The sequence below is a fragment of the Bos mutus genome, chromosome 23, assembly GCF_027580195.1.
Source record: "Bos mutus isolate GX-2022 chromosome 23, NWIPB_WYAK_1.1, whole genome shotgun sequence".
NCBI classification, from domain to species: Eukaryota; Metazoa; Chordata; class Mammalia; order Artiodactyla; family Bovidae; genus Bos; species Bos mutus.
The window spans coordinates 28200821-28777536 of NC_091639.1; the positions used below are offsets into that span (position 1 = coordinate 28200821).

Below are 576716 nucleotides of genomic sequence, written 5' to 3' on the forward strand. Positions count from 1 at the left end.
GTACAATTGATAGGTTGTAACTAGAGATCAAATTGCCAACATCTGCTGGATCATGGAAAAAGCAAGAGAGTTCTAGAAAAACATCTATTTCTGCTTTATTGACTATGCCAAAGCCTTTGACTGTGTGGATCACAATAAACTGTGGAAAATTCTGAAAGAGATGGAAATACCAGACCGCCTGACCTGCCTCTTGAGAAACCTATATGCAGGTCAGGAAGCAACAGTTAAAACTGGACATGGAACAACAGACTGGTTCCAAAGAGGAAAAGGAGTACATGAAGGCTGTATATTGTCACCCTGCTTATTTAACCTCTATGCAGAGTACATCATGAGAAATGCTGGGCTGGAAGAAGCACAAGCTGGAATCAAGATTGCTGGGAGAAGTATCAGTAACCTCAGATATGCAGATGACACCACCCTTATGGCAGAAAGTGAAGAGGAACTAAAAAGCTTCTTGGTGAAAGTGAAAGAGGAGAGTGTAAAAGTTGGCTTAAAGCTCAACATTCAGAAAACAAAGATCATGGCATCTGGTCCCATCACTTCATGGGAAATAGATGGGGAAACAGTGGAAACAGTGTCAGACTTTATTTTTGGGGCTCCAAAATCACTGCAGATGGTGACTGCAGCCATGAAATAAAAGACACTTACTCCTTGGAAGGAAAGTTATGACCTACCTAGATAGCATATTCAAAAGCAGAGACATTACTCTGCCAACAAAGGTCTGTCTAATCAAGGCTACGGTTTTTCCAGTGGTCATGTATGGATGTGAGAGTTGGACTGTGAAGAAAGCTGAGTGCCGAAGAATTGATGCCTTTGAACTGCGGTGTTGGAGAAGACTCTTGAGAGTCCCTTGGACTGCAAGGAGATCCAACCTGTCCATTCTAAAGGAGATCAGTCCTGGGATTTCTTTGGAAGGAATGATGCTAAAGCTGAAACTCCAATACTTTGGCCACCTCATGCGAAGAGTTGACGCATTGGAAAAGGCTCTGATGCTGGGAGGGATTGTGGGCAGGAGGAGAAGGGGACAACAGAGGATGAGATGGCTGGATGGCATCACCAACTCGATGAACAAGAGTTTGGGTGAACTCTGGGAGTTGGTAATGGACAGGGAGGCCTGGTGTGCTGTGATTCATGGGGTCGCAAAGAGTCGGACACGACTAAGCGACTCAACTGAACTGAACTGAAGTATGTAAGTATGTCGTAAAATGCAGTTTTTCATGCTGAACAGTTTTGTTATTGCATTGATTGAATGTCCTTTCATGAGCATTAATCCTAGAACTGAACATCACTTATACTAAATCTTCTCCCACCTCGTTTGGACCGTGTTCATCTGCTGGCTTGGCTCAGTGACTATGACTCTCTGTTTTGCCAGATGTTTTAAATCAGTGGATGTGTGAGATGGCTTGAATTCTATTCTTGTTCTTCTAGGGGAAGACTGCCACTTAATTTTATCTTTAAATTTGGGATGAATGCCACAGAATCCTATAAAATAAATTTTAGGTATCATTATGAAGAAACATTTTTCCCCCAAACTTTGACACTCTTCCACCCTGGAGGGGTCTGATATGAAAAGCCTGATCACAAGTCCAGCATCAGCAGGACCTATGTTTCAGTTAAAAATGAATGTTTATTTTTGTGTGTGTGTTATCCCCTTCATAGCCAAAGTCTGGGTGTGCTTACATCTGACGTCTGTGTTTCTGGAAGACAGATATTTTGTTTCCTAAGTTCTGCATAGGAAATGAAACTATAACATGAGCTATAGTAACATCACATTGCAAATAACTACTTTAAATAACTTGGTGTACCAGCCTTACTGCACATAGATTAGAGAGGTGTGAAATATAAAATGCCAAGTACAATGTTAGGTAAATATTAATGAGATATGATAGATCAAAGAGGATTGAAGAAAATAAACAGAATTGGGTAATGGGTGAGCATATCAGATAACTATGCCATTGGACTCCAAATCAAACAGTTTTGAAGCCTTCTTTAAAAGGAATAATAAGTGATATTAAATCAAATTGAATCATCAGATTGAATCAAACTGAAGCCAGTGTGTGTGTCTCTATATCTCTGTCTAAAGTTATTTTATTCAATTAATGTTGGTGGAAGGTATAGTAAGTATTTTAAATTAAAACAATAATGAGCATACATGTGCTAATTTTTGTATGTGCATGCTTATATGCTGTGTTGTTCAGTCATGTCCAACTCTTCATGACTCAAGATTTCTCTGTTCGTGGGATTATCCAGGCAAGAATCTTGGAGCAGGTTGCCATTTTCTCTTCCAGGGGATCTTCCTGACCCAGGTATTGAATCCACCTCTCCTGCAAGGCAGACGGATTTCTTTTTTTTAATCACTGATGCACCTGGGAAGCCCAAATTTTATACATCCATCAGTTGAATTAAAAATGATCAGGGAAAGAAATGACAAATATTTTTGTTCCAAGAGTCAGGGAAGTACCTTAATTAAAGACTCGGATTACAGAAAATGAACTCTGTGTAAGCAGAACAATTGTTTAGACCCCAATCAGGCCAACAGAGGGCTACACCATTTCTGGAGACTTTGTGTCCAAGGCCAGCACATCAAGACCATAGGCCACCATGGTTGCCCCGTGGATGTATCCAACAAGGAATAAATTTGTGGATGCTGTCTGTTAATAGTTTACACAGTTAAAAAATCTGTTAGAGGTTTCCACATTATCTGAGGGAAAGAATTGATTATGAATTAGTGTCAGAACACTTCTGAACTCTCCTGTCCTTCTGGAAACACACATCCGTATGTCTTGGTAAATGACTTCTACCAATTTTCTCAGAGATAACTTTTGGAGGAGTCTGAAGATATGAAACACACGTGAAAGATTCCATTGATCTTGTATAAGCAAAGGCATGACAGAAGGTTCATCCCTCAAATTTGACAGAAATGGGTTGGACTGTTTTAATGAATCGTGATTGGAATTTCCTGCCCAGACATTGAATGTAATGATGTTTTCAGATATAACATTTGTTTGAAAAATGATAGGAAAGGTAAGGTGTAGTATGAGATTTGGGTAATAGGTAGTTGATGAGTGAAGGGATTGTAATATTTATAAAAATATTCCTTTGTGTCAACCACTTTATTTGTATTATCTTATATTTTCTCAAGCAACCCTTTATGAAACCTTAATTATTTAAGATAAAGAGGTAGGTAACTTGGGAATAAAAAATAAAATGTTACAGAAAATGCATCTTTCAAGCTGATGAGGTCAGATTTGAATTTAGAATTTTCTAGCCCCTATGTCAATAATCCTTCTCTTACAACACACCGCACCAGTTCTGCAAAGAAATGACAATTATGTTTTCATGGTAAACATTTTCTCTATGAGGCAAACATCATTATTTATTTCAATAAAGCATTTAGAAAATTTAACTTTTAAGGAGAGCAAAAAACATTATCTCTTTTTCATATTCTCAATAAGGCAAATGATTTTTATTATCTTTGCAATCAGGAAGAATTTAAGTGTTTTCTTGAAATAAGCAAGAAATATGTAGTAAGGAATAAGAATAAGGCAGGGGTTACAATGAATGGTTCCTGTCTTGTCCTTCCCTTGATTGGACTTTTATACTTTCCAAAGCTTATTTTGCATCTTTGTACAGAATTGTGAAAAAGGTACCGGAGTCAGTCAAGGTGCTCTGTAGCATCGGTGTAGCTACACAGACTCATCATCTGTGGAGTATGCAAATTGAGGGAGTAGGGGCCAACAGACAGAGGGATTAAGATTCTTAACAAATAGCTCAGTGTTAGGTGAGACATTGGGCTTCCCTGGTAACTCTGATGGTAAAGAATCTGCCTGCAACGTGGGAGACCTGGGTTCTATCCCTGGGTTGGGAAGATCCCCTGGAGGAGGGCATGGCAACCCACTCCAGTATTCTTGCCTGGAGAATCCCCATGGACAGAGGAGCCTGGCGGGCTACAGTCCATGGGGTCGCAAAGAGTAGGACACAACTGAGCACAGCACAGCACAGGTTATATATTAAACCTGAATTAGCTGATCGTCCTTTTTTCTAGATCTCTCAATTGTTCTCTGCTGAAAATAAATATATGTGGCTATCCCCTCTGAACTCACAAGTCCTCCATTTGACTTCACATTGGCACAGTCTTCCAAAAATCAGATCAGGCAAACTCAAAATTATTTCATATTTGCTTAAGTGGATGGTTTTACATCTGGTCTGATTATCAGTGCAGTTGAATTGATTTTGCTTGTTGAGGTAAGCAGAGAAATGACATGAGGATCAATGAAACTGAAAAATGCTTCAGGGATCTTTGAGGAAGTTAACTGTAGACTTACTAAATGCTATTTATCTAGTCTCTTTTAATAGGCCAGTTAATATATTCTTACAAAGGAAAAGGTGTAATCAATATACTATTTGCTCTCTATGGTGCAAAGAGCCTCTATGATAATCAACTAAATATATTTAAATACCCTGCATGAGGTCAACATGAAACAGAAATTTTAAAATGCAAACATAAATGATACACAAAAAAGTGTTGTGTGTGGCATTATGCTGTGTGTGAACAGTTGGATCCAACTCTTCAACCCCATGGACTGTAGCTCACCAGGGAGCTCTGTTCATGGAATATTCCAGCAAAAATACTGGAGTGGGTTGCCATTTCCTACTCCAGGGGATCTTCCCTGACCAGAGATCCAAACCATATGTCCTGCATTGTTAGGAGGATTCTTGGCCACTGTGCGATCTGGGAAGCCTATATTGGAGCACAATTCATTAAAAATGTGTTAGTTTCAGGTGTACAGCAAAGGGATTCAGTTGCACATGTACATGTATTTATTATTTTTCAAATTTTTTTCCTATTTAGGTTACTACAGAATATTGAGTAGAGTTCCTCTTGTTACACAATAGGTACTTATTGGTTATCTGTTTTAAGTATAGTAGATATTTTAAGTATGTAAATATGTTTTTACATATTTTTACATTTACTTATAATTATATGTAAATAAATATGCAAATCTGTTTTAAATATGTAAATCCCAAACCTCTCCCCACACTTCCCCTCTGGTAACCATTCTCTAAGTCTGTGAGTCTATTTCTGTTTTTTAAATAAGTTTATTTGTATCCTTTTTTTAGATTCTGCATGTAAGTGATATCATATGATATTTGTCTTTCTCTGCCTGAAATACTACTTAGTACAATAATCTCCAGGTCTATCCATGTTGTTTCAAATGGCATTATTTCATTCTTTTCAAAGGCCGAGCAATATTCCATAATATATATGTACCACATCTTTATCCATTCATCTGTCGATGGACATTTAGGTTGCTTCCATGTCTTGGCTATTGTCAACAGCATTGCAATGAACACTGGGATGTATGTATCCTTTTAAAAAAAAAAAAAAAAAAGACAAGTGTTTCTCAGGATATATGCCCAGGAAAGCTGAGCACTTAAGAACTGATGTTTTTGAACTGTGGTGTTGGAGAAGACTCTTGAGAGTCCCTTGGATTGCAAGGAGATCCAACCAGTCCATCCTGAAGGAGATCAGTCCTGAATATTCATTGGAAGGATGATGATGAAACTGAAACTCCAATACTTTAGCCACCTGATGCAAAGAACTGACTCATTGGAAAAGACCCTGATGCTGGGAAAGATTGAAGGCAGGAGGAGAAGGGGACAACAGAGGATGAGATGATTGGATAGCATCACTGACTCGAAGGACATGAGTTTGAGCAAGCTCAGGGATTTGGTGATGGACAGGGAAGCCTGGCGTGTTGCAGTTCATGGGGTCACAAAGAATCAGACTTGACTGAGTGACTGAACTGAACTGACTGATACCCAGGAATGGGATCGCTGGATCATATGGTAGCTCTGAGTTTAGTTCCTTAAGGAACCTCCATGTTAATCCCCATAGTGACTGTACCAATTTGCATTCCCACCAATAGTATAAGAGGGTTCCCTTTTCTCCACACCTTCTCCAGCATTTATTATTTGTGGATTTTTTTGATGATGCCCATTCTGACTGGTGTGAGGTGATATCTCATTGTAGATTTGACTTGCAATTTTCTAATAATTAGCAATGTTGAGCGTCTTTTCATGTGCCTCTTGGCCATTTGTGGGTCTTCTTTGGAGAAATGTTTATTTAGGTATTCTGCCCATTTTATGACTGGGCTGTTTGCTTTTTTGATATTGATGTGAGATGTTTGTAAATTTTAGAGACTAACTATCGTCAGTGGCATCATTTGCAAATATTTTTCTCCCATTCTGTGGGTTGTCTTTTTGTTTTCTCTGTGGTTTCCTTTGCTGTGCAAAAGCTAATGAGTGCCATTTGCTTATTTTTGCTTTTCTTTACATTACTCTAGGAGATGGCTCAAAAAAGACATTGCTGCAATTTATGTCAGAGTGTTCTGCCTATGTTTTTCTCTAAGAGTTTTTTTGTTTGTTTGTTTTTTGAATTTTTATTTTTTTTTAATTTTATTTTTAAACTTTACAATATTGTATTGGTTCTGCCATATATCGAAATGAATCCGCCACAGGCATACACGTGTTCCCCATCCTGAAACTTCCTCCCTCCTCCCTCCCCATACCATCCTTCTGGGTCGTCCCAGTGCACCAGCCCCAAGCATCCAGTATTGTGCATCGAACCTGGACTGGCGACTTGTTTCATATATGATATTATACATATTTCAATGCCATTCTCCCAAATCATCTCACCCTCTCCCACAGAGTCCAAAAGACTGTTCTATACATCAGTGTCTCTTTTGCTGTTTTATAATATCCAGTTTTATATTAGGTCTTTAATCCACTGGAAAAACAACCAGAATACCAAAAAGAGAGAGATTATGTGAGCTGAATTGGTTCAAGAAAATTTTAAAGGGAAGATGTAACTTTGACAAATCCTAAAAGATATGTAGGGAGGAGAATATATACTGGGAGAATTAAATGGGCAAGAGTACAGTGATGGAAATTTACATAATATATTTTGGGGACAGTGAGAAGACTGCAACTGAAGTAGAGATACTATGATGGGAAATAGAAATACATATTTAAAAAGGTAAATCAGGATATTTTGTGGTACCAAAAATGTCAGATACAGACTCAACTACAAATCCCATTTTGATATCTTGCTATTGTTCATATGACCATGATAAAGTCATATCATCTATGAACATCAATTTATTTTAGAACATGTGAAGCTTGGATCTGATGATATCCAGATATCCAGATATGATATCTGGTGATGATGGATATGTTCCCTTATATATTGGAAAATCTGTGATCCTAAGATTCCATGGGCTTTTCTGGTGGCTCAGATGGTAAGGAATCTGCCTGAAATGCAGGAGACATAGGTTCAATCCCTGGGTTGGGAAGTTCCCCTGGAGAAGGCAATGGCAACCCACTCTGATATTCTTGCCTGGAGAATTCCAAGGACAGAGGAGCCTGGTGGGCTACAGTCCATGGGTCACAAAGAGCTAAACACAACTGAGCGACTAACACTTTTACTTTCAAGATTCCAAGATGTTTGGACTTTTGCAGGCAGTGGGGGAGCTCTAATATTTCTGAGTGAGGACGTTCCTGACAAACTTCAATTTAGGGTAATTTGTTCTGGTGGTGTGGATTAGAGGAAAGACAGTTTAGTCCAGAGCATCAGATAGTAGAATAGTACATTAGTCTAACAGCAAAATAGTGTGGTAGTATTAACAATAAGAATAAAGTGATGACTATGAGGAGTGTGTTATCAAGTAAAGTCAAGAAAATGGTAACCATCTTGGTGGAATTCACCACCTTCCAAAAAAACCAAAGCTTAAAAATAACAGCTCCTCATTTTGATTATAGTTTATGATAAACTCTTTAATTTTATATCATTGTGACTCATATATCCTCACATTTGACAGCTGAATTTTTTAACTACAACTTAAAAATCATAATTTTTATTTATTCCTGCTGCTGCTAAGTCACTTCAGTCGTGTCCAGCTCTGTGTGACCCCATAGACGGCAGCCCAGCAGGCTCCCCCATCCCTGGGATTCTTCAGGCAAGAACACTGGAGTGGGTTGCCATTTCCTTCTCCAATGCATGAAAGTGAAAAGTGAAAGTGAAGTCGCTCAGTCGTGTCTGACTCTTAGCGACCCCATGGACTGCAGCCTACCAGGCTCCTCCGTCCGTGGGATTTTCCAAGCAAGAGTATTGGAGTGGGGTGCCATTGCCTTCTCCGATGTTACCCACTAGATCACCTCTATTGGAGGAGGAAATGGCAACCCACTCCAGTGTTCTTGCCTGGAGAATCCCAGGGACGGGGGAACCTGGTGGGCTGCCATCTATGGGGTCGCACAGAGTTGGACAGGACTGAAGTGACTTAGCAGCAACAGCAGCAGCAGATCACCTCTGGAAAGTCCACTGTACATTCATCACAAGGTGAAATTGAAAAAGATATATCATATTTTAATATTATTATGAATATAGTTTTGCCTCCCTGGGTTCTCTGTGGTCCTGAACTCCAGACCACACTTTGAGAATCCTTATGATATTTAAAGGGGACAAAAAAAATTATCTAGATGAACACACAATAAAAATAACAATGAGTTAGCAAACCCTGAAGCAGATAATAGAGGGACTTTTATTTATTAGGAGAATCCTTAGCTAACCAATGTCTCCAGAATGTTTATCCATTTTAAAAAGGCACAGAAATTTCCAGCTATCAGCTCTGCTACATAAATGTATACAAATTAAACTTGTTCAGACTTCTAAAGGCCAATGATTTGACTCCTGAGCATCTAATCATTGATTTATTTGCTGTAATTTCGATATGATACTTTTAATGCTTTAGTATTTAGTTTTTAGTTAATATGTAATTCTTTATCTGATAGCATGTTACATGTGCTCTGTAGTATCAGGTCTCTGCTGGACCTTCACATGTGACAAGCATTCCAGTGATTCTAAAAAGGATTAGAAAACATTGACTACAAAGACATTTGTGTTACATCCTGTTCTGATCCATGCAAGAAGAAAGTGTCATGACACTGGTGTTTCGCACACATACACACACACACACACACAAAATTGAGTGTTGGCTCAGAAAAATGTAATGATGTGGTATGATCTTTGTGCTAGCATAAAAAGAAACAAAAATGTCAGAAATAAAAAGAAGAGTCTCAGCGTGCTGCCTTTTCTTTGTCTGCTATGCTAGTTAATGAATTTGGCTAACATCCTGCTGGAATAGCTAGGAGTGATGACAAGGGTAAGAAACTCTGTAACTGAGGAGTCAGTGCTGCTGGAGGTTATCTGGGGGAATGTTCGTTATCAGGACAATGATGGCTTGAGACATTCTGAAATGAGATATTTTATATAACTGGAATTGGAATTAGAACAGCTGCAATATAGAATTAATGAGGAACAAACTTGCCTGGAGAATCCCATGGATAGAGGAGCCTGACAAGCTACGGTCCCTAGAGTCACTGAGTCAGACCCGACTGAAGCGACTGAGCATGCACACATGCAAACTCTGATTATGTGAAAACAAAGAATCTTATAGGAATGTTAAAAGGGAAGTTATATTAAAGGTCTGAAATCTATTGATTTTAGGAGGAGCCTAAGATTTCTCTGATTGAATAAATACTGTGATGAAACTATATATATTTTAAAAACTCATTGACCATGATTTTATTACTTTATACATATGCATGTATATATATGTGTGTGTGTGTGTGTGTGTATACATTTGTCTGCCTTTATAGTCCCTGGCATTCTGTCATCTTGGTTTTGGCCCAGCCCTATTTCAATACAGCCACATCTTTACTAACTGTATCTGCAAGACCCGATTTCCAAATGAGGTTACATTCTGAGGTCCTGGGCATTGGGACTTGGAAATATTAATTTGGGGAGAGGAGGCACAGTTCCATCCGTGCAGACAGGAATACACGATTCTTTCCACTAAATCAGCCCTACACTTCCTTGGACATCTCCATTGTGTTCAAACAAGCAAATGGCACAGAAGGAAATGAAATAAGAAACAAAAAAAACCAAGCCAACGAGTCAACAAACCAATCAATTAGTTCCTGCAGTGGGACTCACATGTCTATTCTGTGTGAAGGAGTCTGAGTGTGTTCTGCATAGGGCAAAAACCTGCCTTCTGTTCATGCAACCAGTCCCACCTTTGCAACAACCTACACATAAAACTGATTAAAACAGCAGCAACAAGCTTTCCTGGATCTGCAGTAACTTGTCCTATGCATAGTAGCTTGTATCAAAGGAAAGAAGGGATATTAATTTTCACCTTGAATGATGTCCCTTTGATTTAGAACTTAACAGGTTAAAACACACTCATGTACAGTTTGTCTCATTTAATTCCTACAGATATAGGACAAAGGCAGAGTTCATCTCGTCCTCAGCAGATAGTAGGTGAACTCAAGCTCAGTTAAATTAAATGCCTGGACCCAAACCAGAAAACTAGCAGGGGGCAGAGGCAGGAGGAACCCAACCTTTCAGTCTCTGTTGCCAGGTTTTTGATGCTTTCCACAACCCACTGTGGTTTCTCTTCAGAAGTTATTTCTTTCAAATCCCAGATTTCTCCTTACTATTTCCAAACATCATGCTTTTCATTTTTGTGTCTTTGATCCTGTTTCTTCCAGTTGCCTGGTTATTTCTGCCATCTTTCCTTCACCTGTGTAAATTTCATATATCCTCAACACTCATAATTTCTGCCTTTTCCAGCTATCTCAGCCTACACTTACCTTTTTCTAAAACCAAAGGTACATGCATATACTCTGTAAAATTTAGTGCTTGATTGTTCATCAATGTTCTCTACTAGTTTCATGTCAGTTTTCCTTTTTAACTTTTTTTCTATACTAGATATTAATTTTACCTCAAGGTCATTATATATATATATATAATGACACACATACATAGTATACACATATACACATATACACACACACATTTTATTTTTTAGTACCAATTTATCTGGCTCAGTGCTTGGTCTAACAAGGGAACCAAAGGACTGTTTGTTTATTGATTAATTTATATTCCATCTATTTGAAAGGATATTTATTCATAGTGGCCTGCCTTAGAGTCCCCAAACAGTGTGGAATATAGATGTTCTTTATTAGATACTTTTTTTAAAAATTAATTTTATTTTATTTTTAAACCTTACATAATTGTATTAGTTTTGCCAAATATCAAAATGAATCCACCACAGGTATACATGTGTTCCCCATCCTGAACCCTCCTCCCTCCTCCCTCCTCCCTCCCCATACCATCCCTCTGGGTCGTCCCAGTGCACCAGCCCCAAGCATCCAGCATCGTGCATTGAACCTGGACTGGCATCTCGTTTCATACATGACATTTCACATGTTTCAATGCCATTCTCCCAAATCTTCCCACCCTCTCCCTCTCCCACAGAGTCCATAAGACTGTTCTATACATCAGTGTCTCTTTTGCTGTCTCGTATACAGGGTTATCGTTACCATCTTTCTAAATTCCATATATATGCGTTAGTATACTGTATTGGTGTTTTTCCTTCTGGCTTACTTCACTCTGTATAATAGGCTCCAGTTTCATCCACCTCATTAGAACTGATTCAAATGTATTCTTTTTAATGGCTGAGTAATACTCCATTGTGTATATGTACCACAGCTTTCTTATCCATTCATCTGCTGATGGACATCTAGGTTGCTTCCATGTCCTGGCTATTATAAACAGTGCTGCGATGAACATTGGGGTACACGTGTCTCTTTCCCTTCTGGTTTCCTCAGTGTGTATGCCCAGCAGTGGGATTGCTGGATCATAAGGCAGTTCTATTTCCAGTTTTTTAAGGAATCTCCACACTGTTCTCCATAGTGGCTGTACTAGTTTGCATTCCCACCAACAGTGTAAGAGGGTTCCCTTTTCTCCACACCCTCTCCAGCATTTATTAGATACTTTTGAGTTAAGTTGAATGTGTCCAATCACAGCATAATAATTCATAATGATCAAAGAAATGCCCTTGAATTTTCATACAGATCTGTTGTTAACTTAAATAGTTTATGCATATGTCTATGAAGTAAGAAAGCTAGAATAAAAAGGTATTTTTATACATGTTAAAGACATGAAATAACATGATTCACCAGATTGGATTAAATTGTATTTAATTACTTTTTTTCTCTATGATACCAGAACTCATTTTAGTGAAACTATTATATTCTATTTCATTTTTATATCTTCTTTTGCTTCTTTTTGTCAAATGTCTCATTAATCTTCTCAGTACTATAGTTAGATAATTAAATAGTTTTACTCTAGAGTAAGGTACAGCCTCTGCTTATTATTTACATAATTAATGACAAACAAATAAGAAAACAAGTCCTTCTGGCTTCTGCTTTAGCTGTGGACCTGTGCTGACACAGAAGAGAAAATAAGGGTCCAAAAGGCTTGTTACACATGATCTTATCCCATTGCCACTGTAAGATCATTCACTGTAGGGTCATTCACTGTAAGATCATTCATTGTAGGGTAAATCACTGTAAGATCATTCACCTTTTCTGATGTGGTTAGGACCCAATCTGCACTCTCACTTACCTGGGAAATGCTGCAGGTCTGCTTTTTATTGTTTATTTCTCATCAGTTTCTATTTGAATTATACTGAATAAAAAGCAATAATTTAGCCATCCCTTTAATGATGATTTTCAGCATCTCAGAGAGGCTACTCACTGTTTAGAATGAAAGAAGACACATGATGTGTAAAGAAAAGTGGTTAAATGAGAGTTCTAGATAATTTAAAAAATGCCTCCCTTCCTCCCTCCTGCAGTCCAAGAAAGCAAACATCCAAATTAGGGTGGTTCTTAAGACATTTTGAATATTTCTATTTAGTTTCCTTTTCATTTTATTTTCAACTTACTGTTGCTAAAATATAGAAAAATAGATTTTATATGGTGACTTTATTGTAAGAAATTTTATGAATTTTCTTGTAGTTTCTCATAAAATTCATCTGTTTATTGCTTTGGATTTTTCCCTTTTTCTAATCTTACCATCTGTTCATCTGCAAGTAATACTGGTTTGTTTCTTCCTTTGTAATATCTTATATTTCTTTTTAACTATATTAGTTAGCTCCAACAGAGCTACTCTAATTCTCAAAGGGGATATCTTAAATACTTCACCATCAACTTGAATCTATTTTATTGTTTTTACTTAGTGATATCAATTGTTTAGGAAGGTTTCTGGTGTATTAAAAATCAAAATTCTGGTTGTATGCTTGATCTCACCAAAGGTTTTCTGCATCTTTTGATGAGCCATATGATTTTTCTCCTTTTGGTAAATATAGTAGATCATTACAATTGATCTTTATTGTTAAAATTGCTTTTTAACTCCTGAGATAAAACCAGATGTGACAATGTATTATATCTTATGTAGATGTATTCATTGCTGGAATAAATTTTGCTTATTTTCTAACAGAATTCAGTTGTTTGGATTTTCTTCTTAAATGTTTGATGGAATTACTGGTGCAGTTCTATGAAAACTTTTTTCACAATTGATTTAATTCTTTAGTGGTTTAAAAAAAACCCATGTTTCCTACTTATTATCAAGTCAGAGTTGGTAAGTTACATATTCATTTAATTTGGTATTTCTTCTAATTTTCAGATTTACTGGCAGAATATTCAAAACACCCACTTAGTGTTGTTTTAGAATCTGTGATATTTGTAGAGATAGTTCCATTCTTTCTTGACAATTATCCAACACTGTTTATTATTTATTTGTTAATCTACTTGTTTTTTTTTTTAGTATTAATGTATTTTTTATTTGCTATTTTCAGATCTTAACTTTTTTTTCCTATGGTGTTTATTTTGATTTTCTTATCTTGCTAATTTTTAGGATAGTGATATATTGTAATTCACTGATTTTTCACTTTTCCAGAATAGAGGTAAAATGTTTAGACTTTGGATTCTGACTGGTTAAATGTGGTGATATAAAAATATGTAAAGGTCATCTGAAAAGTGGAAAAAACACAGCTCAGGAATTTCATTAAAGTTTACTTATTCACATAAATCCATACTAATAAAGTGAATTCTCAGATTCAAAGTTTCATTGGTACAACATACTAGTGAGTATTTGTGTATAGAAGTTTGTGTGCATGTGTATATGTTTTACTAAAGTCTCATTTTCACTCTTTTAAAACTCATAACCTTAAATTTAGAAAAAAGTTTTTGAAATGTATTTCTATTTCCAAAAATAGAAATTATTTCCTATTTTGACTCTGCACTGACAGTTGCAATTAACATATGTTACTTCTTGGCATAATTATTAATAATGTCATCTTTAATTTTCAAAAGTGTCCCGTTTGTATAATAAGAGATATGGTGATTATAATGTATGCCTACTCATTCTTGAGTCTTTAGGCTAAGTTTTATAATTCACAAGAAAGCCTCCTGTAACATCCACATGAGACCTGGCCCCCTTACTATAGCACGCTGCGTTTCCCATTTGTGATATTGTACCTGTATTAGTGGTTTGCTCATCCTATCTATTTCCTGCTACAGGCAATGCTAAGACTGGAGCTTTGACCATTTTATTAAACATTGTAACCCCCAGAACCTAGTATAATGCATAGAAAATAGTAGACCTTTGATATGTTTGTTTATTTTTTATGGTTACTTTTTCATTTTTTAAATGGATTAAAGAAGCAGTTTTGTTTTATATTTCAAAGAATTAAGCAGAATGTGTACAGTCTAGGTGAACCATTGTAAAACAGGAACAGCTATGCATAGGCATTACAGAAGAGTCTACTGAATCCTTTAGAGATATAATGCTAGATAACTTCTTTGGCTTTGAAGGTAGATTATCACACATCTATCTCCTCTTTCTTCTTCTTAAGAATATCCCACACTCTAGATATTAATATAGCTTTATGCGTGTATGCATACATACACAAAAAGAGGGAGAAAGAAAAAATGCACCTAATTGCTAATAGTAACTACCTCTGGCATGTCAAAATTTATTTTATTCTTTATTCTTTGCTACCTTTCAAATGATTTATTTTAGTTATAGATATAAAATTTTATTTTTATTACTTGCATTTTAAAACAGTCTAACTATTCCAAACATTGGATAGTATGCCTTTAACATTTAGCTAAAAATTTATGTTATTAAAACCACAAAAAGTACCTATTTGAAGAAATAAATGGGTTGTCCACATACAGGTGTGATTTTTTTTCAGGAAGAATTAAGCTAAGGATATACAACCTTTTTAAGTTAGGTAGTGATCGTAAAACATATTTATGAGATCTAAATATTAAAATTGATCACACATAATTTTGGACAATGATCTTTGCACCAAAAAGCCCACAGGCAACATAAAACACATTCTTTTAATGCTTGCTATGCTCACAATTTATACAATAGATTCACAACTCAAAACTTCATTTTCTATTTCATATTGTATAGAACAAAAGGTATGTTTATATATATGTAAGTTTATAAATATATAAATGAGTTGTAAGCTCATGTGATAGATGAATGTTCACTAACAAATATGAAAGAAAAAATAAAGAAGAGAAAATAGATTTTCAGATATTAATATACCATTAATGCAGAGTGTAGAGCAATATTGGAGTATTCACGGGATTGTGCAATAAATCTCTTTTTTCTTTTGGCTAAGGACAAGAATGGATGAGCATTCAAGATTAAACCATGAGATAAAAGAGAAAAGAGAATCCTACTAGATTTATTGTATTTTGGGCCATTCATCTTAAAATGTTTTACTTACATGGAATAAAATTGCAAAAAATCAGTCATCTAGGAATTAGAATGTTTACTTGTAAAAACATAAAAATAAATTCAGCTCTTGTTTACAAGTCCATTTCTGGGCATCAGATCAGATCAGATCAGTCGCTCAGTCGTGTCCAACTCTTTGCGACCCCACGAACCACAGCACGCCAGGCCTCCCTGTCCATCACCAACTCCTGGAGTTCACCCAGACTCACGTCCATCGAGTCAGTGATGCCATCCAGCCATCTCATCCTCTGTCGTCCCCTTCTCCTCCTGCCCTCAATCCCTCCCAGCATCAGAGTCTTTTCCAATGAGTCAACTCTTCGCATGAGATGCCAAAGTACTGGAGTTTCAGCTTTAGCATCATTCCTTCCAAAGAAATCCCAGGGTCAATCTCCTTCAGAATGGACTGGTTGGATCTCCTTGCTCACATAAATTCCAGTTTCTACTTGAAATAAAGGTCATGTAAAGCAAGGAAATCAGCAGAATGTAGATTCATTGTTTTCCCTCGCACACATCAGAAAATGGATTACTGTCAACAGTATTTTCATGATTGACTCTGGTTGCTAAATTCTTTTTACACACTCAGACACACAAATTAGGTCAATAAAGAGAAAATTTTTAAAATAATTATCGCTGGGAGTCAATTATTACCAAATCGATTCTGTATGAGCATAAACAACAACATAAATATTATAATACTTTTCTCATTTTTGATGCTCTCGAAAGAAGCAGCTAACAGGAATGTTTCCTCTTGTGAACTGACTCTAGGGTCAGGATTTAGGAGTAGATGATAACAAGAAGAAAAATTATTCCAATTATTTTTTGAGACTTACTGCTTAGCTTCCTTTTTATGTATCTTACCTCTTTATTTTTCCTATCTTTTGTCTAATAGTGCCAGAAGAGAAGATAGATGGACATCTCTTATGAGTACTTGTGAGATACAGAAATATTACTGGAGAAAGGAATGGCAAACCACTCCAGTATCCTTGCTTGGAGAATCTCATGGACAGAGGAGCCTGGCGGGCTACAGTTCATGGGGTCACAAAGAGTTGTACATAACTGAAGCAATTTAGCATGCTTCATGTTATGTACTGTTTATATATATATATATATATATACACTATTGTATACTGCTGCTGAATTGGTCAATGGAAAATATGCCAGGGTCCTAGCTCAGGTCAAGAACCCCTATCTGGGCCAGGGAGGTTCTTTTTCCAATCAGATTCATGTGGCCAATTGCAAAACAGATGCTGAGATAGCACAAACTTTATTCAATGGCCAAAGAATGGAGAAGCAGAAACCTGGTTCACAAATCAACTTCTCAACCCAGTTTAGAGTAGAGACATCAAATTTAAAGGAGGGTAGAGTTAAAAGGGAAGGAATTGGGAACAGTGGGAGGAAAATTCTTGACTTATCTGAGTACAGGATTGTGGTTTGGACCCGTCACTGATGCAACTCTCCTTTTCAGTCCTTGTACGGACCTTTCCATTTGTTGTCATGGCAACTGGCAACTGTCTGCCACTGGTTGGTGTGTCACTTAGCTAATGTATTACAATGAGTGTATAACAGGGCTTTAGTTCTACTGGATATTCTATCTGCCTCATCTTGGGTCTACTTGGTTCTAGCTAGTTCTTTTTTTTTTTCAGATTCCTCCTGAAATTTCAGTTCAGTTCAGTCGCTCAGTCACGTCTGACTCTTTGCAACCCCATGAATCGCAGCACGCCAGGCCTCCCTGTCCATCACCAACTCCCGGAGTTCACTCAAACTCACGTCCATCGAGTCAGTGATGCCATCCAGCCATCTCATCCTCTGTCGTCCCCTTTTCCTCCTACCCGCAATCCCTCCCAGCATCAGAGTCTTTTCCAATGAGTCAACTCTTCGCATCAGGTGGCCAAAGTACTGGAGTTTCAGCTTTAGCATCATTCCTTCCAAAGAACTCCCAGGGCTGATCTCCTTCAGAATGGACTGGTTGGATCTCCTTGCAGTCCAAGGGACTCTCAAGAGTCTTTTCCAACACCACAGTTCAAAAGCATCAATTCTTTGGCACTCAGCCTTCTTCACAGTCCAACTCTCACATCCATACATGACCACAGGAAAAACCATAGCCTTGACTAGATGGACCTTTGTTGGCAAAGTAATGTCTCTGCTTTTCAATATGCTATCTAGGTTGGTCATAACTTTCCTTACAAGGAGTAAGCGTCTTTTATTTCATGGCTGCAGTCATCATCTGCAGTGATTTTGGAGCCCAAAAAAATAAAGTCTGACACTGTTTCCACTGTTTCCCCATCTATTTCCCATGAAGTGATGGGACCAGATGCCATGATCTTTGTTTTCTGAATGTTGAGCTTTAAGCCAACTTTTTTCACTCTCCACTTTCACTTTCATCAAGAGGCTTTTGAGTTCCTCTTCACTGTCTGCCATAAGGGTGGTGTCATCTGCATATATGAGGTTACTGATATTTCTCCCAGCAATTTTGATTCCAGCTTGTGCTTCTTCCAGCCCAGCATTTCTCATGATGCACTCTGCATAAAAGTTAAATAAGCAGGGTGACAATATACAGCCTTGACGTACTCCTTTTCCTATTTGGAACCAATCTGTTGTTCCATGTCCAGTTCTAACTGTTGCTTCATGACCTGCATATAGGTTTCTCAAGAGGCAGGTCAAGTGGTCTGGTATTCCCATGTCTTTCAGAATTTTCCACAGTTTATTGTGATCCACACAGTCAAAGGCTTTGACATAGTCAATAAAAATCTGTCTGACAAAGCTCCTTATCAACTTTAAATTTCAATCACTGGATAGTGGTTTTGTGCAAGTGGGCTGTGAATAACAGTTCAGACCATAGGTGCTTCTCTAGTATTGGTACCAAGGCTATTGCCCCTGAATCATACCCCTGCCCCTCCCTTGAAGAGAAACCAATTACACTTATCAATCACTGCAGATGGTGACTGCAGCCATGAAATTAAAAGACGCTTACTCCTTAAGCAACCAACTGAACTGAACTGAACTGAACCTTTTGAGAAGAGGTACCTCAGGGTTGATCAATGCACTCAAATAGAACCACTTATCACTACACTAAACACCATGATTATATTTGTTATTTTATTCCATTCTTCCTCTGATCTTGGAATTCAAGTCATCTCTGATTGGTCTTGTCTTGACCTGAAGTGCAGCCATGCAAGCCAGTGGAGCTTGAATTTGTTCTTTACTTGATTTGGTCATGTTATTAAAATTGATTCTATTAGCCCTGAATCCTATTCGCTCTCTGGAAACCTCCAAGGAGCAGGGGCACTGGCGGAATATTGACATCTGTTGTTGCTAAGCCTGGAGAAAGTTTGAATACAACACATCTCCAAAAAAAGATAACTAAACACATAAAAAAGAGATAAAAGAAATTGCAAGGAAAACTTGTAGTTGGTTTGCAGTTTTTAGACTAATTATATTTCCAGATGCAGAGAAAACAATGTATGCTGCTGCTGCTGCTAAGTCGCTTCAGTTGTGTCCGACTCTGTGCGACCCCATAGACGTCTGGCAGCCCACCAGGTTCCCCCGTCCCTGGGATTCTCCAGGCAAGAACACTGGAGTGGGTTGCCATTTCCTTCTCCAGTGCATGAAAGTGAAAAGTGAAAGTGAAAAGTGAAAGTGAAAGTGAAGTCGCTCAGTCGTGTCCGACTCTCTGTTCTACAAATCTGCATTGGGCTAAAACAGTTTTTAAATGCTATGCACACCTCTCTATCCACATTACACACACAAACACTCTTCCACACTCTCCTCAGCCACTTGCATGTTGGAAAAATGCAAAATAGATGAAAATTGATTTTTTTAAAAATGGTACTCTCTCAAAACTATGTCAATTTTGACAGTTCTTTTTTTAAATTGAAGTGTAATTGCTTTACAATGTTGTGTTAGTTTCTGCTACAACGAACTGAGTCAGCTATATGTATACATATATTCCCTCCCTCTTGAGCCTCAGTTCCACTCCTCTAGGTCAGCACAGAGCACCGAGCTGAGCTCCCTATGCTATACAGCAGGTTCCCACTAGCTACCTATTTCACACATGGTAGTGTATATGTGTCAATGCTGAACAGTTCTTATTTCTTCCTTCCTCTCCTACCTCCAGGAACCCCGCCCTCATCTCAAATAAACATTCGCCAAACTTAGCAACAGCAACCAAAGGCTAATGACCTCCTAAATGCTCTTACAAACAGAAGGAATACAAGGGTGTTCAGAAAATAGCCTTTCCTGTAAGAAACTCACTACCTAATAAGTCCTTTGCTATAACTTCTGGCAAGGAAGTGAGAAAGGTTTGGGCTACGAGGGGAATTAGAAAGTAAATTCTACATGTTTGCCTTTCAGCAAAAAACAGCTTATTTTCTAATTGGGGAACAACAACAGGATAGTTAGCAGTGTAATTTTCATTGAGTAATAATTATTAGCAAGGCATTAGTCTATTAATTTCATATGTCAACTCATTTAATTCTCACAATAAACTTATTTGATTATTATTTTCATCTAACTCTTTATACTCCTATTGCTAGACTGGTAGTCTAGATAACAGGAACTCAGCAGCCAGGCACTGTGAAGCTTTCCATAGGACATCTGTCATCACTCCATGTTAGGGATGAGAAACACTGAGGCCCAAAGACTTATCTGCTTAACCACAAACTATTAGCAAGTAAGAGTCAAGTTGCTTGTTTGACGGAAATCCTTAGAACATTTTGACTAAATATTTCATTGCCTTTAATAAGAGAGATGAGTACACTACTCTGTGCAACCCCATGGACTGTAGCCCACCATGTTCCTCTGGCCATAGAATTCTCCAGGCAAGAATACTGGAGTGGGACGCCATGTCCTTCTCTGGGGGAATCTTCCTGACCCAGGAATCGAACCCACATCTCTTAGGTCTCCTACATTGGCAGGTGGCTTCTTTACCACTAGCGCCACCTGCTGCTGCTACTGCTAAGTCGCTTCAGTCGTGGCCGACTCTGTGCGACCCCAGAGACGGCAGCCCACCAGGCTCCCCCGTTCCTGGGATTCTCCAGGCAAGAGCACTGGAGTGGGTTGCCATTTCCTTCTCCAATGCATGAAAGTGAAAAGTGAAAGTGAAGTCGCTCAGTCGTGTCCGACTCTAGCGACCCCATGGACTGCAGGCCTCCAGGCTCCTCCGTCCATGGGACTTTCCAGGCAAGAGTACTGGAGTGGGGTGCCATTGCCTTCTCCGAGGCCCCAATAAGAGAGATGAGTACAATTTTTAAGAAAATTTTTCTTTTGTGGAAGAAGAATAATGAGAAGCCTTCAGATACTACTCTTTGAAGAGTTTCAGTCACACTGGTATTTAATACATTAGTGATATAGAAAATGTCTTCAACATTTCAAAAGATACTGCAAATCAGTTGTCACATCACTGATGAAGAATTACCTAGAAAGGCCAGCATGATTTTTTTCTATTTTCTTTTTTTCTAAAGACTCAAGAGTTTTTAAGATCAGATATTTCTTTTTTAATTTAGTAAATTACTTAATGTTGTACCTGAGATTCTACCTGTGCCCTGATTATAGGTGAGAGGTTTGTGAAGTGATGGGGAGGGAGGAGGAAGAGATTTAATCAGCTCAAAACATAGTCTTTTTATCCCTCCTCTAAATATATTCTCCTGATTTGTACTGATTAAATAAAATGCGAATCAAATTTACTGTTTATATAGCTTAAGAGATCAGCTTTAGAGAATTTTGTGCCTTTTCAAGTAATTGCTGGCAGAGAAGGGCAAAGGGGTAGGAATTGTTGGAAGATTTATTAGAAGAAAAGTAAGCCTATTTCGATTCCAGCTAAAGTAAAGGAATTACCAAATGCACACAACACGTACAGTTGTGCACATGTGTGTCTGACTGTGTGGGTGTGGTATGTCTGCATCTGTGGGGCTTGAATATAATTACTTATTACTCAACAAAGCTACAATAAAAGACTTCACTTCAAAATTTTTAGGAATAAGCAATGGTGCAACAAAGCTGACATTTATGTCCAAAACCATTGTCGTGTATGCTAAGTCACTTCAGTTGTGTCTGACTCTGGGACCTTACGGACCGTAGCCCTCCAGGCTCCTCTGTCTATGGGATTCTCCAGGCAAGAATACTGGAGCGGGTTGCCATTTCTCCCTCAAGGGGATCTTCCCACCGAAGGATCAAATTGGCGTCTCGTGTCTCCTGCATCGGCAGGCAGGTTCTTTACCACTAGAGCCACCTGGGAAGCCCCAAGACTAGCAAGGCTAGAAGTTTTTCTTTGGGAGGGAGAGTCACGGTTGCCACGTGAATCTCTGAAAAGTTCTGCAATTTAGGCTTGTCCTCCAACTGCCTGCTGACAGTGTGCTGACTTCAGAAATGCTAGGTGAAGACTGTTCCATTATAAAGCGAAAGGAATACATATTCTGACATCAACAGCCAAATACGTAATGATGTCATTATACCTTGTAGGAGTGGGGCAGAGTATGGGAGGGTCTGTGATACTGTGAGAAGACGGCTAAAACAGAAAGAAATGGAAATTGCTGATCTTTGGGAAGTAGGGAGAAGCACACAGAGAAAAGCAAGGTGATCCACAGAGCCATGACCTGCCTTTGAGATGGTGGAGTGTCAGAGCCCTGCTCGCAAATGAGTGCTTTCCAAGTGGCCCTCTCTCTTCAAAATCCATTTATAATGGCTCAGTCAAAATCGATCGAGTCTTATTCACCTAACTGCTGAGCTCCTTTGTTGTTATTTTTGAGTCACTGGGTTGTTCTCAGTCGTGTCCGACTTCTTTGCAACCCCATGAACTGCAGCACATCCGGCTTCCCTGTCCTTCACTGTCTCCTGGAGTTTGCTCAAACTCATGTCCATTGAGTCAGTGATGCCATCCAACCATCCAATCCTCTGTTGCTCCTTTTTCCTCTTGTCTTCAATCTTTCCCAGCATCAGGGTCTTTTCCAGTGAGTCAGTTCTTTGCATTAAGTGGCCACATTTCCGGACCTCCAGCTCCAGCATCACTCCTTCCAATGAATATTCAGGACTGATTTTCTTTAGGATTCACTGGTTTGATCTCCTTGCAGTCCAAGGGACTCTAAATAGTCTTCTCCAGCACCACAGTTTGAAAGCATCAATTTTTCGATGCTCAGCCTTTTTTTAGGGTCCAACTTTCATATCCATACATGACTACTGGAAAAACAGCTGCTTTGACTATACAGACCTTTGTCAGCAAAGTGATATTTCACTGTCTAGGCCTGTCATAGCATTTCTTCCAAGGAGCAAGCATCTTGTAATTTCGTGGCTGCAGTCACCATCTGTAGTGATTTTGAGCTCCTTAAACCTCAGTTTATCTCTTGCCTTATTTGGCTCTGTGTGTATTTACTTCTGCATATGACTGTTATCTGTTATGACAGCCAGAAAGGCCATGGGTTATGGAATCAATATGCCTGGGTTTGTATCCTGGCTCAAAGGCTGATGAGTTCTGTGTTTTGAGCAAGTCCACCATCCTGTACCTCAGTTTCCTTCTCTGTAAAACAGGTATATTAATAGGACCTACCACACAGGGTTGTTTTAAAAATTAAGTTAATTTAAATGAAGTAAATAGAACACAGCTTGGCACATAATATTTGCTTGTCATCATTATAATAAATAGATTGAGTTTTTAAAATTTTCTACTTCTCCCAACCAGACACACTGGGTATGCTACTTGACCATTCAAAAGAAAACCAGGAAAGCCTTATAAAATAAATGGAAGCAATGATTAATAACATATTCTACTTATAAGATTTTGAATTCCAGTCTACTCCTAATAAGAGTATCTCACAGAAAAGTACAGAACTTAAATTAAGAGAGTATATTTTTAGCCCGTCTTATAAATAAGAGAAACAGAGTAGTAAAAACTAATTAAACTTCTTTATCAGTATTTAAATAACTTCTCACTAGGGGCTATAGAAGCTACAGTGTGTCTTCAAATATCCCATAAAACATAGAACAAGAGAATTCATCCAAAAAAGTCAGCAATAGAGCTCCCCAGTTGGACAAACTACTTATTTTAATATATATGCAAATGTTAATCAACTATAATTTTAGTGCCTCGTATGCATCAGGTGTTTGACATGTGTTGTATACACAGAAATGAATTTAATTTTGTCTTTCAAACTTGAAAGACGAGAAAACATGGTGAGTTGACACGTAATCACAGAAATAAAAGACAAACAACAACGAAAGAAGATGGGAATGATGTAGAATTTTAAAATAATAAACACCAGGCTAGAAAAATTCAGAGAAAGGATTGCTGAATAATTCCTCAGAAAGGAGGTCTGGTTGGTTTAATTAAGTTTGGGGATTAGGCTTTAAATAATTTGCAAGGATTTCATCAGGTGATACAGTAGGTAGTATTTCAAGATACAGAGACATTATCAACAATGATTTAAGGAAATAGAAGTGGAGAAGGCAATGGCTCCCCACTCCAGTACTCCTGCCTGGAAAATACCCTGGATGGAGGACCCTGGTGGGCTGCAGTCCATGGGGTCGCTACGAGTCAGATACAACTCAGCGACTTTACTTTCACTTTTCACTTTCCTGCATTGGAGAAGGAAATGGCAACCCACTCCAGTGTTCTTGCCTGGAGAATCCCAGGGACGGGGGAACCTGGTGGGCTGCCGTCTATGGGGTCACACAGAGTCGGGCACGACTGAAGTGACTTATCAGAAGGATCTAACAGAGATACTGGTGTCACTGGTGATACTGAGGAATTTAGGAAAATGAAGCTGAAAGGATCAGTGCAATATACTTTTGAAAGCTTCAGTAGAACTTTATTCCATTGGCAGTAGGGCTACAGAAAATATTCAAGAGAACGATTTTCTAGAGAGAATTTTGGAATATAATTCTGATAACAAAGTGAGGCATGGATTGGAAAAACATACGTGATGGATTGCTGCTGCTAAGTCACTTCAGTCGTGTTCGACTCTGTGAGACCCCATAGACGGCAGCCCACCAGGCTCTGCCGTCCCTGGGATTCTCCAGGCAAGAATACTGGAGTGGGTTGCCATTTCCTTCTCCAATGCATGAAAGGAAAAAGTGAAAGTGAAGTCACTCAGTCGTGTCTGACTGTATCGACCCCATGGACTGCAGCCTACCAGGCTCCTCTGTCTATGCAATTTTCCAGGCAAGAGTACTGGAGTGGGGTGCCATTGCACTATATAAAAAGACACTATATAAACTGTTTAGCTATACTGTTCAATTTAGGTCAAGGTCACAGATGTAGACACAGGACAAAGCAGCATTTGCTGGATGCATTGATGAGTAAGTTAACTCCAGGAGGGACTTCCCTGGTGGTCCAGTGGTTAAGATTTCAATGCAAGGAGCACAGGTTTGCTCTCTGGTTGGGGGAACTAAGATTCCACATACCTTGTGGAGTGGCCAAAAATAAATGAATTTAAATTTTTTTTAGAAATTAAAAAAAAAAAGTTAAGACAGGAAAGCAGAGACAATCAACACCAGGATGCAGAAGCACAAAGTGAGTCCCTCTAAGGACAAAGGGGGAGAATATTTTCAAGGGAGATCATAGTTAGCAGTGTCACATGCTGCACAGATACTGGGTAGAGTGAAGACCTGGCGTATTGTAATTAACAATTAGGATTTGGATTCTGATTTATCTTTTGATTGACTGCAATTTCTGGAAACATAGTTCATCTTTGTAAAACATCAATTCATTATTTAATTTTACATCGGCCTTGTTCCTCTAGTCATTGAATGATCCTGGGAAAGAGTTTTAACAAACCCAGCAGTCATTGGGAAGGTTATCATTTAATTGACCTCTGCATCCTGATTATCTTCTCCTATTCAGAGTTGGGTTCTAGGATCTCCAACTGCTTATACTATCAGCAGTGGCTGCAGAGTCTATTATGAGAACCAACCGAGAAAGCCAGGAGAAATGGGAGAAGGAAACTGGGTCTCATATTTAGCCAAGTCTTTATTTTTTCATCTGGATCTACAGGGAACATTAATAGGGCTGTACAATCAAAAAGAATTTTCCTCTTTTCGATGGGAAAACAGCTAAAAATTTTGTAGGATTGTCTACTCCTCATATCAGTTCAGTTCAGTTCAGTTGCTCAGTCGTGTCCGACTCTTTGCGACCTCATGAATTGCAGCACGCCAGGCCTCCCTGTCCATCACCAACTCCCGGAGTTCACTCAGACTCACGTCCATCGAGTCAGTGATGCCATCCAGCCATCTCATCCTCTGTCGTCCCCTTCTCCTCCTGCCCCCAATCCCTCCCAGCATCAGAGTCTTTTCCAATGAGTCAACTCTTCCCATGAGGTGGCCAAAGTACTGGAGTTTCAGCTTTAGCATCATTCCTTCCAAAGAAATCCCAGGGCTGATCTTCAGAATGGACTGGTTGAATCTCCTTGCAGTCCAAGGGACTCTCAAGAGTCTTCCCCAAAACCACAGTTCAAAGGCATCAATTCTTTGGCACTCAGCTTTCTTCACAGTCCAACTCTCACATCCATACATGACCACAGGAAAAACCATAGCCTTGACTAGGTGGATCTTTGTTGGCAAAGTAATGTCTCTGCTTTTCAGTATGCTATGTAAGTTGATCATAACTTTTCTTCCAAGGAGTAAGCGTCTTTTAATTTCATGGCTGCAATCACCATCTGCAGTGATTTTGGAGCCCCCCAAAATAAAGTCTGACACTGTTTCCACTGTTTCCCCATCTATTTGCCATGAAGTGATGAGACCAGATGCCATGATCTTTGTTTACTGAATGCTGAGCTTTAAGCCAACTTTTTCACTCTCCTCTTTTACTTTCATCAAGAGGCTTTTTAGTTCCTCTTCACTTTCTGCCATAAGGGTGGTGTCATCTGCATATCTGAGGTTATTGATATTTCTCCCAGCAATCTTGATTCCAGCTTGTGCTTCTTCCAGCCCAGCATTTCTCATGATGTACTCTGCATACAAGTTAAATAAGCAGGGTGACAATATACAACCTTGACATACTCCTTTTCCTATTTGGAACCAGTCTGTTGTCCCATGTTCAGTTCTAACTGTTGCTTCCTGACCTGCATACAGGTTTCTCAAGAGGCAGGTCAGGTGGTCTGGTATTCCCATCTCTTTCAGAATTTTCCATATATAGGTTACGCCAAAGTTGGCAAAGACCATTGGTGGCCAAAGTGTCTTTCTGTGCATAGAAAGAAAGAAAGAAAGTGAAGTTACTCAGTTGTGTCCAACGCTATGGGACCCCATGGACTGTAGCCTATCAGGCTCCTCCATCCATGGGATTTTCCAGGCAAGACTACTGGAGTAGGCTGCTATTTCCTTCTCCAGGGGATCTTCCCGACCCAGGGATCAAACCCGGGTCTTCTGCATTGCAGACAGACGCTTTACCATCTGAGCCACCAGGGCTGTTAGTTATTTCATTTTGTCTGAATATTTGGCAAATGTTAAAGTGTCATTGATTCATCTGCTATTGGAAAGGTCTTCTTTGTTCGGATGGGATGTGAAGAAGAAAAATGAATATATGCAGAGTCCTTGTCTCTATTAAGAAGTAAAAACGTATCTCCTTTGTTTCCACAAGAAATAAACGAAAAGATTAAAGGACAGAAAGCAAAGGACAAAAAAGCAAGCAAAGAGAGACCCTACGGGCAGGGGTGTATTGTTGAATTGTTGAATTCACCAGAAATAAAGAAAATCTTGTTTTGTATTATCTAACAATTTCTGAGTCACACTCTCACCATGACCAGTTTCAAACTATCAAGAGTTTAACCACCAGTTCGCAAAATGTCTCAGCAGTTAATAATTAGGTCGAGTAAGCCATGCAAGCTAGTTTCAGCACTCTGCTGCCTGTGTGTGTGTGTGGCAGGGTGGGATGGGGGCGGGTGCAGGGGCTTTTAGCTCAGCGAATCAGATATATTTTTTTTGATAGCATATTTGCCATTGTAAGGAATCATCTTTGTCTTTTTATCTTCCTTTCTTAAACTGACCTATGCACTGGGAGTAATTATCAACACCTCAGTCATGTTTGTGTTATTTTGTTACCTTCTGAAGTATGCCAGTCCTTCTCTGCTCACAAGGCAGAGAAAAAGGACAAACCTTGAAGGACAAATTTCATGTTCCTTTTCTCCCAAAGCGCCTGTAAATAGAGCCCCTGAATGCTCTGAATAGACGTTGCTTCACAATAAGGCTAAAGCAGACCCTTGTTTATCTGCTGTTTTTAGGCTTCATCAAGGCATTTATCTTTTCTGGTCAGATATTTCAATTCACTTTAAATTAAGAGAAATGTCATGCAGGCAACCTTAAATAACCTCTCAATTCAAAAGAGAAAAACGGCTGAAAAATTAGGATTAAAAATCAAACGCATATATAGGTTATTTTTTAATGACAGCCTAGGAATAAATAAAGGACAAGGCAATGGCACCCCACTCCAATACTCTTGCCTGGAAAATCCCATAGATGGAGGAGCCTGGTAGGCTGCAGTCCATGGGGTCACTAAGAGTCGGACACGACTGAGCAACTTTACTTTCACTTTTCACTTTCATGCATTGGAGAAGGAAATGGCAACCCACTCCAGTGTTCTTGCCTGGAGAATCCCAGGGACGGGGGAGCCTGGTGGGCTGCCGTCTATGGGGTCACACAGAGTTGGACACGACTGAAGTGACTTAGCAGCAGCAGGAATAAATAAAAATTATGATTTTTAAGTTGTAGTTAAAAAATTCCACTGTCAAATGTGAGGATATATGAGTCACAATGATATAAAATTAAAGAGTTTATCATAAACTATAATCAAAATGAGGAGCTGTTATTTTTAAGCTTTGGTTTTTCATGAATTAGTATTTTATCAAAAGCCATGTAAGGAGATGTTGAGTTAAACTTTTCTTTTATTAACATTCATATCACAGACTCTGTTATTAATATATTTTATTAACTGTTAAAGGTTTACTGACTCTGTCAACACTCAGAGAAAAAAAATGACTTTATATAATCATCAGTTACTATAACATTTGGACTTTCAGCAGTAATTCTCTTGCTTTCAAGTTTTGCTGAGCTACAGAAAAAAAGCCTATAATTAAGACACTGTGGTTTTCCTTGTTCAAATCACCACTCAGCTTAATTAAGATACTGCTAATGTTAATTGATATCCTAAAATATGCTTTTATAACTTTGCTCAGTTTAAGTTTCTACTGATCTATGCATCACACACAATTACTTAAATAGAGATAACATGTTTGGAGTGTAAGTTTCTTAGGAATACAAAGCTGTCATATTCAAACAACCAATGTTTAAGGAGTCATTCATTTTGGCTATTTTGATAGTAATCACAAATGTCTCAGGATATAATGGAGGGATGGGAAAAGACAAGAAGGGAACACACTGGAATTTTCCCGTGTTTCATTTTTAAACTTTGAGAGCCAACTGGACAGATTTGGAGGGAGAAGTAGGGGATTGTGAATTGCAACAAGTAATTGTACTTTTCCTCAGCTTCGTACAGCCTGGATATTCTGGTTCTGGAGCACTTGAAGAGCCAGTTTAAAACAGTCTCTGCTAAGCTCTCATCAAAACATATGTAAACACTTTCTCTGCCACTCACTAATCCTGATGCAAAATAATGTTAAAAAACATCTCCCAAGATGTTGTAATAAATGAAGCTTTGTCACATTATAACAATAAGTATATCGAAGGCTTATTTGGTTTAAAAAGTAAATACTTAAAACAGTTAATCTTGATTAGTTAAAATTTTGTTTCTTTTCTGCTAGTCGATTGCGAGTGTGTGTGCATAGAGTGTATATACAACTTTGAGTTTTCTATAATCTCTTATCTTTCCAAACAATCCAAATAGTGTTAACTTCTCTCTAGTTTGAGAGGTAGGATGATAATCTGATAACACTCTGAAATTCTTATTCTTCAACTCTTCTAAATATCTTGAGCTTCATGTAAAAAAAGCTAAGGAATTAAGCTTCTTATCTTTCATAAATGTTCTCAGGTTTGGTGAAATATGACAAGTGATAGATTTGTTATTAAGGTATTCATGCCGTTGTCACAACCTCTTTCTTTTCAAACAGTGAGATGTTACTCTGGCAGCTTGGAAATTTACTAAACTCATTACTGAGTGACTGAGAATAGCTCTGATGCATCTGTTAAATATTTCATAAAGACAAGGCAAATAAAGTAGAAATTACCTTGTGGAAAAACAGGATACCCTCAAGCAGTCAGAGGTTCTCACCAATATCCACTTTGAATAATTTATCTTCCTGCCATTATCCAGAATATAAAAATATATTCAAAGTTTCCAAAATGTTTACCCTTACTAAAAACAAAGCCAAAAATTAAAGAGCTTTATTAGTAAGTACTTGATAGTTTCGCAACTCATCACATGAATTTAAAATACTCTTACCTTTCAGTTCAGCCAACATACTATTCTATATCAAATATCTTCTACAACACAAAATATTTAGAACCTTCTGCAGTGTACAGTTATTTTTATACCAGAATAAGTTTTCAGGGACAAAGTGTTCATTTTTCAGCTGCACATGGTATCTATCATACAAGATCTCCTTACTTGGCATAGTTTAAAAAATAAAGATTCTTAAGGCACCTTCATTGTTTTTCTTTTGTAAGGTTTCTTTTCTCATCATTGTTGGGACATCTTGTTGATCCCTCCTCCTCTCTCTCTTTCTCCCTCTCCCACGCCCTATATAATACACACACACACACACATCACACACACAATTCTTAGATCCCTGTAGAACCTGGATCCTTTCCTTTCCTGTGATAATTTTAGGGTTATTCTCGTTTGACTTGATCCTCTACACAGTTAAATGGTTCATGTCTCCTAAACTCTTGTCCAATATCCTTTGCAATTGTCTTTGATTCTGGTCACGTTCTTATGTATTTCCTTGTTGTCCTGATGTGAACATTGCATTTCTGAAAGTACATTCGGCATCATTTAGTGACTGAAATACAGTAATTTTCAACAAATGTTACTGATCCTGTTACTATTATTACTACATTTTCTTCCCAACCAACTGATTTTCACTCCTTTGGCTTTTTGCCTTTACTTTAATATCCAAACTATCCCTAATTCCTTATCTTTTGGATTCTTCCCAGCTATTTCAAAGGAAATCTAAAACTTCCCACCTTCCCAACACACAAACACTCACACACATGTTCACAAACACACATGTACATATAAACATCTGGTCCATAATATTCTATCCTCTTACTATACTTAAGTCAGTTTGAGAATTTCCTGTCCAACTATATTATGACCTTAATTGAATCAATCACATGACTATAATTCAATATGTTGTTGTAGTTCAGTCGCTAAGTTGTGTCTTACTATTTGCAAACCCATGGACCACAGCACGCCAGGCTCCTCTGTCCTCCACTATCTCCTGGATATGCTCAAATTCATGTCCATTTCGTGAGCGATGCTATCTAACCATCTCATCCTCTGCCAACCCCTTCTCCTTTTGTCTTCAATCTTTCCCATCGTCAGGGTCTTTTCCACAGAGTCAACTCTTTGCATTAGGTGGCCAAAGTATTGGAGCTTCAGCTTCAGCATCAGTCCTTCCAGTGAATATGCAGGGTTAATTTCTTTTAGGATTGACTGGTTTGATCTCCTTGCAGTCCAAAAGACTCTCAGAAGTCTTCTCCAGCACCATAATTCCAAAGCATCTGTTACGCTGTTGTTCAGTTTCTCAGTCATGTCCAGCTCTTTGTGATCCCATGGACTGCAGCATGCCAGCCTTCCCTGTCCTTCACCATTTCCTAGAGCTTGCTCAAATTCATGTCCATTGAGTTGGTGATGCCATCCGACCATCTCATCCTCTGTCATCCCTTTCTCCTCCTGCCTTCAACCTTTCCCAACATCAGGGTCTTTTCCAATGAGTCAGCTCTTTGCATGAGGTGTCCAAAGTGTTAGAGCTTCAGCTTCAGCATCAGTCCTTCCAATGAATATTTGGAGTTGATTTCCTTTAGGATTAACTGGCTTGATCTCCTTGCAGTCCAAGGGACTCTCAAGAGTCTTCTCCAACACTACAGTTCAAAAGCATCAGTTCTTAGTTCATCAGTGCTTAGTCTTCTTTATGGTCCAAGTCCCACATCAGTTATGTTACAGAATTATTTTAAAAAGTAATGAAAGCAGATTTCAAGAAAGTTAAAATCACACTAAATGCAGGAGAAAAAAAGCAAGAAGAAAGTCAATTAACTTCAAGATGACCCATTGCAAAGCCTTCTTTGCATCTACTGCTCTGTTCTGGATTCATAAACATGATTTTTAAAAATCATAATGCTCAAAGACTTGGAAGATTCACTGTAATTTTGGGGAAAAGTTCTCAATGTGATTTACAAATTGATTAAATAACCTTCTGGCAACACTAACAGAATACTACCGGGGCAGGTGGAAAATTTCGTGTTATATAGGCCAATTTATTTCTTTTAGGGATGCTACTGAAAATATATCTTTTAAAGGTATATTTTTCTTTCCAAAATTAAAAGAAATGTAAACGTAGATTTGTACCATTAGCTAATTCATGCTGTGTGTATTAGTTGCTAAGTTGTGTCCAACTCTTTGCGACTCCATGAACTGTAGCCTGCCAGGCTCCTCTGTCCATCTAATTCTCCAAGCAAGAATACTGGACTGGCTTGCCAATCCCTTCTCCAGGGGATTTTCCAGAACCAGGGATTGGACCCAGGTCTCCTGCATTGCAGGAAAATTCCTTACCATCCGAGCCACCAGGGATGCCCCAATTTATGCTGCTGCTGCTGCTGCTGCTAAGTCGCTTCAGTCATGTCCGACTGTGTGCGACCCCATAGACGGCCTCCTACCAGGATCCTCTGTCCCTGGGATTCTCCAGGCAAGAACACTGCTAGGACTGTCTAAAACTATTTGTCCCAGTGGAACTTTCTGAGATGAAAAAAATGTTCCTTATTTGCACTGCCCAGTTGTTTGTCACTAGTTATTGAACCTTGAAATGCGGTTAGTGTGATTGACAAAGTAGACTTGATTTTATTTAATTTTAATTAAATTACATTTAAATAGCCCTATGGGCTCTGCAGGGCTTCCCTGGTAGCTCAGATGGTAAAGAATCTCCTGCTTGCAACGTGGGAGACATGGGTTCAATCCCTGGGTCAGAAAGATCCCCTGGAGAAGGGAAAGGCTATCCACTCCAGTATTCTTGCCTGGAGAATTCAGTGGACAGAAGTGCCTGATAGGCTACACCCCATGCTGTAACAAAGAGTCAGACACGACTGAGTGACTAACACTTTCACAGTATGTGCTCTGGGCTACAGGACTAGATATCTCTGAAGCTTCAATTGTGTATTTTGAGCATTGGAGCTTTTGAAGATAAACTGATTCTAAGCTTTTTGTGATGAATTAATGCAGTTAATGAAGACAATGAAATGTGTTCAGCGAATCTGAGAAACTTAGTCGTAATGTACTTGAAACTAAGCTTTTGACACTGGAATATTTTAAAATTCAAGGCAGATATGTTTACTTTGGGTGAGAAGGTGACATTCAGGGTAGCAAACTGTTTAAACAGACGAAATATTGTACATGTATCTTAAGCCTCTCTTCCACTAACAAAGTTAGTTGCACAAGTAGGAACGCAATGTCCAATAAAGTGGCCATGAGCCACGTGTCCCTCTTGTACACACCTGAAATAAATATATGTCAAAGATCTTATTTAATTCACTAATTGAATGGGGAAATTAGACAGATATTACAACTGATTCAATGGAGAATCCAAACATATACCTTTACTGACCAAAAATATTGAAATGAACTAGCAAATGGATATAAAACTGGCTTTTACATGGGAAAGTGTTGTTCTGTCACTAAATAAAATCTATTTGCATTGCTATCAACTTGTTATTACTTAGACTTCGATTTAATCTCTATAAAGTTGTACAAAGAAGACAGTCCTGAATATGCTACAGGGTCATATAATTTTCGGAAGCTCTCACATCCCGTTGAAAGGATATCCAGTAATCTTCTTTGCTTGTTTTGGTCTTACATTCCCCTTTAAATATAGGAGACTTCAGTTAGAAATAATTTCATTCATATGTCTGGATGTTAGTCTTCTCTTATAAACTGGACCAGCAAACAGACTAGCCAGTGAAAATGACAGTGATTATATCTCTTGAGAAAATTTCTATGAACATGTCTTAAATCCATAGGTAGAATGTAGGACAAGAAAGAAATAAAACGGAAGTCAGTCAGTTAGTTAGTTAGTATTAGTTGCTCAGTAATGTGCGACTATTTGCAACCCCATGGACTGTAGCTCACCAAGCTCCTCTGTCCATGGGATTCTCCAGGCAAGAATACTTGAGTGGGTTGCCATTTCCTTCTCCAAATATGGAAGTAAATGGGCTTAAATCTTGCATTTTCAGAGGATGTTTTCTTATTTATTAAACTTGTCAGCTCTGTGTAAGGGCTTGTGAGATACAGAGAAGCACTAGCAAATAGCCCTGCTTTAAGCCAGTTCTATTCTTATTTGCCATATAATATATATTTGAAAATTAATGCAAGGTCTTAATGCTAAATTGGAGACTGAGGCAAAAAATGTTTTAAAAGCTGAGGAACAGGATTAATTAAGTGGTTTATTGTGCATTGGAAAGGCTTCTCAGAGGAGAGAGAGCCTGAATGCAATACAAAGCAAGGATCAAAGTTTACAAATATTAAGGGCTGGAAGGTGAGGCTTTCACTCTTAATTAGGAAAAAAAAAAAACCCCAAAACTCTAGTTTGCCAGTGTTCTTCTTAAAGCTTTAAGTCTTAAACCTAAAATAATTTTATTCTGGACTTAATATATTCAGTTTTTCTCTAAAGAGTTAATCTATTTGGATAGACAACATTTCTCATCAGTTCAGTTCAGTTCAGTTGCTCAATTACGTCCAACTTTTCACGATCCCATGAATCACAGGACTCCAGGCCTCCCTGTCCATCACCAACTCCCAGAGTTCACTCAAACTCATGTCCATCGAGTTGGTGATGCCATCCAGCCATCTCATCCTCTGTCATCCCCTTCTTCTCCTGCCCCCAATCCCTCCCAGCATCAGGGTCTTTTCCAATGAGTCAACTCTTCCCATCAGGTGGCCAAAGTACTGGAGTTTCAGCTTCAGCATCAGTTCTTCCAATGAAAACCCAGGACTAATCTCCTTTAGGATGGACTGGTTGGATCTCCTTGCAGTCCAAGGGACTCTCAAGAGTCTTCTCCAACACCACACTTCAAAAGCATCAATTCTTCAGCACTCAGCCTTCTTCACAGTCCAACTCTCACATCCATACATGACTACTGGAAAAACCATAGCCTTGACTAGACAGACCTTTGTTGGCAAAGTAATATCTCTGCTTTTGAATATGCTATCTAGGTTGGTCATAACTTTCCTTCCAAGGAGTGAGCGTCTTTTAATTTCATGGCTGCAGTCACCATCTGTAGTGATTTTGGAGCCCAGAAAAATAAAGTCTGACACTCTTTCCACTGTTTCCCCATCTATTTCCCATTAAGTGATGGGACCAGATGCCATGATCTTCATTTTCTGAATGTTGAGCTTTAAGCCAACTTTTTCACTCTCCTCTTTCACTTTCATCAAGAGGCTTTTTAGTTCCTCTTCACTTTCTGCCATAAGGGTGGTGTCATCTGCATATCTGAGGTTATTGATATTTCTCCTGGCAATCTTGATTCCAGCTTGTGTTTCTTCCAGCCCAGCGTTTCTCATGATGTACTCTGCATAGAACTTAAATAAGCAGGGTGACAATATACAGCCTCGATGTACTCCTTTTCCTATTTGGAACCAGTCTGTTGTTCCATGTCCAGTTCTAACTGTTGCTTCTTGATCTGTATAGACGTTTCTCAAGAGTCAGGTCAGGTGGTCTGGTATTCCCATCTCTTTCAGAATTTTCCACAGTTTATTGTGTTCCACACAGTCAAAGGCTTTGGCATAGTCAATAAAGCAGAAATAGATGTTTTTCTGGAACTCTCTTGCTTTTTCCATGATCCAGCAGATGTTGGCAATTTGATCTCTGGTTCCTCTGCCTTTTCTAAAACCAGCTTGAACATTGGGAAGTTCACGGTTCACGTACTGCTGAAGCCTGGCTTGGATAATTTTGAGCATTACTTTACTAGTGTGTGGGATGAGTGCAACTGTGCGGTAGTCTGAGCATTCTTTGGCATTGCCTTTCTTTTGGATTGTAATGAAAACGGACCTTTTCCAGTCCTGTGGCCACTGCTGAGTTTTCCAAATTTGCTGGCATATTGAGTGCAGCACTTTCACAGCATCATCTTTCAGGATTTGAAAGAGCTCAACTAGAATTCCATCACCTCCACTAACTTTGTTCATAGTGATGCTTTCTAAGGCCCACTTGACTTCACATTCCAGGATATCTGGCTCTAGGTGAGTGATCACACCATTGTGATTATCTGGGTCGTGAAGATCTTTTTTGTACAGTTCTTCTGTATGTTCTTGCTACCTCTTCTTAATATCTTCTGCCTCTGTTAGGTCCATACCATTTCTGTCCTTTATCGAGCACATCTTTGCATGAAATGTTCCCTTGGTATCTCTAGTTTTCTTGAAGAGATCTCTAGTCTTTCCCATTCTGTTGTTTTCCTCTATTTCTTTGCATTGATCGCTAAAGAAGGCTTTCTTATCTCTTCTTGCTATTCTTTGGAACTCTGCATTCAGATGCTTATATCTTTCCTTTTCTCCTTTGCTTTTCATTTCTCTTCTCTTCTTTTCACAGATATTTGTAAGGCCTCCTCAGACAGCCATTTTGCTTTTTTGCATCCCCATTTCTTTTCTATGGGGGTGATCTTGATCCCTGTCTTCTGTACAATGTCATGAACCTCTGTCCATAGGTCATCAGGCACTTTATCAGATCTAGTCCCTTAAATCTATTTCTCACTTCCACTATATAGTCATAAGGGATTTGATTTAGGTCATACGTGAATGGTCTAGTGGTTTTCCCCACTTTCCTCAATTTAAGTCTGAATTTGGCAATAAGGAGTTCATGATCTGAGCCACAGTCAGCTCTCAGTCTTGTTTTTGTTGACTGTATTGAGCTTCTCCATCTTTGGCTGCAAAGAATATAATCAATCTGATTTCAGTGTTGACCATCTGGTGATGTCCATGTGTAGAGTTTTCTCTTGTGTTTTTGGAAGAGAGTGTTTGTTATGACCAGTGCGTTCTCTTGGCAAAACTCTATTAGCCTTTGCCCTGTTTCATTCTGTATTCCAAGGCCAAATTTGCCTGTTACTCCAGGTGTTTCTTGACTTCCTACTTTTGCATTCCAGTCCCCTATAATGAAAAGGACATCTTTTTTGGGTGTTAGTTCTAAAAGGTCTTGTAGGTCTTCATAGAACCATTCAACTTCAACTTCTTCAGCATTACTGGTTGGGGCATAGGCTTGGATTACCATGATATTGGCAATGAACAGAGATCATTCTGTCATTTTTGAGATTGCTTTCAAGTACTGTATTCCAGACTCTTCTGTTGACCATGATGGCTACTCCATTTCTTCTAAGGTATTCGTGCCCACAGTAGTAGAGATAATGGTCATCTGAGTTAAATTCACCCATTCCAGTCCATTTTAGTTCACTGATTCCTAGAATGTTGATGTTCACTCTTGCCATCTCCTGTTTGACCACTTCCAATTTGCCTTGATTCATGGACCTGACATTCCAGGTTCCTATGCAATATTGCTCTTTACAGTGTCAGACCTTGCTTCTATCACCAGTCACATCCACAGCTGGGTATTGTTTTTGCTTTGGCTCCATCCCTTCATTCTTTCTGGAGTTATTTCTCCACTGATCTCCAGTAGCATATTGGGCACCTACCGACCCAGGGAGTTCCCCTTTTCAGTATCCTATTATTTTGCCTTTTCATATTGTTCATGGGGTTCTCAAGGCAAGAATACTGAAGTAGTTTGCCATTCCATTCTCCAGTGGACCACATTCTGTCAGACCTCTCCACCATGACACTCCCATCTTGGGTGGCCCCAATTGGCATGGCTTTGTTTCATTGACTTAGACAAGGCTGTGGTCCATGTGATCAGATTGGCTAGTTTTGTGTGATTATGGTTTCAGTGTGTCTGCCCTCTGATGCCCTCTCACAACACGTACCGTCTTACTTGGGTTTCTCTTACCTTGGACGTGGGGTATCTCTTCACAGCTGCTCCAGCAAAGTGCAGCTGCTGCTCCTTACCTTGGACGAGGGGTATCTCCTCACAGCTGCTCCTCCTGACATTGGACATGGAGTAGCTCCTCTCAGCCCTCCTGCATAACAATAAGTAAATACAATAGGAAGATTGAGAAGGGATAAAGTATTGCATATGCATTTATTAAAATACAAGTAGACAAATATTAATATAATTTTAATGTTTAATTAATTACGAAATCTTTAAAAATTTTCTAAGATATAGGTGTTGGTGGAAAAATAAACAAGCCTGTCAACAGAAGACCCCCCTCTACCAATATAGAAGAGAGAAAAATGATTTAATATTGAGTAAGCATTATTGGATCTACATGCATGTGAGTCAGCATTACGGTGACTACAGAATCTGGACAGAAGTTCACACATATTCCTGAGCAAAGTAGAAGAAAGAATAATGAAATTTCTCTTACTTTCATGAGCAACAAATATTTTGTGACTGTCTCCTGAACTACATCTTGTGAGAAAGTTAATTTCAGAGATATGTGTTTGCACTGTTAAGTGAACAGGTTGGATTGCTTACAGAGACTGTTGCACTTTCAGAGAGATATCTTGCATTCTGAAGATAAGAAGATGGAGAGGTAGTTGCCTCAATCCTTTAAAAAAATGTTCTTATATTCACTTCACATATGAGGATGTCTGATACATCTAAGGCACTCTTCTCTAAACCTTCTGCTCCTCCATCTTCACATTCTTGAATTTACTTTGTGTTCAAATAATTGTTTTTGAATTTTTCCACTGACCAGTAGGAAGTACCATAAAGTGAGGTAGTTTTATAACTCATACTGAGGAAAACCTTTATGATCTCAGACGACCTTGGCCTGCAACAGCTTGGAGGAGGGGGAGGCTTGGGTCACATTGGCAAAAGCACCAGATCCTAGCCATTAGACCAGTGGTCAGTGACAAGGGTCCTGGTCCTTCAGCTTTGCAGAGAAGAATTCCCACAGAGATGGAAATGGTGAAACTAGTACAGTGTTTAATAAGAGGAAAAAATAGTACAGTCCATGTGGACAGACACACAGGCAGACTCAGAGAGAGAGAGAGAGAGAGAGTCGCTGAGTCGCACTCTCTTGGCAGTGTGAATTACTTTTATGGGGCATTTCTTGGGGTTTCCTTTGGCCAGTCACTTCGATTTGCTTGGTTCACAGTTCATATCTGGTATATAACAATTTCCTTCCATGTGTGTTTACATATCTCTTGGCCAAGATGGATTTCACCGACACGGCATACGGATAGAGAACATCCCTTGGCATAACTCCCCTTTTGACCTCTAAGGAGACCTTTCTGCACATGTGTGGTCTGGGCTGTCTCCACATAAGAAATATGTGGTCTGGGCAAGGCCCAGCCTTCTCCCTTAATTGTTCTGCTATTACTGTCCTGGAGTTTTAGTCCATAGGAAATGAATCTCCAGTCTCTTTACCCTTGGTGGGGAGGGCATCTACCTCCTATCTCAGTCACAAGGAACAAAGTAGCTCAAGGGTCTCTGCCATCGTATCAGAAGTGAGGGTTAAATCAGGAAGGCAGAATGTAGAAGAAAGCCAACCAGACACCCATCTGTGCCTAAAACTGTAGTATTCTCAATATCTGCACCAACTGACATAATCCCAGCTTCCAGGAGTAAGATTTTTTTAAATGGCTTCAGGGCAGTGCTCCAGCACTAGAGAAAGAAAGACTTATCTGTTGAAATTATAGCACAAGAAAATCTGATAGAGAAGTAGGTGATTTGTTTGAGAAAGAGAAGAAGGTAGGTACCCAAAAGCCATACCAGAAAGAAGCAGACTTTAAACCACGCTAGAAATCAGAGAACTGCAGGGACCACTGTTACCAGGACTGGGTCATGGGTTCAGACATGGGCTTCTGAGGATACTGACATAACCAGAGCCTGTCTTTCAGGTTATCAGGAACCATCATGGCACTGCATCTGGAGCTGGAAAGGGGAGCATATTTAGATGCCAGGGACTGTGAACAGTCAGAAGGGGACAAAGTTAATAGGGATGAGCACAGCAGTATAGTGGGGTGACGAAAAGCCTGATTCAGTTCCAGCTGTCCAAAATTTTTCTATTTATTTGCACTCATTCCTAATCAATCCCAAGAACTTTCTCTGCTCAAACACGCTTCCATTTTAATGTATAAGTGACATTATTTTTTCTGATCAAATGAGCTTTGTTTGTCTCTCCACATTCCAATTTGCTGCCAATTAATTTCTATTTGTAGACATCCCACATCTTGCTAACTGGCTGTCATACCCCCCAAAAATCAAGGCTGGTGATCCACTATGTATTGATCACCCACTGTCAACAGTGTTCTCAGTTACATTATGAAACAATTATTTTAACAGCTATTTATTTCCTAAAAGCAAGCAATATGAAATATTTTTCGTTGGGCATGAAAATGACAGCGTTTGGGGCAGCTTTTATTTGGTGCTGTAATTTGCCTATGGCCACATCGATTAAAAAAAAAAAGCGATTCAGACTGTGTTCTTATATTAAAGAATATTATCTAGAGAGGAATGGCAATTGCATTTTTCTTTTTTTTAATTTAAGTTTATTTATTTTAATTGGAGGCTCATTACTTTACAATATTGTATTGGTTTTGCCATACATCAACATGAATCCACCACAGGTGTACATGTGTTCTCCATCCTGAACCCCCCTCCCACCTCCCTCCCCGTACCATCCCTCTGGTTCATCCCAGTGCACCAGCCCCGAGCATCCTGTATCCTGCATCGAACCTGGACTGGAGATTCATATCTTATATATTATACATGTTTCAATGCCACTCTCCCAAATCATCCTACCCTCTCCCTCCCCCACAGAGTCCAAAAAGACTGTTCTATATATCTGTGTCTCTTTTGTTCTCTCGCATACAGGGTTATCATTAAACTTCTTCCTTACCACATCCTAGTGTCCTAGAATGAAGTGCTTCTGATAGCAGTTTTATAGGAAAGGATTATTTTTGCTCATTTTGATACTATCAGTTCAGTTCAGTTCAGTCTCTCAGTTGTGTCCGACTCTTTGCGACCCCATGAATCACAGCACGCCAGGCCTCCCTGTCCATCACCAACTCTCGGAGTTCACTCAGACTCACGTCCATCGAGTCAGTGATGCCATCCAGCCATCTCATTCTCTGTTGTCCCCTTCTCCTCCTGCCCCCAATCCCTCTCAGCACCAGAGTCTTTTCCAATGAGTCAACTCTTAGCATGAGGTGGCCAAAATACTGGAGTTTCAGCTTTAGCATCATTCCTTCCAAAGAAATCCCAGGGCTGATCTCCTTCAGAATGGACTGGCTGGATCTCCTTGCAGTCCAAGGGACTCTCAAGAGTCTTCTCCAACACCACAGTTCAAAAGCATCAATTCTTCGGCACTCAGCCTTCTTCACAGTCCAACTCTCACATCCATACATGACCACAGGAAAAACCATAGCCTTGACTAGACGGACCTTTGTTGACAAAGTAATGTCTCTGCTTTTGAATATGCTATCTAGGTTGGTCATAAATTTCCTTCCAAGGAGTAAGCGTCTTTTAATTTCATGGCTGCAGTCACCATCTGTAGTGATTTTGGAGCCCCAAAATATAAAGTCTGACACTCTTTCCACTGCTTCCCTATCTATTTCCCATGAAGTGATAGGACCAGATGCCATGATCTTCGTTTTCGGAATGTTGAGCTTTAAGCCAACTTTTTGACTCACAACTTTCACTTTCATCAAGAGTCTTTTTAGTTCCTCTTCACTTTCTGCCGTAGGTGCCCAATATGCTACTGGAGATCAGTGGAGAAATAACTCCAGAAAGAATGAAGGGATGGAGCCAAAGCAAAAACAATACCCAGCTGTGGATGTGACTGGTGATAGAAGCAAGGTCCGATGCTGTAAAGAGCAATATTGCATAGGAACCTGGAATGTCAGGTCCATGAATCAAGGCAAATTGGAAGTGGTAAACAAGAGATGGCAAGAGTGAATGTTGATATTCTAGGAATCAGCAAACTCAAATGTACTGGAATGGGTGAATTTAACTCAGATGACCATTATATCTACTACTGCGGGCAGGAATCCCTCAGAAGAAATGGAGTAGCCAACATGGTTAACAAAAGAGTCTGTAATGCAGTACTTGATGCAATCTCAAAAACGACAGAATGATCTCTTTTCGTTTCCAAGACAAACCATTCAATATCACAGTAATCCAAGCCTATGCCCCAACCAGTAACGCTGAAGAAGCTGAAGTTGAACGGTTCTATGAAGATCTACAAGACCTTTTAGAACTAACACCCAAAATAGATGTCCTTTTCATTATAGGGGACTGGAATGCAAAAGTAGGAAGTCCAGAAACACCTGGAGTAACAGGCAAATTTGGCCTTGGAATACAGAATGAAACAGGGCAAAGGCTAATAGAGTTTTGCCAAGAGAACGCACTGGTCATAGCAAACACCCTCTTCCAAAAACACAAGAGAAAACTCTGCACATGGACATCACCAGATGGTCAACACTGAAATCAGATTGATTATGTTCTTTGCAGCCAAAGATGGAGAAGCTGTATACAGTCAACAAAAACAAGACTGGGAGCTGACTGTGGCTCAGATCATGAACTCCTTATTGCCAAATTCAGACTTAAATTGAAGAAAGTGGGGAAAACCACTAGACCATTCAGGTATGACCCAAATCAAATCCCTTATGATTATATAGTGGAAGTGAGAAATAGATTTAAGGGCCTAGATCTGATAGATAGAGTGCCTGATGAACTATGGAATGAGGTTCATGACATTGTACAGGAGACAGGGATCAAGACCATCCCCATGGAAAAGAAATGCAAAAAAGCAAAATGGATGTCTGGGGAGGCCTTACAAATAGCTGTGAAAAGAACAGAAGCGAAAAGCAAAGGAGAAAAGGAAAGATATAAGCATCTGAATGCAGAGTTCCAAAGAATAGCAAGAAGAGATAGAAAGCCTTCCTCAGCGATCAATGCAAAGAAATAGAAGAAAACAACAGAATGAGAAAGACTAGAGATCTCTTCAAGAAAACTAGAGATACCAAGGGAACATTTCATGCAAAGATGTGCTCGATAAAGGACAGAAATGGTATGGACCTAACAGAAGCAGAAGATATTAAGAAGAGGTGGCAAGAATACACAGAAGAACTGTACAAAAAAGATCTTCACGACCCAGATAATCATGATGGTGTGATCACTGACCTAGAGCCAGACATCCTGGAATATGAAGTCAAGTGGGCCTTAGAAAGCATCACTACGAACAAAGCTAGTGGAGGTGATGGAATTCCAGTTGAGCTCTTTCAAATCCTGAAAGATGATGCTGTGAAAGTGCTGCACTCAATATGCCAGCAAATTTGGAAACACAGCAGTTGCCATGGAACTGGAAAAGGTCAGTTTTCATTCCAATCCCAAAGAAAGGCAATGCCAAAGAATGCTCAAACTACCGCACAATTGCACTCATCTCACATGCTAGTAAAGTAATGCTCAAAATTCTCCAAGCCAGGCTTCAGCAGTACGTGAACCGTGAACTTCCCAATGTTCAAGCTGGTTTTAGAAAAGGCAGAGGAACCAGAGATCAAATTGCCAACATCTGCTGGATCATGGAAAAAGCAAGAGAGTTCTAGAAAAACTTCTATTTCTGCTTTATTGACTATGCCAAATCCTTTGATTGTGTGGATCACAATAAACTGTAGAAAATTCTGAAAGAGATGGGAATACCAGACAACCTGATCTGCCTCTTGAGAAATCTGTATGCAGGTCAGGAAGCAACAGTCAGAACTGGACATGGAACAACAGACTGGTGCCAAATAGGAAAAGGAGTACGTCAAGGCTGTATATTGTCACCCTGCTTATTTAACTTATATGCAGAGTACATCATGAGAAATGCTGGACTGGAAGAAACACAAGCTGGAATCAAGATTGCTGGGAGAAATATCAATAACCTCAGATATGCAGATGACACCACCCTTATGGCAGAAAGTGAAGAGGAACTAAAAAGCTTCTTGATGAAAGTGAAAGAGTAGAGTGAAAAAGTTGGCTTAAAGCTCAACATTCAGAAAACGAAGATCATGGCATCTGGTCCCATCACTTAATGGGAAATAGATGGGGAAACAGTGGAAAGAGTGTCAAACTTTATTTTTCTGGGCTCCAAAATCACTGCAGATGGTGACTGCAGCCATGAAATTAAAAGATACCTACTCCTTGGAAGGAAAGTTATGTCCAACCTAGATAGCATATTCAAAAGCAGAGACATTACTTTGCCAACAAAGGTCCGTCTAGTCAAGGCTGTGGTTTTTCCAGTGGTCATATATGGATGTGAGAGTTGGACTGTGAAGAAGGCTGAGTGCCGAAGAATTGATGCTTTTGAACTGTGGTGTTGGAGAAGACTCTTGAGAGTCCCTTGGACTGCAAGGAGATCCAACCAGTCCATTCTGAAGGGGATCAGTCCTGGGATTTCTTTGGAAGGAATGATGCTGAAGCTGAAACTCCAGTACTTTGGCCACCTCATGCTAAGAGTTGACTCATTGGAAAAGACTCTGATGCTGGGAGGTATTGGGGGCAGGAGGAGAAGGGGACGACAGAGGATGAGATGGCTGGATGGCATCACTGACTCGATGGACTTGAGTCTGAGTGAACTCCCGGAATTGGTGATGGACAGGGAGACCTGGCGTGCTGAGATTCATGGGGTTGCAAAGAGTCGGACACGACTGAGTGACTGCACTGAACTGAACTGAAAGGAGTCACTAGTGGTAAAGAAATCACTTGCCAATGCAGGAGACACAAGAGACATAGGTCTGATCTCTGTTTTGGGAAGATCCTCTGGATGATGAAATAGTACCCCACTCCAGTATTCTTGCCTGGAACATTCCAGGGGCAGAGGAGCTTGGTGGGCTATTGTCCATGGGGTCACAGGGTTGGACAAGATCGAGCAACTGAGCATAATAACAGAAAAAGAAAAAAAAGAATAAGAACTACAGAACATAAATAATGAATATAAAGTTACAGCAAAGAAGCTCTCCTTATCCCAATTTGATATCCATAAGCGATGCAAAAATTTTTCTTTTTTCCCTTAGAGTAAAAGTAACAAAGATCAAATTATGATGGGCCAGTCACTGAAATGCTTGCATACCAACAATGGGATAGGGATTTCAACTAATCAAAACAAGACAGTCTAGGTGTTATGGAATGAATCAAGTACTGCTGCTCACTGCTTACAAAATCAGTACTCACATGTGTGTTAGAAAGTAAAGATGGCTTTAACCAGAATGCCAGCAACCTGGGGAGGTGGTGGACTCAGTGTTCCCTAAAAACCACCTCCAAAGATTCTGCTGGGCCATGAAAGCTTTTAAAGGAAACAAGGAAGTAATCTCAGTCAGTCATTGAGATAGGAAGTCAGAGTCATCGCCCTTCCCCACTGTGTGCAGGCTTGTGTGCAGGCTTATCAACTCCTCCTGGTCTTCCTCTTGTTGTTATGTTGTTCACACAGTTTGGGAGATTACTGAAGGGGAAGCTAAGGAAGAGATCCGGTCATCTGTTCATTACTTACTCTTCATTTCTACTTCTTTGATCTACAGAAGAACTGATAAATTAGGCAAGGTATTGTGGGCTTCCCAGGGGTGGCGCTAGTGGTAAAGAACTCCCCTGCCAATGCAAGAGATGTAAAGAGACATGAGTTCGATCCCTAGGTTGGGAAAATCCTCTGGAGTAGGAGATGGCAACCCACTTCAGTATTCTCACCTGGAAAATTTCATGGACAGAGGAGTTTGGTGTGCTACAGTCCATAGGGTTGCAAAGACTCAGACACGACTCAGCAGCAGGCATGGCACAGCATGTGTGGTTAGAAAATTTGAAAAGTGTGCTTGGGCCAGTGATGAGTAGAACATGATGGTGCCTGGTTTAAAAGTCAGTTACCATATAATTTTGCTAAAGTGACAAGAAAAGGGGCTTCCTGTTGAGGGTGGGTTTCCTTCAGAGAGCTGTTTACATAGGGAATATTAGTGAATCAATCGCAAACAAAAAATCAGTAGCAAACAAAAACAATAATATAAACAAGTAAATATGCCAAAATTATCTTACATGGAATATGTCTAAAACACATTTTTTAAAACCCTCTTCTTGTCTGCCATATAGAAAGAAAAGCATTTCCTACTTCAGTATAAGTTGTAGAATCTTATATAGCGAGAAAAAGAGATTGATCCCATGTTAATTGCTCAGTGACTGGCACAAATCAATCAGAAAAGAGCTATAGAGCATCCCAAGGCCCTTAACTCTCCGATATAGGTGATAGGGATACAGTCCTCAATCTCACATTTATAACTGCAGAACAAGCTGAGAGACATATAAAAAATTTAGGTATGCCATTATATAATCACTTGTTAAACTGAGTTCAGTTCAGAAAAGAAAATTATTATGAGGGGAAAAGGGGGTTGTGATTTTATCAAAAGAAACTGTGATATCAGAAAGACTGAGGGACTTCTCTGGGGGTCCAGTGGAATTGGTTAGGACTCTGCGCTTCCACTGACAAGCTCATAGGTTCAATACCTGGTTGAGGAACTAAGATTCTACATACAATGCAGTGCAGCCAAAAAAAAAAAAAAAAAGAAATTTTTTGAATTTTGAAGAAATGGTACATTCTACACGGTAATGAATTAAAGAGTCCAGGCAATTGCAAAAGTAGTGAAAAGGCAAAAACAAAGGCATAGAAGGGGAATAGAAATGGGTTGTATATGTGATGTGAAGAAAACTAGGATGACTACAGTGAGAATTATGTGTTGAAGGTTAGAATGGATAAATCTCTCTCTATGAAGGATTAAGGGTGGTAGCAATGATAGCCAGACAAAAGCATTTGGTCTCCAAACATGAGTCCTTGGTTAGAATCCTAAGCAGATGGAGGGGTAAAAAAGATTTGAAAATGTAGGTTGTTTCCTTTTTTCTTGACTAGAAACAAGCTGCTTTAAATACATATACATACACACCCAAGCAACACACCCCTCAATTTCTTAGAAAAAATTACGGGTTAAGAAGTCATCTAGAAGCTGCCTAAGGTCAAACTGTGAAAAGCAGTACAAATAAAATGCATTACCTTGAAGGAATGTGCCTCTCACCTTCAGAGCTCTGAGGAAATGGGCTGTTGCTTCCTGGCCTGCCTGAATTATCTGGTATGTTCTCAAGGTTATTGTAGAATAAAGGAAAAATTGGAGGAGACCAATAAAAACTCACCCTAGGCTACAGAATCTTGGGTGCTTCCCCTCTGCAAGGAGTGCTACTGACCTCAGGTCTGAGATAACTCTCCTCTTCTCACCTCAATATCTCTATGGGTTCCTTGGACAGCCAGGTGATGGATTAACGGGTTGTCAGATTCTCCTTTAATAACCAGAAGCACAGATGGATTGATTGTCACATTAGTGGCAAGTCCCTGAGAGGAAAGAAGTTGAAATAGAAGCTCTGGGCAATTGCAGCCAAGCGTAAATACCTCACATTGTCAACATGGTATTTTTTCCCTTTGTTTAGTTCCTTAGATACCAAAAGTAGGAAATAATTATATGAGGTTATTGCATAAAGTTTTACCTTGAAGCCTTAGCTTCCTAATAAATGTATGATATCAGAATTTTAAAGATAGTGAAGCTAACAGAATCAGCTGTAGAATCCTTTTGTGTTAGGAACAAACATACTAATAATCACATCACCAGAGACCAGCAGCATGTTCAGGCTTTTCTAATTACTTTACAGTTTTAACTTCATTAAGAGCAGGCTCTGATTAAGAATATTTTCAATGTTTTAAAAATGAACACCAGAAATTTTATGAAAAAAGAGCTTCTGAAACTAAAATAATCTTAAGTAGTTTGCCAGGTATTTTTAATATAATATTCTCTTAAAACGTAAAATATAATATAAAACCACTGTGAATATTCATTATCACTACACAGATGACCAGTACTGAATATTAATTTGTGGGCTGACAAAGTCATTGTAACAATCCCTTATGCAAAATATAATTCCCCAACCCCATGGAGTGGTGTTTATGAAAGAAATCAATGCTATTACAATCAAAATGAATTCTAACTGAAGGGCTGATTTGATAATAGAAAGGGTAATATTACAAATGTATTTTCAAATCTATGAACCTCGATGTGTATAGTTCCTTTCAATGACATAGCAAATTTCATTCAGTTACAATGGATGTATAAAAAAAAAAAAGATGGAAAAAGTAAAGCTTGCATTGTATCTTAGGCTTTCCATTACAAATTCCATCATGTAAATACAGGCATAACCCCATTTTAGTGAATCTAATGAAATCTTATCTGTCAAAAGAAAAGAAATGGAATTATATTTGAAATGCCCTTTCCCCCTACTCTGCAGCTAGTCCTGTAGTCCTGAAGATGTTTAGGGTCATTTTAATCATGTCCAAAGTCATCTATAACCATCTATAAGATTAACTACAGAGTATTTTAGATAAATTGTGAATTGCCATTTCTGTATAAAGCAAGTCACAAAACTAGGTGACTAATAATTGTAACTGCGAAGTAGTTTATAGAAGGTCCAGCATAGTCATTCTAGCCTTAGAACCCTAGCCTATTTTTCTAAAGCACAGAGCTAACTAGGAGTTAGGTATCAAAAATCTCCCTGAATATTTTATTACAATTAAGAGATCTTCTGAGTATAGTATCACTTTTTGTCTTGATGACCTTAGCAATATAAATAATTTTAGATCCTCATCTTATTGGGACCTCAGATCTGAGATAATTCTCCTCCTCTCCCCTCAACATCTCTATCGCTTCCTTGGACAGACAGGTGATTGATTAATGGGCTGTCAGTTTCTCCTTTAATAAAACTATTTTGTAGTTTTTATATATTTTAATGTATCATTCAATATATTCCCAAATTATATACCATCAGACAGGTTTATATCAGGAAACTTAATATGATAATATCATTTAATCTATATTACTACTCTCTCCTCTAAAATAAGCATTCATCTCATTTTAGAGCTAGGATTTAGTGATCTTTCTGTAGCTGCTGCTGCTGCTGCTACTGCTAAGTCGCTTTAGTCGTGTCCGACTCTGTGCAACCCCATAGACAGCAGCCCACCAGGCTCCGCCGTCCCTAGGATTCTCCAGGCAAGAACACTGGAGTGGGTTTTCTATGGCTAGACAACTAATAAGAGATGACTTAGATTTACTTGCTATGATTTTCTCACTCTCACAGACCAGGCATATTTTTTTGTCCCATAGTCATTCAGAGAGATTATACAGTGACATGAAACATTTGTTTCTGGAATCTGCAAAGGATAAAGATTGCTCATTAGAAAACTTTTCACAATAGGACTCTGTTGTGTCCATTTCCTCTAAGTTTTGAAGCTACTTGCACAGGTAGAAAATGTGCTTTTGTTTTGTCATCTTAAAATATAAAATAGACTATGAAATAATATATGTATGTATCACTTGTTTATAATACAAATCATACTACATTATTATGTTATTAACTCTTGTTTAAAATAGAATAAAGAATAACTTAACTATAATTCCTAAACCCTAGAATACATTTTTATACTAATTAGGCTTATGATATAATAAAAAACATCTAACTTTAATTGATTCTTTAAAGCACACTATATGTGGTATTTAATTATTTTAAAGCATGTTTTAAAATGTTAGACTGCACTCAGTGTTAAGTCTTTTTCTGTCAGTAGGTAACAACTTATTTGACATTGAATATTCTGAATTATTGGAAAACCTCCAAGTCTGCAATCTGTTCTTCCTTAAAAAGGAAGTAAAGAACAAAATAAAGCAACTTTAAATGTCATTTAATTAATAAAATTTAGCTTTTATAGAATCCTGAGCTTAATTGGATTGCTGGCATTGCTGAGCTCTGATTAAATGCAGTTGGATCAATGTTAATATGCTTAACTATGGGGATCACATCAGAGAGGCTCTGTGGTTGGATGAATTATGCTTCTTGCTTTTTCTGGACTAATTTCTTTCTCCTATATCATTAGATCATGTTTAAAATTAGTTATTCTTTAAATGACAGAAGATTCCAAACTTGGAAGATTATGTAACAGGAAACCATCATAGCCAATCACTCACTTATGATAAACGACTAACCAGGAAAGACATAGTTTATAAACTCTTAGTTATGATTATGCTTGCCATTTTGGTTTTCTTTCTTTTATTCTTTTTCTATATCTGAAGGAAAAAACTATTGATGTAAGCACTCAGTATTGTAACATGACAGGTTTGCTTTGAAGCAGAAAAAATGCCAGAGCCCACAAAGTTGTCTGATGATGGTTAGGAGAAAATACGCTTACCTTCTCTTGAAAGAAGACAAGGTTAGCTCAGAAATGCATTAATTCTTTTTGTTCACTTCAAACAAGACAGCAGCAAAAAGACATTTCCAAAATAACATGCATGGATACTTTGACCCGTTTTTATCCTCATTAGTGATGCTATTTTGTAGTTTTTATATATTTTAATATACCATTCAATATATCCCCAAATTATGTACCATCAAACAGATTTATATTAGGAAACTTATTACGATAATATTATTTAATCTATATTACTACTTTCTCCTCTAAAATAAACATTCATCTCATTTTAGAGCTAGGATTTAGTGATCTTTCTATGGCTAGACAACTAATAAGAGATGAGATGACTTACTTGCTATGATATTTCTCACTCTCACAGTTCAGGCATATTTTTTTTTGTCCCATAGTCAGTCAGAGAAATCATACATTGACATGAAGCAAACACTAAGTATATTTCAATTTTACCAAATTTATGTTTAAGTAATATTGTAAAACATATTTATTCCTATAGACAAGACTGAGGAGGAGTAAGACCAAGCATCTTATTCTTGATAGGTATGTGTATGTATAATTCTGTGGTCAATTTTGTATTTATAGTCACTAATATACATGTGTAACTGCCCTGGTGGCTCAGATGGTAAAGCGTCTGCCTACAGTGTGGGAGACCCAGATTCGATTCCTGGATTGGGAAGATCCTCTGGGGAAGGAAATGGCAACCTACTCCAGTACTCTTGCCTGGAAAATCCCATGGACAAAGAAGTGTGGTAGGCTACAGTCCATGGGGTCACAAAGAATCGGACACGACTGAGCAACTTCACTTTCTCTCCAGAGCTGGAATTACATTTCCCTATCTACAATTTTAAGAGTAAAGCATTAGAATCAGAGAAAATGACCTACATCACATAACACCTGATTGACTTGTGCTGTGGCCCCTGTGCTTTTTCTGTTATTCTTGGAGGATGAGGAGTGTACCATATTCCTGGCACCTGAATCAGCATCTGACACATAGAAGGGTCATAGTAAACTTCTAGTGAAAGATGGAGAAAACTTTGAAAAAGTAAAAACTTGATTTTTAAAGTTAAAATTTAGAACTCAGGCTCTTTTTCAGATGAAAGCATGCTTTTTAAAGTTATTTTTTATTGCATAACATCTATTTCTCACTCCACTGCGAGGCCATCAGGAGGCAGTGTGTGTGACAGGATTTTAGCTTCCACCTCCTTTGAACACAAGGCATTGTCTTACCCTTTTATTTATAAACAAAGGAAACAATTGCCAGTCAGTTGTTAATCAGAGGCCTCTGCAGCTGGGAGGAAATTAGCCATTACCTCAGTTAAACCAGTTTACATTCATCCTCTCTTAGCACAGGACTCTAAAGGTGTGTTTTCCTCCAAGGCAAGAACTTGGCATGATCTTTCGCCTATAGCTAGCAGGAACCAACCAAAATGTGGAAAAAAGGCTGCATCTTTTTTCTTACCAGAGGCTACGGATTAGTGAACTCATTACAGACTCAAGTGTGAGCACCATTAAGCACTGAGACCCTCAAGGAAATAACGTTTTGTGTATTCTGTCTTACTCAGTTTTTCTGTGTCTGCAAACACAATCAAAATTCCCGTAGTGAGGACTGTAACTCAGTCACCCTGTTATATATCTAGGACTAGCACAGCAAATAAATATTTATGAGTAAATGTCATCACATGACCTTTCTTAGGAGAAGCAATGGAAACCAAATCCAAAACATGATCCAAATCCAGTTTGAGTTCAGTTTTCATGGGAAGGTTGGTGTCTGTATCTGTTGTTCTTAAATGAATGCTCAACCTCTTCCATCTGAAAAGTGAAGTCATTGCTATTTTTCTAAATATCTCAGATACAAAAGAAAACCAATCACAACAATAACAAAAAACCTTAAAAGAAAAAAAAAATCAGGTCAAAATTTGCTTTAAACCAAACCCAGTGCTTTAGAATGTGTGTACTTTATCACCTTACCTTTGATTTTCCTGAGCCAGTGTTCAAACTACCACACAATTGCACTCATATCACATGCCAGCAAGGAAATGCTCGAAATCCTTCAAGTTAACCTTCAACAGTACATGAACTGAGAACTTCCAGATGTACAAGCTGGATTTAGAAAAGGCAGAGGAACCAGAGATCCAATTGCCAACATCTGCTGGATCATAGAAAAAGCAAGAGAATTTCAGAAAAACATCTTCTGCTTGACTACACTAAAGCCTTTAACTGTGTGGATCACAACAAACTATGGAAAACTCTTAAAGATATGGGGATACTAGACCACCTTGTGGTGGTTTAGTCTCTAAGTTGTGTCCAACTCTTGTGACCCCATGGACTGTAGCCCTCTAGGTTCCTCTGTCCATGGGATTCTCCAGGCAAGAATCCTGGAGTGGGTCTCCATTTCTTTCTCCAGGGGATCTTCCCAACCCAGGAATCGAACCCAGGTCTCCTGCATTGCAGGCAGATTGTTTATTGACTGAGCTACAAGGGAAGCTGCCACTAGACTGCCTTATCTGCCTCCTAAGAAACCTGTATGCAGGTCAAGAAGCAGCAGTTAGAACCGGGCATGGAACAACACACTGGTTTCAAATCGGGAAAGGAGTATGTTAAGGCTGTACATTGTCATCCCGCTTATTTAACTTATATGCAGAGTACATCATGTGAAATTCTGGACTAGATGAAGCACAAACTGGAATCAAGATTGCCAGGAGAAATAACCTCAGATATGCAGATGACACCATCTTCTTGGCAGAAAGTGAAGAGGAACTCAAAAGCCTCTTGATGAAGGTGAAAGAGGAGAGTGAAAAAGCTAGCTTAAAACTCATCAATCAAAAAATGAAGATTATGGCATCTGGTCCCATCAGATCAGATCAGATCAGATCAGAGCAGTCACTCAGTCGTGTCCGACTCTTTGCGACCCCATGAATCACAGCATGCCAGGCCTCCCTGTCCATCACCAACTCCTGGAGTTCACTCAGACTCACGTCCATCGAGCCAGTGATGCCATCCAGCCATCTCATCCTTTGTCGTCCCCTTCTCCTTCTGCCCCCAATCCCTCCCAGTATCAGAGTCTTTTCCAATGAGTCAACTCTTTGCATAAGGTGGCCAAAGTACTGGAGTTTCAGCTTTAGCATCAGTCCTTCCAAAGAACACCCAGGACTGATCTCCTTCAGAATGGACTGGTTGGATCTCCTTGCAGTCCAAGGGACTCTCAAGAGCCTTCTCCAACACCACAGTTCAAAACCATCAATTCTTCTGCACTCAGCCTTCTTCACAGTCCAACTCTCACATCCATACATGACCACTGGAAAAACCATAGCCTTGACTAGACAGACTTTTGTTGGCAGAGTAATGTCTCTGCTTTTGAATATGCTATCTAGGTTGGTCATAACTTTCCTTCCAAGGAGTAAGCGTCTTTTAATTTCATGGCTGCAGTCACCATCTGTAGTGATTTTGGAGCCCAGAAAAATAAAGTCTGCCACTGTTTCCCCATCTATTTCCCATGAAGTGATGGGACTGGATGCCATTATCTTCGTTTTCTGAATGTTGAGCTTTAAGCCAACTTTTTCACTCTCCACTTTCACTTTCATCAAGAGGCTTTTTAGTTCCTCTTCACTTTCTGCCATAAAGGTGGTGTCATCTGCATATCTGAAGTTATTGATATTTCTCCCAGCAATCTTGATTCCAGCTTGTGTTTCTTCCAGTCCAGTATTTCTCATGATGTACTCTGCACATAAGTTAAATAAACAGGGTGACAATATATAGCCTTGACAAACTTCTTTTCCTATTTGGAACCAGTCTGTTGTTCCATGTCCAGTTCTAAATGTTGCTTCCTGACCTGCATACAGATTTCTCAAGAGGCAGATCAGGTGGTCTGGTATTCCCATCTCTTTCAGAATTTTCCACAGTTTATTGTGATCCACACAGTCAAAAGCTTTGGCATAGTCAATAAAGCAGAAATAGATGTTTTTCTGGAACTCTCTTGCTTTTTCCATAATCCAGCAGATGTTGGCAATTTGATCTCTGGTTCATCACTTCATGGCAAGTAGATAGAGAAAAAATGGAAACAGTAACAGACTTTATTTTCTTGGGCTCCAAAATCACTGCAAATGGTGACTGCAGCCATGAAATTAAAAGATGTTTGCTCCTTGGAAGAAAGACTATGACCAACCTAGATAGCATATTAAAAAGCAGAGATACCACATTGCTGACAAAGATCAGTGTAGTCAAAGCTATGGTTTTTCCAGCAGTCATGTATGGATATGACAGTTCAACCATAAAGAAGGCTGAGCACTGAAGAATTAATGCTTTTGAGCTGTGGTGTTGGAGAAGACAAGAGTCCCTTGGACTGTAAGGAGATCAAACCAGTCCATCCTAAAGGAAATCAAACCTGAATATTCATTGGAAGGACTGATGCTGAAGCTGAAGCTCCAATACTTTCGCCAGCTGACGTGAAGAGCTGACTCATTAAAGACCCTGATGCTGGGGAAGATTGAGAGCAGGAGGAAAAGGGGGCGACAGAGGATGAGATGGTTGAATGATATAATCTATTCAATGGACATGAGTTTGAGCAAACTCCAGGAGATAGTGAAAGACAAAGAAGCCTGGTGTGCGGCAGTCCATGGGGTTGCAGAGAGTTGGACATGACTGAACAACGGAACAACAACATGTGTTTTAGGAAACAACTCCAGTGAAAGAGATCTTGCTGGAAGTCAGAAGACACATGTCTAAGGAGTAACTTCTACAGTCAACATCCCTGAGATTCCACTTCCCCATCTCTTTGGTTCCCAATCGACTATGGAAGGTTCCTATTAGGATAAAAGAATATAAGAATATAAGATGCATTGTACACTCTACAAGGTAGAGAATTGTTGTCCTTGGCACTGTGCAGTGGAATGGTTAGTGACCTCTGAGTCAGAACTGGACAACTCTGGAGAAGAGGACTCAATGATTGTATTCATCTGTCATCTCTTAAATAAAGGGATGCATTTAGAAATTCATTTCAGTCATAGTACTCTCTGATTCTAGAGGAGCTAGGATTTTCAAACTTAAAATCAAACAGCCCTAAGCCTAATTCATTCCATGAAACCCTGAAATCATTTTAATCACCCACCTTAGTATCTCTCCCTCAAACCCTAAAGAGTTACAGAGCAATTTCGGAATTTTTGTCTGATTTTATAGCCATTCTTGGGGGGGAGAAACACCTGCTGATGTAAAAGGACTGTTGAATGGCCCATTTATTCTTCATTCTTTACTTTTATTTCATCTGAATAGTGTCTGTACAGTCTGAGTTACTTTCCTGAACTTAAAAATGCTATGCTCAGGCATAGCCTCTTAGACTAAAATCTAGAGTTAAAATATTCTTAAGATTAAGGATCAAAACAAATAAGATTTATTTTTTAAAAAACCAAAAGAAGAAAATTGGTAGTCTTTTGAAATTATTAAAGATAATTAGATAAGAAAAAATATATTGCTGGAAGAAATTTTGTTGGTGGTAAATGGGCCTTTCAGAGAAGAGGAAGTAAGTTGTTTAATATGACTGGTCTCTAATAAGCCTGGTCTGCTGCTATTGTATTCCAGCTTTGTAACATTTAATTTCTACTATTATAAGGCTGATTAACTGTAATCAGAAATTTGATGTTTGCCAAGTATTATATGGCCCTTTCCCTAGTGTACTTTATTAACAGATTCAATATGCATTGGGCCACTGTTTACACATTTAAGATGAAACAGAAAATTTTAAAATATCCAATATAGCAAGTATTTTCCATGCTACATTTATCTAAAGCATTCAGTTACTTAGATTCATCTCAGTCTTTTATTTTTTTTTTGAATTTATACAGCATCTTCATCAAAGTTTCAGTATAGAGTTATTTTTAACCAAATTGTCTATTCTTTTCTTTAAAAATGGCTTTATTAAAACATAATTACACATCTTACAATTCAAATATTTTAATTCTACAATTTACTGGGTTTTAGTGTATTCACAGAATTGTGCAACCATTATGACAATCAATTTTAGAACATTTCCATTACCCCATAAAGAAACACAATACAGATCAGAAGTCACTCCTCACACCCCAGCCACCCCTGCAGCCTTAGACACCCACTAATGTACTTTCTGCCTCTGTTGATTAGCCTATTCTGAACGCAGAAATGGAATCATATGACTGTGGTCTTTTGTGACTGGCTTCTTTCATACTCTTTTCAAGGTTCATCATGGTATAGCATTATTAGTACTGCATTTCTTTTTACTGATGAATAGCATTCTTGCCTGGGAAATCCAATGGATAGAAGAGCCTGGTGGACTACAGTCCATGGCATTGCAAGAGTCAGACACAACTTAGCAACTAAGCCATCACCACCACTGTTCCATTATATGGTTCAGTTCAGTTCAGTTGCTCAGTTGTGTCCGACTCTTTGCCACCCCATGAACGGCAGCACTCCAGGCCTCCCTGTCCACCACCAACTCCCAGAGTCTACCCAAACCCATGTCCATTGAATCAGTGATGCCATCCAAGCGTCTCATCCTCTGTTGTCCCCTTCTCCTCCCGCCCTCAAACTTTCTCAGCATCAGGGTCTTTTCAAATGAGTCAGCTCTTTGTAGCAGGTGGCCAAAATATTGGTTTCAGCTTCAACATCAGTCCTTCCAATGAACACCTAGGACCGATTTCCTTTAGGATGGACTGGCTGGATCTCCTTGCAGTCCAAGGGACTCTCAAGAGTCTTCTCCAACACCACAGTTCAATAAGCGTCAATTCTTCGGTGCTCAGCTTTCTTCACAGTCCAACTCTCACATCCATACATGACAACTGGAAAAACCATAGCCTTCACTAGACAGACCTTTGTTGGCAAAGTAATGTCTCCGCTTTTCAATATGCTGTCTAGGTTGGTCATAACTTTCCTTGCAAGGAGTAAGCATTTTTTAATTTCAAGGCTGTAATCACCATCTGCAGTGATTTTGGAGCCCCCCAAAATAAAGTCTGCCACTGTTTCCACTGTTTCCCCATCTATTTGCCATGAAGTGATGGGACCAGAGGCCATGATCTTAGTCTTCTGAATGTTAAGTTTTAAGCCAACTTTTTCACTCTCCTCTTTCACTTTCATCAAGAGGCTCTTTAGTTCTTCTTCACTTTCTGCCATAAGGGTGGTATCATCTGCCTATCTGAGGTTATTGATATTTCTCCCAGCAATCTTGATTCCAGCTTGTGCTTCCTCCAGCCCAGCATTTCTCATGATGTACTCTGCATATAAGTTAAATAAGCAGGGTGACAATATACAGCCTTGACCTATATCTTTTCCTATTTGGAACCAGTCTGTTGTTCCATGTCCAGTTCTAACTGTTGCTTTCTGACCTGCACATAGGTTTCTCAAGAAGCAGGTCAGGTGGTCTGGTATTCCCATCTCTTTCAGAATTTTCCACAATTTATTGTGATCCACACAGTCAATACCACATTTATTTACCTATTCAAGAGCTGATGAATGTTTGAGTTATTTCGAGTTTTGGACTATTATGAATAATACTGCCATTTTAGAACTAATCTCTTCCCTTTAAGTTAAAATTGAGTCAATCAACCTGGATTATGTAAACTTGAGTCACTCTCCTAGTAACTTCTTAACCAGCGATATTTAAAAGGCTCCTTTAAATCTGGGTTTGAGGAATCAGATTGAAATGCTGTGTGATTCTTGCACTGTATAATAATCATTGTCCCTTGCGGGTATTTTAGTGTTTGAAGTTCAGAAGAGGCTGTGTTTCTACTCACAAAATGAAGATTTACCTTCCATGAGTATCTTTATAGTTAAGATAAATATGAGGCTTTGGGGAGGATTTGATGCTCTTTATGAAAACAGAAAAAAAATCTCCCAAACAGTAGTGAAAGCTTACCACCATATATAGTATGGACCATAATTTTTAATGAAAACAGAAGGACAGGCTGTATTGATGAACCACATAAAATGTGGACACATTGCAGGCTAACAAAAGCAGGAGGGAGAATATTCTTTTTGTGGCATCATCAAACTATACTACATACATCATGCTAGAGCTGAGTTTGCTTTTTCCTTCCCAAACAATGCTGCTCTATTCCCTTTTCAATTGTTCATCTCACTGGCATCTCTAAGGCTTTTCCCAAACTAGATTTTATGTTAGAATGACCTTTCTCTATTCATCTCTCTTTTTCATCCCTCTAACAAGTCTTCATATTCATATTTTCAGGAAATTTTGCTCAAATAATTAGAAGAACAATTGGTAACTTACCTAACTGCCTATTTCTTACCACACTAAACTCATCAACCCTTTACTTGTACTTCATATAATTTATGAAATACCTGCAGACTCTCAGTCTGTACCATGAGAAACAATCCTGTTCCATTTTCCATATAGTTACCAAATCACATGTTTGAAACTATAGATAATAAATTATAAATGTTAAAGTCATCAACTCATTTTCTGTTAAATGTTTTAAAATATATATAATTTAGGTATACACAGAGAAAAGGGAACATTCACTAATCATACTGAAAGAAAAATGAAATCTTGTTCAGTTGTGCAAAACATATGTACATAAACATATATACATACAAAATTTTACAAGTGTATAAAGAAAAAATCCACTTCAAATCTAATAGGGCATGGTGATGCCATTTAAAATAGAAGAAAATTAAATTTTGATACTACTCCCTTCTATTGACAGAAACAGATATAATTGAACAGGTAAAAAACTCATATATCTCTGAAAGGTTTTTTGATTTCTAATGAATATGGTCTAGGCAGCAGTTCCCAACCTTTTTGGCATTAGGGACCAGTTTTGTGGAAAACAATTTTTCCACACAAGGGGTGGAGGGATTGTTTGGAGATGATCCAAACACACTGTATTTACTGAGCATTTTATTTCTATTATTATTACATCAGCTCCACCTCAGGCCATCAGTCATTAGATCTGGAGGTTGGGCAACCTACAGTGTTTTTCTTGTTCAGTTGCTAAGTCATGTCTGACTCTAAGTAATGTCGTGACACCATGGACTGTAGCACACCGGGCTTCCCTGTCCTTCACTATCTCCTGGAGTTTTCTCAAACTCCTGTCCATTGAGTCAGTGATGCCATCCAACCATCTCATCCTCTGTTGCTCTCTTCTCCTTTGCCCTTAATCTTTCCCAGCATTAAGATCTTTTCCAGTGAGTTGGCTCTTCCAGTGAGTCTAGAGTAAGTAATTAAAAAAAAAATTAATCAGAGGCTAATATTTACTAGAACATGTAGAGTAGGCTTGGGACTGAGTAGAAAGTAGAGAACTAAACTGCTTCTACATTGAAGTGAAGAAATCCTGAGTTCCCAGAGGCAAGGAGAAGGAGCATAGGAAGACTCAACAGATAATTTTAGAAGTAAAATCAGCTTGACTTTGGGATGATGGAAGCCTCCTGGATTCTCACTTTCACTACTAGATGAAAAGTGACACCATTCATGAAAATGGAAATATGAAAGTAGAATTCAATTTAGGACAAAAATCACATGTTAAATCCTGGAGCTGAGAGAAATCTGTGCTGATTAGGTTTGCATATGGAATATCTCAATGCCTGCTCAGTGGGAATTATGGATTGGAATAAAATAGAAGATGATCTTGGATTAATCCTTGAGGAATTCCATATTTAATAACTGGCAAGAGGTGAATATCTAAAGAAAATGAAGTAAATACTTAACTCACTAATAAGAATAAAATTTATTCTTAAAGCACTGACTGAATTGGCTGCTTTGTCAACCAGATTCTGGGAAGGAGAGGATGTCTGGTTCTCTTGGAGACTAAAGAAAGCTTGCAATTGTAGGTTGCAACTCAGTAAAGCATTTCTTTCCACATAAGAGCAGCCACCCTGCAGGTCCTTATGTTATTCATATCCCTTTTGGACAAATCTTGCTTGCCTACAACACGGTGAATTCTTCAAGAATGCCCTTTTCCCATTATTGCCTGTTGTTACTGTAGACTCTCTCTAAACCACATACTCTGATTTAATATTGCAATGAGTTTTCTTTGAATGTATTTTCTCATGGCACAATTTAAGGAGATGGGTAAGGGTATCAAGGAAAGGTTTTTATTAGACTTGAATCAGAGTTACTTGGGAAATTCTTCAGGATGTTCAACACCTTCATCCTAAACAGAAAGTAGGCAGGGTATGAATTGGGACTTGGAGTAGCAGGCATGCTGAGAGAGCAACATAAATGGATATGATCCATGCTGCAAGAGGATTTCTTAATGGAAGAGTCTAGGCAGAAATCAGTGGAATCACTGATGGAGTCTCACTGAACATTTCAATACCAAGGGTACTGGGGTAGGTGCATTTCAGGACAACTTTCTTGAACATAGAGACCTGACATCAATAATAATTATGAAATAGTCACACATAGATCAGTGAAGTCATAGTATTCATTAAACAGATATGACTTAGAGAAGAAAGGGCATTCTTTGAGAAAAAGATATCTCCTTGGTAATAGACAGTGGATTCTTCATATAAAAAGAGTTGCTTTTTTAACGGTCAGCTTCTTCCTATTGGTACTTTCAGTTCGGTTCAGTTCAATCACTTAGTTGTGTCTGACTCTTTGCAACCCAATGGACTGCAGCATGCCAGGCTTCCCTGTCCATCACCAACTCCTGGAGCTTACTCAAACTCATGTCCATTGAGTTGGTGATGCCATCCAACCATCTCATTCTCTGTCGCCACATTCAATCTTTCCCAGCATCAGGGTTTTTCCAATGAGTCAGTTCTTCACATCAGGTGGCCAAAGTATTGGAGTTTCAGCTCTAGCATCAGTCTTTCCAATGAGTATTCAGGACTGATTTCCCTTAGGATGGACTGGTTTGATCACCTTGCAGTCCAAGGGACTATCAGGAGTCTTTTCCAACACCACACTTCAAAAGCATCAATTCTTTGACACTCAGGTCATGTTTTTCCATACATGACTACTGGACAAACCAAAGCTTTGACTAGATGGACCTTTTTTGGCAAAGTAATGTCTCTGCTTTTTAATATGCTGTCTATGTTTTTCATAGCTTTTCTTCCAAGGAACAAATGTCTTAATTTCATGGCTGCAATCACCATCTGCAGTCATTTGGAGCCCAATAAAATAAAGTCTCTCACTGTTTCCATTCTTTTCCCATCTATTTGCCATGAAGTGATGGGACCATTTGCCTGATCTTAGTTTTCTGAATGTTGAGCTTTAAGCCAGCTTTTTCACTCTCCTCTTTCACTTTCATCATGAGGCTCTTTAATTCTTCTTCGCTTTCTGCCATAGGGTGGTGTCATCTGAATATCTGAGGTTATTGATATTTTTCCCAGCAATTTTGATTTCAGCTTGTGCTTCCTCCAGCCTGATGTTTCACGCAATGTAGTCTGCATTTAATTTAAATAAGTGGGGTGACAATATACAGCCTTGACGTACTCCTTTTCCGATTTGGAACCAGTCTGTTGTTCCATGTCCAGTTCTAACTGTTGTTTCTTGAACTACATACGTATTTCTCAAGAGGCAGGTCATGTGGTCTGGTGTTCCCATCTCTTGAAGAATTTTCCACAGTTTGTTGTGTTCCACACAGTCAAAGGCTTTGGCGTAGTCAATAAAGCAGAAATAGATGTTTTTCTGGAACTCTCTTGCTTTTTCGATGATCCAGCGGATGTTGGCAATTTGATCTCTGGTTCCTCTGCCTTTTCTAAGTTCACAGTTCACGTACTGTTGAAACCTGGCTTGGGGAATTTTGAGCATTACTTTGCTAGCATGTGAGATGAGTGCAATTGTGCGGTAGTTTAAGCATTCTTTGGCATTGCCTTTCTTTGGGATTGGAATGAAAACTGACCTTTTCCAGTTCTGTGGCCACTGCTGAGTGTTCCAAATTTGCTGCCATATTGAGTGTAGAACTTTCACAGCATCGTCTTTTAGGACTTGAAATAGCTCAACTGGAATTCCATCACCTCTACTAGCTTTGTTCATAGTGATGCTTCCTAAGGCCCACTTGACTTTGCGTTCTAGGATGTCTGATTCTAGGTGAGTGATCACACCATTGTTGTTATCTGGGTCATGAAGCTCTTTTTTGTATAGTTCTTCTGTATATTCTTGCCATGTCTTCTTAATATCTTCTGCTCTTGTGATGTCCATACCATTTTTGTCCTTTATTGTGCCCATCTTAGCATGAAATATTTCCTTGGTATCTTTAATTTTCTTGAAGAGAACTCTAGTCTTTCTCATTTGATTATTTTCCTCTATTTCTTTGCATTGATCACTGAGGAAGGCTTTCTTATCTCTCCTTGCTTTTCTTTGGAACTCTGCATTCAGATGAGTATATCTTTCCTTTTCTTCTTTGGCTTTAGCTTCTCTTCTTTTCTCAGCTATTTGTAAGGCCTCCTTAGACAACCATTTGGCCTTTGTACATTTCTTTTTCTTGGGGATGGTCTTGATCACTGCTTCCTGTACAATGTTATGAACTCCATCCATAGTCCTTCAGGCACTCTATCAGATCTAATCCCTTGAATCTGTGTATCACTTCCACTGTACCTTATCTTACATTTTAAACTACATTGTAGGACAGAGATATCACAGACAGAAGATGACTGTTCTCTTCCTTTCATCAAGGTAGTCATGTTTCCCAGCTAAGATCTGTGTGAAGAAGAGAGGAGATGGCGGAGACCTAAGATAAATAGGCACTAACAGCTACCATTACCTAAGCTGCCCATTCTTTGAAAGACTGATGTCAGCCTGTGAAAATTGGGTAATAAGAAGAATTTTGAAAGAACTGTGCCAAAATGGCATAAATGCTGGACTGGTGAAGTGCTAAATAGGAAACTCAGTGGAGAGGAGACAGGTTTGCATCACCTATGCTCCTCTCTCAGGCCATGCATGGGAAACTGTGAGAGCAAGAGGCTACCCAAAGAACCCTGCTGCTAAGTCACTTCAGTCGTGTCCGACTCTGTGCGACCCCACAGACAGCAGCCTACCAGGCTCCCCCATCCCTGGGATTCTCCAGGCAAGAACACTGGAGTGGGTTGCCATTTCCTTCTCCAATGCATGAAAGTGAAAAGTAAAAGTGAAGTCACTCAGTCGTGTCCGACTCTTAGCGACGCCATGGACTGCAGCCTACCAGGCTCCTCCGTCCATGGGACTTTCCAGGCAAGAGTACTGGAGTGGGGTGTCGTCACCTTCTCCAAAGAACCCCAGTCTATCAGTCATCTGTTTTCTCTTCTCTGCCCTATTTATCAACCCTACCCTCCGTACTCACAAAAAACATCTTGGTCTGCATAGAGCTGGAAAGTAAATCCTTAGCAACCCCTGCTCCTAGGCAGGCTCTAAGCTTCAGAGAGCTAAATCCAAGAAATGGCCACTTTACTGGCTTAATGAATACACAGAACTCACCATACCTCAGTTTTTTGCACTCTATGGAGCCAACTGAGTAATTTTTTTCTAAAACATCTTCTAGGATCTTCGTCTATCTAGTAAATGCAAATTGGAGTTGTCATGGTACATTCAAAAAATATGGCTATCATATATGTATATACTTATCACGTATCTATCAACTATCTATTATCTATCTATCTATCATCATCATCTATCCATCTATCAATAGATCTATCTAGACTTCTTTCTTCCAATGTTAATGAAATTCTTAGAAGGTTCATCTGCAAAACAAAGGCAGCCAGCAATATTTTTCCTTCAGGAGCAAAAGACCTGAGCAATAACTGTCAGCTCAAGAATAATCATCCATTTATACTTTCAGAGATAATAAGAAATGAGTAATAGACAATTGCAGGGAAGGGTTTACCAGAAGAAGCAAATACTTATCTCTCTCTCTCTTAATGTGCTGCACACAACCGGAAGTGGAGGTAGACAGTGCGCAGCTGGAGTGTGGCACTTACTCTGAAACCTTCTTGGCATTCACAGCAATTTCATCATCCTTAAAGATGAGATGTTAACATTATTGTATTAGCACTGTGACTGAAAGACGTAATGGTCACAGTATGAAATCAAGAGTGAGAGCCTGCAGAGAAGGGGGATGTGGGGTGCTCATTTCCTGATAACCCCTAGTTAAATGGGAACACTCAACCCCCAGGCTTGCCACCCTGCTCCCCCATTCCACTTCCCTAAAATAATAGAATCTGACTACATCTCTGAACACTGTGTTTGTATAATAAGATACTTACAAGTTGTCCCTGTTAAATCAGGGGAAAAAGCTTTCTTTTATATAAGTTGTCTTTGGCAAGCTCATCATTCCACAGACCAGTGTAAATTATCCTCTGAAATAGCTGCAGAAAGACACAGTGATAAACAGACTGGGGCACTTGTGTCTCTGTGAAATCGAAATTGTTACTGCTGGGTGAATATTCTGTATTCTTTTCACATCATTCACCCGTCAAATGCAGCACAGATATCTTTGTCAAGTCAAATAAAATTTCTTATTTGATTGCATTTACCACATTATACTGAATAGTGATTTACCTTCTTATTCCAGATGCTCTTTTCCCAGATTCACTCTGCCTCTTTTCAGAATGTCTGACTTCTAGACACTTCACATTTCTACAGATGCTCAATCCTGATTTTATTTATTTATTTATTTTAATTTTATTTAATCCTGATTTTAGTTCATCCTATCCCTTGTGGCACAGATGGTAAAGAATCTGCCTGCAATCCAGGAGACTCAGGTTCAGTCCCTGGGTCAAGAAGATCCCTTGGAGAAGGAAATGACTCTAGTATTCTTGCCTAGAGAATTCCATGGACAGAGTACAGTGGGCTACAGTCCATGGGTCTCAAAGAGTCAGACATGGCTGTGTGACTACACTTTCATACTTGTTTATGCTTCATGCTGCTTCATTAACTTCTTTTGGTATTTTCAGATAAATACTCAGAACGAAAATCTATGTCTGCACGTGATTCTATTCTCGTGTTGCTTAAAAAAAAAAAAAAAAAAGTGTTCCCAGATTCTATGGCTAAACAAATAAAAGTTATTGAGATACGAGTCTGAATCTGTGAGCCAGCCTACGCAAACTCAGAAAATGTCTTGGTCACCGAGTTCTGCCTCCTAGACTTCTGCTTATGCATGTGGTTTCAGTAGCCACTGAGATACTGAGGGACTTCTTGTGAAACAATGCCTCTCTCTAGAGGCTCTCTAAGAAGAACGGAGCGAGCTAGTCTTGTCTGGAAAACAAAAAAAAAAGACTACTCCTTTTAAGCTGGTAATTTACATAAAACCATTCACAAGAACCCAAACTGATAGCATTTATACCTTTTATCTCCTTTTAAAATGAAAGTGCCCAATCTTATTTTGTCCTAAAGCTAAAAGGGAGCACATGTCTGGGTTTCCCAAGGACAGCCTCAGTTTATGCCTGTTGTTCCAACAACTCATCTAATTCAACATTTGTCCCTCAATGTTAAATGTGAATATTCTGTTGTTAATAGTTGCATTAAGGGAATTCCCTGTTGGTTTGGTTATGGCTCTGCGCTTCTACTACAGTGGACATGGGTTCAGTTCCTGGTCAGGGAACTAAGATCGGCATAAAGGCTAACCTTTCTCTTTTTGTTGATCTGTCTAGACAGATCTAAATTAGCATTTTACTTTAAAAAACAAAATGCAAGGGATGCACAGATAAAATAAAATATCCATAGACAGGATTGGGGTGGGATAACTACCTTCTAGTCTCCTTTACTGGTGAAGAGATAATCTAGTTTGTGCCCGGGGCCACTGGCTGTAACAGACAGCTTTGCTATCCCTAGGGCAGCAATCTGTAAGAGTCCTGGTCTCCAGGATGCCATTCTTCTGCCAAAGTAAAACGTGGTGGGAACTTACAGGTTAGATGTATGTATGCAAGGGGCAGGATGAGCAACCCTGCCTAGAACACGGGATAGGCCAAATGACTTACTGAGGTTTTGCAAGCATGATGTGTCAACCTAAAATAATTCATTCAATTTTTTGGTATTGCTTTTTATCCTGTAATAAACCAGTTTTGCTTCCTCAAGCTAAAAAATATGAATGAAAAAATAAATACTGAATTTCTGTTCCTCAAGAATATGAATTGATGTATAACTTGCAGAGAATATGGACAAACGACACTCACCAAAGAGGCCATCATGATGTCCTGGATCTCTAAACACTAGAAGAAAAGACTGTGTCACATCGCAGTCTTCAAAAGTTTGAGGTTACTTGAAAAGATTTTACCAAAAGATGGCAGTTTACTTCTTGCCACTTGAGAAAGTATGCTTACACATCATTTTGTAAAGCTTGATGTTTTATTTATACCAAGTGATTGCTTTCTAATTTATCATGACTCAATTTTTATTCTAAGTTTTTTTTTTTGGTCTAAATATATATCATGAAGTTATTTAGTGTGGTAATTCCGCTAGCAGTAGTTGAATTTTTCAAAGTTAAATAATCCAAGTTTTATGTTAGGGTCATTGTCACCATATGCTTATTTTGAAAATAGGTTTAATTCTAATAACAACTGATTTTAAGAAAAGTTCAGTATTTTGGGGCTTCCCTGGTGGCTCAGAGGGTAAATCATCTCCCCGCAATGCGGGATACCCGGCTTCGATCCCTGGGTCGGGAAGATCCCCTGGAGAAGGAAATGGCAACCCAATCCAGTACTCTTGCCTGAAAAATCCCATGGATGGAGAAGCCTGGTAGGCTACAGTCCATGGGGTTGCAAAGAGTCTGACATGACTGAGCAACTTCACTTTCACTTTCAACATTTTCAAAAAAATTTTGAAATCAAAAGAAATCCTTTGGAAGCTTATTTTTTTGAAGGTGAAAGATTTTTTGCTACTGTGGACAGTAGTACAGGTGAAGTTTAGAAATGCATCACTGGAAAAAATTTTTGGAGTGATCATAGGAATATAAATTTTGTTCTTTTCTAAATTTAGAACATAGTCATGGTAAAAATAGTATTCTCACTAAATTGAGAAAGTATGGAATTAAAATGTAGCTGGAAATGGTCATATTCATACAGAAATAAATAATGTATCCAAATAGCATATTTGAAAATAAAATACTTGCTAAACACTCTGTAGCTTGACAGAGTAGTTAGCAACTATTATACACACACACAGATAAACTGAATTGCAATATTTTGTGATGCAATGGATACTGAATGTGAGAAATGTATCAAGTAAAACAGTACATGCATTCTTTGCTGCCCAGTATTAATTAGGATATAGAAAAGTTTGAGGCTTTGAAAAATTACTTTGTAGATCAACATAAGAATTACCCCCTTGCTTTGAAACTGTTATAAAGGTGTGTGTGTGCTCAGTCAATTAGTCATGTCCAACTCTTTGTGACCTCATGGATTGTAGCCTGCCAGGCTTAGTCCATGGGATTGTCCAGGCAAGAATACTGGAGTGGGTTGCTGTTTCCTTCTCCAGGGGATCTTCCTGACCCAGGGGTTGTATTGAATCTACATCTCTTGCATTTCCTGCATTTCCAGGCAGTTTCTTAACCACTGTGACACCCAGGAAGACCATAAAGGTGTTATCTTTTTAAATTTTTTTATTGAAGTATAGTTTATTTACAATGTTATATTTAGTTTGGGTGTTCAATGTATTTGCTATTTTTATGGATTCAATATTTTTATAGATTATACTCCATTTAAAGATACTACAAAATAATGTCTATATGCTCCTGTGTTGTACAATTAATCGTTGTAGTTTATTCATTTTATACATAGTAGTTTGTATCTCTTAACCCCCTAGCATTATCTCGCCCTTCTGAGCCGTTCTGAACCTCTTGGTTCTTGTCACTGGTAGCCACTAGTTTGCTTTCTGTATCTGTGAGTCTGCTTCCGTTTTGTTACATTCATTCCTTTTATTTTTTAGGTTCCACAAATAAATGATAACATAGAGTATTTCTCTTTCTCATTTTACTGAGCACCCACATTTTACGGCTGAGTAATGTTACATTGTATATACACACCATATCTTCTTTATCCATTAATCTACTGATGAACACATAGGTTACATTCATATATTGGCTATTGTAAGAAATGCTGCTATGAACACTGGGGTGCATGTAGCTTTCTGAATTACTGTTTACATCTTCTTCTGGTATATACCTCCAGGAGTGGAATTGCTGGAGCAAATGGTAGTTCTATTTTTAGTTTTTTGATGAACTTCCATACTGTTTTTCACAGCGGCTACACCAATTTACATTTCCACTAATTAATTTACATTTCCACTAACTGTATTTTGGAGAAGTGTTCCGTTTTCTCCACATTCTAATCATTTGTTAAATTTTGCTTTCATTTATTTTAATGGTGTTGGATATTGTTATTCTACAACTTTTTAAAGATTGCCTTCACAATTTTGAGGAAACAAAAATTGCAGAGAGAAAGGTTTTGAACTTCAAATGAAAGTTAGAAACAAAAAGTAATGAGTGGTGAGTGATCAAGATGTGTACAAAATTTAATACTATATTTTGTTAATTGTACCTGGGGAATATATTGAGCTTAGAAGTAATCTTTCAATTAAGCTCATATTTTTATTTAAATAAATTTATAATTTTTACTTGAGTGGACTAAATTCACTTGAATGGTCTGTAATTTTTGCAGCCTCTAATTAGGGCTAACCATTGCAGACCATCATTAGTAGAAGCAACTTATTTAACAAGCTTTGGTTAAAAAAGTCTTTTCATAAGTAGGTAACCCAAGTGATACCTTCAAAACTATCTCTGCTGAAATATTTGCATACTTCAGTGTACAAAAGATAATTTAGAATATCCTCCATTTTGAAGAATTTTTTTGAACTTATCAAGAACCTCAGCATCTGTAGGGAAAGTATTTACTCAATTAAAAATATGGTATATATAGAAAAGCTAAAAATTTTAATAATGTCTAATTTATTAAACATAGAATAACAACTTTGAAAATAATCAAAATCATGCTTTTTAAAACTACATTCAAAAGTGTGTTTAAATGGATATGGTTAAGAATATGATTAATGTACACAACCCAGAAGCAAAAAATTCATGCTTACTATGGAATGTTCAAATAATAAATATGAAATTTTTTGCTTTGATGTTCATCAGTTCATTTCAGTTCAGTCGCTCAGTCGTGTCTGACTCTTTGCGACCCCATGAATCGCAGCACGCCAGGCCTCCCTGTCCTTCACCAACTCCCGGAGTTCACTCAGACTCATGTCCATCGAGTCAGTGATGCCATCCAGCCATCTCATCCTCTGTCGTCCCCTTCTCCTCCTGCCCCCAATCCCTCCCAGCATCAGAGTCTTTTCAATGAGTCAACTCTTTGCATCAGGTGGCCAAAGTACTATTTCAGCTTCAGCATCATTCCTTCCAAAGAAATCCCAGGGCTGATCTTCTTTAGAATGGACTGGTTGGATCTCCTTGCAGTCCAAGGGACTCCCAAGAGTCTTCTCCAACACCACAGTTGAAAAGCATCAATTCTTCGGCGCTCAGCCTTCTTCACAGTCCAACTCTCACATCCATGATTACTGGAAAAACCATAGCCTTGACTAGACGGACCTTTGCTGGCAAAGTAACGTCTCTGCTTTTCACTGTTATCTAGGTTGGTCATAACTTTTCTTCCAAGGAGTAAGCTTGTCTTTTAATTTCATGGCTGCAGTCACTATCTGCAGTGATTTTGGAGCCCCCCAAATAAAGTCTGACACTGTTTCCTCTGTTTCCCCATCTATTTCCCATGAAGCGATGGACCAGATGCCATGATCTTAGTTTTCTGAATGTTGAGCTTTAAGCCAACTTTTTCACTCTCCTCTTTCACTTTCATCAAGAGGCTTTTTAGTTCCTCTTCACTTTCTGCCATAAGGGTGGTGATGCACATGTATATACTTTAATTAAACTATAATTTTATTTAGATTATTTTTACATGGAAACATTTTTGTAAGACCACCAATATAATAGACCAATGTGTCAGAAAATAAAATGATATATCTATATTTCATTGTCCCTTTTCACATATAAGTCTCTTTTTAGATTATAATATATATTTCCCACTAACTAGCATTTTGGGCTTCCCAAGTGGCTCAGTGGTAAAAATCCGCCTGCAATGCAAGAGATGCGGGTTCGATTCATGGGTCAGGAAGACTCCCTGGAAAGGAAATGGCAACCCACTCCAGTATTCTTGCCTGCAAAATCCTGCAGACAGAGAAGGCTGACAGTCTATACAGTTCATGGGGTTTCAAAAAAGTCAGAGGTGACTTAGCGACTAAACAACAATACCAATAATGGCATTTTACACACCTACCATTTCTAAGACTGCTTCTATACTCCATTTAAATTAAAATTTGTTTAAAATTCTCCCTTTAGACAACACAGCCTTCCTATCTCTGGAATCTCTTTTTACCAATCCAAGCTGGGAATAAACCAAAGACTATCTCTCTGAAGGAGTAGTTTAGGAATTATTAAAAGTAAATGTCTCCTTTATGTAGATTTCTTAACTGGCATGAAAAAGTTAACTAGATTAAACTAGTCAGAATGTTTCATCTAGCTTATATTTTATATTAAAGGAAAGGTCCCAAATTGTCTAGCTATGAGTCCTAGTTTCTTCACTGTCTGAATGTGATTGTTGTAAACTCTAAAGTTCCTGCAGCCCAGAGGTGGCTCTGTCCCTTTGGTTCTTTGGAATGGATGAGAAAGAGGCAGAGCCCAACCCAGTCTCTGTTCAGTTCCAAAATATCTTTCATTCCTTTTGTAAATAGCATTTATCAAATTGCTTAATATCTGGCTTACCGTGAACATCCTGAATAATTGTATATTGCATATTATCCCACTAAATGATAACCTTGTGATTCAGAGAGAAAGAAAGAACTATATTTGAGAAGGTAGGCACATTCCTGATTAAACGCATGCTGATAAAAATAGGAATAACAGTTACAGGATAGAGAACAAGCCAGAGTGCATTGACAGAATATTGACAAGAAGATGCTCATGTCTGGAATTATTTCTCATCTTTCCTGAATGCCAAGTAAATGTTTTCTTTGTTCTCAACTGCAATTTATACCCAACCATAAAGGAAATATAAAAGACATTTGAAAAAAATTTCTCAAAGCAGATAGCATAATATTTTTCTTTATTATGTAGATAGCGGCAAGATGAATAGGGATCATTTCACATAATGACCATGAACAAAAATGGCCAATTCTATATTGATCTGAAAACAATAAAGTAGTTAAAAATAAATATTATACAGCTGTTGAAATGTCAATTTCCTAAAGATCAGTTAGGATATTTCTTATGCAGAATATCTATTCAGATACAGCATAAAAAGAACTGAAAGGCACAAGCAAAAAATTCACATCTTTGTAATAGCTGTCTTTGTTTTTTAAGACTCAGTATCAAAAGAATATCACAGAAATGACTATAGTCTTATTATTGTTATTATTATTTGATTTAATTTTTAATATAGAAGAACAGATTCAGTTCAGTTCAGTTCAGTCGCTCAGTTGTGTCTGACTCTTTGCGACTCCATGACTTGCAACACACCAGGCCTCCCTGTCCATCACCAACTCCCAGAGTTTACCCAAACTCATGTCCATAGAGTCAGTGATGCCATCCAGCCATCTCATCCTCTGTCCTCCCCTTCTCCTCTTGCCCCCAGTCCCTCCCAGGATCAGGGTCTTTTCCAATGAGTCAACTCTTCGCATGAGGTGGCCAAAGTACTAGAGTTTCAGCTTTAGCATCATTCCTTCCAAAGAACACCCAGGACTGATCTCTTTTAGGATGGACTGGTTGGATCTCCTTGCAGTCCAAGCGACAGATTAGATAGCAATTAAGGGAAGTTGAATGGATATGCAGAATTTCCATCAACAGATACATTGTCTAAATTTATGAAGAAACAACTTTATTATATTGATTTGATAGCATTTGTTGTCCTTTGGAAAGAAGTTTCCTTAAGTACATTTGATTCATTTTACAAATTCTGGAGATTTTTCTGAGATAATGGGTTAAAACTCTGCAAGATCAAACTGAAAGAATAAAATTAAAATATTATTATTATTAATAATATACTTTGGGGGATAGTTTCTTAGTAAATATATACAGATGTAGGACTGTTCTAGAAAAACATACTTCAAATAAGTTATTACTCTGATTTTGGTCACTGATTGGAAGTGGACTGATCATAGATATGGCTATTAAAAGAACAGAAATTTTATGATGGTGACATGTGTTATAAGGCACAACTTTTAATACTTGTTACAGACTGAACTGACTGACTGACTGACAGGCTGACGTATATTGTCAGACCTCACAACATGGTTCTTTCATTGCTAAGCACTGTAAAAATTTACCAGATCTATAATGATGCCCTACTACATGAAATGTGCTAGCTATATTTTCAGATTTTTCATGGTAGGACAGACACATATCATTTTGCCAGATGCCTGTGTTCCTTTCACTCTGTTTGGTCTCATCACAGCAAAGATTTGCAACAATGGACCAATGTTACAGCTCACCTGCTTCTCAAGATTTTATTAAGCAGACAACAGATAGTATACTCCAGAAAGGGAAGGGCCAGCAGACCTTCAAGGAATGGCCTCAACTTGGCTTGGCTTTCCTTTTTTATATTCTCTGTCTCCTCCCTCCCTGGAGCTTGAATGGTTCTGCTGTATGTAAAATAGGGCTCATGCCCACCATTGATCAGGTGTTCAGTTCAGTTCAGTCACTTAGTCATGCCTGACTCTGCCCCACCATGGACTGCAGCATGCCAGGCCTCCCTGTCCATCACCAACTCCTGGAGTTTACTCAAACTCTTGTCCATTGAGTCCATGATGCCATCCAACCATCTTATCCTCTGTTGTCCCCTTCTCCTCCCGCCTTCAATCTTTCCCAGCATCAGGATCTTTTCAAATGAGTCAGCTCTTCACATCAGGTGGCCAAAGTATTGGAGTTTCAGCTTCAACATCAGTCCTTCTAATGAATATTCAGGCCTGATTTCCTTTAGGATGGACTGGTTGGATCTTCTTGCAGTCCAAGGGACTCTCAAGAGTCTTCTCCAACACCACAGTTCAAAAGCATCAATTCTTTTGGGCTCAGCTTTCTTTATAGTCCAACTCTCACATCAATACATGACTACTGGAAAAACCATAGCCTTGACTAGACGGACCTTTGTTGGCAAAGTCACGTCTCTGCTTTTTAATATGATGTCTAGATTGGTCATAACTTTCCTTACAGGAGTAAGAATTGTTTAATTTCATGGCTGCAGTCACCAGCCACAGTGATTTTGGAGCCCAAGAAAATAAAGTCTGACACTGTTTCCCATCTATTTCCCATGAAGTGATGGGACTGGATGCCATGATCTTTGTTTCCTGAATGTTGAGCTTTAAGTCAACTTTTTCGCTCTTCTCTTTCACTTTCATCAAGAGGCTCTTTAGTTCTTCACTTTTTGCCATAAGGTGGTGTCATCTGCATATCTGAGGTTATTGATATTTCTCCCAGCAATCTTGATTCCAGCTTGTGCTTCATCCAGCCCAGTGTTTCTCGTATTGTACTCTGCATGTAAGTTAGGTCAGCAGGGTGACAATATACAGCCTTGACATACTCCTTTTCCTATTTAGAAAAGGAGTCTGTTGTTCCATGTCCAGTTCTAACTGTTGCTTCCTGGCCTGCATGCAGATTACTCAGGAGGTAGCTCAGGTGATCTGGTACTTACATCTCTTGAAGAATTTTCTACAGTTTATTGTGATCCACAGTCAAAGGCTTTGGCATAGTCAATAAAGCAGAAATAGATGTTTTTCTGGAACTCTCCTGCTTTTTTGATGAACCAATGGATGTTGGCAATTTGATCTCTGGCTCCTCTACCTTTTTCTGAAACCAGCTTGAACATCTGGAAGTTCACGGTTCAGGTATTGTTGAAGCCTTGCTTAGATAATTTTGAGCATTACTTTACTAGCGTGTGATATGAGTGTAATTGTGTGGTAGTTTGAGCATTCTTTGGCATTGCCTTTCTTTGGATTGGAATGAAAACTGACCTTCCCCAGTCCCCTGGCCCCTGCTGAGTTTTCCAAATTTGCTGGCATATTGAGTGCAGCACTTTCATAGCATCAGCTTTTAGGATTTGAAATAGCTCAACTGGAATTCCATCACCTCCACTAGCTTGTTCATAGTGATGCTTCCTAAGGCCACTTGACTTCACATTCCAGGATGCCTGGCTCTAAGTGAGTGATCACACCATCGTGATTATCTGGGTCATAAAGATCTTTTTTGTATAGTTCTTCTGTGTAATCTTGCCACCTCTTCTTAATATCTTCTGCTTCTGTTAGGTCCATACAATTTTTGTCATTTATTGAGCCCATCTTTCCATAAAATGTTCCCTTGGTAGCTCTAATTTTCTTGAAGAGATCTCTAGTCTTTTCCATTCTATTGATCAGGCAGGGGGCATGTTTTTCTCCCGACAGAAGTTCCCACTCCAGTCCTTGGATTTTTTCTTTTTTCTCTTTTTCTCAGACTTTGTAACCACTATTTTAGACTCCCATTTTTTTTTTTTTAATTCTGACCGCCTAGCAATTTTATTTCAAAAACACGGAATGTCTTTTTATTTGCTGACATGCAATGACTTTTATAAATTTGCATCTTCTCAGGAGGTAATTAGGAATTGTTAGACTATGTGTGGAATGTGGTTCAGTCTAGCTCCTGGTCTTTGTAAGCACTCAGCACCTTGGACACCACCTTGTATAGCTCAGACTACAGAATTGGATACAAACAGTAAAGTAATGCTCAAAATTCTCCAAGCCAGGCTTGAGCAATGCATGAACCGTGAACTTCCAGATGTTCAAGCTGGTTTTAGAAAAGGCAGAGGAACCAGAGATCAAATTGCCAACATCCACTGGATCATGGAAAAAGCAAGAGAGTTCCAGAAAAACATCTATTTCTGCTTTATTCACTATGCCAAAGCCTTTAACTGTGTGGATCACAATAAACTGTGGGAAATTCTGAAAGAGATGGGAATACTAGACCACCTGACCTGCCTCTTGAGAAACCTGTATGCAGGTCAGGAAGCAACAGTCAGAACTGGACATGGAACAACAGACTGGTTCCAAATAGGAAAAGGAGTACGTCAAGGCTGTATATTGTCACCCTGCTTATTTAACTTATATGCAGAGTACATCATGAGAAATGCTGGAATGGAAGAAACACAAGCTGGAATCAAGATTGCCAGGAGAAATATCAATAACCTCAGATATGCAGATGACACCACCCTTATGGCAGAAAGTGAAGAGGAACTCAAAAGCCTCTTGATGAAAGTGAAAGTGGAGAGTGAAAAAGTTGGCTTAAAGCTCAGCATTCAGAAAACGAAGATCATGGCATCCTGTCCCATCACTTCATGGGAAATAGATGGGGAAACAGTGGAAACAGTGTCAGACTTTATTTTTTTGGGCTCCAAAATCACTGCAGATGGTCACTGCAGCCATGAAATTAAGAGTCGCTTACTCCTTGGAAGGAAAGTTATGACCAACTTAGATAGCATATTCAAAAGCAGAGACATTACTTTGCCAACAAAAGCCCGTCTAGTCAAGGCTATGGTTTTTCCAGTGGTCATGTATGGATGTGAGAGTTGGACTGTGAAGAAGGCTGAGTGCCGAAGAATTGATGCTTTTGAACTGTGGTGCGGGAGAAGACTCTTGAGAGTCCTTTGGACTGCAAGGAATTCCAACCAGTCCATTCTAAAGAAGATCAGTCCTGGGATTTCTTTGGAAAAAATGATGCTAAAGCTGAAACTCCGGTACTTTGGACACCTCATGCAAAGAGTTGACTCATTGGAAAAGACCCTGATGCTGGGAGGGATAGGGGGCAGGAGGAGAAGGGGACGACAGAGAATGAGATGGCTGGATGGCCTCACTGACTCGATGGACATGAGTCTGAGTGAACTCCGGGAGTTGGTGATGGACAGGGAGGCCTGGTGTGCTGTGATTCAGGGGGTTGCAAAGAGTCAGACATGACTGAGCGACTGAACTGAACTGAACTGAGGGAGGTAATTCATCAAAAGCATCTTGGAGAAAAATGCACTAGTTCTGTAGCCTTTCCAGTTCCTGATAACTCAGAAACTTCTGAACAAGCGCCACAGTGAATGCATTGTAATTCTCTAAAAACCCTACGAGTTCTATTTAAATGTAGTTCTTTGTAGATTGTAATCATAGATCTTAACAAGTTGGTTTTTTTACAAATCTTGTGAAATTATGTATATTGCATCTAATAGATGAGAGGTTAAGTGCTCCTTTTTATTTGTGGTCTCATCAGAAATGACAATCATCAAGGGGAAACTGAAGTGAGTTTAATAAAGGGACTGTTGATATATAAGTTTAGGAAAACCCAGCAGGGATGTAGGACCCTTGGGTTAGTAACTGCAGGAAGCTACCACCTCTAGGCTAGAAGGGGAAAAAAGAGGAGAAATTAACAGAAACTGGAAAGAATACCAGTAAGAAGAAAGTTTCTTCATAGCAGCTGTGGTCTTCAGTGAAGGTAGAATGTATTCTAAACTCCTAAAAGTGGATGTAAGAATGATAAACAACTAAACAGAACACATAAAGAAAAAAAATTCTGCAAGCAACACAAAGAAATACACTAAGAGTAGTCATGATGTTGTAAGCCCCACTCCCCACAGGTCCCCAAAGAGACTTAAGATTTGGGGATGCCAGATATCTTGAATGGAGTCATAAACAGGCTTGTCTGATCACTTGGTTAAAAAGATATGTGTGTTAAATCACTTTCATTGTGTGTGACTCTGTAACACTATGGACTGTAGCCCATCAGGCTCCTTTGTCCATAGGATTTTCCAGGCATCACTTAATTAAATCTAATAACACTATTTTAAAAGAATGATACAGGATGGTTTTCTTTGTGTGAATTCAGCAAATTAAGTTCTTGCAGAAGGGGAGGAAAGATGGGACTATGAAGGAGGAAGGGAGGTTGCAATCAATTCAAATTTACACCCCTACATAAAAAGAGAATACATATGTAGAATACATCTGGTCTGAGTGGATGAGGAAAGGGAAGAAAAAGAACTTTAAAAATCTCAGCCAGTCAGTATCTTTTTTGCTACTAAGAAGCCTCTGCCCTATGTAGGACTCTAAGCAGCATATTTTAATATTTGTGCAGAGACAGAATATGCTGCAAAAGCTATTGGTTACATCTCATTGAATTATTTCCAGGTTAGAGCATAATCAGAGTTTGCAGCTACATGGTCAATTTTATGTCACTAAAAATCTCTAATTTTACATTCCAGACATTTTGCTGCTTTAAACTTTTTAAAGCTTCTCAGCTATAACCAAAAACAAAACAAAACAACTTTGATTTGCAAGGCTCCATGAACTGAACTGAACTGATATGTATCACTGGGCTTCCCTGGTGGCTCAGTAAGTAAAGAGTTGGCCTGCAATCTGGAAGGCCTGGTTCGATTCCTGGGTTGGGAAGATCCCCTGTAGGAGGACACGGCAACCCACTCCAGTGCTCTTGCCTGGAGAATCCCCATGGACAGAGGAGCCTGGTGGCCTGCAGTCCTTGGGGGCAAAGACTAGGACACAACTGAGCAAATAAGCAAGCATAGCGTATACATCACTAATATTTCATCCAGAAAGGGAACATCCCCAAATTGGCACAAAAACATAAAGCAAAAAGCTTTGATACCTCAGGTGGAGTTCCACCAAGCCTCTGAGAACACACTTTCATTTGTCAAATGTCTCTTCATGACCCAGGACCAAATATATTAGAGATGTATTCAACACCATTTGCTTCACATGTTCAAGAATCTGTCTTCTGTCTTCACAGATATGTTGTTATTGTCCTCACTTCTCTAAAGAAACTTATTAACCATAAATATTTTATGATACTATTCTCAGAGGCTGGAAAAACCTCTCAGAATCCATTCATAATCCACCTAGTCCATCTCGGTATTCTATTTAAGTTAAAATGTGTTACATGACCGTGAAATCCACATGCTTTGTTTTCACAAGGCTACACGCATTATTTGAAGAAACACTGGCTAGATATTGCTACAGGTTTCAAAGATGGTCATCAAATAATACATTCTTAAAAGCAACCGTCAAAAGTCAATCTCAGAATTTTTTCTCCACTATGAAGGCGATTGCCGATTATTGGACACTACGTCTTTACACATTTTGCCGTAGTATGAAACAGTAGGACCTCAGAGAACAGCAGGAGACCAATTAGCATTGAAAAATGCCCAGGGATTAAAAACATATAAATATATACATTTTCCACCGTCATTTATTAGCTGTAATGTAATATTGAGTTTGAAACAGACACTGTTTGCAAATATTATCTCCAATCCTGATACATCTAGAGGGATATTCTTGAATTTAGTTATTTCCAATGTTTGAACAATATTAGGTCTGTAGTACTGTTTTCTTTGAAATTGTAAGTGTATAAAAAGCATCTCCTCTCATAAAAATAAGATATACATATTTTCTTCTGTATTACTAGTATATATATTCTTTTAAATTTAATGTTTTTGGATTAAACTATTTAATAAACTATAGAATAGTATTAGTACACATAATAGTTATTTGTTGGCTATACATTTTATTTTATTTTTTAATATAAATTTATTTATTTTAGTTGGAGGTTAATTACCTTACAATATTGTATTGGTTTTGCCATACATCAACATGAATCCGCCACAGGTATACACGTGTTCTCCATCCCGCACCCCCCTCCCTCCACCCACCCATTATTATTTTTGATCATAAAGGCATATGGAGTTTTGAGGTTCTCAGAAAGAGCAAATTAGAAATATTACAAATATATTTGATGGAATAAAAATTCAGTTGATATAGTTTACTGAGGTTAAAAAATGTCAATTGATAAGTTATGATATAAAAGCATAGTTTCATCTGACTCAGAGCTTCATAAAATTATTTCTAATGGTATGATCCAACAGTGAGAATTTAATGAGTGAGTAGAGGCAGCTGAAAAAGTATATATTTCAACTGAAAGAGTTGAAGATGTTCCAAAGATAAGGAATAAATCAACTCTATTTATCTTAATAAATAAATCAGTGATATTTATTAAGTTTAATGGAAAACTGAGTTTTCTACTTTCTTTTACTTCAAGATAGACCATGAAGAAACACCTCACATATTATCTAATATGTTTCTTCCTTTTACTGTTGCTGCTGTTCAGTCCCTCAGCTGTGTCCGAGTCTTTGTGACCCCATGGTCTGCAGCACACCAGGCTTCCCTGTCTTTCAGCATCTCTTGGAGTTTGCTCAAACTCATGTCCATTGAGTCTTCCTTTTATTAAATCAGCATTATTAAGATATAATTTACATATAATAAATGCACCCATTTAAAATGTATACTTCTAAGAGTTTTGGCAGCCATTGTTAAAGATAAACCATTTTTATTTTCACAGCAGAGAACTTCTGTAAGTCTGTTTGAAATCAATGGCAGCACTTACTCCTGGCCTCAGGGAACAACTGCTCTGCTTTGTGCCACTATGATTTTCTGTTCTGAACTTTCACACAAATGGCTCACGTAGTTATACTCTATTGTGTCTGACTTCTTTTTCTCAGTATAATGTTTTTGAGTTTGTTCATGATGCACAATTAATTTTTTATTATTGAATATTATTATATTTCTGGATATATTTGTTTTTTTATTCTTTTTCTCATTCATTATTTTTCCCAGCACATTGCTTTGGAAGTATTATAGCTTTAGCTTTTATGCTTAGGTCTGTGTCAATTTAAAATAATTTTTGTGCATAATATTATGTAAGGAATGCCATTCATTCTTTCCAAATCATACTAATTCATCCAGCATCATTTGTTAAAATGCTTTTCTTTTCTTTGTTGACTTACCTTAACATCTTTCTCAAAAATCAATTGACTGTGTGTGTGGCTATATTTAAAGACATTATATTCTGTTCCACTGACCATAAATTTATCCTTCTCCCAACACTACACAGTTTTGATTACTGTAAGTCTTGAAATCAGATTATGTTCTCAAATTTTGTTGTTTTTCAAAGTCGTTTTGGGTATGTTATGTCATTCGAATTTTCACATAAATTTTAGAATCAGTTAATCAAGCTCTATAAAATATAAGCTACTCAGATTTTAATTCAGATTGCCTTGAATCTGTCAATAAATTTGGGGGAAATGGCTGTCTCTATTGAATTATTGGAGGTGATTTCCTAGGACACATGGTTCCCAGGATGTTAGTTTTAATCACTCAGTCACGTCTGACTCTTTGCAACCCCATGGACTGTAGCCTGTCAGGCTCTTCTGTCCATGGGATTCTCCAGGCAAGAATGCTGGAGTGGGTATCCATTCCCTTCTCCAGGAGATCTTCCCAACCCAGGGATCAAACACAGGTCTCCTGCATTAGCTAAATTCTTTACTGTCTGAGCTACCAGGGAATCACCTCAGAGGATATTGAATATCATCAAATGTAAGAAATGATTATTTGTGGTTGACATCTGTACAGATTTATTTTCACATTCAAAAAACATTTTCATATGCATTATCCCATTTAATCTCTAGCATGATTCTGTCAGGTAAGCATTATATCATCCTCATTCGATGACAAAAGATTTGATGCTCAGGTGGATTAATTATCTTGCTGAATAGAATGAAATTAGGTTGTAATGAACAGTGATTTGAAAGTCTCCTGACTTGAAATCCATAGGTATTCCTCTGTGCACAGAATTAGCAAACGAATATTAGATTCCAGGAAGGTCTTGTAAGAAATAATAATGATGTGCTGGAATTTTTTCATGCATTTTTAAATAGGACTAACATATCATGACTTTACAGCACACAGGAAATTTGCATTTTCAAAGAAAATTTTCTTTGTTTCCTATGAGTTGATTGCCAACTGATCCATAAATTCCAAAACAAAACATGAAATTAAAGCACTCAAAATGACTGCCTGAAATTCATTTAAGTGAAAACACTTGGTGATTTTACTTAGTCTAAGGGCTTTAGAAAAATTGACTTTCAATGCTGATGAAATAATGTTTTAAATGACAAACGTTGGCAAGAAGGCAATATATCAATACTCTTGGAGAAGGCATTTTTGTCTCCAGATTTAGTCATAAATCTTTGGAATGATGAAATTTAATGTTTGTTTTGTGACTTAGCAAAATGACATTAACCTTTGATGACTCCAAAAGCCAATGTCTTAGATGGGGATTCCTTTGGTTTAACAGGTCACAATGGGATAGAAAGTCAGCTGTACAGTGGATTAAGTTGAGAAAAGCTCACATTAAAATTCTAAATTCCATTGAAAAAATAATAAAAATCCTAGAATGGTTCTCATTTCCAGGGAAATGCACCATATGTCCTCTGAAACACAGGCTGAACCAAATGCATTAAGAGAGCAATTAAAATGCTGCCCCACAGTGCTGGAATATCAGTTCACATATGGCATCCTCACCTGTAACAATTTTTTACTTTACTTGGCTTCTTTCATAAAACCAGCTCTTTCTTTTTTAATTGCTTTGGTCAAAAATAAGATCCATTTACAAGAATAAAAAATGGAATACTTTTAGAAAAGATATTTATGTTCAAGTTCAATGTCTTACTAACATGTAATCCCTGAAAATCTATTTTTTAATTGTGTTGAAGATATTCAAGTGGTTGACAGAATGAAATGAATTATACACAGAGGAATGCAGTAAGAGAAAAAGTAATTAGTGTCATCTCTCTATAGCATGTATAGTAATGAAGCAGTTTTCACACTGATGATCAGATGATGTATTTGTTTCTAATTATCTATGGGTGTGCCATATAACAAACTCTATTCTTCATTATTGCTTGGATATTTTTTGCATGCTGTTGGGTTGAATTTTGAAGACCATATTGAAAATAGGCAGATAATAGAGCATGTTGGTTAACAATGTAAGTTATGAAATACTGGCTCTAAACACTAGCTCATTATCATCATCATCACTGTTGCCACCTCCTTATGGATAATGTTCCTAAGAAACTAGTGTAGGTGTGAACATTATTCATTCTCCTCTTAAAACTACAAGTAAGAACATTCATCAGTAAAATTATAAAGTCAGAAGTTTAAAATTTTCTTCCTTAATCTTCAGCATTTATGTTAACACTGAACACTCTGAATCTTTATGCCTTTCAAAATTTAATAGGTATTAATTTTTATTCTTTAGTATCCAATAGTTTGAATGAAACTCCCAAGAGATACCCAAGTTAAATGCTTTATCTATAATCACATTCCAATTTTAACCTGTGAGAATCTTTGTGTATTATTCTAATGATTTGCTATTATTAAAAATTAATATTGTAAATTGATTAGCTTTCCAAAATTACTATGAATAAACTGCAACTCTATATCTTATCTCAAAGCCTTGGAAACAAAATGCAAGATATCTATTTTTCTGCCAAAACCCTTTGTTTTCTTACATATAGCTGTTATTGGTCACCCAGGGAAATGAGACTTTTCAACAACAGAAATGGCAGAAAATATCATTAAAAGCATATATATTGGACTTCAGTGGCGGTGCAGTGGATAGGAATCTGTCACTACAAGGGGACACAGGTTTGATCCCTGGTCCAGGAAGATTCTACGTACCGCGGAGCAACTGAGCCCACACGCCACTGCTGAAACCTGTAGGCCTAGAGCTTGCACTCTGCAACAAGAGAAGCCCCTCAAGGAGCAGCCAGCGCACCTCAGTGAAGAGTAACCCCTGCTCGCCACAATTAAAGTCCATGCAGAGCAACAAAGACCCCAGTGCAGCCAAAGATAAAATTTTTACAAGGCATATATACATATATATATGTGTATATATATATATATAAAATCTTAAACTTTTGTCCTTGCCATAGGCTACTTTCACTATTAGTTGAAACCATGGACTCCTTTTCAGCAAAATGCTCTAAATTTATCCATAATGTCAATATATAAGATTATAAAGGAAACAAAATATGTACACAATATAATTTTTAAAATATTCTAGAAATTCTGTTAAAATTTTGACAAAATTTTCTAAAACTGATTATGCTCATGGTTGCACTTCTTGGTATATTTAGTAAAAATTTTTTGAACTGTATGCTTAAAATGATAAGTTATATGGTATGCAAAATTTGCAAAAAAATGTCTTAAAGTTATTGAGAAGTCTATAGTGAACCACATCTAGGTGGTTGGTGAGACAGGGAGAAAGGGTAGTGTTTAAGAAGATTTTTCTGTATATGCCTTTCTACATAGTATTTACTTCTGAATCGTGTAAATTGCCTTATCTATTCAAATTAAAATTAATTTTAAAAATTAAAAAAATAGGTTCATCATGACCACTATATTTGTTCCTTTTTGCAGAGTTGTTACATGTTGTCTTCTCTTAATCTGCAAGTCTCTTTTTTTTTTTCTAATTTTATTTTATTTTTAAACTTTACATAATTGTATTAGTTTTGCCAAATATCAAAATGAATCCGCCACAGCTCTTATTTTTTTTTAAAAAACTTTTTCTTCTTCATCTTCTGAGGGAATTACAGATTTATGGACTTATTTTTCATGACTCCATCTATTAATATATATCTACTTTGTTACAATAACTTACAAAACTTTATTATACGTATAAGGAATTTGAGAAAGGGTTAGGGAATGCTATCATAATGACCTCTTCATATATATTTCTTGTTCTGTTGTATGTTCACAAACTTGTAAGGTTGGAAAGACAGTGGTTATTACCTTTTCTACCCAATTCCTTTCCCCCCATCTTGTTAAAAGAGCCATGACATTCAAGCTATAGAATTAGATGCTCCACTTGGACTAGTTCAGCCATGTTCTTCACTTTATAAGGACATTTTATTTTGCACAAGACATAAAATCCACATTGAACTAGTATTTTTCCTAAACTTTTCAAAAAAAGTATTAATCCAATAACTGTGGTTGACACCTTAGTCTCTGTTTTTAGTTCTGAAATTTTCCACAGTTTAAAAAGTGCTTAATAATGAAGGGAATGGTATTATTATCTCAGCAGGAAGAGCTCTCTGGTCCAGGCAAAATGTGCTTATTAACTCTGGAAGGAGGAAAATGCTAGGTAAATGGCTTATAACCATGATGTGTTCAATAGTCTGTCAGTGATTTAAAGTAAAGAAGGGCCTGAGGACCATATACTTCCAAATGACTATATCTGCACCACAGAAGGACTCCTTTATCACTGATCGTTGACCCTATGATTTCAGGTTACTCCTAGACTACACTCTTAAGGGGTGGTTATTTTCAAAAATGGAATTGCACTTTTACAAAGTTATTTTGTAAACACTTTGAGTTGTTTTCCATCTGATGTGAGCAGACACTGTCTGTTACTACCCCTACCGCCACCACCGCTGCTTCCTGAATAAAATGATATGTGTGTGTATATATATATATACACATACACACACATGCACATATATACATATATTTATACATACGCAATCAGCCCTCTGCAGGTCCCACACTGGGGATTCAACCAACAGCTGTTTGAAAATATTCAGAAAAAAAAATTTCCAGAAAGTTTCAAGAAGCAACTTAAATTTACTGCACACTGACGGCTATTTACATAGCATTTGCATTGCATTTACAGCTATTTACATAGCATTTATGTTGTATTAGGTGTTATAAGTAATCTACACATGATTTACAGTATACAGGATGATGTGCATCGGTTACATGCAAATAGTATGCTTTTTGTATACGGGACTCAAGCATTCATAGATTTTGTTATCCACATGGTTCCTGGAACCAATCCCATGTGGATGTCAAGGGACTACTGTACATACAAAGGTGCCCCCTGCTTTTCAAAAGTTTGCTGTATACCACATTGCTTTTATGAAAGACCTACATTAGTACCTGTTTTCATAACAGAAAGAAATCCAAAGAGGATTTCCACTTTTACAAAAAAAGGTGAAAATCAAAAATAGTTTTTAGCATTTATTTTGCTAATGAGGAATAATTTTTAACAAGGTACAAATCTAAAAAGTGATCTGTTTATCCAAATATAAATATCCAAATATAAATAGAAACATATATCAAAGCAAGAAAAATTAATTAAGGGATAAAGATATAATTATATACATATAGTGTTCGTTTCCATGAACCTTTAACAGACAATTTTACAAAATAAGATGCAACCTAAAGAACATTGAGACAGTTTTCCCTATAAGTTATTATGTCTTATCTTGTGTTTTTCTGTATATTAGTTTTGTTCCTGAAGAGAAATTGATGGAGAAATCTTTATCTTATGCATATATCTCTATGACATAAAATTTAAACTTATATCTAATATTTTGAAAAATGTCACTGGATATAAAGCGTAAGTATATATTGATGAGGTTAGCATTTCCAGCACACACAAAGCATTAGTGGTAGGTTTTTCCTCACTGGTGTTCAAGGAGATGCAACGGATGTGTAGCTACTATTAGAGTGAATACTTTCTGCAGGTAAACATGATTTTTTCTGCTTTGTTCATGTTTCATTTGTGGAATAAATAAAAACCTACTACTGAAGAAGAATATCTGGAATTAACAGATACATAGTGCTATATATAACATAATCAACAAGGATCTAGTGTGTGGCACAGGGCACATTTGCTCAGTCATGTCTGACTCTTTGTGATCCCATGGACTATAGCCAACCAGGCTCTTCTGTCCATGGGATTTTTCAGGCAAGAATATGGGGGTTGCCATTTCCTACTCCAGGGGATAAATCCCATGGCACAGGGAACTCTACTCAATAGTCTGTAACAACCTGAATGGGAAAAGAATTGAAAGAATAGATATATGTATATATATATATAAAATGCGTCAATTTGCTGTACATTTGAAACTAACACAACACTGTCAATCTACTGTACTCCAGTATAAAATAAAATTAAAACACACACAAAAAAAAAGCAAGCAAAAAAAAAAGGAAAAGTCTTGCTTAAAATAAAGAAAAAAAAGTAGAAATTGCCTGGTGGTCCAGTGGTTAGGACTCCATGGAGGGTGTGGACTCAATCTGTGGTCAGGGAAATAAGATCCCAGAAGCTGTGTGGCATGGCCAGAAAAAAAAAAATTAAAACAAAACAAAAGAAATGAAAAGAAAAATAAAAGTAATATGAGGACTATACGAGAAAATACTAATCACAGGGGGAAACCTGAGCTCTAAATTGGTCCTGGGGAGATGACAGTAAAGGATCTGTGCCTTCTCATCTCTGTTCCTTAGCAGGGGATAGACACTCATTTATCAGATGGCCATAGTATCAAAAGCCTTTTTGTGATTCCCATTTTGTTTTATTTGACATTATAGTTAGGCTTCCCTGATGGCTCAGTGGATAAAGCATCCACCTGCAATGCAAGAGACACACGAGACACAGGTTTCATCTGATCCCTGGGTTGGGAAGATCCCCTGGAGAAGGAAATGGCTACCCACTCCAGTATTCTTGCCCAGAGAATCCCATGGACAGAGAAGCCTGACGGGCTACAGTCCATAGGGTCGCAAAGAGTCAGACACAATTGAGCAAACACACAGGTTTATCAATAATAATGTGTGCCAGTTAGGAGCAAAACACTTTAAACTGTACTTCTACAATCTTTAAGATCCTTAAAATAATCCTGTAGAATAAGTATGATGTCTTTATTTCACATTTTAGGAAACCCAAGTTCACAAAATGTAAGTACCTTGAAGAAAGTCTCATAGTATAAATCAAGAAGTAAAACAGTGAATCTGGAATCTGAATTCATCTTTATGTAACTCACATCTAGGTTCTGACCACCCTGTGGTGCCTGGGGCTCCCCACCTTGGCAGGGCTGCATATTTTTTATCTGAATTCATTTCTTGACCTCCCTTCACCCACAATCATATAGAACAGAGATTGTTAATGAATATTTAATTGAGGAGAATCTGATGAGCATAGTGATGTTATAAACACAGCTGGAGAAAATGTCAGGAATCCTGGGTTCCAGTCATGCTCTGGCCTCAAGAAATGATATCACCTTGAATAAGGTAGTTCAGCATTTTGTGATTCAGATCCTTAAAATATGAAAAGAGGACTATTGACTTGTGAAAATTACATGAGAAATTACGTGAGATCTGAGATCTAAAGCACCATGAATGGGAGCCATTGGCGGCAGGGATAAAATCCATAATCCTGAAACTGATCCTCATTTCAAGTTTAGCCTGCCAATGCATTACACTAGCAAACTTTCAAACCCTTGGTTTTAGATCTACTTTTCCTTCTTTGTTTTTCTATTTTCTTCTTAGAATGGTAGCAACAGGAAATTTTCTATGATCATATGGAAAGAAAATTGAGTCTGGAACCTACACATAGAACTTAAAGATCGTCCTGCATATTTCTTACTCATAAATAGCCATAGACAAAGTAATCAGGGCTTTGGGTGAGTTCCTCAAAAAATGCTAAGAGGCCAGAGCAGCTCAAAGAGTTTAAAACCTCATTTATGATTCATATTTTATCACCCATTGTTTCTTTACGCAGCCACCACAGTATTTTTGTGTGACTTGACAAAATATTGCTTTGATGCTAATTTTATACCACACAGTTTGCTCTGCCCTGAACATCCCTCCAGCAGCAGGTGGCTCTCTTGCACTATCCTTTCTGTGATTCAGCCTTCTGACTGCCTGGGATTCACCTACCGCTTGGTGGATGGCAATCCCCTCTAAGTTCCATGGGAGGAGAGGCCAAATAACTCAAGAAAATCCAGAAAATCATATTTCTTTCAAAGTGCTCTAAATGTTAATCTTGTGTTTCTTCATACGTGCTGAGCCATAGAGTTTTTGCTGTATAAGGAAAACAACTTGCATGTTTTTCCCTCCAGTTTCCCTGATTCAAAGTCTACTATGAGCTGAATTTATAATTCTTGCAAGGACAAATAGCTAGAAAAGATTAAACAATTCACTAACATGCTCATCTATTTTTAACTTTTCTGCCCTCATATACTTGACAGTGATAAGAAAGATGGAAGGGGATGAATTATGCACCATACTGAAATTTTACCAAATCAGGTGAATATTTTTCCTTTCTTAGATAAACATTTACTTAGATTTATTAGATAAGCATTTTTTATGGTGATTCCTGCACATAGTTGGAAACCTCAGGCAGGCTATGTCAAGATTAAATGATTTTAGGTTTTATACTAAAAATTTTTTATATTGGAAAGTAGAAAACGGTTATTTTTCTCTAGTCTGCAGGTTATTTTCAAAATGTAGAATCCTGCCTCTGCTTTTACCACTCTCCAGCCTTTATTTTGGAAGGTGACATCGCGTGTGAGCGAATGTGGGGTTCCCTGGGTTTAGTTGCCTAAGTTTCCGGCCAGAAATTTTATTACCCTGTAAGGTGTAGAAAGTTGCTGCCAAGATAATTAAAACCAAAGCAAAACAGAGCAAGGTTAATTCAAACAAGTAAATAAATAACTGCATCCAGTCATCAAGTCAGGAGTCCCAACGCGAAAGATATTTATTAGCTGTCAGAAACCAGACAGATAATAAAGATGAGTGAAGCACATTAGTGTCATGAAAGGAAAAGTGGGGAAAGGGAAAAATGGAGACTTCTAGTCTGCCTGACATTATTCATAGTAGAACACTCTAAATCAGTATGCTAACTAAGCAAAATTGAATGTGTGTTTAAAGCCCATGTAGTGAGGTTAGAAGAATCTAGACTCTGGTCTCTCCATTGTTCTATTATTTTATTTTTTTTCTGCAATCTGTAGCACTGATAAGGGAAGAAAGAGCCGTGGCCAGCTGTGGGCTACACTTGTCACCAGCTACAGAAAATCTGGATGAATAAGATTCAGATAAAAAAGAGGATTATTTCAAAAGGGACACATTTTAGTAGAGATAACTTCCTAATCAGCATAGTTTGTTGGGCCTCTAGTTACTTCAAAACAAACTGGAGGCTTCTGTTTTGCATGAGAGAATAGATATCATTTATATGAATTGGCCTCTTCAACATGTATTCTAGAGTGTTCCAGCTTTTCCTTAGATGGTAGAAATACTGCTTACTAGAGTTCAGGCAAAGAGTGCTATTTCTTTACATAAAAACAGCATTTTTGAAATGCAAGGAAATAATGTTTAGACCAACTTTAATCTTGATGATAATCAGTCAGAATTTCAGTTAGGTAGATAACTAATCCGAACTATGCTTCTAAAAAAATGACTAAACACGTGTTTCTTTTTGTCTATATTATTGCCAGCTTCTCAGTTGTGGGCAAAATGTAAAGCATCGGCTATATTTCTCCCTACTTTGCCACTTTTCAAGCCAATAGCTCCAAGCAAGAATAACTAAACATGTTTACCCAGTTGGAAAAGCCATCAAATTCCATAAAATAGAATTAATATTGGTAACTTGCACACAGCCAAAGCAGTACTTCTAGTAGCAAAAACACAGTTTTCCTCTCTGTGGCAGCAGGTGCCATTCGACATGGTATTTTCAAATATAGAGATTTCCTATCAAGGCAGAGTGTGTGACCTCTAGAAACAGATAAGCTGATTCGAGACCCTATCGTTTGAACTTCATGTATGAGGTCAAACACGCTGTCAGCACGCACTGGCAGATAATAGTTGATAATAACGCCTCAAACTCAGACCTTTTGGAAGCTTACACATAGTGTTAGAAGTGTTAGTCACTCCGTCATGTCTGACTCTTCGCAACCCCATGAACCGTAGCCCACCAGGCTCCTCTGCCCATGGAATTCTCCAGCCAAGGATACTGGAGTGGGTTGCCATTCCCTTCTTCAGGGACTCTTCCTGACCTGGGGATCAAACCCAGGTCTCTTGCCTTGGAGGCAGATTCTTTATCTTCTGAACTATAAGGGAAGCCTACACACAGAATTCTTCAAATACAATGATGTCATCATGTGCTTGGAATTTTCCAAATTCAATGATCCATCCCAATCTCATTCACATTCAGGTATGTATGTATCACAAGGATTCTGTCCGATGATCAGACATACTCTGAACCAGAAATCAGTAAAGGAGAGTGGCAATTCAGAGTAGTTAATGCAATGAGTCCACTTTGCATGGCCCACTATTGACTTAAATAACTTTTTGCACTTGGAAGTCTTATCATTGTATGTTTACATTATTATTTTATCTATTCCTTCAAGTAATTTTGAACATTTTTAATGGATATGTTGAGATGACAACAAAAATTCATCCTTAGAAGGAATTGTCATTTCTGGCCTGTGGAAAGGTCTCAACAATTGTTCACTATGAATTAAATAGATTTGAGGTAGACACCAATAAGAAAAAGAAAACATGGTAAAAGTAGCAATCATAGAATAAAAATCATGCTCTCAGTATACTGATGGAGAAGGAAATGGCAACACACTTCAGTATCCTTGCCTCGAAAATTCCATGGACAGAGGAGCCTGACAGGCTATAGTCCACGAGATCATAAAGAGTTGGATATGACTAAGCATGCATGCAGTATACTGGGAAGGAAATGTTTTACCAGAAAATAAGAGAAAGTTTTTCAAAGGAAGAGATATTTGAAAATCTACAAACTCGCTGATCAATGAGAACAAAGTAAGAAATTCTATGTGCCTTAGCATCAGAATCAGTGCACTAGTTAATTTGTTTCACATTGTATATGTTCCTTTTTTTTTTTTTTTTTACTGAAAACCATTTTTCCCAAGATTTTTAATTTTTAATTTTTAAAAATTGAAGTATAGTTGATTTACAATGTTTTGCTAGTTTCAGGTGTACAGTAGTAATTCAGTTATACATATATGTACATATATATGTATATATGTTCTTTTTCAGATTCTTTTCCTTTATAGGTTATTACAAAATATTGAGTATAGTTCCCTTTGCTATACAGCAGGCCCTTGTTGGTTATCTATTTTTTATATAGTAGTGCATGCATGCTAAGTAGCTTCAGTCGTGTCTGACTCTTCTTTGCAACCCTATAACTGTAGCCTGCCAGGCTCCTCTGTCCATGGGGATTCCCCAGGCAAGAATATTAGAGTGGGTTGCCATTTCCTTCTCCAGGGTATCTTCCTGACTCAGAGATCAAACCTGCCTCCCTTATGTCTCCTGGATTGGCATGTGGGTTCTTAACCACTAGCGTCACCTGGGAAGGCCATATACAGTAGTGTGTATATGTTAATCCCAAACTCCTAATTTATTCCTCATCCCCCCTTATTCTTTGGTAACCAGAAGTTTGCTTTCTATGTCTGTGAGTCTATTTCTGTTTTGTATATAGGCTCATTTGTATCATTTATTTTTAGAGTCCACACATAAGAGATATTATATGAAATTTGTCTTTGTCTGGATTACTTCACTTAGTATGATAATCTCTAGGTACATCCATGTTGCTGCAAATGGAAAAATTTCATTCTTTTATTTTTTTATGGCTTGGTATTCTTCTATTTTATATATGGGATTCCCTAATAGCTCAGTCAGTAAAGAATCTGCCTGCAATGCAGGAGACCCGGATTCGATTCCTGGATCACGAAGATCCCCTAGAGAAGGAAATGGCAACCCACTCCAGCACTTTTGCCTAGAGAATCCCATGGGCAGAGGAGCCTGTATATATAGATGTGTATATATATATATATATATATATATACACATTTTCTTTATCCACTCATCTGTTGATTGACATTTAGTTTGATTCTGTATCTTGGCTATTGTAAATAAAACTTCTATGACCATTGGGATGAATGTATCTTTTCAAATTAGCAGGGATGTATATATATATTTTTTGATATATACCTAGGAGTGGAATTGCTGGGTCATATGGTAATTCTATTTTTAGTTTTCTGAGAATCTTTTGTACTGTTTTCCACAGGTGCTTCACCAACTTACATTCCCATCGACAGTTGTAGGAGGATTGTCCTTTCTCCATGTCCTCACCAACATTTATGTTCTTTTTGATCATAGCCATTCTAACGGGTATGAGGTGGTATCTCATTTTGATTTGCATTTCCCTGATGATTAGTGATGCTGAGCATCTTTTCGTGTGCCTTCTGGCCATCTGCATATCTGCTTTGGGAAAAATGTCTATTCAGTTCTTCTCCACATTTTTTAAACTGATTTTTTGATGTTAAGTTGTATAAGCTGTTTATAAATAAGAAGTGAATATTCCTTCTCCCTGCTTTTTATAAAAATTTATTTTTCCCGAAAGAATATAAAGCAGGTCCAAAATACCAATAAGGAGTCCATATAAAATTATTTTTCAAGTCCCCTGAAATGCCACTGCTTAATCAGTCTATGTTTTCCTATTTTGGAAAATAAGTTATTGGCAAACAGAGACCATACATACTTCTGTTTCTTACTTATCAGGATGCAACAAGGTGTGCAACAGTTTGGATGAGTTATTTTAGACAAGATATGTTTTTTCTAAATGAGATTTGGATAACAGCCTATGTCTAATCCCTCTGTGACTAAAGATGCAAAGAATTGTCAGAACAGTTTGGTTCATCAAGCTATAAAGTGCAAATATATTATGACACTCTCACAGCACATGTGAAACCAACAGAAATAAACCTTTGATCCTTAGGAATCCTTCAAACAGGATCTAAGAGGCAAAGGGGCAGTTTTATGGACTGGATATATATAATATAGTTAAAGTGAATTAAAGGCAAAATGATTTGATGACCAATACTAGTGATTCACTAATTAGATTTTGGTAATTTCATGGCTTGAGTATTACATTTACAGTTAAATCTACTCATAAACAGAAAGCTATTTTCACTCTTCTAAGGTTGAATATTGATGCTTGTTTAGTGAAACAGATGGTTCTTAAGATTAAATAGATGCTTGTTTAGTGAAAAAGGTGGTTCTTAAGATCTGCATTTATGTAAATTTTGATATACCCAATTATTATAGTGTATATAATAAAATATCTTCATTTGTTCACAGTGGTTATAATTAAAGAAAATATAAGGCATTTCACCTCAACACTAAACCATTCATTCTGGTTAGTAAAGTATAAAATATCATGGTTTACTTATTTTGTCCAGTCTTCATTGTTATAAAAAAATGATTATGTTAACAACGGCAAGCATTCCTTCAAGATATCTGTCAAATGCTAACAGATGCCAGAAAAATCTGTATTGAAACAAACAATAGTTAAATAGAGTAGTTCACCTTTAAGAAAAAATAAGATAGGTGTTTTGGGTCAATCCCAGCATACAGAGTCATGCTATCAGCTAAAGATGCAGGGCACCCACCTACGTCCGTACTAATCGTAGGAGCCCCCATAGACATCTCCACTTTCGGAGACAAACTTGTCACTGAACTGGCCTTTGTGGTCATGACTGCAAGATGCAACTCAGCAACAATCATTAGGGAACCTTGAAAAGACAGGTGCTATTACTCACAAGTTCTAGAGAATTCATGCCAAATCTGAGGCCACAGAGCAACTTGCATGTAGACAGAGAGAGAGCAGGCAGACCTGGGGTTCTCCCTTTATTGGGGTCCAGGATATAGTACCTAGGGTTCTTTGGATTCACTCTTTATTGGTGAAATTAAAACATAAGAGCAGGAACTAAAGTATGGGAGGACAAAAAGTAGTCAGTCACCTGGTAAATTATCTAGGTCGGTCAGAGCTTTCTAAACAAAAGGGATCTTCAGTAATGAGGTGGCCTGGCTCTTTATCTGGTTGTGTAGCTGGCAAAGTGTTCGTTCCAGATGGGTGTCTTTGAAGAAGATGCCTCAGAATCAAAAGCTTAATGTCAGACACTTAGGTTACAATAAAAAATACCAATAGTCAGGTGCATATGCTTTAATAAGTACGAAATATCAAAGTTAAGGAATTTTCTTACATGAGATGGTATTCTCATCTCTAATGCTTTAATAGCAGAAAAGATTTACTGACATATCAGTAGGTACTGGTTGTTTAGACCAAAATGGAGGAGTAAAATGTCTCTTTTTGGATTTTTCAAATTTATTTCAGAAAAGTAATTTTTTTCTATTCCACTTTTACTAAGTTCATGTTTGCTTTTGTATCAGTTCAGTTCAGTCGCTCAGTCATGTCCGACTGTTTGCGACCCCATGAATCACAGCACGCCAGGCCTCCCTGTCCATCACCATCTCCCGGAGTTCACTCAAACTCATGTCCATCCAGTCGGTGATGCCATCCAGCCATCTCATCCTCTGTCGTCCCCTTCTCCTCCTGCCCTCAATCCCTCCCAGCATCAGAGCCTTTTCCAATGAGTCAACTCTTCGCATGAGGTGGCCAAAGTACTGGAGTTTCAGCTTTAGCATCATTCCTTTCAAAGAACACCTAGGGCTGATCTCCTTTAGTATGGACTGGTTGGATCTCTTTGCAGTCCAAGGGACTCTCAAGAGTCTTCTCCAACACCACAGTTCAAAAGCATCAATTCTTCTGCACTCAGCTTTCTTCACAGTCCAACTCTCACATCCATACATGACCACAGGAAAAACCATAGCCTTGACTAGACGGACCTTTGTTGGCAAAGTAATGCTTTGGTATAAAATATATTTTATACAAATTTTCAAATGAATTTGGTTCAGGAGATGAGCTAGCTTTACTTTGTACCCGATTATCTCTTCCAAATTGTGACGTAGTCCTTGGCGATTACAGACACCCTAGTTCCAGAACATGGAATTGAAGTGTTTGTTCTTAAATGTTTCATGAAGTATCATTAAAATGACTAAGGCAAATATGGAACCACTTACCTGACCTATTAAAAAAGTCTGACACCATTTTTCCCTCTCATTAACTGTATTAAATATGTATGGTCTCATTAACACTACTGCTGCTACCCTTCTCAGGACTCATGATTTTCTTCCTAACATATTAAAGGGAAACAGTAATTCCTTCTTTAAAATTTTATTAACTATATACAGAAGTTATGGTAAAAAATACTTTAATGTTTCTGTGTGCGGAAACTGTTTTAAATATTTATGATACATACAGCAAAAGATCTCAATCTTTGAACAGATTACATATCAGTTTGTATATGTAGAGAGACAAGCAATACATACAGTAGTAAGTGTATGTTATAGTAAATTGGAAAGTACTAAAGAATAATGAAAGAGAACAGCATAAAGGTGATTTGATACACATGGTGAGTATCCAGAGGTGCAAGCTGAAATATTACAACCGGGTAGTCAGGTTAGGTTGGAAAAGACAATGACACCCAACTCCAGTACTCCTGCCTGGAAAATCCCATGGACGGAAGAGCCTGGAAGGCTGCAATCCATGAGGTCGCCGAGGGTCGGACATGACTGAGCGATTTCACTTTCACTTTTCACTTTCATGCATTGGAGAAGGCACTCCAGTGTCCTTGCCTGGAGAATCCCAGGGATGGCAGAGCCTGGTGAGCTGCTGTCTATGGGGTCACACAGAGTTGGACACAACTTTCAGTTGTGACTTAGCAGCAGCAGCAGCAGTCAGGTTCAGATCAGATCAGATCAGTCGCTCAGTCATGTCCGACTCTTTGCAACCAGGTTAGGTATTAACAAAAGCTTGATGCCAAAACTAAGACAGGCAGAAGGTAAAGGAGTTAGCTGTGTGAAATTCTAGGGAAGAATTTCCCAGACAGGTTCACTAGCTAGGACAAGACTATGGTAGGAAAGTGCCTGATCAAGCCAGTGTATACCAGGAAATAACATATTAGTATTTCCTGCAGAAATGAGTATAAAGAGATGCGTGTGACCTAGACAATGCTTCAATAAGTTCACTTCATTTACAGAATCATCTTTGGCCACTGCTAAGCCTGTTAGAGTTTGGTGTATCAATATCCAATATTACACACACACACACACACACACACACATATACATACACTATAACTGGTGTTAAAGAAATTATATTTCTGAAATACCTGACTACACAGGTAACTCTTTAGGTGGGACTTAATCTTTCAGCAGCTATTTGCAACTTTTTCAGGGTAAGACTCCTAGGACTAGAGATTAAATTAAATCACTTTTAGTGATTTAATTCTGCCATCATTTACTGGATCTGACAGAAGTGATGGGAACATTTTATAGAATAATAATGGGTCATAGTGGGATTACTGGACTCATTGGAGCTGTAACGCAATACACCTTTTAAACAGAAAGGGGGAAAAAGGAGATTCTGTGTTATACTATCCTTTGTTCTTCCTTTTCAATCTTTAGCTTTCATGATGCATTTTTGTCATTTTCCCCAGAGCTCTTTTAGTGTCATTCTCAATGAAGATTATCAAAGTGGAATGCTATATCTGGATTCATTGTTATGCTAACCAGTGCACAAGATTTTTTTCATAGTGTTCCTCTCTTTTATTTAAAAAAATCAAGATAACTGAAAGGCATAAAATCTATGCTCCTAAGCCATCTTTTCCTGCGCAGATTGACCGATAAAAGTATTCATCTCAGCATCACTACTACTAAATGGCACCAATTTATAAAATTGTTTTTATCATAGCCAGTTTCTTCATTAGCAGAACCTGTGGAGGGCTGTGGGGTTTTGTGTATGCTATTAGTGATAACACATCTACATTTCATTGGTTTTAAAACTATTCTGAATGGATGACAATTTATTTTTCCATTGCACTCTCTCCTCAAGGACAACTTCCCCTTTCCTGTTACAGTAGAAAATGAATTCTTAGCCTGGATTTAATGAGTATAGTAGAGTGTGTGAGTCTCAAAGTTTCAGAAATCTCCTGAAACTGCAAAATGTTGGGAATTGACATTTGATTTTCTTTTCTCTCTCTTGTTTTTTCTTTCATAGTTTTCTTCAGAGTCCATAGATTCTAAAATGATACTGGCATCCCAGGGAAATTCCAGTATAATGCAGGAACTGGTGTCACAGACTACAAATAGCAATGCATCTGTAAGCACCGTCTTTAAGTTTCCCTTGTAAGATACCATAGTACACCTTTCCTATTGCCTTCACTCACCTTTGAATAGCAAATGAGAATATCTCTTGGAATACACCTCCTGATACTTTTAGTGCTATGCTTCTTGCAGAAAGAGAAGCAGAACCAAGTTTTTTATGTGCTGAAGACATAAGTCTAGGGAAAGAAGACAAAGGTCCACGTGGGAATCTAGGGGTGTTTTCACAATGCAGTGTCCCTAGTAGCCTCTAGCCCCATCTTTGTTGTTGTTGTTGAGTCGCTAAGTTGTATCTGACTCTTTTGCAACCCCATGGACCATAGCTCGCCAGGCTCCTCTGTCTATGGATTTTCCAGGCAAGAATACTAGAGTGGGTTGCCATTTCCTCCTTCAGGGGATCTTCCCAACCCAGGGATGGAATCTGCATCTCCTGCCTTGGCAGGCAAATTCTTTACCACCAAGTCATCTGGGAAGCCCCCAGCTTCCACTAAGTTGCCCCAAAGAAGATACAATACTGTAGAATGCTGAGATTTCTCTTTTTATAAAGGAAAATAACTATAGGAATGTAAACACATTGTCGTTTGTAACTTTACATCTACTGATTTCCCTTGATCATCTATTTACAATGAGATACCAGCCCTGAATGGGCAATTAAATAAATGGTGAATATGGGGATATTAAGTGTGGCACTTACTTTTCCCCCAAACTCCATGCATCTTAATTTCATACGCTAGGGAAAAAGTCAACGCATACTCTGTGAAAGATAGTCAGCTGACCTCAGTGCCTGTGTGTTCTAGATGTGTCTTTGGGTAAAATCAGTTGTTTGTCATAACCGTTAGATTATTTCCTGGAAGAAAAGTTAAAAAAAAAAAAGCAAAATTTTTGGTACCTAGTCAGTCACTCAATCCTGCCAGTGCAGGAAAATCCACCTCTCTCATTTAATTCTTCCCACCTTTATGTCTTTTCATTTTTCCTCTGTCATGGTTGGTTAGTGAGGTTGCATACTGATGTGAAAATGCTGTACAGAAGCAAGAACATTTATTCAAACTGGATAAGACATTGAGACAATGTATTAAATAAAAGGGCTTAGAGAAGACTTATATAACCAATTAGCTGGTTATAAATAAGGGAGTTTAAGAGGAGAGAGAAGGAATAAGGTAAAGCTTTGTGATGGAAACGGGAATCCAAGAGAAACCTAGAAGCATGCACTCTCTTAACTCTCTTGATTGATTTGAAACCATATATGTAATCTTTATAATAAAAGCTTTAATGCAATTGCAAGAAAATGCCCTGGAGCCAAGGAGCTTGTTTATTGCAATATTATTGAGTTTCACTTTATAAAACAGGAAACAGAAACATCAATATACTCAGAGTTGTTAGGCAATAATACAGACTAATGTATTTCAAAATTCTACAAAGAAAATTTCCATAAGAGATAGTGTTTTGCTAATAGCATAGCCATATAATTACTGTGAGATTTCAGATGTTTTATGTAGATTCTGCTTTCTTTACAAACTGAAGCCACAGAGATCCTTTTTCCACAGTTTACATTAAATCTTTTTTTTTCTGATGCAAAATTGAAGATTCTTCATATTTAAATGCACACTACACTGAAGATATGAAGAAAAGAATACTGACTTGCTATAAGTCTACTAAAATGTCATTTGTTTGATTTTGCCTGTCTTTAACAATATTACCAGTTACACGAATGGAAATGTAGAAGGGATAACATTCAAATATAAGATTGACATAAACTGGGAAGGAAGACTAGCATCCTTTTAAGAAATAGTGTTTTAAATACCGCATGAATACTAACATGATGGAATTTCACAGGTATTAAAAATTATGCCATGCATTCAGATGAAAATAAAAGCAGTTGCCCAGATAATAGAGGTGGTCTGCCTTCCGTTTCCACATTAATGTAGCCAGGAGATTTCATCTGACCAATCTCAGATTCTATTAAAGCAAACATTGAAACCAAATTTATCAAAACCTATGTATGACTTCCAGACCTCTTTAAAAAAAGTGCAATCACTAGATCAGTAAAGCTAATTGCTCTTAACTATTCTGCAGAGGGTAGCCAAATACAGAGCAATGATTTAAATTCAAGGCACATTGTCTTAATAGAACAATTAACATTTCAAATGTGTAATCAGAATGATGATTGGGAATCCAGGATGTATGAATAAGCATTGATTGAACCAGTGCTATCCAATCTGGACAAAAGAAAATCGAGAGGATAACTGAGAGCCAAATTCAGATATCTGCAGAGCCGTAAGGGAGAACATGCTTGTGTTATTCTGCTCCAGAGGGCTGCTTTGGTGGCAGTTGAGAGGGTTTTGTGTAATAAGGAACTGCATGGAAGAGCAGCTGAATGCTGGTGCCAGACTCTTTGCATTTAAATCCCATTTCCTTCACTGCCTAGATGTGCAATATTTGGCTTGTTTTTTCAGCTTTTCTGTGTATCCTATTCTCCTAAAAAAAATGTGTAAAGAGCTCTTGTGAATACTCAATAAATCAATACAAGTCAAGCATTCAGAACATTGAGCATGTGGAATGTCAGAGAAGTTTCAATAAATATTAGCTTCTACTCTAGATTTTTGATCTCCCAATAATAAAAGTGACTGTGAGAAATACCCTGATAATTCAAGTATGTGAGCTTTTGCTTCCTGTAAGCATATAACTGAGTCTTTGTCCCGGTTCTTCATTGGTGTTGGTGACATTTAAAGTCCCTGTTAATTGTGAGTCATTCATTACCAGGTATTTATGTCTTTATGACACTTTTCCCAGAATCATTGAAGAACGCGGTTTTTAGGTGCACAATTAGGTATCAGGCCATTTGACTGAAAGAAGAAGGTTTCTTCACTTTGCCACTCTTAAATTCTAGCATCTCTTCAGTACTTTGTGGCTTATGAAAACAGCTGATACTGTACTAAGCTTCAAGTACCTCCTTGTACAAAGTCAGCATAGGAACCAGCCAAGTACATTAAAGCTTCAGCTTACTGCCCGTTGCCCACCCACAAAAATCAAAGCTGTCTTTCATCCTAAACTGTGAATGTTTGACATTTTTATGCAGCAAGAGTGAAACTCTGAATCTTATTTCCCTGAATAGAACCTTCAAAATACCCTCAGGGAGATAACTCAGTTGGAGTTATTTTCTGAGCTTTCTTTCCATCAAGGATCATAGTCTTGTGTTGATTACTATTCAAACATGCAGATAAAAGGTATTTTGTATATTTTGTCCATCTTTTATAGTGGTGTATAGTCAGAAGATGATCTAATTTGTCAAGGCAAGAACAGAAATAATATTTTTCTTTTCAAATGCAAATGTATCATTTATAAGCTCAAAACTCCCATGTTGCCTTCGTTTTTCTTCATAGCACACCTCTGCTGCTGCTGCTAAGTCGCTTCAGTAGTATCCAACTCTGTGCGACTCCATGGACTACAGCCCACCAGGCTCTCCTGTCCCTGGGATTCTCCAGGCAAGAATACTGAAGGGGGTTCCCATGTCCTTCTCCAACGCATGAAAGTGAAAAGTGAAAGTGAAGTCGCTCAGTCGTGTCCGACTCCTAGCGACCCCATGGGCTGCAGCCTACCAGGCTCCTCTGTCCATGGGATTCTCCAGGCAAGAGTACTGGAGTGGGTTGCCGTTGACTTCTCGCATAGCACACCTTATATATCCAGTATTCTCTGACCACCGCCTGCTTCCTTTACTTATTGTATTTTACATCTTCCCAACACACATTCCTATATACACACTGCTCAGTCGGAAGGGTTTCCTTCACTTACTGGAATGCATTGATCCCTTACTCATGATAACTTTTGTGCATGCCTTGGGTTCCATTTTCTTGAAATGCTTTTCCCACTCTTTCTCTCTCTCTCTCTCTCTTTTTTTTTTAATAATGAATTTCATTGAAGTATAGTTTAATTAATTAAAAAAATCTTTTGGCTGCCATGCATGCCATGTAGGATCTTAGTTCCTCAGTCAGGGATTGAACCCATGCCCTTTGCATTGACAGCTCAGAGTCTTAACCACTGGACCACCAGGGAAGTCTCTCTCACACCCTCTTTGACATATTCATTACAATTTATCTTCCCAAGAAATTATCAAATACCCCTTCATGACCCTTTCTTTAAATACATCATTTCCCACTGTTAATAGGCTCTTTTACACTCCCTTAATTTTTTTCTTTTTTCTTCAGAGGACTTACTACCCTTTGTAGTTCATTGTTTTTGCTTTTGTTTTACTTAATATCTGCTTTTTCCTTCGTGAAGGCAGGGACTCTGTGTTTCACACACACAGAGTCTAGTACAGACAGTCCTCACTTCTCATAGCTCCAACATGTAAAAATTTTAATTATCACTGAAATTAGTTAGATAACACCAGTCCCCAAACAACACAATTTCCATTTCAGTTACTAGCATGGATTAACTGGAAAAAGTTACAGAAGTACAAACATGACTGCTAACTCTTTAATCCACAAACAGTTTTGTGAATAACAAATGTGCCTGCTTTTCCCAATGTCTGTCATTGACTGCTTGTCTCTTAATTCAGTTCATGTACTGATAGCAAAGCAGGTAATTACACTGCATCCTTGCCTCCCAGTGATAAACTCACATGACATTTTAAATACAAAAAATGCATAATTGAAAAAGAAAGTTGGCCAGCAAAGAAAAAGTGCCACTAAGAAATAAAAGTGATGATGTTAGAAGTGCAACTCAGATCATACTTTAATGGAATTATGGAAGATATAACTTACGTGGGAGTGTTGATGATGTTTCCCTTCTATAGACATGAGATATACGGACAGAGGAATTTAGTAAAGGTGAACGCATGGAGACAAAATGAGGAAAGTGGTTGTGATGAAAGGCTAAAGATTTCCTATAGGAAATGTCAAAAAACCTTATAACTAAAGGAAGCCTCAGAGAGATTTCACAACATAAAAAAGTGCAGAGGATAAAATATTGGAAGCTGATCCCAACTGCCTTGGTCAGCTTGAACTGTCATAACAAAGTACCATAAACTAAGTGGTTTATGAACAACAGAAATTTATTTTTCATGGTTCTGAAAGTGGGAAGTTCAAGATCAGTATGGCAGCATGGTTGGATTCTGGTGAATATCTTCTTGGGGGCTGCAGATGGCTGACTTCTTGTATCCTCATATGGCAGAAAGAATGGAATTATTGGATCACATGGTTATTTTACTTTTAGCCTTTGGGGAAACCTCCATATTGTCTTCCATAGTGACTTCACCAATTTGCATTCTCACCTTAAATATCATCAAGAATATATTGCTGTCACTTCCTAAGTGGACAATACCCTGAAATTTGTTTTGTCTTCATTTTACATTAAGGAGAATGAATTCTACAGAGGCAAGGGGATTTACACACAGTTACAAATCTCTTTTATGATGACACCTTGTATCAGTCCTGACTCCTAGTCCTTAGTGGTGACTCAAAATTGATGCTGCTTCTGTTTCACTTAGTTCTGCAAGCTCTCTATCCAGTTGCATAATTGCCCATCACAATGAAGGAGACGTCTTTGTACCAGGATTCTGTGCAAATGGTGACAATGGGGTGAGTTTCATTTTCCACATTTCCAGTCCTATTCTCTTCCAACTCTAACTTGTCCCACATATAAATGGCACACTTCTGTTGCCACATATAAAAGGCACTAGATATTGGTGTTCTATATTCGTAATTTTGAAAGGAAGAAAAAAAAGGCTGTTTGGGGACACTTTTGGGAAAAGCTAGGATTGAATAGCATAGTTTGGAGGAATTTCAGCACTTTAGTTATATTTCTTTTACATCTTTTTTTGAGAGAACCTTGATCAGATGTCCATCAAACTCCTATTTTCAGAGCTGAAACCCCTTGCTCTGTTGAGGACTGGCGTTGTACTGATTGATAGAACTCTCCTGAGAATCTAAGGTTCAGAGAGCCTCCTCAAGTGAGTATCATAAGTCAGAATTCTGTTTATGTTAGCTATGTTTATCTCATTATTATCAGCAAGGAAATATCCTCTTAAATGAAAGAGAGGAGTTTTTATGCCCCCATATTAGTCACCCTGCTTATTTAATTTAAATGCAGAGTACATCATGAGAAACACTGGGATGGAAGAAGCACAGGCTGGAATCAAGATTGCTGGGAGAAATATCAATAACCTCAGATATGTAGATGACACCACCCTTATGGCAGAAAGTGAAGAAGAGCTAAAGAGCCTCTTGATGAAAGTGAAAGAGGTGAGTGAAAAAGTTGGCTTAAAGTTCAACATTCAGAAAACTAAGATCATGGCATCTGGTCCCATCACTTCATGGCAAAGAGATGGGTAAAACAGTGGAAACAGTGACATACTTTATTTTGGGGGCTCCAAAATCACTGCAGCTGGTGATTGCAGCCATGAAATTAAAAGATGCCTACTCCTTGGAAGGAAAGTTATGACCAATCTAGACAGCATATTGAAAAGCAGAGACATTAGTTTGCCAACAAAGGTCCGTCTAGTCAAGGTTATGGTTTTTCCAGTAGTCATGTATGGATGTGAGAGTTGGACTATAAAGAAATCTGAATGCAGAAGAATTGATTGTTTTGAACTGTGGTGTTGGAGAAGACTCTTGAGAGTCCCTTGGACTGCAAGGAGATCCAACCAGTCCATCCTAAAGGAGATCAGTCCTGGGTGTTCATTGGAAGGACTGATGCTGAAGCTGAAACTCCAATACTTTGGCCACCTGATGTGAAGAACTGACTCATTTGAGAAGACCCTGATGCTGGGAAAGATTGAGGGCAGGAGGAGAAGGGGATGACAGAGGATGAGATGGTCAGATGGCATCACTGACTCAATGGACATGGGTTTGGGTAAACTCCGGGAGATGGTGATGGACAGGGAGGCCTGGCGTGCTGTGATTCATGGGGTTGCAAAGAGTTGGACATGACTGAGCGACTGAACTGAACTGACTGAGAAATAGCTGCAAATATTCTCTAATGGGGGAGAAAAATTAGATTCACTAATCTTTTTATGAAAAAATCTGTTTCTACCAACTCTTATGAGCCTATAAAACATATTCTACTATTTTAAAACACCTTGCATGTGTGCATGCTCAGTCGCTTCCATCATGTCCAACTCTTTGTGACTGTATGAACTGTAGCCCGCCAGGCTCCTCTATCCATGGGATTCTCCAGGTAAGAATATTGGAGTGGGTTGCCAATTCCCTCCTCCAGGGGATCTTCCTGACCCAGGGATCCAACTCGCAACTCCTGAATCTCTTGCATTGCAGGTGGATTCTTTACCACTGAGCTACTGGGGAAGCCCAAAACAACCTTACTGGCCTAATTCTGTTGCACAATCTGTAATTTAACTTCCAATGTTCAAGCATACTTTATATGGATGATATGTTCTGTTTCTACTATTTAAAGTATCTCCTCTGGCATTTCAGATCTTCAGGCATTATTTGGGTAGAAAACCAAGGTTCCCGAAGAACAGACTGACTGGTTTTTGTGAAAACAATTAACCTTTCATGCAGTACTAGGTGGCAATTTACAGCTCTAAAGGCTACTATGTTTTCGAAAAAGGATGGCAATTTCACAGTTGAGAGCTTTCCATTTACCTCTCTCTATAAACTTAGCTTGTACCTATTTTAGAGCTTTCTTTGATCTAAAATGTCACTTTTTAATTTCTGAAATTTTGTATTTTCTTCCTTCAGTTTGTTAATAATTTTGTGAAATAGTGACTGGAGCAAAATGATGCACCGTTAAGGGTAGAATTAGACCCTCCCAATCAGGGAGGTCCTGTGTACTTGGCAGCTGTCTTGTGATGGATGCTGTTTAGGACCTCAGCTTCTAGCCTGGCACTTAATATCATCTGATATCTATTCTCCGTTTCTCTGTGCTCAGAAATAGTTACTAAGAGACACCTTTTCCTTCCTGCCTCACAGTTTGTTCACAACCACTGACCCTATTTAAGGATGTAACAAAATTCGTGCTGTTAAATTTCTAGTCAACTAAGTTTTAATTAATTAATTCTTAATTTTCAATCATATTTTTCTTCCTCTAACTTACACTACACTTTCAATCTCTGTTCACTCTATTTTTATTGAAGTATAGTTGATTTACAAATGTTCTGTGAGTTTCAGGTGTATGTCAAAGTGATTTGAGAGATATATATATATACACACATATAGTTTTTCATATTCTTTTACATTATGGTTTATTACAAGATATTGAATATAGTTCCCTATGCTATACCTTAGGACCTTGTGGTTTATCCCTTTTATATATAAGAGTTTGCATCTGTTAACCCCAAACTCCCAATCCAATCCTCCCCTGCTCCCCTCTCCCTTGGCAGCCACAAGTCTGCTGTCTGTGTCTGTGAGTCTATTTCTGTTTCTTGGATAAGTTCATCTGTGTCATATTTTATATTTCACATATAAGTTATATGGTCTTTCTCTTTCTGACTTACTTCACTTAGTATCATAATCTCTAGATCCATCCATGTAGCTGCAAATGGCATTCTTTCTTTATTTTTTTACAGTTAAGATATTTCCATATATATATATATAACACATTTTCTTCATCCATTTAATAATTACCATGCTTTGCTTTCAATGCACACACTCACATTTGATAATCACCAAGCCCTATCTGTTTTTTCTTGTACAGTTATCCCGTGTATCTGCAGGGCATTGGTTGAGGACCCCCACAGATACCAAAATTTGTGGATGTTCAAGTCCTTTATGTAAAAGGCATGGTATTTGCATGTAAACTATGCAGTCCTCCTGCATACTTTAAATCATCTCTAGATACTTATAATACCTAATACGATGTAAATACTATACAAACAATACTGGAGTGGATAGCTGTTCCCTTTTCCAAGAGATCTTCGCAACCAAGGAGAACCCAGGTTTCCCGCCTTGCAGGTAGATTTTTTACCATCTGAGCCACCAGGGATGCCCAAGTACAATATTAATACTCTGTAAATAGTTGCCTCTATGCAGCAAATTCAAGTTTTGCTATTTGGAATGTTCTGAAAAAAATTTTTTTTTAATATTTTCAACCTGCAGTTGATTGAATCCATGGCTATGGATATGGAGGGCCGATTGTGTAACTCTCACATTCTTTCAATCTTCTCTATTTCTCCTTTGTTATTCCCTGAGCCATAATCTTTTCCTGAAACTAATTCAGTAATCCTCTACACTGGCAGTCCCATCTTCTGTTTTGCATCTTCCAGATAATTCTTTAATTGCAGCAAACCCTTTCTTTCTAGAATATAAATCTTGTTGGGTCACTCATAGACTGAGACTCCTTCAGTTTGTCCCTAAGGGCCATTAGTTGAAACCCAACATTTTAACACTGTTGTAAACTGCCTGAGAATATGGACTACTTCTGCCCATTCCAAAGCCTCCTACAGAATATGTGGACAATAAATAGTGTCTGTTAACTATTTTGAAGAAGCATGTTTTTATAAGGCCTTTCATTTTTACAACCATCTCTTTAACTTTTGACACATGCCCATCCAATCTATGGACCTAGAGTCCTAAAAAGAACTAAGAAGAGAAAAAAAATCGTAAACCCATTCATAGTAACTGTTATAGAAGTGCAGGACAGAATGAGAAGTGTCAGACGGCCTGCAAATGGCAGAAAAGGTAAGGAGAGTGGGGCAAAGAGGGCCCAGGCAAGGGTCAGACTCCCAGAGATATTTGGAAAACGGTAAGAATGGACACAGGACAAACAGAAAGAGAGACAGATCGCACCAGCCACAAAGAACAATTTCGGTACCTAAGCCAATGGCTGAGGTGTTCTTAATAGATACATTCTCCTGTTTTAAAAGAAAATCTGGCCTAAAATTTAGTTTATTTTGCTTCACAGATATAGTCCTAGGTATTGTAGTAAGAGCCAATGACACAAATTTAGACAATATGGACTCTGCCCAGGAATCCTTCCTTCCATCCAGTTCAGAAGGCAGACAGGAACAGATATCAGTATCAGAGGATGAGACATGCAGAAGGTGTGGTGGGGAAGTGAGTGGAAAAGGGGCATATTGTTGAACTTGAAGGGATCAGGGTAGATGAACTAATAGATATTGATGGTAAGAACTATTGAGAACCATAAAGTATTCAAAAGTTACATTTAATCTTTGAAAATTTAGATTTTATTAACAGAGATAAATTTTCAAAGATAATAAATGCTATAGTACTATATTTATATGCAACACATATAGAAAAAAAAAAAAAACTATAAACGTTATAGTCCTGAAGAGCACAAAGGATTGAGTACCTATAGAAGAAGGCAATGGCAACTCACTCCAGTACTCTTGCCTGGAGAATCCAATGGACAGAGGAGCCTGGTAGGCTGCAGTCCGTGGGGTCGCGACTTCACTTTCACTTTTCACTTTCTGCATTGGAGAAGGAAATGGCAACCCACTCCAGTGTTCTTGCCTGGAGAATCCCAGGGACGGGGGAACCTGGTGGGCTGCTGTCTATGGGGTTGCACTGAGTTGGACACGACTGAAGCGACTTAGCAGCAGCAACAGCAGCAGCGAGTGCATTTGAATGCTCAGAAATGCAGCACAGCCCTCTCTGCTTCAGGTCATCAAAACAAAGTTCGTAAGTGGAAGATACTGTAACAAGTTCAAAGTTACCTTGTTAAGTCCACCTTCCACCAGTCTCTTCATCTCTAAAAAGTCCCTTATTTATTTGGCCTTCACCGTCATCTTACTCATTCCTCCATTTCCTTGCCAAGGGAGGAGATGGGGAAAAACTTGTTACCAAAAAACTACTCCTCTTTAAACAGCTTATTTCTACTTTTTTTTCCCCCATTACATACTGACCTCCTCTGGTCCAGTACTTATTAACATTTTTATGGAGTTCCATTTTTACAGACCTCCAGTTAGGAACTGCGGAGCTTCTCAGGTGGCCTATGGTAAAGAATCTGCCTGCTAATGATGAGATGGGTTGGATCCCTGGTGGGGAAGATCTCCTGGAGAAGGGGATGGCAACCCACTCCAGTATTCTCGCCTGGGAAATCCCATAGACGGAGGAGCCTGGCAGGCTACAGGCCATGGGGTTGCAAAAGAGTTACTCTAACAGGACTTAAGAGACTAAAACAACCACAGTTGATTAGGGCAGAGAGGAATCCACACAGGAGGACTGGCTCCGCACCCGCCATCTCCATCGAAGAGGCTGGGTGACTGGGCAGAATGGGTGGGTGGCAGGTGAGTTGCATGGATGTAGAGATTTGGAAAAGAAGAGTGGGCATGAGCAGGGTTGTGGGGTGGCAGGAAGCTGGCAGCTCAAGAATTTGCTGTCTTGTAGCACTTGCTGCTGTGTATGAAAAAGTGGAAAGACCTGTGCCTAGGAAGAACCTGTCAAAGCAATTGCGCCAGAAGGGTAGGCGAAAGCCGGAGGGATGGTGGGGACCACTGGGGTGGGCAGTGCTGGGACCCCGAGGTGGGCGATCCTGAGGCTGTTGTGACGAGAGGAGGGGGTGTGATGTTTCCTTTGTCACTGGACCTGGTGGAGGATACTGCGGCAGGTGCTTGCCTTGTACGTGAGTGGGCACTGGTCTTTTTCCCCACCGTGCCCACAGTCCTGACCATCGCCTTTGGCCCCAGCGTGCTCAACCATTTCCACCCCGAGGGCGACCCAGCCACAGCCGGGCCAAGACTGAGCGCAGCCCGGCCAGCAGTCCATGCTTCTGCTTCAGTTCAGTTCAGTTCAGTCGCTCAGTCGTGTCCGACTCTTTGCGACCCCATGAATCGTAGCACACCAGGCCTCCCTGTCCACCAACTCCTGGAGTTCACTCAAACTCATATTCATCGAGTCGATGATGCCATCCATCCATCTCATCCTCTGTCGTCCCCTTCTTCTCCTGCCCTCAATCCCTCCCAGCATCAGAGTCTTTTCCAATGAGTCAACTCTTCGCCTGAGGCAGCCAAAGTATTGGAGTTTCAGCTTTAGCATCATTCCTTCCAAAGAACACCCAGGACTAATCTCCTTTACAATGGACTGGTGGATCTCCTTGCAGTCCAAGGGACTCTCGAGTCTTCTCCAACACCACAGTTCAAAAGCATCAATTCTTTTGCACTCAGCTTTCTTCACAGTCCAACTCTCACATCCATACATGACCACTGGAAAAACCATAGCCTTAACTAGACGGAGCTTTGTTGGCAAAGTAATGTCTCTGCTTTTGAATATGCTATCTAGTTTGGTCATAACTTTCCTTCCAAGGAGTAAGCGTCTTTTAATTTCATGGCTGCATTCACCATCTACAGTGATTTTGGAGCCCCCCAAAATAAAATCTGACACTGTTTCCACTGTTTCCCCATCTATTTCCCATGAAGTGATGGAACCAGATGCCATGGTCTTAGCTTTCTGAATGCTGAGCTTTAAGCCAACTTTTTCACTCTCCTCCTTAACTTTCATCAAGAGGCTCTTTAGTTCTTTACTTTCTGCCATAAGGGTGGTGTCATCTGCATATCTGAGGTTATTGATATTTCTCCCGGCAATCTTGATTCCAGCTTGTGCTTCTTCCAGCCCAGCGTTTCTCATGATGTACTCTGCATAGAATTTAAATAAGCAGGGTGACAATATACCACCTTGACATACTCCTTTTCCTATTTGGCAACAGTCTGTTGTTCCATGTCCAGTTGGGTGAATTTAACTCAGATGACCATTATATCTACTACTGTGGGCAGAAATTCCTTAGAAGAAGTGGAGTAGCCATCATGGTCAACAGAAGAGTCCAAAATGCAGTACTTGGATGCAATCTCAAAAATGACAGAATGATTTCTGTTCGTTTCCAAGGCAAACCATTCAATATCACAGTAATCCAAGTCTATGCCCCAACCAGTAATGCTGAAGAAGCTGAAGTTGAATGGTTCTATGAAGACCTACAGGACCTTTTAGAACTAACACCCCAAAAAAGAGATGCTCCTGCTTAGAGATTTTTAATTTGGTGATTACTGATTTTTGTCTTTACAGAACCACCAATGCAGTAAGACAAGGCCCAATCATATCTAAACAAGAAAATATGAAATCCAGGTTCTAAACCTCATTGTTTCTACCAGCTTTGGATAATAAAGCATCAGAATCTTCTTTAAAATTTGCCCTGTGAGAATAACTTTAGTACCCTACTTATCTCATCATAGTGTTATAAGGAAAAAGTGATTTATGTGGAGCTTTTCTTTGAAAGCTATTTTCATTGGAGAATATTGTGACTAGTATCATTGACTTTTGGTTGGACAGCAACCTAAAGTTAAATGATTTATTTTTATTTCATAGCCATTTAACACTCTGCTACTGCTGCTGCTAAGTTGCTTCAGTCGTGTCCGACTGTGTTTGACCCCATAGACAGCAGCCCACCAGGCTCCTCTGTCCCTGGGATTCTCCAAGCAAGAATACTGGGGTGGGTTGCCATTTCCTTCTCCAGTGCATGCATACATGCTAAATGGCTTCAGTCATGTCTGACTCTGTGCGACCCCATGGACAGCAGCCCACCAGGCTCCTCTGTCCACAGGATTCTCTAGGGAAAAATACTGGAGTGGGTTGCCATTTCCTTCTCCAGTTTAACACTCTGCATGTTGATTATTTTTTATAGCACAGGACTGTTTTGTTTCCAGCTAAATTAATGTGAATTTCCATCCAGTATTTCCAATTATACATTTTATATTACTGGTCTCCCTTTTTCAGTTCTCTGAATTCACCTACTATTTGGGAATTTTCCTACAGAGACACTTTCTCTATTCCTGTGAATCTGAATTTTCTCTAAGGTTTCAGGCATGGTTTAGGCTATTTTGCAAATAACAACATAAAGAATTGGATAATATATTGATAATTATAGTTTAAATGCTTTTCCCCAAAATGTGTTTCCAAAAATAAAATTCTTCTTGTTAGAGTAATATTTCTCTAAACAATGCTTTAATTAGTTTCTGGATTAATGCTTAAAAAATTAAATTACCCATCTGAATCTATTTTCAAACCGTAAATAAAAGCAGGTTTTGATATTAATAGGCAACCCAGTTTCTCACAAAAATGCAATAACATTTTATTCTTAAAGAAAGTTATCATTAGAATAAAACAATCTATTTGTAGCAACTTGTAATATTGTATATAAAAAACCTGGAGCAACTACCAAGTGAATTCATAATAAATCTATTGTAGAGAAGAGTGACAAAGCTGGCTTAAAACTCAACATTAAACAAAAAATAAGATCATGGCATCTGCTCCCATCACTTCATGGTAAATAGAAGGGGAAAAAGTAGAAGCAGTGACAGATTTTCTTTTCTTGGGCTCCAAAGTCACCGAGGATGGTGACTGTGGCCATGAAGTTAGAAGACACTTGCTTCCAGGTGGTGCTAGAGTAACAAACCCGCCTGCCAATGAAGGAGACAAAAGAGACACGGGTTTGATCCCTGCGTTGGGAAGATACCCTGGAAGAAGGTATGGCCATCCAGTCCAGGATTCTCGTCTGGAGAATCCCATGGACAGAGGAACCTGTTAGGCTACGGTCCATAGGATCTGAAAGAGTTGGACACAACTGAAGTGACTTAGCATAGCACAGCGCACTTCTTGGGAAGAAAGCTATGGCATAACTAGATAGCATGTTAAAAAGTAGAAACATCACTTTGCTGACAAAGGTCTGTTTAGTCAAAACTATGGTTTTTCCAGTAGTCGTGCATGGATGTGAGAGTTGGACCATAGAAATTCAACCTCTGTGTGCAAAAAGCTAGAGTGTCTGCTTTAGATAAAAACTTGAGATCTGAGCTTAAATGGTTTACATTTTAGGGAAACCACAGAAGTCATATCGGTTCAAAGGTACCTTACAAATTGGAGTTATTCGAATCTATTTTAGCTTACTACCAGTAAATCTGGCTTGAAAGAGAATGAGGTTGATTTTAGAGTAAACCTGTAACTACAGTGACACTGTTTTAAAAAGACTGAAAAAAAAGTGCATATAAATTTTCTATATCTAAATTTATAACTGGAAACTGATTATTTGACACCAAACACATATCTTAGGTCCCTATGTCAACGTGTTCTAGCTTTAGAACATGTATCAAGTGAAATGAACAGCACATTTGACTTGAAAATATAAATAACTTGAAGAAAAAAATAACTATATCACAAAACATAAGTACAAAAGCAATGTCAACTCCAGAGTGATACTTCTCATATTTTATACAGAGAGAAAATATTCTTCAGTTCAGTTCAGTCACTCAGTCGTGTCCGACTCTTTGCGACCCCATGAATTGCAGCACACCAGGCCTTCCTGTCCATCACCAACTCCCGGAGTTGACTCAGACTCACGTCCATCGAGTCAGTGATGCCATCCAGCCATCTCATCCTCTGTCGTCCCCTTCTCCTCCTGCCCCCAATCCCTCCCAGCATCAGAGTCTTTTCCAATGCATCAACTCTTCGCATGAGGTGGCCAAAGTACTGGAGTTTCAGCTTTAGCCTCATTCCTTCCAAAGAAATCCCAGGGCTGATCTCTTTCAGAATGGACTGGTTGGATCTCCTTGCAGTCCAAGGGACTCTCAAGAGTCTTCTCCAACACCACAGTTCAAAAGCATCAACTCTTCGGTGCTCAGCTTTCTTCACAGTCAAACTCTCACATCCATACATGACCACTGGAAAAACCATAGCCTTGACTAGACGGACTTTTGTTGGCAAAGTAATGTCTCTGCTTTTGAATATGCCATCTAGGTTCATCATAACTTTCCTTCCAAGGAGTAAGCATCTTTTAATTTCATGGCTTCAATCACCATCTGCAGTGATTTTGGAGCCCAGAAAAATCATATACCTCCTCAATTTCAACCAGAAGAAAGTATATTCACAACAAAGCACAATTACAGTCACATTAAATTAAAGCAAACAGGAGGGGCATGATTAAAGTCAGAGCTCAGGGCCTCTTTTCCAAGAGAATAAGATGGATTGAAAAAAGTACAGCTGCCCCCCACCAAAATTATAATTAAATATACATGCCTATTGTTGAGGAATAATCATTACAATAGCTCCCAAAGAAAGATGTGTTTATATCTAGTCAATTAAATGTGTATATTACTGACTTCTCTTCCCCACAGCGTAACAGTCGTGAAGCCTACAGACGTGTAGCAGCTAAACACCAGCGTTAAATACAAAGGTGCCAATGACAAGAACTGAAGAGGTTCAGACCTGACAGTCCCAGCACCACAGTCAAAATTTTCTCTTCCGAGAGACCCAATAAGTGTACATATACAGGAAACAATAATCATATTTGAATATCAAATTCTGTGTGTATCATATTCACAAGATAACTAAATAATAGACCAGGAAAATCCCTGCTTTACTAGGAGCAGATTTATTGCAGTAGTAAACTAAGCAATGCGTTATCTATACCCATCAGTAGCTGCTTGCTACAGAGCTTGTAGCTTTTAATATAGTAAATCCTGGATAGGAAAAAAGTTAGAATTGTAAATGTTTACTTAACTTTATTGCATCCTCTATGAGGTAACACTATCAGTGAACAGAATCTGTTATCTCCAAAAGACAAAAAAAAAAAAAGATAGTTAGTTAGAGGAATGAAAAACTGTAGCTCTTTGCATCTGATGATCTATTTACGATTAAATCGAAATGCATGTCTCAGATGTTAAGGAAATTGTGTTTGCAAATACAAATTAGGTTTTAAATCTTTTTTCACTATTTCACACTCCAGTTGAAGCAATCCATAAGCAAAGTAATTCACCATTTCAACATTCAAAGTAATGTCAACATTTTTATTGTTGTTATTTGAAGATTCTGGTTTGCATTCGTTCCCATGTAGGAAAGTAAAATCTAAAGAAAACCAAATTCAGATAGATGTGTTAGAAATTTTAAATAAGTTATGTCTAATTTATAAGTAATAAATGCTTTGATCTTAAGTGTTTAGATCTATTAAATCTGACAGTTATAAGTACTCACATAATAATTCTCATAAAAGGGTATATAAGGAACATTTCCATCCTACCATCTACATTCAAGGAGTTCACTTTTATAGCCATCATTCCAACGTTACATAATTCACTGAACAATGTTAGCAAAAGACATCAGGGACTGTATCAATAGAAATAAGAAAAAGTAGAATAAATGGAGAGACATTGTGAATGTGGAATAATCCAGTTTGGCAACTGTTTGGATGTAGGGAACAAAAAAGAAATAATGAAGATGCTCCCAATTTAGAACTGGCTGACTAAAAGAATTATAAATAAATAAGAAAAGCTTGTGTTTTTAAAGAAGAGATGAATTCAGCTTTGGACATGTAGTCATCTTCAGGAAATCCATGTCAAAATAATCAGCTGGATGTATATTAGTGTTGAAATGATTACCAGTTCTGATTTTTGATTATAGGTTAGTTCTGCCTACAATGTTAATCACAGATTTTTTTTTTATAACTTGTAGATGACGTACATAAAAGTATAAGTTTCAGAATTCTGTGCAGTGTGGGGAAAATATCTCACAGATGAGCAGTCAGATTTCAGGAGACCGAAAAAATAAATCAAAGTTCTGTCAATTTTAAATATTTTTTAAACTGAGACTTTTTTGTTGTTTTGTTCACCAGTTTTAGACTTTAGTAACCCAGATTATTTATGTTTTAACCTTTTGCCAGGATTCTTGGGATTTCTGGAAAACATTAAGAGAACTGATTTGGGAGGTAGGGTATGAAATGGATTATCCAGTTAAAATAAAGATTCATATGGACTCACCACATTAGGTTTTTGCTGTTGCCATCTCACTTGCTGAGCCCACCCTTATCTTGCAGTGGGTTATAAGTTCAATTTTATTTTTCAGGTTTGAGAATGTTTAATGAAAATCTGTGGGTCGATTTATATTAATGATGAGGGATTACTGTGTGTTTGTATAAGTGTGTGAGTAAACTTTTTCAGTTCACTCTGGTTGCCACTCATGGAATGGAGAAAACATGATAAAAAATTATGTGAGACATGAGGATTTAATGAGGATCCTTAATACTAAAGGATCAGATGAAGAACATAAACTAAGAGTTGTACCCTCAGTTCAGTTCAGTCGCTCAGTCGTGTCCGACTCTTTGTGACCCCATGGACTGCAGCACGCCAGGCTTGCCTGTCCATTACCAATTCCCAGTCTACCCAAACTCATGTCCATTGAATCGGTGATGCCATCCAACCATCTCATCCTCTGTCCAACCATTCTCCTCCTGCCCTCAATCTTTCCCAGCATCAGGGTCTTTTCAAATGAGTCAGTTCTTTACATCAGGTGGCCAAAGTATTGGAGTTTCAGATTCAACATCAGTCCTCCCAATGAATGCTCAGGACTGACCTCCTTTAGGATGGACTGGTTGGATCTCCTTGCAGTCCAAGGGACTCTCAAGAGTCTTCTCCAACACCCTCAGTTACCCATTATTGAATGAGTTCTCTGTGTTAGGCACTGTGCTGCCTTTGCTTTGCCTCATTTCACTTCATTCTAACAACAGCCAATGTAAGTTATCCAAATATCCTGATTTTATACCATTCACAAAATTATGTCATGACTCTTATTGTTTCTTTTCTTTATTATACATAATTTCTTACTTTCTGGTGTCTCTGATGTCAAATGTTTTCATGGTTTCCACATCTGGCTGGGGAAGATATAACAACTTGTCTCACATGCCATTTTTAACCATCCATTTCCAGGTTGAACTTCTACTCTGGACTCAGTTTTCAGTTGACTGTAACTGATGCAGGAGAACAGTATGGCCTCAGTTTTTAGAGTTTTGTTTTTTTTTTTTCTTCTTCCAAACTATTGACCTTTCCCAGTCTCCTGTTTATCTTTAAAGAAGTTGGTTATTTTGACCCTGAAACACTTTCCTTGAATTCCAAGTTATTCCAAGTTATCAAATCTCTCTTCCTTCTGGTTCTTATGCTGTTTTGTACATGGCTTTCTTTCCTTTTCCTCAATTTAATGCATAAAAACTGGCCAGAGGGGATTTCTATTGTTTTGAATCAAAATAAATTTGCTTAATGCATAAAGCTACATAGGTCACCCCAATAACCCTGTCCCTATTTATACTATATGGATGTACATGGGATGAAATATATCTTAATTATGTGCACTCCAAGAATGTATCACATGAAATGGATTCATTAAATGGACATTAATTGAATGGACATAGGAACAAGAAAGTCAATTGTCATTTGTTATCTATTATTCCCTTATTCCAAATAGGAAAAGGAGTACATCAAGGCTGTATATTGCCACCCTGCTTATTTAACTTATATGCAGAGTACATCATGAGAAACTCTGGAAGAAGCACAAGCTGGAATCAAGATTGCCAGAAGAAATATCAATAACTTCAGATATGCAGATGAAACCACCCTTATGGCAGAAAGTGAAGAGGAACTAAAAAGCCTCTTGATGAAAGTGAAAGAGGAGAGTGAAAAAGTTGGTTTAAAGCTCAACATTCAGAAAACTAAGATCATGGCATCTGGTCCCATCACTTCATGGAAAATAGATGGGGCAACAGTGTCAGACTTGCAGATGGTGATTGCAGCCATGAAATTAAAAGATGCTTATTTCTTGGAAGGAAAGTTATGACAAACCTAGATAGCATATTGAAAAGCAGAGACTTTACTTTGCCAACAAAGGTCCGTCTAGTCAAGGCTATGGTTTTTCCAGTAGTCATGTATGGATGTGAGAGTTGGACTGTGAAGAAAGCTGAGCACTGAAGAACTGATGCTTTTGAACTGTGGTGTTGGAGAAGACTCTTGAGAGTCCTTTGGACTGCAAGGAGATCCAACCAGTCCATTCTAAAGGAGATCAGTCCTGGGTGTTCTTTGGAAGGAATGATGCTAAAGCTGAAACTCCAGTACTTTGGCCACCTCATGCGAAGTGTTGACTCATTGGAGAAGACTCTGATGCTGGGAGGGATTGGGGGCAGGAGGAGAAGGGGACGACAGAGGATGAGATGGCTGGATGACATCACCGACTCGATGGACGTGGGTTTGGGTGAACTCTGGGAGTTGGTGATGGACAGGGAGGCCTGGCGTGCTACAATTCATGGGGTTGCAAAGAGTCAGACACGACTGAGCGACTGAACTGATTCCCTTATTAATTAATAACAATTATCACTTTTGCTTTCTGTGTATCAATCAAGATATTTTCTCATTAATGCAGCTAGGATTCATACCATATTTTAGAGAATGAAGGCAAAAATAAGTATTACTTTATCCAAAGTCAAATAACTGTTCACAGTGGTTTGGGTAATGAATCACTTATCTCTCCTTCTTGCTGCTTTCATTATACCTGTTTGTCTATCATTATTTTTTGGAGAAAATGTTATCAAGTAACTGCTATAAGCCCAATGGTATGGGCTATGGTAACATGTAGTTAATTATGGGTAACATGTAGTTAATTTCACACTGGCAGAGTAAACATTTTTTCTTGATGTGTCACAACAGGTCTTGGTCACACATATTTCAGGGGAAAACAGCAATTACCAAATTTCATATTTACTCTATTGCTAGTCTTTCTTGATCCCAGAAAGACTTCTTCAGCCACCTCATCTGTTCTGTCAGTGGGCTAATTCAATTCTCTGCTATCACAGGAATGAATTTAGACTTTTTATGAGATTTTTCAAATACAGTTTTTTGGATACAAATTTTCCTTTTGTGGTTGATGTTTTATTGTATATGAAATAACACAATGTACATATTTAGTGAAGCTTTTACGTCAGAAAGGTGACTAAAAATCCTAATTTTTGCCTAACATTAATTATATTTTATACTTAAAATACACTGAATTAACATGTCTACTTTTTAAAAGAACTATTTACCAAAAGTTAAAAAAAATGGAATATTTGTCTAATAAAGAAATACATCCCAAAAGCACACCTGACGGTAAAATGAAATTTTAATGGATCAAAGTGTAAACACTTTCCCTGCTCCTTTTTGATGGAATGGTCTCATGGAATTTCAATGCAAAATTCTCTTAGTAACAATAAGTATTAAGCAAACAGGCTACTCACAGGAGTCAAGTATACTGAAGTATATGTTCATTCCTGTCTTGTTATTAGCCTTTCATGGTACAACTAACTATTCAAACGAAGGACTAGAGCCACTGTCTATTTCGTCCTTTGTAGCTCATTTGGATACAATAAAATGTCAATAAGGACAGAGTAGTGAATTTACTCCTGGTAGATTCCAGAGTTGTCTATTTTCTCCCCGGGCTCAGGCTTATAATGAATAAGTAGCTTCATTTCATAAAATTTTTAAAATATAGAGCAGATATAGTCTTAAACCTTAAGATATAAGTGAGAAAACTGAGACACAGAGAGAGGAAAAGATCTTGCTCAAGGTCAATCAGTTAATTAATAGTGATACTAGGTTATTAGTTCTCTATAGCTGTGTAACAAATGATCGAATATTTGGTGCTTATAACTCTAATCATTTATTCTATATATCAGAAGTCTGGGCACCACATGATTGATTTTTCTGCTCAGGCTGAAATCAAGTTGGACAGGATACAATCTCATTTGAGACTTGAGGCTTCTTCTAAGCCTAAAGATTATTGGTAGAATTGAATTTCTTCTATCTATAGAACTTGGTCAGTATTATCTTGCTGATTGTCAACCAGGGGCCATTATTTTCTCCTAGAGATCAACTTCCATTCCTAAACATGTGGCTATCTCCATAACATGGTGGTTTGTTGATTTTTGCTACCTCTGACCTCCACATGCTCTTTTAAAAGGGTTTGCCTGATTAGGCCAGGCCCACCCTTCTCAAAGGGAGAGGATTATACAAGGAGTGTACATCATAGGTAAAAATCTTGGGGTTCATCTTTGTTCCTGCATATAAAACTGAGTCTAGAACAGGGGCTCCTCCCTCCTTGTCTAAGTGTTTTCATCTTTATCAAGAATGACACATTCACTCAATTTATATCTCCACACATCCTGGTTTCATTCAGAGGAGAAGCCAAAGTTTTAGAGACAAGCAGAATCATCTGAAAGCATGACAGTTAATTGAAGTTAGACAGTTGTGTACCAGTTCAATTGTCTGTATGCAATTTTTTTTAGATTCTAGTTTTTACAACATAGTTCTGTTTCCCCTAGTTGTTATAAAATGTATGTGAACCTACATCACTGAGGATTAGTAAATCTGAAAAGCATACCCGGATGGTCTGTCATCTGGCTGTCATTGTCACTCAGGTCAAACAGCTCTTTCTTCAAATACTGCTTTGATCAGACTCCAGTCCAGGACTTGACTGTCTACAGACAAGATCAGAGAACAGTAGACTTGAATAGAAGTTGTGGCAATAATAGATGGGGTCTCAAAGCTACAGGTACGGTGAACTGTAGTGACTCCCAAGTATTTCCAGGCATGTTACAAATAGGCTATGAAATTCAGCTTTCTGTATGCTTTGATCAAAATCAAAAACCTCATCCCAGGAGGTCGGCAATCTGGTGTCATAGGTCATGTATGGAGTCTTAAACTCTATCAACATCTGAACTTCTAATAAAATGCTTTAGGGGAAAAGTTATTTTTTTCTTTTTAGAAAAAGCTCCAGACTGGAATATTCCAGAGATACATTTCCATCTAACAGATTTTGTTGACTGTGTGATATTTGGGTAATCATTCAGGTTATCTGTGCCTCTAATTCTCTAGCACATCTCACAATATCAACATCTGTGTTGAATTCTTCCCCCACATCAGAGTATCAGTTGGAAATTTAGCATTCCTCAATTATACATTGTATATGACCCTCCATTATTAAAGAGTTGCTCTCTGCTCCTGCAAAAATACTTGTGTTCTTAACTTGCTACCTTGCTCAACTTTGTTACAAACACTTATTAATTTGGGGGAAAGCCTCTTCTTTCTGCTATTTCTCTCTTATCATTCTTTTCATTAAATATCCCTAGATCTTCACAGTTCACTCAAGTGGTCTAATGTCAAGTATGAACTCCTATTTGGTGACTTATACTTCTAGGTTCTTAACATTTTCTATGACTATTTCTATGACTCAGATGTAATTAAATTCTGTCTTCTACCAGGTATTAAGTGCTCAAAACACACCCCAGGGAAACCACCACTGTCTCCCAACTCAGCGAAGAAGATAGATTTGGGCATATGTGGTGGTAATGGTAAGAGATTAAAAAAAAAAATCAGTCCCAGATTAGAGCTGTAACCTTATTTCACAGCATTGTGTACTTAAAGAATATGATGCTTTGTTGCAATATACAGAAAAATAAGATAAAAATTATATGCATTTCCAGATCTTAGATACTTTCCAGGTGGTCCAATGATAAAGAATCTGCCTGCAATGCAGGGGACATGGGTTCAGTCCCTGGGTTGGGAAGATCCTCTGTAGAAAGAAATGGCAACCCACTACAATATTTTTGCCTGGAGAATTCCATGGACAGAGGAACCTGGCAGGCTAGTACAGTTCATGCGGTCACAAAGACACGACTTAGCAACAGCAGCAGCAGCCAGGTTTTTTTTAGATTAAAAAAAACCCAAATATTACCTTTTATTGAGAAAAAAAATTTTTTAAAGCGGTAAATACAAGATTATTCCCTGAACCATTAGTAACTTACTCTTGAAAGTAGTTTGCAAGTGGTATAGAGTGTTATCTAAATCTCTAAGTCAAGGCCAAGTCATCTTTAATCCTTCAAATATTAATCAAGTTCATCAGGTTGTACCTCCAAAGGACATGGACAAAATACAATTTAGTATTGTTTCTCAACTTTTTTTTTAATGGGACTTCCCAAATGTGAACAAAATACAATTTAGGATTGTTTCTCTCTCTCTCTCTTTTTTTAAATAGGACTTCCCATACATGAACAAAATACAATTTAAAATTTTCTCAATTTTTAGGGGTAGCAGTTATATATAGCTACCTATAAAAGTTTAGACTATAAAATATATTTAGTTTAAATGGTATAGAATTGCCAATATTTGATTATTTTGTTTACAAAATAGCAATTTTGTATAGTCAATTTAATTAAACTCATAGAAACAAACTATCATTAAAGAGGAATATAAGGAAGATAGTTTGAAAACACTTCCTTTACACTGGTATTAAAATAGCTATTTTGGAGCATAAAATTATAATTAAAAATTTTATGCATAAAATTAAATATAATATAATTATGCATATAATTAAAATTTTTAAATGGTGAATCTCTCCATCTATACTCTGAAAATGATACTATTTAGCCCATAAAGTTAAGAAAATATAAATGTATAATTTCAGCTAAGTTGATTTTGAGAAAACTACAGGCAGTCATCAGTTTATTCATAACTTATCCTCTATTCAAATCTGTCATGAATATTTTCTTTTCTTCCTCTTTTTTATGCCAAAAATTAACTGAACTGTTTTGTTCCAATTCTGGCTCTCAAGTTATACGGCAATACAATAATATTTTAAAAGCAGTAACACATTTTTAACTGAATGTTAGCAACTACATATTAAGGATCAGTTGATGTATGGCAAAACCAATACAATATTGTAAAGTAAAAAAAAAAAAAATAAAATAAAAATAAAAAATAAAGGACCAATAAATAAATAATTTATATCAAGTCCTGGCTATTTATGACTATTAAAAGTTAGGGATCTATAAGCTACCTTCTAAAAAATTTACTTCGTGCAATTTAATATATTCAATTAGTTTCAGTTCTATTAATTTCAGCAATAATACAGTGGACTATATTACCTAAGAGACATAAAACAAACTAAACAAAAAAGAAGAAATGAAACAAGATATGGAAAAAATCATCATCATCAACTGGCTTGCTTGTATTACTTGCTCTTAGTTTTAATGCTACTAAGAAATGTTTCATCAAATTATATTCTAAAGCCTATCATGAAGATGTATTTCATTCAGCATTCAGTATTTAATAGAAATTTGCCAAGGTTTTTTGTTCCTCTCTCTATGTCAGTCAGTATGCTAGCAGGTAAGTATTCCAGGAAGAAAAGCATTTGATTTATGCTCTCTAGAAACTCATAATCTGCTGGGGAGACACACCCAAATTGATAGGAAACACACAAATAGCTCTACCACTATAAATCAATAGCATTTGAAAGGAGCTGTATTGGGGTCCTAAAGAAAAATTATGAGTACTCCAAATGCAGAAGTAGGGGTTGGATCTTGAGTTTGTTCACTCTAGCGGAGCAGCAGAGTTCTATCATAAACCCATAGCTTCAGCATTGAGCAGGTCGCATCACACACTGGGATGGAGACTAGGCCAAAAGGTAAGGTGAATATGAAATATTGGCCTCAGGATGATACTTCTACAAAACCTAAACAAATATATAGACTCAAATATATCTCTAGTCATCATGGCACCAGGCCCCTTGTAAATCTTTCAGGATGTTGAATCACTGGACTAGTAAACTTATAATCATCAACAGACAGGTTTAATTTCTAGCAGAATAGTTCTGGTTTATTTAAGTAAATATTAAGGGAACCCAAGAAAATCTAAAGCCTGAACATCATAACACCAAGATTGCACCTTCATAATACCAAGAACATCATAATCTCAAAAGACTAAAAAAAAAAAAAAACAGGAAATAAAAGAGTATTGGATCCTTTAAAAGATTCTGCAACATAAAAAATTAAAACAAAACACATTTTTTAAATATCTAGAAGCCCAAGAAATTGAAGTTTCAACTGGTTTAACTTCATGTTAGTTCTATAAATCTAAAGAAATTAGGTACTTAAAACACAACATAATAAAACATGTAAGCAGAAATACAAAAATAAACTTGAATGAGGAAGATAAAGAATCTGAGTCACTTAAGAGTCTCAGAATTAAAGATGAATTAAAAATGAATTAAAGATGAATTAAAAAAAAAGAATTAAAAATGAAGAGCATAACTGCTACTATAAAGGGGTGGGGCAATCAGTTATACAGAGTCTATACTAGAGGGACTTTCCCTGAAAGCAGAGCAATTGAAAAATTAGACTAAAAAAATTAGACAGTAGATGAAAACAATGAAGAACAGAGAACAGAAGCTTGAAATACAGATTGCATATTCTACCCCAAATGGAGAACTGAATGCATGGAACAAGTGAAATAGTAAATGATACACTAGCTTAATCCGTAGTGGGAAGACTGTATGCACGAAGGTAAATGTTTCCAGTGTGTAGCAAGAACCATAAATAATGAGTTTAACTTGCCCTTGAGACATTTACAAAATTATAGTTCAAAGGAATAATCTGAGACTGATCCAGACAGATAAAACCAAACAAATCTAAAGAAACAAACATAAGGTTTATTCTGCTGCTAAGTCACGTCAGTCGTGTCCGACTATGTGCGACCCCATAGACGGCAGCCCACCAGGCTCCCCCGTCCCTGAGATTCTCCAGGCAAGAACACTGGAGTGGGTTGCCATTTCCTTCTCCAATGCATGAAACTGAAAAGTGAAAGTGAAGTCGCTCAGTCGTGTATGACTCTTTGCGACCCCATGGACTGCAGCCTACCAGGCTCCTCCGCCCATGGAATTTTCCAGGCAAGAGTACTGGAGTGGGGTGCCATTGCCTTATCCGAGGTTTATTCTACTTTCTTATTAAATATAAGATAATATAATTTCTGACAATGTGAAAGATGATCTTGGTTTTCAAAGCTAAGCATTACCATAGAAAGAAAAACATAGTACTTCTAATCAAAAAACTTCTATTATTCCATTTTGAGCTATACCTTCCTCAATTTTACTTTTTATTTTCTCCATTATAAGCTGTAGGTATTACCTTAAAGGGATATCCAAGATTCTTTAAAGTACTTTTGTTAAGATTCTTAGAATATACTCCCATAGGCATTGCGTGCAATCTCAGGGAGCCCTATTCTGGTTAATAATATGTTTAGAGGTTCCTGAAGTCACTTTTGTATGTATGATCCACTAACAATGAAACTAAAGCTGAAATGGTTTAAGAACTCTACTGCATGTTCTGCTAGAGGGATAAGGTCAATAACATTTGTTTTAGAACATGGCCTTAACTTGAAGTTAATTTGAGATCAGTTCAGTAAATCACACCTAATCCATGATGATACACCTAATTTTATTAATTCTCCATGGCTCGTTTTTCCCTACACATCATAGACTTAGTTATATTGACTTCCTTTATTAAAAAAATATAATTTAGTTTCTAGCACCAAAACAATATAATTTTATGATTATATAAAACAATATAATTTTGCTTGTAGTACCAAAGCATGAAAGAGCAGAAATGATTATTTTTATCCCAAACACACAATTCAAATTATCCTTCATGCTTAAACACAAAGAAACAAGACATAGATTTTGTTAGTGTTCCTTTTTGTCTCTGAGAACATGTATGTTCTCTGAGAACATGGATGCTAATTTGGATGGTAATCATGCTCAGTTGGTAAAAGAATCTGCCTGCAATGCGGGAGACCTGGGTTCAATTCCTGGGCTGGGAAGATCCCCTGGAGAAGGGAACAGCTACCTACTCCAGTATTCTGGCCTGGAGAGTTTCATGGATTGTATAGTCCATGGGGTTGCAAAGACTTGGACATGACTGAGCTAGTTTCACTTTTTCATGTTTTCATCATATGGCAGAACTTTTTATTTGTCATTACCTGATGTTTTAGTAAGCTATTTATTTAAGAAATAACAAATAAGCATTGCCAGTCTTTAAAGAGACACTGTTATTTTATGCTTTTCATGAAGAGAAGATTCAGCTTTGTCCTTGCCTGAGTATAGAAGAGGAATAGTAGCATTTGATTCTCAGGGCCAACTTTTACATTAGGTGTTTTAATTGCCCTCAGTAAAAGGCTCTGTGAAATAGGAAATATTACGTGCTATTTCACAAAGATATGAGAAAACATGGTCAGTCATTCTTTTCAGTATAACAGGAGAAGAATGAAGATAAATTAGTGCAAGTTATTAATCAGAGAGAAAAAAGAGAGCATCTAAAACCATGATATTGGAAGGATATGGGCTAGGTGGGGGCATATTTGCCTCTAGGGGTCACTTTTTGTTTTGTTCCAAGTATTAAGTTCAATTTCTCTATTTATTCTGAAATTATTTCTAAAAATCTTTCTGTGTCTATGAAACAGAGATAATAATAATAGTATTCAATTTGTATAACGTCTCTCAATCTTGGATGATATAATTTATACACGTCAAGTGCTCAGACATGGACCACACCATATTTACGTTCAAGTGCTGTCATTACTGTTACTTCTATTACTAATACTATTACTGCTACTTGGTTTCAGCCCCTGTGCTAGTCCCTGAGATAATACAAAAGCCATAAGACATCATTTTGCTCTTTGAGGATCTCATTGTCTATGAGGAAGAGAAGTTCTAACAGAGCATTTATACATGCGGTGAGAGTCATCCAGAAACATTACTATGAAAAGATGCTGAGGGAAGCCAACCTAAGTTCTGAAGCAGAAATAAAAACACCAAAGAAGAGAGACATCATTTGAGCAGGATCTTAAAGAATGACCAACTGTTCTTTAACAAGGGAAGGATATACACTGATGTACAGAAGTATAAGAAATATACTTATTCAAAGTGCTGAGGTATTAATAGTTGATACAGCTGAGGCATAAAATTCATGGTAGGAAACGAGCTGTGTGTACATATGATCAGTTTCTTAATGTCAGACATAAAATTCATTCTAGCTATTCGATACTTAAAAGAGGAATAATTGTATTAGAGAAAGCTATGTATAATATACGGCTTCCCAGGTGGAACTAGTGGTAAAGAACCTTCCTGCCAATACAGGAGACCTAGGAGACATGGGTTCAATCTCTGGGTCACGAAGATTCTCTGGAGTAGGGCATGGCAACCCACTCCGGTATTGTTGCCTGGAGAATCCCAAGGACGGAGGAGCCTGGTAGGCTGCAGTCCACAGGGTCGCAAAGAGTCAGACGCGATGGAAGTGATTTAGCACACACAATATAATATTATAATTATACAATATAATTATACAATATAATATTATACAATTATAATTATACATATTATAATTGTACAATATAATCTCCAGGAGGACCAGGAATAAGATTTGCAAGCTATACAACCAACAGCACAGATACTGGGACATGTCACTAGTGGATAAATTTGATACTGTTGAGATCTGTTTTTCCCGTTTGCTTGGATGGTCAAAACTGTTTGCTTGGATGGGTCAAGAGTATCCTGCACTCTGGGATAGTTCCACCCCCACTACCAGGGCATATATTCATCTGGGATGTCATGAATTCCTCTGGGAAGTCCCCTGTTGTCTCAGGTGATCACTAAGTAGTCTCACTTTGGCTGGGTGGAGCAGAACCATCATCGTTATCTGTGATCTGGGAATTGTTTGCCTTCTACCCTACAGATATTCTTCACCTAACTTTGTAGAGTTTAAAGCTACAAATATGCAGCCTCTTACTTAGCAGATTCTTAAAGGGACCCTACACTGATTTCTGGGGATATTTTTTCTGAATATCCCTTTGTTTCTAGAATTCTGTTCCACAGTGTCTGGTCACCCCAAAGTCCAATTTCCATCTTCTGATGGAAAACTGAAGAAGAAAACATCCAGAAAACTTAAGTTTCTGGATGAGATCCTCCTCCCTTGGTTCACCATCAAAAACTTGCTTCCAGGAAGAAAATAAGGATATTTTGTTTCTGTTATCTCAATGTGCACAGTCCTACTTCGCCTGTTGTTAAATATCTGAACAAGTACATCTTTTTGGTATTTTCCCCATTTTCATAGTTGTTCGTGGGGGTTGGGGAGATAATTATGCTTTTCCTTACGACATTACGGTGCAAAGTAAAATTCTTTGAGAAATATTTTGAATTTTCTTTTACCTTAGGTCTGACTAAGACATCAGAGTAGAGGGAAGTATTTTTCCATGAACCCATTCCAATCACCACCTGCTTCACAATTTCCCGTCCTGCTTACTGAAATTCAGATCTTTCCATTCTAGTCTAATCAAGTCCCCAGGAATGCATCCAAAGTATCTAAATTCTTAATAAGCTTCCCAGCTGATTTCTAGGCAGACTAGTGATTAGAAGCCCCTAGAAGAGGATATAGGTAAGCAAAGACATGGTTTATGACTTTTCTATATGTACAACATGAGATGTATATACTTTATTTATAAAAATATCAGAGCAACTAATGAACCTGGATTTGGAACACTCTAACTGTGGATGCAATAAATCAAAATGTCGAGTCTTTCGCCCAGATTTCTAATTATGGAGTTTAGGTTATTGTAAAATACCACCTTTGGAAATATTATACTACAAAAAGACTTTGCTTCCTGACATTTTCTATCTATTGTGTAAGGCTTAGGGTAGTGTCTAACATTCTCTCATAGAACTAGAAGACATGATGAGGGAAAAATACATCATGAACCATGATCTGGTTTATGTGAGTTATGCTGAAACTGAAGGTGTCATAGCAAGAAAGTGAGAGAAAAACAATTAGTTGACTGAACAAGAGGAAAAGACAATGGAATAAAATACGAAATAATATAAATATATGAATAAAAGAGAAAAAATAATTGATTATTTTAAAAGATTTGAAAGATCCCTAGTTGACCTCTAGTATTTCAAAACTTGGATTTTGGAGAAAATAGAGACAGTTGATGAGATCAGTATTCTCATTAACTTAGGTAGGTTCTGCATTGTCGGGTTTCCCTGATGGCTCAGCCGGTAAAGAATCTGCCTGCAATCCAGGAGATGTGGGTTCAATCCCTGGGTCCGGAAGATCCCCTGGAGGAGGAAATGGCAACCCACTCTAATATTCTTGCCTGAAAAATCCCATGGACAGAGGAGCACGGCAGGCTACAGTCCATGGGGTTGCAAAGAGTCAGATGGGACTGGGCACACATGTACTCACTGCATTGTCCCTTAAAAAGGAATTTTATTCTGCTCTGTGTGCACCTTCCCTGCACTGTATAAAAGTTTATAGACACAATTTTTTCCCCAAATCTTCCAAATGTAAATTTCTTGGATCATCTTGAACTATAATTTATATTAATGATTCAAATTCAAAGCTTGACCTTGAGAGGTAGAATGTTATTCTGAGAATAAGTTTTTATGAAAATAATCAACTAGCAAGATATGATATTCTAGTCTAAATGCACACCTTGCTGCCTACTCAGTTGTTCTAGCAACTTCTTGAACCAGGGAGTATATCAAACACTATAAACAACTCTCCATCAACATGTATCTGCATTTGAGGATCTAACACTGTGTTGATACCTTAGTAGAAATGGCAACCTACTCCAGTATTTTTGCCTGGGAAATCCCATGGACAAAGGAGTCTGGCGGGCTACAGTCTATGGGGTCACAAAGAGTTGGACACAACTGAATGACTGAGCACACATGAGAAGGAAATAGAATGAAGAATGTATCACATAAAAATTACTCAAAAATATTTTTACTTTTTTTAGGAAAAAATAAATCCAGTTTCTCTGAATACATTTAAAATAAAGTTATATATGTAGCTTAAATGGAAAAGAAATATTTTATTTTTTTACCTTGTCAACTGAAGACCTAAAAGATATTAGTACATTATAGGTATGTATGTGTATGTGTTAGTCACTCGGTTGTGTCCAACTATTTGCGACCCCATGGACTGTAGACTGTCAGGCTCCTCTGTTCATGGAATTCTCCAGGCAAGAATACTGGAGCGCATAGCCATTTCCTTCTCCAGAGGATCTTCCCAACCCAGATCGAACCTGGGTCTTCTGCATTGCAGGCAGATTCTTTACCATCTGAGCCACCAGGGAAGCCCCTATTAGTACATTAGGCATAATGTTTACTTAATCTGTTTCCAAGACATGTATATTTAAATCTAATTTTCATAAATATGTTTGATCAGACTTCCTCTGTAAGCAGAAGCATTATCACATACATAAATAAACAAAGTTCCAAGGAAAGAAGCATATGTGCCCCCCTGCTTGTGTTCACAAAGCTCTAGCTCATGCAATGTGTGGTGCATTGTAAGCGAAATACATCAATATCATTGAAGAGTATCTTCAAATGCCCTTTATTAGCTACCGTATTAACTTTTTTCCTATTCTCCATCAACTCTCCATCTCATAGCAACAATTTCGCTTTCCTTTGCAATGAGATGTCATTGTGGCAAGAGATGATGAATGATACTCAGAGAACTGTTCCCTGAAGTATTTTTGGAAAGGCCATGTGTTCAGCATAGTTTATGTCAAAAGGTACAGACCACAAATCCAGATTCTCTCCATATGCTTGAAGGTCAGACAATGGCAATGAACACTGAGAGAAAGACACTTCTTGTCATTGCTTCTATTTATGATTTGTCCTACAAAAAGCTCATTTTAGAGTGCTTTTCTGAGAAGAATTGGAAATCAAAAAGTAGAAGTCATCTGTTATAAAGTGTTTTTCAAGCTAAGCATAGTTCTTTGGAGAAAGTTGCTTTTAAGTAAGGATAAGTTCACTTTTTTTGTTTTTAGATGAAAACTCTTCACTCCAACTTTATTTAGCTTAAATAAAATCTTTAATTATTTAATAAATAGTTACATATGGATGTAAAATTTCCATATTTCAATTCTATTTGCCAGTAACTCTGTCTCCTATCTATGTTACAATATTTTCATAAGAACATATCTACAGGATATTTATTCTGAGTTCTTCCTTCTGTATATATATACATATATATATATATTTTTTTTTCGAAATACCAAACAAAAGTTGAGAGAATGACAATAATGTAAAATATATAATTTATGTCTATTTTTGATCTGCCCTGAACTCTGACAATGTGTTAAATTACATGAGTATCCTTTTATCAGGACTCAATCCTAAAATATGACTAATGGAAATCTAAATTTATAAGTATTTTATAAATTTATACATTTATATAAGATTTACAAATTTATAAATCCAAGTTACTTAAAAATGAAGATACTGATTTCTCTGCCTAGTTTACAACCCTGAGCGAAACTACCCAATAGAAATTAAATCATTGTATGGTCAGGTGATTTTTCTTTTTAATTAAAACAATATCTGGAAAATTTTTACAAGTTAGTATGTATAAATTTATCTCAGTTTTATGTTTCATACGGTAAGACCAACATTATGCAAATTTTATTTATAAACATTTATTAGGTTTTAAAGATTTTATATTAAAAATAAACTCATTAATGTTCATTAATGTTCTCCTTTTTATTCACATATATAACATACTGCTAAATTGATTTATCAAAGCAAAGGAAGTGAGAAAGAGGTGCTAAAATTAACAGAAATCTCACTCTTTCTAATTAGTATAGATCTAACCCATTTTTAAAGGGCTGAAAGACATTCCTTGATGTGCTTCTATTATAATTTGATCAACCATTGTATTATTGATGAGCATTTGTTATATTTCATTTTCACCACTATGAATGATGCTGTAATGAACAAAAATGAATGTATGTCTATTGTGTATAAACTATTTCTAGGTAAAGACTAAGTGATAGCTATCTGTAGCAAAGAATAAGTTATTTTGCAAGATGTTATTCTAATTCTTCATTTTAAAAAGCTAGTTGTTTTTTAATTTAGGCTTTTCACACAATTTGGCATACATGCTACTTGATAAGACTCTCTCAGTCTCTGCACTATTGCCATTTTAGGCAGAATAATTCCTTATTGTGAACTGTTCTGGTTAGCACATCCCAGGCCTCCACTCACCAGATGCGAGCAGCACAACCAAAATGTCTCTGCACTTTGTCAAATATTCTCTGAGAAGTAAAACTGTTCTCAGGGAGAACAATTGTCTACATGAAAGTAATAGTTAAGTTTCATTTTCAGGTATTGGTATAAGAAATATAGGTTGGATTCAAGCTTATTTATCAATACACAATTTTAATCAGTAGTGCCAAATAACGGAGAAGGCAGTGGCACCCCACTCCAGTACTCTTGCCTGGAAAATCCCATGGATGGAGGAGCCTGGTGGGCTGCAGGCCATGGGGTCCCAAGAGTCGGACACGACTGAGCGACTTCACTTTCACTTTTCACTTTCATGCACTGGAGAAGGAAATGGCAACCCACTCCAGTGTTCTTGCCTGGAGAATCCCAGGGACGGGGGAGGCTGGTGGGCTGCCGTCTCTGGGGTCGCACAGAGTCGGACACGACTGAAGCGACTTAGCAGCAGCAGCAGCAGCAGCAGCAGTGCCAAATAAAGGACAACTTAACACCACAATTAGCTGTTTCATTTCATGTATAAGCATGAGAAGAAAAATGATACATCCTTCTTCAAATTTGATTTTTATTGTCATTGGTTACTCAAGTTTTGTTACAACATTTGTAATACTTATGAGCAAATATGACTATTAGGATTGTGCTATATGCTATATGTCAGCCATTGATTCTGAAAGTGAAGTGAAAGTGTTAGTTGCTCAGTCGTACCTGACTCTTCTCGACCCCATGGACTGCAGCCCACCAGGCTCCTTTGTCCATGGCATTTTCCAGGCAAGGACACTGAAGTGGGTAGCCATTTCCTTCTCCAGGGGATCTTCCCAACCCTGGGATCAAACCCAGGTCTCTGACACCATTGATTCTATTTATCCTAAATTACAGAATTACTGTTTACAGCCACATAATGGTGTCTGAAAGGTAAATACACTTGAAAAACAGTTATCAATAATGTAAATTTGAATTACTTATGAATTCAAAGGGCCTTGTGTTATAAATATTGCAAAAAGAGAATAGAACAAGACTTCAGAGGGAACATTTGTACTTCCAGCTCTGCTACACTACACTTTGCGACACTAGCTATGTGAAGTTGGATGAGTTATGCAACTCTTGTGAATCGCAGCTACATTATCTGTCAAAGCGGACAACACAGACTTTCATGTCTGACTAATAAAGGCATTAATTCTATACATCCAGCTTCCAGAGTAATGCCTGATGTAGTGGGGCCTCAGCAAATATTTGCTGAATGAATAGATGACTAAGGCATTTGTAGAAATTAAATGAGATACAATACCTGAAATCATTTGAAAAAAAAATATGAATAATTTTGCTGTGATAAGCACATGATTTGAGCAAATTACCATATTTAAAATACTTGTGAGATAGCCAGGTTTTGTTTAATTTTCCTTTAATAATTAGGAATATCACAATAATTTATTGTGGAGAATATATACATAAGAGCACAAAACTCCCATTCTTCTTCAGATTCAAGCAGAGCAGTGCATTTATCTTTTGTATACTAGATTTCACCTGGAATTCAAAAAGGGGGAGGGAGTCAGTTGTTAAACATACACAGATTCATAAGGAGAACAAGAATAACAAATCAAAAAACACAATGACTTCCAAGAAGTAAACACATAAATATGGCTGTGATTTAGATATATCAGACTAGAAGCCTGTCATCAAAGCAGAGATGGATATCTGATATCCCTGAAGCAATCCATAGGAGGAGGTTCATCCAAGAACTGATGTCAGAATCAGGTCACACAGAGGGATGGTGTTTAAAGTTCAGCATCAGCTATGCAGAACAATTAGTGCCCAGGCTGTCTTAGACACCAAAATGTAGGACGGTTTTGTAAGACCTGGGCAAACAGGAACCAGCTGTGTGCAGACACCAAATAAGCAGGACAAATGAAGCAGAGAAATAGACATAAGTCACTAGTAACAAGGAAGACTGCTGACAAGGGAGGCAGAGCATTGCCTTGGGCTCTGGATTTTGGTGTCTGCCGTGGAAGGAATCAATTCCAGCCTGGTGACTCTCAGAAGAGACAATAATTGGGAAGAACTATTTGGGGTGGTGTGGGTAGCAGCTGGCATGGTTTGACATCAAACAGATCATACAATATTGATTAAAAAAAAGACTAATTTGTGGCTCTCACAGAGTTGAATGTTTCTAAACTTTTCTTACTTATCTTGATCCAGGTCTGAACAACTGCACTACTTAAGATATCCTTAAGCTAATGTCAGAGAATTCTTTGAGCTTATGTATGTGTAGATGGGTCTTTGAGAACTTTGGGGTATTTACTCATATCATGCTATATATATACATATATACGCATCGATACGTATATATATATGCTGTGCTGTGTTTAGTTGCTCAGTCGTGTCTGACACTTTGCGACCCTATGGACTGTAACCTGCCAGACTCCTCTGTCCATGGGACTTCTGCAGGCTAGAATACTGGAGTGGGTTGCCATGCCCTCCTCCAGGGGATCTTCTCAACACAAGGATCTAACATAGGTCTCTTGCATTGCAGGTGGATTCTTTACTGTCTGAAGCACCAGGGAAGCCCAAGAACACTAGAGTGGGTAACCTATCTATTCTCCAGGGGATCTTCCCAACCCAGGAGTTGAACTGGGGTCTCCTGCATTGCAGGCAGATATTTTTTACCAGCTGAGCTACCAGGGAAGCCCCTGTGTGTGTGTGTGTGTGTATAATATGTAAAACTACATACTACCATATATAGGTACCACACACACACACACACACACACATACTGCATGTATTTGTTGTTGTGCTCAGTCCATAAGTCATGTCCAACTCTTTGTGACCCCATGGACTATATAACCCCAGGTTCCTCTATCCATGGGATTCTCCAGGCAAGAGTATTAGAGTGGGTTACCATTTCCTTTCCAAGCCAGGGATCGAACCTGTGTTTCCTACATATCCTGCACTGGCAGGTGGATTCTTTACCTGCTGAACCATCAGGGAAGCCACACATGTATACATTATCCTTACTTCAAATTTGGAAAATAAGGCACAGAAATGTTAAATAGCTTTTTGAAATTCACACAGCTAGAAAGTGGTAGAGCTGGTATTCAAGTAGAGGATTCAGGCAGGAGAACAAGGGCAAAAGCAAGTGTGACAAGCTTGGTGTCTCAGGAAACAGAAGGTCAGTGTGGCGCGAGCTGAGTGCAGGATCCCAGGGAGAGTACTAGGTGCCCAGATGATAAAGTCTCCACATAATTTCATATTTACTTATTTTTCTACATTTGAAGAAATTAAATTGATCAGCAACAGATAAGGACACTTAAATGTGAATACTGAGGAAGGCACAGTTCCACACCTAAGGGTTTTTGAACATGAGTGTGTCCTCTGCCATGTTAATGTATACTTGTGCTGTTTAACCTTGCTGCCCTCCAAAAATGCCATCTTGATAGATAAGTCATAAGGAATCTTACTCTTGATTTCGCTTCTACATCATTTTCATTGAATGTTTAGAGCTGAAGCTTCACTCAACTCCTCAGATTAGCTTATGTCAAGCTCGGCATTATTTGACCTTCCTTTTAAGTTTTTTCAACAGACCCTTTTCTGAGATGTCATTGTTGTTCTATTACAGAGTAGGAGATAACTTTTTAAAAAAAAAACATTTCTTCAATCTCTTATATCTAATCATCATATAATCTTGCCTTTCTTTTTCCATCCAAAAATATTTCTTCACTTTCAGTTACCATGGGCTCATACATCTCCTTATCACATCTCTTAAGGCAGAAATCTAGAAAAGTTGGCTTCTGACTCAGCCTCATGTGAGTAAGCCCCTATGCCTCAGTCCTTCCTGTCCCTTCTGAGTTCACCCTGTATCTTTTCACCAGAATCATCTTTCTTAGGGGTCAATTGTTCCAGTATGATACATATTTACATCAATACATTGAACATAAATGTCTAAATTCGTATCCTTTGAATTGTTATATACTAATACTACTATAGATTCTTTTTTAAAATTAATTTTTATTGGAGTATACTTGTTTTGCAATGTTGTGTTAGTTTCTGCTGTACAGCATAGTGATTCAGTTTACATATACACAGTTAGTCCTTTGAGACAGATATTACTACTTAATTGGGCTTCCCTGGTGGCTCAGTGGGAAAGAACTCACCTGCCAATGAAGGAGATGTGGGTTCCATCCTAGAGTCAGGAAGTTACCCTGGAGTGGAAATGGCAATGCACTCCTGTATCCTTACCTGGGAAATCCCATGGACAGAGAAGCCTGGCGAGTTACAGTCCTTGGGGTTGTAAAAGAGTTGGACACAGCTTAGCAACTAAACAACAAAACAAAATCACTGCTTAATACTTTGGTATCCACTCTTCCCCTTCCCCAGCTAACTGCACAGTTCATCCCATTGTCAGAGCCTATCTCCCTCTAGAGGCTGAAAATCCCTGGTCCATTCTTTCCCAGCTAGGGCATGTACATGTGGTACTGCTGCTGCTGCTGCTAAGTTGTTTCAGTCGTGTCCGACTCTGTGCAACCCCATAGATGGCAGCCCGCCAGGCTCCGCTGTCCCTGGGGTTCTCCAGGCAAGAACACTGGAGTGGGTTGCCATTTCCTTCTCCAATGCATGAAAGTGAAAAGTGAAAGTGAAGTCGCTCAGTCGTGTCAGACTCTTCACGACCGCATGGACTGCAGCCTACCAGGCTCCTCCATCCATGGGATTTTCCAGGCAAGGGTACTGGAGTGGGGTGCCATCGCCTTCTCCGACATGTGGTACAGTGTTGGCCAATTGGAACTGATGAGGAAATGTGTTAAAGGAAGGAATGTCTGAAAAGCTTTTCTTTCTCAATAAAAAAGAAATAAGTAAAGATAATACAACCCCCCCTTTTTTTTTCTGTCTTAAGATGATGTTGATGAAGATGTGGTACTCATCTTGAAAATGAGAGTGAAGATGATAAACAAAGAATGGGACTTGTTCTCTGAGTATATTTATTAGCTAGTATCAATCTTCCTGGGCTTCCCAGGCGGTGCAGTGGGAAAGAATCTGCCTGCCAATGCAGGAGACACAGGAGATGCAGGTTCCATCCCTGGGTCTGGAAGATCCACTGGAGTAGGAAATGGCACCCCACTCCAGTATTCTTGCCTGGAAAATTCCATGAGCAGAGGAGCCTGGCAGGCCACAGTCCATGGGGTCTCAGAGTCAGACACCCCTGAGCAACAGAGCACGCACGCATCAACTCTACTATTGCCCTGCATCAAGACTTCTTTTGTTAGTAACATAGAAAAATGTAAGTTTTCTCAGTTTTTAACACTTACTTAAATATTCAGTTGAAAACTTCCTAACTGATACATATTTCTATTGCATTCTTAATAGAACCTACTGCTGTTTTATGCCTTTAATAAATTATAGTTGCCTGAGTAGTAATTATATTATTCTTTAAGATGTTTCTCTGTGAAATAATGGAACAACTTATATTCTCCTTCAACAGGCCAGAAAGAAGAGTCATGTAAGATGAAAAAGCATGAACAAATTAAAATAACCATGCACATTAGGAGAACTCCACAGGGCTAAGACTTGAATAAACAAGACCTAAAATCACAGCGTTAATGCTAAAGGCAGTGAAGAACTTCAGCAACATCTAAAAATTATGAAGTAGTACCATGCTTCCCAACTGTGATATGACACACAAAAAAGTAAAACTCCATAGCTTCATGTTTAATAGCTCCTCGCTGTCTTCTTATTAATACTGCTCAATTTTTTTCTACTTGTTTTCCCTGCTGCTGGAGTTTGACTGTACTATAAATTAAATTCAGAAACAATGACCTGGAATATTTTCTAAATACCAAAACACATGGGTGAATAACCTATGATGATGCTAAAAGAACAGCCCTTAGAAAATGTAGTGCCTGTTATTATAAAGTCATGTCATCAAAAGAAAACTACTCTGTTAGTCTCTGAAAATGTTTAATGATCTAGGACCTAATAGAAATAGCATCAAATATATTTCACCAGGTAGGAAATTGTTTCTAAAGCATTGCTTTTCAATATTTTACAGGCCTGCTTTTTAGCTGTCAGCAAAGTATGAAATTGTTGTTGCTGTTGACTGTTTGATAAAAAGCCCTCTCTTATGTGATTGTACTAAATTTGGCTAAGTTGCTGGCAGAAAAGCTGATCTGTGGCTAAAATAATTCTGCAAACCACAAAACTGCTTAGGATCATAGAAGTCATCTACATTATCGGACCAAACTGAAGTTCCAATTTGCAAACACAGCTGGAAACCTTTGAAAGCAACTTCCAGATGTCATGACAGAGCTTCTTTCAGATTTTGAACAGTTCCAGTCGAAATGGTAACTTAGAAACATGAATCCTGTATGCTCTCACTTATGGCACACAGGAAAGTTCTTAAGAGAGTAAATCATGAATTCTCATCACAAGGAGACATTTCCCCCCTTTATTCTTTTCTTCTTTATTTTCTTTTTATTGTAGCTATATAAGAGATGGATGTTAGCAGAACCTACTATAATCATTTCACATATCTATAAATCAAACGATCATGCTATAAGCCTTAAACTTATGCAGTGATGTATGTCAATTGTTTCTCAATAAAATGGGTGAAAAACATTCAATAAGCCTCAAATTAAAAACAAAGAGAGTATATGCAAAAAACTGGCAAAGCCTGAAAAAAGACAGCTTGGAAACAGACACTATGGCTGTCGGAAGCTGAGTTCATTTTTCTCATAGCTAGTTCTGTGGGCTTATAACCCAGGACAGAGACTTAGAATCATTTGTATTTTTGTGATCTTTCTGAGTTTTAAAGATTCTCCTAAATCTCATGAGTGCAGTGGTTCTCTCCCTCTAAATACACATGTAATCTGAGAAACTCCTTGGCATGCTGCGGTCTCAGACTCAACTTCAGAGATTTGAATAAGCATGAATCGGAGTGGAGAGAGGTATCTTCAAGGTTTTCCCATCCTCTCCTAAGAGCTCTGCCCCAGACCTTAGACACCCAGAAACAAAGACTTGGAGCTGAGCTATTTGCAGAGAAAGTGAAGGCCCAGAGGCACCTGAACCTCTTACTGTGGCACCCTTTAAAGACAGTAGTGTACTGGCTTTGCTCCAAGTCTGGTGTGGAGAAAGCCTTTGTCATTGCTTATGATCAGGCCTGAAAAACTACACATGGGTTTTCTGTCAAGAGGTGGACTCTTTGACTATGCCAAGAAAGACAAGAAAGAGTAGAGGGAAGGGAAGTAATGAATCAAGGGCGAAAAGCCTGATCACTACTGAAGTGCTGGTAAAGCACTTAAGACACATCTCCTTCCTTCATGGTTTTTTTTTTTTAATTTTATTTTATTTTTAAACTTTACAATATTGTATTGGTTTTGCCAAATACCGAAATGAATCCGCCACAGGTACACATGTGTTCCCCATCCTGAACCCTCCTCCCTCCTCCCTCCCCATACCATCCCTCTGGGTCATCCCAGTGCACCAGCCCCAAGCATCCAGTATCATGCATCGAACCTGGACTGGTGACTTGTTCCATATATGATATTATACGTATTTCAATGCCATTCTCCCAAATCATCCTACCCTCTCCCTCTCCCACAGAGTCCAAAAGACTGTTCTATACATCAGTGTCTCTTTTGCTATCTCGTATACACGGTTATTGTTACCATCTTTCTAAATTCCATATATATATGCGTTAGTATACTGTATTGGTGTTTTTCTTTCTGGCTTACTTCATTCTGTATAATAGGCTCCAATTTCATCCAGCTCATTAGAACTGATTCAAATGTATTCTTTTTAATGGCTGAGTAATGCTCCATTGTGTATATGTACCCCAGCTTGCTTATCCATTCATCTGTTGATGGACATCTAGGTTGCTTCCATGTCCTGGCTATTATAAACAGTGCTGCAATGAACATTGAGGTACACGCGTCTCTTTCCCTTCTGGTTTCCTCAGTGTGTATGCCCAGCAGTGGGATTGCTGGATCATAAGGCAGTTCTATTTCCAGTTTTTTAAGGAATCTCCACATTGTTCTCCATAGTGGCTGTACTAGTTTGCAATCCCACCAACAGTGTAAGAGGGTTCCCTTTTCTCCACACCCTCTCCAGCATTTATTGCTTGTAGACTTTTGGATCGCAGCCATTCTGACTGGCATGAAATGGTACCTCATAGTGGTTTTGATTTGCATTTCTCTGATAATGAGTGATGTTGAGCATCTTTTCATGTGTTTGTTAGCCTTCTGTATGTCTTCTTTGGAGAAATGTCTATTTAGTTCTTTGGCCCATTTTTTGATTGGGTCATTTATTTTTCTGGAGTTGAGCTGGAGGAGTTGCTTGTATATTTTTGAGATTAGTTGTTTGTCAGTTGCTTCATTTGCTATTATTTTCTCCCATTCTGAAGGCTGTCTTTTCACCTTGCTTATAGTTTCCTTTGTTGTGCAGAAGCTTTTAAGTTTAATTAGTTCCCATTTGTTTATTTCTACTTTTATTTCCAATATTCTGGGAGGTGGGTCATAGAGGATCCTGCTGTGATATATGTCAGAGAGTGTTTTGCCTATGTTCTCCTCTAGGAATTTTATAGTTTCTGGTCTTACGTTTAGATCTTTAATCCATTTTGAGCTTATTTTTGTGTATGGTGTTAGAAACTGCTCTAGTTTCATTCTTTTACAAGTGGTTGACCAGTTTTCCCAGCACCACTTATTAAAGAGATTATCTTTAATTCATTGTATATTCTTGCCTCCTTTGTCAAAGATAAGGTGTCCATATGTGCGTGGATTTATCTCTGGGCTTTCTATTTTGTTCCATTGATCTATATTTCTGTCTTTGTGCCAGTACCATACTGTCTTGATGACTGTGGCTTTGTAGTAGAGCCTGAAGTCAGGTAGGTTGATTCCTCCAGTTCCATTCTTCTTTCTCAAGATAGCTTTGGCTATTTGAGGTTTTTTGTATTCCATACAAATTGTGAAATTATTTGTTCTAGCTCTGTGAAAAATACCATTGGTAGCTTGATAGGGATTGCATTGAATCTATAAATTGCTTTGGGTAGTATACTCATTTTCACTATGTTGATTCTTCCAATCCATGAACATGGTATATTTCTCCATTTATTAGTGTCCTCTGTGAACCTCTCTGGGTGACCCTCACGGTGGAGAAACTTTTCATCTTTAATGTAGATGTTTTATCAATGGTGCTGTATAGAAGGAGAAGTTTTGAAACTACTGTAAAAATAAGATCGATAACTGGAAGCAGGAGGCTTAAGTCCAAACCCTGACTCCAGGGAACTCCTGACTCCAGGGAACATTAATTGACAGGAGCTCATCAAACGCCTCCATACATACACTGAATCCAAGCACCACACAAGAGCCAACAAGTTCCAGGGCAAGACATACCAAGCAAATTCTCCAGCAACACAGGAACACACCCTGAGCTCCAAGATACAGGCTGCCCAAAGTCACCCCAAAACCATAGACATCTCATAACTCACTACTGGACACTTCATTGCACTCCAGAGAGAAGAAATACAGCTCCACCCACCAGAACACCGACACAAGCTTCCCTAACCAAGAAACCTTGACAAGCCACCTGTACAAACCCACACACAGTGAGGAAATGCCACAATAAAGAGAACTCCACAAACTGCCAGAATACAGAAAGGACACCCCAAACTCAGCAATTTAAACAAGATGAAGAGACAGAGGAATACCCAGAAGATAAAGGAACAGGATAAATGCCCACCAAACCAAACAAAAGAGGAAGAGATAGGGAATCTACCTGATAAAGAATTCTGAATAATGATAGTGAAATTGATCCAAAATCTTGAAATCAAAGTGGAATCACAGATAAATAGCCTGGAGACAAGGATTGACAAGATGCAAGAAAGGTTTAACAAGGACCTAGAAGAAATAAAACAGAGTCAATATATAATGAATAATGCAATAAATGAAATTAAAAACACTCTGGAGGCAACAAATAGTAGAATAACAGAGGCAGAAGATAGGATTAGTGAATTAGAAGATAGAATGGTAGAAATAAATGAATCAGAGAGGAAAAAAGAAAAACAAATTAAAAGAAATGAGGACAATCTCAGAGACCTCCAGGACAATATTAAACACTACAACATTCGAATCATAGGGGTCCCAGAAGAAGAAGACAAAAAGAAAGAACATGAGAAAATACTTGAGGAGATAATAGTTGAAAACTTCCCTAAAATGGGGAAGGAAATAATCACTCAAGTCCAAGAAACCCAGAGAGTCCCAAACAGGATAAACCCAAGGCGAAATACCCCAAGACACATATTAATCAAATTAACAAAAATCAAACACAAAGAACAAATATTAAAAGCAGCAAGGGAAAAACAACAAATAACACACAAGGGAATTCCCATAAGGATAACAGTTGATCTTTCAATAGAAACTCTTCAAGCCAGGAGGGAATGGCAAGACATACTTAAAGTGATGAAAGAAAATAACCTACAGCCCAGATTATTGTACCCAGCAAGGATCTCATTCAAATATGAAGGAGAAATCAAAAGCTTTACAGACAAGAAAAGCTGAGAGAATTCAGCACCACCAAACCAGCTCTCCAACAAATACTAAAGGATATTCTCTAGACAGGAAACACAAAAACGATGTATAAATTTGAACCCAAAACAATAAAGTAAATGGCAACGGGATCATACTTATCAATAATTACCTTAAACGTAAATGGGTTGAATGCTCCAACCAGAAGACAAAGACTGGCTGAATGGATGCAAAAACAAGACCCCTACATATGCTGTCTACAAGAGACCCACCTCAAAAGAGGGGACACATACAGACTGAAAGTGAAGGGCTGGAAAAAGATTTTCCATGCAAATAGGGACCAAAAGAAAGCAGGAGTAGCAATACTCATATCAGATAAAATAGACTTTAAAACAAAGGCTGTGAAAAGAGACAAAGACGATCACTACATAATGATCAAAGGATCAATCCAAGAAGAAGATATAACAATTATAAATATATATGCACCCAACACGGGAGCACCGCAATATGTAAGACAAATACTAACAAGTATGAAAGGAGAAATTAACAATAACACAATAATAGTGGGAGACTTTAATACCCCACTCACACCTATGGATAGATCAACTAAACAGAAAATTAACAAGGAAACACAAACTTTAAATGATACAATAGACCAGTTAGACCTAATTGATATCTATAGGACATTTCATCCCAAAACAATGAATTTCACCTTTTTCTCAAGCACACACGGAACCTTCTCCAGGATAGATCACATCCTGGGCCATAAATCTAGCCTTGGTAAATTCAAAAAAATTGAAATCATTTCAAGCATCTTTTCTGACCACAATGCAGTAAGATTAGATCTCAATTACAGGAGAATAACTATTAAAAATTCCAACATATGGAGGCTGAACAACACGCTGCTGAATAACCAACAAATCACAGAAGAAATCAAAAAAGAAATCAAAATTTGCATAGAAACGAATGAAAATGAAAACACAACAACCCAAAACCTTTGGGACACTGTAAAAGCAGTCCTAAGGGAAAAGTTCATAGCAATACAGGCATACCTCAAGAAACAAGAAAAAAGTCAAATAAACAACCTAACTCTACACCTAAAGCAACTAGAAAAGGAAGAAATGAAGAACCCCAGGGTTAGTAGAAGGAAAGAAATCTTAAAAATTAGGGCAGAAATAAATGCAAAAGAAACAAAAGAGACCATAGCAAAAATCAACAAAGCCAAAAGCTGGTTCTTTGAAAGGATAAATAAAATTGACAAACCATTAGCCAGACTCATCAAGAAACAAAGGGAGAAAAATCAAATCAATAAAATTAGAAATGAAAATGGAGAGATCACAACAGACAACACAGAAATACAAAGGATCATAAGAGACTACTATCAACAATTATATGCCAATAAAATGGACAATGTGGAAGAAATGGACAAATTCTTAGAAAAGTACAACTTTCCAAAACTGGACCAGGAAGAAATAGAAAATCTTAACAGACTGATCACAAGCATGGAAATTGAAACTGTAATCAAAAATCTTCCAGCAAACAAAAGCCCAGGTCCAGACGGCTTCACAGCTGAATTCTACCAAAAAACTAGAGAAGAGCTAACACCTATCCTACTCAAACTCTTCCAGAAAATTGCAGAGGAAGGTAAACTTCCAAACTCATTCTATGAGGCCACCATCACCCGAATACCAAAACCTGACAAAGATCCCACAAAAAAGAAAACTACAGGCCAATATCACTGATGAACATAGATGCAAAATCCTTAACAAAATTTTAGCAATCAGAATCCAACAACACATTAAAAAGATCATACACCATGACCAAGTGGGCTTTATCCCAGGGATGCAAGGATTCTTCAATATCCGCAAATCAATCAATGTAATACACCACATTAACAAATTGAAAAATAAAAACCATATGATTATCTCAGTAGATGCAGAGAAAGCCTTTGACAAAATTCCTTCATGTTTTTTACAGACATTACCAGCTCCTTAAGAAAAACTATTTAGTCAAAAAACTGCTTTGTAATTTAAATTTTTAATTTTATTCTGAAACTATTATTGATTCTATCCTAAAAAAAATTAACATCCAGAAAAATGGTGCAGATGAACTTTTTTGCAGGGCAGGAATAGAGATGTAGATTCAGAGAACAGGTATGTGGACACAGTGGACATGTAGACACAATTGAAATTAGGCTTCTTCAGAGAAAACTCACTACGAATGAAGAATGTTTCCATCAGGGTCAGACAAGCTTTGTTTCAGAGCTGGGGTGCTGGAATGAATAGGTGTGTCAGAGATTGGTGAGATCACTGTTCACACTCCTTGTGCTTGTACACTCCTGGAAAAAGAACATGATAATAATGAGAGGACCCTATCTGAAACACCACACAGGAAGAGCTAGACACAGAAATGAACCTATTCAGAATTGGCCAAGGAGGGAAATACCAGAGATGTGGAAAACAGGTTGGTGGTGGAATTAACAGGATGCTCTCAGTGGTTTGGGAGAACCCGCAGACCATGGTAGGATGAACAAGAAGTATAGCTGATAGCTGGATCATGGAAAAAGCAAGAGAGTTCCAGAAAAACATCTATTTCTGCTTTATTGAATATGCCAAAGCTTTTGACTGTGTGGATCACAATAAACTGTGAGAAATTCTGAAAGAGACGGGAATACCAGACCACCTGACCTGCCTCTTGAGAAATTTGTATGCAGGTCAGGAAGCAACAGTTAGAACTGGACATGGAACAACAGATTGGTTTCAAATAGGAAAAGGAGTACGTCAAGGCTGTATATTGTCACCCTGTTTATTTAACTTATATGCAGAGTACATCATGAGAAACGCTGGACATCAGAGTACATCATGAGAACCACAAGCTGGAATTAAGATTGCCGGGAGAAATATCAATAACCTCAGATATGCAGATGACACCACCCTTATGGCAGAAAGTGAAGAGGAACTCAAAAGCCTCTTGATGAAAGTGAAAGTGGAGAGTGAAGAAGTTGGCTTAAAGCTCAATATTCAGAAAACGAAGATCATGGCATCCAGTCCCATCACTTCATGAGAAATAGATGGGGAAGCAGTGGAAACAGTGTCAGACTTTATTTTTCTGGACTCCAAAATCACTGCAGATGGTGACTGCAGCCATGAAATTAAAAGATACCTACTCCTTGGAAGGAAAGTTATGACCAACCTAGATAGCATATTCAAAAGCAGAGACATTACTTTGCCAACAAAGGTTTGTCTAGTCAAGGCTATGGTTTTTCCAGTGGTCATGTATGGATGTGAGAGTCGGACTGTGAAGAAGACTGAGCGCCGAAGAATTGATGCTTTGAAGTGTGGTGTTGGAAAAGACTCTTGAGAGTCCCTTGGACTGCAAGGAGATCCAACCAGTCCATTCTGAAGGAGATCAGCCCTGGGATTTCTTTGGAAGGAATGATGCTAAAGCTGAAACTCCAGTACTTTGGCCACCTCATGCGAAGAGTTGACTCACTGGAAAAGACTCTGATGCTGGGAGGGATTGGGGGCAGGAGGAGAAGGGGACGACAGAGGATGAGATGGCTGGATGGCATCACTGACTCGATGGACGTGAGTTTGAGTGAACTCCGGGAGTTGGTGATGGACAGGGAGGCCTGGCGAGCTGCGATTCATGGGGTCGCAAAGAATCGGACACGGCTGAGTGACTGATCTGGTCTAATCTGATCTGAAGACCAACGGAGCAAAGGCAGGCACGGAGAGACAGCAGATATGCAGACTAGCATTGATTCAGAGAGACACTCACAGTGAAGGCTCCAAAGAAAAATTGGTTAGAAACTACACAGGGGCTTCCCAGGTGGCGCTAGTGGTAAAGAACCTGCCTGCCAATGCAGGACATGTAAGAGACATAGGTTCGATCCCTGGGTTGGGAAGATCCCCTGGAGGAGGGCATGGCAACCCACTCCAGTATTCTTGCCTGGAGAATCCCATGGACAGAGAAGCCTGGCGGGCTACAGTCCACAGGGTTGCAAAGAATCGGACATGACTGAAGTGACTTAGCATGCAAGCAAAAGAAATATACACAGAGCAGCATTTGTGGGCTGCAGTTGGGTGACACAATATATATTTTTTCTTCTTTCATTAACTCTGGTACAAAAATATACTTGACAAAAATGTCCCAAGTAGGGCTTACAGGTTTCAGTTTCCCCAACAGCAATAGCAGAAAACATGCTTCCAGCTGGAGCTGAGTCCAAGCACACATCCATTCCTGTAAGTACATTACTTGTAAGCCTCATTGGGATCTTGGCAATATTTAGAAAGGAAATCCCTAGAAAGGGCAGGTTTTATTATTAATATAATTGGAAGGGCACATATTCACCAGCTGATGAAGAGTTTGATATTTAATCACTCAAGGTCTCCAGACATCTTCCTTGGTTGCTCTTCACCCAAGTCCAGGGATTTCAGTCCCTAGTTGGTAAGACTCTTCACCTTAGTTGTAAGATCTTTGAAAGATGCATATATTAAATGTATCAACTGATTTGAATTTTATTATTGCCAACGGCAATAAGGAGAAATGCAACACCGTGGCAGTAAGGTAACCTAAATTTTATGCCTGAACCTGAATTTTAGGTGCCCTGGCTTCTAATTTATTAATCTTTATTAATAATTAATCTTTAAAATTAGAAGCATGGACACTATATGTTCTGAGTTTTTTCCCATTAACAGTAAGTAAAAAACTTCAGGAGCAGCTGATCTAATATTCCACACTGATTCAAATCTTGAGAAGCATCTTTGCTAGATATGCTGATTTAGCAAAGGAGAAAATATGTATCTAGTCAACCATGCAAGATGTGATTTTTGCATAAGTCCTAATCAGCAGGTCATGCTGGAAATCCTACTGCTCTGATGGACATTTTCTTCTTTTAGACTGAAAGTGTATAATTTTCCAACTGGAAAAGACAGCTGTCTTCTGGAGCAGCTGCCTCCTGTATTGTGGATCCATTTATTAAGTTAGATTTAGGTGCTGCCCTGGTCTAGGTGGTATGTGTACAGAGTTATTAGAAAATTTCTGCACTTGCTGGACCTCATCACTGATTTTTGTTTCTTCTGCACATATCAGTTTTTTTCCATGAATCAATTGGTCAAATAAGTTTTTAATGAGAGTGCAGTAAAAATTTATAAAACCACATTTTAATGGAAAGAAGCTTATTATATTTGTACAGATTAAATGTTAAAGCAGCTTACTATTGGGATTACATATTTTTAGCCCCCCAAAATGCTTTCCTACAGAATTTTTGTATTTACCCAAAGACTCTCTGACATTATATACTATTCTTTATTCAGTATAGCACAGAAGACTGTGTGTAGAAAGTATTAAATCAAATGAAAGCTAATGAAAAAAATATTTACTAATTCTTCATAGTTACTCTTGGTATGTTTCTTTTCAGAAAAAACAGTGAAAACATGAAAGAGTATGTACTCATTTTAGAATGTCGGGATATAAAATTTACCCTCATAATCTTGAGTAAATAACTTTATCACTCATCATGTCCATTTCTCAGACACAAATGAGAAACTTAGTGATTTGTAGGATCCTATGTGGTGCCAAATGCCTAATGAAACAATCAATTGCCTTTAAGGACTGATCTCAAATCTAGAAGCAGTTATAATAAGGAATAAAGTGATCTTCTTTATTTGTGTGGATCAGTGTTTATCAAAATATACTTATTCAAGCAGCAGTATTGTCAAAGATTCTATGGGGAATGGGAGTTTTGTTATTAAATACCTTTGGGAGACATTGTTAATATTATTCTTCTGGAAGAAGGAGATAATATCAGTATTAGCACTGTTAAGTGTTCTGATAAGTCTTGCAGTTAAAACTTCGTTTATCTTTCTTTAACCCAGTTTCTCCCAAATGTATTTGACCTTAAAAACCTTTCTCTTCAAATAAAACACATTAAAAATATTTAAAATGATATTTTAAAAAACCTACAGAATAATCTTTGTAAAATTGTGTCCTAAATGATATTTGTACTGAAGTTATTTGGGTTTTAAAGGGCTGACATAGAAAACATCTGCATTGTCTTAGAATTCGTATAATGCAGTTGTTTTCATCAACTTACTTCTCACCATGTTCTGTGATAGGAAATTTCACAGTATGTATACGTGTTCTTGATCCTATTTTTAGCCATAAAATCAATCCAAGGGACTTTTTATTTACCAGAAAAAACAAATATCTTGGAAATACGTGACTAGTGAATGTAAGGTCATTCTAGACTACACCACAGTTTTATGCCCAAGTGTAGCAGATGGGGCTGAATATCACAAGATACTTTGTTGTGGTTCTTTAGTCACTCAGTTGTGTCGAACTCTTTGCAATCTGATGGACTATAAACTGCCAGGCTCCTCTGTCCATGGGATTTCCCAAGCAAGTACTGGATGGATTGCCATTTCCTTCTCTGGGACATCTTCCCAACCCAGGGATCAAACCTAGATCTCCTGCAGTACAGGTGCATTCTTTACCACTAAGCCATCTGGGAAGCCTACATGATACTTTGTCTCAATTTTAATTCTCTTATATCATGTTTTTGCAGAGAATAATACTATTCACAACACTGTATTTGATTATAAGGTACATTACTTGACATGACTCCTGTCTAGAAAAATCTTCATTTATTTACATGACCTTCAAAACATTTTAATATCCAGAAGAGAAGCTGACTGTAAATTCACCAAGTTTAGTATTTTCATTCTATTCTCTATTTGCTGAACTCTTTACCATAGCTCAGATGGTAAAGCATCCACCTGCAATGCTGGAGACATGGTTTCGATCCCTGGGTTGGGAAGATTCCCTGGAGAAGGAAATGGCAACCCACTCCAGTATTCTTGCCTGGAGAATTCCATGGACAGAGGAGCTTGGTGGGCTACAGTCCATGGCGTTGCAAAGAGTTGGACATGACTGAGTGACTAACACACACTCACTCACTATCTTGAGATAATAAAAAATATATTTTTCAGAGTTAGTTTAATGATTTCTTCAAATTCATGTATCTATCATTATTCAAAGTCACGAAAGAAATTCTTTAAATGTAACACTAATTAATCAACATTGCCAGACCATTCTAATACACTTTATTTCTCCAAGATTTTAAGTGTATATTTTATCTCTCAAACAACAAGGGATCATGTCAACTTTTGAATCTTATAAACTACTAATTAATTTTCCTTTTGATGTGTTGACAGCATTGGCCAGTGTGTTGTGCTTTCACTGTTAGAGAATTTATATTTTTACTATTTATGAGGTAAGAATAATTCATACTTGAAAAACTGTTATGTTATCTTAAAAGAACTGTCACATTGGTTTTTGGCATATGCTTTACATTTAACTTCTAATTTTGTGACTTAACTAATGTTAACTTACATTAATGTAACTATATTACATAGTTATAAGTACACCCTCTTCGAACAACACAAGAGAAGACTCTACACATGGACATCACCTGATGGTCAACACCGAAATCAGATTGATTATATTCTTTGCAGCCAAAGATGGCGAAGCTCTTTATAGTCAACAAAAACAAGACCAGGAGCTGACTGTGGCTCAGATCATGAACTCCTTATTATCAAATTCAGACTTAAATTGAAGAAAGTAGGGAAAACCACTAGACCATTCATATATGACCTAAATCAAATCCCTTATGATTATACAGTGGAAGTGAGAAATAGATTTAAGGGACTAGATCTGATAGATAGAGTGCCTGATGAACTATGGACTGAGGTTCTTGACATTGTACAGGAGACAGGGATCAAGACCATCCCCATGGAAAAGAAATGCAAAAAAGCAAAATGGCTGTCTGGGGAGACCTTACAAATAGCTGTGAAAAGAAGAGAAGCAAAAAGCAAAGGAGAAAAGAAAAGATATAAGCATCTGAATGCAGAGTTCCAAAGAATAGCAAGAAGAGATAAGAAAGCCTTCCTCAGCGACCAATGCAAAGAAATAGAGGAAAAAACAGAATGGGAAAGACTAGAGATCTCTTCAAGAAAATTAGAGATACCAAGGGAACATTTCATGCAAAGATGGGCACAATAAAGGACAGAAATGGTATGGACCTAACAGAAGCAGAAGATATTAAGAAGAGGTGGCAAGAATACACAGAAGAACTGCACAAAAAAAGATCTTCATGACCCAGATAATCATGATGGTGTAATCACTGACCTAGAGCCAGACATCCTGGAATGTGAAGTCAAGTGGGCCTTAGAAAGCATCACTACGAACAAAGCTAGTAAAGGTGATGGAATTCCAGTTGAGCTCTTTCAAATCCTGAAAGATGATGCTGTGAAAGTGCTGCACTCAATATGCCAGCAAATTTGGAAAGCTCAGCAGTGGCCACAGGACTGGAAAAGGTCAGTTTTCATTCCAATCCCAAAGAAAGGCAATGCCAAAGAATGCTCAAACTACCGCACAATTGCACTCATCTCACAGGCTAGTAAAGTAATGCTCAAAATTCTTCAAGCCAGGCTTCAGCAATATGTGAACCATAAACTTCCAGATGTTCAAATTGGTTTTATAAAAGGCAGAGGAACCAGAGATCAAATTGCCAACATCCGCTGGATCATGGAAAAAGCAAGAGAGTTCCAGAAAACACCTATTTCTGCTTTATTGACTATGCCAAAGCCTTTGACTGTGTGGATCACAATAAACTGGGAAATTCTGAAAGAGATGGGAATACCAGACCACCTGATCTGCCTCTTGAGAAATTTGTATGCAGGTCAGGAAGCAATGTTTAAAACTGGACATGGAACAACAGATTGGTTCCAAATAGGAAAAGGAGTACGTCAAGGCTGTATATTGTCACCCTGCTTATTTAACATATATGCATCATGAGAAATGCGGGACTGGAAGAAACACAAGCTGGAACCAAGATTGCCAGAAGAATTATCAATAACCTCAGATATGCAGATGACACCACCCTTATACAGAAAGTGAAGAGGAACTAAAAAACCTCTTGATGAAAGTGAAAGTGGAGAGTGAAAAAGTTGGCTTAAAGCTCAACATTCAGAAAATGAAGATCATGACATCTGGTCCCATCACTTCATGGGAAATAGATGGGGAAACAGTGGAAACAGTGTCAGATTTTATTTTTTTGGGCTCCAAAATCACTGCAGATGGTGATTGCAGACATGAAATTAAAAGATGCTTACTTGTTGGAAGGAAAGTTTGTCCAGCCTAGATAGCATATTCAAAAGCAGAGACATTACTTTGCCAACAAAGGTCCATCTAGTCAAGGCTATGGTTTTTCCTGTGGTCATGTATGGATGTGAGAGTTGGACTGTGAAGAAGGCTGAGCGCTGAAGAATTGATGCTTTTGAAGTGTGGTGTTGGAGAAGACTCTTGAGAGTCCCTTCGACTGCAAGGAGATCCAACCAGTTCATTCTGAAAGAGATCAGCCCTGGGATTTCTTTGGAAGGAATGATGCTAAAGCTGAAACTCCAGTACTTTGGCCACCTCATGCGAAGAGTTGACTCATTGGAAAAGACTCTGATGCTGGGAGGGATTGGGGGCAGGAGGAGAAGGGGACGACAGAGGATGAGATGGCTGATGGAATCACTGACTCAATGGACGTGAGTCTGAGTGAACTCCAGGAGTTGGTGATGGACAGGGAGGCCTGGCGAGCTGCGATTCATGGGGTCGCAAAGAGTCGGACACGACTGAGCAACTGAACTGAACTGAACTGAAGTACAATAATGCTATCTGAGAGGCAGTTGTGTACTAAATTATCGTGTTGTGCATTATTACTATCATAATGTCAAGGAAAAAATAGCAATAGGTCAGGCTTTGTCTACAAAACGATAGAAAAAAAACATTTATTTGTTGATCAAAATGTACCTTACGCAAGTTGTACTAGGCTGCAAAAGCTGTATATTTTTTAACGTTTTTGTAATGTAATGGCCTTGGGTGATATGCTGTATTTAATAAGAGAGTTTTGAATTAAACAGCAATAAGACATATGATACAAAAATAACAAGTATAAGTGTTTTGCTGATACAACACATTTTAAAAGGGAATAGAGCAGTAAATAAAATTATTCAGTTAAATTAACATATCAACAAAAGCAATATAAAAGCAACAAAAGCAATTACTGGAATGTGAATGGGAGATATATAATTCTCAGGTTGTGACAAGAGGCTCTTGTCTCTCTGTTTTCCCCTTAATAAGCAGATATGTGGTCTTAAAGGAATAAACTACATTGACTCCTGGACTGTCGTTTTCTTCTGCCTACAGGCTTATATCACCTGAGAAACTTTAAAACAAGTGTTAGTGAATGTATGATTATTTTATCCACATGAATACAACCATGAATGATTTATAAATTATTTGAAGTCAGTTGCTGCTGCTGCTAAGTCACTTCAGTCATGTCCGACTCTGTGTGACCCCATAGACGGCAGCCCACCAGGCTCCCCCGTCCCTGGGATTCTCCAGGCAAGAACACTGGAGTGGGTTGCCATTTCCTTCTCCAATGCATGAAAGTGAAAAGTGAAAGTGAAGTCGCTCAGTCGTGTCCGACTCTTCGGGACCCCATGGACTGCAGCCCACCAGGCTCCTCCACCCATGGGATTTTCCAGGCAAGAGTACTGGAGTGGGGTGCCATCGCCTTCTAAATAAGATCCAAAGTGCGTTCCCTGTAGGTTTGTGACGTTGGTAAAACTGTTGCTTTTCCATTCCTTTTCTACATTCACACTTTCTAATATATTCTTTTCCTACATGAGTATATTTTCATTTCCATAAAAGGTAGGTAAGAGTCATTTTGTTCACAAATTCACTGATTCAGTTACTCATTCAGCAAACACTTGGTGGTCCTTACCGCCTGAGATGTATCAGGGCCTGTTCTCGTGGTGTGAAGGCAGTGTCCACCACGGGCCTTCCCTGCTTTGCTAATGGAGCCCATCCGTGCATCCAGTGCGTGGACCAGCTTTTACCACTAAATGGGATATGGAAACTCCACAATCTTGTGTTTTTTTCAATCAAATAAAGGGAAAGGCATAAAGGCATAGATCCAGAGCTTACTGATCTTTCAGTCTAATATAGAAGATGGCTAGGGTGAAAAATACTTCAGAGGGGTTAGCACAAACTATCTGAGGAGTGAAATGTGTTAAAATCTGAAAGATGGATGAAAAGCATTAACTTGTTGGGGGGGCAGTGATGAGGGTGAGGATTTGGGGAGAGTCCCTGATGGTGCTAATGGTAAAGAATCCACCTTCCAGTGCAGGAGACTCAAGAGACACTGATTTGATCCTGGGTTGGGAAGATCCCTGGAGTAGGAAGTGGCAACCCACTCCAAGATTCTTGCCTGGAAAATTCCGCGGACAGGGGATCTGGCAGGTTGTAGTCCATAGGGCCACAGAGAGTTTGACACAACTGAGTGACTGAGCACATATTCTAAGAAAAGGGGACATGTTAAATAGGAATTAATAGCTATTATATGTTACTATCTCATGGTTTATTACCATTTAAAAAATTTTAAATCATTATTTTCCAGTATACATTGTCATTATAAAAGTTTCAAGAAAAATGAGTCCAAGGATAGAAATACAGAAAATGTCTACTTACTTTACTCCCTATTTTATATGTAAGACTTAAAATTTTGTATGTGTCATTTCATTTTTCCAGTTAATGTTCTCTGTAAGTGTATTTTGATACACATTAAATACATATATATATATATATATATATATATATTTTAAATAAATGGGCTCATGTTATACACTTAGTCTGGTGATTTTTTGATGTAACTCTATATCTTGGGGCATTTTCCAGACATACAAGTCTTCAATACTTTCTTAATTTCCTATAATATAGCTTCATTATTCTTACATTATCACTGTTTCAGAGGTGGTTATTCATGCCAATCACCATTTTTTCTATTATGAACAAAGTTGTAATGAATGTCCTTCCAAATAAACCTTTGTGTTCTAATATAAGTATATCTTTAAAGTGGAATTAAAAACATTGGATACATGTAAATTTTATTTGGATATACTACCCATCTAATTCCACTCCAGCAAGTGTTGTACAAATGTATTACCCTCCCAGCAGTTATGCCACTGGCTACTTTTATCTCACCCTTACTAGCACTAGATATTTTCCAGCTTTTTACATTCTTGACAGATGATTCTATAAACCATGAGACATTCTTCCATTAGATAAATGTAAGGGCTTATATTTAAAGGCCTTTAAAAATCTAAGAAAAATAGAGTGGTACAGAGCCTGGTAAATTGGATAGTATATGCCTTGCTATGGGCTTCCTTGGTGGCTCAGTGGTATAGAATCCGCCTGTAATGCCGGAGATGTGAGTTCGATCTCTGGGTTGGCAAGATCTCCTGGAGAAGGGAATGGCAAACCATTCCAGTATTCTTGCTTGGGAAATCCCATAGACAGAGGAGCCTGGTGAGTTACAGTCCGTGGGTTCACAGTGATTTGTACACGAATGAGCGACTAAAAGACAACATGCCTTGCTACCAGAGATACTGAAATTTATACTGTTTTGAAAAGACTTTGTTTACCAAATATAGGGAAATTGTGGTTTGAGAACCATCTGTAAAGATCTTGCTCTAAGGAAGAAATCACTGGTGAAATGACAGTCCTTGGTGGCTTCACAAATTCCTCAGTAGCAGAGTCTGTCTCCTGCGTGTATTGTCAAGGTTAGCTCTTGTCAATGTATGGACTCCGAGATCCAAATGTGAGGATCCTATTTTAAGAACTAAGGTGTGAGCTAATCACTCTATTACCTGAGCATGGGGTGAGTTATTTCATACTCTGTGGAAAAGTCATTTATCACAGCCAGAGTCAGAATAAAGCATTTATAAGAAATTTGACTTCATTTGTTTGCTATTTTCATGCAAAATACGTGGCTTGTTGCAACATCCCAGCTTTTTAAAAGCACCAGTTACCTACCTCTCCAGAAAAAACATGAATTTTAGGCTTCTACTCTATCTGATAGTATATATCTGTTCCTTTCATCTGAAATACAGCTGAAATTTGTATAACTGTAAAGTTTTCTCTAAAAACATATTTTTTAAATTTTTTGTAGACATTTAACTTTGTATATTTTCAGTGACAAGTCTTTGTTATATTAATTGGATTGTCATTAAATTGAATTATAAAGCAGGGTTTTTTGTTATTTAAAAAGAAAAGAAAATTTATCTCATACATATATATATACATGTGTGTGCATGTGTGTGTGTGTATACACACATTTTTAGGTGGCAAGATCCCCTCTTTGTTCTTCCACTATCCAATAATAAGTAGATATATCTGTTGGCCATAAACTTGAAGATTATTACTAATTTTTTAAAAGTATTTCTGTTTTTTAAAGGTATTTCTCACCCAAAGGTCAACTTTAATATTCAGGAAGTGCTGGGTTCATGAGGCTTTGAAAACTGTCATAGTTTTAGTGGGCAGAGGGGAACAGTTTCTTTTCCGAATTCAGCTTATCTCTGTTTTAAAAGAATTCCTTTGATGGTTCACTGCTCTAGTTTTCCCTGGGCTTGCAAACACATGAATGTGGAAAAAAAAAAAAATCTTGCAGAATGGATTTTATGACTCAAGCCAAAGGCAACCTCTGGCCAAGTGGTAAAGTAGGCCAACTTGGATGGAGACAGCTATCTGGAAAATTTGTGTGAATTCCAGAATCAGAAATACCTGATTTGGACCCCAAATTTGACACTTTCATAGCGTTAATACATTGGGCACTTACTATCACATGAGAAAAATTTTGTTTTCCAATAGGTTGCACTAGAGAAAATTACAGCTCTCCTCCTGAGTGTCTCCTTTACTTTCACACAGAATACTTCATTTCTGATGCTTCTGGTCACCAAATGTGTGGGAGTTTCCGCCGCATCAGTCTATTCTCTGACACCAGCTGGTTGTTCTACAATTTAACTCAATTCTGACAATATCTACCTGGATGTAGCATCAGATCCCAAGGGTTAAGGGCTCAGTCGATTGAGACTGCCGCCACATCAGATGACAATCAAAAGTATTACTAGTAGGTCCCCAGGTTACCCACAACTTCCTACAAAAGTTGTAGTTGCCTGCAAGTTGACTTGCCCACAAAATGAGGTTCTGATGACCTGTTCCCTCTTGGATTTGTTTTGTTGAGTGGCTTACAGAATTCACAAAAACACTTAGGTTTATCAGTTTACTAAAGGGTATGAAAAAGCATGCAGGACAACAGCCAGATGAAGAGATACAAAGGGTGAGGTCTGAGCAGGTCTCTAGTGCAGAAGCCTCTGTCTTCATAGAGTTGGGGTGCTTCACCCTCCCTGTATGTGAATGTGTTCTCCAGGCTAGAAGCTCACTGTATCCCCTACTACTGGGGTTTTATGGGGGCTATCTCGTGTAGGCATGATCAATTAACTCTATTTACAGCCCTGTTATCTCTCTAGAAAACAGGATGCAGGGCTGAAAATTCCAAGGTTCTAATCATGGCTTGATCTTCTGGTGACCAGCTCCCACTCAGCAGCCATCCCGGCGCCCACCCAGAGTCACCTTGTTAGAACAGAAGCTGCTCCTAGTACTCTTATAACAGAAAATTACAAGGATTTTAGAATCTCTGTGCCAGGGGAAGGAGCAAAGACTAAATGCTAGGATAAGAGATACTCTTACCACTTAGGAAATGATAAGGGTTTCAGGTGCTCTATGCCAGGTATTAGGGAAGAGACCAATATGTATTTCCTATTATCTCATGTAGGTTAAGTGGTACCAATAATGCCTATCCTGGAGATTGTGTGTATTAGCCAAGGTGATGTACATAAAGCACTATGTCAGCTGTAGTCTCTCAGTGAATGTCATCACCTGAGAAAAGGCATGTGTTAATTATTTCCTTCATTCTGCCATCCTCATGATCAACTAGGGTTGTTCACTTGTTCTGGCCCATTAAGCAGGTGCCCCTTTTCTCCCTGACTTCTGATACTGCACACTGACCTGCTCAAATGGATGGCCTGTCCCAATATAAAAAATGTGTATTTATCAAAAGGGAGAAAAGCTGCCATACCCCAACCCTCAGCTTTCACAATGAACAAGAGTCTTCAGCACCTTGGTTCTGATATTTGTTATCTCACACCTCTATCTACCAAGTGTTCTTGTCCTCCACCATAGACCTTTGGGTTCCAGGTTGAAATACCTTCATTTCCTATTGTTTCATGGCATTCAGTAAATTAGAAGAGTGTTTTCAAGCTCGCTCTTCCCATCTTCTTCAAACTTCTGTCCACATCTCTGAGTCTACTTCTTGGCATTCTGCATCTTTCATTTTTCACAAAGTCATCTCCAATCTTTAATTCATTATCTCAAAATCTTTCTCTTAACTGCACCTTCTAGATTGGTTTATTTCATTTGTTTCCATCAAACAGTGAATGCTTATGGTACTTCCTCTGCTCAGGGAACTTTACTGCCTCTCATCCTCTGCCTGTACCTAGAAATGTTTTTTCTTCTCCTATCCCTTTCCTGTATTTCATTACTATCCTTTTTAAAGAAGATCATTTGGTTCTGGTTTTGATTTGCATGTGTATATGTGTGTGCATGTGTATGTGTGTGTTAGAAAAAGGAAGAGATTTTTACCTAACCCTTAAACTAATTAGTTTGAAACACCAGTTCAAATAAATGTTCTGTGTTTCAGGAGGCTATAGAGATGATTTTGTGATAGGCCAGTGCAATAAACCCTTTCAGTTCAGTTCAGTCTCTCAGTCGTGTCCAACTCTTTGAGACCCCATGAACTGCAGCATGCCAGGGCTCCCTGTCCATCACCAACTCCCAGAGTTCACTCAAACTCACATCCATTGAGTTGGTGATGCCATCCAGCCATCTCATCCTCTGTCGTCCCCTTCTCCTCCTGCCCCCAATCCCCCCCAGCATCAGAGTCTTTTCCAACGAGTCAACTCTTCGCATGAGGTGGCCAAAGTACTGGAGTTTCAGCTTTAGCATCATTCCTGCCAAAGAACACCCAGGACTGATCTCCTTTAGAATGGAGTGGTTCCATCTCCTTGCAGTCCAAGGGACTCTCAAGAGTCTTCTCCAACACCACAGTTCAAAAGCATCAATTCTTCGGCGCTCAGCTTTCTTCACAGGCCAACTCTCACATCCATACATGACTACTGGAAAAACAATAGCCTTGACTAGATGGACCTTTGTTGGCAAAGTAATATCTCTGCTTTTCAATATGCTATCTGCTGCTGCTGCTAAGTCACTTCAGTCATGTCCAACTCTGTGCAACCCCATAGACGGCAGTCCACCAGGCTCCCCTGTCCCTGGGATTCTCCAGGCAAGAATACTGGAGTGGGTTGCCATTTTCTTCTCCAATTATGCTATCTAGGTTAGTCATAACTTTCCTCCAAGGAGTAAGAATCTTTTAATTTCATGGCCGCAATCACCATCTGCAGTGATTTTGGAGCCCCCAAAAATAAAATCTGATACTGGTTCCACTGTTTCCCCATCTATCTGCCATGAAGTGATGGGACCAGATGCCATGATCTTCGTTTTCTGAAAGTTGAGCTTTAAGCCAACTTTTTCACTCTCCTCTTTCACTTTCATCAAGAGGCTTTTGAATTCCTCTTCACTTTCTGCCATAAGGGTGGTGTCATCTGAATATCTGAGGTTATTGATATTTCTCCCGGCAATCTTGATTCCAGCTTGTGCTTCTTCCAGTCCAGCATTTCTCATGATGTACTCTGCATATAAGTTAAATAAGCACTTAGATCTGACCAAATGTATAGTATAACTATAGTTTGATATGTTAAACCTTGTGCTTAAATAAAAAATAGACTATCTGCCTCTATAATCTTCAAAGCAAGATCCCTACATGTTGAATGTCTGTCAAATGTAGGAGGTTCATTATCTTATTAATTAACTGGTCAATGTAATATCAGCATAATTTGATATTACATGAATATGACACTCTTCCCATAGGTATCGATCCTTTGGTTGACTTTAGATAACCCTATATTTTACTCAGAATTTCTGAAAGGCTCTTGTGATAATTCAAAGGTAAGTATCCCTTTCCCAAATGTTTAGTTATTGTAAAATAACATTATCTTTGAGCATCAGTATGGTACATAATTGTGACATTGTGATTTATAATAAGAAATATATATATTTTATCTTTATCCACAGTTTTTGGTTCACAGATCCCCAAATCTTTGGAATTTCCTGAGGGATAAGAGCATTGGAAGCATTTTTTGTCATAATTCTTGGTCTCTTGTCCTCAGTTCCTGAAATCAGCTCAGAGCTTTAAAGGTGAAATGGGTATCTTGTTACTTATAATAACCCCATTTTCTACACTAACTGGATTTATACTAATGAAGTGACTCTTGGAAAGCACCTAATGATGAGAGCTGGTTGCCAGGGGAATCACACATGAATAGAGGATTGGAACTCTCGGTCCCACCCTCTGATTTCTGGAGAGGGGAGAGGGCTGAAGGTTGAGTCAATCACTAACATTAATGATTTAATCAAACATGCCTTATGTAATAAAGCCTCTATAAAAATCCAAAAGGAGAGGGGGTGAACACAGAGGTTTGAAGAGGGCATGGAAGCTCTGTGTGCCTTCCCACATACCTGGCCCTCTGCCTCTCTTCCATCTGCCTGTTTCTGAATATTTTATAATAAACTGGTAATCTAGTAATTAAAATGTTGAACCCACGGAAGGGGCTCAGTGGAACCTCTGATCTAAAGTTGGTGGATCAGAAGCACAGGTGAGAACCCAAACTTACGATTGGCAGCAAAGAGATGGGGAAGTGGAACAGTCCTGTGGGGCTGAGTCCTTGGTCTGTGGGATCTGATGCTCTTTCCATGTAGCTAGCGCCAGAATTGAGTTGAGTTGTAGGGCTCCCTGCTGGTGTCTGGAGAATTGCTTGGTGGTGTGAGGCAACAGCTCCCTACCCCCAGTGGAACTGGGGGCAGAACTCTTAAGTCTACTATGTAAAAAGCACAAGATTCTTAATAACTTAGGAGGCATTGCCTTTATAATTAAACCTTGTTGCTCTCCATCTGGCTGATAAATAGACCATGTCGAGGCCATCTGACCATCAATCCACATGGCTCTCCTCCTTTAGCTATTATTGCCCACAACCAACACTCCCAGGATTTCTAAGGAGCATTTGCATTACTAATGACAGGAAAGATTTGAAAAGCAGCTGAAATCTAAATACGTGCTCAGGTGTGTATTGAGATGGACCAAAAATTTAACTGAAATTGCCATTCATGAAAAAGTGTGTAAGAAAGTTGACCATGACCCAAAAGTGTCTTTTCATCTCTTTGATTCTGTAGTAAATACACACAGATATCTATCAGGAGGTATCTACTCATTGTATGTTAGAAAATTCAATATTAGTCATCATCCAACAATTGATTCCAAACTCCAGTACTTTGACCATCTGATGTGAAGAACCGACTCACTGGAAAAGGCCTTGATTCTGGGAAAGATTGAAGGCGGGGGGAGAAGGGGACGGCAGAAGATGAGATGGGTAGATGGCATCACCGACATGATGGGCATGAGTTTGAGTAGGCTCCGGGAGTTGGTAATGGACAGGGAAGCCTGGCTTGCTGCAATCCATGGGGTCGCAAAGAGTCGGACATGACTGAGTGACTGAAGTGAGCTGACTGAACAATGGATTCTAAACCATTGTGTGTGTGTGTGTGTGTGTGTGTGTGTTAGTCACTTAGTCGTGTCTGACTCTTTGCGACTCCATGGACTGTAGCCCACCAAGCTCCTCTGTCCTTGGGATTCTCCAGGCAAAAATACTGGAGTGGGTTGCCATTTCCTCCTCCATTGTATGATTCCAAATCCAGAAACCATAGGGAAATGGCAATTCAGGGGCTGGGTTGGCACTTCCATTACAGGGATAGTTCTGCTTTTTGTTTTTAACTGCCATGGATTTAGGACCTAAAATTAACAAACTAGAGGCTTGGCTCTACACTGTTTTGAGAAAAATAATCTGCCCAATAAATTAAAAAGCTGAGATGATAGATTATTTAAAAGATAACATCATTTGTTCTTCACTGAATACATTTACTTGTTTCTTGATTAAATACATATATAATACTAAGGTTTTAAAGTTGTGTTGAAAAGAAATTTTTCTAAAATAATTAATTGATACACCTTAATCTCTGAGTCTCAACCTAATTATAAGAAGCAATAATAATCAATAGATCCCACAAAATTTCACTCAGAATATAACACCAGTGGGGCCATATGTTGATTGAATATTAGGCTCCCTGAAGAGCTTTAAAAATATCTATTAATAACTCTGCCACAAAACAGTTTTTTAAAAAATTGTGGTGTAGATTCACATACTAGTGGTTGCTGCTATTTCTGTTTTTTAAACTCCCCAAATGATTTAATGTTCAAGGAAATCTGAAAAAAACTAATGTATACTATTCAGCACTAGTAATTTTCCACTGGATTATAGTTTGCAATGACTTGGTGTGGTATTTGATAAGTGTATTGATTTGGAATTGCTTCAAGTTTCATGCAACCAAAATGAAGCAAATATCCTCAGCTAAAAAGAACTCCAAAGGTCAAGGACTAAACTAGCCACCACCCAGGCTAATCAATGTCACTGGTTCTTTAATTTTTTTTTCCCAAACAATAGACTGGGTTTTTAATCCAGCTTCTGCTATTTTTCCAGGAAAGAATAAGAAGAATTACCAAGAAGGTAGGAGAAATTGCATGATAAAAAATATTTTTTTCCAGAAACTTCCAACTGACTTAATGTCCAGAACTTCAGCAATGAAAGAAGCTGAAGGTACATTCTTTTTCTATTTTTATTAACACCAATAGTATTGTTATCTTGTATCCCCAAAGTATGCATATTATTTTTATATTCTTGGGTGACTTAAAACATTCTTTTCCTACACTTCAAGAAATTAGCAATGTTTCTGTTGGAGAAACATATTTCTAATCTAATAAATAAAACATAACACTTATAAAATATCTTTGGGGACTCATTTCCAGAAGAATCTTTTTCCATGAAAAGTATGATGGCTAATGTACTTAATGGCACTGCCAAACATATCTGTTAAAATTGTACAACCAAGAAAATTATATTAAATACCATTAACCAGCTTTTATAATTTGCTATTTGATCAGTGCTCATGGAAGCTGTTTTTCCTTGGTTAAAAATCATCTCTATCATTTATAACTATTTAAAAATTCTGCTGGTGTGTAATTTGTCTTGAATTCTAAATCTAAAGAGGAAAGTCCAATTTTAACCTTCTTTTAGCTCAATTATCAATATAACTGCTCTGGACATTAACTATGTATGCTCATTCTTTAACTTTCATTACTAGATAAATTCTTTTGGGAAGAACATATTAAGAGACAAACTTTCCAGTCAATATAACCCACTTAGAATGATATATTGTGTCGAACGTTTCAGATTGACATAATCCACTTACAAAAAAAAATCCACTTAGTAATACAGAGGACTTGGAACTCATTTTGACATTTGCTCTTTTATCAGTCAGGATCCAATAGGAGATAGAAATCACACATTAATTTGACAAGGGAATGTTATTTATTTATTTTTTTTCACATTGCAAGTATTTACTGAATATTTTATTTTTTTATTTTATTTTATTTAACTTTACAATATTGTATTGGTTTTGCCATATATCAAAATGAATCTGCCACAGGTATACATGTGTTCCCCATCCTGAACCCTCCTCCCTCCTCCCTCCCCATACCATCCCTCTGGGTCGGAATGTTTAATATAAAACATTGTTAACTCTAACAGAGGATGTTCTCTAAAGAAGTAAAGAATGTGCTAAATAACACCTACCCTGGAACTCAAGGGAGAGTACTCAAAGGGATAAATTTCACCGCCTGTATTTGGACCTCACTGGAGAAGGTATGATTGCAGAGAGTTTAGAGTACATCTTCAGTTGTTGAGTAAGCAGGGAAGACCCCCTCCAGGATGCAAGAGAAGAAAAACTATGGTGAGCACTGCAAACAAAAAATGTGCTTTTGGACTTTAGGCAGTATGAAACTGGCAATAAACCAATGGCATACTTAGAAGCCTCATTGGAAATTCAAAAAACAAACTACCAAATCTCAGTGGGTAGCAGCAAAGAGGCTGCTACTGATACTTGATGAGGGTGATAGAGAAGGCCATCTTTTCCCTGTGTCCTCACAAGACGTAAGCAGCAGAGATCTGTCTGGGGATTATTTTATATGGACACTAACTACAATCATGAAGGTGCCTCCCCCATGCCCTAATCATCTCGTAAAGGCCTTATCTGCAAATACTGTCACATTTGGTGTTCACTCAACCTCACACCCATAGAGTCAGTGATGCCATCCAGCCATCTCATCCTCTGTCGTCCCCTTCTCCTCCTGTCCCCAATCCCTCCCAGCATTAGGGTCTTTTCCAATGAGTCAACTCTTCACATGAGGTGGCCAAAGTATTGGAGTTTCAACTTCAGCATCAGTCCCAGGACTGATCTCCTTTAGTATGGACTGGTTTGATCTCCTTGCAGTCCAAGGGACTCTCAAGAGTCTTCTCCAACACCATAGTTCAAAAGCATCAATTTTTTGACGCTCAGCTTTCTTCAAAGTCCAACTCTCACATCCATACATGACCACTGGGAAAACCATAGCCTTGACTAGATGGACCTTTGATGGCAAAGTAATATCTCTGCTTTTCAATATGCTTTCTAGGTTGGTCATAAGTTTTCTTCCAAGGAGTAAGCATTTTTTAATTTCATGGCTGCAATCACCATCTGCAGTGATTTTGGAGCCCAGAAAAATAAAGTCTGACACTGTTTCCACTGTTTCCCCATCTATCTGCCATGAAGTGATGGGACCAGATGCCATGATCTTAGTTTTCTGAATGTTGAGCTTTAAGCCAACTTTTTCACTCTCCTCTTTCATTTTCATCAACATACTCTTCACTTTCTACCATAAGGGTGGTTTCATCTGCATATCTGAGGTTATTGATTTTTCTTCTGGCAATCTTGATTCCAGCTCGTGCTTCCCCCAGCCCAGCGTTTCTCATGATGTACTCTGCATAGAAGTTAAATAAGCAGGGTAACAATATACAGCCTTGACGTACTCCTTTTCCTATTTGGAACCAGTCTGTTGTTCCACGTCCAGTTCCAACTGTTGCTTCCTGACCTGCATACAGGTTTCTCAAGGGGGAGGTCAGGTGGTCTGGTATTCCCATCTCTTGAAGAATTTTCCACAGTTTATTGTGATCCACACAGTCAAAGGTTTTGGCATAGTCCATAAAGCAGAAATAGATGTTTTTCTGGAACTCTCTTGCTTTTCTGATGATCCAGCGGATGTTGGCAATTTGATCTCTGGTTCCTCTGCCTTTTCTAAAACCAGCTTGAACCTCTGGAATTCACGGTTCATGTACTGCTGAAGCCTGGCTTGGAGAATCTTGAGCATTACTTTACTAGCGTGTGAGATGAGTGCAATTCTGTGGTAGTTTGAGCATTCTTTGGCATTACCTTTCTTTGGGATTGGAACGAAACTGACCTTTTCCAGTCCTGTGGCCACTGCTGAGTTTTTCAAATTTGCTGGCATATTTGAGTGCAGCACTTTCACAGCATCATCTTTCAGGATTTGAAATAGCTCAACTGGAATTCCATCACCTTCATTCCATCCCAATTACTTCCAAAGTCTTAACTCATTCAGTAGTAACTTAAAGTCCAAAGGCTCATTTAAATATCATCAAGGTCAGATACGGGTGAAACTCAGGGATGATTCATCCTGAAACAAAATCCTCTCCAGCTGTGAACCTCTGAGATCAAATATGTCATGTGCTTCCAGAATGTAATGATGGAATAGGCGTACAGTTGTTGTTGTTGTCCAGCTGCTCAGTCATGTCCGACTCTTTGCGACCCCATGGACTGCAGCACGCCGGGCTTCCCTGTCCTACACTGTCTCCCAGAGCTTGCTCAGATGCATGTCTATGAGTTGATCACGCCATCCAACCATCTAACCCTTTGTTGCCCTCTTCTCCTCCTGCTCTCAATTTTCCCAGCATGTGGCTCTTTTCAAATGAGTTGGTTCTTCATATCAGGTGGCCAAAGTATTGGAGTTTCAGCTTCAGAATCAGTCATTCCAATGAATATTCAGGGTGGATTTCCTTTAGGATTGACTGGTTGGATCTCCTTGCAGTCCAAAGGACTCCCAAGAGTCTTCTCCAGCACCACAGTTCAAAAGCATCAGTTCTTAAGTGCTCAGCCTTCTTCATGGTCCAACTCTCACATCCATATAAGACTACTGGAAAAACCATAGCTTTGACAATACAAACCTTTGTTGGCAAAGTGATGTCTCTGCTTTTTAATACACTGTCTAGATTTGTCATAGCTCTTCTTCCAAGGAGCAAGGGTCTTTTTATTTCTTGGCCACAGTCACCATCTGCAGTGATTTTGGAACCCAAGAAAATAGTCTGTCACTGTTTCCATTTTTCACCATTTTTTTGATACGAAGTGATGGGACTGAATGCCATGATCTTTGTTTTCTGAATGTAGAGTTTTAAGCCAGCTTTTAAGCCATACAATAGACATTCGCTTTCCAAATGAGATAAACAAAAAAGAAGAAAGAAGGGATAGGTCCTGAGGAAATCTAAAAATTAGCAAGGCAAATTCTATTAGACCTTGGTAATGGTTTACTAAGTAAACCCATGGACTGTAGCCCACTAGGCTACTCTGTCCATGGGATTTTCCAGGCAAGAATACTGGAGTGGGCTGCCATTTTCTTCTTCAGGGTATCTTCCTGACCCAGGAATCGAACCTGGGTCTCCTGCACTGCAGAAAGAGTTCAGGAGAGTGCAGGTCTGTCTGCACTGCAGGCAGATTCTTTACCCACTGAACTATTAGGGAAACCCCTTAACGCCTGAGGATAATCCTCTTTGCCTTGACGCTCTGTCCTCCAGGCCCACTGGGGCAGTGGTTTGCCATCTGGGATCCAGCTGGTCCTGCACCTGCTGGTTTGTTGGGGAAGGTTGGCCCCCAGGACTCTGGATGCCCCTGCTCCCATAGCTTGGCCAGACATCACCACAGGGGATTTCTGACTAGGGTCTCTGCACTTTGATGGAAGTGGACAGAGTGGACAGTGCCAAAGTTTTCTCCTGTGACTCTCATAGAGTCAGCCCCACGGCCTGTGTTGTGCTGGAACCTACTGAAGCTGCACCTGGGGCCCCTGATGATTGCAGACACCAGAGTGTGAAGACAGCCCTGTCCGCCAGGTGTGGCAAACAGTGAGCTGAGGTCCCATGGGCATCAGCAGCACCTTTCATAACAACAATTTCATGTGGTTCCATCTAAACTAGAGCTGATCAATGGGATTCGGAAATATGTCAAATACAAGCTGAATATATCAAGATAAAAATAACCTCTTCTAAAAATTCTGCATTTTTAGATCAAATAAAAAAACAAATTATAAAGTAAAATTAAAATTTGAACAATCAAATGGCCTTGTAATATTACATGTCTAGGAATAAATATGAAGACTTTAAGGCCTCTAAAAATTATAAACAAATATAGCTCTAAAATAATTAAGTAAAATATCAGCAAATGGTTCCAATATGCCATGATTGTGGATTGAACAACTCAATATTATAAAGATGTCAATTTCCCCACACTGATGAATATTGCAAATGAAAAATGAATTATATTCTAACATTTTTTGATTGGTAAAATCACTTTTAAATTTTACATGGAAACCCAAAGGACCAGGAATAGCTAGAACACTCTGGAGGAAAAATGTATCAAGCCTGACATATAGAGACCTTTATGAAACTACAGATAGATCAATCAGTGAAGAAGCATAGACAGCCCAGAAATAGAACCACACATACACAGTTATCCAGTCCATGATAAAGGTGCCATTGCAATTCAGTGAGGGGAAAGATGATTCTTTATTTTTTTATAGGTCAATTTATTTTTTATTTTGGAAACAAATGGTCGATAATGGGCTCTGACCAATAGTATCTCAGAAAAAAAAAAAAAAAACAGTCCTCTTCTTCAAACCCTTAAATTTCCAAACCTGCACCTTAATGTGATATTTTTAAAAATGGTGTTTAATAGGTGACTATCAATATGTGCTTTCAAAATCCCAGCTTGACTCCCTATTGTCGAATTAAGTGAATGCCATGTGAATAATTCATCTAAATGTGAAAAAAATTATTCTTTTATTTAGAAAAATTCTGAGATTATCATTGTGACTCAGGGAGAGTTAATATTTCTTGAGAGACACAAAAACAATAGTCAAATAGATAAAAACTGACAAACAGAACTATGTTAAAAATAAATCTTGTTTATCAACAAACATGATAGAACAAAAGGAAGACCATTAGAGAAAATATTTGCAATACATACATCTAATTAAAAACTCATACAAATAATATATAAGAACTTCTACAAATTATTAATGAGGGCATCCAATTACATTGTCCAAAGACCTCAACAATAACTTCATAAAAGAAGAAAATTGAGTTGCCATGAGATTTGTGAAAAGCTAAGAACAAAACAAAAAACTCAATGTTATTAGCCACTAAGGAAATTAACCTTAAAATCACATTAAAAATCCAATAAACTTTCATCAGAATATCTTAAAAACTTAAAATGGCAGTACCATGTTTGCAAGAAAATAAAATATGATGGATTCTCATATACTGAAGAGGGTATATATATTTGTGCAAACACTTTGGAAAACTGTTTAAAATTCTACATGTTTAAGTGTAACCCAGTAATTCTACTCTGAGTCATAACCTCAACACTAAGGCATACCCATGGACGCCACAAGACTTATAAACAAGGCCTCCAGCAGTATTATTCATAAAAATTAAAAACTGGAAACAACCCAAATGCACTTTAGTAGTTTAGCAAAAAAAAAAAAGATAAATCTTGGTATATTCAATAGTTTAGCAAAAAAAAAAAAAGATAAATCTTAGTATATTCATGCAGCGAAATAAGTGCTCTATAACAATAAAAAATTCAATTATAACTATCAATATATAAAACCACATGGATGGATCTCATATAAGACCACATGGATGGTCTTATCATTGACTAAACAAACCAATTATTATTATATTTTCTAAATTTTATAAAACTCAAAAATAGGAAAAATTTCTATGATGTCTATGATGACAGAAGTCAGAACAATGTTATTTGGGGGAATTTAAGGACAGGGTTACATCATGAGAGATTTAGATATCTAGGCAGACATCATTTGGATGTGCTCATTTTGTGAAAATTTACTAATAAGATGCTTAAACTATATACACTAAATTGTATATTTTAATATTAAATTTTAAGAAAAATTTAAATACTTTTTAAGTTTAAAAAATATATAACAGCTAAAGAGAGAGATGAGTGCAATTGTGTGGTAGTTTGAGCATTCTTTGGCTTGCCTTTCTTTGGGATTGGAATGAAAACTGACCTTTTCCAGTCCTGTGGCCACTGCTGAGTTTTCCAAATTTGCTGGCACAATTGCACTCATCTCACACGCTAGTAGAGTAACGCTTAAAATTCTCCAAGCCAGGCTTCAGCAATACGTGAACCATGAACTTCCAGATGTTCAAGCTGGTTTTAAAAAAGGCAGAGGAACCAGAGATCAAATTGCCAACATCTGCTGGATCATCAGAAAAGCAAGAGAGTTCCAGAAAAACATCTATTTTTGCTTTTTGACTATGCCAAAATCTTTGACTGTGTGGATCACAACAAACTGTGGAAAATTCTGAAAGAGATGGGAATACCAGACCACTTGACCAGCCTCTTGAGAAACCTGTATGCAGGTCAGGAAGCAACAGTTAGAACTGGACATGGAACAACAGACTGGTTCCAAATAGGAAAAGGAGTACGTCAAGGCTGTATATTGTCACCCTGCTTATTTAACATCTATGCAGAGTACCTCATGAGAAATGCTGGGCTGGAAGAAGCACAAGCTGGAATCAAGGTTGCCAGAAAATATCAATAACCTCAAATATGCAGATGACACCACCCTTATGGCAGAAAGTGAAGAGGAACTCAAAAGCCTCTTGATGAAAGTGAAAGAGGAGAGTGAAAAAGTTGGCTTAAAGCTCAACATTCAGAAAACTAAGATCATGGCATCTGGTCCCATCACTTCATGGCAGATAGATGGTGAAACAGTGGAAACAGTGTTAGACTTTATTTTTTGGGGCTCCAAAATCACTGCAGATGGTGACTGCAGCCATGAAATTAAAACATACTTATTCCTTGGAAGGAAAGTTATGACCAACCTAGAAAGCATATTCAAAAGCAGAGACATTACTTTGCCATCAAAGGTCCATCTAGTCAAGGCTGGTTTTCCCAGTGGTCATGTATGGATGTGAGAGTTGGACTGTGAAGAAAGCTGAGCACCAAGAATTGATGCTTTTGAAGTGTGGTGTTGGAGAAGACTCTTGAGAGTCCTTTGGACTGCAAGGAGATCCAACCAGTCCATTCTGAAGGAGATCAGCCCTGGGATTTCTTTGGAAGGACTGATGCTAAAGCTGAAACTCCAGTACTTTGGCCACCTCATGCGAAGAGTTGACTCATTGGAAAAGACTCTGATGCTGGGAGGGATTGGGGGCAGGAGGAGAAGGGGATGACAGAGGATGAGATGGCTGGATGGCATCACCGACTGGATGGACGTGAGTCTGAGTGAACTCCGGGAGTTGATGATGGACAGGGAGGCCTGGCGTGCTGCGATTCATGGGGTCGCAAAGAGTTGAACACGACTGAGTGACTGGACTGAACTGAAAGAGAAGAAAAACATACAAACATCTTGGCTTCCTTTATCCTCAGTCCTTCCCATTACTGGTCCTCAAGAGCTTCTCTGGTCTCCTACAGCTTTGTCAACAGATGAGAGCCATGATTTGGGTTCAACTCCCTGATAGCTCAGTTGGTAAAGGATCTGCCTGCAATGCCTGAGGGTCCAGTTTGACTCCTGGGTTGGGAAGATCCCCTGGAGAAGGGATAGGATGCCCACTCCAGTATTCTTGGGCTTCCCTTGTGGCTCAGTCGGTAAAGAATCCCCCTGCAATGTGGGAGACATGGGTTTGATCCCTGGGTTAGGAAGGTCCCCTGGCAAATGGAAAGGCTACCCACTCCAGTATTCTGGCCTAGAGAATTCCAAGGACTGTATAGTCCACGGGTCGCAAAGAGTTGGACACAACTGAGCAACTTTCACTTTCACTATACTGATAAGAACACTGAAACTGAGAAACAATAAATGCAGTAATCATTCCCTCATAGTATGCTGCTACTGCTGCTGCTGCTGAGTCACTTCAGTCGTGGTCAACTCTGTGCGACCCCATAGACTGCAGCCCACCAGGCTCCCCCGTCCCTGGGATTCTCCAGGCAAGAACACTGGAGTGAGTTGCCATTTCTTTCTCCAATGCATGAAAGTGAAAAGTGAAAGTGAAGTCGCTCAGTCGTGTCTGACTCTTAGCAACCCCATGGACTGCAGCCCACCAGGCTCCTCTGTCCATGGGACTTTCCAGGCAAGAGTGCTAGGGACCCCAATTTTAAACTTTTTCTCCTAATCTATATCCAGGACATAAATATTCCCTGTCAACTATTCTTACTTTCACACTTAAAGAAGACATTCAAATTTTTGATAGACATTCTTAACCTCATCACTTTCTCCTAAGAGTTTCTATCTCCAATTGTTGATTAATTAGCACTTATTGAAAGGAGGCCACTGTTTTCTCAACTTTGTATTAACAATAAACGGGGAAAGAGAGATCTGTTTAAAAGAATCATGCCTTCTGTGACAGAAAAATATCTTTTAAGATACATTTAGAAATAATACAATTGAATACGGAACATTATTTTCCAACTTTGGTGCAAATGATATAGCGATTTAAGCACTTTGAGTTGAACATTTTGGAAAGCCCTTGTTTATATACAATAGTTTTTATCTTCTGCTGTTTTATTTGTTAACTTTTGTATATTTTTCCCTGTAGATTTGCAGAAAAAATAAATTTGTCAGAATGGCGGCATCAACTTGAATTCTCCAGGATGACAGTGTAAAAGCACTTTCATAACCTTAAGTTGGATATCATTGGTAATGTATTTTCAGAGGCCATGGGAGTTTTCATTTCCTTTCAGATGTGGAGTTGTGCATTTTGTCTAAAGGATAGAGAACGAAGTTTGTTTAAAAATGTCCTCATTAATACCATGTGAGCTCTCTGTCTTCAGTGGGAAATCTCTTCCCTAACTTGCCATGCCTCAGAGAGCAGTCTTATTTAGAGCGCTTTGTTGAATGGTGAGCAGTTGAAATAGGGAAGTTTTATGATCTTTAAAATGGAAGGTGTTTGAGGTTTGTAAGGTTTTGAATGAGTAACCAGAGGCAATGACATAATGCTCAGTTTTATTAGAAATCCCCAGGGACGCTCTGTGCATATAAGCATGACTATGTGCTATATGGCCAGAGGAATAGGAAACAAAATTATCTGATCTTTTATTGATTTCTCAACTATCGGTCTCATTATAACTACTTTTCTGACAGATATAGAAAGGCTAAAGATTAATTTTTTTCCTTGAAAATTATGAATTAAAACTCCTGCAAAATGTGGGATATTAGTAAATTTAGTTACCGTGTGTGCAAAAGGATAAAATTTAGTGTAAAAATATGATTGTTTTCTACGATACGGAGTCTTCCCAAATCTCTCTCCACTGCACTCATCAGTGCCCCCTGGTGGAGAGGAACAAACCTGTGCCACAGTCTGCCCTTGATCTTCCTGCTGGATTACCCTTTGTGACCAGGTATTATTTTCCTCTCTCTTTATCCCAAGCCCAAGCAGATTCCTCCTTGGTACCAGTCTTCAAACTGTTAAGACAATATTTTTCAGTGAGGTATTATTTATGAGGACTCAAGGCAGTATTTCTAAAAGGTTACTGTACATAAGTATTACTAAAACACATTTTTAAGGTATAGATTCCTGAGTCTCAAATCTGAGACTTTGCTTGAATAGGTAAATAATATGTCTTAGGAATGTTCACTCTCATCAATCTGTAATTTACATATACAGGGATCCCTTAGACTGAGTCTTCAAGATCTGATAGCCATCTGGTCAGTTTGAGATCTCTTTCAAACTCTGTAAACAATTGCCTCTTTGCTTCCTCCCAAGGCAATCTGGCTCTCTCCTCAGTCTCTCTCTCACTGAGCCATAAACAGGCGGAGTTCCTCACGCTGGCTCCTGGCACATTAGGAGATGCTTGTATGGTTATCTGCTTACATGTATTTTGAGTCCTTTATTCCTTCAACAACACTGAGTCCCTACTATGTGCAAGCTACTCTAGTTATTTGGGTTACATCAGTAAGTAGAACATTACAATTTCTGTCCCTATGGATATTTCTTTCAAGAACAAGAGAGAGCCAATGAACAAAAGCATACTAAATACATACATTTTCTATCATGTTATATAAGCGCTATGGGAAAAGAGAAAGGAGAATAAGGTATGGAGGCCAAGGAATGTGTGTATGGTGGAACACGATGAAATTGTAAATGGCATGGTAACAGTAAGCCTCACTGAGAAAGTGACATTTAAACAAAGCTTTGAAAAAGGCAAGGAGGGGGGATATGTGGGAATATTGGAAAAAATATTCCGGGGAGAGGGAGAAGTGGGGCAAACGCCATAAGGAAAGATTGTGCCTGTAGTAGAGGAATGCTGGGATGGTTAATGTGTCTGGTGTAGACTAATCAAGGAGAGCAGTAGCTTGTAAGGACTTTAGCAAAGAAACAGAAAGCAGGTTCCGTAAGGTTTTTTTGGTCTTTTATAAGACTTGACATTTACTCTTAATGACATTGAGGCCCATTAAAATGTTTTAAGCAGAGGAATGACACTTTCTGTCTTAAATTTTGAAAAGATCACTCTGGCTGCTCTGTCAAGAGGAAACATTAGAAGGGCAAAGGGGGATGCAGGCAGATCATTTATGCAGCTATTTGCTTGCAAGAGATAATGGTGACTTAAAGCAGGGTGATTGCAATGCAGATGCAAGGAAATTGTTGGGTTATATCATATGCATTTTGAATATAGAATCCACATTGTTTCATGAAAAAAATGAATGTAACATTAGAGAAAGAAAAGAGAAAAGTAATGACTCCACCTGTTTGTACTTCACAACCAGAAGGAAAAGCAGGAAATTCAATGTGTTTGATGGGAATAAATAAAGAATTCTGCCCTGGGATTACAGAGGTTTAAGATATTTGTTAATTTCCCCCTGTCCTTGGGATGCACATTCTTCTCACTTGTCCCACAGTGGGATCACTTTTCAAGGACACACCCTTGGGAGAGCACTGTGTTGTTGAGACCTTCCAAATGGCACACTTGACTGAACCCAGTTAAGGCCTCTGCATAAACTTTTAAGATGCTGGTGGGCAGGTATGGAGAATCACTCATCTTGTGACTGCCTGAGACAAACCTTATATGTAATGCTCCTGCTTATTAAATTTGTCACCAACCAATCTTGAGCAGTCTCACTCTTTCTTTGGTCTCTTCTTGGCACTAGTGAGTATGGAGACCCATTTGCAAACCAAATGGTACTCCAATATTAAGAGGAGAATGGGGGAGAGAAAATACCAGCAAAAGAAAATGTGAAAGAGTGACCAGGAGGTAGAGTAAAGCCAAGAGAGAATCGTGTCCTAGAAACCAATTACAGGACATCTTGGAGGCCAGAGCTGACAGCTAAAGTCAAATGAAGACTGGACAGTGACCAGTGGTTTTCATGATGAGATGACATCAGAGAGCTGGACTAGAGCAGTTTTGGTGGAATGGTGGGGCCAAAACCATGAAGGGGTTTTGTTTAAGGGAATGGGAAAGAAGAGAAATTTAGGATAACAAGTACAGATAAGTCTTTAGAAGAAATAAGAGGAGATAAGTCTTTCTTTTGTAAAGAAATATAAGATGTTAGAGAAAATGGGAATAAGAGAATTTTTTTTTTGCTTTGATTTATTTTTAAGATAGGAGAAATAAGTAATTTCATGTGAATCACTGAACAATTAAAAATTAATTATGTAGATAACAGAAGGGAGAATTGCTGGAGTAATGCACTTTAAGGTGGGAGAGGGTTAGGACCTAGTACAAACCTTTGTGAATGGGTTGATTTAACTGATCATATTCAGCAGTGAACATTTATTTTGGTCACATGTGCACAACTTTGAACTTGGTGATCACAGAATTCACTGGGGGAGGGCCAGTTGGAGGAAGTGTACCCCTGGGCTCATAAGAAAGGTAGTCCCTTTGATCTCTGTGCAGAGAGGAATCATAAGCAGAGGTGGGAGCTAGAGCCAGGCACCATGCTGGTAATGGGATCCGATCACTAGGGAGACATGTGGATTCTGGGGAAGTGTCCCTTCCATTCCCAGCTCCAGCCAGGCCAGATGGCACCCAGGGCACCTGGAGCTCGTGATAGAATAGTTACAGAAATCCTCCAGCCTAGATTGGAGCAATGTCATTGCAGTTGACTGAAACAGTGACTTGGATAAATAAAAGTTGATGATCAGTAAAACAGGCTGTGGAAAAGTTGTAGTTATTTGTTGTGTTGAGAATGAGTATAAGAACACAAGAATGAGTGGCTGAGGGACAGTGAAGGACAGAATCATAGGGGTGGGCGGGGGGAAAGATTTCAAAGAACTGAGAGGTCAGATGTTAGATGACTCATCTATAAACTAAAGTCATCTATAAACTATTTAGGGGGAGTAACAGTGATATTGAAGCTAAAATTTTTATCAAGAGTTGAATAACAATGCCCTGTGGGTCAGCAGATGGTGTAATGTTTAAACTCAGGGGTACTAACTAAGGGCATGGTGGAGACTGTCTAAGGGAAAAAATGAGAAGAATGTCTAACCCTCACACTCAGAAGTGGCAAAAGCTTTCCACTGTTGCTTGTTCCTCTCCATTTCTTAAAAAGTCTATTAACCCTCTCCATGCTTCTGTAACTAGCACTTGCATTGAAATCTGTTAGTTCTAAGTTTTTTGAATGTGCTGTCTCGGTCTACTATCCTAATCTCTAAAGTTCCAGAAGCTAGTGTATGAAGTAGTAAGCTCTTTTAATGGAAATTTTTCAAATGGAAAATTAAGAATTATTTGTCCATGATGTAGAAAAAAAAAATCTCTCTATTGAGTTGGAAGATGGTTTGGATGTCCTTCAGTTTCTATTGAATTTTAAGACTATATGTATAAATCAGGTGCATTCCAGGAAACAGAGCATTAAGTGAATCAGAATTCCATTGTTTGTTTGTATAACTCATGTTCTGGAGTACTGAAAAACCAGAAGTCCCTTATCTTTAATTCTGTGGATTTGTGACATGCCTGGGCTGTAGTTTCTTCCAACTAGCATTCATTGAATAGTTAATCTCTTTTAAAGGATCTTAGTAATATTCATCTTAACCCTCATAGCATCAAAGAGCCTTCAACAACCTGGACCCACCTACGGTTTTTGTCTTCTATTTCCTAGGACAATTCATTGAATACACCTTGAGAATCTCTAAATATTGTTGTACATTTTTAAAATTCAACATAAGAGTCTTAGTTTCATTATTGGACATTTTAATTTAGCATTATTATTCATAAATCATTAATCAACCATTATGGATCAATAATATTTAATACTAGTAGAAAACCAAATAAATGTAAGAAAGATAGGACACTTTCTTTCCATTGCTGACCATGCTTATCTTGGATAAGTAGAGTATCCAAAATTTTGGCTGAAAACATTGACCATATGGTGCTGTAGTACTGCTCATCAGTAGAGAGTAGAGAACACCATCTGCTTTACACATTCTCATTGGCTGAAAACTCATCATAGCTCCTTTTACCATCTGAAAATACACTTAACAATATATAGTAATGCAGGAATAATTTTTTTCCTTACATGTGTACTTGGGTCTGTGAGAAAATATAAATACCAAGTGGTTGGCTTAATAAATGAGGTATGCATATCATGAGTTATAACTATACCTATATCAAAGAGAAGGAAATTTTAAAAGATAAGATAAAAGTTAACTGAGTACTTATGCCAGATACTATGTAATACAGGTTGTGTCATTAGATCTTCGCAAAATCCCTGAGTAATCGATATGCTTGTCTCTGTGTCACAGGTAAGAAAAATACCTAAGAAATATTATGCAATTTGCTAAAAGTATGCTAGAGATTCATCTGAAATTTAAAGGTAGATCCTTCTGCATTCAGATTCCATGCTTGTTTCCTTACATCATGTGAGCTGTTCAGTCTTTGTGGGAAGACTGTATAGCTATCTTGGGTCCTGTGACTTTCTACATATTTTCCTTTGGCTTTGCAAGAAGACTTCAAAAGAGGAAGAATAGGAATGGATGAGGAGGAGAAGGAAGATGAGAAAAAGAAAGACTGAGAGGAAGAGAGAGATATAGTTTGTATATGAATACAAATGATAATGAAATACAGTAATGAGAATATAATTTCACATCGATTTACCTGTGTGTTTGAATTTTGGGTTTAGCTTAATGATTATGGGTAAATTGTAAACATTATTTAAAATTTTTTATAAGTGGAGTGAGGTTTATGGTGGCTTATACACAACTAAAGGTAACTTCTACCTGAGACTTTAGAACATGTTTGAGTTTCCTGAATTTGTGTATATCTTATTCACAGGAAGAAGGAAAAAAAAACCACTCAGGCTGTCAGCCAAATCAGGAATATTGGAAGGACTAATGAAAAGAACTGGAGTCAGGGGTTTAAAATAGGACTCCTGGAACCAAGGTAGGAACACAGATATTAGCCACTGGCTAAGTTCCTGTGATGAGGAACAAGATAAAGACCCAGGTGCAAGAATCAGGTTGAAGGTCAGAGAGTCACCTACAGAAAAAATAATGATAAATGAGTCACTGAATAGCAGGATTAAAGCTTCTTATATTCTCTCTGCCAAAGGGAAAGAACAATCCTACAGCCTGAAAAGGGATTGGCACAACTTGGAGCCTCAAAATGTGCAGGTTAATGGATGTAAGAACAGCACACTGGACTGATCGCTACAGAAGTGATCATATTCACAGATCTTTTTATAGCTCAAGCTAATTCCACCAGAAAGTCCCTTGCGATAATTTAAATTAACTCCAAAGAAACTCTAAAGCACTCAAATTTTATCACAATTTAAATATTTAGAATTCACCATGAGGCGTGTGTAGAAATCCAGACATTTTGTAGAAGCTGTGTAGGAGAGAAAGTACTGACTGTAGCCATATAAACTTTTGCTTTCCCACCAGCTTCCGTGGTTGGAGAAGGGAACGGCAACCCACTCCAGTATTCTTGCCTGGAGAATCCCACGGACAAAGGAGAGCCTGGTGGGCTAGAGTCCATGGGGTTGCAAAGAGTCGGACACAACTGAGTGACTTTCACTCATGAACTCCATGGTTAGCCCTCCTATTTAAACCCTATAGGCATCATGGGCCTTTCCAAGGTGATATTTTTGTTCAGATGTAGTTCAAGATTTGTTTTAGAAAAAGCACCATGATGTCAGCTCTTATATTTTGCCTACCTTTTTTTTTTTAATCGAAAAGGCTGTCAGGGATATTCAAAGACGAAAATTAGTATTATTCCCACTACCAGAAAAAGTAAAAATAAATCGGAGTCACGAGAGATTCACTTTAGTTAGTTAACTGAACTAAGAATTTCTGAAATGGATTTTCCCAGGGGAGCCTTGGAAGTTTGTATATGGGACTGTGGGCCACACTGTAAGACATCCACTTAACTTAAGTAAATTAGACAACACTCATAAATTCTGTGAAGAGTTAGTCTAAACACAACTTGGAGCATTATGAGACTAAAATAGTCCCTACTTCATAATGTCATCAACACAAAACTCCATTGAACACTGGCCTGGCACCTTTTCTTTCCAATGATCAAAGTCAAGGTAACTAACTAACTTTGAACACCTTTCTCTGAGTTGATAATTTGCCTTCTGGACATATAAAACCCATGCCTAAAAGGCAATGGAAAATAAAAATTTTATTTTTTTTTCTGATACACCAAAGAAGCAAATGCATTCTGAGTGCTGTCCCTATTTTGTTTTATTTCGTTTTCTTTTTTAAAAAGATCTTGCAGAAGTTCAGTCACATGCCTCTGGATGACATCCAGCACGCTTGTGAAAGGAAGTGACAGGCATCTAGAATAATTTCTCCCTAAAGAATAGCAGAAACTATTTCTTTAGCGTCATCAACTCAAGTTAGACATTGTTGACAGAGAGACATTTTGCAATCTCCTTCAGACCTTTCTAAGATAAACCATATTTTCTCTTTCATATTTAATAGGAAATTACCTTAAAACCCTTAAATATATACTGGCTATTATATGGTGCTTTGTACTGGGTCAAGAATGGCTAAGCCAATTCTAGGAAAGAAAAGGTTTATATATGCTTGAATGTCATATGTGATTATGATTTTCCAATCAAGATGATAAGAAAGGCATTAACTGAAATAACTTTTTCTAGGTATGCCTTCTTTGGTATGCTTGTATATTTTCAAATACATTATCTTATTTTTTAGCTATATGCAGTGTGACCTTCTGCTTCTGAAATCATTCAACTGATTATTTTTATATTTTTTTCTAGATATCTGGAAATAACACTTATAAGGGAATGGAAAATATGCATTATTGTGTACCAGACCCCATTAAAGTGTTTTTCATATGCCGTCTGATGCTTTTTCTTTAATCACAATAACTTGTGGAAAATACAGGAGGCCCAGGGGTATTAAAGGATTACCTAAATGACTACAGGTGTTAAATGGGCATCTACTTTTCATTAGTTCAGTTCAGTTCAGTCGCTCAGTCATGTCCAACCATTTGCAACCCCATGAATGCAGAATGCCAGGCCTCCCCGTCCATCATCAACTCCCAGAGCCGACCCTAACTCATGTCCATTGAGTCGGTGATGCCATCCAACCATCTCATCCTCTGTCACTGCCTTCTCCTGCCCTCAATCTTTCCCAGCATCAGGGTCTTTTCAAATGAGTCAGCTCTCCGCATCAGGTGGCCAAAGTATTGGAGTTTCAGCTTCAACATCAGTCCTTCCAATGAACACCCAGGACTGATCTCCTTTAGAATGGACTGGTTGGATTTCCTTGCAGTCCAGGGGACTTTCAAGAGTCTTCTCCAACACCACAGTTCAAAAGCATCAATTCTTCGGCGCTCAGCTTTCTTCACAGTCCAACTCTCACATCCATACATGACCACTGGGAAAACTATAGCCTTGACTAGACAGACCTTTGTTGACAAAGTAATGTCTCTGCTTTTTAATATGCTGTCTAGATTGGTCATAACTTTTCTTCCAAGGAGTGAGTGTGTTTTAATTTCATGGCTGCAATCACCATCTGCAGTGATTTTGGAGCCCCCCAAAATAAAGTCACTGTTTCCACTGTTTCCCCATCTATTTCCCATGAAGTGATGGGACCAGATGCCATGATCTTAGTTTTCTGAATGTTGAGCTTTAAGCCAACTTTTTCACTCTCATCAAGAGGCTCTTTAGTTCTTCTTCGCTTTCTGCCATAAGGATGATGTCATCTGCATATCTGAGGTTGTTGATATTTCTCCTGGCAATCTTGATTCCAGCTTGTGCTTCTTCCAGCCCAGCATTTCTCATGATGTACTCTGCATAGAAGTTAAATAAGCAGCATGACAATATAGAGCCTTGACATACTCCTTTTCCTATTCGGAACCAGTCTGTTTTTCCATGTCCAGTTCCAACTGTTGCTTCCTGACCTGCATACAGATTTCTCAAGAGCCAGGTCAGATGCTCTGGTATTTCCATCTCTTTCAGAATTTTCCAGAGTTTATTGTGATCCACACAGTCAAAGGCTTTGGCATAGTCAATAAAACAGAAATAGATGTTTTTCTGGAACTGTCTTGCTTTTTCAATGATCCAGTGGATATTGGCAATTTGATCTTTGGTTCCTCTGCCTTTTCATATCCTACCACAAAAAGTAAAAGCACACTCTTCTTATTAAAAAGTACCTCCAATTACACAGCTTCTGCATACATCTTTACATTTGCTACAGAATCAAGCAACTGGTTAATTGCTCAGTATTTCTTTAGTGCCTTACATTTGAGGTGGAATATTATTTATCTGACTTGACTTCATTCAAATTGTATCATTTTCTTTATAACCTGCCATATCTGCAAGCTCATTGGAAAAAAAAAATTATCCCAAACTGTCAAATAGGTTATTGGGAACCACATATCTATAAAACTAGTTGTTTTATAACTTGTCCTTGTTGCTTTTCTTGTCTTGTTGTTATTGTTTTACTTTGAACCAGTTATTGTGCTATTATGTCAATTATTGCTCTGTGTACATATCCTTCAGAAAGATGGTTAAAAGAGCTTTGGTCTGCACGTGTGTATACTCAGTCACTAAGTCATGTCTGTGTTCAACTCTTTGTGACCCCATGCGTACATTCTCCATTTATAAAAAGAGCTATTAGCATTTTATAAATGGAGAATATGTTGGGGAAAAAAATGGAAAAGATCTGTTTAGTATTGTTGATTGATAGAAAAAGATCAACCTAAGAGTTGTTAGTTTTATCCAGGGACTTCACTGAGAACATTAGCCTGGGAAATAGCCTCTCAGTAGCTCTGAGGGTATTATTCTAAAGAGGAAGGGGAGGAGCCAGTGTATTTATGAATTTTGGGTTTGGAAATACATGTAGTCAAGAGTGAAAGTGTAAGTGTTAGCTGCTCAATTGTGTCTGACTCTTTGTGATCCCATGGACTGTAACCCACCAGGTTCCTCTGTCCATAGGATTCTCCAGGCAAAAATACTGTAGTGGGTAGCCATTCCATTCTCTAGGGGATCTTCCTGACCTAGGTATCAAACTTGCATCTCCTGCATTGAGGGTGGATTTGTTACCGTCTGAGCCACCAGGGAACACCCTGTAGTCAAGCATACTCTTGGTAAAGGATTACTGCTAATTGCAAAGAACTGATGTCTCAAGTTAATAACTTTTTAGTGCTTTCCTATGTGTAGGTGGATGCAAGAATCTGGACTCACTGATATTCTTCTTTATACATGTCTCTGCACTGTCTAGGGGCCCATCTCTCCAAATGTTTCATCTTGTTTTTCCCATTCTGAATTCCCCAGAGGGTGCCCTCTTGGTGAGCTGCAGTGGGTTGTGACTTAACCCTTTGCATAATGAGATGATGATCAATACTCTTTGTTCTTTCTGTATATAACATCACAGGGCAAAATAATAAGGAAAAGCAAATGCTATCTAGTGTCTCTGACTTTCAGCCAAGTTCTTATGAAAAGAATTATCCTCATATATTCTGTATAATGGAAAAACTTTGTCTTAATGATTTATTTACCAGTTGCCATGTATGAAGTAAACTTTTTTTTTTTTTTTTTTTGGCAAGTAGGACTGTTCCTTTCAGGGAAAATCCTTGTGTTCTTGGTTCTAAGAAATTGATCCAAATACTTTTCAAATCATATTTGTTTATGGATACTAATGACATTTTGGAACAAGCACTTCAATTGGCAAATAGTAAAAGTGAAAGGCAAATATTAATACAAACATCTTCTGGTCAATATGATTGCAAAGCACATAGTGGCTTGTAAGTTACCTTATAATTTGTGATTACTGTATCCACTGGGATATTTTAATGGACACATCTTAAATAGAGGTTTTTCTAAGACATTTTTCTGTAATCACACAGCCAAGCTTTTTATGTTTCATTATTCATTCTGCTGTGGAAAAATAAATTTTTCTCTACTCTTCCAGGCTCTTCTTATTGATCTAAGAATTAAACTGACATAACACAGATTAACAGGAGAAAATCAAAAGTATAATAACATGCACACACAAAAAGATCCAGAAAACTGTGTAACAGTGTAACACACACACACACACACACACAGTAAAAAGCAAATGAAAGCAAGAGTGGAAAAGAAAGAAAAAATGGATCCAGAAATTATCTTAGAGAAGAAACTAGGTTTAAATCCTAATTCTGTTACTCAAAAATGCTGAGAATCTGAGTGGATTTCTTATGTAATTTTTAACTTCCTTTGAGTGTGCTGTTAAACTTAACACTCTTCAGACTCCTTGCAATTACAGTTCTGGCTAGAATTTGTTTTACCTTTAAATGCACTTACATGAGGGAATCAGAACTAAGGTGATGAGAAGCAAAGCAGGAGGCTTCTATTTTGTGTTTATAAGCCTTCAACTCTAGAATTATTTCCTTCCTTATTGAGTAAGCAGGTTGAATAGTCAGTAGTTGGGTTCCATGTCGCTGCAGAAACATCCTCCCCATGGTAAGCCAGTTTGAAATATTGTATGTGGGGTTCATCCCTTAAAGTTTATCAATCATCTCTTTCTTCAACCCTCCTAACAAGTCTGTAACCACTTATTAGGTCATACTCAAATGGTTTTTCAACAACAGAGCCATATTAATTCAATACTTATAGAACTGTCTTTTTAACAAATGGGAAATGGCAACCCACTCCAGTGTTCTTGCCTGGAGAATCCCAGGGATGGGGGAGCCTGGTGGGCTGCCTTCTCTGGGGTTGCACAGAGTTGGGCACGACTGAAGTGACTTAGCAGCAGCAGCAGCAGCAGCAGTGGCATAATTAGATATTCACATGCAAAAATAAAGGAAAGAAGGAAAGAAAATCTGGAAGTAAATATGAACTAAGCTTCTAAATGAAAAAATTAGAAAAAATGTATATCTGAAGAAAGTGTAAGAAAGGAAACAATGCAAATGTTAATTTATTCAAGAATAAAACTACATTAGAGAATATAAAACAAACTGTTTTTGTTGAAAAGACTAAAAATAGAGGAAAAAATTGCATAGATAAAGGAGAAGTTACAAATAAAGTATAGATAGTTTATACATGTTCATTAATATTTATGAAATATTTCACAATTTAAAAACAGAAAAAAAGAAAAGAAAATCCCCCCCTCCACCCCACATTTGGCCTCTTGGAAAAATGTGAACTCAATTAAAAGGCAATGGAAAGATTTTGTTGTTTTAAATGTTATTGCTATTTTAGTTTTAGCAGGTACACCTAAGACTATTTTGAAAATGATCCAGTCTGAGACATTGCCCTCTCAGAAGAGCTAAAGGACTCTGAAAAAATTATCCAGTCCAAGGAATCAATAATACTTAACCTAAAAATTTGTGTTCTTACATTATATATTTTTCTATCAATCATAGAGATTGTATCATCAACATTTTTAAAAAAATCAATATAGGAGCCATAGCAGTATGGAAACATTTTTTTTTTTTTAGCAGAAATTAATGAGTAGCAGGCAGGGAAAGGAAAAAAAAAATGAGGAAGCAAGACACATAAAAAAGTTGTAGAATAAAAATAAGGTCAAGGATAAAGATAGTTGCATAAATATCAAAGATTTAGCATTCAGAATCTTACCAATGGAATGAAAAAAAAGTCATGGAAAAGGCATCTGGCATCTGAAGATAAATCACATTACAGATGCATGTAATAAATGCAATCAAATTATTTTTTATACTTTGGTTTGGTTTGACATTGATATCTCTGACATTTCAGTGTGAGGAATGATAAGAGTAGAATAAATAAGCTACACTCAGAAGTAACAAAATCATCAGAAGAGACTGTGGTTTCTTCTAGTTATTTGAAGAAATAATTGTCATAGGTCCATCAGGTGGCTAGTCTTCAAAGATAACTCACATAAATCAAGCAGACTTCTTGCTCTTTTCCAGATAGAGATAATTTTTTGAACATAATAGAACATTAAGGTTTTTTTTTCAGAGATATTACCGAATTGTACTATTAAGTGAAAATGAGGGCTTAAGTCTATCAGTGGAATTTGTGCCTTTTGTTGCTGGATTGGCGGGGTGTGTATTTCACCTGTGGTCCAACTTCCTTTTTGTTTCATGATCTGACTTCATACATTCACAACACTTACAAATGTTATGTATTTAAAAACTAATAAAATATCACATTTAGATAATAAATAATGTGTGGCTCTAAACTTCAGGTTGTATTCTGCAGAGATTATAGCCAGGAAGCAAGCATGTGTGTGTGAGAGAGAGAGAGAGAAAGATAGTATTTAGTATTTTAGAATACTAACATTGGAATGATCAATTATGATCGTAAACTGTGGATGCAGTGGATGTTATGTTCCTCTACACTTCCTCCCAACATTGAAATGTTCATTGCTACAGCTGCAAGAGTGATGGTAGCTAATATCTGTCAGCTTAGTCTTCTCTGGTGCTTGAACTTGGCTGAACAGGGCGGTTTCACTCAAGGTTTAATTGGTAGCTGCAGGAGAAGAAAGCCTCAGTTGGTGGTTCCAGATGGTAAAGAATCTGCTTGCAATCCAGCAGACCTGGGTTCGATCCCTAGGCCTGTAAGAACCCCTGGAGAAGGAAATGGCAATCCACTCCAGGACTCTTGACTGGAAAAATCCCATGGAGAGAGGAGCCTGGCAGGCTGTAGTCCATGGGGTCACAAAGAGTCAGGCATGATTGAGTGACTAACTCTGCTTCATTGTATTGCTTTTGCTTTTTTGTCAAAGATCAGCTGATTATATTTATAGAATCTGTGCCTGGGCTATCTATTCTGTTCCATTTATCTATTTTTCAGTACTAACACTTTCACTTTCACTTTTCTTTCCATGTCTCCTGGTTTTAAGATTTATTTATTTTGTGTTGAGGGATAGTAGCTTTACAGAATTTTGCTATTTTCTGTCAAACGTCAACATGAATCAGCCATCAGTTCAGTTCAGTTCAGTCGCTCAGTCGTGTCCGACTCTTTGCGACCCCATGAATCGCAGCACACCAGGCCTCCCTGTCCATCACCATCTTCCGGAGTTCACTCAAACTCACGTCCATCGAGTTGGTGATGCCATCCAGCCATCTCATCCTCTGTCATCCCCTTTTCCTCCTGCCCCCAATCCCTCCCAGAATCAGCCATAGGTATACATATATCCCCTCCCTTTTGAAACTCCCTCCCATCTCCTTCCCCACTCCACTCTCCTAGGTTGATACAGAGCCCCTGTTTGAGTTTCCTGAGTCATACAGCGAATTCCCGTTGGCTATCTATTTTACATATGGTGATGTAAGTTTCCATGTTACTCTTTCCATACATCCCACCCTCTCCTCCCCTCTCCCTATGTCCATAAGTCTATTCTCAATGTCTGTTTCTCCACTGTTGCCCTTTAAATAAATTCCAGTGAGGATTTTTGTCAGGAGGTGCGTTAGGCATTACTGACAAAATGGAGGCACAGCCCTAAACTCCCTCCCTTTGTTCCGTAGGCACAGACCCAGAATGAAGGAGTTAGGCTTTGTGATTCTGCCTTGTTTTTTCCTTTCCTCGGCTGAGTTGACTGAAGAGAGTATTAAGGTGCTTATTGTTTTTGAGAGGAGCATGAGAAGGCATAAAGCCTTCTGCAGCTGTGCTCAAAGAATAATTCATAAAGTTAATCACTGACATTTGTTCAAGGACTTTTACAAAAAAGTGTTCTGAGGTGAGCACACAGGTTGCAGCTTGAGGCCATGGGAGGGATTGCTATCTGAAGCCCATTTGTGAGAAAAGTGTTTATGGCACCGGAGTTTGCTGAATTGAGGGCTTAGGAATAATTAAAATAGTTAGAAGCTAAAGATTTAAGGATTGCTGTAATGTTAGCATATTCTACTATAGCTTATAGAAATTAGGGACTTTAGAGATATTATTAGCTAGAATCCCTTTCTAAGAAATAGTGAGCTTAGGATACTAGGGGCAAACAGGACTTAGAAAGATAAGAAATAAACTGAGGAATGTGGTATGCAGCCCAGACATTAGCATGAGTTACAGTGTATTCACAAGGACACATGAGAAAAAGTAGGTAAGAGAATCGCTGAGGAAGGAACTCCTTTTGAGGGGCAACAATGATTTTTGGAGAAAAATAAATCTGGGTCAATGGGAACTAAAAATATCAAACCTCTGACCTAATGCTTTTGTAAAAGTATAAAAGAGACTCATAAGCTTGAAATAAACAGGCAGTCCAAGAAAAATGAGAGGCTGCCTCAGTTTCTTGCCGACACCGCTCACCCCTTCAGGTTGAATCCCTGGCTGCTGGAGCTGGACTCCGGCAGATTTTGTTTCAACTTTATTACAAGCCAGCGTTCATCTCTTCACAGTTCTGCTTTCTTCACTCTCTCAAATGTGCTGATTTTTAAGAGTGCTCCCTGATAAACTTCCTGTTTACAAATCTTTAGCTAAGAGTCTGCCTCCTAGGAAGCCTCAGTCACCTCTTAGGGAACAAATGGTACCGGAAACAGTATGAACGCAGCCCTGAAGATATTGAAGTTGATCAACCACTAACACGTCAATGAGAACCCCATCTCAGGTGACAAAGGACAGGAACAAAGTGAGGACAGGTGACAAAGCAGTTGGTAGTACTGCACTTGTATCTCCACACATGGAAGGTTACTGGGATGATATACCCATGGGAAAGAACGAACTGGCACATGAAATGTATCAGATATTTGAAAACGATGAGAGAAATTATAATGACAAAGCATGTGGATCTGGAGCATTTGATATATTAGAGACCTACAATAAAAGTCCCAGGATACTTGACAAATTAAAGGCTAAGGGTCTCCTACATTGCATATGAACAGACTTCTGCAATCAGAAGATAGCAGAAGCTTGGGATAGAGCCCCACACTTAATTATAAAAGTAGCCACACTCTTGAAGTATTTAAATCCTCAACCCTTAGCATTCTACCAGACCAAGGTATGGTCCCTGATTAAGAAAATGTGGGACCTTGACATGGAAGAGTAACAGCAGCTACCGTGTGACCCTTTGGTCTTAAAGAAGTTGGCTCATTCATTCTTAGTAAAGGCTTGAATTCTTCATTTGTTTGAAGACAAAGATGAGGTTTCTGTCTTGGATGACACATGTTTCCTTCAGATCTATCACACCTTCCATCCTGGTCACCAGACCAATATTTAGAGTTAAGGCCAGAAAAAGCACAAAATGATATGTCCTCTGAGATTTCCCAGGGAACATTCATTTACCAAAGCTCCAGTGAGAGAGGAATTGGCATCACTGAGCGTAGTGGTGGTTGTCCTCTGTAGGACAGGGCTGATAGAAAGTTATGTTGCTACATAAAAGGGCTCTCTGTTGTTATGGGTATTACACAGTGAAGAAAAATAATGCAGGTAGAAGGTGATCTTGACTCCAACAAGCTGCTGCTGCTGCTGCTAAGTCGCTTCAGTCGTGTCCGACCCTGTGCGACCCCAGAGACGGCAGCCCACCAGGCTGGCCCATCCCTGGGATTCTTCAGGCAAGAACACTGGAGTGGGTTGCCATTTCCTTCTCCAATGCATGAAAGTGAAAAGTGAAAGTGAAGTCGCTCTGTTGTGTCCGACTCTTAGCGACCCCATGGACTGCAGCCTACCAGGCTCCTCCACCCATGGGATTTTCCAGGCAAGAGTACTGGAGTGGGGTGCCATTGCCTTCTGTGACTGCCATTGTAGTTATTGTGATGATGAGACCAAAGAGTTAATCAAGGGTCTCACCCACAGAGAGCTGTAGAAATACAAGACTGTGGTATCTACAGAGGTAAGTTAGATGGGCAGTCAGTAAGAGTGTTGCTCAATATCCAAATTCCAAACAAATCACACACTTAATCAAGAGGCTGAATTCAGCCACCCGGATAAAAAAGACATCCTTTCTCAGTTTCCAGACATGGTTTAGTTTTCAGACCCAAAAGCCGCTGAGCAGTATAGGTAGGCTCTGTGGGAGGAATGTCTGGGCAATATCAGAGCATGTGAATAGATAAGGGTAAAACATATTTCTCTGTCTATTGTGCATTGATGAGTAATGATTTCTGTGTGTACAGTGTTAAGATAGAATAATGGTTTCCACAGCCCTCCTCAAGAGACACTCATGGCCATTTACTTGGGTACACTAGAAGAAGACTAATTCCCAAATATTTGGGGGACAGTTTGGCATTGAGTCAGAGCTGATGCTGATAACCAGGGAACAGAAACACCACTGTGGTCCCACTTTTAGAGTGGAAGCATGAGCAAAGAACATCAATGGACTGCTAGACTCCCTGGGTACGCTGGGTCAGTGACCCCCCCTGGTGGTCACATCTCATCTGCACATTTATAATTAGAGTGGACATATTTGGTAATTGACAGAAACTTCACTGTGGTGTAGGGACTATTACATCAGAGAAAGACAAGTGAAGAATCCTAAAACTTCATCCCCATCTCAGTAAGGCATTAATAAACCATATTAAATAAAAAATAGCATCACATCTTGAGGTAGTAATAAAGATTAGTGCTAACCTTTAAGATCAAGCCTTGTGATGACAATCTTCCCATCACATTTCCACTTAACTCACTAGTTTACAAACTTGAGGCAGAATCTATAGATGATAACAGACTACCACAAAGTCATCCAAGTGGTAGCTACCGTTGCAGCCACAAATCCGGAAGTATTGTCTTTACTAAAGTAAATTGACATGATTTCAGGTGATAGTCGTTGACCACCACTGAGCTGATGATGCAAGTGTTCTTTTCTATACATACCAGAGAGGAGAGTTTGCATTCTCATCAGAAGGATTTAGTTCAGTTCAGTCGCTCAGTCATGTCGGACTCTTTGCGACCCCATGGAGTGCAGCACCCCAGGCTTCCTGTCCATCACCAACTCCCGGAGCTTACTCAAACTCATGTCCATTGATTCAGTGATGCCATCCAACCATTTCAGCCTCTGTCATCCCCTTCTCCTCCTGCCTTCAATCTTTCCCAGCATTAGGGTCTTTTCCAATGAGTCACCTCTTCGCATCAGGTGGCTAAAGTATTGGAGTTTCAGCTTCAACATCTGTCCTTCCAATGAACAATCAGGATGGATTTCCTTTAGGATGGACTGGTTGGATCTCCTTGCAACCAGTCTTGGTATTTCACAGTTTGGGTCCAAGGGACTTTCAAGAGTCTTCTCCAACACGGCAATTCAAAACCATGAATTCTTTGACGCTCAGCTTCCTTTACAGTCCAACTCTCACATCCATACATGACCACAGGAAAAACCATAGCCTTGACTAGATGGATCTTTGTTGACAAAGTAATGTCTCTGCTTTTTAATATGCTGTCTAGGTTGGTCATAACTTTTCTTACAAGGAGTAAGCGTCTTTTAATTTCATGGCTGCAATCACCATCTGCAGTGATTTTGGAACCCCCCCAAAATAAAGTCTGACACTGTTTCCACTGTTTCACATCTATTTGCCATGAAGTGATGGGACCGGATGCCATGATCTTCATTTTCTGAATGTTGAGCTTTAAGCCAACTTTTTCACTCTCTTCTTTCATCAAGAGGCTCTTTAGTTCTTCTTCACTTTCTGCCATAAGGGTGGTGCCATCTGCATATCTGAGGTTACTGATATTTCTCCCCAGCAATCTTGATTCCAGCTTGTGTTTCTTCCAGTCCAGCATTTCTCATGATGTACTCTGCATATAAGTTAATAAGCAGGGTGACAATATACAGCCTTGACATACTCCTTTTCCTATTTGGAACCAGTCTGTTGTTCCATGTCCAGTTCTAACTGTTGTTTCCTGACCTGCATACAGGTTTCTCAAGAGGCAGGTCAGGTGGTCTGGTATTCCCATCTCTTGAAGAATTTTCCATAGTTTATTGTGATCCACACAGTCAAAGGCTGTAGCATAGTCAATAAAGCAGAAATAGATGTTTTTCTGGAACTCTCTTGCTTTTTCCATGATCGAGCGGATGTTGGCAATTTGACCTCTGGTTCCTCTGACTTTTTTAAAACCAGCTTGAACATCTGGAAGTTCATGTTTCACGTATTGCTGAAGCCTGGCTTGGAGAATTTTGAGTGCAATTGTGCGGTAGTTTGAGCATTCTTTGGCATTGCCTTTCTTTGGGATTGAAATGAAAAGTGACCTTTTCCAGTCCTGTGGCCACTGCTGAGTTTCCCAAATTTGCTGGCACATTGAGTGCAGCACTTTCACAGCATCATCTTTTAACATTTGAAATAGCTCAACTGGAATTCCATCACCTCCACTAACTTCATTTGTAGCAATGCTTCCTAAGGCTCACATATCAGGATGTCTGGCTCTAGGTGAGTGATCATGCCATCGTGATTATCTGGGTCATGAAGATGTTTTTTGTAAAGTTCTGTGTATTCTTGCCACCTCTTCTTAATATCTTCTGCTTCTATTAGGTCCATACCATTTCTGTCCTTTATTGTGCCCATCTTTGCATGAAATGTTCCCTTGGTATCTCTAATTTTCTTGAAGAGATCTCTAGTCTCTCCCATTGTCTTGTTTTCTCTATTTCTTTGCACCGATCACCGTGCATTGATTGGATGGATAACCAAAACCTTTATGGTTTCTGCCCCAGAGTTATGTGAACTTCTTTGCCTCTTTCATATTATCAGAGTGGAGCAGAAACATCTAGATCTGGACTCTCTGAACTGGAACAGTATAATGAAGAGGCAATGTTATCACAAGATGAGTCTGAAGTGACAAGTCTGTTGCAAGTCTTAGTAAAACACATACTCCAGAGAGTAGGAGATAAAACCCATGATGATGCAAGGGCTAGCAATCTCAGTGGAGTTTTCAGGAGACCAGTGATTTGTAAACACGAAGGCATCTCCTCCAAATAAGGAACATGTTCTAGTATCCCATACCTTTACTACAAAGGAAAAAAATCCACAAGCTTCCTTGGGTATTAAAAGACAAAACATACTTGCTGCAGCTCATTAATTAGTTTATGAAAAAGACCACCCACTTGAATGAGGATTTAAATAGGAAAGGGATCTGCAGAAAGACTAGGCTGCCATGCAAATGGCCTTGCTGCTTAAACCATGTGGTGTGGACACTGAATTACAGTTGTGTTACTATTCCATTCAGGAATGAGATTGAAAAGGGTAGTGAAAAGGAATTCCCCTAAAGACAGAACCAGAACAAAAAAATAGTTTAGCTGTTTGGTTGAAAGTGAAAGTCTCTCAGTTGTGTCCTATTCTTTGTGACCCATAGACTGTAGCCTGCCAGGCTCCTCTGTCCATGTAATTCTCCAGGCTGATGTATAGAACAGTCTTATGGACTCTGTGGGAGAGGGAGAGGGTGGGAAGATTTGGGAGAATGACATTGAAACATGTAAAATATCATGTAAGAAACGAGTTGCCAGTCCAGGTTCGATGCACGATACTGGATACTTGGGGCTAGTGCACTGGGACGACCCAGAGGGATGGTATGGGGAGGGAGGAGGGAGGAGGGTTCAGGATGGGGAACACATGTATACCTGTGGCGGATTCATTTTGATATTTGGCAAAACTGATACAATTATGTAAAGTTTAAAAAAAAAAAAAATACTGGAATGGGTTGCCATTCCCTTCTCCAAGGGATCTTCCCACCCAGGGATCGAACCCAGGTCTCCTGCATTGCAGGCAGATTCTTTACTGTCTGAGCCACCAGGGAAGCCCTAGCTGTTTGGTTAGGGGTCTAGAAAACACTGGAAAGGAAAGCGGTACATTAGATTTCTAGAATTTACAAAGCAGATTACTACAACCTTGGTACTTAAAGCAATAGGTATTTATTCTTTCACAATAAGGAAGGCTAGAAGCCTGAAATTAAAGTGTTGGCAGAATGACCACATTCTCTCTGGAGGCTCTAGGGGAGAATCCATGCTCTACCTTTTCCAGCTTCTGGTGTCTGTCAGAACTCCTCAGATTGTGGTTGTACTACTTGGGTCTATGTCATGCTGGTCGCATTGCCTCCTCCCTGTGTCTTATCATCTGTCTGTCTTCTCTTCCATGTATCACTTATAAGGACCCTTGTCATTGGATTTAGGGCCCACCCAGATAATCCAGGATAATGTCCTCATCTCAAGATCCTTAACTTAATTGCATCTGCAAAGACTTTTTTCACAAAAGATGACATTCACAGATATCCAAGCTAAGTCTCCAAAATAATATGATCTCTAGAGGAGACAATTACATGCTCAGTGATAAGTTGACAATATTAGATCCTTTGTATCCTGGAGAGGTCAATAGTTATTTTTAACTGCATTAACTTGTATTCTAGTTATGGTTTTGCCTTTCCTGCATGAAGAATATTAGCCAGTATGTGCTCTAAAATCATAAAATGAAAATACTTAAAAAAAATTAAAACCCTCACAAATACTGTAAATTTGTGAATTTAAAATAAAAGACAAAGAATTCACAGTTAAATTCTGAACTAGAAGAAACACAAGAGTAAATAAAAAAAGATAACCAATTAAAAGAAATAGAATTTGAGTGGAAATTTTTTAATAAAAAATGTCATTAAAAAGATTTTTTTCTAAAAGTGAAAAATGTGGGAAACAGTCAATTTAAACAACTTGTAGATCATAAGAGTCCATGAAGAAGAAAATGAAAGCAAGGTAAAAAAATAAATACTAAAAGCCATTATTTTTAAGAAACAATTGGGAAATTTAAAAATTTAAACTGTAACTGGAAATAACTCATTTCATACCTGAGACTATAAACCCAGAAAGATCAACAGCCAAACATATTCTTGTAAAATTACTGATCTTTAAGCAAAATTAAAAAAGTCACTCAGGGAGTCTTCCCTATTGGTCCAGCGATTAAGACTTTGCCTTTCAATGCAGAGGCTGTGGGTTTGATCCCTGATCAGGGAGCTGATTCCACATGCCTCTTGGCCATAAAAAACAAAACAAAACAAAACAAAACGTAAAACAGAAGCAGTATTGCAAAAAATTCAATACTCTTAGAATGGTCCACATCCGAAAAAAATCACTTTGTCATCCAGACAAAAAGAAAACATAACTTATAAGGGAAAGAAAATTGGATTGTCATCAGATATTTCTGCAGTGACTTTTTATGCCAAAATGAAATGAAAATACAAATGAGAGAAAATGTGAGCCACGAATTTTATACCAGAAAAACTGACACTCAGGTATTAACGATAGAAGCAAATTGTTATCGTCTTCCAAGAACTCAAGGAAAATAACTTCCACAGGCACCTCCTGAGAAATCAACAACAGAATAAGCTGCACACATCCAAAATAACTGGAGAAATATAAGTTTAAAATTCTAGGCACAAAGGTGGAGATTCAATAAAGTGACTTGTGGAGTGAAACTATATGAGAGTTGAAAAAGAGTATAGCTTGTACTGGTTCTATGTTCAGACAATATAGATAAAGTACAAGCATTAAAATACAGGGTAAAATGGGAAGGGTATGTGAAAAAATTAACTTTTTTTGTTAATTATATTTGCATTGATAATTAGTAATGTCATTGTTGATAATAACATTATTATTCTGATGCTATTGTGTGCTTAATGTATAATAAAGTAAATGGGATATCCTTATAGTCCTTGTGTCTAGAAAATCAGGATTTGCTTCGTAGAAGAAAGTGTATATATAAGAATGAAATATGCAAGAAGTAAAAAACCTCTAGTCTTGAATTCTCATTGGTAGCATAATTTTATGAGGTTTTTAAAAATAAATTTCACAAATAAAATTTAGGTATTTTACATATAACAATATTTTATAGTATTCTTATTTATTCAAATATATTCATAAATAAATATACTTATTTATTTAACCCATCTAGTAGACTTCTAAGATAACACCCAGTGATCCAGCTATGGTATTCATGGCATGGTGTAACCTCTACTCTTGAGTAGCTTGCTTCTAACAAATAAGATGGCAAGATTGAGGGTTATTACTTCTGTAAGTGTAGTACAAAAGATTATAGCTTCCATTTTCTTAAAAGACTCTAAATGGCTTTCTCAGCTTGCATCATTTGGTAAAATAAGCCACCATATTGAAGAGGCAAGAAATTTAGGGCAGCTGCCATCCAAATTGAGCTAAGAACTGAGATCCTCAGTCCAATGCATATGACCTAAACTCTGCCAACAACCAGGTGAGCTTGGAAGTGGATCCTCCCCACTTTGAACTTCAGATGGGACCCCAGACCTGAACAGCACTTTGACTGAAGAATGGTAAGAAATTTTGAGTATTGTGTCCCAGAGACTCATCAGATGGTCAAAACTCATATTCGAAGTGAGTGAATACTTTAGACACATTTTAATAATGTATACAATTTCTTTCTTTCCTACAATTTAAATAATGATTAAATTGCCATTTCTTTAAGATTATGTTTAACAGGGTTTTAAGTTCCTAATAGAAAATTTTTAAAATTCATTCTTTAAAAGTTAAACATCCACTAGAAATGATGAGATACAGCTTTTATGTAAAAAAAAAAAATCCTACATTTACTATATTGATAGAATGATTGCCCAAAGAACAGGGTTGGCTGGTGAGAGTTTTCAGCTGATTATGATTATAAATTAATTTAATATTTGTGGAACATGTAATGCCTTTTGTATGGAGCCATTTCTAATCATAAGACACATTTATACAAAAATTCAGGATCAGATCAGATCAGATCAGTCTCTCAGTCGTGTCCGACTCTTTGAGACTCCACGAATTGCAGCACGCCAGGCCTCCCTGTCCATCACCAACTCCCGGAGTTTGCTGAGGCTCACATCCATCTAGGTGGCCAAAGTACTGGAGTTTCAGCTTCAGCATCATTCCTTCCAAAGAACACCCAGGGCTGATCTTCTTCAGGATGGACTGATTGGATCTCCTTGCAGTCCAAGGGACTCTCAAGAGTCTTCTCCAACACCACACTTCAAAAGCATCAATTCTTCGGCGCTCAGCCTTCTTCACAGTCCAACTCTCACATCCATACATGACCACTGGAAAAACCATAGACTAGATGAACCTTTGTTGGCAAAGTAATGTCTCTGCTCTTGAATATGCTATCTAGGTTGGTCATAACTTTCCTTCCAAGGAGTAAGTGTCTTTTAATTTCATGGCTGCAGTCACCATCTGTAGTGATTTTGGAGCCCAGGAAAATAAAGTCTGACACTGTTTCCACTGTTTCCCCATCTATTTCCCATGAAGTAATGGGACTGGATGCCATGATGTTAGTTTGCTGAAGTTGAGCTTTAAGCCAACTTTTTCACTCTCCACTTTCACTTTCATCAAGAGGCTTTTGAGTTCCTCTTCACTTTCTGCCATAAGGGTGGTGTCATCTGCATATCTGAGGCTATTGAGATTTCTCCCGGCAATCTTGATTCCAGTTTGTGTCTCTTCCAGTCCAGCATTTCTCATGATGTACTCTGCATATAAGTTAAATAAACAAGGTGGCAATATACAGCCTTGACAAACTCCTTTTCCTATTTGGAACCAGTCTGTTGGTCCATGTCCAGTTCTAACTGTTGTTTCCTGACCTGCATACAAATTTCTCAAGAGGCAGATCAGGTGGTCTGGTATTCCCATCTCTTGAAGAATTTTCCACAGTTTATTGTGATCCACACAGTCAAAGGTTTTGGCATAGTCAATAAAGCAGAAATAAATGCTTTTCTGGAACTCTCTTGCTTTTTCCATGATCCAGCAGATGTTGGCAATTTGATCTCTGGTTCTTCTGCCTTTTCTAAAACCAGCTTGAATATCAGGAATTTCACGGTTCACATACTGCTGAAGCCTGGCTTGGAGAATTTTGAGCATTACTTTACTAGCGTGTGAGATGAGTGCAATTGTGCGGTAGTTTGAGCATTCTTTGGCATTGCCTTTCTTTGGGATTGGAATGAAAACTGACCTTTTCCAGTCCTGTGGCCACTGCTGAGTTTTCCAAATTTGCTGGCATATTTGAGTGCAGCACTTTCACAGCATCATCTTTCAGGATTTGGAATAGCTCAACTGGAATTTCATCACCTCCACTAGCTTTGTTCGGGCTGATTAATTTTTTATCAATTAGTTTGAAACGTGCTTGGAAGCTGAGAAGTGAATCTGAGAGATAAGTATTAACAGATAACCAGTTGCAGATGAGGTACAGAATTCAGCCCATACAGACTCCAAGGGGTTTAAATCTTCTAAAGGAACTTAGAGGGAAGGATATGGAGACATTATATCTTTAATTCAACAATTGGTCCTCATTGGTAAGGCTAGAAATAGAATGACCGGCTTTGGTCATTACTGAATCAAATCTTAGCTTCTCTTTTCCTACCCAGAGTGTGCAGCGATTGAAACAGCACCTTCCACTAACAGCAGAAGGTATTTGAAAATGCTAGGGTTGGAAATACACGATTTCTCCAAGAGAAGGATTAAGTGATTTACAATTAAGAGTAAAAAGTGTATGATAATTTCGTCAAGTAAAAGACAGACATGTTTGTTTTATTTTAATGTAACAGTAATTTTACTATTCAGAAATATTTTCATATTTCATGAAATATAGATGCTATTGATTTTAAGAGACTTCTCATAAAAAAGTTGCCATTTATAATTGTAAAATCCAAACAGTTATAAAATGCTTCCTGATTTTAGAGATATAAAATGTAGAAATGTGAATTATAAGATATTGTTTGAGTTACTAAGCTAGCAGGTCATGGATATGAACTTGGATATTTCAGGGTTCACATGAAAAAAAGTGTTACTTTTCTGTTTATATTCAGTGTAGCTCATTTTATTATCTTCTGGGTATGATGCAAAAAACACTCATTCCTTTTGCTTTAGTAATTAGAAAATATCAAGTGAAATACTTTTTTTCTTTCCTGGTAAAAAAATACCTGTCTTCCCAGTCTTTAATGAAACTTTAGGTCTCAAGGATGTAATCTGATTGTAAATAAGGGAGAAAGCTATTATCAACTGAGGTATACCTCACAGAGACTACTATTTTCACAAAGGTATGCAAAGGTATCTCCTGTCTTTCTAAAGAGGATACATGTTTAAGAGATCCATGTGTTTTTGTCTTTTGAATGGGAAAGCTGAGCCTGTCTTTCCATCTCCTATATGTCCCAACACTAAATGTAAGAGAGAGGGCATTCACAAAATTTTAGTGACCCTTGAGACTGGAATATTGGCATGAGTGAAATTTTTCCACTAAATTCAGATTTTAATATAGTCTTAGGCAAATGAGGTTGTAATAAAGTGCACTTAAAGATTCAAAGAGATTGTTGCGAGGGAATGATTTTAATTAGGAAAAGCTGGAGGTCTGTCCTAAAATAAGGCAGATAAATTCCAGAACTTTCCAGACTTTGAAGCCTGAATCTGTTTTCTAGGGCTGCTACAACAAAGAAACATAGATTGGGTGGCTTAAACAATAGAAATTTATTTTCTCATGATTCTGCAGTCTAGAAGTTCAAGACCAAAGTGTCAGTTAGGCTGCACTCTTTTTAGGGATTCTTTGGTCTGGAGATGGTTGTGTTTTCTCTCTGTCTTTACATGGTCTTCCTTATGTGCCTGCTTTCTAATCTCCTCTTCCTGTAAGGACATGAGTCACATTGAATTAGGGCCCACATATATGAACTCGTTTTACCTTAATTAACTAGTTAAAGGTTCTATGTACAAATACAGTCACATTCTGAGGTAATGGGAATAAGAACTTCAATATATGAAAAGTGTGTGTGTGTGTGTGTGTGCTCAGTCGTGTCCCACTCTTTGTGTCGCATGGACTGTAGCCCACCAGGCTCCTCTCCAACCCAGGGATCTTCCCAACCCAGGGATTGAACGAACCTGTGTTTCTTGTGTCTCCTGCATTGGCAGGCAGATTCTTTACTAGTAGTGCTGAGGGTGAGCAATTCAGCCCATAACAAATCCTAAGGGACTTAGTTTTCTAAATGAATTTAAAATTACACAGGTAGTAATTACATTGCTTCAGGTCTGGCCTCTGATGTTATGAGGTCAAGTGACTGTAATGTCGATCTATTTGACATAACTTCTGAGCTTTTAAGCCTAAGTATTCTGCACTTAAAGATGGGATAAAACAGAAGTGGGTTTAATGCTCTGGAAGACAATTCTAGGAATTCTCATGTATCTTCCATATTAATCAAATAATAACATATAGGGATATAGGATATATTATTTTACTATAGTACTCAGACTTTGGGAGCTAAATTTACAACTGTACCAAGAAGTTTGGTGGTAGAAATGTGGACACAGATGTAAAATCATATCAATTCAGTGTCACATAAATAAATGGTTTGTTCTTTTCCACTGAATATGCAATTCAGATGAAAGCAGCTGTCTAGTTGCTTGATTTCCAAAGGACAGTTGTTCAATAAATTCATAGTAAAGACATCAGGGAAAATCTGAATGAATAATAAGATAAATGATGTGGACTCTAAAAATATTTCTTCAAATGTATGTTTAAATTTTATCTTTTAGGACTTGAATGCCTAAACAGTGGTATAATACTTTAAAAAAGGTACTTAGTAAAGGAACTAGTAATTATCAGGACAATGAACTCTTGATTACCACTAATCAGCTTTATGGAAGTCTACAGGAATTAAAGTTCTAAAGTGTGAATACATTAGTAGCAATTTCAGACTTTGTTAGATTGAATTCAAAATTCTGAAACATAATGTTGATGGCAAAGATCTACCTTGAAATACAATACTTCCTACTTTTCTGAGTTATTATTCCTTGATACATTAAAGGCAGAGTAGGTCTGCCATATTTATCCTTTGTTGGTCTGATTTTTCCAATACCCCAGAAAATTATGAGTGCCTAAAAATAGAGCTGTCTTGCTTTATTTTTGCTCTAAATCTTAATTGGCCTTTCTATTTGTATCTCTAATGAGAGATTGCTCTTGTGTTTACTATTTTAGATTATGATAGCTGAATGCTTTTATTTAGATGAAATAACAGTTTAAGGACTAATAAATAACTATCTTTTTAAAAATCAAACTCTACAGCCTTATTTAAAAATAAGACTTTCCTACTTCAGAGGCTTCATTATTTATAACTTAAAAATAATACAATTACCGTGGTTCTTCGAAGAAAAGACATGCTACAAAATAGAGGTATTGGGGAGATCTCATTAAAAGAGAATTTCAAGGAGATACAGTTGAGCTCAGTAGAATGTAACATCCCAAGGACAACTGATTTTTAAATATAAAATTGTATCTCCAGTTGCAGAGAATGTTATTACTAGTAGAGACTGATAAAACAATATACTACTTAACAGATGAAAAAGCTGAGTTCTAGAGAGATTAATAGCTTATTCAACTAAGTGACTTTGAGACTTTCATTGTAGGAAACTGAAAATTGTGCCTTCTTTTTATAGGTACTCTTCTTTCACTTAAAAAAATGACTCCAGCTAATAGAAAAAAAAAAAATACTTGTTTTCATTTGGATTAAATTATCAAGATATTATTTACAGGCTGTGAATTATGTGATTCAATGTGGTCCAGATAAAAATATATGTAAAATATTAATTTTAAAATCTGTTAGTTACTCCTCTTTCAGATTGTTGTTTAAAAAATCATTTGTAACTCTAATTTCTCAAAATATATCAGAACTGTTTTGTCTATTTATTTTTGGTCTGTCTTTGCTGTAGTTTCCATAGTGAATTTATAATCACTCCTATTTGAAAACAGGTAAATAAAAAAATCAGGGTGTAAAAACACTGTTAATAATTCTATTCTGTGGTATATTTTAATAGCTCATTTATCCTATGCAATTGGATCAAAAGGGTGTTAGTTGTGCTCTATAACTCAGGATATACCATCCCCCACATCCACCCCACCAAATAACCTGAAAATTCATTCCTACTTCTCTTTTCTGCCAGAACAAAAGGGTATGGAATTCTTTTCCACATGTCTGGTGAGGGGAAGAAAAAGAACAAATTAATATGTGAATAAATGAATAAGGAAGCATAAAAGCTACAAGTGAGTAAAAGGTATTAGATTACAGGGTGTCATATGTAAAACTCTTCTATTTTTTTCCCAACTTTGAATCATTTCAAAGATAGAACTTTTAATTGATGGAGATGAAACAATGGCCTGTATTAATGTTAAAGCAAATACTTAATTGCTAACTTCACCTTACACATGTGGTCCCAGATGTCTCTTGATTCTAAACGAAAGAATTTTTTAGAATATATGAGCCAGACACAAGTTACAATAGAGAACCTCAGGCTTCACAATATTGGGGTACTTGGAACATGAGGGGACAGAGCTGGTCAGGTGAGAACTGCTTGCTCTGTTTGAAGAACTGGCTTCTGAAAACAAGGAAAGAGGAAGGGTTATGAGCTGTTGATAATAATTTCTACTCCCAGATACCACCAGAATTCACCAGAAAGAAGGAAGTGAATAATAATAATTGAGACTGGATGGAATCATAACTAGTCAAGATCTCTTGACCCAGAAACAAGAGGCAGAGATAGATTCCTCGCCAGAGAAAGAAAAGGCGAGGAGCAAGAAACAGACCTGTAACAAGTTGCAGTTAAACATTCCCTGGGTTCCCACAGCATTGAACTGACAGCAAACTGTTGATTAAATTCAAAACTATGATACCATTTCATCACTATCTTTGATGTTATTTTCCTAATATTTTTTGTTTTAATATTTTAGTAGAGAATTGGTATGATCTGAAGACACTTGCTAGTAAAGTAATGCTCAAAATTCTCCAAGCCAGGCTTCCACAATACGTGAACCGTGAACTTCCAGATGTTCAAGCTGGTTTTAGGAAAGGCAGAGGAACCAGAGATCAAATTGCCAACATCTGCTGGATCATGGAAAAAGCAAGAGAGTTCCAGAAAAACATCTATTTCTGTTTTATTAACTATGCCAAAGCCTTTGACTGCGTGGATCACAGTAAACTGTGGAAAATTCTGAAAGAGATGGGAATACCAGACCACCTGACCAGCCTCTTGAGAAACCTATATGCGGGTCAGGAAGCAACAGTTAGAACTGGACATGGAACAACAGACTGGTTCCAAATAGGAAAAGGAGTACGTCAAGGCTGTATATTGTCACCCTGCTTATTTAACTTATATGTAGAGTATATCATGAGAAACGCTGGGCTGGAAGAAGCACAAGCTGGAATCAAGATTGCTGGGAGAAATATCAGTAACCTCAAGTATGCAGATGACACCACCCTTATGGCAGATAGCGAAGAAGAATTAAAGAGCCTCTTGATGAAAGTGGAAGAGGAGAGTGAAAAAGTTGGCTTAAAGCTCAACATTCAGAAAACGAAGATCATGGCATCTGATCCCATCACTTCATGGTAAATAGATGGGGAAACAGTGGAAACAGTGGCTGACTATATTTTGGGGGGCTCCAAAATCACTGCAGATGGTGATTGCAGCCATGAAATGAAAAGACTCTTACTCCTTGGAAGGAAAGTTATGACCAACCTAAACAGTATATTAAAAAGCAGAGACATTACTTTGTCAACAAAGGTCCGTCTAGTCAAGGCTATAGTTTTTCCAGTAGTCATGTATGGATGTGAGAGTTGGACTGTGAAGAAAGCCGAGCACTAAAGAATTGATGCTTTTGAACTGTGGTGTTGGAGAACACTCTTGAGAGTCTCTTGGACTGCAAGGAGATCCAACCAGTCCATCCTAAAGGAGATCAGTCCTGGGTGTTCATTGATAGGACTGATGTTGAAGCTGAAACTCCAATACTTTGGCCACCTGATGCAAAGAGCTGACTTGTTTGAAAAGACCCTGATGCTGGGAAAGATTGAGGGCAGGAGGAGAAGGGGACGACAGAGGATGAGATGGTCAGATGGCATCACTGACTCAATGGACATGGGTTTGGGTGGACTCTGGGAGTTGGTGACAGACAGGGAGGCCTGGTGTGCTGTGGTCGCAAAGAGTTGGACACGACTGAGCAACTGAACTGAACTGAAGACACTCAAAATTTAGAAGGAGTTCAATTCTAAAGATGAAATGATTACTATCTTGGAAATAGTACCAGCTCCCACTAAAAAAAAAAGAGATAATTTAAAAAATGAAAAAATTGACATACTAAAAATATAGATATTATAAAATAAATTCACCCATATTTCCAAACCCAGTTGTATCACCAGTTAAGTATTACTTTATATATTTCCAGTTTTTACCTCTGGAAATATACAGTTTGTATCCATTAAAACTTTATATATACATATATGGAACTATAAGTAAAATTATAGATAGATAGATATAGGTATAGATTCTGTATCTTCACCATTTTGAACTAGGCCTATGTTCTACTCATACTTTTTAAGTCTTAGAACACCAATAAGATATGGGCTATATTGATCAAAAAATGTTTGGTTTTGATTCAATACATACAGAGGTCTGTACAACACAATGTTGTTGATGATAACAAAATATAGAAATCTCAATAGTTGCTCTGAAAGAGTTTACAACTTAGAGGTGAGGAAGCAAACATATGGGCTTCCAAGGTGGCTAGATGGTAAAGGATCTGGATCCTTGCCAATTAGGAGATGAGGGTTCGATCCCTGGGTCAGGAAGATCCCCTGGAGAAGGAAATGGCAACCCACTCCAGTTTTCTTGCCTGGGAAATTCCGTGGACAGAGGAGCCTGGCGGGCTACAGTCCATAGGGTCACGAAAGAGTCAGACATAACTTAGTGACTAAACAACAACACAACATAAAAAACAACATATATCTGAAAATAAAATTTCATATAAAAAGTAGGAGGTAGTTAATGTCAAATGAGAGGTAAAATAAGGGTGAAGAATTTAGAAAGAAATAGAAAATGTCTTGTTGATTAGAATGGTCTAGCATGGTTTCATGGAAGAGGCAGGGTTTAAACTCAGTCCCAAAGGATTAGTATTCTTATTGTAAGTAGAGGGGCAATAGAGAGAATCCAGATAAGAAAGACTGTTACAATAAAAGTATATAACAATTCTCTCTTTATGGTAAACATTTAGTAGACCTGCTTGAGTAGAAGGAAGGGAGAAAGAGTGAGAATGTACTGAGGAACAACATATATGTTATATTCATCCATCCACTCATCCATTTGCCCATTTATGCATCTGTCCATTTATCCATCCATCTACCAAGCATAATAGGGAGAGCTGGGTAAGGATTTGAACTAGGTTTGCTGTGATCCTTTTTATAAGTTCAAAATGTTTTTATTACATGTTTGCAAAAGTTGAGTTGGAGATGTAAGGACAGTGAATTCCTTTATAACTCTTTTCTAAGAATTAACATGATAGGTTTAACAGGTGTAGATCAAGGAAGCAATGCTAAGGAAAGAAAAAAAGAGAGAGATGTGAGCAGACATGTGTTGGTATATGTATATGTGTTTGAGTATGTGTACAAAAGATAAAAAGCTTATTCAGCCACTAGGTTAACTGTATCCATGTCAAAAGAAATAAATGAATTCTCTGCTTCAGCACTGTATTTGAGTTCTGATTTGTACAAGATTTCTGTTATTCCATTTGTCCTTTGAAATGCTTCTCACTAGGTAGATTAAAAGGTGGAAGGAATGAGAGTATGAATGAACGCATGAATAATCCTTACCATAAGGAGGAACAGCTCTGAGCACACTTCATGCTGAAAGCAGATGGAGTACACCAGGCACTTTTGTCCATGGAATTCTCCAGGCAAGAATACTGGAGTGGTTAGCAGGGAATCTTCCCAACCCAGACATCAAACTCTGGCCTCCTACATTGCAGGCAGATTCTTTACCATCTGAGCCACCAGGGAAGCCCTGGATAAAGCTGTACAATGTGCTCAAATTTTCAGAGTATCATGTGGTTTTAGACAGTCCTTTGAAAGATCACATAAGTATTCTATGCCCAAGAATGGATATCTGTAAAATTACTTAAGGAGTAAGATGGTGGCTCAGACAGTAAAAAATCCACTGGGAATGCAGGAGACCTGGGTTTGATCCTTGGCTTGGGAAGATCCCCTCGAGGACGGCATGGCAACCAACTCCAGTGTTCTTGCCTGGAGAATCCCTATGGACAGAGCATGGTGGCTACAGGCCATAGGGTAGTAAAACATCAGACAAGACCGAGCGACTAAGCACAGCACAGCACAAGAGGATAATTAGACTATTGATATAATAAATACCCAGAGTATAGTATTTAAAAGTTGATTGATTGGGTGGGGGTCTCATCTTTGTATATAAGATATAATGATGGATTTTTATTTGTCTGAACAAGGAGATCCAACCAGTCCATTCTGAAGGAGATCAGCCCTGGGATTTCTTTGGAAGGAATGATGCTAAAGCTGAAACTCCAGTACTTTGGCTACCTCATGCAAAGAGTTGACTCATTGGAAAAGACTCTGATGCTGGGAGGGATTGGGGGCGGGATGAGAAGGGGATGACAGAGGATGAGATGGCTGGATGGTATCACTGACTCAATGGACATGAGTCTGAGTGAACTCCGGGAGTTGGTGATGGACAGGGAGGCCTGGCGTGCTGCGATTCATGGGGTCGCAAAGAGTCGGACATGACTGAGCAACTGAACTTGAACTTGAACGCAATGATAGGAGCTTCCCTGGTGGCTCAGTGGTAAAGAATCCACCTGCCAATGCAAAAGACATGGATTCAGTCCCCGATTTTTTCCTGAGAAATTGCATAGACACAGGAGCCCGACGGGCTACAATCCGTGAAGTCACAAAGAGTCAAACACGACTCAGCAACTAAACACACACACACACACCCCACACACATAATGTGACTTGTAGGAAGAAAATAAAGGGCAAGTGAATACAGGTTTTTTCATATATCACAGATTAAAATAAGAACAAGAAATGTATCTATGTTTGATTATGATTTAAATCATTAATGTGACAGTGCAGAGATGAGCACATGATTTAGACCCTGTTTTAGACTTCTAAAATATTCCATATCTGCTATGATGAGTTGAAATTCTCCTATTCCATTCCCACAAAACAATTATAATACATTAAAGTAAATGATTGTTTTAAAGGTGTTATATGGGGGACAAGATGAAACTGAAAAAAAAATAATAAAATCTCTCAAACCTTTACTATTCCTAAAGAAAAAAAAAAAAAAAAGAAATTAGGCCAGCTAGTCTAAAATATAGATTATAGGGATAACCTACATACTCAGACCACTTCATTCTCTTCTGCCATATATTAAAAAACTAGGATCATCTTATGTATCTCCAACTTACGTTTTGTGTAAGTCAGTTTTAATGATATGTGGTATGGCCAGTCATTGTGATATTATCAAGTTATATAATCTTTTAAGATTGGCATCTGACTGTCATGGAAAAGATAAGTAATTTCAAAATTGCTAAATAACAGTATGAACATGATCACAGAAAGCAAAGATGCAATTCACCTTACCATTGGCGACTTTATGAGGTACATCCATAGTTAAACTCACATTGATCCAAAGGCATTTTACCAGCACTCAGCAATGCTAGCAATTTAATTTAGCTCAAAATTCAATAAAAGGTAGACTTTATTCATTAAAATGTTTTTAAAGGTTACTTTTCTTTTTGCCTTGTTTATGGTTTAATAGATTGGAACCTTTAAGGTTTTCCAAAAGAGTCACCTACATTTATTTACAAGTTAATTAGTATAAAAATTTAAAAAGTGAATATCATGTAATATTTTAAAACTGAAATAATGAATTGTCTGCCATTTCTTTGTTTCAAATAAGCCATCTAGTATTGCCATGCTCTCCTCCAGCATGCATGCATTAGATACAATTAAATTAACACAATGATGATTTGAAGCTACATACTATAGCTATTAGAGACAGACAATCTTCTCAGCTACAGTTGACAAAAGAACCAGGAGTGATATCTCTGATTTTCTTGGGAAATTCACTATTACTTTTTAAGTTTTTCTTTGATATTTTGCTAAAAGCATAGCAAAAATCAAAGTTCTTTCTTCTTCAGATCAGTTGAAACAGAATCAAATCCTAAGGCATTCTTGGGAGACTTCCTTTGTTTATTTATTAGTTCTGCACTGATGTACTAAACTTAAGAACTAACTTGAGTATGAAATAATATTTTTGACATATTTTTACAATCAAATTTTTTTCCTTTGCATCTTGATATAATTTGACTAAACAAGCTGATGATTTCATATATCTATTTATAGTGTTTCCAAAATCCAAATTTATATCACAAGTTGGAAATCACAATGTTTTGTTTGTTGCTTTTGTCTAGTTTGTTTTTTAAGGTGTTTTTACCCCCTTACTTATGCTTCCTGTCACTTTAGGTCATCTTTAGTTCTCTTTTGGCTTGGGAAGATTTTGCTTCTTAAGGAAGAATGTTCTCTTAAGGGAGAATGTTCTCTTAAGAGAGTATTTGTATTGGTTTGTGTCTCCACAATCTGTCATGGAGAATAGGCAGTTTTGAGACATCATGCTCTACTTATCTTTGGCTTCCCCAGTGATTTCCATTTTGGAAAGAACAAAAAAGACTCTGTACTTTCACTCTTTCTACTTTTTTAATTAAAAAAGATTTGACATATAACATTGTTAATTTAATGTGTACAGCATTAATTTGATGCATTTATATATTATGATTGCCATTGTGTAATAGTTAGCACTTCTATCATATTACATATTACCTTTTCTTTTTAGTGGTTGAATCTACTTGGTCATTATAATACAATATTGGTGTCGGTATTCACTGAACTGTGCACTGGACCTCTAGGGCTTATTTTACATGTTTGTAACCTTAAACAACTGTTCTGTTCCCCCACTCCATCCTCTAGTGGTCACCATTTTAATCTTTGCTTTTACAGAGCTGACTATTTCAGATCCCACATATGAGTGATACCATATAGTACTTGCCTTTCTCTGTCTGAGACAAAGTTATTGCAAGACTTTGTCTTTTTTGAAGATCAACACTTTGAGAAAGACTGAAATGCTTTCACATCAGAGGGGGAAAGATCAAAAGACTTTCCCCATCTCTTAGTATAAATTAATGAGAAATTCAATAATTTCCTTTCCACTTAAAGCCTCCCTTCACCTCTGCTTCTGAATATTACCCTTTTTTCCTCTGAAAGAAAGACTTTTCCTCTGAAGAGAGACTTTCTCTTCCCAAGAGCCTTTCTGATATGGGGGAATTAATATTTCATCATACAATTATAAATGCCTGCTTAGGCAGAAACTTTTCTGTCTGTTGTTAACATAACTCTTGGGGTAGCCTCTTTAGATAAGGCTTTCTAGTGAGTGGAGAGCAGCTTTTAACAAGGAGATGGCACATGATTATGGGATAAAAATGTATAAGCGCCATTCAAATTAAAATTGTTGTCAGAAAAAATTGGACTTGCAGGGGAAAATGTATTTCTCTTTTGAGTTTATGCGATACTTTTATTATCCCAAGTGCTTTTATGTCTGAGACTTAGGAACTCTTTCTATATGTCATACCGCTATTCTGCAGGGACAGAAATAATCACAAACAACTTCCTTTACAATAAGAAAGTGCAAATAAATATCTAAATGTGTGTCAAAATCAACAGCATTCCAGATTTTTATGGTGTTAATGGAACTGTGGTGAAAACTTCAAAAGTACCTGGTTTAAATGTCTAATAGCCCATGTAATTGCTTTGTGATCATGAGCAAGATAGCTAGCTGTAATTTTCCTGTTCCTCATTTTAAAATACAGATAATACTAGTATACTTGTCCTAGAGTTGTGGTAAGGATTAAAGAAGAGTTGGCACAACACAAGGATTAGCTATTATCTACTACTGTAATTCAGGTCTATATTTTCATAATAGAATAAAATCATTACTGTCTCTATTTTCATATTCTTTAATACTTTATCAGATTTCTACTTTCCTCCTACTGCTACTTTCATTTCATGAAAACTGCTTATTTCTAGGTCAATAATGACTTCCCATTTGCTGAATAATTGGGCATTTTTTAGACCTGATCCTCCACTTACTGAAGCTTTTGATGCTTCACCCCTGCTTTGTCTTGAAACTCTTTCCTTCTCAATTGATTAGAGAACACAGAAGGATCCCACAGAGCGACCTTTCTCTCTTAACTTCCTGCCTTGCTACTAAGGAGCTCTGCTGCTTTAAGGATGTGCCCTGTGCTCTATGTCCTGGAGTCATCAACACCCATGCCCTTCTCTCCAGACTGCGTGGGCTGACTTTTCCAGTATGAGTTTCCCCAAAGTTAAAGGTAGCAAGTTTACATCCCTGCTACTTAAAGGATGAGATGTGATTACTTGTCAAAACTGAAAACATTATTTGAATGAAAAGTTCTGCTTGTAACAAGCATACGGTTATAGATCCGAGCTGTAGTTTGATAAATTAGCTAAGTTCCCTTAGTGCATTATCCTATGTCACTGGGGTCCAAGTAGTTTGGCTATGGACTTTGGCCTTAAGAAGTAAGCTAAAAAAAGGCATGATGGCTGGGAATCTGTTGGTGAAGTAAGCGTCTTTAAGATGGTCCCTGCTGACTTTTTTTTAATTGGAAGTCAGGTATAATTGCCTCTCCCATTAGGAACAGGTGATTAAAAAATTAAATTAAATTAAACGGGACAGAAAAAATTAAAACATGAAGCAGCAAGAAAAGTCTGGATACTGTTGCTGCTATTTTAACACAAGTAGGTAGAAGAGACACCAGTAAAAGAAGAGTAATTGTTTCAACAGCAAGGAAATGTTTCATCTGGGTTGTCTGTTAGAAGTACAGAGCCACGATCTCTCTGTACTTGGGGAAGTTTGTAGAGGATATCTTACACGAACTCTCAGAGAAATCCTCCCCTGCTAATTGCCACTGCCCTCTTGCTGAGACCACAGGGCATCTGAAGTGTCTGCTCTGTCTCTGGGTGTCCTGGGCTACACCAGAACTCTGCTATTTTTCCTCTCAGACAAGGAAAATCTCTGCCTGAGCACTGTTTTCCACTGACCAAGAAAAAGCCGAGTATCAACACCCCTGAGATTTTTAAACACTACTGGCTTCCCTGTGGTTATCCCTGCAATGGAGTCTGGCTTTACAGTGCTATGCACAGGAATGAAGAATGCACCGCTGCCTTCAATTCCCTGCCTGTTGACTCCCTTATACATATTCTTGCAGGAAACTCAACCCCTCTTATCTCTTCTTCTTCCCCACACATAGCATGCAACAAATACGTATCTTAGTGATAACTGGCTGCTTATATACAGTCCCATTTGAGGCTCATTGCAAGCACTGCACTGACATTTTTGCCTGAATTTTTTATAGTGGTCTTTTCCCCTGACATCTCTGCCTCTTGTCTCATTCTTTCTGGTTCGTTCTTTCCTCAGTTAGAGTTGTCTTTCGTGGGCTTCTGTGGTGGCTCAGATGGTAAAGAATCCGCCTTTAGTTCAGGAGACCCAGGTTCAATCCTTGGGTGGAGACGATCCCCTGGACAAGGGAATGGCTACCCACCACAATGTTCTTGCCTGGGAAATCTCATGAACAGAGGAGCCTGGTAGGCTATAGTCCATGGGGTTGCAAGAGCTGGACATGACTGAGGGACTAACACTTCCCCACTTTAAATCTCATCATATTGCTATTTGACTTAAGATCCCTCAGTGAATCCCTGTTGCTTTGAAGATCATAGCTAACTCAACACAACCAGTATTTTATTACTCATTGAGCCTTAGATCTTACTGTTTCCCTCCACACCTCATGCCTGCCTTCCAAACATTATTTCTCCATAGTCTGTCTTGGCAGAAATTAGCCTGAGCAACTCTTTTTTCTCCATTTACTGGTTACAAGACATTTTAATCCCAAAATACTGTGAAGTCATGATCAGGGACCATTTCTTATGTTTTTATATTTTCATGTTCCCTAGCACAGTACTTTAAATATTGTCACTAAGATAAGTCAGGAAGGCAGGTATTAAGGAAAAAACAGGAAGAAAGAGGGGAAAAGGTAAGGTAAGAAGTTAGTTATGTATTAGTTAAACATATGTATTAGTCTAGAGACTAACATCTAGATATTTGAGTTTTACATTCTCATATATTAATACTTTATTTCTCTAATGTGTTTCTACTATAAAAACAAAACGAACATAGAGGAAGTAATAAGCTATTTCTTCTTGGCTCTCAATGCCCAGTGCTGCTATTTACACTCCTTTCCTCTCAGGCACACAGCCTTAATGTGACCATCAATCCATGCTGATGGTTATTAAATGTGAATCAATAGAACGCCTTCAATCATTTATATCGATGAGCAGACGAGGTCAGAGCTATAGAGAAATATTCCCAAACCAAGGAAGCAAGAAGAGAAAATCTATGCCTGAATCAAGTGAAAATCCATGTTAGGGATTTTAAAAAATTGATCTCCCTCACAGTTGTCTTACTGTTCTCAAATAACCCTTGGACACACATCAGAAATGTTAGCCAGGCCAGGAAGCAATAGCCCCTTCTTTTGAGTTCTCAGTGGTATGATGACTATCAATTGAAGATAATGCATTTTACCTCTATTGCTTTTCATTGCTCATTACTCAACATCTAATCATTAAGAAGTATAGAAAGATGCTCTTCATTCATGTTATTTATCCATGCATTGTCTTTCAACCATGGCCTACAGTTTACACTCTGCTCTCTGCAGCTGAAACTACAGTTCCCAGATACTTCTTTTGTCAGGTAGAGTTTTGCTACGTACTAGCAATAGTGGGCTTTTGCAGGCAAGTAGATGGCAAGAGGAGAGAAGAGACCACCTTCCTGCTTTCTTCCTGTCCCCAGCATTATCTCACCAACTATGTCTCTTGGTCCTAATGCCAGCAGCTGGTCATAGACTCCAGCTTATTTTACGACTCCTGGAAGCCCAAAGGATGTCCCACAGGGTGCTGCAGTGGGGGCTAATGCTTTCTTTTTTGTGTGGTTTGAGATCACCTTGTATGACATCTCTAAAGTTCTGGGACCCAATCCTTTCCATTTTGTTTTCCTAGCTGCAGAGTAGTAAATGCTTTCCACCCTCAAAGTTATTTCCCCTGGCTACCGCAGCATTCACTTTTTCCTTCTTTACCCTCCTGCCCACAATAATAGGTTCCTATATGCTAGAATGCATCTACTGTCTTGGAATATCTAGTGCCAGTTATATTTTTCTGAGAGCACTCTCATCCCTCAAGACTGGATTCTCTCTTGAGTCTTCTTTTAATTCAGTGGTCATACTATTTCTACACTGACTAATATCAAACTAAAGACCCTCTTGATGAAAGTGAAAGAGGAGAGTGAAAAAGCTGGTTTAAAACACAATATTCAAAAAGCAAAGATCAGGGCATCTGGTCCCATCATTTCACGGTAAATAGATGGGGAAACAATGGAAACACTGACAGACTTTATTTTCCTGGGCTCAAAAATCACTGTTGGTGGTGACTGCAGCCATGAAATTTTTTAAAAGACGCTTGCTCCTTGGAAGAAAAGCTATGATCAACCTAGACAGCATATAAAAACACAGAGATGTTACTTTGCAGACAAAGGGCCATCTAGTCAAAGCTATGGTTTTTCCAGTAGTCATATATGGATGTAAGAGTTGGATCATAAAGAAAGCTGAGCACTGAAGAATTGATGCTTTTGTACTGTGGTGTTGGAAAAGACTCTTGAGTGTCCTTTGGACTGCAAGGAGATCAACCAGTCTATTATAAAGGAAATCAGTCCTGAATATTCATTGGAAGGACTGATGCTGAAGTTGAAGCTCCAATACTTTGGCCACCTGATCCAAAGAACTGACTCATTGGAAAAGACCCTGATGCTGGGAAAGATTGAAGGCAGGAGGAGAAGGGGAAGACACAGGGTGAGATGGTTGGATGGCATCACTGACTTGATGGACATGAGTTTGAGCAAGCTCCAGGAATTTTTGATGGGCAGGGAGGCCTGGCGTGCTGCAGTCCATGGGACTTTACCCTGGACGTTGTATTTCCAGTGTACCATTGCTGGCCATCCAGTATGGGTAGAAGTATGTTGTTTTTAAAATGATTTAAAAAGTGTTTTAGCTTTAACCCATGCAAAATCTTTCTGGCAGGTTTGTTACTGCTTTAATTTTTTAAAGTCCCCTCTTGAAATCTCAGACTTGACATGAGCTTGAGTAATTGAAATTCCTGTAACATTTTGTGCCACAAAAAAGACTCTATGACTGGAATACCCTATTATACTTTTTACTCATTCCACAAGGAAAGAAGCCTGTTGCTAGTGAAAAACTGGAAAATTATCCAGTCTTTGTTTTAATTCTAATATCTACATGTTAATGCTTTACAGCAGGTCTCCACATTTTCTTCTAGTCAGGTCTTTAATGAGGTGAAATACAGTAGCTGAATGTGAAGAACTGCCACTTAAAAATAAAACTGAAGGAGCAATGCTTTCTTCTTTAAGGTGCATAATATTGAGGAAAACAGTCAGTTCAAAAGCAAAGTTTGCCATCTATCTTTAAATAACACTGTGAATAAAAGATGCTATCTGAACTTGCTCTTATTGGATTTATTTTTTAGCAAATAAAAACATTTAAGGAAGGAAAGCAGAATATTCTATACAGCTTTTTGTTCCTAAGTGAAAGACTCTTAAAGAACAAACTTTGAATATTTGCATGTGAATGGTAATGAAACGTGTCAGAGGCCTTCACTCTCTTTGTTGTTTGTTGTTGCTTGTCTCTAAGTATTTTCTCTACTCAGAGATTGAACCTGAGTCTCTTGCATTGGAGATGCAAGACTGTAGCTCAGATGGTAAAGCATCTGTTTGCAATGCAGGAGACCTGGGTTCAATCCCTGGGTCAGGAAGATCCTTTGGAGAAGGGAATGGCAACCCACTCCAGTATTCTTACCTTGAGAAGTCCATGGACAGAGGAGCCTGGCAGGCTACAGTCCATGGGGTTGCAAAGAGTCAGACACGACTGAGTGACTAACAAACCTGACTCCTGCATTGGCAGGCAGATAGATTCTTTACCACTGAGCCACATGGGATGTTACTAGAAAAGAAAAGAGGAAGGGGGAGGAGGAGAAGGAGAAGAATCTAATCTGTCAAACCCAAAATTCCACCCTTAGATTCAGTGATAAGTTATAGGGTATAAACTGAGGTGGCAAAGAGAGCTCATTTGTCCAGATAGACAAAATTTTCTTCACACTCTAATGAAGACATGTCTGAACTGATTGAGTTCTAAAGACAAATAGAAAACATTTAAGAGAGAGGTCTTCAAGATGGCAGAGGAATTAAGATAGGGAGATTACCTGCCTCCCCACAAATACATCAAAAGTTCATCAGAATATGGAACAAATCCCACAGAAAAACTTCTAAATGAAGACCCCAAACCTCCAAAAAGGCCAGCCAATCTCCTTAGAATGAGGTAGGACAAAAGATAAAGACAGAAAGAATGGAACACATTTGAGAGAGTAATATTCTTTTGTGGTTTTTAATCTGGTTAGTGTCTTTTCCTTCGCCTTCTCCAGCTTTGATAACCTCCCGTCTTACATCTTCAGATAGGGGCAGGCAGTTGGATGGTGACTAACCACAATACTGTCATCAGGTAAGTCAAAGAATCAAGTCACCCATCCAGAACTGGGATACAGTGGTCCAGGTCCACCCCAGAGCTCCTTTCTGACTTGTCAGATAAAACCTGGTACTGCCTGGGTGTGAGTGCCTATACATTTTTCCCTCCTGAAACCCCTTTTTGTTTCTTATTCCCCTCTACACCATGTTCCTCAAAGCTACCTTATATTCTGCTCCTAATTTTGCACTGGTGTCTTATTTCTCCTATATCTACTTTATCTCCTTTATCACCAGAAGCCAGGTCTGAAGGACTACTCTTACTTCTTCCCATAATAACAAGAACCCAGAATATCAAGAATTACAGCTACCACAGAAGACCAAAATGGACATTTCTCAAAATAAGGCATACTGATATATAACAGACACATGAAATGATGCTTAATATTGCTGATTAGAGATATGCAGATCAAAACTACAGTAAGGTACCACCTCACACCTGTCAGAATGGCTATCATTAAAAAGTCTAAAAATTACAAAGGATGGAGAGGGTGTGGAGAAAAGGGAACCCGCTTACACTGTTGTTGGGAATATAGATTGGTGCGACCACTATGGAAAACAGTATGGAAGTTCCTCATAAAACAGGTGCCATATAATCCTGTAATCCCTCTTCTGGGACATAAATCCAGATAAAACTATAATTCAAAGATACATTCACCCCTAAGTTCATAGCACACAATTCACAATAGCCAACATAGGGAAACAATATACATGTCTGTTGACCGACGAGGATTAAGAAGATGTGGTCCATGCATACAATGGAACACCACTCAGCCATAAAAAAGAAGGAATACTGTCACTTGTAGCAACATGAATGGACTTAGAGATTGTCACAGTGAGTAAGTCAGAAAAAGAAAGACAAATACCAAATGATATCACTTATGTGTGGAATCTAAAATATAGCGCAAATGAACTTATCTAAGAAAAAGGCTCACAGACGCAGAGAACAGACTTTTGGCGGCTAAGAGGGAAGGTGTGGGGGTGGAGGTATGGATTTTATGGATTTTAAATTGGATTTAAAATCCAATATGGATTTTAAGATTGGTTTAAAGTCAATATTCCTGGATACAACATACAGAGATTTTCACTGGGAGTGAGTTTCACTGGGAGTGATTAGAAAATGCAAACTATTACATAGAAAATGGATAAACAACAAAGTCTTATAGTATAGCACAGGAAACTATACTTAATATCCTGCAATAAATCATAATGGAAAAGAATATGAAAAAGAATGTATGTGTATAGCTGAATCACTTTGCTGCACAGCAGAAATCAATACAACCTTGTAAATCAACTATACTTCAATAAAATAAATTAAAATAAAAAAGAATAATAGCTACTGGTACTCTGTATAGCTACATTCTACCTGAATAATTGAACACCTTGAGATCACTATGCTGTTGACTGTTGCAGAAGTTCTGTTCTTTGGTGAGCTGATGCTAGTTTATCACTGTGGGCAGTGAGACCACCTAAGATCTATTTTCTTCCTACTGTTCAATGGTTACTTTCAAAAACATTATAAAAATACTACTGACCCATCTTTTTTCCGTTTTTATTCATATTCTATTCTATTTCTTTTTCTCTGTGTTTTTTTTTTAAAGCCTTTTGGCTTTTCTCTGGTTCTTAACAGGGATAGAGAACAGCTAATTAAATTCAGTGATACCTTCTTTCCTTAAATACCATAAAATGAGTCTGTAGTAGGAGGTTAGAGCAAAAAGATAAATGCCTTTTGCATACCGGCTCATGCATGCTTCTGATATGAAACATTTGGGAATTGACTCTGGATTTCAGCAAATCTTTCTATCAGAACCCAGGTTTGGTCTTGTTACCCACATCTGAATGATACTGTGGTTTTCTACCAGGGTCTAGCATTTCACCCTACTTACAAGCTTGTTATTGCTGCTTGAATGCTGGCAGATGATCTGAAACTCAGAGATCAGAGACAATGATTTATTATTTACAGCACAGCAAGCATGCAGTCAAGCCCCACAGGGTGAGGAGGTGGGCCCAGCTGGATGTCATGCTTGCAGCAAGCTTGCAGTCCCAAAACTGTAAATTTGGAGACTCACAACCTCCATAGTGAGCCTCTTTGTCTTGGAAGAGACACAACCCTAAAGAAACATCCTGAGTAAAGAATAAACAGGGACTTACATTCTTGTCATAGCCAACAGAAATGGGCATGGATACTCAATACACATGCCAGATTACCTCTTCCAATATTAACTTCAATTCCCATAAGGATTTCTTAGAAAATTGGTTTAAAATCCATATTCCTGGATACCACATAGAAAGATTTTAATTCAACTGTTCTGGGATATTGCCCAAGAAACTGCAGTTTTAGTTTAATCAACAGATGATTTTGATGAGATCATTTTTCCTAGAAGGGTTTTATTAACTTCAAATTGCTTTCCTATACTTGGTATTATTAACAATTGAGGTAGATGTACTAGATGTAAGGCATGTTAGTTGTAGAAAGAAATAAACCCTCACCCCAACCCCAGCATCAACCTAAACATACTATGTATTCACTCCATAGTCAAGGAGTAACATGTGGATGGCTATATCTTATCCTGGCATATATAAAAAACTAACCACAACAGAGAAATTTAGAAATTTCTTGAGAAATTTAGAAATACTAGATCACCATATTCAGCAATGTGTTCACAATGTTAGTAGCTCTCTGTAAAGTGTTTTAGATGAGGCGAGAGCCAGGAAGAGGTATGAGAGGAATCAGTTGGTCTGAATCAGTTGGAGTTACAATGTTCCTTTTTAAAAATCAGGTAGTTATTAGAATAATTGTTTTTAGAAAGAAAAAAAGACCAAGAGCTTACATTTTTGAGATCTATCTTTGAACTGATTCTCTTACAATCAGTAAAGCATTGGGAAAGTCACAGAATCTCTGTTAATTCATCTGTAAAATAGAAATTATATCTTTCTTGCCTGGGAGGTGGAGTGACTCAGATGAGAAAATGTGTCTAAAGCAACTTGTCAGTTGGATAGTGATATGCAGATGAAAGCCAGGGAGATCATTTTATTTATGGTATTTACCACCCTTTAGGAAAATATAGCCTGCTTTTGCTTGACAAATACAGGACTTAAGAATATATCATTTTTAGTGAGTTGACCAAAGTAATAAATATTATCTGATTAACCTGAATATCTTTCAAACTCAAACAGAATTTCAATTATGGTCATACCTTGGAGATGGCTTCCCTTTTGGCTCAGCTGGTAAAGAATCCTTGTGGCTCAGCTGGTAAAGAATCTGCCTGCAATGTGGGAGACCTGGGTTTGATCGCTGGGTTGAGAAGATCCCCTAGAGAAGGAAAAGGCTACCCACTCCAGTATTCTGGCCTAGAGAATGCCATGGACTGTATAGTCCATGGGGTCACAAAGAGTCAGACACGACTGAGCGACTTTCGCTTTCCCTTTCATCCCTTGGAGATGTTGCTGCTCAGGTCCAGACTACTCTAATAAAGCCAGTATTACAATAAAATTAACTTCCTGTTTTTTCAGTACATATAACAGTTATGTTTACACTACACTATAGTCTTAAGCATGCAATAGTGTTGCAGCCACGTGTTCCGGGAAACAAACTCACTCAGAAGGACAATGCAGATAGTGGAATGTAGTTTATTACACCGGTGGGCCCAAGGCAGAGTCTCCTCTTAGCCAAGGACCCTGACCAGTTTTTGTGAAAACCTTATACACCCCAAGTGTATGTGCCCAGACCCATCTCCCCAAATTCTCTGAAACTAGTCTTGTAAAGGAAAAGAAAGATACAATCAAAGTTAACCTGTGATTCATCTGCCTTAGGTCTAGGTGGTTAACAGTGGATAATTATCAATAAGCCTGTGGTCATACCCCAATAAGCACAATAGACTGTATGATTCTATTCGGTTACACAGATAGTTAGGGTATTTTTTAGGCGATGGAGAGTCTAGGTACAAGCCCTGCGGCTCTTCCTTCTGGGGGCCTGGTTTTCCAGTTGGTATGTCGTTTCCATAGATACTGGGCATATAACTCAAAGTCCACAGTCCAGCCCAAGATAGAGTCCTCCTTTCAATATGGAGCCTGTTCTGTTTGTTTCCTCCTTCACTCCCCCCCTCTTGTTGCTCTTAACTCATAGTATGAGCATCATTCATAGGGCTATATTGCATGCTGGCTCTCCGAGTGCAAATGTGGGAGAACGCCACCAACCTTTAGGTTACAAAGTTCATGATACATTGTAAAATGCAAGGTCCACAAAGCAGAACTATCAAAGCAACTATAACTATGGTAAATATGGTTTTCTACCAATCACTCTTCATCCAAGGCAGGACCAAAGTCCAGAAAGAAATGTTTTCATTTGACATTGCTTATACCTGGTTTTTCATGTCATCTAAAGCAACTGATACATTGCCAGATAAATCAGAAATATATACACAGCATTCAACTTTAATTATAGTACAGGCCCCTCCTTGAGCAGCTGTGAACATGTCCAAAGCCATTCTATTTCAAATTACCACTTTTGTTACTTCTATGAAACTGGTGTTTACATAATATGTAACCCCATGACCTGAGTCTATTGACTGTAGGTCTGGCTTACAGCAAGAAAGCAGGGAGAGATTATGATTAACAAGAGAAAGGAAAGTCTCTTTTTGTCATCCCAGAAAAGAGCAGAGTGGTTTAAAATCTCCTTGGTGGAGTGGTGACACCCACCAGGGAAGTCCATCCATCACAAACAGAGGCATAGCCCCACGTACCCAACAGTTGGAGGTGCTGTGGAGGTCCACGTGGGAATGTGTGTGTTGATGAGGCCAGGCAGCAGGAGTTGACTATGCAGCTTCATCCTGAAGGGGCTCGTCTGGGATCTTCTTTCCTTCTTTTTCTTAAGGATGATCTTAGTTTCTTGAGGGTCAGTGGGATCCCTCTGTGCAGTCTACTCAGCGTTTTCTGGGTCTCCATGGTATGCTCTCTTCACCCTCATATGATGGATCCAAGGGACAATACCTGCAATGTTAACTGCAGTAGGGGTAGTTAGAATAACAGTATAAGGGCCGTTTCACCAAGGGGCTAGTAAATCATGTTTCCAGTCTTTGACCCATACTTGGTCACCAGGCATAAACTCACGAATCTCTTCCCCAAGGGGGAATGGCACCCTTTCTTGTACAAACTTAGTTACCTGATTTATTACCTTACCCAGTTCCATCTGCTGTGAAATCCCATCTCCCCTTACCTGAGGCAAATTTGTTGACACCTGTTTTATTATGGGAGGGGGCTTCCCATACACAATTTCATATGGAGAATAGCCTTGGGACCATGGAGTCATTCTGAGTTTGAGCAGAGGTGTTGGAAGCAAGTCCACCAAGGAGCAGTCAGTCTCTATGATCCACTTGGAGAGTGTCTCTTTTAAGTGTCCAGTTGGTTCGTTCCACCATCCCAGAACTCTGGGGCCTGTATGCCATATGTAATTTCCACTTGATATTTAGAGCTTTACATACCTGTTGAATTAAGTCGGAAGCATCCCAGTCACTCAGTGGCAACACTGTCCAGCCATTTCAAGAGATAAGCCACGAGCCTGTCCCATGTCCCCACAGTCTGGGACAACACTCCTATAGCCACTTTGTCCTTTTCAGTCATGTAAAGAGTCAAGGTCTGGCAGGATAAGGCAAATGCTGATGTAATTGTACCAGGTTTGAGTTCTATTACCACTGGGACTTGTTGGTTTGCAAGCCCAGGGTGTTGTCCTCCGCCCAGATCCCAGGGAATTGTTGACCCTCTCTCTTTCTCTCTATTTCTCTCTCTCTCTCTCAACTGTTTAGCCTTTCAGGTTTCCCTTCCGGGAGATCGTGCAACCTCCATTCATCCTGAGAGGTTACCTAGAGGGAGGGTAAATAAGTGGTTGAGCCCATTCGAAGAGTGGGTCTTCGTGGGGGGGGAAAGGTCACTTGTGCCCCAAGTTTAGACAGCAAGTCTCTTCCTAACAAAAGTACTAGGCATTCATGGGTGTATAAAAATTCATGAGTCAAAGTCTATAGGCCTCTCACAGTCTTTTGTAGAACTCAGAGGGTGATTCAGTTTCTCTCTGAATCACTTTGGAGGGTTTTGCCCTATTCATAGGTTTTCGGGCCCCCGTCTTGAGGCCTTGTAAAATAGCTGCCTGATATCTCTCCAGGGGCCCCTCCCTTCCTCTGTTACAGTCCCAGTTCGGGCTCTCATCGGGGATGGCTAGTTCTGCCCACGATTACGGGGTTTGCAGTACTCTCAGGTGCCATTTCTCTTAACCATTTTCTGGCCTCAGGATCCTGTGTCTTTCCTCAGTGCTGAAAAGGGAGACTAGTAGTTGGATTATGTCATCCCATGTAGGGCAGTGGGTTCGAAAATAGTCTCCATTATCGTAATCATGGCTTGTGGCTCCCTTGAGTACAGTGGAGGGTGTCTCTCCCACTTTAATATATCCCTAGAGGAAAATGGCTGGTAATAATAGGCTACAGGGGGCAGATGGTAGTGCCCACATGCATCCTGTGTTTTCTTCCCTCTTCCCATCAGTACTCACTGGGAGAGGTGGATACAATCTAGGAGACCTGGCTGAGGTGTAATCTTGGGGGCATTGACCAGAGGTCTCCACCACTGGGATTGGAGCCTGCTGAAATGGCAATCTCCAGGAGAGCTGGCAGAGGAGCAGCGACTGCTTCAGGAACTTCACCTGGCCCTGGATTGGGCATTAAGGTGGCCTCCAGTCCTGGTGGAGCACTGGGCAACAGGCATGTCACCATCCAGTATGGGAGAATGGCAGGTCATCCTCATCCAAATCCTGCCAGATCCCAGAGGGAGAAGAGGGATCCATGTGTCTTCACCTGCCGGTCAGCACGGCAAAACCAGAACACCACGTGGTCCAAGACTGTTTCTCCCTTAAGGTCTGTTCTGCATTGGTGGGCTTGATCTGGTGCCAATGAAAACACAGATGGGTTAAATATCCCACATCCCAGACCGTCTCTTGAAAAGCCAATTTGCACTCACTTATGTATCCCTCTCCTTCTAGCCTGACAGTTCCGAGGGGGTCAAGAATTTCACAGCAGATGGGACACCTCCTTGGGGAGGGCAGAATATGAGCACACAAAAACCAACTTTCTTCTCCTAAAAATCCCCTGGCAATTGCTTGGTAATAATTTTCCCCAAGATGGCATGGACACCACCTCCTAAATGACTTTCACAAATTTCCTTCCTAAGCCCTAACGTGCTCGTCAACCTGTGTACCAAGCGATTGCTGCCATCTGCCTATTCCAGGCTCCTGTGGGTCCATGCCCCTTCTAGTTGCTCCCAGGGGGGTGATCAAGCCCCCTCTTCCACCCTGCAGGGTGGGTTACTCCTCACCTGGGTTCTCAGTTCCCCTGCTGTTGATCACTACCTGCTAACATGAAAGGTCCAAGCATTGAGAAGCAGAATCCTTCCAGAAGGACGAGGCGCCTTTCCCTCTCTAGAAGATTCAAGCCGCAAGGCCTTGGTGTAGTCCCAAATTGGACTTGTCTCCTCAAAGTGAGGAGTTTCCCAGCCAATGCACCAAATGTCGTAGCCACACGTTCTGGGAAACTCACTCAGATGGACAAGGCAGATAGTGGAGTGCAGTTTATTACACCAGTGGGCCCAAGGGAGAGTCTCCTCTTAGCCAAGGACCCCGATCAGTTTTTTGTGAAAACCTTGTATACTCTAAGTGTATGTGCCCAAACCCACCTCCCCCAATTCTCTGAAACTAGTCTGAACAAAGGAAAAGAAAGATACAATCAAAGTTAACCTGTGATTCATATGCCTTAGGTCTAGGCAGTTAATAGTGGACGATTATCAATAGGCCTGTGGTCATACCCCAATAAACATAATAGGCTGTATGATTCTATTCGGTTGCACAGATAATTAGGGTGATGGAGAGTCTAGGTACGAGCCCTGGGGCTCTTCCTTCAGGAGTCCTGGTGTTCCAGTTGGTATGTCATTTCCACAGGTACTGGGCATATAGTTCAAAGTCCACAGTCCAGCCCAAGATGGAGTCCTGCTTTCAAGATGGAGCCTGTTCTGTCTGTTTCCTCCTTTAATAGCCTTATTCTGAAAGAACACTGTACATATCTTAATTTAAAACTGTTGCTAAAAAGTGTCAAAAGAATTTCAGTAGTAACACGGTAAGATCACTAATCACAGATCACCATTACAAATATAATAAAAAAGTTTGAAGTGTTGCATGAATTACCAGAAAGTGACACAGAGATGCAAAGAAAGTAAGCAAATGCTGTTGGCAAAATGATGCCCTTAGACTTGTTCAAAGTAAGATAGCCACAAGCCTTCAAATTGTAAAAAAAAATATATATATATATATATAGTAAATATGTTTTTAAAGGCAAATTGCAATAAATTAAAGTGTAATAAAACAAGATGTACCTGAATGCTATTCCAGTGCTATCAAGGGATCCCAGCTATTAGAAAAGTCTCCATTTATAATAATTTTTCATTGACAATTGCTATTCATCAACAATTCCTTCATCATTTTGTTTTTCCACTTAAAATTGCATAAATTTCACTGTATTCACTTGAAAATAACTTTAATATGTGTAAACAGCTACTCGTCTGGGATGCCTAGATGTTTTAATGTGACTCTTTTCTCTCAACTCTTGGTTTTTGAGCCTTTGTGTGTTAATTTGCCAATTTAGAATAAAATGGTGGCACTACTGGCAAATTAATTACTCTTTGTTTAATAATTTCAGGCACACATTAGGAGCTTGGGAACATTTTGTTGTTATGGTTTCTTTCCAAGTACACCTGGCCATAATACAACAACCTGCTGTAGTCATGTCTATTAAACAAGAGGCATCATGTTTGAGCACTATTTACTATAAGAGAATTCATTTCAACAAAATTATTCATGAAAAGCAGGTGCCTTTAGTGCCAGTTCTGGATAGCTAAACAGCCTCCACCATAATATCCTCTGCCAGGGATTCCTAATTAGTCAATAGGAAAGTTTACCTACTTGGAGCTGTTTAAAATTTTGTTGTCCAAACTGAATTTTTTCAGTGGTATAATCAAGTATAGAAAAAATACTGTAAAAATGTATGACCTCAAATCTTATTATCTTTTGTCTTTTGCAATCTAATAAAAGTTTATGGCACTTATGCTCTGACTTAAAATTAGGCCACCTGGAAACTCAGTAGGCCTTTGGTGTCATGTTTACGATGATGCATGAGCTTTTAAGAGTCCACAGTTTTAAATGAGGATGCAATTTAGTAGCTCACCAATTTAAAAACATTTTCTGTGAAGGACCAAATAGTAAATATTTAATGCTTTATGTATTTGCCAAGAAGTGAACTCAAGAATATTTTTTAAGTGCTTATATAATAAGTCCTCTGGTGGTTGGGCCCTGGTTCCAGGTCAGATGCATTTTCGGGGTGGGGCGGGGGAGTCTTACTGCAACCAGCCACCTGATGGGTGGGCTGTATTCTTGCCTAACCAGGTATTTGGCGTAAAGTATCCTAGCACTGGTGCCTATAAACTAGTGGATGAGACCAGTCTCAGTACTGATAAGCTAGAGGAAGGATTCTAAACTGACCCTTGCCTTTAGCCCTGTCTTTATGATAGAACGAGCTTCCCCGTATGGCTCTTATCAGTGTCTTTGTCACCTAGGTGAGCTCCAGTTGCTCCCTGCCCTCAAGGAAGCTCTCCAAGATTAGCAGGTAAGTCGGACTTAGGTTTCTTTCAAACGACTGCTTCTGCCCTGCGTCTCAGAGTACGTGAGATTTTGTGTGTGCCCTTTAAGAGTGGAGTCTCTGTTTCCCACAGCTCTCTAGCTCTCCCAAAGGTAAGTTCCACTTGCTTTCAAAGCTAAATGTCTGGGGGTTCATCTTCCAGGTTTAAGGTCATGAGTTGGAGAGTCTGATGTGGTACTTGGCTCTATTTTTCTTTGAGGAGAACCTCTGTAATTGTAATTATTCCATTTGTAGGTTGCCCACCTGGCGATATGGGTCTTGACTCTACCACATTTCACACTCCTAGCCATGTTGCTGCAGTTTCTTTTATATCTGTTTAGCTCTAGAAGATCTTTATTGCTAATCTTCATGTCTTTCTTATTAATAGTTGCTCTATGAAAGTGAAACTGTTAGTCACTCCCCAGCTCTTTGTGACCCCATGGACTGTAGCCCACCAGGCTCCTCTGTCTTTGGGATTCTTCAGGCAAGAATACTGGAGTGGGTTGTCATTTCCTTCTCCAGGGGATCTTCCTAACCCAGGGATCAAACCTGCATCTCTTACTTCTCCTGTATTGGCAGGTGGGTTCTTTATTACTAGGGCCACCTGGGAAGCCCTATATTGTAGCTCTAAAAGCAGTTGTAGTTTTGGTGTGTCCTTATAGGAAGAGGTAAGGTCAGGTTCTTTCTACACTGCCATCTTGGCCACTCCCTCTAATATTTATTTTTATAGTATCACTTTAAGGAAAAATGAGTATAAAGTTTGTAGGAAAATTTTACACACAGTAGGCAACACACACACTTTTTCCCATTTTTTTCTTTGAAATATATTCCAATATTTTACAGTAAACTACAACACTCCTGTATAGTGAGAGAAAAAATTAATACTTGCTGTAAATGCAGAAAAATCTCAAGATTTAAATTAAAAATAGAGACAGAGTGCATGGCATGCTTTTTTCTTTACATTGTTTAATCTCTATTTTTTCAACCATAAGATAGTAAAATAATATTTGCTAAGCAGAGTTGTTATGAAGTTGAGAATGTAAAATGCTTCATATATTAAAAAATATCTTATGACAATGTAATTATTATCTGGAAATTACATGGGTATATGGTAGTTACTTTTGATTTACAGTTTGACTTTCAAATTAGATTGTAATAGTTTTTTTCCCCTCAACACCTAGTTGATTCCTCACACACAAAAAATGAACTCCTAAATATTAAAGATAAAGGCTATTTATTTAAAGCAATGGAAATGAATCACTAAAACTCAAATTAAATTTCAGCAGCTAACTTTACAAAAATGCAAGTCACAGGAAGCAGTTTTGAACACATAGATGGAAGTGAGCAACATTATGACTCTGTGTAACTTCACTATAAATTCTGCTGCTGCTGCTGCTAAGTTGCATCAGTCGTGTCTGACTCTGTGCGACCCCATAGACAGCAGCCCAACAGGCTCCTCCGTCCATGGGATTCTCCAGGCAAGAATACTGGAGTGGGTTGCCATTGCCTTCTCCACTACAAATTCTAGAATTCTATAATTCCTCTTTCTTTCTTTCTATTCCAATTGCTGATGACTTTTCATATATTAGTTTATGTATGATAAATCAACCCATAGAATATATTTTGAAGTTTAACTCAAGTCAAATGCAGTGATAATATCTTTATGGGTTATACTCAAAGACCACCACAAGCAAAGTGTCAGACTCTTAAATAAACACAGACTTCTGAATGTCAAAGATGTTTGAGAGAAGGCACAGCCCTTCTAGTGGCCTCCAATGCCCCATGTATTCCCTTTCTACACACCTACCACCCTCATCACCCCCACTACACTAGCTTCGTCTCCTACCACTCTCTCTGTTAGTCATCCAAGTCCAGCCACTCTGACCTCTTTCACCAAATTATGTGTCATGCCCTATCCTTTGCTCTGAGTGTGCTCTCTGCCTGGGCGGCCTTTCTAAAATATGCACATGGCTACTTCACTCACTGTCTTTGAGACTTTGTCCAAATGACTGCCTTCTCAGTGAGGCTCATGTTCTCTTTCTATTTAAAGTGGTTGCTGTTGTTGTTGATTCACTAAGTTGTGTCTGCCTCTTTGTGACCCCATGGACTATAGCACACCAGGCTCCTCTGTCCTCCACCACCTCCTGAAGGTTGCTCAAATTCATATCCATTGAGTTGGTGGTGCTTTTCAAGTTGATCTTGTATCTCTTCAACTATCAATGTCTGTGATCCTTCTCCTGCTCTGTTTTCTCATCTTCCCACTACACTTGTCAACTGTTAGTAAGTGTATTTTCATTATTTATCGTTATTCTCTTCCTATGAGAATGTACTCTCTGTGTGGAATCTTTTCTCTGCCGTGTTTACTGCTGTCTCCCAAGCACCAAGAAGAATGATTGGCATGACTTTATTGAACAGACTAATAAATAAAACATGGGAAATTCTTTCATTTATAAGAGGCATTTTGAGTTTCTTTGTTTCTTGTCATTGATTTCTTTTCTGTCCTTTAGTTTTCTTTGTTTTGTTTTGTCTTTTATTTGTTGGCTTTGTTTTAGGGGGTAGATTTTCATAGTACTAAATTTAGGATAAAAATACTAATACATTGTTCTCTTTTTTAGGTGTCCTACTACCTATTACTGTAGTCCTTTACAATGAAGAAAATCACTCAAATGTCTTAGAAGTTGAAATCTATAAGGGTGCAGAATATTTTTCTCATTTAACTTATATGCAGAGTACATCATGAGAAACGCTGGGCTGGAAGAAGCACAAGCTGGAATCAAGATTGCCGAGAGAAATATCAATAACCTCAGATATGCAGATGACACCACCCTTATGGCAGAAAGTGAAGAGGAACTAAAAAGCCTGTTGGTGAAAGTGAAAGAGGAGAGTGAAAAAGTTGGCTTAAAGCTCAACATTCAGCAAATGAAGATCATGGCATCTGGTCCCATCATTTCATGCCAAATACATGGGAAACAGTGGAAACAGTGTCAGACTTTATTTTTAAGGCTCCAAAATCACTGCAGATGGTGACTGCAACCATGAAATTAAAAGACGCTTACTCCTTGGAAGGAAAGTTATGACCAACATAGATAGCATATTCAAAAGCAGAGACTTTACTTTGCCAACAAAGGTCTGTCTAGTCAAGGCTATGGTTTTTCCAGTGGTCATGTATGGATGTGAGAGTTGGACTGTGAAGAAAGCTGAGTGCCAAAGAATTGCTGCTTTTGAATTGTGGTGTTGGAGAAGACTCTTGAGACTGCAAGGAGATCCAACCAGTCCATCCTAAAGGAGATCAGTCCTGGGTGTTCTTTGGAAGGAATGATGCTAAAGCTGAAACTCCAGTACTTTGGCCACCTCATGCGAAGAGTTGACTCGTTGGAAGAGACTCTGATGTTGGGAGGGATTGGGGGCAGGAGGAGAAGGGGACGACACAGAATGAGATGGCTGGATGGCATCACCAACTCGATGGATGTGAGTTTGGGTGAACTCCGGGAGCTGGTGATGGACAGGGAGGCATGGTGTGCTGCAATTCATGGGGTCGCAAAGAGTTGGACACGATGGAGTGACTGAACTGAACTGAATGCAATTATAAATTTTATGTGTCAATTTGTCCAGATAGTCGGTCAAATATTATCCAGGTTGTTTCCGTGAGTGGTTTTAGATGAGGTTAACATTTAAAGTGATAGACTCCTAGTGTGGATGGACCTCATCTAATCAGTTGAAGGTTTCAATAGAACAGGCTGATTCTAACCCTTAAGAAAGAATTTCCCTACTTGACTGTCTTTGAATACTGACATTGTTTTGTTTTTCCCCTTTTTCAAACTCAGACTGAAACTGTCTCTTCTTGAGTGTCAAGCTTGTTGGGCTTTGAACTTGAACTACACTATTGGTTTTCCTGGGTCTCCAGCTTACCAACTCACCATACAGCTCCTGGGCTCTGCCTGACTCAATAATCATGGGATCCAATTTTCTATATATGAATAATATGTATAATATATATAATATTTGATATAAATACATTTGTGTTAGTTCTGTTTCTACAGAGAACCTTGACTAATATACCTAATTATATTAAAAAAACTAGACATTATCATGAAAGAATAAACAATGGGAAAAATAATTTGTGTTACAGCTCATGAGATTTAGATCCAGTTCAGTTCAGTTCAGTCGCTCAGTCATGTCCAACACTTGGCGACCCCATGAATCACAGCATGCCAGGCCTCCCTGTCCATCACCAACTCCCGGAGTTCACTCAGACTCACGTCCATCGAGTCAGTGATGCCATCCAGCCATCTCATCCTCTGTTGTCCCCTTCTCTTCCTACCCCCAATTCCTCCCAGCATCAGAGTCTTTTCCAATGAGTCAACTCTTCACATGAGGTGGCCAAAGTACTGGAGTTTCAGCTTTAGCATCATTCCTTCCAAAGAAATCCCAGGGCTGATCTCCTTCAGAATGGACTGGTTGGATCTCCTTGCAGTCCAAGGGACTCTCATCAGTCCTCTCCAACACCACACTTCAAAAGCATCAATTCTTCGGCACTCAGCTTTCTTCACAGTCCAACTCTCACATCCATAATGACCATTGGAAAAACCATGGCCTTGACTAGACGGGCCTTTGTTGGCAAAGTAATGTCTCTGCTTTTGAATATGCTATCTAGGTTGGTCATAACTTTCCTTCCAAGGAGTAAGCGTCTTTTAATTTCATGGCTGCAGTCACCATCTGCAGTGATTTTGGAGCCCAAAAAGTAAAGTCTGACATTGTTTCCCCTGTTTCCTCATGTATTTGCCATGAAGTGATGGGACCAGATGTCATGATCTTAGTTTTCTGAATGTTGAGGTTTAAGCCAACTTTTTCACTCTCCTCTTTCACTTTCACCAACAGGCTTTTTAGTTCCTCTTCACTTTCTGCCATAAGGGTGGTGTTATCTGCATATCTGAGGTTATTGATATTTCTCTCGGCAATCTTGATTCCAGCTTGTGCTTCTTCCAGCCCAGCGTTTCTCATGATGTACTCTGCATATAAGTTAAACCTAATTTACCTTGGTTAGCAGTCTCTAGATGAATTAAGAGGGATGATTTTGAGACAGCCTCAGATTAACAAAATAAAAAAGTATACTACTCTTTGTGTTTTGGTTTATGATGATAGGAGAATGAATCATGTTACCTCGTTTGTAGTCATGTCCAGAAGAGCCCATCTCCTCACTTCCCCATATAAATGAGCATTGGAGCTCCTAGAAAAGAAACAGAAGAAAATGAAATATATCATTTTTCTGCTAGGTAGGAGAATATGGCCCTAACTGAAGCATCACAATCACTCTATATCGTTGATATGAGGTCTCAGAGATTATGCTCCAGAGTCACAGCTATCATTTGATCTAAAATAATAAATCCTATGGAGAAGAATTCCAAATAATTTGCATAAGCATTGCCCTGAATGAGGTGGAGCATAACTTCCCACTCCTTTAGAGTGTCCTCACATAGAGACTTTCTTCAGAAGGAATGGAGTACATAAAAGAAGACAGAGAATAGTGTTACAGTGAAGAAACTTGACAAACACTATCTCAGCAGAATGATCAAGGTCAACATCAGCAGTCATAAATCATGCTGACAGTATATTTCCTTGGCAGAATGTGCTGGTATCCTTTACCTCTGTGGGTGTTTTCCCTTAAGCCACAATGTAATCACTAGAAAATATCAGACAAATTTCAAAATACTTGACTAGCTCTACAAAATACCTGATTGATTCTCCTCCAAAATGTTAAAGTCATCAAACTCAAAGGAAATTCTAGATGTCACAGCCCAAGAAAATCTAAGGAGACGTGACAACTAAATATAATATGGAATTCTGGATGGGATCCTAAAACAGAAAAGAGACATTACTAAAACTAAATAAAGGTGAAGAAAATATGGACTTTAGTTAATAATAACATATCAGAGGGCTTCCCAGGTGGTGCTAGTGGTAAAAAACCTTGCCTGTCAATGCAGAAGACATAGAGATACGAGTTTAAACTTGGGTTGGGAAGATCTGCTAGAGAAGGGCATGGCAACCCACTCTAGTATTCTTGCCTGGAGAATCCCATGGACAGAGAAGCCTGGCAGGCTATAGTCAATAGGGTTGTAAAGAGTTAGACATGACTGAAGTAACTTAGTACATAAGCATATAATATATCAGAATTGATTCATTAATAGTGACAAATGTATCATATTATTAGGGGAAACTGAATGTGGAGTATAGAAATCTCAATTCTCTTTGGAACTTTTCTGGAAATTGAAAAGTACTGTAAAATTAAAAGTTTGTTGGCATACAGTTTAAGATGAGGGCATAGGAGCTCAGACCACCTGACCTGCCTCTTGAGAAATCTGTATGCAGGTCAGGAAGCAACAGTCAGAACTGGACATGGAACAACAGACTGGTTCCAAATAGGAAAAGGAGTACGTCAAGGCTGTATATTGTCACCCTGCTTATTTAACTTATATGCAGAGTACATCATGAGAAATGCCGGGCCAGAAGAAACACAAGCTGGAATCAAGATTGCCAGGAGAAATACCAATAACCTCAGATATGCAGATGACACCACCCTTATGGCAGAAAGTGAAGAAGAACTAAAAAGCCTCTTGATGAAAGTGAAAGAGGAGAGTGAAAAAGTTGGCTTAAAGCTCAACATTCAAAAAATGAAGATCATGGCATCTGGTCCCATCACTTCATGGGAAATAGATGGGGAAACAGTGGAAACAGTGACAGACTTCATTTTGGCGGGGCTCCAAAATCACTGCAGATGGGACTGCAGCCATGAAATTAAAAGATGCTTACTCCTTGGAAGGAAAGTTATGACCAACCTAGATAGAATATTGAAAAGCAGAGACATTACTTTGCCAACAAAGGTCCGTCTAGTCAAGGCTATGGTTTTTCCAGTGGTCATGTATGGATGTGAGAGTTGGACTATAAAAGAAAGCTGAGTGCCAAAGAATTGATGCTTTTGAACTGTGGTGTTGGAGAAGACTGATGAGAGTCCCTTGGACTGCAAGGAGATCCAACCAGTCCATTCTAAAGGAGATCAGTCCTGGGTGTTCTTTGCAAGGACTGATGTTGAAGCTGAAACTCCAATACTTTGGCCACGTGATGCAAAGAGCTGACAAATTTGAAAAGACCCTGATGCTGGGAAAGATTGAAGGTGGGAGAAGAAGGGGATGACAGAGGATGAGATAATTGGATGTCATCACCGACTCAATTGACATGAGTTTGAGTAAACTCTGGGAGTTGGTGATGGACAGGGAGGCCTGGTGTGCTGCAGTCTATGGGATTGCAAAGAGTCAGACATGACTGAGCGACTGAACTAAACTCAACTCAACTGATAGGAGCTGACCTCCTGAGTTCACCTCCTCCCACAGACTCATCAAACAATAACAACATATAGAACAATTTTCTCTGAAAAACCCTGAAGCCTAGCAGAACAGCTCTTACACAACAAGAGAGACAAAAGGAAATAAAAAGCTACACCATGATGGATAAGAGGGGCAGAGACATGGTTTTGCCCTGACTCCTACCCCTGACGCAGAAACCAAAAGTGGAAAAAATATCACAAACACATAACCCCTCGAGGAGCAAGGGCTTTGAGCCACACATTAGGTGTTACTGCCTATGGGATGTGGGCTTGAAAGGCAAGCCCCTGAAATGATTGGCTTTGAAGACCATCTGGGAGAGCTGAAGGGCTATAGGAAACCAAGACTCTGCTCTGGAGGGGTCACACACGTACTTATTTGCTCCGAGTCCCAGTGCAGACACACTAGCTTGAGAAGCACCTCGGCCAGGTGTGAGAGAGATTTGTTGATTAGTTTGGTTGGGAAGATCCACTGGAGAAGGGAATGGCTAACCACTCTGGTATTCTCCCCTGGAGAATTCCATGGACAGAAGAGCTTGATGGGCTACAGTCCATTAGGGTTGCAAAGAGTTGGACATAACTGAACAACCAACACATTCTCTTAGAATGTATACCAAGGGGCAGTGGTTTATTGGGGATCTCTCCAGGGACAGAGACAATGATGGGCACCACTTTTTCTTATTCTCTTCCCCTTCTGCCTTACTAACCTGGTGGAGACAAGCACCATTTTTGCACCCTCAATCTATTCCCCACCCCAGTGTTCCTCTGGGGCCCCACCCCACCAGACCTGGCACACAGGCTCATTCCTCCACCATGGCTCTTGCACCACTAGATCCAGAAAGTGCAGAAGGTAAATGCAAGACCCCCTGGCTACATACACATAGATATTCATGTACCTGGTGGCCAGAGGGGGCTTGCATTTCTGGGCCCCCAGAGCTGAAAAATTTAGAGAAGTAGGATTTGGCCAGCTACCAACCCTGGGGCAGTACTATATAGCTGATTGGGTTTGTTGGATACCTAGGGTGACTTGCTGGACTTACAAATGTGCTCTTGGAACAGAACTCATTAGTATTTAGGGGACTTACTATATGTAGACTTAATTACTTACTTACTATATGTAGGGCTTCCCTGGTGGCTCAGAGGTTAAAGCGTTTGCCTGCAATGCGGGAGACCTGGTTTCGATCCCTGGGTTGGGAAGATCCCCTGGAAAAGGAAATGGCAACCCACTCCAGTATTCTTGCCTGGAGAATCCCATGGACAGAGGAGCCTGGTGGGCTACAGTCCACAGGGTCACAAAGAGTTGGACACGACTGAGCAACTTCACTTCACTTCACTATATGTAGAAACAAATAGAGAAAGTCAGGAAAAATGAGGAGACAGAGGAATATACTCCAAATGAAAGAATAAGACAAAACTTCAGAAACAAATATTAATGAAATGGAGATAAACAGTCTACATCCCTCTCTTCTTACCCCTGCTCTCTTGTTTGTCTTTACAACTTCTTGACATCAGACTTGTCTGAGCTTTAAACAGACACATCCTTTTACCTATAGAGGCCCCAGGTCCCCAAATCCACTTTCAGTTTAGAGCAGGTTTAAGTTTTTGTAGTTCAGCAATCTTTTGATAGGAAGAGAGATATTCATTTTCATCCATTTAGAAACTCAGGATTCTCTTAGAACCCTTTTCAGTTAGCTCAGATGTGGGACCCATTCTGTTCCATTTTGCATATCACTTCATACTAGGCTGAGAGCTCTTTATTCGGTGAGGACTCTCTTCAATTCCTTCCCAATGTGCTCTTATTATATTTCTGATTTTCTTGTAAACAACCTTCATCACAGAATAATAGCAGAAAAAGTTTGCTCCTTATCCTGTTTGAATAAGTCTGAGTGAAGTCACTCAGTTGTGTCCGACTCTTTGAAACTCCATGGACTGTAGCCTAACCAGGTTCCTCCATCCATGGGATTTTCCATGTAAGAATACTGGAGTGGGTTGCCATTTCCTTCTCCAGGAGATCTTCCTGACCCAGGGATTGAACCCAGGGCTCCCACATTGTAGGCAGACACTTTACCATCTGAGCCACCAGGGAAGATCCTGAATATGTCTGCTAGGTCATAAGTAATTAATGCTCTTTGTAAAGAGTCCAGGTGAAAAAATATTTTAGAGCAAGAGAGAAAAAAAGAAAAGGAAGGAAGGAAAAAATAAAGAAAATAGATGGATTCCCTGGGTAGAGATTTACAAATATAAACTTTTGGAACAGAACTAATATTACTCATACAAGTTCAGTTCAGTTTAGTTTAGTCACACAGCTGTGTCTGACTCTTTGCGACCCCATGAATTGCAGTACACCAGGCCTCCCTGTCCATCACCAACTCCCGGAGTTCACTCAGACTCATGTGCATTGAGTCAGTGATGCCATCCAGCCATCTCATCCTCTGTCGTCCCCTTCTCCTCCTGCCCCCAATCCCTCCCAACATCAGAATCTTTTCCAATGAGTCAACTCTTCGCATGAGGTGGCCAAAGTACTGGAGTTTCAGCTTTAGCATCATTCCTTCCAAAGAACTCCCAGGGCTGATCTCCTTCAGAATGGACTGGTTGGATCTCTTTGCAGTCCAAGGGACTCTCAAGAGTCTTCTCCAACACCACACTTCAAAAGCATCAATTCTTTGGCACTCAGCTTTCTTCACAGTCCAACTCTCACATCCATACATGACCACAGGAAAAACCATAGCCTTGACTAGATGGACCTTTGTTGGCAAAGTAATGTCTCTGTTTTGAATATGCTGTCTAGGTTGGTCATAACTTTTGTTCCAAGGAGTAAGCATCTTTTAATTTCATGGCCACAATCACCATCTGCAGTGATTTTGGAGCCCAGAAAAATAGTCTGACACTGTTTCTACTGTTTCCCCATCTATTTGACATGAAGTGATGGGACCAGATGCCATGATCTTAGTTTTCTGAATGTTGAGCTTTAAGCCAACTTTTCACTCTCCTCTTTCACTTTCATCAAGAGGCTCTTTAGTTCCTCTTCACTTTCTGCAATAAGGGTGGTGTCATCTGCATATCTGAGGTTATTGATATTTCTCCCAGCAATCTTGATTCCACCTTATGCCTCATTCAGCCCAGCATTTCTCATGATGTACTCTGCGTATAAGTTAATAAGCAGGGTGACAATATACAGCCTTGACATACTCCTTTCCAAATTTTGAACCAGTCTGTTTTTCCATGACTGGTTATGACTGTTGCTTCCTGACCTGCATACAGGTTTCTCATGAGGCAGGTCAGGTGGCCTGGTATTCCAATCTCTTGAAGAATTTTCCACAGTTCATTGTGATTCACAAAGTCAAAGGCTTTGCAATAGTCAATAAAGCAGAAGTAGATATTTTTCTGGAATTCTCTTGCTTTTTTGATGATCCACCAGGTGTTGGCAATTTGATCTTGGTTCCTTTGCCTTTTCTAAATCCAGCTTGAACATCTGGAAGTTCACAGTTCACGTATTGTTGAAGCCTGGCTTGGAGAATTTTGAGCATTACTTTACTAGCATGTGATATGAGTGCAATTGTGCGGTAGTTTGAACATTCTTTGGCATTGCCTTTCTTTGGGATTGGAATGAAAACTGACCTTTTCCAGTCCTGTGGCCACTGCTGAGTGTTCCAAATTTGCTGGCATATTGAGTGCAGCACTTTCACAGCATCATCTTTTAGGACTTGAAATAGCTCAACTGGAATTCCATCACCTCCACTAGCTTTGTTTGTACTGATGCTTCCTAAGGCCCACTTGACTTCACATTCCAGGATGGGTGTCTCTAAGTGAGTGATCATGCCATAGTGATTATCTGGGTTATGAAGATCTTTTCTGTTTAGTTCTTCTGTGTATTCTTGCCACCTCTTCTTAATATCTTCTGCTTCTGTTAGATCCATTCCATTTCTGTCCTTTATTGTGCCCATCTTTGCATGAAATGTTCCCTTGGTATCTCTAATTTTTTTGAAGAGATCTCTAGTCTTTCCCATTCTGTTGTTTCCCTCTGTTTCTTTGCAGTGACCACTGAGGAAGGCTTTGTTATCTCTGCTTGCTATTCTTCGGAACTCTGCATTCAAATGCAGAGTTGGTCTTTTCTCCTTTGTTTTTCATTTTTCACAGCTATTTGTAAGGCCTTCTCAGACAGCCCTTTTGCTTTTTTGCATTTGTTTTTCTTTAGGATGGTCTTGATCCTTGTCTCCTGTACAATGTCACAAACCTCTATTCATAGTTCTTCAGGCACTCTGTCCATAAGATCTAGTCCCTTAAATCTATTTCTCACTTCTATCATAAGGGATTTGATTTAGGTCATACGTGAATGGTCTAGAGGTTTTTCTCTACTTTCTTCAATTTAAGTCTGAATTTGGCAATAAGGAGTTCATGATATGAGGCACAGTCAGCTCCCTGTCTTGTTTTTGCTGACTGTATAGAGCTTCTCCATCTTTGGCTGCAATGAATATAATCAATCTGATTTTGGTGTTGACCATCTGATGATCTCCATGTGTATAGTCTTCTCTTGTGTTGTTGGAAGAGGGTGTTTGTTATGGCCAGTGCATTCTCTTGGCAAAGCTATTAGTCTTTGCCCTGTTTCATTCTGTACTCCAAGGCCAAATTTGTCTGTTACCCCAGATGTTTCTTGACTTCCTACTTTTGCATTCCAGTCCCCTATAATGAAAAGGACATCTTTTTCGGGTGTTAGTTCTAGAAGGGCTTGTAGTCTTCACAGAACCGTTCAACTTCAGCTTCTTCAGCATTACTGGTTGGGGCATAGACTTTGATATTGAATGGTTTGCCTTGGAAATGAATAGAAATCATTCTGTCATTTTTGAGATTGCATCCAAGTACTGCATTTAGGACTCTTTTGTTTACTATAATGGCTACTCCATTTCTTCTAAGGGATTCTTGCCCACAGTAGTAGTAGATATAATGGTCATCTGAGTTAAATTTACCCATTCCAGTCCATTTTAGTTCACTGATTCCTAAAATGTTGGTGTTCACTCTTGCTATCTCCTGTTTGACCACTTCCAATTTGCCTTGATTCATGGACCTAACAATCCAGGTTCGTATGCAACATTGCTCTTCACAGCGTTGGACCTTGCTTCTATCACCAGTCACATCACAACTGAGCATTGTTTTTGCTTTGGATCCCTCTCTTCATTCTTTCTGGAGTTATTTCTCCACTGATCTCCAGTAGCATATTGGGCCCCTACCAATCTGAAGAGTTCATCTTTCAGAGTCCTATCTTTTTGCCTATTCATACTGTTCATGGGGTTCTCAAGGCAAGAATACTGAGGTGGTTTCCCATTCCCTTCTCCAGTAGACCACATTTTGTGAGAACTTTTCACCATGACTCGTCTGTCTTGGGTAGGACCCTGGAAGGAATCTGCTCATCATTTGAACTGCAGTCAGGTTTCTCTTCTGCAAAGGCCATTCACCTTCTGGGATCTGCCTGCCTGAATGCCATGCCTTCCCGGTGGTCTTCCCTCTCTTCTTCTAGGAAGCAAGGAAGGTGAAGAAGCCCCTTACTCTGAAGTTCTGGGTTCTTTCCATTCTTGGACCATGTTTGGACAGTCTGGGGTTCTCTAAAACAAATGCAAAACTTTAAGAAGTATGGGTGAAAATACTTGTTTTTCATTTTATGATCACCAATTCAGAGGACTGTTGTTGTTTAGTTGCTAAGTCATGTCTGACCCTTTGTGACCCCAGGGCTTCTCTGTCCCTCACTATCTGCTGGAGTTTGCTCAAACTCATGTCCATTGAATTGATGATACTATCCAATCATCTAATCTTCTGCTGCCCTCTTCTTTTGCCTTCAATCTTTCCCAGCATCAGGGTCTTTTCCAATGATTGTTAGTACGTGTGTGTGTGTGTGTGTGTACATTTCCTGGAAGATTCTCTTAAGTTCCTTTGTTTCTTGGAAGTGCTTCTAGCTGGGAATAGTGTTTTCTCTTTCAAGGGAAATGGTAGAGGGAAGAAGCAGGGGTACAATATTTCTATACAATAATTTCATTTTATACTGGGGAAACTTCTTAGATTTTCCACAGTTTTTGTCCCTGAAAAAAATTTATAGGGTCATGATGGAGGTACATTATGTACTCTCAGAATGGCTGAAGTATGAGTGTTTGAGTTGTGATACTTTGAAGATGAGAATCTTCAATAGTCTGCACTGATATTTATGTTGATTCTGTCTCAGAATTGTGAAGGCGTGTTAAGAATGTTTTAAAATGACAATTATAATAGCTTGGTCTTAGGGTAAAATGAACTATATGTTAATGAGAATGAGCTTTTAATTTCTTGCCCTTCGGAAAGACATCACATGAAATTTAATGACCAACTTATCTGGATTATTCCTTTTACATTTCACCTTAGAAAAATCCTCTTAACTATAATAACTTTCAGGGTACTTATAAATCACTTTATACTCAAGAGGAAAAAGATCTGGTAATAAAATACCAGTATTTCTTTTCAGTTTTTGAGGTCCTTGAATTCGCCTTTGGAAAAAAATCCCCTTTCAATGCTGACCAGCTTTGTCTTTGCTCAGCTCCTATCTTTTAAAGCATCATATTGAAAGATAATGAAATTGATTAGATAAGAACATACCTTCCTGGTGCATTGCTGTATCTGATTTTCTGTTGTGGCTGTTTGCATAGTAATTACACTGAAGCTATATAGTACAGATGTTTAAAATCATTGCTAGTACCAAAGGAACAGACACTGGAACTTTTTCCTTCTTTTTTAAGCAGGGACATTAATATAAAGAAACATTAGTCACCTTATCATCATGTCTACTTACATGTCACCAATCTTCCTTCATTTTAATAAGTTAAAAGCTTATTTAACAAAGAAGACAGATTGCTCATGAGACATCTTATGGAACTGTGATGACATGTTAAGTCATTCAGGTCTTTGCTTAGAGTAAGGTGCTTTTAGGTACTCAAATCCTAACAATTCTGCAGAATGCTTCCATCACTCAAGCATCACTTATTAATTACCAACTGCACATTGACAGCTCTATGACATGCTGTGGACAGACACTAAAGAAAAAGATACTGACTCCACTTTTAAGAATTTTCCTGCCCACCTAAGGAAATAAGTTGGGGATATGTGGATATGACTTAAGAATTTTCACAAAATGTCCTTGACTAAGTGGGAAATGCTCTACCACAAATCAGCTGAATGATCTTGAGGCCCTTTGATTATGCTGAACATCAGTCTTCTTTGTTTATGGAATGGAGATTAAATGAATATACGTTTGTAAAGATCTTTGCAGGAAATTATTTTACAAACAGAATCACATTGTACAAAAGTTGATTGTCAAGGTGTGCACTTAGGAGTATGAAGTAGAGGAAATCATAACTGTGTGTAAACCATGATAGGCAGTCTCCTGCTCTTAGAATTACCTGGGGTTAGGACATTAGAGGGGCTTCCCTGGTAATTCAGCCAGTAAACAATCTGCCTGCAATGCAGGAGACCCCATTTCGATTCCAGGATTGGGAAGTTCCCTTGGAGAAGGGATACGCTACCCACTCCAGTATTCTTGGGCTTCCCTGGTGGCTTAGATGGTAAAGAATCTGCCTGCAATTTGGGAGACCTGGGTTAAGTCTCTGGGTTGGGAAGATCCCCTGGAGGAGGGCATGGCAACCCACTCAAGTATTCTTGCCTGGAGAATCCCCATGGACAGAGGAGACTCGTGGGCTACAGTCCATGTCATCACAAAGAGTCATACATAACTAAGCACTAAGCACAGCACAGAACATTAGAGATCATGCAGTTCCAGTCCTGATGGAAACCAGGCTGCTCCAACAATTGTGCATCAGGCCATGGATCATTTGGTTATTTGAGGTGATTTAAAAGTGAATTTGGCACAACTGAAATAATTAGATGTATAATAATACTGGTGGATCTAGAAGGTATTATGCTAAGTGAAATAAGTCAGAGAAAGACAAATACTGTATGATCTCACTTATATGTAGAATCCAAAAAACAAAATGAACAAACAAAACAAAATGAAAACAGACTCATAGATACAGATAAAAAACTGGTGCCTGCCAGAGGGGAGGAGGTGAAGTAAGTGAGTGAAATAGATAAAGGGGATTAAGAGGTACAAAACTTCAGATATGTAATGTCTCAGAGATGAATCATAGAGCATAAGGAATATGGTCAATTATATTGTAATTACTTTTTATGGGGACAGATGGTTACTAGAGGTGCTGTGGTGATCATTTCATAATGTATGCAAACGTCAAATCACCATGTAATACATCTGAAACTAACCTAATATTGTATGTCAATTATATTTCAGTGAAAAAGGGGGGGGTCCATTTATGAGCTCTTTTAAAGTATTTTTTTGGATGTGGACAATTTTTAAAAGTCTTTGTTGAATTGGTACAATATTGCTTTTGTTTCATATTTCATTTGTTGGTTTTTAGGCTGCAAGACATATGAGATTTTAGCTTCCTGACCAAGGATGGAACCCAAACCCCCTACATTTAAAAGGTGAAGTCCTAACCTCTGGACAACCAGGGAAATCTCTGAATTTATTTTTTGCAACATGTCATTTTACTTAGTGGAAATTTTTATGGAGTACTGGTCTGTAAAAAGCATTTGGGTTATAGAAATCCTGACTCATCTAACAGGTGGGAACTTTAAGGATTTGAAAAAGGATTGTGTGGACTTGCTTTCCACTCAGTTGAGTCACTTTCAAACTTAGCGTTTTATACCATACAGCCACGAATCACTTCTTAGCCATAAGAGTAATTAGTAATGAAGTTTGTTTACTTACCATAGTTTTGAGACTGGGGAATCTGGAAGTGGGCAACATGTTTTCTCCTTTCATAGGTGCCTTCCTGAGTTCTCAGAACTAATTCTGGATTTAACCATCAATGCTGCCACATTTTCAATTTTTCCCCTTCCTTTAAAGAACTCTGAGCTCTGTGTGGGGTAGTAAATGAATTCACAGCAATGAGACAACCAAAAAGGATTGTTCATGAGCATTCAAATGTGAATTTAATGTGAATGTAGGCTTCAGCTTATATAGGCTGCAAAACTCTATCAGCAGAACTGTTTTAGTGGATCTTATTACACTTGGTGTGCTGTTAGAGTTGATAGTCCTTTGCCTTTGGCCATGACTTGGAGGGAGACGTTTATGTATCTGCTGCTTCTGGTGACACATCCTAGATGATTTTCTGATGGCTCATTTCAGTTACTTTCTACTTTTTATTGATGACAAATAATAAGAAGACTCCTCCCAAGTATATTTACATTTTAATAGGAGATGCCATAAGGGGCTTCAGGATTCAAAAACAAGCACCCAAAATAGCAAAGGAGGAGGGAAGCAGCTGCTAATTTGCCAGAAGGCCTTCTCTGACTCTTTCTTCATCACCTCCATGAAATTTCTCAGTGTCGCATACAAGTCACTTATTCTGTCAATTTAAGAGCTGACTACTCGGATGGGCTCCCCTTTCAGCTGCACAGTCCTTTAATGCGGATGGCAGAGTTTGTTTTCTTTCTTTTTTCTGCCCTGCTGATATAGCATCACAGAAATCAAAGAAGTGGAATTCAATAGCAGGGATTCAGACCTAGGACAAACCCCATGTGCTTAATTTTTTGAAGATCAGTCAGTAATTTACCAAATTGCCAAAGATTGTCTTCTGTTATCTGCCTTATGTATAACAGAGTGGGAACAAAATAGCCTTTATTTCCAGATCTGTGCACTTGTAGAATTTACTAAAGAGTCCTTCAAACATTATAAACAGGATCTTGTGTATGATTAGAATTTATAAAATTCTATACATTTGACTCTTTTCTTCTTCCTTAGCCTGGGCATACAAGTTAAATAACAGTAGATAAGATATCAACATGAAGAAATGGCAACGTCATTGATTAAGATGTCTCTGTTGGGAAAAAAGACACAAAAATATTTCTGGCCAAAACTATTATTGAATCTATTGCTAAACATTAGGTGTCTTCTCACTTTGGCTTTAAATATTTGGTTTAGAGAATCAGAGTACTATTCATCTGTTTAAGTCAAGGTCAGCAAACCCCATTAAAACAAATACCATCTTCACTCCCTGGCCAGGACCCCAGGTTGGGATTTATTCCTGTGTAGGAGTAGGTGACTTGTGTTGTTACCTTCTGCTGTATAACATATTACTCCAAAATTCAATGGCTTAAACCATACTCAATTATTATCTCACTATCTCTGTTGGTCAGTAATCTGGATATAGCTAATCAGATCCTCTGCTTCAGGACACTCCACAGACTGCAGTCAAGATGCTGCTATGAACTTGGGTGTGCAAATATCTGAGCTACAGAGTAGATGAAAGAGAAAGATTCAGTATTCTCTGATCGAAGATCTCAACTAGGAGAAACTGGAGGCAGGCTAACGAGAACCGAGCAGCCCTGCGTGATTCATTAATGGGGTGTATTTGGCTTTCTCTGGTTGATTGTTAATTGGAAGTAGGGGGAAAAAGTAGGAGAAAGAAAGTGAAAGTCAGTCAGTCATGTCCGACTCTTTGCAACCCCATGGACTATAAAGACCATGAAATTCTCCAGGCCAGAATATAGGAGTGGGTAGCCTTTCCCTTCTCCAGGAGATCTTCCCAACCCAGGGATTGAACCCAGGTCTTCTGCATTGCAGGTGGATTCTTTACCGGCTGAGCCACAAGGGAAGCCCAAGAATACTGGAGTGGGTAGCCTATTCTTTCTCCAGTGGATCTTCCCAACCCAGGAATCGAACCAGAGTCTCCTGCATTGCAAGCAGATTCTTTACCAACTGAGCTATCAGGGAAGCCAATAAAAGTTCAGGAGAAGCTGTCAGTTTTTGATCAAGTCCTGGTCACTTGGGATCAAGTGCTACAGAGGTTGTGGTTTGACTTCCTGAACTGGTCGCTACAGATTTCAGGTTGGCTTCAGCTGCTGGTTGCTGCACATTTTGGGTTAGGGTGTGGGCACTGTCTGGTTGTATATCTAGTCTTTCAGCATAAGGAGTGGGGAAGGTTGTAATAAATAAAGACTGATTCTAAGTAGCAGTGGATGAGTATCTGGTTAGGACATGGATACTAAAGCTGCTACTACAAAATCCACTTGCTAATGCCTAAAATTTTTTTAAAGTTGAGCTCTGTGTTAGAATTCAAGCTAATTAGCTTTGAGACAATTATTTGGTTTGAACCCTAAACTTGATGCTTATTTAATTTTTACAGCTTTTTGCTCAAATTAAAGGCCTATATTGGCACCTACTTACATCACAAGCACACATTTACATGTTGCACCCATGCTCACCAACTGTGCCCTTATTTTTATCCACTCATTAATAATCATAAATTTACATGGATAATGTGAACATTGAATAAAAATGTCTACTAAAGCTTTCAAGTGCTACTTTCAATGTTTAACATTTCTGAGTCCTAATTTATTTTAGAAAAAGAAGAGAATGGATAATTCCTGTACTACATCAGTCTGAACCACAAAATAACAATAAAACATTATTATTATTCTCCTTATTTCAGTCATCACAATTGGGGTGGGGGAGTTCAGCAGTGCTAACAAAACTCCAAATCTGTTCACAAAGTCTCCAGAAACTCACTTTAAGTTGAGTACATTCCCTCCAGTTGCTTCTAGAATTCACCACCTTCTTTCTCCTACTCTTGATGCTGGCTTTACGGAATACCATCCTCTTATTTTATCAAAGCTTCCCAAAGTAAGTTTGCTTTTTCCTCTGGCTCCTACAGAGGTTTCAGAGAAAAGAGCACTATAAATTTTCACTGCAGGCTCCTCTTCTTAGGACCCAGGCATGAATCCCAGAGGACTTGGAACATGTAGGCAATTCTAATTGGGAGGTTCTAAAAAAAAATCAAGGAAAGGCTCGAAAAGCAGCTTATTAGAGTCTTGGCAGAACATCTTGTGGTCCTCCCAGAACATGAGACGATGGGGGCCTAAAAGGAGTCACCCTGACGTCATCGCCCAGTCACCTCTCTATCCCCCTGGGAGAGTCATGAGACAGTTTCCCATCGCCTTGCAACTTTTGATGATGGGTGGGGCTTTCTGCCTGCATCCCTCAGACTAGACTTCTCAGCTACAGTCTGAAATTGGCTCCTGGGCAGTGATACATCCCACAGCCTGCCTTGCAGTCATTGGGCTCCTTTTGTTCGTGTTGTCCTTGTAGGTGTGTGGGAACAAGGGAGCTGATGCTTTTGGCTATTCTTCCTTTTACTGTCTATGTTAATAATAAACTCTTTTAATCGAAAAGTGACTCATTGTATTTTACTAACCGGATCAGTCAGGCCAGGGCCTTGGCCCTGCCTTTCCTTGTGTGTGTTTGGCAATGGCAGCCCCAGGCCTATACTGAAATACTTGGTAACAGACGTACAGAAACAGTAGCCCTGCAGAGGTCACAACTTCCTATAGACCTCTCCACAGGTTTCCTGGTCATGGTCCCACTTTGGAGACTGAAAGTCTTTAGTTTCTCAGAATTTCCCTGCAAGTTTTAAATTGTTCACTGCAACTGTTCACTTTCAGTAAGGCTAGTTAGTCTTACCTTTGCTTTGATCTTCCAATTCTGTCAGAATTCTGGGGACTTATATATCACCGTCTCATCCTAGACTCGTGTAATATCTACTTACTGTAAGAAATCCCTTAATCCCACAACCCTCCTAGTAGATCTTTCCTGACTGAATCTTGACTGATGAAATCAGATTTTCTTTTAAAGCTTGCACTGAAATAGAAAACTTCAAAAAAGAGGATTTCAAATATGTTAATACACAGGAAATTTTTTGTTTAGAGGGGAAAATTTGCAATCAGGTCAGCTCTGAGCACTTTTCACATATTTTCTTCCCCCAAAGTTTAATAAAATTCAAATCTCTGGATTGTGAGGTTGAATTTGTTCAAGTTCTTGCCTCTCATTCTAATTAAGTTTTCCCTTTAATGTCACTTGGTTATCTTTGTCTTTTCTTTTTTCTTTTTTAAATAGCTCTAAAATATAGAGAGTAGAACAGACTTACTGCTAAAATGCAATAAGTTGATGAAAGTTGAAAAAAATTGTGGGAACGATTAGACTATGAGGATTAAATATCTACATTTATTAAAGGAAACTTTCTTCTGATATAAGGACAATTACTCATATCTGAGCAGAAAACTCATATACCAGTTGAACTTTGAAATCCTTTCTGGCCTTATAATGCAACATCATTGACATATCATGCTTTTCTTAAAACTGTATATTTGTATTAATACATTGTAAAATAACCTTCACATGTATTTTTTTCAATTAATCTTTGTGATTTATATAAGGGGAATATTATTATTCTTATTTTATAAGTGAAAGTACCCAATGTCAATAGTGACTTTTACTACACTACGGGCATGGTGAGGTTTCAGGGAAAATACAGAGTTTTAAAGATGTATGTACAATACAAAAAGCCTGAGGGCTTCCCTTGTGGCTCAGTGGGTAAAGGATCCAGCTGCAATGCAAGAGATGCAGGAGATACAAGTTCAATCTTTGGATTAGAAAGATCTCCTGGAGGTGGGCATGGCAACCCACTCCAGTATTCTTGCCTAGAGAATCTCATGGACAGAGGAGCCTGGTGGGCTACAGTCCATAGGGTTGCAAAGAGTCAGACATGACTGAGTGACTAAGCATAGCTTAGCATATACATATACACACAGTAAGTTTCATGGTAACCACACACAAAAAAATATGTACAGAATACACACAAAATAAGAAGAGAAAGGAATCAAAATATATCACTACAAAAAAAAAAACAGTGAAATACAAAGGAAGATAGAAGTGAGGAGAAAGGATCAAAAGGACTACAACAGACAGAAAACGTTTAATAAATGGCAATAGTGAATCCTTCCCTATCAATAATTACTTTTATTGGCAGTGGTGGGGCTGGGCAAAATGGGTAAAGGTAGTCAAATCAATGGAGAAGGCAATGGCACCCACTCCAGTACCTTTGCCTAGAAAATCCCAGGGACGGGGAAGCCTGGTAGGCTGCAGTTCATGGGGGTTGCTAGAGTCAGACATGACTGAGCGACTTCACTTTCACTTTCACTTTTCACTTTCCTGCATTGGAGAAGGAAAAGGCAACCCACTCCAGTGTTCTTGCCTGGAGAATCCCAGGGATGGGGGAGCCTGGTGGGCTGCCATCTATGGGGTCGCACAGAGTCGGACACGACTGAAGCGACTTAGCAGCAGGAGCAGCAGCAGTCAAATCAAATGTCATATAGAAGAGTTACATACATATTTACAATTTTGTGGTATGAAGTTTGGATTTGTTTGAAAAAGGTAAGCTTTTTTAGTATTTGAAAATAAATTAATGTATTCTACCCATATTTATAGAGTGAGGGAGAAAAACAATATGATGGTTATAGATACAAAAGGTTTTTGATAAAATGTAAAACAGATTTGTACTCAAAACTCTCAACTATCAGTGAATACAACTTTCTTAATTCAGTGCAAGTGTCTACAAAATACCTACAGTAAATATCACAATTAATGCAGAAATATGGAAAGCATTTCCCCAAATGTTAGAACTGGGGAGAGCATGGCAACCCACTCCGGTATTCTTGCCTGGAGAATCCCCATGGACAGAGGAGCTTGGCAGGCTACAGTCCATGGGATCGAAAAGAGTTGGACGTGACTGAGTGACTAGGCACAGCACGAGGATGTCTGCTACCATGATTTCCTTTCTACTTTGTACTCAAAGTCTTAGGGCAATTAGAGAAGAAGAAAGAAATAAAAATCATAAGGTTTGGGAGAGAAAAATAAAACTGTTGTTATGTATATAATTGATATTATTGTACTTGTAGAATACCCAAAAGAATCATAAGGTATTAAAAATAATAACTGAATTTAGTAAAAAAACAAAAACAAAAAACACTGGATATAGGATCAACATGCAAGTCTATTGCATTTTTATAGAAATTATCTAGCAAAAGAAATCACTAGGAGAGCAAAATTTTTAAATGACAGTATTTATAATAGCTCCAACATCAATCATCTAGGGAAAAAATTAATGTAAGAAGCATAAAATCTCTACACTGAATGTTATAAAACTGCAATGGATTCAAAGCAATCACAATCAAAATCTTGGTATATGCTTTAGTCTCAAAATTGACAAGATTCTAAAATTTAGAAACAAATGCAAATGGGTACTTATGTAGCCAAGACAAACTTGAAACAAGAGCAAAGTTGAAGAATTCATGCTACTAGTCATCTTCATCTTGGAGCAAAAGCATTGAACTACAAGAAATTTTTTTTTTCATTTTTGGTAAAAACCTTACCACTGAAAACCTCTTTCTGAGACTTGAGATCCACTAGTGAGTTTAAAGAGAGGCATATAAATCAGTGAATGACAATTTCCTAATTCAATTAATGTTACACTTTGACCAGTGAAAGGGGAAAATGAAGACCATGTGGAGGAAGGAGAGAATGACTTCAGGGGAAGGAATGACAGAAAGGAACAGATGTAGCACCCAAAGAGTAATAAGAAAATGTCTTTATCCTTTTGAGGAAGCCAGGTTGGAGAGTAGAAATAAGTGGGAATTTTTTAGTAATTTGAAATGGATAGTTTTTCTCAATAAAACAACTAGAATTTCTTAGCTTATGGTAAAATTCTGCTGTAAACCTCCTCTTACTGTCTATCTGAATGCTTCTCTATAATGAAGAAAGTGATAAATACTATATCTTGAGTAGATTTTCTAGCTCTAGATTTAGAAAGAACTGGAGAAAAACAAAGAAGGAAACACTCTGCCCGTTATCTTCTGAGGGAGCAGGATAAAGAGCTTGATATAAAGATTTGATCAGAACTGGGCAAAATTGAGTCTTACAATAGGATAAAGCATCTTACAAAGCATGACATATACTAAGTTGCACCATGATCCAAGTTGGAGGTGCAGATAAATTTCTTAATACCTCTCAGCTATAACCAAATGCCTTCCTGCTTGCCAGATACAAACATAAAATCTAGCCCAGTAACAAGTACAACCTCAAAGACAAGTAGATTAATGGCAAGTTTCCAGGCATCCCTTTATATTTGACCAATGCTAGACCCCAGACATCTTGAAGACATGTTTACTAAACCATCATCTAACTGGTCTTTTACTTGGATGAGACTGATAGCAAGTTAGCGCAAGGACTAAGATCATAAATCCATTTACCTACAGAACTCCATCTCCATGTCTACTGCTTGTGAGTTGGGAGGCACTAGCAGCAATAGGTAATTATGGCCTTCTCTCCTAGGTGCTGCCTTCTCTTCTAAGTGCTGGGTGGCACTGTTAGGAAAATGGGCACATCCTATATAGTCCTTCTCTTCTTGAAGCATACATTCCAGTGGTAGATAGCAAGTTACTTACCTTCTTTAGTTTCTGTTTTCTTAATATTTGTGTAGGATTTAGTAAATGGCTAATATAAGTGCCCAACATGCCCCATGTCTGTATTACTAAAGACATTCAAAAAGGGAACCAGGTGAAAAACTATTATGTGCCATATCAGTAAACAAAGAATGTGTGGCCATCAAGTCATCAGTGACTGCTGCCACCCCCCACCCCAACTTTACACCCTGACTGGATTCAGAATGGAGAAAAGCAGGATACTGGCTCTAGATAGTTAAGGTGAATATTAAAGGATTGATTTCAATAACGTGAGGCTCTTGCATCTTCCCATACATAAGAAGTGCTAAATTCATTAACTTGGGATGTTTGTTTTTTCTTTAGCTAGCAGAAATTTTTTGATGGTCAACTATGTGGTTAGCTTTTGCAAAACTCCTATATATCCTGGCTCCTCCATTATCTCTTCAGAACAGCCCCTCAAAGTTATCTGAGAGGCTGTCTCCTGGACTTAAGTCCTCAGCAAGTCCACTTGAATAAAACATTTCTTGACCTTTGGATTGTGCATATTTTTTCATTCAACTGTGAATAGATTTGGACTAGTTTCCCCAGGTATGCTGACTCAGTGTAACTTTCTTACCTACCACCTACCTACATTTCTATTTGCAGGCTCTGGGAAGACTCCTCTCCAGGACTTCATTTTGCACTGCAGGTTTGCTGTTGATGCAAAGAGTCTGACTGGTAGCCTAATGCTGTCAATGATGCTTTGGCCAACACTCACATCCCAGAGCATTCTCTCTCTCCTCCACTTGATCTACTTTGTGATTTCTGACATGCTGTGTCTCCCAGGTACTGTCCTAGGTCACAGGCTTGCCTGTGATGACACATGTCTAGTGACTCTCCAGGACTGCCTGCTTGGGGCCTGCCAAAGTTCTCCTGAGAGAAGAGAGATATTGCCCTTCACTGCTTTGTTATTGTTCACTTGCTCAGTCATGTCCAACTCTTTGCAACCCCATGGACTGCAGCACGCCAGGCTCTCCTGTTCTTCACTATCTTCTGGAGTTTGCTCGGATTCATGTCCATTGAGTCAGTGATGCTATCAAACCATCTTATCCTCTGCCATCCCCTCCTCCTCCTGCCCTCAATCTTTCCTAGCATCAGGGTCTTTTCCAATGAGTCAGCTCTTCACATCAAGTGACCAAAGTACTGGACCTTCAGCTTCAGCATCAGTCCTTCCAATGAGTATTCAGGGTTGATTTCCTTTAGGATTGACTGGTTTGATCACCTTGCAGTCCAAGGGATTCTCTAGAGTCTTTTACAGCATCACAGTTCACTGCTAAATATGCCCTAATATTTACCTCTGCTCTACAGCCATTGATCAGTCTAGTAGATACCTATTAACTTGTCAATTTTCTGTATTCTCTGCTAGTCTGAACACAGAAACTTCTCATCTTATAAAGCGAACTTAAACTTCATTTCAACCTTCTCTACATCCTGATTATTTGGTTAACTAAGTTCAATTAATGTGCATAAACATATATGCACATTTCAGGATAAGTTATTCATACAAGAATAGCATTTCTTCGAACGAAAATTGGAACACAAGAACTGTCAAAAGGGAGTAGATTTGGAGGATATGGAATGGAATTTATGGAATAATAAAATGATTTAATTACTACAGGATTATAACAGAAACATCAGAACAAAAGATTATCATAAATATATCATCATATAATAATAGGCAAATGCATCATGTATATATTTTAATGCATTCTATAAATCTCTAAGTGTTGAATTCATTTCTGCTATAAATAACATTAACCAATATCCCAACAGATTTCCTTCACAGGATATATTTTTTTTTTTTTTGCAAAGTGAACATTTTTTTTTAAATTTGATTTTATTTTTAAACTTTACAATATTGTATTAGTTTTGCCAAATATCGAAATGAATCTGCCACAGGTATACCCATGTTCCCCATCCTGAACCCTACTCCCTCCTCCCTCCCCTACCCTCCCTCTGGGTCGTCCCAGTGCACCAGCCCCAAGCATCCAGTACCATGCATCGAATCTGGACTGGCAACTCGTTTCATACATGATATTATACATGTTTCAGTGCTATTCTCCCAAATCTCCCCACCCTCTCCCTCTCCTACAAAGTCCATAAGACTGATCTATACATCGGTGTCTCTTTTGCTGTCTCGTACACAGGGTTATTGTTACCATCTTTCTAAATTCCATATATATGCGTTAGTATACTGTATTGGTGTTTTTCTTTCTGGCTTACCTCACTCTGTATAATAGGCTCCAGTTTCATCCATCTCATTAGAACTGATTCAAATGTGTTCTTTTTAATGGCTGAGTAATACTCCATTGTGTATATGTACCACAGCTTTCTTATCCATTCATCTGCTGATGGGCATCTAGGTTGCTTCCATGTCCTGGCTATTATAAACAGTGCTGCGATGAACATTGGGGTACACGTGTCTCTTTTCCTTCTGGTTTCCTCAGTGTGTATGCCCAGCAGTGGAATTGCTGGATCATAAGGCAGTTCTATTTCCAGTTTTTTAAGGAATCTCCACACTGTTCTCCATAGTGGCTATACTAGTTTGCATTCCCACCAACAGTGTAAGAGAGTTCCCTTTTCTCCACACCCTCTCCAGCATTTATTGCTTATAGACTTATGGATTGCAGCCATTCTGACTGGTGTGAAATGGTACCTCATAGTGGTTTTGATTTGCATTTCTCTGATAATGAGTGATGTTGAACATCTTTTCATGTGTTTGTTAGCCATCTGTATGTCTTCTTTGGAGAAATGTCTATTTAGTTCTTTGGCCCATTTTTTGATTGGGTCATTTATTTTTCTGGAGTTGAGCTGTAGGAGTTGCTTGTATATTTTTGAGATTAGTTGTTTGTCCGTTGCTTCATTTGCTATTATTTTCTCCCATTCTGAAGGCTGCCTTTTCACCTTGCTTATAGTTTCCTTTGTTGTGCAGAAGCTTTTAAGTTTAATTAGGTCCCATTTGTTTATTTTTGCTTTTATTTCCAATATTCTGGGAGGTGGATCATAGAGGATCCTGCTGTGATGTATGTCAGAGAGTGTTTTGCCTATGTTCTCCTCTAGGAGTTTTATAGTTTCTGGTCTTATGTTGAGATCTTTAATCCATTTTGAGTTTATTTTTGTGTATGGTGTTAGAAAGTGTTGTAGTTTCATTCTTTTACAAGTGGTTGACCAGCTTTCCCAGCACCACTTGTTAAAGAGATTGTCTTTAATCCATTGTATATTCTTGCCTCCTTTGTCAAAGATAAGGTGTCCATAGGTGCGTGGATTTACCTTTGGGCTTTCTATTTTGTTCCATTGATCAATATTTCTGTCTTTGTGCCAGTACCATACTGTCTTGATAACTGTGGCTTTGTAATAGAGCCTGAAGTCAGGTAGGTTGATTCCTCCCGTTCCATTCTTCTTTCTCAAGATCGCTTTGGCTATTCGAGGTTTTTTGTATTTCCATACAAATTGTGAAATTATTTGTTCTAGCTCTGTGAAGAATACCATTGGTAGCTTGATAGGGATTGCATTGAATCTATAAATTGCTTTGGGTAGTATACTCATTTTCACTATGTTGATTCTTCCAATCCATGAACGTGGTATATTTCTCCATCTATTAGTGTCCTCTTTGATTTCTTTTACCAGTGTTTTATAGTTTTCTATATATAGGTCTTTAGTTTCTTTAGGTAGATATATTCCTAAGTATTTTATTCTTTCCGTTGCAATGGTGAATGGAATTGTTTCCTTAATTTCTCTTTCAGTTTTCTCATTATTATTAGTATAGGAGTGCAAGGGATTTCTGTGTGTTGATTTTATATCCTGCAACTTTGCTATAATCATTGATTAGTTCTAGTAATTTTCTGGTGGAGTCTTTAGGGTTTTCTATGTAAAGGATCATGTCATCTGCAAACAGTGAGAGTTTTACTTCTTCTTTTCCAATTTGGGTTCCTTTTATTTCTTTTTCTGCTCTGACTGCTGTGGCCAAAACTTCTAAAACTATGTTGAATAGTAATGGTGAAAGTGGGCACCCTTGTCTTGTTCCTGACTTTAGAGGAAATGCTTTCAATTTTTCACCATTGAGGATAATGTTTGCTGTGGGTTTGTCATATATAGCTTTTATTATGTTGAGGTATGTTCCTTCTATTCCTGCTTTCTGGAGAGTTCTTATCATAAATGGATGTTGAATTTTGTCAAAGGCTTTCTCTGCATCTATTGAGATAATCATATGGTTTTTGTTTTTCAAAAAAGTGAACATTTTTTACTTAAAATGGAAAAGAGTTTTACTGCATGTAGACAACAGAAAATTTGACTAGATCTTAAACTATTAATTTATGGTAATGCTTTATGTCACTGTATTTTTATTTGAATTTTCCTTAGTCTTGTAGATGGGGGAAATTACCACAATACTTTAATCAACCCAGTTCCCATGCATTTGTAAAATAGCTCTGCAGTTTCTCATATCAAGAAACAGAGTATATTATCCCTTTCCTTGAGACCGGACTGTTCCTATGACTTGGTTTGACCAAAACAATGCAGTGGGAGTGATGGGATGCTAGTTCCCAGCCCAAGACCCAAAACATGAATACTTTTGCTCATGTCAGCCACACCCTTCAGCAAAATGTAGGGCTTGGTTGGTTATCTTTTTGTAGTACAGCCTAAGAAATCAATTAAAATAGGAGATGCTAATGGGAACTTACAGAGACTTCAGTGATAGCTCTTAGGTTTGAGATTATCACATATGAATTCATGGACCATTCAAAACAGATGTAATAATAGCTAAACCCGAAGCCGTCTTTTCTCAAATCCCCAATTTATTTATCACTTTTTCCAGTTTCTCCATTTTCTCCCTTGCCTCATGTGCTTTTACCAAGAACTCACTTTGCAAAGATTTTACAAGTTTTGTTATTTGAAAGCACTCATGAAACTTCACTGACATACTCTCATAAAGATTTTACTTAAAAGCGAAAGATAAGATGCAGCAAGAGAGAGTTCAGGCAAGCACTGGAGTTCTAAGAGAGGGTTCTAATTCTCATGCAGACCTGCTCAATTTCTTAATTCAACTATCAAGAGATATATGATGTGCTGTGGCTCTGGGAGAGTTCAAGGCAGAATTCTCAGTGGTGTCTTTAATGCCTCAATGGTCACTTCATCAAGCTAGGTTAGTTATGTAACTGGTTACGCCAGGTGAAACAGTTTATCAGTAAGCACACTGCCCCTAGTGGTCACCAAGGGAGTGTCAGAATTACCAAGGGAGTATATGTGAGCTCAGTCACTGCGACCCCATGGACTGTAGCCCACCAGGCTCCACTGTCCATGGAATTTTCCAGGCAAGAATACTGGAGAGGGTTGCCATTTAATCCTACTGCTCTTAGCTTGGCCAACAAAGACAAACACCTAAGCTTTCCCACAGTTGAATCTAGACTTTTTTTCTGACCAACTGCAAGTCAACTCTATCCAATACACCCCTCATTCAAGTACATGAATGAACTCTTTCTGTCTCCTATGTAAGTGTACTGTTTATACGTAATTGGTTTCTTCTCTCAGCTCTGTATTTTTTGCTCTGTTTATATTTTCAGTGCGTAAACTAACAATTACTTGCTTCCTTTGTTCACTCTAGGATACTTTCTAATCACCACTAGACATTTCAGTTTAGTTCAGTTCGGTCGCTCAGTCATGTCCAACTCTTTGCGACCCCATGAATCGCAGCACACCAGGCCTCCCTGTCCATCACCAACTCCTGGAGTTCACTCAAACTCACGTCCATCGAGTCAGTGATGCCATCCAGCCATCTCATCCTCTGTCGTCCCCTTTTCCTCCTGCCCCCAATCTCTCCCAGCATCAGAGTCTTTTCCAATGAGTCAACACTTCACATGAAGTGGCCAAAGTACTGGAGTTTCAGCTTTAGCATCATTCCTTCCAAAGAACACCCAGGGCTGATCTCCTCCAGAATGGACTGGTTGGATCTCCTTGCAGTCGAAGGGACTCTCAAGAGTCTTCTCCAACACCACGGTTCAAAAGCATCAATTCTTCGGCACTCAGCTTTCTTCACAGTCCAACTCTCACATCCATACATGACCACTGGAAAAACCATAGCCTTGACTAGATGGACCTTTGTTGGCAAAGTAATGTCTCTGCTTTTGAATATGCTATCTAGGTTGGTCATAACTTTCCTTCCAAGGAGTAAGTGTCTTTTAAACTAGATGCTTAGGCTACCCAAATAAATTTAAAAATATTTCTATCCTCAGTCAACCATAGTTTTGTGTCCTTCTGACTCTTAGGTTATCATTTGTGAAAGACAATATACATTAAGAAATTTGGGGAGAAGAAGGAGCTAGGAAGGTTTAGGGGACAAACAACTTTTCCAGGGGTGAAATGGACATTGCTGTCCCTGTGGTGCTGCTAGTAAGGTGTATTCTTAGAGCTGGTCTACAAAAACACTCTTCATCTTAGGCAGTGGAGCATAGTACTTTTATTCAAAGAAATACTGAAGTCTTAGTTTGACCCTGACAATACCTAGTGATGCATTTTGTCCTCTTTTAAGTACCTCCTTATGGGGATGAAGGAGATGGTAAATTAGTGCTTATCTTGCTCTTAACTCTTGCAGATATTTCAGACATTTCTTTAGAATGACCTGAGTTTTTCCTAAAAGCACTCAAGATAGCCACCCTTCAGCAAGGGTAATTGATTTATTTCTCTTCTGAATTGGACAAAGAATTCATTTGCCTGATGTAGCCTTGAGCAAAAGCAAATGTTGAGTTGACCTCATTTTCTGGCTATGTTCAGCATAACAGTGAATGAGAAGGATAAATAATAAAAATAAGAGGAATATTAATGAAACGCACAACACAGTGCACACATACAAACACACACACAAATTCCTGGTTAAATCTAGCAAAGAGAAAAGCCGCCTCTTAGTAATTTGCTAATCATTCCTTTTCTCTTAAGGAGTTTCAATAAACAGATACAGATTTATTTAACTTCTCTCCATTCTTCCTCCACATTCAAAGTGTCATGCCATTTCCATGCTTCTAAATCTCTAGTTTCTTTCATATGCATTGTCTCCTCTGCACTCTCATTTTAAATCTTCTAGTTTATTCACTCACATTCTGTTATCTGGAATAATATATTAATATGCCAGCTAACTCCTCTTTCAGCAATGTTCAACTTCTTAATCCAGATCATTCCCTGTACCAACAAAAATATAACTTTAAGACCCAGTTGAAATGGTTTAATCCAGTTCTCAAAAACCTTCTGTGGCTAATCAATGTGTAAAGTCAAAATCGCTAAAAATCTCTGTCCTTATTCTAGCTTTCATCCATTCAATTCTCAAATAAATGCAAGCTGTTCCCATGGGGTGAGCATAATGGTGACCTTCCTAATGTTCGTGTTCACTGTCTCTCCTGGATCTGGCATTTTCACACCATCCTTGCTGTTTAGAGAATGCAGTGGTGGTTCCACTCTCTGTGCACCCACACAGACAGAATCAGTACTTCTTCTCCAAATCCCTCACACTGTGTTTTGGCATTTTTAAACATTTCATTATATAAACATACCTAAAAAAAGAGAGAAGAGTATAATAAAGAATTATGTACACTCATTTCACAAATTCTATGCAATTGTCAGGAATAGCCAAATCTGTTTTATTTCTATCTCACTCCTCCACTTCCTCATCTCTACTACTGACTTACTTTAAGGGAAATTGAAGTTCTTTCATTGGAATTATTTTCTAAGAGCAACTTTCCATCAACTATTTGATTATCTTGAAGAGCACTTGATATAGGATAGGCAGGACACATTGAAATTGATGTGCTAGAAAACTTTCAAGTTTACCAATTTAGCTCTTTTTATTTTCAGTGTGAAATCATGGATTTTGTAACATATTTGAGGGTTTCGATCAGTTGCAGTCACTGCTTTTTGTGATGCTCAAATTATCCCATTTTTAACCAGAGACACCCTTTCAAACAGACTCATTTCCTTTCAGCACAGCATCAGTAATATTTGATAAATATTTTGTTTTCTGTATCCCAATATATAATATATTCTCTATCCCAGTCAGATCTAGAACCAGTCAGATCTGTGAGAAGCTCTACTTGCTTTCTGCAGAAAATAAAGTTGAGTCCACTTCTGGGTGATGGGTAATCATTGCTAGTGGGTTGGGATACTGGCCCTTTTCAGCAGTTAAAGCCAATAAAGATGTTTCTGCAGATAAAGAGTTTGTATCCATACTATCAATTTAAATGTAAAGATATAGGGGTTTTGATAATCTTTTTAAAATATTTTATGTGTGCATTTCTTGTATGTTAAACTTTAGTTCCACATACCATTAACATAACTGCATATTTGCCTCATCCTTCAGTGTATATTTAATAGTTTCATAATAACAATCTCAATATTGTTATTGAAAATATTGATGCCATCACTGAATCCTGTTTTACATTTCACTGTAGCTCTTTTTGTCCTTATAGTATAATCAATTGTTGTTGTTGTTCAATAACCCAGTCATGTCCGACTCTTTGCAACCCCGTGGGCTGCAGCACCAGGCCTAGTATAATCAATTAGGGACAGCCAAATTATGTGTTTTGAAGTTTTCAAAAATAATTTTCCTGTATGTGGTTAAGACACTGATACACATAGTTATACTTAAAGTCATAAATACAAAGTCGTAATACACATATGCAGACACACGCATGTAATATGGTGATCAGTGGTGGTGGTTTACTCACTAAGTTGTGTCCGACTCTTACGATCCCATGGACTGTAGCCTGCCAGGCTCCTCTGTCCATGGGATTCTCCAGGCAAGAATACTGTAGTGGGTTGCCATTTCCTTCTTCAGGGGATCTTCCCAGCCCTGGATTCAAATCCAGGTCTCCTGCACTGCAGGCAGATTCTTTACCAAATGAGCTATGATGATCAGTGGACTCACCTAAATACAGCAGCACCGTGACCAGCCAGTTGGTTGACACAAACACCTAATACAGTTTTTGAATATTGACCTAAAATGACTTAGGAACATGGATGTCTTGGTCAAATTTAAGGTGAATTATCTCAGTATTTACAAATCAACTATGTGGGAAAGACAGGTGTTGTTAAAGCCTGATGATAAGAATTTTAGTATCGGAAAGGATGAGAGGTGCTCTGAGGCTGACTTATGTTGATGTAAATTTGATTTGGGGACACCCTTTGAATCACACTCTGCTGGTGGAAACATTTGGTTGCCAACTGTCTTCTAACGTCAGCATCTTCTACAGTGAAAACAGATAATTGTGGCTTGTTCTCTGATGGTCTTTACTGGCTTCTTTGTATAACCATTTAGCTTAATTTGATGTAATTTGTCCATACCTGCCAGTCCAAATATACAGCCCGGTAACTTTTATCTAATGGGAAGGAAGGGTATGAACGTGGTACTGTTAATTATTATGATGAAATCCCAAATCCAAAGTAAATGACTGAATTTCTTCTTATTGCAAGCATCTTATTTAGTAACCTTTAGTTATTCTTTTATAAACAAGGCAGCTTATAGAGGCAAATACAAAATATTATCTGCTGTTCTAACCATATCTTTTAGACTTCACATACTGGGTTTAGAGACAAGTGTTCCTGAGTGCAATGCTCAGTCCCTAGGAGGAGAAGCTAATATTAATGAGCCCACAGTCTCTGCTATAAGTCTCATGTGTTTCCCTCCAAGGGGAATAACTCAGGGTGAATGTTGGGATGGGGATACACATATTTTCATAAAATAAAAGGATGATATATGAACAATGCAAATGGCCACAATCCAGGTACAACTGAACTATACATCTAAAACCACAAATTAAAAATCTTATTGGCAAAAGCATCTGAGAATGTCAGTAAGTTCCAAGGAATTGTAGAGGACGTTCTAACATGACCAAGAACTGTCAAGGGAAGAGAAAAGTGATGATATTTCCAGTAAAAGTAAATAAAAGAGAGCAACGGCTTCAAGAAATACCTTGGGACAATCTGATACCAGAATTATTCTGTGCATCTTGGTAAATGAAAATGATACTAGAGACAGATTTTAGACTGCAGAAGTAAGTTTTAGTTTTTCACAAATAAGGTCCTATGTAATTCTGGCACACAGCTGTGTAATTAGCTACAGTTTATATATGCAAAATCAGCTCTGCCCTTCCATTTTATTAATGGAAACTAAACTGCAAATTGGACAAGAAATGTTTAGGAGGGAAAAAAGAGAACAGAAATGGGAAGCTGTGGATGCACATAGAAAGGATTGGTTAAAGAAGACTTTCAAACATGAAGGTGACATAGAGGATATCACTGCACTAACATAGATTTTTTTAAATCTCTTTGAGATTCCCTCTTGAAAACCAAACCCAAACAGGGTTAGACAGAGGAAGAGAAAACAGGACAGAGAAAAATAACAACACATTGTTAATCTCCTTGGCACAGCTAGATGACAGTGAAGCCCACAAACCCCACAACAAGGGCGTGTGTGCATGCTCAGTCACTTCAGTCGTGTCTGACTCTTTGTGACCCCATGGACTGTCACCTGCCAGGCTCCTCTGTCTATGGGATTTCCCAGGCAAGAATACTGGAGTGGGTTGCCATTTCCCTTCCCCAGGAATCTTCCCAAACCAGGGATCAAACCTGTGTCTCCTGCATTGCAGGCAGATTCTTTACCTGCCGATCCATTAGGGAAGCCCTACAATATGGGCAAAAGGGCCAAAGGACCAGCAAGAGCAAAGTCAGATAATCTCTGCCAGCAAACACGAAGGTAAAGACAGAATAGAAAAATCTCTCTTTTGACACCCTAAGAAGAAACTGATTGTGCTAACAGTCACCAGTTATGAACCTATTAGCAAAAAGTTTGATGAGAATATCTAAATAATCAGGTTCCCAACACCTGGGTTCAACTTTCATATTAGCCTCAGAATTAGGATAACTAGTCATTTTGTGCCCTTTGACATGAAGCGATTTGAAGCACCTGGTACCTTCCATGAAACAATCTTGTCAAAACTGGAACCAGAATCTAACCAACTTCTAGAGATAATGTCCATTATTATGATACAGGATAGGAAAGCAAGTTAAAAGATTCCACAAGAAAGAAAACAGCCACAGATATGAGACATTTATACAGCATTATCGATACTGTTGATAAAATGTGTCAGTGACAAGAAAAAAAAAGGGGGAGTATCAATTTAAAGAAACTAGATATATATAAAACTAACACAAACTTTAGACATTGTTTTATCATATATTTGAATAAATAAACTTGTAAAATATATATTTAGGAGGCAATAGAGGAAATCTGACATGGATGGGTATTCAACACTACCAAAAGATTGCTGTTAATTTTATTAGCTGCAATCATGTTATCGTGAATCTGTAAGAAAACGTACATTTTCTTGGAGATACCCAAACAATACAAACTGACACTTGATTACTCATACCACATTTCAGTCCAGTCACTCTGTCGTGTCTGACTGTTTATGACCTCATGAACCGCAGCACGCCAGGCCTCCCTGTCCATCACCAACTCCTGGAGTTCACCCAAACTCATGTCCATCAAGTCAGAGATGCCATCCAGCCATCTCATTCTCTGCCGTCCCCTTCTCCTCCTGCCCCCAATCCCTCCCAACATCAGAGTCTTTTCCAATGAGTCAACTCTTCACATGAGGTGGCCAAGTATTGGAGTTTCAGCTTCAGCATCAGTCCTTCCAAAGAACACCCAGGACTGATCTCCTTTAGAATGGACTGGTTGGATCTCCTTTGCAGTCCAAGGGACTCTCAAGAGTCTTCTCCAACACCACACTTCAAAAGCATCAATTCTTCAGTGCTCAGTCTTCTTCACAGTCCAACTTTCACATCCATACATGACCACTGGAAAAACCATAACCTTGACTAGATGGACCTTTGTTGGCAAAGTAATGTCTCTTCTTTTGAATATGCTATCTAGGTTGGTCATAACTTTCCTTCCAAGGAGTAAGCGTCTTTTAATTTCATGGCTGCAATCACCATCTGCAGTGATTTTGGAGCCCCAAAAATAAAGTCTGACACTGTTTCCACTGTTTCCCCATCTATCTGCTATGAAGTGATGGGACCGGATGCCATGATCTTAGTTTTCTGAATGTTGAGCTTTAAGCCAACTTTTTCACTCTCCTCTTTCACTTTCATCAAGAGGCTTTTTAGTTCCTCTTCACTTTCTGCCATAAGGGTGCTGTCATCTGCATATCTGAGGTTATTGATATTTCTCTCGGCAACCTTGATTCCAGCTTGTGCTTCTTCCAGCCCAGTGTTTCTCGTGATGTACTCTGCATATAAGTTAAATAAGCAGGGTGACAATATACAGCCTTGACATACTCCTTTTCCTATTCGGAACCAGTCTGTTGTTCCATGTCCAGTTCTAACTGTTGCTTCCTGACCTGCATATAGGTTTCTCAAGTGGCAGGTCAGGTTGTCTGGTATTCCCATCTCTTTCAGAATTTTCACAGTTTATTGTGATCCACACAGTCAAAGGTTTTGGCATAGTCAATAAAGGAGAAATTTCTGGAACTCTCTACCTATACCTAAACAATACAATACTTTGGCCACCTTATGTGTGCTAAGTGCACATGTGCTAAGTTGTTTCACTCATGTTCAAGTCTTTGTGATCACATGGACTATAGCCAACCATGGGATTTTCCAGGCAAGAATACTGGAGTGGTTTGCCATGCCCTCCTCCAGGGATCTTCCTGACCCAGGGATTGAACCTCTGTCTCTTACATCTCCTGAATCAGCAACCAGGTTCTTTCTTCTCCAGTGCTAGCTCCACCCAGAGAAGGAAATGGCAACCCACTCCAGTATTCTTGCCTAGAGAATCCCATGGACAGAGAAGCCTGGTGGGTTGCTGTCCATAGAGTCGCACAGAGTCAGACAAGACTGAAGCAACTTAGCAGCAGCAGCACCACCTGGGAAGCCTTAATATAAAGCAAAAGTTGGCAAAAATGTAATAGGTTTTAAATCTGGAGGATGTGTATTACACTACTCATTAGTTCCATCACTTCATGGCAAATAGATGGAGAAACAATGGAAACAGTGACAGACTTTATTCTCTTGGGCTCCAGAATCACTGCAGATGGTGACTACAGCCATGAAATTAAAAGACATTTGCTCCTTGGAAGAAAATCTATCACTAACTTAGCAAATCTAGACACAAAGCAGAGACATTACTTTGTCAACAAAGATCCATATAGTCAAAGCTATGGTTTTTCCCGTATTCATGTATGGATGTGAGATTTGGAACAAAAAGGCTGAGCACCAAAGAATTGATGCTTTTGAACTGTGGTGTTGGAAAGGACTCCTGAGAGTCCCTTGGACTGCAGAGAGATCAAACCAGTAAATCCCAAAGAAAATCAATCCTGAATATTCATTAGAAGAGGTGATGCTGAAGCTAAGGTCTAATACTTTGGCCATCTGATGCAAAGAGTCAACTCATTGGAAAAGACTCTGAAAGCAGGGGTAGAAGGGGACGACAGAGGATGAGATGGTTGGATGGCATCACTGAGTCAATGGAAATGAGTTTGACCAAGCTCTGGGAGTTGGTGATGGACAGGAAAGCCTGGCGTGCTGCAGTTCATGGGATCTCAGAGTTGGACAGGACTGAGCAACTGAACTGAACTGAGTGCATATGTGATAAGAAGCTCTGGAAAAGTCTTTTAAAAATATCATTTTCCTTTTTATTAGATTTTAAGATCACTCAACTGCTGCATAAAAAATAGTCTGGAAAACACAATGTATTTTCTTATTACTTCAATTCACTACACGTAGATGGGGTGGTCTCTGTGATGCCATAAGTGCTGGGTTAAGGTTCTACGAAAACACAGAACTGTATTTACTTTTTTCTTTTCTTGTAATTTCAAGACAGGGAAGAAAAGAATACAAGAAAACCAGAAACATCATTGAAAATTAATTGTTTCACAAACTCAAATGAATATTTAGGTTCTTAAATGATTATTTTAATAGACAATGTCCACAACTTATTTTGGACAATTTCTGCTGTATTTGTTCCTTAATAACTATTTACATCTAGGTAGAGCAAGGGGCCTCCAGAATTATAAATGAAATATTTTAGAAAATGGGTTATAAGATACAATAAAAACCCTTGGGAGAAAGAAACAAATAACAAAAACAAAAAGCAAAACAAAAAAATTCTGATCCTTTAATTATGCAGAAGTACGGATGATTCCTTCTGTTACAATCAGTGCTAAACGACACTAAGAGTAATAGGTCTACCTGTACCTTTTCCAAATAAATTTTTTTATCAGCATTGTTTTAGTTCTTCACTTTCTATTTTTAAAGCATTTTGAGACTTACATTCAGAATGTAGCCAAAAGAGCCAGATTTGCCTAGTGAAATAGCTGTTGTAGACAAGTGTGACTTGTTTCTGACATATGCTGTACAAGCAATTGTGTTAGGATGACATCCATCAGAGATAATAGCAAGCTAAAAATGGCACTATCATATTTCATCCTGATAATCATAAAAGCATACACAGAAAGCCCTAATATTTCAGCCCACAGGAGCAAAACTCTCCAATTGGTTTTCATAGCGTAGATGTATTTAAACCAAGATAGAAAAAAAAAATCATTGCTCAAAGCTAATCTAGTCACATTGTTTATAATTCCATCTTTGTGGGTTGAATTTAATTTTAGTAAATCTCTGCTTCTAGTTTCTGGATCAACTGAAATCTGTTTTCTGAAGACCTAACATTACAGCATGCTTTTCTCTGCCTTGTATATTGTGAATTATTGAATCAGTTCTGCAAATTCTTATTCTGCATGGAAATGTACCTACTCAAGCTAATAGAAATGACTTTGGCCATAAATTCAATTGAGAAATTTCATCTTATAATATTATTCTATACTTAAGCCTTTTGTTTCCTTTCCTCTGAGAAGGAGCAGAAGCTGGTGCTACTTGGAAAGTGTCCTTATATGAATCAGGGAACAATTTTTCAATTTATAGAAAAGAGGCAGAAGTTTATTATGTGCCTATTCATCACAAGAACTTTAGATATAATACATTGTCATTAACACTTTTTCCTCATCAGAGAAAATATCATGTTTAGAAGACATAGCCTCAACTTAAAAATCATGCTAAAAAGAAAAACAAATATTGCATATTAATGCATATATATGGAATCTAGGAAAATGGTACTGAAATGTATTTACAGGGCAGAAACAGAGACACAGATGTAGAAACAGAAAATGGACTTGCGGACACAGTAGGGGAAAGAGAGGGTGGGATGAATAGGGAGGGTAACAAGGACGTGTACATTAGTATGTGTAGACTAGACGGTGGGAAGCTGCTGTATAACACAAGGAGCCTGGCCCAGGGCTCTGTGCAGACCGAGAGGGGTGCGATGTGGGCAGGGTTGGGTAGGAGGGAGGCTTAAGAGAGAGGGGATATATGTATACATACACTTATGACTGATTTTCATTGTTGTACAGCAGAAACTGACACAACATTGTAAGGCAATTATCCTCCAGTTTTTTTTAAAAAGATATTGTGTCAGTACTAGCTTAGGAGGTCAGGAACCCACAATAAAACAAGCAGCAGCAACAACAAAACCAAAATAACAACAAAAAACAAGAAAACAACAAAAAAAACCCAACCCCACCCCCCCACACACACACAAACCCTGTAGCTGAAGGAAAGACCAGAGGATGAGCATGTATCTCAGAACCTGCCCCTAAAATTTATTGTTGTTTAGTCACTAAGTCGTGTCCAGCTCTTTTGTGACAGCATGAGTAGCCTGCCACCCTCCTGTGTCCCTGGATTTCCCAGGCAAGAATACTGGAGTGGGTTGCCATTTCCTTCTCCAGGGGACCTTCTTGATCCAGGAATAAAGCTCATGTCTCCTGCATTGGCTGAGTCACCTGGGAAGCCCCACCCCCTATGATACTTATAAGTTTATATGAATAGGTTTCCTCTCTGGGAGACACACAGGTGCAATCTGCAGAAGATGGCATTAAAGATCAAGAGCTTATCTGAAAGATTTCTGAATTAACTGTAATACCGGAAGAAGCCAAGATTCTGTCTTTTGGAATTTCTTATATATAATGTGGGTATAATATAGGTAGTTCCATTATATTTGTGAGGATTAAATGTAAATCATTTCTTTTACATGAATGTTCAATACAAAGCAAATACACAGTAATTACAATTACAGTTAACAACTGTAATTGTAACCCCTTCCTTTAATTAGTTCTATAGATGCTGAAGCTGAGACTCTAAAACTTTGGCCACCTGATCGAAGACCTGACTCCTTGGAAAAGACCCTGATGCTGGGGAAGATTGAGGGTGGGAGAAAGGAACGACAGAGGGTGAGGTGATTGGATGGCATCATCGACTCAATGGACATGAGTGTGAGCCGGTTCCAGGAGTTGGTGATGGACAGGGAAGCCTGGCGTGTTACAGTCCGTGGGGTCTCAAAGAGTCGGACATGACTGAGCAACTGAACTGAACTGAACTGATAGTTGCTCATAATGACAAACTTGATATCTATATTTTTACTTTCTTGTTTAATGTAAAAGAACTGCTCTATGTTGTATGCACTGCTGATTTAGGATTGCCATTCAAAACAGAATCTATAGTTTTTCTTGCCAAATGAACTGAAAAAATTATTTACTCCATCCAAAAAAAATCATGCTATGGCAATCTAGCATTCACTTGTATGATCAGTTTTGCTGAAAAGGACAAAATAGCTTTACTGGTGAATAATACATAGCATTCAAATAAGATTTAATACCTATTTTTCCTCATATTCTCCTAAAAAATGAAGACAGGAGAAACCAATAAAATACATTTTATTTTATTATTTTTTTAAGTTTATTTTATTTTTAAACTTTACAATATTGTATTAGTTTTGCCAAATATCAAAACAAATCTGCCACAGGTATACCTGTGTTCCCCATCCTGAACCCTCCTCCCTCCTCCCTCCCCATACCCTCCCTCTGGGTTGTCCCAGTGCACCAGCCCCAAGCATCCAGTATCATGCATCGAACCTGGACTGGCGACTCGTTTCATACATGATATTATACATGTTTCAATGCCATTCTCCCAAATCTTCCCACCCTCTCCCTCTCCCACAGAGTCCATAAGACTGATCTATACATCAGTGTCTCTTTTGCTGTCTCGTACACAGGGTTATTGTTACCATCTTTCTAAATTCCATATATATGCGTTAGTATACTGTATTGGTGTTTTTCTTTCTGGCTTACTTCACTCTGTATAATAGGTTCCAGTTTCATCCATCTCATTAGAACTGATTCAAATGTATTCTTTTTAATGGCTGAGTAATACTCCATTGTGTATATGTACCACTGCTTTCTTATTCATTCATCTGCTGATGGACATCTAGGTTGCTTCCATGTCCTGGCTATTATAAACAGTGCTGCGATGAACATTGGGGTACACGTGTCTCTTTCCCTTCTGGTTTCCTCAGTGTGTATGCCCAGCAGTGGGATTGCTGGATCATAAGGCAGTTCTATTTCCAGTTTTTTAAGGAATCTCCACACTGTTGTCCATAGTGGCTGTACTAGTTTGCATTCCCACCAACAATGTAAGAGAGTTCCCTTTTCTTCACACCCTTTCCAGCATTTATTGCTATACATTTTACAAAGCCAGTATTACCCAGATATCAAAGCCAACAAAGACATCATCATCAAAAAAAAAAAAAAAAAAAAAACGGGCTGATATCCTTGAACAAACATGCAAAAATCCTCAAAAAATATTAGAAAATTGAATCCAACAACATATTAAAAGGATCCTATACCACAATGAAATGGGATTCATTCAGAGATGCAAGGATGTCTCATCCACAGGTCAATCAACATGACATGTCACATTAATAAAATGAAGAATAAAAATGATCATCTCAATAGATAAAGAAAAAGAATCTGGCAAACTTTGCCATCCATTTACGATTAAAACATTCAACAAAATGGATATAGACGGGATGTATTTCAGCATAATAAGCCCATATATGACAAACCCACAGCTAAAATGATAGTGGTCAAAAGCTGAAATCTTTCTCTGTAGGATCAGGAACAAGACAAGAATGCCCACTATGGGCAGACAATTGTGGATATTCTAGTCTTGTTTGACTGAGCATGTTAACACTTTCACTTTCATTTTCATAGTTAATATAGCATTGGAAGTCCAAGCCGCAGCATTTAGGCAAGAAAAAGAGAAGACATCTAAATAGGAAAAGAAAAAGTAAAGCACTCATGATTTGCAGATGTCACAATACTATTAATATATAGAGAGAGAATCCTAAGAAACGCCAACAAAAAAACTGTTCAGATCAGATCAGTCACTCAGTCGTGTCCGACTCTTTGCGACCCCATGAATCGCAGCACGCCAGGCCTCCCTGTCCATCACCAACTCCCGGAGTTCACCCAAACTCACATCCATCGAGTTAGTGATGCCATCCAGCCATCTCATCCTCTGTCGTCCCCTTCTTCTCTGGCCCCTAATCCCCCCAGCATCAGAGTCTTTTCCAATGAGTCAACTCTTCACATGAGATGGCCAAAGTACTGGAGTTTCAGCTTTAGCATCATTCCTTCCAAAGAAATCCCAGGGCTGATCTCCTCCAGAATGGACTGGTTGGATCTCCTTGCAGTCCAAGGGACTCTCAAGAGTCTTCTCCAACACCACAGTTCAAAAGCATCAATTCTTCGGCACTCAGCCTTCTTCACAATCCAACTCTCACATCCATACATGACCACAGGAAAAACCATAGCCTTGACTAGATGAACCTTTGTTGGCAAAGTAATGTCTCTGCTTTTGAATATGCTATCTAGGTTGGTCATAACTTTCCTTCCAAGGAGTAAGCGTCTTTTAATTTCATGGCTGCAGTCACCATCTGCAGTGATTTTGGAGCCCAGAAAAATTAAGTCTGACACTATTTCCACTGTTTCCCCATCTATTTCCCATGAAGTGATGGGACCGGATGCCATGATCTTTGTTTTCTGAATGTTGAGCTTTAAGCCAACTTTTTCACTCTCCACTTTCACTTTCATCAAGAGGCTTTTTAGTTCCTCTTCACTTTCTGCCATAAGGGTGGTGTTATCTGCATATCGAGGTTATTGACATTTCTCCCGGCAAGCTTGTGTTTCTTCCAGTCCAGCGTTTCTCATGATGTACTCTGCATAGAAGATAAATAAACAGGGTGACAATATACAGACTTGACGAACTCCTTTTCCTATTTGGAACCAGTCTGTTGTTCCATGTCCAGTTCTAACTGTTGCTTCCTGACCTGCATACAAATTTCTCAAGAGGCAGGTCAGGTGGTCCGGTATTCCCATCTCTTTCAGAATTTTCCACAGTTTATTGTGATCCACACAGTCAAAGGCTTTGGCATAGTCAAGAAAGTAGAAATAGATGTTTTTCTGGAACTCTCTTGCTTTTTCCATGATCCAGCAGATGTTGGCAATTTGATCTATGGTTCCTCTGCCTTTTCTAAAACCAGCTTGAACATCAGGAAGTTCACGGTTCACATATTGCTGAAGCCTGGCTTGGAGAATTTTGAGCATTACTTTACTAGCATGTGAGATGAGTGCAATTGTGCGGTAGTTTGAGCATTCTTTAGCATTGCCTTTCTTTGGGATTGGAATGAAAACTGACCTTTTCCAGTCCTGTGGCCACTGCTGAGCTTTCCAAATTTGCTGGCATATTGAGTGCAGCACTTTCACAGCATCATCTTTCAGGATTTGAAATAGCTCAACCGAAATTCCATCACCTCCACTGGCTTTGTTCGTAGTGATGTTTTCTAAGGCCCACTTGACTTCACATTCCAGGATGTCTGGCTTTAGGTCAGTGATCGAACCATCGTGATTATCTGGGTCGTGAAGCTCTTTTTTGTACAGTTCTCCTGTGTATTCTTGCCACCTCTTCTTAATATCTTCTGCTTCTGTTAGGTCCATACCATTTCTGTCCTTTATCGAGCCAATCTTTGCATGAAATGTTCCTTTGGTATCTCTAATTTTCTTGAAGAGATCCCTAGTCTTTCCCATTCTGTTGTTTTCCTCTATTTCTTTGCATTGATCGCTGAAGAAGGCTTTCTTATCTTTCTTGCTATTCTTTGGAACGCTGCATTCAGATGTTTATATCTTTCCTTTTCTCATTTGCTTTTTGCTTCGCTTATTTTCACAGCTATTTGTAAGGCCTCCCCAGACAGCCATTTTGCTTTTTTGCATTTCTTTTCCATGGGGATGGTCTTGATCCCTGTCTCCTGTACAATGTCATGAACCTCATTCCATAGTTCCTCAGGCACTCTATCTATCAGATCTAGGCCCTTAAATCTATTTCTCACTTCCACTGTATAATCATAAGGGATTTGATCTAGGTCATACCTGAATGGTCTAGTGGTTTTCCCTACTTTCTTCAATTTAAGCCTGAATAAATTAATTTAGTAAATTCAGTTCAGTTCAGTCGCTCAGTCGTGTCCGACTCTTTGCGACCCCATGAACCGCAGCACACCAGGCCTCCCTGTCCCTCACCAACTCCCAGAGTCCACCCAAACCCATGTCCATTGAGTCAATGATGCCATCCAACCATCTCATCCTCTGTCGTCCCCTTCTCCTCCTTCCCTCAATCTTTCCCAGCATCAGGGCCTTTTCAAATGAATCAGCTCTTTGCACCAGGTGGCCAAAGTACTGGTTTCAGCTTCAACATCAGTCCTTCCAATGAACACCCAGGACTGATCTCCTTTAGGATGGACTGGCTGGATCTCCTTGCAGTCCGAGGGACTGTCAAGAATTTTCTCCAACACCACAGTTCAAAAGCATCAATTCTTCAGTGTTCAGTTTTCTCTATCGTCCAACTCTCACATCCATACATCACCACTGGAAAAACCATAGCCTTGACTAGACAGACCTTTGTTGGCAAAGTAATGTCTCTGCTTTTGAATATGCTATCCAGGTTGGTCATAACTTTCCTTCCATGGAGTAAGAGTCTTTTAATTTCATTGCTGCAATCGCCATCTGCAGTGATTTTGGAGCCCAGAAAAATAAAGTCTGACACTGTTTCCACTGTTTTATCATCTGTCTGCCATGAAGTGATGGGACCAGATGCCATGAACTTAGTTTTCTGAATGTTTAGCTTTAAGCCAACTTTTTCACTCTCCACTTTCACTTTCATCAAGATGCTCTTTAGCTCTTCTTCACTTTCTGCCATAAGGGTGGTGTCATCTGCATATCTGAGGTTATTGATATTTCTCATGGCAATCTTGATTCTAGCTTGTGCTCCCTCCAGCCCAGCATTCCTCATGATGTGCTCTGCATATAAGTTAATAAGCAGGGTGACAATATACAGCCTTGATGTACTCCTTTTCCTATTTGGAACCAGTCTGTTGTTCCATGTCCAGTTCCAACTGTTGCTTCCTGACCTGCATACAGGTTTCTCAAGAGGCAAGTCAGGTGGTCTGGTATTCCCATCTCTTTCAGAATTTTCCACAGTTTATTGTGATCCACACAGTCAAAGGCTTTGGTATAGCCAATAAAGCAGAAATAAATGTTTTTCTAGAACTCTCTTGCCTTTTTGATGATCCAGCGGATGTTGGCAATTTTATCTCTGGTTCCTCTGCCTTTTCTAAAACCAGCTTGAATATCTGGAACTTCACGGTTCACGTATTCCTGAAGTCTGGCTTGAAGAATTTTAAGCATTAGTTTACTAGCATGTGAGATGAGAGCAATTTAGGAAATTAACAGGATGTAAAATCAATATACAGAAATCTGTGACATTTCTATACAATAACAACAAACTATTAGAAAGAAATGTTAAACAACAACCCCATTTACAGTTGCATCAAAATGAATAAAATACCTAGAAATAAATGCGCTACTGCTAAGTCACTTCAGTTGTGTCCAACTCTGTGTGACCCCATAGATGGCAGCCACCAGGCTCCCCCATCCCTGGGATTCTCCAGGCAAGAACACTGGAATGGGTTGCCATTTCCTTCTCCAATGCAGGAAAGTGAAAAGTGAAAGTGAAGTGGCTCAGTCATGTCCGACTCTTAGCGACCCCATGGACTGCAGCCTACCGGGCTCCTCCATCCATGGGATTTTCCAGGCAAGAGTACAGGTTGGGGTGCCATTGCCTTCTCCGAGAAATAAATGTAACCAAGAATAAAAAAGACCTGTACATTGAAAACTATAAGACATTGATGAAAAAAAAATTGAAGAAGACACAAATAAATGGAAAGATATGCTATGCTCAGTGACTGAATGAAAGAATAATCTTAAAATATTCTTACTTCCCAAAGGAATCTACAGATGCAAAAAAAAAAAAAAATCCCTATCCGAATGTCGATAGCATTTTCATGGAACTAGAGCAAATAATCCTAAAATTAGTCTGAAATCACAAAAGACTCCAAACAACCAAAGTAATTTTGAGAAAGAAGAATTAAGTTGGATTTCAAGTTATACTACAAAGTTACAGTAATCTAAACTGCAGTTTGGAGGAGAATGCTTACGTGTGCTTGGTCATGTACAACTCTACAATTTCATGGACTGTAGCCCATCAGGCTCCACTGTCCATGGAAATTTTCCAGGCAAGAATATTGGAGTGAATTGTGATTTCCTTCTCCAATATCTATTATATTGCTTATGTATATATTGTTTGTATTGTATACACATAGGACACACACCCACACACAAGAAATTGTTGATGTTGTTGTTCAGTCTCTCAATCATGTCTGAATCTTTGAGACTCCATGGACTGAAGCACAAGAGGCTTCCCTGACCTTCACCATCTTCCAGAGTTTGCTTAAACTTAGGTGCATTGAGTCGGTGATGCCATCCAATCATCTCATCCTCTATCATCCCCTTCTTCTGCCTTCAATCTTTCCCATCATCAGAGTCTTTTCCAGTGAGCTGGCTCTTCACATCAGGTGGCCAAAGTATTGAAGCTTCAACTTCAGCATCAGTCCTTCCAATGAACATTCAGGACAGATTTCCTCTAGGAGTAACTGGTTTGACCTCCTTGCAGTCCAAGAGACTCTCTCCAACATCACAGTTCAAAAGCATCAATTCTTTGGTGTTCAGTTTTCTTTTTGGTCCAGCTCTCACATCCATACACGACTACTGGAAAAATCATAGCTTTGACTATATGGACTTTGTCGACAAAGTGACGTCTTTGCTTTTTAATACACTGCCTAGGTTTCTCATAGTTTTTCTTCCAAGGAATAAGCATCTTTTAATTTCACGGCTGCAGTCACCAACTGCAGTGATTTTGGAGCCCAAGAGAATAAAGTCTGTCACTGTTTCCATTGTGTCCCCATCTACTTGACATGAAGTGATGGAACCAGATGCCAATATCTTAGTTTTTTTAATGCTGAGTTTTAAGCCAGCTTTTTAGTTCTCCTCTTTGCCTTCATCAAGAGGCTCTTTAGTTCCTCTTTATTTTGTGCCATAAGGGTGGTATCATCTGCATATCTGAGGTTACTGATATTTCTCCCAGCAACCTTGATTCTGACTTGCATGTATATATGGTATACACACGAGACACACACACACGTACACACACACACAGGAAATTACTCAGCTGAAAAAAAGGAAAGAAATTCTGCCATTTGTGACAACATTGATGGACCTTGAAGGTCATAAGTCAGAAGGAGAAAGATAGTCACTATGATTTTACTCATATGCAGAATCTAAAGAAACAAAACAAATGAATAAACAAAATAAAGCAAAAGCAAACTCATAAATATGCAAAACCTATTACTGGTTAACAAGGAAAAAGGGGTTCAGGGGAAGACAAAATAGGTAATGAGGGTCAACTGTATGGTAATGCATGCCAGTTAGACTTGTGGTAGTAATCACTTTGTAATGTATACAGATGTCCAATTATGATGTTATACACTTGAAGCTTATATGATAAAAAAGAGGTTAAAATAATCACTTTAGTAAATAAACCTAGATGTTATATTTAACTTTAAACCTCTTTAAGTTAAATTATGGCACTTTCTTAAGAAAGTTGAATGTAAATTTAGACTGCATCAATATATAAAAAGTATAACTATATTAAATAAAAGAGATAAAACTACATTGTCCCAAACAAAGGAAAGCATAAATCCCACCATGTTTAAGGCACTTACTATGAACCAGAAGTTAACTTGAATGATTTACATAAATCAATCAATTTAATCCTAACAGCTCTCTTAAGATGTAATTACTATTATCTTCACTCCAACTTTATAGATTAGGAAATTATTACCCAGGAAGGCTAAATAACTCTGATATTACCGAACAACTAGGAAGTGACTGAGCTGGGATTTATTTCCAAAGGGTCTGGCTCAAAACTCAGTCTTAATTAGGATACTATAATGTGTTTTTGGATAGCCTTATTTGATCGTAACATCATCAGCAAAGCATTGTATAAGCATCTATTTTTATTTGTTATTTTAAGTAAGCCAGTGTAATAGAAAATTAAGAGGCTTCATCACATTTGCGAAATTATGTTCCTTTGTTGATGTTAAAGTTTAAAAGGGTTATTGACTATTTCTGATGATAGACTACAGGTATCCCAGAATCTTCAACATTTATGCTCTCCAATTTGATACCATAAAGACAAATACAGGGAAACCAAAGGAGGCTAGCTATAAATTACAATGGAGACCTTATAAAGGGTTTGAACCATTCAATAACTGAACCTCAAGAAGAGAATTCTTTATTGCTAGAGATAATTATGGAAATATGCATTAACTTATCTTACATGTGTGGACTTAGTCTGGAAGGATGATAGGATTGGATCTAGGCAGAATTTCTGAAGTTGTGTCCTCTGGTGGACAAGAAGAGCAGACTATGGTAAAGGAAAAGGCATTGCAGCAGCTCAAATTAATGCATATAGGACTAAGGGAATCTCAGCTTCTGTTTGAATGTTGTTCACATCCAGTCAAGCGCATCTCCTCCAGGAAGAAGGGCACAGCAGGGACACTATCCCAGCAGGCACAATACATGGAAAGAGAAGGCTGGTAATCAAGATCTGAGTCTTGGAGTGTTCTTAGGGCTTATGAAAACCTACTATGTACTCCACAAACAGATGAGGCTCAGGTGAATGATGGTTATTTCCATGCCAGTACAGACACAGGATACCGTTAACCAAGAAACAATGTCAGAATCACAAGTATTAGGATGTGAAGTCAGGATGAAAGGGACAGGTAAAAGTGTAAGTGAAAGCAGAGAGCTACATCAGAGAGTAAAGAGAGTAAAGTCATGGGAGTAAAGGAAGATAATTAAATTTCTATCTTCAGACTCTCAGCATTCAACCACAGTGGGCGCTTTTGGAAGAGAGGCCATCTTGATTACCTGGATGAAGATGGGCACAGGATATTTGAGAGTTGGGCTTATAAGCATGAAAGCACAATGATTTATAATCAGGGTTTTTACCCACAGGAATCTTAGACTAGATGTAAAAATACATGTATACATGCTAAAAGACTTGCATCCATCAAGAGATTCAAGACTAATGGCAAAAGTTATTTCTACCAGATCCTGAAGAAAATATATGTTGTTGTTGTTGGTGGTTTAGTCACTATGTCGTATCTGACTCTTGAGACCCCATGGACTGTACTGTGGTCCACCAGGCTCCTCTGTCCATGGGATTCTCCAGACAAGAATACTGGAGTGGGTTGCCATTTCCTTCTCCAAAATATATGTCAAATAAGTATAAATTGATACTTAAACATATTGAGCAAAATATTTAGTTTTGTCCAATTATTTCATTTATTTTATAATTTTATCTCTTAATTACCTTAAAATAATTATAATAGTAAAAATATTTGTGTTTTAATACAACTATGTGTGCATTTTCAAATATGGGAATGGGAAAAAAAAATAAATTGTCTGCAAATTCCCACAGTTTTAGGAAATCTCCTTTCTAGGTTATAAGGTCATGGTGACAGCACATAGCTGTAGTATACTGTTAGTGAGCTAAAGAACATACTAAAAAGTAAAGAGTCCCCAGTTTTGATCTGGAATCGCAAAACTCAAAGTGAATAATAAGAGGCAAATATACAAAATTTTACTTGCTGGTTAACAATTTCTTTATATATATATGTCTCTAGTCATTATTAGGTTCTTGACTAGATTTAATCCTGCATTTATGAATTTATTACAACTAAGTGCTTAGATTATAATCTGGGTAGTAATAGACATTAGAATGTTTTAGGACTATTATTATGATTTTAATAGAGGCCTATATATATTTGTATTATAACAATATTTTTGCTATAACTAAAATGGTTCACCTTCTAATTTTTAAATACTGGGGTAGTGGAATGGTAAGGTATTAAAGGATTCTATAAATAACAAAATTTATGAATAAGTGCTTGCAACTATAATTATGAATAGAACAGAAATCCTTTTTAAACATTGAAAGGCATTTCATGCCCATATTAAAACATTCAATGTGGTGTCAAAAGGAAACAGACATAAGAAATTAATTACAGGTAATTAAAATCAAACATTTAGTATAAGCATTTGCCATTCAGTCCGTTATATTACAGAGACAGTTCTAACTCAATAAGCATAACCAAAGCCTTGGAATAATGCCTCTATAGCAAGCACAATCATTTTGAAGAAGGTTGCCACTTAGATCATGTCTTTGCCCTGGAGTCACATATTGGAGAATGGCAGTGATAGGAATGACTACTGAGTTAGAAAAACCCAATTCTTTCCTGTTGTGTCTTTCTTTCCTGTGTGTCTCTTTTGCTCCTCACATGAAACAGTTCACTTATGATTTTTTTTCTGACACTGGTCACCAAATGTGTGGGGTTTCACCCCCCCCCCCCGCCCCACCCCCTGCATCAAGCAAATCTGTGATACCAGCTGGGTGAAACTATAATTTAACTCAATTCTGATACTATAAGGATACAGTCCCACAAGACTTATCTTACTTCACTTGAGGTGTCAACTACAAGTAGAAGGTTCTTGGGTGACCCACAGCTTGTGTTCCATTTGGCTACAATTGGAGGTTTCCATGACCCCCTCCACAGGTTCAGCTAATTTGCTAAGGAGGCTCGCAGAACTTAGGGAGACAGTTACATTTACTATTTTATTAAAGAATATGATAAAAGGTACAGACAGATGAAGAGATATACAGAGCAAGTTCTGGGAGGGGAGGGCACCAAACACAGGAACTTCCATCCCCATGGAGTTGGGATGTGTCACTCTCCTGGTTCAGGGATGTGTTTACAACCTGGAAGCTCTCTGAATTTCCTGCTGTTGGTATTTTGTGGAGACTCTCACATAGGCATGATCAGCTATTAATCCCATTTCCAGCTCTTCTCCCCTATCTAGATAAGTAAGGTTTGGGGCTGAACATTTCAAGCTTCTAATCATGGCTTGGCCTTTATGAAAACCATCTCCCGTTCAAGAGCTCACCTAGAGTCTCCTCATTTGATCAAAGGATTCTCCTAGTGCACTTATCTCCTGGGGAGTTACAAGGGTTCTAGGAGCTCTGTTCCAGGAAGGGTAGAGACCAATACAAATGGTCTCCTATTTATGATGGTTCAACACAAGATTTTAAACTTTATGACATTGTAGAAGGAATACACATCCAGTAGAAGCTGTACTTTGAACTTTGAATTGTGATTTTTTGCCTCTAGACTGGGGATATGTGGTATGATCCTCTCTTGAGATGTTGGGTGGTGGCAGCTCCGAGTCAGCCACATTATCATGCACATAAAAAACTAATATACTTAGAACCATTCTGTATCCAACCACTTTATTTTTTCACTTCCAGTGGAGTACTCCATAAATTACATGAGATATTCAATGCTGCTGCTGCTAAGTCACTTCAGTCGTGTCCGACTCTGTGTGACCCCATAGATGTCAGCCCACCAGGCTCTCCCACCCCGGGGATTCTCCAGGCAAGAACACTGGAGTGGGTTGCCATTTCCTTCTCCAATGCATGAAAGTGAAATGTGAAAGTGAAGTCGCTCAGTCTTGTCCAACTCTCAGTGACCCCATGGCCTGCAGCCTACCAGGCTCCTCCATCCATGGGATTTTCCAGGCAAGAGTACTGGAGTGGGGTGCCATTGCCTTCTCCAGAGATATTCAATACTTTATTATAAAATAGGCTTTGTGTTTGATGATTTTGCTCAGTTCACTTCAGTCGCTCAGTCGTGTCCGACACTTTGCGACCCCATGAATTGCAGCACACCAGACCTCCCTGTCCATCACCAACTCCCGGAGTTCACTCAAACTCACGTCCATCGAATTGGTGATACCATCCAGCCATCTCATCCTCTGTCATCCCCTTCTCCTCCTGCCCCCAATCCCTCCCAGCATCACAGTCTTCTCCAATGAGTCAACTCTTCACATGAGGTGGCCAAAGTACTGGAGTTTCAGCTTTAGTATCATTCCTTCCAAAGAACACCCAAGGCTGATCTCCTTTAGAATGGACTGATTGGATCTCCTTGCCATCCAAGGGATTCTCAAGAGTTTTCTCCAACACCACAATTCAGAAGTATCAATTCTTTAGTGCTCGGCTTTCTTTACAGTCCAACTCTCATATCCATACATGACCACAGGAAAAACAATAGCCTTGACTAGATGGACCTTTGTTGGCAAAGTAATGTCTCTGCTTTTGAATATGCTATCTAGGTTGGTCATAACTTTCCTTCCAAGGAGTAAGAGTCTTTTAATTTCATGGCTGCAATCACCATCTGCAGTGATTTTGGAGCCCCCAAAAATAAAGTCTGACACTGTTTCCACTGTTTCCCCATCTATTTCCCATGAGGTGATGGAACCAGATGCCATGATCTTAGTTTTCTGAATGTTGAGCTTTAACTGTAGGCTAAATTAACTGTTCTGAGAATGTTTAAGATAAGCTAGACTAAGGTATGATGGTCATACCTTCAACTTATGATGGGTTTACTAGGATGTAACCCAACATAAATTGAGGAAAACATGTATGTATATTTATGTGCTATCACAACAACTCTTATGCTTAAGACTCCAAGAGCTTAGGAGGAGATTGAGAAGAAAAAAATGAATATGGCTTGCATTTCTCCTCTGCTTCTCATTTTATAAATAGGTCCAGGATTAATCCTCCATTTACCCAAAGAAGCAAACTTTTAATACCTAAAAGCTATTAATGGATATTTACCAAAATATTTCCCTGCCAAACACTAACAACATGGCGACAAAAACCCTGTTTCTTGATAGGTTATCTCAGGCACAAATATTTCATCATTATTTATATATTTTTGGATAAAAGTATGGAAGATAACAGGTTACTTTTTCTGGAGGGGTTGAATTTAAAACTATTTTTATTAATTGAGATTACTTTAGTAGGCAAATTTTCAATTAGAAAAATTCAAATCACTAAAGCACAGGACTAGTAAATTTAATAGAGATTGCATAGCAGGGAAAAATATCTGAATTTCAACTGAGCCAGGGTACTTGTCATGACTGGCAAGGTGGTAAACTGTTGGCAGACAGTGGTGAGGAAGAAGAGTTATAAAGCAGCTCTGTAAGAACAAGCTTATCTAGATCCTTGACTCTCAAAGTGTGGTCCAGGGCTAGCGTCATCTGGGGACTTGCTAGGAATGCAGAAACACAGGCCTTCTACAAGATGTACTGAACTCTAATCGATCCTTATCAAGATCCCAAAATCATAGGGACATTAATGTTGAGAAGTGCTGATCTACATGTCAAGTTGGTCTAGGACTAGCTTTGTGGTACAGGATTTGAGTAACGAGGTTAGCCTTTTCATGGTGTGAAAAGACCAATATAGCGAGGTGATTTTGATGGGTTGTTTGGCCACAGCTCCTAAGCAATGCCATGAGCAACACACACAAGAATTTACAGATTTGCTGCTGTTTGCAATTTGTGCTGATTAACATCAATTAGACAATTTTTTCCAATCATTCTGACTGAAAAGAGATGCAGATTGGAATAATGACAACATGGACACTTGCATTATATAGCTCTGAGTTAAACCCTGTATGGCTTGAGTAAGGTATATAAACACTTTGAGTTTCACTTCTGCTTCTATAATTTGGAGAGTATAATGCCAATTTTGTAGGATTATGTGAAGATTAAATGAGATAAATTGTATCCATTTCTTGATATAAATCCAGAAACATATTTAGATTTCCTGTGTGTGTGTATCCTATATAGTTATATATACATGTACCATATATCTCTAATGTAAATATATACAACTATATTTTAAACCAATCTAGATAGCATATTGAAAAGCAGAGACATTACTTTGCCAACAAAGGTCCGTCTAGTCAAGGCTATGGTTTTTCCAGTGGTCATGTATGGATGTGAGAATTGGACTGTGAAGAAAGCTGAGCACCGAAGAATTGATGCTTTTGAACTGTGGTGTTGGAGAAGACTCCTGAGAGTCCCTTGGACTGCAAGGAGATCCAACCAGTCCATTCTGAAGGAGATCAGCCTTGGGTGTTCTTTGGAAGGAATGATGCTAAAGCTGAAACTCCAGTACTTTGGCCACCTCATGCAAAGAGTTGACTCATTGGAAAAGACTCTGGTGCTGGGAGGGATTGGGGGCAGGAGGAGAAGGGGACGACAGAAGATGAGATGGCTGGATGGCATCACTGACTCAATGGACGTGAGTCTGAGTGAACTCCGGGAGTTGGTGATGGACAGGAAGGCCTGGCGTGCTGCGATTCATGGGGTCACGAAGAGTCGGACATGACTGAGCGACTGAACTGAACTGAACTGAACAACATTTATATGGATTTCAGACATATAGTATGTATATATAAAATCTATATACATTTCTACAGAGTTTGTATGTATATAAACATATGATGTTTATATATATATACATTGTGGTTGGCTTTATATGCATATTTTATATGCATGTCCTATATAGTTGTAGATATATATGTATATGTACATGTATAATTGAGAATATGCACACTCTCTTGCACATGGTCTCTTTCCAACTGATTTGTCATTTGCAGAGACTGTTCATACACCCTGTCTCCATTAGGATAGTTTTGATAGATTTTTATACTGTATGTTGCCTGGTACTACAAGCTAAGGTTCTAAAATAAAAAAGCAAGAAATATTGCGCCTTCTTAATGTCTAGGGTTGGAACTGAGTGACATTATTTCTTGTACATTTTATTGGTAAAAGCATCTCAGGAGGCCAGTAGAAATTCAAGATGGGAAAACTACTAAATGGCATAAATACTGGGAAGTGTAGTTCATGTGGATTATAAATGTGACACAGAACACAAGTGTCTCAGTGGCATATTTAGTCACTAAAACTAAAAAGTGTTTAGTCAATACTTTTAGACCTAAAGAACATTTAGACAGAAGGAAACTAAAATAGGAAGAGAGAAATAACAGAAAATCTGGATCATTTAGCTGAAGTTATTCCAAGACACCTAGATGAGTTATTCTGGGGCTAATATTAATTGGTATGTACGGAGTTTCAGAATATTACAGAAGAAATAGTTAGTTTACATAAACTTAGAAATCTTTTTCTCATCTCAAATTGTCCAGGACCCATTACTAGAATAGGTCATGTTTCTCTTAAATGTAACCTGCATTATTATAGTCCTGAAAGTGTGTGTGTATGCTAGGTTGCTTTAATCGTGTCCAACTCTTTACACCCGTATGGCCTATAGCCCACTAGGATTCTGTCCATGGGATTCTCCAGGCAAGAATACTGGAGTGGGTTGCCATGCCCTTCTCCAGAGGATCTTCCAGACCCAGGGATCAAACCCATGTCTCTTACTTCCCCTGCATTGGCAGGCAGTTTCTTTGCCATTAGTGCCACCTGGCAAGATCATAGTTCTGTAAACTTCCCTTTTCAAAAGTGTGTTGGAGAAAATAAGTGCTCAAGTAAGTGTAAAACCCTGTGTACTAAATTTATTCCACATCAGCATATTTTAAAAAGGCATATACAACAGTAAAGCGAAACCATTAGCATTTGTTTAACTCAATCTTTAACTCAACATTCCCAAGACTTTTTCCCTCCATAAAACAACAAAATAGCATCCTAAAGAACATACCTTGGGAAATGCTAGAATCGTTTCTATACTAAAATCAACTTGGGAAGTAAATTTTCACCAAGAACTGTATAAACCAAGGTTTATATAAATGCCAAGATTTTAGGAATTATCTTTTTTCCATTGTTACTAGCTGGAGAATTTTTCTGATATGTATCTATGTAATTCTTCTCATTTTGTGCTCTTATTCTTATGGAAATTCTCATTAAATTTTTTTTTTACTTTCCTTTGGAGACACCAGAGTAGATAAAGAATTTTCTGCCAACTAGCCTTCTTTGAGAGGTCAACCAATGGCCCCATTTCTTGCTCTGCTCACCTGTGTTTCTGTATCCCACAGTGTTTCCTCAACAGGGAATTTCCTCTTGGCTCCTTTCCTTGGCTGTGCTCAGCAGCCAGGATGAATGCGGAGCACTAATGGGAATGTTTTGCACTACCCCGTGCCAGAAAGATACTGTCAGACTGTGGGCCAGATCTCAGGATATCCTCTCCTGCCACCAGTGTTTGCTTCCCAGTGATGACTTCATGAGGAAAGAAGCAGCCAGGGACGCAGGCAAGAGGAGGGATCTTTTATCTGGTGCAGGCTAGCTTGCCTCCCTCACTGACTGTTGGTACCTGCTGATGCAAAATGCTTCTCTTTGCCCCTCATTCTCCCAGTCTCTCTCCTGAGCATGTGTGGGAACTGCAGCCAAAAGAATCTTCCCATCTTAATAAGGGAGAAGTTAGGGAGAAATAGAAAGCCGACGGCATGCATGTCCCTATTCCCAGCACTGAAGAAGACAAAAATGGGTATCGACATTATCATTGTAATATGTTACTGGAAACCTCTTTGTGAGAGTCTTGTGTTTTCCAGATCAGTATTATTTCCAGCTACTGGGCAATGCCTCTGAGGTAATATTGTGTTGTTTTAAATGCTTAGGCCTTTAAAACTTTTCTATTACACTTTGAAGAAAATGCCATTAGGTATATTTTTATAAATGAAGCTTCAAAAGATTAAGTAGTTTGCATGGAGTCAAAAGTTCATAACTAAAATACAGTTTCAGCTTAAGGTTTGCCTGCCTTCCTTAACCACACCATGTTGATATTAAAGCCCCACACCTAGACTGGGGCTTTAATAATTCACTTTCCCTGGTGACACAGATGGTAAAGAATCTACTTGCAATCCAGGAGACCTGTGTTTGATCCCTGGGTCAGACAGTTCTCCTGGAGAAGGGAAAGACTACCCACTCTAGTATTCTTGCCTGGAGAAGTCCATGGACAGAGGAGCTTGGCAGGCTGTTGTCCATGGGGTCCCAAAGAGTTGGTTACAACTGAGTGACTAACACTTCTACTTTCACTTTGGAAAACTGATCCTTTGAATAAAACCCAACTGGTGATGGAATGGAGGATATGTTATCAATCACTGAGAACTAAACAAATTTTCACATTCATCTTTTTCTAAAAGAAATGCAGTGATGTATTCTTATGGCCTATCATTTTTCTCTAGAAGCTTATTCAATTTTGTGGGTGCTCATTAAGTAAAAGAATATAAAATTACACTATGAAACTAAGTACAGAATTTATACTTACAATGAGATCACAAATAGCTATAAATTACAAATTTATGAAAGTGGACAAATATCAGAAATATTATGAAAATTCAGGTATGTTCCATCCACCAAGATAACACTTTATCTTATATATTTAGCTGCACTCATGCCTGTCCTTGATTTTCATGTGATAATGCCAGATAGGTTAGTACAGTGGGCAAGATGAGTATTCCGAGAAGCTACTCCCACACCTGGAAAATATTTTAACTAGTCATAGAAATGAATATAAACTGTATACCCCACTAAACTCAAACTAAATGTACCCCCAAACTCTTCTTCCCTTTCAGTCAGCCAGTCAGTTCAATTGCTCAGTCGTGTCCAGCTCTTTGCAACCCCATGAATCGCAGCACGCCAGGCCTCCCTGTCCATCACCAACTCCCCAAGTTCACTTTAGTTAGATACAAATTGCCTATAACCACTTCAAACTTAATGTGAGGGAAGTACAATGAAGGAGGAGTTCAAATAAAAAGAGATAGATGATTATTGCCATCTGTTCATTCCTCCCTTTAATAGAATTGAACATATATCCCTATATGTTGACACAGGGCTTGCCTGTACAGCCAGTTAGAGAAATATCAGGCCCACTTCACTGACTTTGACTGCAGTCATGTGACTGGCTTTGGTCAGTGGCAAGTTGATAGAGGTGACACCACAGCCAGGTTGAAGCTTTCCATGCAGTTATATGTACTAATTCAGAATCTGCTGCTCCTGTTCCACACTATGGGGGAAACATGTCCTAAACAATGATATCCTCTTCACTTTGGGATAAAAATAAGAAGACACATGGAAGCAGTCCTAGATATACCCAGCAGAGCCACAGCCAACCTGCAGTCAAACCATTGCAGACACAGCTTTAATCTAACAAGAAATAAATTCTCTTAACTTTTCAAACTACTAAGACACTTTGGCATAGTACTCTTGCCTGGAAAATCCCATGGATGGAGGAGCCTCGTAGGCTGCAGCCCATGGGGTTGCTAAGAGTCGAACATAACTGAGTGACTTCACTTTCACTTTTCACTTTCATGCATTGGAGAAGGAAATGGCAACCCACTCCAGTGTTCTTGCTTGGAGAATCCCAGGGACAGGGGAGCCTCGTGGGCTGCCTTCTATGGGGTCACACAGAGTCAGACACGACTGAAGCGACTTAGCAGCAGCAGCAGCAGCAGCTAGTTCAAGAAACATAAATTAATTTCCATTCAGTTGAACTTCTTAAAAAGTATTAAAGCTCACACACATATTAAAATAGCATAAAAATCATTTATATAGCTCTAAGGATATGAGTTTAAGGATGCAAAGAGCAGTGAGATGCAAAGAAGAGTTACCTAGCAGCTGGAGGATTACTCTCAAAGCCACATGGCTGGATAGGGAACTGATCTCATGGTAAAATTTAGTTATTTGTTCACATCTTCCTGTTTTATCTGCTCACTTCTGATTCAATTCACATCTTTCCAATCCAAATCCAAAGTGTTGAACCACTCATTTGAATTAGGTCTGTTTTCCTTTGCCTCAGCTTAAGCTATGTTTACATTCATATATATAAAATGACATTAAGTGGTGGTCAGTTCTGACCAGCGAAGATTTAGTGTGAATAAAGTTGTTGGTAATGGTGCTGATATGATTCAATTCATCCCATATATGTTGTGATTGCAGCTAATTCATGTGACCAAATAAATTAAAAGCAAGTGTGTTGAATTAGCTGAGAAAATCAATCTCTATTTTAAACCAAAGTAATAAGGAGATAACAAACCAATTTCAAAGAATACAAATGTGTGACAATTAGTGAAAATAATTAGTACAACTGTTGTGAAATACTAAATTCCTATCTGGTGGTCATTTGTTAAGCTCTGCTAAATTGTGAATAGCAAACTAGCTATGTATTTCCCCTTGAAACTCACAGATAACATTATCTACAACTCCTCAGGCTGAATGTTGCTCACATTGTCTTAAAGCAAAGGTAGGGTTTTCATTGAGGACCAATGTACTCTCAACATATAAAGTGTTAATAAACCCTGTAGTAACGGACTAGCATTGTCTAGATAGTCAGTAGTCTAGTCCATCAGCATATAGAAAGGATGCCCTCAATCTCAAGGAAGGGACATAGGATTTAATGCACAGTAAGTGATCCTGACAGTCTCCCTGAAAGCTTAATCATTTTCAAGTGCTCAGAAATGCAGACATGTGTCTTGCTGTAAATACTGCATCTCAGTAAAATTAACAGAATCAAAATATTGTCTTAGAACCAATACCACAGTTCAAAAGATGAAGAATATGTTGGTTTAGATACTTGTAAGTTATAGCATCAAAGCGAAGTCTGAATGTGGGCAAATTCTTAGATGGCTACTGCGGTTATGAGAAGCCCTGATAACTTAACAGCAGATACTATAAATCATAGCCATTATGTCAATGTGGAGTATTACTCATATATCTGTTTTAACAGTATAGGTACCATAAATAATTAAGATGAATTTCCCCAATGACAGTTCTTTTCAGTTCATTCATCATCACCATCATCATCTTTATTATTATCACCATGACAAGCAATTAAGTGTCTTTCATATTAAGCAAGGCAGGTATCTACACATATAAAATTCTCAAAATGCATTTATATTAGAATATTGATTTTATACAAAAATCTTTCAAATAAAAAGATGGCTTTCAGTCAAGGTCAATTTTTAATATTTGAACTTATTTTTCTAGTCAATAGTTTTGATTTTAATATGATACCCGCCTGCTCAACCAAATTCATATTCATGTATAAACTTGGCAAGTATTGAATCATAAACCATAACCCATGTACTTAAAAGAAAAATAATAAGGTGTCAGAAAATATAAAGTGATAAGTGAAAGACTAATACATAAATTTGGAGACAGGAGTCATATGAGCTACAATGATTGATGAAGTCTCATGGGGGACTTAAGTCAAACACTGCTGTCCAAAAGGATATACATAGGTAAAGATATAGAAGCAAATGTTCCAGGCCATGGTAGCAATTTGATCAAGGGTATAGAAATGGAACAAACAAGATCAGGTTAGAAAATAATGAGAAAACATCAATCCAACCAAACCAGAGAAATCAGAAAACAGAACAACGGAAAATGTAAACCATGACAAACATAACAATTGAATTCAAAGGTGCAGAATATAGCGAGGGATTCAGTTTTCCAGAGATAAATGAAGATTTAGGATAAAGGAGACATTGAAGACAGGGCTGTATTGCCCTGGGATATACAAGAATACACGAGTATCAAAACTGACATATTTGCTACTTACTGGGCACAAAGACAAGCACAAAGAGCAGCGGCTGCGCAGTGCTGGAGCAGAGGTTGTGCGGTGCTGGAGCGGCTGTGAGGAGATATCCCACGTCCAAGGGCAGAGAAACCATAGCAAGATGGTAGGAGGGGCAAAATCACATTTAGAATCAAACCCTATACTCGCCAGAGCTGCTCATAGGGCTCAAACAAACCTAGTGCACACCAGGACCCAGAGATTCCATGGAGACTGAGGCAGAACTGTGTTTGAGTGTCTCCTGTGGAGGTATGGGTCAGCAGTGGACTGGAGCTCTGGGTGCAGCAGACCCGGGTATGGTATAAGCCCTTTTGGAAAGAGGTCACCATTAACCACACCACAGAGCTGCCAGAACTTACACTGGACTGGGGAAACAGATTCTTGGAGGGATCAAACATAACCTTGTTCACAGGACTCAGAAGAAAGGAGCACTGACCCAAATTTGCCAGTGAGTGTCCATGAGTCTTTGATGGAGTCGTGGGTCGGCAGTGGCCAGCTGCATGGTTGGGGGCACTGAGTGCATGCACGGGACCTTTAGAAGGAGGTCGCCATTATCTTCATTACCTCCACCATAGTTTGGCCCCAGGTCAAACAACAGGGAGGGAACACAGCCCCACCCATCAACAGAAAATTTGATTAAAGATTTACTAAGCATGGCCCCAAGCCAATTAGATCAAGGCCCAGTTTCCCCCTCAGTCAGTCTCTCCCATCAGGAAGCTTCCATAAGCCTCTTGTTCTTCTCCATCAGAGGGCAGACAGAATGAAAACCACAATCACAGAAAACTAATCAAACTGATCACAGGGACCACAGTTCAGTTCAGTTGCTCAGTCGTGTCCGACTCTTTGCGATCCCATGAATCGCAGCACACCAGGCCTCCCTGACCATCACCAACTCCCGGAGTTCACTCAGACTCACGTCCATTGAGTCAGTGATGCCATCCAGCCCACAGCCTTATCTAATTCAATGAAACCATGAGCCACACCATGTAGAGCCATCCAAGACAGACAGGTCATGGTGGAGAGTTCTGACAAAATGTGGTCCACTGGAGAAAGGAAACCATTTCAGTATTCTTGCCTTGAGAACCCCATGAACAGTATGAAAAGGCAAAAAGATAGGACACTGAAAGATGAACTTCCCAGATCAGTAGGTGCCCAATATGCTACTGGAGAATAGTGGATAAATAACTCCAGAGAAAATGAAGAGACAGAGCCAAAGCATCAACAACACCCAGTTGTGGATGTGACTGGTGATGGAAGTAAAGTCTGATGCTGTAAAGAGCAATGTTGCATAGGAACCTGGAATGTTAGGTCCATGAATCAAGGCAAATTGGAACTGGTCAAACAGGAGATGGGAAGAGTGAACATCAACATTTTAGGAATCAGTGAACTAAAACGGACTGGAATGGGTGAATTTAACTCAGATGGCCATTATATCTACTACTGTGGACAAAAATCCGTTAGAAGAAATGGAGTAGCCCTCATAGTCAACAAGAGTCCAAAATGCAGTACTTGGATGCAATCTCAAAAATGACAGAATGATCTTTATTCATTTCCAAGGCAAACCATTCAAAATCACAGTAATCCAAGTCTACGCCCAAACCAGTAATGCTGAAGAAGCTGAAGTTGAACGGTTGTATGAAGACCTACAAGACCTTCTAGAACTAACATTCCCCAAAAATGTCATTTTCAGCATAGGGGACTGGAATGCAAAAGTCGGAAGTCAAGAAATACCTGGAATAACAGGAAATTTTTGCCTTGGAGTACAGAATGAAACAGGGCAAATATAATACAGTTTTGCCAAGAGAACACACTGGTCATAGCAAGCATCCTCTTCCAACAACACAAGAAAAGACTCTACACATGGACATCACCGGATGGTCAATACCAAAATCAGATTGATTATATTCTTTACAGCCAAAGATGGAGACACTGTATACAGTCAGCAAAAACAAGACCGGGAGTTAACTGTGGCTTTGATCATGAACTCCTTATTGCCAAATTCAGACTTAAATTGAAGAAAGTAGGGAAAACCACTAAACCATTCAGGTATGACCAAAATCAAATCCCTTACGATTATACAGTGGAAGTGAGAAATAGATTCAGGGGATTAAATCTGATAGCAGAGTGCCTGAAGAACTATGGATGAAGGTTCATGACATTGTATAGGAGGCAGGGATCAAGATCATCCCCAAGAAAAAGAAATGCAAAAAGGCAAAATGGTTTTCAGATGAAGCCTTATAAATAGCTATGAAAAGAAGAGAAGCAAAAGGCAAAGGAGAAAAAGAAAGATATATCCAACTGGATTCAGAATTTCAAAGAAGAGCCAGGAGAGATAGGAAAGCCTTCCTCGGTGATCAATGCAAAGAAATAAGAGGAGAACAAATGGGAAAAACTAGAGATCTCTTCAGGGGAACATTTCATGCAAAGATGGGCACAATAAAGGACAAAAATGGTATGAACCTACTGAAGCAGAAAATATTAAGAAGAGGTGGCAACAATACCCTGAAGTACTACACAGAAAAGGTCTATCTTCATGATCCAGATAATCACAATGGTGTGATCATTTACCTAGAGCTAGACATCCTGGAATGTGGAGTCAAATGGACCTTAGGAAGCTAGTGGAGGTGATGGAATTTCAGTTGAGTTATTCAAATCCTAAAAGATGATGCTGTGAAAGTGCTGCACTCAATATGCCAGCAAATTTGGAAAACTCAGCAGTGGCCACAGGACTGGTAAAGGTCAGTTTTCATTCCAATCCCAAAGAAAGGCAATGCCAAAGAATGCTCAAACTACCACACAATTGCACTCATCTCACATGCTAGCAAAGTAGTGCTCAAAATTCTCCAAGCCAGGCTTCAACAGTACATGAACCATGAACTTTCAGATGTTCAAGCTTGTTTTAGAAAAGGCAGAGGAACCAGAGATCAAATTGCCAACCTCCATTGGATTATTGAAAAAGCAAGAGAATTCCAGAAAAACATCTCCTTCTGCTTTCTTGACTATGTCAAAGCCTTTGACTGTGTGAATCACAATAAACTGTGGAAAATTCTTCAAGAGATGGGAATACCAGACCACCTGACCTGCCTCATGAGAAACCTGTATGCAGGTCAGGAAGCAACAGTTAGAACTGGACATGTAACAACAGACTGATTTCAAATTGGGGAAGGAGTTATGTCAAGGCTGTATACTGTCACCCTGCTTATTTAACTTATATGCAGAGTACATCATGAGAAACGCTGGGCTGGAAGAAGCACAAGCTGGAATCAAGATTGCTGGGAGAAATATCAATAACCTCAGATATGCAGATGACAGCACCCTTATGGCAGAAAGCAAAAAAAGTAAAGAGCCTCTTGATGAAAGTGAAAGAGGAGAGTACAAAAGCTTAAAACTCAACATTCAGAAAACACAGATCATGACCTCTGGTCCCATCACTTCATGGCAAATAGATGGGGAAGCAATGGAAATGAAAGAATTTGGTGGGGGGAGGGGCTCTAAAATACTGCAGATAGTGACTGCAGCCATGAAATTAAAAGACACTTGCTTCTTGGAAGAAAAGTTATGACGAACATGACAGCATATTAAAAAGCAGAGACATTACTTTGCCAACAAAGTTGTCTAGTAAAGGCTATGGTTTTTCCAGTAGTCATGTATGGATGTGAGACTATAAATGGACTATAAAGAAGGCTGAGTGGCAAAGAACTGATGCTTTTGAACTGTGGTGTTGAAGAAGACTCTTGAGAGTCCCTTGGACTCCAAGGAGATCCAACCAGTCAATCCTAAAGGAAATCAGTTGTGAATATTCATTGGAAGGACTGATACTGAAGCTGAAGCTCCAATACTTCGGTCACCTGATGCAAAGAACTGACTCATTTGAAAAGACCTTGATGCTGGGAAAGATTGAAGGCAGAGGACAAGGGGATGACAGAGGATGAGATGGTTAAATGGCATCATTGACTAGATGGACATGAGTTTGAGCAAACTCCGGGAGTTGTTGATGGACAGAAAGGCTTGGTGTGCTGCAGTCCATGGGGTTGCAGTCAGACACGACTGAGCAACTGAACTGGGCACAAAGACTCCGGGGACTGGTCAGCTGCAGGGGTAGCAGGAAAAGGAGGCAGACTAGACAAGTGAAAATGGGAAAACAGATTCATGCAAAGAGTATGACCATTGCAAAGTCAATCAGGGATTTAAGAGATGGCATTTGTCCCGTGCTTCGCTCAAGATATGGGAGGTTCCAAATGAACTTCCTGATCCAATCACCTTCAGAAACATAAGTGGACCTGATTCTGCATAATCTGCCTGTGCTTTCACTCAAAAATGAACCTGTAGGGGGCCAGGGAAGACAAAGGCAGATCAAAAGAGGTCGTGCATGATTGGCCCATGTGTTATGAATTAATGTCAACATGATACAAGTGACAGCTAAGTGAAAGAAGATTAATTAGGCACTAGATGCTTATATATAACCGTGATGCAGAAGCTTCTTGTGTGGACAGTATAAAAAATAGCACCTGAAAGTCACTGAGGTCTTGCTTTTGCCAGACACTGAACTAAGCATTGGAGAAGGCAATGGCACCCCACTCCAGTACTCTTGCCTGATTCATTTTGCTGTACAGTAGAAATTAACTCAACATTGTAAACCAACCATACTCCAACAAAAACTAATTAAAAAAAAAAAAAAGATTTATAGGCATGGCTACAAAGGGCACTAAAACTATTGTATCATAAAAAAGAAGTTAGACTTAAGAGACATAAATATATGACATGGTCAAAATATCCTAAACATTAATAATTTGAACACAAATTGGGCTTTATTTTATTTAAATAAAAAACAAAAAGACAGACAACCAACCAAGCAAACCAAAAGTTACTTTTGGTAATAGCTCTCTTCCTGGTATATTGCTCCTATCTAGATTCTTTTAGGCAGTTATGTGCGTGTGTTAGTTGCTCAGTCATGTCTGACTCTGCGATCTCATGTACTGTGTAGCCCAACAGGTTCCTCTGTTCATGAAATTCTCCAGGCAAGAATACTGGAGTGGGTTGCCATTCCCTTCTCCAGGGGATCTTCCCAACCCAGTTATCTAACCCAGGTTTCCCACATTGCAGGCAGTTAAGGGGGAGGCAAAAAGCTCTTCCTCAGTCTGCTGGGCCCTGATTGTCTTCTGTTTGAAATAATCCAGGTGCTAAAGTAGTACATTCTGGGGTGGCATATGCTGCTATCCTTAAGAAACTAATTACACTGAAAAAAATGTATGAAAATCTTTTGAATATGGAAACCACAAATCAAAAGCAGACACACAGGATGGAAACCTAGTGTTCACAACCCAGAACAGGCTACGGTACAAAATATTCTTCCCCACCTCCCCCATCACCTGTCTTCATCCAGTCTGGCTAGTCCAACCATTGAGCCACTCTGCCCCACAGGTGTCTTTCCTAACACAAATTGAATCATATACATCTTCAAAAACTTTCTCTAAATTATGTTCTACATGATTGCTCTAACATGACAAATACAACATCAAAAATCATTGCCAGGTATTTTTTCCCCTTTCCCTTTTAATGTCTGCCTACCTGGTGATTACCCCAAACTTGCTATTACACGAGCACAACTAACACTTTCAACTCACCACTCCTTTAAAATTCTGTTTCTATGAATATATCTGAAATGTCTTTAATCTTTTCTGTCTCAAATTTCAACTTATCTTCTAGGACACAATACAAATTTTGGTTGATCAAATGGTTGTTGTTAGTCGCTAAGTCATGTCGGATTCTTTGTGATTCCCATGGACTGCAGCAGACCAGACTCTTCTGTCCTCCGCCATCTCCCAGAGTTTGCCCAAATTCCTGTCCATTGAATTGGTGATGCTATCTCACCATATCATGCTCTGCCATCCCCTTCTCCTCTTGGCTTCAATCTTTCCCAGCATCAAGGTCTTTTCCACTGAGTCAGCTCTTCACATCAGGTGGTCAAAGTAGTGGAGGTTCAGCATTAGTCCCTCTAGTAAATATTCAGAGTTAATTTCCTTTAACACTGACTGGCTTGATTTCCCTGGTACCTCTCTCTTATCGCTGGTCTCTCTCTTCTCATGTTTTAAAGTGCTGTTTCTCTAGTGTCCTAATACCAGTATTACACTATGTATTACACAGGTATCTCTGCCACAAAATTGTGGGCTCCTCAAAGGAAGAAACTTTTTTTATGCTTCTTTGGATTCTGAACAAATAAACCGAGTGCCTATAATGAAGGTTTTCCATGAATGGATGTTTATTTATTTGAATCAATGGGAAAACCAGTAAGCCTCCAGAAAAAAAAAAAAAAGAAAGATTTCCTTTTTACAAGTTAGCAAGTTAGCCATAAGCCACTTGTAGAGTAGGGCCTAATTCCCATTCATAGTTATATATTTGAAAAGCTCTTTTAATTGAGAGAGAGGGATAACTGTGTTTTAATTCTAGCTATACAATCTTTGTTAACCTAGCCAAATGAACTTGAACATTAATTTTTAGAATCTCAGTTTCTGATTTGTGAAACAGATACCATTTCTTGTGTTCTTAATTGATCGAACTATCATGAAAATGAAGTAGAATAATAGACTTGAATGCACATTAAAAACCATAGAGTGTTACACCCAGACAGGCACAAGGAAATTAATGTTTAACATCTACCCAAATTAGCTTGCAGAGGGATTGAAAAAGTGACATGTTCAGTTCAGTCACTCATCACTTTGAGACCCCATGGACTGCAGCATGCCAGGCCTCCCCGTCTATCACCAACTCCTAGAGTTTACTTAAACTCATGTCATTTAGTCAGTGATGAAATCAAACCATCTCATCCTCTGTCACCCCATCTTCTCCCACCTTTAATCTTTCCCAGGCTCAGGGTCTTTTCCAATGAGTCAATTCTTTGCATCAGGTGGCCAAATTATTGGAGTTTCAGCTTCAGCATCAGTCCTTCCAATGAATATTCAGGACTGATTTCCTTTAAGATTGATTGGTTGGATCTCCTTGCAATCCAAGGGACTCTCAAGAGTTTTCTCCAACACCACAGTTCAAAAACATCAGTTCTTTCTTTATAGTCCAACACTTACATCTATACATGACTACTGGAAAAAACATAGCTTTGACGAGACAGACCTTTGTTGGCAAAGTAATGTCTCTGCTTTTTAATATGCTGTCTAGGTTGGTCATAACTTTACTTCCAAGGAGCAAGCATCTTTTAACTTCATAGCTACAGTCACCATCTGCAATGATTTTGGAGCCCAAGAAAATAAAGTCTCCCACTGTTTCCATTCTTTCCCCATCTATTTGCCATGAAATGATGGGACCAGATGCCAAGATCTTAGTTTTCCGAATGTTGAGTTTTAAGGAAACTTTTTCACTCTCCTCTTTCACTTTCATCAAGAGGCTCCTTAGCTTTCTACCATAATGGTGGTATCATCTGCATATCTGAGGTTACTGATATTCCTCCCAGCAATCTTGATTCCAGCTTGTGCTTCCTCCAGCCCAGCATTTCTCATGATGTACTCTGCATATAAGTTAAATAAGCAGGGTGACAATATACAGCCTTGATATACTCCTTTCCTGATCTGGAACCAGTCCATTGTTTCATGTCCAGTTCTAACTGATGCTTCTTGATCTGCATACAGATTTCTCAAGAGGCATGTCAGGTGGTCTGGTATTCCCATCTTTTTCAGAATTTTCCAGTTTGTTGTGATCCACACAGTCATAGGCTTTGGTGTAGTCAATAAAGCAGAAGTAGATATTTTGGGGAACTGTCTTGCTTTTTTGATGATCCAACGGGTGTTGGCAGTTTGATCTTGGTTCCTCTGCCTTTTCTAAAACCAGCTTGAACATTTGGAAGTTCACAGTTCATGTACTGTTGAAGCCTGGCTTGGAGAATTTTGAGCATTACTTTACTAGCGTGTGAGATGAGTGCAATTGTGCGGTAGTTTGAGCATTCTTTGGCATTGCCTTTCTTTGGGATCGGAATGAAAACTGACCTTTTCCAGTCCTGTGGCCACTGCTGAGTTTTCCAAATTTGCTGGCATATTGAGTGCAGCACTTTCACAGCATCATCTTTTAGGACTTGAAATAGCTCAACTGGAATTCCATCACCTTCATTAGCTTTGTCGTAGTGACACTTTCTAAGGCCCATTTGACTTCACATTCCAGGATATCTGGCTCTAAGTGAGTGATCACACCATCGTGATTATCTGGGTCGTGAAGATCTTTCCTGTATAGTTCTCCTGTATATTCTTGCCACCTCTTCTTAATATCCTCTGCTTCTGTAAGTTCATACCATTTCTGTCCTTTATTGTGCCCACCTGTGCATGAAATGTTCCCTTGGTATCTCTGATTTTCTTGAAGAGCTCTCTAGTCTTTCCCATTCTATTGTTTTCCTCTATTTCTTTGCATTGATTACTGAGCAAGGCTTTATCTCTCCTTGCTTTTCTTTGGAACTCTGCATTCAGCTAGGTATATCTTTCCTTTTCTCCTTTGCCTTTTGCTTCTTTTATTTTCTCAGCTATTTGTAAGGCCTCTTCAGACAACCATTTTGCCTTTTTGCACTTCTTTTTCTTGGGGATGATCTTGATCCCTGCCTCCTGTACAATGTCACGAACCTCACTCCACAATTCTTCACACAGTCTATCAGATCTAGTCCCTTAAATCTATTTCCCATTTCTACTGTATAATCATGAAGGATTTGATTTAGGTCATACCTAAATGGTCTACCAGTTTCCCTACTTTCTTAAGCTTAACTCTGAAGTTGGCAGTAAAGAGTTCGTTATCTGAACCACAGTCAGCCTGTGGTCTTGTTTTTGCTCACTGTATAGAGCTTCTCCATCTTTGGCTGCAAAGAATATAATCAATCTGATTTTGGTATTGACCATCTGGTGATGTCCATGTGTAGAGTCTTCTCTTGTGTTGCTGGAAGAAGGTGTTTGTTATGACTAGTGTGTTCTCTTGGCAAAACTCTATTAGCTTTTGCCCTGCTTCATTTTGTACTCTAAGGCCAAATTTTCCTGTTACTCCAGGTATTTCTTGACTTTCTACTTTTGCATTCCAGTCCCCTATAATGAAAATGACATCTTTTTGAGGTGTTAGTTCTAGAAGATATTGTAGGTCTTTGTGGAATCATTCATCTTCAGCTCCTTCAGCATTACTGGTTGGGGAGTAGACTTGGATTATTGTCATATTGAATGGTTTGCCTTGGAAACAAATAAAAATCATTCTGTCATTTTTGAGATTGCATCCAAGTACTGCATTTTGGACTCCTGTTGACTATGAGGGCTACTCCATTTCTTCCAAGGGATTCTTGCCCACAGTAGTGGGCAAGATATAATGGTCATCTGAGTTAAATTTACCCATTCTAGTTATTTTAGTTCATTGATTCCGAAAATATTTGTGTTCACTCTTGCCATCCCCTATTTGACCACTTCTAATTTACCTTGATTCATGGATCTAACATTCCAGGTTCCTATGCAACATTGCTCTTTACAGCATCGGGCTTTACTTCCATCACCAGTCACATCCACAACTGGGTGTTGTTACCTTGGATCCATCTCTTCATTCTCTCTGGAGTTATTTCTTCAGTATTCTCCAGGAGCATTTTGGGCACCTACCAATCTGAGGAGTTCATCTTTCATGTCTTATTTTTTTGCCTTTTTATACTGTTCATGGGGTTCTCAAAGCAAGAATACTGAAGTGGTTTTCCATTGTTTTCTCCAGTGGACCACGTTTTGTCAGAACTCTCCACCATGACCCATCCATCTTGGGTGGCCCTACAGGGCATACCTCATGGTTTCATTGAATTAGACAAGGTTGCAGTCCATGTGATCAGTTTGATTAGTTTCCTGTGACTGTGGTTTTCATTCCGTCTGCCCTGTGATGGAGAAGGATAAGAAGCTTATGGGAGCTTCCCAATGGGAGAGACTGACTGAGGGAGAAACTGGGTCTTGATCTGATGGCTGGGGCCATGCTCAGTAAATATTTAATCCAATTTTCTGTTGATGGGCAAGGCTGTGTTCCCTCCCCGTTGTTTGAACTGTGGAGGTATGAAGATAATTTCAACCTCCTTCAAATGGTCCCATGCTCGCACTGCCACACTCAGTGCCCCCTACCCTGCACCAGCCACTGCCAGCCACTGCCTACCTGCCTGCCTACGCCTCTGCCAGAGCCTCTTGGACACTCACAAGCAAGTCTGGGTTAGTCTCTTGTGGGACAACTTTTCCTTTCTCTTGAGTCCTGGTGCACACAAGGTTTTTTTTTTTTTTTTTTTTTTTGCCCTCCAAGAGTGACATGGAGTTGTGTGTAAAATCAGGTACTAAAACTGGGACAAAGAATTCCAGACTGAACAGACTGAAGCAGATGCAGAAACATTGGCCCCTTAGGAGCTGAAGTCATGAGCAAGTCATGTGGTAGGAAAAAAAGAGACAAGTAACACCTTAAAAACAATTTTGCCTGAGGTTCAACTGAAATTTGTGTCCTCAGTAAAGAGAGTGTGTCCATCTAGGCAACATTTAAAAAAAAAAAAGAAAATACTTCCTAAGATTTTTTGGAAATCAGATCAGATCAGTCACTCAGTTGTGTCCGACTCTTTGCGACCCCATGAATCGCAGCACATCAGGCCGCCCTGTCCATCACCAACTCCTGGAGTTCACTCAGACTCACGTCCATCGAGTCAGTGATGCCATCCAGCCATCTCATCCTCTGTCGTCCCCTTCTCCTCCTGCCCCCAATCCCTCCCAGCATCAAAGTCTTTTCCAGTGAGTCAACTCTTCGCATGAGGTAGCCAAAGTACTGGAGTTTCAGCTTTAGCATCATTCCTTCCAAAGAAATCCCAGGGCTGATCTCCTTCAGAATGGACTGGTTGGATCTCCTTGCAGTCCAAGGGACTCTCAAGAGTCTTCTCCAACACCACACTTCAAAAGCATCAATTCTTGGGCGCTCAGCCTTCTTCACAGTCCAACTCTCACATCCATACATGACCACAGGAAAAACAATAGCCTTCACTAGACGAACCTTTGTTGGCAAAGTAATGTCTCTGCTTTTGAATATGCTATCCAGGTTGGTCATAACTTTCCTTCCAAGGAGTAAGCGTCTTTTAACTTCATGGCTGCAGTCACCATCTGTAGTGATTTTGGAGCCCAGAAAAATAAAGTCTGACACTGTTTCCACTGTTTCCCCATCTATTTCCCATGAAGTGGTGGGACCGGATGCCATGATCTTCATTTTCTGAATGTTGAGCTTTAAGCCAACTTTTTTACTTTCCACTTTCACTTTCATCAAGAGGCTTTTGAGTTCCTCTTCATTTTCTGCCATAAGGGTGGTGTCATCTGCATATCTGAGGTTATTGATATTTCTCCCGGCAATCTTGATTCCAGTTTGTGTTTCTTCCAGTCCAGCATTTCTCATGATGTACTCTGCATAGAAGTTAAATAAACAGGGTGACAATATACAGCCTTGACATACTCCTTTTCCTATTTGGAACCAGTCTGTTGTTCCATGTCCAGTTCTAAATGTTGCTTCCTGACCTGCATACAAATTTCTCAAGAGGCAGGTCAGGTGGTCTGGTATTCCCATCTCTTTCAGAATTTTCCACAGTTTATTGTGATCCACACAGTCAAAGGCTTTGGCATAGTCAATAAAACAGAAATAGATGCTTTTCTGGAACTCTCTTGCTTTTTCCATGATCCAGCCAATGTTGGCAATTTGATCTATGGTTCCTCTGCCTTTTCTAAAACCAGCTTGAACATCAGGAAGTTCATGGTTCACATATTGCTGAAGCTTCGCTTGGAGAATTTTGAGCATTACTTTACTAGCGTGTGAGATGAGTGCAATTGTGCGGTAGTTTGAGCATTCTTTAGCATTGCCTTTCTTTGGGATTGGAATGAAAACTGACCTTTTCCAGTCCTGTGGCCACTGCTGAGTGTTCCAAATTTGCTGGCATATTGAGTGCAGCACTTTCACAGCATCATCTTTCAGGATTTGGAATAGCTCAACTGGAATTCCATCACCTCCACTAGCTTTGTTCGTAGAGATGCTTTCTAAGGCCCACTTGACTTCACATTCCAGGATGTCTGGCTCTAGGTCAGTGATCACACCATCGTGATTATCTGGGTCATGAAGATCTTTTTTGTACAGTGCTTCTGTGTATTCTTGCCATCTCTTCTTAATATCTTCCGCTTCTGTTAGGTCCATACCATTTCTGTCCTTTATCGAGCTCATCTTTGCATGAAATGTTCCTTTGGTATCTCTGATTTTCTTGAAGAGATCCCTAGTCTTTCCCATTCTGTTGTTTTCCTCTATTTCTTTGCATTGATCGCTGAAGAAGGCTTTCTTATCTCTTTTTGCTATTCTTTGGAACTCTGCATTCAGATGTTTATATCTTTCCTTTTCTCCTTTGCTTTTTGCTTCTCTTCTTTTCACAGCTATTTGTAAGGCCTCCTCAGACAGCCATTTTGCTTTTTTGCATTTCTTTTCCATGGGGATGGTCTTGATCCCTGTCTCCTGTACAATGTCAAGAACCTTAGTCCATAGTTCTTCAGGCACTCTATCTATCAGATCTAGGCCCTTAAATCAATTTCTCACTTCCACTGTATAATCATAAGGGATTTGATTTAGGTCATACCTGAATGGTCTAGTGGTTTTCCCTACTTTCTTCAATTTAAGTCTGAATTTGGCAATAAGGAGTTCCTGGTCTGAGCCACAGTCAGCTCCTGGTCTTGTTTTTGCTGACTGTATAGAGCTTCTCCATCTTTGGCTGCAAAGAATATAATCAATCTGATTTCGGTGTTGACCATCTGGTGATGTCCATGTATAGAGTCTTCTCTAGTGTTGTTGGAAGAGGGTGTTTGTTATGACCAGTGCATTCTCTTGGCAAAATTCTTATGAGTCTTTGCCCTGCTTCATTCCGTATTCCAAGGCCAAATTTGCCTGTTACTCCAGGTGTTTCTTGACTTCCTACTTTTGCATTCCAGTCCCCTATAATGAAAAGGACATCTTTTTTGGGTGTTAGTTCTAAAAGGTCTTGTAGGTCTTCATAAAACCGTTCAACTTCAGCTTCTTCAACGTTACTGGTTGGGGCATAGACTTGGATTACTGTGATATTGAATGGTTTGCCTGGGAAACGAACAGAGATCATTCTGTCGTTTTTGAGATTGCATCCAAGTACTGCATTTCGGACTTTTCTGTTGACCATGATGGCCACTCCATTTCTTCTGAGGGATTCCTGCCTGCAGTAGTAGATATAATGGTCATCTGAGTTAAATTCACCCATTCCAGTCCATTTCAGTTCACTGATTCCTAGAATGTCGAAATTCACTCTTGCCATTTCTTATTTGACCACTTCCAATTTGCCTTGATTCATGGACCTGACATTCCAGGTTCCTATGCAATATTGCTCTTTACAGCATTGGACCTTGCTTCTATCACCAGTCACATCCACAGCTGGGTATTGTTTTTGTTTTGGCTCCATCCCTTCATTCTTTCTGGAGTTATTTCTCCACTGATCTCCAGTAGCATATTGGGCACCTACTGACCTGGGGAGTTTCTCTTTCAGTATCCTGTCATTTTGCCTTTTCATACTGCTCATGGGGTTCTCAAGGCAAGAATACTGAAGTGGTTTGCCATTCCCTTCTCCAGTGGACCACATTCTGTCAAATCTCTCCACCATGACCCACCCGTCTTGGGTTGCCCCATGGGCATGGCTTAGTTTCATTGAGTTAGACAGGCTGTGGTCCTAGTGTGATTAGATTGACTAATTTTCTGTGAGTATGGTTTCAGTGTGTCTGCCCTCTGATGCCCTCTTGCAACACCTACCGTCTTACTTGGGTTTCTCTTACCTTGGGTGTGGGGTATCTCTTCATGCCTGCTCCAGCAAAGTGCAGCCATTGCTCTTTAGCTTGGACGAGGGGTATCTCCTCATCGCTGCCCTTCCTGACCTTCAATGTGGGATAGCTCCTCTAGGCCCTCCTGCGCCCGCGCAGCCATGGCTCTGGGTAACTCCTCTCAGCGCCACCCCTGGCCTCAGGCGTGGGTTGCTCCTCCCATCCGCCGCCCCTGACCTCAGATGCTGGGTTTCTCCTCTCGGCGGGTAAATGAATTTTGTGTTTCTGAGTCAGTGATGGAAAATCAACTCACCTTATTTCCCTGTTTGTTTTTTTTTTTTTTTTTTTAGATTCATTTAGTATACATACTTGCCTGGAGAATCCCAGGGATGGCAGAGCCTGGTAGGCTGCCATCTATGGGGTGGCACAGAGTTGAACACGACTGATGTGACTTAGCAGCAGCAGCAACAGTATACATTTTCAATATTCTCTAACAATTGCACTTGAAAACTAATGTATATGGGAAATTATTTTGAAAAGCTCAATTGTTAAAAAAAAAAAATCTCTTTAAGATAGACTGTTAAAACAATCTGAAGTTGCATAGCAAATGCATTGAGTGGTAGATTGTGATCTGACCTAGATTTACTTCCTAAAGGAAAAAAAATTATATTTTGGATAGACACATATGTTTTAAACATAGTTTAAATAATATTATTAAAGAGAACAAATTGGCTTATGTAAAATAGGCTTCTATGGATCCCCCTGGTACTATTTTGCTAGTGTTGCCAGGGTTTATTTAATAAATTTGTATATCATTTTGAGAAATTTGGCCTTAAATAGTAATGAAACTGCTGACTATTCTAGAATTATGATTTCTAAAAGAGCTTCTATATGACTCCATAGTATGTGATGTTGCCATCATACAGGGAAAAAGATTTACTTGCAGTAATTTCTATTGTATTTAACTGACAACAGGATTGCATTTTTGAATGCATGTATAATATCAAGTGCTTCTCTGCTCCAGACCAGTTAGATCATGTTTTTTCATTGATTTTATAAAAAGTCCTCTGGAGTATGAATGTAAGGAATGAGACTTCCCATCAGACTTTTAATTTATTGGAAATTATGGGGTGTGGAAGCTTGGGTATGAAATGACTTTTGTGGTCTCTGGAATCTATCTATATCTTGGATAACTACCAAGGAGAGGAAAAGATCATTTCTTCTAGATATGAAGATACATACCAACAAGGACTACTATATAGCACAAAGAACTCTATTCAATATCTTATAGTAATCTATGAGGGAAAAGAATCTGAAAAAGCACATGAAGAGTTGGATACAAGTTAGCAACTAAACCACCACCACTTTGCTGTACACTTGAAACTAATAAAACATTGTAAATTAACTATATGTCAATAAAAAATTAAGATGTCATATATGTGATAATTTTTTTCAGTGTTTAAAATGCAATTCTTTTAGCCCATTTACTTGTCCCTCATCTCCTCATCCACCCACTGTTAGACAGATATTTCATACTGATTGTATTTTTTTCAGCTCTTGGTGGCTTAGATGGTGAAGAATCTGCCTGCAATGCAGAAGACCCTGCATTGATCCCTGGGTTGGGAAGATCCCCTGGAGAAGGGAATGGCAACCCACTCTAGTATTCTTCCCTGGAAAATTTCAAGGACAGAAGAGCCTGGTGAGCCACAGTCCATGGAGTCGTAAAGAGTCAGACACAACTGAGCGAATAACACATACATGGGGTTCTTTTATCTATGAGCCATTTTTGTTTTATTTCATCCATATTAAGGCCTAAAAATTCATTATTTATTCCTTAAAAAAACAAAAACATAGGCAAAAAACCCCCATAATTATGACCACTTATTTTTTATCATAATCTTAGACATTTGATACTTCCCTTATAATGTATTAAAGAGGTACAGTATTCTACTTCTCTGAGGCAGAATTTTAAGTATTTTATATGAGCTTATTAACAAAACCATCAGTAATGAATATTCATCATTTTTGAAACATTTGAAAATATTAGTGTTCTACTTGAATCCCCTCCCAATAGTCATTTCTTGGTTTCATGTTGTACTTTTAAGCAGTCACACCATTTCTCTTTCCTTAAAAAAGCAAAAACCCATTAAACAGTCAGCATCTAATTATCTTTATTACTTTAGATTTATCTCACTATCTACTACTATTTTTAATTCACTATCAAAATGCTAAATAAATTAGAAGAATTTTCCTGCTTTCTTTCCTTTCTCTGTGTACAAAGATTAAGAAATGTTAGAGTTTCCTGGAGTTCCTATTTTATGTATTCTTTCCAGTTAAATTAGCTCTTTAATTAAATAATGTAGTGTGATTAATGTATACCACTTGGTAAGATTTTTTAATGTATTTACATTTGCAACTGTATACAGATGTGCTTGTCAAGCTGTGTCTCAATTTTAAATTCAGAAAATAATGCTTTATATGTAAGCCAGGTCAATGCATACTGAATCATTTTCTTTAGGACTCTTTTGATTAGAATAATGACTAAAATCTTTGGTCAACTATTTCTTCTTTACAAGACATGTTTGGAGTAGGAGGCATGCAGACTTTTGAAGCATGGTAGTTAGTATGTGATGAGACTTGGCTATTTTTCTCTTTTTGGCTGCACCACATGGTATTTGAGATCTTAGTTCCCCAACCAGGGATCACACCTGTGCCCCCTGCAGTGGAAGTTCAGAGTCTTAACCACTGGGCTACCAGAGAAATCCTGAGGCTTATCTATTCTTACAGTACTCAGACTATTACAATAAACTAGTTTATCAACAGACTGACTACAAAATGACTATGGAGTAAACATATAAGACTCACCAGAGAAATGAAGTGGCTTACAGTTTGGATAAGGCATAACAATCATTTTGGTAAGCTCAAGAAATGTTGGTTTTATTTTATTGGTACAACAAATTTAAAACCTGATGGCACTCTGTTCAGGTCCAATATACATCCTGACAGCTCAGAATCTGACATCTCAGATCTTTCTCCAGTGAAAGAAATCTGTTCCTTAGTGAATGTCTGATTATATATCCTGGGCCCGAGAAAAATCAAATAAACCAGTAACTCCTTGTTGTTGCCAGATAACAAGATTTTTTGAAAAAATATTTGATGGTAATGCTCAATGAAGTACAAAGAGCAAAGCTTAAAGGGGCATCCATTGATCAAGTTATACCAGTTTGGGAAGCCAAGTGGATCATAATCACAATCATTCAAAGCAAAGTAAATCTTGAAAGTCCATTGAGTCAAAGTAATAACTAGAAAAAAATACTTTGAAGTGTTCCACCAAAGCCATTGTAATCCAAAAGATGAAGAAATAAAACAGGAATATGCCGGGAGCCAGCGTGAGGAACTCCGCCCGTGGCAAAGGTCATGAGGAAGGAGGCTCAGCATACGCAAAGGCAGGATCAAGCCTCAGGAGTCCCCCTGGAAATTCTCGAGCATCTACCCCCAAAACCAGAGTCTGCCTACTTTCTGCTTTGTGCTCTCACCTACACCTCTGACTTTATGGGGGCTGTCCCCCACCACCCCTCTCTGAAAAAAGAGTTAACTTACAGCTCCAGTTAATAAAGTTCCTGGATGTGACAGTGTTTCAACCTACAAACTCCTTTGGAAGTCCTCTAGCCTGCCTGCGGAGAAGGCAATGGCACTCCACTCCAGTACTTTTGCCTGGAAAATCCTATGGACGGAGAAGCCTGGTAGGCTGCAGTCCATGGAGTCGCTAAGAGTCGGATACGACTGAGTGACTTGACTTTCACTTTTCACTTTCATGCATTGGAGAAGGAAATGGCAACTCACTCCAGTGCTCTTGCCTAGAGAATCCCAGGGACGGGGGAGCCTTGTGGGCTGCTGTCTATGGGGTCGCACAGAGCCAGACACAACTGAAGTGACTTAGCAGCAGCAGCAGTAGCCTGCCTGAATAGGTTTTTCTGGCCACATGGGATGGTTCAGAGCCTCCCAACTGTGAGAGGCATGAGATGTTCTAAACTGTCTAAATACAGATTCCTTTGAGCAGTTAAAAGATTGATTAGAAATTGTATTGGTGAAGGGTTTTTCACTTGTTGGGCCAATGTTTGCTGCTAAGTCTCCATATCCCTTACCTACTGTGTCCCTGGCAGTGTATTGATTGATACAACTGGTGTATAGAAATGTAAGCAGTAGGTTTAATGTTTGTAACCTTGGACCCTTGAGTTAATTTTTTCTTGTTATAGCCCACCACACCTTTGCCCTATAGGAATGCAACTTTATCTAATGCTTTTGGAGGGTGGTGCCTGACTTCAGAATAATCACCTTTAGAGAAAAATTAGTTTTCTGAAGAAAGGATCTTAAAATGTTAACAGGCCTCCTGGCCAGAAGATGATGCAAATCACCTAAACTTTTGCATATGATAAGTTTGAAAGCCTGGCTTCGATTAGGATCAGGGACTGCTGTCCTTGCATGACTCTACCCCTTCCCCCATTATCCTCTATGCACAACTTAAGATATAAAACTACTTTGGAAAATAAAGTACGCCCTTTTGTTCACTGAAACTTGGTCTCCCCATGTCATTCTTTCTCCCACCTTCTGGCTGAATTTCCATCTGGGGCACAGAGGCTCGTCAAGCCTACTAATTTTGCCTGGGCTTCTAAGATCTGACCGGGGAGGCCTTAGTGTCTCCTCTCCTTCGGGAGAACAGGAAGACACCTGAGGCCTATGTAGGTGATGCAAATTTCTTATTTTGGAATTTTATTAGCTTTCCACGTAAACCAAGTTATTCAGCCTCTTTTCTCTACTAAATTTTCTCACTGAGCTATCCTTATTTAACCACTCTTTATATCCTTAATTAACGTTTAATTAAGCAATTGTTTCCTGACCCTCGCCGACGCTGTCTCTGCTTCGAATTCCCTGGATCTACCGGGGCTGGACCCTGGCAGGAATATATTCTATCACAGTTTTAACATGTAAAATAAATATTTACAAACATAAGAGGTTTTACTATTTCTTCTGCTAATTACATTTTTTTTTCATAATTTAGAGGTATACTCATCAAGATTATCAACAGTCATCTCTATAACAATTCATATAACCCAATGGTTTACCAAAATAGAAGCTTACATTTTGCTCAAGCTGAGTCTGGCACGGTTGGCTACTCCTGGGCAGCTCTTCATTGAGTAATACAGTTTTCCTAATGCCTCTATCTTGTCTATTTCTTTGCTTCAAGTCACGTGGACACACTTTACCTCCACTAACATTCTGTTGAATGGAAGTGATCATGGGGCTTCTACCTAACTGGTGGCCCAGACAGTAAAGACACAACCTAATGTCAGACACGATTGAATGACAAACACTTTTACATTCACTACCTAACTGCAAGGGGAGACAGAAAAGTCAGATGGAAAAGTGGATATCGGTGAGCCCTCTTAGCCTCTGCCACAATAGACATGCGTTTTTCTCTCTTACAGATAAGTAAAGAACGGCGGACACAAGGAACTGAAAGGAAAAATGAACAGTTGCAGAAAAAGTAGGAGCTATACTCAGGACAGTGAAAATTCATCAGAATGAGTGATCTCATTAAGTTACCAGGTATAAAGAGGGTCCAACAATATGTTGCCAGTTTATGAATGAAACAAATATCCTAAGAAAACAACTGACTTTGCCAACTTAGCCCTCTGCTAAAGAACAGATGCGTTCTCAATAACATTATTATTTATAATGAAAGACTAATGAGGCATAGTAAAATAAATACAGACTGGGACAGAGCACCCTGTAACCAAGATGGATAGACACAGGTGGGCAGAGGGAGGCACAGGTGCCAAGAGCAGGCACAGCAATCCATTTGTGGTGGCGAGAGAATGTCATTATAAAGAAGGGACCTGGCCCTGCAAACACCTGTTGGGATCTGAACCACTTAAGAAAGGCCTGACATTTTTCAAACCAAGAAAGAGAAAGAAGCTATAAACTTAGATGAGCTGATATTTTGCATCTAGAAGATTGTTTTAGCCCACAGGAAGGCATAAAATAAATCGTTCTTTCACTTCTAAAAGGTATAAAATGTACAAGGAGAAGAAAGTTGAGGAGGAGGAAAGAGAGAAAGAAGAAGAGAGGAAAAAGGGGAGCAGGAAGAGGGGAGAGGGGAAGATATTATTTGATCCTGAAAAATCAATATTAAAGTTTTAGATTTTGCACTATTATAAATCTATAAAAAACATAATATATGAACTACACATTATAGATTTGTAACAGTTTTGATCACTTTATGAGTTAGTAGTTCCACATGACTAATTTTATTTATTTTTAAATGTGGTTTCACTTAGCTACACTGACACCCATTGTCTGTGTGTGTGTGTGTGTGTGTGTCTGTGTGCGCACACTTGTGAGGGAAAGTATATCAGTTAGAGTTTATAACTTCAAAGTAAGAAAAGAAAAGAGAACTGGGCAGAACATAAAATGAAATGATCAAGAATTGAGGAACTAGGCATTACAAATAAAAAAAGAGAGAAGGGTAAGAAGAAAGAGAAGATTCCATTCATTGAAGCTGTGTTGTATTTTATTTCAGTCACAGGCACAATGTGCTTATCAGCTTACAAGATCTAAATAAGAAATTGAAGATGCTGAAAATGAGGCAGTCCAGTAAAAGTATACAAAACAAAACTCTGACGACACAAGTAGAGTGAGTGAATGAAATTATTGGGCTATTCAATTTGTATTTGGTGGTGAAATAAGCCAGGGATACATAGGAAAATTCCTAAACATCTGCTTTTTTTCCCAGGAAATAAGGAAATTGTGTGTATGTGTGTGTAGTAGAGAGAGGGAAAAGTAAGGTGTTAGGAGCACAGTTTGGAGTTGGTAAAAGTGAAGTGATTCACCAAAAAATCACTGAATAAAAAGAGTACAAGAAAAATATATGTTTAAACTTGAACATTCCATTTTAAGTGGGTAATTTGCAAATATGTACTTGTATATTTTTAACTTACCTGAAGAGTTAACCATTTTTAGTAAGTGTTCTTCACAGAGGACTAAAAATATCTGTGAACTGGAAAAGATCCTGAGTGGACTGACCAATAGGAGACATAGCATCTCAGGAAGAAGGGCAAGCTGAGACAGTCATAAACCAATACACAGGAATATTCAACCCGATCAAAGACCTATTTCACACAAGGAGCAGTGTTGGGAATTGGATCTTAAGGATAAGAAATCCTTAATCTTCCTCCCCACTTTTTATGTCCTAGAGAAAGGCAGTAAAAATCAACTTTAGTCCAGACGGAAAATCCGGAAGTCTATCATCAGTACTAGTTTCCCTGAGATTGTTCAGTTTGTCACATGCTTATTCCGTGTGTGTGTGTGGTGTGTGTGTCTGCCTTGTATTAATGAAGCACTTTCCAGATGTATCACAGATCTTTTCAATCTCTCAGTTACAAGTTTATAAAATTCTGAAGCACTTAAGGTAATATTACCATATTTGAAAAAGAGTAATGTGTTTGTGGCCTAATTGAGTTTAAAAAATTTGCCACTTTTCATATTTTGCCAAACCTAAGCTTATTAATGAAGGATGCTAGAACATAAGATTAGCTTCCTGATTCTCATTTCCTTTCTACTAGACAAAAATGAATAAGATCTCTTTAGGGGGAAAAAAAAACTGACCAAAAATAGGAAAAACATAGCTATAAATGTGTTTTGAAAGAAATAAGATCAGACTTTTTAACCAATCAGAGATGGTGAAAATATTTACTTTGTGAACCAAAAATAACTTTCAAAGGAATTCATCTCTGACAAGCATCGGCATGGATGAAATCCAGATGGACGACTGCAGTATCCTTGTCACTACCTTTGGTATTCCTCTGTGGTAGGATGAATGTAAGGAATCCAGGAGGATGATACAGGAAGGACAAGACACTTTCTGTCTGCATTTAGCAGAAAATTCTTAATTCACCAGCACTCTAGAAAATCCTGAGAGTGTGGAGAGAAAAGACTGTTTTTCACTGTCACCTACTCTTTATAAACCAGAGGTCCTTATGAATCTGAAAAGTTACCCAATGTGATGGAAAAAGGGAGATATAATAAGAAAAAAAAAATATTACAGTGGGAAAGCCTTCTTATTGTCTGGTCTTCATCACAATCGGACTCTAATAATAAATATAGGAATAACTACACAGAAACATAGCACTCACACACACTCAGTACTTAAATGTCATATCTTTGAATCATTGCAGAATTATAAATGTTGAAGAAATTTTCAAGAATTTTTTTTTTTAAATTTTGAAGAAACATTCCTTATGAAATGCCACAGTTAGTCCAAGATATGATTCCAGGTTCTAGTGTCCTTACTAACAAATTAATAGAAGCCTAAATTAGGGAAATTTGAAGAAATAAGTGATAGTTTCTCAGTTAGCATTAGCAGGGTCTTAATTAAGCTGATTATAGGGTTGAGCAAGGAAAAACACAAAAGCTTTAATCATTTGCATCACTCCTTTGTTGTACAAAACTAGAAATCAAGTTTCAGAATTACCACTAGATTTCACAATATTTTACCAACTGATGTTTACGAGCAATCATTTATCAAGCAGAGGAGAAAAAAAATAAAGAGATTGTGATATGAATAATAGGATAAGAGAGTTTATCAATATACATGATGTTGCATGACATCTGCTTAGTGGAAAAGCATACCTGGAGAATGATTCTCTCTTAATTTTGATTATAGACTCAGATTGCTTTAAATCAATTTAAAGTAGCCTATGAGGTTCACTTATCTTTGACTGTGAATTGCTGACTACTCTTTTTTATTATCAAGTTGCCATTTTAAAATATAAGATCATGGTTGTTTTATATTTGGTAATGTAAGCTTCTCATCTATTTGGGAGAATGGCATTGAAACATGTATAATATCTTGTATGAAACGAGTCACCAGTCCAGGTTCAATGCACGATACTGGATGCTTGGGGCTGGTGCACTGGGACGACCCAGAGGGAGGGTATGGGGAGGGAGGAGGGAGGAGGGTTCAGGATGGGGAACACAGGTATACCTGTGGCGGATTCATTTCGATATTCGGCAAAACCAATACAATATTGTAAAGTTTAAAAATAAAATAAAATTTAAAAAAAAAAGCTACTTCTCAAAAAAAAAAAAATAAATAAAATAAAAAGCTACTTCTCCTTAAGTCACACTGTCACTGTTGATGTTGGTACTATGAGGCAATCAGTTCATCTCAATTTAAAATGAGCAGAAATAATGTTATGACCAATAATGACAGACATTCTGAAAGATCCTAAAAGCAGCAGATTAATAAAGACCAAGTTTGCCCTTCCCAGGAAACAGGGCCAGTTCAGAACATCTATTTATATGTGCTCTAGGGGGTGAAACATGAGCAACTTGTCCTTCAGGGCTTCTGTTTTCCATTTACGTAAGAAGCATGGAAAGGTCTAAAATGTCACTCATAGTTTGTCATAAGAATGGTTGTCAATGTTGGGGTAATTACTCATTATGGTTGTACAAGCTTCATAAACACAGATAAACATGACAAATATGATTTAAGAGTAATGTCCTAAAGTTACCAACCTTAAGTTGAGAATCCTGTCTCATATTACTCATAGGGTTTTTAAGTTACTTTTACTTTCTTTGCTATTTGTTTTCAAGTAAAGAAACTTAGGATTTGCAAACTTTTTAAATATAAAAATCTTGATGAAATAAAAGATTCTGTATGTCTCTCTCCCCTAAAGACTATTTCAAGTTATAAAGTTCACATATTTGGAGAAAGAAAGTCAGTTTTGGAAGCGGGCTTTGCTTTAAGTGTAAGAATATTGTAGTGAGATGCTTTATTCAAGTACATATAAGTAAGTCATGTATTCTGGGAGTAAAATTTATGTACCTATATGTATCCATATATATAATGATTCATTGTATTTGGATACTAATGGGCTTGAACTTTAGGCTACTTAAAGAAAAAAAGTATGTTTTTTGCTTATTGTGGTTTCTGAATCAGTCAAAAAAGTGAAAGTGTTTCCCATTTTATTTCCTCTGTAAGAATATTTTAAAAAGCAGGGATAGATCCACTCCATCTTGATCTGATTGAGTATCTCAGGTTATTTAAATCCTCTCCCAGCTCTACTCTTCCTCATTTCTTAAGCATCTTTCTTACAATCAGTGAAAATATAGACACAGTTAAAAGAAAATTGAGAAATCTGCCAATATAATTTCAAAAAATTGGACTATAGCATGCTTTGAAAAGGAGGCAAAAAAAAAAAAAAAAACCTTCAAAACTAATCAAAAATGTCCTGTCAGCAATACTTATTTATAAATAATTTAACTCAAATTTCAAAAACAAAACAGTTTCTTCATCACTATCATATAAAACTCAGATGATGCTGGAATGAAGAACCCTATACAACAGCAATGATGTGCATTCTACCTCTCCCTCAACCATGAACCCCATAGTATTCATTTTATATCTTTTTGAGAGCACAGAGCACACACTCTGTTTCTAAGAGTCACAGTTTTCTGTATATGATGGGATATTAACATTAGTACGATGCGATATTAACCTCACACTTCTGTGGGGGAACTGCATAAATTCTGCAAATAATTGTGAATTCCTTCATCACTTTCTTCAAGCACATCAGTTTGGTTATTCAAGCCAATAAGGTTATATAACAGGCATACAAAACATAGCTAGTTCTTATTTCAACCAGAAGCAAAAATACGAGATTTCCGTGTGCAATCAATGAAGTGACATGCATGGATCACCAGGAGCAGTGCTGTGCATCTAATAGGCACTCCACAAATGCTCATTATACGTTTATCCTGTTAATTTCCCAATTTTTTCTTTTAACGTAGATATTCTCATATAAAGACAGCTTTATTTCTTCTTTTCAAACCTGTATTTTTTTTAAACTTTTTTAGTTTGTAATTTTTTTGTTTACTTTATTCACATTCTTTAGAACCTCCAATAAAGCATTAAAAGAAGTTGAGATTGTACATCATTGTTTTGCTCCAAATTTCAGGGTGAAAACACCGTTTTACACTATGATATTAGCTATTGTTTTCTTTTGAAAATTCTTTTATCAGGTGGAAGAAGTTTCCCTCTATTCTTATTTACTTTTTTTTTTTTTTAGATCATGAATGGAAGCTCATGAATGACAATACCAAAGAATGCTCTAACTTCTGCAATTGCACTCACCTCACATGCTAGCAAAGTGATGCTCAAACTCTCCAAGATAGGTACATGAACTGAAAGCTTCCACATGTTCAAGCTGGATTTAGAAAAAACAAAGGAATCAGATCAGATTGCCAACATCTGCTGGATCATAGAAAAAGCAAGAGAATTCCAGAAAAACATCTACTTTTTTTGCTTCATTGACTATGCTAAAGCCTTTGACTGTGTGGATCACAATAAACTGGAAAATTCTTAGAGATGGGAATACCAAACCACCTTACCTGCCTGTTGAGAAACCTATATGCAGGTTAAGAAGCAACAGTTTGAACCAGATGTGGAACAATGGATTGGTCCAAAATTGGTAAAGGAGTATGACAAGGCTGTATATTGTCACCTTGCTTATTTAACTGATATGCAAGAATATATCATGTGCAATGCCAGGCTGAATGAAGCACAAACTGGAATCAAGGCTGCAGGGGGAAATACCAATAACCTCAGATATGCAGATGACAACACCCTTAGGGCAGAAAGTGAAGAGGAACTAAAGAACCTCTTGATGAAGGTGAAAGAGAAGAGTGAAAAAGCTAGCATAAAATTTGACATTCAAACAACTAAGATCATGGCGTCAGGTTCCATCATTTTACGGGAAATAGCTGGGGAAAGAATGGGAACAGTGAGAGATTTTATTTTCTTGGGCTCCAAAATCATTGCAGATGGTGACTTCAGCCATGAAATTAAAAGATGCTTGCTCCTTGGAAGAAAAGCTATGACAAACCTATACAGCATATTAAAAAGCAGAGACATTCCTTTACTTGCAAGGTCTGTCTAGTCAAAGCTATGGTTTTTCCAGTAGTCATGTATGGATGTGAGAGTTGGACTATAAAGAAGGTTGAATGCCAAAGAATTGATGCTTTTGAATTGTGATATTGGAGAAGACTCTTGAGAGACCCTTGGACTGCAAGGAGATTCAACCAGTCAATCCTAAAGGAAATGAGTACTGAATATTCATTGGAAGGACTGATGCTGAAGCTGAAACTCCAATACTTTGGCCACCTGACGCGAAGAACTGACCCATTGGAAAAGACCTTTGATGCTGGGAAAGATTGAAGGCAGGAGGAGAAGGGGAAAACAGAGGAAGAGATGGCTGAGTGGTATCACCATCTCAATGGACATGAGTTTGAGCAAGCTCTGGGAGATGGTTAAGGACAGGGAAGCCTGGCGTGCCGCAGTCCATGGGGTCACAAAGAGTCGGACATAACGGAGGGACTGAACAACAACAATGGAAGCTTAAATTTGTAAAAGATTTTTCTGTGTCTATTGTGTGGTAGTATAGTTTTTCTTTTATGACCTGTAATGTGACAAAATCCATTTGCCAATTGCTAAATGCTGAACCAGTTTTACATTCCTGTGATTGATCCCACTTGGTCCTATAGTATTATCCTTTTTAAATATTGCTGAATCTGATCTGCTAACAATCAGTTAATGTTTTTTACATCTGTGCTCATAATCAATACTGAACATTAGTTTTCATTCTTTGGATTAGGATATTGTAGCCTCAAAAAAGGAGTTGAAAAATATTTTCCCCTAATCTCTTTTCAATAAGTATCTGTGTTTAATCCATTTTGTGCTTTTCTTATGTGTTTGGCAGAATTTGCCTATAAAGCCATCTGTGTCTAAGAATTTCTTTTTAGGAAAATTCGTAACCACAAATTCTGCTCTGTAAAATTTACTGCGCTGTTTTGACTATATACTTTTTCTTGAGTAAATATTTTTTGCTTCTCCCAAAGAATTTTTTGTCTTATATGTTATTAAATTTATTGCATAGTTAAAAATATTTTTAATGTCTATTGGATCTGTAGTGACTGCTAGTTTTTCATTCCTGCAATTGGTGATTTATGTCCTCCCTCTTGTATTTTCTTTATCAGTCTAACTAGTGGTCAATTGATTTTAAGAATATTTTCAAATAATCTCTTTTCAGTTTAATTTTTTCTACTGTTTTTCTGTTTTATATCTTTAGTTTGTCATTATTCTTATGATTTCTTCTTTCTCCTTGCTTTGGATTTGATTTTCTCTTCTTTATTTAGAATTAAAATTTGAATTTTATGTCATTGACTTATGACATGTCTTCTTTGCTAATATTAATATTTAATATGGATAATTCCACTCACTATAGTGTGGTAAGCTCAGTAGAGCCTATATTTTCCACTAATTACATCTAAAACTCTGGAAAAATATCAACAGCAACTATTTAAGGAACACTGGAAAGTAAATAAAAATGATAAGGAGGTGAGTTTCCTTTGTATTTTCTTATTCCTCTCATAGCCCACACTTAAAAGAGGGACCAAGTCATGTGGCTGTAGGAAAAATGGTGGCATTGGCAGCTAAACTCCAGCAGAATCCCTGTTTGGGATTCCCTGGGCATTGAAACCACAGAAATATGAAATCCAAGTGTTATCATGATATCAATGAGTATATGTGCATGTAACTGTGTGTGCTGAGGAGTATGATAATGATTAAGGTAATATCATTTACCACCAATATCATGGACTTCACTAGGTCAACTAGGCACTAGATCTAAATGTAGACTGCAAATTAAAAAGTGTTTTTTTTTTTTAAATGAGGACCACTTTAATAATGATTCTGTTGATGACGAAGACTGAGGACTTACACCTTGGGCAATTCTCTGATATAGAAATAGAAACTATGTCTCAATAACTCTGGAAAGGGAAAGGAGGTGGAGTAGGAGGATATGGAGCTCACCTACCACCATAAACATATCAGAAATACATCTACATGTGGAACAATCCTCACAGAAAAGACTTGTGCAACCAAGGCTGTAGGAAAGATCCATACAGAATCAGGTAGGAAGAGAAGAGAAACAATCAGATTGGGACCTCCACCCCAGAGAGAAACCTCAGAAGAATATGTTGGGCACCCCATACCTGGTGTCCAACACCAGGAAAATAAGACCTCATAAGTGGTTTGAAAACCAGTGTAGGAACTTCCTTGACAGTCCAGTGGTTGGGGCTTTGCCTTCCAGTGAAGGGGTTGTGGTTTTGAACCATGGTCAGGGAGATAAGACTCTCCTCAAAACATAAAACAGAAGCAGTTTTGTAACAAATTCAATGAAGACTTGAAAATGGTCCATATCAAAAGAGTCTTTAAAAAAAGAAAACCAGTGGAACTAACAGGAAGGCTGTAAGAAGCACAGACTCTGTTCATGAAGAGCGTGCACACACTTTCGCACTCCCACACGAGGCAAAGGCAGGAGATTCAAACTCCCTCCGGCTCCAGAAAGTTTCCTGAGACCACCCTACTGCATGCCCAGCCTGACCAGTGTCTGCTCTTTCCCCACTTGTTCCACAGAGCAGCTCCACAGTAGGGTAAGTGAACATCCAATGAAATAAATAATATTAGTTATCATATTAGAAAACATGATAACCTGCTGGGGAACAATTAATTTATGTATTGTAGTAAAAAAGCATGACTCTTTGAATAAGTGGAAGATTTGAAGCACAGTGAATGCAAGCATTTTAGTATATTTAATAAAATATAATTTGGGAATTTGTTTCCTTAGTGATAACAAATCCTTATTTCCCTTGTGAAATAATGATACGTACTGTATAATTGACATTGCATCCAACTTAAGTTAGCAGAAATTCCAAAAATTATTTATCCATTCATATTTATAAACTTCATCCAAGCAATAAAACAGCCCATATGGCATCCCAAAAGGACCTTGAAATGACAGTGAGACTACAAACAGAACAGATTAAGTTTGCATGTATTTATTCGCACAGTTTTAGCCTTTGTTGAGAAAAAGATTAGCTTCATGAAACATTCTTTAATCATAGTTAGCAACTGAAAGATGAAGTTGAATTGCTAGCAATTATGTAAAGCCTGGGCTTTCCTGATGGCTCAGTGGTAAAGAATCCACCTGCTACGCAGGAGATGCAAGAGACATGGGTTCAATCCCCGGGTCAGGAAAGATCTCCTGGAGAAGGAAATGGCAATGTACTTCAGAATTCTTGCTGGGAAAACCCAAGGAGAGAGGAGTCTGCTAGGCTACATTCCACGAAGTCACAGAGTCGACACAACTGAGCATCTGAGCATGTATATACAGCCCATCCTATGAAATATAGGCCTATTTCATAAAATTTATGGATCCAAAGTAGAATCTCAAATTATAACCAAACAAGTTAACTATACTATCTAACTTAACATTTTGTCTGTGTGCATTTGCCTTTAATCTGATCATCAACATAATCATTTATTTTTTTATTTTACAGAGGTCTAGTTTGATTGCCTTAGGAAGCATAATTACAAACAAAGCTAGTGGAGGTGACGGAATTCTAACTGAACTATTTCAAGTCCTAAAAGATGATGCTATTAAAGTGCTTCATTCAGTATGTCAGCAAATCTAAAAAACTCAGCAATGGCCACAGGACTGGAAATGGTTCATTTTCATTCCAAGCCTAAAGAAGGGCAATGCCAAAGAATGTTCAAACTACCGCAAAATTGCCCTCATTTCACATGCTAGTAAGATTATGTTCAAAATTGTTCAAGCTAGCCTTCAGTTCAGTTCAGTTGCTCAGTCGTGTCTGACTCTTTGCGATCCCATGAATCGCAGCATGCCAGGCCTCCCTGTCCATCACCAACTCCCGGAGTTCACTGAGACTCATGTCCATCGAGTCAGTGATGCCATCCAGCCATCTCATCCTCTGTCGTCCCCTTCTCCTCCTGCCCCCAATCCCTCCCAGCATCAGAGTCTTTTCCAATGAGTCAACTCTTCACATGAGGTGGCCAAAGTGCTGGAGTTTCAGCTTTAGCATCATTCCTTCTAAAGAAATCCCAGGGCTGATCTCCTTCAGAATGGACTGGTTGGATCTCCTTGTAGTCCAAGGGACTCTCAAGAGTCTTCTCCAACACCACAGTTCAACAGCATCAATTCTTCGGCGCTCAGCCTTCTTCACAGTCCAACTCTCACATCCATACATGACCACAGGAAAAACCATAGCCTTGACTAGATGAACCTTTGTTGGCAAAGTAATGTCTCTGCTTTTGAATATGCTATCTAGGTTGGTCATAACTTTCCTTCCAAGGAGTAAGTGTCTTTTAATTTCATGGCTTCAGTCACCATCTGCAGTGATGACACTGTTTCCACTGTTTCCCCATCTATTTCCCATGAAGTGATGGGACCAGATGCCATGATCTTCATTTTCTGAATGTTGAGCTTTAAGCCAACTTTTTCACTCTCCTCTTTCACTTTCATCAAGAGGCTCTTTAGTTCCTCTTCACTTTCTGCCATAAGGGTGGTGTCATCTGCATATCTGAGGTTATTGAGATTTCTCCAGGCAATCTTGATTCCAGCTTGTGTTTTTTCCAGTCCAGTGTTTCTCATGATGTACTCTGCATAGAAGTTAAATAAGCGGGGTGACAATATACAGCCTTGACATACTCCTTTTCCTATTTGGAACCAGTCTGTTGTTCCATGTCCAGTTCTAACTGTTGCTTCATGACCTGCATATAGATTTCTCAAAAGGCAGGTCAGGTGGTCTGGTATTCCCATCTCTTTCAGGATTTTCCACAGTTTATTGTGATCCACACAGTCAAAGGCTTTGGCATAGTCAATAAAGCAGAAATAGATGTTTTTTGGAACTCTCTTGCTTTTTCCATGATTTTCAGCAGTACATGAACTGAGAACTTCCAGATATACAAGCTGGGTTTAGAAAAGACAGAGGAACCAGAAGTCAAATTGCCAACATTTGTTGGATCATAGCAAGAGAATTCCAGAAAAACATCTACTTCTGCTTCATTAACTATGCTAAAGCCTTTGACTGTAGATCACAACAAACTGGAAAATTTTTTAAAAGATGGGACTACCATACCATCTTACCTATCTCCTGAGAAACCTGAATGCAGGTCAAGAAGCAACAGTTAGAACTGGACATGAAACACCTGACTGGTTCCAAATTGGGAAAGGAGTACAAGGTTGCATATTATCACCCTGTTTATTTTACTTATATGCAGAGTACATCATATGAAATGATAGGCTGGAGAAATCACAAATTGGAATCAACATTGCTGGGAGAAATATTGACAACTTCAGATATGCAGATGATACCACTCTACTGGCAGAAAGTGAAGAGGAACTAAAGAGCCTCTTGATGAAGGTGAAAGAAGTGAAAAAGCTGGCTTAAAACTCAACATTCAAAAAATGAAGATAACAGCATCTGATCCCATCACTTCATGGCAAATAAATGGGGGAAAAGTAGAAACAGTGACAGATTTTATTTATTTTTTAATTCCAAAATCACTGCTGACAGTAATTGCAGCCATGAAATTAAAAGATGCTTGTTCCTTGGAAGGAAAGCTATGACAAACCTAACAGTGTATTAAAAAGCAGACACATCTCTTTGCTGACAAAGATCTGTATAGTGAAAGCTATGATTTTTCCAGTAGTCATGTATGGATGTGAGAGTTGGACCATGAAGAAGGCTGAGCACCCAAGAATTGATGCTTTCAAATTGTGGTGCTGAAGAATACTCTTGAGAGTCCGTAGGACTGCAAGGAGATGCAACCAGTCCATCCTAAAGGAAATCAGTCCTGAACGTTCATTGGAAGGACTGATGCTGAAGCTGAAACTCCAATACTTTGGTCACGTGATCAGTCAGTTCAGTTCAGTTCAGTCACTCAGTCATGTCTGACTCTTTTCGACCCCATGAATCACAGCACACCAGGCCTCCCTGTCCATCACCAACTCCCGGAGTTCACTCAGACTCACGTCCATCGAGTCAGTGATGCCATCCAGCCATCTCATCCTCTGTCGTCCCCTTCTCCTCCTGCCCCCAATCCCTCCCAGCATCAGAGTCTTTTCCAATGAGTCAACTCTTCACATGAGGTGTCCAAAGGACTGGAGTTTCAGCTTTAGCATCATTCCTTCTAAAGAAATCCCAGGGCTGATCTCCTTCAGAATGGACTGGTTGGATCTCCTTGCAGTCCAAGGAACTCTCGAGTCTTCTCCAACACCACAGTTCAAAAGCATCAATTCTTTGGTGCTCAGCCTTCTTCACAGTCCAACTCTCACATCCATACATGACCACAGGAAAAACCACAGCCTTGACTAGATGAACCTTTGTTGGCAAAGTAATGTCTCTGCTTTTCAATATGCTATCTAGGTTGGTCATAACTTTCCTTCCAAGGAGTAAATGTCTTTTAATTTCATGGCTGCAGTCACCATCTGCAGTGATTTTGGAGCCCCCAAAAATAAAGTCTGACACTGTTTCCCCATCTATTTCCCATGAAGTGAATGGACCGGATGCCATGATCTTCGTTTTCTGAATGTTGAGCTTTAAGCCAACTTTCTCACTCTCCACTTTCACTTTCATCACGTGATATAAACAGTCAATTCATTGGAAAAGACCCTGATGCTTGGAAGGCTTGGAAGGCAGAAGAAGAAGGGGATGATGGAGAACATGATGGGTGGATGGCATCACCAACTTAATGGACATGAGTTTTAGCAAATTCTGGGAAATTGAAGAACAGGAAATTGAAGAAATCTGAAGAACAGGAAAGCCTGGTGTGCTGCAATCCATGGGGTTGCAAAGAGTCAGGTACAACTTAGTGACTGAACAACAACGAACTTTGATTGAAACTAATCATAAGTTTGATTTATAACTGACTTTAAATCACATAATTATATATAATCAACTAAATAATCATGTGAAGATGATAGCACAGATATTACTGTTTCTGTTTTTCTTATGTGAACACTGGAACTCAGAAATATTTACTGATTTGTGCAAGAGTGGACAGTCAACTTTGGGTAGAGTCCAAATTCCATTCCATGACTTCTAATTTCAACTCCTCCACTCTTTTCATTCTCAATCTCCCACCAAAGCTGAATATTTATTCTTGCTCATCAATCTATTTGTCCTGGCCACTTTTCCTTCAATATCCAGTGAACCAAATACAACTTTTCTCAAGCCCAGGCTGATATCTTTCCTTCTCTCAACAAAAAATACTCTACCACCTGCCTTATGAAGAAGATCCAGAATACCAAGCAAATCTCCATGCATTTGTCCTGCCATAAATCATCTGAACCGCTCACCCTTTCCTTTTGCAGCTTCAGAGCAAATAGTGTACCTGCTCCTACTCAAGGCTGATCTTTCCACCTGCATCTTTAATATCATCTTCCCTCCTCATCTTTGAGACAACCTGACATTGCTGTTGTTCTATTTTGTCCATCTGTACTGGATTCTCTTCCATATAAAAAAAGGTGTTGTGAGAGTCAAGAAAAATGGAAAAGAGCCCTACATTGGCTCTACCTACCAACCTGTGCTTATCTTTTCTGTAAAATACATGTTTCAGGAGAGAAATAATCTCAATTCCTCTACCTCTTCATCTTTATTTATACTTCAGGTCGCAACACTTAGGTACCACTTCAGTGAGTTCCTAATTGCCTGTCAAAGGCTGTTCTTCACCACTTTTTACTCAAATCGTCTGCCAGCATTTGACACTTTATAATTTTCTGTCTCTTAAACTCTCCTCTGTGAGTTCACCTCCCTTTCTGATTGTTGGTGCTTCCAGAACTTTGTGCTTGACTCTCTTCTATTTTCATGTAATATATTCTCTCTACGTCATTTCTTCCATTTGTATGTCAGCAGCTACCATCTATAGATCAGTATCTCAGTGGCAGAAATACTTCACCAAAGTTCATGATCCCTCTGACCTACATAAATTCTTAGATACAGATGCCACTTAGATTCAGATGTACAGCTGGGTTCCACCTTTCTCAACTGTGTGAAAAGCACTGCCATCGCCATGTGGCCTTTTTTTCCTACATACTCTCTTCTCTTATAATGACCTTCCCATGGCTCCGACACTTCTTTACTTCTATCTGCCTAAAAAATGCCTACTTGGCTTTTTTGGACATGCCATGTAGCTTGTGTGATCTCTGTTCCCCAACCAGGGATTGAACCAGGGCCATGGCAGCGAAATTGCATAGAGTCCTAATCACCAAACTATCCCACTACTTGACTTTTAAATTTCAGCAAGGAGTCATCTTTCCAATGAAATCTTTCTTTGTTTCCACAGACTTTTTGTGCCCACATCTATCTTGGGTCCTATTGCACTTTACTTTTTTTCTCATTCTACCAGATTATAAGCCTTTCAAGGTCAAAGCTCACATATCATTTAGTGTTTCATTCCCAACATCCTTACACTTCCCTGGTGACTCAAATAGTAAAGAATCTGCCTGCAATGAGGGAGACCTGGGTTCAATCCCTGGGTCAGGAAGATCCCCTGGAGAAGGCAATGGCCATCCACTCAGTATTCTTACCTGGAGAAATCTGTGGACAGAGCCTGGTGGGCTATAGTGCATGGAGTTGCAAAGAGTCAGACACAACTGAGCAATTAATGCTTTTACTTTCCCAACATCTAGCAAAGTACATAGTAAAAACTAAACACTATTTGTTATATGAATGTTTTCCTATAACTTTTTCTGGCACAATAGTATGGACTCTCTAATAGAAACTGACTAAAAGTGTTTATGTGGTTAATTCTGATCTCTCTATATAGTCCCTTTTCCATCCATTTTATCCCACATAAAATTGCATGAAGATTTTTATCTATTCACAATATAGGAAAGAGTCCAGGAATATGACGATATTAAAAATAATATCAAAAACTACTAATTAATATGAATTACCTACAATATGTTAAAACAGTAAATATGAAAATTTCACAAATCCTGCCATTTCTAATTACATAGGATGATTAGAGTTACAGGCAAAACTAGGGAGAAGTTTCTTCTCCATCATTGCTTAGCATAATTCAGCACTGTGTGTATATACCTTTACCTACTTTCTTTTCCAAGAGCAGTTTATGGGAAAAAAAGATCAGTAAAAAGAATCAATTCAGCAATCCTTGAGGGCAAAGAAGACCCACAAAGAAGATATAGATTTGTTTGATTTTCTCATCTTCTAATATATTACTTAATTCAATACACATGATGATTTTTTTATTGAGACTATCTAAAACATCACCATCAGTTATTATTTTCTAATCATTTGCAATGTTTTTTTAAACTGAGTATAATCAATCATTATCTAGGGAATATGTTTATTCTCTTTAATGCTATATTTATCCATATATTTTTTACTTCATGTTTAAAAGTATAAAGTCATAGTGCACTTAAAAGTCTATCCTTTAAGTGCTATTAATCCATTTTTAAATGAGATGACTCTTAACTTATTTATGGCTGTGTGATTTTGATATCTAGGAGACACTGGCATTTATTTGTGACCAGATATGGACTTACAAGGTTGGATTAACCTTGTGTTTGCCTCTTCATTACTAAAAGTCCTCATTTTTAGATAATTTACCATGCTGCTAGTTCTAACTCTAGTTGAGTGAGGATGCTTTAGGTGAAGGGGGAAAAGTGCACTGAAATGTCAAAGTTCAGCAGTTTTCTTGGTCTTGTGATTCATTCCCTAAGTGAATTTGCTGGATGTTGCTGCCCTGGAAGCAGAAATCTGATTCATAGGAAGAATATCATATAACTTGTGACATTTCTCTACTTTGAAGTACTGCCACTTTGAATCAGAAAATACTTTTTCCCATTTTTCAATCATCATTTGTTTGATGCCTATACATTAAAGTTGGTTTGAAAATTTTTATATTCATTTATTATTCTTATTTGCTATTTGTCTTTTCCAGGATGAAAGGTAGTATCAGAAGTTACAGAATATATTTAAGTGAAAAATTAAGGTCATCTCTTAATTTAAGAGAGTAAATGACCAAAATTATGTGTCACTATTTCATAGCTTTTTAATTTTATAAATATTTGGTGTCCCTACCAATCTTGCTAAAGTCGGTCCGACTCTGCAACCCCATGGACTGCAGCATGCCAGGGCTCCCTGTCCATCACCAACTCCCAGAGTTTACTCAAGCTCGTGTCCATTGAGTTGGATGGTAATGCCATCCAACTATTTCATTCTCTTGTCCAACTATTTCATTCTGTTGTCCCCTTCTCCTCCCACCTTCAATTTTTCCCATCATCAAGGTCTTTTCAATGAGTCAGTTCTTCACATCAGGTGGCCAAAATATTGGAGTTTCAGCTTTAGAAACAGTCTTTCCAGTGAATATTCAGGACTGATTTCCTTTAGGATGGAATGGTTGGATCTCCTTGCAGTCCAAGGGTCTCTCAAGAGTCTCCTCCAACACCACAGTTCAAAAGGATCAAAAGCATATTTCTTCATAGTCCAACTCTTACATCCATACATGGCTACTGGAAAAACTATAGCTTTGACTAGACAGATCTTTGTTGGCAAAGTAATGTCTCTGCTTTTTAATATGCTATGTAGGTTGGTCATAATTTTTCTTCCAAGGAGTGTCTTTTAATTTCATGGCTGCAGTCACCATCTGCAGTGATTTTGGAGCCCAGAAAAATAAAGTCTGACACTGTTTCCACTGTTTCCCCATCTATTTTCCATGAAGTGATGGGACCAGATGCCATGATCTTAGTTATGTGTACTATTCCTAATGTATTCTGATAAGAATTACATTTATATATGTCCGTGGATGCAGTCCATGGGGTCACTGAGCAACGGACATGACTGAGCGACTTCACTTTCACTTTTCACTTTCATGCATTGGAGAAGGAAATGGCAACCCACGCCAGTGTTCTTGTCTGGAGAATCCCAGGGACGGGGGATCCTGGTGGGCTGCCGTCTATGGGATCACACAGAGTTGGACACGACTGAAGTGACTTAGCATGTCCATATTACCTATTTTTTTTTTCAGGTGAACAAAGCATGTGTGATTTCAATACATATAAATACTATTTACTGAAATGGAAAGACTTTAATCGGCTTGATTGTTTTAGATGAGAGTCACAGGTTACTGGAGAAGGCAATGGCACCCCACTCCAGTACTCTTGCCTGGAAAATCCCATGGACGGAGGAGCCTGGTAGGCTGCAGTCCATGGGGTCGCTAGAAGTCGGACACGACTGAGCGACTTCACTTTCACTTTTCAATTTCATGCATTGGAGAAGGAAATGGCAACCCACTCTGGTGTTCTTGCCTAGAGAATCCCAGGGACAGGGGAGCCTGGTGGGCTGCCGTCTCTGGGGTCGCACAGAGTTGGACACGACTGAAGCGACTTAGCAGCAGCAGCAGCAGCAGCAGCAACAGGTTACCAGGCTGGATGGCATCATCAACTCAATGGATGTGAGTTTGAGTGAACTCTGGGAGTTGGTGATGGACAGGGAGGCCTGGTGTGCTGCAGTTCATGGGGTCACAAAGAGTCGGACACGACTGAGCGACTGAACTGAACTGAACTGAACTGAACAGGTTACCTTATTCAAATTGCCTAACTAACACATAGGTATGGAACCTAGAAAGATGGTACTGATGAACCTGTTTGCAGGGCAGCAATGGAGACGCAGACAGAGAGAACAGACTTGTGGACCCAGAGTGGGAGGGTGGGGGTGGGCTGAGTTGAGAGAGGAGTATGGAAACATATGTATTACCATATATAAAACAGATAACCAGTGAGAATTTGCTGTGAGAATAGCTCAAACCCAGTGTTCTGCAACAACCTAGAGGATAGGATGGGGTGGGAAATGGGAGAGAGGTTCAGGAGGGAGGGTGCATATGTATACCTGTGGCTAATTCATGTTGATGTATGGCAGAAACCAGCACGGTATTCTAAAGCAAATATTTTGCTATACATTTTTTTTTAAGGCAAAAAAAGAATGTTACCAAAAATCTGGTTTCTTTCTATCTCTACTCTCTTTTAACTCTGGCTTATTCTAGTGGTGGTTAATCTTGGGAGGCAAAGGTAATGATCAGAAATTCCCAGGATGATGTTTCCTGGTTCATAATTGGCAGGGAAGAGAATGATGGTGTGTTTCCCAGCATTCCAGTGAAATAACAGGAAAAGACTGACTCAGAAGACTTAGGTCCTAGTCTTACATTCAAAATTGGATATACTGCTCTAGAGATAATATGGGGAGTTGGTTAGTTTACTCTTGTATTGCTCCATTCCTGAGGCAATAACTGGCCAAGGCATGAGACCAAATAATCAAACTTCATCATTGAAAATAAGAGGTATTATCAGTTTCATAAAAGTCTCATGGCTGATAATGGTGCTTAAAGTTATCTTTAAAACAATCAAATCAGAACACATTACTGAGAGAAGATTCAAATAAATGGTGACATCACAGATGCCTAACATTGTTTATTCTCGAACATGTTTTAACTTGAAAATAGAAATGATTTGATATTTCCATGATTTTTTAAATGAGTTACATCCAAATAGGGCATGTCAATCCTAAAAAAATATACTCGTATGCTCATCCAGTTATCCAAAAGAGGCATAATTGCTATGTAGACTGACAGAATTTCACTTAAGAAAGCAGAAGGTAATTGAGAAATGCCCTGCTGTTTTCTTAATTGTATGTGTCTTGCAAAGCCCTCAGAAATAACTGAAATTTAGCAACTCATTCTAATTTCTAAGAGTTCAAATTTCTTAATGATGGTGATGACAGATATCAACCTGAGGGGAGTTTTTTAATGTAATTTGAAATTCACTTTCTATTTTGAGCAGCTTTACAATGTAATGATACCTGTATGCACAAAATTTTATTATAAATAACTACATATGCCAGCAAATTTGGAAAACTCAGCAATGGCCACAGGACTGGAAAAGGTCAGTTTTCAACCCAGTGCCAAAGAAAGGCAATGTTCAAACTACCGCACAATTGAACTCATCTCACATGCTAGCAAAGTAATGCCCCAAATTCTCCAAGCTGGGCTTCAACAGTACATGAACTGTGAATTTCCAGATGTTCAAGCTGGATTTAGAAAAGGCAAAGGAACAAGAGATCAAATTGCCAACATCTTTTGGATCATCAAAAGAGCAAGACAGTTCCAGAAAAACATCTATTTCTGCTTTACTGACTTTGCCAAGGCCTTTGACTGTGTGGATCACAATAAACTGTGGAAAATTCGGAAAGAGATGGGAATAACAGACCGCTGACATGCCTCTTGAGAAACCTGTATGCAGATCAGGAAGCAACAGTTGGAACTGGACATGGAACAACAGACTGGTTCCAAATAGGAAAAGGAGTACGTCAAGGCTGTATATTGTCACCCTGCTTATTTAACTTCTATGCAGAGTACATCATGCCAAATGCTGGGCTGGATGAAGCACAAGCTGGAATCAAGATTGCCAGGAGAAATATCAATAACCTAAGAAAAGAATCGCCAGTCCAGGTTCGATGCAAGATACAGGGTGCTTGGGGCTGGTGCACTGGGATGACCCAGAGGGATGGTACGGGGAGGGAGGTCTGAGGGGTTTCAGGATGGAGAACACGTGTACACCCGTGGTGGATTCATGTTGATGTACGGCAAAACCAATACAATATTGTAATTAGCCTCCAATTAAAATAAATAAATTTAAATTAAAAAAAAAAAGAAATAGAGAGTAACCTTGTCTTGAGAAGAAATTGCTGCTCAGCTTTAGATGTGGTAGAGTAGAAAGAAAAAAATCTGCCTGACTCTGACTTATAAAAAAAGAGTAAAATTTTGCCATTTGCAACAGTATGGATGAACTTGGATGGTATCACACTTAGTGAAATAAGTCAGGCAGAGAAAGACATATACTGTATGATTACACTTATATTGTGATATCATCTGTGGACTCTAAAAAGTAAAACAAACTAGTGAATGTAGCAAGAAAGAAATACACTCACAGGTAATAGAGAACAAACTAGTGGTTCACTACTGGGGAGAGGGAAGGGGGAAGGGGGAAGATAAGGGCCCGGGATTGAGAGGTGCAAACTACCATGTGTAAAATAAATAAGCTACAGCACCGGAAATATAGCGAATATCCTCTAATGCCTATAAATGGAGTATAACGTTTCAAAATTGTAAATCACTATGTTCAATACCTGAAGCTTATATAATATTGTAAATCAACTATATTTTAATTGAAAAAAACCTGCCTGGCAAAAAATAAAAAAAAAATTAAAAAGCAGAGATATTACTGAGCCAGCAATGGTCTGTGTAGTCAAAACTATAGTTTTTCCAGTTGTCATGTATAGATGTGAGGGCTGGACTAAAGAAAGCTGAGCGCTAGAAGAATTGATGCTTTTGAACTGTGGTGTTGGAGAAGACTCCTGAGAGTCCCTTGGACTGCAAGGGGATCCAACCAGTCAATCCTAAAGGAAATCAGGCCTGAATATTCATTGGAAGGACTGAGGCTGAAGCTGAAACTTCAATACTTTGGCCACCTGATATGGAGAACTGACTCATTTGAAAAGACCCTGATGCTGGGAAGGATTGAGGGCAGGAGGAGAAGGGGATGACTGAAGATGAGATGGTTGGATGGCACCACTGACTCAATGGACATGAATTTGAGTGAGCTCCGGAAGATGGTGATGGACAGAGAAGCCTGGCATGCTGCAGTCCATGGGGTCGCCGAGTTGGACATGACTGAGAGCCTGAACTGAACTGACATATACATGAAACAACTCATATATGTATGTGAAACTATCTGCACAGTCATTTCTCAGGGATGATAGTCAATGATAGCTAATGTTTCCAAAGTTCCAGTCTATTACATGTCTGCATAGAAACTTTTGCTTCTCCAATTCAATGTAGCATGAATAGAAAAAAAAAAATTTTCTCAGTTTCTTGTGTTATCTCCTGGATTTTCCAGAGGATAAATAATAGAAAACTTTAGATTAAAAATAAGTCATAAAATTAGCCTAATAAAGCACCAAGAATATATAATAAACATTGATTGGATTTATGTGTACATGGGTGCTTGAACTGGGTTTTTGTTTAATGATATCTATTTATGACTAAGTGACTATTTATGAAATTTAAAATGAGTACAGTTATATATAAAATACCAAGAGTGTAAAGAATAATTTTAAGCCCCTTAAATTCTACCACACAGTGGAGGTCTGTTAAATATTGTATTATCTCTTCTTTCCTCGTGTCATCTATTTTATCTGGATGGACTGAGTGATGGAAAAACATATAAAGGTATACTAAGCCTGGTTATGTGAAGTAAGGAGTTGCCTTAAGGAAAGTACTGGAGATGTATTTTTCTAGCCTCAGAACTTCACCCGTCACCCCCTTGGCACACCTAGTCACACTTGGCACCCATGGCTGCAGACACCGAATTTCAGTTCTCTGCTGATTCCCAATAAACCCATCTTTTCTGGAGAAATATCTGGCAGTCTTTTTGTTGCAAATCAACAGTTCTAACCTGAAGTGTACCTGAGCTGAAATGAGGAGAGGAATTGGTGGCAAGTCAAGTTCAGAATTCTGTTTACTGATTGGACAGGACACCCAAAGTATTAATGAAGAAGGGCTGTGTCTGCAAACTGAAGAAACTTCAGATTGAGTAACATGTCATAGCCCTGATGATATTTTATCCAGTGGCTGCAAAAAATCTTTCTTGTTGAATAAAATGTAAAGGAATGACAGAAACATTAAAATGACTGTTTCATTCTGATCACAGTTTTTTAATAACCATCTTATGGCTGGACCAGCCCTTGATTCTCATAATGACGGCAAGATGCCCTCAGCAATAAGCATAAGGAAACTTTGAAAAAAACAAAAAGAACATTTATCACTCACAGTTCCCGGTAAGCACACGGATACACCTGGGGCCAATCAACAAGATCACCGGTAGAGAAGAGAAACCATGTGCCTGGGATTCTTCTTTTATTGGGGTCAAAGAGTAGGGGAGTAGGGTTTTGTGGGCTTGCTCTTAATTAGTGAATTTAAAGCATAAATGCAAGAACTTATAGCATTTAAGAGAAAAGCAAGTGACCCAAATGTCCAGTTATCTAAATCAATCAGGTTCTCTAAAACAAAGGAGCCTCACAGGGGAGGCAGGGGCTGCACAGCTTGGCTCTTTATCCAGTTGTAAGCTGGCAACATGTTTATTCCAGATAGCCGTCTTTGAAATGGATGCCTCTGCAATCAAAGCTTAAGGCATACTTTGCATTACAATAAGACCACTGTCAGGGCTTAGTCTACAATGGCATATTTATGGCATAACATATAAATGCATTATGTAGATGTTAATGCTAGTGCTCAGTTGTGTCTGACTCTTGGCAGCCCCATGGACTGTAGCACACCAGGCTCCTCTCTGTCCACGGAATTTTCCAGGCAAGAATACTGGAGAGGGGTGCCATTTCCTACCCCAAGGGATCTTCCCGATCCAAGAATGGAACCTGTGTCTCTTGCATCACCTGGGAAGCCCCTATATAGAAGCTAGAAGGAAAGAAATTATGGTGTTAAATATTCTTCTTTGAATATGGGATTACAGGTGATTATATTTTTACCTCTATTTTCCAATTGTAATTAGAGAGTTTTTTTTTTTTTTTCAGCCTCACAATTGTATCTTAAAACTGAGATTTTTAAGGTCTACATCAATTTATTTTTTCTATGCATAATAATCTGAGGGGTCATCATATTTATAATAACAAAGTTTTTATCTGAAAATATAAGTTCTTTGATACCAGAAGACTAAGTTCTAAAATGAATTATTCTGCCCTTAATAACTGCATGACCCTGGGGAACATAAAATTGCTTTAATCATTATTTTTCTAATTGTAATTGTTAATAACATAGTAATTATATTGATAAAAAAACAAGATTTGAGAATATGTTTGCTTATTAATTCATACATACAGATAAATTTTTGCTTTATGATTATATACAAAATCATATATGATGAGCTTCCCTGGCAACTCAATTGGTAAAGAAATCGCCTGCAATGTGGGAGACCTGAGTTCGATCCCTGGGATGGGAAGATCCCCTGGAGGAGGGCATGGCAACCCATTCCAGCATCCCTCTCTGGAGAATCCCATGTACAGAGAAGCCTGAGGGGCTACAGTCCATAGGGTCTCAAAGAGTCGGACACGACTGAGCGACTTTCACTCACTCACATATGATATGCTTATATTTCCAGCAGCAATAGTTTTATCAATATCTCTTCAGTTCAGTTCATGAAGAAAAGAATCCAGTTGTTCATAACATAGCTCTCTGTATATAGGAAGCAATCAACTTCAAGACTGATATTTTTGATACTTTGTACCCAGCAAAAATGATAATGTGTAGTAAAACAAAGGCATATGTAGTATTTAATTTTTATGACCACTGTACCCACATTTATTAAGTGACAGCAATGTGCACTTAGGTAGAAAAAGTTGTTCCTGTCTCTACAATATGAAAGAGGAGAAATTTAGTACATTCAAAACAGATTCATTCCTTTGTCATTATTCAGATTTTTAGTCATTTAATGTCTAATGGTTTCCCTATTAAGTATATTAAAGCTCTCTTTGTTAATCAATATTGATGAATACCATTCATCTACATTATAAAGATGAAATCTGCACTTACAATTTGCCTCAGTCTTTCCCTCAAGCTTTCTTGTAGCAGGTATAGTACAACTTTCAAAGTAAAATATAATTGTGTTTTATTTTTGTTCTATAACTAAAATAAAATCTGACTTCATTTTACAATGCCTCTATAAATAGGAACACTATTTATATGTATAAGATTATAATTTTGTAACCATTTTCATAGGCGCTTCCCTGGTAACTCAGTTGGTAAAGAATTCATAGTATGAATAACTGTGCCTGTAGAAAAAAGAGATTGGAGCTACAGATAAAGACAGGGTTTCCTCTCTCCAAATAATTATTTTATTAGAGACTATTTCCTGAATCCAAAACAAATACCATTTAAATTCCTTACATTTGATTAAGTGGTTAAAAGTAGACTGCATATGGCTTTTTTTAATAGCTAGAATATATATTCATGCTTTTTTTTTTTTCCCCAGAGAATGTTCAGGAGAGGTTTTTGGAGTACTCACATGCTAGTCTCTCTCTCTTACTCTCTCTCTATTTCTTTGTTCTCTCCTGCTAACATGCAGAAGTTTTACTGTACGGAACACTCTGGGATTAAAGTCATTGCTCCATTGTCTTCTAGTATCCAGTGCTACTGCAGAGAAGTTTGACACTAGCTGTACTTTTCTCATTGAATGGTATACTATGCCTTGATCCTCTCCCCTTGCAACTATGGAATCTTCATTTTCATTCCATAATTTAGAAATTTTATGATGATATTTCTAAGAGTAAATCTTGAGCCTTTTTGTTTTTTGGTTCTTTTTTGCTTTTTTTCCCCTTAAGACTAAATTTCTCTCTTAAAAAATTAGAATTTCTTCTCTGCAGAATTTTATTCTAGCATTTCTTAACTGTTTTTATCACCTATTATTTTTCCTATTATCTTTCTCAAATGTCTCTTCTATGAGATTTCTACTTATTTTTGTTCTTGTATTTTCTCTTTATTTGCCTTTTCTCTTGTTGGTCATTAACATATTTTTTACAGTTATGTGCTCTTATTTTTCCAGTCACTTTCTTTTTCTCAAATCAGTTCCTTCTTTTATAGACTCACTGTTCTCTAAAATTTCCCTAAAGATACCAATTTTTATGCTTTTCTTCTTTTACATTAATTTTCATATTCTTCAGGTGTTAGTATTTATTTGTTCTTTCTCTGGGCTACTTGCTTTCATCAAATGTCTAATGACCTTGTCAGTTAATATGTATTTGTATTAATGACTAAAAGACTATGCTGGTAAATACAGCTGTTGGGGTTTTCTCTAAAAATTCACTCACCAATCCCTTTACCTCCAAGTGTTGTATGAGTCATTGTAGTAAAGGGGGCTTAAGTGTTTTTTAAGAAATTTGAAGTCAGCTCCTGACCAGTTCCAGGTGGCTAAGACTTGGAACCACCAACCCTAAACCTAGGTCTGCACAATTGTCTGATAAATGACATTTAGCTGTCAGAAGGTGGGAAACTCCACCCTCATATCATGCCAAATGCCTCCATTTTTGAACATGCACCCCGTGAAGAACAATGTAACCCAGATACACCTGCCCAGCACACTGCTTAGTTCACCTTGCCCTGCCTTCAACCACCTTTCCCTGCACCTAAGACCACCCTACTTCTTTATTTCATTAATATCTCAACCTCTCACATTCAGGCAGGCAGATCTGAGGTTTGTTCTCCAGTCTCCTCACTTGGCTGCCTTGTCAGTAAAATCTCTCTCTAGACTGCAAACCCTGGCTTCTCAGCATTTGGCTTGCCACAGGCTGAGCAAAGAAACTGGTTCAGTAATAATCTTAACCAAAGGTTTTAGAGACCCATCCTAGATTTTGTCTTTGCAATGAAGCCCTTTCTTACTTTGAGAATCTTAAAGAGAAAGTTATGAGAAAGACTTATTTTCAAGCCCAAGTTCTGTCTTCTTTATATGTCCTCTAAAGTTTTGCTGAAAACAGAACAATTCTTTTTTTTAGCTCTCCTCTGCTCTCATTTTATCATAGACATTGAGGAAAGTCAGAAGACACTTTGCAAATTCTGCCTAAAAATCTCCTTAGTTAAATTCATCCGTTCACTAGATACAGTTTCTATTTTCCATGTTACTGCAAACAAACTTTCTATCACAGTGGAACAAGTGTCCTTTCCCCTCCATCCCGCAATAGCGTTTCTACACTTTTAAGGCTTCCCTGACAGTCTCTTTGAAAATCATCTATCTTCCCACAATCATTCCGAGGCCTTTTAGGCTTTCACTAACATTGTCCTCAAAGTCATTCTGGCCTCTACCTGTCACATCTCTCCAGTGGGACATGTTTCAGATTTCATTACAATAGTAGTTTACTTCTGCTGCTGCGGCTGCTGCTAAGTCACTTCAGTCGTGTCCGACTCTGCGTGACCCCATAGACGGCAGCCCACCAGGCTCCCCTGTCCCTGGGATTCTCCAGGCAAGAACACTGGAGTGGGTTGCCATTGCCTTCTCTGAGTTTACTTTTAAATACCCTAATTTTTTTCAAAAATTACTCCAAAATATAGTGAAAGTCAATCAGTCGTGTCCAACTCTTTGTCACCCCATGGACTATACAGTCCATGAATTCTTCAGGCCAAAACACTGGAGTGAATAGCCTTTCCCTTCTCCAGGGGATCTTCCCAACCCAGGGATCAAACCCAGGTACCCTGCATTGCAGGCAGATTCTTTACCGGTTGAGTTACCAGGAAAGCCTAGTGAAACAATACAGACATTTATTAAATTATCCCCTTTCTACTGATCAGGAATTTAGATAGGGATCAGTAGAAATAATTCTGTTTCCCACTATCAGCTGGAAGACTCTTCTGAAGGCTCATTCACTCAAGTCTGGCAATTGACATTGTGTTTTGAATGGGGTCCCAGCCCCCCTCCAACTTGGGTCTCTCCATGTGGGCCATTGTGAACTTCTCCCCAGCTTGATGACTAAGCTCTATGTGTGAGAAGGGGAAAGAGGGAGATAATGAATGTGGTCTAGGGGGAAGTCCTAACATTTCATGATCTAACCTTAGAAGTCAGGCACTGTCACTTCAGCTACATTTTAGTTGCTGAGACTTAAAAAATACTGTTCAGGTTCAAGGGCAAGAAAAAGAGGTCTCTTCCACTTCAGGAGATCAATGATGATCTAAAGGAGCATGTGAGACTAGAAATATTACCATGACTATCTTCAGAAAATAAAATGTGCCACACTTGGGTCGAATCTAGGCACTACTTTCCTCTATGGTGAAAGGCAGTAAGAGAGTGGGCAGCAAAAAAATGTATTCTACAGTCTAGGACCTTGGAATAAGAGCATCTTAGCAAAAAGTTCTCTTTCTCTCTTTGTATCATTCTTTGTACCTCTAAAATGGTTCATTACATCTCTGGAATCTCCAAGATTTAGAGTGTGTGTGTGTGTGTGTGTGTGTGTTATTAGGGATACCTTCTGTCTTTTTGGTTTGTTTGTTTCATATGTCTTCTGTTGCCCTGAGTGATGAGCAGCCAGAGATCCTAGAAATGATCATTACGGGGATGACTATGGTTCTGTTTTGTATTTGGCCCAAAGTCTAATCCAAATAGAAGCTGACAGTAAATCAACAAGAAAAGGAGACCTGGAACACTTCCCTCTGTGTAAGAGTGCTGACTCATTTCCTCATCACATTAGAGGATGGATTACAGTGAAGGCTCCTATAGTGACAAAGAGGATAAGACTATGTGCTAATGGGCCTTTTTGGACTCTGTTTTCTCTGATTCAGCAACATTTCATGGCTAAAGCAGCATAGATATTGATTTATTTGTCCATCTAGCTATATAACTATAATACAAGTGAATACAGTATTTTTTTTTATTTTCCTGATAGACCTTAAATAATCATAATGAGGATATAATAGTATAATTTACATAATTGGAAAGAGGAGAAGTTTTTTACAAAAGAGAAGATGATTGTATCATATCTTACAACACAGCAAGAAAAAGTTTATACTTATTCAGTTTGATCTGGTGATTTTTATTACTATGTCAAAAATTATATCAAAGTCTTTTGAATATAGATCTTTATATTATGTAACGCATTCATAAAGTAGTGAAATTTAATAGTGGATCTATATGAAGACTCTGGGGCACTGCTTAAATTCCATGAAGCTAGTATTAAGCAACTGGAAAAGACATGTAATCTAATTCAGAGAGTAAATGTTAAGCCACCTCTATGTGTTGGTCACAGTAAGGAATTCTAAGATATCTCTCTGATACCCACCAGGGTTCTTGGCCTTCCTCAATCAATAGAAATTGACTAAGGTCTAGATAAGAAATTCAGCAAGACTTTACTGGGGACCCTGCTGCAAGAGAGGGGAGTGAGAACAAGATCCATGTTCCCTTGCTCACTCTCAAAGGTGTGAAGAGCTGGCTCCTTCTGTGGGGTGAAGGTAGAGTTGTTCCCTGTATTCAGGCCAGAGGGTTGGTTTAAGTGTTTTGCCCAGCTCTTTGTGGTGCTGAGTGCAGAGGGCATGCTCAGCACCGTACTTTGACTCTTGACCCTTGGCAGTTACTGCTTCTGGGTCTTTTTGCAATCTGCAATCTTTTGTCCAGAATTTGCCCCGACTCTGAACATAGTTACATTTGGTCCCATATAGTTTCTTTGTATTTTGTTGCGAGAGAGGTTTATCCAGGTGTAATCATTGCTGCACTTCAGCAAAGGGTCCCAGGTCTCAGCTTGTCTCATCTCCTTCAAATAGATTAAACATGCAAATAATTCAAAAACTATTGTCCACCTGCTGACCTTGATAGATTCAGCACAGAGCTAGGCAGTCAATATTCAGAAAAGACTTCCCTTGTCCTTCAGAGATTTTATCATTTATTTAGAAGATCACTAAGAATAATAAAACAAAACAAATAAAAACATTAATATGTAAGATAAACATTTTAAAAAATAAACCACTAATATTAGATTTATGAACTAGAAACACAATTATATTTCTCAATGAAAAAGGAACAGGGATTACTGTAGGGTGAGGTATTTGAAAAGGAGAGAATTTTAAAGTCTCAGAGAGAGTAGGGTTTCCTCGGGGGCAGGAGGAGAGCAAAAATGAGATGTGGGGGGAATGTGTGAGAACACAGCACAAGCCAAGTGCCAAGCTGAAGTGAGGATGAACGTAACATCTGTAGCCAGCAGCAAAGAAGGACTCTTGATATGAATAAATTGCTATTATTTATAAGCAGCCTGGTGGGTGACAGAGAACTATGGAAACCTGAGGACTCGGGGCTCTGGGGCTCATCCCCGCCTCTGCCCACCGCACTGGTGTCTTCCCTGTGCAACAAAGACAGCTACCAATGTCCAACCTGTGGTCGTAGAAATTAAACCACACAATGCCAAAGTCTGCACAGAGACCTTGTTATGACAGGAGTTGCTGTTAAGTGGTAAAACAGCATCTGTTTTCTATTCAGTATCTCAATGTATTGTGGGTAACGGAGCTGCAACAGTCACATAAGCCTTCAGCAGGCAGCCGGCTGCTGCAAACGCAGTATCGACACCAGTGACTTGATGCCTGAAGTAGGAGAGACAGGTTGGCTTTGCTTCAGGAGTTTCCTGACACAGTGGGTTGTGTTCTCTTTGAAACATGGCTAAGGCATTGAGCCTAACGGAATGAGTATCTGTCCAACAATCTATACGAAACGAGAGTGGAAGGTGGTGGAAGGATCACAGAGTCTGGAAAAGGATGAATTGGTTCAAATATTGGCTTCATTGCCCTCACAAAATGTGTCTTAGGCAAGTCACATAAAGCCTCTGGATCCCAAAGGTAAGAATAAAACTTGTCCTTTTTACCTTATAAGTTTACTGTGAATGTCATAACTTGCAAGGAAAGAAACTATAGAAATGACAAAGCACTGTACCAACCTTAATTTTACTCATTTTCCTATGGATAAATGAGACCCAAGTTTCCTTCATTAAATTCCTGTCCATGTGTATTCTTCTGTCATACTTTAAGATATATTACTTGCATATGTACTTGAGCTTATTCCTACTCTTCTATCATACCTTAAGATATATTACTTGTTAAGTATATTTAAGCTTATTCCCTTTCTATAATTCCCAGATACACTTAGGTGCCAATTCCTAGGGATTCTTTAGCCTTAAGACTAAAACTGAACAAAAATTCGATTAGTATCTAAGAATCAGGGAATAATTGAAAAAACATATTTTTGATTTGCAGTAAATCTCAAGGGAAATTTGTTCAAGTCTATATCACTCTGCACAATAAGAACACAGAATTCAATGGGATTTTCAGAAATATTTAACTCTAAATTGTTCCTACTGAGCATCGCTATTCTATAAACATTATCTGCATTTGAGCAATTGTCAGAGAATGTTTAGGTCAATGGGTAGTTTTGGTTTCTTTCTTTTTTACTATTCTTAATTTGCCAAGTTTCTTCCTTAGCTCTCCCAGAAATAAATAGGACGCTTTCTTTCTTTGAGTCTTAATTCCATGCTGCAGCCAATTTAACTCAACCACAGCTATGCTAAAAGTCAAGCCCTAATTGTCCTAATCACAAACTTTCCCCAAAATAGCCTATAAAAAAAACTACTCCTCTGTTAATTCTTAGTCACCCGCTCATAGTTACTGTAGAGGGATATTGGCTTATCTCATTAACACACATTCAGGCAAACACAACACGGCCCCTTTAGGGCTTATCTGTCATTTCCTCGTGCTTGTTCTCTGCCAGCAGGAGGACCATGCGTAAATGCCAGCATATGTTCTGAGCATCTCTGTAGATCACAGCTGTATACGACACTATCTCCTCTTTACTGGGTCAGAACACCGTGGAACAAATATATCTTTAGCAGCTAAGTGTTTTCATTGTTATTGCCACATACTAAAGCACACATATCTACAACACAGCGAACCGACCATTTATAATTGAGTGAATAAAAAGCAGCTGAAAGCCAAAAGCTGGAGAATGAATTAAAATAGTACCATGGAGAAAGGCATGGTAACCCACTCCAGTATTCTTGCCTGGATAATTCCATGGACAGACTATCCTGGCGGGCTACGATCCATGGGATTGCAAAGAGTCAGACACAACTGAGCGACTAACACAGCAACAAATAGAAATAAAATGCAGACATCTAGCCTCTCAAATAGTTGATTTTGAAGTTCAAGAGCCCACTTAATGATTGTATTTATGTTTATATATAGCAGATGGCTGGGAACACACAGTGTCCATTTAATCTTTAAAGCATTTTGAAAATAGTAGGCAACTAATGGTGTTCTCCTAATCAAGGCATGTCCTCCATATGTCATCCAGAATCTGTTTACTCACTACTATTATTGTCTCCGTTCATGTTGAACTAGTTTATTACATTTCTCTTTTCTTTTTATATGATTATGGTAATATTACTTAATTTGCTTAATGTGGTGCCAGTGTCTTATAGGCTGGGGGACAATCAGAGTGGTCAAGTAGTCCTGAACATCTTAGAAGAAAGACCCTCCACTCTTTGACCCTGAGGACTCTAAGGGAAAGCAGACTGAATGTTAGATTCTACCCTCTACCCACTCTGGCCCTGCAGCATGGCATGCAGGATCTTACTTCCCTGTCCAGGGATTAAAGCCATGCCCCCATCATCGGAAGTGTGGCGTCTTAACCACTGGACAACTAGGGAAGTCCCTGAATGCTAGATCTCTGAAAATGCTCCCAGCATTACAAGGCAGAAGCTTTTCACAGAGAGAAGGGTAGTGATATTAGTCTTCATTATCAGTCACCTTTAGCAATGATTCTGTGAAAAATATTTCTATGGGGGTCAATGTACGAAATGTTAGGCTGTATCTAAGAAGAATTGCTCGCAGTTCTGGGAGAAAATTGACTGTAGCCACAATGCTTAGGCTTAATGAGTTAGGATGAGGGTTGAACAATTAGCTAGAGATGACTGGAAGATAGAGCCACCATAACTAATCAACAGGGGACAGGAAAACCAAATCAGTCCAAAAGCTATCAGAAATATTCATACTAAAAAGGCATTTCCATTCAACTTCACTGAATTATGGCCATGACTTTCAAGAGAGTTTGATTGCTTCATCTTCCAAGAGAAGAGTCATAAAAAAGCATCTAGTGGCAAGAAGGTACCCCTGAACTCCAGTCCTTTTATAGCAACTGAAGTTGTCTCCATATTTAGAGAACGGAAAAGAAATTTCCAGCACTGTCAAATTTGGATTTTGGGGGCCTACATACACCCTTTAAAACTCAAATTTACTTTTGAGTTTTAGTTAGGACTCATTCCTATACTTAGTCATAAATATTTATTGGGCATCCACTACAAGTCAGACACAGCCTAGAATATATCAATGAACATCACAAAGAATCTTAGTCAGGGAATCTCTAGACAAGTGAAAAACTGTTCCATAAATAGGAAGAAGTAGAGTTCATAAAGGCTAGCAGCATTTTTCACATTCATTTAGCTGGTAAGAAGTCAAGCCAGGATTTGAATCCATAATGACAGCCTATATTTCCTACTAAGCTAATATACTGGTAGAGTTGAGTCTACATATCTAAACTAAGTACACACAAACTCACTGGCAATTTCCTACACAGAATCTATGTCTTTTATACCATATGAATATAACATTTAAAAAAAGTTTATTCCCAGAAAATTCTCATGTAACATCATGGCAAAATAATAATAATAGTAACTTTGCTTCAATAAAAATGGATAGAACTGGGACATCCATGGAGGTCCAGTGATTAAGAATCCGCACTTCCACTAAAGGGGCCATAGGTTCCATCTATGGTTGGGGAACTAAAATCCCACATACCTGCACGGTACAGCCAAAAATGAATGAATAAAATTTAAAACTAAAATTCAGTTTAAAAAATTAAGAATAAATGAAAATAGGGTGATATCAATAGTGACAAATGTTCTGAAGACAGTTAAAGTAATGTGGAGAAACAAAAAGAATGGCTTGAAGAATTTAGAGACAGTGATCAAAGATGACAATATCCAAAAAGTACAAGATATTCCTACTTAGCAAGGAATTATCCCACCTAAAATACTAACCTTTCCCTAGTTGAGAATCATGGATCTGTAATGTCAGAAATGGCCTTTAGCACACCTCGACCTAAATTCAGGTTTTCAGACTCCCCAAAATACCAGAACAAAGAGAAATGTCAAAAACAATTACTTTGGGACTAACCTGAGAAGCTGAGGTGGATTTATCACTTTTGCAAATGTTAATTACCAAGTCCATGGACACTTAGCTGAAAATGAGAAACTAGGTTGGTTTGGTGTATTTAGAAAATAACTGTGCTCCCTAGTTTAGGCTCTGCTTTGTGTGTGCATGTGTCTGTGTATATGTGTGCACATGTGTTTGTGCACATGAGAGGGAGTGAAAGAGAAATAGAGTAACAGATTGAAAGAGAAAGACATTAAATATGTGAGAGCATTTTTTAACTTTCCCTTATTTATTCTCCACTCCTATTATATCCAATTCTGTCAAGAAGAGTGAAATGACAGGAACTCATCCCCACGAACCTTTGAAATGGACTGAGGATATTACTCTGCTAAATAAATTAGCAGAGTATAATAATGATAAATTATCATAATAAATTATATTATTTATTATTAATATATAATATATTAATATTATATAATAAATAATAAATTAGGTATTTTTGTAGACCTCACTGATGATCACCACTATTTATTTTGCTCTTCCTACTGGGCATAGAGAAAACTATCAGTTCAGTTCAGTTCAGTCTCTCAGTCGTGTCAGACTCTTTGAGACCCCGTGGACCACAGCACGCCAGGTCTTTCTGTCTATCACCAACTCCTGGAGCTTACCCCAAATCATGTCCATTGAGTCAGTGATGCCATCCAACCATCTCATCTTCTGTCATCCCCTTCTCCTCCTGCCTTCAATCTTTCCCAGCATCAGGGTCTTTTCAAGTGAGTCAGCTCTTTGCTTCAGGTGACCAAAGTATTGGAGTTTCAGCTTCAATATCAGTCCTTCCAAACACTCAGGACTGATCTCCTTTAGGATGGACTGGTTGAATCTCCTTGCAGTCTAAGGGACTCTCAATAGTCTCCTCCAACACTACAGTGCAAAAGCATCAATTCTTCAGTGCTCAGCTTTCTTTATAGTCCAGCTCTCACATCCATACATGACTACTGGAACAACCATAGACTTGGCTAGATGGACCTTTGTTGGCAAAGTAACGTCTCTGCTTTTTAATATGCTATCTAGGTTGGTCATAACTTGCCTTCCAAGGAGTAAGCGTCTTTTAATTTCATGGCTGCAATCACTATCTGCAGTGATTTTGGAGCCCCCAAAAATAAAGTCTGACACTGTTTCCACTGTTTCCCCATCTATTTCCCATGAAGCGATCGGACCAGAGGCCATGATCTTCGTTTTCTGAATGTTGAGCTTTAAGCCAACTTTTTCACTCTCTTCTCTTTCACTTTCATCAAGAGGCTCTTTAGTTCCTCTTCACTTTCTGCCATAAGGGTGGTGTCATCTGCATATCTGAGGTTACGGGTATTTCTCCCGGCAATCTTGATCCCAGCTGTGCTTCCTCCAGCCCAGCATTTCTCATGATATACTCTGCCTATAAGTTAAATAAGCAGGGTGACAATATACAGCCTTGACATACTCCTTTTCCTATTTGGAACCAGTCTGTTCCTTGTCTAGTTCTAACTGTTGCTTCCTGACCTGCATACAGATTTCTCAAGATGCAGGTCAGGTGGTCTGGTATTCCCATCTCTTTCAGAATTTTCCACAGTTTATTGTGATCCACACAGTCAAAGGCTTTGGCATAGTCAGTAAAGCAGAAATAGATGTTTTTCTGGAACTCTCTTGCTTTTTCGATGATCCAGCAGATGTTGGCAATTTGATCTCTGGTTCTTCTGCCTTTTCTAAAATCAGCTTGAACTTCTGGAAGTTCACAGTTCATGTATTGCTGAAGCCTGACTTGGAGAATTTTGAGCATTACTATACTAGAGTGTGAGATGAGTACAATTGTGCGGTAGTTTGAGTATTCTTTGGCACTGCCTTTCTTTGGGATTGGAAGGAAAACTGACTATTCTTTTTAATTAAGCTGATGCATATACAAAACTCAGCATTTAAATAATCATTCTTTTTGTTATGTCAGAATAATTGTTCTGCTTTCTTTTATTATGAAGTAAGTTAGTATACTAACCATGAACAGAGAAATGCCTATAATTTGGTCTCAGACTGTATATCATACCACTTATGATTCAGTTCTTTGAAATTCAGTGAAATGGAGCTCAGGTTTTAGAGTGTGTGCCATCTGATATAATTATGTAATGCTTTGTTAAATTATAGAACTATAAGCATTAACTTACACCCATTCTGACACTGTAATAGCACTGCCCATCTAATTTATATCAAGTTTAATAATGGCCCCCACGAACAGACTATATCTTGAACTATTATAGTAGAATGTATATACCCAAGCTTTTTATTTCCATTATCAGTGATGGGGTTTTAATGAGATTGACAGATTTAGTCAAATGAAATCTAACTGTATATATTCCTGTCTTCACCTTAGCCAGAAACTCAAAATGCAGGTGTCCTGTCATTTGGAGTCAGAAAGAATTAATAACTATGTGGAAAATCTTTCATTTTTACCTGAAAAATGTCTCCACCGAAAGCCCTATGAATGCTGAATCAGTAGAAGGCCTGGGTTTTAGCATAAATGGAGTAAATTATTTATCAAGCAATGTCATGCCAGGGCATAGTCTTAGTTTTTATCTCCCTCCAGAACATTGTAGAGGCAAGGACTTCGTGCAGGAAGGTTATTTGAGATGTGATCCCAAGAAAAGTGAAAATGAGGAAGAGAAAGAGAGAGAGAGAAGGCAAGAAGTGGTACATTACAAGGTTTCCACTGTAGGTAATGAGTCCTTCATCCTTCCAGGACTGAGAATTGTACAGAACACCATGTAGAATTGCTCACCTGGCCAATAGTAGCCTGTAACATTTATCTTATGTCTGATCCTCAGTTGTTCAAAGATCACTTTTGGGAGCATTAACAACTTTGCACTTCTGGAATTTTCTGGCATATAAGAGCAGCGATATCCCATGGTATCAGAAAAGATCCAGACACAAATGTTTGGCCCCTCAGAGGGGCGAGGCTGAGCTAAACTGACTGCCAACTGGAGAACTTGTTTGCGGCCTCTCTTGCATGGTGCTCTCAGGGCAGTTAGATTCCCTACATGCCTTCTCAGGACTCTCAGAAAGAGTAAACTCAGAGGCCTGGGTGGAATCTGGAACCTCTTAAAGCCTGACCTCAGCAGTACAAGAATATCACTTCTGTCACATACTATTAGTCAAGCATGTCTCTAAGCCAGCCCAGATACAAAGAAATGAAAATTAGACTCAACTTCTTAATGCAAAAACCAGCAAAGAATTTACAGCCATGTTTGACCTACCAGAGTTGTGATACTAGATCTTGAATTTAGATCAGTGTTTTTAATGAGTTTTAAAGAGAGCTGTAAAGTTTTGCTTCACTGCATTAAAATCTCTTTTCTTAAAAGGAAGGAAACTAAATCCCAGTTTACATGCCCACACAGGAGGGAAGGATGACTGGAGACTAAATAAAACACAGAATTCAGAACTAGATGGAATTTCAGTCAAAATTTACCATACTTACTATCACTGAAACTAATTTGCTAAGTTTAGACCTTGAAGTAATTAACATCATATCATGAGTAGCCCTTTTTGACAAGATTCATTATATGAAAACAACTAATCTAACTAAAAGACTTGTAAAACTTTCTAGCAAGAATTTTGTCACATCTAGAGTCACACATTAGCTGATGTTTTAACTATATAAGTTATTGAGTATATGTTTAAAGCTGTTTTGTTTTAAGAAAAGCATCCTTTGCTGAATTAGTTGCAATGGAATCTTTCTATGTCTACAATTTCCCAGTTAACAGTCAACAAAGTCAACCTCTGTAGGAGCAGCATCCTCTCAGGTTTACTGTTGCAGTTGATACTATTTGTAACTTTTAGAGGAAAGTCATAGACTCCTGTCTTCCATTTCCCTTGAGTTATACAGGAATGAACTCAGCATCTGTGTGCTTACTTGGATTGCAATGAGTTCCAGAGGCTAGTGTGTTTGCCTTAGCACTCCCAAAAGCACAACTTGAACAAAGATAACAGTCACAGACTCAGCAGATTGAGTAGAAAACAACTGCATTGGTAACCCTGGGACACTTCTACCCTACCCACTGCCAATTTTCTCTGATGGTTGAATTAACAAGAGAGCAGCTCTCCCTTTATGGATACCAATGGAGAGGTCTGGATTCTCCCTTTCACTCTGATGCTCTGGTCTCAGAGGGCTAGCCATGAAACCACCAACCAAATGCTAAATGAGAAGGATTGAACTCTGAACCCAAGGTCAAGGTTTTAATGCAAAAACAATTTGATTATTGATCCAGGGGATGCTCCCATTCAGTGCTCCTTTTATCCGTTTTAGAGCCTCACCTCACCAGAGGTATCAGTACTGTTCAGCCTTATTTGCCAGCTTGCGTTCTCATGTGAAAGTCTAATACATCACAAGAATTTGTAAAATTTTCTCTTCTCTCTAAATATTCCCCACCAGTCTAAAATGACTACCATGTTAATAATCCTAAAGGAAAATCAAAGTTTTAAAAAGGGGGGAAGCACGATAGCCTAGAATTTTGTGTGCTAATTCATAACCTCATGCTCCGTGTCCTAGGTCGTTTCACTAACTCCAGCCCCTCCTAACTGTTACCACTTTCTGGTCTGCTGCCTCATCTCTAACATAAGAGACCCTTCTAAAAACCATCTTCAGAAAGTCATCCTTCATTCCCCAACAAAGACGGTGGTTTCTAGCTTCTCTGGAGCTCCATCATGAAGTATTTGTACATTCCTTGTATCAAGTATTTTTGTCTGTTTTGTAGTATGGACATTTTGAGTTATTCTCCCTTTCTTTACCACTGCATGCACTCTTTGAACAAATGTTTTATTTTAAAGTGACGGTCTTTTTTACTAGATAGTTTCATTTGAAAGATAATCAGTGCCCTTAGTGAAGAATATAAGTAGAATGAAAAAGATATATAATGAAATTAAAAGCTGCTCCAAGTTACCTCCATCGAAGCAACAATTAACAGTCTCTTGCTTCTGCACCCAAGAAATTGCACTGCATATACAAATATATGTTTTCATCTTCATATCATTTATATAAAGATAGACTGTCTTCAGTGCCATAGGTTTTTCTTTTCTAGTTAACAATTTATAATCCCTAGTTTCTTTGACACCAGTGCATAGTGAATCATTTAGTTATTTTAAACAGATGTATAATATGTCATTGTATGAATGTATTATAAATTATTTAAACCCTTTCTGTTAACCACATTTATATTCTTTCCTGCCTTTTGTCATTAATTGTAATAAAGTAATAAAAGTAACTTTATACATATTTATGTGCATATGTGAGTACATCTGTAATAAAATTTCCTAGAAGAGATATTTACAGGTAAACATATATTGCCAAATTGCCTTCCAAAGAAAGTGAATCATTTTGCATTAAAGATCCATAATCCCTTATCCATCCTTCATTAAGAATTTTAAAGGAAAAGACAATAGAATGACACATTTGATAGACTGCAAAAAATGTGCAAAAAATTTAAAACTTATCCCACGGTTGTATAGTATATCCTTTTTCCTGCTCTGACTCTGAGATTGTCTATATAACTTTGTGGGGGAAGGGAACATCAGAAATACTGGCAGAAGCAAAGGTCTGAAAAAATTTTTCACCGTGAAGTCCTGATTCTCTTGCTGTTCTTGGAAACCACGGCCCCATGTGAAAAAGCTCATACTAACAAGAGGATGATGAAATAGTGCATGGAAAGAGGCTAGATTTCCCAGCGGAGGCCCTTTCAAACCAACCATGCCCACCACATATAAGTGCAAGTCCAGCAAGAGTTCAGCCATATTACCAAGTCACAGACAACTTCTCTTCTTAAGCAACTCCCAGTTATCATTTATTTAAAATTTATATTACCTTATAGATACATAGACTTCTCTATGATATTTTTCTCAATCCAAATCATTTCAGGGAGTAAGAACGATTTTTTTCAAGTATTTATATTGAACCATAAACTATCTTAGGTAGATCATGAAAACACACACAAACACACACACACACACACAAATATATTTATCTTCTCTCTGTGTAAGTTTCAGTACTCACAAATTCTGAAATACCACTGTGTGACTTTCTTATTTTTAACTAACCTTATGAGGAAAGCTTTATTTTCTCAAAATATCTAAAACTTGTTTTTCTAAATTGGGTAAACACCATTGAATTCACACACATTAGTGAAGTAATGCTCAAAATTCTCCAAACCAGGCTTCACCAGTACGTGAACTGTGAATTTCCAGATGTTCAAGCTGAATTTAGAAAAGGCAGAGGAGCCAAGATCAAATTGCCAGCATCCATTGGATTATCAAAAAAGCAAGAGAGTTCCAGAAAAACATCCGTTTCTGTTTTATTGACTATGCCAAAGCCTTTGACTGTGTGGATCACAACAAACTGTGGAAAATTCTTCAAGAGATGGGAATACCAGACAACCTGACCTGCCTCTTGAGAAATCTGTATGCAGGTCCGGAAGCAACAGTTAGAACTGGACATGGAACAACAGACTGGTTCCAAATAGGGAAAAAAGTATGTCAAGGCTGTATATTGTCACCCTATTTATTTAACATACATGCAGAGTATATCATGAGAAACACTGGGCTGGAGGAAGCACAAGCTGGAATCAAGATTGCCAGGAGAAATATCAGTAACCTCAGATATGCAGATGACACCACCCTTATGGCAGAAAGTAAAGAGGAACTAAAGAGCCTCTTGATGAAAATGAAAAAGGAGAGTGAAAAAGTTGGCTTAAAATTCAACATACAGAAAACTAAGATCACGGCCTCTGGTCCCATCACTTCATGGCAAATGGATGGGGAAACAGTGGAAACAGTAATAGACTTAATTTTGGGGGGCTCCAAAATCACTGCAGATGGTGACTGCGGCCATAAAATTAAAAGACATTTACTCCTTGGAAGGAAAGCTAGACCAACCTAGACAGCATATTAAAAAGCAGAGACATTACTGTGCCAAAAAAGGTCCATCTAGTCAAAGCTATCATTTTTCCAGTAGTCATGTATGGATGTGAGAGTTGCACTATAAAGAAAGCTGAGTGCCAAAGAATTGATATTTTTGAACTGTGGTGTTGGAGAAGACTCCTGAGAGTCCCTTGGACTGCAAGGAGATTCAGCCAGTCCATCCTAAAGGAAATCAGCCCTGAATACTCATTAGAAGGACTGATGTTGAAGCTGAAGCTCGAATACTTTGGCTACCTGATGCGAAGAACTGACTCGTTTGAAAAGACCCTGATGCTGGGAAAGATTGCGGGAAGGAGGAGAAGGGAACGACAGAGGATGAGATGGTTGGATGGCATCATTGACTCAATGGACATGGGTTTGGGTGGACTCCAGGAGTTGGTGATGGACAGGGAGGCCTGGCATGTTGCGATTCATGGGGTCGCAAAGACTTGGACACAACTGAGCGACTGAACTGAACTGAACTGAGATAAATATCACCTGTATTCTTCACCTACTTCTGACAACTTGAGACATTAGGCCAAAGGATCAGGCGGATAGTAACATTGTATACTTCTGCTTCTGTCTGAAATGGAATAACAGGTACTGAATTTGCCTTCCCATCTTAAACTACTATAAAACTTGACAATGTATGAAGGCCATACTGTTCATTCATTGAATATTGAACAGTTAGCATGTGACTCCTGGGATAAGAAAAATAAAATGGATCCTCTGAAATGACCAGCATATTTCCCTGAAGCTATTTTCCAGATTGCAGCACAGGCAGAAGAAATACAAGCAGAGTCTTGCAATCTGATAAAGCTGAGGAGATGGAGATGAGAGTTGGAGGAGGCTATAAATTTTAGCAAAAAACAAAACAGAAAAAAGAGAGAGAGAGGTAACTGTTTATAGAAAGAGTTCCAGAAATCTGCAGGAGATTCCCCTTGTGTTTTTGCCCCAGTGCTGATTGACCCCAAATGAAAAGTAACTGCCTAAGTTTGAAAGAAATCTGTGAAAGAAGTATTCAGAATAGTTCATAGACTACTAAAGTGAGAGATGTGCAACTTTTCCTTTCACTTTAAAATTTAGAAGCCATTGTATGGTTATTAGTTGGCCTAATTTCAATATTGCCATGTCTCAGAGAATAGAAAGGCCCAAGGAGACTGAAATAAACTGGGAAGTGACCCACTGATAGAGCAAACAGAACACACACAACATTTATCCATCAAGCTCACTGTCTTATATGGGGATAGTTTGTGATGCCCCAAAACAGTTATAATAGCAACATCAAAGAATACTGATTGCACATTACCATACAAAATAATAATAAAAAAAACTTGAGATATTGCAAAAATTACCAAAGTGTGACACAGAGACATGAAATGAGCGAATGCTATTAGACAAATGGCCTCAGCAGGCTTTTTTGAAAAAATTATTTATTTTTTTAATCGAAGGATAATTGCTTTACAGAATTTTATTGTTTTCTATCAAACATTAACATGAATCAGCAGGCTTTCTTAATGTGCACTGCCACAAACTTTCAATTTGTTAAAAAAAAGGAGTATCTCCAAAGCACAATAATGATATAACATGCAATAAAATGAGGTATGCTTGTATCTTATGCTGTTTTATGTTTCTCTGCTTTCCTAGATCCTAAACCTCTCTGCCTTTCTTTTCTAACTATTAAACTTTTGTAATGTGGCTTAGGTTACATAATTTTTTACTTCCCTAGAAATATCTTCATCTCTTCTTTCTTCTCACTTGTTGTAGCTTTGTCTGCACATTGAACTAAGAAATCGACACTAATTTTGGCACCTGTTAAATAACTTAAAGTGTTCCAAAATGAAAACAAAAGATTAATATCACTCTTTATCAATATTTTCCAAAGAACTTTGGAAGAAATGTAAGTTGAATGAAGCAGTAACTTTAAAGATGTATGTAAATTATTTATATATAATACACCCAGCAGAATCATGAAGACACCTAGTCTCGATTTGAATCGTACCCTCAGAGTTCACCCAAGCAAAACCATCTTCTCCAAAAGAGTTCTGAACCAACAACAAGCCCAAAACGGAAGAACTTTTTAAGGTAGCCTAAACCTTACAGAAAGCTGAAAGTACTTAACCAGGTACAGAAATCAAAGTGGTATCATCTTAGATGATTTGTCCCAACAAGCTGGCAAGAGAGCTCTTAGAAATTCATTTTGTAGCCACTTAATGCTCTGACATTTTCTATTTTGCTTTTGCAAAACACTGAAGTTGTTTTTCTTTTTTCCTCTTCAGAGCTAAAGAAGTGTGAAATGCTAGTTTGGAGAATTGCTGAGAACAGCCCAATAGCCCTGCCAAATGAACATCTTGGGGAATATAACTTCTGTTCATTAGAGCAAGGCTTGCTGTTAGGAAGCCTGCTCACCTGCTGGAGGAGGATAGAGTATTAGGCAGGCAGATGTTAGTGCTTCTTCAAGTGGCAAATGCAACAGCCAATTCTAAGGGCTGGAGCATTAGCTAAAGAATGGTCTTGAAGGACAATGAACTTGTTGACCTACTTTGGAGTTTTTTGATGTTCTCAAGGCTTAAGCCTTTTTTCTGTGAGGTGAAAAGGGGAAAAAAGTCATGTCTAGTATTTTTCCATACGTGTGAACCAGCAAATGTGGTTGTTCTATCAATATTATTTTACTCCTTGTCTTTCCCATTTCCAATTTCACCCCTTTTGAAATTATTTTAATGTATTTATTAATAACAGAGGGTCTTTCTTGAGTCTTCACTCTCATAGGGACTGGAATTTTTAGCATTGTCAAACATTTGAGAATTATTTTAAGAGAAAGTTATTGGTAGTGACACTTGCATTTTAGCTATGGTGTTGCCTAAGAAGAAGAAGATATTTCAAGTTACTGTACCTCAAGTTGTTTTGTAATCAGCCTTAATCAATAAAATCTGGAATCCCACCATGATATTTATTTATTTATTCAACAATTTTTTTTAGTCTGTTACAAAAATTAACAGTGTTCTAAGCACCAAAAATTTATTCACTGGGCAAATAGGGGAAAGGGCTAGAGAGATAAGAAGCATAAAAAAATAATGATATTATATAGTTCAATAGGAAGTGATAAATTTTAAAGTAAAATAGAGAATTTGAAAGAATTGTGGGAAAGTTTCCAGTAGTAAATGCATGGACACCCTAGGTAGGACTGATGTAAGGAAAGATTTGAAAGAGCAGAAGCAACAAGTCCCATGGATTTCTGGGCGAAAGACATTTCAAGCAGAGAACAGAAGTGCAAAGCTCCATGACTGAAATGTTCCTGGTAAGCTCAAGAAGCAGTCAAGTAGAACAGAGCAAGATGTAAAATAATTGCAACAAATTATGTCAAGATGCAATCCCATTATTGTGATTCCACATTTAATTGGAAGAAAGTGGCATGCCATTAGAGGTTTTTGAGGAGGGATATGACATAAATTTTAATGGCATGTTTTCAAAATAGACTCTATGGAGACAAGAGAGGGATTAGGAAGGTCAGCTGACAATTTGTCACAATAATTAATGACATAGATGATGGTGCTTGGAAGTATGGTGATTAGTTAATCATTCTGGATATATTTGAAAGGTAGAGTTAATGAATAATAAAGAGAATTTAGCATGTGGACCAAAGAAAGGAAAGCTTCTGGCTAGGGTACTGTAGGGTGGAGTTGCTAGAAATTAAAATAGGAAGTTATAAGTAAAACAGTATCAAGGAATAAGATGACAAGGCTTGGTTTTAAACACATTAAGTTTGAGATGTCTAGATGTCTCCAGAATTTCTATTAGAAACAAGTGGAGATAACATCAGATAGACAGTTGGATTTAGAAAGTATAGATTCAGAAGAGAATTTCACCAAGACTGATGAAATAAACTTGTAACTCATCAGCAAGAGATAAAATTTATGGAGATTAAACAGGTCCCCAAAGGGGCTATAATTGAAAACTGGAGAGAAGTAGTTCAAAAACTGAATCTTAAGGGTCTTCAGTCTTAGCAGAGATCGAGGCCATAGATCAGATGGATAGGAAGGAAATGAAGAGACTATGGCTATTTAGAACTCAGGTAACAAACGTGCTTACTGATGGAAGGAATACTCAAAGGTGTTAAAGGTTGTGTTTAGGCCAAACAGATGAGGACTGAAAATTGACTCCGATTCAGTAGTGGGAAACACTGGTGAGCTGGAATACACAAAAAGTCCCACATCGCTATGCAAGTCTTTTATATGTTTATAGGTGTTCTTTCATGATAAGTACAAAAAACTGTAGCAGTATTTTTGGGAATGTATTTTATTGCTATGACTAATTGCTGAAAAAGATCTTATTTTTCAATTAGACCATTGATGTATTCTATGTTCAAGAGGATAAAAATACTGTACTTCACACAAAGACATGGGCTTGAATCTTCATCCTTAAATGTATTAGTTTAGTCAAATAAATTATTTAACCATCTAGAGACCCAGTTTTAACTGTGAATGAAAATAGTAATACCCAATTTATGGGGCTGCTATAAAAAAAACTAGGTGTATACCTTTAACAGATTTAGCAAATATTAAAGTAATCTATAGTAAACCAAACTGATCACATAGATCACAGCCTTGTCTAACTCAAAGAAACTCTCAGCCATGCCATGTAGGGCCACCGAAGACGGACAGGTCATGGTGAAGAGTGCTGACAAAACGTGTTCCACTGGAGAAAGGAATGGCAAACTACTCCAGTATTCTTGCCTTAAGAACCCCATGAACAATATGAAAAGGCAAAAAGATATGACACTGAAAGATGAATTCTCCAGGTAGATAGGTGCCCAATATGCTTTTGGAAAAGAGTGGAGAAATAACTCCTGAAAGAATGAAGAAGCAGAGCCAAAGCGAAAACAATGCCCAGCTGTGGATGTGACTGGTGATGGAAGTAAAGTCCAATGCTGTAGAAAAATACATTGTATAGGAACCTGGAATGTCAGGTCCAAGAAACAAGGTAAATTGGAAGTGGTCAAACAGGAGATGGCAAGAGTGAACATCGGCATTTTAGGAATCAGTGAACTAAAATGGACCAGAATGGGCAGATTTAACTCAGATGACCATTATATCTACTACTGTGAGCAAGAATCCCTTAGAAGAAATGGAGTAGCCATCATAGTCAACAAAGAGTCCGAAATGCAGTGTTACGGTGCAATCTTTAAAATGACACAATGATCGTTGTTTATTTCCAAGAAACCACCCAATCTACAGCAATCCAAATCAATGCCCCAACAACTAACGCTGAAGAAGCTGAACTTGAATGGTTCTATGATGACCTACAGGACTTTCTAGAACTGACTCCAAAACAGATGTTCTTTTCATCATAAGAGACTGGAATGCAAAAGTAGGAAGTCAAGAGATACGTGGAGTAACAGGCAAGTTTGGCCTTGGAGTACAAAATGAAGCAGGGCAAAGGCTAACAGAGTTTTGCAAAGAGAACACACCCTCTTCCAACAACACAGGAGAAAACTGCACACGTGGACATCACCACAAGATCAAAAATGAAATCAGATTGATTATATTCTTTGCAGCCAAAGATGGAGAAGCTCTACACAGTCCACAAAAACAAGACCAGGAGCTGACTGTGGCTCAGATCATGAACTCCTTATTGCCAAATTCAGACTTATATTGAAGGAAGTAGGGAAAACCACTAGTCTATTCAAATATGACCTAAATTAAATCCCTTACAGTTATACAGTGGAAGGGACAAATAGTTTTGAGGGGTTAAATCTGATAGACAGAGTGCCTGAAGAACTACGGATGAAGGTTCATGGCAATGTACAGGAGGCGGTGACCAAGACCATCCCCAAGAAAAAGAAGTGCAAAAAGGCAAAATGGTTGTCAGAGGAGGCCTTACAATAGTTGAGAAAAGAAGAGAAGCTAAAGGCAAAGGAGAAAAGGAAAGATATTCCCATTTGAATGCAGAGTTCCAAAGAATTCCAAGGAGAGGTAAGAAAGCCTTCTTTAGTGATGAATACAAAGAACTGGAGGAAAACGATAGAATTGGAAAGACTAGAGAAAGCTTCAAGAAAATTAGAGATACCAAGGGAATATTTCATGCAAATATGGGCACAATAAAGGACAGAAATGGTATGGACCTACTAGAAGCAGAAGATATTAAGAAGATGTAGCAAGAATACACAGAAGAATTATACAAAAAAGATCTTCATGACAAGATAACCACGATGGTAGTTATCTGCCACTCACCTAGTGCCAGACATCTTGGAATGCAAAATCAAGTGGGTCTTAGGAAGCATCACTATGAAAAAAGCTAGTGGAGGTGATGTAATTCAGCTGAGTTGTATCAAATCCTAAAAGATGATGCTGTGAAAGTGCTGCACTCAATATGCCAACAAATTTGGAAAACTCACCAGTGGACACTGGACTGGAAAAAGTCAGCTTTTATTTCAATCCCAAAGAAAGGCAACATCAAAGAATGTTCAAACTATTTGCACAATTGCACTCATCTCACACCCTAGCAGAATAATGCTCAAAATTCTCCAAGCTAGGTTCCAATAGCACATGAACTGAGAACTTCCAGATGTTCAAACTGGATTTAGAAAAGACACAGGAATCAGAGTCAAATTGCCATCTGTTGCATCATAGAAAAAGCAAATAATTCCAGAAAAACATCTGCTTCTTCTTTATTGACTATGCCAAAGCCTTTGACTGTGTGGATCACAACAAACTGTGGAAAATTCTTCAAGAGATGGGAATACCAGGCTACCTTACTTGCCTCCTGAGAAACCTGTCTGCAGGTCAAGAAGCAACAGTTAGAACTGGACATGGAACAACAGACTGGTTCCAAATTGGGAAAGGAGTATGTCAAGGCTGTATATGTCACCCTGCTTATTTAACTTCTATGCAGAGTACATCATGCCAAATGCTGGGCTGGATGAAGCACAAGCTGGAATCAAGATTGCTGGGAGAAATACCAATAACCTCAGATAGGCAGATGATAGCGCCCTTATGGCAGAAAGCAAAGAAGAACTAAAGAGCGTCTTAATGAAAATGAAAGAGGAGAGTGAAAAAGTTGCCATAAAACTTAACATGCAGAAAACTAAGATCATGGCATCTGGTCCCATCACTTCATGGCAAATAAATGGGGAAACAATGGAAACAGTGACATATTTCATTTTCCTGGGCACCAAAATCACTGCAGATGGTGATTACAGCCATGAAATTAAAAGATGCTTACTCCTTGGAAGGAAAGTTATGACCAACCTAGACAGCATATTAAAAAGCAGAGACATTACTTTGCCAACAAAGGTCCGTCTAGTCAAGGCTATGGTTTTTCCAGTAGTCATGTGTGGATGTGAGAGTTGCACTATAAAGAAAGCTGAGTGCCAAAGAATTGATGCTTTTGAACTGTGGTGTTGGAGAAGACTCTTGAGAGTCCCTTGGACTGCAAGGAGATCCAACCAGTCCATCCTAAAGGAAATCAGTCCTGGGTGTTCTTTGGAGGGACTAATGTTCAAGCTGAAACTCCAATACTTTGGCCACCTGGTTCAGAGAGCTGACTCATTTGAAAAGACCCTGATGCTGGGAAAGATTGAAGCCTGGAGGAGAAGGGGACGACAGAGGATGAGATGGTTGGATGGCATCACCGACACAATGGACATGGGTTTGGGTGGACTCCGGGAGTTGGTGATGGACAGGGAGGCCTGGCATGCTTCAGTTCATGGGGTTGCAGAGTCGGACACAACTGAGCGACTGAACTGAACTGAACTGAACTACATTGATAAAGAAACTGAAGCTTAGCCAAGGTAAGATACATATTCGTTACAATGATTCCAAAGTTAAGTGGTGTATTCAGTATTTGATTCCTTTTCTCCCTTAATTTCATAATTTTCATACTATTCATGGGGTTCTCAAGGCAAGAATGCTGAAGTGGTTTATTTTCTTGGGCTCCAGAATCACTACAGATAGTGACTGTAACCATGAAATTAAAAAATGCCTGCTCCTTGGAAGAGAAGCTATGACAAACCTAGACAGCATATTAAAAGGCAGAGACATTACTTTGCCAACAAAAGTCTGTCCAGTCAAAGCCATGGTTTCTCCAGCAGTAATATATGGATGTGAAATCTGCTCAGTGAAGAAGGCTGAGAGCTAAAGAATTGATGCTTTTGAACTGTGGTGTTGGAGAAGACTCCTGAGAGCCTCTTGGACTGCAAAGAGATCAAACCAGTCAATCCTAAAGGAAATCAATAATGGATATTCATTAGAAGGACTGATGCTGAAGCTGCAATACTTTGGTCACCTAATGTGAAGAGACGGCTCATTGAAAAGACCCTGATGTAGGGAAAGATTGAAGGCAGGAGGAGAAGGGGGTGACAGAGGATAAGATGGTTGAATGGCATCACCAGATGGATGGACATGATTTTGATCAAGGTCTGGGAGTTGGTGATGGACAGGGAAGCCTGGCATGCTGCAGTCCATGGGGTCACAAGGAGTCAGACACAACTGAGCTACTGAACAACAACTCACTTAATTTCACTCATTGATAATGTCAAAAGACCCAATAAACACTATGTATCTATTAGGCTATGGGATTTTTAACTGTTCGTGTATGTTTAAAATACAAGTTTTTGAATGTGCTACCTGTCTGAATTTTTTTCCAACCTCTACCTGAGTTAAAATTCAAACAGGATCAATTGTTTTCTTTTAAAAACATTTTTAGACATAGAGACTGATCATGACAAATATAGAGATACAGATAGGTGATCTAAATATAACTAGAAAAAAGGCAGATTGCACTACTAATAAATCCCTTTGATTGATTATGTATAAACAGAAAAAATGGAGCAATAATGTATAAGACTAGAAAAGAATAAGCAATAAGCTAGAGTATTAGCAGGAGCACTATAGGAATTAAGAATGTTAAGTAAGGGATGCAGTATTTAGGGAATAAGATGTAACTGAGTGAAGCAATTTAGCCTTAAATAATAATTTGAGTGATGACCAATTTAACGTCCCAAGTGAAAACACTGCAGGAATAAGGTTGGTTGCTTTCTGAACTGAATCCTACATTACATAAAATATAAGCCTCTGTTGACTTCAAGATTCCAGAAATTTCCAATATCTGAAAACACATCAACTCTTCATGTCCAAGTAGCTATTTTTATTCAATATTTGCTATCATGGAAGTAACCCAAAGGATATTGAGTACTATTTGATAGTTGAGAAAGATTACAACATCACTAATTACAGCTCTAATCCAGTTATTTTATTTAAATAAGAAGTGTGTATACCTTTTACGATGACATTTATTTATGAAAATAAGAGCAGAGTGAAAGTGAAAACTGTTAGGATGCTGTAGTCCAAGTCTTGTAGGAAACTAGAATATGTTAGAGAGTATAATGTAGAGCTTAAAAATTCAACTTGTGCAAAATATCCAAAACCAGTCTCACAGCAGAGAAATATAGCTTTAGATGCCAGCAAAATATTTAATTAAAATAAACTGGCTATATGTTTAATCACATGAGAGTTGGACTGTGAAGAAAGCTGAGCACCGAAGAATTGATGCTTTTAAACTGTGGTGTTGAAGACTCTTGAGAGTTCCTTGGACTGCAAGGAGATCCAACCAGTCCATTCTGAAGGAGATCAGCCCTGGGTTTTCTTTGGAAGGAATGATGCTAAAGCTGAAACTCCAGTACTTTGGCCACCTCATGCAAAGAGTTGACTCACTGGAAAAGACTCTGATGCTGGGAGGGATTGTGGGCAGGAGGAGAAGGGAATGACAGAGGATGAGATGGCTGGATGGCATCACTGACTCAATGGATGTGAGTCTGAGCAAACTCTGGGAGTTGGTGATGGACAGGGAGGCCTGGCGTGCTGCGATTCATGGGGTCGCAAAGAGTCAGACACAGCTGAGCAACTGAACTGAACTGAAGTTCTTCTAAAAACTTCTCTTTTTCTATTTTCAAGATAATCTCCTAGATCCATTATTTTTTTTTTTAATTGGAGTATAGTTGCTTTACCATGTTGTATTTCTGCTGTACAGCAAAGCGAATCAGCTGTATGTTTACAGATATTCCACCTTTTTTAGATATCCTTTCCATTTAGGTCACCACAGAGCACTGAGTAGAGTTCCCCTGTGCTATACAATATGTTTTCCCTAGTTATCAATTTTATGGTTTCTTTACTATAGGAAAATTTTACGAAACCTGAAAGTTGAATGTTTTAAGGAGTATGTTGTTGTTGTTTAGTCACTAAGTTGTGTCCAACTCTTTGCAAACCCATGAATTGTAGCCCACCAGGCTCCTCTGTCCATGGGATTTTCCAGGCAAGACTACTGGAGTGGGTTGCCATTTTCTTCTTCAGGGGATCTTTCTGACCCAGGGATTGAACCTGTGTCTCCTGAATTGGCGAGCTTTTAAAGAATATACTGTTCATCAGATTTGTGTGAGTTTCTAGGTGTGTCTCCTGAATGCTACATCACTCACTGGATTACAAGTGGAAATCACTGGGTTAGCAGTTGTACTGATGGTGAATGGCAATGGTAATGGTAGAAATACTAATACTTGTAATTATAGTCTACAAGCCAGACACTGTTTTAAAATCTTAACATTTCTTAATTCATGCTGCCCTTGCAAACAACCCTATGATATGTGAACTCTAGTATTTTTGTTTGTTTGAAGAAACTGAAGCTTACATAATGAATAATTTGTCTAGGTTCTCATCACTTGTTAGTGAAAGAACTGGGTTTCAAATCTTGGTTCTCAAGATCCTAGTCTCATATATTTTACATTGGAATATGAATTGCTATAAATTTATTTTAAAAAATATATTTTGTACCTTCAAATGGGCTCAGTTCCATCAATAAGTATGCATTGTAGGGACAGGTCTGGGCTTCCTCAGTGGCTCAGTGGTAAAGAAACTGCCTGCAATGCAGGAGACACAGGAGACACGGATTTGATCCTTGGGTCGGGAAGTTCTCTGGAGGAGGGCATGGCAACCCACTCTAGTATTCTTGCCTGGAGAATCCCATGGACAGAGGACCCTGGTGGGCTACAGTCCGTAGAGTTGCAAAGAGTCGGACACAACAAGCAACTGAGCACGCACAAATAGGGACATGACCAATTTAAAAAAAAAAAAAATTTGCACCGATCTGCAAATCACTACCAACATTTTTCTGACCGTTAGCATATTTTTATTAATCATGTGGTCTAATAAAGAGGCAAAATCTCTAGGTACATAATCAGGTAAAGCTCATGTGGTCACCTTGATGTGATTAACATAATATACAGATAATTTTTCAATTTGTAATTGTGATGAATTATATTAGCATTTGGGGGACTGAGTAATTTCTTTTTCTTTCTCCTAGAACAAGTCTTATGTGTTAGCAGAACAATATTTTTGTCACATCGTTTGATTCTATTTGCTGTGATTTTATTCAGATTTTTCTTCTTTTACAGTAATTCTAATCAAGGCTATGGTTTTTCCAGTGGTCACGTATGGATATGAGAGTTGGACTGTGAAGAAAGCTGAGCACCAAAGAATTGATGCTTTTGAACTGTGGTGTTGGAGAAGACTCTTGAGAGTCCCTTGGACTGCAAGGAGATCCAACCAGTCCATTCTGAAGGAGATCAGCCCTGGGATTTCTTTGGAAGGAATGATGCTAAAGCTGAAACTCCAGTACTTTGGCCACCTCATGCAAAAGTTGACTCATTGGAAAAGACTCTGATGCTGGGAGGGATTGGGGGCAGGAGGAGAAGGGGACGACAGAGGATGAGATGGCTGGATGGCATCACTGACTCAATGGATGTGAGTCTGAGTGAACTCCAGGAGTTGGTGATGGACAGGGAGGCCTGGCGTGCTGCGATTCATGGGGTTGCAAAGAGTCGGACATGACTGAGTGACTGAACTGAACTGAACTGAACTGAATAGTAATTTTTTATTGTGAACTTATTATATGACATTATCAGATTTTGTATCGTGTATTCTAGTTTTATAATATGATTTAAAATGTACTTATTTTCTGTAATAAAAATATACATTCTTTAAAATCAGGTGGAACTCATATATGACCATTCTGATTCTAGTGTTTTCTTTTATCTTTTACAATAAAGATCTTTAATCATCTTTATATTCCCCTATGAAATAACCGAAATTTTTTGTTTGCTACTTGTTCTAGGGTTTAACATTATGTTAATTCACATCTTTGCTAGAAAGATAATCCACTTTTTAGTGTTTCAAATTTGCTGCTATAGAGTTGCAAGTAGCACTAATTTGCTTTATCAATGTCTCTTTGCATGCATAATGTTATTTTGCTCTTTTAAAACATTTTTAAAAATTGAGAAATATTCATTCATCCTTACCAATGATCTAAAAACAGTTTGACAAAATTCAGCCTGTTAGTCTAAGTAACACATGAGTAGATAGAATTAGAATGTTTAACATATTCATAAATGCAATTTAGTAGATGTAATGACGTCTATTTAAAAACAACTGCAAATATTTCAAAATCCAAAGAAATATTATTTCAGGAAAAATTAAAAGTTAAGTTTATCATTACACACTGTTGTTACTTAACATTGCACTGGAGTTTTCAGTGAGAACACTAAAGTAAACATCTGGAACATACAAGAAACAATAGTTAGCTATCTTTGAATTGATCAAATGATGGTATATGTAGAAAACCCAACAGAACTTGTCAAACGCATTTTTTTATCTATCTGTATATTTATCTGCCTATGTATCAATGAGTGAATGTTTTACAATGGAAATTGCAAAGCATTCTAGTCATAAAATGGACAATTATAAAATAAGCAATATTGAATTTAACAAGAAAGGCATTCAATTTACATCAAGAATATAAGAGTTTATTTCAAGGAACCTAGAACAAGAAATGAGTTAAATGGAAAGTTAATATGCTCTCAGGTTCTAAGACCTAAAACACAACTTTGAAGAGCCAATTCTAATATAATAAAATTATAAATCCATCAGAGTTTCCAAAATTATTTTAATGCAATTCCTAATTTATCCAAAGCCAAATGGGTTATTTTTTTGCTGTGAAATGATTTAAAGTTCATATAGAAAAACTTTCCAAGAAAAGCACAGAAATGTATAAAAATGGAGACTATGTGTGTGAACTTATTTATTTACTATAAAAACAAACATTAAAGCTATGAAAATTAAATTGACATGGTATTAGCCTAGAAGTACAAGGGAAAAATTGAAATAAGATTTCAGGAATAGATTATGTGTATGCGACAGTAATCCATGTTAAGGAGGTCATTTTAATTTAGTCAGGAAAGGAACAATTATTATTATGACATAATTGGCTATGTGTACAGAAGAAAACAGAGTCAGAACCTGTACCAGATAGAAATGTTTTTGGACACAAATACAGAAAAACCTCATATGTAGTTGTTAATCTGAATCATGTAGCAAGAGGTTTAATGTCAGTAGTACAGGCTGAAGCAGATGCTTTGGAATGTCATAGAAACACAGTCTCCTAGCTTTCTGTTCTTCCAAGTTTGCTAGGGAAATTTACATGAGTATATTCATGGTTACAAAATGGCTACTGCAACTCTAGGCATCCAGGCATGATAAGAGAGCACACAAAACTATAAACGTCTTTCCCCTAGCTAGGTCTTGCCATTTTTGTAAAGGTAGCTGTGCCTTCCTAGTTGTGTGCTTGAATCTGTTTGGTCAGAAGTTGAGTTTTCTGGTTTCAAGGAAATTTGCTAAAATATTCTATGCTGCGCTTTCCAGCCACTATTATGAAAATAAGCCTTGAGGAAAGCAGTTGAGCAAGGAAGATGAATAAGAAAACTTTCAGACTCTGAAACTAGTAATATCACTAATTTATCTCACGGTCAAAATAATATATTCCAGATATGAAGTGAAAATGAAAGTCACTCAGTCGTGTCTGACTCTTTGCAACCCCATGGACTATACAGTCTATGGAATTCTCCAGGCCAGAATACTGAAGTGGGTAGCCTTTCCCTTCTCCAGGAGATCTTCCCAACCCAAGGATCAAACCCAGGTCTCCCTCATTGCAGGTGGATTCTTTACCAGCTGAGCCATAAGGGAAGCCCAAGAATACTGGAGTGGGTAGCCTGTTTCTTCTCCAGTGGATCTTCTTAAGCTCAAAATAATATATTCCAGATATACTAAGTACTTAAATGTAAACTATAGAAACCTATGGGCTTCCCTGGTGGCTCAGTGAGATCCGGGTTCAATCCCTGGGTTGGGAAGATTTCCTGGAGAAGGAAATGGCTACCCACTCCAGTGTTCTTGCCTAGAGAACTCCTTGGACAGAGGAGCCTGGCAGGCTACAGTCCATGGGGTCACAAAGAATTGGACACAGCTGAGTGACTAACACTTTCATTTTTTTTTTTCATAGAAAATCTATATAACAAATAACCAATCTATAACAAATCTAACTAGATATGAAACATCTAGATATGGAAAGTAATTCTAAATCAAAAGCTAGAGGCTAAGAAAGAAAATCTTATCAGACAATATAATAGTTAAAACATTTTAATTCATAGAAAATGTCATCACATTACATTAGAAACAAAAATTTAATGAAACTGGAGGTCAAAATTTATATTCAAAATGTACTCAGAATAGCACCATTACGTTGAGAAGAAAATAAGAATCCATCAGAGAAGTAAGAAATAAATATATAAATTGTAAAAAATTTAAAATGTTTTCCCTTCACTACGCTTAGCCACCAATGTAATTTTCTTTCTGTTGCCTTCCTTCATCTCTTAATGAAGGTGTCTGGAATAAATGTGGCCATGCCATTTACATTTACCCACTTCTAACTCAGGAAATGGCAACTCCCTCCAGTATTCTTGCCTGGAAAATCCTACGAACAGAGGAGCTTGGTGGGCTGCAGTCCACAGGGTCACAAAGAGTCGGACACGACTGAGCTTGCACACTCACTTCTAACTCTAAATTTCATTCACGCAGTTCAGTTTCCATATCACTCTACCCTAAACTGCTCTTTCAAAGACAACCACTGACCTGCTGTGCCATGTGCATGTTAAATCGCTTCAGTTGTATTCAACTCTCTGTAACCCTATGGATTGTGCAGCCTGCCAGGCTTCTCTGTCCATGAGATTCTCCAGGCAAGAATATTGGAGTGGGTTGCCATGCCTTCCTCCAGGGGATCTGCCCAACCCAGGGACTGAACCCATGTCTCCTTAGGCTCCTGCACTGGCAGGCAGGTTCTTTACTACTGAGCCACCTGTGAAGAAAGAATAATATGCTGCTTTACTTACTTAACAGTATGACTTTCCTAGATAAAAGATATAGCCCATAAGAGCAGGAAATATTTCCATCTTATTTTCCATTGCATTCTCAGCATCTAGGTGTACTTGGCTCATAGTCACTCAATGAGTGCATGCATGCTAAGTCACTTCAGTTATGTTCAACTCTTTGGGACCCTATAGACCATAACCCACCAGGCTCCTCTGTCCATGGGATTCTCCAGGCAAGAATACCAGAATGGGTTGCCATGCCTTCCTCCAGGGGATCTTCCCAACTCAGGGATAGAACCTGCATCTCTTATGTCTCCTGCATTGGCAGGCAGGTTCTTAGCCACTAGCACCACCTGGGAAGCCCTAGTCACTCAATAATATCAGTTAAATGAAGTTCCATAATTTAATGAACTCATGAACTGATCTGACCTGATTGTTGGTATGATCTCAAATGGCCAGTCTTTGACTTCATGAGCTCTGTTGTAATTTCCATAATCTATTCTAGTGACTCACAACTTGGCAATAACATAGCAAACATTTAAGGGGGGAAAAAAAAAGAGAGACATGAATTTAACTGCTTGTACTGTAAGAAAATTTAACCAGAAAAGTATCGGGTAATTTCTGATGGATCAGATTTCCACTGAGAGAATAAAAATCCCCACTGCTCAAGAAATCCTGACCAATATTGCTAATTGTGGGTAAAGACATTTCTATCAAAAGGAAGGAGATGAGGATATATTCTGCTATAAACAAGCAAAGAAGGACTAGTGAACGGATTCCTCAATAAATCTTTTGTCTGTTCTCTGGAAATTCCCCTGTGATTGAGGTCAAATTAACGATTCAGGAGAAGCAAAATTTCCCAAGATGCAAAGGAGGATTTCCAGCCAAGATTATATTTTTGAAGTTTGGCAAGAAGGAAGCTAAGCTTGTTTTATTAAGCTTAGCAGAAGTATTTCAAATTCTCAAATATATTTCTACCTGTTTTTTCCCTAAATCCTAATACTTTTCCATTACTGTGCTTTTTCTTCCTATTTACATATCCTCTCTACTGACTGCAGTGGCCTATTCCTACATTTCCCAAATTTCACTTCTGTCTACAGCCCTACATGTACACAGGTCTTTACCTTTTCATTGTCCCTGTTCATCTATTTCCCATGTGTACACATTCCCATGCATTTTCTTGTATTTCTTTCCTGTCAGCCTTTCCTTTTGAATACTGGTGAAACCATCTAATGGCAAAGCATTACAGAAATATATATGGGGGAAAGGACATAAAATAAATATCATGTTTGTCATTGTTGTTTAGTCTCTAAGTTGTGTCTGACTCTTCTGTGATTTTTGCCCACCAGGACCATTGCCCACCAGGCTCCTCTGTCCATGGGATTTTCCAGGCAAGAATACTGGAGTGGGTTGCCATGCCCTCCTCCAGGGGATCTGCGCAACCCAGAGATTGAACCCAATTCTCCTGTATTGGCGTGTGACTCCTTTACCACTGAGCCACCTGGAAAGCCCCAATGTTTAGGATAACATTTTTATGCCTCACACCTATCCTCAATTGCTTTGTGACATAATAATCTCAAGTGGAATTAAAAGTTTTATTGTTTGTGCTCATTTTATTTTTCTCATGTTTTTATTCTGTTTTAATTTTTAAAAGTACCAGTACTTCTGAAATACTTAAGTATATGACCCTCATTCCCCCTGTACATTTCTCAGCATATCTGAGAAAATACTGCTAGAAAACAGTATCTAAATACTTTAGAAAACAAAGACTATCAGAGAAGGTAAAATTAGAATAACTTTAGAATAATTTTATAGCTCATATGATGAAGTGATCCAGCAGAAGAAGACTAAGATGACCTTTTAAAAGCTTTTTTCAAAACCAAGTGTTCTAAAATCCAAACATATTTAAATGATCTTTCCCCAAAAGTTCAGAAATCAAAGTTACAGTCAAAGGTTTTGTGTAAGCAAACTCTGTAAGATCCGTGGAATAGTTGGAGAGTCTCCTTTAAATAAACTTGATGAAAAGAAAAAGAAGAGTGATGTTTCATATATTTTTATTGCACGAATCTTTATAACAAGACTGAAGTCTATGAGGAGTAATAAAAGCTGAAACATGTAAAATATTATTATGATAGAAGGTGCAATATTGCTAAAGGAAATGACTTTCTTGGCACTTTACCCTGTAAGCAACTTTTTCCCCTTTACAGATCCGTATTTTTAATATGCAAAATTGTCTTGCCTTCCATTAAACTTTAATAATTCTCTGCTGTTAACATCTGTCACCAAGAAATTTAGTGGAGTTAAAACAAAAATCAAAGGTTTGTTTCATTGCTGAAGCCAATTCATGTCAGTTTTCTTTGCCTTTCAAGCATCTGAAAGTCAAGTGCACAATTTTCTTTGAATTTAGTGAAGTTTGTTCTCAAATTTTATTTTGATAAATTTCCAGAGAAATCACAGGAGATAACATAGAATTACAAAAGAATGCAAGTAGCCTCAAAGACTTTCTTAGTTGAACATATTAAGTACATGGGAGCATATTGAACATACTAAGTAATTATTTGTATCATGATAACTTTATTAATCATCTTTAATCTTTTAGTATATATTTGATTATGAATTAATATCATTGTTAATGATTTCTATTGGGTGGATTTATCTTTTAGAATTTATCAATGATGTGAGAATTATCATGTGCATCTCTGTTGATATAACTCTACAGATAATACATTTGTGTCTATAGCATCATACAATCTTTGGACCCCTTTGTCACTCAAACTTCTGATAGTTCAGGGAAGCATAAAATACAAAATAGAAGACCACAGAACAACAACCAACTGACAAAGCACTATCTCATCACATATGTAAGCTATTTCATTTGGCCTTCACAATTCATGGTATTCATGGTATGAACATGCTACTTGCCAAGTGGGGTACAGAGCATACTGGAATGAGAACACAAAGTCATATACCTTGGTTTTATTTTTAACTCAAAAATTTTCTAAATAAATTATATGAAATTATAAATGAGTCTTTGAGCAAATCACCTAACTTCTCTAGATCTGAATTTTCTTCCCTGTAAATTGAGAGGGTTGAATCGGGTCACTGGTTTTCATAAATGGCTAGATATTAAAACCACATGAGTCTCTTTAAAAAATTAGTCAAGTACAGATCCCATCCCCAAAGATTTTGGAATAACTGATCTGGGATAAAGACCAAGCATTTTTTGAAAATGCTCAGGTGGTTTTTAATGTGTAGTCTGAGTTGAAAACTACAGAATTAGATGAAAGTGTTAGTTGCTCAGTAGTGTCTGACTGTGCGACCCCATGGATTATAGCCCGCCATGCTCCTCTGTCCATGGGGATTCTCCAGGCAAGAATACCGGAGTAGGTTGCCATGTCCTCTTCCAGGGGATCTTTCTGACCCAGGAATCAAACCTGGGTCTCCTGCATTACAGGCAGATTCTTTACCATCTGAGCCACTGACAAACTCACTGAATTAGATACTAACATCTCTTCAAATTCTAAGAATATTTTTTCTTATTGAAAGTTTAAAATGCATTGCCTTTTTCAACTTACATATTCAATGTTAAAATAAGCCTTTTTAACCACTTCATGAGACAAAATAGAACAGCATAGAAAAATATAGATTGTAGTTTCTTTATGTTTGTATATATATGAGATAGTGGGTGTTCATTAAACATTTTGATAATTTCATGATGCATATAAGTCAAATCATTATGTTGCATACCCTAAACTTATAAAGTGCTTTATGTGAATTATATCTCAATAAAAATAGAATAAAAACTGAGAAATATAGGTCATAAAATATACATAAGAGAAACAAGTTATTTTATACATCAATATATATTTAGTAAGCTTTACTATGTAAAGTATAATTTACTTATTTTTGATGGTTCATATCTGTCTCAGGCTGAGTGTATGCAGAGGGCAATACTTGAATACAATAGTCAAACACTATACTAACATATGTCTGTCTGCATTTAAGCACCTGAAATACTTCCATACAAAGGACTTAAGGAGATTTCGCAAAAATGGATATCTGAATTGTCAATAAACACTTAAAAAGGCTTAACTTCACTAGTAAAATGCAAATTAAAACCTCAATGAGATATCACTATATATCTATCAGAACACTTAAGAAACAAAAAGATACTGAATTTAAAACATCGTGGAATAACGCAGTAACTCTCTACCAGTTAGCAGGTGATTTGGTATAATTTTAGTAAACTCTTTGGCAGCATCTACTACAGAAAAACATATGTGTACAGTTCTGTCTGGACATTCGATTATATCCTATGAAATTGCCAATATTCCATTTAACTGTTCATGATTCACAAAAGTGACAATTTCCTATGAGTCATATACCCAAAAGAAATGTTTCCATATACCTACTGATTGTGATTTTTAGAATGTTTTAAGTAGTCCTTTTCATAATGGTCCCAACTGGAGACTAATGCAATATTCAACAGAGTCAAGTGTGGTCTGTTCATACAGTTTACTATAAAGCAGTGAGAATATATGGTTTGCAACTATGCCCAAGCGTATGGATAAACCTAACAAAGATACTTGGATGAAAGAAATCAGTTGGTAAGAAACACTGTATGATTGCGATTTTATAAAGTATGACAATAGACAAAACTAACCTATATGTTAGAAGTCTGGAGACTTGTTACCTTTGTTTAGGTCGGGCAGTAACAAGGAGATCACAAGAGTATTCCTGGTGTGGATGATAATCTGTCCATCTGGCACTCAGTTCAGTTTGTGAAGATTTTGTGATCTGTATAGTAATATATGCAAATTTTAATGTGAATATTATACTTCACTAGTTAAAGTAATAATACTGTCCCCATGCTATGAAGGTACATTTTGAAAATAAGTTCAAAAATAGAGAAAAAGTTGGCTTATTGGGAGAATGTACAGATTATTGAGAACTGTTTATGGGAAAGCAATCCTCAAAGCTCCCCTGTGTTTGTGAACCAGGACACAAAGTTTTCCTCAAGGAAGTGCTAGATGCTGAGGAATCACGATGATGATGATCCTGAAAGCAACAACTCAACAATACAGATGATCAAAAAAGACTCTCTTTTGCCCTATTTCCTACAGTTTTGACATCAAGTGATGTCTGTGAAGACTGTTATGTTAGATATTTGCAAATGTAAATTGTAAAACCAATTAGGCAAAGCAACAATAATTCAAAGGTGCTCATAAACTTCAGCATTATGGTTTCCTTTACCCAATAAAATGAAAGTGGATTTTTTAAAATCATTTTATATCTTGTGTAGAGTGCTTTTATGATATTAGTCACCAGCCTATAAAAGTCTTCTCACTCCTATGGAGGGACCTAATATAATTTTTTTTCTTACCTCTTGGCTTGCTTTGATAATCTTAGTGACACTTGAGGACATTTAATATTTTTGACTTTACTTACTTGCATGTAAATTCAATTTACTTTATCCAAACTTACTTCTCTTTGGTAGTTATAATCCAGTTGTTCATCCTTTTTTAGGAGAGATAATAAATATCTTTTCCTTACAGTAATACATTACTTTTATTCAGACACAGCTGTGCAGTCAAATAATTGTTCCATTTTTTCTAATTGAAATTTAGGGGCATCATTGTTTTTTCCCACATTTTATCCAGGTAAGGAAATACTACTGGCAATGTGTTTATAAGTAATGATGAACATTGAAACACTACCAGAAATCCTAAAACTACAAATTGATTTAAAATAAGTATTACACTTAAAAAGGGAATTAAATTTTCTCTCAGTTAGAATCAGGCTTCACATCTCAAATCTATGCTTGAACATTGGATTCAGAACTCAGGAATGGTTGGACTTAGTTCATATTTTAATAGATGGCAATAAGAGATAGCAATGATAATAACTCACCTTTGTTTAGCAGTTTATCGATTTAGAGGCTGAGTGTCAGAAAGCTAAGTAATTTATCCAAGATCATAAATTTAGCACATAGCCAAGCTGGGACTAAAGAACAAATTTCAAGATTGTTTGCTTAGTATTCTTTTCACTACACTCGAGCTTCATTTTCAAGACAAATTGACCAAAATATTTGTTCTAATTTAACTCAGATGAAAAAGAAAAAAATGCAAGTCAGGGACAGTTTGTCTAAAGAGAAGTTGCACATCTAACAAAAATCAGTTTGCAGAATATCTAGGTAACAATAGAAGAATGTAAAACTCAGGAAGGTAATTTGAGAGCTAGTGCTACTAAGGCATGGGTTTGTGCCTGGACTTGTTCCAGGGCTCAAGTTCTTTGGACCCCCTATCCCACATGAACTAGAGAAACACAGGCTATTCTTAGAGAGGGAAACTTGGCACTTCAGTCATACTCCCTTAGCCAGCTGGAGTGAGAGGGGAACACCAGGACAAAAACTAAACAAGTGGGAAGTCTTGTGAGACAACCACAACAATTTAAGGTTTATAATTTCAGGGAGTATGGGGCAATCTACTGAATGTACAATAATAGATGACACTAAAAGTAATACTGCACATATACTTTTCCTTTAACTTAAAGGCTAACCCCTAAAGAGATATTATTTAGGCATTTGAAATTAGCAAATATATCTGTATAATTTATATCCATATTGATATACTTATCTAAATACATATATCATCACTATCTTCCTATATCTGGATTCTTTACCACTAGTGTCACATGGGAAGCCCTATATCTGGATAGATATATAGATGCTCAAATGAAAATTTGAATAATATTCAAGACACTCATGTAAGCAGGAATGATCACAGCATTTTTATTGACTCAAACTCCATCTGCTTCTGAGGCCTCATCACATCCCTCTGTGCTCAGTTACTTCAATTGTATCTGACTCTGTGCAACATTATGGACTGTAGGCCCCCAGGCTCCTCTGTCCATGGAATTCTCCAGGCAAGAATACTAGAGCAAGTTGCCATTTCCTTCACCAGAGGATCTTCTCAACCCAGGGATTGAACCCAGGTCTTCTATATCTCTTGCATTGGCAGGTGGGTTCTTTACCATTAGCACCACCACTGAAATCTAAAGAGAATGGAGAACTTTTTAAAAATGAGCCATACAAAAAATATATTGGAGAAGGAAAACAATCATCTTTCAAATTGCTAGGACTTCTGAGATGGTGGGAAATTCGGGCTTTGACGGTGGGAAATTCGGGCTTTGACAGCGAGAACTCTGCAGGGTTTACACAGAGCATCTTTTCCAGTGCCACCCTCAATCCCGACTGGGTCTTCAGTCCATACTGATTACTGGGGACTCTTTTTGCCCAGGTCAGATGTTTTATGCACAGGGGTCATTTCTGAGTGTGGTCTGAAGACAGGTTTGAACGCTGTTTTTCCTTACCACCCATGCGAAGCTCAGTTGGTAAAGCATCTGCCTGCAATGTGGGAGACCTGGGTTCAGTTCCTGGGTTGGGAAGTTCCCCTGGAGAAGGAAATAGAAACCCACTCTAGTATTCTAGTCTGGAGAATCCCATGGACAGAGGAGCCTGTAAGGCTACAGTTCATGGCATCACAAGAGTCAGACACGACTGAGCACTATCTTTCTTTCTTTCCCTTACAGGACCACAAGACACTTGACTTCTGAAGTCCACTAAGGGTACAAGGCTCCAGCTGGCGAGCAGAAGTGGAAGATGTGGGAAAGGAAGGGGTCACTATCTCTTGTGCCTTCTGACCCTCCGAGTTTGAGGAAAAATGTATCCTTTCATTTCTGTTGCCAGCATTTCATCAACCTTTCTCTTGGATTAATTATTAAAGCAAAACAAAACCACCCTAAAAAGTATAGGGTTCCACAAAACAGGCAGAAACTCAAGTGTTCCGAATCAGTCTCTATATTTCATTTCACATCTCCAAACTCTGCTGAGACAAGCAGCCCCTAACGACTGGCTACTTTTGGGTGAAGGGTAAAGATGTAAGAACACAGAAATAAAGAAACCCTCATGAGATTCTGAATAGATTTCTCGTCACGTGTAAAGCTATAAATACACAGGGTATTCCTTTGGATTAGCAAAACCAGTCTCCTATTGTGCTTAAAGAAAGCTTGGTATGCACCAATAACCCAGATATTTATCCTTCCATGATTATATTGCATTTACCCTTACTGTTGTTGTTGTTAAAGTTTCAGTTTGTTTGGGCTTGGTTTGGTTTGTTGTTCAGTAGCTAAGTTGTGTCTGACTCTTTGAGACCCCATGGACTGCAGCATGCCAGGCTTTCCTGTCCCTCACTACGTCCCTGAGTTTACTCAAACTCATGTCCCTTGAGCCAGTGATGCCATCCAACCATCCCATGCTGTTGCTACCTTCTCCTCTTGGTTTGGTTTAGATCAGATGATTTTCTTAGCTAATGCAGCCCTGGGATAGCACTTAAGATCACTCAGGGTTTGTTTTCAGGGAGGAGAGAGACAGTAATCTGTATGTATTGCTGAGAATTCTTTCTCAGAAGAGCTCTGTTGTAAGTGTCTAGAGCTCTAAGCTGTACAAACTTGAAGAAATCCTGAATCTAAGATCTGATTAGCTTCAGAAGTGGCATGGTGGCTCTTTTTGCTGGCTCTGGTATCTTCCATATCTAAAGATTCTTAATTGGTATTTGGTTTATCCATGCCCTCCAAGTAAAGAAACTCCATTACAGCAGTTTTTGAGAAACAAGTAATGAAGCTGTACTGCTGCTGCTGCTGCTGCTAAGTCACTTCAGCGACCCCATAGACGGCAGCCTACCAGGCTCCCCTGTCCCTGGGATTCTCCAGGCAAGAACACTGGAGTGGGTTGCCATTTCCTTCTCCAATGCATGAAAGTGAAACGTGAAAGTGAAGTCGCTCAGTCGTATCTGACTCTTAGCGACCCCATGGACTGCAGCCTACCAGGCTCCTCTGCCCATGGGAGTTTCCAGGCAAGAGTACTGGAGTGGGTTGCCATTGCCTTCTCTGAATGAAGCTATACAAGGTCATTCAAATTTCTCAAAGTAAAATTTGAATATAAAAACAATTTTGGAATAAGTTTAATTGTATTTAATATTGTAGAATAGTGATTTATTTTAATAAAAATATATTTCTCCATGAAATTCATATTTAGGAGACACTCTTCCCTTTTTGAAGTTTTCTACTTGCAAAATTGAGTAGCTACTTTCCAATTTTTCATTGCAAAAGCAGTGATACCTTCATGAATTTAAGTGTAAATTATCACTCATGTACACTTAAAATCTTAGGTACACTTAAAATCTTAAATAAACTTCTGGCTAAATTCTATTTTCACTGTCCTGTGAATGCTAATAAGCTACTAACATGTGTTACCAGTTTCATCACAAAATAAATAACTATACTTGAAAAAGAAAATTTTAATCATGCAATGAGTTTCCTAATGGAATTGGCATCTTTAAACTTTTGGAATCAGATCTCTTGTTCATGTGTCCGTGTTAAGTCACTTTAGTCATGTCTGACTTTTTGTGACCCCATGGACTAATGCCATCAGGCTCTTCTGTCCATGGGATTCTCCAGGCAAGAATAACAGAGTGGGTTGTCATGTCCTTCTCCAGGGGCTCTTCCAAACCCAGGGATCGATAAAACTGGCATCTCTTATATCTCCTGAATTGGCAGATGAGTTCTTTAACACTGGCACCATCTGGGAAGTTCTATTCTTGTTCATAAGAGTTTAATTATTCTGTATTATCAGATTTGTGTTGAGCAATGTACTATTTGCAATCTAAAAATCTGCTTCTTACCTCTGTCCTCTATGTTATGATAATTCTACTGAATCTCGAAATTGTGTGTCTAAGCAACCACCTCATAAAGGTCATTGATACCCGATAAAGATAGCATTTGAAAACTTCCTCAGGAAAACTTTTGAGCAAACAAGCCCAGGGACAGAAAATATAAATGGAGAATAAAACAAGGGGTCAGCTCCTGGAGACACAGGATACATATCTTAGGAATGAAGGAAGACGAAGATGTCTTTGAAGGAAAGATGGCGAGTAAGGTTATTCAGTTGTAAGTTTTGATTACCTTCAAATTGCCTAAGACAAATTCTTTAGAAATTACATAATTCTTCTAGATTGATATATCCAAACTATATTAGGTGATTAGCATATTTTCCAAATATAGAATTTTCTTGAGATTATGGTCTTCCACCTTTGATGGAAACAGCTTATATATTCAAAATGATGTCTTAATATGAAAATTATTTTTTATTATAAAAAGTAAGATAACCCTTTAAATAACCTGTTAAAGTAGCTATGATTTATGCTACATATACAGTATGATTTATCTCCCTAGAGTAGATATTTTTTTCCTGTATAAGATATCACTAAGTTCTTTCTTCTTTTTAAATGTCCCTTCAATAGCTTAATTGTTATTTAGTCTTATAGGAGAATTCCAAAAATATTTTGTCATCTTTTCAATATTTTTGTGCCTCTGGGAAAACTACAGAAACCAAGATTAGAGAAATAAATCTTGTTTTTATAAATATCTAGAATAAATCTGTCATTTTGCTATGGCAACCATAACACCTCTACCTGTAGACATTCCCCTCTTTAAATCCAAAGAGAGTTTGAAATAAAAGACTTGTAAAAGCCACAGCTTCTGTTGTTTTCAGCTGCCTGAATTTCCCCTCATTTAATATAGGTAAATCTAACTCAGAAAAACCTTTTACAAAACTTTTGTAGGTCAGATTTCACCATACTCATCCCAATCCTTCAACCTTATTCCTTTCTTATCCTCTCACCTATCCACTCATATCTTCTGAAAAGGAGGTTCTATCTATTAAAGGAATGTTTCCCAACTTCAAGACTTACTATAAAGTTATAGTAGTCAGTACAGTATGCTACTGTGCTGTGCTTAGTCACTCAGTCACGTCAACTCTTTGTGATCCCTTGGACGGTAGCCCATCAGGTTCCTCTGTTTATGGGCATTCTCCAGACAAGAGTAATAGAGTGGATTGTCATGCCCTCTTTGAGGGGATCTTCCCAACCCAGGGATCAAACCCAGGTCTCTCACATTGCAAGCAGATTCTTTATCATCTGAGTCACCAGGGAAGCCCAAGTGAACTGGAGCGGGTGGCCTATCCCTTCTCCAGGGGATCTTTTCAACCCAGGAATTGAACCACAGCCCCCTGCATTGCAGGCAGATTCTTTACCTACTGAGCTACCAAGGAAGCCCCAATATAGTGTATTATTGACAAAATAGATGAATGGAACAGAATAGAGTCCAGACACAGATTCTATAAATACAATTAACTTATCTTTGACAAAAAAAGCAAAAGCAAAATAATGGAGCAAAGAGTTAGTCACTCAATCCTGTCTGACTTTTTGTGACCCCGTTGACTGTAGCCCACCAGGCTCCTCTGTCCATGGTATTCTCCAGGCAAGAATATTGGAGTGGATTTCCTTTCCCTTCTCCAGGGGATATTCCTGACCCAGGGATAGAACCTGGGTCTCCTACACTGCAAGCAGATTCTTTACCATCTGAGCTATCAGGGGAGCAAAGAGACTCTTTAGCAAATGGTTCTGGAACAACCAGACATCCACAAGCAAAAAGTGAATCTAAGCATAGACCTTGAAAAAGTGAAAGTGAAAGTGTTAATTGCTCAGTTGTGTCCAATTCTTTGCAACCTCATGGACTGTAGCCCACCAGGCTCATCAGTCCTGAAATTCTCCCTACAAGAATACTGGAATGGATAGCCATTCCCTTCTCCAGGGCATATTCCCTACCTGGGGATCAAAGCCCGATCTCCAGCAGATCCTTTACCTTCTGACCATAGACTCTTCATAAAAATTAGATCATGATGGATCATAGGTCTATATGTAAAACACAAAACTATAAAAATCCCAGAAAATAACACAGAAATATGACCTTGGGTATGGTGATGCCTTTATAGATACAATCCATGAAAGAAATAACTGATAAACTGGACTTCATTAAAATTAAAAATGTCTTCTTGGGGAAAGATAATATTAAGAAAATTAAAAGACAAGCCAAAGATTGGGAGAAAATATTTGCAAAGGTGCATCTGATAAAGGATTGGTATCCAAAACTATAAAGAACTCTTAAAACTCAATAATAAGAAAATTACTACCTAGATTGCTGGTCTTCACTATTATGATTCAGAATTCTTAGGTAGGCTAACAAGAAACAAAGAAGTTTGACATCATCAGGAAATAATATAAAGCAAGTGATTAATGGTCCAAAGATAATTAAACCACATACACTTTAAAACAAAGATTACTTTTTAATCTTATAATATTCTAATCTGATTATATGGAAATGAAAAATTAAGAGACCATTTTGAGGATGTATAACAATTCACATGCAGTTGTGCAAGGAACCTGAGCATAGACTAAGAAAAGGACTTTAGACTTTAGTTTTTTATCTGAGCCCTCTGTATGATTATGTATATTATTTTTTACCCTGTAAGGAGAAAAAGGTTATTACATTTGATAAAGGCAGCAAAAGCAAGTAACCACAGGAAGGATTTTTTCCATTTTCATCAGTTGTACAGCTCTGGACTTAGGAGTTGAACTCCTCAAAGTAGAGAGCATTAATCTGGGTTCACCTGTTTACATATTATTAAAGTGAGTATTTTGATCCATGCTAAGCTGAAAAGAGAAGTGGTTTTATATTCTGAGAAAATAAGTCTTTTTTTCCTTTAAACTAGCTTTTGCCCTCAAATTTCTTTGATTTAGATGTCTTACTAAGGATTGTATTGAAACTTGGTTGAAAAACTTATCTTCCAGCTGAGTTAGCCAATATATACATAAAGGCTATAATGTCTTTCTAAGGGATTACATCAGAGAAGGCAATGGCACCCCACTCCAATACTCTTACCTAGAAAATCCCATGGACGGAGGATCCTGGCAGGCTGCAGTCAAGGGGGTCGCTAAGAATCGGACATGACTACATGACTGAGCGACTTCACTTTCACTTTCCACTTTCCTGCATTGGAGAAGGAAATGGCAACCCACTCCAGTGTTCTTGCCTGGAGAATCCCAGGGATGGGGAGCCTGGTGGGCTGCCATCTATGGGATCGCACAGAGTCGGACACGACTGAAGTGACTTAGCAGCAGCAAGGGATTATATAGATATATAAACACTTAGTAAAACATCTATTATGAACAATAAAATATTCAAAATCTTTTTTTCTGTTTCAAAAACATTTGAATATGTTTCTCTAACCAATACATTCTTAAATCTTATTTTAATTATTTCTACTAAGTATTTACAAACTGGAAATTTGTGTTTTTTCCTGCTGTAATGATGAACTACTGTCTTCTTGAATAAGAATCCAGTATTTAACCGTTCTGTATGGGCTCGAAGTTTCCTTATGTTGTACCTTAAGAAAGAGCTTGAAAGAGGCCAGAGAGCCGCTGGTCCCATCTTGGCAGTGGGTATTGCTGCAATGATCTCAATGTCCTTCAGCTTCTACTGCCAAAGAATGATGTAATCAATTTGATGCCATCATTTGGCCTTGGGGGCATCCAAGAAGATGCCCTGAATACACTACTTAACAGACATTTTAAGTTGGTTAAGATGATTATTGCTGGCTTGCCCAGTTCTTCATGATCTAACTCTAGTTTAACTGGAAGTGCTATCAATGAAGGGAAAATTGAAACCTAGATAACTTTTATAGTCAAACAATGTTGCAAGGAATCTAGCTAGATTCTGTTATAATATGCACCTTTCCTCCAAACATTTTTGTTGTAGTAGGTATCCATTTGCTAGAGACTTGTTTTTCTGTCTAAAAAGCTGGGATACAGTCAAAAAGTCATCAGTCTCCTTAGATATACCTATGAATTTTTACAGAGTGACTTAGCCAGCACTTTTGGGAGAAACATTAAAATGGCAGTCAGACTTCTATGCTTTGTCTTGGCTATACTATAAATTAGTTCTCCACTACGGCCTCATCTCTGGATTTTGTTCTTATTTTGCTGTTTTCTTCTCTGTAAATTAAGAAAATTCCCTCAAGGTCTTTTCTGCCTCCAAAAATTCTGCAAGTTTATGACTGGCTATAAAATCAATACTTAGATGAGCTATCTTGATAAAATGAGGCTATTAAAAATATAGGCATATTCAACATATTTTTAATTTTTCAACATTACTGCTCCAGCATCAATTTCAAGAAGATCAGAGACCAAAATAATGAATTTTAATGTTTACTATCACATAAATCCTCATCTTGTATCAAGGCAACTTTTGAATGTGTGTTAGTTAAGGTTTTTTGGTTTGAATAGCAGAAATCTGTTTGATCTAGTTTAGGCCAAAGGAGGACTTAAGATAGAGAAGCATATGCCAGCACACAATAGTAGCGAGCACCCTGGACCCTGGAAAGGAGTTGAAACACAGCCTGGACAAACATCAAGATATTTGTGACAGTCAGTGTTTTTCCCTGTGTGGTCTGGCCTACAGATATTAGCTTAAAGAGTTCTTTTTCAGAAAAGCTTTGCTTTTGCCAACTTCCTCCAATCTAATAGATCTTCTCCTATTGCAATTCCTCATTTCAAATGTATTTTCTTTCTTGATACTTCATAGAATATCTTTTAGGCATTTACTATGTGGAGGCCTGTTCTTATTCACCTATTGTGTCTGTCTCACTTTCACGTATGGATTGTAATGATTAGATTTTTTGATGTTTCCCAAGCAGCTAGCACAATGTCCATGTAAAGCAGGTTCTCAGTAAGTGACCATTGAATGACTAGAGCCGTATGGTCCCTTTTAACTTTACTACTTTCTGTACTGCCAGCTTCATTCTCCCTCCCCTACCCCCCTTCTTTCTATGTATCAGATCAGATCAGATCAGTCGCTCAGTCGTGTCTGACTCTTTGCGACCCCATGAATCGCAGCACGCCAGGCCTCCCAGTCCATCACCAACTCCCGGAGTTCACTGAGACTCACGTCCATTGAGTCAGTGATGCCATCCAGCCATCTCATCCTCTGTTGGTCCCCTTCTCCTCATGCCCCTAATCCCTCCCAGCATCAGAGTCTTCTCCAATGAGTCGACTCTTCGCATGAGGTGGCCAAAGTACTGGAGTTTCAGCTTTAGCATCATTCCTTCCAAAGAAATCCCAGGTCTGATCTCCTTCAGAATGGACTGGTTGGATCTCCTTGCAGTCCAAGGGACTCTCAAGAGTCTTCTCCAACACCACAGTTCAAAAGCATCAATTCTTGGGCGCTCAGCCTTCTTCACAGTCCAACTCTCACATCCATACATGACCACAGGAAAAACCATAGCCTTGACTAGACGAACCTTTGTTGGCAAAGTAATGTCTCTGCTTTTGAATATGCTATCTTTATGTATACATATATACATGTTTGTCATAGTGATCACTGATCACCTTCCTATAAATCCTGATTTCAAATACCACACTGGAGATCATCATGGTGTAATAATAAGATCTAAGGATAGGAAGTGGGCCATCTGTCTTCATACAAAAAATAATTAAAAATTAAAAAAGTCTCAGGACACAGTAAAGTAGAGATGCCAAGATTACAACATACAGCCTCCTCCCCTAAGTAAAAGTGTAGTCTTAAAGCAGAGAGAGTACAGGATCACCTCATCTTTCTTGAATATAAAGAACATTGATTCAGATCAAGCAAAAGTTTTTAGTTTCTATTATGTTTTCAGCACTGGTGCTGGGTTTAGAAAGATGCGACAAGGTTTCTACCTTATAGGAACCTAGACTCTAACTCTGAAGCCAAGCTCAACTTAGATTAGACAGTCATGAATTAAACAGAAAGATCACTTTCTTGCATCTAAATAATCATGATCTTTTTCCCTTTGGAAGATTTTTGATTTATAAAGACCAAGTCCTTGATAATATATACCAATTCTGTGGAAGTATGCAAATTGTACATATATATATATAAACACATATATATGTGTGTGTATACTATATGAAATAATATTAATGAAAATAAAGTGAAAGTGAAGTCACTCAGTCTTGTCTGGCTCTTTGCGACCCCATGGACTGTAGCCTACCAGGCTCCTCTGTCCATGGGATTTTCCAAGCAAGAATACTGGATAGAGTGGATTGCCATTTCCTTCTCCAGGAGATCTTCCTGACCCAGGGATTGAACCTGGGTCTCCCGCATTGTAGGCACATGCTTTACCATCTGAGCCACCAGGGAAGTCCTATATACAGTAAAATATTTGAAATTTTCAAAAGAATATATTGTTGACCTCTCTACGATCATTTTTTACCTGACATATATATAAGAAAGCAAGCTTAGAAGATTAAAAAATAGTAATTTTTTCTATTTCTTGGTTATGTAGGTTAGCCAGAGACTAATGAGGTACAAAAGATTGAAATAGAAGCTACTTTTTTTAGATTATAACTTTTTTGTGTAATTCAGTGTGAATTACTTGACAAAGAATTAACACTAGGCTATTTCTTCATTAGAAGAGATAGCTATTCCAAAGAGTAAGGCTAGAAACAGCACTTCCTGTCCTAATCTTTTTCAGAATAGTTCTTCCTTGCTAGCCCATCAAACATTATTGCCGTGAATTATATAATCATCTAAGAAAATGGTTTTGTGGAAAGCAATTTCTAATGATATTTGCTACAAGAATAAGCCATTATAAATAAAGACCACTAATAAAATAAACAGTGTTTTTCATTTCTTCCTTTGTTGTCACAATGTTATTCACAGTCTTTCAATGCTTCTCCTAAAACTATGTTTAGCTACTTGTCATAATTAGTACTTGTTTTTTTTTTTTTTAGAGCCAATTAGCATAAGAAAATTTTTTATCAGCTTTCGGTAATCTTTGCCTTTGTTCCCATGGAAAATTTCCCCATTATTTGTCTCTCAGCATGTGTACAATCAAAATATATAATAATGACATCTTTGAAAGAAATGAAAGGAAATAGTGAAAGTGAAAGTCACTCAGTCGTGTCCAACTCTTTGTGACCCCATGGACTATACAGTCCGTGGAATTCTCTAGGCCAGAATACTGAGTGGGTAGCCTATCCCTTCTCCAGCGGATTTTCCCGACCCAGGAATTGAACCAGGGTCTCCTGCATTGCAGATGGATTCTAAGACAAACTGAAAAAAGATGGAGAAATAAGTACTTGTAGGCATGTTGGCGTGAGATATAGCATAAATAACAAAATTGAAAACATTGACATCTTCATAGATTTACTTTAGATAGGTAACGATATGGATGTTCCTGGAGGACATTGAATAAAATAAGTTAGACATAAGAAAGAAAAAAATTTGCATAATTTTACTTTTGTGGAATCTAAAAACACCAAATATATGGGACAGTTGCTACACTGGGCAGGATATAGAGGGACCACAGGCATAAATCATGACTGACCTAGAAAAACATATATAGTCATCCTAATGATAATCATGGGAAAATACTGGCATGGAGTAGAGACTGGACTTATGAAATCAGGTCCAGTGCACAAAAGCTGGTAGAAGTTGACTTACATGTTGAGCAAAGCATTTAAGACACAAGGAAGAGAAGGTGGGGAAGGGTTATATTTCACTCCATTCAGCCTGCTATAATAGGATGCTAAAAGCTAGGTGGCTTATAAACAACAGAAATTTCTCAGAATTCTGGAGGCTGGAAGTCTAAGATCAAGGTACTGGTAGATTAACAGGTCAGGACCTATTTCCACGTTCATCAATGGCTAAGTTCTCACTGTGTCCTAACGTGGCAGAAGAGGGCAGAACTCTCTGGGGCAATAATCCCATTCATGAGGGCTTCACCCTCTTGACCTAGTCATCTCCTGAAGGTCCCACTTACAAATACCATCACACTGGGAATTACATTTCAATGTGTGAATTGGGGGTTGGGAGGGAACATTTAGTCTAAAGCAGGCACAGTGGAGTAGAAAATGTTAGTGCCCACAGAAAATATACCCTCATCCACCCATGCTTAATTTGTATGCAGAGTCACTTCCAGGGATTATACATTAGCCCCAGGATGGCATGCCAGATTTGGTTCTGATACTCACTCTTGCCGAGATAAAAACAACCATCCTCTTTTCCATTTCCCTGGGAATACTTTAGAAGTTGGGAATCATTTTCAATAAACTCCTCAGAACGCAAACCATCCTAATGTATGTTATCCCCTTTTCCTAGAAAAAGCTCATCCTACACATCTCAATATGGCTACCACAGGTCCAGTTGCTCTATCTCTCTCTCACTTTCTAACAGAGGCTGCCCTTGGTGAACCAAAGACGATTTTTGGGTACTCAGGTATTGTCTGTGTTAAGAAGAGGACAAAAGCAAACAATTTAACCTTTAACGAGGTACCTTAACAAAAACATAGTCATTACAACTAGAGACTCAACATGAAGTTCAGCATATGCAACTATTTCTGCTATTTCCTTATTCACGATCTCTTAATAATTAATTCATGTCCAGTCTAGCTCATGTTGATGCGTTTCTCCAGCTTCTTTGTTTATTGTGCAAGTTAAATAAGAACCCATATTAAAACTATACACGGAATATAAAAGAAACATAACTTTGTGCTGATGCAAGCACACATTTGCCAAGAGTACCTTCTGCCTTCTGGCACAGAACATCATTTTACTTTAGACAAATGAGTTCTTGTTTGACAAGAGTGAAACAAATGATCATAAATCAAATCAATGTGGGAAAAAAAATTAGACTTCGGCTGAACTGTATTAAATTCTGGGGCCAAAAGTACCACTAGTGCTTTCCAACCCCCAGGGTGAGTCATTTAAAAAATGAGAGTTTTGGGCCCTAACAAGGAGTTAGGTAACCATCAAAGTTGAAAAGAACCTCAGAGAAAAATGAAGAGGCACAAAAGCCAAAGGCAGCTCCCCTAGAGCAGTTTCCCAAAGATATGCTAAGAGGGTATAAAAAGTGTTGGAGTAGGTCAAATGAAAGTGAAAGAGGAGAGTGGAAAACTCGGCTTAAAGCTCAACATTCAGAAAACGAAGATCATGGCATCTGGTCCCATCACTTCATGGGAAATAGATGGGGAAACAGTGGAAACAGTGTCAGACTTTATTTTTCTGGGCTCCAAAATCACTGCAGATGGTGATTACAGCCATGAAATTAAAAGACGCTTACTCCTTGGAAGGAAAGTTCTGACCAACCTAGATAGCATATTCAAAAGCAGAGACATTACTTTGCCAACAAAGGTCTGTCTAGTCAAGGCTATGGTTTTTCCTGTGGTCATGTATGGATGTGAGAGTTGGACTGTGAAGAAGGCTGAGTGCCGAAGAATTGATGCTTTTGAAGTGTGGTGTTGGAGAAGACTCTTGAGAGTCCCTTGGACTGCAAGGGGATCCAACCAGTCCATCCTAAAGGAGATCAGTCCTGGATGTTCTTTGGAAAAAATGATGCTAAAGCTGAAACTCCAGTACTTTGGCCACCTCATGCGAAGAGTTGACTCATTGGAAAAGACTGATGCTGGGAGGGATTGGGGGCAGGAGGAGAAGGGGATGACAGAGGATGAGATGGCTGGATGGTATCACCAATTCGATGGACGTGAGTTTGAGTGAACTCCGGGAGTTGGTGATGGACAGGGAGGCCTGGCGTGCTGTGATTCATGGGGTTGCAAAGAGTCGGACACGACTGAGCGACTGAACTGAACTGAAAATGGCATCTCTAACCAAATACATGCAATAACCCAAAGTAGAAGTCTCTTTGGATATGAGAGCCCATCGTGAGGGGATCTGGTCTAGGGAAGTTTGAGAAGGAAGATAAGCCTACAAAAGGGACATTAAGTTTCACTAATAAAAGCAAGAAAATGTAGAGACGTCGAAGAAAGACAGTATTTCAAGGAGATGGAATAACAGTGAGTGCTGCTGTGATGTAAAGAAAGATGAGAGCAAAAAACAAAAAAAAGTCCATTAGATTTAGCAAAATGAGATCCAAGTTGACTTAGCGAGACCCAATTAAGGCACATGTATTTTCACTGTTTGATTTGATCTGAGAAGCTACACCCCATGCAAGTCACAAAGGACAGCAAGGAGTAGTTAGCAGGTATTGATTTTGTTACCTTAAAGCTATCTTGGAATTCTGCTTCCTCCTCTAATCATGTCTATGATTTTGCAGAAGTTTATAACCTCCTTGGTGGTGGTTTAGTAGCTCAGTCGTGTCTGAGTCTTTAGACCCCACGGACTGTAGCCTGCCAGGCTCCTCTATCCATGGGATTTTTCAGGAAAGAATACTGGAGTGCGTTGCCATTTCCTTAAGCCTTCTTTACTTTTATCTCCAAAGTGAGGGTAATACAAGCCCCACTTGTAACATTTATTGGGAATATTAAATTAGATGATACATGCGGTAGGTCAGGCACTGCCCCAAGACCAATGGTAAGAGCTAAATATAACAACTACACACAAACAGTTTCAGATGAAGTTAGAAATTATCAAAATAATTGATTATCCATTTTGCATCTTTGACTTTAACAAGATGGCTATTTTAAAATATAGGTACTTCATCACATCATTATATTGAAGAGAAAGAAGGGAGGTAGTTTTGTAATTCTCTCTCACACAAATTAATTTAGGGGAAAAGAGGGGACTTCAGAGGAATAAATATTAAAAGAAATTTCAGAAGAATCACTCTTTTCCTTGAAGCAAAATTTCAGTCTTTTCCCTCCGGCACATGCAAATTTCTACTTTCAGCACTGAGAAACAAAAGACTTTTCCTGTATCAGATGCTAAACCCTTTGAGGTAGATGGAGACATGTGTGAACTGAAACAATCTTTGAACTTCCATTTGAAAGTAAAACCTTAATTTCAAATATTATAGTCTCTCCTGCATTTAGTATTATAAAAATATTGTCACTCTATAAAAGACTTTGAACTGACACTTCACAAAAGGTGATGACCAAAGAACAATAAACAAATAAAAATGTACTCATCAGGGAAATGCAAATTAAAACCACGGGGTACTACCACATACATATCAGAATAGCTTACATTTAAATAATGGAAAATACCAAGTGTTGCTGAGAATGTGCAGCATCTAGAACTCTGATATACTACTGGTAAAACTATAAATTGGTACAACCACTTTGTTATTATTTACTCAAGTAATCATATGATCCACAATTACTCTCCTTAGGTAATACCCAACAGAAATTCATATATACACTAACCAAAGGACAGATGCTCTAATGTTTATAGTGGCACTATTTCTAATAGCCCTAATGGAATTAGAACAAATGTCCAACTCTGTGAATGGACCTCACAGACAATGCTGAGCCAAAGAAGCCAAACACAAAACAGAGTGTACAATACAACACAATATGACTAAGTAGATAAAGTCTGTGCTGTGCTTAGTTGCTCAGTCATTAATGACTTTTTGCGACCCCATGCACTGTAGCCTGGCAGGCTCCTCTGTCCACAGGAATTCTCCAAGCAAGAATTTTAGAGTGGGCTGCTGTGCCCTCCTCCAAGGTATCTTCCCAACCCAGGGAGTGAACCCAAGTCTCCCACGTTGCAGGCAGATTCTTTACCATCCAAGCCACCAGGGAAGCCCAGATAAAGTCTAGAATGAGTTAAAACTAATCTATATTTTAGAAGTCAGGGATAGTAGAATAGTGTATAAGAAGGGAGATTCTGGGGCTTTGGCAATAATATGTTTCTTAATCTGAGAGTTGATTTCAGGGATGTGTTCAGTTGTGAAAGTTTGGCAAGACATACATTTACGATATGTGCATGTCTCTTTATGTATACTACATTTCAACTGCAAGTATAAAAAATATTGTCAGCATAGTTATGTAATAAAGTCAATTTCTTTGAAAATGTATGTTAACCTTTTAAACAAAATTTTTAATAAAGATAAGAGACTTGGGACAGCATAATTTGGATTGAAATCTCAAATATTGCCCCTAATCTCAAAAGTTTGTTTATATAATGAGGGGCTGAACAGACATAGTTAGCAAGTATTGAGCAAATTCATTCTTTACTTTTACCAAGGGTAACTGTGTGGATCACAATAAACTGTGGAAAATTCTGAAAGAGATGGGAATACCAGACCACCTGACCTGCCTCGAGAAATCTGTATGCAGGTCTGGAAGCAACAGTTAGAACTGGACATAGAACAACAGACTGATTCCAAATAGGAAAAGGAGTATGTCACGGCTGTGTATTGTCACCCTGCTTGTTTAACTTATATGCAGAGTACATCATGAGAAATGCTGAGCTGGAAGAAGCACAAGCTGGAATCAAGATTGCCAAGAGAAATATCAATAACCTCTGATATGCAGATGACACCACCCTTATGACAGAAAGTGAAGAGAACTCAAAAGCCTCCTGATGAAAGTGAAAGAGGAGAGTGAAAAAGTTGGCTTAAAGCTCAACATTCAGAAGACGAAGATCATGGCATCTGGTCCCATGAATTCATGGGAAATAGATGGGGAAACAGTGGAAACAGTGTCAGACTTTATTTTTGGGGGCTCCTAAATCACTACAGATGGTGACTGCAGCCATGACATTAAAAGACGCTTACTCCTTGGAAGGAAAGTTACGACCAACCTAGATAGCATATTCAAAAGCAGAGACATTACTTTGCCAACAAAGGTCTGTCTAGTCAAGGCTATGGTTTTTCCAGTAGTCATGTATGGATGTGAGAGTTGGACTGTGAAGAAGGCTGAGCGCCGAAGAATTGATGCTTTTGAACTGTGGTGTTGGAGAAGACTCTTGAGAGTCCCTTGGACTACAAGGAGATCCAACCAGTCCATTCTGAAGGAGATCAGCCCTGGGATTTCTTTGGAAGAAATGATGCTAAAGCTGAAACTCCAGTACTTTGGCCACCTCATGCGAAGAGTTGACTCATAGGAAAAGATTCTGATGCTGGGAGGGATTGGGGGCAGGAGGAGAAGGGGACAACAGAGGATGAGATGGCTGGATGGCATCACTGACTCTATGGACGTGAGTCTGAGTGAACTCCGGGAGTTGGTGATGGACAGGGAGGCCTGGCGAGCTGCGATTCATGGGGTCGCAAAGAGTGGGACACGACTGAGCAACTGAACTGAACTGAATGATCTTGTGTTTCCTATCCATGATTTTGAATTGGCAGCTTTCTCATCCATTGTTTTGACAAAAAAGACACATTAAGTAAAGTGCCTATTTTGCAAACTTATTTTTGCTTTTGGAGAAGGAAATGGTCACCCACTCCAGTATTCTCGCTTGGGAAATCCCATGGACAAAGGAGCCTGGTGGGCTACAGTCCATAGGGTCACAAAAGAGTTGGATGTGACTTAGTGAACAAAAAACAACAAATTCTTGCTTTGGATGCTACTACTTTATTAGGGCAGCATCTCTACTTATGAATATTTTAGGTTCTGCAAGTCTAGATCGAGGTCCAGTCTGTAAGGTGAAACTGTACACAGATCAGATCAGTTCAGATCAGTCGCTCAGTCGTGTCTGACTCTTTGCAAGCCCATGAATCACAGCACACCAGGCCTCCCTGTCCATCACCAACTCCCGGAGTTCACTCAGACTCCCCTCCATCGAGTCAGTGATGCCATCCAGCCATTTCATCCTCTGTTGTCCTCTTCTCCTCCTGCCCCCAATCCCTCCCAGCATCAGAGTCTTTTCCAATGATCAACTCTTCACATGAGGTGGCCAAAGTACTGGAGTTTCAGCTTTAGCATCATTTCTTCCAAAGAAATCCCAGGGCTGATCTCCTTCAGAACGGACTGGTTGGATCTCTTTGCAGTCCAAGGGACTCTCAAGAGTCTTCTCCAACACCACACTTCAAAAGCATCAATTCTTTGGCGCTCAGCCTTCTTCACAGTCCAACTCTCACATCCATACATGACCACAGGAAAAACCATAGCCTTGACTAGATGAACCTTTGTTGGCAAAGTAATGTCTCTGCTTTTCAATATGCTATCTAGGTTGGTCATAACTTTCCTTCCAAGGAGTAAGCGTCTTTTAATTTCATGGCTGCAGTTACCATCTGTAGTGATTTTGGAGTCCAGAAAAATAAAGTCTGACACTGTTTCCACTGTTTCCCATTCTATTTCCCATGAAGTAGTGGGATCGGATGCCATGATCTTCGTCTTCTGAATGTTGAGCTTTAAGCCAACTTTTTCACTCTCCACTTCCACCTTCATCAAGAGGCTTTTGAGTTCCTCTTCACTTTCTGCCATAAGGGTGGTGTCATCTGCATATCTGAGGTTATTGATATTTCTCCCGGCAATCTTGATTCCAGCTTGTGTTTCTTCCAGTCCAGCGTTGCTCATGATGTACTCTGCATAGAAGTTAAATAAACAGGGTGACAATATACAGCCTTGACGTACTCTTTTTCCTATTTGGAATCAGTCTGTTGTTCCATGTCCAGTTCTAACTGTTGCTTCCAGACCTGCATACAGATTTCTCGAGGCAGGTCAGGTGGTCTGGTATTCCCATCTCTTGAAGAATTTTCCACAGTTTATTGTGATCCACACAGTCAAAGGCTTTGGCATAGTCAATAAAGCAGAAATAGATGTTTTTCTGGAACTCTCTTGCTTTTTCTATGATCCAGCAGATGTTGGCAATTTGATTTCTGGTTCCTCTGCCTTTTCTAAAACCAGCTTGAATATCTGGAACTTCACGGTTCACATATTGCTGAAGCTTCGCTTGGAGAATTTTAAGCATTACTTTACTAGCATGTGAGATGAGTACAATTGTGCAGTAGTTTGAGCATTCTTTGGCATTGCCTTTCTTTGGGATTGGAATGAAAACTGACCTTTTCCAGTCCTGTGGCCACTGCTGAGTTTTCCAAATTTGCTGGCATATTGAGTGGAGCACTTTCACAGCATCATCTTTCAGGATTTGGAATAGCTCAGCTGGAATTCCATCACCTCCACTAGCTTTGTTCGTAGTGATGCTTTCTAAGGCCCACTTGACTTCACATTCCAGGATGTCTGGCTCTAGGTGAGTGATCACACCATCGTGACTATCTGGGTCGTGAAGATCTTTTTTGTACAGTTCTTCTGTGTATTCTTGCCATCTCTTCTTAATATCTTCTGCTTCTGTTAGGTCCATACCATTCCTGTCCTTTATCGAGCCCATCTTTGCATGAAATGTTCCTTTGGTATCTCTGATTTTCTTGAAGAGATCCCTAGTCTTTCCCATTCTGTTGTTTTCCTCTATTTCTTTGCATTGATTGCTGAAGAAGGCTTTCTTATCTCTTCTTGCTATTCTTTGGAACTCTGCATTCAGATGTTTATATCTTTCCTTTTCTCCTTTGCTTTTTGCTTCTCTTCTTTTCACAAGTATCTACTAAACCATCTGGGAATGCTGGACAGAGATGATTTACCTTTTGCTCTGTAAGATTAGTTTTGTTTATGTCTATGATTTTTCAGACATTGAAAGGTTATAAAGAAAACATTTTATTTCACCAAGAATAGTGTGATAAACATTATTTTCCCTAATTAAAAAAGTATTCTTTCTAATTAGTTAATAAAAGCACACAAAGGACAACATCATCAAATCCTCATCCATCCATTGTGCTTTAAAATAAAGGAAGATGAGCGAGGCTCACCACCAGTGTTAATTTTTTAAGTTAGGGCTCTGAAACCCCTGCTTTCACGGGAGTTAACATGTTTTTCTTTCTTATGCTGTGACTTAAGGAACTCAGCTCTGCCTCTTGCTTATTTCCTCTGTTCCTTACAATCCAGATGACATGTTTAAGGTGTGACTTCATCAAATAACAAGGTTTTGTTTTTCATTTTTGATTCCTGAGTCTACTCTTTTCCACGCTGGTTTCATCTCAGACAGAAAACCTCTGGTAAATTCAGCAGAGGAGACAGAATTTGGGAAACAAAAAACAATAAGCATGGATGCAGCCATCTGGATAGAGCAAAACTTTTCATATTCATTACACATTTTTGATTATTTTGCCAAATTGTCCTATTTTAGAGCATTTTACATTAGTTACATTTGATACAGGACAATACAGAATGGTTATGATACATGAAAGTGACTTCAGGAAAACAGGGGCCATCTGTAACACTGGTATAATTAAGATTCTGTTACTCAAGATATTTCACGGGCTCACAATATTTTGGAATTCATTGTATTTGCAAAGGCATTTTTAAATAATCATATCGATTGTTAAAAAGGAGCTGAGAGAAACTAAACCTCTAGGATCACTAACAGCTGGACTGGAAATAGAGGTAGAGACTACCCTGTCATGTTTAATAGCAGCACCTCAGGGACACAAGACTAATGTTTTTTCTCTAATTGTCATCTACCCCCTCACAAAAGTTTTTCCTTTAAAGAAAAGGAGGAGCTGGATTTCTGCAAGCAATATAGAAAGAAACCTGAAGCAACAAGAATGAAATGACCTAGGACAGTCCTTAGCTCAGAGGGAAAAAAAACAGCAGCAAGGGCAACAACTAAAAAAAAAAAACATATCACCTTGTCATCGGTCGCAACTCTGGTACCTTGGCTATGCCTGATTGGAGCCAAGGGACTTGAAGTCCAGCCTGTCAACACGCTATACTTTCATGGCAAACCCAGCACTTTAATGGCTGTATTTTTGTAGTTTATTATTTTATTGATCTCTGAGGAAAATGTATAGTGAGATGTTGGTGAAGTTTCTTCTCATATGGAAACTAGCCAAGAACTCCAGTTACAGATTAAGTTCCCAAACTCCTCAATCACCTTGCATCAGTGTGCACTATCGAGTCCTAAACAACAACAAAAATCACTGTTTTTTTAGTATAGTGCTCTGGGTGAATTTTCAAGATTTAGACTTTTTCGTGGCTCTTTGTATACGCCACCAGAAAAACTCTGGTGGAAACTAATTAGTAGGGAAGCAAAAAAATCAATGTTTGCTTTGCTCTTTTTTTCCCTTCAGTGTGGGTGGGCATTTATGTAACAGACACTTCTGGAGGTGCTGTCTTAATGCAAAAACAAACAAAAAAACTAAGCTGTCAGTGATCGATGCCTCTCATATCACCACCCTAATTCATGATACTGTTCTATTTCTTACTGCCTGGTCTCTAGGGTCCTCATGCTAACCTCTAACTGCCTGAAAAACTTAAGAAATTATTCTCCATCCTCTTACCAAGAAGCACAAAATCCCACCCAATAGATGAAACAAATTTAGATTATGTTTCTGTATCTTACTGGAAATTTCTTTCAAAATACCCAACAGCTTGGCCTTTGAATCCCTTGGTCTCCTCACCATCTAAGGATTTTTCTTTCATCCCAGCTTAGCCATTTGCTGCTGTTACCACATCTTGGGCCTTGTCACTATCAAAAGCTCTTTTGCAATCACAATCTCAAGGATCAAATGTTTGGAAAATCACTTATATTCTTTTGGCTCATTCAGACAAATACTCCAATTTCAGCACTTCTTTATCTTCAAAGATCTCAAGTTTATTGGTTCTCCCTTCTTGTGACCTCACTTTTCCCCTTGAATAGTTTGGATCCCATTTTGATAATCCTCCCTTCAAAATGTCTTTAAGTCCATCATTCTCTTCTCTCTCCATTTTACTCATCTGGAAAATACCTGATCTCCTTAAACATACTAGTTACCTACTCTGCACTGACACTCAAGCAACTAAAATTGTTAAAACGTATATATTTACATACATACCCTGGCACACACATATTTATTCATGCTTCTCAATTCCGAAAGTAGTTATTTCACATTTAATTTTCTACCAAACTCTTCTAGTCATGTCCCCACCAAACTCTTGCCTCCTACTTCATCAAGAAAATAGAAGCAATCAAATACATGGAAATTCCCTTATATTTTTATTACTTTATTCAGTATAATCACTGAATCACTTTTCTGGACAGCAGAAATTAATACAACATTCTTCAATAAAAATATTGTCTCTTATACATTTTCTAGAATTTCAATCCAGGACAGGAAATTGGATCAGAAAACAAGTTCTGCGACTGACAGACCTGGATTTGAACCCTGGCTCTGCCACTTGCTAGTTCTACAATATTTTAAGATTCCTCTTCTGTAAAAACATTAATAGCACCTTCATCTTAAAATTTTTATAGTAATCTTGGTATTAGTGCAGTACCTGCCATACAGTAAGAACTCAAGAAATGAGGTGCTAACATCACAATAGTAAAGGTGCCCTACATTATGAGACCTCAATTAATAATTTCCCGCATGAATCACATACTCTATCTCATAGGTTGACATCTGTCAAATGGGAAACATTAACCTTTTATCATAAGGAAAAGGAAATTTATAGATTTTTATCCCATTTTGTCTTAAGTGCAAAATCATTACCATTTACATAAACTCTCTTTTCCCTTTGATTTTTTTTCCATAAAATTCCATTTCCCATTTTTTAAACCACAGAAGGATAGCTTTACAAGACACAGCCCTACTTTCCATCAGAAATAAAAACTAAAATGTGTCTTGGATTATTTGCAGTGTCCATTAATGAGATACTACAGAAGACCAGCAGCATCTATAAAAATAAGTTTAGGAGTGCTCAGAAGGGCAAGCATGTTTAATGCACTGCATGAATAATAATAGCAGACTATAAGTCTTACTGGAAAGCCAAAGCTTTGAGAACTGTTAACAATTATAATTCCCATTTAGTAGGAATGGGTAGAAGGATAAATTTTGGTGGGGGTTTGGTGAGAAATTCCATGGCATAAGAAGCTTGTCCCAGGGAAAGTAAAACAACCAAACAGAGGAGAAAAAATACTCATTCCTATTCATTCCCCAATATTGTCCACAGATGGCTGTAGCAGGAGAAAGTAAATAAATAGATAATTATACTGACATAAAGACCAATTTTAAAGGTCTCCTATATTTTAAAAAAATCTATAAATCTTAAAAATGAAAGCTCACTTGCCTAAAAATGTAATATTATCTACTTGGCATTAAGCTCTTAATGGTTACAATGATTTCAACTAAACCCTATTGCCTCCCCTGTGTCATAACCACTACTACCAAATTCTTGCACCAAAAGTAGAAAATTAGTTTTTCTTTGCTAGTCCCTGATCATTTATTTTGGATACACTTTCTATCATGGAGTTAAGAGAAAAGCTGCAAAGATACTAGAGAGTGCTCATCTTCTCTGGTCCTGATTGTTTGTGCCTGACATTTCCTTGGAGCCTTAAGGTGACTATGTCACTTTAGACCTGAATAATATGGCACCCTTCTTAGAATGACTTTTAAAGGTAATAACCAACCCAGCATTTTGTTGGTTTCTCTGTGGTGTTTGTTCTGTACAGAAGTCATAAGAAAAAAATAAAAAAACAGTGAATGAGGCCTTTTCGAGATCCAATCAGTTTAACAGGCCTTATTCATGGGAAAGGTTATGTGAGTAGGTTGCAGAACAAGACACTGCTTCTCTTTCCCATATACTTCCTGAAGTCTTAATCCCCTCTTTCTCTAAATGTCCTTTCCCGGCCCAAGAGACTTATCTCTGGACACTGAAGCTTCAGAATTCACATGACAACTGCCTTCACTTCTGTCCTTGATTCCAGAATGACAGTTTCAACTCCATCCTGTGAACTGTTTGGAGGACAGAGAGACAGCAATGAGAGTGAAATAAAAAAATAAGTGCCGAGAAGCAAGTCTGTAATATAGAGTCAAGCCAGAAATATTTCATTTGACCCATAGCCACAAAGTCTCATCTTTTCACTGAGATCCCTTATTGGTGGTAAGGGGACTTCCGTGTGGATAAGGCTAGTTCAGCAGCTGCTTCAGGGTTACAGATGGTGGCTTTGGCAAATTTCAGGGAAGACAGCTGAGGCTCTGTGCTGTCTCTGCACTTCTGGCCTTGCTCGTGTGCCCCACAGATGAAATTACGCAGGGCTCTGTGCTTGTCTTCAGAGCCTTTAGAGTCCTGTGAGAAGCAGGTGATGTGCAAGTGTGTTTGAAACTTAAGAAAGTTCAGGGAGCTGCTTAACGAAAACTTTCACAACCCCTGTCATCCTGAGAAGACTTCTATCTCTGTGCATTTGATAAATAACTGAGAAGTCAATCACCTACTGATCTTAAGTGGGAGAGGAATTTTGTGGCTGTTGTTATTTAGTCACTAAATCATGTCTGACTCTGCAACACCATGAACTGTAGCCCTCCAGGCTTCTCTGTCCATAGGATTATCCCAGGGAAGAGTACTGGAGTGGGTTGCCATTTCCTTCTCCAGGGGACCTTACTGACCCTGGGATGGAACCTGTATCTCCTGCATTGGCAGGCAGATTCTTTACCACTGAGTCCCCAAGGAAGCCCAGAAGTACTTCCTTCATTGTAATAGGAGAGATGAGTAAGAAATCAGTGTCATTTGGATGGTATATACATTTTATTGTTCCTTTCATTTCAGTTTTTGTGCTTTTCCTTACCAGGGTCTACAAAGTTAAAAAGTTTCATAATGTTACCTTGGCAGGGAAACTCTAAGAGATACATAAGTAACTATCATAACAGGTTTTGATATAAGTATGAATTAAATTTTCCAATATTGTATGCAATCAAAAATGTTATATTTGCAGAGGTTATAAAACATTAACATTTGTCCTAGATTATATATAACCTATGTAAGCACCACAATTGATGATAATTTTTTTCAATATTGCAATATAGAAATCTAAAAAATTTTCATTGCTACCGAACAGTCCTGTCACAGTATTCCAAATATATATCTGTATATAGACAGCCAATATATATCTTTATTAGCTATAACTAGAGTTTTCAGATTCAAACAATGCTTGTTTTATAATATACTTCTATTTATATTAAAATTCCTAGGAGAAACAATTAAGAGAAAGCACTTGTTCTGCATAGTTGATGCTTTATAGGTATGTAGGAAAGTTGTGCAATTAGACCCTAGGGGCTCCACCAATGATTCATCACCATCTGGAACATAAAGCTCTAGATACTGCTATGGTTTGTGTTTCTTTGGTTAAAGTGGCAAGCATAAATTTTTTTTTTTTATCTTTTGTCAGAGGTAAGTGTTTAATATTCTCAAAGCATCTTGTGACTGCATACATGCATAAGATGCAGTGCAGGGTCAGAATGGACCCTGGTCTCCTCAATGAGGATGCCAAAGGGAACAGATTTTTTTCCTCCACAAGGAAAAATCACAGAATTATAAAACAAAATCATAAATCTTAGGAGACCATCAAAATCGGTTTTTTCTTGGGAGTTGACTTTCACTTCCACTAGGTTTGCCATGAAGAAATTGCCTTGTAAAATTCTCTGGTTTTAGGGATCAAGTTAAAACTCAACTCCAAGCACTCTGTTACTCTCCTGTGATTTCCCCTGCTTCATATGCCTGTATCTTTTATTTACTATATGATCCCTTGCCCAAAGAAATCTTCTATTTGTTTTATTCAAAATTTTATGCTAAATAATTTCTTAAATATTTATATCATCTAATGCCTAGCCCAGGAGCATAGAATAATTTACAGTCAGTACACTTTTTTCAAATAAATGAATTTAGGTTTTTAACTGTTTCTGTTTTGTATAAAACTAACGCAATATGTGTTGAGGAAAATATCAGGTTCTCTATAAAACAGCTACAAATTTAAAGGAAACATCTGGTTTGAAGGAATAAACAGTTGAAATTCAAGGTTCATCAGGCAGAAAATAAATATGGAGATTTTATGCAGATTTGTGTCATCAACTTTGTTACTTTTCCTTATCTTTATGGATAATAAAGTTCTGAAAGAAGCTAGAGAAGAGAGGGGAAGCTTACAACAGCAAATATGACCTTTTCTCTTATTAATTCAAAGCAGGAAATATCAGGTCTCCCCTGTTGAAAAGGACAATCAAAGGCCATTTGCAGATTACTTTTAAAGAACTATTTGAAACAAGGATCCCCAAATTCTGTAAAAACAGCGTCATTCCTATTTATAGGAATAGGAAAGAATAGCTCTAAAACATTCTTTTTAAATCAGAAGAAGTAGAGTAAGTTAAGATTATCAAAATCTGATTCTATAAGGAGCCTGGAGAAGGCAGTTTGTTTGGAAAGCTGGAATAAGGACTTATTTTGAAATTATATTTTCATAGCAGACATGCTGTTGTTACTAAGCTTATAGATCAATTTTTAGTGGCTTGGGGTAGGATGGATGATGGAAATTATGTTCAAGAAGAAGCATTCTTCCCCCAAACCGCTCCTTAGCCTTGACACTGTTGAAACTTTATGAACTCACAGATGAATTTGTCCAATATAATCAAGAATTCTAATAGTACAGAGGAGCTTATAAAGCATTATTTTTTCCCTACATTATATAACCTATTTAAATATCAAGCTATTTAATGACTGTATTAAGATTAATTTAGAAAATATTTATTTTTTTTAAAATGACAGAAGAGAACTGAGTGTCTTTTTTCTTCACCTAATTAACCATGATTATGAAAAATCAGGATAAAATACAAAAAGCCATAGTCAAGACATAACTTGGTTTCAATGTAAAGCACTTTCTCTGAAAAATAGAAGACTATAGAGTGCTGATTCTTAGCCTGGGCTTTACACTAAAGTGACATGGGGAAATTTTTAAAAGATGAGATGTCTGGATTCACCCATAATGATTCCAATTTAATTAGTCAGTGGTGGGGATGAGCGTTATATTTTCAAAAACTCCAGGTGATTCTAATCTGCCATCAGTGTTGGAAAAGGCTGCCAAAAAATATTAACCTCAAAACCCTAATTGTGAAAATGAATATTAAATTACAGTTTGGAATATAAAGTGGATTACAAAGTCATATTCTGGCAGTTAAGAAAAATGCTCAAGCATTATTTTAACATTTAGGAATTTAGGAAGTGTAGAGGCATAAGCCATATATGTATGTATGACTGAATCACTGTGCTGTACACCTGAAACATCGTAACTCAACTATACTTAAAAATTTTTAAAGACCATTTAACCTTGATTGGTTTTAATTTAATCACACCTACACAGTTTTCTTTTCATTTAAGGTAATATATCTACTGGTGCCAAAGAGTAGGACATGAGCATTTTGGGGAGGGGGGGCATTATTCTACTCACCAGACTTCAGATCAATTTTATTTACATATTACTATTTATATGGTCTTTTGGCCCAGTTATTACTTTTCCCCACCAGCTGTGTAATCTATTGGTTGCATTTCCACCCTCTTTATATAATTTCAGCTTTTCTGGTTGTGAAGGATTTATAACATCCCTGTACCCTCAAAACCCCCACTACCTAGCATGTGCCCTCTACTCAGATATGAGTTCTGGATTGAGTTCTTCTTAGACAACTATTCACAGGCCAGTACTGACATGCGCATTTCCTTGAAGTGATCTCTGATCCTAGTAACATAACCTCCAACTCAGTCCCTTGTCTCATCTTCTATATGTCTTTCTAAGGTATTACTGTGGGCTGACTTCAGTCAGATATTTGCTCTACTACTAAAACTCTGTGGTCTTACCCGGATTTTTTCTGTAAGGTGTGGATAATATTGCCTACTTTATGTGACAGTCTGTAGAAACAGACCAGAAACACATTATCTTTTGCCGAGTAGATACTTCATAAACGTGTATATCCTTGTCTGTTCTTGTTTATTTTCATCCATTGTTAGACAGGAGTCAAGTTAACCTTTAATTAATGTCAGTGTTTCCTTGCTCCCTATTCATTCAGCTGCATATTTAATTCTTAAATAATAGCCATCTTTAGCAAATAACCAATCTGCAGTGGGTAGTATGATACATGTTCAATAACCTATACAGAATGTTTGTTGACAGGAAGAGTTTTTTTCTCATAGAATAAAATATACAATTCAAATCTATCTTGTAAATAGTCAAGTATTTAGCTGCATAGTGCATAGGTAGTCTCCTGATTATTTCAGATGACTTACATAATGCAGAGTATATCCCGTTACTTTAAATGGAGACTACATGACTAAAAGTTGAAGTAGAGAAAAACACTTAATCTTTAGAGAACTCTTATCTCCTAAAAATATGTTAAAACAGAAATTGAAAACTTAAAAATTATTAATTTTCAGAGTTTCCTCAGCCAGCCTCCTTTGTTTTTTGTTTTTTTTTTTTTTTGTCTCTCTTTTTCTAGTTTGTGCCAAGGGTCCTTATTATCTGAGAATTAAAATCCATGCCTCCAGCTAACTAGTTTGACTGACCACCTTCTTTGCTTTCTGACTTCCATTACCAAACTGTCTCACATCACCTGTTTTCCTTTCTTTGACTATCTCTGAAAACAAAATATAGTCTGACTGAAAGATTATATGCAATTATCAACATTATATGCAACCTCCCCCTAATTATTGTGGTCTCACTCTGTACTAGCCATGGCCCTAAACATAGCATTTCAAACCCCAGATTCCAGAGCCATTAGAAATACCCTAAATAGAATTCAGCAGGTCAATGTGGTAACAATATGGGAGCCCTAGAGAGGAGAATCTTGTGGCCTGAGAGAGGGAGAAGTCTGGAGGGTGATCAGGACACTCTTGTAGAGAGTCAAGCAGATTGATTAAATTATAAGTTCATCAATAGGAAATTTACAAGATGAAGTCAGCTAGGCCCAAAGCACTAAGAGTAGAAGGCAGGAGACAGGCTGGGATGGCTGAGAGACACAGTCCTCTTCCCTCTGATAAGACTGTGCTCTTCCTTGTTATTGGGCTGTACCCACAACTGAGTGTGTTGTGGACACTCAAGCCCCTCTGTGTAACGTTCAACAGAAGAACTTTCATTCATGATGAAACAACTCATGATGTTTTGCAAATAAAACTGCCAGCAAGGGAGATGGGGATGCTAATATTGCCTGAGAAGTCAACAGTAGATAAAATATATGAACAAAATTAATGCTAATGTTTCAAAGTTTAAATTATTTTTCTGATCTCTGTCGTCTTTGGAAACTGGTGCTTGGATAGTTGTATTATTCTGATCTCCATATGTTGCTGCAGCTGCAAACTTGTCACTTTAAATCACTGACTTTGAAAATATATTTCTTCTAATGTGATTTATCTTCTTCAGATTCCAAATGGTGTTACCAATTATCAGTGTAATGAAGCTATCCATTTCCAGAAAGGAAGCCATTTTACTTTGACTTAATTAATGGTTCATCATTTGTTCCTATAGCTTTTTGCATAAAGTATGCTTCTTTCTTTCTTTCATACGTAAAATATTAATACAAAAAATAAGAAAAGTGACAGTAAAAACAAACAAAAATCCCCCTGTCATTGTCTGCCTGAAAAATCAATAGGAGTGAGATTTCATTTCACCTAGGATAAATCCTTCCATTCCCCTATTAGGCCTCAGGATGACTCACCCAATCTGTTTGGAGTCATTCAATTTCTTCCCTGCAGCCATGGATGCTAATATTTTCAAGTTTTCTCTCAATGGACTTAGAGAAGCCATTTCCTGGTGGCTGTCAGATGACAAGGGCAGATCTCAGTACAACACTGGTCTTGATTGTGTTTCACTAATGATGTCAGTCATTTAATTTCCTCATGGTCCTTCCTCTGCTACACACCTCTGTTTCTTCTTTTGCCATCCACTTGGCCTTTGCTGAGTTACATCACATGTGCGAAGGTTTACAAAACAATGAAATTGAATTTTAAGCTTATTGAGTCAAATTTCTTTGTTTTTAACACACCATTGAGTTGCTTCTCTTTCCAAACTCTTAATACGGTACAACCAACTGCTTTCTTTTCCAACATGCACAGTTAGATCAGAATTCTAGTTTTATTCACAGTATTTTCTACCCTTTGAAACACTTGCTATGCACATATATGGGAGATGTTTTTTTTTCAGTTTTCTGGTCAACAGTGAAATCTGCATTTTCTGTGCAAAGAGCAGAGGTCTCTGTGATAATAAGTGTTCTCTAAAGAAACAGGAACAGTAAGATGGCTATGTGGGTATGTGTATATACTTCGCAATAGACAGACAGAAATAGATGACTAGAACTACTTCTGTCTATCTACTAAAATTATATGGAATTACCGAGGATGACAAACCCTAAATGTGCCATCAGCAAGTTGGAGACCCAAGGTAGCTGGTTGTGTAGTTCCAGTCTGAATGTCAGCAGGCTCAACACCCAGGAAGAGCCAGTGTTTCCTAGTGAGCCAGAAGACAGGAAAAAACTAATATCTGGGCTCAAGGCAATCAAACAGGATGAGCTCCCTCCTGCTCATGGGAGGGTCAGCCTTTTGTTCTGTTTAGGCCTTCAGCTATTTGGATAAAGCCCACCCATATCAAGGTGTGCCAGCTGTTTTACTCAGTCTACCAATTAAAATGGTACTCTCAAAAATGATACAAATGAGACACAGATGTATAGAACAGTCTTTTGGACTCTGTGGGAGAGGGAGAGGGGGGAATGATTTGGGAGAATGGCATTGAAACATATATAATATCATATAAGAAATGAATCGCCAGTCCAGGTTCAATACAGGATACAGGATGCTGGGGGCTGGTGCACTGGGATAACCCAGAGGGATGGTACAGGGAAGAAGGTGGGAGGGGGGTTCAGAATGGGGAGCACATGTACACCCGTGGCGGATTCATGTTGATGTATGGCAAAACCAATACAATATTGTAAAGTAATGAGCCTCCAATTAAAATAAACAAATTTAAATTAAAAAAAAATAAAACCAAAAAAAAAAAAGGATACAAATGAACTTATTTACAAAACAGAAATAGAACAACAGACACAGAAAACAAGTTTATAGTTACCAAAGGGGAAATGGGGAGAAGAATAAATTAGGAATTGGGGATTAACATAAACACACTATCTACATATAGAATAGATTACCAATGAGGACCTACTGTATAGCAAAGGAACTGAACTCAATATTTTGTAATAACCTGTAAGGGGAAAGAACTTGAATATGTATATATACATATATATATATATATACCTGTTAATCAGTTTGCTCTATGCCTGAAATTAACAGAATATTGTAAATCAGCTATACATCAATAAAAAAATCAAATTAAAAATGTTAATTGTGTCCGGAAACAGCATTACAGTCTCACCCAGAATATCTAACAAAGTGTCTGGGTTTCCTATGGCCCAGTCAGTTGACATGTAAAAACTACCATCACAGTGGACCAATTTGGAAACAACATCACCATCCTAGTTGTGAAACCTTGTGCACGTCACTTACACTCTCAGCCTCCAGTTTTCCCCTGGTAGGTAGTAGTGTGAAACGATTATTCCAAACTGAATATGTACAATGAATACCTCCTAATCTCACTGCAGACAACATCCCACAGTTTAGGTAAATTCTATAATCCATTTAAATGCTAGAATTCTCTGCTCCTAAATTGGAGGAAAAGGAAAAGTGATTTGGAGGCTGCCACAAAACCCTTATGTGCAGAGGGATCACAAGAACATAGTCTCATCTCTAGTCTCATTCTCATAATAATCTGGAAGAAGAGTGAATGAAGGTTTTGCTAAGACTCTCTTATTAATTTGTTTTCTTAATATACAAAGTGGAAGGGATGCTTCTTTTAGAAAAGGAGTATGGTTATGACATTTGCATTATTGTTCTTTATTAGTTCCCTAGCACTGGTGCCTGCAAAGTGTAATTCAATTTATCTTTTTCAGTAGGTGTGTTTATAGTCATCCTGAGCATGACTTTAAATAAACTCATACTTAAGAATTATAATATATTATAATCATAATTAAGAATTATGAAACTGACATACTATTAATATTTGCAAGTAGGCATAGAGGTTTCAACCTCATAATCCATAATCCATTTTATCTACTAACTGCTCTCATACTCTCTTCTTTCTAGCTTTTGAAAACATACTACCCATAACCATTAGAAAATAGATAGAATTAAACACACTGATAGCTTCTCACCCATAGTCATATCACAGGGAGGCCTCATCAGTTTCTCTCAACAAGCCCTCCACTTCACTCTGCTGCTGCTGCTGCTGCTGTTAAGTCGCTTCAGTCATGTCCGACTCTGTGTGACTCCAGAGACGGCAGCCCACCAGGCTCCCCCGTCACTGGGATTCTCCAGGCAAGAACACTGGAATGCATTGTCATTTCCTTCTCCAATGCATGAAAGTGAAAAGTGAAAGTGAAGTCGCTCACTTCACTCTACATACCTCCAAATGCACACCTAACAAGCTCTTCACATAACACCACCATTTGACACAAAAAAACTGAAATAAACTATACAACCATCCTTAACAAATATGTGTTTTCATGAAAAATAGAATGTCAATATTTCAAGAAATAATAGTTCAACAATCCATCATATTGCTCTCTCATCATAAACATATCTAGAATCTGATCACTTCTTGCAAAACTTATTGCAACCATCCTCATCCAAGACACAGTCCCCTGTTATGAATATTATTGCCAAAGCTTTCTAATTGCTCTTCCCTTTTCCATCCTTACTTCCCTAGTCAACTCTCAAAACAGCAACCTATGTGATACTGTTAGGTTATCAGTGTAACCACGCTACTTACCTTCTCAAAAACTGGTCATGGCTCACCTTTTACTCCCAAATGGGTGAGTCCCAATGGAACTAGCTTCCCAGTGGCATCTTTGAGCACCTATGCTGTTTGTTATAGCCTCCTTCTCTCTGTTCTAACTACTTTGCTTTCCTTGCCATTCTTTGAACACACAGGCATGCTTCCACATCAGTGGCATGGCCACTTAGCCTGAAACGTTCTCCCCCAGATGGACAATGACTCCCCTCCTTCAAGAGTTAAATCTTCTCTGTCCAGGCAAGTTCAACTATATCACCAACTGTTTCCCTCACTCACACATTCCTCCGTTCTACTTTTGCCCCCATAGTACTTGCCAGCTTCTTACAGACCGATTTAATTAGTGTGTTTATTATCTGTCTTCTTTATTAGTATGTATGCTCCACAGACTTCCCTGGTGGCTCAGACGGTAAAGGGTCTGCCTACAATGCAGGAAACCAGGGTTCGATTCCTGGATGGGGAAATCCCTTGGAGAAGGCAATGGCAACCAACTCCAGTACTCTTGCCTGGAAAATCCCATGGACGGAGGAGCCTGGTGGGCTATAGTCCATGGGGTCACAAAGAGTCAGACACGACTGAGCGACTTCCCTGTCTTATGCTCCACAGAGGCAGGTATTTTGTCAGTTTTATTCACTGTTTTATCCTCATCATCTAGAATAGTGCCTGATATAACATTGGCTTTTAAAAAATAATTGTCAAATGGATGAGTGAAACAAGCAAAAAAAAAAAAAAGGTAGGAACTATTTTCTACTTTATTTGAACTTAATTGATGCCAACCTAAGCTACATGTATGTTGTTAATGCAAAATAGAATTTTAACCTAAGATATTTAACCTAAGCAACAGATGAGACACTTTAGCAAAGTTACAGATTAAATAAGTATTGGCATTAAATTTTTAAGAGAAACAAGTTATTTAAGATTTTGGTTCTCCCACTAAATAAATTAGTTAATTTGAGAATCTCCCATTTGATCCTCAAATTATTTTAGAGATACCAAAAGCTAGATTTCTATTTTCCTCTGATTTCCACTAGGTGGTTTCCTTTTTTTTGGTTTTGTCTTTATGTTTGGTTTAATTTTGAATTTACTTCACATCTTTGACCACTTTTGCCTTTATATAGAAAATAGCAGATTAACCTTAGGGGGAAAAAGTAAATAGCCTGTTACCCTTAAAAAAAGATTGAGTGGGCTATTAAAAAAAGGCCTTTCTGTTCTGTATCTTGGCGTTCTTTTACATCACACGGAAAGCTTGGCTCTCCAGGCTAAGGAAAATGCTTACATTTTAATGCAAAACTTTCAGAGCAATCCGGGTTTATTAGCCTAATCTTGCAGCACTGCTGCAGATGGCCTGGATGCTGGTGGAGTCTGGCAGGGAAGGTGAGGGAAGGACACAGGCAAAGTGGTTTATGCACTGTGGCTCTGTGCAGGGTGCTTACACTTCCAGCCCTAATTATCTCCTGGGGGGCAAGGCTTTCCAGTTAGCAAAAGAAAACTCCAAGGCCAAAGAAAGACTACATTCTGAAATATCGTATTCATGAGAGAGAAAGCGTGGTTAAGAATTCATAAGCTTAGCTCCTCTGGTTGTTGTTGAAGTAGGAAGTAATGATTTGTATTGAAAATGAGGGAGAGGGTGTTTATGATGTCTTTGGGTTAAGATAAACACTTTTATTTAGCATTGTAAAAGATTTGAGGCAAATGCCTCAGTATGATCAAGGATTCGGGATGTTTCAATTATTTTATTTTTACATACTAATGCTTTTATATATTTATTTCTAAAATATCTATTGATCACCTACTTTGGGCCAGGAACCGTGCTGCCTGCTGAGTTACAGCAAGCACAGAGCATACATGGTCCCTGCTCTCTGGAGCTTACTATATGGGATGTGTTAAGTCACTTCAGTCGTGTTCGACTCTTGGTGAGCCCATGAACTATAGCCCACGAGGCTCCTCTGTCCATGGGATTTTCCAGGCAAGAATACTGGAGTGGATTACCACTTCCTTCTCTAGGAGATCTTTCCAACCCAGGGATCAAACTCAGTTCTCCAGCCTTGCAGGTGGATTCTTTACCATCTGAGCCATCTGGGAAGCCCACTGTATGGGATGCAAACAAGAAGTTAATTTATAGAGTAGTGAGTTCTAGATTTTAGCCAAATGAAGCTTCTTAGTGACTTACTTAACAGCTTCTAATTTCCTCACGATGTCTTCTGATGATGATGAAACTGGGCAGGACCCTGCAGGGCCTTCCCAGGGACAACCCTGACTCCCGTGTACACCACCTCCCACCTCCTGCCTTGGTTGTAGAAAAGCTTTAGTTTACCAAGCTTTCCTAGAGTTCCAAAAAGCAAACTTGATTGGTGAAGTGAGAAAACGCAGAAACAAAGGAAAGCAGTCAAATAAGACAAAAGGTTAGTCATAAAACAAAGTCAAGGACTTTTAGTTTCCTCCTCAAGGGCTGTAGTTAGTATCCTGAGCCATATCCTTGAGTTCTTTTGCAGATACTAAATGCCTCCACCTACTTCCACCAGATATAAGAAGTTAACTACATGTTGACCAGCAGCACATAACCCCAGACTGGTTGGACCAGAAGGTTGATGACTGAAATTCCAGAAACACATCATCCTGTTACTTCACCAGCAACCACCAATCAGATAACTAAGCCTGAATTAATCACACTCCCCACAACCCTCTCTCTCATCTTGCTTTTAAAATCTCTCCTCTGAAATCCATTGAGGATTTTAGGTGTTTTGAGCATGAGTTGCCAATTCTCTTTGCTTGGTGACCACTTTGGGCAGCTTGCAATAAATGCTATATTCTCCTTCACCACAATTCGGTGTCAGTAGATTGGCTTTGCTGCAGATTAGGTGAGCAGACCTGAGTTTAGTTTGGCAAAAATGATGAAGGATGAGAAAATGATATTTATTTGGTTGAAGCATTGAGAAAACATGGAAGGTTTAAAACAGTCACGTTGCAGAATTAGGTGGCCAGAAAAAGAGAGAGAGAAAGAGAGAAAGAAAGAGAGAAGGTGTGTTGAATAAGGCTGAATAATCAGAGGACACCTGAGTCTCTAGGTTATGTTAAAGCCAATCTATAAAGCTGTGGGCTTTTCTTTAGCAGGTTTTGACATGTGACATTTCATAGAAGGCATATAATTGAATTTGTTCATGGTTGGGACTTCTGTATTGAGTAAAAAAGAAAGAAAATGGAGCATATATGTTGAAGTCAAATTAAATGATGAGATTAAATGATGGATGAGGACAGAATTCACTGCAGATGACAAGTCAAAGAAATATAAAGCCTGCAAGTTGGATGTGACAGTTGCTAAAGTGAACCAAGGTGATGGTCCTATGTGTGGGAGACCGGAGGGCTGTAAGTAGGTACCACAGTCTTCAGAGAATGAGAGTGAGTGAGCAAGAGGTCAACACAATACCATGATATGAGTTTTAACAGACAGGAAGGGGAGTGATGCTGTAATTATCCAAGGGAATGAAGAGATTTCCAGTTCTACTTCCTTCGTGGAGTGGCGGCTAGGGACAGGTCTCAGAGAATGAGCAATTTCACTTCACCTGTTGCTTCATCTATTATGAAGATTTAGGAGCTCTGATCCCAAATAATGTAATATAATATCCCAGATAATATAAGTGAGCTAGTTTTGAAAGACATAAGGTAATATGACAAATGAGATGTTTGAGGGAACTTGTGCTGGACAGTTCTGAGACAGAATAAAACAAACTTTTTTTAGGAGTACAACTTGATATTTTTCTTCCAGTTTTATTGAGATAAAATTAACAAACAGCACTGTATACATTTAAGGAGTGGTTTGATTTGTACATGTCATGATGTGATAATCGCAGTAAGTTTAGTGAACATCCATCATCTCCCATGGATACAAAATTAAAGAAATAGGAAGATTTTTTTTTTCTTGGAATGATTTACTCTCTTAAAAACTTTCATGTAAAACATACTGCAGTGTTAATTATACTTAGCATGTTGTACATTACATTCCTAATATGTATTTATCTTGCACAGAAAGTTTGTGGCTTTTGACTGCATTTATCCAATTTCTACCCTCCTAACCCTCCCCACCCTACCATGCCTCTGGTAACCACAAATCTGATCTCTTTTTCCATGAGTATTTTGTTTGTTTGTTTGTTTGTAACAAGTATCTTTTTAACTGCTGAATTCACTGCAAATGAGAGAAATCCCCAAAAGCCATTGTAAAGAGGAAGCAGGAAAGCAGAGCTGCAAATGAGTATTAAAACCAGGGCAACAGCTAAGACTTTTCCAATCCTGGTAAAAATGCAGCCTTGAGTTTTAAATGCCTCATAGAAGATCTCAGGCTTGCACCAGGTAGAACTTGTACAAGCTTGTATGTGGAACTATAACACTAAAATAAAGTGAAGTGAAGTGAAGTGAAAGTCACTCAGTCATGTCTGACTCTTTGTGACCCCATGGACTAAAGAGTCCATGGAATTCTCCAGGCCAGAATACTGGAGTGAGTAGCCTTTCCCTTCTCAAGGGGATCTTCCCAACCCAGGGATCGAACCCAGGTCTCCCTCATTGCAGACAGATTCTTTACCAACTGAGCCACAAGGGAAGCCAAAGAGGTGGGTAGCCTATTCCTTCTCCAGTGGATCTTCCTGACCCAGGAGTTGAACTGGGGTCTCCGGCATTGCAGGCAGATTCTTTACCAACTAAGCTATGTATTCTCAACCCCAAATAATTGGATTCCCACAGAAAACCTCAAAGGCAAGACAGTTAAATTCAGGACTTCCATTTGACTGAATTTTAGTCTAAATTCCTCTCACTCCCATTGGATTTTTCTCTTTCCCACTGGATACTAACTTAGAAGATTGTGGCATTCCCTCCCCACTCTCTCTTTACAAATTCCTCTAGAAGAAAGGGAAAAGCAGATGCTGTCCATCTCAGACAGACAACAAGCTTACAGACTCTCTCAGGACTCTCAATTAAAAACACCTCACCATCTCTATTTTCTGCTGTGGTACAGAGAATAGTCTAGAATCTTGCTAATTTCTCAGTCCCTCCTGGACGCAAGGCACAGTGTCCTCTGCTCTCAGATTTCCAACCTACTTGGCAGGTGGGGAAACCATTATTTTCTGCTGGGAACTTCAACTCACAGCAGTTTCTTTTACACCTTTGTACCATGTGCTCACTGTAATTTTTTGTATATCCTCTCTTTATAGAAAGACTTTGAACTTTGATACACAATAAAAAGAAGCTTTTAAAACTCAAATGTCTTTCTCTCAAGACTACTGTGTCTGCTGTTAAAAAATGCCACCAAGGGTTTCAAATGTCCATTTAAGAAAAATAAATCTAAATGTCACTTCTTTTTTCTCTGAATTTATGCAATAAAAATGCTACTCTGAGAGCCACAGAAATGAAAAACCATAGCTGAGTGGATGTAGGGCAGATCACACGCAAGGTAGTAAAAGATTAAAAAATAATAATAATAACTCATGCCTACTAATGCCTCCCAAAATGTAAACTAATAGTTGTGCAGATGTTTAATCTTATGAGCCCTTTACAGTCTACTTCAAAGCTTTTGCTAAAGATAAACAGGATATGGATGAGTATCAGTTTATTGCTGAGTTGATTTGGTGAGATGGTAGGCTAAGTAGAGGGTCTTCCCAGGTGGCTCTAGTGGTAAAGAACCTTTCTGCCAGTGCAGCAGACATAAGAGGAAGATCCCCTGGAGAAGGAAATGGCAACCCACTCCAGTATGCTTGCCTGGAGAATCTCATGGACAGAGGAGCCTGGTGGGCTACAGTCCATGAGGACTCAAAGAGTTGGACATGACTGAAGTAATTTAGTACACATGCACATAAAGCTAAATAGAGGGGCCACCTGTTAAGATCAGTTCAACCTGGTTGTCTTTATTTTAGCCATACACATACCAGAATCACTTTATAAATCTTTGAATAAATATGTTCAGTTTCCCCACATCTTAAAATTACATTGTTCGTATGTTCTTTCCTGGATTGTTCAGTTCAGTTCAGTCGCTCAGTCATGTCCGACTCTTTGCGACCCCATGAATCACAGCACGCCAGGCCTCCCTGTTCATCACCAACTCCTGGAGTTCACTCAGACTCATGTCCATCAAGTCGTGATGCCATCCAGCCATCTCATCCTCTGTCGTCCCCTTCTCCTCCTGCCCCCAATCCCTCCCAGCATCAGAGTCTTTTCCAATGAGTCAACTCTTCCCATGAGGTGGCCAAAGAACTGGAGTTTCAGCTTTAGCATCATTCCTTCCAAAGAAATCCCAGGGCTGATCTCCTTCAGAATGGACTGGTTGGATCTCCTTGTAGTCCAAGGGACTCTCAAGAGTCTTCTCCAATACCACAGTTCAAAAGCATCAATTCTTCGGTGCTCAGCCTTCTTCACAGTCCAACTCTCACATCCATACATGACCACTGGAAAAACCACATCTTTGACTAGATGGACCTTTGTTGGCAAAGTAACGTCTCTGCTTTTCAATATGCTATCTAGGTTGGTCATAACTTTTAAGGAGTAAGCGTCTTTTAATTTCATGGCTTCAGTCACCATCTGCAGTGATTTTGGAGCCCAAAACAATAAAGTCTGACACTGTTTCCACTGTTTCCCCATCCATTTGCCATGAAGTGATGGGACCAGATGCCATGATCTTCATTTTCTGAATGTTGAGTTTTAAGCCAACTTTTTCACTCTCCTCTTTCACCTTCATCAAAAGGCTTTTTAGTTCCTCTTCACTTTCTGCCATAAAGGTGGTGTCATTTGCATATCTGAGGTTATTGATATTTCTCCCGGCAATCTTGATTCCAGCTTGTGCTTCCTCCAGCCCAGCATTTCTCATGATGTACTCTGCATAGAAGTTAAATAAGCAGGGTGACAATATACAGACTTGATGTACTCCTTTTCCTATTTGGAACCAGTCTGTTGTTCCATGTCCAGTTCTAACTGTTGCTTTCTGACCTGCATAGAGGTTTCTCAAGGGGCAGATCAGGTGGTCTGGTATTCCCATCTCTTTCAGAATTGTCCACAGTTTGTTGTGATCCACACAGTCAAAGGCTTTGGCATAGTCAATAAAGCAGAAATAGATGTTTTTCTGGAACTCTCTTGCTTTTTCAATGATCCAGCGGATGTTGGTAATTTGGTCTCTGGTTCCCCTGCCTTTTCTAAAACCAGCTTGAACATCAGGAAGTTCACGGTTCACGTATTGCTGAAGCCTGGCTTGGAGAATTTTGAGCATTACTTTACTAGAGTATGAGATGAGTGCAATTGTGGGGTAGTTTGAGCATGCTTTGGCATTGCCTTTCTTTGGGATTGGAATGAAAACTGGTCTTTTCCAGTCCTGTGGCCACTGCTGAGCTTTCCAAATTTGCTGGCATATTGAATGCAGCACTTTCACAGCATCATCTTTCATCATTTGAAAGAGCTCCACTGGAATTCCATCACCTCCACTAGCTTTGTTCGTAGTGATGCTTTCTAAGGCCCACTTGACTTCACATTCCAGGATGTCTGGCTCTAGGTCAGTGATCACACCATCATGATTATCTGGGCAGTGAAGATCTTTTTTGTATAGTTCTTCTGTGTATTCTTGCCACCTCTTCTTAATATCTTCTGCTTCTGTTAGGTCCATACATTTTCTGTCCTTTATCGAGCCCATCTTTGCATGAAGTGTTCCCTTGGTATCTCTAATTTTCTTGAAGAGATCTCTAGTCTTTCCCATTCTGTTGTTTTTCTCTATAAGAAGACATGCCAACATGAACTGCATGATGGCTAGTATTCAGTAATTATCAGTTATGGATTTTCTGTGTAATTAAAAAAAGACTCGTTCAGTTATAAGTAGATAAGAAAACTGACCAAAATTTGCTTAAGTAAATATTATTTCTTTTAGATTCATACAGAGCCACCAAAGATCTGGTTTCATTTTCTCCATCTGTTAAAATCTCAGTCAATGCATGAGTGTTAAGTTGCTTTGTCATGTCTGACTCTTTTGCAACCCCATGAACTGCAGCCTGCCAGGCTCCTCTGCCTAAAGGATACTCCAGGCAAGAATACTAAAGTGGGTTGCCATGCTCTCCTCCATGGGCTCTTCCCAACCCAGGGATCAAACTGCCATCTTTCATAACTCCTCCATTGGCTGGAAGGTTGTTTACTGCTACACCACCTGGGAAGCCCATCAGTCAACGGTTTGAGTCTATTTTCAAATAGGATCTCTTTTGAGGTCTCAGCGTCACTGTGAACAGCATCCATGGTTGCAGTCTTCTAGGTTCATGTCTAGTAAGAAGAAAAAATAAGAAAGAGTCAAATGAAATCTTTGGCCTAAGTCTCATGGGGCGGGGTTGGACTGCATGCCCATCCCTGAAGGAATCTCTTAATGGAATGTGATGATAGCTTAAGCCAACCCAGGCTTTTCCTGGAGTTAACAGGAGTTACAACCAAAGCAAGTAACCTGAAACTGGAGGAAAGACAGTTCCCCCAGGAAATTCAGAGGTGTGTTTTTAGGAGAAAAGTGAGAAGATAAAAAGTTCATTTAGGTCACATTTTCCTCTTCTTTTCCATTAGACTCTAGATGAACTCAATTCACGTATCTTTTCAGAAGTTCTCAGATGTAAGGAATAATTATGCTCTAAATTGTACCCTAGAGATCATTAAAGGCTCACTTTGTTGAAATAGTTAATTTTGAAATAGCAGAAATATCAAAATGTGCTACTTATGATTCAATATGTATTCTCCTCTTCTTCCTTAAAACTGAACATTGATTTTATTCCAGGTTCTTTTTTATCCAGTTAAAAGAATTAATTTCCCATCCTCTCTTTAAGCCAAGTATGGTCAGTTAACATCTGACTAATACCGTTGATGTGAAGTGTTGTATAGAACTTCAGTAAAGACTTCATAGAAGAAACTCGTTTGGGAAGAGCACTTTATGCTCACCACCCTCACCCCTAAACCCTTCCTGTTGACTTACATGCACATAAGACCTTGGAATTCCAGCAATTCTTTAAATCATGAGGCAATATTAAGGATGGAAGCTCCAGACCAGGATAAAGCAGTAGTAAGTAGGAAGTAACGTAAGTGAGTGCCTCAGGATCATGAAGCCACCACACCAGTCCTAATCTGTTTATTCCTGAATTATTTCTTGCAGGGAAGGAATAATGTGTAGCTTGAACCCCTGCTACTTGGAATTTTCTGATATATGTGCATCCAAACCTAACCCAAAGACATTCAAGTTTATAACATTCATGTTCCTGGAGACCAAAGGCCTATTTATATAATTTCTGGAAGCCGCTGGCAACATGAAGTTATTACTATTTTATGTCAAGAGCCTTGGCTTTGCAATTTCCCATATACTTAGGACTCTAAATCACTGGTGTTCCAAATGTCCAGATTAGGAGCTAGGGCATTCACTAGGAAATATATATCATGCCTGCAAGCCTAAAAATCTGCTTGTTCTAGACACTTGCCCTGTAGCCACTTCAACTTCCTGATATTGTTCATTTTGCTACTACATTTAAATCTGGAACATTATTTCCAAAAGTTTCCAATTACAAAAATACATGTAGAGATGAAAAAAGAAGAAGAATAAGACTTTCTTATATGTCTTCTAGCGCCCTCATTTCTTGTTTTTATAAGGCCATCTTAAATGCCTTTTTGTAAACATACTCACTTACGTCTATGGGCCCTAAACAGGGAATAAGTACATAATGATCTTGGTTCAGTTCAGTTCAGTCGCTCTGTCGTATCCAACTCTTTGCGACCCCATGGACTGCAGCACGTGAGGCTTCCCTGTCCATCACCAACTCCCAGAGTTTTCCCAAACTCATGTCCACTGAGTCGGTGATGCCATCCAACTATCTCATCCTCTGTCATCCCCTTCTCCTCCTGTCTTCAATCTTTCCCAGCATCAGGGTCTTTTTCAATGAGTCAGTTCTTCATATCAAGTGGCCAAAGTATTGGAGTTTTAGCTTCAACATCAGTCTTTCCAATGAATATTCAGGACTGATTACCTTTAGGATGGACTGGTTGGATCTCCTTGCAGTCCAAGGGACTCTCAAGAGTCTTCTCTAACACCACAGTTCAAAAGCATCAGTTCTTCAGCACTCGGCTTTCTTTATAGTCCAGTGGTCTAAACCTATTGAAATCAGACTCTAAATAATTGAGGGTATAATTTGAGAAGGAAAGTTCTGGGTATTGGCCTCACAGAGGGGTGGTGATGTTGATTTATGGTATTGAAGTACTGTTGCTGCTGCTAAGTCACTTCAGTCATGTCCGACTCTGTGTGACCCCATAGACGGCAGCCCACCAGGCTCCCCCATCCCTGGGATTCTCCAGGCAAGAATGCTGGAGTGGATTGTCATTTCCTTCTCCAATGCATGAAAGTGAAAAATGAAAGGGAAGTAGCTCAGTCGTGTCCGATCCTTAGCGACCCCATGGACTGCAGCCTACCAGGCTCCTCCATGGGATTTACCAGGTAAGAGTGCTGGAGTGGGGTGCCATCGCCTTCTCCGGTATTGAAGTACAGGTTTCTGAAATAGAGAAAAAAGTCCTGTAAAAGGGAATGAAACATTAGTTTTGGTCCTAGAGCATAATCTGAGTTTTAAAGTATTGTGAGACTGATATAATTACAGGGTGGATCAAAGGAGGAACTTTAAGATTTACCCAAAGGTAGACATAAGAAAGAATGAAACTGTATGAAAAGAGATTTCAATAAAAAAAGGGGTGAGGCCCAGAATGAGAAACACACCCAGAGCTCAGTGTCTTCAATAACATGCAATAAGAGAATAATTAGGCTCAAGTAAGTAAACTATAAGAGAGGGCTGTAAGTATTTCCAAAGGTGATATACTAGTTTTTGATTGCTGCCTTAATAAATTTCCATAAACTGACCAGCGTAAAACAACCCTCATTTATCTCACAGTTCTGTAGGTTAGAAATCTGATATGTGTCTCCCTAAGCTAAAATCAAAGTGCTAGCAGCCTCCTTATGGGATGGTCCCAGGAAGAACCCACTTCCAAGTTCAGTCAAGAGCTGTCAGCCTATATTTCCTTGGTTATAGGACTGAAGCATCCATTTTCTTGCTGGCTGTCACAAGGAGGCCACTGTTATTTCCTAGAGACCTTTCCCAGTCCTTAATTGTGGGTATCTTAAAGCAGACAGTGGCATCTCAACCCTCTCACAATGGAATCTCTGATTTCCCTTCCACCACAGCTCTCTCTGGGGGCTTCCAAGGTAGCTGAGGGGTAAAGAATCTGGCCGCCAAGCAAGAGATGTGGGTTCAATCCCTGGGTCAGGAAGATCCCCTAAAGAAGGAAATAGCAACCTGCTTTAGTATTCCAAATAGAAAAAGGAGTTCTTCAAGGCTGTATATTGTCACCCTGCTTATTTAACTTATATGCAGAGTACATCATGAGAAACGCTGGACTGGAAGAAACACAAGCTGGAATTAAGATTGCTGGGAGAAACATCAATAACCTCAGATATGCAGATGACACCACCCTTATGGCAGAAAGTGAAGAGGAACTCAAAAGCCTCTTGATGAAAGTGAAAGAGGAGAGTGAAAAAGTTGGCTTAAAGCTCAACATTCAGAAAACGAAGATCATGGCACCCGGTCCCATCACTTCATGGGAAATAGATGCAGAAACAGTGTCAGGCTTTATTTTTCTGGGCTCCAAAATCACTGCAGGATGGTGACTGCAGCCATGAAATTAAAAGACATTTACTCCTTGGAAGGAAAGTTATGACCAACCTAGATAGCATATTCAAAAGCAGAGACATTACTTTGCCAACAAAGGTTCATCTATTCAAGGCTATGGTTTTTCCTGTGGTCATGTATGGATGTGAGAGTTGGACTGTGAAGAAGGCTGAGCGCTGAAGAATTGATGCTTTGAACTGTGGTGTTGGAGAAGACTCTTGAGAGTCCCTTGGACTGCAGGGAGATCCAACCAGTCCATTCTGAAGGAGATCAGCCCTGGGATTTCTTTGGAAGGAATGATGCTAAAGCTGAAACTCCAGTACTTTGGCTACCTCATGCTAAGAGTTGACTCGTTGGAAAAGACTCTGATGCTGGGAGGGATTGGGGGCAAGAGGAGAAGGGGATGACAGAGGATGAGATGGCTGGATGGCATCACTGACTCAATGGACGTGAGTCTGAGTGAACTCTGGGAGTTGGTGATGGACAGGGAGGTCTGGCGTGCTGGGATTCATGGGGTCGCAAAGAGCTGGACATGACTGAGCAACTGATCTGATCTGATCTTCATATTCTTGCCTGAGAAATCCCCTGGACAGAGGAGCTTTGTGGGCTACACTCCATGGGGTCACAAATGAGTCAGACACAATTTAGCAACTAAATAGCAACAACAACAAAGCTGCTCTCCTTGTCTTTTCTGCAGCATCTCTGGTCACAGAGACCGTTTCTGCTTTTAAGGATTCACATGACTAGATTATGCCTATCCAGATAATCCTAAATAATCTGCAAAGTCGTTTTTCAGAGATTACAGAAATTAAGATGTAAACATCTTTGGGAAATCACCCTGCCTGATCCACGTACCAATACATAAAAGAACCAGTGAATTTGCTGTAGTTAGGAAGAGAATTCAGAGTCTCCATTATTTTTCTGGTACCATTCTGACAATATCCACCATGTAATGGAATTCAGGGAGGTGAATAGTTATTTATCACATCATTTACTCTCTGTTCTCAGATTTTAAAACCTCTGGTCATCTCAGACAACACCTAAATTAACATAATTAACACAAAGTTAAATATAATTATACAGTGTCCTAAGAAAACTTGGTAACACTTTTCCCACATGAGAATTTAAAAGAATTGACAAAATGACTCGCTGTTAAGTATATCTCTTTCAATCACTTACTCATCTATGGTCGTGGAAAGCTATCGTGTTTCACGCGTAACCTCCTTGCATTATATTTTATTAAATGCCATTTATAAAAGTGTGCAAATTGAGATCGATTAATTACATATGTTGAAGCAATAAGACTTTTAGGTGATAAGTATAATTAACAAGAGAATACCACCGAAAGTGCTGATATACTACAATTTCTATGCATTTATCATCATTATCTGTACAAAATAACTCAAAGTTTAATATCTCCAATTTTCATAAACTCAAGTGATCGTAATTCAGAGCTCTGCAGTTTCTCTTTTGTTTGTTAACTGAGGCCCCAAGAGTGTCACTGAAGTCGGTGTAATTTCTGACTGTTTTATTGGGATATAAAGATCTAACTGATCAGCCCAAGTTTTATAATTATATCAGGGAGTACATGAAATCATTCTCAGTGGAGAAGTGAAATGGGGGAGCAAAAGATGTTTTACTTATATAGATTTAATTAACTTTTAATGATTAATATTATTCAGGAGTTCTCTCCTTTTTAATAAGCATGAGTATTGTTTTAGAAAACTATTTCAATCAAATATCAAGAACTGATATTTGAAATTCAGGAGGGAGAGGACATAGGTATATATATGGCTGATTCGTGTTGATGTTTGGCAGAAACCAACGTGATATTGTTGACCAACCATCCTTCAATTAAAAACAAATAAATTTAAGAATAAAAAAGATTTCTAAAAAGAAAAGAACTGACATTTGAATGGATATCAATACCTGATAATCTGCTTGGAAATTGAAAAGTGAAATAACTCTTGGCTAAAATTGAAAAGTAATTTGACTCCATACTGGGGTCTTCATAATTCGAAACCATTGCTTCCCTTCTTGGTGTTCCTCACTGGCTGCCAGGAGCAGTTTCTTTTTGGACCCTGTAGATAGTCAGAGGGCTTCCCAGCTGGTGCTAGTGGTAAAGAACCCGCCTGCCAATGCAGGAGATGTAAGAGACGTGGGTTCGATCCCTGGGTCGGGAAGATCCCTTGGAGGGGGGCATGGCAACCCGCTCCAGTATTCTTGCCTGTAAAAGCCCATGGACACAGGAGCCTGGTGGGCTACAGTCCGTAGGGTCACAAAGAGTCAGATAACGATTGAAGTGACTTAGCACGTACTCATGCCCGCAGATAGAGACCAAGGATGTGACTAAAAGCAAGTGGCACATTAGGTGGTGAGTGAGCTGTGGACAAAGCCATCATTGTAAGTGACCACCAGCCAAACTGGCTGGGAGAGTAATAGGCTGAAAGTCAGGGTCCTGGCATAGGTTCCATGGGAACTGTCAATCATGAGTCAGGGAGGAATCATTGAGTGATAACTGGATGAATTTCCTCAGCTAAATAGTCAAAGGTTCTTCTATCCTTTTCTTAGGTTGTATGAGAACACTAAAATCAGCTTTAATTTTTTTAATGATTAACCTATATTAGTCACAGTGTTCCCATGGTATGTCCCCAGGCTCACCTACATCAGAAACTTCTGAGTTTTAAAATGTAGACATTTAGACCCCAATGCATACTTGCTGAGTAAATCTTTGAGTAGAGATACAGGAATCACTATAGTTTAGCAAACTTCTTTGGATTTATTTCCACATTAAAAATTTGGTTCTACATGTAATATATTTTTCACAATAAATCATTGTTTTTATGTCTACCCAACTTGAGAAAGCTTCAAGAGATAGCATGTATAGGAAAAGGATGATAAATTATTCTAGAGCTAAATATGGATGATCTTATAAGTCAGAGGTCATACCAAGGGACTTCTTTAAAAACTAAACTTCCTAAGTTTGGTTGGGAAAGAGGAGGCTGTGAGACACTCACTTTGTGTCTGTGGACTAATGCTTCCAGCCTGATATACCTCCAAGGACAAATATAAAGGAGAATGGCTAGATGGAATATAACCATAGAAAATATTTTAAAATAAAATCCTATAGACAGAGTTTATTATTGATTCACATTCTTGAATCTTTCAAAAAGTTTTTTACAATGGCCATTAAATTGCACTGAAAAACTCACTCAAGAAAGGGATCAATAATAAAACACTTAAAGTGTGTTGCTGTGTCAAATCCCTGGCTGAGAGAGAGGATTCATGGGTTCTGGACCCAGACATCTCACTTAACCTTCCTGGGCCTTGGGTTCCTTCCCCTGTGAAATGAATATCCTGAGCTCAATGAGGGGCTTCCCCAATGGCTCAGCGGTAAAAAAAAATCTGCCTGCAATGCAGGAGATGTGGGTCAGATCCCTGGGTCAGGAAGGTTCCCTAGAGGAAGAAATAGCAATCTGCTCCAGTATTCTTACCTGAGAAATCTCATGGACAGAGTGCCTGGAGAGCTACAGTCCATAGGGTCTCAAAGAGTCAGACACGACTGAGCATACTGCACAGCATAGCACAGAGCTCAGCGATCTGTTTAATTAAAGAATTTTTGCTTTTTCTTTTCCTTGTCTGGTTTCTTTCTGAACAATCATCTGAGAAACATTAGATGAGTCAGAGGAATGTAACCTCTATGAAGACACAAATAAACACAAAGTACAAACTGGATTCAGAATGGAATATTTACATCCTTCCAAAGTCAGTCGGTCAGTTCAGTCACTCAGTAGTGTCTGACTCTTTGTGACCCCATGAACTGCAGCACACCAGGCCTCCCTGTCCATCACCAACTCCCAAAGTACCTTTCCACAAAATGCCTACTGATTACCAAAAAAAGTTTTGAATTAATTTGTATGGGAGAAGCCTGGCCAATCCCCCCTTAATGAAGTAATCAAAATGAACATCATCAATAACAAGACAGATCAACATGAATGCCCAGGTACAGGCAGAGAAGGGACGACAGCATCAATCCTGTAATAGGCCTGCCAAAGACATATCATATGAATCTAATCATGGGAACACATTAGACAAACAAAATTGAGGGGCATTTTACAAAATTATTGGTTTCTAATATTCAGAAGTGTCAAGATCAATAAAAGCACAGAAAGACCAAAGCATTGCTTCAGACTAAAGAACACAATGCAATCTGTGATCTCAGGCTGTAACCTTTTGCTACAGAGGTGTGGTTGAGACAATTGATGAAACTTGAATGGATGTGACGATCAAATGGTAATAATTTCTTACATATTAAAAAAATTAAAAAGCTGACACTAAGTGAAATGAAACCAAATTTTCCTTCAAATAAATATTATTAGATTCTAATTCATCCAATCCTCTTATTGGTTTCTTTTAAAAAATAAATTATTATTCGATTAATATAATTCATGTTACCCTTCCTTATTTGTGAATTACATAAATGTCACCAGATCTTGACACAATGTCTGGAATACTAGCTGAGTATAAATATTTTGCATTAATAAATGTAAAAAGATATTAAAAGGCACTCTGTCTGAGTTGAAATGATAAGTGAAAACAGTAAGTGTTAGGTAATCACACATTTTAAAAACACATTCATGCAGGATTTGTTAGTAGAGAGTCCAAACCAGTTGTAGACTGTAATCAATGCATCCCAAATAATCAATGCAGGAAATGTGATGGCTTTGAAGAGTATTTAGTGAAAAATAAAATTCCTATAAAAGATATTTCTGGGTGTTAGGGGAACTATTCCTCGATGCAAGTCAAGTAGGAAGATTCAGTGGAAAGTTCAAGCTTAAAACTTGAAAATAAGATTGTTTGAATTATTTAGAATCGGAATGTTAATAACTTAGAATGAACTTTTGAGAAGTGAAAATGTGTTAGTCACTCAGTCATGTCTGACTCTTTGTGACCCCATGGACTGTAGCTCACCAGGCTCCTCTGTCTGTGGAATTCTCCAGGCAAGAATACTGGAGTGGGTTGCCATTTCCTTCTTCAGGGGATCTTCCCAACCCAGGGATCAAACCGGGGTCTCCTGCATTGTAGGCAGATTATTTACCATCTGAACCACTGGGGAGGCTTTTAAAATAACAATAATGAGAAAAATCTGATTCCCATATGAAATATCCAGGAGTAGGGAATTGAAGAGAGATCATTTCCTATTTGAAAAATAGTATTGTTGAAAATGAGCAGGACCCTGCAGGGCCTTCCTAGGGACACATAGCTCCTTTTTTTCATGTCCCCTACCTCCTGTTTAGCCTCATAGGCCTTTCCTCCAGTTCCAAAGAGTAAATTTAATCGGAGAAGTGAGAAAATGCAGAAACAAAGGAGAGCAGTCAAGCAAGACAAAGTAATAGTTTAGCCATAAAACAAAGTCAAGGATCTTTAATTTCTTTCAAGGGTTCTAGGCAATATCCTGAGCCATGTCTCTGAGTTGTCTTGCAGATACTGAAACCTCAGAATGGTATATGCAGACCACCAGTAGACCCTAGATGGGTTGGAACCAGAATGTTGACTATTGAGATTCCAGAAACATCACTGTTTTCTCATCACCAATCCGTGAGAGAATTGTACATGATCTCATCACACACCCCGAGACCCTCTCTCTCACAGATTCTAAAAATCCTTGCCAAAGCAAGGCTCCTTCTCTCTATAAAGACCTTTCATTTTGACAACTCCATGGAGGGCCCTTCTAGTTGCTAGAAAGCATGCTTCCCATTACATGAATCACATAATGAAGCCAATTAGATCTTCAAATGTATTTGGTTGGATTTTTTTGTCTTTTAAGAAAAATTATATCTGATGTGAGAAATTCAAGATTCTTACAGGTCTAAAACAAATATCAGCCTTGAGGAATAGGCACATAGAAAAGTAAATTGTTATTTCCCAGGCAAGAATACTGGAGTGGTTTGCCGTTTTTCTCTCCAGGGAATCTTCCCCACGCAGGGGTCAAACCCACTTCTCCTACATTGCAGACAGATTCTTTACCACTGAGCCACCTGAGAAGTCCTAAAAAGTAAATTGCTAGATCCCAGAGACGGCAGCGCACCAGGCTCCTCCGTCCATGGGATTTTCCAGGCAAGAGTACTGGAGTGGGGTGCCATTGCCTTCTCTGCAGATTAAGGAAGGGATTGTCTTATTTCGGAAGAATCTTATCACAAAACAAAATCCCTTCACTGGTGACCTCTACTATGAAGTTTCAAGCAAGAGTGAACTAAAGTGCCCTGGGGGAAAAATACTACATCACCTATTCCACCAGCGGGGGAAGAGAAGGAATTTAAATTTTTCCTCAGTAACCCATGGTGCATACTTTTACATGGACTTATGTTAATTCAGGTTGTTTCTTTTCTGCAGGTTGAAAAAGATTAAATATAATTTTAACAACACATTTACAGCCAAAAGTACCTGCTTTCAACATACTAGAGCTAAAACATTTCCATTACCTATAAAATGTTAACATTTTTAAAAGGACATGAATAAATATAAATAGAAAATACAATCTAATAATAGTAGCCTTTTGCTAGAAACTAGGTTTTCCAAAATGATAATCAAATTTGTGTCAAAATCAGTTTTGAATGTTAAATATGTCTAAAGCAAAGCAATACCATTAAAAATCAACTTCATATGTTTTCAATCTTATTTAGCTAAAACATAAACATTAAATTTACATGTGTTTTAAAATCAATTTCTCATGTATTAATACTTGCTTGGAGGTATATAATGCTTTAACTGAAGTCCTATTTTTAAAATCCCTTAAATCTTTTTCTCCTATTGTTGTTCATTTGTTGAAGTTTTTGCAACTCAGCTCATTTTAAATAAAGGATGAAATATACAAGCCCAAACTTAAAATAATGTCACTATCATTACTTTTCTTATCCTCTTGATTATGTAATTTAGTTTGCAACTTACTCATTGGTATAACCAATATCTACCATGATAATAATAACTAGATTTTTAAAAACCTTATCAAGTGATAGGATTTCTTTGTTTCACATGTACCAATATATACCTTCCTCAGAGAAACTTTATGACATAGTTAGTAATACCATTCTTCTTTTAAACAGGAGAAAACTGGGCCTTTGAAGATATTAACCAGTTCACCAATAATCACACAGTTAACAAGTGAAACAAGGATTTGAGCCCAGGAAGCATGGTTTCTGATGGGGTTTTATTACTATCTTATTGTTGGTATCACCTAATCACACTGAAAATCATTACCTGACTCTCTTATATAATAGAAATATCCTGAAAATCATCTAACTTTTTCAAGTTTGATAATACATTGAATTATTTTAAATATGTAGTCCTTCTGAGAACACAGCAATTTTCTATGGATTAATATGAGTCTTGTGCTTACAAAATTATAATGGTCTAGACATTACAAGCTTCTCCTGCTATGAAAAATCTAACAAAGACTGATAAAATAACTCAAAATGCTCTCTCAAATAACTAGATGACCTTGCAGAAAGTAAAGGAAAAAGCTCAAGCTGGACATACCAGGGGCAAGCATCGTGAAATTAAGCTAGCATTATTCCTTATCCTGCCTGCTGTCTGCTGCACATGGTGGGCTGTTGCTTTAGGAGCTTGCTTTTGATGTGAAAGGTCCTCCATCCATTAAACCATTGTTACCTCTGTCACTGACTCCGGACTTTCTCTTTGGTCTAGAAGCTGGGCAACTACAAGGTTTACCAGCCTGTGGAGTGCAGACCAACAGATGACTTCAACAGAAAAAGACACTCTATAGAAGCAAACAGTGAAGCTAGTGAAGTGTCATGATTAACTTGGCTTTGGCACTAAGTGAAGATTTTTTGTAAACAAGACCTTCATTGAGATGACGTAGTCAAAGTCTGACTACAGATGTTTTGTTATCTAAATCTACTATGTGTATTCAGTTCAAAATATATGTCAAGAATTGCAGTTTATATCCAACCTAGGTCTATTTACATGCAATAAAAATTCTCCCTGGAAAAATCAATAACCAACACACAATGTCAACAAATATGAGCTCTGAATAAAAAACCATGCCAAACACAAAGGCAAACATGCTATCATAAATGAGAATTAAAAAAACAATAATACAAAAAATTTTAAAAAATCAGATACCAAAAATGTTTAAAAAGGAACACTAAAGAGGTACATTTAATCAATTAAAGAAAATGAGAAGGAATTGAAAATATACTAGGATAAAAAGACTACCAGAATATAGAGGAGGAAGTTAGATATATTTAATGAAAGATTTTAAAAAAGTTATAGAAAAAAATCAATATTAAAATCAACAATTTAATGAGTTGCTGAGTAATGGTTTCAAAGAGCTAGAAAGAGTTGATAAATGGGAGAAAGGTCAGAATAAATCACACACACACAAAAGTTGCAGAGATAAAGAAATAAAAGATATTAATATAAAGGAAATATAAGAGGCATGGAGGATAGAGTTAGAAGATTCAAAATATGCTTTAAACACATACCAGGCAAAATAATTTTTTAAATGATATAAAAACAATATTTAGAGAGGTAATATCTGAGTTTCCTAGTACTGAGTAAAATAATAAATGTAACATTTGGAAAACAAGGATTTCCAAATAATCTGCATTAGAAGAATTCCTAGCTAAACAAATCATGGTAAAAATGCAAAGTACAAAGATCTTAACAGCAGCCATTAAAAAAAATTTACAAAGGCATGGTGATTAGAATGACAAATTCTAAAGAGAAATAATGTAACAATAAAAAGTTAAATATACTTCAAAATTCAGAGACAAATTTTATCTAATTTTATTGGTTACTCAGGAAATCTATTTTCAAGCATGAAAGTGAGTAAAGACATTTTCAAATAAATAAAAACTCTCAAAAGAGCTTCTGAATGACCCAATAAAAGAAGGAAAAAATTTACAGAAGGATCTGAAATGGGAATGATACTGGTGAGCAGAGAGAATAATCATGCATGTATATTCAAAGATAAATCAATGGTGTAAAAATAATCATCATCAATAGATTTGACTTACATAACAAGACTGAGTTAAAATATCAGATAACAATTGTCTGTATTGTTTGAACTGTTCAGGTTCCTGAATGTTATTCAGTCCTATTACTTAAGCCCTTCCCCTTCTTTCACTGATTCTTGTTCTAGTTTTCTATCTGTCAGTTTGTTTCTAACTCAGAGAGAAAAGGAAACATTTAAGAGTTAAAGTCATCCTATATCCTTGTATTACTCCAGTGGTATGTAAAGAGGTTGGCTTTATTAAATATTCATTTAAATGTTGAGGGTAACAACTAAAAGAACATAAAGCCTCAAATAAAGTAGAGAGGAAAATGCAAGCATTTTAGAAAAAATGCAAGACAAGAACTCTGAGGGGAGAGAGAAGTAAAGCATGATAAATAGAACAGTGCAAAATGAAAGTGTCAAAATCAAACTAGTCAGTAACTTCAAAACATGTCCAAATAATATAAAATAGCTGTGTCTTTAACAAGACCTCTTCTCCCTGTCTCAGGTACATACACACACACACACACACACACACTCCTTTCTAAGTGAAAGGAGATTATGATGTTGGAGACCTCTTGAACCATGAGGTGGAAGCAATACATTGAAGATGACAAAGCAACAAATTAGAAGGCATCCAGTTTTCTCACAACATGGAGCCCTGGGTTGCCTGCCTTCAGGTCTCAGTTTTTTTAGGTTGTGATCTACCTTTGGGAGGAAGTCCTGCGCTCTCCTGGGAAGTGTGCTGAAGGACATTTGTACAGGGGACACCACAGTCCTGAAGATCTAGAACATGGTCTAGACTGGATTAGAAGGAAAACACTGCTAGAGGAAATCCAGAGCAGACCCTCTAAAGAAGGGTGGTCCAGGACAAATCTATGGTACTTGGACCTATGGGGTGCTAAGAGTCCCCACATACTTTTGATGAGGGATAAATAAGGTAACATAAAGGAAAGGCATGGCGCAGTGTCCAACACAGAGGAAGCGCTCAATGACTGTAACAGTAACAATTCTGTGTTGGGCATTGTGCTGAGTACAGAGCCAAGACTGACTCCTGAATTCTGTTTCCATTACCTAGGTCCTTTGTCCTCCTTGTCTAGTGTTCCTCGCTCTAACTTTTCTCTCCTCAACACTTTTGTTACTGTTTAAGCCTAGCAGAGCGTTGTTTCAGCCTCTCCTAAGAGTGCAATCCCTTATAGGACAACATGGTAATGTAATTGCAGGAAACATTCACCTGTGCAAAGCATGTAACCTATTCCAAACTGAATCTCCTCTACATCAAACCTAACATGGTGGAGTTCACAGCTCTTCAAAGCCAACTCAATGGAGCATAAACTCTCAATTCAATCCTAGACTTCCAGGAATGATTAACTACAGTAAAATATGAGGATCAACAATGAAAAAAATAAATCCATGAACCTTGGTCCTGCAAATTCAATCAGGGACAAATCCTCAGGCTAAACCTTTAGATCAAACTGGAGTTTTTTGAAATTGCAATTTGTGAAGGATGGCTCTTGCCAGTTGCCTTTAAATCCAGTCAGCCAGCTAATTAAATTTCTAGTTCCCAAAATGTTTCCAATAAACAGAATCCAAAATAATAATACAGTTTCATATTTCCTCAGCATTCTACAGCAAAACACATTTATAACCATCTCTTATGGCCAGCGATGGTTATATAAGTTCTCACTATTATCTTCATGTGACAATAACCCACTGAAATTATTTTACCACTTGTAGTGTTTTTGCAAGGATTTATAGATGCTATAAAAGAGTTATCTTTACAGAATTTTCCACCAACAAATATTTCTCAATCTTCTTGTGGGAGGAATATTGTAGTCAAGAGCTAATTTCATTCAACTTTTGAGAAGTAATCAATGCTTATTAAATGGGAGCCGATTTCATCTAACTTTTGATAAATAATCAATTCTAGTCTGTATAATCTTCACAGTAGTTACTGCAATATTTGCTAAAATTAGAAGAAATACTCAGGGACTCAATTCATAGTGAAATTTGAAATCAACAAAGGGCATGATATCTTCTTTTTGGAGACCACTTTGGCTCAACAGAAAGGTCATAAATTCCCCATAGCTGGAGCTTCAGAGAGTGAATTATTGCATTGAATGGCACATGGGATTCCTCTCTAGAGAGACAATGATTAAAGCTATACTGTCCCAATCTTGGGAATTTAACAATTTATCCATTGTCTTCCAGATTCATGGGAAGTTAGAAGTGGAGACAACCTTGAGGGCCCCTCATCCAGTAGTTCCCAATTCTCATGGCATAGTAGAACCATCTAAAGAGCTAAATTAAAATATCTAGGAATGGTGACTAAACAGTGATACATATATATAAAGCACTCCATATGCTTCTCAATATACAGCCAAGTTAATATTTCATTGAGTTTTAGCCAAATTCCTCAACTTACAGAAAAGGAGATTTATTAATTCTAGGGATCAGTGGATGGTAACAGGTTCATTTTCTTCTTTCTTCTGTCATTTAACCAATGGCTCTGTGTCTAGAAATTAAAGTTCTCTATCACTCAATACATCTACATCCTGGACAGGCATCTCAGATTCCACTATATAAATAACTTCATGTTTTAACTAAGCATGAGGTCAGGCTTGTGAGAACTCACATTACAAGTCAGCATGCATATATTTAGAACATTAGGAAATTCATGAATTAAATAGAAAGTTATCCTAGGGAGCCTCTAAAATTCCTTTTTAGTCTGTCTTTGTTTACTTTTTTGAGACTCAGCTCCTTTCATAGTATAGCTGACAGGGACCACAGTTTAGCAGTGAGAGAAATCCCAGTCTTCCTATTACCCTTGGAGGGACAGATACAGCCCTTGCTCATCTCATAAATTAACATATAGGTATTGTATGCTTCCAGGTTTCCCTGGTGGCTCAGCAGTAAAGAATCTGCCTGCAATGCAGGATATGTGGGTTCAATCCCTGGATCGTGAAGATCCGCTGGAGAAGCAAATGTCAATTCACTTCAGTATTCTTGCCTGCAAAATCCCATGGACAAAAGAACCTGGTGGGCTACTGTCCATGGGGTTGCAGTGAGTCAGACATAATTTAGTGACTAAACAAATACACTGGGCACTTTCAGTGGACAAATCATATTATTGGGTATAATCTCTATGCTAAAAAAGCATAGACTATCGCTGAGTATATAAAACAAATGAGAGTAAGTTTACTGGACCATTTCAAATTTATTGAAGATGCTCAAAATAGCTTACAGTGACTAAGTTGATGACTAATTACAGCTATTGCTTTTCTAATAGTCCAATATTTAATGATTCAGGTAATTTAAGAAATGTAATTGGGTTGTAACATTAGATTTTTCACTCTCTCACCCAACAAGATTTCATTTCTAACTTCTCTTGATTAGTAGCCTGTTTTCTGGATGATTCTATATGGACGTGGTGGAATAGGATACAAAGCGATATTCTGCATTCTGCTGCATCAATCTTCTTTTGTTAGTTTACCATAATGTCAAGTTGTGGAAATGTAGCAAAACTTGGATTTCATGTATTAAGCCCACATTTCTCTTTGACGAGGAGAGGAGATGCCCCAAAGGAAAAGAGCCTCTTTACTTATTCTAGAATTCTATCAGTGATCTATCACTGTTTTGTGGCCAGTAGCCCACAAGCCACCTTTCTATTCTTTCATACACACCATCTGTCAAGTAGGGATCCTATAAGATCATTTCTGCTGCTCCAGGAAGTGTCTGCATGACCATGGTCACTCTACAAATGAATGTTTCATATGGGAGTTTGGACATGATGATTTTGCAGCAGTTTTGTCGACCTGTACAGAGAAATTATCATACTGACTATTGGAAAGTGTCTCAAGCAGTCTTGAAGCCTGGGCTTTTAAAAGTAGGGAATACAAGAGAAAAGAGTCCAAGAAACTTATCCTGGAAAAGTGGCTTTTGATTCATCCTTGGAGTTTTCACTCAAAGATGCCTTGGGTTGTAAACAAGTAGTTGAACACTATGTTCAGGTAAGTGTCTTGCCAATTATCTTAAGAGTCAGAAGAAGTCCCAGCATAAAATATTCAGAACAAATAATGACAAAAGGAATTTCTTCAATGACCTGGAAATCCTTGTTCCCCAAAGAATGAGAGGCACATTTGAAAGTACTTAAAATACAGAAATATATCTAAAGAGAAAAATTCTGTAGAACCCCACTTACAACCATATTCAGACAAGTGTGTATATCCTGCATTTACATTTGTTGTCTCTGTTTATGACTTTCTATCAAATGTTTACCACCATTTTGGAAATTGAGATACACATAAACAAATTGCAAAGGAGTGAATTCACTTCAGAAACTAATTTCCTTTCCTGAAAATTACATGAATCACTGTATATTTGTTCACTTGCTGTTCAGTAATCATTTATTAAGACCCAGCACTATAATACTGACATTAGCATTAGATTTGCAAGATGTGTACCTTTGCTTGATTAACCTTTCTTCCTAAAACACTAGCTTCTTGTTTTTCATTTCTTTACTTACTTAAAGCATCTTTGTTTCCTGCAGAGAACAGTCAAATTTAACTTAGGCCACTCTGTCTTGGTCAACGTTTCTAATTGTAAGCCCTGTCATCACAATTCTTGAACACATTTCCTCATTAATCCACCCTGCCTTGTTCATTTCTCTAGTCATATCTTCATTGTCATTGCTCTCTGAAATGCCAGGCCCTTTTCTTTCCACTGTCCAATCTCTTTTCATTCCTCCATGACAGATCTGACACTCACCTCTCTATATAGTTCATTTGACTACCCAAGCAATCCAAATTTCTTCTTTGAAGAATAATTTCTGGCACATGTTATCTATTTTACTGTTTTGACATTGTTACAATTTAATTGTGAAACATCCTACAATGCAAAATGTTCTGCCACGTGATGGTAATTTTGTGACCCAGGCTCTAAGGGCTATACACGTGTCAAGAAGTGGAAGATCAGTGAAAGATGTTTATGTTCCCATTTGTTTCAAACACAGATTAAAAGCAGATGTTTCTAGATGTAAAATTCAGTGCTTGTTTGAACTTGGAATTTGTGCCAAGGACATTTTTGGCAAGAAGCAGAGAAGTGATGAGTTTCTGGTGAGTATTTCTAACTTCCTCTTAATGGAGGCAGAAGTGAAAGGCAGCAGCTGTTTATCATGCTTTATTGAGACTGCAAATTTTGTCATTTAAACGCTGAATTGATTAATTCAAACACTGCACTGAGTATGTTTTCTGGAAACTGATGAATATACAAATAGGATTTTAGAGGAGGTTACTGTCCTCAAAGTAATTTAAGAGGAATTTGTTTGTCTACCAATGTATAACTGTCTAGAGGGTCTTATACAGATATAGATATTTAAGTCATTACTGATGCCTGAGGGTAACATAATCACTGACCTACCTCCCACAAACTATTGCTTTTCCAATAATAATGTGCACACAAATCACCAGAGGATGCTGATAAAAATGTAGATTATAACTGAGAAGTCCTAGGATAGAGCACAGAATCTGCATTTCCAATAAGCTCACAGGTAATGCAGATCACACCTTGAGTAGCAAGGCCCTAAACCACCTTTCTCCCACTGACAAACAGGGTACAAGCCTCACCTTTCACCAACTTGAAAGCAATACTGCTATAACTAGGAAGGTGCTGCCACACGTCAAGGTCAAAAAGGCGTGTTTCTATAGCACAAATCTCTTTCAATGCATTTCCTTGGATATAGAAGATGAGTATGTGTAGTTGCATAATTCAGTCCATTTTACTTATTCTTTCAAAACATTTATTGAATGTTGTCTGTGTGAGGCATAAAAAAGCAAGATAAGTAGAATCAAGCTCAAGGTTATGATGTTAGCTTATTTCACCTGCTACGTTGTAACTCAAGAATCCACAGCATCATAGAAGTATGTGAACATCAAGATAGCAAACATTTCTTAGAGTAAAATAATGAGGAACATACTTCATCTACGTCATTTGTGGATTCATAAGGAATCAATTGCTGATGCCAGGAATAATACCCACCCCTCCTCCTCAAAGGAAAGCAAAACACTTGGAAAAGAAATTCAAGGAATACTGGTAATAACTGTATTTGTAATGAAAAAAAATCATCATAAATCCTAATCAGAGAAGTCCTGGAAACCATAGGCCCCCCACAATTTTTACATTTCCTTGCAGAATTTTAACGTTGCTCATCCATTCACCCATTTATTCTCTGATTCAGCCAACACTGACGACGTGACAGATAATTTTATGGGTTCTGGAAAGATCATGTCGAATGAGACAAGATCTCTGACTATGTGGAGCTTATGTAACACTTAGAATAATAAAAAAAAGTATATAATAAATGAATAATGAAATAGATAAGAAAACATCTGAGTGGTCAATATGTTGAATAAGTAACACAGGGTTAAGCGACAGTGGCTGAGGAAGTTATGTTAGAGGACACAGTGTCTCCAGCACAGACCTTCGATTTCTCAGTGAGTTACCTAGCTATGGAGGGTATTATTCTAGAGCTTGGGGGATGGTTTTTACCTATCTCTTTTGTTAAAGAATCTTAATCCCATTCTCCTGAACAATTAAACCTTTTCATAACCATTTCCTTCATACCATCATCGGGTAAACAGACTCATAGCAACAGTATGAAAATAGTTATGTAGTTAGTATTTTCTCCCTCCCCAAATAGCTCACTATATACCTGATACAGGATGATTGGGTTTGTGTGATAAGCAGAATACAAAGTCCTATGGAAACATAAATAAGGCCAATGGCAGTTTCTTAAGGGACACAAATTGGGACTGTGAAGACAGGATACTGACCTTGGACCAAGACAGACAAACAGACTTCTCATAAGCAAGACGATAGAAACATTCTGGACCTCAAGAAGTTGTGGACAAGGGCTTCAAAAGGAAAGGAAATAAGCATCTGTTGGATATCCTACTGTGTCAGTGGTGTTGCTTATATGCTTATATATGTCTAATTCAGGAACCCTCATCTTCCATATATAACATTGCTGTTCACCAAGAGAATGAGATACAAGACTCAAAGAACTTGGAATATATGTTGTTAATGGTCCAGATAACCTGAATATATTTTGGAAGAGAAGAAGAATCACAAACACGAGGGCAGGTCTGTGGCTCCTCGGAGATTTATGATCAGTAAGAATGCTATTCACTCAAATGTACTCAGCTATCACATAGGTTCCTACTGCTTTGCTTCCTGGAAGCCCATTTCAGATTTCCTACCAAATTTTCTTCAGAAATCTGGCTCTCACTCTGGTCCCTACTCTGCCTTGGTATGCTTTGCAAGTGGAGTAGTTAGTATCTGATCTTAACTGCTTGGTATGCTATGCAACTGGAATAATATCTGATCTTACTAATTTAGCTCACTCTATAGCCATACTTGGAGAAGGCAATGGCAACCCATTCCAGTACTCTTGCCTGGAAAATCCCGTGGATGGTGGAGCCTGGTAGGCTGTAGTCCATGGGGTTGCGAAGAGTCGGACACAACTGAGCGACTTCACTTTCACTCTTCACTTTCATGCATTGGAGAGGGAAATGGCAACCCACTTCAGCATTCTTGCCTGGAGAATCCCAGGGACGGCAGAGCCTGGTGGGCTGCCGTCTCTGGGGTCGCACAGAGTCTGACACGACTGAAGCGACTTAGCAGCAGCAGCAGCAGCAGCATAGCCATACTCAATGGACATGAATTTGAGAAAACTCAAATAGTGAGTGAGATAGGGAGATAGTGAAGGACAGAAGCCTGGCATACTGCAGTCCATGTGGTCACAAAGAGTCAGACACAACTTATCGACTGAACAGCAACAATGCACCACACTATCTTTTAAGTATATGAATATTCCACCATGTCTGCTCATTGCTTTTCCTATCCATGTCTTTCCTTTGTCCATTAAAAGTGACTCACATTATAGCAAAACTGGAGATACAGAGGTAAATTGGAGACTGAATACATGTGAATTGATATAGCCCTTAGGTAGATGTTTAGAGGGCTAGTACTGTTTATATTTTCTTATTTTCTTGAGCATAATTGAACAAATTAAAAAAAAAATTTATACTTAAACTTTCAATTCACAAAGGGCATTGGAGTATTTTTTTAAAGTTTCAAATTCAAGTATTTGCATTAAAATGATAGCTGTCCTGTCTATGAAAGGAATTGTTCCTAGATTTCAAATTCATATATAAATATTCAGAAAATGAGTCTCTGTAATTAAATATGATTTTTTCATAGAAAACACTAAATCAATTTAGATTTTTCAAAATTCAACAATAATGGTCCATATCATCAGCCAAAAGTTATTATTTTTTTTCTGCTTAAAGTTTTCATTATTTGAATATTATTTGCATACAAATAGAAAAGAACCTAGAACCTGTAATTTGTCAAATAATTTAGAGATTAAGCTCTTTTTTTTGGGTACAGAACGTCATTAGTATTATTGCTTTTAAGTTAATTGATATGTTGGGACTTCTCTGGTTGTCCAGAGGTTAAGAATCTGTGCTTCCATGCAGACGGTGCAGATTCAGTCCCCAGTTGGGAAACTAAGATCACATATGTCACGTTGGCACAGGTAAAATTTACTAATTAGCTAATATGCAATTATTAGCTAATATGTTATCATTTACAGTAATTATAATTCTAGAATGACCAATAAATAGTAGTGTCTAAAATAATAACACCAGCCCTACCTAACTGAAAGATAGACTCAAGAATATTCATTTACTCATCACCTATATGCAGGTCAGGAAGCAACAGCTAGAACTGGACATGGAACAACAGACTGGTTCCAAATAAGAAAAGGAGTGCATCAAGGCTGTATACTGTCACCCTGCTTATTTAACTTATATGCAGAGTACATCATGAGAAACGCTGGGCTGGAGGAAGCACAAGCTGGAATCAAGATTGCCAGGAGAAATATCAATAACCTCAGATATGCAGATGACACCACCCTTATGGCAGAAAGTGAAGAAGAACTCAAAAGCCTCTTGATGAAAGTGAAAGAGGAGAGTGAAAAAGTTGGCTTAAAGCTCAACATTCAGAAAACGAAGATCATGGCCCCAGTCCCATCGCTTCATGGGAAATAGATGGGGAAACGTCAGACTTTATCTTGGGGGCTCAAAAATCACTGCAGATGGTGATTGCAGCCATGAAATTAAAAGATGCTTACTCCTTGGAAGGAAAGTTATGACCAACCCAGATAGCATATTAAAGAGCAGAGACATTACTTCGCCAACAAAGGTCCGTCTAGTCAAGGCTATGGTTTTTCCAGTAGTCATGTATGGATGTAAGAGTTGGACTGTGAAGAAAGCTGAGTGCTGAAGAATTGATGCTTTTGAACTGTGGTGTTGGAGAAGACTCCTGAGAGTTCCTTGGGCTGCAAGGAAATCCAACCAGTCCATTCTGAAGAAGATCAGTCCTAGGTGTTCTTTGGAAGGAATGATGCTAAGCTGAAACGCCAGTACTTTGGCCACCTCATGCGAAGAGTTGACTCATTGGAAAAGCCTCTGATGCTGGGAGGGATTGGGGGCAGGAGGAGAAGGGGACGACAGAGGATGAGATGGATGGATGGCATCACCGACTCTATGGACGTGAATTTGAGTGAACTCCAGGAGTTGGTGATGGACAGGGAGGCCTGGCATGCCGCAATTCGTGGGGTCGCAAAGTCGGACACAACTGAGCAACTGAACTGAACTGAACTGAACAAATATATATTGTGTAGTAATTATGTGCCAGGCACTGTGACAGACTAATTTTCTCACAGGATTATATAAATTTGAATGAGTCCTTTATAAAGTAATTAAAATTCTATACTCATTGATTAGCCAACATCCCCATAACTTTCAATGCGACCTTTCAAAGTAGGTATTATTCAAGTTTTGCCAATTAGGAAACAAAAACTCAGAAAAATCAGGATGCTTGCCCACATTCACGCAGTTCATAAATATCAGAAGTTCCCCTGGGTTGGTTTGAACCCAAGTTTTTCTTTTTCCAAGACCCCTGCTCTTTCTGCTTCACTCCACAACCTCATGCACTTTCATCCGTGAGACTATTTTCTGCCTCAGTAGAAGCAGCTTTTTTATTATCATCCTAACTGCCCTCTGTGCTGAACCTTGCCATTTCAAACTTGGTCATCCCAATAACTCTGAGAAACTTGGTAGAGTATAGTCACTGAACTTTATATTAAACCTCTTCATCATACTTACTTCACTGAAGTTTAATAATCTACTCCCTCGTGTCAGCCTCTTGCTTCTCGAAGCCAAGGTCTTATTTATTTTTGTATCCTTCTACCTAGACTAATGCTAGGCACACAAAGATGCTCTCTAAGTTGAATTGAAATAAATGTTTCTGGGAACTTCCCTGGTGGTCCAGCGATTAAGACTTTGCCTTCCAATGCAGGCCGTGTGGGTTCCATCCTTGGTCAGGGAACTAAGATCCCACAAGCCTTGTGGTCCAAAAACCAAAACATAAAACAAAAACAGTTTGTAACAAATTAAATACTTTAAGATGGTCCACATTAGAAAAAGGAGAAATGTTTCTAGAATGATTTCCACATTTAAGCAATAATGCAAAGTTATAGTAAAAACTTTTATTTATGTCCAATATTTTCCTGTGTAAGAAATTTGTATTTAGTCTGACATATATTTCCATCAAAATGAGTAAAATAAAATTTAGAGGTCTGTGTTTGATGGAATTGGCCTCAGATATGATGGTATGTTGACAGAGCTTTGAAAACTGTAGTGTTTGCAAATATAAAATACTGTTATCTCTGAAAGATATAGAACAATCCTGTCAAAGATTGTTTCACTTTGTTTTCAGACACTGCAACATTATTATCTGTCACATATTTTCTGCACTAGGCTATCTTTTACTGTACATTGAAGACAGCTCTTAAACTATTAACCTCAGAACAATCTGGTACAATGGCAAATCTTTTACAAAGCAATTAAAATTTGAGCAAATCAAAAGGCAGAAATGACAGTAACCAAATGAGGAAAAGGCAAGATTAAACTGTGCCATAAATTATAAGCAGCCCGGTATATTGGTTTTCTCTTCTGGAGAAAATGCCCGCCCTCATTACCGCATTCCAGCACACTCACCACTCAAGCTTACCTTATTTGACAACCTGCCTTCTTTATGCTTCTGAAAATTATTTAACTCCTCTGTAGAATTCCATAATATTTTTTCCTCAACAACCAACTATCTCAGGGAAATAGAAGAGTTACAACTTCTTCACACATAACATTTCATTTCTTTCTCGTTAGTAAGACCAAGCCAATAGCATCAGTCTGGTTTCTTTGTTGCAAGCAAGGGGAACCAACTACAGCTGATTTAAGCAGGAGAGGGCTTCCCTTGTGGCTCAGCTGGTAAAGAATCTGCCTGCAATGAGGGAGACCTGGGTTCAGTCCCTGGGTTGGAAAGATCTCCTGGAGAAGGGAAAGGCTACCCACTCCAGTATTCTGGCCTGGAGAATTTCATGGACTGTATAGTCCATGGGGTTGCAGAGTCCGACATGACTGAGCAACTTTCACTCCACTTAAGCTGAAGAGAAACCAAGGCAATGGCACCCCACTCCAGTACTCTTGCCTGGAAAACCCTATGGACGGAGGAGCCTGGTAGGCTGCAGTCCATGGGGTCGCTAAGAGTTGGACACGACTGAGTGACTTCAATTTCACTTTTCACTTTCATGCACTGGAGAAGGAAATGGCAACCCACTCCAGTGTTCTTGCCTGGAGAATCCCAGGGACGGGGGAGCCTGGTGGGCTGCCGTCTACGGGTCGCACAGAGTCAGACACGACTGAAGCGACTTAGCAGCAGCAGCAGGCAGTTCACAAATTACCAGAAGATTGGGTCATATCTGTGTATATTTGGACAGTAATGATTTTTCAAAGTTATGCTACTGAACTCACCTCAAGAGGAGAACACTGCGGCTAAACACCTCCACTTGCACAACTAACGCCATTAGCACGAGACAAAGGACGCTGTCACAAGCACTGCTGCCAGCACTGGCCCTCAGATTCTTTCCTGGCTTTACCTCCTTAAGCGTGCATTGCTCCTGATGGGCTGAGTCTTAACTCATGCCTTCACGTCATAGTTGCAAACAAAGCCAGGAAAGCAAGAATCTTGTTTTTGCTGTTGTTTTTTGTTTTTCTGGAGGGATGGGTGATGGTGGTATTTGTTAATTTATTTCTATTATTATTTATGTATTTATTTTTATTTAAGGTTCTGGTTTTTATGTCTGATTCTTATCAAGACCCACTGGGTTTCTGAGGCTGGGCTGCCACAAAGACAAACTGGTTCTTTCTCAGGGAAAGACTCAGATGATCATTTATCAGAAGAGGAGACAGTGAGTGATTAAGATATTACTTTAAACAGTCTCAACTATGAGCATACAAGGTAGCTTTAGGAACCCAAATCTCCTAATTATCAAAATAACCTGATGGAGCAATTTTTTAAAGTAATACCCCAGATTCCCTCCTAAGACTTTCTGATTTTGGCAGATTTTGGGTGAAACCCAGGAATCCTTAGAATCAGCCCAGATAAGAAAATTGTTAGATGTGGTTATCTGTAGGAAAGAAGAGAAGCGATTATAAAAGTTAGAATATGTTTGTAAAAGAGAGCTCCAACTCATGTTCATAGTGGCATCTTTTCACAACCCAAGTGTCCATTGATAGAAGCATGAATAAATGTGGTACAAACAATAAAATAAATTCAGCCTAAAAAGTAAAAGAAATTCTGACACTTGGCTACATCACGAATAAACCTCGTGGACATCATGTTCAAAGAAATAAGCCAGTCACAAAGACAAATTCTGTTTGAATTTTATATAAAGATAGCTAGAAGAATCAAATTCATAGACACAAAAAGTACATTGATGGATGCTCCAGGCTGGGGGAAATAGAAGTGGTTTAATGAGTATAGAACTACAAGATGAAAAAGTTCTGAAACTTGATTACATGACAGTGTGAATATACTTAACACTACTGAAATCTGCACTAAAAAATTGGTTAAGATGGTAAATTGTATGTTATCTGTATTTTACCACAATTTTTAAAAAAATTTAAAAGGGAATTCTAGTGTTGAAATAATTTTTTGATTCATACTGTTGCTGTGAAACATCACTGTGAAAATACGACATTCTCTATGCAATAAGCAGTTGTTATCACAGCCAAATTGAAAGAAACCCTTTTTTAATTGTCATTATGGCCTATCTCTCTCCCAGCAGTAGACCCCTAGGGAGTTGTTCTATCTTAGGGCTTATCCTTCAAAGGGAAGATGTGAGTGCAGGTCAACTTAATAAGACTCTGGATCAAATATGCATAATTAGAGGGAAATTATCTGATCTGAATGATCAAAAAGATCCTCAGAGTGCACACAAAGCTAGAGTGTAAAAATGCATGAATAACCTTGTGGTTTATCATTAACTTTATTCAACATTACATCTCATAGATGTGACTTTTTTTCTCAGATTAAAAAATAGAGCTCTGAACCTAGGTACTGACTCACTCTCAGGATCCAGCAGCATCTTACAGAAAAAGCTTTGTCCTGTAATTTATCATTACCTCTCTGGGAGCTCCCAGCATGTTTATAGCTCCGTGATTCACAGTTCCCAAGCTTAGAGTCTGCATTGGGTAATCAGTTTATTCATTAGTCTGTGTCACGGTACCCTAAATGAACTAAACTGAGTTATCAGCATTTGAAACAAAATGAAAGAGAAAATAATCCCTGGAAACTCATCAAACATAATCCTGAGCATACATGATCACGGAAATTGCTACTTTGATGAACTGAAAAATTCACATCTCAAATGAAAATATTAAATTATTTCAATTATGAGAACAAATAGAGAAATCACAGGACCGTGAATGTTGACCGTGTATACAGGGATGCCCTATGCAATTAATAAACCATAAAGATGCATGCCAGTTTTCATAATATCACATTCAATTCATGGGGCTTCCCAGGTGGCTCAGTGGTAAAGAATCCACCTGCCAACATAGCAGACACAGTAGGTAAGTGTTCGATCCCTGGGTCAGGAAGATCCCCTGGAGTAGGAAATGGCAACCCACTCCAATATTCCTGCCTGGAAAATTCCATGGACAGAGGTGCCTGGCGGGCTATAGTCCATAATAAATCATAAAGATACACAACAGTTTTCATCATATCACATAGATAATAGGTTTTTATTTAGTTTACTTACTTATACAGGAAATTGAGTATATATTTTCAGGAACTTTTTTTTAATTCTCAGAAGCCCAAGAAAATAAATAAAAATGAACGATTACCCTTAATATCCACACTCTGAACTTTTCAGATTACTATTAATTCAATTTAATAAATCTTTATTTGCCTACCTATAAAGCACTGACTGCATAAATAAGTAAAGTCATTGTCCCCAAGGATTTTGTCACTTATTATAAGAAGAGGCATATCAGAATCTGTCAAACTTGGCTATACATTAAAATTGTCTTTAAGCAACAAAAAACAAACAAAAAAAAGAGTAGCTGCCTAGTCTCCAACCTTAGAAGTTTTGATTTAATTTATCTGACTTTGGGCCTAATATTGGAATTCTTCCTTAATTCCCCAGGTGATAGTATGCAGAACATATAAGCAGTTCTTAACAAAGATCTGTTCAAAATAGGGTGCTTCTAGATCCATGTGACTGATTAAATATACTCAACGTCTGCCCTTCCTTCCTAATAATTTTATGAAATGACAGAAAATATATATTTCAGAAAAAACAGCAGTGCTTAAAAAATGAAAAAGGATGTCATGAGAAGATCAAACTTCTGGCAGAATTTCTAGAAAGCAAATAAAGCTATTTTCTCCTAGACGATCAGAGAGTAGAGAAAAATCACAGCCCAAAGCAGACCAGAGAGAACCAGGGTCAGAGAAGTTTTTCCCTAGGTCATCTCACAAACGCTTTCAGGTTGGAATCAAAAAATAGAAGCAATATGTAAAGAAAAAACTGTACTTTTTTTTTTTTCCAAATGCATCCAGAACATGAATATTGTGCCTGTGCTTCCCTGTGTATAGAGAGGATGAAGACTCCCAATTAAAGCATAAAGAAGGATTTAGAAGTGTTCTGCTGGGAGTATCAGCGCCCGAGACCCAAAGACTGGACTTCAGGGTACCCTGCACCCCCTCATCATATGCAAAGGGGGGATAGAAACAAACGAGTCAGCTGAGGCCAGATAGGTCTGCTTGAATGAAGTAAACCAAAATATTCTCCATCCAGAGTAAAACCTTCCTTACCTTGATGAATATAGGAATCTCCAAACTGTCTGCTCACACATCCTATGTGGAAGCAAGGCTGTTAGCATGAACAATTCTTACATCACAGTTACCTTGAAGGGAGACGCCGCTAGAGAAAAATGACTTACAAAAGCACTAAGAAAATCTGTAACTCTGACAAGTATTCATCAACCTGGTCTTTATAACTATGAATGGATAACTAACATTTATAAGAGAGAAAAACTAGCAGTATAAAACAAAGGGACTGAAATGAATAAACCAAACAAATGATCTTGAGAGAAACAGTTTATTTAGGTAATAAGAGAATTTCCAAAAGGTTTATTTGGTATGTATAGGATTCTCTGAAAGGAATAAGAAGAGGTTACTATAAATACAAATGTCTCATGGAAGAAAGAGCATTGGCCGTTTTGAGAAGACAGCACCACCAAGCCACAACTGGACCAGAGCCTCTGCCCAAATGCTGGAATTACCACCAAATGAGAGAGAGGAGGAAACAGGGGAAAATGAGAGAATCTTATGGGATGCTTCATATATGAAAAGTGGGGTTCTTTGTTTTAAGACTCTAATGAACTTTAATCAAAACCATTGACTAATATTTAGAAATATTACTGAAAAATACTATTTCTGTATATTGGTGAAACTCTACTCAGCACCATCTCTAGACCAGAAAATCCTAAGTGTTACCTGAGATCCACCATTTGAAGTCCTAAAGTCCAACAAAAATGCTGTAGGTGACTCTTTTGCCTTGAGAGACTTGTTATTCTTCCTTTCTTTTGCACCACCTCCCTGATTTTCTCTCTTATAACTCTTCCTCCTCAGTTGCTTTTCCTCAAGACAGATTGCTGTCATTTACCTTGATATCCCTTGAATAATTTTTTGAGTTGTTCAAAGGAAGTTAAATCTGATTTTCTTGTAGATAATTAGTATTTTTATTTTTGATTGTTAATCTGTTCTACATCAACATAAGCCTTATTGTTTATCCATATTTTATGATTTATTTTAATATTGAATTATCAGATTTCTTGTAACAGTAGGACATTAGCATTTTAACTGTTTTCTTACACTTTATTTCATTTTATGTGATAGTCACTATTTTTTCTTAAAAACTCACATGCAAAATTTTACAGTCACTTGGTACTGGTGCTGTAAGATAAAAAGCTTCAAAGATTGTACTATGCTGGAAAAATTAAACTGATGAATTCTCTCCCTACATTGAGATATACTGGAGAATTTGTACCCTTTTTCTTATAAGATCAATAAAAAGTATAAGTAATCTTTAGTCATTATTTAATCATTAATAACTGGATTGTTAAAGTAAGAGCTATAAATTTATTAAGTATTTTTTTTATTCCAGCTGCTGTACTAGGGTTTTAAACATGTCTCAGTTGATACTCACTCCAATTCTATAGGTAAGTGCTAACATCCCTATTTTACAAATGTGCTCCTGAAGAAAGTTAATTAGAAACCTTAAAAATTAAGTCAGCGATTACTTCTCCAGGTGTTATTATTCTTTATTATTTAAACATGGTGTATTTATTGAAGTTGATTAGATTAATTATCAATAAACTGAAGAATGACGATGACATTAGGCACAGGTAGTAAAAGAGTATCATGCTAAGTGCAATGGGAGAAACATAAGACATTAAAATGTATATCCTAACCTTGAGGCATTTGCTCTCTTACAGAGGAAACAACAAATAAAATATTCTATTTAATTAATTCTTCTACTTTTTCCCATTAATCAGATATTAAATTCTATATACTTCATTGTTTCTTTTGGCTCATTTTTAAGAATAAGCACAAGAAGTCATGAAAATACAATTAATAATAACATAGAATACTACTTGCTCATAAAAAAAAGAATTGATATCTTTGAAAAAGCTGACAATAAATACTTGATAAGATAAATACTAAATAATAATATTGCTTAATGCTCTGGCCACTTCATACATAAAAAGAATGCCAGGATTAATAATTCTGACAAATACTGAAGGTGAACATAAGATGAGCATTTCAAAGACTGTCAAAATCATAACATTTGTTGTTAAAAGAACAGTGTGTTTAACACACACTTTGATAGTCCCAGTTATTCATAGCACATACCACTCAATTTAATTGATCTAAACTGAACCATCTGCTGTTTAATTGTCTCATAGCCAGTGGGATTTATGTAGGTAAATGAATATCAGAGATAGAAAGAATACTAATGTGAAGTCCATGTTTCATTAAAAATGTCTACTTCACCCACAAAAATTAGATACATTAAAATATAAACGATAACTTATTTTTAAGATTTCAACTCTTTACTAAGATGGAGTAACATGGAACAGAGTTATCCTCCGACCCAAACATCAACAAAATAGACAAAATACACAAAACAAATGTTTTCAAGACATTGGACATCAGGCACTAAGAGAAGGATAAATGAGAGATAAATAAACAAGGTGAATCCTCTGTTAACCTAGTGTCTTGCCTAGAGGGGGCTGCATGTCAAGGTGCAGTGGAGGAATGAACCAGGTAGAGTCCATGGCTTGAGGGGACATAAGGAGGAGAGTGGGGAGGTCAAGGTTGATAGAGTTTGCAATGCAGAGTACCAGAGAGGAGACAGTTGCAGACAGAGCACTCCAGAGAGCTGAGTTCTCCTTGAATCATTAGTTGAACAAGAATCAGCAGATGCACGGTAGAAAGCAACTCGGGGCTGGGAAAATAAATGCATGGACAAATTAAAGGCAACAATGCTTTGAGCCCACACAGGGCTGAAAAAATACATATGACTCACCACCAACCAGAATGGAAATGCTAACAATTCACAGGGCATCAGGTAGAGTACTCAAAAATGTTTGCCTCAATTGTGGAGCAAAATTGCCACAGACTAAATCCTGCTGTGGTCTTGCCCAACAAGATTTAAGGCGGTAATGAGACCAGAACTGCTAGAAATGTTAAAGAAATTCCTCAGGCAGATGGAGATTAATGCAAGACAAAATTAGGGATCTATGGAAAGGGATGACTTCACTCCATTACAGGTCACGTTTTTCTGATTTGCATGCCTTAGGATTTTACATTAGACAGTGGACATGGCCAAACCACATCCCTGTTCTGGGACAAGTCGTGAATGTTCTTCCCACTGTTTCCAATTTCCTCCTATTTACCTCTACCCTCCTGTATATTTGGTGTGAAAGTGAAAGTAAAAGTGAACGTGAAGTCACTCAGTCGTGTCCGACTCTTTGTGACCCCACAGACTGTAGCCTACCAGGCTCCTCCGTCCATGGGATTTTCCAGGCAAGAGTATTGGAGTGGGTTGCCATTTCCTTCTCCAGGGGATCTTCCCGACCCAGGGATCAAACCTGGGTCTCCCTCATTGTAGGCAGATGCTTCTACTGTTTGAGCCAGGCAAGTCCAGTATATTTGGTGTCTCCACCCAAATTGAGTGGAGAAATTGATTTGCAAACTAGATTCCTACTTTTCCATTCTTTGGCTATTAAATAAAGCTTGTGGCGTTCCATTCTCAATATTGGTTTCCTTGTTAGTATGTGAATCTGATTAGAATAGGAACCTCTCTGACTGAAGCCAAGGGTCTTAGCCTGAACTAGGATCCTGGCACAGGTCTGGTTGACTGATTTAGTAACAGCATTACATTGACGATTTTAATTCTTTTTTTTTCATAGCACAAATCCGTCTTTAAATTATGCACAGCTAGGTTATTTGAATCATTTTCAAGTCTTTCACATCCTTCTGCTTTTCACCTTTACTTTCTATCAGAGGGATTGACAATTAAGTGAAATTATTGGTATAGATCTAATTGTCCAGAAAAATAAGTACTAAACAGAATCATGAATTCTGAAGCAAATTTCTTTTTCTCTTTCAGAGGTTAAAAACCCATAATTATATGTCTTAACATGAATCTAGACTGGGGTAAAAACATAACCCACACAGGGAATTATAGCCATTATCTTGTAATAGCTTTTAACAGAGTATAATCTGTCAAAATAATGAATCACTGTGCTGTACACCTAAAGCTAATATTGTAAATCAATTATACTTCAACTTAAAAATTACAATTTCAGCTTCTAGCCATGATGTAAAAAGGACTGTATTTACCTTCCTGCTGTAACCATACAGAAAACAAAATACAAAAGCAAACACTTACAAAAGGTATCTTAAGGCAGAGATCCCTGAGAGAAGGGAAGCAGGTGAGGCCAGGCTTATAACTGGCCTGGCTAGTGCCTGGGTACAATTTCAAACACACACACAGAGGCATAAACCCAGAAGTAAGCTAGCGAGTTGAGGAATCTAAGTAGGGAATAGAAATAGAACTGCCACATGACCCAGCAATCCCATTACTGGGCATATATCCAGAGAAAACAATAATTCAAATAATTCAAACATGCATCCTAAAGATCATTGCAGCACTACTCATCACAGCCAGGACACAGAAGCAACCTAAATGCCCTTCAACCTAAAAGCAACAGAAGAGGAATGGATAAAGAAGATGTACACATATACAATGGAATATTACTTGGCCATAAAAAGGAATGAAGTTGGGGCATTTATAGAGACATGAATGGACCTAGAGACAGTCAGACAGTCAGACAGAGTGAAGTGAGTCAGAAAGAGGAAAACAAATATCATATATTAATGCATATATATGGAATCTAAAAAATGGTATAGATGATCTCATTTCCAAAGAAGAAACAGTGACACAAATATAGAGAACAAATATATGGATATCAAGGGAGAAGGAAGGGTGGGAGGAGTTGGGAGATTGGGATTGACATATATACATTGTTGATACTATGCATGAAATAGATGACGAACCTGAACCTACTATATAGCATAGGGAATTCTACTCAGTGCTCTGCGGTGATCTAAACCAGAAGGAAATCCAAAAAAGAAGATATATATATATATATATATATGCATATATCTAGTTCACTTTGCTGTACAATAGAAACTAACACAACATTGTACAGCAACTTTACTCCAATAAAAAATTAATTTTAAAAAATAGCAACTGGAAAAGGCTGAGACAGCTACAGTTAGGGGAGGCAGAATTCTGAAAAAGAGAGAGCTATGCAGAAAAAGAACTTTAGAAATCTGAATAAAGGATCCTTTGCCACTTTGGTAAGTGCTCAGATATGCAAGAATAGAGTGAAACACTATGAATCTTGATAAAGAAAATTATCTGTGAGGTCAAAATTCCCAGACCTCACACAAAACAAGCTCTAAGAAAATACTCTGAACACCAACCAGCCAGAATGAAGAGCGTTTGATGATCCTTTAGCATATTCAGAATTATCATCAGAGGACACAGTATGTAAGTAAGTGGGGCAAACTATCAATTGAATGAAATCCATTCCAAACCTGTACTTGCAAAGCTTTAAAAATGCCACAGAGGATGAAACTGATCTGCAAGTAATTTACTTAAAAATAAAACCTAAAACTTTTTTAAAGGGCGGCGGGCAGGGCGGGGGGAGGGAGGGGAAGCAAAAGAAAAAAATCTAGATTCTTAGTAACAACTAATCTATAATCCTTATCATAAAATAAAAAAATTACTGCTTATGTTAAGAAATAGAAAAATGTAGCCCAAAGCAGGAGAAAAATAATACAGTAAAAATAGAACCATAAGTTACATAAATTATGTAATTAGTAAATATTTTAGTGAACCCAAGTTTGTGTGCCCAATACAGAGTGAGGCCAAACAAACCTAAATCTCAGAGTTTGAAGCAGAGAACAAAGACAGATGACAAATAGATGAAGATAACAGAGAGAAAGAAAAATCTGAGAAGACATTGAAATCTTAGAAATACCAGTCATAATAGAATCAAAAACATGATGCTCTTAGACATAAATTTAATTAAATATTTGCAAACCAAAATTATAATAAACTACCACTATGAACCCCATAGCATGGCTACAATGCAAGACTGAAAATACCAATGCCACCAACTGGTTACTTATACATACATTGCTTGTGAGAATGCAAAGTGACAACCATTTTAAAAACTCATTAACCTCTTCCTATAAATTTAAACATATCTACCCTATACAGCAGCAATTCATTCCTGGTTATCCATCCAAAAGAAGAAAACATGCCCCCAAAGAGACCTGTATACAAATGTTTACAGCTTCTCTGTTCCTCATAGCCAAAATATAGGAACAGTCCAAATAGCCAAATATAGGCAAATAAATAAACCTATCAGTATATCAAGCTGAAAGCTAAATCAGGAATAAAATAAAATTAACTACCGATATAACTCCACAACATGAAAGATCTCACCTAAGTATTCTTTGGAGAGAAAGATTCAGACACAGAGGAGTAGATACTCTGGAGTTTTTATTTATGTGAAACAATAACAAAGAGGATTACAATCTACATTGATGAAAAGCAGTTAAGTGATTGCCAGGGCTGATGAAATTGATTGTGAAATTGATGTGAAATTGATTGTGAAAGATCACAAGGAACTTTTTGGGGTGATGAAAATGTTCTATATCTTGATGGTGGAGGGAGTTATCTAGCTGTATGTGTTTCTCAAATTTCATCAAAATATACACTAAATTGGGATGCATTTCATTTTATGTAAATTCTACCTTTATAAAGTTTATTTTCACAACAGCCACCAAATAAACCCTTTAATTCTGTTGTATGTCTATTATAGAAAAGTCAAAATCCCCCAAGTAAGAAATGTATGTGTATATTTTCATCCTGTATTTCAATCCACAAGCAGTATATACAAATATTAATATTTCTGTTTTAATAATTTGATTTCATATATTGAGATATAATTGAGAAAGCACCAGGCTAACATTGAGGATCTCTGAGTTAGATTCCAGTTCTGCTTATGACTGGATATAGGATTTTGACTAAAGCCACTGAACTTCTCTGTGCCTCAGTTTTCATATTTACTAATGGAGATTACAACATAAACCCAGTTGATCCTGGTAACATTCAAGTAACTGTATAATGTTGAAGTCCCTATTTTAGAACTTTAAAACACTCTATAAAGATAGTGTTATGGGCATATTACCAATATTATTTATAAAAGTAGACATTGACTTTGCTATAGCTCAAGCAGGGAATCAAGTTTCCTGCCATAGGAGCAGTGATTTATGGCTAAAAGATCATCCAAAATTCAGACAGTGCTTAACTTTAATATTAGCTCATATACATTTCAGTGAAAGAGATGAAAGATTGTACAAAAAAAATTTAAATGATGGCAATTTAGCCATCAAAAATATAGTAGACAACATTGTCAAATAAAAAGAAAACATTCCCACTGCTTTGATTCTATAAGATATTTTTTCTACCAATATATCTTAGTTCAATATCTTTCACTGGAAGTAAAGTGGGTTGATTTTTATTTATTCCCACATATATTTATAAATAAACTTATTTAATACCACTAATTAAGTGCTTTAAGGAGGCTCAATTTTCCAGGTTTTTATATTTTCTTTGCTCATGTACACTTAAAAGATACATTAATTTTGCTATACACTATTTTTTTTCTATGTATGAGTATATTTTACAAATGAATAACCAACTTTAGCAAACCTACTGGAGAAAGCAAAACAATTATATTAATAAAAACTGTGATTCATGAATAATTTTAGGGAAAAACAATCTGCTCTCTTGTTGCAACATAATCTAGGTCACTCTTTTAGGATGGTAGTAAAATAAAATAAAAGCATATGAGAGTTCAATGTGTGAAATGGAGGGGAAAGGAAAGAAACTTGGTTTTATAAATATGTTCAGATGTAAAGAAGATAGGATCTATGCACACCATGACAGACTGAAAAGTCAAAGGTGAAAAGAGTTGTCTGGCTAAGTAAAGTCACAGTTAAAAAATTGCAAATGGAAGATTTCTACAAAAAATGTAGCAGCTTCCTGGCAATGTGATTAACTAGATAATGGGGTAATGCCCCTAGAGAAATTCTAAGTGAGGCATTGCTTAGAAAATGTAAAACCTGGTTTGGATAAATAATTAAATGCAGATGGATTGGACAAATTCCATGGTCATTGGCAAGCACTTGGCTTTCTGAAGGCTCTCAATTGGCCACAGCTTTTCAGGGACTGAATCTCAACTGCAAGCTTGCTTTGTTGATAATCAACATTTGTTCTTGAGATGAATGTTAATATAAATCCATTATTTTCCTTCTAGAAGGGTTCATCTTTCTCCTATGTTGTGTTTTTACTACAGAAATGACTCCCTAACCTCCTTCAGCACCGATGAATGTTTCCTTTTCTGTTTAGCATTAGGAAATAACTAGCTTTTTCATGGCTAAATTAGTTTCTTGATTTCAAGTTGTTCTCATTTGTTTGAATCCTGAAATAGTTTTTAAAACTGGACTGTGACTAAAAGCAATTCCAGTTAAAGAGTAATCACTTTTCAGCTGGTTTTCCAAGACTGATTTTCTATTAAAATACCCAGGCTATATTTCAATCAGAAACACACAATAAATTTTAAATTTCAATGAATGAGACTAACCCACTTGAAACCAAACACACCTAATTTTCCTAATATTAAGATGGCAAGTTTCCAAACTATAAAAGATAAGATTATTTTAACTTATGAAAAGTTGAATTATCTTCTTGATTTTTTATTTTTCTCCTACAGATATAATTCCTCTTTTTATGCATTCAAAACATATAATATAGCCATAGCACTGCTGTAAGACACGCTTTGAACTGATGCAATTACATACCAGACCATTTTATAGAGAGATCTTACAATTAACTTTAAGAGATTTTACAAGAGAAAACTCAAATTACACACTGATATGAAAAAAAGAAAAAACATGAAAAGTCTAATTTAGAATTGTCAAAAAGATGAGCAGATGGTAAAGTTGTGTGTGTTTTGATTTTAGAGAAAATAGACAGCAGCAGGAGACAGGCTGTTCAAGTGATACTTTATAGTATCTCAAAAATACCTGGCCTTTTTGTGTAACTTAGAAATATCACAGCATGGACACATTTGTTACATGGCATTGATGACTACTCCTCCCAAAGTAAGCATCTCAGGAGCAAACAGTCCAAGAGGCCCAAGTGCAAGTTGCAAGGTTTTTCATGACCTAACCTTCAAAACTGCATGTCACCTGCCAATATTGTGTTGGTAAAACAGCCGCTCAGTGTAATCCACATTTAAGGGAAAAGAACAGTAGGCTTCACCTCTAAATAGGGCTGACTGCCTCCCATAAGGGAAGGAGTTGATGGTGCCCATCTGGAAGATAAGCTTCCACAGACATGGAGCAGTCCTAATATAAATAACTAATAAATCTTATTAATCAATCATCATCTAATCTACCCAAATGTTGAAGTGTCTGTATCATAAGTGTGTAAAGTAAGTGAGTGAGAAGCAGCACAAACTTCCTAAATTTACTAGAAATTTTATGGGTCAAGATCAGCAGAGATTTCTACAAGCAGGTAGAGAGATCCGCTGGTTTGGCTGAAGGATATAAAAAAGAAGTTTGGAAATGCAGATTTCCTTGACCGGAAAATGCATACAATGAGTTTGCTGCCTGAGATATGATCCTTCAATATTTTGTCCAACATTTGAACCTCCAGATTGAAAAGTGAGATGCACTGAATAGAATTTTCCATTATTCATTGACTGAAAAATCTTAGTGAATATCTAACGTAAAGTTTGGGCTTCCCTGATGGTTCAGTGATAAAGAATCTGTTTGCCAATGGAGGAGACTTAGGTTTGTTCCCTGGGTCAAGAAGATTTCTGGAAAAGGAAATGGCAACCCACTCTAGTATTTTTGCCTGGGAAATCCTATGAAAAGAGGAGGCTGGCGGGTTAGAGTCCAAGGGGTCACAAAAGAGTTGGACATGAATTAGTGACTAAAGAACAACAACAATGTGAAGTTTGAGTGAAATCTGAAAACAGTTAAAATAGGCCACTACCGTCCAAAACATGCAAACATAATCTGACAACAATGTACCTAAGTCATTTAGCAATGCGCACAAAAAAATAATCTGCTCAAGCCCAAGTCTGGCTCCATTGCCAAGAAAAGTAAGCTGATATATATCAGATAGGATGACTGTGTGACAAATTCAAACAATGGTGACTTTGAACCCAGACCCAAAGTCATCTACTTTGCTACACACACACACACACACACACACACACACAATATTTTTGCTTTTGTATACATCTCTGTGACCAGGTAGTAAAGAGACTGGTGATTTTCTATTTTACCACCTCAGAAGATTGCAATCATATACAATAGAAATGAGTTATGTCAAAGAAAAATTGCAATAGAAAAGTTAAGCAGGCAAGTGAAACTTTTCCCAAGACCACTGCAATAAAAAAAATAGATTTAACTCAACCCCCTAAAACAAAAAGCATCAGAGTGAACTAGTGGAAAACTACTGGAGGCTGATCAATGTGAAGCGGCTACCTGTTTTTTCTTATTGTTCCCTATGGAATTTTGGCTCCTACCTTCTCACAGAGTTTGGGAGAAAGGGGTCTTGTCTTTCTTGATAATCACATTTCAAAAGGATGGTTCCCAAGTCCTTATAGGAAGAGATCCCTGGGCTGTAAAACTGGTAAGAAGCTGGGAGAAGGTTTACATCTCAAAGAAGCAGAGAAAGAATTTGCAGTTGAAAATTTTCTAAAGTAGATGTTCTAAGAAAAAGAACATCTATTATTGGCCTATAGTCTTTAAAAAATAGTTTAGTCAAACTAAAGGACACATTAAGACCTGATATATTTACATGTACGTGTGTGTGTGTGTGTATTTATAAATATATATATATATATATATATATTAATTGAAGCTGGAATATATTGTCTAGGTAGCCACACCTGGAAAGTGATTCTAGTAACTCATACAGAGTGTAAAATCTGAGAGTTGAATCTTGTGTCCCAGCAAGAACTTTAAACTGCCTAATGGACTGGAACATACCCCTAAGCTTCAATTTCTCCCTCCAGACAACTTGGAACAAAAGTAATTGTTATAATGACGCCCTGCATAAAAGAAAATACAATCTCCATCCAGCTTTATCCAAGCTTAAAAGAAATCCCCAAAGCATTAATTTTGCAATATGTAGAGAATACCGGATTCAGCAATCTTATATACTTTGTTAAAACTAATTTACAGCCTTCAAATTCCATCTTATGTAGGCCATGCCCCTTCAGGCATTTGGGTAGTACCTAAAATTCTGTAAATTAGAGTCCCCTCACAGCAGAGTTGTCAGGCTCACAAGCCTCTGAAAATTTGCCCTAGGGACTCACACAGTGGTTCTGAAAAATGCTGTCTATGTGTTTTACCATTTCTGAAATACTTTCCTTGTAAATCTCAGGGAGCAGAGTATTGCTGGCATTTTCTCAGGGGCAGAAATCTACTGCTAGGCCTCTGGCACAACACATAGGAAATAAAAATGCAAGTACTTGCCATCTAAAATTCTCCATAAAAAATAGTCCAAAAAATAAATAAATAAACAAATTTGTACAAGCTGTATCTGGCATGCTCCAATCAAAAGATATTTTCAAGCATCCAAGGAAATTTCTGAGCTCATTACCTTGAATCTTTCCTGATATTTGAAATTTTACAGGTATGCATTCACAAATTTTTGTGAAGGCTCTGACCTCAGTAAAAATGCGAATATCTTAAGGAAAAGGTAGAATTTACAGTTATAATATGCTGACCCTCCAGTGGCACAGAGTGTGAATAATGATTTTGAAGAAGAAAGCCTCGGCTGAACCATGAGAGACATAAAATTATAAGGAAAAATAAAACTGCATTATTTTAAGCAAGGAGGGTGTTCATTATGATAGCATAGCATCAGTTCAGTTCAGTCGCTCAGTTGTGTCCGACTCTTTGCCCCACCATGAATCACAGCACGCCAGGCCGCCCTGTCTGTCACCAACTCCCGGAGTTCACTCAGACTCACGTCCATTGAGTCGGTGATGCCATCCAGCCATCTCATCCTCTGTCGTCCCCTTCTCCTCCTGCCCCCAATCCCTCCCAGCATCAGAGTCTTTTCCAATGAGGCAACTTTTCGCATGAGGTAGCCAAAGTACTGGAGTACACTAATAGGTATGGTTATAATTAGGAAAAACATTAGGGAAAAAAGAGCCAGAAAATTAAACTCAAAGAAAGCAGAAAAAGTTAAATGTTAACAAAAAAGTATAGAAATGGAAAAAAAAAAATAATCTATATTCACACATGATAGTTAAAAGCTGATTATCAGAAAGACTAATAAAATTGATGAGACAACCATGAGATGGATTAAAAGAGAGTTGAGTGTGAAATAATCAATATAATGAATGATAATGGGACATATAGCAACCTACAATTTTTTTTTAAAATAAAGATAACATGATAACCATATACACATGCATATTTGCTTTAGGGGAAAAAACTCTGAGGGATGGTAGTGAAAGGAAAGCCCCTTTGATAAATGGCACTAGGTCAATTTGATTTTATAGACTGCAAAAGACGTTGCAAATTCTTTCCTTCCACCAGGAAGTAGGGTCTATCTCCTGAACCACCCTGTCTACATATGGGTTGACCATGTTGCCTTTTTTGGCCAGTGGAACAATAGGAAATATGAGCCAACACAGACTGGAAAGTGTTTGTACATTGGAGCGTTCCCTCTTCCCCTGACCCTGGGAATTCTGCAACTATGAGGCAAATAAGCCTGGATTAGCCTGCTAGTCAATGAAAAACAGGAAAATCAGCAAGTCAACCATTAGAACTCAATCACACATGTGTTATCTGGGGCAAGTCAATATGTCTGGTGGTAAGTCTCTTCATAATAGGCAAGTATAAGTTGTTTTAAAAGAAGCTAACTTGACTTCATGTGATGATCAATTTGGGGTAAATGTCTCTCTTTTTAAGATGATCATTTTATGTGATACCTTCAGACAAAAAAATTTAGTTAATTCTTTTCTGAGTGAATAGAGATGCAAGTAATTATTGTTCAATGCTGTCACATTTTTCTATTCAAAAAGTTGAAAATTTTTTTCTCTCTTACAGCTTTTCTCAATGCTACTGGCTTTCCACCTTATCTCTCTTCTCTAACAGTCTGGTGTTCTACTCAAATATGATTTTATTTTCCGAGTGATTTCTTCTCTTCAGTTCTGTTCAGATTATGCCTGAAGAATGTTTCTCTTTTTTGTCAGTAGAGATATACTAGCATGGAAACAAGTACAAAATATCAATCAGAGAAATTTGAACGTATTTGGGTTTTTGAGTGGTTGGTAAATAGTGGGGTAAATTATGTGAGAGAGGTGAATTACTGAATGACAAACATGTTTAGACACTACATTTGATTTTGGTGAGAACTTGTTGACTTTTAATTGAACTGAGCTAGATTTCAGGTTGCCACAGACTCAAGAAATTGGACTACATGCTACATATGGATGTATGTGTCTATGGCTTCTCTTCATGCAGCAAAATTACTTGTAACATCTTAATAGTCTATATAACTAAATTATCATACTTTAAGAGTCATTTGATGGGTTTACCAATTCTAACATTTAATAGGCATTTTAGATTAGTCTTTTCTTAGTCGAATAAAAATAGAAAAGAAAGTTGCAAGGAAAATTGATTATAAGCATGCAGAGTTTGTAGAATTATCTAAAAGCAAGGAATGGAAGTTCCCTGACAATCTTATGCAAGTTTGTGAAAGTTGCTCAGTCGTGTCCAGCTGTTTGCAACCACATGGACTATACAGTCTATGGAATTCTCCAGGACAGAGTACTGGAGTGGGTAGCCTTTCCCTTCTCCAGGGTATCTTCCCAACCCAGGGATTGAACCCAGGTCTCCCGCATTGCTGGCACATTCTTTACCAGTTGAGCCACAAGAGAAGCCCATATGCAGAGTACATCATGAGAAAAGCTGGGCTGGAAGAAGCACAAGCTGGAATCAAGATTTCCAGGGCAAATATCAATAACCCCAGATATGCAGATGACATCACCCTTATGGCAGAAGGTGAGGAGGAACTCAAAAGCCTCCTGATGAAAGTAAAAGAGGAGAGTGAAAAAGTTGGCTTAAAGTTCAACATTCAGAAAACGAAGATCATGGCATCTGGTCCCATCACTTCATGGGAAATAGATGGGAAAACAGTGGAAACAGTGTCCGACTTTATTTTTTGGGGCTCCAAAATCACTGCAGATGGTGACTGCAGCCATGAAATTAAAACGCTTACTCCTTGGAATGAAAGTTATGACCAACCTAGACAGCATATAAAGCAGAGACATTACTTTGCTGACAAAGGTCCATCTAGTCAAGGTCATGGTTTTTCCAGAAGTCATGTATGGATGTGAGAGTTGGACTGTGAAGAAAGCTGAGCACCAAAGCATTGATGCTTTTGAACTGTGGTGTTGGAGAAGACTCTTGAGAGTCCCTTGGACTGCAAGGAGATCCACCCAGTCTATCCTAAAGGAGACCAGTCCTGGATGTTCATTGGAAGGACTGATGCTAAAGCTGAAACTCCAATACTTTGGCCACCTCATGCGAAGAGTTGCCTCATTGGAAAAGACTCTGATGCTGGGAGGGATTGTGGGCAGGAGGAGAAGGGGACAACAGAGGATGAGATGGCTGGATGGCATCACCAACTTGATGGACAAGAGTTTGGGTAAACTCCAGGAATTGGTGATGGACAGGGAGGCCCGGCGTGCTGTGATTCATGGGGTCACAAAGAGTCGGACATGACTGAGCGACTGAATTAAACTGAACTGAAGTATTGTGAATGATCAAAACAAACAAAAAACAACCTTTGGAAACAATTTTGGATGCTGTGGCCTAAAAATGAAATAGACAAAATTCAAAATTCAAAGAAACAAGCATTGAAAAGATTCACGCCTGTGTTTTTGAGGATCAGTTTAGGGAAATGAACATGAAGAAAAAAAAAACAAACAAACTCAGAATTTGTGGAGAAAGTCATATTTCTTGATATATTTTAGAGGTTTTCATGGAGACAAAAATTTGTGTTATTCTGGGGCTTTTAGAAGGAGGGAATTGGCATTGTTACATACTCTGAAGAGATCAGTGCCATATTAAGAAGAACTTTCTGAAAACGTCTACATGCTAAATGAGCTGCTCAACAAGTAGTGAGTTCCTCATTAGCAAAAATATTTATATCTAAGCTTGACAAGCATTTGGCAGAGGAGACTTTTAGGATTCTTTACAGTATATACTGAGAGTGAGTATCTAGTAAATAAATTAACTTTGGCGGCTCTCTTTTAGTTCCAAAGCCAACATATCAGCTGAGAAAAGAACAAATTGTGGAAGATAAACACCTAAAGAAAAACTGACTCCTACTTTGGGTCATGGAAGGGCTTTTCTGGTAGCTCAGAGGGTAAAGAATCTGCCTGCAATACAGTAGACCTGGGTTCTATCCCTGGATTGGGAGGAAATGGCAAACCACTCCAGTATTCTTGCCTGGAGAATCCCATGGACAGAAAAGACCAGTGCGCTACAGTTCACAGGGTGGGAGTCAGACTTGACTTTCACTTTTGGGTCATGAAAAGAGCTAATCAACCAAGGGTCACTGTGGACAGGAAGGCTGAGGTTCTGCCATAGGCAGGTGTGCCTTCTGTGGAGCTCTCTACAACCACTGAAAAGAAGGGAGGTCTGTAGGGACACCAGGGCTTCGAAGGGCACGTGGCTGAACCAACAAACAGATCTATTGGATCAGGTGGGTTGTGTGAACACAGTGAGTGTGGGAGCAGCATCTCAAGAATTATTGGAGGAGGCAGGACAATGAGGCTTCAAAGAGCAGGTAACATTAGGTCAAGGGGAAGGAAAGGCATTTTAGACAAAAGTTTAATTCTAGATTAAGGACTCCTTTAAATGAATTTTCTCCATTTTGCTCTAACAGTGAAAGCATGTTTCTACTTCTTGATGTTTTGATATCTTGATGATGGCACACCTCCAAGGAAATCACTGTGTTGATGAAATATGCTGAGCTTGCGCCAACATTCAGACCCACACAGTCCACTGATGCTGATTAGGAAAAACCCTTGCCCAGCAGAGGCGGTGTAATTATACAGGTTGGGCAAATTGCTTAAAGATAGAGCAATGCCAAATATACTTAAGGGGATTGCCTGATCTCTACCGCTGTTATACAGTCACATATTTTTTCTTCACTGCTCTGAGGTTATAACAAGCCACCAAGGATAGAAACAGAAATAAAACAGCAGAATACTGAACAGATACACAAACTGATGGCAAAAATATTCGGACTTAAAGCAAGATTCCAGAGAAAGCAATGGTACCCCACTCCAGTACTCTTGCCTGGAAAATCCCATGGACAGAGGAGCCTGGTAGGGGGCAGTCCATGGGGTCACTAAGAGTCGGACACGACTGAGCGACTTCACTTTCACCTTTCACTTTCACGCATTTGAGAAGGAAATGGCAACCCACTCCAGTGTTCTTGCCTGGAGAATCCCAGGGATGGGGGAGCCTGGTGGGCTGCTGTCTCTGGGGTCGCACAGTCGGACACGACTGAAGCAACTTAGCACCAGCAGCAGCAGCAGTAAAACAAGATTCAACTGCTGCAGTTAATGCCAGTGAGGATTCCTAGCGGAATTCAGAAGTTCAGCCTGAACTGAAATTCAATAACACTGCAGTCCACTAACATTTACAGGCAGTTCTCTTGTAATACCCCGGTCGAAAACCCAAATGTTTTCCAACTTGATTGATATAAATAAGAAACAATTTGAGGACAAAGTAGATTTGCTTTGCTTATATGGTTTCATCTATGGGAAACAGTGGGAGTATGCAGAAAACTGCACTTAGCTGAACAATGCCATGCAAGAACGCACAACACTCACACACTTCAAATACCTACCACCCAGTGCAGCCCATTGCCTGGGTTATGTGCTATGAACTACTCAACCGCATCCGGGATTACAACTTCCCCTCCTATTTTCGATGACTCTTCTTCCATCACTTCACATTAACAAAAGCTGCAACCCTTTTGATGTCTACTTCCACATGAGAATTTAAACTTTTTTCCCATATGCATTGGACCACATATGTATCCTAACCACTTAATATGTGTAAAACTGTGCAACTGTTTTAATTAGGTTCCTATCTTTGTGTCTAATGTGTCCCTGACTAAAATTTTGAGTGTTATGCCCCAGCCCAAATTTTCCTCTAAGCCCTGTGGTTTTTAGTGTGTCAATTTGTACAAAGTCATGACTTTTTAGAAACATACGTCACCATAGGGTCATTGCCGGTGGTTCAGATGGTAAAGAATCTGCCTGCAATGCAGGAAACCTGGGTTCGATCCCTGGCTTGGGAAGATCCCTGGATAAGGGAATGGCAACCAACTCCAGTATTCTTGCCTGGAAAATCCCATGGACAGAGGAGCCTGGCGGGCTACAGTTCATGTGGTCACAAAAAGTCAGACACAGCTGAGTGAGCAACCATGCATGTCACCTAAGAGCAGTTTGTAAAGTCACTTGTCAAAGACTAGGTCATAATTGAGCTAGATTTTAGACCATTTTTCCCCCCAGATGTCTATTCAGAATCCTATGTGTGCAGTATCTGTAAACTAATTTTAATTACTATGAAGTAATTAAAAGCAATAATAATGACAATGCAACATTTTTCATGCATTATAAACTAGAAAATCTTTCCAAAACCTGTTACACACTATAGTTTGCATTTTCAAAGAAAATTACTTTTTTTGCTAAGAAGAGATTTTCAGTGAGTATATTTTTCCACATACATCAAGCAATTATATCAATAAATATGACTTCCTGGAACTCATTTAATTTACAACATAGAATTATAATAAAAGCATTTGTTAATGGTTTATTTTTAAGATGTCAGAAAGTTAAACTTTCTTTTGACAGAACAATATTTTCAGAAACAATAATTTCTAGAAGACAATGATCTCGATAACATTTAGAAAGTTTTGTTTGTCCTTATAATCTTAGCCAAAGTCACTGAAATAAGGTAGTTTACAAAATGACTGCTCTGAGATTAAGCAAACAAATTATATTTTAGTCTGGTATGACTCTACTGTACTCTTAAAGGGTAATCCCTTGGTTTTAGAGAAGCACAAACAAATAGAATGCTGACTGTGCGATGTGCTAAAATATTAGAAACTTACATGTGAATTCTTAAATACTAGATATTGTTTTTTCCTAATCCTAGTTTTAATGGAATTGGACCATTTGTGTGCCAATACCTAGACTGAGCTGAAGCTATTAAGAGAACTGTTCAAGTTGCTGCCTTGTGGTGTTAAAAAATGAAGACTGTATATGACTCCTTATTCCCTTAATAATATTTTTATTTCTATTGATTTTTTTCATAATCCCAGGTGTTTACATGTTTTTTTTATAGTGGCCTAGAATATAAAAATTCAGTAATATAAAATCCCTATACTAGGTTTTTGGGTAATGTTATGAAAAAATTGATGCATGCAAGAAAAGTTAGGTTATTAAGGCTAAAAATGGTCTTTAATTCATAGGGTAGTTATAAGAATCAAATGACTTAATTGTAAAGTATAAAAAGAGCTTTTGGAATACAAGAAGCACCATATATATGTTTAATGAATGAATTAATATGTTGTGATTATATGCATATCTTCGTAACAAGTACTTAAATATCTAAAAACAATAATAGTATTACTGGGGAAATATATGTGAACAAATAATTATGTTTATAAAGTTTAATATTACTTATTAAAATGTATCTAGCTGAAAAATACGCCACATAATATTTGAGGAACACATTTAATAAACTTCGTCAAATATATATACAGGGAAACATATACCTCCCTCTAAGGAACCTTTCTACTCTCCTCAAGTTCAAAAGTTAGCTTTGTAAAAGGACTTTATCACATTAGAAGGTACATGCTAGCAACATGATATATTGCTGATGATGTGGATCTTGGTCACTCGGTTAAGGTGGGTTTGCCAAGTAAGTCCACTGTAAAGTTACTATTATTTTCTTTCTTCTTATTCCGTTTACTATGGAAGCAAATGACGAAGTCCAGCCCACACTCAAGGAAGTAGAAGGAGAGCTGTAGAGGTCTGCTCTACCTCCTGGCGAGCAGAATATCTAAATTATTTTTTTTCTTTTTTTTAAAATTTTATTTAATTTTTAAACTTTACATAAGTGTATTAGTTTTGCCAAATATCAAAATGAATCCACCACATGTATACATGTGTTCCCCATCCTGGAAAATCTGTTCCTTCTCCCCATTTACTTATTTACGCAATCTTTTTTTATATCAGTATGGATTCATGCATATTTAGTTTGTACTCTGGATTATAATCTAATGCCACATTATTTATTTTGTTGCTCAAATTGCTTCAACTTTGACCATTGGGAGTTTTCTCTTTATTTGGCTGGGTTTTTTGTTTTGTTTTGTTTTTTAGTTTCTGTTTGTTTCCGATTGACTATTAAGTCCCTTTGGCAAGTACTTTTGTTTTTTGAGAGCTTTTTTGCTTTCTGGAATTACCAGATTCTAAATTCATCAGATATTTTCTCTGCTCCTGCCATGGAATCAGCCATTTCTTTAAGAAGCCTTTAAGAAGCCTCAGTTCAGTTCAGTTTAGTTGCTCAGTCATGTCTGACTCTTTGCAACCCCATGAATCACAGCACGCCAGTCCTCCCTGTCCATCACCAACTCCCGGAGTTTACCCAAACTCATGTCCATCGAGTCAGTGATGCCATACAGCCATCTCATTCCCTGTTGTCCCCTACTCCTCCTGCCCTCAATCTTTCTCAGCCTCAGGGTCTTTTCCAATGAGTCAACTCTTCGCATGAGGTGGACAAAGTACTGGAGTTTCAGCTTCAGCATCAGTCCTTCCAAAGCACACCCAGGGCTGACCTCCTTTAGGATGGACTGGTTGGATCTCCTTGCAGTCCAAGGGACTCTCAAGAGTCTTCTCCAACACCACAGTTCAAAAGCAGCAATTCTTCAGCACTCAGCTTTCTTCACAGTCCAACTCTCACACCCATATATGACCACTGGAAAAACCATAGCCTTGACTAGTCGGACCTTTGTTGCAAAGTAATATCTCTGCTTTTTAATATGCTATGTTGGTCATAACTTTCCTTCCAAGGAGTAAGCGTCTTTTAATTTCATGGCTCCAATCACCATCTGCAGTGATTTTGGAGCCCCCCCAAAATACAGTCAGCCGCTGTTTCCACTGTTTCCCCATCTATTTGTCATGAAGCGATGGAACCAGAGGCCATGATCTTCGTTTTCTGAATGTTGAGCTTCAAGCTAACTTTTTCACTTTCTTCTTTCACTTTCATCAAGAGGCTTTTTAGTTCCTCTTCACCTTCTGCCATAAGGGTGGTGTCATCTGCATATCTGAGGTTATTGATATTTCTACCGGCAATCTTGATTCCAGCTTGTGCTTCTTCCAGCCCAGCGTTTCTCATGAGGTACTCTGCATATGAGTTAAATAATCAGGGTGACAATATACAGCCTTGACGTACTCCTTTTCTTATTTGGAACCATTCTGTTCCATGCCCAGTTCTAACTGTTGCTTCCTGACCTGCATATAGGTTTCTCAAGAGGTATTTAGGAAATCAAGATCTGGATGCTGTTGGGGCCCAAGGTAGACCACCCCAAAATATGCTTCAGTGGCATATTGTTTTGAATCAAAGTTCCTTAGAAATAGCCAGTGCAAGAAGGAAATTTTGACCCTTCTCTCTGCCTCTTTGAAAGCAGGAAATAAATCTTTCACATAAAAGGTGCACTCCATGTGCCCGGAGGTAGACAAACATCTTTATCACCAGTAGGGAATTCAGGGTGTTGAGGGAAGTCAGAACAAACAAGCCTTGGTTCTTTAGTAATTTACTGCTGCTGCTGCTAAGTCGCTTCAGTTGTGTCTGACTCTGTGCGACCCCATAGACAGCAGCCCATCAGGCTCCCCCGTCCCTGGGATTCTCCAGGCAAGAACACTGGAGTGGGTTGCCATTTCCTTCTACTACCCAAGCCCAGATTTAAATTCCTTACTGATTAAATACCCAAAGCCCAAGTTTCTTTGTCTTGTCAATTCCCCTCAAATTTCTTCCTGCTTTGTCTAAGAAAGTATAAAATTTGCCTGCTTTTGCCACCTCTTACGTCCCATATCTTTAAGACCTCTGTGCACATGAATTAAAATTTGCTTTTTTTCTGTTAATCTTCCTTTTATCAATTCTATTATTTGTCCAGCTACAAAATTCAAGCAAGGTTGAGGCAGAATTTTTCCCCTTCCCAGCAATACCAGGGGTGCTTGTTGCTACTTAGATGTCACTGCTCCTAGGCCTTCTTGACAGACCGAGCTAGAAAATGCATGTGTGCTTACCAGTCCATTTTTATACACATTTTCCACAATTATGTCTGTATCAACATCTGGATCATTCATCAGCCCCTCAACATACAGCATCCATTCATTTATTCTTTTGGACATTCCCAGTATATACACAAGTAGGCTCAGAATTGTTAGTCTGTACTCCCAGATCCATGTCCATGAATAAGACATTTACCAACTGGAGTAGAGTTTATGTACAGTTCCGTTCTGCCTTTTGCTTGACAGCATCCTGTTAAAATACTGTTTTCCAAATTTATGTTTGACCTACATCACTTGCGTCATGTGACATCCCTGGATATCATGCAAGTTACCGTGATGCAAACGAAGTTAACAAGAGTTTTTAAAAGTATGACTTACTATTTCATGGTGTTTCCCAAGAAATTGTCTGTCCTTAAAGGGATTAAAACTTAATGGCATTTTCTGTCTTGTTAATTTTACAGGTTTTGTACCTGTCACAGTTTTTATTCAGCTGAGTGTTTGTCCGTTCATGCAAGCACAGAACAGTCAAGAATGATTTCAGTTAAAAGCAGGCATAGTTTAAGGTGAGCAGCAGAAAATAATTCTTTTGGGGTGAACTGGACTGTAAATAGGGAGCATCTTCTCCCAAGTCAGCTTTTACATTACTTTGTTCCAAGTTTCTAAATGCTGAAATACTAACAAAAGCAACTGATCTCATTAGCAAAGATTTTATATTTAATATATAAATTATCCTGGGAACAAGTACAAGAGGCCTCAAAAGGACAGACCAAAGGCTAGTGAAGTGCTTGGATTTGTTTACTTTTTTGGGCCGGGGAGGGAGGGTGTCTACAAAATTTTTAAAATACTTAAAAAGCTTTAAATTGAATTAAAAAAGCAATTGAAGCAAAGATTTATATCTTGGATGTGTAGCTATTCTAATGTTGCTCTTTGAATAAATGTTGATTGAATTAGAATACATTCTGAAACTTAGCAGCAACAACAACAACAAAAGCCAGAGTGTTAAAGCTGGAGTGTTGGTGACTGCTAAAAAAAAAAGGATAAATTGCCAGGAATGATATGAAGAAAATGAATGAGTACAGGAAGGTGAGGTTTGCCAAAACAAACTCTTACAATTTGAATATTTGCTTGGGGTTACCCCTCCCTACCAGGAAAGGAGAGAGTATTTATATTTTTCTCTCTACATCTTTCTTTCTCAATTATATTGCCTCCCATATCCAAGATCTTGAACCTAATCTAAAAAACTAATAAAGTTTAGCTACAGTGTGATTTAAATGGGTATTTCGTAGCTAACTAAAATACTTAAGAATCATGCTTAATATGGTTTTAAAACTACAAAGACTTCAAAACCCAAAAACAAATTTAAAATAAGTTTTAGTAAAGAAATAAGTTAGTATGATGAAGTAAAACATGTATGTTGTAAGAATATTAATAAATTGTGAGAAAACACCATTAAAAGATATTTAATAAGTTTAATTCATAACTCTCATCTCATAAAAATATTAAAAAACAGTCAAAGATTGTATTTAATTCATTAAATAATAAGTGGACATGTAAATCATGATGTAATATAATGTAAAGAATTTAAAGAATTCTGATTGTAGACAATCAAAAAACAAATTTGCAAAGAGTTGTAAAACCACAGGGAAGTAATCAGTTATATCTCCACCATAGACAATTTATATTCCAATGGACAGGAATCATTTTCACTATGATCAGCTTACTATAATGAGCAGCATTATAAAGTAGTTAAAGACAATGAAAGGCAGAAATAACCAGGAAGGGGGTGGTAAACAGGTGTCAACTGACAAAGCTAAAACAATTTAGTAACAAATTTGATATTCTTTATTCCAGGAAAAACGTCCCGGGATAGGGAAAGCTCAAAGCCTCACAAGCAGTGATACACTATTGCTGAAGGGTTTGGGGAAATAGTGAGTTTTTCAGAGTTAGAAGAGGCAGTTCAGAAAGAAAGTATGATTGGTTAGGGTGTCAGGGATTTCCTTATAAGTCTAGCAGGTCCTATTTTCTAGGGTAAAGTAAGTTGGCTAGGGTTGAGTTGGAGATTGTGAATAGTCTGATTCTCTGACAGGTGTTTCCTGTAAGGCCAGGCTGACTCAGGTTTCGATTTTGATATGGGCTGAGCCACTAGGTTAGCCTCCATTATCTGAGTCCCCACATATAAACTAAGTTTATTACACGACACCTGCTAATCTTTGTGAAACTTGATGAAAGGACACTTCACTCAGAGTGGAGACGAGAGGCCAGAAGAGAGAAATTAACTAAATATTAAAGGCTGAATTAGAAAAAGAGTAAATATCTCAATCAGCTCTCCCCATGTACAATCCTATCTCCCAGGAAACCGACATCAATACCCCTTTCTTAAAAAAACCAAACATTCTCTTAACATAAGATCTAGCTTTTGAATAACTCGGTATTTACTCAAAGAAATTGAAAACCTATGTTCATACAAAAACCTAGGCATGGGTATTTATAGCAGCTTTGTTCATAATTGTTAAAACTTAAAAGCAACCAAAATTTTCTTCAGTAGATAAATGGATAAATAAACTGTGATGCATGTAGACAATGGAACCTTATTTGACTGAAAAGAAATGAACTACCGAACCACAAAAAGACATGGGGGAACCTTAAATGTTTATTACAAAGTGAAAGAAACCAATCTGAAAAAAACTGCATACTGCATGATTGCAATTATATAACATTCTGGAAAAGGCAGAAATGTGGAAACTAGAGAGACTAGTGGTTTCCAGGGGTTGTGGGAGGTGGGATGAATAAATATGTAGAGCAGAGAGGATTTTTAGGGCAGTGAAAATAATACTTACCCTTCTGAGTCAGGCCCCAGCAAATGGTTCTCCTGCCTGGTGTTGCTTGATTCAGTAGGAGGAGCTGGAGTCGGATTCAGAAACAAAGAAAAGCCTTATTGTCAAAGAGCAGAGAGGCCCAACTTAGTTCTAGAACGCAGGGTCCCCCAGAAAGGTCGTGGGCAGGGCTTCTGGATTGCTTTATAGGGTTCTGGTCGGCGAGGTGGGGGTGGCATTCTCCCAAGGCCAGTGCACCTGGGCTGCTCATGGCTCCAGACTGCAGGGCCCAGTGCAGGCTCCACGCACAGCCCACTGTTGGTGTCTGGGTCAGAGGTGTCATGCACAGCGCCTTTGCACAGAGCCCTGAGAGAGGAGGTGTCCATGTGGCTGCTTCCCTCCAGGAACTCTGGTCTGAAAGGCCAGGTGCAAGGCCCCTGCTGGCAGTTTCCTGGGAGCCAGTGAAACTAGGCTCCACTTGGAGGAAAAGAATTAAAAAAAAATTAGACTTTTAATTTTATTACTCAGATTCCATTTTTATTTCCCAGGAATTGTTAATGGGCTTTGCTGGTGACAAAAATACTATGTATGATGTTATAATGGTGAATACGTGTCATTATATGTTTATCCAAACCCACAGAATGAATGAACAATACCAAGAGTGAACCTCAGTGTAAACTGTCGACCCTGGCTGGTAATGGTTATCGATGTAGTTTCCTCAACTGGCAAGTTTACCAGTCTGGTGGGGGGTGCTGATACACAGGAGGCTGTGCGTGTAGGTACAGAGAGTACATTGGAGATTTCTAAGTATCTTCCTCTCAATTTGCTGTGAACCTAAGACTGCTCAAAAAAAGATCAAAATTTAAAAAAAAAATCAACACTGACTATCCTTCCCAAAACAAAAAACAAACCACAGTTCCTAACTGCTTTTGCTAGCCACTATGTTTGTAAATGATTTACTCCCATTATTATGTTTTTAAGATACATTTTTTAGGTACTTTGACTATGAAATGCTAATGAAAGTACAGTTTTCTAACCTCACCTATGCTCCTTGCTCTGATGTTAACTTGTCTTTAATATCTTACGTATGATTTCCCTTACTGTTTTCATCAGCTCACTCCTCACTCAATAGTTTTTAAATTAAATACCACCTCTACATAGAGCCCTCCTTAACACAACCATTTCATCTTCCCCGTATTACTTACTTTCTCATTTCTTTCTAAACTTACCCTCTGCCCCAATCACACAAGTTAATTGGCATGGTTTTTTTTGTTTACAATAATAATCTGCAAAAATTGTTGTGTTGTTATTGCCATTGCTGTTATCCATCTCCCCCAACACACAGACTGTAAGTTGCAGAAAATTAAGGATCATTCAAATTATGAATATCTTCTTAATAAGAGGAAATTAGATGAGTGAGAATCAGTCCTTGCTCTTAAAATATTCACTAATGGAAGGGACAGATACGTAAATTCCCTATAAACTGCATATTTCAATTGTTCAGAATTTCATAAGATTTTTTTTTCAGAGCACACTCGTCATTAGCAGTAAAGCAAATGGAAAACAGTTCTTGTGAAACTAAATGTAATTTGCATTCTTGTGGTAAGCATCTACCAAAAAAAGTTTTATCAAGCAACTGCTATGATTAAGGTACCTTAAGCAACTGAGATCCTAAAGTCTTACTGATGAATAACATCACATTAAGGAAACCTAAGGTACATACATAACCCATTAACAAACATAACCCTTTAACCACCAATAAAAGCCAGCCTTTGTCAAGTACCAAGTGAGAGAGGCAAATAGTAAATATTTTTTGAGTTGAGGGTAGACAGACAACACTTTAGGAGAAGGCAATGGCACCCCACTCCAGTGCTCTTGCCTGGAAAATCCCATGGATGGAAGAGCCTAGTGGGCTGCAGTCCATGGGGTCGCCAGGAGTCGGACATGACTGAGCGACTTCACTTTCACTCTTCACTTTCATGCATTGGAGAAGGAAATGGCAACCCACTCCAGTGTTCTTGCCTGGAGAATCCCAGGGACGGGGGAGCCTGGTGGGCTGCCGTCTATGGGGTCGCACAGAGTTGGACACAACTGAAGTGACTTAGCAGCAGCAGCAGCAGACATCACTTTGAGGGGGACAACAGAGATAGTTTTCACAGAGTAAACTGTGTTTAAGTTGGAGCCTTTATAATATTATTTAGGTGAGTGGGGAGAGGATAAAGGACACCTTAGAATCTATATGGCTTGTTCCATCCACAGTGAATGGTTTGTCTAAAGTAGACACAAGCACCTCCTTCTGGGGTCTCCATCCAGCCTTATTGCATCACAAGACTTTAGTCTACCTGTGTGACTTGTCCTTCCAGTTAAGTCTTCTGCCTCTTTAAGCCTGTGAAGATCATAAAACTGTTACTCTACTTAAGTTATAACAGATAGTCTATATCAAAAAATAGTTCATGCTTAACGTGAGCATTCTCAATAGGGCTATTTCAATCTCAAATTATATTTGCTCCAAGGAAAGCACATAATGAATCACAATGAAGCTGGGGGGGAAATGCATCAATGGGTAAAAATAGCACTGACTGTCTTCCAAGTATACACAATTAGGGGAAATTCTGGGGTAATGGATGACTGTTGTATAGAACATGTGGGGACATTTTAGTCCATCTTTATTAACTCCACATTGCAAATCAACATTTCCCCAAAGAATTTTTAAATCATTCCCCTTAGTGCTACAGCGTCAGGGTCACTGAAGTCAGGATCTCCTCACTTCAATTATGGACAATCCTTTGTCCCTTGGTTTTCAGCTTTGGGCACAGAAAATTGCTGAAAGCAGAAGGCAGGCTTTGTTGTTTCCTCTTGCTTTAAGGGCCAGGAACAGTCATTTAATTCAATTAAAAGTTGTACTTATCCATAATACATGCACATATTTCTGACTTGCAAGAAAAAATTCAATCAAGTTAATTTAAAGCACTTCCAGACGTCCTAAATGCCCTCTGAGGCTGCGAGCCTGCGCTTCTCCAGTCTTCTCTATTGTCCATCTAGTTGCCCAGTTAGAGTGTTGATTATTTCTTATTCCCCCCTCTTCAGTTACCCCAGTACAAATGGTCTCCAGGTCCTGATAATTCCCCCTCCTCTGTGTCTCTGCCCCTTTCTTTCAGATCATGACCAGACTATTGTAAATAATAGTTGTAATAAACTGCTTCTAGCTAGTTTTTCTCCCTCTATCATGTCTTCTAAAATCCTTACTCTATTCAGTTGTTGATGGAGCTTCTGACATCATTTCCTTCATCCTCCTTCCTCACTATTCCACAAGGTCCTGATGGGAGTCATTGTTCCAATGCTTCAAACATATATGTTACTTATACAAACAGACAGAAAATGTTTTTTTCAAAACTGCAAATGTTTATCTCATTTTTGTCCAAACCTCTTCCTTTTGAATCCCATCCAAATAAACATCTAAACAAAAGAAAACAAAAAGACATCAATCCTTAATGGTAGATATATTAATAACTACAAAAATGCATTTGATAGTCTTCCCTACTTCTTAATGCCTATGAAATGGAAGGAAAATCTCAAAATAATGAATACAATTCTATCTGTGCTTAAGTGAGAAAAATTTTAAACCTCATACTATAACCCCAAATAAAAGAAACGAGAAAAAGTAAACTTTTTAAAAACTTATTTCAACCAAATTGAAAGTTGATAACAGAAATAAAATACCTTTGAAGCTCCTGGGCCCAGTGAAAGTTTTTCAGAATGAAATGGGAGAAAATTATTCATACTCCAATAGCATCAAATAAAAGCATAGGTTGGAGTATGTGTGTAAGTTGTGTGGAAGACAAGGATCAAATTTGCTTTCTTCCTGAAAATTGGCATAGGTCAGCACTCACAGAGATAAAGTAAGTTCTGTTGTTAAGCAACATTGTTTTTCTGGTATCCAAAATAAGATGACTGTGATCTAGAGGCATGTATATTTTAAAAGGAGCATATACCATAGATAACTGTGCAGGCACAAATTTAAATTAAAGCACCAAACAAAAATTACTGAGCCATTGGAAACACCTTAATTCACCTTCTCACCTGAAAATGGACAAATAAATCTAATCATCAAAAACATTTCAAACAGAACAAAATAAGCCCCAATCTGAAAGAGCCTGACCCAAGCAGATTAGGAATTTTATTAAAAAATCTTAAATGGAAAATCTCCAGCCAAACAAAAGAGGAGAAGGAAAATTTGACATAACTTCTTTCTCAGTGATTAGTAGATCAAGTGGACAATGTGTATGGCAAATAATACTATTGATAAAGTTGACCTAATAGAGTAATTATCTAAATCTACATTCCACTCGAATTTCAGAAAGATTTCATTTAAAAAAGAGACCAAGTGCAACAAGACCTTTGTCATTAGAATTGATGAGAATGTGACTTGTGTATTTTGATGCTGATCCTGAGATTCACTGAACTAATAAATATATATCCAGATATATATTACATATACCAAAAGAATGCTCTTATAATCAAATGTCCATGATACAAAACTCAACCTGATAAACCTAAATAAATAATCACCAAAAAAATCAATGAAAAGTGAAGGTAGTGAGCATGGTATTATTTGCCCCAAAAGCAATATAATCCCAGAAATAAATAAGTATCATATCAACTTAAAAACTGAAAGAAAACACACACACACACACACACACACACACAAAAACAATCTCTTCTAAATAAGTCTTGGACCAATGATGAAATCAATCAGATCAGATCAGTCATTCAGTCGTGTCCGACTCTTTGCGACCCCATGAATCGCAGAACGCCAGGCCTCCCTGTCCATCACCAACTCCCGGAGTTCACTCAGCTCACGTCAATCGAGTCAGTGATGCCATCCAGCCATCTCATCCTCTGTCGTCCCCTTCTCCTCCTGCCCCCAATCCCTCCCAGCATCAGAGTCTTTTCCAATGAGTCAACTCTTTGCATGAGGTGGCCAAAGTACTGGAGTTTCAGCTTTAGCATCATTCCTTCCAAAGAAATCCCAGGGCTGATCTCCTTCAGAATGGACTGGTTGGATCGCCTTGCAGTCCAAGGGACTCTCAAGAGTCTTCTCCAACACCACAGTTCAAAAGCATCAATTCTTGGGCGCTCAGCCTTCTTCACAGTCCAACTCTCACATCCATACATGACCACAGGAAAAACCATAGCCTTGACTAGATGAACCTTTGTTGGCAAAGTAATGTCTCTGCTTTTGAATATGCTATCTAGGTTGGTCATAACTTTCCTTCCAAGGAGTAAGCGTCTTTTAATTTCATGGCTGCAGTCACCATCTGTAGTGATTTTGGAGCCCAGAAAAATAAAGTCTGCCACTGTTTCCACTGTTTCCCCATCTATTTCCCATGAAGTGGTGGGACCGGATGCATGATCTTCGTCTTCTGAATGTTGAGCTTTAAGCCAACTTTTTCACTCTCCACTTTCACTTTCATCAAGAGGCTTTTGAGTTCCTCTTCACTTTCTGCCATAAGGGTGGTATCATCTGCATATCTGAGGTTATTGATATTTCTCCTGGCAATCTTGATTCCAGCTTGTGTTTCTTCCAGTCCAGCGTTTCTCATGATGTATTCTGCATATAAGTTAAATAAACAGGGTGACAATATACAGCTTTGATGAACTCCTTTTCTTATTTGGAATCAGTCTGTTGTTCCATGTCCAATTCTAACTGTTGCTTCCTGACCTGCATACAAATTTCTCAAGAGGCAGATCACATGGTCTGGTATTCCCATCTCTTTCAGAATTTTCCACAGTTTATTGTGATCCACACAGTCAAAGGCTTTGGCATAGTCAATAAAACAGAAATAGATGCTTTTCTGGAACTCTCTTGCTTTTTCCATGACCCAGTGGATGTTGGCAATTTGATCTCTGGTTCCTCTGCCTTTTCTAAAACCAGCTTGAACATCAGGAAGTTCATGGTTCACATATTGCAGAAGCCTGGCTTGAAGAATTTTGAGCATTACTTTAATAGCATGTGAGATAAGTGCAATTGTGTGGTAGTTTGAGCATTCTTTGGCATTACCTTTCTTTAGGATTGGAATGAAAACTGACCTTTTCCAGTCCTATGGCCACTGCTGAGTTTTCCAAATTTGCTGGCATATTGAGTGGAGCACTTTCACAGCATCATCTTTCAGGATTTGAAGTAGCTCAACTGGAATTCCATCACCTCCACTAGCTTTGTTTGTAGTGATGCTTTCTAAGGCCCACTTGACTTCACATTCCAGGATGTCTGGCTCTAGGTCAGTGATCACACCATCGTGATTATCTGGGTCGTGAAGATCTTTTTTGTACAGTTCTTCTGTGTATTCTTGCCGTCTCTTCTTAATATCTTGTGCTTCTGTTAGGTCCACACCATTTCTGTCCGTTGTCGAGCTCATCTTTGCATGAAATGTTCCTTTGGTATCTCTGATTTTCTTGACGAGATCCGTAGTCTTTCCCATTCTGTTGTTTTCCTCTATTTCTTTGCATTGATTGCTGAAGAAGGCTTTCTTATCTCTTCTTGCTATTCTTTGGAACCCTGCATTCAGATGTTTATATCTTTCCTTTTCTCCTTTGCTTTTCACTTCTCTTCTTTTCACAGCTATACCACAGTCTAATTTTTTTTAATTTCATTGAAATATAATTCTAATATCATACAATTAGCTGATTTAAAGCATACAATTTGGGGCCTTCCCTAGTGGTTAAGACTTCCACCTTTCACTTCAGGGAGTGCAATTTCAATCCCTAATTGGGGAATTAAGATCCCAATTACCTTCAGGCCAAAAAAAAACAAAAAACAAAACATAAAACAACAGAAACAATGCTGTAACAAATTCAATAAGGAGTTAAAAAAAATAGTCCATATTAAAAAAAATCTTTAAAAAATTAAATAAAAATAAAGCATACAATGTATTCTTTTTCAGTGTATTTACAAGGTTATGTAAGCATTATCACTAATTTTAAAATATATTCATCTCCCCTAAGAGATGAAAATATAACCATTATCCTTCACTTTCATTTTTCTCAGAACCCTCCACAACATGCCCTGTCCTCAGCCACTGGCAACAACTAATATACTTTGTGTCTCTATGGCCTTTAAATTATGGACACCCTATATAAATTGAATCATATAGTATATAGTTTCTTGTGACTATTTTCTTTACCTTAGAATAATATTTCCAAAGTCCCTCCATGTTGTAGGATTTAGCATTACTTGATTTCTTTTTTAAAGCTGAATAATATTCTTTGGTGTGGATATACCACATTTTGTTTATCCATTCATCAGTTGATAGTTGGGGTGCTTCCATTCTGCTTTATTGTGAATAATGCTGCTATGCTGATTCATGTACAAGATTTCATATGGACATACACATCAGTTCTCTTTATATATAACTAATGGTGGAATTGCTCACATGAAAATTTTATTTTTAACCTTTTAAGGGAACATTCTAACTGTTCTGTAAAGTAGCCACAGCATAGTTAATCCCAATCACCAATATATGAAGATTCTGATTTAACATCCTTGCCAACTCTTTTTACTGTCTAACTCTTTTATTATAGGCATCCAAATGGGTATGACCTGGAGAAGGGAATGGCAATCCACTCCAGTATTCTTGCCTGGAGAATCCCATGGGCAGAGGAGCCTGGCAGGCTATGGTCCATGGAGTCGCAAAAAGTGAGACATGACTGAGCGACTCACACACACACACACTCACACACACACACACACACACACACACACAATGGGTATGAAGCTGTATTTCACTGTGCTTCTGATCCACATTTCCCAAATGTTAATGTCATTGTGCTTCTTGGCCATTTGTAGACCATCTTTGAAGAAATATCTGTTCAAATCCTTTGCCCATTTTTAAATTAAGCTATTTTTCATTTTATTGTTAAGGTAAAAGGGTTCTTTATATAGCGTAGATATAAATCCCACAAGATATATGATTTGCAAATATTTTCTCCTAATCTGTGATTTATCTTTTCACTTCCTTAATGAAAGATAAGTCACACATTTGCAGCACGTAAGGTTTTATTGTGATTATTTCATATTTATCTCTTTATTTTTCTATTGTTGTTTATCCTTTTGGTGTCACACCTAAGAAGTTTTGCCTAACCGCAAGTCACAAAAATGTACTCCTACTTTTTTTTTTCTTAGGGCTTTATATCTTTGATTTACACTTATATCACTGATTCATTTGGAGTTGAGTTTTCACATGCTGTGAAATCTAACTTCATTACTTTGCGTACGGTTATCAATTGTCCCAACACCATTTGTTGAAAAGAGTATTCTTCCTTTATTGAATAGTCTTGGCACCCTTGTTAAAAAACCATTTGAACTTAAATGTAAGGGTTTATTTCCAAAGCTCTCAATTTTCTTCCGTTGATCTATGTGTTATATACGATCATATTTGTATAGCAGTATCACACTATTTTGTTTACTGTAATTTTGTCATGACTTTGCAATCATCGAGTAAGGGCCTTTTAAAATTATTTTTCTTTGTCAAAATTATTTTAGCTTTTCTGGGCTCCTTGCACTTTCATATGAGTTTTAGAATTAATTTATCAATTTGTGAGGAATGCCAGCAAGGATATTCATAGAGACTATGTTGAACCTGTAGATTGAATTTGGGGACTATTGACATTTTAACAACATTGATACCTCCTATCCAGGAATGTGAATCTTTTGCCATTTATTTTAATCTTTATTTTGTAACATTATTTTGTAGTTTTCAGAGTACAATCATGCATTGCTCTTACTGCCTTTGATCCAAATATTTTATTTATTTTAATAGTATTATAAGTAAGTTAATTAATTTTCAAATTTTTAATTGCTAGCATATTTTGTGTGTATATTAGTCTTGTATTCTGAAGCCTTACTGAAGTCTCTTTTTAGTTTTAGTTAAAGTTGTATTTGTTTTGTGGATTCCTTAGGAATTTCTATATGTATTTTCATCTGCATATGAAGCTAGTTTTGTTTCTTCCATTTCTCGCCTAATTGTTGTGGCTAGAACATCCAGTACAGTGTTAAATAGAAGTGTTAAGAGTAAATGTCTGACTTATTCCTGACTTTTAGAAAAGTATTTGGTTTTTCACCTTTAAATATGATGTTTACTGTGGGGTTTTCACAGATGCCCTTTATCAGGTTGAGGAAGTCCCTGTTATTCTTAGATTGCCCAGTATTTTTAGCATAAAATAATGATAATTTTGTTAAATATCATATCTATTGAGATTGTCATATGATATCATATCATTAATCACTTTTCAGATATGAAACCAAGTTTGCATCCATTGGATAAATTTCTATTTGTTCTTTTTTTCTTATTTTTTATTTCCTTATTGGTATTCTCTATTTGGTGAGATATTGTCATCTCTTCCTTTAATTCCTCAGATATGATTCTCTTAACTTTTTGCACATAATTATGATGGTTGGTTTGGAGTTTTTGTCTGCTAAGCGTACCATCTGGGCCCTTTCAAAAGCAATTTCTATTGAGTGAAATTTCAGCAGCGAAGTGTTTATTTTTATAGAATTTCTCCTAGTTATCAAGGTAATTGAAACTTTAAACTTTTTTTTTGGAAAATTGATATTATTTAATTAAACCATGGTAACTGATCAGAACTATGGAAAGAGAAAAAAATATATATATATATATATTTATATGTAATTTCACATATTAGCTAAATTTTATAATTAATTACCAACCCTTATTAATGATCATTTTCACTAAGGGACTTCTGAAGTATTTTCATTATTTTTCAATACAGAAATAACTTGCACCCCTCTAAATATGCACATATACACACACAAAGCAGGGAAAAGTCATTATAGATAAAATATATCTAAAATTTTATTTAAAAATCTGTATCTATCAATATTCCAACTTAAATTCTTTGAGAAAATTCCAACTTAAATTCTTATATCATCCAGAAAAAAAGAGAGCTAACACTCTTTCACCCTCCACCAAATAATGTTACTTTCTAATAAAACTTATTGCATTTTTCACAGGAAAAGATAAGATTTAAAATATAATAAAAAAGGAATAAAATGGATAGACTAGAGACTGCAGAAGATTCACTCCTTGATCATATAGCAGAGTATACGAGCAACAAATCTGGTACCTTGCTTTTTAAAATCCTTTGACTTATGAAACATAAGAGTTTTGTGAAGTGCTTTCTAGCTTAGCTTTGGTTTCTGAGCTGCTTATGTTAAAAATGATCACTTTAAGCAAAGCCATAAATAAAATTACTTTCTAAAGACAAAAGATCAGCTAAACAAAGTTTGCTGCTTATCTTGCTTCACTTGCCTTCAGATAGCCAGTCAGAGTCAACTTTTCACACTTTGAGTGCAATCCCAGTTACTTAATGACTGCATCTAAAAACGAATGTACTGATGGCTATATACCATGAAGGATCGTGACAATATTTTGTCAGAATTTGAATTTTATATGCATTCTAGATCTTAGATTTTTGTCCTTTCAAGGTCACGTCTGTTGTTTCAGTACCACGGGGACCTACCCCAAATTCCTGTAACAGGAAAACTATTCATCCTCATTCAACAGGAACAGAATGTCTCTGGAAAAAATTTCATCAGCCTAATGGAAACCATCCACATGGCACTGGTAATCTATCTTCCTGAGAAAGCACTGAAGAAAGCTACTGTGCTTATAAATCCCAATTGTGGCAAAAGGTGACACAAGATTTGCTTATCAGCCTGTTCCAGGGTCTTATAATCACAAAATAAGCTCTATTCTTAAATGGTCTTCTAAAATTGTTATACGAAATAAAATTGCTGCCTTGTAACTGAATTTGAGTATTTTGTTACCTGGAAAGAATAACACATTAGCTTGTTTACACATTAGCGGAAAGCATCTTATATAAGAAAGGTTTTACTACCCACTGTGATAGGAGGTATGGGACCATTAATTCATTCAACAAATCTTTCAAATGCCTATTATGTGAATCCCTAAGAGGATAATATCAGAGCTGGAAATGAAAATGGGAAACCAAAGCAATTACCTCTGAAGAAAGGTGTAGGGTTTTGTTCTTAATCATTTTGATCAATAGTTGGGTCAATTATTGCAAAGATTCTGCAAATGAAAATGCTGAGCAGGCATTGTTCACACAATGAATTGAATGTGATACATTCCAGTGCACTGCTTTTTTTTTTTAAATCATGTATATAATTCTCACTGAGAGAAACTAAACAGAAACTACTTCAAAAGTATAGTACAGTACATATTACTTAGTTTCTCACATATAATTTCTGACTCACTGGACATCACAATTACAATCACTATTAAGGGAGGAGCTTGTGATACTCATTTGGTTAGAAAAAGGAAACTCCTTATTTCACAATGGTAATGTTCACTGGCACAAGGGCTCTTAGGAATGAAAGTTTTGATGAAGGAATATGATCAATGATATATGAATTTTGCTTATACAGTCTTTGTAAGAGATAACTTCATCCAACTTTGAGTGATGTTTTGTCCAATTTCTTAAACAGAAGAATCACAGCATCCTCACAAATATGCAAATCATGTTGTTATTGTTTTTCCTGGCACATAAAATGTTTCAGATAAACTGAAGACTAGAATTATAGATCATAAAATACAAGATACTCAATATACAAAGGTATGACATTAAACTTTCAATTTCATCAATCTAATGGGTCATTCAACATCATTTGAAATGAAAGCTTCAGGTAAAAGGCAGTGTTTTATCTTTCTCAGTTGTGATTCTTCTACTTAAAGCTTTAAAACTAATTTTCATTACTTTTTAAATAGGATCTATAATGAATGACTAGATGCCCAAATTTAGCGCCAAGCTTATCGTTACCTTCATTATTTCATAGCCTCTTTTCCCTTTGGTGACATTACTTGTTTTTCAGAAAAGTAAAATTCCAGGCATATGCTACCTGGATGGGAGAATTTTTTAGAAAGTATTATGATATTTCTAATTCCTCAAATGATACTTTTCTTTCATAATATCATTTTCATTTGTCATTTCTCTTATTTGACCTCTTTAATCATTGCAAGTATACTTATTTTATAATTTTTTAGATTGCTCTATTTTATTTGATTTGGGGGATATCAATTTCCCTCTGTATAGCATCTGCCAGCAATATTTTATGGTCATCCACTTTCTAATTTAATTTATGTTTTAATTAATGACTCTAATTTTCACTTTTTTCTTCTATAAAAGATAAATGTGCCTTGGTTTGTGAATATCTTCCTGAAGAAGCATTTTGAATTATTGGGGGTGTGTCTTCAAGGATTTGACAAGAGTTAGATATGTTTAATTTTTCCAAGCTTGAAATGAACACTCTAATGTGATACTAGCTTGTGCATATCATTTTTTTCCATAAATATTTTTCTACCCAGTGCATGGAGAAGACTCAACTAAGTCATAAATGTTTGGTAGAATTCGATGAAACTGTGAGCAGACTTTCTTTGATCGTGTCTTCACAGCCTGAACAATTCTTTGCAGTCTTAAATTTAAGGAGATATCTCAAATCTGGATATGCTCTTTGCCTAGATCAAAGCTCCCCTATTAAAAAATGAAAACTCAAACCCCAACATTTAGGGGCACCATCAAGAAAAAAATTACAACAACAGCTCTTGATCAGGGAAAGGTCTTCATCCACACCTCACAAAGAGACAACAGACTGCCTGTCCCTTTAAGGAGCACCAGCAAAAAAAAAAAAAAAAACAGTGGGAGACCCAACAATACCAGCAGAGCAAAATAATATCTCAGTGGCCTTAAAAATTAATTCACATTCCAACCAGAGCCCACAAAATCAGGCCAGTTAGTTCATTATAAACCTAAACTACATGACTCCCTGTTTATATAAAACACTATTATTAGACCCAGAGTTTCCTTACCATAACAGAAAAAGTGTTCAGTATACAGAAAAAATTATCCATTATATCAGGAAACAAGTAATGTCAAAAGATAATTAGCAGATGCCAATACTGAGATGAATCAGTTGTTGAAATTATTTGATAAGAGTTTTACAACATTCATCCTAAAAATGTTTCAACAAGCAATCACAAGTCTTCTTGAAACAAATTAAAATATAAGATAATCTCAGCAAAGAAATATAACTTGTTAAAAAGAATCAAATGGAAATGATAGGACTGAAAATAGAACAATGATAAATGATCTTACTGAATAGGTGTATTAATGGAGCAGAGATGGGTGAGTTGAGAATAGATCAATGGAATTTAATATAAGACTTGGAGAAAACAGGCTATAAGTGATTTACCACAGCCTTAGTTTCCTGTGGGATACCAACACAAGATCCAATATTCATAAAATCCAAGTCCCAGGAGGAGAGTTTGGGTTCACAAACTGGCCCTTGTACACAGAGGGCAAGAAGAGAGTGAAGAAAGGGACAGATCACTCCAGGTTGAAATACAAGGCTTAAGTGATGCAAGATGTGTGGGTCTTAGCAACTGCCCTCCAGTTATCTTAAACGTTTATGTAGAGGCCTCAACTACACTCGGTCATGTAAACCAGCCAGATGGTCTCAGCAAATAGCGCTCTCTCAAGGTTGTGTCCTTAAAAATGGTTCCCACTGTGAGAACAACAAGGAGAACAGGAGACAGGATGAAGAGCAACAACCAATAGTCCAACAGAGTGGCATTTAAAAGTTTTCAAGGAACTAGTGGCTAAAAACTTTTCAAATATGGCATATGGGAAGAACCTAGCGGTTCAAGGAGCTGAGTGAACCCCAAACTAGATAAACATAAGAAATTCACGCCAAGACGCATAAATTTCTGAAAAATAAAGGCAGAAAAATCTTGAAAGCAGCCAGAGGAAAAAAAAAAGAAAAATGATGGGTTACCTGCAAGGAAACGTCCATTCAAATCACAGAGGATTCCTTGTCTGAAGCCACAGAGCCAGAGCAAATATTGAAAGAGTCGTCAACCATGTATTCTGTATTTAATGAGACTAGCCTTCATGAATGAAAAGAAATAAGATCATATTCAGATGAAGATATTTTATCTAAGAATTCATTGTTAGCAGGACTACCAATAAATATTGGCTAGAGGAAGTTCTTATAAATGAAATTATTTTTAAAAAAGACATCTTTAAGCATAAGGAATGAAGATCAATTGCAAAAGCAGAATATGGATACATACAGTAGACTATCATTCCCCTCATGAATTTCATATCTGATGATTGAAATGAAAATTATGCCTTCTGACACTCCAGACAATGACATTTTAAAGTGGGAAATGTAAAGAGAAATGGGGAAAAGTAAATCTTAATGGAAGTGAAGTTTCTACACTTCATTAAAAATGGTAAAATGTTGAAAGCAGTAGGCTGTGGTAAGTCATGGGGTTACTGCAGTATATTACATAGAAAGTTATACAAAAAGGTAAACTCAAAAATCACTATAGTAAAGGAAGATTGAATCTAAAAATTTATTTGAATAACCCACAGGAAGGTAGAAAAAAAGAAAAGAAATGGAAGACTGAATACCAGAATAAATAAATTGGAAATAAATAATAAAATGGCACTGGTAAGCTCTGACATACCAATGATTACCTTAAAGTTTAATGGTATAAATATGCCAATCAAAAGCAGAGATTAGTAGAGCAGACTAAAAACACCCACAACTCAAATATATTCTGTTTATAAAACTCAAGCCTTAAGCCCCAAGTGCTTTGATTCAGTTTTAATAATTCCCTAAGCCACTACAACATCTCTTTGTTTTTCTCACTCTGAGCTCCCTTTTATTTGTGGCATCTGAAGTATTTTTTTTTTCAAGCTAGGTCTATATATTATCTGTTAGGAGATCATTTGTATGGATTTTATTAAATTGCATTCTTCCACATTGCTAGGTCTTGAACTATGTTATAATAGAGATTGCAAAGGGATTTATGATGTCCTAAAAATGTAGGAATGAATAGGACATCAATTTATTATGGCTCTGAAAAAATTCTGCATTTTATGGAAGCACAATACATTTCTTACAAGGCTTTTCTCTCATCAACATTAACTCTTCAATTTTTTAATATAATTCCATAAAGATTTCCAATTGACCAAGAAAATCTACTTTCAATCTTCATATTATTAAAAGTAGTATTTATACTGGTTTTAGAAAAGGCAGAGGAACCAGAGATCAAATTGCCAACATCTGCTGGATCGTGGAAAAAGCAAGAGAGTTCCAGAAAAACATCTATTTCTGCTTTATTGACTATGCCAAAGCCTTTGACTGTGTGGATCACAATAAACTGTGGAAAATTCTGAAAGAGTTGGGAATACCAGACCATCTGACCTGCCTCTTGAGAAACCTGTATGCAGGTCAGGAAGCAACAGTTACAACTGGACATGGAACAACAGACTGGTTCCAAACAGGAAAAGAAGTACGTCAAGGCTGTATATTGTCACCCTGCTTATTTAACTTCTATGCAGAGTACATCATGAGAAACGCTGGACTGGAAGAACCACAAGCTGGAATCAAGATTGCCGGGAGAAATATCAATAACCTCAGATATGCAAATGACACCACCTTTATGGCAGAAAGTGAAGAGGAACTAAAAAGCCTCTTGATGAAAGAGAAGAGTGAAAAAGTTGGCTTAAAGCTCAGCATTCAGAAGACAAAGATCATGGCATCTGATGCCATCACTTCATGGGAAATAGATGGGGAAACAGTGGAAACAGTGTGAGACTTTACTTCGGGGGGCTCCAAAATCACTGCAGATGGTGACTGCAGCCATGAAATTAAAAGACGCTTACTCCTTGGAAGGAAAGTTATGACCAACCTAGATAGCATATTGAAAAGCAGAGAGATTACTTTGCCAACAAAGGTCCGTCTAGTCAAGGCTATGGTTTTTCCTGTGGTCATGTATGGATGTGAGAGTTGGACTGTGAAGAAAGCTGAGCACCGAAGAATTGATGCTTTTGAACTGTGGTGTTGGAGAAGACTCTTGAGAGTCCCTTGGACTGCAAGGAGATCCAACCAGTCCATTCTGAAGATCAGCCCTGGGATTTCTTTGGAAGGAATGATGCTGAAGCTGAAACTCCAGTACTTTGGCCACCTCATGTGAAGAGCTGACTCATTGGAAAAGACTCTGATGCTGGGAGGGATTGGGGGCAGGAAGAGAAGGGGACGACAGAGGATGAGATGGCTGGATGGCATCACTGACTCTATGGAGTCAGTGATGAGTGAGTCTGAGTGAACTCTGGGAGTTGGTGATGGACAGGGAGGCTTGGTGTGCTGCGATTCATGGGGTCGCAAAGAGTCAGACACGACTGAGCGACTGAACTGAACTGAATGCAGTAATAAATATATAGCTCCACCTATGAATTATTGCAGTTCTTCCCTCAAAAAAAAAAAAAAAAAACCTGAATCTATCCAGGCTTCTATATGTATCAAGATGACAGGAAGTAAATGGAATAGAGGAACACTTGAAACAATACCAAGAGGTTGCCATCGGCAAAAACACAATGAGGTGAATTTTATATGACAATATTTTTCAATAAAGAATAGGCATTTTAATAGAGGAGTACTACTATGAATTAAGGAATATATAATCCATATTCAGTATATAGACTTTCTTACATTCTCATATGACTAGAAAACAAACTATGAAGACATTTTTGAAAACAAGAGGGACTATTCATCACAGATCAGCTATCCAATGAATATAAAGAATTATTCTGAATTGTACTGGATTTAAAATATATAGCTCTATTATCAAACATCCTTCATCTGTTAGGAACCTTAAAAAAAGTTTATCTTATATAAATATTCCTTTAAGAAATATTTAAGATATTTCTTAAAGAAAGAAATATCTGTGAGTGAAAGATATGATATATGGAATTTTCATTTAAATAATAAGCAAAAAATGGAGAGGTAATAACTGAACCAAGAATGGCAAATTTTGGTAATTGTTGTAACTGGCCAAGTCCATGGAGGTTCATTGCACTGTTCACTTTACTCTCGTGCACATTTGAGTGTTTCCATATTTAGAGAACTTACCTTACAAGGGGTGAAGCAAATTACCATCAACGCAACCTGAAAGTACAGCTGAGAAAATGGAAAAGACTTTACCCACATTCCAGTTTTTGTACAGCTTTGGAAACTTGTATATTCAATACTGCTTCAAGTCCAGATTGAATTTAGCTATATTGCCAATAGTTTTATAGACATAGATAAACTAAAATGTTCAGTCATTTAATTGAAAGATTGGCATATTTTAAAGGACCGATATTATCACAGGAATATAGAGATCTGTGTTCCAATGTGTTTTATCCACATATAACAATAAACCAACTCAGTGGTACTGAAACTTTTCATCCTTGGAGGCTTTCACTCTTAAAACTTGTAGAAGACTCCAAAGATTGTTTTTAAATGTTTGTTATATTTATGCTTAAATATTACATAGAACTACCCCACTCCAGTACTCTTGCCTGGCAAATCCCATGGATGGAGGAGCCTGGTAGGCTGCAGTCCATGGGGTCGCTAAGGGTCGGACACGACTGAGCGACTTCCCTTTCACTTTTCACTTTCATGCATTGGAGAAGGAAATGGCAACTCACTCCAGTGTTCTTGCCTGGAAAATCCCAGGGATGGGGGAGCCTGGTGGACTGCCGTCTATGGGGGACCCACACAGAGTCAGACACGACTGAAGTGACTTAGCAGTAGCAGTATGTTCTATGTTAAAAATTTATGTTAACATGGTTTTAATGTTATGTTAAAAATCAAATCTAAGAAATTTTTTGCAACATGTATTTTAAAATTAAAATGACAAATCCATTACATGTTAACATAAAGGACAGATTTTTATGAAAGTAGTGTATTTTTAAAAAATTGGTGAGGAGAGTAATATTGCTTTACTTTTTTATTTTTTTCCAGTTTTCCTGCTCTCTGGCTTAATCGAAACTGACTGGATTCTTGTATTGGCTACTGCATTCAATATGTTGCAATATATCGTTCTGTAAAAAGTAGATAAAAATTCAGTTTCACACAGATGTGTAACTGGAAAAGGGAAGATAATTTTAATAGCTTTTTCAGATAATTGTGGCCATTCTTCTTTGATGCCACATCAAAAATAGACAGCCCACAGACCACAGTTGCCTAAAGATTAGTTACAATGTAAATTAACTATTCATATTGAGTTACATTAAAGTCCATTGATCTCTTGCACTTTAAATGTGCTTTTACTGATGCCTAATTTTGTCACCACTCAGTTGTAAAACAGTAGTTCATTACACAGACCTGAGTGTTGACACATTTCATTCTGCAATATCAAAATCACATTTGTTCATTTTACCACCAATCTCATCAGAAAATGTTTAAGTTTTAGAAAGTTGCCAAACTCACAGTAGCAGATACAAATGTTCCAAAATTTTAATTTCTACTTGCAATCACAAATTTTTATCACTGGCAACAAATACAGGCATTTGTTTTCCCTGAACTGACAGACTTTCTTGTTTCTTTTCAAGAAAATGTCTGCCAAGTATCCAAGTGTGAATAACTATAGTTTGAGTGTCAGTTTTTCTTTTAAGTAAAATGATGTTTCATGAAAAAAGCAGTTCACTCAATTCAGAATTGAAAGAATTTCACCAGTGCTTTTGTTAGAGACAACGATCATACTTGGGTTTGCTCAGAAATGATTTATGGTCCCTTCCCATTTTACCAAATGGAATATTAAAAATAGCATCTACTCAAATGTTGAAATTTGATAAAATCAATAATTTTTCATACTTCATTAAGGACGTTCTTAAGTGTAACTGACACTTTTATTTCTGTGAATGCACAGCAGTGAAGAATACAATGACTACTAGAACACTTTAGTGCTTCTATCTTGATTCTTGCTAAAGTTCCAGTGGTTTTACCCACCATCAGTGCGAGAGTTAACACAGTGAAGAGTAAATAGTAAATAGTGTTTATGAAGATCATTTTGACCTGGAGGATTCCTGACACAGCCTGAGTCCTCCAGGGGGTCTTCAGGCCATGCTTTGGGAACCACTGGTCAATCCTGAATATATATAATTTTTCAGTTCCCTCACATATGTGATGCACATGTTAACAATTTTAAGATAGCTAACTCATAGAAATGAATAGGTAGCATTCAGAGGCTGGCAGTCTAAGGTTTATGAACTAATTAACTCAGTCTGATAAGTTCTCATGAACGAGTTTCTGGAGGAAAATATGCAACCTATCCAAAATTAGTCATATTGTTTTGATTTCCTAAAATACGATATATAGAATGAAAACTTTAGAAGGTATTATATATATTATATACACACATACACATATATGTATATGTATGTATATATAATAGAAATTTTAAAATTATTTTTAGATAATTATATAGTTGCTGCTAAGTCACTTCAGTCGTGTCCAACTCTGTGCGACCCCATAGACAGCAGCCCACCAGGCTCCCCCGTCCCTGGGATTCTCCAGGCAAGAACACTGGAGTGGGTTGCCATTTCCTTCTCAATGCATGAAAGTGAAGAGTGAAAGTGAAGTCGCTCAGTCGAGTCCAACTCTTAGCGACCCCATGGATTGCAGCCTAACAGGCTCCTCCATCCATGGGATTTTCCAGGCAAGAGTACTGGAGTGGGGTGCCATTGCCTTCTCCAATACATGAAAGTGAAATCACTCAGTCGTGTCCGACTCTGGCGACCCCATGGACTGCAGCCTACCAGGCTCCTCCATCCATGGGATTTTCCAGGCAAGAGTACTAGAATGGGGTGCCACTGCCTTCTCCGAATTACATAGTACATTAAGCTATTTAATTATATATATAACATATATATATAATATACAATACAGAGATGGGTCTTGTGCACATTTTACCCAGTTTGTGTAAATGGTAATATCTTGCAAAACTGCAGCAGTGTCACAACCAGAGTATTGACACTGATAGTCAAGATAGAGACTGTTTACATCACTTTGAGATTATATATGTTGCCTTTTTATGTTGGGCATGATTTCCATCCCCCTTCTTAAATCCTGGCAACCACTAATCTGTTTTTCGTTTCTTGAAAGTTTTTCCTTTCAGGAATTTTATATAAATAGGATCATACAGTATGTAAACTTTTGGAACTCGCTTTTCCATTTGGTATAATTTTCTGGAGGTTCGTCCAGGTTGTTTGCATGTGTCAACAGTTTATTCTTTTTTATTAGTAAATAGCAATCCACAATTTAGATGTTCCCATTTAATTCAACAGTTGAGAGTTATTTGGGTTGTTTCCAGTTTTAGGCAATTAAGAAAAAAGCTGCTGCGAACATTCACGTGCAGGTTTTTGTTTGAACCTAAGTCTTCATTTCTCTGTGATGAATGCCCAGCACTGCAATTGCTGGGTTGTATGAAAGGTGCGTATTCAGTTTTTAAAGAAACTGTCAAGCTGTTTTTCAAAATGGCTTTACTGTTTACATTCCTACCAGCAGTATATAGATGATTCTAACCCTCTGTATCCTTTCCAGTGATTGTTGTCCATGACATCACATTGCAGTTTTAACCTACAAATTGAACACAGTCCCATAGGCCCCTAAGTCACTACCTCTTTACTACCTGGTGGATGTAGAAGACCAGGTTCCCTCTTGGCTTTCATTGAAACGTGAGGGGAGGGGCTCCTTGTTACTTCTAAGAGGGGGTGAGATTTCTAGCAATCTCCTTTCCATTTTTAGCCACTGCCACCGTGTGATGACCTCATTATTTCCGGGAAGTGGTGAAAATCCTGATCCTTCAGTGAACCTGAACTTCACACCAACTGGGAGGTAAAAGGGTATCTCATTACTGCTAGATGGGGGTGAAAGTCCAACTCTCCACAAGGACTCTCCTAATACTTGGGGTAGGGGTGCCTCATCACAGGCAAGTAGGCATGGAAGTCCCAGCTCCACGTGGACCTTCTCTGATATTATACAATGTTCAAAACCATTTTGCATTGAGTTGGGCCTTCCTTGGCCTTCCAGTGATTAAGACTTTGCCTTCCAATGCAGGGAGTGTGGATTTAATCCTTGGTTGGGGAGCTACGATCCCACATGCCTTGTGGCCAAAACTTCCAAACATAAAATTGTAAAAAATAATATACTTTAAAATGGTCCACATCAAAAATAAATAAATAAAAATAAAAAACCATTGAGCTGTCTCCACTGGCTATTATTTATCCTGAATACAAGTGCATGCCTTGTATGGAATCAAACTTTGCATTGGTAAAAGTTCCCCTAAAGGCATTATTTCTTTTATCTTCCTCAGTATTTATAAATAGTAACCTTTTCCCCCTCCTTTTCACTTTCTTCTCCCTGAATTAAACCATTTCTCTCATATTCTTTTTCTGAAAAAGAATTTAAAAGGTGAGCTATGAAGGAAAAGATGGTGATTGAATACCTCTCCTCACTGGTTAAAGCCTATGTGGAATCCATTTAAATTAATTCATTGCTTGATTGCTTTTTTAGGATTTGATTATGCATCACTGATAAAAATATTTTAAAACTCATCTGTGAATATGGTCATGCATTTATATCAAATATTGAAAATGGAGTAGATGCAAAATCTCGTTCTTTGTAGCTTATTGAGAAATGCTGACAACTGTATATGCAGCTGGAGGAAACAATAATAGAGGCTGGTATTTGAGAATGCTACCCAAAGGACTCTCTGAGAGCTAATATTTTAAGTCCGTTGGAGGCATATTTGGGTCCTAAAAGTTAAAACACTAGAGCATGCTGCCTGGAAACCATGATAGTATCCAATCAAATATCAGTCATTTATTCACTATAATGAAATATGTCAAGAAAACAGGGGACAAATATCTCCTGATAAAGACCAAGGAAGGAAAGTCCTGAATATATTGCATCACTTGAGAGCTCCTGTACATTCTAAGGGCTTGAAAACAACACCAGACAGAAATCTGAAAAAAGAAGACATGGTCTGAAGGGGCAGAAGCCATCGGAGATGCCCAGGAAGGAACAATGAGGCATTGCTGCATAGTTTTGTAACAACAGGAATTGGTGTGACCTTGGAAAAATTCTTTACTACTTCTCAGCTTTGCTGAGCACCATTTCCCTCATCTGCTAAGGAGTATGATTGGCTAATTTAAGATCCCCCACAGTTCTACATGCTTGGCTTGATAGTCTTATGCCAGATCTGAATTGAATAAGTGTCATACGCTTAAATAATAAATGGGTGATTATTATTTATGACAGGAAAAGAAAGAATAGAAAATTCCATTAGACTTGATTCTGGTTTAAACTTGATTATCACATTAATGCCTTGATCAAAGGCATTTCCATTCAAAACTGTCTCCTTGAGTAAAATGTAAAATTAAGCAATCTTTAAAAGGTAAAGTCTAATACACAGTCAAGATCACAGTCACTCCCTTGATTAAATATATACACTGAGGATAATTCATGAATCTGTTTATTCTTCCCTAGTACAGCAGGCCTAAACTGAAGTAATATAGCTGCAGCAAAAGCTTGGTGAAAAAACTTTGACGAAGGGCTTACCTTCCAGAGGAAATTAAATGCAGAGAAACTCCACTTCATAAACTTCTGTCTGGAGAAGCTCCTTTCCATTTTAAGCAGCTGTATCCCTATAGGAGGGCCATATGAGCTCCTTTAGAGTTTCTTGGACAATTGAAAAGAGAAAAAATAATTAAATTTTTGAATTACTGAAAATATCATAACATAAATGAGAAAGACAAAGAGCAGGCCACATTTTTCACAGCAACATATTTTTAAATAATGTATGACCCTCAATTGTTAATAATGTGGAGTTTGATTTTTGAAGTCTGGAATCATTTTTACACAGTGCCTTTACAAAAAGCTTACTTAATTTTCTATTAGAGGATGAAGACTAAGACTGGAACATTTTAGAAGTAGAAGGGTCATGTCTAAGATACATAGATGAGCGCCTGAATCAGATCAGAAAAGCATTGTCCTAAAATAATTACTTGGCTAACATTTGACAAGTGTTTTCACATACATAAAACAATTTTCTGCCCCCATCCAAGAAAAAAAATTAATAAATAAACATCTCAAAGGCAAGGAAGCTGAGGATTAGATGATTTGTTTGGATTTGCTTATGTTTAGCAACTAAGTGATAGAGTGTGTGTGTACTTAATCGCTCAGTCGTGTCCAAACTCTTTGTGACCCCATAGACTGTAGCCCGCCAGGCTCATCTGTACACAGAGATTCTCCAGGCAAGAATACTGGAGTGGGTTGTCATGCCCTACCCCAGGGATCTTCCCAACTCAGGATTCGAATCCAGGTCTCCCTCATTGCAGGCAGATTCTTTACCATCTGAGCCACCAGGGAAGCCCATAAGTGATGAAAACAGAAGTCAAACCTAGAACCCAGGTGGCATGGAAAGCAAATGGTGACTGGGAGGGAAAAAATGAGATGAGGTATAAAGCCGTTTCGTGTTTTCTCTGGCAATTTATACTCTTCCTATGACACACTTCTGATCCTTTTATCATACTCATTGGGACAGGTTAAATTTTAATCATAGATAAAATCTTCAAGGGAGCTTCCCTGATGGCAGTAGTAAAGAATTCATCTGCCAATGCAGGAATCAATCCCTGATTCAAGAAGATTCCCTAGAGGAGGAAATGTCAGCCCACATCCGTATTCTACCTGGAAAATCTCTTGGACAGAGAAGCCTGGAGGGCTACAGTCCATAGGTTGCAAAGAGTCAGACATGATTGAGGGACTAAGCATGCACGCATAATCTTCAAGGACTCCTGGAAGTCCCGGTGCCTCCTCACCTGCGGATACAAAGTTGAATTCTAAATCTTTGTTGAATTACAGTTGCTTTCTTTTCTTAACTTTATGATTTTTACCCCCGTTCGAATGCATATATCTTTGAAAAGTCCAACATTACTGGTTTTATCAGGTTTTACTTCAAGGTGGCATACAGCGGGGCTCTGAGGACAAGGCTTGATGAGGATAGAAAGAGAGAGAATGAAATTACTTGAGAGCACAAAGTAGGTATCAGGGAAGGGGTATCCATTCACTAAGAGAAAAAAGCAAGATATAGAACCCGAATGCCATGACCTCTGAGTATCACCTGCACCAAAACCATGCCGAGGATTTTTCAACTTCATCTTGGTTCTCAGTGTAGAAAAAGAGAATATGAGCAAGAGGAGAGGAAGATATGAGAATTTCCTGGCTTCAGCATTTTTTTTTTTCTTGTTTGTTTTGTTATGGTTTACTATAAACAGTATAAGAAGAATGCCAAAAGATCAAGGAACTTTCCTTGTAATGAGCTACTGCTTTTTATTTTATTTTATTTCTAAACTTTACAATATTGTATTGGTTTTGCCAAATATCGAAATGAATCCACCACAGGTATACATGTGTTCCCCATCCTGAACCCCCCTCCCTCCTCCCTCCCCATACCATCCCTCTGGGTCGTGTTTATTTATTTATTTTTTTTTCTTTTTCTTTCTGGGTCGTCCCAGTGCACCAGCCCCAAGCATCCAGCATCGTGCATTGAACCTGGACTGGCATCTCGTTTCATCTCGTTTTAAACACTGGTCGTGTTTAAAATAGGCAAGAAAAATCTCTTTCTCCCTGGGATAGATACTGGTCTCAGTAATTGCTACCTGTTTGAGTCAGGCACAATATTAAATGCCTTAAGTACACTAACATATGCCATGATTTTGGTAACACTGGGAAGCAGTTTATCCATAATCACCATTTTATACATGAAGAAACTTTAAGAAGTAAAGTCCTTGCCACAGCCATTGAATTATTAGATGACAGAGTCATAATTTAAACCCAGATCTTTAAAACTCCACAGCATTAAAGAATTACCACTACATTTAACACTTCCGTTGGGGGCCTGGAGTAATCCATTCTGTCAACAATAATTACTGCTTACATAATGTGAGTGTTTATTACATGCCAGGCACTGTACCGAGCACTGTTCAGGCATTTCTTTTAATTATTGCCACAATCTTGTGAGTTAAGAAATATAATGATACCATTTTACTGTTGAGGAAATAGAGGTAGAGAAGGCAAATAACTTGTCCAAATGATGGAAGATAAAATTCTAATCAAAGCAGCTAATTCCAATAGTTGTGCTCCTATAGATAGAGTCGGTATGTTGGTTCCACAGAGGTGTCTAAAACGGATGCTCTTATGAAGATTATTTTTCTGGAAAACCTGCATGCAATTAATATGGTTCTAATTTTAATGCTACTTATATAATACCATTTATGTAGACTATCAAAATTGTGACAACTCTTAAAAACTGGTAAGAAGGAAAATTGGACCATATTTACTGAAAGACTAGATCAGAAATTTACGTTGCTCCAAAAAGGGCTGCTTTTGTGAAATGCTCTCATCACCCCCTGATATTTTGCTGAGCTGCTTGTATTTTTATAATTAGAAGCAAAACCTTAATTTTAAGATCAACTTTTCACCCAGGTCTGGGAATGGAATTTTGAAATTGACTAATCCTTTTGAAAATTGTATGTATTTCTCCTTCAGGGTTAAAAATCGTAGGAATCTTTTTTTTTTTTTTTTATTGGAGAATAATTGCTTTACAGTGTTGTAGTGATCATTGCTGTACATCAACACAAATCAGTCATAATTTTATATATGCTGCTGCTAAGTCGCTTCAGTCGTGTCCGACTCTGTGTGACCCCATATACGGCAGCCCACCAAGCTTCCCGTCCCTGGGATTCTCCAGGCAAGAACACTGGAGTGGGTTGCCATTTCCTTCTCCAATGCATGAAAGTGAAGAGTGAAAGTGAACTCGCTCAGTCGTGTCCAACTCCTAGCAACCCCATGGACTGCAGCCTACCAGGCTCCTCTGTCCATGGGATTTTCTAGGCAAAAGTACTGGAGTGGGGTGCCATTGCCTTCTCCGATTTATATATATATATATATATATGTACACCTCCTCTTCCTACCCATCTAGGTTATCCCAGACTGGACTCCCTGTGTTATAGAGCAGATTCCCCCTAGTTATATGTTTTACCCATTAGAGTGTATGTATGTCAATTATAGTTCCCCTTGTCAGGGGTTTCTCTCACCTGGATTCCCTGAGGGAACCCTTCCTTCGGCCTTTCTCCTCCTTTAGTACCAGTCTCTCCTTAACCCCTTGTTCAATGGCCAGATGTCAAGTGATCATGTGTTCTGGCTGGCTGTGCGTTCTCACTCGCTTCTGTCGTGTCTGACTCTTTGAGGCCCCGTGGACTGTAGCCCCCGCCACCCACCCAGGCTTCTCTGTCTATGGGATTTTCCTGGCAAGAATTCTGGAGTGGATTGTCATGCCCTCCCCGCCCCTCCCCCAGGGATCTTCCTGACCCAAGGATTGAGCCTGTACCTCCTGCATTGCAAGCAGATTCTTTACTGCTGAGCCACTGGCGAAGCCCTGCTCTAAACTGCTGTGATAAACCTCTCCTCACTTTTATTCTTTATAATTTTACTCATCTTTGCTATAATTTGTCCAAGGTCAGGCTTCCCAGTTAGCGTTAGTGGTAAAGAATTTGCCTGCCAATGCAGGAGATGTAAGAGATGCGGGGTCAGTCCCTGGGTCAGGAAGCTCTCCTGGAGGAGGGCTGGCAACCCACCTCAGTATTCTTGCCTGGAAAATCCCCAAAGATAGAGGAGCCTGGCAGGCTACAGTCCATAGGGTTGCAAAGAGTCAGACACAACTGAAGCAACTTAACATGCGCATGCCCAAGGGCAAGGATGCTAAGTTTCCTCGACCCTGATGCTGTTCATCAGGAAGTTGTTACTGGTGTCCTTATCAAGAGGGATTCATTTACTAGGTAGTGGTGACACCATTTCAGTCCAAATATAGAGGAAACCATTCTCAGCACACTGGAGTTTGTTTATTATCCACAAGTGGATCAGTGAAGATCCCCTGGAGAAGGGATGGTTACCCCTTGCTTGGAGAATGCCATGGACAGAGAAGCCTGGCAGAATACAGTCCGTGGTCGCAAAGAGTCAGACATGACTGAGCATTTGTACACACATACCCAAATGTAAACTAGTTCCAGTTCTAGTTTGTAAATTGATTCACAAATTCATGTAAATTTGTAACAGCTTTTAACAAAACAAAGGCAAAAATAAGACTTTACAAAAGGATCAATGATTTTTTAAAAATTGATTAGTGACTTTTTTTTTTGCTAAAATCCAATAGCTTGGTACTACAGTACCACGGTACTGTTCTAATAATGTTGAATTTATGACTTCTTAAAATATTCTTTTAAGGCAAAATACACAAGAAATTAAAGGTGAGATTCCAGTAGTTTTGTCCCCTTTGTGTTATTAATATAATCATTATTACCTCCTCTGTTTGCCATAGATATGATTACTTCATTGTGAGCCAAAACAGAAAGGCAATTACTCTAAGTATTGGTGAAAAGTAAGATCATAGCTATTAGTGGGAAAAATATGAAAATGTTTTCTATTTGCCAAAAGTGTGGAATAAAACTTGAGTGGGTTTAACCTATCACTTACATATAATAGAAAATGAATGGGTATTGGACCATTATAAAATTAGAGATAAATAACGTAATTTCTGTGAGTCAGTTTCCTTATATGTAAATTAAGAATAATTAGAGTTACCTTGAATTGTATTTGTGATAGTAAGTCACAATGTATGTCAGACATCTGATACATCAAAGAGGGTCTTGAGTTAGTTCTCATGGGTCCTCTACTAGGCTGAAGCTTATTTAATGCACATTCCAATGCTTATCAGTATAAAAGGCAGGACAGTCATTGCAATAACTAATTTTAAAGATAAAACATATACTCTGAAATGATTTTAAGGATTATTTCTCTCAGTTCCCAGCCTTCTCCACTTTGAATAAGTAGAAGGTACAAGGCCTTTGAAAGTCTCAAATACAACTCAGAGTTGCTTCATTTTGTTGGTATAGAAACCGATTGTCCTCCCAAAGGCCCTGGAATTTTACAAGCAGAATCATTGAGCTTCTAATTGAAAGTCATTTGGAAAAATTGTATTTTATATTTAAAGAGAAGTCATTAAAGGCAAATATTAATGACTCTCATGAAACCACTGATTTCACTTTGGAGGCACTCATTGAAGCCCAACAGATTGGAAACTGAAAAGGAGGCCATTATAATTGATAAGGTGTCATCTACATTAGTAAACCTTCCAACTGAAATTTAAAAAGCCAAAAATGGAAATTTCTGTCATTAAGCAACCCTGAGTTGTTGGTTATTTAAAGTACTCTTCTGCTTAAATTCATCTGAAGATATATCCTGAAGATGCATTTTTATGGAAGGGAAACAACCCTGATTTATTAGTGATTTACATGGAGAACCCATTAGCAAACACCTGGAAAGCTGGAAAGCTAAGTTAGCTTTGATTGTAATTTGGGAAGAAATAGTAATCTATCTTTAGATTTTCTTACCCTAACATTTTGAGCATCTGTATAACTTATAATTTTTTAACCCCAACATGAAGAAGTGTTCGTTTTTAATGTAAACATAAAAGAACCTAATAGGGGCATAATTTTAAATCATTCTTTTATTGGAGCTATTATTTCATTTCCCTTCGCATATTATTGAACTGATTTTCTAACAGGTCATGACCTGTTGCCATAAATAGCAGCCATTATCTCAACCACCAGTATCTTTTTTCCCCTCCGAGCTTTGGCACTCATATCTCCCAGCTCTGATGTTCTCACTAGAAAAATACACTCCTCAGTCACTGCAGTCACTCCCTTTATTATGTTTTATTTTATTTTTTTGTTATTATGTTTTATTCTTAAACAAGAATGAAAATGGTTGTTATTTCCAGAACCCTGTTGTTATCCTTTCTGGATCCAGGGACTCTCCCTCTGTCATAATATTTTTGCCAGGTAGCTCTTTTGTAAGGAGATTTTTGTTTTCCTGTTATTACTGTTGTCTTGAATATTGAGTCCATTGATAGTTCTGCTTTTATAAAAATTCCATGATAAAGAGAAATATTTAGCATAGTTGTTAGCCATTCAGTATGAGGAAAAAATACTAAGAGATATTTTCTTAAGTATTGGAACAGGATGTTTGGATAGGTCTGGGGAGAAAAATAGCTTATCCTAAACAGCCCTGATTTTGTGGATAAATTCCTCTTAGTTGATAAGAGAACAAAATAGATAAACAAGTAAAACTCCATTCTGAAAATGATTTTAATGGTACGGTGTGGCTCTTTATCAGTAAGTAATATGAACTTAAGTTCCTAATATATATTACTCTGCAGTATAAAGTAGAAAATAATTTTTAAAGAAAAAATTGCCCTGCCAATTGAAAGAGCCTATAAACAATGAGCCCAGTAATAATAAATATACCTAGCACTGAGATCACACTCCAATAAAGGGAAAAAGTGCTTCTTAGATAAATGACTGATCCTAAGGCTGGGGCAGTGAATCCAAAAAAGAACCTGGCACATGTTTTAGTTCCAGAAAATAAGAAGGTGCTGAAAAGAAGAAGAAGAAGACAGAAGATAATGAGGTGTCTTTAAAGTAAATAAAGAATTATCATGTGTTCAGTTCAGTCACTCAGTCCTATCTGACTCTTTGGGACCCCATGGACTGCAGCACACTAGGCCTCCCTGTCCATCACTAACTCCCGGAGTTTACTCAAAGTCATGTCCATTGAGTTGGTGATGCCATCCAACCATCTCATCCTCTGTGGTCCCCTTCTCCTCCTGCCCTCAATCTTTCTCAGCATCAGGGTCTTTTCCAATGAGACAATTCTTCTCATAAGGTGGCCAAAGGACTAGAGTTTCAGTTTCAGCATCAGTCCTTCCTATGAATATTCAGGCCTGATTTCCTTTAGGATGGACTGGTTGGATCTCCTTGCAGTCCAAGGGACCATCAAGAGTCTTCTCCAACACCACAGTTCAAAAGCATCAATCCTTCAGTGCTCAGCCTTCTTTATGGTCCAACTCTCACATCCATACATGAGTACTGGAAAAACTATAGCTTTGACTGGGAGGACCTTTGTCAGCAAAATAATGTTCCTGTTTTTTAATATGCTGTCTAGGTTTCTCATAGATGTTCTTCCAAGGAGTAAGCATCTTTTACTTTCATGGCTGCAGTCACCATCTGCAGTGATTTTGGAGCCCAAAAAGTAGTCTGTCACTGTTTCTATTGTTCCCCCATCTATTGCCATGAATTGATGGGACTGGATGCCATGATCTTCATATTTTGAACATTGAGTTTTAAGCCAGCTTTTTCACTTTCCTCTTTCCCTTTCATCAAGAGACTCTTTAGTTCCTCTTCTCTTTCTGCCATAAGGGTGGTATCATCTGCATATCTGAGGTTATTGATATTTCTCCCAGCAATCTTAATTCCAGCTTGTGCTTCATCTAGCCTGGCATTTCGCGTGATGTTCTTTGCATACAAGTTAAGTAAGCAGAGACAGTATATAGCCTTGGTGTACACCTTTCCCAATTTGAAACAAGTCTCTTGTTCCGTGTCCAGTTCTAACTATTGCGTCTTGACCTGCCTACAGACTTCTCAGGAAGCAGATCAGGCAGTCTAGTATTCTCATCTTTTTAAGAATTTTCCACAATTTGTTGTGATCCACACTGTCAAAGGCTTTAGCATAGTCAATGAAGTAGAAGTAGATGTTTTTCTGGAACTCTTTTGCTTTTTCGATGATCCAAAAATGCTGGTAGTTTGATCTCTTGCTCCTCTACTTTTTCTAAATCCAGCTTGAAGATCTGGAGGTTCTCGGTTCACATACTGTTGAAGCCTAGCCTGGAGAATTTTGAGCATTACTTTGCTAGCGTGTGAAATGGATGCAATTGTGTGGTAGTTTTAATATTCTTTGGCATTGCCTTTCTTTGGGATTGGAATGAAAACTGACCTTTTCTAGTCCTGGGGCCACTGAAGTTTTCCAAATTTGCTGGCATATTGAGTGCAGCACTTTCACAGCATCATCTTTTAGGACTTGAAATAGCTCAACTGAAATTTCATCACCTCCACTAGCTTTTTCCTAGTGATACTTCTTAAGGCCCACTTTACCTGTCATTCCAGGATGTCTGGCTCTAGGTGAGTGATCACACCATCGTGGTTATCTGGGTCATTAAGATCTTTTTGTATAGTTCTTCTGTGTATTCTCACCACCTCTTCTTAATATCTTCTGCTTCTGTTAAGTCCATACCATTTCTGTCCTTTATTGTGCCCATCTTTGCGTGAAAAGTTCCCTTGGTATCTCTAATTTTCTTGAAGAGTCTCTAGTCCTTCCCACTCTGTTTTCCTCTATTTCTTTGCATTGATCACTTGAGGTAGGCTTTCTTATCTCTCCTTGCTATTCTTTGGAACTCTGCATTCAAATGGGTATATCTTTCCTTTTCTCCTTTGCCTTCAGCTTCTGTTTTCTCAGCTGTTTGTAAGGTCTCCTCAGCAACCATTTTGCCTCTTTGCATTTCTTTTTCTTGGGGATACTTTTGATCACCGCCTCCTGTAGAGTGTTATGAACCTCCATCTGTAGTTCTTCATGCAGTCTATCAGATCTAATCCCAAAAATCTATTTGACACTTCCACTGTATAATTGTAAGGGATTTGAGTTAGGTCATACTTGAATGGTATTATTGTTTTCCCTACTTTCCTCAACTTAAGTCTGAATTTTGCAATAAGTTCATTATCTGAGTCACAGTCAGCCCCTGGTCTTGTTTTTGCTTACTGTATAGAGCTTCTCTATCTTTGGCTGCAAACATGTAATCAACCTGATTTCAGTGTTGACTATCTGGTGATGTCCATGTTTAGAGCTGTCTCTTCTGAGAGTGTATGTGTTATGACTGGTGCATTCTCTTGGCAAAACTCTGTTAACCTTTGCCCTGATTCATTTTGTACTCCAAGGCCAAACTTGCCTGTTACTCCAGGTTTCTCTTGACTTCCTACTTTTGCATTACAGTCTCTTTTGATGAAAAAGACATATTTTTTTGGTGTTAGTTCTAAACGGTCTTGTATGTCATCATAGAACTGTTCAGCTTTTTTGGCATTGGTGTTCGGGGCATAGACTTGCATCACTGTGATATTGAATGGTTTACCTTGGAAACGAACAGAGATCATTCTGTCATTTTTGATATTTCAACCAAGGACTGTATTTCAGACTCTTTGTTGACTATGAGGGCTAATCCATTTCTTCTAAAGGATTCTTGCCCACAGTAGTAGATATAATGGTCACCTGAATTAAATTCACCCATTCTGGTCCATTTTAGTTCACTGATTCCTAAAATGTCAGTGTTCACTCTTGCTATCTCCTGTTTGACCACTTCCAATTTTCCTTGATTCATGGATCTAACATTCCAGGTTCCTATGCAATATTGTTCTTTAAATATTGGACAGTACTTTAACCACCAGACACATCCACAACTGGGCATTGTTTCCACTTTGGCTCAGCCTTTTCATTCCCTTTTGGAATTATTTCTCTGCTCTTCTCCAAGTTCATATAAATTAAGGGGGAAAAAATCTCATGTCTGTGCTACTGGCTCCAAAGCTGATCAGAAGAGATCTAATAATTCTGCCTTTAACAAGATCTTTCACAGATACTTAAAGCCCTAAAATTTAAAAAAAAAAAAGCATATTTATAAAAGCATGCTGTTACTGTTAGAATGGCAGCCTGAGGAGCTCTACAGACATGTTCTCCAATAAAGCAAACACAACCAATGAGAATTTTTTTAAAAGAGCAATGATAGTACTCTTTTAAAGTCTCTGGAAATTTTCCTGAGAGTATGCAGCATATGAGAAAACTTTGATTCAAGAAGGTATCTACTAAGTCATAGTAAGAACAGAAAGCATCTGTAACACCAGGATACGTGCCTTGTTCCTACTTCCACCCTCTCCAGCTCAGCAGGATGGAATCTCCACTCCTGATGTACTTGACCCAGAAAACAAACCAGTCTCTCCCCTCATATTCTCATCAAGTAGTATGATATCTCACTAATAGGGACAGGCACAGGCATGTCTCATCCTCTCCAGCCTCAGCTTGCATTGTTGTTCAGTCTCTAAGCCATGTCTGATTCTTTGTGACCCCATGGACTGCAGCATGCTAAGTCTCCTGTCCTACACCATCTCCCGGAGTTTGCTCAAATTCATGTCCATTGAGTCAGTGATGCCATCCAGCCACCTCCTCCTCCTCCTCTATTATCCCCTTCTCCTCCTGCCTTCAATCTTTCCCAGCATCAGGGTCTTTTCCAATGAGTCAGCTTCTCACTTTAGGTGGCCAAAGCCATTGCAGAGGCTAAACCCCTGGTGGTTACTGCCATGGGATTAGTATTAGTTCCATTCTCCATCCAGCCCCCTTTGATAGGGTAGAAGCTCTTTCCCAGGCACAATAAGACTAAAGATACTGGAGCCCCAGTAGCCATTAACGCAGCTCCTTCAGGACATAGATTCCATGCCAGAACAGTCACTCCCAAAAGGCCAGAAGCTGCTGCCACCACTCAATGCCCTGCTCATCAGCACTCTTGCCTCCGGCTCTGAAAAAGTGTTCAGAGATTTTTTTTTTTCTACTTAAGAGGTAGCCCATAAAAACAGAGATATCTGGAGTACTCTCAAACTCAGTTTGAAACAGAAGGCAGGAAGTTCAAATCTAAGATCACTCTTGAATACAATGAATATTTTGATGGTAAGCAATTAAGAGGATTCTGATAACACTATGAAAATAACAGGCTAACCCAGAACCAGGGAAAGAGACAACTAAGAAGAGCCTTCCTAAAGTCAGAACAAAGACCGACCTCCAAACTACTCCCTGAAAAGGGCCTTTATTTGACTTCGATTAGACTATGGAGCAATTTATACCCCTAGGATTCAGCTGAAAAATTAGTAGATAGTTACATGTGGGAGTGATATTAAGAGAGTCATAAAGCTTAACAGAAAGATCAGAGAAGAAACAAAGAGTGTCCTGCTGATTTAACTGTGACTTTACATGTTTTTATGCACATAAGTCTGTGGTTTTAATTACTGCTAAAAAATCTTGAACTTCCTGATAGCCATTAGTGCCTTAAATTCATGATAGATTTCACAGCATCTGATGATTCCACAAATGTAAGATGATAACTCCTTGTGGGGAACATGATTCAGAGAGAAATGATAGAAACTAAAAAGATGGTAATATATATTTATGTAAATATTGTTAATAAGAAGCACCAAGGCAAAAAGAACATTATAAGTAGAGAAATACACTAAAAAATAAATGTTTCCTTTAAGTCTTTCATGGGGCAACAACAGCTGTTTCAATGAAGTAAAAAGCTATAAATGCATTAGAGGAATGTATCTATATACATTTGGCTTGCTCTTAGAAATTGATATTCAGGGAACATATTAATATCACAGATACTTCTCTGCTATATAATGGTAGTGACTACATCTACATAATATTGAACAGATGTATATAGGGAATGAAAAGAAGACTCTATCAAATAATATTATTAGTGTTTTTCATACTCATTCCAATAAATCTCCTTATACTGCTACTAAGGCAGTTTTCATAGAGTTCAAGAAAATGACATTGAAAATCTGCTCCGTGTAACTCATAAACAGGAAATAAAATAAGGGATGGAATGTGAGAGAGTGACAGGGAATATAGCCCAAGTCTAGAGGCAGTGATAGGAAATGATATAAAGGTAGTGGGATTACAAACAAGATTTCTTTCAGTACTTTGATGTCTTTGATTCTAAAAGAGGAAACCACATCCAATAGCACTTTTTTCTTTGCTGCACCACCTGCTTGTGAGGTCTTAGTTCCACAGTCAGGGATTGAATCTGCACCCTCTATTGTAAGTAGAGTCTTAACCACTGGAACACCAAGAAAGTCCCCTGCAATAGCATTTTACACAGTATATATACATGATGTTAAATGCCTATAGCACTCAGTGTGCCTCCAGATGATACTCATTTCATTCTTCTTGGCCGTTGTCAATTAATAAGACAATTAATCTTATTAATTGTCATATTATCCATGAGAGGACCTTCACTGAAGAGGTACTATGCACCAGACATTTGTGGAATGTTTCTAGCATTGTTATTTATGATCCTTAAAATGACTCTATGAGATATATAGCATCCTCCTCTGTAATGGTCAACAAAAGAGTCCAAAATGCAGTACTTGGATGCAATCTCAAAAATGACAGAATGATCTCTGTTCATTTCCAAGGCAAACCATTCAATATTACAGTAATCCAAGTCTATGCCCCAACCAGTAACGCTGAAGAAGCTGAAGTTAAATGGTTCTATGAAGACCTACAAGACCTTTTAGAACTAACACCCAAAAAAGATGTCCTTTTCATTATAGGGGACTGGAATGCAAAAGTAGGAAGTCAAGAAACACCTGGAGTAACAGGCAAATTTAGCCTTGGAATACGGAATGAAGCAGGGCAAAGACTAATAGAGTTTTGCCAAGAAAAGGCACTGGTTATAACAAATACCCTCTTCCAACAACACAAGAGAAAACTCTATACATGAACATCACCAGATGGTCAACACTGAAATCAGATTGATTATATTCTTTGCAGCCAAAGATGGAGAAGCTCTATACAGTCAGCAAAAACAAGACCAGGAGCTGACTGTGGCTCAGACCATGAACTCCTTATTGCCAAATTCAGACTTAAATTGAAGAAAGTAGGGAAAACCACTAGTCCATTCAGGTATGACCTAAATCAAATCCCTTATGATTATACAGTGGAAGTGAGAAATAGATTTAAGGGCCTAGATCTGATAGATAGAGTGCCTGATGAACTATGGAATGAGGTTCATGACATTGTACAGGAGACAGGGATCAAGACCATTCCCATAGAAAAGAAATGCAAAAAAGCAAAATGGCTGTCTGGGGAGGCCTTACAAATAGCTGTGAAAAGAAGAGAAGCAAAAAGCAAAGGAGAAAAGGAAAGATATAAACATCTGAATGCAGAGTTCCAAAGAATAGCAAAAAGAAATAAGAAAGCCTTCTTCAGCGATCAATGCAAAGAAATAGAGGAAAACAACAGAATGGGAAAGACTGGGGATCTCTTCAGAATTTCAGAGATACCAAAGGGATATTTCATGCAAAGATGAGCTCGATAAAGGACAGAAATGGTATGGACCTAACAGAAGCAGAAGATATTAAGAAGAGATGGCAAGAATACACAGAAGAACTGTACAAAAAAGATCTTCACGACCCAGATAATCACGATGGTGTGATCACTCACCTAGAGCCAGACATCCTGGAATGTGAAGTAAAGTGGGCCTTAGAAAGCATCACTATGAACAAAGCTAGTGGAGGTGATGGAATTGCAGTTGAGCTATTCCAAATCCTGAAAGATGATGCTGTGAAAGTGCTCCACTCAATATGCCAGCAAATTTGGAAAACTCAGCAGTGGCCACAGGACTGGAAAAGGTCAGTTTTCATTCCAATCCCAAAGAAAGGCAATGCCAAAGAATGCTCAAACTACTGCACAATTGCACTCATCTCACACGCTAGTAAAGTAATGTTCAAAATTCTCCAAGCCAGGCTTCTGCAATATGTGAACCATGAACTTCCTGATGTTCAAGCTGGTTTTAGAAAAGGCAGAGGAATCAGAGCTCAAATTGCCAACATCCACTGGATCATGGAAAAAGCAAGAGAGTTCCAGAAAAACATCTATTTCTGCTTTATTGACTATGCCAAAGCCTTTGACTGTGTGGATCACAATAAACTGTGGAAAATTCTTCAAGAGATGGGAATACCAGACCACATGATCTGCCTCTTGAGAAATTTGTGTGCAGGTCAGGCAGCAACAGTTAGAACTGGACATGGAACAACAGACTGGTTTCAAATAGGAAAAGGAGTTCATCAAGGCTGTATATTGTCACCCTGTTTATTTAACTTATATGCAGAATACATCATGAGAAACGCTGGACTGGAAGAAACACAAGCTGGAATCAAGATTGCCGGGAGAAATATCAATAACCTCAGATATGCAGATGACACCACCCTTATGGCAGAAAGTGAAGAGGAACTCAAAAGCCTCTTGATGAAAGTGAAAGTGAAGAGTGAAAAAGTTGGCTTAAGCTCAACATTCAGAAAACTAAGATCATGGCATCCGGTCCCACCACTTCATGGGAAATAGATGGGGAAACAGGGGAAACAGTGTCAGGCTTTATTTTTCTGGGCTCCAAAATCACTGCAGATGGTGACTGCAGCCATGAAATTAAAAGACGCTTACTCCTTGGAAGGAAAGTTATGACCAACCTAGATAGCATATTGAAAAGCAGAGACATTACTTTGCCAACAAAGGTTCGTCTAGTCAAGGCTATGGTTTTTCCTGTGGTCATGTATGGATGTGAGAGTTGGACTGTGAAGAAAGCTGAGCGCCAAAGAATTGATGCTTTTGCACTGTGGTGTTGGAGAAGACTCTTGAGAGTCCCTTGGACTACAAAGAGATCCAACCAGTCCATTCTGAAGGAGATCAGCCCTGGGATTTCTTTGGAAGGAATGATGCTAAAGCTGAAACTCCAGTACTTTGGCCACCTCATGTGAAGAGTTGACTCATGGGAAAAGACTCTGATGCTGGGAGGGATTGGGGGCAGGAGAAGAAGGGGATGACAGAGAATGAGATGGCTGGATGGCATCACTGACTCGATGGACGTGAGTCTGAGTGAACTCCGGGAGTTGGTGATGGACAGGGAGGCCTGGCGTGCTGCGATTCATGGGGTTGCAGAATCGGACATGACTGAGCGACTGATCTGATCTGTAAGGGCTAGTCAAGAAAACTATGGTACTGAAAGACTGAGTCACTAGTCCAAGGTCTCATAGTAAGTCTCACAAGTGGAATTTAAACTTAAATACATGTAATGCAAAACTCAGATTATTTCCACTTTTGATGGCCTCCTGAGGATAGGGACTTTGTTTCTCTCAAAGGAGAGCCTTGTCCACAGTATCTGGAACAGGCTCAGTGGACTTTATTTAAGTGAAATGAATTAGGGCAAATATGGTAGTGTCATGTAAATAAGACTGGACTAGCAGTCGAGAACTTTGGAATCTAATCATGGTTCAATCACAGATCAACAGTGAACAACTTCACCTTCCCAGGCCTTCATGCTTTGGTTCCTCCACTATAAAATGATGATTCACAGATCATTTTAGTGAGAACTCAATTTGAGCACAGGTGTGAAGATCACTGGTAAAGCACCCCACCCTCAGCCAGATACATTTCTACATTTAATCCAATACTTTTGACCCTCTGGTACAAGCATCTCACTTCTGTGTTACACCTGTTCATAGAATGGTAGCCACAGAGAATTTCCTCTAACGGTGTAAGAGGAGGTCAAAGTTTCTCAGTACAAAATTTGGAATTGTTATTTAGACTAATGATTCTTGGTAATAGAAACTTCCCAATAACTCCCTTGAAAGGTAAAAAGAAACAGAGCATGTTATTGTACTTAATGCATCCTTATGTTGCTTACTTTTCTTTAGAGAGGTTTACATTAGTGCAGTCTCAATATACAATTTTTTTTTTTTCTAAGCTTGACAGTAATATTAAATAGGCTGGTGTTTTTACGGGATGTAACAAACACATTTTCTTTGTTGTAGATATCTCACAAGCATCAACTGGCTTGTTTGATTTGTCATTTTCTCTGACACTGAGCTGCTTTTGGGTTTCTGATCGGTTTAGGTATTCCTTCCTTTGACAGCACATGGAAGGCACGAATGGAAACAGTGACTCACCAATGAATACAGGAGTTTCCTCTCCCCGCCCCTGCTGGTCTGTAGTTCAGCTTTCTAAAGTTTCAGTTACCCATGGCTAATCATGGTCCAAAAATAATAAATGGAAAATTCCGGAAATAGTTTTATAAGTTTTAAATTGCATGTGTTTCAAAGTAGTGTGATAAAATCTCATGTCATCCTGCTCCCCAACCATCAACATCAGCTTCTCCTGACATCCAACCATCCACATTATCATGGCTTGATGACCCAGGATCACCCAAAGCAGATGATCCTTCTTCTGACATATAGAAGGTCAATAGTAGCCTGGTTCTGTGTCACAATGCATACATCATTCCCTCACTTCATCTCACCATGTACGCATTTTATCGTTTCACATCATCACAAGAAGTGTGAGTACAATAAGATATTTTGGGTGAAAAAAAGAGAGACCACATTTATGTAACTTTTATTATAGCATATTGTTGTAATTGGTTTTGTTTTATTATTGTTGTTGTTAATCTTTTACTGTGCCGTTTGTCTAGTCAAGGCTATGGTTTTTCCTGTGGTCATGTGTGGATGTGAGAGGTGGACTGTGAAGAAAGCTGAGCGCCGAAGAATTGATGCTTTTGAACTGTGGTGTTGGAGAAGACTGTTGAGAGTCCCTTGGACTGCAAGGAGATCCAACCAGTCCATTCTGAAGGAGATCAGCCCTGGGATTTCTTTGGAAGGAATGATACTAAAGCTGAAACTCCAGTACTTTGGCCACCTCATGCGAAGAGTTGACTCATGGGAAAAGACTCTGATGCTGGGAGGGATCGGGGGCAGGAGGAGAAGGGGATGACAGAGGATGAGATGGCTGGATGGCATCACTGACTCGATGGACGTGAGTCTGAGTGAAGTCCGGGAGTTGGTGATGGACAGGGATGCCTGGCATGCTGCGATTCATGGGGTCACAAAGAGTCGGACACGACTGAGCGACTGAACTGAACTGAACTGAATTCATAAATTAAACTTTATCACAGGTATGTATGTATAGAAAGAAACATAGTATGTATAGTGTCTGGTACAACTTCTGTTTCAAGCATCCATGGGGAGGCCTTGGGACATATCCCCCATGAATAAGAGAAGAGACCAAAGCACTCCAACAGTGGAAGCTGTGCTTCTTATAGAAGCTCCAGAAGAATTTGCCTAAGAGGACCATCTATTTGCTGCATTTCTACTTCCTGCTCTGACTTGGACTCCACTTATAATTACATGGTGACTTTAAATTCCATTTTAGAAGATATAGCTAAAGGATTAGAGAGTTTACTAAAATACGCTTTTTTCTATAAGGTTTTCTGCTTTTCCACATCCGAAAACTTCACATATTTAAATGCAACATGAAAACTGGAAATAAATGAACCAAAAAATAAAACTGTTAGCATCTGAGATTCAGCCAAATCAGGGAGATATTTTTCCTTACACTCAATAAAAATTTCATATGTTAATTGCTAGGCATATGCCTTCCCTGGTGGCTCACACAGTAAAGCATCTGCCTACAATGCGGGAGACCTGGGTTCAATCCCTGGGTGGGGAAGATCCTCTGGAGAAGGAAATGGAAACCTACCCCAGTACTCTTGCCTGGAAAAGCCCATGGATGGAAGAGCCTGATAGGCTACAGTCCATGGGGTTGCAAAGAGTCGGACACGACTGAACGACTTCACTTTTCACTTTAGGCATATGCCAGCAACTCTGGCCCAACTATGTTGAAGTTAAATGGCTTCAGGTTTTAGAACTTGAAACAACCTCCAAATGATATCTGGAAGGTAAGGCGGGATCTTGACTTCCTTGCATCAACTAATTCACGTGGCAGGGTGGAACTTTCCTTTGCTTCTACCTGCTTCTCCTTTGTAATGATCCAAAGTTGATTAGTCACTCAGACTGTAGCCCGCAAGATTCCTCTGTCCATGGGATTTCCCAGGCAAGAATACTGGAGTGGGTTTCCATCTTTCTCTAAGAAAGTAATGTTTAGCCACCAAGAATTTTGGCAGGACCCTGTTGCTAGAATCAGGAAATGAGTTTACTTGGCAGCTGATCATCCAGAGAGTACATTTTTGTTGACCATTGATTTCATGTCCATTGTGGATCATTCAAGTTTTAATTCTTTATTTCCAAAATTGCATCTTTCAAGCTGCTCTGATCATATAATGTTTGTGCTGCTATTGTTTAAATTACTATAGTTTCATTCCAGAGTGATTTCTCTCAAGAAAAGCAAACCTAATTTAAAACCCATTAACAGCAGGCCATTTAGATTTTCTTAACCCTCACCCCCACCCCCTCCTCAATGCCATAAGAGTTTTTTTTTTTTTATTTAAATTTATTTATTTTAATTGGAGGCTAATTACTTTACAATATTGTGTTGGTTTTGCCATACATCAACATGAATCTGCCACGGGTGTACACATGTTCCCCATCCTGACCCCCGCTCCCACCTCCCTCCCTGTACCATCCCTCTGGGTCATCCCAGTGCACCAGCCCCAAGCATCCTGTATCCTGCATCAAACCTGGACTGGTGATTCATTTCTTATATGATATTATACCTGTTTCAATGCCATTCTCACAAATCATCCCCCCCTCCCTCTCCCACAGAGTCCAAAAGACTGTTCTATACATCTGTGTCTCTTTTGTTGTCTCGCATACAGGGTTATCGTTACCATCTTTCTAAATTCCATATATATGCTTTAGTATACTGTATTGGTGTTTTTCTTTCTGGCTTACTTCACTCTGTATATAGGCTCCAGTTTCATCCACCTCATTAGAACTGATTCAAATGTATTCTTTTTAATGGCTGAGTAATACTCCATTGTGTATATGTACCACAGCTTTCTTATCCATTCATCTGCTGATGGACATCTAGGTTGCTTCCATGTCCTGGCTATTATACACAGTGCTGCAATGAACATTGGGGTACACGTGTCTCTTTGAATTCTAGCTTCCTCAGTGTGTATGCCCAGCAGTGGGATTCCTGGGTCATAAGGCAGTTCTATTTCCAGTTTTTTAAGGAATCTCCACACTGTTCTCCATAGTGGCTGTACTTGTTTGCATTCCCACCAACAGTGTAAGAGGGTTCCCTTGTCTCCACACCCTCTCCAGCATTTATTGCTTGTAGACTTTTGGATAGCAGCCATTCTGACTGGTGTGAAATGGTAGCTCATTGTGGTTTTGATTTGTATTTCTCTGATAATGAGTGATGTTGAGCATCTTTTCACGTGTTTGTTAGCCATCTGTATGTCTTCTTTGGAGAAATGTCTGTTTAGTTCTTTGGCCCATTTTTTGATTGGGTCTTTTATTTTTCTGGAATTGAGCTGCAGGAGTTCCTTGTATATTTTTGAGATTAGTTCTTTGTCAGTTGCTTTATTTACTATTATTTTTTCCCATTCTGAAGGCTGTCTTTTCACCTTGCTTAGAGTTTCTTTTGTTGTGCAGAGGCTTTTAATTTTAATTAGGTCCCATTTGTTTATTTTTGCTTTTATTTCCAATATTCTGGGAGGTGGATCATGGAGGATCCGGCTGTGATTTATGTCGGAGAGTGTTTTGCCTATGTTCTCCTCTAGGAGTTTTATAGTTTCTGGTCTTACGTTTAGATCTTTAATCCATTTTGAGTTTATTTTTGTGTATGGTGTTAGAAAGTGTTCTAGTTTCATTCTTTTACAAGTGGTTGACCAGTTTTCCCAGCACCACTTGTTAAAGAGATTGGCTTTTCTCCATTGTGTATTCTTGCCTCCTTTGTCAAAGATAAGGTGTCCATAGGTGCAGGGATTTATCTCTGGGCTTTCTATTTTGTTCCGTTGATCTACATTTCTGTCTTTGTGCCAGTACCATACTGTCTTGATGACTGTGGCTTTGTAGTAGAGCCTGAAGTCAGGCAGGTTGATTCCTCCAGTTCCATTCTTCTTTCTCAAGATTGCTTTGGCTATTCGAGGTTTTTTGTATTTCCATACAAATTGTGAAATTATTTGTTCTAGCTCTGTGAAAAATACCATTGGTAGCTTGATAGGGATTGCATTGAATCTATAGATTGCTTTGGGTAGTATACTCATTTTCACTATATTGATTCTTCCGATCCATGAACATGGTATATTTCTCCATCTATTAGTGTCCTCTTTGATTTCTTTCACTAGGGTTTTAGGGAAGAGAATAAATGAGAAAAGCAGGCCTGAGTGAGATGGTCTATTGTGACCTGGACAGTCTTGTACTTCCCCTATTAAAGTAAGTAAGTTTATTTTTTATTGCACAACCATATACAATATCCTATGCAATTATGTTCACTGTTATATTGTTTTATAGAACAAAAAGATAAAACAATCCAAAGTCTAGTACCAGTAATACCGTATTGGAGGGGTCCTAAGTTTAGAAGTAAATGAATGCACAAATTCTACAATAGTCACACAGTGGTATGTTATGCAACATTGAAAATGAACAGACTATTAATACATTAGACAAAATGGGTAAATTTCAGAAATATAATGACTGATTGAAGCAAATTTTAAAAGCTTAGAGTTTGTGGTACCACTTTTATAAACCTCACAATCAAGCAAAATAAAGAATGTATTGTTTATAGATACAGATATGGTAACATTATTGAATAAAAAAAGGAACACTGACCATCACATAATTTAGAATAATTATTACTTTTAAAAAGACATCAGTGGAAAATGGGAGAAGCACATGGATATTATCAAGATATTGATGATATATATCCTGCTTTTGAATGTATGTAGTGACACATGGAGGTTACAAATGCACATCACATAAAATACAAAAATAAAAAGAACACATTAAAATCCACTACAAAGTAAAAAAGTTTAAACAGCTGAACCATCTCAAACAAACTTAGGTGTAGATAAATTCAGAAATAAGTGTCAGCTCCATGTGAGGACTCTAGAGTGAAAGATCCATTCCAGGACTCCTCCATTTCTCTCAGAGGCAGAAATGCTGACTTGAGGACTAATACCTTTGGCAGTGTAAATGGAGAACCTGTAACCACCCAGTGTGGAAGTTCAAAAGGATAACAGGCAATAAGTCCCTGATCAAGACCAATTTGCCACGTCTTCAAAGTTACTTCAAGACAAATCAATCTTCTTTCTCCATAATAGACTATAGTTTTCAGTCAACATTCTATTGGCTGCTTCAATACTATTTCTAGCTAGCTCCAATCCTGGATACTAGATTAAAGGTTTCCTGGCTTCCAGAGTCAAAGAATTATATAAACTCTGCCTTTATACTGTTATGACTCTATAGATATATAGAGGTTATTTAGTGAATACTCTGTTCCACTCTTATTTTATAGGTGACGACTCTGAGGTTCAGCTTGTCAGGTGAATTTCTCAAAATCATACAGTCTGTGCTTGAGAAGAAAGGACCACAAGGCTCATTTCCTAACATTCATGCTTATATTCCATCTGTTTCCCTGTGGTATCCATAATATTGAATTTGTACTTATTATATTCTACATTGCTTCTTGGCAAGCTTACCCTACCTTCTCCATGCAATATTCTATGTACTGAGATCTGCACAATAGAGTGTGTACACCTAATTCTATACAATCAAATAAATATTCTGACTTGTTAAGTTAAAGTAGCAACCTACTCCAATAGACCAATACATTTTTCTTCTGTGGTGTCATCATGATGAGCCATTGGTAGGAGTTCTTTCCAGTTCAGGGCCCGCCTACTAAAGCAGAGGGTGATGGTTCTTTGAAATGTATGACCAGGACAGAACCTCAGCCCCATTCTCTGCTAGAGAGTCAAACTCAATCTCGGCACTCAGGTGATGACAGTACATGATAGTTAGGTTCCAAACATAGGATATAACTGAATCTCAAATATTCTATACATAGCAGAATAGGATTGCCAATATGGCTCTACAAAGCAATGAGGTAAAAGATATTGGTCTCATTTTCTGAGATGCTTCTGAATAATCCCACTGAGACCACAAATAATGCTCTCTTTCTGCTCTCTGCTTGAGAGGTTTTGTTCTACGTGCCATTTTTGATCAATTTACATCCATTCACTTATTACCTTATTTACTCAAATATATATCAAGCTTCTTTATGTTCTGAATACATTTCTTTACAACATTCTGAATGCCTAGTTTTATTAGATGCTGAATATTAATGAAAATTCAAGTGAGGGTAGGGCACAAAAAGCAAAATGAGTTACAAGACAAAGTAGAACTAGTGATGCTAGAAGAGTATAGCCATCAGCATGGAAGCTAGAGGAAAACTGACTGCCTCTTTTTGGAGGGATCAGTTCACACAGTTCAGTTCAGTTCAGTTGCTCAGTCATGTCCAACTCTTTGTGACCCCATGGACTACAGGATGCCTGGCTTCCCTGCCCATCACCAACTCCCAGAGTTTGCTCAAACTCATGTCCATAGAGTTGGTGATGCCATCCAACCATCTCATCCTCTGTTGTCCCCTTCTCTTCCCACCTTCAATCTTCCCCAGCATCAGGGTCTTTTCTAATGAAGCAGTTCTTCACATCAGGTGGCCAAAGAATTGGCATTTCAGCTTCAGCATCAGTCCTTCCAATGAATATTCAGGACTAATCTCCTTTAGGATGGACTGGTTGGATCTCCTTGCTGTCCAAAAGACTCTCAAGAGTCTTCTCCAACACCACAGTTCAAAAGCATCAATTCTTCATCACTCAGCTTTCTTTATAATCCAACTCTCACATATGACTACTGGAAAAACCATAGCTTTGACTAGACAGACCTTTGTTGGTAGAGTAATGTCTCTCCTTTTTAATATGCTGTCTAGTTTGGTTGTAACTTTTCTTTCAAGGAGCAAGCATCTTTTAATGCAGTGCAGTCTACACTGCAGTGTTTAAAATCACTGCAGTCAACATCTGCAGTGATTTTGGAGCCCAAAAAGTAAAGTCTGTCACTGTTTCCACTGTTTCACCATCTATCTGCCATGAAGTGATGGGACCAGATACCATGATCTTAGTTTTCTGACTGTAGAGTTTTACGCCAACGTTTTGACTCCTCTTTCACTTTCATCAATAGGCTTTTTAGTTCTTCTTCACTTTCTGCCATAAGGGTGGTGTCATCTGCATATCTGAGATTATTGATATTACTTCTGGCAATCTTGATTCCAGCTTGTGCTTCATCCAGTCCAGCATTTCTCATGATGTACTCTGCATATAAGTTAAATAAGCAGGGGGACAATATACAGTCTTGATGTATTCTTTTCCCAATTTGGAACCAATCTGTTGTTCCACGTTCAGTTCTAACTGTTGCTTCTTGACCTGCATACAGACTTCTCAGGAGGCAGGTCAGTTGGCCTGATATTCCCATCTATTGAAGAATTTTCCAGTTTGTTGTTATCCACACAGTCAAAGGCTTTGGTGTAGCCAATAAAGCAGAAGATGATGTTATTATGGAACTCTCTTGCTTTTTTGATGATCCAATGGATGTTGGCAATTTGATCTCTGGTTCCTCTACCTTTTCTAACACCAGCTTGAACATCTGGAATTTCACAGTTCACATACTGTTGAAACCTGGCTTGGAGAATTTTGAGCATCACTTTGCTAGTGTATGTGGTAGTTTGAACATTTTTTGGCATTACCTTTCTTTGGGATTGACCCAAAGACCAAAAAATGACCTTTTCCAGTCCTGTGGCCACTGCTGAGTTTTCCAAATTTGCTGGCATATGCAGATGATGATTGCAGCCATGAAATTAAAAGATGCTCACTCCTTGGAAGAAAAGTTATGACCAACCTAGAGAGTATATTAAAAAGCAGAGACATTACTGGAGAAGGAAATGGCAACCCACTCCAGTACTCCTGCCTGGAGAATCCCATAGAGGGAGGAGCCTGGTAGGCTACAGTCCATGGGGTCGCAAAGAGTCGGACATGACTGAGCGACTTCACTTTCACTTTTTACTTTGTCAACAAAGGTCCATCTAGTCAAGGCTATCATTTTTCCAGTGGTCATGTATGGATTTGAAAGTCGGACTATAAAAAAAGCTGAGCACCGAAGAATTGATGCTTTTGAACTGTCATGTTGGAGAAGACTCTGGAGAGTCCCTTGGACCACAAGGAGATCCAACCAGTCCATCCTAAAGGAGATGAGTCCTGGGTGTTCAATGGAAGGACTGATGTTGAAGCTGAAACTCCAATACTTTGGCCACCTCATGCAAAGAACTGACTCATTTGAAAAGACCCTGGTGCTGGGAAAGATTGACGGCAGGAGTAGAAGGGAACGACAGAGGATGAGATGGTTGGATGGCATCATTGACTCGATGGACATGGGTTTGGGTGGACTCCAGGGGTTGGTGATGGACAGGGAGGCCTGGCGTACTGAGGTTCATGGAGTCGCAAAGCGTCAGACACAACTGAGTGTCTGAACTGAACTGAACTGAGTGCAGCACTTTCACAACATCATCTTCTAGGATTTGAAATAGCTCAGCTGGAATTCCATCACCTCCACTAGCTTTGTTCATAGTGATGCTTCCTAAGGCACACTTGACTTCACATTCTAGGATGTCTTGCTCTAGGTGAGTGATCACACCATCGTGATTATCTGGATTGTGAAGATCTTTTTTGTATAGTTCTTCTGTGTATTCTTGCCACCTCTTCTTAATATCTTCTGCTTCTGTTAGATCGATACCATTTCTGTCCTTTATTATGCCCATCTTTGCATCTAATGTTCCCTTGGTATCTCTACTTTTCTTTAAGAGATCTCTAGTTTTCCCCATTCTGTTATTTTCCTCTATTTCTTTGCATTGATCACTGAGGAAAGCTTTCTTATCTCTCCTTGCTATTCTTTGGAACTCTGCATTCAGATGGGTATATCTTTCCTTTTCTCCTCTGCCTTTCACTTCTCTTCTTTTCACAGCTAAATGTAAGGCTTAAGTTCACACAGGAAGCTGTATTTGAGGATTAGCAAATTTCCAACTCAAGGGAAAAAAGCTGTAAAAAACATGTTTTGCGTGTTTTATCTATCTAAGGTCCATATAAATATATGGATGTGGACATGTTTTGTCTCCAGTCTTTAAAAAATAGAATTAATTACTAGATTTGGGGCTTCCGTGGTGGCTCAAATGGTAAAGAATCTGCCTGCAATGCAGGAGACCTGGGTTCTATCCATGGGTCAGGAAGATCCCCTGGAAAAGAGAATTACTACCTACTCCAGTATTCTTGCCTGGGGAACTCCATGGACAGGGGAGTTTGGTGGGCTACAGTCCATGGGGTCACAAACAGTCAGACACAATTGAGTCACTAACACTTTGGGGGGTAAACAGATACAGCTGAACAACTTGCAAGATGACAGATTTGGAGGTTAAAAGGAGTAAAAGCTGTTTTTTTTTTTTTTTTTTCCCATAGAATACCATGTTTCAGAACTATGAACCACAATATACATTCAAAATGTTGGCTAGGTGACCAGCATGAAAGATGGCAAATTTAATCACAATGAAAAATTGGATTATTTTTGTTTTTGATGCTTTTTGTTTAAAGCTGTGTCACTATGTTAGGGCCTATAAGTGCTGCTTTTTTGGTTTTGTTTTTTTGCTTTTTTAAATTTTGTTTCATAGTTTTAAAAATAATGAGAAAAGGTTTACTACCTTCTCAACAGTGCAGTCATTAGATTATCTTCACTGTCCGGCTGCTACTGTCTTTGGGTTCAGCTCTATTTCATAAAAGAACACCAGAAACCCTTGGATCCTATTACATAATTACTCTTGTGGAAGGGGAGGGATTATATTCCATTAAATTGTGCTGAGACTGATAGTAATGAGCAATCAGATCACCAATGGGAGTTTGTATATCTTTGTCCTCTGGCTTCTTAGACATATTCTGTCTCAAGAGAATCAGTGTTACTCTTGGGGATAAATATCACATTTTTCTCTTGATATGTTTTTGGTCATGAGTTTTCAATATATTTAGTAAATATTTACTGAGGGCCAACTAAGTGCCAAGTACTAAGTGCTGAGAAAAGTGAAAGAAAAAAAAATGAGAATATTTTACCAAAGACAGTCTCTTATTTAGTAATTCTTCATGAACCCACTTGATTTGGAGGTAACTCCTAGAAGATCTAAAATAATAGCTAAAAGAGATTGCTACCAAGGACTGAAAACAGAAGTGGGAAGGATGAAGCCAGAGACAGTTGGTTTTTATCATAAGCCTTTCTGTTTTCATCCTAAGCTCTTCTGTATCATTTTATTTTTGTTTTTAATATACCATTTTATGTATTATTTTGATATAAAATTAAAACTAAGTGACTAATTCCTTGGGGAAAAAAAGAGCTTTAGGTGTTCTTACATACTCAGAATGAGAATGTAAAAGACATTTGCAAGAGAGATTTTATAAAAACTGGAGAAAGGAGTAAAGATATTAGCCTAAAATTTATCAATTTAATAAAGAAAATCACAAAGCATAACAATTCATGTAATGCTATAAAACTAAAAAGTGTTTAGTTTTGAATTGGTAAAGCTAATTTAATAAAATTATCTCTGCTAATCTTTCTTATGATATCAACATCATGGTATCTCTCTGTTGAAACTAACTGAATGGATATTTACTGAAGCCTTACTATGTCCTTGGCACTGTACTGAATGCTGAAATTGTACTGTTGAACAAAGCAGATGTAATTCTTCTCTTCATGGCATGTATAGTCTATTAGCAAAACTATGATTCAGAGAGATTAATTTAATCCTGTCAACACCAAAATATTGGATTTATTACACAGCAAAAAGCAGACAATGATTGTTATATGTCTTGAATGACCCAAAAGTACCAACATTTTTCTAAGTTCAAGTGTCAGTTCAGGTCTCTTTAACTTGTACTATTAAAATACACCTATGTTTTGGAACAGAAATCTGTAATTTCCCAGTCACCACAAATATGTAATATGATTTAAAATGCAAAATATATATGCCACTTTTCAAACAGCAAACAGAAAGAATGCTTATACTGTAGTCTACAAATCTGGTGGTCCTTATTATTCCAGGATAAAATATTTGGTCATACAATTGCTTGCTATGATTACAGTAACAGAAAAATGTCTTAGGCTTATTGGAAGAAATAGTACGTAGCTACTTGTGGCCTTTATCAACAGCCAACTATAGGAGAAAACAAAACTCTGAGTAAAGTCAGCCAGTCTGTCATCAGAGACAGAAGAGAATATTGTTTGAATAAGGGAGGTAATCTCTGCCTGAAGCCTGTAATCTGAGTTGACTAAGCATCTGTGAATTTTGAGCCTCATGAGCAGTAGAGTCACTTGTTTCTGCAAAGCAGTAGCCTGAGCATGGCTAAGATGGGGGGCCTCAGCCTGTTTATAGTATATGCCACAACACCCCACTGCTGGACACTGGGACAAGGAAGGACCGTATTATGGACACGGCATTCTTTTATACTGCCCACTATTATTGAGGGACACAGACAAAGCATAGTGGCCAATAAGTGAAAGAAAGATACTTCATGTTTATAAATCACGTCTTCAAAAGAGAAATCGTTTCTCAAGATAAGATTTGGAAAGCAGCCTGCTTCTAAACCCCCTGTGACTCAAATTGTAAAGGGTTGTCAAAACACTTTGGTTCATCAGGCCGTAATATACAAAATGGTCATGGCACTCTCCTAGAGCATGTTAAACCAACAAAATTAAGCAATTAATCTTAAAGAGTCCTTCAAATGGCATATTTTTTTAAAAGGAAAGAAGTAAAATCATCTGCTAATTTATGCTAAAAAGTTGGTGTAAATTAAGAGGTGAAATGATTTCAGAACTAACACTAACATCCTTTTAGCTGATTTTCGTTTAATGGTTTAGCAAATCCATGGGTTGAATGTTACTTCCCAATTAAGTATATTTATCAACCATATTCATTCCTCTAAAGATTAAAAATTAATGCCTTTGTTCAGTGGGCAATGATTATACATTTCTTTCTACATTTATATTAACTTCATTGCTTATAACTTCTCAGTTGTAACAAAATATTTTCCCATAAAGTTTTTTTCTCTAACATCTAATCAATAATAAAGAACCCTAATAAGTAAAGAAATCATGATCATGAAACACTTTATGGCCAATTAAGGCAAAACCTCTATAGTCTGTAGTTTTGTTTTGTTTTTATTTTCAGTTCAATCCATGTACAGTGACTTCCTTTCTTCTCTAATAAATTATATTAACAATAATCAATCTTTTTTCAATTTTATACAACCTTACAGATCTCTCTGTAATACCTTCCACTATAGGTAGGATAGATAGAGGACAAAATCTACTGACTTTAAATTTAAAAAATGTAAAAGTCAACTAGTCAAATAATGCCAAGGGACTGATCTGAATAGATCAGTATTTTTACAACCTTTTTATTGCCCCCGCCTAGGAGATGTTTTAAATATTTTGTCCTAATTCCTCAAATGAATTAATAACACAGATAGACTGTGTATCTATTTATGTATTTGGGACTTTTTGGAGGACACAAAACATTGCAATAGCTAAGACTTTTTTGTGCCTCAGGAACTAATTTTTGTCCCCATGGAATGAATGAAAAGAGACCTCTGATATTTCCACCACAGTTCAGTTCAGTTCAGTTGCTCAGTCATGTCCGACTCTTTGCGAGCCCATGAATCGCAGCATGCCACGCCTCCCTGTGCATCACCAACTCCCGGAGTTCACTCAGACTCACGTCCATCGAGTCAGTGATGCCATCCAGCCATCTCATCCTCTGTCGTCCCTTTCTCCTCCTGCCCCCAATCCCTCCCAGCATCAGAGTCTTTTCCAATGAGTCAGCTCTTCATATGAGGTGGCCAAAGTACTGGAGTTTCATCTTTAGCATCATTCCTTCCAAAGGGTTCAGGATGGGGAACACATGAGAAATAAAGGAATAAATTAAAAAAAGAAAAAAAAAAAAAAGAAATCCCAGGGCTGATCTCCTTCAGAATGGACTGGCTGGATCTCCTTGCAGACCAAGGGACTCTCAAGAGTCTTCTCCAACACCAGAGTTCAAAAGCATCAATTCTTCGGTGCTCAGCCTTCTTCACAGTCCAACTCTCACATCCATACATGACCACTGGAAAAACCATAGCCTTGACTAGACAGACCTTTGTTGGCAAAGTAATCTCTTTGCTTTTCAATATGCTATCTAGCTTGGTCATAACTTTCCTTCCAAGGAGTAAGCGTCTTTTAATTTCATGGCTTTAGTCACCATCTGCAGTGATTTTGGAACCCAGAAAAATAAAGTCTGACACTGTTTCCACTGTTTCCCCATCTATTTCCCATGAAGTGATAGGACCAGATGCCATGATTTTCATTTTCTGACTGTTGAGTTTTAAGCCAACTTTTTCACTCTCCTCTTTCACCTTCATCAAGAGGCTTTTGAGTTCCTGTTCACTTTCTGCCATAAGGGTGGTGTCATCTGCATATCTGAGATTCTTGATATTTCTCCCAGCAATCTTGATTCCAGCTTGTGCTTCTTCCAGCCCAGCATTTCTCATGATGTACTCTGCATATAAGTTAAATAAGCAGGGTGACAATATACAGCCTTGACGTACTCTTTTTCCTATTTGGAACCAGTCTGTTGTTCCATGTCCAGTTCTAACTGTTGCTTCCTGACCTGCATACACATTTCTCAAGAGGCAGGTCAGGTGGTCTGGTATTCCCATCTCTTAAAGAATTTTCCACAGTTTATTGTGATCCACACAGTCAAAGGCTTTGGCATAGTCAATAAAGCAGAAATAGATGTTTTTCTAGACCTCTCTTCCTTTTTCCATGATCCAGCGGATGTTGGCAATTTGATCTCTGGTTCCTCTGCCTTTTCTAAAACCAGCTTGAACAACTGGAAGTTCATGGTTCATGTATTGCTGAAGCCTGGCTTGGAGAATTTTGAGCATTACTTTACTAGCGTGTGAGATGAGTGCAATTCTGCCATAGTTTGAGCATTCTTTGGCATTGCCTTTCTTTGGGATTGGAATGAAAACTGACCTTTTCCAGTCCTGTGGCCACTGCTGAGTTTTCCAAATTTGCTGGCACATTGAGTGCAGCACTTTCACAGCATCGTCTTTCAGGATTTGGAGTAGCTCAACTTTAATTTCATCACCTCCACTAGCTTTCTTCATAGTGATGCTTTGTAAGGCCCACTTTACTTCACATTCCAGGATATCTGGCTCTAGGTCAGTGATCACACCATCGTGATTATCTGGGTCATGAAGATCTTTTTTGTACAGTGCTTCTGTGTAATCTTGCCACCTCTTCTTAATATCTTCTGCTTCTGTTAGGTCCATACCATTTCTGTCCTTTATCAAGCCCATCTTTGCATGAAATGTTCCCTTGGTATCTCCAATTTTCTTGAAGAGATCTCTAGTCTTTCCCATTCTGTTGTTTTCCTCTATTTCTTTGCATTGATTGCTGAGGAAGGCTTTCTTATCTCTTCTTGCTATTCTTTGGAACTCTGCATTCAGATGCTTATATCTTTCCTTTTCTCCTTTGCTTTTCGCTTCTCTTCTTTTCACAGCTATTTGTAAGGCCTCCCCAGACAGCCATTTTGCTTTTTTGCATTTCTTTTCCATGGGGATGGTCTTGATCCCTGTCTCCTATACAAGGTCATGAACCTCAGTCCATAGTTCATCAGGCATTCTATCAGATCTAGGCCCTTAAATCTATTTCTCACTTCCACTGTATAATCATAAGGGATTTGATTTAGGTCATACCTGAATGGTCTAGTGATTTTCCCTTCTTTCTTCAATTTAAGTCTGAATTTGGCAATAAGGAGTTCATGATCTGAGCCCAGTCAGCTCCTGGTCTTGTTTTTGTTGACTGTATAAAGCTTCTCCATCTTTGGCTGCAAAGAATATAATCAATCTGATTTCAGTGTTGACCATCTGGTGATGTCCATGTGTAGAGTCTTCTCTTGCATTGTACAATAATTATAATAATGTATTAGATATCTGGTAATATAAGCCAATAGATTTACCTGTAAAACAAAATTTCTTTGAAGTTTTATTTAAAATTTTTTATGTAGTTTCCATCCTAAGCCTCAATAGAGCTGTATTTTCTGTGGTTTAAGGTACATTTTCCAAAATCTTTCATTAAAGTAAACTCACTCTGAGAATGTTCCATGCATACCCTGCAGTGAAATAGTATCATAAGCCTTGTGAATTCTTAAATACTACCTATAGATGGCTAAAATGATTCATGCTGACAGAGTTCAACTCAACAGATTTAAAAAAAAAAAAAAAAAAGAAAGGTGACTCCTGTGTCTTCATCTTTTTTTAGCTCCTAGCCCCTTCTTCCTATCCTTTTTCCACCTAATTTCTGACTCTTTTTCAAAAACAACAACAACAAAAAAGAGTTTTGCTTCACAAAATATTGGGGCTACCAGTGAAGATTTCAACAGAAACATGAAACCAAAATGTGTGTACTGGGAGAGAGATCCAGTGGTGTCTCTGAATGTACATCTACCCACCAGATCCGTGTCCCTCTGTCCCAACTGTCTTCATTTCAAGTGTATGCTCAGTCACTTCAGACATGTCCAGTTCATTGTGACCCCTGGACTGTAGCCCACGGGCTTCTCTGTCCATGGGATTCTCCAGGCAAGAATACTGGAGTGGGTTGCCATGCCCTCCTCCAGCAGATCCTCTTGACTCAGGAATCAAACCCAAGTCTCTTGTGTCTCCTGCAATGCAGGAGACTTGTGTTTCATCCCTGGGTTGGGAAAACCCCCCTGGAGAAGGGCATGGCTACCTACTCCAGTATACTAGCTGGAGAATCCCATGGACAGAGGAGCCTGGCAAACTACAGTCCACGGTGTCTCAAAGAGTTAGACACAACTGAATGATGAACAATTCATTTCAAGATGTTATCACAATAGGATGTATGATGGCCTCATAATATGTTGAAAAAGTCTCAACACTTACTCCTGGAAATCTGATCTTGGGTATGCCATATTACAACACTGATCTCTTAAATGTGGTTAATAACAGGTGAAATGCTGTGCATTATTCTATATTACACTGATTGCCTTTTGAAGTCATACCAGGAATACATGCCTAATGAAGAGAAATTAAGGAGAAAAAACCAGAGGGATCAAATAATAATAATACTATAAAAATCATATCATCTTTTTTCATATTACCTAGAGATAAATGACCGGAGAAGGTAATGGCACCCTAATCCAGTACTCTTGCCTGGAAAATCCCATGGATGGAGGAGCCTGGTAGGCTGCAGTCCATAGGGTCGCTAAGAGTTGGACACGACTGAGCGACTTCACTTTCACTTTTCACTTTCATGCATTGGAGAAGGAAATGGCAACCCACTCCAGTGTTCTTGCCTGGAGAATCCCAAGGTTGGGGGAGCCTGGTGGGCTGCCATCTATGGGGTCGCACAGAATTGTACACGACTGAAGCAACTTAGTAGCAGCAGCAGCAGCAGTAGCAGAGATAAATGATGTAAAGCAACATCCTTCCAGGTAGATAATATCCTTTCCAGAAATTTTAAAGTTTTATTTATTTATTTATTTTTGCATTTTTAAAAAATGTATTTATTTTAATTGGAGGTTAATTACTTTACAATATTGTATTGATTTTGCCATACATCAACATGAATCTGCCACAGGTTTTATTTGAGTCATATTATACTTTATACCCACTTGCTATGGACTGAATGTATCTCCCTCAAAATTCACCCATTGGAGCCTTGATTCTCCAATGTACCTGATTTGCAGACAGAACTTCAAAAGAGGTGACTAAGGTTAAATAAGAGTGGGGTCCTAATCCAATAGAATTGTCCTTAAGAGAAAAGGAAGAGATAAAAGGAACAAAAAAGCACAATGAAAAGAACATTTGAGTTCAGAACAAGAAAGCAACATCTGTAAGCCAGGAAGGTCCCATTGGAAACCAACACTGATGGCCTCTTGATCTTGGACTTCCAGCCTCCCGAACTACAAGGAAGTAAATTTCTGCTGTTTAAGCCAACTAGTCTGTAACATTCTGTTGTAGCAACCTGAGCAAACTAATACATTCTTATGCAATGTTTTTTGGATCAATTTTTCTTATACAACAAATATATTTTCTTTTAATAAATATCCCTTTACCATTATTTAAACAGTATGAACCCCCATTAATTTCAAATGAGAAAGCCTGTGATATTCTAGGATTATAAGAAAGCTAAATTAAATACAAGATTAGATTTCATTTGCTTATTATAAATGGTTTTCAATTTTATCATCATTAAGTGTTCAATTCAGTCGCTTAGTTGTGTCCAGCTCTTTGCAACCCCATGGACTGCAGCACGCCAGGCCTTCCTGTTCATCACCAACTCCCAGAGTTTACTCAAACTTATGTCCATTGAGTCAGTGATGCCATCCAATCGTCTCACCCTCTGTTGTCCCCTTCTCCTCCAGCCTTCAATCTTTCCCAGCATCAAGGTCTTTTCAAATGAGTCAGTTCTTCACATCAGGTGGCCAGAGTATTGGTGTTTCAGCTTCAGCATCAGTCCTTCCAATGAATATCCAGGACTGATTTCCTATAGGATGGAATGGTTGGATCTCCTTGCTGTCCAAAGGACTCTCAAGAGTCTTCTCCAACACCACAGTTCAAAAGCATCAATTCTTTGGCCCTCAGCTTTCTTTATAATCCAACTCTCACATCCGTATATGACTACTGGAAAAACCATAGCTTTGACTAGATGGACCCTTGTTGGCAAATTAATGTCAGCTTTTTAATAGGCTGTCTAGGTTGGTCATAACTTTTATTCCAAGGAGCAAACATCTTTTAATTTCATGCCTGCAGTCACCATCTGCAGTGATTTTGGAGCCCCAAAAAATAAAATCAGCCACAGTTTCCCCATCTATTTCCCATGAAGTGATGGGACCGGATGCCATGATGTTAGTTTTCTGAATGTTGTGTTTTACACCAACTTTTTCACTCTCCTCTTTTACTTTCATCAAGAGGCTCTTTAATTCTTCTTCACTTTCTGCCATAAGGGTGGTGTCATCTGCATATCTGAGGTTATTGATATTTCTTCTGGCAATCTTGATTCCAGCTTGTGCTTCATCCAGCCTGGCATTTCTCATGATGTACTGTGCATATAAGTTAAATAAGCAGGGTGACAATATACAGCCTTGATGTACTCATTTCCCAATTTGGAACCAGTCTGTTGTTCCATGTCCAGTTCTAACTGTTGCTTCTTGACCTGCATACAGATTTCTCAGGAGTTTTAGTTTCTAGTTAATACACTACACACACCTGTGTATACTCTATTACTTAATTAACCTGCTTTCTCACCATCTCTGCTTGGGTTATAACTATAATGAACACATCTGATCTTCCACATAGTTGTCTTACTCATAACTGTTCTTCATAACTCCTGAGCAGATATTTTGTCTGCTTTAGGGCCAAATCTGATATGTACTAGGGAAGATGATAATAGAACTTCCAGTGGAATTGGGTCTAGAAAGATAAACTTAACTCAATGTTGGTACTGCTCCCATGTGTAAGATTTTTCACTTGAGAACTTACTTATATCTATGGCTAGTTATTTTGGCCCAGAAAATAAAACTTGCATTGAAATTTTCAATTTTCAAGGAAAATTTATCTTTAAGTGTCAATGTTAAGGAGTTCCCAATTATCCTACATACAAGCATGTAACAAATTCTTAGGAAGGAGCTGAGTTTCCAGCTGTTGTTACAGGATTATTTTACTGTAAGATCCTCTTTGGTCTCAGAACTACTGTCATCCAGGTTCATATTGCTAAAACATACATTGGCTGCTGGAAAAGACACAGAATAAAGTGGGTCATGATAACTTTACTGGCCTTTGAGTTGACAAGAGTCCTTGCTCAGTGACTTCTCCATATAGTCAGACAGAGGTCAAGTAAGGATGCATAGAGACTCCTTCATTATCTAACTTTTTATTCTAAGCATCACAATCTGCAACTTCCAAAATGAAAATTGTTCTTAGGAACTCTATTTGTGTTACTGGTATTCATAAACTAGAATGCAAAATCTTGTTTCATTATTATGCAAACAATCCCTTGAGTAAGTCTGCATGTTGCATACATTTTCTGTAAAAAAATTGAAGTCAACATGCATACACTGTTGTCTTTCTCACCCTCATAGGCTTACACATGTATATACAAATATCATTATTATGTAGACACAAATTTTAGGGATCAAATTCACTTAGCATAGATCAATTTCCATAGGACTTTTGCAGTCTTTACATCAACTATACTCTGTGGAGATGATGCTAGTCTTATCAGTGCTGTGAATGACAAGTCTATGTTTCAAATGGCTGATCTTTCTTTTAAAAATGTGTTTATTTATTTTATTTGACTGTACTGGGTCTTAGTTGCAGCATGCATGTTCTAGTTCCCTGACCAGGGATCAAACCCAGGCCCCCTGCATTGTGATCATGGAGTCTTAGCCACCAGACCACCAGGGAAGTCAGTATATGGCTTATCTTGATGTTTAAAATAACTTGGAATGAAGTAGAATCCAATTTTTAATAGCACCTTCTTCTCAAGGCCTATTGTCTATAAAAATTTTCACAAAGATTCACTATTTGAAATTGTTGACCCTTACTCATTTCAAAGATGACAGGCTCTCTCTCTCCAAAACTATCTAAAATTTTTGTTCTGTCCATTACTTTCATAAGATTGTCAAAGACATGAATTACTTCACAATATGTTAAGGACCATGAACTCATATCCTGGTGGGTAGACTAAAACAGCACTGTGGGGATGGTGAAAAATTCCACTCCTCAGATCTTTTCATCCTTAGTTTTTCTCTTAATACATCTTAATTCGCTACACCCCTGGTCATAATAACCTTCCATTTGTGCACCTCAGCCAAATTATCACGATTCTTCTCATGTTTTAACAATAACACACACTCACACACTCATACATTAAATTTTGGAGGGATTGTTGATTCTCCAAATAGTTACCAGTGACCTAGGGAGGGCATGAAACAGAGACAGTAAAGTAAAATGGCTGGGGTATATGTAAGAATTTGGGCAAATATTCATGTGCAGTGGTTTTCTTTCCTCTCATGTTGTTTGGTTTTTAGCACTTTCATCACGATGTGTGTATGTGTGATTTTCTTATAAATTATCCAACTTGTAGTTTGATAAATGTAAATTGATGTTTTTTCCTAAATTCAGGAAATTTTCAGTTGCATCCAGATATGTGCCCCTAAGAAAATAAAAGGCAGGGGCCTAGGGGTTCAGCTGATCAGTCTCAGTTCATCATTCCCTTTAAGAATTTTCAGTTCTTGCCTTTCGTTTTCTTGGGATCCCTGCCTCTGGAAGGTTTTGCTTGTTAAGCCCCTTGAGACTGCAGGAACTTCCCCTCTCTTCTTAAAGGATTATCACTCCCACCAGACACACTTGGGAACGCTGTTAAAGTATCCATAGTATCCATAAGGGGAAACGAGCTTAAGTGTTGAGGCTCCTTGAATTTCAGGTTTCCTTTTTTTTCACTTCAGCCTGATGTGACCGCCACTGGGCTGTTTTCTTTGTCCCGCAGCAACCATCCTTTGCTCTAACAACCCCAGATTCTCAGTCTTTTTAGCCCATGACCAACACTGGCAAATGCCTTCAAAGAAAAAGCAGCTGCAGATTCTGAGTTGAATTAAGAATGACCTTCCTCTCTTTTGATAACTCAATACTTTTAGTCCTTGCTTTTGCAACACCTGATGATGTTTGTATTCGATTTCATACGCATATTATTATGAAAATAAGAAATCCCATCAAGCAAAAGCAAAAAGTGAAGGAAAACTGACCATCAGGTGTGTAAGTAATTATGTTTGTAAACTGTATCATTTCTCATGTTAGTTTCTCATCCACCCATTTACATTAACATGAATTTCAGAACATGTTTTTGAGCACCTGCTCTCTCCACAACTCTGCTTTTTTCCATAGGCTATGGAGAATTTTAATATTCACTCTGTGAAAGAGAGTTCACTGCCTGTGTGTGTTTGCTAAATGGACACACACAAAAATTAAACGATCTTAACTACTGCTGAAATTCCTGAAATGAAGACATAAAAAGCCAGAGGAATAATAGACAGCCACTTGATCTATTCTACAACATGGAGAGGAAGTCCATTTCTTTTAATTTTCCCCTCTGACCCTAAATTTTCTCCTTTGTTAGTTTGTTATAATAATATCACAGGAAGGTTACATACAGAATGAAAAACCTCTTCAGGAACAAGAATTATTTTACTTAAGCTGCTAAAAGCCTTTCAAGAAGGGAGGACAGTTGCATAACCAATTGTCTTAATAATCCTTAAGTGAGGTTAAGAGACAGAAGGAGGATCAAGGTGAGGTCTAGATAGTGGAATAGAGCACTCAGATGAGACATAGTTTTTATTTTTTTAATTATCTTAATTTCCTTGGCTGAAAGCCTTATGATGTAAGTTTGTATCAACGATATGCCCTTGAATTACACAGTATCTTTGCTACAACTCCATTGAGCACCATTTTAGAAAAATAAACACCACATTGTAGTGTTTTATTTAAGGATGATAGGAAAGAAAAATTTAAATAATCATGCCTAGTATTCTGTACAGGAGATTTTCCACCAGAGAAAATCCATCTTTTAATTTTTCGCTGAAATTTTCTTTTTTTTTAATATAAATTTATTTATTTTAATTGGAGGATAATTACTTTGCAATATTGTAGTGGTTTTGCCATACATTGACATGAATCTGCCATGGGTATACATGTGTTCCCCATCTTGAATCCCCCTCCCACCTCCTTACCATTCCATCCTTCTGGGTCATCCCAGTGCACCAGCCCCAAGCACCCTGTCTCATGCATCAAACCTGGACTGGTGATCTGTTTCACCTATGATAATATACATGTTTCAATGCCATCCTCCCAAATCATCCCACCCTCGCCCTCTCCCACAGAGTCCAAATTTTCTTAAGAATAATAGTAGGCTAAGTGGCAGCTTATAAAAATTATTGATTCTAAGATTTGTCTACCTCTCAAAAAGATAACCACAAAGCCCAGTTCACACTAGAGCCTCTAGTCTTTGAATTTAAAAGAAAAGTTATCTATTAAACTGCAAACAGAGAGAAATTAACAAAGAAAATTGATTAATAAGTATGTGTATTTCATACTGAATTTGATGTTTAATCTTTTCTCCTTAATAATGAAATTAGAGGAGAAATAATTATCAATTATAATGCATTCTCATGAAATGATCTTATAGATTCATTCCAATTAAGAGATCACTAAATGGTTGTTGACTAAAAACTTACAACCCTGATGAGTTTTTCATGTTAATAGAGGATGATAAAGTCTTCAGCCAAAAAAGAAACCAGTGATTAAATATTTCATTCACCACTAAACTTCAGAGCGGAAATATTGCTGCAATCCCTGAAATAATATAGGTGACCACCTAACCACCTTACTATGTAGAAAGCACGAAAGAATTGGACTTCTGAAGGACAGAAGGAAGCTGGAACTATCAAGAGAAGAGAATTTGGCTGTCATTGATTCAGCCAACAAAAACAACAAAAAAAAGGAAAAACAGAGAACAAATTCTCAAGACTAAAAAGCATAAGATTCAGTTCAGTGTCCCTCAGTTCTTTTTCACGTGTGTTGTACACCTAGATATCTGAAGGCCTTTTCCCAAACCCCATATTCTTTAACTAAGTGCTCTTTCCATTAATTCCTCACCCAAAGATCCTTGGATGATCTTGACTCCCAAATCTTTATTGTCAGTCAGGACTTATCATCTGAGTGCAGATCATCTATCCAATCACCTGCCCACCACAGGTAGATGAGATGCCCTAAAGGAAAATTCAAACGGAACAAGTCCAAAGGTAAATTCATCATAGTTTCTCCAAAACTGCTTCTTATCTGGTGTTGCCTTCTCCTAGCAAATGAGAGAACTATACATTTAGTTTAGAAGGTGGAACTATAGGCATCAACCTTGAAATGGATTGTTTCACTCCCATGAAATATCTGTCTTTAATTACTTTTGATTTTCTATCTTAAATATGTCTATGCTGTCTTCATCTTTCCATCTCCAAAGCTTCCACTATTCTGGTCCAAATTCATATCATCTACTGCTAGCCTGCTAACCATTCTCTCCTCTCTCACTTATGCTTTCTCCACAATCCATTCATTCTCCTAGAAAGTATAGGGATCACTATAGTGCCATGATTTTTCACATACCAAGACTTTTAGACATGGCCTGTCATCTGTTAGCCCTCAATGCTTTCCTTACAAGCAATTTGCTCAGACATTTCCAGTTTATCTTCAGATACAAATTAAATCATTTTTCTTCAGGGAAGTCTATTCCAACTCCTCAGATTAGATAAACTCCCTGATCCATTACCTTGGCATTATTTTTTTCAACCACAGTGCTTATTATACTCCTCATTTATATATTTGTGAGATTGTTTGCTTCATATCTTTTTTCCTATGCACTTTCCATGCTACTAATCCATGAGGGCAGAGATCATATGTGCTTTGGTAACCTCATTCCTGGTAGTTGGTTAAAATGAATTAGGCTAAAAAATTGCAAATGACTCAAAAAAAGTGGCAGCCTAGAGAGAAATCAAATATTTTGTACTTCACAACATGAAGACATAATTCTACTAGTAGTCATTTAATTTTCCTGAGTTGTGATGCAGGTAAAGGCTAAAGGTCGCAGAGTCGGACATGACTAAACAATTGAACAACAAAAGGCAACAGTAGTTGGGGAAAATATTAATATAAACTCAAGGGGAAGGAATTAAAAGGAAGGGAATGTAAGCAAGATTGTTTTGAACATTCTTAAGAATTTCATCAGTTTCCCAACAATTTGAAGTGATTTTTTTTAGTATAAATTTATTTATTTTAATTGGAGACTAATTACTTTACAATATTGTATTGGTTTTGCCATACATCAACATGAATCCGCCATGAGTGTACACCTGTTCCCCATCCTGAACTCCCCCTCCTACCCCCCTCCCTGTACCATCCCTCTGGGTCATCCCAGTGCACCAGCCCCAAGCATCCTGTATCATGCATCGAACCTGGACTGGCAATTCATTTCATATATGATATTATACATATTTCAATGCCATTCTCCCAAATCTTCCCACCCTTTCCCTCTCCCACAGAGTCCAAAAGACTGTTCTATACATCTGTGTCTCTTTTGCTGTCTCGCATACAGAGTTATGGTTACCATCTTTCTAAATTCCATATATATGCGTTAGTATACTGTATTAGTGTTTTTCTTTCTGGCTTACTTCACTCTGTATAATAGTTTCCAGTTTCATCTGCCTCATTAGAACTGATTCAAATGTATTCTTTTTAATGGTTGAGTAATACTCCATTGTGTATATATACCACAGCTTTCTTATCCATTCATCTGCTGATGGACATCTAGGTTGCTTCCATGTCCTGGCTATTATAAACAGTGCTGCGATGAACATTGGGGTACACATGTCTCTTTCAATTCTGGTTTCCTCGATGTGTATGCCCAGCAGTGGGATTGCTGGGTCATAAAGCAGTTCTATTTCCAGTTTTTTAAGGAATCTCCACACTGTTCTCCATAGTGGCTGAACTAGTTTGCATTCCCACCAACAGTGTAAGAGGGTTCCCTTGTCTCCACACCCTCTCCAGCATTTATTGCTTGTAGACTTTTGGATAGCAGCCATTCTGACTGGTGTGAAATGGTACCTCATTGTGGTTTTGATTTGTATTTCTCTGATAATGAGTGATGTTGAGCATTTTTCATGTGTTTGTTAGCTATCTGTATGTCTTCTTTGGAGAAATGTCTATTTAGTTCTTTGGCCCATTTTTTGATTGGGTCTTTTATTTTTCTGGAATTGAGCTGCAGGAGTTGCTTATATATTTTTGAGATTAGTTCTTTGTCAGTTGCTTCATTTGCTATTATTTTCTCCCATTCTGAAGGCTGTCTTTTCACCTTGCTTACAGTTTCCTTTGTTGTGCAGAAGCTTTTAATTTTAATTAGCTCCCATTTGTTTATTTTTGCTTTTATTCCCAATATTCTGGGAGGTGGGTCATAGAGGATCCTGCTGTGATTTATGTCGGAGAGTGTTTTGCCTATGTTCTCCTCTAGGAGTTTTATAGTTTCTGGTCCTACGTTTAGATCTTTAATCCATTTTGAGTTTATTTTTGTGTATGGTGTTAGAAAGTGTTCTAGTTTCATTCTTTTACAAGTGGTTGACCAGTTTTCCCAGCACCACTTATTAAAGAGATTGGCTTTTCTCCATTGTATATTCTTGCCTCCTTTGTCAAAGATAAGGTGTCCATACGTGTGTGGGTTTATCTCTGGGCTTTCTATTTTGTTCCGTTGATCTATATTTCTGTCTTTGTGCCAGTACCATACTGTCTTGATGACTGTGGCTTTGTAGTAGAGCCTGAAGTCAGGCAGGTTGATTCCTCCAGTTCCATTCTTCTTTCTCAAGATTGCTTTGGCTATTCGAGGTTTTTTGTATTTCCATACAAATTGTAAAATTATTTGTTCTAGCTCTGTGAAAAATACCATTGGTAGCTTGACAGGGATTGCATTGAATCTATAGATTGCTTTGGGTAGTATACTCATTTTCACTATATTGATTCTTCCGATCCATGAACATAGTATATTTCTCCATCTGTTAGTGTCCTCTTTGATTTCTTTCACCAGTGTTTTATAGTTTTCTAGAACTCCAGGAGTTGGTGATGGACAGGGAGGCCTGGCGTGCTGCGATTCATGGGGTCACAAAGAGTCGGACACGACTGAGTGACTGATCTGATCTGATATATAGGTCTTTAGTTTCTTTAGGTAGATACATTCCTATGTATTTTATTCTTTTTGTTGAAATGGTGAATGGAATTGTTTCCTTAATTTCTCTTCTATTTTCTCATTATTAGTGTATAGGAATGCAAGGGATTTCTGGGTGTTGATTTTATATCCTGCAACTTTACTATATTCATTGATTAGCTCTAGTAATTTTCTGGTGGGGTCCTTAGGGTTTTCTATATAGAGGATCATGTCATCTGCAGTGAGAGTTTTACTTCTTCTTTTCCAACCTGGATTCCTTTTATTTCTTTTTCTGCTCTGATTGCTGTGGCCAAAACTTCCAAAACTATGTTGAATAGTAGTGATGAATGTGGGCACCCTTGCCTTGTTCCTGACTTTAGGGGAAATGCTTTGAGTTTTTCACCATTGAGGATAATGTTTACTGTGGGTTTGTCATATATAGCTTTTATTATGTTGAGGTATGTTCCTTCTATTCCTGCTTTCTGGAGAGTTTTTATCATAAATGGATGTTGAATTTTGTCAAAGGCTTTCTCTGCATCTGTTGAGATGATCATATGGCTTTTATTTTTCAATTTATTAATATGGTGTGTTACATTGATTGACTTGTGGATATTGAAGAATCCTTGCATCCCTGGGATAAAGCCCACTTGGTCATGGTGTATGATCTTTTTAATGTGTTGTTGGATTCTGATTGCTAGAATTTTGTTAAGGATTTTTTCATCTATGTTCATCAGTGATATTGGCCTGTAGTTACAGGAGAAAAACTATTAAAAATTCCAACATATGGAGGCTGAAAAACATGCTGCCGAATAACCAACAAATCACAGAAGAAATCAAAAAATAAATCAAAATATGCATATAAATGAATGAAAATGAAAACACAACAACCCCAAACCTGTGGAACACTGTAAAAGCAGTGCTAAGGGGAAGGTTCATAGCAATAGAGGCATACTTCAAGAAACAAGAAAAAAGTCAAATAAATAACCTAACTCTACACCTAAAGCAACTAGAAAAGGAAGAAATGAAGAACCCTAGGGTTAGTAGAAGGAAAGAAATCTTTAAAATTAGGGCAGAAATAAATGCAAAAGAAACAAAAGAGACCATAGCAAAAATCAACAAAGCCAAAAGCTGGTTCTTTGAAAGGATAAACAAAATTGACAAACCATTAGCCAGACTCATCAAGAAACAAAGGGAGAAAAATCAAATCAATAAAATTAGAAATGAAAATGGAGAGATCACAACAGACAACACAGAAATACAAAGGATCATAAGAGTCTACTATCAGCAGTTATATGCCAATAAAATGGACAACTTGGGAGAAATGAACAAATTCTTAGAAAAGTACAAATTTCCAAAACTGAACCAGGAAGAAATAGAAAATCTTAACAGACCCATCACAAGCACAGAAATTGAAACTGTAATCAGAAATATTCCAGGAAACAAAAGCCCAGGTCAAGATGGCTTCACAGCTGAATTCTATCAAACATTTAGAGAAGAGCTGACACCTATTCTATTCAAACTCTTCCAGAAAATTGCAGAGGAAGGTAAATTTCCAAACTCATTCTATGAGGCCACCATCACCCTAATATCAAAACCTGACAAAGATGCCACACAAAAAAAAGAAAACTGATTGTTATTGTTGCTAAATCGTGTGTCTTTGCCACCCCATGGACTGCAGCATGAGACTTCCTAGTCCTTCACTGTCTCCTGGAGTTTGTTCAAACTCATGTCCATTGAATCAGTGATGCCGTGTGACCATCTCATCCTCTGTTACCCCCTCTCCTCCTGACCTCAATCTTTTCCAGCATCAGAGTTTTTCCAATGAGTCAGCTCTTCATATCAGGTGGCTAAAGTGTTGGAGCTTCAGCTTCAGCATCAGTCCTTCCAATATTAATGATTGATTTCCTTTAGGATTGACTGGTTTAATCTACTTGCCTTCCAAGGGACTCTCAAGAGTCTTCTCTAGCACCACAGTTTGACAGCATCAATTCTTTGGTGCTCAGCCTTCTTTATGGTCCAACACTCACATCTGTACATGACTACTGGGTGAACCACAACTTTGACTTTATGGAACTTTGTCAGCAAAATGATGTCTCTGCTTTTTAATACACTGTCTAAGTTGGTCATAGCTTTTCTTCCAAGGAGCAAGCATTTTTAATTTCTAGATTCAATTTTGAAAATTGAGTATTATTAACTACATAGTTCATCCTGAATTTAAGGGCAATTTTATTACTTTGAATTGGACATCCTGAATATCCACCTATGTAGAGATATATACATACACATAAAAATTTCTGCTTTCATTACTCCATTTGATCATCATTTTTAATTCAGGAAAGACATTTGTTTTCTCTTCTTCATTCTTTCACTCATTCATTTCCTTTCTCTTTCTTCATTTAAAATTTACTACCATGCACATAATGTAATTTTGTTATTTTGTAATGTAATTTTGTAATTTTCCTTTCATTTAGAACTTCATTGCAACAAACACAAGTATAGCATTAATTCACATTGTGACTCATTGTCACTTTAAGACCTGATCTAACCCTTAATGTTTTCAGTGAATTTTAAGTAGCATTTTTATTATTTTTGCTATTTTTTTAAAGAGTATAAATAAGATAACTGAATTTTACACCAGAAATACAGGCAACAAAAGCAATGGCACCCCACTCCAGTACTCTTGCCTGGAAAATCCCATGGAAGGGGGAGCCTGGTGGGCTGCAGTCCATGGGGTTGCTGAGAGTCAGACATGACTGGGTGACTTCACTTTCACTTTTCACTTTCATGCATTGGAGAAGGCAATGGCAACCCACTCCGGTGTTTTGCCTGGAGAATCCCAGGGACGGGGGAGCCTGCTGGGCTGCCATCTATGGGGTCGCACAGAGTCGGACACGACTGAAGCGATTTAGCAGCAGTAGCAAGTATATTTATATATACCATATATATAAGGTATATATTTGACAAGAGGTTAATATCCAGAATATATAAAGAACTCCTAAAACTCAATGACAACAACAACAAAAAGAAAGTTATCCAATTAAAAAATGAACAAAGGAGCTGAAAAATAAATTATCCAAAGAAGTTATGCAAATGACCAACCAGCATGAAAAAATGCTCAACATCACTAAGTGTAAAAAAAAAAATGCCAATCGAAGCCACAATGAGCTATCACTTCACACTTATTAGGATGTCCACCATCAAAAACTAGAAAATAGCAAGTGTTGGCCATGATGTAGAAAAATCAAATCCCTTGTGCACCGCTGGAGGGAATGTGAGATGATGTAGCTACAGTGGAAAACAGAATGCAGGTTTCTCAAAAACCTTTAAGATATAATTGTCATATGATCCAGCAATCCCACTAATTCATATATATTCGAAAGAATTGAAAACAGAATTATAAAGGGATTTTTGCACACCTATGTTCATAGTTGGACTATTTAAAATAGCCAAGAGGTAGAAGCAACTTAAATGTTCAAAAGTGTCAAGTGAAATAAGTCAGGCACAAAAAGATAACTACTCCATGACTCTACTTATATGAGGCATCTGAAATAAGCATCCCTTAGAAACACAAAGTAGAATATTGGTTGCCAAGTGCTGGGGGAGGGTGGAAAAGACACTTTCTTGTTCCACAGATACAGTTTTGCAAGAGGAAAAGTTAACAGAGATCTGGTAAACATAAAGTGCTTATAGCTACTACTGTGCTGTACACTGTGTGAGGAGTTCAGTTTGGTGCTCTGTGATGGCATAGGCAGACGGGAGGGAGATTCAAGAGGGAGAGGATATATGTATACAGATAGCTGATTCACTACATTGTACAGCAGAAACTAACACATTACAAAGCAACTGGATTCCAATCCAAATGGCTATAACGGTAAATTTTATGTTATATATTTTAACTCAGGTTAAAAAAATAAGCAAAATCAAAAGCATGGGAGCACAATGATGTATGTATTATATTTACTTCTTTAGAAGTGAGTTTATATGATTCAGCTTAAAATTTGCATGTGAACAGAACTGGCTTCCTCCAAAGGAGTCAGCAAAACAAGAATAGTGATTGTTTTGAATAGGCATCAGAGATTCATCTCATTCTTTATCAATGAATGCAATCATAAAAAATAAAAAAACCAAGCCTCAAGCTTAGGGCTTTTTAGTTCAAGGTGTTGGAGAAGACTCTTGAGAGTCCCTTGGACTACAAGGAGATTCAACCAGTCCATCCTAAAGGAGATCAGTCCTGGGTGTTCATTGGAGGGACTGATGTTCAAGCTGAAACTCCAATGCTTTGGCCACCTGATGCAGAGAGCTGACTCATTTGAAAAGACCCAGAGGCTGGGAAAGATTGAGAGCAGGAGGAGAAGGGGATGGCAGAGGATGAGATGGTTGGATGGCATCACTGACACAATGGACGTGGGTTTGGGTAGACTCCAGGAGTTGGTGATGGACAGGGAGGCCTGGTGTAGTGCGGTTCACAGATTGCAAAGAGCTGGACACGACTCAGCGACTGAACTGAACTGAACTGAACTGTCCAATAAAAATATATCCTAGCAACTTGTAGACATGTAAAGCTAGAATTTAGGTCAGGGTTAGAGATCACCCATATATAGAGTAGGAAGAAAGCTATAAGAGTGAAAACATAAATAGAGAAGGTCTGAGGTCTAAGGAATCAGACGGGAGACACTCAAAATTTGTGGCTCTAATAAAACAAAAGGTAGAGCAAGAGAAGGAAAGCTTAAAAGTTTGTAGAGGATACTCAATCAGTTAGCGTTAGCTAAATGATCCTGAGTATATCCAAATAGCTCCAAAGAAGAAATATTTTTTCCACTAAAACAGTGGTTTTGGTCTCTTGACACTATCTTTTTAAAATCTAAAATAGTAGTCAATTCTCTTAGGACACATTTCTTCTGTATTTTATACAGCATCATTGATGTTCCACAAACACCTTAGAAAAAAAAAAAAACAACCTAAATCCAATTCCAAAGCACAGCTTGATGCAAGTGTGGGAGAAAGAAAAAAAAAAGCAATTAGAAAAAAAATGATTACAAAAATCTCGCAAGATCTGAGACACAGAAAAAGGGGGAATGTATTTGGAAAGTTGAAGAGACATTCACACTTTTGAAAAATTGAATAAAAGAGATGATTTCCATCTAATTGCTGTATAGTCAGTTTGCCAATGATGACAATTTGCATGTTTAACTGAAAAGAAAATAGTAAGCAGCATCTGAATGCAAATGAACATTTTTGATTTTTTCTTTTAATGGGCAGGTAAACCAGTTACAGAAAACCAAACATTAAACACAGAGAGACAAGAACAGCATTTAATTTAATGTTTAGCCAGTAATTTTGATAGTTGCTACAAGTATGTATATACATACAAATACTTTGTAAAAAATAATAAAAATGTCACGTGTGGAAGAGAATGAAAACATGTAGTTTTCACTGTAGTTACAAACTATCTGACCATTTTGATTCAAGTGTAAATTTTAGCCAAAAATGTCTTAATCTCAACTGTTTCAGTTCAGTTAAGTTCAGTCGCTCAGGCGCGTCCAACTCTTTGCAACCCCATGAATTGCAGGACTCCAGGCCTCCCTGTCCATCACCAACTCCCAGAGTTCACTCAAACTCAAGTCCATGGAGTCGGTGATGCCATCCAGTCATCTCATCCTCTGTCATCCCCTTCTCCTCCTGCCCCCAATCCCTCCCAGCATCAGAGTCTTTTCCAATGAGTCATCTCTTCTCATGAGGTGGCCAAAGTACTGAAGTTTCAGCTTTAGCATCATTCCTTCCAAAGAACACCCAGGACTGATCTCCTTTAGAATGGACTGGTGGATCTCCTTGCAGTCCAATGGACTCTCAAGAGTCTTCTCCAATACCACAGTTCAAGCATCAATTCTTCAGCGCTCAGCCTTCTTCACAGTCCAACTCTCATATCCATAGATGACCACTGGAAAAACCATAGCCTTGACTAGACGAACCTTTGTTGGCAAAGTAATGTCTCTGTTTTTGCATATGCTATCTAGGTTGGTCATAACTTTCCTTCCAAGGAGTAAGTGTCTTTTAATTTCATGGCTGCAATCACCATCTGCAGTGATTTTGGAGCCCCCAAAAATAAAGTCTGCCACTGTTTCCACTGTTTCCCCATCTATTTCCCATGAAGTGACAGGACCGGATGCCATGATCTTAGTTTTCTGAAGCTTTAAGCCAACTTTTTCACTCTCCTCTTTCACTTTCATCAAGAGGCTTTTTAGATCCTCTTCACTTTGTGCAATAAGGGTGGTGTCATCTGCATATCTGAGGTTATTGATATTTCTCCCAGAAATCTTGATTCCATCTTGTGTTCTTCCAGCCCAGCGTTTCTCATGATGTATTCTGCATATTAAGTTAAATTAGCAGGGTGAAGTGAAGATAATAACCAATATGATAAGCCCATTGTTAAAGCAGTAGTGTTGTTATAATGCCAAGAAACCAAAACAAAATGGAACCAAAGTAGGGATAAGAAACATAACGCAAAAATTTTGAGACTGGCTTTGGAATGAATAATCACTAAAAAATAATCTAGTTTAGAGCCCTTTCCAGAGAGAACACTGGAAAATGACACTGACTCCCAGGCTGCTACCCATTTCTCCCTGACAATAGTAAATGCAGAAGGCTTTAAAGATCTGATTTGAACCACTTTCTCTACATCACATCAGCTGCTTGACTTTGGACAAGTTGTTTAAAGTCCCTGTGCCTCAGTTTTTTCATTTATAATATGGTAGTGGTAGCAGTGTATACATACAGTAAAGAATTGGTGCCATAATTAGAAATACTGTCAGTAAAGTGGAACAATATACAAGGATTCTGATAAATAGTTGTTATTGTTATACTGAAAGAGAAGCTGAGGTTTAGTTCTGGTTCTGTTATGAAATAGGTACATGATCTGGGGAGAGGCACATCACCTCTCTAGGAATCAGCTTATTTATACAACAGATAACGACTATGATCTGCCACACAGTCTTCCTACTTATAAAGACTCAAGGAATGAAGGAACAACTGTGGTGAGACAGCCTCTATGTCACTCAAAATTTAAGAGGCACTTCTATATTCTTCAAGAACTCAGAGATATACATCCTAGTCCTGAAATATCTGTTCCCAATTTTATCCCATAATATGGTAATATGTGTCCATTAATATATTATTCTCACAAGCTAGTGTACACTTGTCAATATATTGTAATTATTGGATAGATCAATAAGAAAGAATAACTGGGACATTCAATACTTGAGAGTTTCATGAAAATTTTACTCTGAATGACAGTAACTTGTTGTTCCTGTTCAGTCACTAAGTCGTGTCTGACTCTTTGTGACCCCATGAACTGCAGCACACCAGGCTCCTCTGTCCTCCACTATCTCCCAGAGTTTGCACAAATTCATGTCCATTGAGTTGGTGATGCTATCAAACCATTTCTTCCTCTGCCACCTCCTTCTCCTTTTGCCTTCAATCTCATGTCATTTTTGATTGTTGATATATGAAACTTTGAGTAAATCTCAATCTGTACTCAGGAAAGGAAGACATGAAATTGATGCACACATATGAAGGTCAAATGTGTTAGTGGATCTTCTATTTGCAATTTAATAAGAGGAGATAAATAAAAGAATAATTAGATTTGTGAATGACAAACAGGACCCAAATTTAGTCCACTTTTTTGCTTCAAACACCAGCTCAAGTTTGCTGTTTAGTATTTCTTTGCACATGGGTGAAAGTTTAGACAATGTGTGGTGTTCTAACATACTTCTGTGAAAACCAGTCTCTTCTTTGGGAAATTTTATATTCAATAGTTGACAGAAAGTTTAATAATGAAGTTTGCATTTTAATGGTTAATTCAGAAATCATTTCAAAATTGGGCTGCTGATAATTAGCCAACCCAAATAAGTCCATGATTCAGTCAGCAATAATGTCAAAAACAACTACCTTTTGAAATGCTGGTTTCTAGTTTGTACATAGATTTGTCATTATATGCAATTGAACATTTAGTTTGTATTCATTTTATAGTCCTGTTATTTACATAACTCTGTCTAGTATCACAAGGTGACTATGCATCTCCTCCAACTGAGGATGGGTTCTTGTTTTATTATTTTTTGTTATTCCCACAGAGTCCATTGCTCACTTAAGTAATTAGCCTATCACTACATTTGAAGTAGCTTACACAGTTCCTAGCAACAGTGTTAAGTGTTTTGGGGGGAAAGTACCCAAATTTACCAGACAAATCCAATACAATGGTATGGATTTGTCTTCTAAATCATAAATTCTTGAAAGAATCATTAAGCTATTCCATCTGTCAGTGAGAAACACAGCAAAACCATCTCCCAAAGATTGCCGGGAGAATTATCAATAACCTCAGATACGCAGATGACACCCCCTTATGGCAGAAAGGGAAGAGGAACTAAAAAGCCTCTTGATGAAAGTGAAAGTGAAGAGTGAAAAAGTTGGCTTCAAGCTCCACATTCAGAAAATGAAGATCATGGCATCTGGTCCCATCACTTCATGGGGAAAAGATGAGGAAACAGTGGAAACAGTGTCAGACTTTATTTTGGGGGGCTCCAAAATCACTGCAGATGTGACTGCAGCCATGAAATTAAAAGATGCTTACTCCTTGGAAGGAAAGTTATGACCAACCTAGATAGCATATTGAAAAGCAGAGAGACTACTTTCCCAACAAAGGTCTGTCTAGTCAAGGCTGTGGTTTTTCCTGTGGTCATGTATGGATGTGAGAGTTGGACTGTGAAGAAGGCTGAGCACCGAAGAATTGATGCTTTTGAACTGTGGTGTTGGAGAAGACTCTTGAGAGTTCCTTGGACTGCAAGGAGATCCAACCAGTCCATTCTGAAGGAGATCAGCCCTGGGATTTTTTTGGAAGGAATGATGCTAAAGCTGAAACTCCAGTACTTTGGCCACCTCATGGGAAGAGTTGACTCATTGAAAGAGACTCTGATGCTGGGAGGAATTGGGGGCAGGAAGAGAAGGGGACAACAGAGAATGAGATGGCTGGATGGCATCACTGACTCCATGGACGTGAGTCTGCATGAACTCCAGGAGTTGGTGATGGACAGGGAGGCCTGGCTTGCTGTGATTCATGGGGTTGCAAAGAATCGGACACGACTGAGCAACTGAACTGAACTGAACTGAAAGATGAAAAGTCATTGCACTTTTTAAAACCCTTAAGAATTTTTACATCCCACCGAAGAAAACATTCAGTGATATCTGCCATGGTTAACTATTCTTTAATTCAACTTTAAAAAGCAATTATGTTTAGGGAAACAGATCTTGACATAAAACTGAGAGAGTCAATTCCTAGGCAGGTTGATAAGAAGTCTGGGGTCCCTGAGGAGGAGAAAGGGATCTGGGGCTCTCAAGGAGGAGATACAGGTCTGGAATTCTCAAGGAGAAGGAAAGAACCAAAGTTTTTTTCTACATTCCTTAGTAAGGATTATAATAACAAAAATGTATCCTGCTTGAGGACATGTTTCTCCCTCCTAAAAATCTTCTGACTAATCCTGGTATCTTAAAATGTATATTGCGGGAGTGGATCTAGTAAGATCTCTACAACCTTGAGACATTCTTTTGATTTATTGTAATAACCAATTTAAAAACTATATAATTCCCTTGCTAACACTAGCAAGGGGGGCACTGTCCGTCCCCCTTCTGATGTCTATGTCAGAAGTTTTATCTGTCCCTTTTTCACTTTAATAAAACTCTGCTTCACAAAAGTTCTTGAGTGATCATGCCTGGTATCTGGTCCTGGAGCTAAATCTTTGGAGACCAAGAATAGGACATCGTTCACTGTAAGCGATCATCTTGGGGGCTCATTCAGAATCTTCAGGACAAGGTAAGAACACTCAGAGCTCTAGACTCTACACTTTCTCAGTATGAACGTTTTCTGCTTTACTTTACTAACTCTCCGATGTGCTTGTGTGAATGAATGACATGCCATGAACAAAGCAAGTGATGAGCCCTGCTCTGCAGTTTTTGCGGTGCCTGGTTATAACTGAAGGCAGCCCCAGAAAGGGGAGCCTTGTTGGAGGTTTATACCAACCTGCCAATGCCAAGAGACACCCAAGGTCCCTGCTAGGGGAGTAAGCAGAGATGGGCAAAGCATGTGAACTGAACTTTCCTTTCTCAGTCACCTTTTCCTGGACACTTTGACCATTTCGTAATTGTATGGGGAATTAGAACTACTAACCTAATCTATCGGATCATAGGCCTTCAAGGGAATTGTGATCCATGCTGTTACAATGCACTTTTACTTAGGCCCAAAGTATGGAAGCAATTAGCCTTACTAGACTAGGCAAGCCTTGCTAGAAAGTTACTAGGAGCATATATGGAGCAAGGTGGAACTCTAGCTCCTGGAGCAACTTCGGGAACCAGGCAGAACTCTAGCTACAGGAACATCTCTCAGGCTAGAGGTTACTCTCTGGGCTGCCTATCTCGGGGGCCAGGAATCTGAAAGTGAGTCTTTGTCATGGCTGTGCATCTGATCTGTGTGGATAGAAGCACTTCTGGTGACCATAAGGTTTTTTAGGACACAGATTCGGAACTGCAGGATATGGTCAGATTGGAAGTGCAATGGGCTTCTTCCTTTGGTAGCACTAGCTCTTAGTGGACCAGAGAAAGCTCCCCAGTGGCTTCTGTTTCAACTCCTTAGATACCCCTCCTATGGAATCTGTGGGAATGAACTGGAAGGATTGGCCCTAGTAGCCTGAGGACAAAAATCACCTTTTCCTTGTTGGCCAACCCTCCACCACCTCTTTTGCTATACTGGCATGGTGTTACTCAGAAGGGACATCTTGGTTGTTGTTTATCCCTTTATGGCTCACCATTTCCACTGCAGTCAGGACTGCACTCAGGAATGTGCATGGGCACATGAAAGACAGATGCTTCCCCTAGGAGTCCTAGCTTTTTTTCCCTAGTTCCCTAGGAAGCATTCTGGGAAAACTACTCTGCTCCACCCCAAGTGGCATCAGAGAAAAGGGCAAATCAAACAAAGGTCTTGATCTGGGATGCCATCAGCTCTACCCCTGGTGCATCTCCACCCTGCCTCAGTGAAAGAACTGGGAGGGAAGAGTAAGGCGCCTGTGTTGGTAAGGGACAAACTTAGTCTGACCGGTGAAAGCTTTGGTGGAAAGTCTGTCTACACCCCCATCTAGAGCAGGGAGGGATGCTTCCAGTGGAAAGAAGCTACAGCTGTGGATGCTGCTTTTTTCTCTCTTACAGATGGGAGCTAACAGTTCCAGAACCACTTCTTTAAAATGTATTAAAAAAAAAAAAAAAAAAAACTGGGACAAGTTTGATCTCCAGAATTTAAAATGACACACCTGGTCTTCTTCTGTAATACTGAATGGCCACAGTATCCTTTGGAAGACAGAGAACATTGACCTGTTGAAGGATCTCAATTATTACTGTTTTACAACTAGACCAGTTCTGTAGAAAACAAGAGAAATGGGTAGAAGTGACATATGTGTTGCTCTTTATCACTCTGTGAGACATGTCAGACTTATGTCCTAAGGGTAAAGATTTAGGTGTGAAACCTTCAGCTGCCTCCTGTCCTCTTACTTTGCCCCTGTATCTGGGGCTCCCAAATGCACAGGCTGAGATTCAGGGCACCCTTCCAGGAGGGGTTGCCTCAGTCTCGGTAGAAATTCAAACAGTACCAATTGTGGTCGAGACTATCGGGAGGATCCAAGAAGTACACAGAAGCCTTTATGGGACTAGCTTTACTTTATGAGCATTCTTGGAGAGATGTAATGTATGTCTTGGGGTAGACACTGACTCCTGACTCGAAAACTTGAGTTTTGGGGAAGCTCCTACTTTTGGAGATGAATGGCTTGAATATGAGACAAGGAGAAAGAGGGAACACAAAATAGCCCTCCTCCATACTGGGAGCCAAGCAGTTACCATGACGGAGCCAGACTGGGACTGTGACATGGCTAAAGGAAGGTGGGATCAGAACCACTTTGCCAGATGTATTCTTGAAGGACTCAAGCAAGCACACACTAAGACTTTAAACTACGCTAAGTTGGCTGACCTAGAACAGGGAGAGAAGGAAACTCCTGGTAAATTCCTCGACAGACTTTGGGAGACTCTTCACAAGTTTACCTGGAGGAGAGGATCCCAAAAGTGCAGAGGAGGAATGATCTTAAAAGATAGATTTCTCACTCAGTCAGCTCCAGATATCTGAGTCATGAGTTACAAAAACAGGCGTTTGGGCCAAATCAGTCTTTAAAAAACTTTTGCAACTGACTCAGATGGTATATTACAGTAGAGAATATGAGGAGGAAAATAGGAGGCAAAAAAAAAGACCAGGGAAAATTGAAACCCCAGCACGGCTGTTAGACCTACTCCGAAACAGCCTGAGAAAAAAATGCCCAGAGGGACACAGGTGAAAAGGGATGGGCTTGTTATTACTGTGGAAAGGAGGGGGCATCTCAAGCAGGATTGCCCTCAGGCATCTAAGCAACCCCCGGCTCCATGTCTGATCTGCAAAGGACCATACTGGAGAAGAGACTGCCCTCCAAAGTGTAGGTCCCAGGGGTCAGACTCTCAAGGTAATCAGGACTGATGATTCCCTGGTGGTCCCCACACAAGTTCCCATCCTAATTACACCTGAGGAACACTGGGTATTAATAACTGTGGGGGACCAATCAATCGATTTCCTTTTGGGCAGCTTTCTCTGTGCTCACTGAAGCCCCTGGTCCGCTTTCCTCCCAATCCACTACTGTAATGGGGCTGTCTGGACAAGCCAAATGCTATTATTTCAGTCATCCTTTAAGCTGCAACTGGGACTCTGTACTATTTTTCTCACGAGTTTCTAATTGTGCCAGAGTCTCCCTCACTCCTGCGGAGGGATATACTGAACACAGTCCAGGCCTCTGTTTTCACAAATATGGAGCCTGCTCTTACTCTCCCAATAATTGAACAAAATATAAATCCTAAAGTATGGGCCGATGGAAATCTGTGGGTTGAGCACAAAACGCTATTCCTATAGTTGTCAAGCTCAAACACCCACACTTATTTCCACATCAAAAACAGTATGCACTGAAACTCAAGGTTAAGGAAGGGTTAAAATTCATCATTGAAAATTTAAAGAAACAAGGGCTATTAATTCCCTATAACAGTTCATGCAACACTCCTATTTTGGGTATAAAAATGTCAAATGATAAATGGATACTTGTTCAAAATATATGAATAGTAAGTGCCCAATCCTTATACTTTTGGAGAAGGCACTGGCAACCCACTCCAGTACTCTTGCCTGGAAACTCCCATGGACGGAGGAGCCTGGTAGGCTGTAGTCCATGAGGTCGCGAAGAGTCGGACACGACTGGGTGACTTCACTTTCATTTTTCACTTTCATGCATTGGAGAAGGAAATGGCAACCCACTCCAGTGTTCTTGCCTGGAGAATCCCAGGGACGGGGGAGCCTGGTGGGCTGCCATCTATAGGGTCGCACAGAGTCAGACACGACTAATGTGACTTAGCAGCAGCAGCAGCAATCCTTATACTTTATTGTCTGAAATTCCTAAACAAGCCAAGTATGACTTTAAGACAATTGAGAAGATTCTTGGGCATTACATGCTATTGCTGCATTTGGATTCTGGATTATGAGGAACTTACCCAGCCTTTATATAAACTTATAACTGAGACTCAGCAGGTGCAAACCAACAAGCTGGTTTGGTCCCCAGAGACTCAAAAGGCTTTTAAGGCTCTTCAAACTGCTCTCTTGCAGGCTCCAACTTTGAGCTTTCCCACGGGATCCAAGTTTGGTTCCTTACTGAAAATAAAGGCTATGACCACATTGTTCAAGGGTTATTGTTACTATTATTTTACTAATGCCTAAAGATCATAAGTTTACTAATGGGCAAAATCTAACAGTACTGACTTCTCATGATGTAGGTGGGATCTTAAACTCTAAAGTTCAGAGTGACAATGCTCTGCTTTAGAGCTGCTGTAACTCAAGGGGTGTCAAAAGCTCAAGGAATAGAATATCACACTGTTTCTGGAGACCCCAATCTTCAGAAAAAATTGAAAAGGCTAATGACATTATTAGGAGGCATCTGCGTAAGCTAACTCAGGAAACACAAGACAGTTGGTTTAAAGTTCTCCCCATAGCTTTAATGAGGACTCAAACTGCCCCTAAGAAGAAGGAACTGTCTTATGACAGACTGTTTTTGTGCACAGATATTGTCATAGATCCTGAAGCCTTAAAATTGACTATGACTCAGCTTTCAGCCTTTTCAACAGGCATTACCGGAAGGTTAACTCCTGACCCAGCCTTTGAGTCAAACAAGCCGGTGTTTGAGCCAGAAACCGAGATAGGCCTGAGAATATGCATGGGCTTGCTTCTGCTGACTCCAAAAGTACTGAGTCTGCCTTTTGACCCTCAAGACAACGTCTTCCTGTCCTGCACTCACTCCTATGCCGCATTCCACAATTGACATAATTGCTGGGTCTGCAGAGCACTCTCCCCACTCATCAGTTGACGTCTGCCCATGGTGGGTTTCTCCACTTCAAGGAAGAGACTTTCTTCAACTCTGTGATGACATTTAGCAATCCTAAAATGGACTGGTATAATATATTGTACCTTAACTATGGACATAATGTGACTTTTAATTTTGATTTTAACTTGGTTTAATGACTATTTTGCTGCACATAAGAAGGTAAATGGGTCTAGATCTGGTGGTTTTCTACCTGTATCAAATATGGGATGAGGTCATATGGCTAACTCCTAAAAAGGGATGCCTACTATCTAATGTTTCCATACGTGGGGAACAAAAAGAGCCATCACCAGATGTTAGTTGACAACTTAATTATAATGATTGGAAACAACTGGGGTTTTTGCCTCACGAAGTATACAATACAATCATTCTTGTGTTTTTCAATCCCACTTTAGGTCCTCCTTTTGCCTGGCCAGGAACTGATTGAGACTAGATCCCTCAGTCACACTGGCTTGCTCCAAACTGGCCCTCCAAACTGATTCCAAACTGATTAGAGGCTCTTACCTGTAGGCGTGGCTTCCCCATGGCTCAATAAGGAGATGCACACTAAGTCTAACTTTTACTCATGACTTCATATTTTCAGAGCTTCCAGAGAAGCCTACTAAACTGCCAAACCTTAAACTCACTGGGCAAGGTTTGTATTTCACTGGTATGATTATCTGGCTGCAATATTCATTCCCTCTCTGGGAACTACAGAAGTTATGCTGCAAGTTGATGTTCTGACTAACTTTACTCAACAGGCTTTACAAGATTCTCAAAAAGCTATTTCAGCCCTTAATGCTGAACAAATACAAATTAGAAAGGTGGTTTTACAAAGCAGATTGGCCTTAGATATTCGGCTGCACAAGGAGGAACTTGTGCCATTATTCATACCCAATGCTTTACATATATGCCAGGTAAGAGTACTAATGTTACTCACTTTACTAAACACATGAATACAATCATTCAGGCTTTCAGTTCAGTTCAGTTCAGTTGCTCAGTCGTGTCTGACTCTTTGCAACCCCATGAATCGCAGCACACCAGGCCTCCCTGTCCATCACCAACTCCTAGAGTTCACCCAGGCTCACATCCATCGAGTCAGTGATGCCATCCAGCCATCTCATCCTCTGTCGTCCCCTTCTCCTCCTGCCCCCAATCCCTCCCAGCATCAGAGTCTTTTCCAATGAGTCAACTCTTTGCATGAGGTGGCCAAAGTACTGGAGTTTCAGCTTTAGCATCATTCCTTCCAAAGAAATCCCAGGGCTGATCTCCTTCAGAATGGACTGGTTGGATATTATACTCCTAAAGACTCAGTCACCTCACTTTGAAAAACATTAACTAGCTCCCCATGGTGGAGAAACGTCTTAATTGTAATAATTCTAATTGTTCTGTTTTTACTCTTTGCTCCCTACATCTGTAACTGTGTAATTGGAATTGTTTCTAATGGTCTGAAAGCTTTTAAGTTACAAATGTTTGTCCAGGCTCCTACCAACTATTACATGAGGCCCCTGAATCAGAGACCCTCCACAGGAGGGTTAGGAGAATATGTTGCCTCAACAATTTAGGGACGAAGCCCATCAACAGCAGGAAGTAGTTATGGAATGAAAATGACACCCCTTTCCCTTGGCAACATAATTCTCCTAAAAGAAAAGGGAGGAATGAGAGAGTCAATTCCTAGGCAGGTTGTTGAGAAGTCCAGGGTCCCTGAGGAGGAGAAAGGGGTCTGGGGCTGTCAAGGAGGAGATAGGGGTCTAGAATTCTCAAGGAGGAGAAAAGGACCAATGTTTTTTTCTACATTCCTGAGTAAGGATTATATAACATTGAGGACACATTTCTCCTTCCTGAAAAACTTCTGACTAATCTTGTTATCTTAAAATGTATATCGTGGGTGTGGGTCTAGTAAGATCCTTACAACCTTGAGACATTCTTTTGATTTATTGTAATAACCAATTAAAAAACTGTATAACTCCCTTGCTAACACTAGCAAGGGGGGAACCCTCCGTCCCCCTTCTGATGTCTATGTCAGAAGTTTTCTCTGTCCATTTTTCACTTTCATAAAACTCTGCTACACAAAAACTCTTGAGTGATCAAGCCTGGTTCCTGGTCCCAAAGCTAAATCTTCTTCTTCAGAGATCAATAATTTGACACTGTTCACCGTAAGCTATCAAAACCATGGAGTGTTTAGAGTTTACATAAAGGATCCCAATACAGAAATTTTAAAGATATTCAAAGATTTGTACTGGTGGCTGGAGTATGTTTTTAGAAAGTGATGGTAACGCTGGCAGGACAGAGTGAAAGGAAAGGCTGAGGAGAAAAACAAGTTTGTCCAAAAGCTGAGAAACACAGAAGACTTGGACAAGTATTTAGAGAGAGTAGTGCTTCATACTATGGACTTCATATCAGAAACCAGTCTTGTAATCAGGGTCTGATACGAGATCTATGATATCAAAGGATTTGTTTACATTCTATGAAAGTTAGTTAACTTAGCAGTAATATAAAATTAATATTACCTTTCTCATAGAGTCTTGTTAGATATGATAATATATATGATGCATATGATAATATATGATATTAAGTTAGTTTACTTGCTACACTTTTCGGTTGGTGGTTTTTTTTTTATTTTTATTTTTTTGCTTTTGAGATAGGGTAGAAGGGAACATTGATGTTTGTCCTTCTAGAGAGATTTCCTCCAGTGAGCATGCTTTCATGGAAGCCTTTCATCTTTTCAATTTTGATCTTTATTATGTATATGCCAGAGTAGAGAAAGCTGTAAAACCTCTCTGCCCTACATTACATCCATTTCAAGATTTAGATCAGAGGCTGGAGGAAGACCCAGAGTGCTCAGATATATGGATGATGTAATGCTGACATAAATAATAAATTCACTGGCTAGAAGGATGAACAGGCCAGACAAATAAGCATTTTAAAAGAGGGTAAAAAAAATACTGACGCCTAATAGGAATGGAAATAAATGTTGGTATTTGGTTCTCATCTCCTCAAAAAAAACTACACATGCGCAAGATAGAGGATATTAATTTATGTGAAAATACTTGTGTATAGAAATTGACCACAAGGTCTTTCTGTGGAGCCATTGCCACCCATTACCACAATGTGTGTGCTGTGCTAAGTCATTTCAGTCGTGTCTGACTCTTTGCGACCCTATGGACTGAAGTCCACCAGGCTCTTCTGTCCATGGGAGTCTCTGGGCCAGAATACTGGAGTGGGTTTCCATTTCTTTATCCAGGGCATCTTCCCAACCCAGGGATCAAACCCATGTCTCTTACCTGTCCTACATTAGCAGGCAGGTTCTTTACCACTAGAGCTACCCAAAACTCCCTAATCATCTTAGAATTGTTTCTCTTCTGTACTATGCCTTGAGGACAATTTGTCCTGCCATATCTACTGACTCTTATTTCTATCTTTTAAATTAGGATAGGTGAGATTTTAAGTATATAAGGAGCTGTCTTAGCTGCTTTCTCCTCTCCTAAAATATCCTTGAGGCTGGAGGAGCAAGAACTGGGAAAAGTAAGTACCAGATAGAGTTAGAGAAACCTGTGTTTGAATTCATATATGAACATATATATGCACATCGATTCAGGGTCTCTCATACGCCAGCTGTGTGCTTTGTTCAAGTTATGAAACTTCTCCAAAACTCAGTTTTTCTCCTCTATAAATGGAGGTGATAATACCCCACAGGATTTTCATGAGTAGCATATTGATGTATTTCAAGTTTTCAGTAAGCACTTTACACTTCCCTCCATTCACTCTCTTTCACAGAAGGCAGCTGCTGAGATTATAAATCAATTTACTGTTAATTCCATTTCTTTCACTGATTTAGTATTCTATTTATTTAAGGTCATTATTTTTGAAAGAAGAGATGTGCATTGTTCTCATCAAGGGAGAAAATACCTTAAGGTTAGCTTACTTTGAAATCTTGAGTCTCAATGTAAATGCCAGATTAAGACTATAAATAATAAGTGTAAGGAAAATCTTGACTAAGATAGTGAAAGGTAAGGACCCCAGATATAGTGTGGTTGAAGAGCAAGATAGAGTGGAAAAATGAAAATGCAGGATGGAGCTGGACACAAGGGCTATCTTCAAATACTTGCATGAATATCAAGCAGAAGAGCAAGTCTATTGATGCTAAGCGCAGACGTAAGATCCAAGAGTGGGATTTACCAAGAAACTGCTTTGGGTTTACAATAAGTAGGACTTATTGACTGTAGTGAGAATTTGGAGCTGACAAAACAGCTATTTTAGAAAAAAAAGAGCGTTAAATGCATACTGTAGCAATGTCCCTGCATTGAGTGAAGCTAAATGAGCTGGAGTTGATGGTATTGAGTGTAGTCGCTCAGTCATGTCTGACCCTTTGTGACCCTTTGGTCTATAGCCTGATAGGCTCCTTTGTCCATGGGATTCTCCAGGCAAGAATACTGGAGTGGGTTGCCATGAAGTGATGGTATTAATTGCATGTATACAATATGCTGGGGGCTTCCCTAGTGGCTCAGTGGTAAAGAATCCACCAACTGATGAGATATGAGTTCAATCCCCGGTTGCAGAAAATCCTCTAGAGAAGGAGATGGCAATGCACTCCATCCACTTCATTTTCCATCATGGGAAATCCCACGGAAAGAGAGCCTGGTGGGCTGTAGTCCATGGGGCCCCAAAAAGAGTTGGACATCACTTAGCTACTAACATCAACAGTACAATATGTGAATATATGGATATGAAAACAATTCATTGCCAATTATGACTGTGTGAATCTTATTCTGTGACGGATGACATAGAACCTATTGAGACTTGTAAGAGTAACTGAAGGCGATGATGGAATCTCTTTGGGTAACTTGAAATATATACTTTGATTGGCTACTGCCTCAAGTACTCTCATCTGTGAAATAACAGGATGTTAGCCCTCTCTCAAAGTGTCTCCAAGTCATATTTAAGAGTAACAACAGAATGCCTCCTTTGCATTCAAACTTATCAAACTACCACCACATGTCTGTCCTGTTCTTATTCTCCTAGTTTGGCTCCTCTGTCAGCTACTGACCAAATCTGAGGGGTCTTACAGCACCCACTGCCTATCATGGGAATGCCTTGTCCAGCCATGAAAGTTATTTCTGGAGGTTCCTGGTGCTGGGTTCCTGGCTCTGGGTTCAGCACAGAAACACCACCAACTTCCACATCTCTGGGTCACTGTTTGTCTTTTGGGTCCTGAAGCAGCTCCACTCATGCCCAGAATCTTCAAAGTCCCAACCTCATGATATTGGTCTTTGCCCCTGTCACTCTATCCCTTATGCTGCCAGTTCAAAACTAAGCCACAGGACCAATTTGGAATAGGCTCCACATTCCATCCATCCTTCTACTCCATCTTTTACATCTTCCTTTTTAGTCCCCTTCTCCTGCACTACCCAAACAAGACCATTTCTCTTTCAAGTTCTCAGTCACTAAACATAAGCATCAAGTCATATAATCAAATAGATTTAATTGGGTATAGGTTTGTGTTGGCAATGGAAGGAAACAGAATGACAGTCATGTCTAGAAGGAGGGAAATCATTGTTTATCTTAGCACCAGCTAGCCCAGATGCTGTCTTCCATATTCTTCTCAAAGGGAAAGCAGATTTTAAACCCTTTTAAGGTAACTTCAAATACACTAACATTATAATTCCACAAAGAGTTTTCTTTCATGCACTATAGAAATAGGCCATTAAATTTGCATGTCTAAGGGAACTTTTCAGTAATTGCTTTCCTTGAACAAAATTAGTATGGTCAGCCCATGAAGCTGTAAGAAAAAGGAGGACAAAGTAAATGATCTAACTTTGTTCCAGTGTGTGTAGCACAGAGGAATAAAGATGTCTTTTTTTAACAACTATACCTATATTTTAATCTGACTTTAAATGAGGAAGAGCAAATTGCATTAGCTTTTTTTTGAAGCTGCTATCTGCTTAGTCTCCAGGTGTGGGAGTATTCAGGTCTAAAATTGAGACTGATTTAAGAGTCTCCTTTGTGGGAAGAACTGGAGATAATATAGCTAATATTCCTGTAACAAAGAAATATTATACCCTAGAAGTAAGAATTACTTGTTTTAAATACCAGCTCTGTGTCTAATTAGCATTGTAATTTTGGAAAACTTATTTTACCTTTCTGTGCTTCAATTTGCTATTCTATAAATCAGGTGTATTAGATGTCTAATGTTCCCTCCAGTTCTAAAAAAGAGAGTCTATTATTCTAAGCCACAAAGGATTTGGGGGAGCCTATACACAATACACATAAACATTTTTATTTCTGTGTTTCTTTTGTAGAGAAGGATGCTTCTTTTTCTCTCTCAGACTTCTACTCCCATGAAGTTAATTAAACTGAATAAACCATTTATTATGTAGGCCAAATGTTTTCAGTGTCTAGAGTATTGCTTTGACAACTGCGTGATAAAATAAATTCTGTTGCCATAATGTTAAAAAGTAGAGCCTTTTCTTCCTACCTGGCTCATCAAAATAGGTTTGCAGTCCCTATTTCAAAAACAAGATTTCTAAGAAACTGAGAGAGATTCAGTTTTAATGAACAGAACCTTTACTTAAATACTCCACTGATAAGCTGTATGAACTTGTGTAAGGACTTCAACTACTAGTATGCTCCACTCTTTCCATCCACAAATTATGACTATTTCCTGTCTTACCACCTTGCTTTTGAGGATCTGTTGAAATATGTATTTAGCCAACTTTTAAATAGTGTTCACTTTTAAACATTATGAAACAGGATTTGAAATAGTGTTACTTATAAAGCATTTAGTATCCCACCCAAATCTTTAAAGAGTGTTCTTTGTGGGGGCATTATTTGAAATGTGTTACAGACATCAACTCATTCTTTTTCCAAAGCAACCAGGTGATTTGGGTTGCTTAGAATCCACATTTTAAAGCTGAGAAAAATGAGACCCAGAGAGGTTAAGCAACTTACTCAGACTTCCACAGCTTGTAAACATCTGAGCTGAGATTTTAACACAGTCTCTTTAGACTTGGAATCTATTTCTGTAATCCCTATGCTATACTCTTTTTCACTTTGAAAATTCCAGCACATTGTACAGATGTTGGGCACCATTATCATTTCAACTGCTACTACAATTTTTACTGTTATTGTTGTTAATTTTGCCTTATTCATTCTTCTCAAACTCAGAAGAGTTGTTCACTGTACCTTCTCTGTATGTGAGTTAGGTGTCTACTCCAAGCCTCAGCATAAGCCATAAGCAAATTTATTAGAAAATTTGAGGAAGAAAAATTAAGTAATTAAACTGGCAAATTATTTAAAACAGTGCTTTTATATTAAAATAATCACAAATATTTTAGATAATCATGCAAAATTCACAAAAGTTTCACAAAAAAACATGAAATTTCAAGTAACTTTCAAGTGTGAAGCAGAGTTATATCCCCATTGAGCACACATGTTAGTGAATGAAGATAAGAAGTCCATGGATTATACATGGTTGGCATCTCATGAAGGACTCAGACAATACCAACTGATAATAATGATGCATTCCTGAATTATATCTGGGACTTCTTATATGTCATAATTCTCATACATTTGTCTATTCTATGTTAGCTAATTTCCTTCTAGATTTTGTATTGCTATAGAGGATCTCTGAAAATTGCACCAGGATCACCAGAACCAAGACAGTCATGTCACAGCTAATGGATCACAGTTGTGTCCTCACAGGAAACCCCCCAACTGGTTGCCTGGAACCACCTCACCCTGGGTTTTGCCCACTCCAGCCATGTTCAATGACTGGCTGATGTGGGAGTACAAAAGTTAAGCCTCTGAACCTCAATTTGGGAAAATGCTAATGGGTCATCCAAGTCAACAGCTCCCAATAGGGGCTGAGGACTCTGCTGCAGCTCCTCAGTAAATAGGTTCTCCCTCTGCCCTGTCCTGTCTTCCACAATTCCTTAAAAACTTATCTCCTGGGCACACCCCCTCCAAACCTTCAGCATATCACCCCATGTCTCATCCAGGGGACTCAATCTAAGACAACGCTTTTTGGATTGTTTACCTCTTGTGGTATGGATTTAACAGATTGGATGATCGTGGGTGAAAAAATGTCCAAAGTATTTAATATATGTTTTATATATATATAGATGTTCAGTTGTATTAGACTCTTTGCAGCCCTATGGACTATAGCCTGCCAAGCTACTCTGTCCATGGAATTGTCCAGGCACACATACTAGAATGCAATGCCATTCCCTACTCCAGGGTATATTCCTGACCAATGGATCAAACCTGTGTTGGTAGGCAGATTCTTCACCACTAGCACCGCCTGGGAAGCCCAAAGCATTTAAGGGAAAAATTTGATGATAATGAAACCATCAAGCTTTCATGTAGTGTCAAGATGGGTGATATGAAGCATTAGAGGAAACAAATATCAAAGTCATGGCCAAATGTCAAGATTAGGAACTAAGAGTAAATGAAGTAATCACATCTGGCTACAGAAGAGGAAGGCAAGGCTCGTACCACTTAACTCAAGAGGACTGTCTTACTGGGACAGAGGTTTCTTTCAAGAAGTAGGGACAGACTTGTGTTAAGGTTATGACTTGGACACTGACAGTCCTGAAGCTCAATAATCAATATCACAAATGGATTCAACAACTGAATAACAATTCTACAGTTCAAGGAAGCAAAAGAAATATCTAGTTCATTATTGAACTACTCTTGACATTGTTCTTATTTTGCATCTTCTTACTGATTAAGTGTTGCTGCATAGGTCCAGTTCTCGCTCTCTGCTCCTATGAATTTCTTCACCCTTACCTAATTAAAAAACTAGAAATTTTCTGAAAATTCTTCTTATATAATGACAGAATCAGGTCATGAAGTGTGAATTCTGGTTCCTAGATTTACTAACTTTGAAACAATGGGCAGGTTATGTAATGGCTCTGAAGCCAATTAATCTTCATAAGCCCTATTTTTCTTATTTGTAAATAAGGATAAAAATAATAATACATCATAGACATATTGTCGATCATAAATGAGTTATGTCAAATAAAAATCTGTTATAATGTGACAAAATGTTTTTATCACAAAAAGAAGCTTTTGTAAATGTCCAAGATAAAAATTTTAATTCATACCTCAAGAAAATCAGGGCCAAATCTCCCTCTGAGAAAGAGCAAAAATTGTTAAATAAAATGTAAAAATTATCTTCACCAAAGATATTATATATGTTGTTGCTGTTACTCATTCAGTTGTGTCTAACTCTTCACAGACTGTAGCCCACCAGGCTTCTCTGTCCATGGGGTTTTCCAGGCAAGAATATTGCAGTGGGTTGCCATTTCCTTCTCCAGGATATCTTCCCAACCCAGGGATCAGACCTGGGTCTCCCACATTGCAGGCAGACTGTTTACCCTCTGAGCCACCAAAGGAAGGTATTATATATAGTAACAAGGAATTACCATGTCAAAGTGTCAGGAATCATGGAGAGATAAATGAGTAGGAAAGTTGCATTTGCCCTGAGGACATTTGCAAATACTATCATGTCTGAATTTTCATTTTGGTGGTCAACCGAGGCAAAGGGACAGAAATCAAAGGATCTGCAGTGGGACTTCCCTGGTGGTCCAGTGGCTAAGACTCCATGCTCCTAATTCAGAGGGTGCAACTGGATCCCTGGTTAGGGAACTAGATCCCACATGCCACAACTAAGAACTGGCATGCCACAGCTAAAGATCCACATTCTGTAATGAAGATCAAAGATCTAGTGCAACAAGTAAGACCCAGCACAGCCTATATATGTATAAAGGTTCTGCACTGGTGGAGAGATTCTAGTAGAACAACGTCCTCAAATAATCTGAAACACAAAAGTGTTACATCCTCAGATAAAAAGTGAACCTGAAGTTGATCAGCCTTCATACTGCTCTGTAGTCTATAGTTCACACTGTAGGAGTAGTCTAACATACCTTAGGCTTTGACTTGGTTTAAGGTGGCTTTGGAAAGGTGAAGCCCTCAGACATTTGGGTGTAGCTAAGAGACACAGGAGACGCAGGTTCGATCCCTGGGTCAGAAAGATCTCCTGGAGAAGGGAATGGCAACCCACTCCAGTATTCTTGCCTGGTGAATCCCATGGACAGTGGAGCCTGGTGGGTACAATTTATAGAGTTGCAAAGAGTCAGAACCAACTGATTCAACTTAGCATGCCTGCATGCAACTCAACCTCTAGAGAAATGTATATTCATGCAGGTCTTCAATTACATGGAACACACCCTTTCCAAAGAAGCACAGTTGGAAACCAGAGAGATAGAGGAAGCAACTGACCAAGGGACAGAACAGCAGCATCTTCTGATATTGAAGTAATTTGACAAAGACTGAAAGCAGCAGCATTTATTGACAAAACTCTCTCCTTGACCAAATTGTAGGCAGGATCCTCTAGATCTCAACCTTATCCCCAGTTTTAGCAATAATTCTCCCACTTTCTGTGTCTGATCAAGTTCTTCATTCTCCATTTAATGCATAAGACCTACCTTTAGCAAGAATTCTGTTGGGTCACTTTAGCAAGAACCCCCCACCCCACCCTTCAGATCTCCTCTTGGTAGTTTTCCACCCATGGGTCCCCTCACTCTGCCCCTTGGTATAAATCCCCAGCTATCTTCATGAGTTCAGTGTTGAGATTGTTCTCTCTCCCCTGTAACAGTACACCTGTCACAATAGTCTTGAATTCATTTTAACAATTTTAACAAGTGTCAGAATATTAATATTTTATTTCCCTTTAACATAAAGAACTAACCAAAAAGCTTTAAAAAATCTGCAGAATCTAAGAAACTATGAAAAGTGTCCCAGTGAAAAAAATCAGTCATCATAGTCATCTGATATATACTCTCTGTTTACCTATGTGTGTGTGGTTCAAGAAACCAAATAAAAATTAATACAAAAGTGAATTTCAGCATGATTACATTATTTTAACCAAGTCAGCTGCAAGAGCTGCTATTACTTCATTTAAAATCTCTATTAACCATTAACAACAGTAGTCAGAGGAGAGAGGGAGCAACAGCAACGCACATAACATTTGTGTGCAGTGGCTTGCTTCAGGGGTGTTCAATAAAAGGATTTCTCGAAGGATATTTTTACTCACAATATACATATGTAGACTTTCTCTTTGTGATCATCGCCTTTATTTTCTTTTATTCAAGTAAAGGTTATTTTGCTAAAATAAACTCTTACTCATCAACATATTTGAAGGACAACAGAGGGCACAAGGAAAGCAGTGTCTATTGAGAAAACATGAATGAGAAAAACAACCTACACTCACTTTAATAGTTTGCCTTTTTGTGTAGGTAACAATACAGTGTACTCACAAAACATTTTGTCTTTTCCATATCCATTACAATATTTATAGGAATTTAGTTTGGATTGCATAATAATAATAAGTACCATTTATAAGGTGCTTTTATGTGACTAGCACAATAATGGGCTTTTTAAAAAACATGATCCCATTCAACTACTATAAGGTAAATGTCATTAAATAAATTAGAAGATGAGAAAGCTTAGACTCAAGGTCACACTTCTAGTCCGTAAAACAACTGAGATTAAAATTCAGGCCTGTCTGCTTGAATAGATATTCTTCCAGAGAAGATATACAGATGACCAATAGGCACATGGAAAAAAACGCTCAGCATAGCTACTCATTAGAGAAATGCAAATCAAAATCAAAGTGAGATAACACCTTATACTTGTAAACATGGTTATCATTAACATGTCAACATATAATAGATGTTGGTAAGGATTTGGAGAAAAGGGAACCCTCTTACACTGTTTTGGGAATATAAATTAGTGCAGCCACTGTGGAAAACAGAATGGAGGTTCCTCAAAAAAATACAAATAGAACTATGACTGCACTTAAATTTTTTTTAATTAGAAAGAAAAAAATTCGGTTTTGTCTTCAAAATACTTCCTCGGTATCATTATTCTCTGATTTTATTTTTTAATTTGTTCTTTTCATCTATGAAGAAACTATAGATACCACATGTGGAGAGAGGTTAAAAAATATGCTGCAGGGACCTTCCTGGTGGTCCAGTGGTTAAGACTCCATGTGCCAATACAGGGGACATGAGTTTGATCCCTGGTCAGGAAACTAAGATCCTACATGATGCATGGTTCAAAAAAAAAATGCTACAGTGATAATTATCAGTATTTTTTAAGCAGTGAGCTCTTTCTGTACATTACCCTAATTATTAAGACCAATAATAATTTATAACTGAATAGAATATTTGATGTTGATCAATTTATTTCAATTAGTCAGCCAGTTTGCATTCATTGGTTTAGATAAGTTTACAGATTTAATTCTATTTTTAATAGAAATTACTTCAGATATATTTCACATTAGAAAGATCAAAATATTGCCAACATTTATCTATTATTTTAAAGTTGGAAAAGCAATTATTTAAAAGTTTGAAAAATACTGATTTTAAAGTTTGAAAGGTTAAGTTTGCACTTGTTAATTAGAAGTCTGGGGAGAGACTGTGACTGCCATTTTTGCCCTTGTGTTCCCATTATTACTGACAATGTAAAGGAGTTTCCCATTTCAGATCAAGACTCAGAACAGAGACATATCTTTAAAGGCATTTGGAAAAGGTCATGAGAAATTGGAATAATGATGATCACTTTGCTCCTTTGCCTATTTATGGAAAGAAATGCAATGAGAATATTTCATAAATGTGAATTAATTGTAACAACTTGGAAAAATACTTCTTCAAACAGACCTCATCTGAAAAAAAGAAAAGTTCACAAAATTAATTTAGAAGTTATAGGTTTGCATTTCTGAGCAAATGAAGATATGAAATAAATTGTTAAATTATGTTCAGCTCCCTAGAACAGTCCTTAACTTACACATAATCCAGGGCTGTGAAATTTAAAGATGTGAGGCTCCCAGTACCATATTAGGGTCAAGATGGAGTTGCATATTATGGTGTCAAACCAGCTTCCAGGGATGGTTGGGACCATAAAGACTTCTATTTACTGATGACCAAGAGATCAGCCCTTGATAGGACCAAGCAGGCAAGTAGAAGGATGTTTCTGAAAAGCTCTGGTTACAGTGTCTGAAGGGCTGTCAAAAAGTGCTAGAGTGGGACAAGTCCATTACCAAGTCCAAAATTGTCATCGAGCTGCCATGTTTATGGAATATACGTGTCTGATGTCTGATATGCAGTCAGAACTCAAGAGGATGCTAAATCCCACAAAGGGACAGGCAAATTTTCTAAAATTATTCTGAAAATCAGTTGCTTCAAAGGTGATAACAGACTCCTTTCCAAGAGGGATTGGCTCTTCACCTTAATCTTAGAGTGCATAAGAGCCCCTTGTGCATAAGAGCCCCTTGTGCGTAAGAGCTAAGACCTTGCTGAGCTGGTCGTCTCTGTCTACTTGATATGAGTTCCTGAGGGGAGACGGGGTTGATGAGACAAGAGTTGCCATCATCCTGTTGGGAGAAGAAAGAAACCTGTGAATTGGATGGAAGGTCTCTCTGCAGCTGTCCCTGCACCTGTCATGATTCCCTCCTCACGCTTTGTAGTCTCAGGAGGAACTTCAGCTTTCTGTTCTAGAAACTCTCTCTTCAGCAGCACTGTACACACACGATCTTACAGTTAGAATCAGAGCACTTCCAGAGATGAGAAAGCATTGTGTCACACTCTGTTGTTTTTGCTGTTAAGTTACTGTCATGTCTGACTCTTTTGTGACCCCATGGAGAGTAGCCCACCAGGCTTCCGGGCTATGGGCTTTCCCAGGCAAGAATATTGGACTGGGTTGCTGTTTCCTTCTTCCAGGGGATCTTCCTGACCCAAGAATCAAACCTGCGTTTCGTGCATTCGCAGGCAAATTCTTTACCACTGAGCCACCAGGGAAGCCGTTTATACTCTACACCTTTAGTTAATTTATTCATTCTCCCTCAACAAACGCTTAAGGATCACCTAAATGGTTAAAAGATGCTATGAGATACAAAGGCAAACTAGCATTTCATTGTTTAAAAAGTTTGCATAATCACATCAGTAAGAAGGCAGATACCAAAGTAGTTAAATTATCAGTTAAAGGTCATACGTATCTGTTATAGACTGATTTATGTTATTCCCAAATTCATATGTTGAAGCTCTGATGCCCAGTACTACATAATGTAACTGTGTTTGGAGACAGGGTCTTTTAAGTGGTAAAACGAGATCAGTAGAGTAGACCCTAATCCAATATGACTGGTGTCCTTTTAAGAGGAAATTAAGACACAAAACACATGCAGAGGAAAGGCCATGTGAAGACATCAGAAGGAAGCCATCTACAAGTCAAGCAGAAAGTTCCTCAGAAGAAAATAACCTGACACCTGACACCTCGGACTTCTAGTCTTCAGAACTGTCAGAAAATAAATTTCTGCTGTTTCAACCAGTCTGTGGTGTTTTGTTATGGAAACTCTAGCAAACTAACACAGATTCTCTGCACAAAACAAAAACAGACAAGCAAAAACCCCGAAACAAAACAACAAATCAGACAGAAATTGAAAGAAAAGGTCAATTCACACACACCCACACACACATATACACACCCTCCTTAAGATCAAATAAGTCCTTAGAATCCATTTCTCTGATTTTAAAATATTCAGATAATTGGTTTACCTCTAAACCTTTGTTAGAAAAGTTATCAATTATTCTCTTGATCACATTTGTAAATTCTTCTATTACACTCGAATATAGTCTTTTGGTATCTGTTGAATACCATTTAAATGGTCTAGATGTTCCCCTCTTATTTTCTCTTGTGAGTTTCAATTCCGCTTGACACCCTTTCTTTACATCTCCTTGTTAATAGTTGAGTGTGTGTGTTGTTTCTGTCATGTTAACAAAAATACCTCTTCCCTAAACATTTTCCCCTCTTGTTCAGTTTATGTTCTTGTCTGCTGTTAACAAATTTTCTCTTTCTCTCTTTCTCTCTCTCTCGCTATGTAATTGTCTTAAGCTTTTTTCATATGTCTCTATATAGTCAGGGTTTTAGTCTACCCTGGCCATTTTGCTGCCGATCTGCCCACTCCATTTGAGGCAGTTCATTTACATTCTCCATTTAGTAATCTTAATGATCTACGTAAATTCTCCCTCTTTTTTTTTTTAACCTATTCTTTTAAATGCTGACCTCAGGAAGCTCTGTATGTAGTTAAATTGTTCTCTTCTCTTTTTCTCTTCCACAGAATTACCAAAAGTTTTTCAGAATTCCATTCTAGAAGGCCCTATCACTCTTTGTATCATATTTTATTTAAAATTGCTTACATGATAGAAAATGAACATGGGTTCCCTGTAAAATTGTCTTTCCATCATACAGAGGTTTAGAGAACAAAAAGATCAATTTCCCTTGTGATCATACCAATTTTAATTCCATTCCCAGAGGTAGTTATTCATATTTTGATGTTTCAATATCCTTTTCCAGACATTTGTTGGAGGAGATAATGGAGAGGACATGACGACTGGCTGACCCTATGAGCTGGCCCTAGGCAATGGGAGGCTCCTCACTCCCTCTGCTGTCCTTGGGATGCAAATTCTCACCACTGATTTTCCATAGAGGGAACCGTTTTCAAGGGTGCAGACTGGAGAGAGCCATGTGCCCTTGAGACCTTCTGGATGGTGTACATGACAGAACCCAGGTAAGGCCTCTATATAAATTTTCAAGATCCTGGTGGAGATTGTGGAGATCTACTCATCTTGTGCTACCAAAGACAAAGCTCCTAATTAAGGAGGCTTGTCTTGTTTATTAAACCTGGGGACTACCACTCTGGAGTGGCTGCCTCTTCCTTCAGTCTCTCCAGGCCCCTCATGTATGGGCCTCAGTTTCAGATTTCACCTGGTTTTGAACAAACAGAATTTAAATGCCTAAACCCAAGAACTTTCTAAGGCTTTATAGTCTCTTCATTGATCATCAATTTATAAACCAAAGCATCATCATAATCAAAGATATTAGAGTACATGCATGATGTCATTGTGCTGTAGTGCATGATGATTGGCTGTGGTTCTGTAAATAGCCAGTTGGTGTTGCCATGGAATCCTTATTATTTGTGATACAGCCCAAAGGTGTAGGTGTTAAGGCCGGGTTGCATTAATGTCCCAGTACTGCTGCTGGAATGGCTTAAGCTGTCTAAGATGAGCTGTAATCTATATATTTTGACATGTAAAGCTCTTTATAAACCATTAAACTGTCCAAGTATTTATAAACAGCTCAAATCTTTTTTTAATACATATTCAAATCTTACTATCAAACTGCAGTGTGGATTTGAAATATCTACGTGTTGGAAACAGCCTTACACCAAAACATGGCAAAAATGATACATCTGTGGGTATCTTTTTTTGGCCTTTCTAAAATCTAACATATCCATTATAGAACTGTCTTTATGTCAGTACATCTAGTTCCCTCTCACACTATTTAAAATAGCTATTAAATAGCTACTTAATAGCTATTGGTATTACATAGCTTATCAGTTGTGGTCCTAATAAGAAACATGCATGGACAGGACTAAAGGAATCAGCGAGGGATGGGAGCAAATGAGCTTTGGTCCTGGAACCCAGTGAGAGCTGTGGGCCTGGGGCACTTGCCTACATTTACCCAGTGGAAGGTCTGGCCGTAGGCAGAGGGTTATAGTCACTACAAAGCACAATACAGCAGGAAAGTACTGAAGGAGAAATATCAGAAATACCCGCTTGCTCTCCTATTTTGTTGGTGCCTCTTTGGGTTGATCCAAACCAACAGAAAACCAATGCATAACGGAAGCCAGAGACAGCTCCCCAGGGATAAGAGAAGGACAGAACATGGATATAGAGGGGCAAAGACAAAATAAAGACCATTTCATGTATTTGAGTAATTCTAAAAATATTCATTGAGGACCTGCTATGTATGTACAGGGATTCCCTGGTGGCTCAGACAGTAAAGAATCTGCCTGCAATGTGGGTGGCCTGGGTTCAGTCCCTGGGTTGAAAAGATCTCAGGGAGGAGGGCATGGCAACCCACTCCAATATTTTTGCCTGGAAAATCCGCATGGTCAGAGGAGCCTAGTGGGCTACAGTCATGGGTTTACAAAGAGTCGGACATGACTGAGTGAATAAACACAAATAAGTACATACAAAATGTATGTACCAGGTACTGTTCCAGACATTGTTCTGGGTACTTTTCATATACTGCTTCAGTAAATAAATTAATAGCATAAACTTAATGACAAAAATTATAGGTGACTCATTTTTTCCTTTCTATTTTCTCTTACAACAATCCCAAACAAAATACATTTTCTTGAACACACACGTAAGTGATCTTGTGGAAAAAACACCTAGATATGAAACTGTTGAGTCAAAGGGAAGGAATTTTTTTAACTTAAAGTGAAAGTTGCTGAGTCGTGTCCAGCTCTTTCTGACGCCATGGACGATACAGTCCATGGCATTCTGCAGGCCAGAATACTGGAGTGGGTAAGATTCAGTCAAATAATTCTCCAGAAAACTGCATCATTTCACACACTCACCAATGAGAATGTAAGTCACTCCAGACTCCTTGCAAAATCTCACTATTTTAGCATTTTCACCCAATCATCCACGCAGGATATGGGATATTGTTGTGGTTTTGAAATGTTTTCCCCTGAATACCTATGTGATTCAGCATACGCTTTTATATTTATTACCAATTATTACTAATTTCTATTGATACTTTGTATTATATTATCTGTGCCATTTTCTATCAGATTGCTCGCCTATTAAAAAAAATAGACATTTTTAAAATACACTAAATTTAGTAAACTTTTATAGTTTTATTTGTTTTACAAATATTTTCTTCTAATCTGGTGCTTGTCTTTCACTTTAAAATTCTGGCATTTTACGGGACATATTGCTATCCATTGAGTTGTATTTATCAATCTTCCTTTTGGAACTTTGGGTTTGTAGCATATTAGGTCTTTTGCTATCCCAGGGGGAAAAGTATTTTCTTTTTTTTCCTCCAAGAACCCCTTGAACTTCTATATATAAGTATTTACTTTATATGGTGTTTCTTTTTGTATATGATAAGTAGTAGAATTATAACATTAGATTTCCAATTGTTTAGTTGCTAAGTTGTGTCTGACTCTTTGTGACCCCATGGACTATAGCCCACCAGGCTCCTCTGTCCATGAGATTTCTCAGGCAAGAATATTGGAGTGGGTTGCCATTTCCTTCTCCAGGAGTTTTTCCCACATGGGTATCCAATTGTAACACACTATTTATTGAATAGCAAGCTTTTCCTCCCAAGTATTTGAAATACCATTTCTGTTATAAACTAAAAATAATCTCTCAATTACAAATTACATTTGCAATCCTGGGATAAATATATTTGGTTATATTAGTCTTCCAACAAGTAAGAACTTAATTTGCTGATTTTAAATTCTGTTTATGTCCTTATGTGACATTTACTAAGTTTTTATGACAGTCTTGTATTTTAGATTGATGTTATAGTAGCCTTTTGATGAATAAGAAAACTTTAATCTTTTTCTTTACTATGAAACAACTCAAATAACAGGAGTTATTAGACAACTTTTAAGTGCTTTATAGGATAATTTGATTGAACTCAGAAGCTTAATAGATGTCATTTAAAGTACTTATGCTTTAAATACTTTCATTAAATTTTTTTGTTGTTTTTTATTTATTAAGGTATTTTACTGGTTTTCAGTCATCTTTAGGTTACTCGTATTTTCCTAGAAAATTATTACTTCATCAAGATTTTCATGTATATTTACATGTATATGCACCTAGCATTTTCTTCTTTTTTTCACTTCTTCAGTATCTATAATTATATCCTGTTTCTTTTTCATAATGTGGATTATTAGAGAATTCTTTTTCCTGTTAATTAGACTGGCTAGAGTTTTTAATACTCTATTTATTAATATATATATTCTAAAATGTTTCTGCTTTATAAATCCCAAATTTATCTTTGTTTATTCTTTCTCTCTCTATAACTACTTGCAATTGTTTTCTAACATCTCAAACTAAAGGTTTAGTCTATTTATTATTTCATTTTCTATTAAATGCATTTAAGGCTATTTCTCTGAGAACCAGTTGGGGGGGAGAAAGTACAAGAGAATAAATTGGTATCCAAAACTTTCCATCATCACTTATATCAAAAGATGTGAAAATGGGCATTTGGATTGAAACTCATGAGAATTAGAAATTACATCTCAAGGTGAGGTGGCAAATCCATCACAAGGTGAGGTGGCAAATGTCTCTGACAATACAGAATTGTCAAAGGGAATACATCTAGGGTATAGAGTCAAGAGCTGAATTTGGAGGAAATTATTGAAGCTTAAACTCTGCTCTGAGTCACAATCACTCTCTCTCCCACAAGAAAAAAGAAGGAGGAATGTACTATCCCTGGTTCCCATTCACATCACTAGAAAGGGGACTACAGGTGAACACTCTTAGTCTGTGTATTTTGTAGTTAGATGCACATAGTAGTATACAGGAATTTGAGTCAAGACCAAGAGAATTAAATAAAGCACAACATCCTGGCTGTGGATACCTCCATGGGAGCACAGTTCAGTTCAGTTAAGTTCAGTCGCTCAGTCGTGTCCGACTCTTTGTGACCCTATGAATTGCAGCATGCCAGGCCTCCCTGTCCATCACCAACTCCCGGAGTTCACTCAGACTCAAGTCCATTGAGTCGGTGATGCCATCCAGCCATTTCATCCTCTGTCATCCCCTTCTCCTCCTGCCCCCAATCCCTCCCAGCATCAGAGTCTTTTCCAATGAGTCAACTCTTCGCACGAGGTGGCCAAAGTACTGGAGTTTCAGCTTTAGCATCATTCCTTCCAAAGAACATCCCAGAACTGATCTTTAGAATGGACTGGTTGGATCTCCTTGCAGTCCAAGGGACTCTCAAGAGTCTTCTCCAACACCACAGTTTAAACGCATCAATTCTTCAGTGCTCAGCTTTGGCCTGAAATTTGAAAGGAAACTGCTCTTCCAAAATCTTGGGAAAGGACTTACAATGTCCATGGTTCAGAAAGTCCTAGAAAGCAGCACGGCCTCTCTCCCAATTTCCTGTCCGCCATGCCATAATTATAGTCGTCAACTATCCAAAATGGGAGAAGGAGTAGAAGAAATAGGGGAAGAAAGTGAGAGGAAGCCAACTAAACTCCTTTCCTTAGATTTTTTGCCTGCTGTGGGGCCTCCAGGTGATGTCTTAAGTTAAGGTCAGAGTTTTTGTATATATGATACTATGTATAAAATAGATGACAAATGAGAACCTACTCTATAACTCAGAGAACTCGACTCAGTGCTCTGTGGTGACCTAAATGGGAAGGAAATCCCAAAAGAGGGGATAGATGTATTTGTCCAGCTGATTCTCTTTGCTGTTCACCTGAAACTAAGACAACACTATAAATCAACTATACTTCAGTAAAATTTAATTTTAAAAAAAGATTAGAGTTTCTGATGATTACATAGGACTGGACATTTTAATCACTGAAATGATACTCTGTTTGACAAATTAAACAGGAAGTATTCCTTTAGGGTAAATCAGAAGGCTGCACAGTTGGCCAGAGCTCAGTAAAGGGGAAAAATAACTCACTGAACAAAAGCAATAGGACAAGGAGAGGCATCACAGAGTTCCTGTGTGACTGCACCCCATCAGTCATGTTTGCTTACATTAGGGTTACACTTGATCTGATGGTTCTGAGAGGAAGTGTTAATGTCTCCCACTTCGATTATGTCCTTACCTACTAGTGCTTATAATTCTTTGGATTTGCATTGTGTATTTTAAACTGATGAGGTTGGAAGAATAAAATCTTCTGATTCTTAAAAGTTCTTAGAAAAATGGATCTTGTGTCATAACAAAATAGCCTCTCCAGTACTTTTGCCTGGAGAATTTCATGGACAGAGGAACTGTAGTTCATGGGCTCACAAAGAGTCAGACATGACTGAGTGACTAATACTTTCACTTTCAGTTCATCCAAATAAATAATCTTCACATTATATTCTGTCTTTTTGTTGCATTAATGTCATCACATGAGGTTTTAAAGTAAGATTTTGCTTGGTACTTTTTTCTTCCATCCTTCATTTTCACACTTTGTGTCATTTTGTTTGGGATGTGTTTCTTGAAAATAGCATTTAGTTAATGTTGTTTGATTTATCTATTTGTTTTTATTCTGGGTTTTACTGTTTAATTTTTTTACCCAATCCAATGATATCTGCCCTATAGGAAAATTTAATTCTTCATGTTTATTTAAATTACTTTTGATTTACTTTTTATTTATTTTATTATTTTTACTTATCTCAGTATCATGAGGCTTAAACATAGTAAATTATTTTAGGTTAATAATTTATTCTGAGAGCTTGTTACCTAGATTGTTTTCTTAAACTTCTGATCAGGATTCTCTATTCCAAGTGACGGATAAGCAGTTCAAAAATATATACACGTGTGTTTATGTTTATGTACAGGAGAAAACAAGGAAAACAGAACAATAATGAAAGGGAAGTTGACCTCAGTGTTGATAGGACACTAGGGTTTAGACAGTATCAGGTCATCTCCGCACATTTCTGTTAGCAGCAGCTTCCTCTCTTTGTGGGCTCCATTCCCTCAGGTTTCCTCTCCTACTTGAACAGTGACACCTACAAGCTCCTAGTCTGATAGCTCAGAATCTTAGGTGAACAGAAATAACATTGTTTCTTCTCACTGGTATACCACATTAAATCATCACTCATTATTAGCACATCATCTTATTAACCCATCCCTACCCACTTCTCTACCCCCAAATCTGCCTTTAAAAAGATAGAATAAACTTCTTCCCAAGATTGGTAAATGACATTTAAAGTTTAATTCCTACAGTAATTAAAAATGTATTGTATGGCTTGAAGCTATCCACCTGACTGTCCTACATTCACATTTTAAAAAAGAGAACTGCTTGGGCAAATCACTTCAACTTTAGGGGTATCGATTTTTTTCAGGTGAAAAATGAAGTTACTTGAAGTGGATGATCCCTGAAGTTTTTGTATCTTCAGGCCTCCATGATTCTGTGACTTTATAATATCTGCCTTGTAGGATTCTGCAAGAATTTATGTTTGTGAAATAATTTAATACTCAAGGATGAAAGATTTTATGCTAGTGCCCAAAACTATTCTTATTAAATGAAGCATGCCAAGGAAATCCTTTCCACCTCTTCCTCAGTAAGACAAAATGCAAGAATGATTCTGACTGACTTGTGTTTTGATCTTGTGACTACTGTTAAGCCAATTGTAATTGCTTGGGATTTGGATATCATAACTAGAAAGAGTAATTCTCTCAATAAAAGGACAAGAGAAGGAATTACTATGCAAAGATAGGTATCTCATCTCTATTAAGCTTCACTCAGTTGGGGTCAATCTAGTTTTTTCTAGTAGTTTAGATATTTTATAAACTATATTTATTATTCAGTGACATATGAATAGATATATGATAGAAATATTACTATCTTATTTGTATTTAACTAATTAATTCATCTAGGATTTTCTCAACATCTATATCCAAATTTTAAACACAACAGAAATTTTAGCATGCTTTCATATCCTCTCAACCATGTTGATATAATCTGAAGATTGAAATTCCAGATTGTTTTCGATTTTATAAGCTATGTTCCAATAATTATTTAACTATGCTCTTTCTGGAGAAGGCAATGGCATCCCACTCCAGAACTCTTGCCTGGAAAATCCCATGGATGGAGGAGCCTGGAGGGCTTCAGTCCGTGGGGTCGCTGAGGGTCGGACACGACTGAGCGACTTCACTTTCACTTTTCAGTTTCATGCATTGGAGAAGAAAATGGCAACCCACTCCAGTGTTCTTGTCTGGAGAATCCCAGGGACAGGGGAGCCTGGTGGGCTGCCATCTCTGGGGTCACACAGAGTTGGACACGACTGAAACGACTTAGCAGCAGCAGCATGCTCTTTCTGGCCCACTATCCTCAATAATAATACTTTTGTCTACATTTACCTTGCCATTGAAAATCATCAACCCAGCATGTAGTGCTGAACTTAATTAAAATGGCCACTAACAGAAATTACATAAGACATGTTTCCAATGAGGTTGTTAATAGAAAATCTACTTCTGTAAACCCTTGTCTGCATATGCATGCAAATAGTCTTCGGTATATTCAATCAATGAGAAACTATATCCTGAGATCTGAATCAGATTGCCTATTTCAAAATCTCTGCTCACAACACAGTCTAGAAGTAAAAGTCCAAGAGATTGCGTTTTTTGGCTAACGTTTCTTTTTTATGTCTCAATAATATTACGTTGTATATATTGATATTTCTATTCATGTCACATTTATTTATCTGTTGATGGACACTTGATTTTTACCCCATCTTTTATCTGCTATGAGTAATGCTCCAATGAACATTCTTTTGTACAAATATCTTTTGAGTTCCTATTTTCAATTCTTTTGGATATTGACCTAGAAGTAGAATCAGTGAGTCATATGATAAAGTCAATATTCAGTTTCTTGAATAATGGACATTTTATAGGACCAAATATTCTGAATATGGAATATAAGATGACTTAGAAAAATCAGGGAGGAAGCATTCAAGGATTAGATGAGGATTTAACCAGATGCTTCCTGAAAAGTTTTAACAAGCTGAAGATCTATTATGTTTAACCGTTTATTCATTTCATCTATCAACAAAATAAAAAAAATACTACTCTATAAAAAAAATACACTCAGTTTAAGAAACACCATAATAGTGCCTTAATCTGAAGAGTACAAGCAGTAGCAATTAGATGAGATGCATCAGATACCACCGGGATGTAAAAAAGGTGCTCTGTGTCTAGAGAAATAAATCCATAGGGCAAAAGAACTAAAAAGATGCTCTTGAAAACCCTGGATAATCCAGTGATATTGACCAATAAAATAAAATGATCACAATAATGTTTAGTAGAAGAAAAGTTCTAAAGGAGACAGATATTCCCTTCTATTAGAATTGGGTTAGAAACACACCTAGAAGATGCAGTGACGTATTGAATTTAAATGGTGAGCCAACATGCATCAGCCATAATAAGACTTGGGATAGAGCATGCAAATATAGGACAAGACTTACAAGGGGAGAGTGCAGAAAACATTCCAGATGCAACTCCAGAGGAGATGACGTCACTGAAGCTTCCACTCTGTCAGAATCTTAGTGCACCTTGGAAACCATTCTGAATATGGAATGGATGCATAGGGGCATGTTGGTAGAGATTCAAGTACAGAGTAAAAATTCAATGAGATGATCCTTGAGACATTTTATAAACTGGAAGTTTATGGCTATGCCATTCTACTTAACTATAACTTTGTTTCATCTATCAGTACAATGTATCAAGATGAAGGACAAAAATCATAGTGCGACATACCAACTATTGACTGATGCTAAAGTTGAAGCTCCAATACTTTGGTCATCCAATGTGAAAAACTGACTTATTGAAAAAGACCTGATGCTGGGAAAGATTGAAGGCAGGAGGAGAAGGGGATGACAGAGGATAAGATGGTTGAATGGCATCACCGACTCAATGGACATGAGTTTGAGCCAGCTCTGGGCGTTGGTATGGACAGGGAAGCCTGGCGTGCTGCAGTCCATAGGGTCACAAAGAGTCAGACATGATTGAACTGAACTGAACCAACTATCAGCCAACTTTACCTCAGGAAAATAGGATCTGGGCCTTTTCTGCAATTTCAAACAATTTCCCAAATTAATCCCTAACTATAAGTCATTATTGAAATCAGAGCTGAAAACACCTGTGTTTTTTTTTAGCACTTAACAACCACTGGATTTAACACAAATCATAGATTGAAAATGTCATTAAACATAACATCAGTGAACAGTAGAACCCCAATTAGATAAATTAGCTTGTGTTATATAGGTATTATTCTTGTCTATATATTGGTATTCACTACATATAAAATGTATCTTTCTGAAGAGTGAACTCTTGTATTCATTTTCTTCTATGACTGTTAAAGCATCTTTTAAAATCAATATCTGTAAAACTGTGCTATCCTAGGTCTTTGGAAGTACAAAGAATCTTGAAGATTGCTGATCTGAATTTTACTGTAAAGGATAATGAAACTCAGACAAACCAAGAGATTTACATGAGACGCACAAGGAGATAGTGACTGAAGTGGCTCAGAAACTCTATGCCCTAAACCTCATGTCATAATTATGTTTCCTTTGTTGTAAATACGTCAGTGTATTACTTGAATTATAATGTAGAAAACATGGCTGAGAGTAAATGGCTTGCTGTTATCCTATGGAGTTGGAGGGCATGGAGCAGAAAAGAAGTAACCAGAGTTGGGTCACCTCGATGAAGCAGAGAGTGCAAATAGTTATGATGCTAGATTCTGAGAGAGTAGAAAGTCCAGAGGTGTCCAGAGGCCTGCTTCTATTGAAGGCCCTTACCATGTGCTAGTCACATTAATTACTGGAAACAGGTTCTCCTTTAAGGATCGGAACTGTGCAGAACGGCGACCACTTTGCGGAGATGCTGCCACTTGGAAAGCCCTCTCCACGCCTGCGTTAGAAATCTGGATCAGGTCTGCATCAGCCATGCCAACCTCATTACTGCCAGGAAAGAAGCAGCTTCTCAAATAAAAAGAAGATAAACAAGCTTCTTTGTCATACCAATTCCAGACGAAAATAGCTGAAACACTGTTTAATATGAAGCAAATTGCTATAGAGGTACAGAGCTTGTTTTCATTTTAAGGAATCTGTATCCAGGTACTTAAGCCTTTGAAAAGAACATAAGATACAATATGCTCTTTATTGAGCATCTTAAAGGATTTCATTTTTGCAGTATAGTACTTAATTTTATTTCCAATCTTCAGATATACCTTAGAGTTGAGGGCAATTCTTATTCCATTATTTCATTCTTTTTCCCATAGCCACTCAGATTGAATGAAGACAGTTCTAGAGTTTCCCCAAACCCCAAAAAATTTGTGTTGAAAAGATCACTCTTCTTGTGGAGTTCAGTTCAGTTCAGTCGCTCAGTCGTGTCCGACTCTTTGCGACCCCATGAATCGCAGCACGCCAGGCCTCCCTGTCCATCACCAGCTCCCGGAGTTCACCCAGACTCACATCCATCGAGTCAGTGATGCCATCCAGCCATCTCATCCTCTGTCGTCCCCTTCTCCTCCTGCCCCCAATCCCTCCCAGCATCAGAGTCTTTTCCAATGAGTCAACCCTTCACATGAGGTGGCCAAAGTACTGGAGTTTCAGCTTTAGCATCATTCCTTCCAAAGAAATCCCAGGGCTGATCTCCTTCAGAATGGACTGGTTGGACCTCCTTGCAGTCCAAGGGACTTTCAACAGTCTTCTCCAACACCACGGTTCAAAAGCATCAATTCTTCGGTGCTCAGCCTTCTTCACAGTCCAACTCTCACATCCATAGATAGTATAAAACCTAGGTGTAATTTGGTCAAAGGAAACATCAGTTTCATAATCATAGAATTCCCCCTATCCTTTTAAGTTAACACTCATTTCATTTTTTTCCTCTGAAGCTAAAGTAACTCCTATGTTTGCTATTTTGTACCTTGCATTCAGAATTTCCGTTCTTGCAGAATTGTTGCAGAGTAATTGCAAGTGCTCAGTCGCTCAGGAATTCGAGTCAGTCAGTCTCTCTTGGCTACCCCCTGGACTGTAGCCTGCCAGGCTCCTCTATCTATGAGATTTCCCAGGCAAGAATACTGAAGCCAGTTGCCATTTCCTACTCCAGGGGGTCTTCCCAACCCAGAGATAGAACAGTGGTCTCCTGCGTCTCCTACATTGGCAGGAATTGTAATGGCCTTAATGATAGTTGAAAATGTCCTCAGTGTTGCTTACTCCTGGACTTTTCCTAATTTCTGAGAATGGCAGTTTGGGTGATTGTGGCTTGCAGCTTTAAAAGGATACAGTCCATGCTTACGAGGCTGTAGGACCTGGCTGCTCCAGTGTGACAGATTTTGTCCAGAAGCTCAGTTACCAACGAAGGACCTAAATCACTAACATAACTTCTTTGCTTGTGACTGCCTTATCCTTCTGAAGTTGATGTTAAAAGACACCTGCGCCTTCTCCCTGCTGAAACACTTGGCCAGACTCACTGTTTTTCATACATATTTAGAAAGCCGAACTGTTACTATTTGCAAGTGGACTGAGTTTCTATATTGATGATCTTTTTGATTTTTCTTTCCCCCAGGAAACCTAGCCTATACTACATACATGTACAACAGCTTCCTGCTAAAGGTTGTTTTTATCATTCCTGGCTAGGTTATAAACCTTTAGAATATATGGGCTCTGCCCTACTTAACCTTATACACTCTAAGTTGCTTGACACAGAGTGTTCAGTGAAAGCTTGAATTCAACAATCCAGAGATCCAGTATGGACCTTATAGAAGCAGGTTGGTTGCCACCCTGGGATATTTCTTCCTCTGTTATTGTCCTTTTTATTAGTGGTTCGTTAATCATAAAAGCATGCAAATTATATTTGGAGTTGGCTAGATGTGAGTTACATTCCAAATCTATCATTTATTCATGGTATGATTTAAACTTCCTGAGTCTCATTGTCCTTGGCTTTTGAATGGGATAATAATGCCCCTTTTAAAAGGTTTTTATAAAGACATAAAACTGTTAATCATTATATTTGTCACATATTGTATGAATTTCTCTTCCCTAACAAGAAAATACAACTATTTCAACCTTTAGCATAATTGTATTAAAGAAAGGCTTTGGAGTCAAATCTCCTAACAGTCAAACACAGTGGCAAAACTATAGAGCTAACAATACGTTGAAAGTGAAATTCTCTCAGTCGTGTCCAACTTTTTGCAACACCATGAACTATATAGTCTATGGAATTCTCCAGGCCAGAATACTGGAGTGGGTAGCCTTTCCCTTCTCCAGGAGATCTTCCCAACCCAGGGATCAAACCCAGGTGTCCCGCATTGCAGGTGGATTCTTTACCAGCTGAGCCACAAGGGAAGCCCAAGAACACTGGAGTGGATGCATGTGTGCTAAGTCGCTTCAGTTGTGTCCGATTCTTTGTGACCCTATGGGCTGTAGCCCACCAGGCTCCTCTGTCCATGGGATTCTCCAGGCAAGAATATTGGAGTGGGTAGCCTATCCTTTCTCCAGAGGATCTTCTTGGCCCAGGAATCGAACTGGGGTATCCTTCATTGCAGGCAGATTCTTTACCAACTGAGCTATCAGGGAAATGATACCTTAAAAATTATGAAATTCAGTGCTTTTCAAACTTATAAAGCTATGGGATTTCTGTTTAAACAAAATCCTTGTAAGTGATTCAAAACTATACATTAATTCTCTAGGATGTCCTGTTTAAAGCAAAGATATAGTTGAGCCCCATCTCTTTTATCTCCCCTTTTTTTCCCACTCACTGTGCTTTCAACTTAGGAATTCTCCAAGTTTCTAGGATGCCCCATATGCATTTTTGAAATCCAGTGGATAATCCAGCTCTCTAATACTATAGGTTAAAAAAGCTAAGAGTCAGGGTGAACAACAAGGTCTTATTGTATAGCACAGGGAACAGTATTCAATATCCTGGGATAAACCATAATGGAAAAGAATATGAAAAGAATATATATATATAAATATTTGTGTGTATATATGTGTATATATATATATATAACTAAATCATTGTGCTATATAACAAAAATTAACACATTGTAAATTAACTGCACTTCAAAAAATTTAGTAAAATAGAAACACTAGTGAATAGCATTTTCTAACATTTAAAAAAATGCTGAGTCAGAGATATTATGTTATACATTAATATCAGACCTGAGGTAGGAACCACATTTCTTAGTTTTCAATGTGGTCCTTTCTCCATTCATTAGAGGGTGACACATGCACTTAGTGTGAAAAGGATAATTGGTTTCATGTTGGTCTTTCAGCCCAAGCAAGTCCAGACAAAGACAGAAACAAAAGCAATTATCTAATCTGTTTTGAATTTTGTTGTGTATCAAACTATATATTTTGGAATCACTTTCATCTAACTACTGCAAAAACCCTGTGATTTGAGTACTGGTATTATCCCCATGGATGGAGGAGCCTGGTAGACTGCAGTCCATGGGGTAGCGAAGAGTCGGACACGACTGAGCGACTTCATTTTCACTTTTCACTTTCATGCATTGGGGAAGGAAATGGCAACCCACTCCAGTGTTCTTGCCTGGAGAATCCCAGGGATGGGGAAGCCTGGTGGGCTGTCGTCCATGGGGTCACACAGAGTCGTACACAACTAAAGCAACTTAGCAGCAGCAGCAGCAGCATTATCCCCATTTGACAGTGAAAATATTAAGCATTAGAGAGGCCAAATAACTTGCTTAAAGTTACTTAGCAAGAAACTCTTGTGGTTTATGCTAAATTCAGATCTTCCCAACATGAAAATCTGAATTGAAATAGCACTATACTCTTGATACCAAGGGCTTCCCAGGTGGTGTTTGTGGTAAAGAACCTGCCTACTAATGCAGGAGACTAATAAGAGATGTGGATTCGATCCCTGTGTCGGGAAGATCAAACTGGAGGGCATGGCAACCCATTCCAGTATTCTTGCCTGGAGAATCCCAGGGACAGAGGAGCCTGGCAGGCTATAGTCCATAGGGTTGCAAAGAGTCAAACACAGTCGAAGCAAATTGGCATGCAGCATGCACTGATACCAAGTTCTCTATTGCACACATTTGAAAAGAATCTATTAATTATTTTGCTCTACATTAATAAGACATTCTTGATTAAAAGCTATTAATAACCATTACTTTGTAAACTGTGCTTGCATTTCACAGGCATATTTAAATTTTGCAAGTTTTTATTTCCCAAGAGAAAGCTAAATTTAGTCAATATTTTTCTAAGAAAACAGTCTTTGATCTATGGTAGCACACTAATATTAAACCTTTAAATTAAATAACAAAGAAGTATTATTACAACTCAACTAGTTGCTATAAATTAATCTAGATTTCCATTGTAAGAATTGTTTTAACAGAAAATAAAATTATGGGCATTTGTAGTTGCAATCTTATATTAATTTTTATTTATATAACTCTTAAATTATCCAAAGTCAAATATTTAATCATGAATTATTTTTGAACTGATTATTTTAATGTATCCACCTATTTTTACTTGTGTAATGCAATATATATTTATGCTAGTTTTACATTGATTATATATCTTCATATTTTGAAACTTTAGTGATTCCCTCATGTTTAAATTAATATAATTGACATACAAAAAATACAAATAAGTAAACTGTACAATTTGATTTTTTGACACATGTATATTTCTATCAGTACAAAACTATGAATCAAGATAGTAAATATATCTGTAATACCCAAAGGTTTCTTTATGCCCTTTTATAATCTACCCTTCCCTTGCCCAATCCCTAAGCAACCTTTGGTTTGTTTTCTGTTCCTATAGTTTGTTTTTTCTAGTGTTTTATATAAATGGAATCATACACTATGGGTTCTTTTTTTTTTGAGGCGGGGCATAGGGGAGTGGAGATTTGGTTTCTTTCACTCAATATAAATTTTTTGAGACTCATCTATACTGTTATGAATATTAATAATACCTCCTAAAGCTACTAGCTGCTCTAACTTGCTATAATTTCAAGGAGAAGATACCGTATGTATCTTAATATATTACCATTTAAAATATCATCATCTAGTAACGTTTACCGTATTACCTTAACTCTTTCTCATTTTCTTAGGCCATCAATCACAGATCTTCCATTGTTTGTCTTTTGAGATAAATATTTCTAGATTTAGTTGTGTCTCTTGAAAAAGAAGACTTTGAAAAGCTAGCCCTAAGAATTTAGAAAGGTAAAGTTATTACTTTGGTCAAATCCATATGTCTTCCAATGTTCTGTCAACACTGTTCTTAGCTGATTGTATTACACAGCATTAAGTGAGGACTTTGTGGTCTTCCTTGTCTTATAATCAATCTCATATTTCTTCATTTTCTCTGTAATGTAACCCTATTTCCACTTTTTTTTTTCTTTTTATTCATCAACCCAACAGTAAGTTCCAAAATGCTCCAAGTACGTTCCCTCAAGGGGAATCTTCTCATTGTCAATAGTCATGATTCATATGTTCATTTTCTTGTGTTATTTTTTTTCACAAATTAGTCCCTTGGCTCCAACATAATGTGTGTCATTTATCCCCCTAGGACTTTCTTCCATTGCTCTCTTTTAGGGAAGCAAAGAACATGATGCTTCTGGTAAGATATATTCATTTTTATCTGGAGTGCCCTCTCCCTGTCGACCTCATTTTTTGCCAATTAGTTTTTCTAGACTCACTTTGAATTCTTGCCCCCAATCTTCACAAATCCACCCATTTTGAAATCATATGTTTTCCATGTGCTCCCATACCACTTCATTTGTACCAGTCTTATGCATTTAGTACCAATAACTTTGTGGTAGGCTTAAGTATGTATAAGATATCCTTCTGCTGCATGTGAAGTCTCAAATGGCAGGTTTGAATCCCTGAAAATGGCTGCACCTAAGGATAGATATTACTATTTCAGTGGCTTTGTGCCTATCTACCTTGTCTGAACAGAAGCACAAAGTTTCTATGATGATCTCATTAACAACCTTATGGACCAGTAGGTCTCTTCGGGGCCAATTTCTTTCTTCTCCTCCCAAACTCCTTCTTCCTTTAAAGTGATGGATGATTAATACATGGAGGTGGGAAAAGGGAGTGACAGAATGGTAAGAAGTGATTAGATCTATCTAGGATTAAAGATGGGAGGAGAGGTTGTCAGGTATAATCAAGAGGGATTCATTTCTAGCAATTTCTCTCATCCCACATCTTAAAATTAAGTGAGTAGAAATAACATTGTTTCTTCTGCTCACTGGTATGCTACTTTAAATTATCACTCATTATTGACACACAATTCAATTAACCCATGTCTGCCCATTTCTTTACCCCCTAAGTTTGCCTTTAAAAAGATAGAATAAACTTTCTCCGAAGACTAGTAAATGAAATTTAAAGCTAAATTTTTTGATAATTAAAAGTTCATTCTATAGCTTGGAGTTATTCACCTGTCTTGCATTTACTTTCTTAAAAAGAGAATATAGTGAAAATGAGTATACTACCCAAAGCAATTTATAGATTCAATGCAATCCCTATCAAGCTACCAACAGTATTCTTCACAGAGCTAGAACAAATAATTTCACAATTTGTATGGAAATACAAAAAACCTCGAATAGCCAAAGCGATCTTGAGAAAGAAGAATAGAACTGGAGGAATCAACCTACCTGACTTCAGGCTCTACTACAAAGCCACAGTTATCAAGACAGTATGGTACTGGCACAAAGACAGAAATATAGATCAATGGAAAAAATAGAAAGCCCAGAGATAAATCCACGCACATATGGACACCTTATCTTTGACAAAGGAGGCAAGAATATACAATGGATTAAAGACAATCTCTTTAACAAGTGGTGCTGGGAAATCTGGTCAACCACTTGTAAAAGAATGAAACTAGAGCACTTTCTAACACCATACACAAAAATAAACTCAAAATGGATTAAAGATCTCAATGTAAGACCAGAAACTATAAAACTCCTAGAGGAGAACATAGGCAAAACACTCTCAGACATACATCACAGCAGGATCCTCTATGACCCACCTCCCAGAATATTGGAAATAAAAGCAAAAATAAACAAATGGGACCTAATTAACCTTAAAAGCTTCTGCACATCAAAGGAAACTATTAGCAAGGTGAAAAGACAGCCTTCAGAATGGGAGAACATAATAGCAAATGAAGCAACTGACAAACAACTAATCTCAAAAATATACAAGCAACTCCTACAGCTCAACTCCAGAAAAATAAATGACCCAATCAAAAAATGAGCCAAAGAACTAAATAGACATTTCTCCAAAGAAGACATACAGATGGCTAACAAACACATGAAAAGATGCTCAACATCACTCATTATCAGAGAAATGCAAATCAAAACCACTATGAGGTACCATTTCACACCAGTCAGAATGGCTGCAATCAAAAAGTCTACAAATAATAAATGCTGGAGAGGGTGTGGAGAAAAGGGAACCCTCTTACACTGTTGGTGGGAATGCAAACTAGTACAGCCACTATGGAGAACAGTGTGGAGATTCCTTAAAAAACTGGAAATAGAACTGCCTTATGATCCAGCAATCCCACTGCTGGGCATACACACTGAGGAAACCAGAAGGGAAAGAGACACATGTACCCCAATGTTCATCGCGGCACTGTTTATAATAGCCAGGACATGGAAGCAACCTAGATGTCCATCAGCAGATGAATGGATAAGAAAGCAGTGGTACATATACACAATGGAGTATAACTCAGCCATTAAAAAGAATACATTTGAATCAGTTCTAATGAGGTGGATGAAACTGGAGCCTATTATACAGAGTGAAGTAAGCCAGAAGGAAAAACACCAATACAGTATACTAACGCACATATATGGAATTTAGAAAGATGGTAACAATAACCCTGTGTACAAGACAGCAAAAGAGACACTGATGTATAGAACAGTCTTATGGACTCTGTGGGAGAGAGAGAGGGTGGGAACATTTGGGAGAATGGCATTGAAACATGTAAAATATCATGTATGAAACGAGATGCCAGTCCAGGTTCGATGCACGATACTGGATGCTTGGGGCTAGTGCACTGGGACGACCCAGAGGGATGGTATGGGGAGGGAGGAGGGAGGAGGGTTCAGGATGGGGAGCACATGTATACCTGTGGTGGATTCATTTTGATATTTGGCAAAACTGATAGAATTATGTAAAGTTTAAAAATAAAATAAAATAAAAAATTTTTTAAATTAAAAAATGAAGTCACCAGGAAAAAAAAAAGAGAGAGAGAACTCCTTGGGCAAGTCACTTCCCCTTTGAGGATTTCAATCTTTTTCATGTGATAAATGAAGTAACTTGAAGTGGATGATCTCTGAAGTTCTTTTTATCCTCAAGTCTCCATGAATCTGTGACTCTATAATATCCGCCTTGCAGGAATTCTTCAAGAATTAATGTTTGTGAAATAATTTAAGACTCAAGGATGAAAGGTTTTATGCTAGTGCCCCAAACTATTTTTATTAAATGAAGCATGCCAGGGAAGTCTGTTGTGTCTGGGGATAGCTGCCGTGAGAGTTCCCAGCACTGCCTATGCCCAACACAGACTCAGAAAGGGACAAAAAAGAACAAGAATTCCTCTAATAGATCCAGAAATTATGATGAGTAGAGAGCACAAATATTCCTGAAATTCAAACATGGAAGTGATAACATGTACATTCAAACATTAAGTTTACAGAAAAGGGTCCATGAAAAGATCACGCATTGATAGCCTGCTAACACTCATTCACATGCCAGGGAAGAAGAATTGATGTCTGTATGCCTGCTTATGTAGTGTATCTCCAAAAACTTCCACTTTGTGCTGAACCTTTCTTTGCCTGATTCCTTCTGCAAAACCTCTTTGATGACCCTGTTTTGATTATCTAAAATAACAAGTGATTACTGAATCACTGAGTTGGAATTCAAGACAGCAAAAAATCATTAATTCAATTTTCCCCATATTTCTCTTGTCAATAAATTGAGCTTCAGGGTAGTCAATGAACTATCAAAAAATCACAATTAATGCATATTTATACCAGGACTGAATAGCATGCTGTGACTCATAACCAATGCTTATTTCACCACGGCTTAATATCTTAAAAATTAATTCTAGTCTCAATACTATTTGAGAGCATAACAGATCACCTAACTGCATGTTGACAAAAGCTTTCAATGAGTTAACACAAAAGGTTGAATGAAGAAAATAATCTACCCCTTGGCAAGGGCAGTGGAGAAAAAATTGTACACCAATCTCCACTTCACCATTTAGGAATAATAAACGAACCATAGTCAATAGACTTAGTCCATTGGTGGATTACTGTTTAAGTTACTTTCTAGGTTTCATTTTCCAGAAATATGAAATGGCAAGGTTAGAATTAAAACCATCAAAAACAGAGATTCATTTTTGTTCATAATAGTGGAACATCCGCAGTTTTAGGACAGAAGATAGAAATATATTGAAGCCAGTTGTCCAGTGAGATCTTATTTACATCTTCATTTAGTATGCGCACTAATAATAACATTTAGTATGTGCATCTAATAAAATATAATTACAATGAGCTGAATCTAGACAAAGATTCTGCACACAGGTGATGCTGATGCTTCTAACCTGAGGACCTCATGTTGAATAGCAGAGATCTACAACAGTGCTCCTCAAACTTGATCATGCATCAGAATCCCCTGGAGGGCTTGACTGAAAACAAATTTCAGGGAACCATGGTCCATAGACTTAGCCCATTGGTGGATTACTATTTTAATTACTCTCTAGGTTTCATTTTCCATAAATATCCAGTGGCAGGGTTAGAATTAAAACCATCGAAAACAGAAAATCAATGTTGTCCATAGTAGATGACCATCAGCAGTTCGTACATTCTGATTCAGTAGGTCTGTGGTGGAGATATACACATCTAACAAGCTCCAGGAAATGCTTGGTTTACTGCATGAGACCCATATTTTAAGCAGCACTTCTCCATAATCTGGAGAAGGAAATGGCAACCCACTCCAGTATTCTTGCCTGGAGAATCCCATGGACAGAGGAGCTTTGTGGGCTACAGTTCACAGGTCGCAAAGAGTCGGACACGACTGAGCGACTTCACTTCACTTTCACTTCTCCATAATCTGTGTGTGTGCTAAGTCACTTCAGTCGTGTCCGATTCTTTGAGACCCTCTGGACTGTAGGCTGCAGGCTCCTCTGTCCATGGGGATTCCCCAGGCAGGAATTTGGAGTAGGTTGTCATGCCCTCCTCCAAGGCATCTTCCCAACCTAGGGATCGAACCATATCTCTTACCATCTCCTGCCTGGCACTCCCTTTTGAAACTCCCTCCCATTTTTCTCCCCATCCCACTGATCTAGGTTGATACAGAGCCCCTGTTGAGTTTCCTGAGCCATACAGCAAATTCCATTGCCTATCTATTTTACATATGGTAATGTAAGTTTCCTTGTCACTCTTTCCATACATCTCACCCTCTCCTCCCCTCTCCCCATGTCCATAAGTCTATTCTCTCTGTCTGTTTCTCCACTGTAAATAAGTTCTTCGTACCACTTTTTTAGATTCTGTATATATGCGTTAGAATACAATATTTATCTTTCTCTTTCTGACTGACTTCACTGTATATAATAGGTTCTAGGTTCAACCACATCATTAAACTGACTCAGATGTGTTCCTCTTTATGGCTGACTAATATTCCATTGTGTATATGCACTACAACTTCTTTATCCATTCATCTGTCAGTGGTCATCTAGGTTGCTTCCATGTTCTAGCTATTGAAAACAGTGTGCTCCAACTTTGGGATACATGTGTCTTCTTCAATTTTGGTTTCCTCAGGGTATGCCTAGGAGTTGGGTTGCCAGGCCATATGGTGGTTTTATTCCTAGTTTTTTAAGGAATCTCCATACCATCTTCCATAGTGGCTATATCAGTTTCCATTCCCACCAACAGTGCAAGAGCATTCCCTTTACTCCACACTCTGTCCAGCATTTATTGTTTGTAGACTTTTTGATGAGGGCCATTCTGACAGGTGTGAGGTGATATCTCATTGTAGTTTTGATTTGCATTTCTCTAATTATGAGTGATGTAAAGCATATTTTCATGTGTTTGTTAGCCATCTGTATGTCTTCTTTGGAGAAATGTCTGTTTAGGTCTTTTTCCCACCTTTTGATTGGGTTGTTTTTTCTCCTGGTATTGAGTTGTATAAGCTGCTTGTATATTTTGGAAATTAATCCTTTGTCAGTTATTTCATTTGCTTTCATTTTCTTCCATTCTGAGGACTGTCTTTTCATCTTGCTTGTAGTTTCCTTTGCTGTGCAAAAGCTGTTAAGTTTTATCAGGTCGCACTTGTTTACTTTTGTTTTTATTTTTATTACTCTAGGAGGTGGATCGTAGAGGATCTTGCTTTGATTTATGTCATCGGGTGTTCTGCCTATGTTTTCCTCTAACAGTTTCATAGTTTCTGGTCTTACATTTAGGTCTTTCACCCATTTTAAGTTTATCTTTCTGTGTGGTGTTAAGAAGTGTTCTAATTTCATTCTTTTACATGTAGCTGTCCAGTTTTCCTAGCACCATTTATTGAAGAGGCTGTCTTTGCCCCATTGTATATTCTTGCCTCCTTTGTCAAAAAGAAGGTACCCATAGGTGCATGGGTTTATCTCTGGGCTTTCTGTCTTGTTCTATTGGTCTATATTTTGTTTTTGTGCCAGTACCATACTGTCTTGATGACTGTAGCTTTGTAGTATAATCTGAAATCAGAAAGGTTGATTTCTCCAGCTCCATTCTACTTTCTCAAGACTGCTTTGACTATTCAGGGTCTTTTGTGTTTCCATATAAATTGTGAAATTTTTTTGTTCTAGTTCTGTGAAAAATGCCTTTGTTAATTTGATAGGAATCGTATTAAATCTGTAGATTGCATTAGGTAGTATAGTCATTTTTACAATATTGTTTCTTCCTACCAAGGAACATGGAATATCTCTCCATCTGTTTATGTTGTCTTTGATTTCTTTCATTAGTATCTTATAATTTTCTGTGTATAGTTCTTTTGTCTCCTTAGAGACAAAATAGATATTTAATTCCATATTTAATTCTCCTACATATTTAATTCTTTTTGTTGCAATGGTGAATGGTATTGACTCTCTAATTTCTCTTTCTTATTTTTCATTGTTAGTATATAGAAATACAAGTGATTTCTGTGTATTGATTTTGTATCCTGCAACTTTGCTAATTTCACTGATTAGCTCTAGTAATTTTCTGATACTGTCTTTAGGGTTTTCTATGTACAGTATCATGTCATATGCAAACAGTGAGAGCTTTACTTCTTTTCTGATCTGGATTCCTTTTATTTCTTTTTCTTCTCTGATTGCTGTAGCTAGGATTTCCAGAACTATGTTGAATAACTGTGAAAGTGGACACCCTTGTCTTGTTCCTGATCTTAGGGGGAATGCTTTCAGTTTTTCGCCATTGAGAGTAATGTTTACTGTAGGCTTATCATATATGGCCTGTACTATGTTGAGGTAGGTTCCTTCTATGCCCATTTTTTAAAGTTTTAATCATAAATGGGTGCTGAATTTTGTCAAAGGCTTTTTCTGCATCTATTGAGATGATCATATGGTTTTTATTTTTATTTCAATTTGTTAACATGGTGTATCACACTTTGATTTGCATATATTGAAGAATCCTTGTATCCCTAGAATAAACCCAACTAGATCATGGTGTATGACCTTTTTGATGTGTTGCTGAATTCTGTTCGCTAAAATTTTGTTGAGGATTTTTGCATCTATGTTCATCAGTGATATTGGCCTGTAGTTTTCTATTTTTGTGTTGTCTTTGTCTGGTTTTTGTCTTAGGGTGATGGTGACCTCATAGAATGAGTTTGGAAGTGTTCCTTCCTCTGAAGTTTTTTGAAAGAGTTTTAGAAGGATAGGCATTAGCTCTTCTCTAACTGTTTGATAGAATTCTCCTGTGAAGCCATTGAGTCCTGGGCTTTTGTTTTTTGGGAGATTCTTGATCACAGCTTCAATTTCAGTGCTTGTAATTAGGTTGTTCATAATTTCTATTTCTTCCTGGTTCAGTCCTGGAAGATTGAACTTTCCTAAGAATCTGTCCATCTCTTCCAGGTTATCTATTTTGTTACCATATAGTTGTTCATAATAATCTCTTATAATCCTTTGTATTTCTGCCTTGTCTGTTGTAACCTCTCCTTTTCCATTTCTAATTTTGTTTATTTGATTCTTCACTCTTTTTTTCTTGATGAGTCTAGCTAAAGGTTTGTCAATTTTGTTTATCTTCTCAAAGAACCAGCTTTTAGTTTTATTAATCTTTATTATTGTTCTTTCATTTCTTTTTCATTATTTCTGCTCAGATCTTTATGGTTTCTTCCTTTCTACTTATTTTGGGGGTGGGGGCGGGGGTTTGTCCTTCTTTTTCCAGTTGTTTTCAGTGTAAAGTTAGGTTGTTTATTCTATGTTTTCCTTGTTTCTTGAGGTAGGATTGTATTGCTATAAACTTCCCCCTTAGAACTGCTTTTGCTGCATCCCATAGGTTTTGAGTTGTCCTGTTTTCATTGTCATTTGCTTCTAGAATTTTTTTGATTTCCCTTTTGATTTCTTCAGTAACCTGATGGTTATTTAGAAATGTGTTGTTTCATCTCCATGTATTTGTGTTTCTTACACTTTTTTCTTGTAACTGATATCTAGACTCATAGCATTGTGGTCTGAGAAGATGTTTGACATGATTTCAATTTTCTTAAATTTACTGAGGTTTGGTTCATGACCCAAGATGTGGTCTACCCTGGAGAATGTTCTATGTGCACTTGAGAAGGTGTATTCTTCTGCATTTGGATGGAATGTCCTGAAGATATCAATGAGATCCATCTCATCTAATCTATCATTTAAGACTTGTGTTTCCTTATTAATTTTCTGTTTTGATGATCTGTCCATTGGTGTGAGTGGGGTGTTAAAGTCTCCTACTATTATTGTGTTACTGTCAATTTCTCCATTTATGTCTGTTAGTGTTTGTCTTATGTATTGAGGTGCTTCTATGTTGGGTGCATAGATATATACAATTGTTATGTCTTCCTCTTGGATTGATCCCTTGATCATTATGTAGTGTCCTTCCTTATCTCTTGTAATCTTCTTTATTTTAAGGTTTATTTTTGTCTGATATGAGGATTTCTACTCCAGCTTTCTTTTGCTTCCCATTTGCAAGGAATATATTTTTCCATCCTCTCATTTTCAGTCTATATGTGTCTTGAGGTCTGAAGTGGGTTTCTTGTAGACAGCATATATATGGGTCTTGTTTTTTGTATCCATTCAACCAGTCTGTGTCATTTGGTTGGAGCATTCAATCCATTTACATTTAAAGTAATTATTGATATATATGTTCCTATTGCCATTTTCTTAATTGTTTGGGGTTGATTTTGTAGATCTTTTTTCTTCTCTTGTATTTCTTGACTATGTAAGTCCGTTTAACATTTGTTGTAAAGCTGATTGGTGATACCAAATTTCTCTTAAGTTTTGCTTGTCTGAAAAGCTTTGTATTTCTCCATCAATTCTGAATGAGATCTTTGCCGTGTACAGTAATCTTGGTTGCAGACTTTTCCCTTTCTTTACTTTAAATGTATCTTGCCATTCCCTTCTGGCCTGCAGAGTTTCTGCTGAAAGATCAGCTGTTAAACATATGGGGTTTCCCCTGTATGTTATTGTTGCTTCTCCCTTGCTGCTTTTAATATTCTTTCTATGTGTTTAGTTTTTGTTAGTTTGGTTAGTATGTGTCTTGGCATATTTCTCCTTGGGTTTATCCTGTGTGGGACTCTTTGTGGCTCCTGGATTTGATTGACTATTTCCTTTTTCATGTTGGGGAAATTTTTCACTATAATCTCTTCAAACATTATCTCATACCCTTTCTTTTTCTCTTCTTCTTCTGAAACCCCTATAATTTGAATGTTGGTGCATTTGATATGGTCCCAGAGGTCTCTGAGACTGTCCTCAGCTCTTTTCATTCTTTTTGCTTTATTCTGCTCTTCAGAAGTCATTTCCACCATTTTATCTTCCAGCTCTCTGATTCATTCTTCTGCTTCAGATATTCTGCTATTGATTCCTTCTAGAGTATTTTTAATTTCAATGATTGTGTTGTTTGTCTCCGCATGTTTATTCTTTAACTCTTCTAGGTCTTTGTTAATTGATTTTTCCATTTTCTCCATTTTGTTTTCAAGGTTTTTGGTCATGTTTACTATCATTATTCTGAATTATTTTTCAGATAGTTTGCCTATTCCTTCTTCATTTATTTGGACTTCTGTGTTTCTAGTTTGGTCCTTCATTTCTGCAGTATTTCTCTGCCTTTTCATTACTTTTTTACAAAGTTATTGTGTTTGAGATCTCCTTTTCCCAGGCTTCAAGGAAAGTTGAATTCTTTCCTTGAAGACATTTGAATTCTTTCTTCCTTTTGGTTTCTGCCCTCCTAAGGTTCATCCAGTGGTTTGTGTGAACTTCATATAGGGTGAGATTTGTGCTGAGTTTTTGCTTTTTTTGTTTGTTTGTTTTCCTTCTGATGGGCAAGGCTGAGTGAGGTTGTAATCCAGTCTGCTGATGATTGGGTTTGTATTTTTGCTTTGTTTGTTGTTTGGATGAGGTGTCCTGCACAGGGTGCTACTTGTGGTTGGATGATGCTGGGTCTTCTATTCAAGTGGTTTCCTTTGTGTGAGTTCTTACTATTTGGTACTCCCTAGGGTTAGTTCTCTGGCAATCTAGGGTCTTGGAGTCAGTGCTCCCACTCCAAAGGCTCAGGGCTTGGTCTCTGGTCAGGAATGAAGATTTCACAAGTGGTTTGTTATGGCATTAGGTGAGATTAAAACGAATATCCAAAAACAAGAAACCAAAGATGAACCCCAGACAAATGGTAGTTACAAAATCAGGCAAATAATAATTAAAATAATGGAATATACACATATACATATACACCCATGAGCAAAGTGAAAACAGTCCATCAAAAATAAAGTACAGTAGATTAACCCAGCAAACAAAGCAAATCAAAAATTATATTTACCAGTTAAGAACAAAACTAACTTAAGCACAAACTAGAAAACAAAGCTAAAGCAAGGTGCTAAGTGGAGGAATAAAGCAATGAAAACAAAACCAACACATATGTTGAGAGGAAAGGAAAGAAAGAATAGCTATGTAAAATTAAATAGAGGTAGATGAAGAAGATTTATATACATTAAAGATTAACTGCAAGGGGAAAAGAACAGTAGGAAAGGCAAACAAAAAATAAATGTAGAAAAAATATAATAGGTTTAAAAATTAAAAATTTATAAAAAGAGAAAAAATGAAAAAAAGGGAAACTCCACAGAACTGCAAAAGCCCAATGTAGAGGCAGAGGTTTGTAACAACAGGAGAAAGTGTGACTGAATATACACACACATATATATACACCCATAAGCAAAATCAAAACAGTCCAACAAAAATAAAGTACAATAGATTGACCCAGCAAACAAAGGAAACCAAGAATTGTATCTACCAGAACAAAACTAATTAAAGCACAAGCTGGAAAACAAAACTAAAG

At 38.2% G+C, this 576716-nt stretch overlaps 1 pseudogene; it reads left to right on the forward strand.

The window, feature by feature from the left end:
* The first annotated feature begins 532045 nt into the window (after window positions 1–532045).
* On the forward strand, window positions 532046–536185 carry LOC138984961 (endogenous retrovirus group PABLB member 1 Env polyprotein-like; annotated as a pseudogene).
* Window positions 536186–576716: the final 40531 nt, after the last annotated feature.